Source organism: Phalacrocorax carbo, chromosome 4 (genome assembly GCF_963921805.1).
Source record: "Phalacrocorax carbo chromosome 4, bPhaCar2.1, whole genome shotgun sequence".
NCBI classification, from domain to species: domain Eukaryota; kingdom Metazoa; phylum Chordata; class Aves; order Suliformes; family Phalacrocoracidae; genus Phalacrocorax; species Phalacrocorax carbo.
Genome location: NC_087516.1, coordinates 18,618,193 through 19,105,779, shown reverse-complemented (window position 1 = coordinate 19,105,779; position 487,587 = coordinate 18,618,193). Strand labels below are relative to the sequence as shown.

General features: G+C 37.5%; 1 protein-coding gene across 4 annotated transcripts; it reads right to left on the bottom strand.

Moving 5' to 3' along the window:
- Positions 1-1,008: 1,008 nt before the first annotated feature.
- On the bottom strand, positions 1,009-284,629 carry SLIT2 (slit guidance ligand 2). Of its 4 annotated transcripts, none has more exons than XM_064449221.1 (37): positions 282,987-284,629; positions 281,037-281,108; positions 279,763-279,834; positions 262,577-262,648; positions 121,809-121,880; positions 109,747-109,818; positions 105,749-105,820; positions 102,813-102,976; positions 100,339-100,477; positions 82,610-82,681; positions 81,887-81,958; positions 81,285-81,356; positions 79,259-79,402; positions 78,967-79,130; positions 78,197-78,220; positions 74,563-74,713; positions 68,657-68,731; positions 61,739-61,882; positions 60,163-60,306; positions 58,842-59,008; positions 57,873-58,005; positions 52,758-52,826; positions 50,237-50,308; positions 49,941-50,012; positions 48,535-48,606; positions 45,830-45,993; positions 40,485-40,609; positions 40,254-40,351; positions 38,694-38,833; positions 25,892-25,985; positions 23,302-23,439; positions 22,971-23,211; positions 22,508-22,638; positions 13,877-14,031; positions 8,515-8,803; positions 3,971-4,182; positions 1,009-2,863 (listed from the first exon to the last, which is right to left on the bottom strand). In XM_064449221.1, the coding sequence occupies exons 1-37, from the start codon at positions 283,160-283,162 to the stop codon at positions 2,622-2,624; spliced, it is 4,587 nt and encodes a 1,528-aa protein (XP_064305291.1). In that variant the 5' UTR covers positions 283,163-284,629; the 3' UTR covers positions 1,009-2,621. The 4 variants fall into 4 exon arrangements, with proteins under 4 accessions (XP_064305291.1, XP_064305293.1, XP_064305292.1 ...); XM_064449224.1 differs by having other exon boundaries at positions 2,680-2,863; positions 3,971-4,121; XM_064449223.1 differs by lacking the exon at positions 50,237-50,308.
- Positions 284,630-487,587: the final 202,958 nt, after the last annotated feature.

The window sequence follows — 487,587 nt, the reverse complement described above, 5'->3', positions numbered from 1 at the left end:
GATGCTGAAGGACTTTCAGTGGTGAGAATACAGGGCTGCTCAGGTTTCTAAGGTGAGCTGCGTCACTGTTTGATGTAGGTGCCTCATATCCCTCCAGAGGGGTAGGTGCCAAGGTTGTTTGTTGAGTTTTTTTGTGCGGTTTTTTTTTTTGTGTGTTTTTTTAATTCTTCAGATGTTTGGTTCTGCTTAGAGACCACAAAAAGGCCCCGTCTTGATGGTCTCAGGATCACCAATAGCTGCTTGCATTTCTTGAATACCAGTGCAAAGTTTCTCTGTCAGTATGAGGACAGAAAGCAGTCCAACTCCAGATACTTGGTACAGGGATTTTGATCATACACAGAAAAATAATACTGCTTTTATCCAAGAATCTTGTCTAAGTACTGTTATACAAAAATGGCTTCTTTTCCCTTAAAGCTACCCCTATTTACAGAAGATTATTTAGAAGTCATAGAAACTGCAAAGGTGGCCTCATGCCAAAGGCTGTTTCACTGGATATTTAGACAAATTCTAAAACAGACTAAGTAAAACAAATACAAAAGTATCTGTAAAAATTATGTTACAGAAGAGAAACGTGGTTAAGTATCAGCCCATCCACTTGCTTAAAATTAAAATACTTAGTCCAAGATTAGTGAAAATGAATCCCTCTGAAGAATCAAATTACTTGCTGAAAGAACTCTCAAAGTGCCATTCGTATACCCACTAAAATATTAGGATAGACTCGACTTGCCTTTTCATGCAGTGTACTTTATAAATCTTTTGTTAATTTTGATATGAGTTCAGCTTTGTTCATAATGAAGCGGCACTTTCATTCATGTCACATCACTGCCTGCAGGTGTATTAAACCCAAGTTAATTCCTTCTTCAGATTTTCAGCAATGAATACACTAGATCTGGGGTTGGGTTTTATTCTGGGTTTTTTTTACCAAATATTCTTTGCAACTACAGATGTTTAATTAAGGGCTGTTAGACAATTTAAACTGCTCAGAAGAATACAAATAAAAGCTGTTAATGAAGTAAATATCTGTTTAATTTACAAACATCAGTAGCATCACTGATATCAGTCCAAATAAGACAAAGCACACTGCATTACACATGTACATCTAACTTTTTTTTGTAAAAAAAATAATAAAATAAAATTGAAAAACATCTGCATTTTTACAGGGTACCCTGGGTTTTACTGAGAGAAGACCACAACCCACTACTGATTACCAATTCTACATTATAATTTAGCAGCAACATGTTAACATGGGGAACATTAGGGCAGCAAAGTAGTTTTATTATTTGGGGAAAGTCACAGTTCTTTATAGCACAGCCTTTTTTTCTTTTTTTATAGAAGAGGTAAAGAGCTCCGTGGGAATATTAATTTATAAAGATCTACCTTCTAATGTCATTTTCTACACGCCATCTTATTTTCTGTAAGTACTGCATACAGGGAAAATTAACTTCTCTACAATTGCCACCTAGTGTAAAGACATTTTCTGTCATACATTACAGGTTCTTGGAAGGTGTCCTGAATATCTGCTGTATGTGAAAACTGCAGATTGTCATCACTTTCAGATTCAGTGACACCAAGTGGTCAGATTCTAAGGAAAATGCAAAAGGAAGGGGGAAGGGGAGGAAAAAACAGACCGAAAACATTTACCCCAAGACGACATGCTACGTTAGTTCTATTGCAAAAAATCCTGATTTTTAAGTCCTTTTAAAAAAAAATTACAAAAATACTGGGACAAATATAAATTAATATATATTAAAGCATTGAAAAACAGTAAAAGGGATGGCCTAAAAGGGTTAAGTACAATGTACTTTGATACAATAAATATTTCTCAATGAAACCGAATACTGTATAGAGTTGTTTTAGAACTCATAGAAACAGAAATCCATATTATTACTAATTTATCCATCAATAATCTATTTTTATCATCCCCAAAACATTTATATTACAAAAATTAATACTGGAAAAGGGCAGATAAACACTTTATGCTTCTTTTGCTAACATGCTGACATAAAAGTATACATCATCAGGAGATTTCAGGATTATAGTATATTCTCATATCTCCCATCTCCCATCCATTACATGGGATTCCATCTTCTCAAGATGCTTAATAATTCCAAAAGATAAAATGTATTTCATACAATTGTTATTTCTGTATAATCTGATTCTTTTCACTCGCAATGCTTCCTCATCCATAGGCAAGTGACTGGTATGGTCTGTCAAGACAATAAAATATACTGATACGAATGTGAAAAAAACAAGCCTCATGTTCTGGTCAATATTTCATCTCTGAGCTGTTAAGTTGAAAGTCACATGTGTATAGTGTCAGTGTATCTTCAGCATGTTATAAAGAAGAATCCATGTTAAAAGCAGTTAAAGTTTCCCATCTCTGTTGCAATGTTACGGGGTCTTTTTTTTTTTTCTTCAAAGCTCCTCTTGGTTATGAGAAGTCTCAGTTCAAGCACGTGAATCTTTTTTCAAATGAAGAAAAAGTCTTTATTCTCATAATAAAAATAAGTCTGTTCTGTATTTTACAATATATTTCAAATATTTCCACTATGAAGCATTAATTAGTCCGACACGGTCAATAAGTATACAACATTTTCAAAAGACAAGTGTGACAGCGACACTTAGGAGGGACAATTTGTACAGCCACACTTCACCACTTTTTCAACCTCGTCCACAAATGACGACCCGTCAGTGCATTCAAAAGAGTATTTCCGTCTCTTGCTCCTCAGTGGTCCACAGCACTGCCCGGTTGAACATCCTCCTTTACATTCTAGTCTGGATACCTTCTTGGTCGTCTGGCACGCAGCATACCCTTGCTGCTTTTGGTAGTAATCTCGGATTCGTTCCCCTCGACAAGAGATTTCTGTAGAAAATGACATTTAAAATAACAGATACTTGTGAGAGACAGGTCAAAGAATGGTTGACATTGCTAAGGAAGAGGCTGTGTTTCTAACTGCCATTGGGATTGATATTTTCAAATTTGCCTCAGACTGTATGTTGGAAACTAGTGGTTCTACCAAACTTATTTTGATTAATGCTGAGTTTTATTTCCTATACCTCCTATTTTCAGTAAAGTTTATATTACGTATAAGTAAACCATAAATACAAAGCTATTACAATGACAAGAAAATTGGAAGCTTAAATCTTTTCCTCTTTTATAAAAATACACATCTTCTGTTCCTACGTAGCTTGCAGCTGGTTCTGTTTACCATAGGGAAATGTTTCAGAGAGCATGCAATTTAATTTATTAGACCGGGAGTTTAATATTATTCAAACTGTTATTTAATACAAGTTACATTCCACTAACTTCATAAATTACTGAAGTATAAAACCAGCTAAAAATGAGACATCTGTTAAAAGTTCTACAACCATGTTCTTCCATTCTATTCTATTCCATTCTATTCACATCTATGTACGATACAAAATAAATGCCATCTGGGATAAGGGAAAGAGAGGGAGAGGGAAAGCTTTGATAGACAAAGGAAAAAGAAAAAGGTAGGGGGAAAAGTCATCCTGTTTTCATCCATCTCACCTGCATAATTCGCTGTGATAAATCAGTTGAAGCTGAGAGGTCAAAAGTAGAGTTTGTGATAAAACTAGGAGCAGAATCATTGGATTTGGCTTCTCAGTTGCAGAAGGCAGAGAAACAATAAATACAGAAAGATACAGCAGGTAAAAGGTAATAGTTAAATATAGTAAAAATGTGTTTTGGAGTAAAGGCAAAAAAGAGAAATGTTTTCACAGCAAAACATTTGATGAAAAAATCCTCAAAATGTAAACAAATTCATGGGAAAAGTTTGATTTTTCTCCCACCGAGATAAATTCTTATGGTAAAAAAAAAAAGCAACAAATGTGTGTATTGTGGGGAAAAAAAAGTTGGTGATGTTTTTGGCTGTTCATGTTGTAATAAAAAAAGTCTTTTCTAAGACCAAAAGAACAACATGATTTTAACTTTTTTTTTTTTTTTTACCTTTATCACAGCTGTCCCCCGTGTATCCGCTGCTGCATTCGCAATATGGTTTCCCAAGTCCTGAAAGCCTGCACTTGCCATGTTTACACCTGATGGATTGGCAGGGGTTAAACAGCATTTCCTCTTCATCACAGAGGACTCCCCCATGTCCCTGCAGGCATTTACAACTGTATGAAAACGCATTGATCGGCAAGCAGGTACCATGCACACATCTACAGGGGAAACAAGCCCAAAAGAATAAAAATAAATTATTCATCAAAGTTCAGGCTAAGCAACATTAACTACAAATACTTTGGACTGTACTCAGAAGAAATTGCTTTTGTTTCTAATGGACTTTTGCAGTGAGATGCAGTGAAGTGGTTTATAATTGGTATGCAGGTTTACACAAACAAGCTGCAGTACAGAACTCTGTCTCACCAGAAAACAGCCACTGTAGATGTGTTATGGAAGACTTTTACAGGCCACAGTTATTAAACCCAACATTTCCTGTCTACCTAAATTTTCAGCATGCTTTTGAGAAGAACACAGCAAAATCAAGCCCAAATGTAATCCACTAGAATTAAGCAGAGAAAAAAGATACCCACCTAAAATTCTCCTTCTTGTATCGTTTAAAAAAACCATATTGTCGCTCATGAAGTATGGGGGCTCCCAGCACAAAGACAGGTCAGGCACTTCCTCACTGAAACTTTTCTGACCCATCAATGGCAGTTTCAAAGCTGAACACATGCTCCCCCATCAAATATATGAGTCTGCATTGCCAACTGCCAGTAGCGTGGCGTCGTATAACGCATGAGGCAGGTCTTCACCGAAAGACAACAGCACTCATCTAGTACTCATGCAGAAACTCACACTAGATGAGGGTGCATGTTATCAAGTGATTAAACTAGCTACTCTCTCTCGGCTGAGCTTTCGTAAACGTTTGTGGCAGGCTCAAATCTTGTTGTTAGACAAAAAAGGCTGCGATTAACTCATCTGCTGCATCTGCTAAGTTCTGGTGTACAGGACGGGAACGCATAGCTGGTCTTGCTTTTCTTGAGAGAGAGGTTTCCCAAAAGGAGGATGTTTAATTACTTGTTCCTAGGTGTAAACTGAACATTAGGGGAATTCATCTTCTGAAAACATCACCAATGACCTGGAATAAAATCACTTCCCCTTGTTTATTTGTTGGCACAGGGTCAAGAACTTTCTTCCTAGAAATAATATTATTTTCTTTAAGTGTTGTCTTGATACACAAGTTTTCTATCTACATACTGTTTCCCAGGGAGACCACAGTCAAGATTCCTCTGTAAGGAGGAATGCAGTCCTGACATTCAAGGTCACAGTCACCCTCCCTTATATTTCTCCTCTCTGTATTGTAAGATCCCTGAGCCCACAACCTCCTTAGCCGGTTGTGGCAGCCACCTGAAAAAAACAAATGAAAAGCTTTAGGAAAAAAATCCAATTAGATCTAAATCAAAATCCTTTGTTTCAATTTGAAGATGGTAAAAATTCATATAAAATTACATTTCATAGTAGAAGAAGAGTTCTGTTAAGAACAACGTCTCATTTTGAAATCTTTTAGATAAAATAGTCTGTATTTCTGGAAACTTTGCTTTGTACTCCACTCCTTCAGTACAGTCAGAAATTTGGTAAAATTGAAAAGAATGCACAACATGTTTTAACTTTGACAAACTTGGAATAACTGGTTAAAACTGTTTCAGCTTATAAATATCAAGAAGTTCCACTCATCAGTGAAATTTACATTACAATTCTCCATCTGGACCCTTAATTCTGTGCAAATGCTTTAGGCATGGTGGTGAATTTGGAGGTAAAAAAAGAGTATGGGAAGTCATTCTCATCACAGGATATTGAAATGGAAGGCACAACGCATAGACTCCATTCACATATCCTGTTTGGGATTAAAAAATGCAAATATAAAACTTAACTAATAGCTTAGGCACCTCTAACTTCCCTATTATGCAAGAGTCTATACTTTTGAAGCAATTATGTTCCCTAAAACATTCCAAATTGTTCCTGTCTTTGTAGTCTTGATATTCCAAGACTGTTAGATTAAGCAACTCAAAATTGAAGGCTTAGACAGTATCACAAGACAGAGAGCTTTTGTTTAGTTTTCATTACGTTTAGCATTTGATCTGTTCACCATTTACAAAACAACCGCTTTGAGGACATCTGATGTATGAAGTTACTCAGGTGACACTGACATCATGTCATATTCTATACAGGCTGTTTTAGATAACAAAGCAATCTGTGTCAGGATATTCGGTAAAGTTCTGCTTGACTTAGAAGATGATTAAATCTTAGCTAATGCCAACTCTCATCCTTTTGCTTCCACCTGTTCTTTGAAGCCCTAAATTTCATCTTCAGACTGTACTGAAAGGAACATCAAGCTAAGTGCAAACTCTCGGGCACAGTTTCATCTTATCTAATTTTAGGTACCTATGTCAGGCACCCAAGTTAGATGTATAATTGCCATAAGCTCCCCACACAGTCATGGAGAGAAACGAGCTTATCCAGAGGGTGATTAGACCACTTGAGGTCTAATTTACTCTTTAGAAATGTGTGTATTCCTTTTCTGTCTATAGAGCAAACTTTGGTCACTATGTTCCTAAGTCAAGCACCTAGATTTAGGTAAAATAAATCTAAACCTTAAGCCTTTTCATGGTGTGCAGTGATCTCTAAAAGATCACCTACATTGCTGAAACAGAGATCACAGTGACAAGTCTGTTTCTCAGATAAAGAGGAATGTTATACTGTATTAGAGGGACAAAATGTATCGATTCAATAGACAGGATTTACAGATGAATCAAGAAATACAGAATCAAATTCCCCAGGAACTAAAGAACAACAAACCCCTCCTTCACTCCAGATAAACAATTTTGGTTTGGCTTTCTCTCCTAAAAGCTCACAGAACTGTATACAGCTGAAACACAACCAGTATTTTCAAGAGCTAACAGAATACTAATGTTGTGCTCACTTAATTCGATCCTTGATACTGCCTGTATCTGATACTTGCCAAGTTGTGTAATTTACTGCAAAAACCACTCAGTTTGGGTGTTGATGTATATAGTTATAAGAACCGAATATAATTTTTCAAGGACACTTCTAAGAAATTCATTGGGTTTTGTTATTATAGAACTTGATGGTTACAGCTCCGTGTTATTTTTGACTCCTATAGTATAAAATGGATGTGACAGACATCGCATTTGTATTTTTTATCCTGCTGTGACTTACTTTCTTTATCTCTTAAGTTAGTGTGAAAGACAACAGGGTATGGAAAACACCTGTAAACAATGAAGTGCTATAATGATATGCCTCAAAAATTTACTGCTGTGGCTTTGGGGAGAGTTCAAAACTTAATAGTACTGAAAGAGTCCATAACCAATGTAAACAATGCTAACTGCACTGTAAAGCACATTAACTGGTGTATAAAGCTTTAAAGGGTCAGACTCTCCACAGACACTGTGTGAAAGGATCACTTAAACCTCATTTTATACAGGAGTTGAAAATCATCTTATTAGAATCTCTTAGCAAACTCAGGTCACTGGTCCTCAAAAGTTGTACAGGCTAGAGCTCTGAAGAAGCAGCAGCTGAAAGATCCAAGCAGGCTTACTTTTCCACCAAGAAAAACGAAAAAGAAAAGTTTGCCAAACTGTAGTAAGGACAGTAATGTAGTAATGACCTCTTGTTGCCCATGACCAACAAATCCTGAAGAACTTTGAACTTCTGAAGTTTCTGATCTTCTTGTGCTGGGAGACCATGAGCCAAAAACCTGAATCTGTCTCTATAGTAAATTTAAAAGATGAATATGCACAGGTATCAATATGCTCATATACACATATATACATATCTTTCGCTCTCTCTCTACACATACCATATACGTGACCCTCTCTAAAACATACATAAAATGCCCAACCTAAAATGTTCAAGTTAAATCACAGCAAAAAGAATTAGCACACATGGACTTAAACGGAATTTTACCATAGAGGTAGAAATCTATTTTCCAGCTAAAACCTGGGGTACTGTGAAATATAAACATATTTCTATACATATATCTATTTCAATCATATATACATATATCTATTGTATCAAGTTTTTAAAACACATTAGCTAATGACGATGATAATAATCATCAGCTAATAATAATAATAATTGTATTTTCTCATTCTATAAATTATAAACATGCAAATAGATTTTTTTTTTCTGTTTACAACTTCTTCTGAATGATTTTTGTACCAAATGTCATACTAATGCTTGCATTGGTGTATCTCATTACGGAAGTAGCCCATACAGAAATATCTAAGAGCATATCCCAGGCTTTAGGCAGAACTTCAGTGAGATGTGTGCATCTGCTCCCCTTAACTGGAGACTTATCCTCATTAACTTTATGGAAAGAATATACTATAACCTGGATGCTGTTTTCACTTTTACATGCCCAGGATATTTTGTTTCATGCAGAAAAAAGTGTGATCTTTTATTAAAAAATATACGTAACAGGAGACACATATGCATATCACACTACTATTCTGTCTTGAGGAAGGACATACTTATTTCCAAGACAGGGGTCATTAGTTTGTTGATCACAGAGGGTTCCAGTCCATCCTCCTTCACACTCACAGGAAAAGCCTGACTGGCTGGTAGCATGGCATGTTCCATGCACACAGACTTTCTTATGACAAGGTTCACAGCCTGGCAGAATTCCCACTTGCAGTGGCACATTTCTGAAGTCCTGGAGTTCGCTGTTGATATACAGGTTACGGATGCAACCATGGAAGCTGGTGCCGTTCTGTCCTGGAGATTGGCGTAAAGCTGCTACGTTATTTTTCACAGGCATGCCTAGGAAATTTAGAATAGCAAATAATCAGAGCAATCTTTGGTACGATTTTCTGTAACATTTTCCCTATTTTTTTAAACATGTAAAAAGAAATAATTCTTCCTAATTAATTATTCTTAGGTATTCAGCCTACAACCATGAGCAATGATTTAGTATTTGGAAATTGTCCTGGTTGTCAAGCATGCATGTACACCAGCTCCAGACCCGTAAGTCTCTAGGTCCAGCTAAAGAGATGTATGTAGGATTTCATACAGGAAACTCACAATGGTGAAAAGGTTCAGATACATGCCTGTTTTTGACCTCGTGCAACTAAGTCCAGGATAGTACATAGTTTCTGAAACTTGGAAAAAACAGAAGTTGTTGAAATTTAGCAGTTGATACATGATTTTTTGTAAGCTGCTAAGATACCCAAATCCAGAAGAATTTAGTGGGACCAGCTTATCAATTTGGAGCTGGCATACACATTTCAAATGTGAAATTCTGTAGTGAAAATTCTTGGAAACAAAAGCTCGAAAGGAGGAGGCTCCAATACTTCCAAAAATATTTTTGTTCAGCATGTCCCAAAAACAGATTAATAAAAAAGCCACTCATGGTTTGCCATTACAGTTTTAAGCAAAGATAGTCAATAATACTAAGAATTCCACATCAAAATACTCATGTGGAGATACTTCTAGATAGTGCAAATGCCCCTGATGTTGGCCATTTTCAGAATAATTCCTCTGTTGTAGTCTATAATTGTTACAGGTGTAATTGGAGGAGGAGGTATGTGAGATGCAGTTATCCTGTTGTGATCAGTTAATCATTTAAGACTAATTCAGAAGGAACATTACTGTTTAACATTGTTTCCTTGTAAAAATGAAGTGTCTTCTACTCCTACCCTCTACTTTTCTTTTTTTTTTTTTTTAACTTAGTGCCAACATATTGGCCTATATTAGTTAGTCCTTAAGACGTTACATTCAAATACTTAAATGCCTAAATACCTCCTGAGACTAATAAGTAAAGGAAATCAAAGTGTACTGAGCATTAGAAAAGGATCTGTTTACCTGAAAATAAATGTGCTTATTAGCTGCACAGGTTTATGCATTGGCAAAATTAGCAATTTCCATTCTAGTACTTAGTAAGATAACAACCACAGAAAGAGGTCATGTTCTGCATAGCTGCTCCCAAACCCTGTAAACTGATACTTCTAATGGTTTTATATAGTTACCCTGAACAGTTAAGAGTAATGCAGAAGTGTTATGCAACCTAATCAAGTAGACCTGCTTTTCATTTAGAGGTTATTGTAATTTCATTTGTGCTAAGCTTCAATGATTATAGAAATGAACAATATTGCATCTACACTGCTGAAGAGCCTAATCATCTTTGATTTTAACAGTTAAGTGAAACAGGCTTGGGACTATTATATTAAAGGACCCAGACTGCAAACAATCATTAGTTTCCATTTCCTCAAAACTATTTGCCACATTCTCAAAATCCAGGGATAAGGCAGAGTCATCAAGGCCTCTTCACCCTCCTGTCTCCCTTGAAAGCAACACCCAGCAAATGTTTAGGCACATGGCCTGAGGTGTCCAACAGAAGAACAAATGCACTGAGTTTATCCATCGTAAAAATAAAAGCTGCATAAAACTAAGTACACCAATGCAATCCTAAACTAGATGTTATACTTGTAAGTGCCAGGAAATTTAGATATGATTTCTGGGAACCATATAAGCATGTATCACACTAGATAATATGAGGTATATCACATGTCATTCAGAGAATTTTTTGTCTATGATCTCTTATATGGAAGACATTTGGAAAAACAACACAGGCTTTTAGCCTATACACTTTTTGCTTCTTCAGCAGGTTACCAAGTGTTAGAAGGCCCAAGTGTGTGCAAAAGCTGCTCATATTCTTTAGCAGTATTTCCTAGCTCATTTTTAGATAAATGTCCTTTATGAGTTAGGAAAGAACTGCCATAGAAATGATGCAGACAAATATTTCAGCCCTATTTTCTGAAAGGTAAGAAAGTAGTTCCTGTCCCCCTTTAAGCTTTTGGTCATTCAACCTGACTACAGGTAAATTACCAAATTACTGCTCAAGGAGGCAAATGGTAAGACCCCTATTAAGTAACACTCTGTCAAAATTAGTATCTCATTCAGAAGCTGTATGAACAGAGCAGGCACAAAAGAAAAGCAGCTGATGCCCTACCTGTTTCAGAAATAGGTACTTCCTTGAAACAAGGTGCCACTTGCAACTAGTGAAATATCCTCTAATTTCTGAATGTGAAGTTATCAGTGAAGTGTGTGACCCTTTTGAAGAGTTTTCGAGAAGAAACAGATTGTCCCTTAAGACTTCTTACAAAAAGCCGTAGTCTTTCAGTATTATTTACTGAAATCTTATAGAAAGTCTTATATTATATTCAGTTATATATTAAATAATCAGTCTTATAGAAAGACTGAAAAATATCTAGTGTGTGTATTCTGACCACACGAAAGAGCCATACAGTTGGAAAAAGGTCAAAACCCAAAAAAGTATAAATCAATTAGACCACTTTCTGTAAAAATAAAGTTAAATTGCCCTTTCCAAACCAACCCAAATATTTTGACCCAAGAATAACTTTGTCTAAAAAAAAAGGGGGTGGAGAATGAGAGAGAGATATAAAACCATACAAGGGCTTGCTGTCAAGTCTGAATTTCATCCTGCCAGCTGAGGTGATGCTTACCAGAAATGCCATTTTAACAGGAAGGTGATAAGACTAAGTGTAAGCTACATGATGATATAGGTGTCAAACTAAGACTTTGGCAAAGACAAACATACTGCATAAAATCCTAGTGAGAATTTGAGTTATGGAAATGTGTGATTGAATTCTCTAAAAATTCTAGATACAGTTGGATAAGAAAAAATAGAATTAATCTCAAAAAGACGGTTAATATAAAGATACAAGAGTGAAAGTTAGTTGTTTCAAGAATTTTAAGATTACAAATTGATAAACATAGGTAAAGGACAGAAAAGTTTAATAGCTGAATATCAACCTACTGGTCTTTTTTTTTTTGCTTTATTTTGTAATAATGTGCTTCTAATAATGGTTTTAATTCTGTTTTGGATGACCATTTTCTATGACAGCGGAAATAATTGTCTGCTTGAAGCCTGAATGTAAAGAATAGAAATAGAAATAACAGCAAGGTCCTCTCTAAAGAAAATGCACTAGAGTGAAAAAGACTCCTGCTCTTAGGAATCAGACAACTGAAGGAAAAGGTTATTTCCAAAAATGATTTCTTCTGATACTTCAGAATGATGACGCAGATTAATAGGATTCTTGTAGTTGAGACACAGATCTGCAAGGTGAAGAAGCAAGGAGGAGAACCACATGTCACAAATCAACAAGTAAGTGTTAGCACTATACAGAATAAATGTTCATAGTTGGCAGCCTAGCCTCATTTCATTAAAAGGTGCCCATAACAGACAGTGGGATCATTCTGCGCTAAGCTGAGTTTTCAGGAAGTAGTAAAAGTGGCCTTAGCAGCCATTAAACAAACTGATGTTGACAATACAAGTAAGCAAGCACACAGTGTCTTATTAAAATCTAGGACCATCTCTCCTTCCAAAAAATGTGCCACAGGACACTATGCAAACAACACTGCAGAAGTGATACACACGAGAAAATGCAGATGTGCTTCCAAAGGCAATCCTCCTTCATGATATGAAGCAATTTTAAAGGCAGCTCATACATTTGATAATTTTAATTCTTTTCTCTGCTGGTATGGGGATTGATGACTAATGTTGAATTCTCTCTTGTACTTCTTCCCATCTTAGATGGAAAGAAGCAATGAGAAAATCTGGAAAGATTTTACAACAAACCTGAAGTTTTTCAAGGGAAGAATGGAGATTTTCAGAGACAAAAGACAGCTTATCCCTTGCCACTTGTAACAGAGGCACTTAGTATACTGGTTTTATGGGAGAAATAGACTATTCTTGATCTGAATCAAAGTAGCTTCCTGATTTTCTTTCCCATTAGGGATAAATCTAAGCAGCTACCCTGAGCTTTTCTGTATATTTAGAAAGAGGACAAATAGCATCTTTGCTAGAGAAAACAGGCATCTCATGAATGTACTACTGGTAGCATAATTTTTTGCAAGGAGGCAAGACACTCAAGTCTAAAAACTTATTCACAGACACAAAACAAAATGAAAAAGAAAGTAGGTACAGAACAGATCAGAAGGAGACTCCTTACATGTTTCCTATAAGAGCACAACTAAGTAGAAGATGAAGGCCGGTAGATCATCAGCAGTATTGAAAAACCATGCTGAATCTCTGATCACTAGGAACTTAGACTCGCTACCAAGGACAGTAAGAAGGCACAAAGTGGTGGCTGAACTTTCTGACTCTCTTACCTAGGTTATGCAGGCCCATCAGAAATTCAACCGAAAATGCTGTTTAAAACAATGTGCTTGAATCCATAGTTCTACAGAGTAAACTGCAGCAAATGATCAAAAATATTTCAAAGAGTTTATCTCCACAATCACCTGCTACCAGTTTTACTGGAACAAACAGTTCTTTCTTCTCAAAACAAAACCAAAACCCCGAACCCTGCCACACACTGTGAGGCAACTGTCCAGTTGGTTCCCTTCTTACCTAATGTCATAACTTCTATCAGCCCTAAGCAATACGATCTCCAGGCAGAAATTATACTTCATGGCTTTACACTTTGCTATCATTTCCTGCAGGTACATGTACAGTGAAACAGAAATGTAAAACATGATCAAACCAGAGTGCTACCATTCTACACTTTTACTGCATCTTCAGATAGCTAAACCATGTTAAGCACACTTCTTCAGTATAGTAAAAAGCTATATAAGAGTAGAAAATTAGAGAGTTTTACAGTGGGCATCAAATATCCATACTGATAAAAAGGCTACAGGTGCAGTTTGAGAACATATTGTTTGTTAAAATTGAAACTATTGAGATTAACTGCTGAAGTTTCATCTTAAGGTGTTATCTCAATGAATGAACCTCTTACCATGTGTTTATTAATGTATGTTACCAGAGTAAATTAGTTATGCTACTATTAGTAAGAAGGAATAAGATCCTCTTACCTCCTACATACAGCGGAGAGTCGAAATTCAGAGTGGATTGCTTGGACAAATTGGTAATTATCTTGGGACTTCCTCCATCAACAGATAAAGACAGAATCTGATCCATAGCTAGCAGCTCCACAATGTGGAAATTGCCATCATTAATAGTTTCCACACTACAAAATAAACATTAATATTAATTTTAAACAGTTGATGGTGTGGTTGGAACAGTTTTTGGTCTTCTTCCCCTTTAATAGTTGATACAGTGTCAGAACAGAACTTCTCCAGGAGTGGAGTGTCCTGAAAGCTAGATTTTAAGCAATGCACGTGTGCTTAAGAGCTAATACAATCTAATACCCCATCAGTAACACTCTATTAATAACACATATTGTAAATGAATAGCCTCTTTTCATTCAGTTATTCCTGTCCTCATCAAGTAATGAGCTGTGTAAATATAGATGATATTCTAAACATCAGTTGAAATGCATTTACTAGGCAGGAAGCTGAACACAAAAAAAGTTTGGAGTTCTTCTGCAACAATGATCAGAGGGCTGGAATGCCTCTTCTATGAAAAAAGGCTGAGAGAGTTGGGGTTCAGCCTGGAGAAGGCTCTGGGGAGACCTTATTGCGGCCTTTCAATACATAAAGGGGGCTTATAAGAAAGATGGGGACAGACTTTTTAGTAGGGCCTGTAGCAATAAGACAAGAGGGAACTGTTTTAAACTAAAAGAGGGTAGATTTAGATTAGATAGAATCTATAAAGTGAAAGAAGACGACGTAAAGAAGAAATTCTTTAATATGAGGGTGGAGAAACACTGGGACAGGTTGCCAGAGAAGTTGTGGATGCCCCCATCATAAGAAATGTTCAAGGCCAGGATGGATGGGTCTTTGTGCAACCTGATCTAGTGGAAGATGGCCCTGCCCACAGCAAGGGGGGTGGAATTAGATGATTGTTAAAGCTCCCACCCAACCAAAACCATTCTAGGATTCTAGTGTTATTTCAAGACATTATTTGTATGTGGGCGTGTATCCTACATGTTGCGTAGTATTGGGTTTGCAAGTCTGACTGCCTGAGTTGACTCCAGTGATATACCAGCCTACTATTTAATGAAATATGGAACTGCATCTAACCTTAGTCCTGCCAGACAAAATCACATCATTGGTTCAGACAGCTCTACTGATGTTAGCAATAAAGTAATTTGTTATCTTTATTAGGCATAGTTATTTCTATGTGTTCAGCATCTGGCTAGTACAGTGAATACTGTATTTTTTTTTCTTGCCTACATATACCATTTCCTTCTCCTTACTAACAAGATATGAACTCAGTAGTAGGAGAATTTCTGAAGGGCGTAATGCAGAAAAGGCTTGTTTCAAGCATGGTGCTTGGACAAGCCTATACATGTTACTAAGTACAAGAAATATCTGCCTATGCTTACCAGCCTCAATATCTACACAGCAAATGTTTAAGTGCAGGGTAACTACTCTGCACTTGAACACAGTTTAAGTACATCATAGAATGAAGTATATTATTACTCAATGCCGGGACTGAATATATTGTTGTATTTACTTCTAGCTCATTTTCCACAGGAGAATTAGGAGTTGAATGTATGGCTGCAGGGAATTTATGACAATGAGCCATGTAGCCAGCAACCAGACATTACAACCATTCCCATGAGAGCCTTTACTTGCTTCAGGGCACCATCAAATAACTGAGCTTAAGCCTTTGAAAAAAGTTATTTAAATGAACCAATTGTATGATAGCCTGAGATGGACTGAACAGTCATACAGTCAGTTAGCTCTTCTCATTAGGAAAGCAGCATAGCAAAAAGGGATTAGCTTCCTAAATCTCAAGGCAAAAATCAAGCAAATTACCTTATAACATCCCTAGTGATGTTTTAATTAACCTAACTGCTTTTGTCCTGGAACAGATCAGAAGCATTCACATGGTTGTTTTACAGCTGTGACACATTAAATAGCTTCTTAGCTATTTATTGCCAACTTGTGCTGGTTTTGGCTGGGGTAGAGTTAATTTTCTTCATAGTAGCTGGTACGGGGCTATGTTCTGGATTTTTGCTGGAGACAGTGTTAATAATACAGGGATGTGTTAGTTACTGCTGAGCAGGGCTTACACAGAGCCAAGGCCTTTTCTGTTTCTCATCCCACCCCACCAGCGAGTGGGCTGGGGGGGCACAAGGAGCTGGGAGGGGGCACAGCTGGGACAGCTGACCCCAACTGACCCAAGGGATATTCCATACTATATGATGTTTTGCTCAGCACACAGAGCTGGGGGAAGAAGGAAGGGAGGATATTCAGAGTGATGGTGTTTTGTCTTCCCAAGTAACCGTTATGCGTGATGGAGCCCTGCTTTCCTGGGGATGGCTGAACACCTGCCTGCCCATGGGGAGCAGTGAATGAATTCCTGGTTTTGCTATGCTTGTGTGCCTGGCTTTTGCTTTAGTTTTTAAACTGTCTTCATTTCAACCCATGAGTTTTCTCAGTTTTACCCTTCCGATTGTATCCCTCATCACACTGGAAGGGAGTGAGCAAGCAGTGTGGGGCGTGGTTACCCTCAGGAGTTAAACCACGACACAACTCTAACAGTGTGGACAGGCTCAGCTCAATATGGACAAAAGATCTGCATGGTAGCATGCATGCTTTATGTAAATTCAGCTCTATGTGAAAGTGCAAACATACAACAGAGCAGGCACTGGCAGAATAAACACTTTTTGGGAGTGGGCAGGAATGGGACTGCCAGCTTCCATAGCAGGGAAGGAAAAGGTCAGGTTCATCATTCCTAAAGAGTAAGGTCTATTCAGGGTATCAAGAGTTTTGTTTGCTGTGATCAAGCAGTAAGAAAAGCCAGCATTAATTTGTTTAACACATTCATTCATTCACTCAAATATTCAATGAATCCGGGAAAAAAGATGTGCTAAGAAATCAAAATGCATATGACTTCTTGACTTAAGTAAGCAAGAAACCCTAATATAATGTTCTTGTTCCAAGGAAACTTATGTTATTTTATAACTTATTAACCTTTCACACAATAGTATTTAAAAGGCTGAGCGCAACACAGAAAATGAATTTTTTATAGCAAGAGGTCATTCCAGGGATGTGTAAAACATAATGTGTAAAGGGAATGTCTCTGTTAAGAGTGATTATTAAAAGCTTCTAGTTTCAAGTGTTTTACTGGTAAAAATTTACTGCAGAAAGAGGAGCCCTCCTAGGTTAGGGTGGTTTAAATTAAAGGGGAAATAAACACAAGGCATATCTATGCAATATTTCTTGCCAGTGCACTTACGTTACTTCTAGCCCATTTCCCACCGGAGAAATGAGAGCTGAATGCATAGATCCTAATGAAAAGCTGTAAGAAAAAACTGATTTAAAGCTTCTGGAACTCTGTAGAAGAATAATGATTTGGGAAGAAAAATTCCCATATTTCCAATAAATATATGATGAAAACTAGTTTACAGAATGAAAAGGGTTTTGGATTTTTTTTGTGTAAAAATATTTAACATTTAAAAATGTATGTCCAGACACAACAAAATCCAAGTGCATCAACTTTTCCCAAATAGCCATCTCCGGTTAATTTATTTTCTTTATTGGTCTTGGCACTGCCATAATCTCATCTTGTTACTCAGATTGACTGATGAGTGCTTTTGGGATGATGGCTCTTTCTGCAGTCAACTCCCATTGGTAAATCAGTTCTCATTCACTCTACACAGCTAGACTGCTGTTATTGGCGATTCCGCATATTTATCATGATTGAATCATCTGTTTGTAACTTTGTTTTGTTGCTACTGCAAGCACCTCGGTAGGCTTTACAGCTCCCACTTGACTCCTTTTCAACACACTATTTCTTGGCTGCCATTTATATTATAAACCATCTATTTGAATCTCTCTATTGGCTGTTTTTTTTATTTTGGGCTCTATTTCAGGCATCTCATAGTTGTTCAGTGGAGTATGACTTGTCTTATTCTTTTTCCAGTACTATCCATGAAGCTTCACTTCCTTAATGAAATATGTAAGTCACTTGATAAACTTCTGTTTTTTAATTTCCTTTCTGTCCTTCTCGCTGTAAGCAACTTGCCATCTTAGTTTGCAAACTATCTACCCTGTTACCAAATCATTCTTAAGCCTCATTTTCTTAAATGTTATGAGTTTAAATGCTCTTTCTTCTGCTTCATCTCTCTGATAAAAAATAATACATTAATTGTTTTCTTTTATAATTCATCACCTATTTGTACTGGGTCTGGCTGGGATGGAGTTAATATTCTTCATAATAGCTGATATGGTGCTGTGTTTTAGATTTGTGACCCAAACAATGCTGATAACGCACTAATGTTTCAGCTGTTGCTAAATAATGTTTGCACAGTGTCAAGGCCCTCTCTGTTTCTCACTCTGTCCCCACAGTGAATAGATTAGGGGTGCGCATGAGTATAGGAGGGGACACAACCAGGCAGATGACCCAAGCTCACCAAAGAGATATTCCATGCCAAAGGGTGTCAGGCTCAGCGGTAAAATGAGGCAAAATGAGCAGGTGGGGGACTAGGTAGGTTATCTATCTTGGGAACTGGCTAAGCATTGCTCTACCCATGGGAGATGAGGAGTGATTGCAGTTGCGGCACTTGTCTTATTTTGCTTTCTTTCTTCCTCCACTTTTCCTTTGGTTATTAAGCTATTTTTATGTCAACCCATGATTCTTCTGACTTTTATTCTTCCTTTTCTCTTCCCTTGTCCCACTGGGGTGGAAAAGAAGGTGAGTGAGCAGCTGCGTGGTGTGTAGTTGCCTACTGGGGACTACCCACCACACTATTTCACAATATTATTTTAGCTATTTATAGTTTTGGTAAACTTTAGCTGTTTCTTCTAAAATTTTACGTCCTGAATTGTGCCTGAAACTGACTTTTATTTTTCTAAACAGACCAGATAGTTTCCCAAAATGAAGAGAACACACTCCTATCTCTTATGCTTCTATTAATCCTGTTTTGCAGGTCATGACATTTGGCAGTGGGCTGGCACCATGTCTCTTCTTTTGTCATCCTTCTGAAAATTCACTGAGGCAAGATGTTAAAATCTTGAAAACATGGAAGTCTGCAGAAACGGGAGGGCTAGATCCCCAAATTCTTTGCCCATGCTGGCTATGTTTCAACACACCGATGATTAGCACCTTCCTTCCAGCTGTACTTTTGGGCTGCAGAGTACTTGCTGGATCTGGGCACTCAAACCCACTTGTAGCAGCAATAGTGTGGCCAGCAGGAGTAGGGAAGTGATTGTGCCCCTGTACTTGGCACTGGTGAGGCCACACCTCAAATACTCTGTTCAGTTTTGGGCCCATCACCTACAAGAAAGACACTGAGGTGCTGGAGCGTGTCCAGAGAAGGGCAATGAAACTGGTGAAGGGTCTGGAGAGCAGGTTTTATGAGGAGAGGTTGAGGGAACTGGGGTTGTTTAGTCTGGAGAAGAGGAGGCTGAGGGGAGACCTTATTGCTCTCTACAACTACCTGAAAGGAGGTTGTAGTGAGGTGGGTGTTGGTCTCTTCTCCCAAGTTACTAGTGATAGAACAAGAGGAAATGGCTTCAAGTTGCGTCAGGGGAGGTTCAGATTGGATATTGGGAAAAATTTCTTCACTGAAAGAGTGGTCAGGCATTGGAACAGCTGCCCAGAGAGGTGGTGGAGTCACCATCCCCGGAGGTGTTCAAAAAACATGTAGACATGGCACTTAGGGAAATGGTTTAGGAGGCACGGTGGTGTTGGGTTGGCAGTTAGACTTGATGATCCTAGATGTCTTTTCCAACCTTAATAATTCTGTGATTCTGTGCCAGCTGAACATGAGCCGGCAGTGTGCCCAGGTGGCCAAGAAGGCCAACAGCATCCTGGCTTGTATCAGGAATAGTGCGGCCAAAGAGAAGGTATTGCCATAGATAAATCAAGGTTATATGGACAGAGAAAGAAACTGTGTGGTTCTCATGCAGAAGCAGCAAAACTTAGGCCTACAGGGAAAGAAGAGAAAGAGATAGGACTGGGCAAGAAATAGTTGGAATAAATCAAGAATCAGAGTAATGCATGGTAGTGGATTGTAAGGAAAACAGGACTGGAAAGTGAGTTGAGGAGACTGAGGAGGATGAAACACAGAAAAGTGAATCAGCAGGTTAATGTAGATTATGTCTGTGAGCAGTTTATGAGCAAAGATGATCAGATCTGACTGGCTCAGAAAAAAGAGAAGGGAGCGAAGGGAGGAAAGAAACCAAAGGGAGGGACTGAAAAGACCGGGAACATGACAGGACACAGCTTTAATAGGTAACAAAAGTACAGAAAGACAATGTGCAATGAATGGGTGAAAAGAAGGGAAAGAGCTGAAAAAGGGCAGGAAATTTCAGACATCCTAGGAAGGTAAAACAGTTAAGAACTGGAAACAGGGATGGCTGGAAAGAAGTTAGAAAAATAGGAATAGGTTGGAAAGGATGAACAGAATAGAGTACAATGTGTAGAAGATCCTGTGCTACAACATACTCCTTTCTAGAACCTGAAATAGAAATGAAATAATATCTAATTTGTACAGTGATCACTAGATGCACAAACATATATACAAATGTGGAAATGTATACATGGCTACCAACATAAGCACTTCCCTCAAGGGCAAAAAACTTCATTACAGTTGATCTTCATACCATTACATGACAATTTTCAAATATCTCCCAGAAACTCACCATCATACTTATCTGAAATGAAAGGGAGGTTCTTACTACTACTGCTACTACTGCTGCTGCTGCTGCTGTTGCTGCTACATACAACACAAGTATGTATTTGCTTCACTAAACAACTGTGTCACCCTATAACTACATTTCCCATCCCTTCCTTCACTGTGCCTGAATTCTTCACTTGTCACATAATCCAAAACAGCTGATCAGCTCTGTAGGGGAGATACTTCTAATTGTTCTGTAACACTAACCTATGTGGGACTGTTTGTTAATTGATTACTTTGTTATTAATCCCTTCTACATTTATGGTTTTTAATTTTACCTGTGTGAGTATTGTTTTCCAATCATTTTCTAGAAAACTAAAACGGACAAGTGTGAACTACCAGTATGTATCATATTCCAGTAATAGTGCAGAAAGCGTTAAAATAATGAGAAGGAAACAGATATTTTGAATGGGAAGAAGTATTATCAATAGATTAAACCAATGGGAGTGAAAGAAATTACATATGATCCTGATTCCTATTGCTTCCTATTCTCAGACAGCTAGCTGTACCTGTCAAAATAGAAATTAAAAAAAAAAAAAACTCCTGACAAAATAGTCTAAATGTCTTTAGCACTATCCCAGATTTAAAACAAAAATAATCTTATTTTGAATTGTAGTCATTGAGAAAAGTGAATGTTTCATGCAGTTTTAAATATGCATTAAGTACTTCAACCTCCTGTAAAGTCAAATCCTATTTTTAATATATTAAAATTTATACAAATAAAATTCATACTATTTCCACATATTAAGCCATTTCATGGAATTGTAAAAAACCCTTATGAAATACATATTGCATCAGAAAATAAAAGCAACCTTAAGATGCTTATTGTAAAAGGCTATGCTTTTACTAAACAACGTTATGTTGTATTTTATAGGAATGATTTTTTTTTCTGTGGAATGCTTTTAGTAATCTACTAACACCACACTTCCCTTGGTGTTATTACCTAAGAAAGTTTAGCACTGTTTCCCTGCTATATAATCTTAAGATTTTGATTTTATGTTGCCATTTGAGTGCAATCATTTCTAAAAATAATTTATTTTCAATGGAATGCCCCTAATAGAATGCAGAACAATGCCAGCTGCTATAAACTCCAGCAAGTAAATATACACTGGATATAATTTTACAACACAAAAGGTGTAAATACAGCAAAAGAAGATTCATTTAACACTTCCCCTTTCCTTCTGAATGTATTTGTAGCAACAATAGGGCAATCAAGGCCAAGAAGAGATGCCTCTTGTCTTTTTCCTCAGTCTTGCAATGTCTATCTGCAAATTCTTAGGAAGTTACAGAAACCCTCCCCACTGACCCCAGAAATTCAGGTGGTAATTTTTCAGAGAACGAGAGAAATTTGACTTGAAAAAATCCTGAAAAATTATTCTCCAGAAGCAGATGTGGATTCTGTCTCTTAATGACTTTGGAAGCAAACCCCATTTCTTTTTCAAGGGTAGTACCTTTCTTCAGAATCAAGTTTTTAGCTTTATTTTCACTTGCCAGGGAAAAGTCCCACATTATATGACTGCCTAACACAGAAGAGAAACTTCCATTTTATTTCTGCTTATGCAGTATAGTTCTGCACTTTACCCTGCACAATAGGAAATTATTTGGCAGTAACATTATGGAAAAAACTCTACTTCCCCATGTGAGCTTTACAGAACTGTATAAATACTCTGCTGAAAGCTAACTCTTACCTCAGTTTTAATGGTTCAAATATATATTATCTTCCTGACATATCTGCATTAGAGTTATTTTACAAGCCAAATCATTTATTTTGGCAATAGGTTTTAAATGTCTGACAATACATTCATTTGCATATACAGTTCTTTTAACCATCTATTAAAAAAAAATGTGACTTTGATATAAGGAATTATGTGGTTTGTTTTAGTTAGAAATTTGTTTCATCTGGGTTCACCTGTAAATAGCAGAGGCTGGATAAGATCCTGTGTCATAACTGACCCTCACTCTACCCCGGTACAGCTCTACTGCTATATGATCTTTATCGCCTTTGTAGAGCAGGATCCCACTGTCTTCATCTGTGGCAATCTAGTTAAAAGAAACAAACACTTAGAAAGAAGTAAAAATAAGCATTAAATCAAAATGCTGTATTAAGTGAATCTCTGAATTTACTGCCATAGTCTATTACTTCACTATGAAATTCTTCCTTGAAGGACAACCTGATGAAACTTTCTCTTCCAATCAATAAGCCTGTATACTTCAATATGAATATAGTTATTCCAGTGACTCTTCTGGATTTTTAGCTCAAGCTGTGAAAAGCTCTTTAAGTGAGCCAATAAGAACTTTGGCTAATTTTCCACACCATGAAAAGTCATTTACACTCTTTTCCATATCAGAATCTACAACACAAGCAATCTTACCTGTAGAGTGATATTGGTTTGGGGGCGTATCTTAGCTGAAGGGATTTGTAGATAGGATTCTTTGTTGACAAAGTTTATACTGATCAGCTTTTCACATTTCTCACCCTGATAGCCTGATAAACACTGACAGATTGGTTCACTCTCTTTTATGATACACTGGGCTCCATTTTGACATTCATAATTATCACAAGGGCTGGTGCGAGGTAAAACCATTGGTGGTGAAAACTCACAAAACAAGCCACTAAATACAAAGAGAAAAAATTAGTATTTCCTAATAAAATCAACTCTGACAAAAGACAAACGTGTTTGTACTGTCTTAGATCTTTCTCACCTGTATCCTTCTGGGCAAATACATGTATATCCATTAACTGCATCAGTACACTGTGCTCCGTTTTTACATTTGTTGTCCTGGCAATCATCAAAGTCAATATCACAATGCTCACCTACATATCCAGGTGTGCAATCACATCTGTGAAACAGGAAAGCAGGTGGGATAGCACAGTGCCTTTTAGCAATACAGTGTGCTTATGACAAAGTTAAGGAACTACAGAATTGTTTAAAACTCAAGAAAAAATAATGCAATACTGTGACTTTGTGTGTAAAGACTATGTAGTTTAGTCATTATTATATGAGGAATCTACATATGTAAAGAATACAGGTTTGTTAGTTACACATGGTTACTCATCTGCCATTATATTGAAGAACTGTGGTTTAAATGTGATTCTAGAGGGGATCTCATCACCATGTACCAGTACTTAAGGGGTAGCTACAAAGAAGATGGAGACTCCCTTTTTACAAGGAGTCCCATGGAGAGGGCAAGGGGGAATGGACACAAACTGCTCTTGGGGACATTCCGATTGGACACCAGAGGGAAATTTTTCAGAGCGAGGACAGTCACCCATTGGAATAATCTCCCCAGGGAAGTGGTTGACTCGGCCACGTTGGACACCTTCAAGAGTCGTCTGGACAGGGTGCTGGGCCATCTTGTCTAGCCTGTGCTCTTCCCAGAAAGGCTGGACTAGATGATCCCTGAGGTCCCTTCCAACCTGGGATTCTGTGATTCTGTGGTTCTGTGAAATATTTGAAATCTAGAGAGCCCTCATGAATAATTTTGACAGTTGTTTTTGGAATTTATGAGTAATGCAGAATGTTACAGGATGTTGTAAGTGGCTGTGAACACTAAAAATAATCAATATGCTTAGTTGCTGAAACCAAGACAAATAATCCAAGGCTTATATTACTGATGGATTTTTTTTTTTTTTGTCAACTGAACAGCTATGAATGGACCAATGCTCCATTTATAGAGTTTAGAGGCTATGCATAATTTTTATCCCTTGAAGTTCCACCAGCCTCATTTACTATAAATATCTGCATAGTTAGTGAACTAACAGAAGTCTCAAAACACATCCTCTGCCCTCCCCAAGCCCTCATTAAACTAGAAACAGCATATCCTCAAGACAGTATGTAACTTTTTTTGTTGGTTCTTCCCCCCCCCCCCAACTCTTCATTGTTAATGCTAGTGGCATTTCTTCAGGGAATTCTCATATATTAGACTGAGTGAGCGTCCAGAATTCTGTGAACAATGAATGGAAAAGACTACAAATTCATGCATCCACATGATATATTTTTTCCTTCAATTAAGATATATGTAACTGATTTCATTAGATCTTGTGATTCCCTCCTTGGTGTTTTAGTATTCTAAAATTTGCTCTGAAGTGCCAAGAATGATTTTAAATATCGGTGTAATTTTAAATTAAGTACTTCAATCAAATGTCTCAATTTTTATTCAACATATACGCGTAATAAAAATGAAAAAAGAATCTAAAGCACGGTATTAAAAAGCTGACTGAGATACATATTTGAAGTTACTGCATGTGCTATTTTCTGATTTAATATCTCAGAAAGTAACCTGGACTATTAATCATAGAATCACAGAATGGTTTGGGTTAAAAATCATCCAGTTCCAACCCCTCTGCCATGGGCAGGGACACCTTCCACCAGACCAGGTGGCTCAAAGCCCCATTCAACCTGGCCTTGAACACTTGCAGGGATGGGGCAGCCACAACTTCTCTGGGCAACCTGTTGCAGTGCCTCACCACCCTCAGAGTGGCAGTAATGTATAAGATGCCAAACTAGGTTTATTCAAGTTGCACAAAGAAAATGTAACACACAACAATTTATATCCAACAAGTTTTCTATTTTCCAGTAGAAAACTATCACTTTCATTTCATGTTAATTTGAATATTTAATGTATTTGATGATTTTTTAACCATATTTTTAAATAAAATGTAATTTTTTTTATAGTGGGAATGATAATAAGTAATCTGATTTTAGCACAGGAGCATACTGTGCATAAACCAGGTGCTTATGACAACAATTGAAAGCTGCAGGTTTCCTGTATTTATTAACATAAAGCCTATTAAAACCACTTTAAATAGGGCATACTAATTAATTATGAAAAGGATATGGTGTTAATTAAAGATTAGTTTTCCTGGGGACAGACTTCTTTAGTTTGTACCTTCCATTGTGCCTTCCTAATAATCTCTTTCACAATTACTTCTCAGAAGGCAGTGTAATTATTCCACTTAAATTAAATGCAATTATTTTCCTACTGTCCAAGCTCTAAAAGGATTTTGTATAGGCTGTCACGTAGAGTAACTGCTCTATTCTGTGTTACTATTTAAAATCTGACTGGAATTAGAGCTGTTAAGGATCCATAAAATCCAGTAAAAGATATTTAAGATAATAATGTAGATCTACATGTAAATTACAGCCTATTCTGCCATAATGCTTGATAGTAACTGATTTTAGGATTTTGATAATAGAACTTGCTTCCACTAAAGCAAAAGGAAAAGAAGTTAAGCAGGATAAAAACCCAGAAATTTAGACTCAGTTGGACTGTGACAATACTTTAGACTTACTTGTATCCTTTGGGTGTCAAGATACACTTTGAGTCATGCTGGCAAGGATTCAGGTTTTGAGCACAGAAATCTAGTTTCTCCTCACAAAGCTCACCTGAAATATAATATATGCCGTCAGTTCAGTGAAAACATCACAGTGACCTGAAAATAGCTGTTCCTATTTTAAAAGTAACTGGCACAACTTTGTTAAACTGAAAAACACATACTTCATGATATAATAATAAATACTACCTTTATATAATATATAAAATAAATATATATAATAAATATATATAATAAATAAATAAATATTAATAAATAACTAACAATGAATAACAATAAATACTCTTTCTGATAACACATTTATAAAAAATTTACTTCAATGTCAAACATCTATCCATGGATATAAATGATAATTTTGTGAAAAAAAGATTTTTGTTTACATTATTTATGTAGCTCTGCTGTACAGCAAAACACTAGTGATTGAATTTCTTCTCACCAGGACAAACAAGTCATCAGTATGCTTTTATATATTTCTAAGCTCATTACACAGAAATAACCAGATTTGCACTATAGGTAATCTATTACATGAAAAAACCCTGTTAATATCACTGCATGTCAATACAATTCCAATTATCCCAAAATTAAAACTTGCTTTCTACTTTTTCTTAAATATGACTTTCCAATTTTTGCATTTGTTAATATACCATAATTATCTGTATCTGTTCTGTGAAAAGAAATGAAAATTTAAAAAATGCATGTGCAATGTCTACCTTTCCCTGCTGCTAAAAGCCTAACAGTGCATCTATTTCCAACATGGGCTGTATAATCTAGAAAATATTTTAATATGATTAAAATATTATTTTATTTGCAACTTTATGACAAGGAAACACAGATGTGTAAACAGATCAACAATGTCTTGTTCCCTGACTAACTAATCAGAAGATACCATGAATAGTGCACTTGCAAAGTTTATCACTGGTTTGTAAAATAGATATCTGTATTCCAGCATCCATATGAAGAACAGATGTACAATCAACAGCTATAAACTGTGTGTCCACTGAAATTAGGGACTCACAGGTCTATCAGGCCCTAAAACTGTGGAAGGAGTCGGGTTGCCCCTTGTCATTTGTCGAGTAATAAAAGATGAGCTAGTGAGCAAAGAGAAGTAGAACTGTACACCAAAATTAGGAATAAAACAGCAGAAGACATTAGTGGATGAGCAGATACTTCCACTGCTTAAGCTGAACTTCCCTTCAAAGAGGCACAATATTTGGTATCCCTCAGTTTTAGTTCTCTGAGTGTGGCAGTGGCCTGCGGTGTAGTTAGCTGAAGGATCAGTATCTGCTGGAGGGCAGCCTGAGATTAAAATAGCATATAACGGCTTCACCTCCTTCCTGTAACTGTTAACACAGTACTGAGGATAAGGACCGCACGATCACCAATATGGTACGGGGAAAGGAGGACAGACCATTTTGGGCCACAATTTCGGTAGAATCAGGAACAGGTAGATTGAAAAAGGGAGAAAGGTACAGGATAATAACATGGGAATGGAGATTTTGGAGAGAATATATGAATGAAGATATCTTCCAGAAATTTACACATCTGTGTGTATGCGTATCAGCTACTACTATCATTAAGCAATAAGGTTTCTGATATTTTACGTCACTCCTTGCCAAGTGCCTAGCACCACATAGAAGCTGCCTTCTTGCTTTCATGGGCTTCCCTGGAATTACAGAAGTACACCTCACAGTAAACTGAAAGCAACAGTAGATGGTTAAAGGTCTATTTGTCTTTTTTTTTTCTTCTTTTTTTTTTTTTTTAGAGGTTCAACAGCTCCTCCAGAGAAATTTGTCCTTTTCACAGCAAGTCTGCTTACATACTTGTCTTTAAAACTGCATATCATGAATATGAATACTGACTGCCCAGGACTTGAGACATTATACCCAGGACTTATCTCTTAAGGTATGTAGAACTTATTTAAAATGATGGACAAATAAACAAAAAACTTAAAAGAGTTGAGGAACAGTCTACATTAAAGCAAGGACAGGGAAAAAGTCAAAACTGGACCAGAGCCAAAGATGGCTATGTTGGATAAAAACACATCTAAAACATGTATGCTAAGTATGATAAGACATGGGACATTTACATCTTGAAAAATGAGAGGAGAAGCCAAAACGAGTTAGACAAGTACTTTGCAGCCATCCAAAAGTTCCAGGCTGCTTCTACACAAAGATTTCTTTTTCTAAGTAAAAAAAATGATAGCACATTACCAATTTCCAAGTAGTCCATTTTCCCTACAAAACCAAATAAAACTTTGAGTTAACACAAGAAAATGGCCTTCAAGCATAGGCTACTTAACTGTCCTGAAGGAAAACTGTCAGTAACAGTGTGACTTAGTCAATATATATAGGAAACTGAGTGAAGATCAAATGCAGGCCACTGAAGATGACTAATACAAAGGATTTTAATTCTATCCTCAAAGCCTCTTCGAACTCTCAATGGACTTATTAGTGTGGAAATGTGCAACTGTTATGACTAGGTCAGTGCACAAAGAATCCTGAAATACCAGGGATTCTTTGCATCCCACGATATATCAAACAAAAACCAGCTCCCTTTCTCTTTTCAAAGGGTTTTGTTCAAACATACATACATAAGAGGAAGTAATTCTTCACATAGCATTTAGTCAATTTGCAGAACTTGTTGTAATAGCTGAAAGGTCAGCAACATTTAAGAATGAGGTATAAATATGGAAGAGAGAATTCAGATTTTCAGGAACATGGAGAGGAATAGTAAAAATCACTGTTTTTTTTAACCTAGTTCATACACATTCCTATGGCTTAGAAATGTATATATGTGCCTACATATATGTGTATATATATCTGCATATATATACACACACACAAAGATCTTATCATGGCATATATTCTATATTAAATTACATACTGCAAAATAAATGACACCCTAATTTCAAATAATAAAAATATGGCTGTTCAGTACTTAAAAGAGTTGGACAAAAACACCTCTAAACATTCCCAAGATTATTTAAATTCTAACAGTATATCAGAGACTTTCTGACAGTGACATATTGAGCCTATCTTTCAAGAAGGACTGGAGGCTTGCTGTCTCTAGTTAGAATCAAAGTAAAAGTTCAATGGAAAACCCCCAAAATACCTAGAAAAAGGCAAATTAGGACTGGCATAATAGAAGCAAGGAATCTCCCCATTGCTGTCAACTTTGCTGAACTGGCATTGATTTTGCTACAGGATTGTAATTGCACCATGGCTTAGTTTATTATTGGCACAGACCTTTGAATTTCTTGTGTGGCAGACAGCCTTACTGAGCAGTGTCTAAGCCTGTTCATTTTTAAAATTCTACCCCCACCCAGTTCCTTATAAAATACATGGTTTCTTAGTTAGAGGACACTGCATTTTAGCAGTCATAGGAAGATGGCCCTAAAATCTTCTGAAATACACCGAAAGCTGAATCACCTCACGAAAAGCTCAGGGACACTTGCAAAGTCTTAATTCCCAAGTCATAGCTGTGGATCCTGCATGGAGACTAAGGGTCAAACTGGAAGATTAAATTAGAAACGGGCTTACAGTTTTGAAAAATGTCCACCTCAAATCGTAAGATCAATGTTACCCTACCAGGGCTACCGCAGCCAAATGGCTTGCAAACATCATCAGGTATTTTGGAGATCATAGTCAGACTTTGATCTGAGTACTCTGTAGAAAAGTGCACACACTGAAAAAGAGAAACATGGATTCAAAAACCCACTTGTCTTTTAAAAAGACAGGACTTTCTGTGCTGTGACAGCGTAAGAGGAAGAAAAGTTTCCCCTTGCATTTGCAAACTATGCACCCTGAAATGTCACAGTCGTATCACTGGAGGGAGCTTTCAGTTAAACAGTCTGGTAGGAACTAGCCTAGGGAAGGAAACAGGAATCAAGGAAAGGACATGGTAAACATGGTGGTCCATGTAGTGAAATAATAATGTAAAAACCTCATGAACAAAAAAGTCAGTTTTACATAAAGTACAAACTTTCATTATAAACAAAGAGTAGAATTCTTGATAGACTTGCACACAGGATCAATAAAAAACCAAACCAAAACAAAAAAATATTCAGGATGGAATCCAAAATATGTACATCAGATACTGAATTTCTGAATGGAAATATAAATACCAGAAGAACAAACCAAAATAACTCAAGTGCAAGTTCTTCATTCATACTGTTGACAGATTTATGTTCTGAATGGAGCATTCCCATAACTAAAAGATAACTGTTTGTGAAGAAGTAAACAGAAAAGGTACGTAAAAATATGACATGGAATCTGAACCACTGAAAAATAGTTTCCTGGTAGAGCAACATCTCTTTTGATGTACTGAATAACCAATGTGTTACTCAGAATTTAATTGAGACAATATGAAAGGGAGAAAGTGATTTTGTTGAAATGAAGAGACAGTGATCAAAGTGAAATAATCATTGAAGGAAATATCAGATTTACCAAGTTAGGCTCCTTGGCTTTACTGGAAGGAAATGTTAGGGGGTTCCCTGATTTGGGAAGCATAATACACTGTTTTAAAAACCATACTTCAAAATAATGAAAAAAGATTGTGAAATATATGTCTCAATTCAAGGAAGCTTGACACCGATGTATGTGCACATTCTTTTATTCATCTAATAATATTTTAACAGAGGCTTCTGTAAGAGCTTGGCTAAGTAATTATGTTTTTGAAAGATGGGAACATTTCTGTATGTAGGAAAATAAGCAACAGACTAGTTTGTTTAAAAATAAGCAGTGGATAAAGTGTCAAAAATCCTATGAAAAGCTTCCAAAGTTTAATCAGAACCAGCAATAACTCCTTTCATAAGACAACTTGCTTAATTAATCTAGGGAGTCTGGATTCTGGTACGGAGTAGCATTGCAACCAGAGGAACTCTGTGTGGTAGGCACAGTCCAAATGAACACGACTGTCCTAGATCAAGACTGGAATATTTACTGAGATTTTGCAGCTACATGATGCAGACTTAAACGGCTAGACATCACTCTTAAATACTCGTGATGGACTGGGTGTAATCCTTGATTAACTAACCAAAGTTTAACTAACCGAAGTTTGCTAGATTCACAGGTCAGTTTGTGATTCCTCTGTGTATGTTAATTCATTCTCATGACTTGATCAGATTATAAATCACAGAAAAACTTAACTCTGAATTTTCCAGTATATTAAGACATGTACAACAAATAATGAGGAACAATGCAATGAGGTGAAAAAGGATTTACATCATTGGTATTTTGAATAGTTGGGCAAAAAAATTCAAAATGCAGTCAAATAAAGTAATGTCAGCCACTATATTTCTGAATGAAGAGGAGAGCTGTAACACAAATGAACATGGGCTTCTGAATACCATAGCACATGGCTAATTACAGGCAAGCTTACTGAAGAAACAAGCTTAAAATCACTAATGTATTAGCAAAGCTGAGTATCATATTAGAATAAAAACTAGAGACAGAATGCAAAAGAAAGAATGGTCAGTTTTCATTATCAAGATCAGGTTTTTGCTAGAAGACTTATTAGCTGTTCCAAAGCTAAAATAACAAATATATATGACACACTGGTAATTGCTAGAATAGCAAGATTTTATATGTATACGTATATGTCCATCCCAGCTTCTGAGCTTGGTTGCAATATATTGTGGGTCAACTTCTGCAGTATTTGTGTTTTATCAATTAGGTATTATTATCTGAGTCTTTGACTGGAGGCCTCTGCTTAATTACTTCTGAGTCAAATAGCCAATAGAGTGTAGAAGCGGTTGGAAAATGTGACATTTAACAAACTATATACAGAAAAGTGATATGTTTTTATGAAGTCTTGAGTTTGATGAACAGTAGACAGTAAAAACTATTTAAAGTCTTGAGCTCATTTTTCAGAAAAGACAAATAAAAATCTCTACTATATGAAGGGCAAAGTTGCTTACAGTCACAGTAGGATGCAGTTTATAACCATGAGTCTGAAGATTTTGTTGGAATTTAATTTTTAAGTCAAATTCTAGATCCAATTAATTGCTGGACTGTTCCTATCTTTCACCATTGCTTAACTCTGTTCATCTATGCACCAAGCTTGTGGATCTCAGTGTCAGATGGGGCTTATTTAGTTTAACATTTCTAGTTGTTTACATATGCTTTTTGCCAACAATGAAAAAGTAGTAACTTTAAGGCAGGTAAGCTGTAACACAATTAAGGAAAAAGAAAGGATGGATCATAGACCAGAATCAGTAATGGCAGTGATTAAACTAGTAGCAGGTAGCTCAGCTTGCCAAGGATATCATGTATATTCCCCCTTTATGAAAATGCAGTAAAATTATTTTAAGAATACTTGAGCTTTTAATATAGTAATTTGAAGTATATGAAGCTAGATTAAACAGAAAATTTTACAATGAGTGATGAAAAGTAAGAGCAGGAAAGGTATCTCTTTATTCTAAGAAGCTGCAATGCTTATGTGTAATTCTTACAAGAATGAGGATTGCAACCCTGATTTAATGAAATAATTAAACTTTTAATCAAGTTTGATACGACGTGATTTGCATTTGATTACATGGATGCTTAAATTTTAGGCAGGTACTTATTTGATTACTAAGTGAATTGGAAGTAGTAACTCAACTCCTTTACTGTAGTAGCAAGAAGGCCATGTAACGAAGTTTTGAAGCATATAAAAATATATACATATATGTGTCTAGGCCTTAAACTGAGATAATTACTTAAAATTATCCCTCCCTTTTTTTTTCCTATCACAATTTAAAAGATGTCTGGCATGATAAAACTGACTGATCCTCCAAGCAATTTATAGAGCATTAGTAACTTTCATGTTCAGCTGACAAGCTAACACAAGTACGTATCACATACACATCTGCTTTATTTTGGTGCTGAACTTAGATCACAGCCCCTGGGTGTTTGATAATTTGTTTGTGAGAAATCTGTTCTTGATATAATCTGTCATTTTAATATGTTATAGTTCACACTTGTGCAATACACTTACAGCGACTACAGCTCTGTTTAGGATTCATTGCCTTTCTACCTTTAATCACATTTAAAGACATTTAAACTATCAGCAAGACTAATTATACACAGGTAACAGCTGCTTCAACTTGAAATGGAGACTTGAGGCTTTTCATGGTAGCATCCCTCCTGTTACATCCCATTTGAAAAGCTATTTTTTATGAACATAGAAATTAAGTTTTTCTATTAATTTCTAGAAGTGAATCCTAAAATTCTGTAATTTACGGTACTGGAAAGCAGTGACAAAGCAAAATTTTATCCATGACTCACAGAGGTTGAACTAGTTATTGTAATCTGCTTGGGTTTTACTTTTTTTTTTAAATTAGAAACAAGAGTAACAGAGAACTCAACTTTTATAGTTAGTTATACTGAGCTTGCACTTTTTCTAGTTTTTCAACCAGCTTCATACTGGGATCGTAACAGAACAGTGTAGAAAAATAACTTTGTAAGTGACAAGGGAAAAGAAAAACAAGAGGCTATCTTCGCTGTCTAGATAAGTAATAATAAAACGCAAATATGGCAACATGTCTAAATGGAACACAGCTTTAAGCATGCAACACCTGTGGATGGAATCACTTTCTGGGAAAGTCTTGTTCTCTCCCTCAGTTACAGAGAGAAATTAGGCTCTGAGTTTAAGTTGTAAGAATTAGTCATCAGATGTCTAAATTAATCAACACAGATGGTATAATTGCAGCCTTGCTCAACATGCTATTTCATGGATAATGAAAGTATTTTTATTACTTGTGAAATAATGCTTTATAGACCGCAAAATATACTTGTCGAATCAATGGCAAATACACTACAAGGTGAATCATTTGCTTTTAAAACTAAATAGATGGCTTCATAAATACATCATCATGATTATGTTAGCTCTCAGACGGTATAGATGATCAGGTTGTACAGAAGATGGTTTATCTCTGTTAGTGACATAAGTGTTAGGCAGAAACTTAAAAAAAAAATAAAAATCAGGAATACCCAATGTCAGTGTCATAAATTCCTCCACTATTACCTTTCTTGCACCATAGCCTCAGCTTAATGCGGTCATTTCATATTCTATAGATATTTACGGCAAAAAATCACCACAGAAATAATGAGTAAGAAGATTGCCATTTTATACTCCAGCATATTTTCTAGTACTATAATCTAACAAAGAAATTAACACAAAACAGTGCTATAAAACAGAGAATACATTAGAACAGAACGAGGTATGTCTTTAAGGTGATGCGAATAAAGATTTCAGAAGATCACCATGTAAACTTTTTTGTTAGTCCTATCAGTGCCTGCACAAATTTTTCATACATCTGGAAAAAAGACAATGAAGGTTGCATTAAAGTACTCCTGCACAGCGATCTGCATCTTCAATGGCATTCTCCTGAGATGTATTCACAACAAGAGGCAAGTGCCTTATTTGAGGATTTGCAGTGAGCTTTCTAAATTATATCCATATACGATTTATTTGATCATTTTTAAGAACTGAAATCCATGCACCTTTACGGAAAGGAAAGTGAGAAACCAAAGTAAGTGAAAATAGGCTTAAAAGACAACTGACCTTTTTCCACTTCATTCAGATTAGCAGCTTGCAGTGACAAAGACAGAAGAGACAAGAGACTTTTTACATTGTAATACAACAGCATAGCACATTAAGCTAATGCACAACTACAGCAGCAGAGAGGTTGATATAGCAAAATGAAGCAAGCTTCAGAGTCTCACCTATAGCAGAGCAAAACAAACAGAAAAGGTAAGAAGTACATGCCGCTGGTGGCAAAAGAAAGGTTTTACTTCTGGATCGGTTAGATCTCTGATCTAATGACTGATGATAACGAGCAAAAGAAATGATCATCTGTAATCTACAGAATGTACATAAAATGACCTGAAGTTTACTAGACTGAGGTTAAAATAAAGGAGATGATAATGTTAAGAGAGTAGCGAGGTTAAAGAGTGCAGGACATAGTGAGGTATTTTGTATGTTTTATTTCTCAAGGTTTCATCAGACACTCTGAGTGTCCGCTGATTCCATTTGCTTACTGTTGTTTCAGAGTTACAGTCTATGATCTTAAGAAAGCTCATAGTATAGTGCAAATACCATTCTTTCTCTTTCCACCTGTAACTGTGGAGGCAGTTGTAAAACTTAACTGAGGCAGAGAAAAACGGATTCCTGATTCTTAAGCAATGAAATAATGAGTTTTTTAATTGTTTGTTTTCAGTCAACAGTGCGTACTTGAGAAATGTCAATTTTCATGGAATTGTTAGAAAAGTCAAAAAGCGACTGCTTGGTTTTGCGCTGCAATCATTCTTTACAACATATTTTGTAGTTTTTGTATATATTTTTAGAGTTAATTCGAGATTCTAAGAAGCCTTCCACATGAAAATAAAACTTTAAAGAAGAACGATTTACATTTCATACCATCAAGTTTCAGGTGACTTCTTCCTTATACTGGGCTACTGAAACGTAAAGCATATTTGCAGATAACCATTCACCCAGAAAAATATTCTGGGCTGGTGCACTTCCACATTCAGTACATATATGCTGTGACATCTTGAACACAGACAATTCGAAGTATTGCCAACAGAATTAAAAGAGAACAGGAGAAGCCTATGGTGGTATTTTCCTGGCATGTATACTGTCCCAGTCTCCAGCAATTTCCAACTCAGGGACTTTCTGAGCTAGAGATAAGTATCTTTGAGTTTAAAGATCTTTTTACCTACTGAATATATAGCCTGTTTTCCTGACTGTTAACCTACTTTTGCCCAGCTAGTACATGAATTTGTTTAGTGAAAAATGCCTTTCATAAAAACCCACATTAGCAATATGCTTATCTGAATGTAACCTGTTAGAACAGATACCAAAATCCAAATGTTTACAAAGTTCCTCATGAAAGTCACTGTATCGTACTGGACAGGGATTCTGTTACTTATCTTTCAAATCAGGCTATAGGCCAGAGATAAAAAAAAATTCCTATAAATATTTTGGTACCTCATACACACTTGAGGCAACTGTAAGATTACTTTATATTCTGGATGTTACCATTTCTAGATCCTGCTGTACCCAGGCTACTGTCAGTCTAATTCTTAACACTGGAAGTTATTTAATTATTATGCAAGATCAAGGATACCAGCCATGAAGACCCTTGACTAGCTCAATGTTTTATATTTTCTTTTTACAATTAATCTCAAAAATTACTTAGGATCTCAGACATTGTGCCCTCTCCTCAGACGCTTTGTAGCATTGTTAATATACTGTAGAATTCTGTATCGTATCCTGTGGAATGAAAAACATGAACTTTTGCTACAATTTTTGCCCAACTTATCTATAAAATGAGTTGAGGCTCTGGTGTACATTTAAAAAGTACATGTGTCTTTGTTTTTGGTAATGTGTTGAAAAAAATCTGATGAGATAGTGTAAATTCTCAACATTCTTTAAAAACCAGAACAGCTGATTACAAGCAGATTATTTTAATTTATTTTAGAGCTGGTGAGGGATTCTCACCTACTCACATGACCTACTGTCTTCAGTAGCGATTATGAGTAGGCATTGCATCTGTAAAAGCAAGTCCCTTTTTCTGAAAGAATTACAGTTAGCAAACAAAAACACTTGCCATGTAACGTAAACTCATAGTATTTTCCTTTTAGAATTATGCACAATTATGAATCAAATTAAAAAATACACTTTCTTCTATTATGACTGAAAAAGTACAACTGCAATACAAACATGAAAAATGTCACCAGTGTTTATGCTCTCCTTTTTGCTCTAACCATAGAGAGGTATATAAAATTCTACAATTGCTGTTTCAACTGTAAATGTAAAATGTACATTTCAATTACAATACTACAGAAACGCAATAGGCACACTTAATCAAAGTTTTAGGCTAGCACATATAAACAAGCCTTTGTGTCCACTCCATGAATATTTAATACAAAACAGGCCCGTCCCATGGCATACTGTGAATACAGCAAGCCATTGACTTGAGCTGTTAAACACATCTAGAGCACTGTTGAAAATGAAGAAATGAACGACACAGGTAAAAACACCTGCAAAGCTGCAGAGGAGGAATGCACATGCAAATGAATTGTCTACTGTACAATAGCTAGATGAAACCTCTTAGCTTGAAGCCACTGAACAGGAACACTGGACTGATGTGACTTTGGTTTGCTTTCTTCCAGCCTACGCAGTAGAATATCTGATCACATTTTTAAAAGACATAGCAATTGATCCCAGGGGAGCTGAAGCTCGACTCACATATAGCTGAAATATAGTTCTAGGAGAAACAGCAAATGCCTGTCTCCACTTACTGATGCTGTTACCTATTATTTGTTTCTAAGGCTTGAATTGTCAATTGCTCTTAGGTATTAAGGTATCAATACTTGGCAAAACAGTATTTTGTCTAAGCAGAAGATTGTCTCTTCTTCCAGATGTGGACTATCCACTTATTATTAGATACCTTATTCTGGCTACTCATACTTTTAACCTGTATTGCTGTAAGTAATGTAGCTTATCGTGTATGGGGAAATTTCTACCAAACATTTAAACAGCATAAGTACTGGATGAATACATAGATTAGATTAAGAAGTTGTATTTCTTATATCTGTGTCCTATCATCTTCATTCACTGTGGGTTTCCAAGATTTAAATATTGTCTTTAAATTTGAATAGCCTAAAACATTTGAGCAATCCAATAGGTTGTAGAAGTAATGATAGAAATACCTTGGATTAAAAAGGAGTTAGCTACGGTTTCAATAAATTGAATTAATTCAGGAGTTCATCTCTCCTCCCAGTTTTCCAAAGCTCAAATTTAGTGCTCCTTGAGGATACTGAAAAACTCACTGGGCAGAAGCGATAGGACTGATTAAAGTAAAGATATTAATAGTCATAGAATCATTAAGGTTGGAAAAGACCTCTAAGATCATCAAGTCCAACCGTCAGCGCAGCACCACCATGCCTCCTAAACCATGTCCTGAATACTGGATGACTGGGTAGAGTTAATTCCCAAGTTATCGTGGATTTTACATTTCTTTTTTATGCCTCATGGTTTTGCGAATTTAAGCTCTGTGTTCTCCTAGTGGTCAGCTAGCTGGCAGAAAATAGATCTGTCTAGTTAGAAAAAAACTATAAAACAGATCAATGTAGACAATAGATCCTACTTCTTGTTCTCCCGTGTTGCTGTTCTAACGATCTTCCATTCCCACAGAGATGATGACAGCAAGCAAAAGGCCCGCTACCTCAGAGAGGGGAATGCTTTGGCCTGGCTGCCAACTAATAGAAACAAATAATTACATGCTCTGTAATGATTCTTTTTTTCTTTTTTTTTTTTGTTCTAGAACAGAAAGCATCACCCTCTGCATTAATGTTTCTAATGTAGGGCAGGACAGCATCCAGGGGTGCCAAATTCAGTTCCCTTCTGGCACAGACAGATCCTTTTCTGCCCTGTTAGTAACATGAGGAATACAGGATAGAAGCAGAATATTTTTCAGATTTCTACAGCTACAGAGGTTCTTCACTGGGGTGTCTGGGTTTGGGAAACAGTAGGGAGGGGACACATTCTGAATGATCTTTTAAATATCAAAATGCTGTAATTTCAAAACTAACAAAGGAATTAAAAAGTGGGCTTTCAGTCTGCTTTTGACTACAAACCATATAGGAAAGAAATATGGAGGGAAACCTGGCTTTAAGTCAATTGTAGAGTAACTACTAATTCACCTACAGACTGAAAAATGCTACTGTTCTGCTAGGAATTCTTGAATTACCGGTACTTTCTCTGATACTCCTACCTGTATATTCAGGTGGACAAAGGCAAGTATAGTTATTAATTCCATCCACGCAAGTAGAATTATTCTCACAGTCATTGTCTTCACAGTCATCAACATTTACTTCACAGTTTTCACCTTCAAATCCATCTGCACAAGTGCACCTGTAATACAGAAAACAAAACTAACCACATGGACATTTTAGCTGGGGAGAGCAGACAAGAAGGTCTGTAATTAATAGGTACAATAATTCCTAATCACTATCCCATAAAGGAACATGGTTGATATAATGTAAAACTCTATATAATAAACTTGTATTTTTCATATTATGAATTACAGAAAAAAGGCTTCTAAATTTGTGCCTTAATCTTTAGTTTACAGAGCTTCTTAAATTAAATCACTGAACATTCCTTTTGAAAAGTGTGCTACCTTTATATTATAAGATTAGATTATATTTCTTATGGGAATGGATCCTTTTTTTTTTTTTAATTTAAACACATGGAAAAGACTGTGGATTCAAGGATTGATATGTAATAGTAGTATTCCACTATCATTCAGTTACCAACATCAAACTCTGTTTAATGTTACGCACACAATACATGCATTACTAGATAAAAACAAAGCCTGTATAAACTCTTCAAAGCAGTAATGTTTTTTGCTTTTACATATGTTTATACAAAACAAACACATCAAAATAGATAGGAAATGTAAAAGATCACTCAAACATGACTACACATACATTGCATTGCAATATGGACTATCTATAATTTCTGCAGCTTTGATTATAAGACTGCTTTGATTTTCAAAATATGTAGTGTTCAGACAAACAAATGCAAAAGGTCAAATTCTGAGACATGACTCTGTCACTTTAAATTCTAGAGGCACAGTATTAAGATGTATGCGCTTAATTTTTAATAGATAACGATTTAATACTTGGGCAGAATTTGGATTAAAAAATAAGAATAATGTCATAATGAATTGCAAGATAGTGAATTGTATCTTTTTGAAGTGTCATTTCTAACAAGCTTGAGGTGTAGATTATTAAATGACTAATAATTCACATAAGAATGCTAAAGAACTTTATTTCATAATTCATGAAGTACATCTGGAGTAATTGTACTGTGTGATTAAATAACTGAAGATTAAAAATGCTCACAGCATGTTTATCTGCTGGCATAGTGAGTTTCAAATGAATCATTAATTTTCTGTTTCACTGGGATTTACATTTTATCATTTACATGCTGTCTGTTGAAGTAATACACACGACAACAGATGAATTGTGAGATTTTTTTCAGCGGGGATCTAGCTAGCTATTAATTAGCATAATGGAGTCAATACTATGTTGTCTTGACCTGATATGCCTTAACTAATCACAGTCATTTGTTATTGTTTTTAACAGTTTCAAAGCGTTAGAAGCTTTCCAAGGACAGCGACATGTTCTGAAAACTTCAGAAGCACTGAAAATCTGCCTTTGTGGTGTACTTACCAGCAAACGCAGAGAACCCGAAGATTAACACCAAAATTATTTCAGCGTATAAAACTCAGTAGTTTTCCATCCTATTATTACTATTAAAAACAACCTACCAGAAACCATCTTTTTCTCCTTCTTTCAAATGACAAGTTCCACCATGGTGGCACGGGTTGCTAATGCAAGCGTGAATGGGAATATCACAGTCTTGACCCTATGCAGGGAACAACAGTTATAATTTAAGAAGAAAATACAGACACTAGTGGAAGGGAGCCAAATAAAACTTAAAGGTTGTTAAGGACAAGCTTACATTGCAGTCAGCTTTTTCCTCTTCATTCAGTACCTACCTTGAAACCATATGGGCAAGTACATCTATAGAAGTCAACTGGGTCATTGTTGCAGGTTCCATCATTTTTACACGGATTTGATAAACAGGGGTTACACTTAGCAAGAATATTAACATCCACAGGCCCTTAAAAATACAGATTCAATAGTCAGAAACAAACAACTATTAATTTATATTTGACGGGATATATCTGCCACATTGCTTTAAATTTTAAAATAAAATTTGTATTTTAGAACTTGTGGTGTTTCTTTGTGAATGGAATGCTGGACTGTCCTTAATTCTTTTGACATGACCAAATAAATTTGGGGTTGGATTTTTGGTTAAATTAGCACTTTTTTTAAAAAAAAGAAGCTGACGCCAAAGTGATTTCCATATTCCCATTCTCTGAAATCTGTACAGTTCTGATTCATGGTAATTACCTTCCATTTGTATTAACAAAATGAATAACAGTTTCAAGCTTTTGTCTCTTTAGAGGGTAAAAACTGCCTATGAGAAAAAGGGTTTGCAGTCCCACCCTTGATGGTGCTACTGAGAACACTATTCTTAATGTATTTTTGTTTTATTTTTTTATCTGCAAGATCACAGAGATGGCAAAATGAACCAGTAAAATTACCTGTAAATTGGTTGAGCATCTGTGAGCTGTAACATAAATTGCATTGTCCAAGCTATCTCACCGTAAATAGCTCTATATTGCGCTTTGCTCCCTTATGGACTCAGCCACAGTTCTGTGCATTACTGCATTAGACAACTGTACCGTTAATCTATATGCAAGTGAGGGCTGCAATCCATGCTTGCAGTCTAGTTTTTTTATATTAATGATTACAACGACAGAATTCAGAAATGAATATTGACAAAATGTGAATGAATATTGACAAAATGGATATTGACAAAAGTTCAGAAGCCAGACTTACAGCTTTGGCCTACATAAATCTTATCCCTATTAAATAAATATTTGTTAGATATTGCTTTTTTTTTCTTTTGTTTTACATTTTTAATACAGCCTTTTCATGGTAAAATTTCAAGTTAGGACCTTTTTTTTTTGGTCAAAACCCCAAAGACATCACTGGTTATTAGAAATCACCTGTGTATAAAGAATGAATCATTTTCATACACTTTGTGACAGACAAAAGATTGATTACTGGAAGAGAAAACAAGGGTGACTTGGCCAAAAGCCTACTAAGAGAATGAACATACATTCTCTACTATCTGCAGCTCTATTGCTTGATGGCATTACTGCCACCAGCTTCATTTCAGATTTCACCTATGAAGAAAACCGTTACCCACAAGTGATTTGTACATTTTAAGGAATAACCAGTAATTTCTTCTAACTAGACACAAAACCCAAACTCTTGAGACCTACTGGTGGAACTGCCTGATTGCTTAATAACAGGTTTTACTCAAAATGAGCCAGACTGCAAAGTTTTCCCAGCTAAAAGGGCACTTTTACTGAGATATGGGTTTGTTGTTTTTTTTTTTTTAACTAAGATTTCTTAATTGTCTTTACTTTTTTCTTTCCTTTTTTTTTCAAAATTAATCTCAAATAAATCATTGTAGAGGAGCTGGCATGGAAGGAAGCCATGTGATTATAAGGATTCAGCAGGGGGTGTTAAGACAGGGAGAGGTTGACATTTTTTTAATTATTTTTTTTTTTTTAAATCTGGTGTTGCTGGTATCCTTCTGTGTCACAGCTTGCAAGCAAATCCAAAGAGATGAACACAGTAATCTGTGATAAGATGCTTATTGCCAAAGCTACAATCTATATGGAACATTGACTATTCTTGTCTTCATTACCTTTTGAAAGAGAAATCTATACCTGATTAAAGTTTCTGTTAGACCAGCAAAGAGCAGAGGCAGAAGTGTTGAAACAAGCACCATAGAATTAACATCTAGAGAGTCCTGCCTGTGTACTCTAGACTATTGCTGATTACTGATAGAGGACATTAAAGGGTTCTGTGGAAAAAATAAGGCACATAGTAAAGAATATAAAATTGTAACACTGTGCTGTAGCCTGAAAGTCTATGCTTCCTTGCCTCAACTGTTTATTCTGAACATCATATCGTCTTTTCTAGTTTGTATGCAATAAAATGCTAATTATTTGGCACGAACTAAAAAACATTCAGTAACTAAGGTTATTTTCCTAAACACATTAGTAATCTAAATTTCACTTCTGAAACAGAGCCAGAAAATGGGAACCTAAGTCTCAACAAGATAGTAAACAACATTTTATCTGATTTTGTATTGTGTTTAGTTCAAACATTATATATGTAGTATCCAGTAAAAATTAACATTTTGGTTTATCGTTCTTCAGTTGTAAGATCAAAAAATGGAACTGTTTCAAATATTTTTACTGAAGTCTAATAGAAAGGCAGTTCTGGAGTCTATTTTCATTTGCACTATACCATTCCTTTCCTCATTCTGCTTACAGGTGTTAAAAGACTTGTGTATGAAAAAGAATTGGGTTCATAACCTATTGTTTAGTTTTTCACATTGTAGATATACATATTCTTGCATAAGCCCTAACTGGGAAAAAAATATCCTTAAAATAAAAGAAAAAATAAGCAGTCTTCTGTTGTAAACAATGAAAAACTAACTGTATTTTGACAAGCATACGCACACACAGAGCTATCTAATATTTTTGAAGAAAACCATGACACAAACCCTCTCAAAATCAGCTTCTAGAGAAACCTGTTGCAAGACAAACTTTAAGCTCTGACTTTTTATGACTGAGGAACTCCTCTCTTGCATATGGCCTCAAAAATCTGTATCTACACTGAGTCACTTATACTAAAGCTGCTAATGAAATCACCAATTTTAGTACAATGCAGTGAAAACAATAATGTCAGATAATTTTCAGACCTCAAACTCAGGCTTTTAAAATAACCAAACTGTTCATACACTACGTTAAATGATACGTCATGAAGAGCTAGCTGTAAATTTGTCAAAGGGGAGAACAAACAGCAAACATGCATGTCTTAGGAAAGAAGTCTGCTTGAGGTACACAAAAGGAAGGTCAGAAGGTCCATTTTTAATCAGATCACCCATTCCAGATCTATTTATAACCTTACCTGGTATCAGAAAACCACAAGGCCCTGGAATCTCTAGAAGCAGGGCATGGATGGTAAAGGGGTAAAAGTGAAAGATTAAGAATCTGTTAAAGGCCATATAAAAAATGAAAAAAACCACCCATAAACCTAGAAAAGCAACTGAAAGAGGAAAATACTAAGGGATGATTCTTGGAGTAAAAGAATTAATAAAATTAGAGTAAGGTACAGTGATTTTATGGAGCTTTACATCTGAGGTGAGACTACATTTTTAAAATGCTCATTTTCACTGGGAACTATTCATTATTTAAGTAAAATACAAACACCCATTTCATTTTCAGCTGAATCCAGAGATACTGATAAAAGGGAATTACACACTACTCTTTTCCTGTAAATATATACACAATAGCAGACCATCAACAGATATATCAGAAAACAGTCCTCTCACTTGTAGCCTAAAATTTTGGTTCTAATAGGAATGTAGCAGCTTCCTAATTTCTATTCATCAGTTTATTTCTAAGCAAAAGATAAAATTACTTATCTTTGAATAACAGACACATAATGTCTTACAGGGCTATCATGTCACTGAAAAGCTGCTGATTTGCAATCTGTAATTATGAGCACCTTCATAGGACAGTGTCAGGAAAATTATTTTCTCTCAAATGTACGCATAATACCAGATTTCCACTCTTGGAAGTGAAACAAATACAGTTCTTACCCTGAGTAATAATATAAAGGATATTTTCTGGTGGGCAAGAAGGAGTAAGATACACTTTCTGGACTGTCTGACAGAAACATAATAATGATTGTAGGCAGGGGTGATACAGTTTTCAAAACTGACAGAGTTGGAACATAACCAAACAATTCCTTCATGTCCCTGCAAATATTCTTTTACTTATATCCCAAACAGTGTGTAATAAGAGCATATCTGCAATAATGTTCAGTGGATGCTTGTAGAGAAAACGATCAGATTGGCCAGCAAGTGTCCTATCTAAAATTAGACTAAGGGACTTTCCAACAGATGAGTGTCATATGCAGTGAACACTTGCATGACCTCAGAGATGTACTGTTGAAAAACTGCATGGATTTGGAGGGAGAGACAATTCATTGGCATTATGCGCAACAAAACGGGTTCCAGTGGGTTTTGTTTGCAAAAAGTTTTTTGACAGAAAGCCTAAGGAGAGAAGACTAAATAGCATGAACATGCAGTAAAGAACAACTTTAGATGAGACAAACTCTGACAAAGTCCCATCACTTTTTTAAGGAAGAAATTCCAAAGGGATTAAGTTCACCTTTGAAGATACATTAACAGATGAGTAAATCAAAATAGCTTGAAGATTACCTAGACTATGAGAATAAGATGCTTCAACAAGACTTAAGTTCATGTTTGTCTGATGCCTCAGAAATAACCATAAGCTTAGTGACGGCTTACAAGTATAAGCACACATAAATTTTGTTGGTTTTTTTTGCCAGTGGGGCATTTCAGTGTTTCTAAATCAGGACCATGAAAAACAAAACTACAGCAGAAGTCTTCTGTGTTTTCAAAATATTTAAGAAGGGAGAAATGGATGGAATAGGGGAAGATTAAACAGTAAAACAAACCAAGTTCTCTCTCATGTATGCATAAAAGAGGTGCTTTTATAACCAAAAAATAGTAAGGTTCAGAAGGAGAACGCAGGAATTAACAGACAACAATATAAGTTGTGATATAAATGCCAGCAACGTTGGTACCAACATGGAGAGAAATACTCTTGGTCCAAACCCTGAGAAACCTCCCCATATAACATCACTTTATCTACTGATCCCTTTATCTATTTTTTTTTCTTTTTTAATGCTTTATTCTGAAACATCAGAGAAAGCATTCTGGACATATTGATGCAATTACGTACCACTAGATAATGCAGACTGCAAGGGTTATGGATGTGTTTACAGTTTTTACTGTAAACAGTCTGAAGGAAAAGGACATTCTTTGGCTAAGGGAAGTGGAGATGTTTAAATAGTAGTTCGTGACTGAGACAGTACCATGTACCTATATACGTCCATGTACTGAGGAATACTGTACTGAAAGTCCAAAGGCTTTTTCTCCATCTACTGCTTGAAAAGAAATAGGCATTGAAGTCTTCAAAATAAATACAGTTCCTGAATGGAACCAATGGCTACATCTCTTGGTATGAGGAGGAATGATGACAAGGCTGAGTGAAGATGCTATAATAAATGTATATAGAGCACACAGGACTATTATTTCACAGCTCAACTATTTGTAGAAATTCAAAATTGACAATTCAAAGAGAAAAAAAAACAGTACCTTGGCAAGTAAATTTCTTAGAAGGAGTTGTGAGAAGAAGTTTATCTGCCATTTCTCCAGGACCAGCACAACGTGCAATACCAGGTTCTTTGTATTCTGATTTTACCCAGTCAGATAGCCACTGCATGTTACAATCGCAATAAAGAGGATTTGCTCCAATAGCCCTATGGAAAACAGACAAACAAAAATGGAATAAAGTTTTAAATGCGTGCTTTAAAAAAGAGAACCCAGAAAACAGGTTGGCAAAGAAACCTTCAAACCACAAACCTGCCCTCCCTCCACCAAATTGACCCTAAGAGCATGAAGTGTCTGGATTTGGGTTCTAAATCAAGAAGTGACAGTTTCAGCAGTAAACTTGGTCCAGAAACCTAGCTATTCTTAGCTGCATTATGCGTGAACTTTGGAGAGCCAATACTTACTAGCTCTGTTTCACCATATGTAATGGCCAAGATCAGCTGCATCAGCAGAATGAAACTGATACTGGGAAATTAAGTTAGCAAGAATGAAGTATTTCTTCCGAAACAGCCAAGGCAACCCCACAGAGTTCCACTCTGATATTATTCCTTTTCAGTTTATGACTCCCAGGCTGGTACAAACCATCTGTTTCTAAGCTTCCAAATTTGATTTAATTATTTCCTCTTTGGAGCTCTCCCATTGAACTCAGAGCTACGTGCACAATTTTGTAAGAGGTCTCTGCTGCATAAGTAAATAAAACTACATTATCCTTTGTGGTAGTTACATAAGAATTGCCCTGTTATGCAAGCAAATCCATTTCTTCAAATAAATCAGATTTTTTTTAATTAAAAACCAATTTAGCTAGAGATGTTTCAGAACTAATTTATGTAAAGGCTTTTTAAGTTCTATTTTCTATTTTGAGCTAGAAACTATAAATACTCTTAAATATACTCTTGTTTATATTTATAAATATAAATACTCTTAAAACTCTGAGAACAATGATATGTTGTGTAGTTAACTGGGAGGACAGAAGCATTGTGCTCTTCTACAAGAATGTACTCATATTCCTTTTATGAAATACAATAATCATAGCACTTTCAACAGATAATCTTGACATGAGTGCACACTGTCAAATGGCACTATTAGAACATCCTCCTTCTCCAGATGCTTCAGTACTTTTTTTCAGATTGTTCCATAACTTTGGATAAGTGGGTCTTCTAGAGATACAAGAAAATTTTTGGCAAACAAAGGTAGTAAAACAACCACTACTGAAACACTCTTTTCTGCCACACAGAGCAGAAAGCTCTCTCTTAATTATTGCTACATACTTTCAGCTGAGCACAAGAAATGATATATACTTGTTCAGTCAGGCTTAAGTCGGAGCCATAACAAAAATCAGACCTAGTAATGGTGAACTTTCCATGCAAGGAGATATACGTAGAATTTGTCCACTCCATATTTGCGGGAGTGAATATCAGCCTGAACTGAGATAACACAATTACTCTGCTAAAATCAGAATGTTAGCAAGGGTAACTGGTAGTCATTAAGGAAAAAACTAACAGCAACAATAATCAAATCTATGTGTTTTACTGATATTTCATGCAGATAAGCTAGTTTAATAGTAGCATTTGAATGAATTATCTATGACTTAAAGCTTAATCAGTATCACTGAATTTCTGAGAAATGGCAAATTAAATGTAAATGTCCAATACTGAACTAGAAGTAAATAATTAGGTTTCTAACAATGGCAGCTGTTCAGAAACATAAAGACCAGATATATCTAAAGGCACTAGTCAACTTACTCCTCAATTGCAAGCAAAGATTTAATAACTATCCATAAACACAACAAGGTTTATGGATAGGTAACTTGTTCTAATCTAGGTTCCCACTGAAAATTAAAAACAGGAAAAGTATTGTCTCAAATGATGTTCTGAAATCAGATGCCATGTCAACTTAACAGACACCGACACAGAATCATAGAATACTTTGGGGCACTCTGGAGTCACCTAGTCTCACCTCCTGCGCAAAGCAGGGCTCGCTTCAAGTCAGACCAGGGATGCTCAGGGCTGTGTCCAGCTGAGCTCTGAAAATCCCCAGCAATGGAGATTCTTTGGGCAACCTGTTCCACAGCTAAATCACCCTCACAGTGAATAAGTTTTCATTATGTTCAAACTTCCCTTGTTGCAGCTTGTGACTGTTGACTCTTACTCTTCACTGTGCACCTCTGAGAAAAATCTGTCTCCATCACTGCTATAATCCCCTTAGAGGCTTAAAGACTATTAGGCCCCTCCTTGGCATCTCCTCTTCCAGGCTAAATGCGCCCAGATCCTTTTGCCTCTCCTCACAGCTCATATGATTCAGCCACCTCCCCACCTTGCTTGCCCCTCTCCAGGATTTGCTCTGGTTCATACACATCTGCTTTGTACTGGAGAAACTGAACACATATTCCAGATGTGGCCTTAGAGGAAGGCCAAGCAGAAGGGAGTGACTACTATCCTCAGTCACCTGGCTGCCCGCTTTCTAATTCAGCCCAGAGCGTCTTTAGCCTTCATTGCCATAAGGGCACGTAGCAGACGTACAATTTGCTGCCCACTAGGAGGCCCAGGATTTTTCTGCTGAGCTGCTAGCTCTCTGGACAGACCCTGCCCTGTACTGGTGCACGAGCTTGTTCCGGAGCAGGCCTTTGCATTTTGTCTTTGTTCAACCATAAATGTAATATTAAAAAGTACAGTTACCATCTGAATACTCACAGGTGTGATAATGCTGAAAGATCATTAAAAGCTCCTTCAGGAACAACGGAAATATCATTTCCATGTAAAGACCTTAAAAAGAAAATTAACCAAATAATCTATATGCATAAAAATCAGCAGGTTAACTTTGCAAAAATTTTTTGGCTTGGTTTTTTGTTTAAACACACTTTAACTGGCACCCTGCTCATAATTTGATTTTTTTCATCCTGAATTTTCATAAGAACTACTAATAATATGATTCTTTTTAAATTGAAAGAATAAAGGCCAGTAAAAGTAGGCACACTTCTGCAAAGTACTGATTTGATTTAGGGACAGCAGAAGAGTTATTATTTCTGACTTTTTCAGCAATTCCCTGAAATTCCCATGAATTACGTTTGTAAGTTTTTTTTAATCTTTCAAGGATTCATGGGAAGTACAGGCATTGACTGTTCATTAATGTAAGTATTAAGGTTGTTGCCCTAATTTGATAGTAAAGTTAAAGAACTAAAGGCCTTTTTAAGCATCAATACTGAGACTAGTGTTACCTCTCCTGTAGCAAACCTGCACAAAAATCTCTCTCCTTTTCTATAAATTCATTCAGTTACAGGTTTATCTAGCACAGTGAGAATTATGGTTCTTGAAATTATCCATATTTATATAAAATAACTGACATTATGTAAACACACTTAAATAATGCCATGCTTGAAACATTTAATCCAACTAAGCTGTTAAATGGTCATAAACTACCCAAATGGAGGCAAAAGTTACACATTCTGCTGGGGACTTTTGAGGAAGAATTTTTGCAGTTTTGTGGTTGTTTCCTTTCTTAATGAAAAACTGAAGCTCTAAACTAGACAGAGTGTTCTTTATTTTCCTTTGTCCCTTTTTGTGCCCTTTCAACCATGTTTTCCCAGTGGTAAAATGAAAAGTTTTCTTGGAACCAGAAAGTAATTTTATTGATTTTTAATAGTAAACCATGATGTAAAGGTTTTGGAAATACTCCCGTATTAAATGAAACAACAAAGAAAGAAATTTATTGTTGGAATAAAAATATTCAAAATTCAACTGGAAACCCCCTCATATATACTGAGGAATTTAATGCATATGGCATTTTTGTTGGACTTTAATGTTTGTAACAAGGAAGAACATAACACAGAAAAGAAACACAGCCAAGATTAAAAAGCAGGAAAGAAAAAAAAGTGTATGTCTTTATATACAATGTTGTCCAGGGTCATATAAATTCTTGTGCAGAATTTTGAGAGTATAGTTCCCCAGAATGAAGCCACTTAGATTTTAAAGGCTATGTAATTATCACTGATGAAATACTTGATAGGTTTTAAAATCTAGTAACTTCCTACAGATTTAGCTATCTGTCATACACAAATAAAAATTCTGGAAAATAGCAATGGTTAAAACATACTACTTACAACAACCTAAGTGATTTCAACCCATCAAAAGTCCGTGCAGGGATACACCTCAGGCGGTTGTAACTAAGAATTCTGAAAATATATAAAATACTGTCAGCAAGTATATCAGCCATTCAGAAAACAATGCAGAGCACGACCAAAACCAGCCTTTGCACACACAGCTAGTTAGGAAACAAGTTATTTTACAGCCTCCACAACAAGCAAGCTTTAACATCAACTAAATGCCCTTTCTTTCCAAGACAAAAAAACCCCACTGTAATGCTTCCAAAGAGTCACTGTTACATGTTTAAACTTACAAGGTGAGCAGCTGAGTCATGTTGCTGAAGCTCTGATTAGAAAGAGTGCTGATTCTGTTGTTACTTAAATCTCTATAAAAAATAAATTCAGAAATTCAGACCTTAAAATGACTGCCCCAGTCCTGAAACACTGTAAGTTAAACTGACAGACACATTACTTTTATTAGTAGAAGTAGTATCATCATTGGTATCAATATTTAAAGCAGCACATATTTTTATTTTCACATGCCATATACAAGCCCAGCAAGTGTTTAGCTTGATCAATGAAAAGCATTTTCATTTCAACACAGATGAAAAAGCAGTGCAATGCATTCTTACACAACAGCAATGTCCATCATGCTACTGAGTTAATAATGCAATCCTACATGGACCCAAGTATAGAAATTAAAGTGATGTTTTAAAGTGGAAATCATTCTAGTCATGTCCCTAATGACACCTGAGTAAATATCATCTAATACTGTACTTAACACTTATATGCTGAAGACATCAAAGCCCAGAGCTATTATTATAAAGTACACTATCTAAGAGTTATAGAGGAAGCCTTAACATCTTTCTTGTTGTTCAATATTCTAATGAATATAATCTTAAGCATAAGTGTGATGGATGCTGGAGTCGTATGGTGGTAGCTTCAAAGACAGTAGCTTCAAAGAAGCTTTGAAGAAGCTGTATTAAACGCAAATACTGCTTGTTCTGTATCCTATTGTGCTTTAGTTTTCATTTTGTTGACTATTTCACTATTGTTTAGTGTATTTTGTGGTGAAATATAGCATTTGTTTCTGAGAGGACCTTGATATTTTAATTTAAGAGTAATGTTGAATAACTATGCAATATACATATTTCTCCCCTTGAAATTACTTGAAAGCATGTAAGAAAATCGACTAATAATAAAAAACATATTAGGCAAGTATAACAGAGCAATCTATTCAAAAGAGAAAGAAAAATTTAGAAATAAACAACTTTCCTTGTTAATCTGGAACTCAGGAGACTCGTATGTAATTCCTTGTTTGGCCACAGAAGAGCTACGCACAGTGTTTTGGTTTTGTAAACACAGCTGAGGAACATTCTCAACTTCCTAACAGCAGTGTGAGAATACGTTCAGAAGAGATTATAATAATGTGCCCCACAGGTCTGACAAGTAAAGAATGTTAATACTCTTGCATTTTATTTACTGTTCATCTATAATTTATTGCATTATATTTGTCTGCTAAATTGTGTGTATTTTCTGATTAGGAGGTAAAGCGATACGATTTCTGGCTGTATTTGTAAAAAATAGACCATGAGCACCTAACCTCTGTGATGGAAGGCTTGTCACTATGACTCTAATTAACCTCATGTCTAGACATATAGCCAGCCTCCACTGATACTGTTACTGCATACAATCCAACCTATACGCTTACTTCTTGCACTGAGTGACGTTCCAAAGTTCATATTTTCTGTGTGCTGCAAGTTAGATCTTGTATAACTACCCTAAACAATCCACAAAGATTTCCTATAGGTTCTGTGCTGTATACAGTTGACAATATTGCAAGGGTTTTTTTCTTATGTTATTTGCAAAATACAAAAAGTTTTGGAAATACGTTTTTTTCTAAATCTGTGACCGTGACCACTTTTGTCTAGCATGAGGCAAATAAAGGAAATCAAGTTCTTGTTTTTGAAGGCCCAACTATTTTCATTTTGCAACAAAGCTCTAAACACAGTAAAAAAGATATTTAAGGGATTTTGTTACTCCCTTCCATTTTTTATTCTGATTATAATGAAACCACAAACTGCTTTCAGAATGTTACGCAGTTCAACCTCAGCTGGTATAAATTTTTATAGTCCTAACAAAGGCCATGGAATTACAGTCATTTACATCGACAGTCTTCCTGTTTCTCTCACTGCACTCTTACAAGGTACAGAAATCATATTCAAGTAATTCATGAATCAGAGGTAATAAATTTTAGAGCAGCTAGTGATTTGCCTCAAATCACAGAGTGAGTCAGCAACAGAGTTGTGAGTAAGGTGCTCTAGGCAATCTCTCTTCTTCAGTCATTAAACCACATATTGTGGGAGAAACAGAAGGGGTTACATTTACGTATTACAACAGCTGTATGTGATATTCTTATGGGAAGCATACCATGAAGTGAAGCATATCACAGGATGTTTCTTTTGTAAATGGAAATAATTCTAGTAGCTTTATGAAGCTAGGTAACAAAAAGCTGCATTACCTTAAAACATGTTATAGGAACTTACATCTCTTTTCAGGTTAACTATAATTTCCACTTATTTACTTTGTGATGTAATCACTGGAATGAAATATCCCTGTTTATAAAACATGACCGAGTATATTATATGTAGGAAGTGATAAGTAGACTAGAATATCCTACATTATAAAATGTGGTTGGGTATTATGTTTGCTAAAAGATATGATATGTTTTATGGGTTTTTCTTATAACTAAACTTAGGTACAAAGGCTTAGGGTTTTTTGGTTTGGTTTGTTTTTTTTCGTTTCAGTGGAGAATGTTGCTTGAAATCTACTCACATGAGTGTTAAATGCTTGTAGTTAGAAAGCTCTTTTGGAACAAGGGTAAACTGATTTCCATCCAAATAACTAAAACAGAAAAATAAAACATAGAGCATTATTTTTTTTTCGTTAAAACAGTAGCATCTTCATATACTAACCTTAGAATCCAACAGTAAAGTTAATAACAAATGAATACATAGTATTTCCTTTTTATAAGAAATCTTACACGTTTTGGATTTCAGAGACACAATTGAGGACCTATAGCCTAAAATCCAAATGCTATTGTATCGGATATTATTAATATTATGAAGTGGCAACCAACAACCAACTCTAACAGAGTGTTTTTTATTATTTCATAAAAACTGTGCAAAATGAGGTCTTTATCATCCCTATTTCACATGCACCTACAGGTGGAAAGTAAAACTGACTTCTGCAAGTCACGTTAAGTGTTGACTTTGAGCTATGATAAATAGAAACAGACCTTGACAATGCAGAGGTAGCCCTTTACAGTAGAAACAGCAAGGGCTGGTCTCAGGTCTAACAGCGTTTGTCATGCCTGCAGTTCAGGTCACCTTCCCTAATTTCTCCCTGTAGATCTCATGATATATCAAGCATGACATACTACAAGCCTGTTCCTATGCAGTATGTTAGGGACTAAATACAGTAATCAATTACCCTTCACTAAAAAAAAGATTATTTTTTTCCTCTTTGTAGGTTTACAGCTCCTGTATTATATTGCTTGCTCTTCTTCCATGCTCATAATTCTCAATAACAGACTTGTTCATTCTTAGAGGTAACAGGTGCAGAGCCATCAAACTGTATCAGCACCTGTGTTTCAGGCAAAGGAATGTAACAATCCTTGCCTAAAAAGCTTCTAGTGTGCAGCCCATCAGTACAAAGTGCAAGCGGAGGGCTTTTCATGTAACCAGGGCAAGTAGTTTGGAGATGATAAGAAGTGCTGAATTTACCTGAGTCTCTGAAATGGAGCAGACAGTGGCAGGAAGATTAAAGGTCTTTAGTTTCTCAACTGGGGCAAATGAGTCGCTGATGGTGGTATTATGGTGGCATTACTTGTCTCTCCTGGAACCCAAGTAAAAACTACACCCTCATTATCCCTATACAAAGAAGATATTTTTGCCATCCAAATACTTGGAACACACTTGAGTTAAGAGCAGTCTCTGACTGAGACATTCTTAGATTAATTTTGAGCTTAATGTCTTTAAATATGCTGCAGTGTTTTTGGAAGCTTTTATCTTGACTAAATGGATTGGCTGAAACACAGTTAAACAATGAAATAACTATTTACATCTAATAAAAAAGTCTTACTCCCCCCGCCCCTGCCTTGGACCATGCCTCCATCATAGAATCACAGAATCATAGAATGTCCTGAGTTGGAAGGGATCCACAAGGATCATCGAGTCCAGCTCCTGTCCCTGCACAGGACAACCCCCAAATTCACACCAAATCTCTGAGGGCATTGTCCAAGTGCTTCTTGAATAGCATCAGGCTTGGTGCTGTGACTGCCTCCCTGGGGAGCCTGTTCCAGGGCTCCACCACTCTCTGGGTAAAGAACCTTCTCCTAATACCCAACCTAAACTTCCCCTGGCACATCTTCCTGCCATTCCCTTGGGTCCTGTCATTGGTCACCAGAGAGGAGAGATCAGCGCCTGCCCCTCCTCCTCCCCTTGTGAGGAAGCTGTAGACTGCGATGAGGTCTGCCCTCAGCCTCCTCTTCTCCAGGCTGAACAAACTAAGTGGCTTTAGCTGCTCCTCATATGGTTTCTCCTCTAAACCCTTCATGAACTTTATGGCCCTCCTCTGGACACTCTCTAGTAGCTTTATATCTCTAATGTACTGTGGCGCCCAAAACTGCACACAGCACTCGAGGTGAGGCCGCATCAGTGCAGATCAGAGCGGGACAATCACGTCCCTTGACCAGCTGCAATGCAGGGCTTGATGCACCCCAGGACTCGGTTCGCCCTCTTGGCTGCCAGGGCACACTGTTGGCTCATGTTCAACTTGCCATTGACCAGAACAGAGCCCCCAGATCCCTCTCCACAGGGCTGCTCTCCAGCCTCTCATTCCCCAGTCTGTATGTAGATCCAGGGTTGCTGTGCCTCAGGTGCAAAATCCGGCACTTGCTCTTGTTCAACTTCATACGGTTGGTGATTGCCCAGCTCTCCAGTCTGTCCAGATCTCTCTGCAGGGCCTTTCTGCCCACAACAGTGTCAACAGCTCCTCCCAATTTTGTGTCATCAGCAAACTTAATTAGCATTCCTTCAAGTCCTGCATCCAAATCATTTACATATATATTAAAAAGTACTCGCCCCAGGATGGATCCCTGCAGAACCCCACTAGTGACTGGCCACCAGCCCAATGTAACCCCATTTACTTGACCCTTTGAGCCCATCAGCCAGTTGCTCACCCACTGCATTATGTGCTTATCCAGCTGTGTGCTGGACATTTTGTCCAGGAGGATACTGTGAGAGACACTATCGAAAGCTTTAATCAAATCCAAAAAGATCACGTCAATTGGCTTCCCTTGGTCAACTAGGTGGGGAACCTTGTCACAGAAGGAAATCAAGTTTGTTAGGCAGGACTTTCCCCTCATGAACCCATGCTGGCTGGGACAAATGACTGCACTGTCTTTCAGGTGTTTTTCAATAACTCCCAGAATAATCTCCATAATTTTACCAGGCACAGAAGTGAGACTGACAAGACTGTAGTTACCAGGGTCCTCCCTGTTGCCCTTCTTGAAGACTGGGACAACGCTTGCCAGCTCCCAGTCAACTGGGACCTCTCCAGATTCCCAAGAGCATTGAAAAATCATAGAAGAGAGGTCTCACTATGACATCAGCCAGCTCTTTAAGTACCCTCGGATGAATCCCATCAGGTCCCATCGACTTACAGGGATCTAGCTGGAGCAGCAAGTCCTGCACATGGTCAGGGTTTATTAGGAGTTTATCATTCCCACAGTCATGGTTCACTAGCCCAGGGCTCTGGGGGTCCCTGAGGTGTTGAAGACTGAGGCAAAGAAAACGTTAAACATCTCTGCCTTATCTATGTCCCTGATTGTGAGATGAACATTCTCATGGAGCAATGGGCCAATGTTAGTTCTAACCTTCCTGTTGCCACTAATGTATTTAAAAAAGCCCTTCTTGCTGTTCTTCACAGTACTGGCCAGCTTCAACTCTAATTGAGCTTTGGCCATATTCTTTCCCTGCAGTGGCGAACAGCATCCCTGTAGTCCTCCTATGTCACCTGACCTTGCTTTCATTGGACATATATTTTCATTTTCCTCCTTATTTCAAGAAGAATATCTGTGGTCAGCCAAGCCGGCCTTTTGCCTTGCCTGCTTGACTTCCTACACTTTGGGATTCCTTAGGTCTCCTTGACAAATCCAAAATATGTGTCTTGAGGTTTTAAGCTGACACTATGGTAATGGCATTACATAAATGGTGGTGAGTGGAGCATGGGCTCATATATTTAATTATTAAAAAAGAAACCAGCAACATTTAAAATTTTTGAAGGAGTAAGCATTCTGAGAAAATACTTTTATCGACAGATAAATTAGGATATATTGCTTTAGCTTCATTAGACCTGAAGTACTACAAGTATCCACTTGGCTGATAAAAAATCCCCCTTGTTCAAATGAAGCAACTATTAAGATATTTTATAAAACACATGAAGAGTACATCTTGGAAGGGTAATCCATGCTAATGAAGAAGAAGAATCAATCAGTATGCAACAGCTAACAGGAGCCACCTTCATTATCCTTTTGAAATGATGCTAAATCACATGCTTAGACACTAATTAAAGCATACAAAATTGTACACAAATGAGTTTTCAGTCACAGTCAGGTTCCACTCACACATCCAAAAGCATCCCTCTTTAGCTGCTTAATTTTACATTGCATTGATGCCCTTACATTGTCAAATTGTATTTATTAGGCCAGACTATATTTAAGTCATCTTCTATTTGAGGAAAAAAAAAAAACAAAACACCAAAACCTAATGAAATAAGTTGTAGGTTTATATAACTGTGTGCTAATTTGAGGTCTTAATAATTTCTCTTCATTAATGTCTAAAGCTTTTGGATATTATTAAGCACCAAACTAGTGGTGGACACTTCAGAATCTTCTATACAATACCAAATGGTAAAACAATAGAACTGTTTTGGTGACTTAAGATACACAGTTATGATGCCTTCTGAAAAAGCACTACATTAATCAGTCATTATGAAGCATTAATAATTTAATACTAAATACTTGCCACATATAACACAAACCCAACTTTTTTTCTTGTTAATAATTTCTATTTCTTTCAATCTTGTGACCTATCTGATCAAGATTCACAACAGATGAATAACACAATTTTTAGGTTTATATTTTCCCCTTCACAATGCATAAAAATTGACTCATCTAGTCTTAAGAGTAGCTTATTCAGTTATTATCTTCAAACAATATGTGAGGTAGGAAGCTCTTTTTGCTATCAGTGTTACTGTCCATCTGCATATGCAAATTATATCTTTTCATAAAATGCAATCCTAACCATTTTTTCATACTAAAATGTACGAAGAGATTAATAAAATATCCCAGATTGTATACGATTGCCTATATGAAAAGTAAGACTTCCTATTAAAACCAGCCTTTTTGTAATACCACAATACCATGTTTATTACAAAAATACACAAACACAGTAATAGATTGTTTTCTTTTTGCCTTTTCATGTAATTGAGCTTCTTCAATCCTTCCTGAGCAGTGACCACAGATTCATCAGATTCACTGTTGCCCATAATTTAACCCATTGTAATCGATTTCCATGTTGAGTTATATGATGCTTCGGTGTTGGGGATATAAATTCTGAGGGGGATTACAATTTCTTAGAAATAAATTTTTAAAGCGTATCAGTAGCAGATAGTTTTTAGAGTATTTGGGACTTACAGAGGATTGCCAATGCAAACTTAATCTCAAATTTCTCAAGCTACTCTGCAAGTCTTTAGAAAGTGGTAGATTAATAAATTTTAACTGATCTACTGAATCCAATTGTTCATCATCTTCTCCTCTCATTCTTGAACCTGACGCTATAAATCTGACATTGATTTTCATAAAAGGGAAAAAAGTGTGCCACTTACAGTTCAGTTACATCTTTTGGGATGCCTTTAGGCAAAGCTTTTAGGCCTTTGTTGCTGCAGCGAACTACTGTGTCTAGGCAAGTACATTCTGCAGGACAGCGGGACAGTGGAGAGCAGCTATTGTCATCATTTCCTGGTTAACAAAAACAAACAGATGCTATGGTTGTTATACAAATGTCACTGCAGTATTGGCCATAATATCCCATCAGGAATTCCTGTAACCAAACATGATATTTCTACATTATGATATCTCTGGGTAGGGTAAACTTTAAGTCATCTTTGTAAACCATCGCTCCAAGAATTTACATTTCAGGTGACACTTTATGCAGTACGGTGCTGTCTTACTAGGAAAAATGCTATTATATGGGAAAAAAGATCATTAAAGAAACAACAAAACTTAAAATTAAAGATAATAAAGCAAACTATATATTGATTTTCAGAATTAAAAAATTATTAAAAATAAACAGAGTCCCTTTAAAGAAAAGTTACAGCCTTGAAAACTGACAAATGCAATAACTGGAAGCAAGTATGAGAGAGATGCAAGATAGCAGCCATCTTTTTTTTTTTAAGTGGTGAGGGGAATTCTGACATTCAAGAAGTCACAAACTAAGCAAAACAGCAAGTTACTCGATCAAGTAACCTGAAAGAGCGCTTGATTCAAGCATCAGCATTTGAAAATATTCTCATCCGAACTACAACATTTGATCAATTTATTTTATTTTTATATTAGCTTTAAATTATGATTTACAGTACCAAACACAGGCAAGAAAAACTTTTGAAAACATATATATGCAATAGCCATGAGCTTGCTGATCATCCAAAAATGGGTGGAAGATTTTTAAACTGACACAGAAACTGAGCATGAAGCGCAAAGTTATTTAAAGCATAACACTTTGGGATCTATGGGAATCATGCAGCCATTCATATGACAGCTGAAATTATAAAAAGTTCAAATAGTAATTTTCTTACCATCATCACATGTAAAATCCTGAATTGCCACATCCTGGATGGGAATCTCTTTGAGGAAGTAGGGTTTTTGGCAGCGAGGGTTCCCCGTCACAATGCGTTTCTTCCTTAGCCAGTCTCCGAGCCATGCAAGATGGCAGTTGCAGTTGAAGGGATTAGCCAAGAGGTTTCTGAGAACCACAGGAAAGTTTACTTCGGATGACACCATTTTTTCATCCTAAGTATTCTATTTCTATTTTCATAAAGCTAAGCTTAAATACCATTCTTCAAACAATACTATGTACAAACCATAGGTGAAAGGTGTAATTTAGGCTCTGTGTGGTGAATCTTGATATAACTCATTTAGAAATAATTTAAAACTGTCAAAGACCTGACTTCTTGTCAAGCCACTCTGTACTGATAGTGCAATAATTTCATATAGAGATGAAGGCTGATTACTTTACATTATTAGCTTGAACCTGACAACAGCTATTCCATTAATTTGTCATCTCAAGATTTCCATCTTTTATTTGCTCCAGAGAATAAGTTTCCTATCTGAAGTGACAGCTAAGTTGATTACATGCCAGTTATAAAAATGAATTTAATTCTAGAAGTCTCAGTACTTTTGGCATCTCCTTACTTCAACACAAACCTATTGACAATTCCATTATTTATAAACATGCCATCCTTAATATGCACAAATTAGTCACTTGGTGCAAAATGTCACTTTTTATGTAAAAGGGGGATTAAGTATTTTCCTGAATGATGCTACCTACAAAAAACATTTCTTCAGTAAACTTGAGTGGCAGCTTCGCTCACTTTAAGGGAAGTTTTTCCTTCCCTTAAATTACATCATATACAAATAAAAAAGGGATGCTTCATTTTATTGAAATTGAGACTGACGCTTCATTGTAAAACATGGATGAATTAAGAGTCTCAGCAGGCAGAGGAAATGTAAGATTATAATCGAACAGCAGAGTGCAGAAAGACAGACAACATGGTGATTCGACAAGCTGCGATTGTGTGATGCCTACCCAAAATATGGGTTTCTACCCTGGCTCAGATCAGTGGGCTTCTGCGAGGGGGGTGACCAGGATGTTTTTCCTGCCTTCTCAGGCACTTCTGGAAACCAGTCTAATGCTGCATCAAAGGGCACCATGAAAACATACTCTTCACACATCCAAGATGGTCCAGAAAATAAACTTTCTCAAAAATCCCTCTGTGAACCCTTTTTTTCCATTAACTTTACCCATGCTGTGAAATTATACAGTAAACCATTAACAGAAATGTCCCAAAAATGTTAGAGGTTTTAAGTTGGGTCAGGTAGACCACGAATGTGACTTACAACGTAGAGAGCGAGTGCAGGGTATCGAAGGAGCCGGGTGCCACGGTGGTGATCTGGTTGTCATACAGCGAGAGCAGGCGGACTGAGCTCAGGCCCGTGAAGCTGTCATTTCCCACACAGCTCACGCGGTTGCTCCTCAGCATCCTGAGAAAGGAAGAATCAGCATTTCTTAGCTTAGCCCAAGCAGGGGCCGTAGCTGAAGTGTTGCGCTGAGCAGGGGCTGAGAGGTATGACTCTGAAAGGATGGCTACCAGTGGAGGAACCACAAGTGCAGTAACCCCTGTGCCGCCTGTCACCTCACTGAAGGGACTGAGTGCAGTGTGCGTGGAGGGGACTGGAAAACAGAAAGGTGGGTGGGTAGGTTTTACACAGGCAAGGGGTGTTTCCCCTAAGCATTTGTGGGTTTTTTTCTTTCAACACCAGAATCAATAATTATGAGTTTGTTAATCGACAATAAATTAAATTGATTGAAATTCCGCAAAACAGGGATACACAGCAGTCCCCTCTTTATGTTTCTGAGGCTAATGACTCCAGAACTGCTATTTATGTGGAGCAGAAGGTTGTACCAGCCAACCTCTTCCTGAGGCTCCTTCGACCTGAATTTTCTTAGGATAAATTCTAGAAACCACTTCTACTGCATTCTCAAGCATTTGAATTAAATGAAATCAGGCTACCCTGACTCCTCCTCTGCATGACTCTAAGATTTAGTAAAAACTTTAGAATTCTAAGCAAGAAACAACTATTCTAAAGTCTCTCATGTTTCTGTAACTCATACAAGCTTTGAAGTTTGCTGTTTTTCTACCTGTCCATCAATAAATAAATACTTTTTTTCCCCACACTCTTGTCTAAGAATAGCTGCTTCTAACAACTTTAGCAGCTTTAAATGATAGGCATGATTTATTAAAAATACCTAATGTCTATGGACAGCTGAAGCCCCAAGGACCATTTAATCTTGGGGCTGCTCTGCTGATCAGAAGGACAGGCTCTCTGAAGAAGGCCAAGAAGCTGTGGATTGTATAAACATCTTTTTTTGAGTGGAAAGAGCCTTCATGGAAAGAATGAAATTAGTTCAAGCTATAGTGCTTTTACTCCTCCCTTCACAGTTGACATTAAAATTACTTAGGAGAGAATAATTTCCCACATTTCAATCCCATCAGAATCATTTTTTCCTCTAGCAAAATTCCCAGTAATGGTTGAGCTGAATTGAATCAGACTCCATTACGTAAAATGTGTAATTCCCGTGCAAAATTCTGTTACTTTGAAGCAGATGATTATTCCCATTTCCATTCCTGCAGTTGGATGTTTACCCATTCTCAGCTGTTTCATCATTTGAGAGGACTCATAATTTCTGTAGTAACCACAATGAAGAATTTCAGCTACACTATATCCATAATTAATAATTAATGAATTAATATAATATATGATAACTTTTTGTAAAATAGGAACAAAAACTAAGTTATGCTTGAATAATCCACAGCTAAGCCTTAAAATCAAAGTTTTTTGGACAGATAGAATGCTACTTTTAAAAATACCTGGCAGAAAGGAAGAATAAAAACACCCAAATAATTACACTTACAGCGTTTTGAGACTTTCTAGCCCTGTGAACATTTTGTGTCGAACACTTTCCAAGCGGTTGCTAGTGAGCAATAGCTCATTCACACCAGAGGCTCCGTCAAATGCTCCTTCTTCGATATCGGTAATCTTGTTATTGCTCAGGTTTCTATTACACATTAACAGAAACAGTGAAAAACACGTTTTCTTTTTTAAATACCCTAAATTAACTATTAAATGCTGCAGACTGCATAGATTTCAAGATACTGAGCTATTGTGTAAAAGCAACAAATATATTATTCAACTTTGAACCAATAAAAGCAAAATTCAATGCCCTGCTAACTAAAGAAGTAAAGATTTTTAAAGCAATCTTTGTAAGATGTTTTTAAATAATGGCAATTACCCAGTCCATGCTGCTGCCACCCAAGAACATCTTTTCATAATTTTGAATATTGTCAGTGACTATATATTTTTTCATGTCTCCAGTCCATGTAGCATTATTAGACGAATTAATAACAAAATGATACTGTATGCGTACCAGCACAACTAACCGCTCTGCCTTCTCTGTTTCATCTCAGTAGACACAAATATAAGAAAACAGTATAAACAGCAACATATGTAAATGGAATGTGTGAATGTAAACAGTAAAAGAAATGTTAATCATTTATGACATTAGTTAAAAAGGAGGTTTTATAAGCACGATAGTTCATTTATCTGCAATTTGCATGTAAAGCAGATCAAAATGTGGGAAAATGATCTAAAATACTGCCAAAATATTTAGTGTTTATGGTTTTTAGTTGAAATATGGAAATTACATCCCAAATGGGTAGTATCTGTACTCTGTAACAAAAGCCTACATACTCAACAACACACATTTTCTTAAAGATTTTTCATTTTATTCTTGCCTTCTCTTGTTTTGTTTCACACAACTATTTATACATATTACAGAAGTACATATCTACACACTAGAGAGTGTTATAATACACTAGTGATTTTAGAAACCTCTTAATGCTCTGAGAGAATGTATAATGAAGTGAAGTTAAAAAAATTTTATTTCATGGAATTAATGGTGTTGGGAAGAAAAACATAATTTGATGCAACTTCTAGAACAGCATTTTAATTATTTAAATGAAGAAAGATACTATTTGTTAGAAGAAAAATTCATACGCTTGCCAGAATGAACTGGTGCCATTATCTAAGACATAGAAAACAAGGAGTTGTGGCTTAATCTTGAGTGCTGACTACTCATCTCTAGCCTTGCTGTAATTTAACAGACACTTTGCTTGTGATGAAGGATACAATCACCACTTTAATTTAGTTTCACAGTGGAGCTGTTCAGTCTCCTGTAAGGTGCTGCACAAGACTGGAAGCAAGAAACTCATTATTTCTCTTCTCAGCTGGCTTATCCACATCAAGCCCTTAGTTTCCTGAAAACTTTTTTATTCCTGGTGTAACATGGGTACTACTTCACCCAGTTCACAGAGATATTTTAAAGATTAATGTTGCATAGCTAATCAATGATGCAGTGCATACTCATGCTTTATTACTGATGAACCATCAAATCAATTAAACATTTAGGCCCCAATTTTTCAATGTCATCTGTGCAGAAAGAGCTTTGCACCTATTTGAACCTCCAGAAGAAATATGAGCTCCACAAAAATGTAGAATTCACTCATATTGGTGTCACTACCTCAGTGTTTTCCAGTCATGCTTAACCAGTCACTATTATTCTCTAAATTGAAGAATGTTGTAACAACTGATAACTATATTAGGAAGTTACGGACCAGTATTATTAAAAATGTTAACTTCTCATTAACATTTTCTCAATTTTGTTCCTCCTCAATTATCCAGATTTCAAAGCTTTTGGGAGTTCCAGCTGACAGCTGCACTAAGACTGATTAATATTCTTCCTTTTCTTTCTTTCGTCTTGAACACCTCCTCAACAAAAAAGCAGCAAACTAGCTTTAGATGACAGAAAATATTTACTAAGCTACCTTTATAGCCTGAAAATATGTAATTATTGACAGTACATTCCCTTTTCCCTGTTTTTCTTAAATATGAAGAACGACTGAGGACACCCGCGAGCAAGGTCTGCAAAGTCCCCTGCAAGGGGACACTGTACCAGTAACATACAGTGGACATCATAAAAAGAAATGACGAGTGCTTCTGGTGGGTAACTCTCTGTTGAAGGGTACTGAGGCACCCATCTGCCGACCTGACAGGGAGTCATGAGAGGTATGCTGCCTTCCAGGAGCCAAGGTCCGAGACATTGCTGAGAGGGTGCCACAGCACCCTCTCATCAGGAAAAGAAAACTCATCAGGAAACTCATCAGGAAAAGAGACTACTATCCATTACTACTATTTCATGTAGGCATGAATGACACTGAGAGCCGTAACCTGGGTAAAATCAAGGAAGACTTTGGAGCCCTCGGGGAGCAAGTGAAAAACATTGGTGCCCAGGTGATCTTCTCTTCCATTTTGCCAGTTCGAGGGAAGGGAGCGGCCAGAAACAGGTGTGTAATATATATCAATTCCTGGCTACGTGGCTGGTGCCACCGTGAGGGGTTTGGCTTTTATGACAATGGGGTGTTCTTCAATGACGACAACATGCTAGGGAGGGATGGAATCCACCTGTCTAAAAGGGGTAAGGGAATCTTCAGCAGGAGGCTGGCTAACTTGGTGAGACAGGCTTCAAACCAAAGGACGTGGGGGGTGGGATCCATTGCAGAAATGCTCACACCAGCACGTCCAACGGGGGAGTCAGTCAGGCCAAGCAGTGTGGTAATAAAGGTTCCTTAGCTGTCTCCCAAGAGGAGAAAAAGAAGAGTAATCACCTCAAGTGTATGTATACAAATGCACGCAGTCTAGGTAACAAGCAGGAGGAACTGGAGCTCCGTGCCCACTCAGAAGGGTACGACATCATAGGAGTAACTGAAACATGGTGGGACACCTCATACGACTGGGGCATCGCAATGGACGGTTACAGGCTCTTCCGTAAGGACAGGCAGGGTAGAAGAGGCGGAGGAGTTGCGCTCTACATTAAGGAAAACCCTGAATGTATCGAAGTCAACTATGGTGATTACGACTGCGCTATTGAATGCCTCTGGGTTAAAGTCAAAGGGGTCGTCTGCAAGCAGGACCTCACAGTGGGCATCTGCTACTGACCTCCTAACCACGATGACAATGCTGACGAAGTGATACTTGGGGCACTAAAGCAAGCTTCTGGCCAACAGAACCTGGTCCTTATGGGTGACTTCAACTACCCAGACATCTGCTGGAAGAACAATATGGCAGCTCACATGTCATCCACCAACTTCCTGGAATGCATAGAGGACTGTTTCCTGATACAAATGTCAGATGTGCCAACCAGGAAGGCGGCGCTGCTGGACTTGCTATTCACAAACCGAGATAACCTGCTTTGTAATATCTTGGTTAGTGACAGCCTTGGCTGCAGTGACCACAATATTGTGGAGTTTGGGACCCTGCTGAGTGTGCTGAAGGTCAGCTCTAAGACAAGGGTTCTGGATTTTATAAGAGCAAACTTCAGTTCACTCAGGGCTCAGTTGGGAGGGATTCAATGGGAAGCTTCCATGGAAGACAAAGGAGCTAGTGACTGCTGGGAGTTCTTCAAGAACTCTCTATTGGAAGCACAAAGCCAATTTATCCCTTACAAAGGAAAGGGAAGTAAGCGGAGCAAGAGGCCCCCTTGGCTCAACCATGACCTCCTGGATCTACTCAAATCCAAAAGAGAAGCATACCAGAGATGGAGAAGTGGAGGATTATCCGTTGAGAACTACAAGGGCACTGCCAGAGAGTACAGAGATGCAGTTAGAAAAGCAAAAGCCCAGATTGAATTGAAACTGGCTGTAGATGTCAAAAATAACAAGAAAGGTTTCTTCAGGTATGACAACCATAAGCAGAAAGAGAAGGAAAACATAGGCCCACTGTTAAACGGAAAAGGAGAATCGATCACGAATGATGCTGAAAAGGCAGAGGTCCTCAACACTTTCTTCACCTCTGTCTTTACCAGCACTGTCGGGTCCCAGGCTTTGGGAACAAAATTGACGATTTATCCAAACACCGACCCACCACCAGTGAAGAAAGAGTTAGTACATGAATTACTACAGGAGCTTGACCCCTACAAATCAATGGGCCCTGACACCATCCAGCTGAGGGTGTTGAGAGAGCCGGTTGACATCATCGCAAGGCCACTCTCCATAATCTTCAAGAAGTCATGGAGAACGGGGGATGTCCCAGAGGACTAGAGGAAGGCAAATGTTACCCCTGTCTACAAGAAGGGCTTGAGGGAGCATCTGGGTAACTATAGGCCCATCAGCCTTACTTCAGTCCCTGGGAAAGTTATGGAATGAATCCTCCTGAGGGCCATCACAAGTCAAATGAAGCACGTGATTGGGAAAAGCCAACATGGCTTCACTAAGGGCAGATTGTGTTTTGACAAACCTGGTGGTCTTCTATGACAAAGTGACTTGCCTGGTTGACATGGGGCGGGCGGTGGACATTGTCTACCTGGACTTCTCCAAGGCCTTTGATACAGTCCCCCACAGCCTCCTTCTGGAGAAATGAATGCGTTATGGCCTAGACAAGAGGTCTGTGCAGTGGGTGGGGAACTGGCTGACAGGCCGCACCCAAAGGGTGGTGGTAAATAGCTCCTTTTCCAAGTAGCAACCTGTCACAAGTGGAGTCCCCCAGGGATCAATATTGGGCCCAATGTTATTCAATATCTTCATAAGTGACCTGGATAACGGGATCAAGTGTAGCCTGATGAAGTTTGCTGATGACACCAAGTTGAGTGGGGAAGCAGACACTCCAGAAGGGAGAGCTGCTCTGCAGGGAGATCTGGACAAGGCTGGAAGAGTGGGCCAGCAAGAACCTTATGAAGTTCAACAAGGAAAAGTGTAAGGTCATGCACCTGGGAAAACATAATCCAGGATTGCAGTACAGACTAGGATGCACCTGGCTGGAGAGCAGCTCTGTGGAAAGGGACCTGGGGGTCCTGGTGGACAGAAAGCTCAACATGAGCGAACAGTGTGCTGCTGCGGCCAAAAAGGCTAACAGGATGCTGGATTGCATCAAAAAGGGCATCGCCAGCAGAGATAAAGAAGTCATTATCCCACTCTACTCAGTGCTTGTCAGGCCATACCAGGAGTACTGTGTACAGTTCTGGTCCCCGCTGTACAAAAAGGATGTGGACAGGCTGGAAGGGGTGCAGAGAAGGGCCACCAAGATGATCAAAGGACTGGGAAACCTGCCGTATGAGGCTAGGCTGGGAGAGCTGGGTTTGTTCAGCCTGGAGAAAAGGAGGCTCAAAGGGGATCTCATCACCATGCATCAGTACTTAAGGGGTAGCTACAAAGAAGATGGAGACTCCCTTTTTACAAGGAGTCCCATGGAGAGGGCAAGGGGGAGTGGACACAAGTTGCTCTTGGGGACATTCCGATTGGACACCAGAGGGAAATTTTTCACAGCGAGGACAGTCACCCATTGGAATAATCTCCCCAGGGAAGTGGTTGACTCGGCCACGTTGGACACCTTCAAGAGACGTCTGGACAGGGTGCTGGGCCATCTTGTCTAGCCTGTGCTCTTCCTAGAAAGGCTGGACTAGATGATCCCTGAGGTCCCTTCCAACCTGGGATTCTGTGATTAACTAAATTCTGTGATTAACTGTGATTAACCGATATATGTGTGTGCGTGTGTGTGAGCTTGTGTAGCTATGCCAAGTGTTTTATTTATTCTTAAAGGCACCCTGTAGCTGTAAGAAGTGCTAAACTGAGATCCTTGAGGAACGAAGAAAACTAGGTATCTACTGTGTAGCACCAGAAGGCTGTGAAGCACCAGAGGCACCAGAGATACTTTTTAAAAATATCTCAACCCAATCGAAGTGGCAAGGTGTACTCAAGTGGATAGGTGAAAAGCAAAAATGTTTGGTTTTGTTTTTGGTTTGGGGTTTTTTGTGTGTGTTTTTGTTTTGGGTGTTTTTTGTAAAAAAAAAAAACTTTGCCTACAATTTTAAAAAAATAATCAGTTAACTAATAATTAGTTAATAATTAATAGTTAGTTAACTAATTGTGATCATGACAGCTGCCAGCAAGGATCTGGATAAGGCTAAAAATAGTTCAAGTTAATACTATTGCTCCCCTTGAGATTTTGGTCACTAGTAGTCTAGACTGACCTTTGACAAATGGTAGTAACTTGGTGACTATATTCAAAAAGCAGTGCCTCATTTTCATTTATCTGATCTATATCTACTTGCATTTTTGTTCACTTTCAATTTAGGTTTGGAATGGATTTTGAAAAGATTGAGCACAGAGTCAGTAAGTCTAATTCATCTACCCTCAAATAGGTCTCTCACGTAAGTGAAAGAAACGCTTTTCATAGACTTATTTTTAGTAACAACTGCAACTGGTAAGATTATAAACTCCTCTTAGAATGTGAACTGTGAACATGGACTTACATGGATGAGCTATCAAACCGTTTTTTTTTCAGTCATTTAATTTTGATATTTCCCTCATCTAATGACAGTTTAATGAACCACAGAATCAAAGGCATGTCTTGAATATGCTGTAGGAGGCAAAATTGCCTGGTTAGGGAGTAGTACAGGAAGTTACAAAGGATTACTGGAACCCTTTTTGAGCAGCTTATACTGTGAGCTCCCTGCTGTGGCTGCATAACAGACCAGCTGGCTGGACACTGCAGTGAAGGTGCTGGAGCTATACACCATGAGAATTTGTTACTGGTAGTGACTAGTTCCATAGAGAAGAGCTGCCAGCTCTGATCTACCTCAGTGATTATTTTAAACCGATTCCTGATATTTTATTAGAATACACTGAATCTTTCATAGGTAAGAACTAAGAAAGGGGGGAAAAAACATAGCAAGGAGCTAATGCGCTATCTGAATAGACGAGGTGACTAAAGTTGCACTTACATTTTACGCAGCTGAGGAAGTTTCTTAAAGATTCCAGTAGCTTCCAGGACTGAAAATTCATTGTTATTTAGTCGCCTACAAGAAATGACATGAATTTAAGAAAAAAATATTCAGTCATTGGTACAGAATGTTCCACACTAAGTAAGCTTTTCAGACTGGTTTAAATGAATAGCTGTTTTTCAACTGGTAGCTGAAGATTAATTCTGTATATACTGACATTTCTAATTCTGGTAATTCCTGTGAATGAACATTCTCATTAGTTAAACGTAGGCATATATAAGACATAGAGAATCAAAACCAGATCACAAAATATGATACAACTAAAGCTGCAAAGAAACATAAGAAGATGTTTTTAATTTTTCTTTTAAGGGAAGAAAAATAAAAATGTAACTAAGGAAGGATTCCATGGCAACTTATAAATAAAAATCTTTAAGAGGTACATATAAACCACTGAAGATTAGTTTACTGTTCTTTAAAGGATATCAGGTGGGGTCTGCCAGACATCTGGAGGTGCTCACAGAACACTATTTACAAGAACAAAATAATTACTTTATGCTCAACGCTTCTTTTGAGCAGGGACTGAAACACACTGCATAGGTCTTCCCAAGAAATTAAAACCACTTCTCTGACCACGGTTTATCTTCAGACCACTAAACCTATCACACATAAATTGTGTAAGGAAGCATTAAATGCTGCTTTGTAACACTACAAGAAGGTATGCAATGAGCAACAGATACTGGCTGGATACTGATCTTTCCAGACCAGGTATCACGACTGTTCCAGCACAATATGCATTTAGCAGCTGCTAGGTTAGGAGACCATCTATATTTTAAAAAAATATTTGCATTGACCCAGTACCCTCTGTTTCCTCTCTTGAAAAGAAAATGGAAATTATGAGTCTTAGATTCTTTGTAAGTTTTAATGGAGTCGTCATATTAAGAAAGGGAGTCTGTCCAGCTTTTATTTAGAGATCTTAAATAGGAGAGAAAAGAGATGATGGAAAAAATCATCATGAAATGAAATTCAGCATAATTCTAAACCCAGAATGCTTTTCAGAATTGTCTTATTGCAAGACAAAATTTAAAAAACCCTAGAAAATAAAAGAAAGTTGCTCACTCATCCTTCCTTCCTGCTCATTCTCAATGACAACCAGAAGGGAAATTAAGGTTGTAAATCTGAAGGTATGGCTGTACAATAGCTTCAGCACAGAACCAAACTGAGGGAAGACAGGAAGAATTTTCTGGATATACATGGAACATTTGTATACCACACTGAAGTACGAGGAACATGAACTTCAAAAGATGCTACCACCTCTGAAAATCAGCTGGATGACTTAATGTGATTTGTAGTGGAACCATATAAATTGAATTTTTTTCACAGTGTCAATTAACAAAGTTTCATCATCATTCTAAACAGCCTTTTTTAACCCTGTCCATCCACAACAAAAGCACCAAGCTTTCTATAATGTTGACATTTTCAAATACTTTTCAAGAGTTTTATCATCTAGTAGAATGACTTGTTTGTGAAAACATTTATTGATTCTAACAATTCTGCGCTCTACTGCAAATATTTCTAATCCCATTGAAAAAGACAAACAATTTGTTCCTTTCTGCTTCACAACAATTTTACATATTAAAAATAATTTACTTTCTCTCTCCCTCAAGTTTCCTTCTCACTAATGCATTCAATCTGTTCAGTTTGCCTTGGAAGTCTTCTTTTCTAGATGATTCTTGTTCTTGAAACTTTTTCCAAGTGATGCATATCCATCTTGAAAAATGAAATTCTTGACACAGTATTCCAGCTGATATTTTACTATTGTAATGAACAGTAAAACAATTATTTCAGATAAGTTACATACTACACACCTGTACATACATCCCAAAGTGAAATTTGTAGCAGTGCTGAATGGCACTCCTTCATCTTTAATAGGCACGATAACACCACCATAGGCTTTCCTCTTAACTTCTTGCTGATTATTCCTCAATCTTGTATTTGTGGTGCTAATTAGTCCTACCTAATGTCATATGTAGAATTTTAATTTTTATTTTACTTAATCTAGTCTTAGTCTCCTATCAATATTACAGAACAATTTTAAGGATTTTCTATGTGTTTTGAAGATTTTCAGTATTTGAGAAGTTTCTGCATACTTCTCCATGACAGAAAAGAAGCATGGGTTGAATCACTGTATTGTGTTTTGTATCTTCTCTCCAACTTTGTGTATATGGTGATATCACAAATCATGAATTGTCACTGAGGGCAGATCCACAAATAAAGGGACATCAAGAGTTACAAATTTTGGGTTTGTGGTCAGCGGAATGAGCACATGGATCGCATGGCATTTCTATGGCTGGAGATTGCTGGCTTTTGATCGGGAATTGTCAGAGACTTGTGCAAGAAGTTCTCATTCTACTATCATAGTAAGTGATACCACACACAGAGGAATCCAAATTATTACAAATGACTGGAAAATTAACAGATGTGGTGGTATCTTCCTTCTGGATCTTAACATCATTATTTTTTGAGCCCAGTGCCTTTACTGGTAAAGACAATGATGATAGTTGTTACCTGTCAATCACTGGATCATGAAAAGGATCTTAAAAATACTTGTGTCTGGTTTATTAAAAGTACTGAAATGTCATTCTCAAAACAAAAAAGTAAACAAAGAAGCATTTGATTATGATGTCTAAATATTCTGTTTCTCCGTTTTATTTGATGCTTTTTCCTGTTTTATTAACAAAATGGATAAGATATGTACATATTTTGGTACAATAGCTGAGCCTTCCTGGAAGTCTATGTACTGCAGTGATATCTATGCTTTCGAAAACTATTTTGTAAGGATCTTGTATTATATCAGCTATTGTAAAATCATTACAAAAACTGAACATATAGGACTGAATTTGTTTTTATTTAGCATTCCTCCTGGGGACTCTGCTTTGAGTGATTTATCAAATGCTTCTTGAATTTTCCTACATATTAAAATGCTACCTGACAAATATTTTATTTCTGGGTACATTTACAGGCTTATACTTTGTCTCGAATACTTCAGTGGCAGATTAGACAGATCTTTTAGTGGTTTTCTGGGATACTGAGCAAGCGACAAAATAGGAACAGTTAGAAGAGCACGTGGTTCATTTCCAATTTTTTTCACCTTTTAAAAGTAAGTATCTGTCTTGTATTATTATTTTCAGATTTTTTAAAAAACAAGTACTCTGAAGAAATAGGGCGTTTGATGTGATATTATTACTTTTGCAATCTACACAATCGATACTCTTCTCCTCATTTTTGATCTTCATTTCTAAGCTGAGTGTCAGTTCCAAACAACACCCTGCAAAAAATAATCTAGCCTTCCTATCACTGTTATAGCAGCATCAATATAATTTGCCTCTAACAAGTATCTTTATCTCAAATGTGGTGGGTACAAGGAAAAAAAGGTTAACTAGCTGCTCTTCCCACATATGCCAGTAAGTGTTGTGAGCTGGAAATCACAGAGTGGCCCTAGGACTAGACTGAGAACTCCCAAGAGGAGCAACAAAGGCAGTGAATCAAAGCCCAGGAATAACAGGAGGAAACAAGAGAAAGAGCTGTAACTTTTGCATCAGTGAGGCAAATGCCAGAAGAGTGCATTTAGCTAGAGCAATAGGATTTTTAGAGGAAGTAAAAAAATCCAGAAATAATTCCTCTATCCCCTCTAGAATACTTGCAAGGCTGCTGAAATTTTTATTACATCAAATGACTTGAAGAACAATCTGTACAGCTTATCAAGAAGAAGGTTGAATAGTGACTTCATTACAGTTTAAGACCATCTTACTTGGATAAAGTGCTGGATAGAAAAGGGCTCTTTAATGACAAAAATGATGAAAGATTCAATGATGGAAACTGAAGGACGTGGATTCCATCTGGAAGTAAAAGTTCCCATTTTAGAAGATTTTAACAGAAGTGAAGGGAAATGATTAACCTCCGTAGCACTCCCAGGGAAATGGTGGATTTTTAATCCACTGGTACCTTCAAACAAGACTGGATGTTTTCTGAAAGAAGTGCTGTAACCAAACATGAATTATGTTTTAGTCAAACACAGATTTTTTGTTGACTGAAATTTGAGAGTTTCGGATACACAGCAGATGAGGCTTGATGATTTAATTGTTTCTTCTGAATTTAATATGTATGAATCATAATTACAGAAGGAAAACACTTGACAGTTTATCTTCCACATGTAAATAAATGAGTGTGAAAAACAACAATTAAAATTCTAAATTAAGGTTATTATTTCTTCAGAGCGGAGAGAATTAAACATGAATCCTGCTAAGAATCAAGACAATCCATGCTCGTCACTTCAACAACTCCATTTCTCATCTCTTGGTTCAGCAACTATGTTACTTTATGATCTCCTCCTACACTTTAACCTGTTACCCATCCCATCAGTTTTAGTCTTCAAGTAATTTTATCTCATAATATTTATAGCATAACATTATATCATTGGATGAGTATTTTCTGTCCTTTTGTTGACTTTCCTTCACACTACAAACTTCTTTCTTCCCTCCTTTTTGGTTTTTCACCCTCTATATTGTATCCCTAGCAAATCCTATATGAAAAAAAATATTTTGCCACTGAAATTTATCTCCCTTTACCCAAGACTGTGTATCAATTTTTAATTCTCTGGCACTACTTTATGAACAGTAAATCAACAGCGTGAATATGGCCAAAAGCTGTGCTTGCTCTTCCCACATAAGCCACTTTTTCAATTGAGTTTGCCATCATTCTGGGCACAACTAGAATTACCACTCAGATTAGTAATTAGAACATCACTGAGTTCAACGTCTTCTCCCAGCTCAAAGACAGACGAAGATCTCCATCTCTATTTACACAATATTTCAGTTTCAAATTCCTTTTTCTGTCCAGATATTCAAAATCCTTAATTACGGTCTCATTAGTTTATACCTTCATTCCCATACTGTTGCTTTGATGCCAGCTGCAGACTGATTTATCTTTTAAGAGATGTGCCATGCTGTTGCTCATCTCACCCCTGTGGGTCACAACTTGATCACAGTAGTCTTGTCTCCACATCTCTGTCCCCCCCTTCCCATATCAAATCAAAGTCCTTCTCTTTTGCCCCTCAACATTCTTCCTTGTTCTTTACACTGAATCTCCTAGGAAAACCAGCTATTTCCTCCTGCCTTTGCTCTGCCAATGCTGGCCACTTTCGTCTCCTGCCTTTCTGATCCTTCTGATGCTGATCCTTCAAGCATCCCTGCCTTCCTTTTCATACTGTGATTTGCACATGGGAAAATCTTGTAAAGCTGTCTTAATTTCATCTTTCAAACCCTCCTTGAAGACCACTTCAGTTGTAATGCCTACAAATCATTCCCATATGGCACTTATTAAGGAAGTAATAATCTGTGACTTCTTTTCTGCTCATGTCTGTTCATTATATTATTATCTCATCTTCTTAACCCAACTATGTCTTGTTTGCCTGCTTTATCTTCCTCTAGTCTCCTGCCTGACACACACAATATGTGCTCTGCATAAGAAGAATCAGCTCTGTTTTATTAAACACCTAGGTAGCACTTTTTAAGACAGACCCCTAGTTACTGGATGTCCTACTTACTCTTATAGTTAAAATAAAAGGCAAAATAAACCCCACTACCTTTAAAAAAATCCAAATGGGAAGCCCATGTACTAGATAACTAGAAACACATTATAGTTACGTATATATTTATCACAGGTTTTTAAGGCTACATGGTATTGAAATGAGGCATAAATAATTTTTATTAACATCTAGTCCTTTGAAGTGCACCACAGAGGTTAGGTTTAATTTTTGTTGTTCTAAAAAGTAAAGCTGTGGTTTTATATTTAAAGATTTAGGTGGTTTTTCCATAAGCAACTAATGCTTTATAATGGGTTCAACTTACAACTCTGCTGTGTACTGGGGGATGTGATCAGGAATTTTGTTGAGTTTCTGATTGGAGCAGTCCACTGTGGTCCCTTCACAGCGACATTTCTCAGGGCAAGCCAAATCTGCAAAGCAGTCTCCACTTAATTTGGATCTGTAATCTTCAGTGCCTGTGGAAGAGTCAAGTCAAAATACAGATACTGAGTCAATAAAGTACAAGATTTGCTTCTTGTGAGAATGTTGAAAAGATGTCTGCAATGCAGATAAGGGGTGGGCAAACTGGGAAATGTATGATAAACTCTGTGATACTGAACAGACACAAGGGCTTCAAGAGAGGGTTAAATATAGGGGCTTAAGATATGCTGGAAAAAGAAACTGTGACCAACTTCACATAACAGGATAACATTAACTTGAGCTTTTCACAGCTGTACTTTCTGCTGATTACGTTGTCAGCCAATCTAGCCTTGTTTATAGCTAATCACACAAATGCCACTGATTCTTTTAGAATTTATTTTCTTTCTCTCTATCAAGAATAAACAGATCCTGGATGCCACCTTTTCTCTTTCTCTTGTTACAAATTTGTATTGTTGACTGGACTTCATTAACCTGTGATTTTTTTTTTTAATAGTCCTGATACTCCACATCATCTCAAACACATAAGATTGAAAGCCCTGTTTTCAGCTTTAATTTAAAAAATGTGTGATCCTGACTTAAGCCTCAGCAGCTTGCCATGCTGTAGAAAGCTGCGTGACGTTCCATGGTGCTTGACAGAACCATGTTTTACTCATACCTCACAACCACATGGTTAGATCAAGCACAACAGAAAATCTCGCTACATTATCAAATCTGCATCCATTAGGCCAAGGGTAAGAGCAAGGGAAAAGAGGAAGGAGTAGGTATAAAAGTTACAGAAGCATTTGAAGTTTAATACTTGCTTACATGACATGGCATTCTTATTACTGAATGTCCAGTGCCACAGTAACAGTATTACTGTCACAGATTAAATAAAAAGTACAAAAAAAAAAAAAAGAACCACAGTGAAAGTTTCCTCCACCATTTCCCAGAGTCAGTCAAAGAAAACGTCCTAAACATATCAGGAGAAAACATCCAGTAAGGAACTGAGGGTAGGTGACAAAGAAAACAAAGAGAAGCTGAAAGGACCTGTGGGTTCTTCTTGCACAAAGGTGAAAAGACTGAGACTAGTAGAAGGTGCATCAGGGCTGGGAGGTACATTGTGATTAAGCTCAGACACTGAACTTTACTTACAGCCAAAATGGTGAACTCCTGCAAAAGTAAAGGTAGCCAAGAAGAAAAGAAAGACAGAGTAATCCCAATTAAGACAAAAACATGAACTAAGCTCTCATGTTCTCTACTCAACTTTAGCCTGATTAGAAGATCTTGCTAAGGGGTACCAGCTTCAGCAGAGAGAGAAATTCGTTTTAAGTGGCATTAAAAAATGAAGAAAACATTGGGGTTAATTACAGATTTCATAAAGGATGGTCATGCCTCCCCATGCATTATTCTTCACTATTTTGAATATGTTCTTTAAAATCTGCTCCCTTGAACATACATACTATGCCACTCAAAACCTTAATAAACCAAAGAAACCTAGGAGAAACAGATTCTTCAGGAAGGAAAAATAAAAACCCCAATGGTCATCACATATTATGTTATCTAGTGTTTGGAAATGTCTAAGTAACACATATAAGTACATGGAACATTTCTAGGAGGTAGCAGACAAATGTTATTTTTTCAAATTAATGATTTAATGCTTGTATAACCTTTAGTCTTCCAAATGACTATAACGAAATTCTACTAAGGCTTCCTAGTGTCTGCAGAGCAAGATCTCCCAATGACATATTTAAAACAAATATAAAAATTCTTTCAGCTTTTAAAGAAATGCTAACATTTTGACAATATTTACTGAAGTGTAAAGAAGTGTTTTTAGCACCTTTAAATACCCAATAAGCAAGGCTACAAATACATTATTTTTTCCTCCTGCAGCCAGAGTAAATCAGCATTAGCAGTTTAAAGTAAACAACTAAAATATTCAGGGACAAGGTTTTCAACAACTAAAGTAATTTTATACAGCATCTCCCTGATAACCTGATAGAAAGAGAAAGCACAGAAGCTGTATGTCAAGAAGCAAGTCTGTAGCACTTCTTGATTAATGTAATTATTTTTCTTCTTTCCTTTTTTTTTTTTCAGGAATAGCATTTTTTAAAGGGTACGTATACAAACCTAAACGGCATGTGTGGCCATATTATAAACAGGCTGTGAAGACATTTGCTGGCAAGAAAACACTTCTAACTCAGAGACAAAAGTTGTGTTGGCAAGGTTGAGCAGAAGTCACTCTGTGGCAGGAATACAGCTGTTCTACTCATTAAGGAACTGAGTGGTACTACAGGTCTGAGAAATTGAATCCCCCTCTGTTTTATGCTGCTTTAAAACACATTTTCGCGGCTGCCAATGCTGACAAATTGCTGCCTTATTTTGTATTTCATTTTGTCTTTTCTTCATATTCAAACCAATATATTAGTATGAGGGCATGAAGAACTTCACATGATTGCTGCAAATTTAAGTGATACATCACACAGCATTAGGAGAGAAGCTGTTAAACATACCAGCTTAAAAGACAAAGACCACTGCAGAATGGCAATATCCCTGCAGTACTTGAAAAAACAAGTGCACTGGTGCCATAATCAATTATTGTAGATATTTTTCTAGATATTAAGCTATGGTAGAAAACCCTGCTTGTAAATCACATACTGTAATTCATCAATAGATTTATTATTCCGTTGTTTATTTTGCCAATCCATCGTTTATTATCTGTTAGGAACATAATGCAAGTGCAGCATTGTTTTTGTTTTCTATTAAGAAATCAGTGCAGACACCTGACAAGCAAGGTAAAATAAATAAAGAAACATATTTCAAAGAGCTAGGGCCAACATGAGTACATCTTTTGTGAAAATATCATAGACTTATTGTAGCTTAAACTGGTGTGGAAATTGCTGTTTGACTCCAACTCTAAAGTCGTATTTTCTTTAATGGAAGCATTTCTTATTCATTGTATGCGTGTGACCACAGAATGCCTTTAATGAAGAATATCAGCTTTCTTTTCCAAGCATTCCACTGTGATTTTGTAAACACAAGGAGGGTGAGCAAGCAGTAGCTGCAGCAAGTGTAGAGCATGAAAGCAAGGCAAGAAAATGCTCATTTGTAAAGCGTTAATTTTTTTAAAGTTGTACTAGCTCTTTGATGGTAGTATGGTTTTCTGTGTTTAAAAGCAGCTCAGGAGCTACATTTTAAAAACAGTAGTGCTAGAAAGGCAAGGTACAAGGTAAGTAAAGGTGTCAGTTGAAATATGGACTAGCAGGTGCAACCTTCTAAATAATTTAAGTAGAGGTATAATTTTGGTAGGTTGTGCGCAAATTTGTGAGACAAAAAAAGTAAATGGAGCTGCATGCTAAGCTCCTATATTCAGAAAACAGAACTACTAGTAATCTACAAAGGAAAACTATGTCTAGCTACAAGTATTGACTAATGTTAATACACATGCATCAGTTTCCTACAAGCTATAACAAACTTTGCTTTTTAGGGGAAAGGGAGAAAGTATGTGCAGTTAGTCAATCTTACTGCAGAGCCAAACCTACCTGGAATGAAATACTGTTCTTTAGCTAAATAAAGAGAAAAAAAATAGAAGATGCACCTGAATGTCAGCAAGCAAAGAATGAGTTTTATTAGATTAAGCACGGACTACAGTTAACTACAGATAATTAAGTGAAAAAAATGTGTATTCACAATGAGAGCTGATAAACAACAAAGTGTGAATAGTCATAAATGTATCCGGAACATGGATAACAAACAGTTCTCATCTGGTATTTGCACTTGAGACTGAATAAATTGTAGAATGTGAAATGCACCTGGAACAGCTGGATACCATATGACAAAAGTTAGGATTTAGAGAAATGTAAGTAGGAAATGGAATAAGATTAGAAAAAGAAAACAGTAAATTTCAGTATGAGGTAAGCTCCCTGCATAAAATGAATGTCATGTTTCCATATTTAGCTAGAAATTTTTAGATCTTTCACATACTCCAGAGCCTTGTGGAAATTTTAAAAAATTATTTATGTTGGTGATACTTGTAGTGAACAACTAGCGTTTCATTCTGAAGTATTATATATTGCATTTCTTTTGTTAGACTTAATGCTACTCAGAAATAGTGCCAAATGTGTTAACTATAGTAATGTTCCGTGATCCAATAGCCTATGACTTCCATGATTTCCCCCCCTTCAGTCAAAGAACTAAAAAAGATTCTGCAATGTTTAGTAATTCCGTAGAGAGCCAGCTGCCTTCATTAGAACTTCTATAACCACTGGTTTTGCCAATAAAAGAAAAATAGCAGCTGAACTAAGAAAATTACCTGAGCAGCGGAATTTCTTGCTTTTGATCTGGCCGATCCTTTTGTTTGCCAGACGGCGGGGGCTGGTGCAACGGGCACCACTGGTCTCAATGGGGTTTGTATGAAGATAATCCGCCAGCCACTTCAGATGGCAGTCACAGATAAATGGGTTCTGAGCCAAATGCCTTTCACGAAGAAAAAAATGATAATTTCACACATTATTTCCCTTTGGTCTCAGCAGTTCCTGATATTTTTAGTACACTGTAGAATATGAAGTCATACTAAAACCAGCCATAAACAAGAGCATACATACAAGGTCTGAATTGCACGTAGGGGTGAGAAGGTGCCTTTTGCAATGGTCTGAAGCTTGTTGTCATATAAAGAAAGAAGATTCAAGTTGTGCAGATCTTGAAAAGCATCGACTCGCAGGCAATTGATCTTGTTGGCATTCAATAATCTGTTTAATGGAAGACAATTATAAAATTGAAAGAATTTACACAATGTCACTGCACCTTCTGCATTTTTCACAATAATGCTTCGTGCGTGTTTGTAACCAGAACAAGAAATGTAGTAACAAATACCAATTGACAGTGACATAATGCACTTCAGTGAATTCAAGTACCTTATTTAGGTGATCTGAAATTATTCCTAAATATTTTCACCTTGGAGTTGAAATGTGTGGGTTTATTCAGCTAAAACCACATTTCTAGTATGTGCTGGTAGAAGGTGTGTGTGGTATTTGTACAAAGAAACAAGCTTAAGAAATCAAGTATCTGCAAGGAAAACTAGTTCCTTTTGCCAAATAAATAAACAAACAAAAAAGGAACTGAACACAGTGTTCATTAGCTGGAAGAGATGTGCAGTGGCACTTCTAATTATATGTTACTAATCAGCATGCTGCCGCATTAACAGAGTAGTAGTAAAAACTGGTGGCATGGAATATATCCAAATTTGCCTTGGATCCTTTTTCCTCTCAATCTTCAAAGGGAACCTTTTCTTCCCTGTACCTCCCAGACTTCTAAAGTTAAAACAAACAAGCCAATCTAAACCAACTGAAGAGAGAAAAAAAAAAAATGTCATTCAACTAGATGCATTTATATAACAAAATATTTTTGATTTTTTCCCATTTCCAGCCAGAAATGGAAGGGAGTGGTGATTTGAAAACCAATGCTCTGGTAAAAAGTTTCATTCATGGCACATATAGAAATTTACTCCTACTGAAATGTATTGTGTATGCGAAGTATATCAAGCTCTGGACATTTTAAAAATACAGAATAAACAGAAGTTCAGAGATGTCTCTTCCTTTTTTTTTTTTTAAACAAAATTTGAAATACATTTAAAAATCTCTTTAAAGGAAAACGGGAATGCATTACCCCCACTACTACACTAGTTTGTGACTAAAATAACTCAAATAGTAAACCTCTAGGTGGTGCTAGAACTTGCATTTTCTTTGTATTTACTTACTGTTTTGCCACCTTCAATGAGTTGTTAATAACCGACATTTTGCCAATCACTACACTATGACATCTGGACATTAAATACCTCTAATCAAGTGGGATGAAGTCTTAAATTCTTTAAGAAGAAGCTTTAAATCAACAAGCCAGTTATTCTGGGACAACTTCTTCCAAAAACTCCACCGTTGTTTTATGGCACATTTCACAAATTTCTTCTACACAGTACAACTAGCTCACAGCCTCTTCTGCTAGATATTGACAATATTTGATAAACATATCAGCCCGACATTCTTCTTTATTCCCAGTATTAAATCTGAACAGAAATGGTTTATAAGATTACATAGGGAAACTTCCAAAGTGTTAAACGAAATAGCAGCTGGAGTTCACAGAGTCAAAGACTTGTACAGAGAAGAGTGTCAGAAAACATTAAAAGTCATCACTGAAACTGTACTGCAACTCTGTTCTTCCTTGGGTACAACTAGAAACACAATTACATAGTGTTTCCACTACGTATTTTCTCTGTATAAAACATACAAATATTCCTTCTGTGGTTCCCACACAACTTTATACATACTATTTGCTGTTTACAGGGCAAGAGAGTATCATATCTTATGTATTTTATCCTTACAAATTCCACACAAGAGAACAGTTTCATTTTAATCATTTTAGGCTGAAACATTAACTGAGATATGATCAAATTGCTGGATGAATGGCAAGCTGGCCTACAACAGTCTTGACTCCTTCGGCTTTAACATAATTTGTTTTTATTATACTCTGATCTTACATATGGGATTTCCTGCCAGTTCTTCTCCAGGCATAAATCTCTCATCATGTTTACCCTTCTGAGTTATCCCAAAATAGAACAAATATTAAAAAAATACTCACAGCAATTGCAGAGAAAAGAGTCCTTCAAATAGGCCCTTTGGAAGTTCTGTAATTTTATTGCCATAGAGGACACTATACCAGGAAATAATAAAGCAAACAAAGCTGCCATTATGAAAGGCATATACTATGTGATTTTGACTATAAAAATAAAGAAATTCCTATTTTCCTGAAGGGAATTTAACCACAACAACTTGGTACTTGCAAGATCCTTGTCGTCCTGGGAGGTAGCAGGACCACACCTTTCCCAAAAAGGTATATTACCCAAAGAGCTCTCAGAAGAATCAGCACCTCACTGTTTACATCCTTACCAAGGGACCTTGGTAAGTGGATTTGCTGTTTGTAAGAACAACTAACTGGAGAATAAAAGAAGTGTGTGATTTTGTTCAACTTTTTGCCATGAACATATTTATAAAAGAACCACACATTTTTAGTGTCCAGATATAATACAATATTCAATGATCACTCTAACATTCTGAAATTATTTTTACAGCTTTCTGAATTGATCAAATTTATATGAAAAATTCTGCAGAGAGCCACAAATCCAAACTGATTTCAATATAAGAATATGAGAAATTTCCTTCTGTTTTTACATGTCTACCTACAGTGAATTGAGTGAACGTAAGCCCTGGAAAGCATCTGGAGCTGCTTCAGAGATCTGGTTATTGCTCAGGTCACTGAAATAAATGAAATTTGATTCAATTAATTCAAGCTATTTTCAAAATAGCAAACATTAAAATAATATGTAATCAGAATTAGGCGTGGAAGGGAGAGAGAAATGACTATATTTATGTGAGACACTGCCAAAGAATTTTAATATAAAACCAGTAAAATTGCCAGCATCCTGAGACACAATGCATGGTTAAAAGTAGACCTTTCAAATGCTTGAGAAAATCAGACAAAAAGATTTACTTTTCCTAATAGCTTAAGTACATCTTACAAAGAATTCTGTGTGCTATGGCCACAGGACTATACAACCTCAAAGGGATTCTGAAATAACAGTGGCTTGTCCCCATTAATTTATTTTTTTTATAGAATGTTCACTACAGCAACATATTGTTTCTATGCAGAAGCATATTAAATGAGTTCAATACTTGGCAAAAACCAATTATAATTATTAATGGGACAAAGATGCTATACGGTCTTAATAATTAGGCTGCCATATCGGTTAATCCTCCAGCAGTCAAACTTTCGTCCGTATGACCTTGACTTGTTGGGTTTTTTTCTTTTATATATATATATATATATATATATATATATATGTATGTATGTGTGCGTGTATATGTATAAGAAAATAAAAACTTAAATCTAAATTATTGGGTACGTACATTCTTCGAAGCTTTTTATATGGTGAGAAAGCTCCAGGAGGTATGACCTTGATTGAATTTTGTTCTAGCCGTCTGAAAAAGAATAGCAACAACATAGAAACACAACACCCAAGCCAAACAGCAATCTAAAGGCATAACAAACTAGAAGGGATAGACTTAACAAAGAAGGCTGCTTTTGCTTTTTTTTTTTCCCCAGTATAATTTTAATCTTGGAATTTAATCTTTGAAATGAAACAAAGTCATTTCATTTCAGTTTTCATTATCAAAAAATCAGTTTTTGTCTGTAAAATCAAACTTTTAAACCTATAGAGAGTAATGCTGTAAATTAAAACTCAGTCTTGATTTTGTATCTAAAGAAAGCTGATTTTCAGAGCACACAAGATTTCTGTAATGTTTAAGCTAGTATTATCACTAAAAAATTCAAAATTGAGTTAGTGTTGACTCCCAATGTATTATTCACATACAGCAATTTTTATGGTAATTTTTATTTAGAAATGTCTAAAGAGTTCTGTGAGTTAATCATTCAAATATGCAAACCATAAGAAAGGAGAGAGTAATGTTCCTATAGAGCAAATAACATATATTGCTACCTGCAGTAAGGCAAATGCCGTATTTTTAAACATGCACACATGATTCCTTTAGATACAGTATATAACACATTTTCTTTAAGATTTAATAGTAAGACTGCACAGCCACACTTCTTTAAACAAGTATTTTTATCTACAATTGTAGTTTATGTTACTGGCCACATTTGCTTTGTATGTATAGTGACTGTGACTGAAGCTTGCCATACTGCAAAGTGTGAATTTGCTGATGGAAACAGTTTTCCAAGAATTTTTTGAACTTCCAGAGCTTTGCATATGGGAAATCCATGGTGATACAGACCTATGGACCGCTTGCCAACAAGTCAAAACAGATTCAGCAACAAGCACATTTAAAATAGAAGCTACTTCTTCACACACCAAGTATTTCATGGTTATAGAAGTGCAAAAATTTCTATTATGTAGACACAAGGAATAAAACTATTTATACTAAAAAGTAAAACAGGAAAAGGCAGTATTATTCAAACTGCATACCATGCTTATCTAATAAGTTTTCCATTTCCCTCTTTCGTGCACACGCGTCAACTCTTACTATGATCTACGTATATAAAGACAACACCAAAAATCTATTTTGTATAAAGAATGAAAATTCTGTAGAAATTACTGCAATATTTTTAATTATTTGGACACTGACTCAGAATCTAAGGTCAAAAAGCCTTTTTATATCTAGATGCAGGAATATTAGCCTATTTTTTCCTTTTACCTTTGCCCTATTAACTCTCTTCCGTTTCACTTTTACTATGATAAGAGATATATGAGTCTCTGTGTGTGCAGTGTAACTAATAAGCTCATATATTCACTCTGAGTAAGCCTTTCCAAGATCCTTTTCTTCCAGTTATTTCCTTTTGTAAATTTTCTCCAGCGATCACAGTATACTTGAATTGAGGAAAGATTTTTGCTGCCTTCATGAATTTTTGTTCAGATGGATATATTCATACATTTAATACTCAAAATCTCTTAAGTCTGACCATGCTTCACCTTAGCAGAATTTGTTCTTGAATAGCTTATAAAGAAGCCAAGGAGAAAACAAAAAGCCTCAAAAAAATCTTCCTGACACACAGAAAATCTCACTTCATCAGAGCTGTTTCCGACAGGGTTCATGTTTTAAAAATGTCCTTAACTAGGAAAATGTTCCCACCTTGCTACAGTTTTCAGGTATATTTAAAAAATGGCAGGGAATCCCGTGGCACAAGACTGTTAACTATTTCCATAAACACTATATTCTTTCATACGCTTTCTTCGCCTTGGCCAAGCCTTTCTGACCCATGAACACATTTTGCATCAGACCGGGAGTACTGACTAGGCTATAAAGGAAGAGGGTCACTCTTCTCTGGTACACTTGAGTAGATGCAGAAGGCAAACATCTGAATAAGTAGAAACTTGCTTAAGTTAAAGGTCAACACCAAGTTAGACCAAAAAAGTATTTTCTGTTCCTACACTACATTTTTAGTTTATTTTTCCCAGAAAAAAAGATTATGCATGCTCATCATCTAGATAGCTTTCTGCTCAGCTGGCTGGGTCAAAGAGAGGTGAAAACTTAGATAATAAATTTCTAAAAATTTCCTTAGTTTAGCAATGGGAAGGAGTTGAGAAACCAAATTAACCCAGCCATGAAGGGAATGGCAGCCACCCATCCATTCCTGTTACACACTCTATTTGGCAGCAACCGACTGCCTAACCACCAGGGATAGCTTGACCAGACATTTATCAGATGTGTAGCTTTGAAACCCAGCCAAAGAATATCTTGCACAGGGAAACATGTAGGGCATACACAGAGGACTGGAAAGGGGAGGGGAGGTAAAAGGGACAGGGAAGGATTAGGCCATATTACAGAGGAGGACTTGAGTTGCTGGAGAAAGAGACACTGGGGAAAAATGCCTCTGTGTATATGGGAAAGACAGATACTGCAGTGGCAGTGCTCCCACATGAGGCTGTCACAAGCCTCGTTTATAAATGCTGCTTATTAGCCCATGACGTAGAGATTTGTAACCTAGTGCTGGAGGGGCTCCAGTCTATGTTCACCTCTCTTTAAACATATAATGCTCTTAACTAGACATGATATGGCATGTAACTCAAGAAAGACGAGGTCTCACATTAAATTAACACACAAAGTATTTTCCAGTTTACTCTTTTAATTTAAAAATATATTAGTTCTCTAACATGAAATACCTTACAGGATACATATATGCCTTTTTTTTTTTATGAGAAGATGGAATAGCAGATTTAATTTACTGCTGTCCAATTTGTCTGCAAATTATATGGGTCCAAAACCTGAAGAAATCTTACTACAGTATATTTCTGAAAGCGAATTTTCTAGCAGTTCTAATAGAGGGAACTACCAATTCACTGGTGGATACATAAAACGAACTCCATGTCAACTTTACCTAACATTTCCTTTTAGTGAGAAATTTATAGACTAATAGACAGACTGTGCAGCGCTGGGATAAATTTACAAGCTCTTCTGGATAAACGATTTGTTATAGTAGGATCATCTAGGTATGTCTTTTCTTAACTCATGCCAAAGTGTATGCACTAAAACACATCACATTTTAGAAAATGAGTTTAGTATAAGAAAGAAAAATAAGATTATATAAATTCAGGAGAAAAATATTTTATAACCCATTTTGTCTGTAAAGAAAATAAATCAAATTCACATTTTCAAGCTTTGTTATCCTCTAATCTTATGCTTTATCTTCCTAGAATCAGCTGAATTTAACAGAGTGTGAATTTGCATCCACTATTCCAGAGAAAATCTAATTAGATGTATTCCAGGGTCACAAAGCACAGATAGACTAATATCTAAAGGAAATTTGCATTCTACTGATAAAACCCAGAGTAATTAAAAACTCCTTTATATTAATTCCTCATATTAAATGAAACATTTTTAATTCTGGAATAGGATGGGTTGTAGTTATCTATTACTGAAAAAAATCAACTGTTAAGTGCCTGCAAATGACATGGCCAGAAGTACCATCATAATACAAAAGAACAAAAGGCTAATATCAGTATTTTTCCATGGAACTTGTATTAAATTTAGTGCACAACATATCCTTTCAAAGTCATCCCAGAAGTCATTCTTTCTTACAAACGATCATCTATGTATCATAAACAGTGCCTTGGTGGTTTCTTTTTCAAAAGCCACAGTCAATTTTAGTAGCATATTTAATAAGATAAGATAATGGAGGAAGACAGTTAAGTACATGCTTCATCAAAGCTTGCGCTGCCTCATGTATAGAAGTACTCTGCCCATCACCACACAAATGCTAATTAATGCCCCTCATATTAAGTCTCCTGCTTCTTTTAGTGTTTCAATTCAAAGAAGTCCTGCAACAATACATAAGTGTGTTTACTGTGTTTTAGGACTGCCAAACTGGTTGAAGCCTTTTTTGAAGACTATTCCCTAATCTCTCCTATCTAGGAAATGCACTGTGAACATTTCTTTTTCTAAATCTTTCCCCTCTGTTTATCGCTGCAGACACCATAATGTACAACGACCTACTATGCTAAGAAACAAAGGTGCTTCTGCAGTTGTGACTTCCAACCTAATCAAATCAAATCAAATCAAGTCAAACCAAAGTAGGTCCCCAGCCAGCAGACGGATTCTTCCCACCGGGTCCCCAGAGAGCCCTGTGACATGTAAATCACTTGACACTTTCCAGGAGGATGCTGTTCTCTACTATAAGCCTGCAGCACACATTACTGATTACTACTTCCGCACTTACAGAGACAGACAACATGCTTATTTATACTGACACTTTCAAACTAGCTTACATTCCCGCTATAGAAAGTAATTTCTATGAAAGACTTCTGCACCAGGAGAGAGGGCAGACTGGGAATGAAGAACACCCTGTTCTCTACAGTATCATTTTTATTTTAAATCATGCAGATGGGTTACAGTTTACTAAGCCTGCTCAGTAGAGAAAGGTAAAAAGTACCACACAGAGATAAGGTAATAGAATATATTCCTTAAGAAAACAGGAATTTGAATATGGAGCAGCAAATTAGCCATATATTTTATAATTAAACAGAAGAACATAACATCTTGATTAAGTAAACTTGGTCAGCACAAAAGTGGCCTTAGCAGTTAATTAATCTATGCTTTTAATTCTACCTTCTACTCATTTACAAAAAGTTTGCAAGAAGCTTGTCAAGAAACCCAAAAGAATTTTTACTACAGAGAAGAAAGTGTAAGCTGTGCAATGAGTCTGATGTATTGCACAGATGCTGATTATACATGGTAATAAAATTGACAGCTCTTCTTTGCATTTTCCCCATCTGCTTTTAAAGTAAATGGCAAAAACAGCTGTCAGAAAACAGAAAATAGATTTCAGTGATGGGATTCAGTGCAGCTCCTGAATCTGAAGAACTGCAATACACAGCCAACAGATCTCTCATCATATGCAACATATGCCAGGTTTTGGGGATTTTTTTTTTTGTTTGTTTTTAAAATAAGGAAACAGGAATGATCTCCCTTTGCTACAGGAACCCTTGAGGCTATTAAACAAAGTACCTTTTTTCTTTCTCAACAACTGCACCTCCAGAGTGCTTGTATCTACTAAATGTCACTTCTAACTTTAGCAGCAAAAGAATTCTGTTGAAGTCTGTGATATCACCCATGTCTAACGAAACAAAAGATGTATTTTGAATGACTGTATTACTTGCACTGTAGAATTTCAGGCTCTGAATCTGTGTATTAATAAATCTGGTTGACAGTTTCCTAAATATTTGCATATAAAGAATTACTGTCAATGTTGCCCTAAAGCTTGCCAAACTGTTAACACCCAGTCTAATTGTTCTATCAAATATTTCCTCAGGGGACTGATTGTAAATGACAGATGTCTCCTTAGTCTGCATTACATCAAAAAAGTAACAAGAATTGTCATTCTAAAGTTATTAAACAATTCATCGCATTTACTCGAAAGCAAGTCCCAAACCCACATTTATTTTTTCTTCACAGAAGGGGCCATCTCATGCTATGAACCCTACAGCACCATTAATGATGATAGCCTTTACATTCCTTAATTGTTCGGTTCAGGTTGTAGGCAAAATGTACCACTTCTTAAAGAATTATTTGCTCAGTGCTTTGGCATCTGTCAGAGCGCGGCTCCGCTGCAATTAGCCTGAGTCACCCAGAGTCAAGTTAAAGCCTCTCTAATTAGTCTGTTCTTGATGAGAGTTGTTATACTACAAAAACTACTTGAGCTGTTCAGAGTAACTGTATTAAATTCACAAAAAATAGATGTAATCCTGCTATACTCTTGGCTCATCACAAGTAGTGACTTGTCAACCTGTTCTCATTGAGCAGAAATACCCCTATCTTGAGAATCCTGCCGTTGTGCAAGACCGACACTGTGGCAGGAGTCCTTACAGTCCTTACAGTTAAACAATATGGCGACTTATACCATAAATTTGCCACAAAAATCTAAATGTAGTTTCTTAGCTGGCCACTTTTCACAAGTGTTTACTGCTTACTGGACTATGTATTTAGCAACATCTAAATAACAAAGAAAGCATTTAATTGATGATGAAACACAAAATACTGAAAAGTTAACATCCAAAGGTTCTTCTAGAGTAACTTCACTCACAGTATTGCTGAGGAAAAGTTATCAGTAGTGAAGAGCCATATGTGAAAATAAAATCTAAGAGTAACATCATCTCTGGAGTGTGGCACAGCTGTCAGAAATCTATGAGGGTTTTTCTGGAAGAGCTAGATGGGCCTTCTCCAGCTTCCCTTCATGCTGTATAAAATATTCATTTATTCCATGCTTGAGTTGTTTTCTTTCCCTTGGCAGAGTAGAGAGAGGTCCCTCAAGGTGCCTCTTCTACTTCAATACCCACCAGAAACTTGCATGCGCCCCCTGAATGTGGAACGATGTTCGTTCAGGCCAGTACCTACTTCCAGTGTCTCTGGAAACCAGCACTGGTTTCATATGTCCAGTTGTTGTGTTCTGTGTCTCTATGTCCTCTTGACTGTCGAAATTATCCTCTGTCCTCTGAATTTAATTGGTTTTTAAGATAGGACACAAGGGTATGAAGAAACCCAGAGATCTGAACAATGGCAGAATAGAACACATGCTAATAAAGAACAGATTAAATATTCTACCTACAAAAATGTCTGACAACTAAAATAAGAAAGATTAAAAAAAAAAAAAAAGCATAAAGCCACAGGATTTACCAGCAATTTTCAGATTAGGATGATATTTGAGTAAGAGCACGATAAATCATTTCTCTTGTGTGTGTTAAGCAGACAGGATTAGCTATCAAATTAGCAAAACCATCTATTTTTGAGGCAGCTGAATGGAATATATTTTAAGCTTTGCCTGAGATATATTAAGGTAGGAATCCCAAAGGTAAATTAAATGTAATTCAGTGAAATCTGTATTGGCAAATTAAATATATTAAGGTAAAGAAGTTAATACCTTAATAGATTCCTCTACCCAATTTTAATTTGTTTCACATTTATTCAATACATTGCCTCACAGATAATGCATTTTTCGTTACTCACATGTAATTACTCTGTGTTTATATGCATATATCATATGAAAGATGTAATGATTTTAGCAAATTTCTACATTTTTGATAAAGCAAACATGTAAAGATTTTCAAAGTTAACAGACATATTTGCATTAACAGATTAAACAGGGCCAGGGACAGCCTTTAAAATCAGGTGCTGCAAAACGTGGAAAAGTTCAGTCATAGTATATACTGATACTAGGATTTCAGTTTCATGTCAGCTATTTTGCACCAGATATTTCAGTTTCATTGGGATCCTGTTTTCATCCTCCTCCATATGTAAAGCCATACTGCTGTGAATCCTTTTGAACAAACTTCCAGGGAAAAGACAAGTGTATAACCAATACATTATAACTAATAATAATGCATCTAAAAATCATGTACCCTTATTTGATATAAGCTTCTGGACATAAAGACGCAGTGACTTTTACGCAAAACAGAAGCAAAAGCTCTATATTTCACTGAAAAATCAGTGGATTTTTTACCAGTGACCTCCCCAGTCCACTGGTAAAAAATTTGAATATCAAGTCCAATGCATTAGTAAGGACTGGTCTTAGAAACGTTTGGGAAGGGAAGAACATAAGAGAAGATTTGAAAAAGGTACACATGAAGTACAGCTGAAGAGAAGCATATATGAGAAAAGTTAATTTTAAAAACATGGCAGCTATGTGAAGTTGCTCAAGAGTTTGGAATGTTAGATTAAGAGCTGAGAAAATATTAGTCAGATCATGTGAATTTGTCAAAGGGGCATTTAGTAACATCTCCATAAGGTAATTAGTTATGTACCTTTTAATGCACTTTATTTCAGTCCAGCAATTTCTGGAAATTCAAAACCTGGTATATTTTTCTGGCTTCCTACTAACCAAAGTATGTATCAGTATTCATAAGGAACTGAATACTATAATAATTATTTTAATTTTTTCATCCATAAGTAGACATCATCTTTTCACTTGACATCAGCATACACTGGCAGTGTTGTATCCATTTGTTCTATCAGGATTTAAGAAAAGATTTTGATAAATCAGAACAGTCTCAAAAAGAGCCGTAAGAATAACTGAGTGGCTATGAAATACTTTACAGTGAGATCAGAGAGATGTATTTATTTAGGGTAACATCAGAAGGTTAGCACATATTTTCTGGAAAAAAAAAAGGTAGATAAGGTTATAGAGGATTCTTGCAGCCAACCAAAAATCTTAACAATACACAGGGGAACAAGACCAGACTATGTATACATATGTATATATAGAAACCAACTTGGTGAAACGTTTCCAGAACTTCACTGGATGAACAAGACTTCTCACTGACAGCTTACCTGTTTAAGAGGTTAATGATATTTATGAGCTAGCATTCTGTGTAAGTCCTAAAAAGACCAATGTTTTGATTTAAACCAGAAAGCAGAAACAAATTCAGACACTGGAAAAGAATCATCAGTTTAGTGTCTCGTGAGTTGCATTCTCTCCTCAGCATTTGGACCCATTCCTTTCAAGCTGCAAAGATTCAGGGTTTCCTTTCATTTCTGTCAGGCTACCGTAGACAGCCGAATCACACTTTGAGCTGCTAAAAATAGAGAAAGCTGCCTTATCTCTGACGTTTCAGAGTTTTCCTCCTATATGAGTCTTTGAACTGTCTTCAATAAACGTGCCTAAACCCTTGCCAAGTGACCTTTCTCTGTAAAAGGTCATCCTTAGAAGCATCTTTGCATCTCAGTGTAAGATGCTCTGTTCAATAGCTATTTATTTATGGCTGTACTTTGGTATTTTAGCTAAGGATGAATTTTAAAAGACAACAGAAATGGTGATACTGTACACATGACAAGCTTAGCTTGTAAAAGATACATACATAGAGGTCCCAGTTCGCAAATTAATTCCGTGTTTTTGCAAAGCACTTCCCCAGTGTCTGCAGTGTGATAAGGTCACTCGTCAGTATCTTGGTTAAACTCTATCTCTCAAGTTCCATTCTGTCAGATCTCATTTCCTTTCCCCTCTTTTCTTTCTTCTTTTCCCCCTTTCTCTCCTTTCCTCTTTTTTTTGCCCCTTTTATTTTAATATAATTTGAGTTGTACTGTGAGAACCAATCTCAGGAGCTTTTAATCCTGCTTAATGTCACACGACTCACAAAGATGCAGTTGACTGCTTGGCAGAATACACAATCATTAATAAGCAGACTCATGAAAACAAAGTATAAGGGAGAATGAGATGGAGAAAGATGAAAACATGAAGAAGAATACTAGAAATCAAGAAGGTAAGATGAGACAAGACTGAGGGGATGAACTAGGAAACTATCATGGGAAATACAAATAAAGTTATGAAACAACCATACAGCTTCTAGTTTTGGCACTGAAACGTTAGAAAGCTCCATTCACAAGGAAGAAAAAGTTTATCTTGAGGACCACAGTAATTAAGAAGTCAGTGACTTTTCACTACACTAGATTATGAAGGTGAACTACTAAAATTCCTGGCTGCTATATGTTTTTTTCATTTCATATATTATGCAGTTTGGGGTCATTTCTGCCCCTTACAAAGACTAAAATTATTTAAACAACTGTTGCTTAGTTAACAGTGGCAACCCTCCAGCCACCCTCCCCTCCAGCAAACCTTGGTCCTCCCTAAAACACCAATGTAGTGACTGCTACCCTTCTAAAAAAGAAGCAAATTAAATTAAGTCCTTCCTTTGATTACTTCAATGGTTTTATTATTTAAAAAAATGAAGAAAAAAATCAATTTAATTCCATGCTTGTTTGCTTAAATAATCATTTATATAAAGCTATGTTCATCAGAGCACATAATTCCCACCACCCCCCCACCATCCCCTTAGAAACACTTACTGCAATTGTATTTATTTTCTTTTATTCATAATACTACAGTAAGGAAAGAGGTTTTAGAACCACTTTGACTGATAGTTCAAGCCACAGAAGAGAAGAGAAAATCAGAAGAATGTAAGAGCAGCATTTTCACAATGTAGTGCAGCTCATTAATGGCTTTTTGGCGTCGTCTTTTGAAATAAGAGCCTGTCACTTACTCACACCATTTTGAGAGAAGGTACCAGTACAATTAATAGAATTGCTGCTGGGTTGCTATTTGTAAGGTTTCTGATAGTCTGTTTGGACATGTGCCAAAAAGTCTCTGTTTGAAGGGAACCAGAGTTATTTCTGTCGATCATTCAAAGAATTTTCACGCAGAAGGTGAATTCTAAAATGCAACCAAGTGAAAAGAGATTAATGGTGCTGAAAAACTAAAATGTGGAAGAAATGCCTGCATAGACGCTGATAAATGCTATCGCCATTACAAAGGCTATACTTTCTTAAACCAATTAAAGTCACAGTTTTGAACCTTAAGAATGACCTTTAATGCCATTAATATATGAGCTGTATGACAAAGGAGGAAGGTACTAGGTGCATTAGACCACTGGAGTTGGTTAAGCTCAATAAACCGAATATGCCCATGAAAGAGCATCCCACAAAAATTTCTGGAAAAGGGGAGAGGTTTAAACAACAAATCTGAATCAACTCAAATTATGTTTCTATTGAATGAGGAATGTATCATGCTTTGCTTCAGTCATTGGAAAAAGGCTAAAGTAAGGCACACCAAATAACAAAAGTTTGAAGACTGATAATATGTAACATTTATGGGCAATGTGTTTTGCCTCACAATGTTTACAATACAGACATTAAAATAACAGGGCCATTGGAAATTTTTTGAAGTTCCCAAAATGTTTCCTTCAGGTCACTTGTGGGTCACAAACTTTGCATTTGACCCAGAGGCAAAGGTGCAACTGTGCGCCTTTTTAATTCTGTGCTTCCTGCAGAATTAGTGGGTGCACTGAAACTGTAGGAGTCTTGGTGCTCAACCAATTATTTTGTTTTTAAAAATACATATATGGAATACGAAGTGTTTCTTTCTCAAATATTATCACATTGATCGGACAGACCCTGAAAAGAAAAGCTGAGGTGTTTTTATTTAGCTGTGTGTGAGTTTGTTTAGATAATAAAGAGGAGAATTAATTTTGAAGAAAGGATGTAACTGGTACAGATACAATTGTACTATGTCAATAAAGATTAAGAATTACATTTACTGAGATGCTGAATACTTAATTTTGCTCTGAGCTTTATCACAACAGAAGGGAAAAAGAGAGGACACCACAGGCTTTATTCTCCTTCCATTTTCACTGGCAGCTATTTGGAGATAAGCAGTCCTGTTACTGAAGGCATCTTCCCAAGAGGCACTTGGCAGACAATGCATTGCCTGCTAATTGACTTCACGCAACGGGAATTGCTAGTTTTAGCCAACTGACTTCTGTACCAATTGAGAAGTCAGACAAAGCAGTACGACAAAACCCTCTCAGCAACACTGTGACGGTCACTGATAAATCCAGCTGCATTGGAGTGAAACAGCATTTTGGCACCTGGCTCTGCCTCCTCCTGCTCCCACCATCACAGAACGCCTGCTTGTTCCTCAGCCACTTCAGCTTCCAGTGCAAACTCATTAGGCTATCACACCAAACTCAGAGACAGGAAGGCTGCAGTGCAGTGCAAGCACACAGTCTCCTTGGCAGCTCTCCTACAGGAGCAGTAGCCATCGCAGAGAAGGCAGCTCCTACTGACTTACAATGTCATCCCAAAACAGTTGTCCAGCAGAACTATCAAGGCAATGCAAAGTCACGGCATAGGTATTAAACTTTAAAGAGAAAGCCTTTCCTTTTACTTTTCTCCAAAGAGCTAACTCAGAGCTTCAACATGCAAAATTTTACTCAACTGAAACTGCCAACGTTCAATACTTAAGAAATTCAATATTCCGTTTAAAGGGATTTTTAGCACATTATTTAGATATGGGTTAATTTATCGACCCCCTGGGGAAAAAAAAAGAGGCATAAAATTGCCAACACAGAATGTACACCTGCAGATTAATTATATAGACCAGGACAGAGAATAACATTATTAATACCACTTAGATTTTAAGCAGCATTGTCCCAGATGGACTGACAATGTAGCGAATACAAAGTATTTTTGTGCAGAAAGAGATCAGACAACATTTTATGTACAGGAAGTTTGTGTTGGGCAAAGAAAGAAATCAGTGCTTCACAGAGTACTGAGGAGTTGAATGAAGTCAGGCTTTTCATTGAGAGAAAAGATGGAAGAAATGGATGGAGAATGTGGCAAAGCATCACAAAACCATGAGCATGTGTTGAAGGCAAACTTCACAAGAACCTCAAGAAAGCAATAAGGGGATTATGGACCTTCAAAAACTAAATATGGATTACATTCTTATTAAGAATAACCTGCTATCCATGTAAGAAGAAAGAAATAAGAGGCAGAAATGGATGGAAAAATGAAATCTCACAAAAATAAGTTGTCAAATTTTAAACAAGTCTGTAAAGGAGGGCTGACAAAAAAGTTTAATGTCAGCCTCACGGTAAATGGTTATTCACATGAGATACAATAAAGCAAAGACAAAAGGCAGGAAAGATGTAAGCACCAGAGGTGTCTGTGGACCATGAAGTTGGCTGAAGCATAACGTGACAGGCCAGTAGTACTCAGCACTGGCTTCTGCAAATACAGCCTATAAACAGGTGAGGACATTGTAGGGCAGAGAAACTTGTCCAGAGTAAGGCAGTTTGAAAGGACTGTGGAGTTTTCAAACGTTCCTGTCAATGAAGTAAGTTTAGAAAATCAGATAACATTGTTCAGTTGAAAAATGCAGAAAAAGACTGACAAATATGGAGAAGTACCGGAAAGATTGGACAACATCTGGCACATGTAAAATAGAAGTATAATGCCAATTTTCTTGTTCTGTGCACAAGAATCTGGTCATGGTAATATTATAAAGATGAGTGAATAAATAATAATTTGGCCGTTAAAGCCTGTACATCCTTCAGAAAACAACAGGGAACCAGCACATTTCTCTTTCCCTCTCTCCCTGAGAACTGGGGAGCTCCTGCCAAAGCATGTGCTTAAAATGAGTAAGACAAAGCCATGGGGGGGGTGGGGGGGTGGAACTGTATAATGGTGGTGGAAATACAGCACTTACTATGCCCTTCTACCTTGTGTTCAGCAGCTCCTCAGCATTCTCAATGGTACCGTGACTGCATGTTTACTATGAGCTACCATTCTGGCATACTGACAACATTATCGCATCAGGTATAAGTGAAAAACCATATTGTTTTATGGGAAACAATTATTCTTTCTAATCTAACCTCAAGGGGTTGCTTTAAGCAACAGTTGCAGAGTATTTCTTTAAAAATGAAACTTTAGAACATTTTATTGTATGATAGCAATATAGGAATGTCGCAATCTTTCTGCATGTTGAAGTTGGTTAAAAGCAGAGAGGTCTGAAGTCTTTCATAGAGCAGCTTTAAAAAGTAACATACAGCCGGATTCAATGTCTGTGGATGGAATAATAGGATCACATCTATGAACTTCTGGTTCCTGACACAACTGTAAGAGCCAAGAAAAAAGGCCTAGGACTCTTCAGGGACAGTTCAGTGGAAAACATTGTGCAATGTGTACAGGCAGTTAAAAAAAAAAGTGAGTATTAGGTTGCAAAAGGGAAAGGAAAGAAAACTAAAATTCCATTAATATAAAGTGATGGTTCACTATCATCTGGAATATTGTATTCAACTCTGGTCACTGCAGGTCAAAAAAATTTAGAAAACAAGGAGTTCAGAGAAAAAGGAGAAGATTAATTAAGACATTGAATGTTTTGGCATCCAAAAAGATTGAACATATTTGGAACAGTTAGTTTAGAGAAGAGATGAATGAGGGTGGCATGCAAAATAGAAAGTGGCAGGACAAATTATGAACTTGAATGCATTTTCCCTCCCACTACAAAGACAAAGGAAAATTAATGAAATTTTAAAAGACTGTATTTTAAACTGGAAGGTTTTGAGTGCAACCCCCTCCTCCAAAATTTATTAGCTTAAAATAACATGAAGATTAAGAACATAGCAGGGTTTAAAGCAGATTGGATGTTTCAAAGAAAACCTTTTTTTCCTGAAAGCTATGCAAATTTTCAAGTTTCAGACAAAGAACCCCAACACACATTGGGACCAAGGAAAATATTTGTGGTGTTTTACTTCTGAAGTTGTTTATTGCTGTTTCTAGAACATTCTTCAGGGACAACTGATGCGGGCCACTGGCCAGGGTGGAGCGCTGGTTTGATCCAGCCTTGTAGACTTCCCTCACTTCATTATTGGTAAAACCTTTTTTACTCCATAAACCACTCATTCTTCAACCTCTTCTCTCTCTCTCATTCTCTTTGGTGCTAAGATGGTAAATATGCCTGCCACCCATGACAGTCATACAAGAACTATCACTAATTATTTTCCTCACATTAAAGCAACCAGTAGAGTGTAAAGCTTTCCCCATACAACCATTAAAATATACTTATTTGGCAAAATTTTGACTCCTCTTCAACCTGTAGACAAGGAAGCAGCAAGATCATGTGATTCATCAAGTACTCACAAGATCATCTACCCTAATTCTCCCACTCAGTTTATCCCTCAGTTTCAGAGCCTTTCATGAACATTATTTTCTATCTTTCTTCTCCTGTATGTTTCTCTCCTTACCTTCTACTCAACTGGGAAGTTTTTTTCTCACTGTATGTGCAGCCTACCACTGGCTCAAATTGTATCTCAATCCTTCTATCTACTTTACTCAAAAACTAAGACAATCATTGAAGTCCAGTTTTCTCATCACACTGGCATTCACTGGAATATGTCTGTAATATAATTTCTGAAGTTTGATTTTCTAATGTTCTATCTCTTCTTGTACCTCATTTTGAATAAATGTACGCTTATATGTCTTACAGCATGAATGATGCCATTTAAATGTGCAAAATACTGTGATCTGCTTTTTACTTAGCCAGCACTCACAAAGTAGATACAATACAGACAGATATCAGACAGTTTACACTGTATCACTATAAACAATAGAGACACTGTAGTATAGTGTATATATACATATTTATATGAGCACACACATACATATTAATGGATTATGGGTCTCAGAATGTGCAATGGTCTCACTCTGGGATTTGAATTCTGCCCAGTCTAGCAGGAAACGTTCAGCCTTGGTTTGCAATCAATGCTTAGACAAATGTTGGAGGTTGCTTTTACTCTCCAGGCCAATAAAATGCTGAAGATTATACCAGTCCGTGCTTAAAACTCAACACCATTTCTTACACAGAAAGATTAGCAGAAAACACCTTTCCATTCGGTAAATTCCCATTTGTCTTTACCTTATACTTATTTCTTTTAACAGTGAATTCAGAGACAACTAGTAAATTCCACATCCTATCATTTCTTTGGGAGTGATGACCCTTAAAATAAAGATTCAGGAACACCCTTGCAATCTCTAGTACCAAATTTCTCAAGAGAGTACACATGTAACAGCATGTACCTCCACCCACTAAACTATGTAGGTCTAGAAGATAGTGATGCGAAAGTCAGTCTTCCAGTGTGTAATCGCCATTCAGTGGTTAGCTCCAGTGGTTAATACTGGGGAATGTTTAAGACATATTCCCTACTTCTTCCTTGTAACATTTTTCTCCCTTCTGTATGCGCACAGATGTACATATGCAAGTAAAAAAGCCAGTATACAACTAGTTAAATAATGAAAACAGTCTGTGCAGCCTTCCCAGGCACTGTGCATGGATTTTGTGTAGTTGTCCCTTTATTTGTAAGCAGAGTTTTTTTTTTCAGAGAGGTATGAAAAATACAAGAAGTGTTTGTATTATATTGCTGAATAACTGAATTGAGTTAGGTCAGCCAGGTCAGTCTTAACAGCAGTAATAATGAACGGACAAACATGATTATTATTCACATCCTAAGAAGAAACCACAGCACTTCCAATTCTGTGAAGTTCAAAAATGCAGGTCAGATATCCACAAGCCATGAGATTACCATGAAATTGTAAAATTCTACTTTATATTTTAAAATCTCATTATGGATGCCTGTTTTTAAACTTGCAAGATCTTATGTACAACAGGTAGATTCAGTCAGGAGACCTCTTCCCTGAAAGGGAATCAGGCACCTGTTCCCCTCACCTCCCTTATGTGAAATACTTAAGTACCCTTAAGGTACTCACAAAGTTTTATTCTGAATAGTCTCTCTCTAACTCATTTACTTCTAGCCAGACCCTCCTTACCAGGCTGAAGGCACAGCTACTTTCCCGCTATTTCCTTAAAATGAATTCCCATTTTCCCTTCCAAAAAACTGCCTCTGCCATCCTCAGCATAAAAAGATGCTCATAGTGCTGAATCCCTGCCCATCTTGTCAACAAGCTCACCTTTTGCTTTTGTTCCTGCACTGTACAGAAGACAGCGCAGCAGTAACTTTCCTTCTGTGCCCACACAACCTCTCAGTCACATTGCTCTTGAAGGCTACAAGCTCCCAAACACCTTTGCTACAACTCCGCTCTACAGTCAGGACATGGCTGTACTTTTTGTAAATGTTTCTGCTGTATATGACATGTCACACACCCTTATCAGCATGCATGCTCTTCTATCCATAGTACATGGTATTAACACAACGACTACACCGCAGATCCCATTCAGCCACTGTAGTTTTGCCTTCTCAGACTACCCTCTGAGGATATTGCTGTAGCAGAAGACTTCTTATGGGTGGTGTAGGTTGCTGATCTTTCATGCAAAGATATCCTCTAATAGGGAGTCTGATGAATAAAGTGACTGAAGGTAAGTGTCATGGTTTAACCCCAGTAGGCAGCCAAGTCCCACACAACCACTCACTCACTCCCCCCAGGGTGGGACAGGGGAGAGAATCAGAAGGGTAAAACTGAGAAAACTCGTGGGTTGAGATAAAGACAGTTTAACAGGTAAAGCAAAAGCCAGGCACACAAGCAAAACAAAACCAGGAGTTCATTCACTGCTCCCCATGGGCAGGCAGGTGCTCAGCCATCCCCAGGAAAGCAGGGCTCCATCACACATAACGGTTACTTGGGAAGACAAACGCCATCACTCCGAACATCCCCCCCCTTCCTTCTTCCCCCAGCACTATGTGCTGGGCAAAACATCATCTAGTACGGGATATCCCTTGGGCCAGCTGGGGTCAGCTGTCCCAGCTGTGCCCCCTCCCAGCTCCTTGTGCACCCCCAGCCCACTCGCTGGTGGGGTGGGGTGAGGAGCAGAAAAGGCCTTGGCTCTGTGTAAGCCCTGCTCAGCAGCAAATAAAATGCCCCTGGGTTATCAAGGCTGTTTCCAGCACAAATCCAAAACATAACCCATACCAGCTACTATGAAGAAAATTAACTCTATCCCAGCCAAAACCAGCACAGAAAGCAACCCTGAAGACAATGGGATTTATAGCCTGCACTGAAAAGCCACTTACTTGGAGGAAAGCAAGTATTCCTGAACTGTCTTAAAACCAACTCAGAAAGCAGTTTTAACTATAGATTGTGAATAGTACATACAAAACTAATTCATAAGAGAACATAATGGTCTTAAATATTTTCATATACCTGCATATTCCTTTTATATCTGAATTTGAATGTGTATTCCAAAATTCCTACCCTGTATAACGCATGAATTTATACAAATAACAAAAATGAATATGTAGGAAAGAACTGGTTTTTGCAGGTTCATAGAAAAAAGTCAGATTACGCACATTTCAGTAATGGTTTCTGGAAGGTTTGTTGGGATCTCAGTAAGGCCTTTCCCACGACAGTCCACAATGTTGTTACTACAGGTGCATGCAGTAGGGCAATGCAAGACACTGCAGGATGGAGCCATGAAGGATTGGTGACCTGCAAAGGAAAAGAGTTTCTCCTAAAATTGCATCACACTGTCAAACAGTAGTCCAGATTCTCTCAACAGCAAAACATCACATTTTACACTTCCTTGAAAAATGTAGGGCAGAACTTATAAAAGAAGCATTGTAGCCCATCAATACTTTTGAATTGCGTTAATTTAAATACCCAATTAATAGCAACACCTGGTCATAATACTGAGAGACGAAAGGCAAATGCTCAACTATTGTGCTAGCATTACATAATTTTTGACTTCTTTAGCAACTTGCATTCAAAATCATCTTGTTAAAGAAACGAAGTCTGATCCATTTTTCAGCTATATTTTATTTATTCTGTGGTTTTAAAAACCATATTTTGATTTATTTAGTTTTCAGAATTTTGTGTAGTAGTAAAAATACATGGCAACAAAAATGGATGAACTCTGCTACAAAAACTGAAGGTGTCTTGCTAGTTACGTTCTGTTCTGCAAATCCTTATTTGAGCATGTATAGTCCTTCAGCTATATAGCACTTACAGCCAAGTTTGGAGTTATGATATTTTCATTCAACCACAAAGAAATAAATAAAAGCTTTGACTTCACAGCTCATACTCTCACTGTCTGTGTTAGCTCACAAGACTTCTTCCTCCCACAATCTACCATTCTTACTAACTCAGGTGGTTAATTTATATGACTTTCCCCCCAGTTCTTGTGCTGTATGTTAAACTTGACATTTATAATTGCATCTAAACATAATCACTTCATATTTAGGTATGTTTTAGAAAGTAAAGAACTTATGATATTTTCCTGCAAATGGACAGATTGCACATTTCATAATATATTAGCGCACTCATTCCTGTATCAATTTAATGATAGAGAATTGCTGTTTTATGATACAGAAAGGCACAAAGGGATTAGGAAGGCATGCAGCCCTCTTTTTCTTTCTTTTTTTATTAAGGTAAAAAAAGCTTGAGACTATTTTAAAATTCTCGGGGAAAAAAAAACTTCTTGGCTATGAAACCACAACTTAATCTAAGCGCTCTCTCACCGTATTTAATGTCATATATTAACATAGGGAGGGTACATAGGCAATGTAAATTGCAGCCAGTGCCCTTCCTACGTACTACTTCAAATAAAAAGTTTTAAGTTACTGAAAAGGTTAGTCTTTTGAGGTAGTAGTTTACAATATAATAATTTGATTTCACATTTTTGTATGTGCTACAAAAGCACAAACAGCTGCCAAAACTAATAGCGCATACTACTCTTTTTATACTAACAGGCAGGAAATATTTCACCTGCTTTTATTAAACAAAAATGTTGTGATCCAGGGAGAACACATGGTTATTCCCCTTCCTCAAAATCAGCATTATAATGACCAAGTTATAAAACTGTTCTTGACACTTGGGCTTTGCAGCCATACCATTTACAAATAAGTTACACGAAGTGATCTTGTTAGGAGGCCTTTTCAGTGTACATAAAGGCAAAATTGATGGTAAGAATACTGTCAGCATTTGCTGTACTGTGTAGATGGCAGTGCCTTGTACTTTGATGTTAGAGGCTGGTTAATAAGGACAGAACACTGTGCTCTCCATAAAGCTCTTTTGAAAGCACAGATCTGTGCAAATTTTGGCATATTTGGAAATAAGCTTCTGGGGGTGTGCAGAGATATCAACCTGAATCACTGAAAAGACAGATAGCTATATTCCAGCTGGTTTTTACTGTTTTTGAGGAAACCTGAAACAGCAGTCAAAGTTTACAGAAATTTTCAATCTGAGTCTAAAAATATTTAAATAAGAAAGATAAACTTGCCTTCTTCCTCATCTAGAAGATATGAATAAAGGAAAAAAATTGAATAGAGAAAATGAGATTAGTAATGAACGGTTAGTCATTTCATTATTTCATATCAGACAACAACCTGATGCACTAAAGCATACCAATAACGTTCAGAAAGTTACTCAGGGATTCAGAATATTATTTAAACCACAGAAAATAGCAACAAGAAAAAGCAACAACCTGGAAAGTTAAAAAAGAATAATTCCTTATTACTAAAGGCCTTATGTTCTCAGTCAGTGCACTTTTTATTTAATTTTCCGCATCTCTCCCCCATACTTTATACTTTTAGAAGGCTATATACTCTATGTGAATGCAGCATTTACACAAAATTTGTAGGGACAGAAGAACCCCCACATAAGATACAAATAGCGATAAAAATTATTAGTTTGTTTTTTAATAAACATTAATGCTTGGATTATGCAAAAGCTAGCAAAAGTCAACAAGCAGCACTGGCCATCACCGCTGAGCTGTTGGTAGGTGTGTTTTAGGACAGGACTCGGTGAGCAAATCTGTTTCCCTTACCACTGCAGACAAACTCCCGTTTTTGGACCTCGGCTACGTTGTGTCCCCGGAGGTGGGATGGCCCCATGCACTGGGTGTAGAGGCCGACCCGCGGCCGCTGCCGCAGCCAGTCGGACAGCCAGGCCAGGTGGCAATCACAGTAGAGGTTGTTGGAGTGAAGACGACTGCATGGAAAGAAACACATCAATACCTTTAAATTAGGAAGAACAAACAGAAAAGCAACCAATTTGCCCATCCTCCCCTTCAGCAAGCAACTATGCCAATTTCCTAATAAAAACTGTTAATGAGGAATTAATTTTTCACATCTTTCATTGAAAGTCAGGGAGTTAAATGCTAATAAATAAAATTATACAAGCAGCAAAATTACTTTTTATTTGTGGTCTAATTAATTGGAAGACAATAGAAGGCTTCCTAATAAAGTAACCTATCTGTAGTTGCTTTTCTCTCGTCCAAAAGAATATACAAGAGCTTGAAAGCTGCTGTGGGACTTTTTAGTCCAGATCTGTACAAATAGTGAATAAGACAAAAATGTCTCAAGTAAATTGCCCTATAGTGATAATATACTGTCAGAAAAAAAGAGTTAATAAAAGATTTGGTTTCCAATTAGATATCTCTGTAAGTCTGGCCATTATTAGTCTCTATAGAAACAGCCTGCAAAATCCCTTTAACAGGTCATATTCATTTTCTGCTGAACAAGACAGAGTAATAACTCAATATAAAACACCTTCTTTCACATCCTTTTTCTGATTTCCTCTCTTTTTGTTTAATCACAGAAAGGGGGATTAGCTGCTTTTGGCTCCTAGGGACCTATGTTCTAAGCAATGCCTGAAATTAAAAGACCAAATGGCAGCAAGTGATGGAATTAAGTCAGTCGCCTCTCTGTTGGCAGGGTCCAACACAAGACCATGGCTCCTTGCCAAGTGGCAAAAAGCACTTTGCCATTGATAAAATATCAGACAAATGTATTCACTAAATTAGGTAAATTACTTTTCTCTGCCTCTTATATTTTCTCAAACTACAGAAAAGGCTGTCCACAGCTATAAATCAAATCCTTACTCAGAACCATCCATAACAGTTTAATGTCATTTTGGTCCTTTTTAACTGATGTGCTCAATCCTAACTAAATAACTGGAAAGGAAGTGCAAGAAAAATCAGAATTTAAACACAAGGTCTAATTAATCCATTAAAAAAAAAATCTGTAAAGCAACATGAAATGTGTAAGCAACATAAACAAAAGATTTTAACTAACTCAGTTTTTCCGCGCGCACATTTCCCCCCCCCCAAAGACTAGAAGTTAAAGGCAATGTATTTTCCTGTACTAAGTCTTGGGTGGGTGCTCTGCAAATATAGCTCACAATACAGCACACTCATTCAGTACAATCTGTGGCCAGCTGTAGGCAAGAACACCATTGCAAATCAGAACTAATGCCACTGAAATCAATACGGTTATACAAGCACATTCTGACTGCAAATGGGATGTTACAGCTATAACCTGCGACTCTGTGTGTCCATTTTCTTTTGTTTCTAAAATAATTTTTCAGAAGACGAAATATTCCACCAAAAAAGTGTAAATGTTGCTAATTTGATTCACTGTAATTTGTGGTTCAGAATATAAACTGTATTTGAAGGTCTAAAAGAGGTACAGACATTCATGTTTTCAAGTCTCAGACCCGAAAGAATGGAATAAAGTTCTATTCTCAAAATGTAACTGAGGCCACCAAAAGCCCATGGTCAGTACTATTTAAGTACTTGTATTTGTCCAAGCGAGAACTCTTACATTTCAACAGAACTACTCACCTGTGTGACGTTTCTTCAGTTACGAATGGTATGTTAACTCGAGTGAATAGCCCTACTGATTTTAAAACAATTGTGCAACCCAACATGCGTAAAAGAAAATGGACCGGCTTAATGTAAAAGTAGGTCTCTAACAGTAAGAGCTACTCTTGAACTCTGATAGAAACACCCCATTCATTTTTCATAGAGAATCCCATTCGTTTTTCATAGAAAAATTTTTTATTCCAACTTCACTGGAAAATCTGTCTGAAAGAGTCTCAGGACTAAACCTTGATATATTCTGGCTTTGCCACTCAACACAATATACATTTATTCCTAATTCAGAATAAACATACAAAAGAGATAACCCCAAACTGTGTCATTTGCGCACACACTCTTTTCACTCTGTTTTGTTTTAGAAGCCTGAAGTGTTCTTCTGTGAAAGTCATAACCTCTAAAAATGGGGACCTTATTGTAAATGCTGACACAACTTCAATTATAATAGCTCTACCGGATGATGCTATAATTTCATGTTGCAAAGAATGTTGGAGAGCCAGTTTAGTTTAATTAGGTCTGCTAGCAGTACAGTAATAAAAGCATAAAGATTTCCCATTTATCACATCTGACAGCCAATCAAAGATTCTTCCATGTTCCTAAATGAAATGTGACCCATTCAATAGCTCAAAGTAAAACAAATTTTTGACTTTCAAAAAACATCAATTTCTTTCTCTATACAGCTGTAACACATAAAAGAGAATCCCCCCTGCCCTCAACTTTTTTGTTAGAAGGTGAAACTTTTCTGTGACTGAATACAGCACTACGGAAAATCCAGTTGGGAAAGGCCATGAAACTGTTTTCATAGACTTATTCATCCCACATCCTATAAAAGCTGATGGAAAAGGACACAACTGCTTCTTTACCTCCGGAGCCCCAAGTCACTTGTTAGCTTTACCTTTCAGAATTAGCTGCCATACATGCACACACAGACTTCACGCTCGTCAACCTCATGACACCTCAATATTTTTTTGAGCTTATGCTTCCTTTGCCTGTATTTATATGTATATTTGTAAATATGTATTTATAGACCACTGGCAACACTTGATAGAGGTGAAAATGATATACCGGACTGCTAAAATGGCAGCCAGTTCAGTGGGACCACTTACAAGGTTCTGAGTTTGGGCATATGGTTGAAACTTGCCACGGACAGTCGAGTGATGTTGTTATTGTTGAGAGTGCTGTGAAGTCAAGAAAGAGCATATTAGCATATTACAGTTACCTCATATTTACTACACTTTTAAGTAATGCGAAGCTAATGAAGATCATGGTGTACTGCTTTTAGGGATGGGTATCAGGAAAAAACCCTGTGCTTTCAGATATGCCTTTCCTCTCTGTTAAGTCCCTGGTAAAACAGTGTAGTTTGACCATTCCATTAATAATCCTAAGTAATTTGAGGTCCCAGTAACCTATGATTCACTCAAACAGAGCTTCCACCAATGTTGAGAACAGCTGTGGCATTCAAGCTAAGCTTGTCATCCTGATGTAAAAAAGAGAGCACTTGCAGAAAATGCCTTGATTCTAGGACTCTGCTTTCTCTTTCCAGCTTCTGAGAGTCCGTATTTTTTGACAGAAGATACAAGATCTGCCTTTTTTTTCAAGAATTATAGAAAAAGATTAACTCTGGGCTGCAATTAGCTTTTATATGGAACAGAATTGCTATAGATGATTCAGAGCCGGATGAACAATAGCAGAGCTTCTGCTATACGATGGACCGAGTCAGGAATCTTAATACTTTAGCGAACTAATAATTAAAATTTTAGACAAGGTGCCTGAAACATGAGTTAGGAACTAGGAACAAACTTTAGCCAATTGTTGGTTAGCACAGACCTGTCATACTTGGTAACTGTAGTTTGTAAATATAATGAAACTTCATGAATGATCCTGCAGTTAAATATTGTCTTTAGGCTGCAAATAAAATGCAAACAAGCTTGACTCCAGAACAAGGAAACAAGTGATAGAATTTACAGCTTTAACTTAGAGATTATTCATTTGAGCAGAATGGAGAATATGCTCTGGGATTTTAAACACATAACTATGGCACTAATAAATAATAATTCCCACTGTCCAACCCTTTTTTCCCCTCTTTTGAAACAAAAAGTGATTTACTACTTCTTTTTTTTAAAAAAAACAACAAAGTGTAATTTATGCTCATTTTGAATATCTCCTGAAACACCGAAAGGTAAATTCACAGCATCCCTGAACAGGATCAGGCTATACACCTCCACAGTAACCAAGCAATTAATTACTGGTGCAATGTGCTGCATTTTACCTTTGTGTGCTTACTCATTCCATGTCCTAAATGTTTTCTTCACTGGGCATAAGGGATCTCCCCTGTGTGCCCTTAGGGCTACATACACAAAGAGGAGAAGAATCAAAAGAAGAAGAAAAAGGAAGAATCATGCCCTTTTTCAAAACAGAACAAAAATAAAACAACAGAAAATGGCCAAGTGGGTATATCTGCAAAACGTGCCTTAATGAATAAATGGCAATCAGTAAATCTTGGCAGGATTTTCTTACGATATCCACAAGGTAAATGACAGCTCCCATAGTTCTTCCTGCATGACTTCTTACAAGGTTTTGAAACCATATCTTTTCAATGAAGGGAATGGAAATCAGTACCTACTTCCATCGCTGTTAGCTGTTAAAAGAAGGTGTATCTACAAATCTCTTAATTTTCAATTTCAGATGTTTGACATTTGCCTTGCTATTTTGTATACGTGAGATATTAATTTATTTTTGCAAGGGTACAGAAAAGTATCAGGAGTAGGCGTAAGAGATACATAAGGAATTAAATAATTCTCATAACTATTTCTACCTAATGATGAAAATTCTTTACTTCATTACAGAGATATAATAATAATTAAAGTTGGCTCAATACTTTTACCTAAGCGTTACATACTATTGCAAACAGTGTGATGGCTGAAAGGTATTTTTAAATTTCTTAGATACTTTAATTTTTTTAATGACAGCACTATATATTTTCCCATTGTCACTGTTGCCCCAGTACAGATTTTCCTTTAAAAAAAAAAAAAAGAGAAAAAGGAAAAATAAAATTTCACAGAAATTCACAGTTACAGTTACTTTCATCTTTCAGAATTGTCCAGATTTCAGGTTGATTTTGTATCTTTAACAGTCTCTAAGATTCTGCAATTATTTAACAAATATATGAGACGTTACTTAGCTAAGCATTTCAAACGGTCACTGAACAGGATTACAACCTAGGTAACTTTAAAGCTTATTTAAAAGCTTTATTATATAGTTTGAAGTAGTATACACGTTCTGTGCTTAGACAGAATAATTAATAATGAAAACAAAATATGTAGACTTAGATGCTACTCAGTGCATATACAGTATGGTCTGATCTACATATCTTTATTTCTTTAAGCTATATTGGAAAGGAAGGTGAATTAGATACAAAACCTTCAGTACTTTCTGAAATACCTACCTCAATTTTTAAAAAACTTAATCTCTACATCATTGCTTATCACATAACATAATTCAGACAGTGAATATTTAGTTTCATAGTTGAACAATGCTAACATTCTCGGTATAATATTCACAAAATTCTAAGTAACTACTTTTTCATCAGACTATTATTTTAACAAAGTTGTTTTCCTTTTTTGCATTCATTGAAATCCATTTGAAAAATTTTACCACTGACTTCAAATGGCAAGGATGACCTTCTTAGAACACTAAAAATCACAAGCATTAAAAAAATGCAGAAAATAGTTGATTTTTTTTTTTTAAATATATATTTAACATGTTCACTTGTAAAGAAAGGCTTGTATTAAACAACATAATAACCAGATTAAGCCATCACTGGAAAAGTTATTCTGTCATATATATGAGTTCCGAAGATAAACATCTCACAGAACATCAGGTTTACTGAGAGACAACCAACAATTCATCAACTTCACAATTAGATGTAATACTGAACCTACAGTACGTTTTACATGGCTTTATACCAGAAAGTTAACAATAGGTTTGTTATTCTATAATTACAACATTAAAAAGTCAAATTTAGCTGTCAGATCCATTCATTCATAAGAAAGACCAACTATTGCTTAATAATAAAAAGCTTTACCACCAGCAGCTCACACATTCTTTAGTTTCTTGGACATACAGACACTATCTGTTGCCAAAGAAGCTTTATTTCAGAATTAAAAAAAAAAACAAAACCAAAACCCAACAAAATACCCCTCCCTCACCACCCTCCCAGAGTCTTATGATTTAACAAGTGTGATTCAAAGTACCATGAAGTAACTCACTGATACACAGTCTTTCACTTCTCTCAACATAGAAAGCCCAGAAAAAAAATGTGACATTTTGTTTGACAGAGGAAATTTTTTAGGAATGTGTCTTATGCCTCAGATTCTTTGGGAACTGTGGCACTTTGCTTATTAAAGGAAGCATTTTCAGGTCAGGGGTCACTGATGACTATTTCATTACCTTTAACTTCACTGATGGCCACTTTGAGACAGAAAAAGTATGCAAGAGTATTGCAATACTAACCTTCAGTGACATAAAAAAGATATTTTTCTACACATATATATTTATATACATAAAACTTAAAATGCTAAAAAGAAAAGCATTTAAGGTGGGGATGCTAAACATCTTAACACAAACCAGAAGTGTCTGATAGAGAAGCGCCGCTTTGAAAACATCCAGATTATCAAATATATATAGTGTATTGTTCCTTAAACAGAGTCTGGAAGACCAAACTGATGTCAGAGTATACAACAAAGGCAATCCTGAAAATGTTCAGCACTTCAACAGTGATGGATAATTTACAAAATTAGTTGGATTCATTAATACTGCCCCCCCCCCCCCCCCCCCATTTTAAAAGGAAATATATTCTTTTCTTACAGTATCTGGCATCTGCTTTTTTTTTAAATTGCATTTAATGGCTGTCTTGCAGAGTAAAGAAACATCTCTGCCCCTCTACATCTTTTTACCATTTTATAGCACATCGCAGTGGATTATTTTAAGACATCTTTTCACTAGACCATCCTGACACCAGGCTGCAGCTCGCAGATAAGCTTTTACATTAGTACTCCCCAGATACTGAGCTCTTACTACAAGTAAGAGATACAGGAATACTTACAGCACTTCCAGGTCGCGCAGAGCCCTGAATGCCCCATCTTCAATACAGCTGATCTGGTTGTAATCCAGTTGCCTGTTAAACAGATTAAGAAGGTATTTGTAAGGGAGACGAGCGTTGGCAGCGTTAGGTGCAAAGAAAGCCTCCTGAAGGGCCGGCAGAGCTAGGCCATGCTGACTGAAACGCTCTCACAAATACGCTCGTATGCTTGAGGCTGTCACACAGCATGCTGGCCTGGATGCTGCCACAGAAATCCCTTTTTGTTCTGAACTGTCTGCGCAAAACAGCGGCGCTGGGAAAGCTCCAGTAAATAATAACTGCACCTTATATTAAATGCCAAAGGAATGCAATTTCATTACATCAAGAAAAGCTATCCATTAAAAGCTCTCAGCGTCATCTTGCTGAAACAATTTCATTAAGGTAAAGGACGGTAAATCACTTAATGTCACACGCATCCCCTCGGTGACCTAACAGAATCCATTTATCAGAGCAGCCCAGCTGCATGTTAATTCCACCCGCCGCGGCAGGGACCGGCGAGAGACACCACTTTTAGGGGTCTCTCTGCGTGTGCACATGCCTGGACTGGGTGGGAGGTGCAGGGGCGTGGGGGGGATTCAGAGTAATTACCTTCTAGAATATTTCTGTATGTAGAAATTATAGTGTTCAAGGTATTCACATACTTCGCTACTTATCTCCTTTAATTCTGCTCCAAATAAAACCAGCATTTCTGCTGTAACCTTCAGTGTGTGGTTTTCTACGTACTTTGTGCTCTCTGCAATTATATGCAGATGGGATGTTGTAACGGAGCACTTGAATTCTGGACATATAACTCAGCAACCCATCCCATACATTATTAATCTTCGTATTAAGTTATGAAAAATTTACATTCATTTCTCTGAAGGATATTATTATCTTTTCAATCAAAAACATTGATACAGTACATACTGCCCAATTATAAACGTCTGCTGAAATTAACAACCATACAAATACAAAATACATTTCAGGGCACAACTTGCAAAGCAAAGATGATACAAACTCACTTTAAACAACCAGAAGATCTTCTCCAAGCTGGTAACTTGTCAGTATCAGATAATATATATGAGTAAATGTGTGTGAACAATACTAAGAAAATGAACAAAATACAAATGAACTCTGCCCTTCTGTCTTCAATTATATATTAGCTAGCAGGGCTAATGAGGCTTTTACTAAAGCATTTTCTGTGATTCTTCTGAATCTATGATAATGTTTTCACTTTATTAATAAATCATCACACCCACTGTTGAGTGTAATGTACCAACTTCTATAAAGTTCTTCTAGTTTCATCCACATTTTTCATCTGAATTACTGCTACACAGGAATAAAATATTGTCATAACTGTAACAGTGTCTGTGTTTCTGTGTACTGAAAGCTAAATGCAAACTATCATTTCCTGAATATGATCTTTAATCATTTTGGTGCAATGTTACAGCACCAGTGCTGCAGTATTGGAATATTTAAGCCTACTTTCTCAGGCTCCTTCAATTTTTACTAATGAATTTCATTTAACAATTAAGTTAATAGCCTTTTTATTTTAAAGAGGTAAAATATATACACAGTACAATTCTCTAACCTCTTGAACAATTTATCAAAGCTATTTAAATTAGTACAATGGCATGAAATGTTACCCTTGACACAATACAAAAGAGAAATTGTTTCCAGACAAATTGGAAAAATCTTTTAATGCCATCAAATTTGCCTAATGCAGTCTGCAGGTTAATCTGTAAAAGGGTGAGCTGTATGTTTGCCCATATCTTATTATCCTTAGCTGTCAATGTATAAATCAGTGCTGACACAGCTTCTTCTAAATCATCTGTATTATACACAAAGGAAAATCTTTTAACAGCAGAGAGAGCACTTGAGCAAATCTGGTCCTACACAGACTGAAAGGCAGATTTCTTCCACTAGACTGGCAGCAGCTGTGGTGCACCTGAAAACTTTTGGACTTCTTCCTTTAATTAGTCACCATGACCACTACCTTAGTGAAGGGTGAGTTGTTCTCATTTAAATCTGCCTACCAGAAAGATTACTTTGTTTGCACTGAACTAATTAGCTGGTTTCGGTTTGGGGGAAGGGAATTTTGCAGGTGGGAGAGGAGAAATACTTCCTAGTTTTATAAAGTATTGTCTTTGAAAGATACTACCATCTTTATGTTTTAGATGATCTTCCATCAGTTACAACCATGATATAAAACAATCAGACACACACCATGGTGAACAATTGGCATGATATATATTTTTAAAGCTATGAAAGGAACACAACTTTGATGACTCTGTGCCTGGCTTGAATAGCAATGTATAATATTTGTTTTAGGGTAAAGATATCCACTGCATATATAATCCAAAAAGAAAGTTAGACAATATTTCACAACCAGTATATCATTAGCTTATGATGTCCCTCTAATGGATATACTGAAGCAGTCTGAATTTTTTTGGGTAAGACTGGCTCCTGTCTTATTGAGTTGTGTAAGCGCTATAACTGGGGCCATAAGAAAGAATACTAGAGAAAAAAAGCATGTACTTCTCTAATTTTAAGTTATGTTTTAAATTTTTGTTTTTAGCATAATGACTTTCAAAACCACACATAAAATTCTACAATAATATAACAAAACTTTTCTCACCACTAAGTTATTCTAACTCCATTTTAAAAGCTTCCCCCACCCCACCCCGAGAATTTATTTTCTTCTTTTCAAATTATTAAAACACTCTGAGAACAGAAGCTGATCAGACATGGACCAGCAACAGTGGCCCAGCCTCATCCTTGCCCTCTCCCCAGTCTCTCTTCACCATCTTCCCTCCTGCCCCATCTCCATGTTGGGTCTTTTCTGTGTGGAATTTCTCCATCCCTTTGGAAAGTTGCTATTCCTTTCTGCCCCCGCTTCCACAAAACAGATCATTACCTTCAGCAGTGCCATTCCTGTGAAGCTCATAAAACACCAAACAGCAGCTGTCCCATTCAAAAATCTTTCTGTTGTCACGGAGAATTAAATAGGTTTTGCGCCCATATCTGCAGCCTTACCTGGGTGTTTCATATACCTACTGATCTTCTGCCATTTGAAATGTTAACGTTTATGTGAGTTCAGCTATTAGAACTAGTAAGAACTAACTAAAAAGCATTCACTTAATAATAAAATATCTGCTTTTAAAATTTTTTTTATTTATTGCTTTTGCTGATACATCTTACATTGTAGAAACACGTTGCTATAGTTTCTTCCCTTTAAACATATGTTGTCTACAGGATAATGATAAATAAGTATCTAAAAATAAGCCTTCCTGTCCCACAAGAAGATCATTTAATGACTAATAGAAGATGTTGCATCCATTTGAAAACTACTACCCTCATGCAGAAAAAACTGCTATCTGACTGACAGAAAACCTGCTTTACCCATTCATTGAGGCTGCATTAAAAGTTGGGACAATTTCAGTCAATCTGTCTGCTTTACTCTCCTGTTCTTCACAGCTTGAGGACACTCCATGGTCCCACGCAAGAGAGGCACTGTGCAGCTTTACATTCTTCTCCTTTGTTCGGGTACAATTACATTCCCTGAGTGCATCAACTTAATGGTAAACATTGTTTAAGAAACCATCAGAAAAAGTCAGAAGCCTTTCTAGATCCCTATGGTAGCTTCCTCCCCAGTAAAACAATTAGAAAATGTTTCTAGTTTTAGCACATTGTATGCTGGATTTCAGATAATTCAAATTTTTCCTTGGGAAAAGAACAAAGTGCACAATATTTATCACTGAGAGAAAATTTTGTGAAACAGCCACTGCTTTTAATGGCTGCTTGTATTTTTTTTATAACGGAACTGAGTTATGTTTCCTATTTCTCAATTCCCTTCTCAATTTCAGTTTCAAGAGGAAGAATAATTTCAGAGACATTAGCTGAGAAAGATGTAACAAATTAATGTAAGAATTTATTCTAAGTTTTTATCAAACTTCAGAGAACTGCTTGTTTCCTGTGACTATTACTATTTATTATGATTATTCTTTCATTTGGAAGCCAAGTGCTTTTTTTCTTTGTCGTTCATTTTGCTAATGTAGTTCATTTTGTTCTTTGCTAAATTTTCCCTGTAAAACATTTTGAATGAATACTTTTCCCCCTAATATACATAATATCACACATGATTAACCTTTTTCTTTTATCCCAAAATTAAAAAGCAAGACTTACAAATACTTTCAAGTAAGGCATACTTACTGAATTAGCTAGAAGAAAATGGAGAACAGAACTGAAGTTCAATAGCTCCAGCCCTTTCAAAATTATCTAGCGCTCTACTTGGCTAAACCCACAAGTATCTTCCAGGAGAAAAAAAAAAGTAAATCAAAACAAAACATGACAATGCCATGAAAAGGAGGATGAACAGAGAATGAACAATCTGTAAGTTACGTGATGCAAAGACACTATCGCATTGGTATGACTTCACAGAAATAATGCAATTTAGTAATTAGATGGCAAACTATCAAGACTCTCATAGCATGGGGAGCAAATATATTCCTGTACTAGCATGGAAGCCGTATTAAGCACATACCCCATGAAAGTTCTGTTACAGTACTTTATTTAACTATTATTAAGAAAATCTTTATCTGTAGAACCATTTCTACTTAGTTACTCTGCATATCAGCATACCTCCTTGCAAGACTCCTCAACGTGATTATGCCACCCTGTTTAGTAAAGCAGAGGCAGCCTCACATTCCAAGGTAATGTAGATACAAAAGGGCCTAAAGGCTCCTGAGAGTCCAACTAACTTTTGTACGAGACTTTAAACAGAAGCATAAACTACTTTTCTTTAAAATCCAAATCTTCTAAGAGGATTTCCATTATTCTCAGCACTTGACATAGCCAAATAAGAATTAAAGATAAAATTGAACCCAAGTCTTCCTACAACATAGTTTATCAGCTCACTTCAAATTAATCTAACTCAATTTGCTTTGTATTATCAAACGAAAATCTATGGGAAACTACATAAACCACAGCAACATTTGGTACTTTTCCTAGTAAAAACATAGGCCACATTTTTCATTAGGGTAACTTCAAATACCACGTAAAATTTTGTGTAAGTATTGGCACTTATCTTAGCAGATGAAACTACACCTACTTTAGCTGCCTAAGTTTTATTCAACTAACATTTATTGTCACGCAAATAAATTTCAGATAGTTTTTTAGATTCTATATATTTTAGACTTTTCCTTAGCGGTTCAAATGCCAAAAAAAGGAAACTCTCGATTCACATTCAGAGATTTCTGATTTGAAATCATCTTCAAAGACAAATGCTCTGCTTGATTTAAAAACATAATTGACTTTAACATTTCATAAATGAGTTTGTTAACAAAAAAGAAACTGTTTTCAGCAGGCCAAATTTTAGGAAAGTAGTCTGTAATGAAAATAACTTCAGAAATAATATTGAAATGGTACTTATTTAAACAGTCCAAAAGAACAGCTTTTTTTCCCAAAGTCCACAAAAGCACTGACCTGTTTGACAACAAGAGTTTTAGGAGGCACTAGAAAAGTGTACCTGTTCTTTTATTCATTCCTTCAGAGCTATTTTTGACTTTAATAAAAATCTTAAGTATACACTGAAAATATATTTCACTAACATCCTGGGAAAATCCTTCTTGATGTATACCTGAAACACAGGTAGCTGAACAGACTAGTAGTTGAATTAAGATTCCCACTAGGAACAAGCATGAGAAATATGCCAATTCTACATTATTAAAGCATGTCTTAGGCAGGCAATGCATTTGGATTAGCATTTGTATGGATGGGTAGACAAATATACTTCCAGTTGAAGTGGAATTTTGTGCATGATCTGAGAAGAAATCAGTAACTAGTACAACTTCAGCAGGACTCTGTGGTTTTCAAGTCCTAATAAAATTGACCTTAAAAAAAACATCCAATCATTGCCAATGAAGATTAATACAAAATTCAGTTATGCCTTTAGTGACAATGCCAGTTTTACGTCTTCCACAACAGGCACAAAAGAGGCATCAGGGCAAAACCAAGTAATATTAATCAAGGTTTTGGACAAAAGTTAGTGTAACAGGAAGGACCTTCAGTAGATGCTGGTGTCTGTCTCTCTCTCCACTAATTCTCCATTTTTGCAGCCAGTTTCATCTGTGAAGCTACTATATTGCCCTGTGGCCTTTATCGTTGGGGTGACAGCTACAGTGTCCCCCACTTGCTGGGAAAAAGTGGAACTGAATGAACACAAAGGCACCAAAGAAGATGGTGGTCCAAAGTAAGGTCAGGTGGTGACAAGAAAAACAGGGCACAAGATCTTTGCAGGAGACATGATGAAAATGTTCCTTGGTATTTTTGGTATCATTTGATGTTGCATGTATTTAGCATCACAAGACTGCCATGATGTTGGTGTATCCCTTTCTGTCCTCTGCCAAATATTGATTACCTAGCAGAAGGGGAGGTTGGAATCTTAGAAAATCTTACATACTTCAAATGGCAATATCATAATCATCAGAGCAGAGGCCAAAATCTACTTCTCAAAAACTGAGCATAGCACTACTGTCCTTTCAGCAGTATTTCACATTTGTTTGTTGTTTTAAGCCCAATTATTTTTCTTCCTAGTAACCAGATTCAAGAAACAACCCATTCAAACTTATAATCTGTGCAGCTAAAGCATTTTCTTACCATCTTAAATACAAATCAAATTCCTGATGCTGAGAAGATTTTAAACATCTTTCACATCCAGTGTGAGCACTGTATCACCAGGGAGGGTTATGAAACCATAACTAACATGCATATTAAAAAAATCTGTGTGTAATTTCCAACTTATATGATAATTTCTATTTATTAAAAAAACAAACCACAATGGGTGCCACTGTGTTCTCTGAAGAACCTAACTCCTTGGTGCATATTCTTCTTCCTGAAAAACTAGCAAGTTAGGAGTAACTTTCAGAATTATATTTCCAGAATTTGCACCCTAACTTCTGTCAAGTCCCAGATCAGCAGCTATATTAAAGTGGATTGTTCTTCAAGTCATTGCCGTTGAACAGGAAAATCAAGACTTTGAGACAGAGCAGTTAGGGTTTTTTTTTCCTACATATGGAATGCCAAAATACTGGATACTGGGCTTCCAGTCTGGGGAACCTGTACAAAATAAGCTTTCTTCATTTTTTGTCACTTCTGAAGACCTTCATTCTTTACCAAGTATTGGGCTGTATTGGTGAGAGTGAAGCCAGGACACTCTGTCTGGCATTTGTGACATGACATCTGAGTTGTGTATCTGGTCTCACCCTCGCCAGCAGAAGACAGGCACTGACATGCTGGGCTGAGTCCAACAAGGACCTTCAAGACAGGAGGGCTGGAGCAGGTGACATTTGGAGAGAGGCTGTGAGAACTGCATTTATAGAATCATAGAATCATTAAGGTTAGAAAAGACGTCTAGGATCATCAAGTCCAACTGCCAGCCCAACACTACCATGCCTCCTAAACCATGTCCTGAAGTGCCACATCTACACATCTTCTAAATACCTCCAGGGATGGTGACTCCACCACCTCCCCGGCCATCCTGTTCCAGTGCCTGACCACTCTTTCAGCAAAGAAATTTTTTCTAATATCCAATCTAAACCTCCCCTGATGCAGCTTGAAGCCATTTCCTCTCGTTCTATTGCTTGTGACTAGGGAGAAGAGACCGACCCCCCCCACCTTACTACAACCTCCTTTCAGGTAGTTGTAGAGAGCGATAATGCCTGCCCTCAGCCTCCTCTTCTCCAGACTAAACCACCCCAGCTCCCTCAACCTCTCCTCATAAGACCTGCTCTCCAGACCCTTCACCAGCTTCGTTGCCCTTCTCTGGACACACTCCAGCACCTCAGTGTCCTTCTTGTAGTGAGGGGCCCAAAACTGAACACATTATTCGAGGTGTGGCCTCACCAGTGCCGAGTACAGGGGCACGATCACCTCCCTGCTCCTGCTGGCCACACTATGCCTGATACAAGCCAGGATGCTGTTGGCCTTCTTGGCCACCTGAGCACACTGCTGGCTCATGTTCAGCCAGCTGTCAAGCAGCATCCTCAAGTCCTTCTCTGCCAGGCAGCTTTCCAGCCACTCCTCCCAAATCCTGTAGCACTGCATGGGGTTTTTGTGACCAAAGTGCACTTGGCCTTGTTAACCTCATAAAATTGGCCTCGGCCCATCGATCCAGTCTGTCCAGGTCCCTCTGCAGAGCCTTCCTACCCTCGAGCAGATCAACACTCCTGCCCAACTTGGTGTCGTCTGCAAACTTACTAAGGGTGCACTCAATTGCCTCATCCAGATCATTGATAAAGATACTAAACAAGACTGGCCCCAACACTGAGCCCTGGGGAACCCCGCTCGTGAATGGCCACCAGCTGGATTTAGCTCCATTCACCACAACTGTCTGGGCTCAGCCATCCAGATGTTTTTTTACCCAGATAAGAGAATACTCGTCCAAGCCATAAGCCGCCAGCTCCTATAGGAGGATACTGTGGGAGATAGTATCAAAGGCTTTGCTAAAGTCCAGGTAGATAACACCCACAGCCTTTCCCTCATCTACTAGGCAGGTCACCCTGTCACAGAAAGAGACCAGGCTGGTCAGGCAGGACCTGCCTGTCATGAAGCCATGCTGGCTGGGCCTGATCCCCTGGTTGTCCTGCACACGCTTGGTGAGCTCACTCAGGATGAACGCTCCATAACCTTCCCTGGTACCGAGGTCAGGCTGACAGGCCTGTAGTAACCCGGATCCTCCTTCCAGCCCTTTTTGTAGATGGGCATCAGCCTTAAGAAGAAAGGGAAAAGGTGGGATCTTATTGTTGCCTACAACTGCCTAAAGGGAAGGTATAGACAAAGCCAGACTCTTATAAGACAAGAGGCAAGAAACAAGTTGGAAAATGGGAAATTCCAAACAGATATAAAGTAGATTTGTGGGGGCTGATGTGGTTTGCTGGGGTTTTTTTGGTTGTTTTTACTATAAGGGTGTGGCAGGTTTCCTGGCTTGTCAATTCTCATAATACTTTGCCCATTTTGCTTTTAATTTCTACAGAATCTCTACTGTGAATGGTTTTAAGAAGATGTCCAGAAAGGAAGTATCATGGCCACATTTTATGGAAACTAGACAGCTTCTTCTGAGAAACATTAAGAGAACTCTAGAGCTAATGTATTAGCAGGAAGTAAAAAGATCACAGTAGTATAATCAACCTTAAAGGAAACAATTTCCTTCAGATAACCTATGTTAACATCTAACTCCATTCTCTCAGTGAAGACTAGAAGAACATTCTTTGGATACAATACAATGTTTTCCAAAATATTCCAACTCCTGATTTGGATGGAGAAATATTTAGGGGGAGTAAGAGAATGGTGAGTCTCCATTTGGGAAAATAAAATACATAATCAGTTCAACCTCTGAGAGATATGTTAAACTACCTTTGAAGCAGCTTACTAGAGCTACTGTATGGGATGGTCACCTCTTATTGCATTTAAAAAAGTCTCTTTATCTGATATTGAAATTGCTGTAATTAATGTTGGCTGACAAAGCAAATCCTGAATTTACAACAGGTTCTAATAGAGGTTGTACCCTCACCTATCTCATCCATAAGTTTGGTTAACGTCTTTAACATTATGGTCAACTACTAGGCAGTTACAGAAGAAATGCTGAAATTAGAACAAATATTGCATTGTATTATGACAGTTCTCTGTAAGTATATACAAATATTTTGTTCCTGGACCTTAGGTTAATCACCCAGAAGATGCTCAATTCCTTCACTTCATAGTTTCCTTTTGTGCAGAGTGATGCTTTCTACACCTATCACTCACCAATTGTCTCCTTAATTTTCTTGAATGATGAAATAAAAATAGTACAGTTCTTGCCATCACCCTTCTGTAAGTGTAGTGTCCAACCCTAGAAGGCTAGGGTTCAAATCTCCTTCTTGCCTAAGTTTCTGGAAAGGCTCAACAGCCTGATCTAGTTACATAAATGCTGTTCTAGAATCCGCCCACCTCACCTCACAAACTCACTCGTCATTCTGAGATACCTCACACCATATAAGGTGGTCTTCCTGAATGACCAGGAATGTAGGTAGGTAGCATTTACAACACAGAGAAATGTATTTCTTAGGACTTTCAGCTGTACTGGGATCATAAAGATTTTAGATTACAGGTGTTTTTCCTTTTTTTTTCTCCCTGGGACCATCGGTAGTATTTATGCTATCACAATAAACTATATGCCACAGATATGATTTGGGCTTTGTGGCAATGCTATGGCCTTTATGAACGGTTTTGTTTTAATTATCTCCCAAAAGAGAAAGGCTTTAAAGGGCAGATCTACTGTTTTATGCAAGTTTTAGACATAATTCAGGTCCCTCAGCTTGAAAACACACACCAAGATATAAATATTATCTTAGCTAAAGATTAGCATCCTAATTAGGTTTCTGACTGGAACTATCTCACAATGTATAAGTACACTTATTACATTCTAAAATACTGCCCTCTCACTAGCAAAATCTTAATGATGCTGTTATTTTTACTACCTAAGTTCCTTTCTGTAGCTGTATCAATTTTCAAATATAAAATATCACGCAGAAAAATGCAGGGTTCTCCTTGCAGCCAAGCCTCTTTTAGACCATGAATAATGATGAGACCAGTTCTGAATAGAAAATCATAAAACATCAATTAAACAAAGTAACAAAGGTACTTTGAGAAGCGCTTGCATGTTTTTGAACATAATAGATTTGAACATAATAGTTTTTCCGTTGAGATGTGGTAGGACTTAGTTGTGGGGAAGAACCACGGTTAATTAAAAAAATAAAAAATTTTCTAAATATCATATCAACTAGGCCAAAATCCTGGGCATTCTGCTAAACCTTTTAAAAAACACCCTCCTAACTGATTTGTGTGCAATGTTGTGGGCAGCAGAATGAAGCAGAGTCCATCACAGGAAGACAGAAATGCAAAAGGCTTCCTCTCCAGCCCCCTCTTACTGGGGATATGACATCATGGCGTTTCCTTCATAATCACAAAGCACTCTGTTTTCAAAGTCATACAGCTAGAAAGTTCATCTTTCTTTAACACTGGCAACTTCAATTAATAAAAAGTATATACTACAATAAGATAGTATATTTTGTGTATATATAAATATATATATTACAATAAAAAGTACATTAAAACCTCATTCAATAGCCTAATACTTCCCTATTTTTATTGATGCCACATAAGATACTAATTACATTTTTTCACAGCTGCATCACACTGGCAGCTCCATAGTCCTTCTGGAACCCACTAGTGTATGTCATCCATCTTTGTTGGTTGTTTTCATGCAATAAGTCCTCAGCTTAGAGCAGGGGTTATAGCTTTTGAATGCATGACCTTATATTTCCTACTATACAAGTTCATCACAGTCTTCAGGTTGTTCAGCTCTTTCAGTCCACTAAACTGATCTACCATTCTAAACAGAAGGTTGAAAAGTCACTGGCTTCCTTTGTCTTGAAACTCACATATCTCCACATTTAGAAGCCATAAGAATTCAAAACCTTCCCATGAACTTCAGGGCCACTAGCTCCAGGAAAGCAAGTATCTGTCTTTTAGAAAAGACTTATTTTACCACAGAAAAAAACTGTGTAAGAAAAGTAGTCATCAAGTACAAAAATCTATGCTAGCAAAACTAGATAATAGCATGATTTTTCTTTCTTTCTTTTGTACAAGCTAACAAAAAGCAAACTCTTAGACCCAAGGCAAAATTTTTATTCCACATGAAACAATGAAATGTTTAAAATAGGCTGACATTCAAATATTAAACTCAGGTTACCATAAGCAAATAGTTACAGTGCCTTGTTGTATTCAACTCCATTTAAGTGTTTTAGATTTCATATAGGGCAATTTTAGGATGCTTAAGATAAGTTAAAGTATTTTGCCAAAACAAATGGTACATGTTGTCTGTATGCAGCGATTCCTTAGGCAGCTATAAAAGTGCTTAGGAAAAAGCGATCTCAAAAGGACAACAAAAGGACACTGTATTGACAAAGCATTACCATTAGAATACATACAAGAGAGAGGAAAATACTTACAGATTTTTTATGTCTACTGCTCCTCGGAATGCCTTCCTTGGTATCGCTTGAATCTGATTTTCGCTAAGATCACTAAGAAAAAAAAAATTAAATTAAACTTAAAATGTATGTCGTTCTATGTATAACAGAAAGAACACGTAAGGAAATAATTTCAGCCATTACAGTTCAGTCAATGTTTCCAATGAAGCTTATTTTATTACCCTAACTGATTTGCAGTTCAAGAAAAAGAAGCAGCAATAATACTCAAATTAGTTTATCTGTACTGCACTAAGTAGCTCCTTTACAAAACAGTAATATATATGCCCAACAAAAAGCAGAAGCATTACATAATTTAACAACGAAGGTCAAATGGATTTAACTTCTGATTGATTTTACTTTTCAACCCATTCCAAACTCATGACATCAAATATTTGATAGTATGTTCAGCTTTATGCAAGGAAGACCAAAATCAAGCAAAAAGTGCAAGTAGCAAACTGTTGAGAAACAAGAGCTATCAAGTTGTATGACATCTGAGACCAATATATTTCTGATCTCAGAAATATATTGTTGTGGACTGGCAAGCACCATATATTTTAAAAGAAGGCATCAAAAACCATCCTGCAGCAGGTACCTAATGCTCATCCCCAAAATCCCTGCATGACCAGCTGCACCAGGCTACCTGAAACCAGTGTCTTTTCCAAAAGAGAAATATTCATAAATAACTTTTTGCTATCAATATAAATAAACAACACTTTTTCAGAAATTTAGAAACCCTTTTGGCCTTCACAGTTCCATGTTGGAAATAAACCTACAGAACTGAAGTAAAGACAGTAGCAGGAGACAGAAAAAAAAACACAAACCCAAAACAAAATCAGACTAGAATCCAGGGCTTTTCACATATGCTACACCGCGTTAACAAGTAATTCAGTGCAATAGGAGATGATCAATAGATTAAAGTCGTTAGTGCTATATCTACGCTGTATGCAGTTTGAAGGTTTCATTTCAGATTATAGTTTTGTGCACTGGACCAAACGTTCCTACCACGTACATGGTTCACAAATGTCTGAATGCCTTCAAAGGGACCTGTCTACCTTGTAGCCTTAAAATTAAGAAATCAGATCTTCTTTTCAAGGCCTTCAGAGATGCATTTATCTATAGACATCATATACACAAGAAATTATACAAAGAGGCTTGCTTGAGCATCTGAATAAAATTTAGAAACAAATCAGATTTATACAGACTGTATCTACACTAGGATTTCCAGTCAAGTCTGCAGAGCAGAACTACATTTCATTTTGCTAAAACAAAATCAGGCCCTTCATTCCAGAAGCATATCAAACGCACTCCAACCCCTAACAGGAGACATAAAATTGCCCAACATCTTGCTTTTCAGAGACGTCTTTTAAATTACCTTTTCAGAGACAGCTTTTAGGAGAAACATTGCAAAATGGAGCATAGAAATAAGAGATCTAGTTTAGATGAAGTGAATAAGCAAGAATCATCTAGTTGATGATTCTTGTCATGCTTTTGACATACTCTTTCCCTAAAACATAATCTAGCATAAGCTCATGTTTCCAGTTATTAGTAATCACTCCTGGAGATCTCTTTCAGATTTACAAACTTAAAACAAAATAATTTGAGGACTTCACAAAACTCCACACTGCCTGAGTCTAACCAAATTTACATCAATATAATCCGTTTGAAAAGAATTATAAAAACAGTGACAGCAATTTTGTTTTACCTAATTCACTGTTAATTTATGGAAAATCACATCCTATTTACTAAATCGTTCACAGTTCAACTGCACTGCAATATCTTGCAAGGTATATTTAAAACTAGTCCCAATTTTACTATTATTAACTGTGTGTGGAAAAAGAGAATCTGTGAGCTGTGATTTAATTTTCAAACCACCCAAGTAATCTTGAAATGGGATATGACTCTTACAATAAATTCACTGGCAACGAATGAAAAAGCAGCCTTCAGCATTTGTTATGGCAACATGATTTAACAGCCTACTTCCTTTAAAAAAATTTCATTATAAGTATAAACAGCAAATATTTACATTTACACTTCCGTTTAATTGACTAATACATTTTACCTATGTAAAAATTGTGCGTAAAGTGGCTAAGTTAGCAGTAGTGATTTGTGTCATGATCAATGATTAGTTTATACTACAGACATATGTATATATCCACGTAAACCACTACCACAATCATAAATATATACTGCAATAGGCAATGGGCAATGGTGCATTACGCTTTTTATGACAGTTAGTAGAGTATCATCATTCAACATTTTATATCATTAAAAAAAGTGGAAGATCAACAAGACTGAGACGATATGTACATTACTGTTAAAAATCTAATAAAACATAATGGTAAAAACTTTCTTTCTTTGACTAAATGCAAATCTTAGCATGAATACAAGGACTTACAAGGAACAGTTATTGAGCCAGGTTCACAGAATCACAGAACGGTAGGGGTTGGAAGGGACCTCTGGAGATCATCTCATCCAACCCCCTGCTTGAGCAGGCACACCCAGAGCAGGGGGCACAGAAACGCATCCCGGCAGGTTTTGAATGTCTCCAGGGAAGGAGACTCCACAGCCTCCCTGGGCAGCCTGTGCCACTGCTCTGGCACCCGCACAGGAAAGAAATTTTCTCTCATGTTTAAGTGGAACTTCCTGTGTTCCAACTCATGCCCATTGCCCCCTGACCTGTCATTGGGCACCACTGAAAATAGTCTGGGCCCATCTTCTTGACTCCTGCCCTTCAGATATTGATAAGTATTGATGAGATCCCCCCTCAGTCTTCTCTTCTCCAGGCTGAACAAACCCCGGTCTCTCAGCCTTTCCTCCTAAGGGAGATGCTCCAGTCCCCTGATCATCTTCGTAGCTCTCTGCTGGACTTGCTCAGGGAGTTCCCTGTCCTTCTTAAAGTGGGAGACCCAGAACTGGACACAGTACTCCCAATGTGGTCTCATTAGGGCAGAGCAGAGGGGGAGGATAATCTCTCTTGGTGTGCTGGCCACACTCCTTTTAATGCAGCCCAGAATATTGTTGGCCTTCTTGGCCACAAGGGCACATTGCTGGCTCATGGTCAGCTTGTTGTCCACCAGCACTCCCAGGTCCTTCTCAACAGAGCCGCTTTCCAGTAGTTCAGCCCCCAGCCTGTGCTGGTGCCTGGGGTTGTTCCTCCCCAGGTGCAGGGCCTTGCACTTGCTCCTGTTGAATTTCATGAGGTTCCCCTCGGCCCAGCTCTCCAGCCTGACCAGGTCTCGGATGGCAGCACAGCCTTCTGGTGTATCAGCCACTCCTCCCAGCTTGGTGTCATCAGGGAACTTGCTGAGGGTACACTCTATCCCATCATCCAGGTCATTGATGAATATGTTGAACAGGGCTGGACCCAGCACAGACCCCTGGGGAACACCACTAGTGACAGGCCTCTAGCCAGACTCTGCCCCATTGATCACGACCATCTGAGCTCTGTTGTTCAGCCAGTTCTCAATCCACCTCACTGTCCTCTCATCTAACCCACACTTCCTTAGCTCGTCTGTTCCTCAATAAAGAATGCACTGAGATTGTATGTGTGCATATGTAAGTCTGTGTGTATGCACATGTGAAAGAGGGCAAACTAATAGCATGCTAGATTTACCGCTGGGTCCACAGTCAACAACATTTCCATGTAGCACAGGCTCAAGTAAAGTACACTGTTCCTTGCTAATTTTAGCACATTTGAAATACGAACTACTTGACTGCAAAGGCTCCCAGCCTTCCTGTGCAAGGCACTGTGTAAAGCATCCCTCTAAACGTGCAGAGCTAAGTAAGGTTGGCAAATGTTGTTGTCCAAGAAAAATCTTTTTGCAATGCATCTGCTGGTTTGCAAAACTTTCTTAGAATTGTTTATGTAACAAAAGTGTAAGTTATTCATTCATTCCTTCCTTCATTGCAAAATTCTACCTCACTTATAAAAACTATGATTTTCAACACACAATTTATGCCCACTTATAACAGGAAAGTTTTTAGTAATTACTTATTGATTGTTTCAACTTTTCATCTGCTCAGTTTAAAAAAGTTTCCTTATAAAAACCTTGAGGGGCTTAAACAAACATTCAACTTTTTCTTCTTGCATAAATTACAGTTACATTTCACACTGCAGACCTTACAAGGACTCAATAAGAAGTTGCTGTGTGGTCTTTTTTTTATGATATTTTAACTCATTCCACTACAATTCTTAGATTGGTCACAAAAAAAAAAAAAAAAAAAAAAGGAAATAAAAGGGCACAAGGAGCACAGGGTACACTGTGACTTTCTGGGTAAATGGGGCAAAAATCTGTTTTGTGCATAAAACCAGACTATTTGGCAGGTCATTATGTTACACTGATTTGACTTTGCAGCTTATATTCCGCTGTGATGAAAGATGCAAATCTCCTTTTCAGCCTGATGGTCATTGTTTTCCTGCACTAACTGTATGAACTTCACCTCCCATTTCAAAGAGGCAGCATTTGAATACTGAGTATAATTTATGATGGCATGTAGTACCCCTAAAATGAGAGAAGGTCTAAGCATTTCAACAAAATTTAACCCACGAAACAATAGAGCACCCTACTTTTACAGAACAAATCTGTATTTTTGAAAGAAAAGGATGGAATCTGTCTTCACATTTGAAACCAGCAATCTGACTGAGATACTTTCATCGGAACAAATTATTCTCCATAATTATTACAGCCCAAGACCTTAAATCAAAATCTAGCATACCTCTGGAACAGCAGATTTGATTAAAAAATGCTTTGTAAACAGCTAGAATGAAAAAGCCAAGGCTACCCTACAATTTTATTTTTTTTTTAAATAAAGCACGATGGCCTAGTAAGATGTTTTGATAAATTCATCTTTATGCAGATTCTAGATGTCTTACAGGATTCTTTCAACTAGACTGTTCTTGACTCTATTATATCATTCCTAGAGAGATATATTCCAAATTATTAAGTCTGAAGTGGAGTACTTTAGACATTGACTCTTCAAGAAAATTCCTTAGCGAAACTTTGTGGGCTTCATTCACTGGCTGGCAGAGCACCTTCAACCACCCAGCCTCCAACACACTTCCCTGCTCATATAGTACCAAACCAGTGCTCAGGGCCAAAACTGCCTTATACAACTTCAGTCTCTTTTAGTGTGAAACATCCTCAAGCCAGAAGGCGGCACAGTAATACTGGGGTTAAGTAGATTTGCACACAAAAAGCCATCTGGGCAAGTTAGGCTGGCAGTACCTGAAAGAGGCTCTTTGAGAATGCACAGATGAGCACCCGTGCTGATCTGATGCGACTGCACCATCCCGTTTCTAGCGGTTTGTTTCAGATATGTTTAAGCTGAGTATATGTCAAGCATTCTTCAGAGTTGTAATATTCTGGCTGCAGCCCCATGTCCTCAAAAGCAAAACAAGCAATCCAAATCCTTATACCACACCAAGCTGAAGATACACAGAGGAGAATGCACAAAGATATCTGACTTTTTGCCCAACCATAGTGATTGTTTGAACAACTTGCATACTTCTCCCCCCCCCACCCCTGCCCTGAAGGTCAGCTGTGTGTTTCTAAATCAGACACTAAATATGTTGCACCTAACTAACTTTTTTTAAAAAATTAAGATAGCCTATCCAAGTATTCAAACCCAGCAGTAAAACAGAAATACAACAGCCTCTCTAAGATCCACAGTCTCATAAGTCCTGCAATTATTCTGCTTACATAAAATACAACTTTTTAAACAAACCTAGTCAAGGCAGTTTACATGCATGGTATACTGATAATCACATATGTCTCATCTTTTAAAGTAATTTCCAAAGATTAAGGATTTAATTCTGATATTTTCAATGACACTACAGTCTAACTTGTCTAATTTGAAATTATGCCTGGAAGGATGTAGATTTCTGGATTTCACAAACTGATGGAATGGGGAAAAAAATTAGTAACCAAAAAAAAAAAGAAACCTCTCATCCTCACCCTCCCCCCAAAAATCAGCCTCATTTTATGTATTCAGTTAATTATTTTTTTCTCCTCTGGGATACATTTGTAATCATAACACATTATGCTTTGTGGAAATAGCAGAAAGACCTTGCCAAACCTACAGGACAGGAATGGTACATTTCTATTTATCATATTTACTGGTTAGTAGATAGAAATATATAAGAGAAAAAACCCCAACCTAGAATCCTGCTAACATTTGAAATTCATACCAATAGAATATAATAACCTACTCTCACAGAAAACCTCAAAAACTTATATATGCTGCTGCTTTTTTATCTGAGGATAAAGCCCTCAGATAACCTGATATTAATGAGCCTGATAGAGTGCTTCAGCTCTTAAAAACTGCAGACAGTACTGCATTGCAGCTATTTTATTACTCACCATGTATGGTTCCCAGTTGAATATCCCATTTACCCTTAAAAGAAGTGCTAAATTTTTAATTATATAAATTGAAACACCACATATAATATCTATATCATATGTTGCTAAGGCTGTATCACAGTTTTCTTGTGTGGCTAACACCATTGTTTGTTCTGAAACAATAAATCTTTTGAAGATGGCAAACCTGCTTGTAAATTTAATTACTTGTAATTTTATTTTCCTCTACGGTTTAACCTCCCTCTGTGACTGACCAGTGATATCATAAATCCATACTGCCACTCTCTACTTTGTAAAATACTGAGTACCTGGGAATGAGTAATGTGTCCTGGTATTTAAAAGAAAAGGCAAAAATACTGCCTCAAACTAAGTATTGAATACTTATCAGTTCATTTATGCCAGTTCATAAAAACAGCTCAGAAGGTGGCTATTCCATGATCAGCATCCTTAATCCTTATTTAAATATATCTGACACGAATAAAGTAAGCCTTGCTTAGTACTTCTTTCTTACTGGAAAACAATATTTTTGACATTAGCTAACTATATTCTGAACGAAATCCCCCATACATACCATACAGGGTAGCAAACTACCAGAGATAAGGAGACTCCGGGGCATTTAAAGAAGTAAACTGAATGAGAATTTCTTTAAATTATTTTACTGAAAATCAAATATATGAATTTGACGTGGGGGTTTTCACTTGGAATACAAAGGTGGTGGAAAAAAACTCCCATATTTTAGAACAGGATAGGACAGTTCATTTGGAAAGGACCTACAATGATCATCTAGTCCAACCAAATGATTTTGGTGGAAGAAGTAACAGCTTGTCACAGCATTAATAAGATATTTATCACAAAATAATAAAACTAACTAAACTATTCATGTATGAATATCAAATGAAACCCTCCTTTTCAGCTATTTTCACTATGATTTGCTTTTTCCACAGTACTATTCATGTTCCTACAACATACCTGCATCTGAGTACACCTTAAAAAGTACAGAAATTTAGGTGGTTTGGAGAAGACGGACACTACTTGTTCATTAAGGAGCTCTTTGGAGAGGGAGCCTGTGAACCTGCTCTGGCACAAGCTACTCACTGGATTCTGGACTTCATTAAGATGTGTGTGAGGTCTTGGGTGGCCCGAGACACCTCTCCAACCACAGTTGCCTTAATGATGCATGCCTTCTAAAACATCGAACCTATTCCAGAGCAATACTGCGATTTGCAAGAGCTATTATGTATTCCCCTGTTTTTGCTGTTATGGAAAATGAAGTACCCCACCACACCCAGAGTCAGGGAAGACAGCAGCGGTAAAACCGAAGCTCCTGTAAGATGAAAACTTGCTGTGACGTGACAGTGTAAGGGAAGGAACCATGGCCCCAGGTTTCAACTGTGTCTTTGTATGGCTCAAGAGAAGGATGGAAAGAAATTATTTCATATTATCATTAACACCAGCAGCTGCCTCTATTCGCAAAAGCTGCTGTAGCAATGGACTTTCCAACGCAAAGAGGACGGAATGAAATGGTAGACTTTTTCGTGTTTTGCTAGAACTCTGATTTGGATTTCAGTCCGAAAATGCCAGACAGTTTTCCTCTTTCTAAATTTTAATAATAAATATGTACTTCTATTCTGTGTTACGTGGTTTGCATTAACATGGAAAACTTTTGATCAGTTTTTTTTTACTGCACATGAACCTTCATTTATCATCACACAACGATACTCTGAAATTGTAAAGTTCCAGTATGACTAGGAATTTAATCTAAGACCTTTTCTGAATGCTACAGAGGCATGTCTTGGCAACCACTAGTTTTACTGTATTAGGATAAGGTATGTATGCATGAAAATTAATCTCAGAATTATGTATTGAGAATCAAACCAAAGTATGAAGTCTTCAGGAACACAGATGCTACTGAACTGTTACATTATGGTGTAAATGCAGGGAGAGTATCCTGGAGGAATAGTTCCTCTAAAAGTAACAGCTCAGGTGAACTGAACCTATTGAAGCATGTTTCAAATTACCTCATGGTAAAAATATAACTCATTGTAGCATGAGCTTACTAAACAAACATGAGTGTTTTATTCTATAACACACAGGTGTTTATTCTATGTTCAGCAAATATATTAATATATATGAACAAGTAAGTACTCTTCCAATCAGTCAAATGAAACTTCTCCAGTTAATTGTTACAATACTGACATATGTATCTGCATCACTTATTTATGAAGATAATCTTATACCCAAATGGTTTCTCATGTTCTTTGAGCAAGGTGTAGCTTTTTGGCCAGTCTACAGATCAGTTAAGACAGACAGAATAAGGAAATGTTTAAAAAAGTATATGCTTAACAATTCAGCCTAAACTCTTGTTCTAAAAAAAAAAAACAACCAAACAACCAAAAACCAACAAAAAAACCCACAAACACCAACACCCTCCCCCAAAAAAACCCGAAACCACAAATTCTGCCACACCGTTATTCTTTGACTACAAAATAAACAATTTAGCCTCTTATTAATTTCAATGGGTTTTTGTTTATTCTTCAATAAAACATCCAGTGCAGCTATTCCTCTTCATAATGAAGATACAAAAGGAGCAATACTATCGGCAGTGGCCGAGATGTCTCTAGGCACATATTTATCTCCTTGTGAAGATCAAAAATCTGAATTATAAATTCTAGCGTTAGTTCTGTAAATCATTATTTCTGGTTATATCATCATTCCAACCTGCTTCCCATAAAAGAAATTAAATTTCATGTCTGAGAAAAGTACTATTCATCTCCTTTTACAGATAGAGAAGACAAGGTAGTATATATCAGTGGTAGTATGTATCAGTACCATGCTGAGGAGCACAAAGCAGGTGAGAAAAATTTAGATAGAGTTGTAGGTTCTCTCTGCATCACTAATTTCCATTTGCTCTGTTTACTCCCTAGAGACTCAGATGCTGTACACCGTAGACACATAATCCATTCCCATGGTAAAGCAGGATCACTCCCTATGCCACGGTGTGCTACACTGCCCAAGCGAATATTTAATATTTCACAACACAGGGCAATCACCACTGCAATATGGACAGAATTATGAGTCACAGCAATTTCTATGGCAAGGAGTGAATCTTCCACTTTCCTAAGAATATTCAGACTAAATTTCCCTGCTCACTTTGATCTCTCAGTTTTTAATGATACCACTTTTCATGATATCACTGAAGTTTCTTTCAGTCTTACTGCTTCAGATTTTAAGCATTATCCATTTATAAACCTATAATTGAAATGTACTTGTTATAGCCATTGGTATATTATTATTCCTATTATTTAAGCAGAAGACTTTTTATCCATTTTATCTCTTTATTTATTAAAGCAGAAGTGCACATCATTTATGCATACAGTATGGAATATATACAACGAAAGAGAAGAATTAACAAACTAAACAATAGCAGTACTGGCAGTCTGATAATCTCAGAGTTTATCAGTACCTTCAACCTTACTATTTAGGATATTAGGATCAAAAATATAAATGACAACAATTAGTGCTAATCTTTTTTTTTTGTTAGAGAAACAGCCTGACTTTTCATACCTATCCAATATCATATGATATTGACTTGTTTATAATTTTGAGTAATTGCTAATTTCTGCAGAATGAAAATAGCACAAAGTGCAAGTACCAGGCCTGTCTTACTTTTTAACAGTATCAAATTTGGGGTTTGGAATAAGCCAAAACCTCCAATCTCAGTCTTGGCATGAAAGTTAATCTATGGGACACAAAATCAATTCTACTCTACAATGTCTCCAAAAGTGCACTTAAATCAATTTGTATACTCTGGTACCGTTTGAAAATAATTGCTTAAGGAGCTTCACCATTTATTCTTTCTTGTGCTATAGTGTCCTAGTTTAGCAAGTGCTAATTGTAAAATAAAATAGGAGTATTAGGACCACACATGTATTTTACTGGAATCTTAGAAATTATTTTTGAAAAGGAAAGCAGTCTTTATTAGTCTGTTCCACTAAATTCATATGTAATTCTCTTTTGTTTAGGACTACAAACCAAACCAAACCAAACAACCAAAAAAAACCCCAGAAATAACTACCTGTTGTAGCTCCTAAAGAGGAAAGGACCACCCACAATTTCAAAGAGAACGAACTGCAACACTACTTCAAATTTGGCTTCAGTGTAATCCTTTTGATAGAAAAAGACTCTTGAAAGAAAAACTTGAAGCTCCTAAGAACACCACCCCCACCCACCCCCAGCCCTCACCCAAAAGACAAACTTGCTGATTCTTGATCCCCCATAGAATGTCAAATTGGTCAAGCTGAAGGAAGATACTGAGCGACATTTACTGACTGCTGTTTGTCACGCACTTCTAATGGCAGTACTGTTCCCTTAACAGTGGCCAAGACAGCAGCACAGCTCTCAAGTGTGAGGATACCGGTGACCTACAACCCTACTTGGAGTTTGCAGAGTGGGAGGCAACTTTTAGCCATATGGATGTACATCTTGCATTTAATGTTTCAGAAATGATAATTTAGTCCAGCCAATAACTTGTAAAGCATATATAGTTTCTGTTCACTCATTTTTTCCCTTCTTTTCATTTAACCAGGTTGAAATTTGTGCTGGTTTTGGCTGAGAAGGGGTTAATTCTCCTCACTGTGGGGGTCGGCTACCTTTCCAGCTTCCCGCGCTCTGCCGCGTGGCGGGGGGGGGCTGGGAGGGGCAGGGCCATGGTGGGGGCGGCTGACCCCGACTGGCCAATGGCAGGTTCATTCCATACCATGTGACACCATGACCAATATATTGAGGTGGGGGCAGTTGCAGGGAGCGCGGAGGCGGCGCGGCGTCGGGTCGGCGGGCGGCGCGCGGCGCGCGGCTGCGGCGCGGGCAGTTTGTTCCGGCGGTTCGTTCCCCCTCTCCCCTCCCTCCCCCCCCCCCCCCACCCCGGGGCTTTGCGCCTCTCGTTGTTCTCCTTTACATTGCATTTCTACTGTTGTTTTCTTTTAATTTTAATTATTAAACTGTTCTTATCCCAACCCACGAGCGTTACCCTCCTGATTCTCTCCCCCATCTACCGGTGGGGCAGTGAGCGAGCGGCTGTGTGGGGCTGAGCTGCCGCTAAACCACGACAGTCTATTTTGGCGCCCAACGTGGGGCTCAAGGGTTGGAGATAACAACAGCTGCTGGTCACAGCACCATGTTGTCCTTTTTGCAGTTGGTGTTACAGATTGGTGTTGGTTTGTTGAGTCTGCTGTGTTCTGCTGTGATTAGTAATGTTTTGCCTACAAGATTTGTTATACAAACACTCGTTTTCAGCTTTATCTGGTATTTGGGGTTTTTGCTGAAACCGTTACTGTACTTTGGATACCACCTTGTTGAGGCAATTAGCAATTATACCTCCTCCTCTGAGAGATTTTATATGGAGGAAATACAGAATAATACCTTTGCAACTTTGTTCTATGATGTCTGTGCCTTTGTTACAACAACGTCTTTGTATCTTGAACATCCTTGGGTGGTTAAGGTGCACTTATTGTTAGTTTTTGGGCAGGTTGTTTTGGTTTTGACTAAGCAACTTAAGAATATCACCCAGAAATCTGCCCCGAGGCTTGATAGTTACGAGTGGCAGGGCATGTGGGATAGCATGGGCAAATACCTAGGGCAGTGGGCACCCCCAGTGTTTTGGAGTTTCACCCCCGAACAAGTGCAGAATCCTAAAAAACTAGTAGAATATTTGGAGAAAGTATGTTGTTACGCTGGGAACTCCAGAGAGACACAGATAACTGCAACATGCTGGGGCCTGGCCCATGCATACCGAGCCCTGCTCAACAGCATTCAATGCCCCCAGGGGGAAGAGAATGTCTCTGGATTGAAATGCAAAGTGACTGGCGCTGTAGACAATCCAGCCCGGACGACAGGCACTGCAGCCACTCAAACCCCCACAACAAGTACCGGAGCTAGCTCAGAAAATAAACCCGTACCAGTATCAGTTGCCCCCATACACAAGACAAAATATTGGAAGCGGACATCAACTCGTTTAGAACGGGATGATGAAGAACCAGGGCCATCGCGGGGAGAGGAGGGAGAAGTAATAAATGAAATAGAGACCACCCGATCCCTGTCCTTAAGCGAGTTGCGAGATATGCGAAAAGATTATAGCCGTCGTTCAGGTGAGCACATTGTCACCTGGCTGCTCCGATGCTGGGATAATGGGGCCAGTAGCCTGGAACTAGAGGGAAAAGAAGCCAAACAATTGGGATCCCTTTCTGGGGAAGGGGGCGTTGACAAAGCAATAGGAAAAAAGCCACAAGCCCTCAGCCTCTGGAGGCGACTCCTGTCTGGAGTGAAGGAAAGGTATCCCTTTAAAGAAGATGTTACATATCGCCCAGGAAAATGGACAACTATGGAGAAAGGCATCCAGTATCTAAGGGAATTAGCTGTGTTTGAGGTGATTTATGGTGACCTGGATGATCAACGGTCATCCAAAGATCCAGATGAAGCCGAGTGCACACGACCCATGTGGCGGAAGTTTGTACGGAGCGCACCATCTTCGCATGCAAACTCATTGGCAGTGATGTCCTGGAAAGATGACGAGACACCAACGGTGGCAGAGGTGATAGATAGACTCCGAGATTACGACACAAATATCTCTTCCTCGCTTGTCTCTGCTGTGGAGAAACTATCCCAAGAGGTCCAGCAACTCAAAGAAGATCTGTCCTACTCCCCACCTCGACAGAGCAGTGTCTCAGCTGTTAGGAATAAGCGTCCTTTGGCTCAAAGAAGGGGATACACACCACGGGCCACCCTATGGTTCTACCTGCGTGACCACGGAGAGGACATGATGAGGTGGGATGGCAAGCCTACCTCGACCCTACAGGCACGAGTGCATGAACTGCAAGGAAGAACAGTCACTCAGGGGGGCTCTTCCAGGAAAGCTGCTGCTCCAATTTCCAGTGAACAAGTCCCCAGACAGAGGAGTAGAAGCGCAGATTTTATTTCTAAGTGTAATAGAGGGACTCCTGATTCACATTTGCAGGAAGTGAGTTGTGACTGCCATGATCAGGACTAGAGGGGCCCTGCCTCCAGCCGGGTGGAGGAAAGGGATAACCGGGCTTACTGGACTGTGTGGATCCGATGGCCTGGCACGTCCGACCCACAGGAGTATAAAGCTTTAGTGGACACCGGCGCACAGTGCACCTTAATGCCATCGAACTATATAGGGGCAGAACCCATCAGCATTGCTGGAGTGACAGGGGGATCCCAAGAGCTAACTGTATTGGAGGCCGAAGTGAGCCTAACTGGCAATGAGTGGCAGAAGCACCCCATTGTGACTGGCCCAGAGGCTCCGTGCATCCTTGGCATAGACTACCTCAGGAAAGGGTATTTCAAGGACCCAAAAGGGTACAGGTGGGCTTTTGGTGTAGCTGCCTTGGAGACGGAGGAAACTGAACAGCTGTCTACCTTGCCCGGTCTCTCAAAGGACCCTTCTGTGGTGGGGTTGCTGAAGGTCAAAGAACAACAGGTGCCAATCGCCACCACAACAGTGCACCGGCGGCAATATCGCACCAACAGAGACTCTCTGATCCCCATTCATAAACTCATTCACCAACTGAGGAGCCAAGGAGTCATCAGTAAGACCCACTCACCCTTTAACAGTCCCATATGGCCAGTCCGGAAGTCTAATGGAGAGTGGAGACTAACAGTAGACTATCGTGGCCTGAATGAAGTCACTCCACCGTTGAGTGCTGCTGTGCCAGACATGCTAGAACTTCAATACGAACTGGAGTCAAAGGCGGCCAAGTGGTATGCCACAATTGATATTGCTAATGCATTCTTCTCAATCCCTCTGGCAGCAGAGTGCAGGCCACAGTTTGCTTTCACATGGAGGGGCGTCCAGTATACCTGGAATCGACTGCCCCAGGGGTGGAAACACAGTCCTACCATTTGCCATGGACTGATTCAGACTGTACTGGAACAGGGAGAAGCTCCAGAACACCTTCAGTACATTGATGACATCATTGTGTGGGGCAGCACAGCGGAAGAAGTTTTTGAGAAAGGAGAGAAAATAGTCCAAATCCTTCTGAAAGCTGGTTTTGCCATAAAACAAAGTAAGGTGAAGGGACCTGCACGAGAAATCCAGTTCTTAGGAATCAAATGGCAAGATGGTCGTCGTCATATTCCAATGGATGTGATCAACAAAATAGCAGCCATGTCTCCACCAACTAGCAAAAAGGAAACACAAGCTTTCTTGGGCGTTGTGGGTTTTTGGAGAATGCATATTCCAAATTACAGTCTGATTGTAAGCCCTCTCTATCAAGTGACCCGGAAAAAGAATGATTTCAAATGGGGCCCTGAGCAACGACAAGCCTTTGAACAGATTAAACGAGAAATAGTCCATGCAGTAGCTCTTGGGCCAGTCCGGGCAGGACAAGATGTAAAAAATGTGCTCTACACTGCAGCCGGGGAGAATGGCCCTACCTGGAGCCTCTGGCAGAAAGCACCAGGGGAGACCCGGGGTCGACCCCTAGGGTTTTGGAGTCGGGGATACAGAGGGTCCGAAGCCCGCTATACTCCAACTGAAAAAGAGATATTGGCAGCATATGAAGGGGTTCGAGCTGCTTCAGAAGTGGTTGGTACTGAAGCACAGTTGCTCCTGGCACCCCGACTGCCAGTGCTGGGCTGGATGTTCAAAGGAAACATCCCCTCTACACACCATGCAACTGATGCTACATGGAGTAAATGGGTTGCACTGATTACCCAGCGGGCTCGAGTAGGAAACCCCAGTCGCCCAGGAATCTTGGAAGTGATTATGGGCTGGCCAGAAGGCAAAGATTTTGGATTATCACCAGAGGAGGAGGTGACACGTGCTGAAGAAGCCCCACTGTATAACCAACTGCCAGAAAATGAGAAGCAATACGCCCTGTTCACTGATGGGTCCTGTCGCCTTGTGGGAAAGCACCGGAGATGGAAGGCTGCTGTATGGAGTCCTACACGACAAGTAGCAGAAACTGCTGAAGGAGAAGGTGAATCGAGCCAGTTTGCAGAGGTAAAGGCCATCCAGCTGGCCTTAGACATCGCTGAACGGGAAAAGTGGCCAGTGCTCTATCTCTATACTGACTCCTGGATGGTGGCAAATGCCTTGTGGGGCTGGCTGCAGCAATGGAAGCAAAGCAACTGGCAGCGCAGAGGCAAACCCATCTGGGCTGCCGCACTGTGGCAAGATATTGCTGCCCGGGTAGAGAACCTGGTTGTAAAGGTACGTCATGTGGATGCTCACGTTCCCAAGAGTCGGGCCACTGAAGAACATCGGAACAACCAGCAGGTAGATCAGGCTGCCAAGATTGAAGTGGCTGAGGTGGATCTGGACTGGCAGCATAAGGGTGAACTATTTCTAGCTCGGTGGGCCCATGACACCTCAGGTCATCAAGGGAGAGATGCAACATACAGGTGGGCTCGTGATCGAGGGGTGGACTTGACCATGGATATTATTGCACAGGTTATCCACGAATGTGACACATGCGCTGCAATCAAGCAAGCGAAGCGGGTAAAGCCTCTGTGGTATGGGGGACGATGGCTGAAATATAAATATGGGGAGGCCTGGCAAATTGACTATATCACACTCCCACAGACCCGCCAAGGCAAGCGCCATGTGCTTACAATGGTAGAAACAACGACTGGCTGGCTGGAAACATATCCTGTCCCCCACGCCACCGCCCGGAACACTATCCTGGGCCTTGAGAAACAAGTCCTGTGGCGACATGGCACCCCAGAGAGAATTGAGTCAGACAACGGGACTCATTTCCGAAATAGCCTCATAGACATCTGGGCCAAAGAGCATGGCATTGAGTGGGTGTATCACATCCCCTATCACGCACCAGCCTCTGGGAAAATTGAACGGTACAATGGACTGTTAAAAACTACACTGAGAGCAATGGGGGGTGGAACATTCAAGCACTGGGATACACATTTAGCAAAAGCCACGTGGTTAGTCAACACGAGGGGATCTGCCAACCGAGCTGGCCCTGCCCAGTCAGAATCCTTACGTACTGTGGAAGGGGATAGAGTCCCTGTAGTGCACACAAAAAGTATGCTGGGCAAAACAGTCTGGGTTCTTCCTGCCTCCGGCAAAGGCAAACCCATTCGTGGGATTGCTTTTGCTCGAGGACCTGGGTGCACTTGGTGGGTGATGCGGGAGGATGGAGAAATCCGATGTGTGCCTCAAGGGGATTTGATTTTGGGTGAAAACAGTCAATGAACTGAATGGCACAATGTGAACTGCTATATAATACTGTGTGTCACCTCTGTGTTGTACCAATGATATCAGAGTACGAGCCTCCCAACCTATGGAAGATCAACTATGAAACAAGCCGTGCAGCAGTGATGGAACGATGACTGACTCGGTATGCAGCGACCCAACGCCTCACACCATCTCTCCCACCCGGAAAGACTGATACAACAGATGGAGCCCAGAGTCATGGACTGGATGAACTCAATGGACATTTTTAATGGACGTTGTACAGGGAAGGTCCATGAACTAAGGGAATGATGTCTGTGTATTATGTTAAAGGATGGGAAGGGGAGGGGTGGTGGTTGGTATGGTTGTATTGCATCATATGGGACCTGGGCATGGTGTAAATGGTATGGAATAAGGGGTGGAGAATGTGCTGGTTTTGGCTGAGAAGGGGTTAATTCTCCTCACTGTGGGGGTCGGCTACCTTTCCAGCTTCCCGCGCTCTGCCGCGTGGCGGGGGGGGGCTGGGAGGGGCAGGGCCATGGTGGGGGCGGCTGACCCCGACTGGCCAATGGCAGGTTCATTCCATACCATGTGACACCATGACCAATATATTGAGGTGGGGGCAGTTGCAGGGAGCGCGGAGGCGGCGCGGCGTCGGGTCGGCGGGCGGCGCGCGGCGCGCGGCTGCGGCGCGGGCAGTTTGTTCCGGCGGTTCGTTCCCCCTCTCCCCTCCCTCCCCCCCCCCCCCACCCCGGGGCTTTGCGCCTCTCGTTGTTCTCCTTTACATTGCATTTCTACTGTTGTTTTCTTTTAATTTTAATTATTAAACTGTTCTTATCCCAACCCACGAGCGTTACCCTCCTGATTCTCTCCCCCATCTACCGGTGGGGCAGTGAGCGAGCGGCTGTGTGGGGCTGAGCTGCCGCTAAACCACGACAAAATTGAAGGCAAAACAGAAAATAACTTTAACCTTTATGTGTTATTATTTTATACAAGGCCACAAAAGCCCATTTCTTTATGAGGAAAGAGTGAATATTCTGCTCTTTTAATTCTACCAGTCTCTGATAGGTGATTTGGTGATTAATTTTTAATCAAGTATTACACTTGACAGACTTGAAAATGCACTACAACTTAAGGACTTAAAAAGGATAAAGCAAGATGCTGCCAGGTAACTTTCACTTCTTCTGGTACGTTACACACTCAGCAAATGCATGGCTGAAACATCCATTTGGCTTGGTTTGGGGATCCGCTCACATTAAGAATAGATGAGATTGCATATTTAACTTTCCAAAAGACCTCTTCAACAGTATCTGAAAAATCTATCACTACTTTTCCCTGTAACAAAAATTCTTTTTTAGCAGGAGTTTACAGCTGTCAACATGTCTTTAATATTTAATATTGTTTTACCTGCTTTGGAATTGAAGCCATAAGCACTTTTAGAAACTGATTGAAAGGTTGTCTGGTATGCTGTCTAGTTTCACTACACAGTCTATAACCCTGTGTATTCTCTTCTGAAATATCACTCAGCAAAACGTGGCTTTTCTCTCTTTTGTTCAAAACGGAGCAGAGCAGGTTCCTGATCCAGCCGCATTATGCATAGCTGCTATTCCAATACAGGTAAGTAATAATTACATCCCTGGACACAGACATTTTTCATCAAGTATAGCTCCAAACTGTTAGCCTAATAATAAGCTGAGTACGCCAAGTGTTTCCTAACAGTAAAACTAACCTTGAACAGTTTGTCAAGGGACAGCCAAAATCTGGAGAGTAAACTAGAAATGATCTTGCAGATCATGAATGTTGAATGGCACTGTGCTCACTCTTCCTTCACTTGAGTCGAATGATGCAATTTGGGGATTATCTCTTGAGATGGGCTGATTGCTTAACAAGACAGATTTATGGTACAGTCTTAGCTTTATATGATACGTGTGTAGTCACACAATACATGTGGAACACTGATGCTTCAGGCTTTGAGGTTGTTGCCTGTCAGTGCCAAAAAGTATGCTAAGAACAGTGAAAGAAACCAAAGCGTATTATAAAAGGATTACCATGGATGATTAAAGAAAATGACAACAGCTAAGCTACCGTCATAATTACTGCTTATCAAGATGACCAATATTATATCATTGTTTTCCCAGGCTTCACCCATCTGCTTATACCCATCTGTCATTTCTTATACAGCAATATTTTTCACAGAAATATTTTGTTTTGTTTTACGGGGCGCTGGTTGGGATTTATTTTTTTGTTAACTCTTTGTTTGTACAGTGCCTAGCACCACTGGGTTTCTGGCCCAAAGAACTAAGACTTTATGCTGTTATGAGAGTAAACTAATAAGGGAAAGGATGACAGAAACGTGTGTTCATGTCATCCTCCACTTCACTTATAATGAAATACAAAACAGTAAGAACAAGCTGAATTGCTTGAGTAACTGGACAGGTTTTTCTGGACTGGATTTTTTATTTATGTCTTGTGAGTTGTGTATGTGCTGGTTAATATAAGGCAATTAAAAGCTCTTAGGAGAAAGGGGAAAGGAAATTGTTGGGAAACTTCAGGGCAATTACTGATATGAATATTCAAATATTCTGGAACTAAAACTTCCCACTGACCAGGATTAAATTACTTTAATACTCTAGGTGAGCATCTCAGACGTCTCAAGTCTCAAGTTTCTGTTCAAGGGCTCCAGGCTTTTGTTTCTTCTTGAGCCTGCCTTCTCTTTCTGTGGCTGTTCCAGCCATTTCCCCAAACTCCTTACACCACAATCTCTTTCCTCTCAGGCCACGCAAAGAATCAGAATTTCAAGAGATGGTTGCTTGTTGTAAAAGGAACTGAGAACACAGCAGAGACAGTACAACCAGTCTGTAAAACAAGAACAGTGTACCCTAGCTAAACACAGGGGCCATTTAGAACTGAAAACCCTTGTAGAAATGGTAAAAATATACATAAGCAATGAAAAGGAAATTGGTAATTCCAGAATGATCTGGTTGCAACCAATTTCTTCATCAACAGGAAACTAAAAAGAACAACCCAAGACAAAAACCTGGATCAGAGTGCTCCCAAGTATAAAGAACGTGTAAAATCCCACTGCATGTTACAGCTCCAGCTGTACACTATTGCCACAGTACCAGTTCTAGGAAAACTCACCTATAAAATAATCCACGCAATGCTGAATTCAGTATTATTTAAAGAAAAGCTTAAATTGTATTGCTACTTCTGCCATATTTATCCCATTTTCCCCTCAAAGTTACAAAAAAGTTCAGCTGCTTGTACTAATAATAATTTTCATTCAGACATTTTTTTAAGCTTAAAGTCCACAAAGCTCAGATTTTCTGTTCCAGGACTCCACTCTTCCACTGGTGCCAAAGAGTGGCTGCCCTTTAATTGCACTTTAAAAACTCATCTCCCCTCCTTCCTTCAGACTTTTTCCTCTATCTGTAGGTTTTCAAGTGTTTTTTTCCAGATTGCTTCCATGCAAAATTCTTTCCCTTCAACCATTTTCCAGCCTTTTCTAAGTAGCCGATGGAGCTTCTGCTCAAGTAAATATCCAGAAAATCCTACCGAGATGCCCTAATAAATAGGATAAAATGTGATTCTGTGTGTGGTGTGGTCTTTTTGTTGTATGAGTTTGTTTTTCTTTTTTAATTTGGGGGGGGGTTTGTTTTGTGTTGCTGTTTGGGGACACAAAGGCAGTTGGACAGCACGGATATCAGTTAAGTAACTGCAATCAAATGAGAGCGCAGCATAGCTAGGATGAATAAGGGTGACACTGATGTCTCCATTCACAAGCTATTAGACACTCTTGTGGTGAGTAAACAGATGCTTTCAGGACAGAGGAGTCTGGGTAACCATACAGAGACTGAGGACAGTCATGGTAATGGGAAGAAAGAGCTGTTAAAGGTACTTAAAAAAAACCCAACAAACAATGCATAAGCTTCCCTATAGCTTAGGACTATTTCTGAAATATAGCATGAAACGTTTAAAGACTTAAGATGATTGTATTTTGTTTAAAGCATAAATTAAAAAAAATGTGATTTAAGAAATAAGCCTAAATATAAGAACACGTGACATTGCACTCGTAATAGCCATTAAAGGGAACACCACCCTGCTGGCACTACACAGCCAGACTTTCTGCTAAAGCAGTCTATGTAAAGCCGTTGGTACTTCTAAGGAATTCAGTAAGAGTTTCACCAGCTCAGAAATCCTAGGATATGTATCTAACAGCAGCAAGTGCATGCATCTGTAGTCACTGATTTAGCTGAGTAAGAACAGGTCTCCTCTGAGAATGGGACCAGCTCAGAGCTCTGAGGTGATTGAATGTAAACGATATTTACACAGATAGCTGAGAAGGTGTGAGGATTTGCTTCTGCACAGGCTCCACTGCACTTGCTATCTATTGCCATATGGCAAATGCCCTCTCATGCTTATTCTTCTGTTGCAGTTCATATTACAGTATACTGTTTTACAGACCTGAAGCTTCCAACATCTGTAGCAAAGGTCCCAGAAATTGATTTAGAGGCTGAAATACAAGCGTATCCAATCCTGCTTCTACACAAGGCTATATATCTTTGTTGGAAGACTGACACATGGTCCCCATATGCACTGGTGATAACACAAGCCTGCCAGGCACAGATGTACTTATAGCTCCAGAGAGATGCAGTCTAATGATGGATAGGAATAACCCAATCATATGAACATTTGTATTTGTAAACCCTACCTAGTGCTACAGACAATATGTCTACATTTCACTGCCACACTTCTTCAAGGATATCAAGATGTTCCTAAGGTATGACAAGCATATGATGAAACTTAATGGTATATAAGATAGAGAGACTGCTTTCTGAAGCACAACTTAATAGTTGGAAGTTTTAAAAATTAATTGCTTTTCTGGCAAACCTAAAGAAAATTAAATTAAATTAGATACTGGAACTTTTTCATTAGAAGGCTGTGGCAAAATAAAGTTAATAGATGGAAAGCTTTCTGCAATTAAAAGTGACAGGTGTATTGCTTTCTCTAAGCTTTTAAATCACATCTGTCAAAAGGCCTACTAAAATGCATTTTTTAAGCCCCTTCCAATATACTCAACTTTTATGAATCAAAACACTGTAGAATTATTGAAGATATATCACTTCAAGTCACGGCTCTATGGCAGTAGAGAGCTAAAATTTCTATAGAGTTATACATCCAACATATTTAGGACAATGTATTAAATCAGAGTAGCTCTGTATCCCATTCCCATTCACTTCATTTGTCAGCATGATTTCCTGCTTTAATTCTTAACCAGCACATGAGAAACACACAACTTGATTTCCCTAATTCAAAACCAAGATGTTTCTAGTAAATTCAGGTCAGTCACAACTTTGAATTATCTATTCTACATGTTTAAGGTGATTTGGAAGAGAGATGGACATGGTAAGTAGTTTCTATATACACCTATTATTTACCAGTATTTACTCCTCCTTTGAAGAAACTTCTTCAAGACAGAAAGTGCCTGTCTTGAAAACAGGCATAAAAATTTGAGTTCAGCTTTCTGCTGTGCCTCTTACAGAGTGAAAAACTGTTTTCAATGAGCACATGTTCCAACAGTGTGAGCAAAACCACACATCTTCTCCCCCACCCGAGACACGCCTGAGCCAATCCTTTACCTCTCATTCCTCACTCACAAAACCAGGGTGTACTTAAAGAGTGCTACTCTTTTTTGACCTTAAAAGGAACTCAACAAACCCAAAACTCAAAATAAAACCCCAAACTCCCTAATGATAATTTCTAGGAGGTATTGGTTTGATTTTGGTTTTAATTTTGTTCTGTTTTTTTTTTTTTTTAAACTAATCAATAACCCCAATTTCAATAGGTTAGGAATGACGTATATTTAAGGGAATGCTGCTCTCAATTCTGAAAAGAAACAGAAGCACTACTCTTCAAAACTCTGAATTATCAACTAAATGATACTCTCTCATAACATGACTCAGCTAAACAGCTCTTATTAAACCACAAACATACAAATAATCTCATCCTGATTCAGGAAAGCACTGAAGCATGTACAATTTAAAGTATGTGCTTAAATCCCATTGAACTCATTGTAACTACTCACAAGCTTAGTGTTAAACATGTGATCAAATATATCTTTGATTTACAAACTACTTCGTAAAAACAGCAGTGAGCACATTCTAATTGTAGGTTTCAGTAATTTAAGCCTATATGAACAGCCAAAATCCTCCTCAGACGATGAGACAGAACAAGAAAGTAAGAAAATAGTTTGCCACAATCACTCTCTATATATTTTAATCTTGCCCCATGACAAACGGTCATTGTGACACCAGAAATAATATTTAAGGCAACTGGACCATGTACGAGTCCTTAACAAAATTATCTTTTGTATTTAACAAAACTCAGGGGTTTGGTGCTGGTTTTTGGATTTTCTTTAGGGGGCGGGGGTGGATCTTGCTAAGTTTTCAGTTACCCCCTGTAAAACCAGGGATTTTCACTTTGAAGTTGCGAAGTCCTGACCCACTTCTCCCTAGCTCTTCTTATGACAACGTTTAAAGGATTCTTCTCAGAGACAGAAATCTCCTCCAGCTCCTGGCCAGATAAAGGAAGTCTTTGGGGCAGAAGGTCAGTATTTCAGGAGGACTCACCATTCAAGATAACACCATACTTCAAAATTTTGTGTCAGTTCTGCATCCCTGTAGAATAACACAGGAACTATGCTCTCAAGGGCAGCATGGTAGCTGATAGGTCTTCTGGGAAGAATCAAAAATAGTTAAAATATACACACAGAGAGCTACAGTAAACGCAGATAAGGATTCATCCCTGACTTACAACTGAGTAAGTCTGAGAGCTAGACTGTAGTAGTACCGAGTGCTTCAGATAGGAGAGCTAAAAATACACTAAAATTACCAAAGGAACCAACGATGTGTCTACAAATATTTGCTCCAAGTAGGGATAAAAATATTCAAATATTTTCCCTTAGTATCAGTTTTAACTAGACCGTGGGTGAGAATGAAAGGTCTGCAATCTGTGAAAACGAAAAGATCAAATTCAGTAGGGATACAGAATATCTAATTAAGCCCCAGCTCTTTAGAATATTTTTTTGCAGTTTCTTCTTCCATATCTCTTTTGCCCTCTGTTAACCATCTTCCCATCCACATCTATAAATAATTATAATAAGCCAAATTTTCCTCACTGTATTATATCATGTATTACACAAATATCTGAAGGGAAAATATGTCCAGAAATGTTTTGATGAGCTGTGCTAATTGAACAGTTTAACCAAACAAAAACAATCATATAAGAAACAGACTTGCAAAGAGATACTGGGTAACCCTATCCTAAATAGAACTTAAAATCCTGGTACCCCAAGGGAAAGGAATTATCAGATTCAAAGCCAGCATTCAAAACAGCATGGCCATACAAAATAAACCACAAGTTTGTGTGTCAGCCATATTGATTTTATTCAGGTGTTAAGTCTATGCTTAAAAATAAATGCTCTGATGAACTTTAAGATACATATTTTATTCTCCTAAATTTCTGGTTTAACTTTCCTTTTCCTTTAACCTAGCTGAAATTTCATTACAGATAGATATTGTTTATAATACTGATTAACACCTCTTTTTAACTAGAACAGAAAGAAGTCTTATATAGATTTCTCCTGCATACCTGTACCAATTTCTGTCTGTGCAGTTTTCTTGTTTTGTTTTTTAATGAGGGATACATTTCAGTTCCAGTAGGAAATTACCCTCCATGTATGTAAAGATATGTATGGTACAATGCCTGACCTGAAGAACCAGCTAATATTTCACAGGGTCTGTTTTTCACAGGATTTTCAATATTCATGATTCCCTTTTCCATCCATACCATAATAAGTCACACAAAACAGAGATTCCCAGCTGAGGCAGAGGTGACATCGTAGCTTGTAGTAGAGCAGGAAATTTCTGAAAAAGCATTTAAATAACAAAGGGGCCTTCCAGATTTAAAAAAAAAAAAAAAAAAAAAAAGAAAACAGGACAAAACTCTGGGGTAAATTATGAAAATCACAACAGCTATGATTACAGTATAAGGATTTCATATTGCTACCAGGTGTGTACATGTCTAATAGTGAACGCCTTTGTCTTCTTTACATTTACAAGCAGATAAAGATTATAGTAATAAAACCCTATGCTGAAATAAAAGTGAGCCTAATCTTAAATTTAGGAATTTAATCATCATCAGAAATAAGATATAGGTATTTAAAATGAATGGGAGGTCAATTTTCTATAGGCAACATGACATTCTGTATTGTACATAATGCGTACTCCTGCACTGCAGCTGAAATATTTAAAACTTAGGTGCTGACACAAAAAAGCAACAGATTGAAAGGAGACCTTCATTAAAAGAAACAGAAAATGTCAGCAACCAACTTTGACTTCAAGCTGAATTTTGGTCATACAACTCCCTGGTATTTTTGCTTTGCTTTCTAAACTAGTTCCCCTGTGCATTAACCTCTTCTCATGTGTGGTTGTATGTACACTGCAAGACAAAGCTGCTGGACAGTTCATTAGAGCAGCTCCTGCTGTTTCTTCCACTGAAGAGGAGGCACCTCTAAGTTACCATACACAGGCACGCCCAGGTCGACATGTCTCCTAACAACTTCTGGCAGCTTTGATCAGGCTAGTGGTTCACACAAGTTTCACAGGCAAAAAAAAAACCCACAAATGAGCAGGAACTTTGAAGTATTTCCTGCTGCTCCTTTGGAAACCAAGTACCATCACTTGGTAGTTCACACATCACACTGGTATCACCGAGGAGGGACAGTAGGTGACTGGATTTGTGGGTGGAAAGATATTTTTCAGTGGAACACTTCAACCCAGTGCTAGAAAATTTGTTTTGAATAACTGCTAGATAGAGGATCACACATAACATTAAACAAAAGCTTCCCAATTCGATACTTTAGTTACCCGTCTCTTTCTGAGCATGCGATCCAGCCCAAGGTTTACAAGAAGCTTGGCTTTTACAGCCTCAGCTTTGTAAAGAGCTTGAGGCTGTGTGCTTCGATTTTACAGCACTGCTTTATGTAGCATGGTGGCAAAGAACGTGAAACTGCATTTAAGTGCTTGAAAATGGACTCCTTGGTGTCCAGCAACACTTCCCACCACTCATTTCAGTCTCTTTCCTTGACACCTCTGGTGGCCAAGCCAAAAAAGTCAACAGTCTGCAGTAATGAATGAATACTCCAGGACCCTTTTGTAACAGTATAGCTGATTGGGGTCTTGTTTGAGAGGCCTTACCTCATTTCCCACACATTTTCTGACCCATTTTGTCTTTCTTTTCTCAGAGGGGTTTTCACTGTTATATTGTGGGCTAAGCGGTAAACTAATTATCTTGTTCAAATCCCTTTGCAACGCCTCTAATCCTATTAGTTATAAGAATGTGTGAATACTGATTGCACAACTTAAAAAAGGGAGAAACAGAAAAAGAGACAGAGGCAGGGGGAAAAGCCAAAAGGCAAGATCCAAGAGAATCTGCTAGCCACTTCAGCCTTTCGAGACTTGTCAGGATGCTCAAGATTCCCATCCGTCACAAGACAGGATGCTAAACGGGACAATTTGTAAGGTCCATATTTCCATTTTTCTGTCTGTCTGTTGCATCTGCCCCAGAGCTGCCACTATTATCTGAGGCAGCTCTGAGCCCTTTGCTCACAGCAGAACTTGCTGACCCTTGACTCCAGTTAACAGTTACATTTTCTCTTTTTCCCCTTTCATAATGAACTTTTTAATGAAGGGGATGACAATATTACAATGTGTCAAAGAAGCCATATGAAGTACAGGAAATGAATGACTGTTAGTGTAGGCATCTATAGGCCCTACAAGTCCTATTTCTTTTCTTCAAAGAAGCCTCACAAGTCTTATTAAAGAGCCCTCTCGCCCTCTCCCTCAGCTGAAGATACCGGAGCAGTTGCCTCCTGCTGTCCAGTACTGAGTGAACTTTAATCACTTCTCCTATTTTGTTCACACTGGGGAAGGAGCCAGGCTTCAGTGAAAAGCCTGCAGTCACAGTCGATGTTAAAGAGCATGAAATTTATCTGACTTCCATAAAAGATGAGCTCTGCCCTTCCATTCCTGCTTTTGCTAAGCTGGCTGCTCCGGGGACAGCCATTCTCTCCTCCAAAAACAAATATTTGCTTTTAGCGTGGATGGATGCTGCTGCCTAGGAGCGCCTTTTCCCTTGCTTTTTAAACTGTAAACTTAGTTTTTTCCACCTACAAAGACGACTTGTGGTCTTGGGAAAGAAATTTAACTTTATCATTTAGACATGCTGTTTTGCAAAGGAAGGTTTTAAAAATGCAAACAGTTCCTGTTTTACATGAGTAATAAGCTCTGGCTAATTGGTTACCATAGAAGCAAATTCACCAGAATTCTCAGAGACCAAGAGAAAGATTTACCTTTTTTTTTTTCCTCTCCTTCCCTGCAGAAATGTCTATGTCAGTGAAAACAAGTCTTAGGATAAAATACAAAGTTTGTTTTCTCTCGTACCATACTTAGAGACTTGAGACACTGTTTATCTTATGAGGATTAAAATAAATTGTATTATTACATAGCATTCCATTATTTGGCTTAAAAATCTTAACATTTGAAATGGGCTCTACAGTCTTTGAAAATCGTATTTCCATTGTTTGTACAACGCTTGCTTCCCTTACAATGGCAAATCAATGACACATTTGTGTAGAAGTTGGAAGGGTGAGTCTTACAATGCATATCTCTTCTAAGGATCAATGCATTATAAATGAGCATTTTCAAAACAATTGACTGTGTGACTTTAGAAATGCTTATTTTAGAAGTGGTACCACTTCTGTGTTATTTCATTACTTACACATTTAAAAAACAGTAGAGAAATGGAATGCAAAGAACCCAAAAACAACTCTGGGAGCAATTTATCCCCAAAACATTTTGTGTATATAATGCAATGTAATGGGCTTGATAATAAAAATATTGCATTAAAGAGAAATGAAAAGTGGTACTGATCCACTGACCGTCTGCTCTGCACGCCATAACCCTGTCTAATCCCCAATTGATACTGACAACTGCAATGACAAGGGCTAAATTGGAGCCATAAGTGGAAGTAATGATAGACTGCCACTTCAGTATGTCAGCAATTTCCAGATTAAAATTAATACCGCACAAACACACTTCTGTAAAGCAGAGACTTATCAAAGGAAGAGAAGCGCTTCTCTAACAGTAACGCCTCCCAAAAATGTGCCACCGAGGCTGAGATCAGCACCCAGTGCCCAGCAGAGGCTAGCCATCCATCAGCAGCAATGAGTTGAGCAGGGGAAAACTGTTCCTGCTGTACTTTTAGTTGTGACCACCTAGGGGCACTCAGCGTCCTAGAAATGTATTGCAAACCTCAGATTTTGATCCAGCACCATTCTGCTGTAGAGCACAAAACATATTCTCTGTCAAGCATCCTGCCTCATATTCTACTTGAAAAACAATGATGAGTATTGTTTATTGATACTTCATTATTGGCAGATAACCAACCAGACAGCCTTGTTCCCTCTAAATGCTTCTGAAGAGCTTTTTCTGATAAAGGCTTTAATATACCATGAAGGTTTTCAACCAATAGGCAAAAATACACAGATCATATCTTTTGAGAAATTGATTTCACATTTTAAGCCTGGACTTCTTCCAAACTGCAAAGCAACTACAAACTGCATGGAAAGCTGTCTGGAGGGAATTCTCTTAATTATAATTCATCACAGCTTTGAAAAGAACATGGCAAAAATGGAAATGAATTTAAAACTGAGAACGCAGCACAAGGTCAAGAGAATTGCAATTTTTTCTTCTTCACATACATTCTTCCCTTTCTACTTCATATTTTATAAATACAAAATGTAAATACAGACAGAACCATACTCCTACGTTTCAGGTTTCTCTGAATTCTTTGAAAAAAAAGTACTTGGTATAATTAGTCTTCCAAATTTTCCTCAAAAAAACCCCTTAAATATCTTAATTGAAGCGATCAGCAAAATAAAGTTTTAGATTGAAGCAAATGTTTTGTTTAGGCTAAACTGCAGCAGCCTACTAGCCAATCCTATCTGATATTTTATGGTCGAGTTTTATAGTATGAAAATTCTGACTTTCTGCCACATTTTTTTCTGTTCAAACAGGGTTCACTTAACAAGCAGAATGCAGACCTGCTGCTTTCCCTTGTGGCCAACTTCACTTGTTCAAAGTCTTTGAGAATCTTGGAACACGGCAATAGCTCTTAAAGGAACTTTGGCCTGCAGCTGTTATTAACTAGCTTTGGACGTACGGACCTCCGTTGACAAGCACCTCATGTAGAGAGGTTAAAAAATTGCTACCATATGCTTTCGGCTTTTTTAACCTACAATGTAAAGGCTCAAAAAAAAAAAAAAAAAAAAGACGTAACCCCCCCTTTCACTACTTCAAAAATACAAATCAATTTACACATAAACCAACACTTCTTTCTATCTTATACTGCCTTACAGTTATGAAATATATATTTCATTTTTACAGTGGTACTGTAGTGTTCCAAAGGCAGGAGCTGATTTCAATGAAAGGAACAACTGGTTATAGGTATAAAGATCTCAACAGGCTTTATTACTGGACACAAATTAAAAACCACCACACTCTTAAACCAGCATTAAATAACAATAAAAATCTGTGTCATGTGAACATTTCTATTGCACAGAAAAACATTCTCTCCATAATAAAAGCTAAAGCTAGCACTGCTTATTACACCTTTACTTTGGCTTTATGTGCATATACATTACGTTAGTTTTCAATTATGTGATCCAGTTCAGATCTGAAGGAGGATCTGTATGCCTAACTCCTTGTCCCTTTCTTCCAGACAGATCAGCTGGTTTACTGAAAGGTATCATCTCTCTCTATAAGCACAGCCTCATCATGCAAGTAATACTTTCCAGAGAACCTTTCTTACTCACTCACTGAAGTGCTTGTACCAGTCCTTGTACCATACATAGCCTGAAATGAATATTCCTTATTTTTAATCTTATTAAAATTTAAAAAAAAAACAGTTATTTGCTGAACTCTTTTATATCTCTGTTCTATAGATTCCCATGTGATTGTCCAAAAATACCTCAACAGTGTTTTGTGAAGATCTTAGTGAGTCTCAGTTCAGCATATATCAGAGCTGAGCTCACAGATTTCAAATTCTACAGCTACTGTACAGATTTCCTTAGTTACTGGAGGAATACCACTGAATATCAACAGAAGTTCAGTTTTTAAGTTGAAGTTATCAGTGGGTTAAAATGCCTATCCAGACTCACAGATGAAAAAAGTATTACTATGTAATCAATCATCTTATGCAAGACAGTTTTCCCATTCACACTGTAGCCAAATATTCTAAGCAGTAATCTACAATAAACCAAACATATTTATGTTTATGAATCCAAGCCACCATTTTAGCGGACAACAAGAAAAGCCCAGGAGACTTAATTTCTCTTCCACCATAATGAGCTTTACCTTCCTGCATTTAAATCCAAGCCACTTTTCCCAAAATCCAGGCATGTGCCGTGTGTCAGATATGTTACTTCTCAGATAAGAGAATTTGCATTCGGAATACTATTAGAGTTACTAGGAATCATATACAAATAAATGGGCAGAAATACAGCAATTCTGTCCAGCCCAGGCAAACTGTAGATGTAGAAAAAATGCAGCCATTAAAGGAAACTTTGCTCTTTTTCTTGAGTACCTGAAGAATCCCATTATCAAGTTGCCTAAATAATACATATATTTAATACTTTCATAGTAAAATAATAAAAAAATAAACATTCATGCTGCCAAATACATAAATACAGTAGAATAATTTCATTTTAAGACAGGGAAAAGGGGGATCAGTGCCAAGGGACTAGCAGTGGGAGTCATCTCACCTGTCTTTAGCCAGCTGAAAATCAGAAATCCAGTCTTAAGTTAGGTGTCTACAGAAAGGTGAAGGCACCTTTAGAAGAAGGGTAGTTTTGTCTCTGTCTGCACATTTGAGGAAAGAAGTAGTTTTGAAAGCGAGCTCGGACTCAGCATTTCAATTTCAGGAAGGTCAGGCTAGAAATGCACACAGACTGACCCTGGCACGCTGCCTAGCCAAGGTCACGAAGGCAGCCCATGTCAGTCATGCACTGAACTGATGTCTCCCAAATACTAGGATAGTTCCCTAAGTATTTGGACATTATATGGCACTCTCTAATGATGCTGGTTTATCCAGGATTTTTCGGAGTAGTGAAAACAAACCAGCACTCTGCCCTCCTCTGATCAAACTACGGATGTCTGCTGAACTCCACAAACTGCTCTAAAACATGACAGAAGGAGCGCCTGTACTAGGAAACCAACAACTGCCCGAAGCTAGAGGCCTTGTCAACTACCACGAAGTCTTACTCCCCCTTCCTCTCAGACATTTAGTTGAGAACTTTTAAAAGACAACCAGCTCTATATATCTTTATGCTAAATACAAGCAACACAACCTACCCGTTTCCCAAGAGGTGGCTGCGATTAGCATCCTGTAGCATTTGATACCATTTACCACTCAGACCTGCTCTTGAGTCACCAATACAGCCAAATTTTTCGTTTAAAGTAATAGCTGGATCAACAGTTAGCGCTTGAGCTTGTAAATCTGTTTACCACTTCAGGCTCAAAAACATTTCTACAAACGAATTCTACCCTTATAATAATATGACAAGAAATTGCTAACACTTAGAAAATACAATGCTGTTGAATGTCCAGGGAAACTTTCACCTGAAGCTGGCAAAAAAGACTTCTCAATAAAGGGAACTTGTTATCTATTATTTACGTTATATCAGCACATTTGTCAACTGATGTAAACATTTCCTTCTGATGAAGTGGCACTAAAATATGAAAGGGAAGCATTTGGTTGTCTTTGTGTGCTTGTTTAGTTCTAGGGCTTTTTGTAATCTGGCTTTGGGACAACTTCCTAGACAGCCCATGTCTTCCACGATTACACAGCTTAACCACACGGGCACCCCTGAAGGGAGGAATCCCCATTCTCCACTAACTGCACGAGGACATAACGCAGGAGGTTCGTCGAAGCGCTCCATCTCTGCAAATGCAATATTCCCTGGCACACAGCCAGGAGCCTGACAGCCTTGGCCTGGGGGAGCTCTGGGGATGCTCCGCCAGAGCCCTCCTTGCCTCCGGCAACCCCAGGCAGGCCAGCACAGCCTGGGGAGCCTGCTGGGAGTGGGGCAGGCATGGGAGCCTCTGTGCTCCAGCAAGAAAGACAACCACAAAAGTTTGAATTTTTTTCCATTTGGAAAAATGTTCAGGGTGGAATTTCCAGGAGTCACTTAAAAATCTCTAGCTTATGTTTTCCCTTTGAGAAAAAAAATTAAAATCTTTCAAAATACAAGATACAAGGAAATCCATTAGTGGAAAAGTCCCAAAGTGAACTTTCACAATATTCACTAGATAATACACTACTTTTAACACACTTCCCCCCTTATTTTGGTTCAATATACCATCAGCCCATTTAACGATCAAAAACACATAATCAGGAAAGAAAAAAAATAAATTTTTATTTAAAATACTAGAAGTATTTCAACATGTAGGCGACTCTTCACAGAAAAAAAGAGATACTTTTCAAACCTTTCAATAAATCTCAGGTCATTTTCCAAAAGCAGCATCAGCTGACTAAAGCAACCAATTAAAATTTATCTACCCTCCCATACTGATGCATGCAGGCTACCTTATCAGTAAGAATAGGATGGATATTCGATTGGCATTCCTCCCCATATACTATGAGGATTTAGCCAATAGTACGTACTGCAAATTATCTCCCTTTACTTTTCTTAAAGACTTCATTGGTATTGGAAGTTTATTGCTTTTGGAATAGGGACCTTTTTTTAACAAAAGCAAAAAAAACAAATCCTAAAACACTACTGAGTGACTCACCATTATTCTAGTCTAAAAAGTTGTCAGTATTTACAATAAGTCCTTTATAATTTCTTAATGGATTCTAATTAAGCTTGGTAAAAGTAGGCCACAATTCTTTACTTAAAATTCAAAGCATTTTGTCACTGGTAATGAGAGTGGTAGAGCCACAGAAGGGCAAAACAACATCTTGCGTAGTTTCATAATATTTTTATTTTTAACTAAAGGTTTTAACTCTGTAACAGAAGTTTCAATGATAAAAGTATTATAGGTCTTAAACATACTTGCAGGCATGAAACAACATTTAATAATTACATTGTATATCAAATATAAGATGCAATAAGCAAATAGTTGGCTTCTTTAGAGAAAAGACCTTTTTATTGCAAGGTGAAATATGACATATTTCCTATATATGATGATAAAATGTATATCTGAACAGTAACAGAGCTGAATATAGAAGAAAGTTGTGCTTTAGGAGGAACATTTGCTTTATCTAAAGTTAATAAAGACACCATGGCTGAGATACAGCTCTGTTTTCATCACTGAAAGCCACAGTAGTTGAACTTCAGTTACTGTAAATATAATCAATTTAATGAACCCATTCCATTACGTTAAAATATGGTATTCTTTACAAAAGCAACTATTTGATATTTTATGAAGTTATTTTGGCTGTATCTACTAACTCTCATAATCTTGTCGAGGGGCCCAATTGACCAGCTCCCAGAAGGCATCAGAGTCGTGATTAAGCTGAATAAATAGATAATGAACAAAATGTCCTCAGGGAAACAGGATTGTCAATATATGGCAATTTGTTTAAATTTCTACCTTTCCATTCAGGTTTTGAAGTAGTAGTACCATTTCTAATAAACATATGAAAAATGCTTTAACTATTTAATTCACACATGATTTAACAGTACAATTTTGTCAATATAAGCAATTTTTGAATGAGAGGAGTAAATACAATTCTTTAAAGAACAGGCATTCTTTAATGGATTATTTCTGTATATTGTTTCCTAGGTTTAGATTTAAATTAGGGCAACTATTACAGCAGGCACCTCCATTACCAGGGGATGCTAATTCCATATCATGCAGCTAACTACCATGCAGGCTTAGACTATTTATCCGAGCATCAATAGCGTCGTACAGCATCACACAATTGGCTACGTGAAGATTGAAAATCCCCTAGTCAACAGTCATGTCTCCATGGTCATTTACACAAGTATGTTTCTTGCCACAGATACTGTGAAACAATTGTGTGAATACACTTAATGGGTAACTAACAGCTTTTTAGAGTAAATGCAGCCCAATTTCCTGTTCAAACAAGCATTAGGAACTTATTTCACAGAGAGGTGATGAGCAAATATCATTAAGAAAATTTATGAGAGTTTTCCAATAATTATTGTTTTCCTATGTATAATTTTTTTGTTACTTATTACATGTTAGCAATCAACTTTTCAGGGTTCCTGGCATGAAAGCTCTTTGGAGATTTCAGCAGTACTGCAAGGCATAATTATCCCTTGTATCTGCACAATGTTAAACTGATTGCCCTCTCATTTCAAATGCAATATCAGAAGCCATGTGATGGTTTAAACTGAGCTCTGCCTTGTGACCACAGCTCTCTCCCAAGAGGTTGGCAACAGTGTGCATATGATTATTCCTTGAAACTTGCTTTCATAGCTCCATACTGAAGCATGTTGATTGACTATGTAGGAGAGAGAAGGAAAAAAACCCAACAACCAGAGTCATGCTAACACCTTCAACAACTGTCAGGAGTATTCTACTTCATAACAAAAGAAATTTAATTTTGACATGTGTGTCCAAGAGTTATTTCTAGAGAAAAACATCAGAATTTTTAGAGAAATCATTGTTCTGAAGTCGTCAGAGAAATATAAATGACAAATATGCACAAATGAAAATAATGAAAGTCCAAATTCTGACTTTATGTTTCAGTATGTTCCTTTGACAGCCACAAGCTTTGTCGGGATACCAACAGCAAAACACTAAAAGCAATTTCTGCTGAATTCTGATAAGAGTGATCTGTCCTGCATCTGAAAAGCAAAGCAATCATGAGTTTTGAAATGAGAGCAAAGATGTGTCATACATGCCATCAGGGCATGTGCAAGTTCTACTAAAACAGCAAAGAAAAAGGAAATTAGGCCAAGAGGAATTTAAGATCACTTCATATCAGTTTTTCTCTGTGGCAGATTTGATATACTACATTACTGAATCACAAGATGCTTATCAGCTTAAATCAGCTTTTCTCTTTCCTTTCCACAATAGAAAGAAAAATAAGCTATTTATCATTTTTATTTTTGAAATCTTCAGAAAAAAATCACACAACTTGAAACAAATGCAAAGCTAAATGATAAACTGAAAATCAATATTTCTTATTTCTGTACTTAGCATCCTCTTTCCAATAAAGTGAATAGTCACATTCCTTTAGATTAACATAATTATAACCTTTTCACAGGCAGAGACCTAGAGACAAACTGCAATCAGTACCAAGGTTTCTGATCTCACCTTTCTGTCTACTCAGTAACAGCCCTGTTTTCCACATACTTCATCCCAAGAGTATTTCTGCTAAAACATTTTCAACTTGAAATTTAGTCGAGCAGCAGCAACCAGCCTAGCAAGCACTGACTTAAAGGATTCAATTAGTATTAAGTTAAATACAGTTTAAACTGCTAGACATTAAGAAAAAAAACCTTAAAACTAAGTTAGGTTTGAGGCTTGCCAGTGATTACAAGGACAGCTTATAAGCATACGTAGAAAGAAAAGTTTCTGAAATACTAAACTGTCTCCAAACATTAATATCAAACTCTAAATATATGCAATCTAGCAAACTACAGAATGCTTCAGCAACTGACCTCTCGGCTTTATTCTTATTTATTTAATTAAAAGAATATAATGGGGTGATATATTATTAAAAAATTCCACACAAATATATTCTAGATGATTGTGATGTGCTTCTCTACTTCACAAATTTAGGAAATAATAAAATTTACTCTGAAGTAAATCTATTTAATTCTAATCTATTTAAAGAGCACTGAAACACCAAGAAACATGGAGGTTTTGAAGTTGTAGTTGATGGTGGAGGAGAGGAAGGAATAGCATGTATCTGCTTCCCTGAAAAAGGAATTTCCATTCATGAATTTAATTCTTGAGTCTCTGAAGTGTAACATGGTGAGAGTATGAGTCACATGGGAATTTTTCATCATCCAATTTTGTGCTTCACTTCTAGACATGAGGTACTACTTTATTAAACAATAACTTAAAAAAAAAAACCCAAACCTCTGCTGCATGTAAAGCCATTGATAGCCTAATTACTTATGTAGGACCCTTATTTGGTTGAATTATAATCATGGCTTATGGCAGTATATAGACTTGCTCAGTACTGAATGAACTGTTTTCAATTTCATACAAACTGGCTCAGAGACAGAAAATACAAAGTTACACTGTACAATATGTATTTCAAATCAATATGAGATAGTCCACCAGCTTTAACAATTAAGATGAAAACAGAATTGAGTAGTGTTTTCAAAAGTTTTTAGTGTTTTAGTAACTTGCATAAAGCCTCAAACAGTGGATATCCCCTTCCTCTCACTGGCTATAAAAAGGGCTAAGTTAAAAACTTTGAAGGAAAAACAGAACACTGAGGAGAACTATCTTTTTGGCATATATTGTTAATTAAAGCCTGTGCCTACGATGCAAACTTTAGAAGCAGATCTATCCCCCAACCTTCGACTTTACTGGTTCTAGTGGTTAAAGTCTCTTCTACCTTGGAAATGATCTTGAATGGAAAACATCTGAACTGCCAGCCACCACATAACTCTTGAAATCACTGTGTATCTAAATCAGAATCATACGGGCTCCCACTGTTAAAGTGAAACCAAGCCACACCTGAACCTGGCACCCCAAATGGCAAAGAGATTAGACAACTACTGACCAGCTCAGAGAGTCTGAGAAAAACATTGAACAAAGTATGATCATGTGTCAACACATGACCATAGTTAAACTGCCTACACAGGTAATCAACAGGGACCATACACATCTTATTTGCAACAACTATAAAACAGAGACCTGCCCAAACCTGAGCTCTTACCAGGTGCTGATGTAGTACTAGTAACCTGTAGGAGTTACTCAAAGCATCAAGACATAACATGACTGCCATTGTCCCAATAAATCTTTGGGAAACAATCTGACTCCAGTATTTTTATGAGGATGCAATCAAGGTCATTCATCAAAATGCCATTTCAGCAGAGCATAAGGGCTCCATTGACATTTTCTCCATGAGACCAAAGATTGCTAGGAAGAGGCAAGTATACTGCATTTCAGTATTTTCTCCTTGAAGCCTAGATTACATCTCCTGGAAGTGCCTGACTGAAAGCAATTGCCTGAAAGTAAATTCAAGTTTCCTGTATATGTTTAAAGGAACCTAAAGGGGAAGCATGGGAAACAAATTCACAAACAAAACGTGTCCAAGAGAGAGGCACAGTCTTATCCTGGAAGGGCTGCTGAGTGGCTGCTGTGGACCACAAAACACAGAGAAAAAGGAGTCTTTGAGCATGGCTGTGGTTTTTAAGCATCCAGGGAATTTCTCAGGCAAGAGAGAGAAAATGCCAGTACCATGGATACCAGGTCCACAGAAGTAACAGCTCTTTGGAGGATGCTTGCAAGCCCTCAGCACTCTGTTCAAAAGGCTGAAGATCTTGTAAGTGAAGGAAGTCTCACAAAATTCATATTGTTGCCTAACACAAGCCAATTTCAGATTTCACTGTGCTGTTGAGATTTCCCTTCTCCCTTTCCCAAGGGTGAACGAGGAGGAAGGGAAAATGAGGAAAAGCACATGTGTCCCCTTGCAAGACTTTCCATGGAAATCACTTAAGTGTAGCTGTCAGAGTGGCTCTCCAGGCTGTCAGAATGCCTCTTCATATATCAAAGTGGGAATGAAAGCAGGTAGCAAGGAAATCTGTAACAAATTCCTACTGAGTAAAACTATAAATTTCCATACCAAATTACACAACATTTTACTATTATTTTCCCTATTACAAAGAGTTGTCCCTAAAAATAACTGTAAGACTTCTAAAGTGCTTTCCTGGCCATTATTAACAGTCTTCGGCTTTTTTCTCCAAAAATAATATTCTGCATGGATTTATTTTACTATTTAAAGTCAAAGATTTTAATTCAGGAAGAGAATACTCATCAGATCCTACCTTACCTTAAATAAAACCAAAAATTCCATGCCAGTGCAGAATGGAAATGAGGATTAATTTCCCCATGGAAAATACTTAACATACATAAGATAGTTAATGGAAACAGAACTGCAGTACTGTATTTCACATTATGAACACACATACATATGTTACTACTTCACACTTACAACGTGCCCCTTATCTGATAATCCTCAAATGTGTTTAAAACATCAATGGCTTTATCCTCACAGAAGCTCTACTATGTTGGAAATATTTTCCTGTTGCTTTTACTTCCCTCACGTGAGCTCTCTGGGCACACACTACTGCACTGTATCTGTCTGGACACTGCCTATCAATAGCATGGAAAACCATCATTAGCAAATTCACAGTAATTAATATAATTAATAAGTCACTCTGGAGCACTGAAATTGTGTACTGAGTATGCACCCAGAAATTACTTATATGCAACAGCTATTATAAAACCATATCGTATTCCTATCCCTTCATCGCTCTAAACCAGAGCTGTTTCTACTGTGTTACACACTGCACAAAACCTACTGTGCAAAAGAATATGGCCACTATTTCAGAGAATTTATAGCTGAATTTCAAGCGAAAACAGTAGGCAAGAGAAGGAAGACAAAACAATGTGATTATAAAGCTGCAGGTTAGTGGTATTTATAATTAAAACTAATAAGACACTGGCCAGTTATCTCCTTTCTCTTCTGCTCCTCTTACAAAGACCAGTTATGTGTGAAAGCCACTTAACTTGGCCCAAATGGCTGACTAACAAAGGGGACCTTGAACAGGATAACAACACCCCCTGTTTTGGACAGAAAAAAACATGCTTTGGGATTACACACATTGTTTAATTATATATGGCCTATTTATATGAACATTATGTAGACTAGAAAAGGGTTTTAAATAGTAAAAGAATGAAAGTTTCCCAGCATATAAATAAGGCTTTTCTATAAATTATTAGTATATTTAAAATTTACATTAATCCTCATAGGATATCTACACAGATAGAAGACACTGGAAAAGTTGGAACCGATGAACACAAAATAACATGTCTTAAAAAAACCTGGACTGTCAGAAGTTTAAAATACCAGCTGACACAGGATTTGTGCTCCTCTTAGACTGAAGAATATTTTGCCTATGGATATATATACTGGCGAACTCACAAAAGAGCTATCTCTCCTTTACCATCAGTGATTTACATGCTTTGAGATTTAAATAAATAAAAATTAACTTTTAAGATGCTATCTGTAGATCTTTTCTATAGGTTAAGACAGAATTCTCATTCCACTAGACAATCCTAGTGATATATTTCATGTATTACTCCTTCACCTACCTGAGAAAAAAGGTCACAGGTGATTTTATTTCGTTTTGTATTAGAGGATGTTTTGTACAATATGTTCCCATCTTTATCTCTACCAATGCATACACCAATAGAAGACAAACAGCTATCTTATTGTCCCCCAAAAACGTCAATCTCTAGGAAGTTATCTTACATCTGGCTTTCAGTACACTTCGTGGAAACTGGACATGAATGATTTCAAGCAGCACTTGGAAGGCTTTGGTTGAGCAGCACCTCTGGTCAGACTTTGTAACATAAGCCTTCATCCTTCACTTCCAGGATCAGAGCGTTCATCATCTGAATCCGGATGCCAAAAACTAGGAGGCTGAGAATCCTCGGATTGTAATAGGTTTGCATTACCACAGTTACCATGAGTATTGCTATGCCTTCAAAGAACAGGAAATAGTATTATGCCAAGTATTCAAAGCGAGCATTTCATTGCCAATCCCCGGAAGCTACAGCAGAGTTATTTCTCTGGCTCAGCAAACTTATATCGCTTATAACTGGAGTAGTGCTCATTATGTTATTTAAATCTGCAAGTGGGCACATGAGCATTTAGTGGAAGTAAGAAATCTTATATCCATCTTCTTAGTTAAAGATTAAGTAAACAACTTTTAAAGAGGAAATTCTTAATACTTTCTAATGCCTGGGCTGTGCATTGTCTTTGTGCTTCATTATCAATTACTGCATTGAATGAAAGCCTACACTTTTGGTTTCAAATTTTCTTTCTCATTTCCTATTCTATAGCCTCACTGTATCAATTCCAGTAGTACATATTTTGACAGATTTTAAACAGATTATGTTCCTTTTGCCATAAACTTCATCAGTTTCTAAGATACAAACTCTCAAACCATGGTCATTCAATGAGATTCCAAAGACCCTTCCTCGCTGAGGCTCTGAATACATAATTAGTGTGAGCTAATGTAGGGAACAGCATTGCTCTAAGTGTGGAGGTGGAGGCACTTGTGTTGTCATAAATTGACCAAGCAGTATCAGGAGACAAGGGAGAGACTTCAGGGAAAAAAATCCAAAACAACAAACCCCCGAAACTCATTATTTAAGAGTATGATTCTGCACTGTAAAATACAGTTTTAAAGTTCCATACACTTTATGTAAGATACCCAACAGCCTATACTGACAACGGTTCACAGACTGTGAATCATTATGGCATATTTTTCCACAAAGCAGTACACAGGCTGTTAATGTGGAAGGAAGAAGACTGATGTGCTGTACTTGTTGACTACAGAAGTAGACCCATGACCAACTACATCACTTAAACATATATAGTATTTTGCTAAATATGCAGATGCCCTAATGTATTGGTATTCAGCATTTCATAGCATACGGATATGCTTGCAATAGCTCTAAGGAATCTTGCTCCAAAACCTCATGAGAACACACCTGAAAATTTACAATTCTTGGGTTTTTTTGCTTTCCATTTCAAATCTCCCAGACAGAACTGTACTTTAAAAAAATTATTTAATCAAATTAGTATTTTACAGTCCTTGTTAAATCAGTCTTCAGCCATGAGTCCATTTGTTCCAATTTTCTTCAAGCCTGTTCTTGGCTTCAGGTGTTACATAGTAAATAATTTATGTAATCTATAAAACTGCTTAACTATAAACAGAGTTGCACAGAGGGGGTTTACCAAAGCCTCTGCAACTGCCCACAAATTGAATTCAGTGGGAATAAAGTAAAACTCTCTTTGAAATAAATTTCTGTGGAAGAAGAGTTGAATAATCCTCTCGGAGTTAAAGCAGAGGCTTTGAAACCAGAATTTGTTTGTGTACAGAAACTACTTTGATGGCATTTGTCATCTTTAGAATGTTATTTAATGTACATAACTGTGTACCTTCAGCAACATAACTTGGTTAAGTATTTGAGGCTTCAATAGTGTGAGGGAAAACGGACAAGAAATATATACATCATGCTTTGTTCATTACATAGTTTATCAGTGTTATCCTGGAGAAGATTTATCAACCAAAGTCCTAACAAATGCAGACTCTGGATAGCTGAAGATACTGAAAAATATCCCTTTAAAAGGAACAAAACAGGGAAGGATGTGACCATATGGGTTTCTGGCAATCATCTACAGAAAGAGAGGAGTTTTGGAAATACTAGTGACCTAAGTGCCTTGTGAGACATACACAGAAAATAGTTCTGATATAACATAAATATCTTTCACCCTAGGGTTTGTTATTTTAAATTAGTATCAGCAAAGAGAAGTCCTCACCTGGCAGTGAAATTAGTTACATGAATTAACACATATTCTCCACTGCTGTTTTCTATCATTTTAGCTTATAGAAATATAGAATAATTTGGGCAGGAAGGGACGTTCAGAGGTCTCTAGTCCAACTCCCTGCTCAAAACAAGTCTATTCAGATCATTTGCTGAGATCCACACCTAGCTGGGTCTTGAACACCTCCAAGGAAAGAGACCCCACAGCCAGTCTGGGCACCTGCTTCTATGTTCAACCATCCTTCATGGTGAATTTTCACCCCCTAATATCTAATCAGAACCGCATGAATTCAACTTCTCTACTGCCTCTTGTTCTACCACTGAGCACCTCTGAGAAGAGCATGGCTCCATCTTTTCTGCACCCTCTGATCAGGTTGCTGCAGATAGCAATAAGGTCTGCCTTCACCTGCTCTTCTCTAGGCTAAACAGACCCAGTTCCCTCTGCTCCATGTGCTCCAGCTCCCAACCACTGCAGTGTGATCTTTTTCTAACAAGGAGCCCAAAACTGGACACAGTTGTTGTAGTATTTGAGAATACATATTTAAAAAGACTGCTGACTGAAGTACTCTGAAAGCCAGCCAGCATTGGCATCCTTCAAAAGTTTTGAAAGTCTGTATCATCTTTCAGATTGCATTTTCATAAGTATTTTAAAGATTCAAAATTAATCTAAAGAAAAATAAAATCTAAGCAATGCTACAGATGGTAACATGCCAGTAGAATTTAAATAAATCCCAATTATACATCTTCTAGGCACTAGATAAGGAAGATATTAAGATGACCATTCCACAAGATACTATAAACGCTAGATAGAAGCACTATGGAGATCATTTCAAAGGCCAGTTTCCTGCATCCATAAAATCAAGTTTAAATTACGTTCTGCATGGGTCTTTTACATGTGGTACTGTTACCATGAACAACTAAATTCTATTACAGATCTATGAAAAACTGTTTTCCATTTTTCATGAGAGTGAAAAATATGCTCTTTAAATAGATTTTCATTTTTCTTTTGATTTTACCATATTAAAAGTGATAGACACTGAAGGTTAGCTGAAAAGGACTGAAAAGGACTCTAGCTGAAATGCTAGAGCATTTCACAGAATCACGGAATGGCAGGGGTTGGAAGGGACCTCTGGAGATCATCTCGTCCAACCCCCTGCTTGAGCAGGTACACCCAGAGCAGGGGGCACAGGAACGCGTCCTGGCAGGTTTTGAATGTCTCCAGGGAAGGAGACTCCACAGCCTCCCTGGGCAGCCTGTGCCACTGCTCTGGCACCCGCACAGGAAAGAAATTTTCTCTCATGTTTAAGTGGAACTTCCTGTGTTCCAACTGGTGCCCATTGCCCCTTGTCCTGTCATTGGGCACCACTGAGAAGAGGCTGGACCCATCCTCAGTCTTCTCTTCTCCAGGCTGAACAAACCCCGGTCTCTCAGCCTTTCCTCCTAAGGGAGATGCTCCAGTCCCCTGATCATCTTGGTAGCTCTCCACTGGGCTCTCTCCAGTAGTTCCCTGTCTTTCTGGAACTGGGGAGCCAGAATTGGATGCAGCATTCCGATGTGCCCTCGCTCGGGCAGAGCAGAGGGGGAGGATAATCTCTCTTGGTGTGCTGGCCACAATCCTTTTAATGCAGCCCAGAATATTGTTGGCCTTCTTGGCCACAAGGGCACATCGCTGGCTCATGGTCAGCTTGTTGTCCACCAGCACACCAAGGTCCTTCTCAACAGAGCCGCTTTCCAGTAGTTCAGCCCCCAGCCTGTACTGGTGCATGGGGTTGTTCCTCCCCAGGTGCAGGACCTTGCACTTGCTCCTGTTGAATTTCATGAGGTTCCCCTCGGCCCAGCTCTCCAGCCTGACCAGGTCTCGTTCGATGGCAGCACAGCCTTCTGGTGTATCAGCCATTCCTCCCAGCTTGGTGTCATCAGGGAACTTGCTGAGGTTACATTCTATCCCATCATCCAGGTCACTGATGAATATGTTGAACAGGACTGGACCCAGCACAGGCCCCTGGGGAACACCAGTAGTGACAGGCCCCCATCCAGACTCTGCCCCATTGATCATGACCATCTGAGCTCTGTTGTTCAGCTAGTTCTCAATCCACCTCGCTGTCCTCTCATCTAACCCTCACTTTTCTATGCACTTTTAGCTCACCTCAGACTTAAGACGTGATCTTTTATCCTTGTACACGCAAAACTTCCTTGATGCAACTTGTTATTTTGTCTATGAACAAAAATTGCAGAATCTGGTCTATATTGAATTGCTCTGCATTTTTTAATTTGGTATATCCAGTTTCATGACTGTGATGAATCGACTTTGAAGTGAATTGTGAAAGCAATGCATCTGAGCTGTCCGTTCCTTGGAAGTCAGCTTACATATTAACAAAAATAAATTAAGGTTCTTTAATTACAAATTACTTATTACAAGTTACAAATTACTATCATCTTGTTAAAGGAAGAACAAAGTGATGGTCAAGCCTCATTATTTGTACATTTTGAGATTTGTTTTTAAGCTGTTTCCTCTAAGTATTACTCATCAGAGATCAACTTAAATGAAAGTAACTTCCAGAACCGCATCTACTCATGAAATGAGACAGAAAAACTGAAAGCACATGGGACTTGCAACGCCTTTCAGTACATTTCCACTTTTATTTAGCGTCCCCCTGAAGAAAATCAAGACTGATCTTTCACAACTTTACTTTATATGAATTTGCACCATGAACTTCCAGCAAGAATTGTCAACTTTTGCAGATTTCCAGATGTCTTTCATCCCAAATGATGCATTTCTCCCATGCACTTGGAACCTGACCGGGATTTAACTTTCAAGGTCATCAAAGGTTTACACAACTTCAGTCAGGCCAGACAAGGATGAATTAAAAACATTTAGCTCCTTCCACCTTCAGTGGCAATTGGCACTGGATTAAAATGTTTTATGTTTGCAGCAGTATTAAGTACACCATTTTCCTAAGAGCAGAAGAGAAGAGCTAGGCATTTCCAATGAGTCTAGTAAAGAGACTGCTGGACAGGCCACATCTGCTTGTCTACTGCCAGGCTTGTCTGAAAAGTGACAGATTTTCCATGCAATACTTAAATTTGTTTGCATTTAAGTTTGGTAAATAGGAAAATCTATGCTTCTCCTCCTCTTAAAACAATTCCATTAACACTACTGTCCAGGTTCAGCTAAGATTTCAGTGAAGTACTGTAGAAATCCAATAGAAAATGACAAAGTTTGTTAATGAAAGAGTACTGTTTCTTTTAACTCCAGTATCTTCAGTAGGTTAAAAGGATTTTGTCCTTTTGGGGGAAAAGAAACTCTAACCTGTAGGCCATAACCTGTGTTATGGCCTAGATAAGTGGTCTGTGCAGTGGGTGGGGAACTGGCTGACAGGCCGCACCCAAAGGGTGGTGGTAAATAGCTTTTTCTCAAACTGGCAACCTGTCACTAGTGGAGTCCCCCAGGGATCAATATTGGGCCCAATGTTATTCAACATTTTTATAAGCAATCTGGATACCAGCATCAAGTGTAGCCTGATGAAGTCTGCAGATGACACCAAGCTGAGTGGGAAGGCAGACACTCCAGAAGGGAGAGCTGCTCTGCAGGGAGATCTGGATAGGCTGGAAGAGTGGGCCAGCAAGAACCTTATGAAGTTCAACAAGGACAAGTGTAAGGTCATGCACCTGGGAAAACATAATCCAGGAGAGCAGCACAGACTGGGATCCACCTGGCTGGAGAGCAGCTCTGTGGAAAGGGACCTGGGGGTCCTGGTGGACAGAAAGCTCAGCATGAGCGAACAGTGTGCTGCTGCGGCCAAGAAGGCCAACAGGATGCTGGGTTGCATCAAAAAGGGCATCGCCAGCAGAGAGAAAGTCGTCGTCATCCCACTCTACTCAGTGCTTGTCAGGCCATACCAGGAGTACTGTGTACAGTTCTGGTCCCCGCTATACAAAAAGGATGTGGATGGGCTGGAAGGGGCCCAGAGAAGGGCCACCAAGATGATCAGAGGACTGGGAAGCTGCCATATGAGGATAGGCTGGGAGAGCTGGGTTTGTTCAGCCTGGAGAAAAGGAGGCTCAGAGGGGATCTCATCACTGTGTATCAGTACTTCAGGGGTAGCTACAAAGAACATGGAGACTCCTTTTTTACATGGAGTCCCATGGAGAGGGCAAGGGGGAATGGACACAAGTTGCTCTTGGGGAGATTCTGATTGGACACAAGAGGGAAATTTTTCACAGTGAGGACAGTCACCCATTGGGATAATCTCCCCAGGGAAGTGGTTGACTCGGCCACGTTGGACACCTTCAAGAGTCGTCTGGACAGGGTGCTGGGCCATCTTGTTTAGACTCTGCTCTTCCCAGAAAGGTTGGACTAGATTATCCCTGAGGTCCCTTCCAACCTGGGATTCTGTGATCCTGTGATTTATATTTTGTTAACTAGATTAATTCTTTACAAATGCTTACTCTAGAGAAGGCTGGACATACAGCTGCCCAGTTATGGCAGTCAATCACTCACTGAGTCTGAGACCTGCAACTTTCTCTGAAGTCAATAGGAACAGTGAGTGCTCGGTGCTCTGAAAAAGAAGCACTTCTCTATATTGTTTGATAGCTTTAAAAAAGTTTGCTAGATGACATACATATGACTTTATTTATTAATGCAAGGTTTTCTATAAAACTGTTCAAACTTTTTTTTTTAAACAGCAACAGAATGAGAAAAAAAACATTGACCTTGCTTCCTCATTCTATTGCTATTTTTGTTTCAGTCACAGAAATTAACTGTTTTCAGTAATAGTTGTGTGACTAGATTTGCGCAGGTGTAACAGGACATGACTCGCCAAACCTCTATCACAGGAGAGAATGAGAGAAGAAAACTTACATCATCTCTTTTGAAACCAAATGTAAATTTTCTGATCCTGGTCTAAAAAATAAAAACATGAGCACAAAATACTTCTCCTTTTTTCCTCCCTCATTTTCCTTTCAAAGTTAATAGATTAGCTTGCCTTTCCAATCAACTGACCTCTTTTCATCATGTCATGTTGAATACCTCTTCCCTTTTTTTCCCCAGAATAATGTTACTATCTTGTAGAACTATATTTGCTAATGTGCTCAGCTTAGTAAACTTTAAAATGCAAGTATTTCCTTTACAAAGGTGATTTTCAGTGTTTCCAGTGACTGCTGTTCAGTGCATATTTTAAGATTTTCAAAAATTTTATTTCCTGAAATCTAATAAGCTTATGATGTTAGTATTCTCCTAGCCAATTCCTTGGAAGGCCAATTTTTAGCTACTAGATCCACATTTTCCTATTCTCACATTCTCAAGTTTTAGTAGTATCCAGAACTAAAAACTAACTTTAAGTTGCTGTAAATCATCTCACCAAGATTATGCTTAAATCAGCCTGTCAGTGTGCAACACTACTGAACTTTTTGACTTGCAGAAAACAGACTCTAAGTATTATTTCTTTTATAAAGCTATTGATTTTGACATAGATGGGCTATTCTTGAGCTAACATTTGTGGTAATCTCATTTGGTGTCATCTTGAGGGCTTTGCACTCAAGATCTAACTTCTCTTGTTCAACATATTCTTTCATGTTTCTTCAAGTGTTTGCAGCTCTCATTCTATCCAATATCATTTCCAGGGCCAAATTTTTCACTCTACTAATACAACCATCTGTGAAATCTTACTGATACTTTCCTTTACCCTCTACGTTATGTATGTAGACCTCAAACTGCTACTCTACTCACATGTGCCAAAACCCACATGAACTTTCCAGAATCTTCCTCCTGATCCTGTCTCCCTCTCCAGCTGCATGTTAAATTAATCTCTTCACTACTAATATATGTTTCAGGAAAGAAGTGAGCAGTAAGCAATCCTTTGAAAATCTGCATGACAATAGGAATGTTATTTTCGTCCATTTTCAGCTGAACAACTGAAAATAAATTTCAAAAATGCATTGGTATTGTTCCTCTTTCTATGATCTATATGGTCTCTTCTGAAATCACAAAACTATTATTTACAGGAGTAGATGCATATAAATATTGAAATGTAAAAAAACTTTGATTTTTCTTTTTTTTCAATTTTTTCACATAGAATATGTTAATTTTTTCCCTCAAGTTAATTAGCTTTCTTATTTACAAGGAAAGACCATGTTCTATTACCACGAAAAGACTGTTACTTGGGTAAAATATCAAACAGAATAGATCTGTAAAAGTGTCATAAATAACTTCTGTAAAAATAACGTTGGATATGTTTATCTTGGACACAGCTGAAAGCTTAAATGGACATTAACATTCTCTGAAGAGTTACACAAATGTTAAAAATTTCTTTCAATTCCTGTGGGAAGCAAGAAAATAAGCACTGTTATTTCTATTTTATGGCTAAAGAAACACAGACAAAAGTTAAGTGACTTGCCCATAGCAATGCTGTGAATCAACATCAGTGCCAGGACTAAAATTTATGAGTTCCTTTTTCCAACCAAGAATGCTAAGACACACACTGATCTTTAAAATATATACTACTTAATATTTATTACTACAAAAATATGCAGTGTGCACCTGGAATTGGATTAGTACAAATATGAGTTAATGGTTTGTAGTCCTTTGCTGTTAGGTGAATTGGTAGATGGATAGAAATAGTAGTTTGGCTACTGAATTACAGCTTTACAGTTATGCATTTTAGGCCAAATTAGTACTCTGCTAATCATTTGCCTTGCCTAAAAGCTCCTCCTTCCTTAGTTGAATGAGGTCCAGTGACAATTACTGGCATTTGAAAGTTGCTGTACTGGGTGGTCTTGATTCCTAATGTAGCTATACATTTACTGTATATTTCAAATGTAGCCCTGAGATAGTTCACTTCTGCTAAGATCAATAATCCTACTTATAAATAATGTTGCTGTTTTTCTCACCTGTATCCAGTAGTACCTGGAGACCACAAATGAAAGGAAGGCAGAACTGCCTGGCAGCACTTAACAAATGCACAGCAAGAAAGGGGTTCAGGTAGATGAGAGAAAAAAAAGTAAAGAGGAAGCAAGAGCAGAGAAAACTGAAGTTTTCACGCCAGAAGCCTCAAAGATGGTCAGGAATTCAACCCTACATTTTATTGCTGCTACCATTGTTTAATAGACAGCTTTGCCCCTCAGCTGGCATGCATGCTTCTCCCCTTGAAGGCCCAGGTACCAAATTTTCCTTTCAAGCTAGGATGACCCACTCCATAGGCTAATGCAAAAAAGTTCAAGATACAGTTGCTATGTCAAAGCTGTGCCTGGACAACTCTCTAGTGCTGACCCGAAGTGTATGTGCAGTTTAACATATGTATGACATGAATTAGGCAGGGAGAAAAACTTTATCAACAACTGAAAAAATGCAAATCCAGGCAAAGACGCAAAGAAGCCAACAAAATTCTATTGGTATAGAAGGAGATAGCATGGATTACTATGTCTAAGATTAAATATACTTCACTTCATTATGCTTGTAATACTTCCCTCAAACACATTCTTAAAACAAATTAATCTCAAACATAGAATTATTTCACATAGCAACTGGCACTTAATGGTGTATGAAAATGTAATTTGGAGTTTAAATTAAATCTTGTTAAAATGCTTATCTGAGTGACTTATCCAATCAGCTTGAAACATCAGTTAATGAATGAAATAGTGATAGCACTGTTCTGGAAGTACAGAACAACCTACCAAAAGTACAGAAAATACAAGACAGAACAATCTGTGGGCACTACCTATTTCAGTATGAACCACGTCTATATCTGCAGGAACTTGATCTCACTACAGGGGATAATGCACATGACATGTAACACTTTTCTGCAGACCAGCTAAGGAGGATCATCTCTCTACTGAGTAGCTGTGAGACAGAACAAGAAATAAAACAGTTGTTGTTTAAGGGAGGCTGAAGGAAGAGACGGCAAAGAAACTTATTCAGTTCAAGCCTAAACATGCAAGAAAATCACAACAAAAAATGTCTCAAACAAAAGAACACACATGCTGGGTCACAAATTTCTTTCCTACAATTTAAAAATATTTGAGCAGTTTTGCTTGTCCGTACTACTTTGCATGAACTCAGGAATATTTCCTGCTTAAGCAATATGCCTTCTTACACCCTGCAAACTCTTAAGCAATGACAGCAGTAATGCCTAATCGTACTTGCAACAACACAATTTAAACCAACAGCTGCTGCTAATTCAGTATAACATGGATTTAAGCTCCTTTTGCCTTTATATCTCTCTCCTCTACTTCTAAACCTATTTTTTTCAACCCTGCTGAAAATCAATAGAAACCAACTTAATATAAATTTAAAAATATGTAAGACTAAATAAGAAAACTGTTTTCTCATCATCTTTATATCAATAACAGCATTTAGATTCTTTGCTTTTATTTGTTTATGAAAGGTTAACAAAATGTGTATACATTAAGCATCTAAGTGCTAATACAAAACAATAAAGTATCTTTGGAGTTTGGTATATGAGGTTTGACTAAATACTTACAATGTGCATAGAAGTGAATAAAAATTAGCAGTTCATTACATCTGAAAGGTTCAAAGATGTCCGCTCAATTTGACAATGAAATGACATTAAAGAAGCACCTATACAAAACATAACTTATGAAGATTGTCAGCTCTGGCGTGGGGCTGCTTCTGTGGGTCCAAAGCCTTCCAAGCAGAGCCAGTGATAGAACCTTAAGGAAAAAAACTGTCACACTACAAAAGGACTGTATCTGAATGGAGACAACATGACTGTGGTGAAGTTATTCTACCAATCTCAAAAGACTTCACAACTCTCATAGGTACCATAACTTCACAACATAGTTGTTTTCTTATATATACACTAATCACAATGCTGCTACCCTTCTTTGGCCAGCAAGGCAGGAGGGAAGGTTCAAGAAAAGAAGGAAGAGGGGAAGGAAATTTTGAACTGAGAAATCACTTGTAATTAATAAGGGAAGGGCAATTATTTGGGAAATCCCCTGGCTTGGAAGATCCTCATATCTTCTGTATCAAATACAGGAAGAAACAATTAGAGGAACTCTGCTAGCTCTTCATACAGTTGACTCACTTCAGAATCACACAACTACAGCATTAGGATGCAAGTTACTATTAATGGTCTCTATGCAAATATTTAAAAATTTCCTGAGGCAGAAAGCTGTAAAAACCAGAGCCTATTAGTGACAAGGTACATTGTACAGATGGTTATGCAGTGTCTTAGAAGTCCTCTCAGACACACTACCACTCACACAATTTTAATTTCTTGTAAAAAGTACATCGTAGCTTTCTTTTAGCAGGAACGCAATCCTGTTTTACAGATGAGTAGGTGAGGAATGTAAAACTACATTAAAAAGACTATAAGAAAGGAAGCTGCAATTATAATCCTTTGCATTATAAAGGAGCCTCTCTCATTTGACTTCTCTTTTTCAAACCAGCAGCATACCAAACCTCAACAATACTGTTATAAAAAATAGAGAAAGAAAACAAACATCGGAAACAAAAGAGTTGGCAGCTTTTACTATTACTGACATTGACCTTACGCGAACACAAATACCTGTCACAGAGGGCAATGCAAGTATCCCATGAACATTAACAATTAATTCATTTCAGAGCACCTCTTGAATACAGTTCTGCACTTCATTATGAGGTGCTTCATATTTAATTACTTCATATTTTACATTATTTTTTCTAAGATAAAAGCTATTTGGCAAGCCGCCTGCTTTGATCAAAGTATCTGATTTAAGAGAAAAAGAAAATGAAAATTGCATACGAAATTCTTTGGCAACAAACCCTCCTGTGTGTATAAACATACTGGATTTCTTAATAGTATTATTTACATTAATGTATGTTCTTATACAATAGCAAGTATTTGACTTTATTTTTCCTTTGTAATTTTTTAAGCACCTCTTATCCTGGCGCCTGAAAATTACTGGCATAAATTAAAACACAATCACATCAGAACTTCAACTGGAGATTTCTTCTGAGCCAGGGAAAACAAAAAGCAACAATAACAGCAGCAAAAAGAGACAGTTTTGAAAATTCCATCATATATGCAAACGATATTAATACTTCTCAAAACTCCCTACGTAGAGGTTTCTTGTAGTTTAGTATACGCTTAGTTTGCACCTCTATAAGCCAGCCATGCCGAATACAGCATATAGACTGAACTAATTATGGAAAAGGAAAATGTTTATGTGGCTCAATCAGGGTATCGTAGGAGCAACGTACAAGATTTTAATTAGAAACAGTGCAGTCCTGCTAGCCAGATTCTCAACCTCATTTAAGATTTTCCCGCACACAGAGACAGATGTATTAGGAATACAACTACCTGGGACAGAAGCACAGCCAACAACACTAAGCAACACGATGGCTTCCCTAACTTTCACCAAGACGAGTCATGCCTCTGAGTATCCACCACCAAGGTTATAAAGACATCATTCCTCATGCAAATGTATAATGGTTCTCCAACAGAATAAGCCTGAGGATCTGTAGATCTCAAAGGGCTATTTTGGATTTCTAAACTATTTGCCTGGAAACTAGAATCATTTGTTTTATTTGGCAACACAAAACCTAGAGATAATGAAGTTTTTTTATGAAACTGATAACTTGATATAGGGAAAAAGTCTTGCTCCACATGTTAAAAATGTACATTTATATACATGTATTTATATATACACATATGTTCTCCCTCTCTGCAAAAAGTCTAGATTACCAACCTTCCTAAAATGAAAGAAAGGGAATTCTCTGGTAGAAATGCATTCTCAGTCTAGGACAGATCCAATTAATAAGTTTCTAGACATGTTTGCTCAACTTTTCTGACATTAAAATCTTAAAAGACATTCAATGAGCCGATCAAACAGGGGACTTGCTCAGTTTTGAAGCTGCTTGAGAAGGGGATGATAACTAGGTACCAATTTATAAGAGTGAAAACCCCTGCTAATATTTACAAAACCTAAATGAATTTCCTCATGGGAGAGATCCACTGGTTTCAGCAAGATTGCACTTATCAGTATAATTTTCTACATGCATAATTTCTGCAACACCTATTCCTCACATGGAAGCCAAACAAATATAATCTTTTATGTAATTTCCATTCAAACCTAAAGAAAATTATAGGAGATTTTTTTGTAAGTAAAGAACGTGATTAGTGGTCCACATATAATTCTGTGTAACTCAGAGAACAAGCCTTTCATCATGACCAGAGATTACCTTCTTCAGATGTTTGTCTCCTTTGAAAAGAAGGTTTGCCTGTGTGTTGTATTTGTGGATTAGTGGAATGAAAATCTGTTTAGCCAAAAGGTCCAAATATAGAGGAACTGGCATAACACTAACAAAAAGCTGTCCCCTGCATTGTTGGAGGATCTTTTGATAGGTACCGAAACGTAGCAGCACAGACACGTCCATTTGGAATAATAAACAGGAAAAAGATAAAACCCAAACACCATACACCACAGCCATCGCTAAATTACACTCAACAAAATTCTAATCCCGTCTTCTGCACTGCAGGCAGTTTTCCAGCCTTTTCAACCAAAGAAATTTTTCTGATATGCCCCTGCTTTGAAGTATCTGTATATTTTATGGATGAAACCCAGGAATCCAAGGGAAAGAGAATGAACATGAAACCCATAGAATGGCTATCTACAAATTTCTGGAAATGGTACTCCTTAAGCTATAACATCCAAATAAGCAGATTTGATTTTAAGCCATGACCAACAAGCATGGCAAAATAATGCTATGTTCCAGAAGCTAACCCACATCTTTATTCTTTGCCTTTGAAGAAAGTTGTATTCTGTCTTCTCCAAGAATACTAAAAAAATATGATCTTTTCAGACACAAAGATGAGGCTGGCCTTGCTCACCATCCTACCCCTTCCTTCCCTCCTACTCACACTGCTGCACTGCCCCATTTCCTACCCCCCAGCCCCACTATCCTGCCTCTTCCCCCAGCTGGCACCCTGCACATCACCTTTACGGTGATGGACAAGACAGTTAGGTAGCCTCTGGAGACATTTCAGTATTTTCTGTGCATGTTCACATCCAACATTCAGAAATCATATGGGAAGATTGTAAAAAAAGCACAGTAAGAATAAATGGGAAAAGAAAGGAGACTTTAGAGATGCTGTCTGTTTTTTACTTTTCTGAGAAAAATGAAAGTATTATTTCAATTCTGAACTCAGCATCACATTAGCAAAGACCAAATTCAGGCAAAGCAGCAAACAAAATTAAGATGGCTCCTACTGTCTTTCTATTGGTGGAGGTAGGACCTGCCCTCTTCCATGGTGGCAAAGCCTTCCCTCAATAAGCTCCAGGGAATACCTTGCTATTCATACTAGTTTCAGTCCCAGAACTTCTAAAAATCAGCACAGAAGTCAAAATCACACAACAGCGTAGATTATTTTTACTTCATAAGCTTAGTAACATGAACTTGCGTCAAACAAACATAAAATCTGATTCCTCCCTGTGAATCTCATTTTATTATGAAGGCAGTATCATGGATACAGTCTCTCTAATGCCATATTTCCTTGGCCTTCAGCTTCCTACAGTAAATCTACAGGTCTTACTATTTCAAAGTTATTATTACTGCAAAATGCTAAATTTCACAACTGAGAATACAGAGAACATTTAAGCTGGAGAAATGCCTCCACACCAAGACAGGTTTATGCATTATTATTTTTCCTGTGCTTTTTGCTTTGGAACTCGGTACCCTGAGAAGGCTTGACAAAAAGAGAATTAATTCACCTGTTTCCTTAAGAAAAACCTAAGAATTTTTCCTTTTAGCAAACAGCTTCAAAATCACTCTTTTTCACCTGTACACAAAAATGAACTTGAAAATCTGGGGAAAAATAAGTCTAGTAGTGCAAAGAAAAAAATTTAAACATTTATTTTCAGCATATTTTAAGAGAATATAGTTCAGGGCCAGGAAGAGTAAGACATGTGAGAATATATGTGTCCTGTTAATAGAAAGTGCCGGGCAGCCTTTTTAATAATAAGATCACACCACTGTCTTATGATGTCAGAGCACAGAAAACTCTTAAGGGCCATATCTTTTCACAGATAAGTACAAACTGCTCCGAGCAATTAACGTTAATTAATGTTACTAATTAAAAGTCTAGACAAGCCGGACCTCTCACCCTGAAATGTTTTTGCCAAACAGTTAATACCTGCAGACTTCAGTCTTGGTGATGGTCTAGTAACACTTGACAAGTTATCCTGAATACAGCACTTAGAGCTTGTTGAAGCTTTGTGTTAACTTTGCACCTGCACAGGGCCCCCAGCCTCCAGGAGGCCATGTGGATCAAGTGCTCCTATAACTGGGGTTAGTCATCTGTATCAGAATCACAGCAGACTCCCTCATAACAAAGTCTCTTTTTTGTTGTTAATTAAGACAGTACCAAAAAAATAAAGTTACTTATTCAGTCATGAGGGCTGAATGCTCCCAGTAGGTAGTCTTTTCACAATTCAATTTCCCTGATGGGACTCGAAGAGGAAATGAAACAACAAATTGTACTCCTGATGATCTAAGCAGAAGCTGCAATTCCACAGGGAGTCCTGCTAGGTCAATTAGTTCATCATGCTAACAGAATAGCAATCCAGAAACCAGTGTCCCACCAACAAAGGTCTGAAAAAGTGAAGTTCAATGCCCAGTTGTAAGGCAGTCTCCAGTAGATATTATTGTTAGGTTCAGTAAAAGCACACTTACTGAGTATAAAAGTAGGGCAACGGTACTGAAAAGCTAGGGGGATATTCCCGTACTGCTAGATTCATTCATGTGAATGCAGCAGAAGCAGTCCACCTTTTTAAGATCTCTAATGAACGCTCCTTGTACAAAAGAAGCTCATCTCAACAAAATGTTTCCTTCTTAAATTAGTTATTGAAGAGGTAAGTACCTTTAAGCAAGCATTTCTCTGAAAAGTCAAAGTGCAGTGCTGCACCTGTTGTTTTTTTCTTGTAAAGCATTTTGATATTCTGAAACCTTAGTATTATTTCATGTTCTGTTATTACTGCATAGTATTGTTTTACAAATATGTGGCAAAAATAATTAGCAGTACTTTTTTCTCACAATGCCATCCAATAAGACTGTAATGTAAGAGACAGCATTTAAATTAGATTTTTTAAAGCAGCACTTAGAAGAAATATTTGCACCTGTGCAAAGTTTTTTTTCTTTATATTTTGAATAAGAACTTGATATTTCAATGCTAAGTTTATGAATGGCAAGCACTGGCTTTGACGCCAGAAGAATAAGTCTCAAAAGAAAAGACGGTCTAATAGCCTGCTTAAACCCCAAACTTCCAACCGTAGTCCTGCGAATGTCACCAAAAGATTCAAGCTCCCATTTTCTTTTCTTAACCTACAGAATCTGAATTACAGAATTCATTTTTACCAACCTCGCAGAGGGACTCTGGGATTATCAATTCTTCTGAGTTTGGGAACAGAAAAGACTATAAATTCCAGGCAGCTGTACTCCTTCCATCTGCATATATTGATGCAAAATAGATGTTTTACTCAAACAGGTCAAACATAAGATAGTTAAAGCAGCAGCTGGTTGTCTATCCTGTTATGTTTATAAACAACTATAAACTGCATGTCCTCCTGCAACTTTAGATAGTCCAAAGTGTTGTAAAAATAACAAAAACATTACTTTTATACTTTTTTCCTACACACTGGTCACAGTTGTAAATGAGAAAGTTAGGTAAAGAAAAGCAGATTATTTGGTTCTAGTTTTCTTTATTGCTATCAGCTACTGCAGTATTAGACCTTGGTACTTTATTTACAGAACTCCCCACTGACAAAAGATAGCGCTGCATAATGAGTACACAAACGCATTTCAAGAGCACATCTTGAAAGCTGTTTTTGTAAAACGCCTTCTGGCTGCAATATTTGAATGTACTGTATGCTGACAGTCAGTAGGGACAACAACACAGATGTGCTTTGTTTGGCTCCTAATAGATTCAATCCCGAAGAGCATTAAAAAGAGAGAGAGGGAAGAAAATATAAGCTTTACCTTTCTATGAAACTCTGATCATGCACTCTCTTTCTCTCTGGCCATGTGGGTTGAAAGAGGACAGAACAATAATACAGTCTATTTATGAGAGAATGCATTCTTTTGAAAGAAAGATTAAAGCTACGATTTCTATTCACAGACAATTATCTTTAGATTATTACATTTAATTTTATGGCCTTAGGAGTTGATTGAATTTAATTTAAATTTAAAAGCCTGCATTGAAATGTTTAAGTGAAGACTATTTGTGTCATCTGTCTAGAAATAACACTTTAATTGTTTATCAGTCCTGTAGAGGTTTTAGAATTTCTTTTTTATTTAATTAGTTTATTGTAATTTGAAAAGCCATTATTTACTTGCATCTTGAAAGAATATGAGCATTTCTACAGAGCAAATATATGTGACTGTTTAAAGAAAGTCACAGAAGATGATGCATCTAAACTCAGCACTACCAGTTAAGAGTATTAACGGTAAAGCTGTTGCTGGTAAGATTGCCACAGAGAAGGTATCAAAGCAGCATATCAAAATCTCATTTTACTCTGGAAATCTGCATTTTGATCCAAACACAACCAGAATATCACCACAGAGATTTAATCAATTACACAGCTGTTCTGATACAAAACTGAAACTAGACAGGGAGATAACCTAATGGGAACAACAACTGCTAACAATCACATTCCATGAAAACCTGGTCCCTGTGAAGACATTTGTTGTTTAGAACAAGTTTTACCTTTCAAAGAGGAAACAATGCTGACTTCGATCCCTTTGCAGCGTGCCCTAGCAGAAGGATCCGTGTGACAGCACAAGCAAGATGACGAGTGGAATGTAAACCTGAGCTGGACTACAAGGTTAGCTCCTAAACTTACATGCTGTAACAATTTCTTTTACATTCCTAGGCACCATGCTCTGCTGTCAACTCTAAGAGGCTGTGTCAGGTGGGACTGAGAAAATAAGCCAGGAGTCCCTCACATGGATCAACAGAAAGTATGTAAATACAATACAAACATCATAATCATGGTCCTAAATTTTTCCAGATGCCAGCAAAGAAGCAGAAATAATGCCACTTGTGTGAAACACCTTGCAAATAGCAGATTATACCAATAATTCATATCAGATGATGGTTTAGTTTACACACATGACTATTGATATCTGATCTTTTTTCATATACTGCAGTACAAAGGATGGAAAGTGGAGTTGTAACCTTAGGTTGATTACATTCATCTCGATAGAACCAGTTCTTCCTTTCACCTAGAAAAACCTCAGTATACAAAAATCACAAGTTCTCTTCTCTACTGATTCTCTTACATTTTCCTAGAAGGAGAGATTCTGGAAACTATAAAAAGGCTGCTGTCCTTATTGTAAGAACATGCAAGTGTCCTTTACAACTGATGACGCTTCCATATGACAGCTGTTGGGGGCACTAATTATTGCGCTATAGTCTTCATATTTGTGTGCCTATTAACAATTATTAGCTCATGGAACTTCAGATGATCGCTTTGTTTCTATCTACAATAGATTCCACACTGAAAAGCTTGGTCTGAGAACCACTTAAACAATGGTTTGAAAGCATCTCTCAAATTTCAGACCATCATTCAATTGCATTTGGCATCATTTTAAATGACAGTTTAACCACACAAGTGGATAGTTGCTCTAAATAATGAGAGAGTCATATGATGTTGGCTACTTAATTAAAAAATGCTTTAGGCCCTAGATTCTCTGTTGTTTAACAATGACCACAATTTCACCTGATTGTGGACTTCAAATTGAGTCTAACATACAGAGAAATTATATATAAAGGATGCAAACGTGATGAATACCATCAATGGACTTCTCTGGAAAACAGTTATTGTCAAAACATCCTGCCTGATGGACTCATCAGATCAGTTGACAGAGATAACAGCATTAATACAAGTGACTTCTGTAAACTCTGTGTTACGTAGGCAGTGATATTACTTCGACCTGGAGCATAAAAGAAACTCTTCTGCAAACACACTATTTCTGGGTCCAACATCTCTAAATACTGTGTTGAAAAAATGGGAAAGAGAAAACTAAATTAAATGAGAACTAGAAAGCAGGCTCTGTAATGACCGTACTTTAGATGTTCGAATTGTGTACTCAGCAGAAGTTTTGAAGGTTAATTGAACATTGACACTATGAAAAATTTAAAAGAAGATCCTATACTTAGAATCTGAAGAGAGAGATAGATAACCCATAGGAAGCAAGGTACATTTTTAACAGTAAACAATAAACAGAAATTGGAAAAGCTTCCTGGGGAAAAAGCAGCTTTTCATGAAGTTTTTACATGAACAAAGCTTCTCTTTTTTAGAAATTTTTTTTTTAACGTCCCTATTGAAAACATGCTGAGAACCACTTAGGTACTTAAGAACACTCTACTAGCTGGATTCTGAGATTTTATGCCTCTTGCCTAAAATGTCCAATAAAATTGCCTTGTATAAACAACTAGCAGTGGACATATAATGAAAAATGCAATCAGCTTCAAAAAATGTAAGCATTATGCCAAAGATGTATTATTTGTCATGTTTATTAATTTTTGAAGCAATAAGGCTGGTGGGATTTCACATGGTGGTCTCAGCTCTTCTTTGTTTCCCTGTCTGCTACATGTCTATATCACAGAGTGTTCCTATTCTTCACATGAGTCATTTCATGCATCAAGAATATTGTGATGGTTCTTGGATGAGTCAGTACCTTATTTACTGATTTAATTTCGTAAAGGACTGAAATATTGGCATAAATGACAGCTTGGAATTCAGATATGATTTCATAATATAATACAGAAATGTGTCTTTGTTACTAATTAGTTACCAGTTACCTGCTTATGATGCTATTTATGTTTGCAAAACAAATTTCAAAAAAGGAGCCAGAATTGGGATTTTTTTTTTTTTAATTTATTTTGGTGTTTTCAATTTTGAGCCAAAAGTATCTCCACAAGTTAGGTGTGTCACAGTAGGAAAAAAAACCAGTTTGCACAGGCATATAAAACAATGTAAAACCTCGATATCACCTACACTTTCTGTAGCTATCAATGAAGCAGAGTAACAATCGATGTCCTTTTTATGATTTCAATGCAAAAAATCTGGACCACTGGATATGCCACAGGTCTTCTTCATGCCTGTCGCAAACTGGATTTACACAAAGCCTGCTTGCAGTCAATGACAGAAACACACAGCAATGGAATTCTCTCTCTTGCAATCTTCAGATAGCTTTACCGTATGGAATTGGTAAAACCTCCCTTCTCCTTGGTTTTCTTGTACATACTTATAGTTTCCTTTTCCCTACAATATAATCAGAATTCTATTAAAAGAATGCAGAAGATTACTACTTTTCAGAGGCACCCACTCTGCCTTTCAGGAAAGGAACCAGAGAATTTATCCAAAACTTTTTGCAGACAAAAAAAGGAAATAATCTAATACTAAGTGTTTGACTTTGATTTTACTTTAAAAGAGTTAGAGCAAAATGCTAAGCACTAATACTAAGTAGTGTTTTAACACAGAAGTGTCAAAATACCTTTAGAATCCAGAAATGTTTGTGGGTAAAGAATTGCTGGCAGAACACTACACTAGTTCTTTTACTCTATGCATAAGTATCCCCTGCAGTGCCATAGCAACTTTTTGATGTATTTTTCAAAAGGTTTTTCAACTCAACCTGCCAGGTGGTTTTAGGAACTCAAATTCATGTGCTGAAGACGTGTGCCAGCAGTTATCAAAGAATGTGTGGCACGCATCCTAATATTCTTACTGTGCAATCAGTCTGTTTCTGTATTTGTGTGCATATGTGTGCGTATGTTCATACTCATAGTCCAAATCTTGTGACACTGCAAATGAAATGGTGTAGCATTTTACTACATTTATGTACATAGCAGTGTCTCACTGACTGAAGCTTTTCAAGGAAAAACGTTTACGGAATTCGTCAGGATGGTTTGAAAGCAGGCTTTTTGTTTCTACTGGTCTAATAAAAATGCTTTTTCCAAAAGAGCTGTAAGGTTTGGTTTAACTCTAAAACAATCAGTTCATGTAGTTAAACCAAATAATTGCCTCAGGCTTCTACTTCTACACCATGAGAGGTTTGATTAAGTTAAATACTTATTTACTTCAGGTATGTAATATATTGAGAAAAGTGCCAGCAGACATGAGGGGGTTTTGTCCAAAAATTATAGGAGATTCTCTAACTCCCTCTGGCTTTTCTTTCTATCAAGAAATGGAAAAAGGAGAGAGAAAAAAATCCTAAACTGCTTTTCTCCAGTATGGGAAGTGGCTGGAAGATTACCTCTGCTCTCCAGTTTTAGTCTGTTCTCAAACAGAAAAAAGTTTATCTTTTCTGTCTGTGTGACTGAAGCAGTCTTCATAGCGAACAGCAACTCAGTGCCCTTCCTTTAAAGGAAGAAATCCTATTACTCATTTGAATCAGGCGGTCATTACGTATAATCACAGAAAGGGCAGTATGAGAGCCAAACCAGAGCTCCACATGAGATGATGCCCTGAGATGTAAGGAAGAGCAGGGCTAACATCTGTCCTTAGTGAGAATCCCCAAACAGAAATTTCAGCCAAATCCAAAACTGAATGTACTTAGCAAAATTTATATTTACTCTAAAACAGGTTACAACATACATTAAGAAAGAGCAAGTTACTATTAACTAAGGCTTAAGTGTATCCTTATTTAAATTATTAAAAGAAAAACATCAACTAGTCTAGTATTTTATTCTTGAGTTCATGTCGTTACCTGAGCTTCCAATAAACATATTTACAGACATTAATACATTAAAGACACTAAACATTAAAGGAAACCTTGGTCTCTATGCTCCGCCACTAGATACTGATCAAGTTACAGGAAGTAATTATTACAACCTACTTGTAATAGGTTGTAGTATCTAGTTACAGACAACAATCAAATCTCATACAACAAATATCTAACCCTCCTGGACTACAATCTGAATAGGAATGGGGATGGGGAGAGCACCATGATACCACATCAAGGGCAGTGCAGGTTGTCAAGCTTCTTGTTGCTTGCTCTCCACAGATTGAAGAAAATGAAAAATTGGGTACATTCCATAATACTGCAAGCTGTGGTACAGAATACAGCACCTACACAAGCAAGAGCCACTGTATCAGGCAGCTTTCTGGAGAGTGTTTCTCCAGCAAAGGTAAACTCAGCTGCTTGGATTTCTTAGAAAACAGCTCTCAAGTGAAGCTACACTGTAATACCTGTGTGTTTGCACTTGATGTTTTAACTGTTGAAAACTATGGCTACGCATCTGCAATCGAAATTTACTGTAGCACAAATGTGCTGCTATAAGCCAACTGTGTCTTTGCGGTTTCATCAGTTGACATAAAAATCCTTCATTTTAATTTATTCGAGTAATTTAATTCAATGACCAGCTCATCTAAAGCTGGACAACTAGAAAACCATTCTTCACTTCCAAAGCTGCATAGATTTATGATGCTAGAGGATAACATTTACTAGCTCTAAAATGTGACAGGACGGAGTATCCACTATCCAAACCACTATGAACAAAACACTTTTTTTTAATGGATTGGGCTTTTTTTTTTTTTGGTAGAGCTAATATAAAGGTTTCTACTAATAAATGCAATTCTAGAAAGCCAGTTCTTGGCATTTTAGTACAAGTAAAATTTTATCAAATGTATTACATTCAGGTATATCTAATACTTAATGTCTGCAGAGTTAATGTATCATTTCTGGCAAAGTGTGTCAAACTGCAAAGATTAAATTCAGTTCTAAATTTCAAATCAACAGGTTTGAACTACTACTATCAAGTAGTTTCAAGGGTGACAGACAAAAACACACACTGGAGAACAAAGTCTCCACCTACAACTGCAAATAATACTGCTCAATCCCATTCACCTGCCAACCGTGCCTTCTGCTGTTTCTGGCAATTGCCAATATGAGTTCTACTCTTGCCAAAGGTCACTAACTGTCTCCAAGTATCTTCTTCCACAACTGTAAGATACATTGTCATTTCAGACTAATGACAAAGACTTCATGAAAACTGGCTGAATCTGGAGTAGGTATACATGGCTGACATGGGGCAATCTCCACTTCTAGCACATCAAGTAATCTGCTTTCCGCTATGAACCTTTTTTGCCTACAGTCAGCTCTAAGAGCTGCAAAGCCAGAAGGCAGTTTGGAGGCCATACTTAGTGTAAGAATAATGATTTCTGGATAGATAATAATTTCAGGTACATGAGGGTGTTCTCCAGTGCCAGGCTGAGTAATTAGATCCAAAAAACCCCCACCACCTTTAAGCCTCCTCCCAGTGCTCTTATCTGTGTACAATCGTAGTGGCTTACAAAGCAGCATGGAATGGGAAAATGGAAAAAAAACTAATGCAACCTATGACTAATACAATCCTTGAGAAAGAAAAATCTAACTATACTTAGCAGAAAGTATTCTTACTTAAGAAGGCTTACAGGGAAGTGTAGACAGAAATACAAAATTTAAAGTTGTGTTCAGGATTGTTTGGACAATAAAAGTACACCAGTTTAGCAAAAAAGCTCAAACAGGATTAAGTTATAAATTGTGGTGGTTAATTTCAATGTATAATGGGACCAAAGCAGGATGATCATCATCTTAATCTTTAGCAGCCTGTCCACCTGACTGCTCCCCATAGCTTAACACCAACCCTGATGAGCACTTCCACAAGGAATCATCTATTGTAAATATTAGAGCATACTGTGTAATATATGCTCTGAAACCAAACCCACAAAAATTAAACAAAAAATAACACAAAAGGTAGCACACACATACATAATTCAAACAGATTCTAAAACTAGAGGTGGAAAATTATGTATCCCAATTTCCCTTTTTTGGTAATATATCAACTGAATACCTACGAATATGCAACACTAATTAAGATACAATTCAGAGCCATTTAGAAGTGATGGTCTTCCAAATGTGTAATATACTTCACCTTGCTCTTCTGGCAGTCTGAAGAATGAAACAGGCACGTTAAAAATTCTCAGTATAAAGAGCAAGTTGTTGCAAAACAATCTTTCAATATTTATATGTTTCACTATTATGCCACAACACACTGTAGAAATACACATACATCTACAATAAAAACAGAATTACGCAAAACAATACTAACAGAATTCTATTAACCTCTGTTCAGAGACCGCAAAAGACCCTAAGATCCATTGCAGCCTTATTTGTATAGTAGAATATTAAAAAAATATATATATCATGCTTATTTGAGCTCTGTGCATTGTATGAATTTCACAGCTAATCAATTCTTTCAAGTATCAGTCTTGAAACCCTATTGTTACCTAAATTATTGTAAATATATATTGATGTGTACAGCATATACATACAGCTGTGTATATAGATATCCATGATCATCATCAGTTCAGGTTTTACATCAGTAATGCAAAACTGCAGAAAGACAAATGGATGCACAGAAACAGCTTATCTGCATGTTTACAGAATACTAATAATGATAGTAATTGTTACACTGGGATCTAATTATTTGCAGCTTGTGTTTAACAACAAACAGAGAGCAAAGTTTCATGTTACGCTTAATCCAGCCTCACTGTGGACTGCTCCCCGCAGTGCCTGCCCGCATACATACACAGCCACCACCCCAGCATCAGATCCGGCAAACGTGCGGCCAGTCCAGTCAGACTGCTGATCCGGAGAAAAACTAACCATGTTTTCTTTTGGATTGTCTGCGGATCCAGCTCAGTCTGTGCCAGTTGCTGTGCACCAGCAGCACGGCCATAGGCTCAGGAAGCGAGAGGAACAGTACCTTTATTTTGGATCCACCACCATGGCAAATTGCATCCCAAGCAAAACTGAACCACACAACAGAGCAAATCTGGCTGCAGGAATATGTAGTAGTAAATCACACAAACACGGGATCAGCTACAACGATGTGTTTATGCACACTGTGCTCATAACGTTATCCACTGAAATGCTATTCATAAAAACGTGCATTAGAACAACGTCATGCACTGTGCTTCAGGACCACACAGATTTACATCCTTTTCTTCCTGAAATCAACTGTAAACCACATTATTCACGTAATACTAGCAGACTTAATTCTCCAGTGAGTGCCTAACTTGATCCAGCTTTTACCCTGCTTGTGCCTTACTGTCAGAGCCTCTAACAGGTTTTAGGTTTTTTTTGCATAAGTACCTATAACATATGTTGTGAACTATTAATATAAATAAGCTAGAACAAAATACCACATTATCTTTGACCCCTGAGTGTATGGATTTAAGCCAGTATACTCATGGGAAAAACTTTATGGAATAATCAATAAAGGAGTGAAAGGCAGCACAGCATCTCCTCCAGAGGAGAAAACAGAGGGCACACTGCAATTTAAAAACCATGCCAATAACAAAGGAAAAACTAAAGTGGAAAAGGAAACCCAAAACTCAACCGCTCGACAGAGCTCCCAGTGGAGTAGGAGACAAATCCACAAAGCCTAATTTTTGGTATCCAGCTGAGAGGCAGTAACAAGCTCTCTCTAAGCACTCAGCACTCCCCATCAGCTAGCTACAGAACAAATATAGCTGCTCAAAATAATCAAAGATAGACCAAGTGAATAGTAACCAAGTATTCAGTGACCTGCAATACAATCACCTACCAGCCTCTCCTGTTGAAGGAGGAACCAGCGTGTCCCTATTCCCGACCTAGGCAGGTTAGCACCTGAGAGCAGAACAACTTTCCCCCCTCTTAACAAATTGCACAGGAATTCTTAAGGTTTCTCTCTTGCACATCACGTTATTCTTAATGAAGCTGCTCCCAGCTCTAACCCCTGCCCACAGCCAAGGCACTGACAAGGTGTACACAAGAACACAATTACATTACTGCTACTGCCCTACCTCTGAAAAATCACAGAACTACTCACATAACGTGCACATGAAACCAACCTGTGAAATGACACGAAAGCTTAACAAATTAGTCTAATTGCAGAAATACACAAGAATGGTAATAGTCATTAAAGACTTCTAAATATAGAGAGGATCACACTGCAGTGAAATAACTAACTTCAAAAACGTTAGGCTTGTTAACACATACTGTGGCAAGCTTATTCTGTTTTGCACTTGCAGAGTTGAAAAAAAGGAAATCCACAACGAGCTGTCAGAACCTAACAGCACACAGGCATGGGAGTGCTACATCGGAGACCCCATCCTTACTCCAATTAAATTGTGACAGAACAACATTGATTTTAATGGGCTCAGGGTGGGATCCCAATAAGAGCTTCTGTCACCATTGACCCAAATCAGAACTCAGTTGCTTTGCTTGAAGCAAAAGGCTGGTGTTCACTAATCCCAGAAGCCCTCCTCCCCACAGTAATGAATTTTTCAGAGGCATTTCCTATGTAAATAGTCTGTTCAAGCTATGCTCCTCTTCAGAAGTCTTTAGGAAGATCAATAAACTTTCTGTATACATACAATGACCATCTTCCTATGCCTTTTTTAAAATATTGAAGTCTTACATATTGATAATATTTTGCAGGATTTAAAAATGCATCATACACTATTCAAGGAGAACTCAATTCTAAAAATAAACACAATAACAAGCCATCGTAGTCCATGTATACCTCAACACAATTTATCCAGAGTTAAGCTTTCAATGCATGCAACACCTACACAAGACGGGTGAATCAGAAAAAAACACAATACTCACTTCTCTGATTTTGGCCATATGTTTAAACAATCATTACCAATTTTTCTCATTTAGAGATCTAAACTCCTGAGGAGGTACAAGGGAAATACACAGTACTCAGATGTAATCATCACTCAAGTAAGGATTTAACAAACTGTATTTCAATGATTTGAGGTCCCAGTACAATGAACAAACAAAATGAAATTATTAACGGAGTTTTTCACAGTTATTTGTTAATTAATTATCGTATTCAGAGATGAAAACTAGTGCCACAGGACATTACCAGAATACTATATCTGATGCATATGCATAATTTTTTTCATAGATTCCTTGTGGCAGTGCTACCTTTTAAAATCCTACTCATGTTTCATATCACTGCACACCAGTGCACAACCACAATTGTGCTATTCTTTGTACATACTAAAGGACATAGATAAAGTCTATACAGTAACCTTCTGGTATTTTTTAATATTACAAATTGTAGAAGGAAAAACCCCACTGTGATCACTGAACTATGTCATGATCCTTCCTAGAAAATCTCTGCAGAGATAAAGATAACATAAACTAACCTTTAGAAATCAGATGAGGGACACGGCTATCATAACAATGGTAGCCGAGTTCAAACGCTCAGTCTACAGGGAATAGGAACATAGCACACTCTACAAATAATTTTTATTTATTTATTTAATCCAAGTGGAAATGGTCTTTTCAAGCCTCACACACAACAGGTTTCATCACTGTCAACAACAACTTAGGAGCAGTTTGTACTTAAACATTATTATGCTGGAGACTAGCAGCTTGCAGCAGAAGGATAGCATTCTGCCTTCTACATACTTTTGGAGTCCTGGTGACACATCAGCATGTGTAGCAGCTCTGCCTGACTGCATTTCTGAGTAAAAAATGGAATGCCAAAAGTAGTCATCTAGTTCTGATTTCCAAAGAGTGTTTTTTCCACAAGCCGATACCCTGAAAATGCAAGATCCCCAGAAAGAACATATAAAGCTGGCAATCTGAGACATTTTTATACGAAATGCCCAGGGGTGGGGTATTAAGCAACGGTATGAATGCATCTGTAGTACTCTTACAGACAGCCAGAATGAGTGTATCGGTAAACATAAATTGCTGCACCCATACTACTTGACTCTGAGTTGTGTTGTGTATGCATGTGCAGTGAACGCACATCAGAGGGGACCTGAGATGAGAAATAAGACATACATAGTGAAATAACTTACTTGGCATAAAATGCCAAAAAGATTTTATCTTCCTGTAAATATGCAAAAGTGTCTAATAATTACAATCTGGTTTTTGTTTATATGTTACCATAAATTAGATATGCTTTGCCTTGTCTTAGCCATGATTATATTGATTGTTTCTGATTCAAATCCAAAAGCCACACAGAAACCTGTTTTAGTATCTTAACCTTTTACCTTTATTAATATGGAAATTTAGCTTACAGCAGTGAAAGATTTTTTATGCATATCCATCATCATACTTATTTGTGACTAAATATAAGCAGCTTGAGGGTCTTTTTCCATAGCACTAACAAATTCCTCTGTCAGCAGCAAGAATTCAGTGCTTAAAAAATAAATAACTAAAATATACCTAAATTTGAGTTTGGAAATCACTTTCCTACTGAAAAAGTTGCATTCTGTTTAGAAGCAGGCACCTGAATAAAGTTTTCCATTTGCTAACCAAAATGCTTCCCCTCTGCAATATTCTGGGTAAAGGATATAGATAGACCATGAAGAGAACGTGAGCTGCCTATTCTGTGGCTGGCACTCCTACTGACTGACTCATGAATGACTGTACCTAAAGGATCCTCTTTAGAGACCAAAAGGAGATCGCTTTCTTGAAGAAAAAAAGTATCATTATCGTAGAGCAGAGAAGTTAGTACAAGTTTTAAGAACCTTCAGCAAGGAGAGGTGTACCTGTCTATTTAGCACATGCGAACGCCTTCAGGAGAAAAGTTAATAAAACCATCTCAAATTATATACATGCAAGGTCTTTTGATTAAGCATTTCTATTTTCCTTCTGTCCTCTTTCCTGAAATTATGATGTCATGGGTTTGAAAATTGTCACAGAAGTCAAAGCGACTTACATAATGGAGCAATATTGTAGAAAAAAATTGTAATTTTTTCTTCATTTCTTCGTAAGATCTCCCTTGCACACTTATAAAGGAGTTTATGGGTGTCTCACAATGCTCCACAGCATTCATGAATACATAAATGACGTATTTAAGATCTGAGTAGATGATCTGAGAAGAGCTAAAACAAAGCATGAAGCAGGAAAAAAAAAAATTGCATCTCATGTTACTGTGACGCTGCAGAGGCCTCTTGGCTATCTGAGGCATTCTGCACGTTATTAAATTTGAGGATGTTTTGTCAATACAGTTTGCTGATAACATGAAGGCAGTGGATGCTTGGTGAAAGGACTTGCATTATGTTTTAAACAATTTAACTGATGCTGTTCTCAGGAGTATTGCAAATAATGAAATTTTCACTGCTGAAAACACGTTGGGTTTTTTTCCTCAGGTCAGGCAAGAAGCTGAAGTCCTACCGGAAGACTTATCTTCATCTCATAGACTTTGCTGGAGCTATGTCAATTCATACAATCTAATGATCTGGGGTTTTATATTGCCTTCCCCCACCCCGTGGTGAAAGAGTTTTCAGATATGGAATTCCTTTTAACCCCAAATGATATTTTTGGGGTAGAACTTATCTCTTCTGCCAAACTTTTCATCACATTGTTATAATGTTTCATAAGGCTGCCAGATCCACAGATCAGACAACCCTCAGACAATTAAGCATTCTGTGAAATACCGTTAAATAAATTAACTTAAATTGACTTTGAGATAACTATAGGACAGAGATCCACAAATGATTAGCAGGACAGTTTCAGGTATCAGACCCATTCTAATTCTCCTGTTCACTCTTCACCAGAATGAAAGAAGTTAATAATTAGTTTAAGTGCCTTATTAAAAAACTAAGTCTTCCATGTTCTTTCTGGGATCCTAAAACACACTCTCAGAAAGTATAAAGCCAAGGACCACTGTTCTCATCTCTCACTCCTTTCCACTGCCGTCCTCAGGATTTACCTGCAAACTGCATAACCTTAAGGAGAAATAGCACTTATAAACTTGATTTTAAGTGCAAATCCACTTATCCTTTTAAAAACTAGCTTGCTTACTGCAAATTCCTAGTGTTTCATGATGCATCCAAAAGCAACAGAGCTCCTCAGCAAAGTACTAAAAAACTTAGATGCAAGTAATTTGTACTTGCAGATTAAAAATTCCAATTTTGAGCAGCTGTAGCTTACCACCACCCTCAGTTATCAATGAAATGAAAACCAGGTTGTGATAATCATCGATTTTTTAGTGTTCAATGAACAAAGTAAGAAGTTCTCAGTTGGGAATTGGTAGCTAGTAGAAACCATTGACCACTGTCTAATATTACCCGTAACTGTTTAAAATGCAGATTCTTACACTTTTGAGATCATTTGCTCCTGAACAGTGACTTGCAGACCTGCAATGTCATTTTAAATTTAGAAAGCCATTTGCTGTCTCTTTTGCTGACTCTATTCTGGGTCTCTGTGAACCATGAGCATTAAAATTTTTTTTGCCAGGACAGAAAGACCACTGACAAAGGTGTTGAGACACAAGGAAAGTAGTCATCTTCTCTTTTTGTTTCTCCCCAAACCAGACTTCAAAAGCAGAAGCAGCCAAAAACTCTTGCAGAGCAAGCTCCCATGAAATAGGCTCCTGACCCCTTTACAGTGTTAAGAGGCACAAAAGGATGAAATGAATGTGCCTTGCCTCTGCAAACTCTTTATCAACAGCTAGGTGAAGACGTAACAAAAAAATCAGTCATCACTCCCAAACCGTCCTCCCTCCCCAGAATTGCTGGCAAAGGGGTTTCCTAGATAAAAGGTAGGAATCTCCTAACTAAACAAATGTTTTCAAAAATATAAATAAGAAAAATTAACATACAATGGCCATGAAATAGAACAGAAAAAACATCAGGGTTAAAGAAAACTGGATTTTGTTGGCACAATGAATAGAGCACAGAACTAAGAGCTGATTAAGTAAATTAATCGCTTATGCAACCAAGTGGAACTTTAACTATGGAGCAATAAAAACACCTCATATAAAGGCAAAGGCATTCGGGATATCCACTAATTCAAAAGACTGTTAATCTTCAAACTTGATAGTTAGAATGAACCTCCCCTCTTTAAACCCTAGGGGTTAGATATAGCTCATATGAACTGCTGAAATGAGAAAATGCAAGGCATGTATTAAATATCCCAGAGGCAGCAGTGCTTAGTCCTCTAACAGGCATTCAGAGTAGCTCTTTATACCTGAATGCTCCAGTGAACTCTTTGTGTGTGCTATACTAGATGGTATTTTTACCATGACATCAACAACTATATATCATCCCTCTTTTTCTCTTCCTACGTGGACTCCAATTTTTGCACTCAGTACAGATTAATCTGTAAGCCTTCTTTTTCTAAAATGGTTTTTATCCTCTTCAGGAATCAAAACAAGGAAGTATTAAGAGTGTGCACTTTTTATACATTCGAAAGAGAAAACTTTGAAACAAACAAACAACAAAACATGTTTATACAGAAACTGGAAAAAAAAATAAGAGTTGTATGTCAGATCAGAAAAAAAAACAAATGACACAAGTATTTATATAGGGAAATATCACACCTAAGTTCAATAGGACATTTAGTGATGAAAACAAGGGAGCAGCAAAGGTATCTTACTGAGCTTCCAGTGTATGTAATATGGACTTCTACAGGGTTACTAATCTATGTTTCTTTTATAGTCAGAGAACAACAGAAATTTACAGGATGCAAATGATCAAAACAATTTCAGATTTTCTCAGTATCAGACAAATTACACCCATTATTCATGTATAACTTTGATCCTTTTTCTCCCAATTGACTTAAAAAGAGCTTAGATGACTAGCTCTAAATCAGATGTCTTCATTGCAGAGAACACCACTGCTCCTTAGGCTTCATGGGAGCTTGCCCTTCTGATCAGCAATTAAATTCAGTTGCAAAGTACAAAAACACTGAGTTATGGAACTTTTCTCTTATTTCAATAGGACTTTGACATCCACGGGTCTTCCTGCAACCACACTTCAACACCACTATCTTTATCACCTCCCAGATCTGTTCAGGGCCCTGCGCTTACACAAAGACAGAGAGTACTATTCAACTAGAAAAAAGTGGTAAGAAAAGAAAGAAAGAAAAAAAAAAAACCCACAAAACAACCCACCAAACACCCAACAGAACTACATGTTTATATCACGTGTTACCTACCGCTTATCTGGACTAAGCATAAGTTTTACATCTACTTTTAAGGGTACAGGAAAGGATATATCTAGAGTGCATTAGTGACCAGAGGTTCTCATTTATAACATGCATATATAGAAATTCCTTAAATATTTGAGTTCTGATGCACTAATCCTACTGATTTCTCAAATAAGTTTAATGCACATGGATATTTATTGCTATCATATTTTAAATTGGTACAGAAAGTGAGGTCTTAATGAAACAAATTTTCGCAGCTGTTTACGCAACAGCTAAATCTGAAAAGGAGCCAGAGAATTTAAGAAATGCCTTAAAAATCTCTCAAGAGATGTTTGCTATTATCTCCTATATGAAAAAATAAACCACAGATACATAAATATAACAATATAAAACCTTAGAAGATTTCAAGAGTAGAGGGAGACAGTCCTACATAATTTCTTGCTTAAAGTCAACTCTAGCTCATATAAATAAATATCAGTGTAACAGATACTTCCTTTGTTACCTTCACGGGAAGTACAACATCCCCTGTCATGCACAACTTTCAGTACAAATAATTACTTATTGCCTAACAGCAGATAAAGATGTCTTATTGTTTAAATACAGAATGGCACAGGCAACTGGATCTCACCTTTTAACTGTTAGCTCAGCTCGTTCCATTAAACCCTTCTATAAATTCACCAGAAAAGATGGGAGGAAATTGTGGGAAGTCACAGTATTTCACTGAGAAACTCAAGAATTTCTAGTCACCAGCCACACATAGATACACATCTGTAAGGAACAGTGAAACTAAAAATCACTCTCCACCAACGTGATTCATATTTCTTGCAATCCACATATTAATCCACCAAATAAAACATTAGTCAACCAATTCTTCTCCCCATCAAAAAAAAAGAAAACAAAAGACCTGTATGCCTAATTAAAATTTATGTGAGCAAAACTAGAACCAAAATTTTCAGCAAAATAGGGTGTGATCATAAGCATCAATAAAAACAGATTTTTAAATTTCAACATTAACTGAAGCTGGTTTTTTTTTGTCATTAAAGTATATCACCCACATGAGAATTATTATGAATTTTAAAGATGAGTGTTGGCTTTTGTTAAATGTTTCACCATCATTTGCAAATGCAAAAATACATCTGAAAGAAAAGCAAATTGAACAGTGATGTACAAAACAGAACAAAATGGAAGTTTTCCATGTTACAGAAAATTTTGACATTTCAACATGTTTTACAACTTCACATTCATATTTAGGTAAAACTTCAGAATAAAAAAAAAATCTGAAAGCCATTCACAAGTATTCCAATGTTCCCAGTTACTGAAGATTTGCCAAGGCCTTTATCTCAGCATTCAGAACTCCCATTTCTTCGCAATTTGTGAATTTTTCAGGAATGGTTAATTGCAACATCCAGTTCTGAGGCCAAGAACCCTCCCTTCAACCATCCTCTTGCCATTACTGATGGACACAAAATGGTGTTATGAACTGAAATGAGTGAAATACACCAACTGTATGAAGCTGGTACGTCAGCAATTTCTACCAGCTAGGCTGCAGCTGCCACAACGTCCCTTATCTCATCCGATGCAAAGGCTAACCAAAACAGGGCTTATAGGAAAGATGGAGAGACGCTTTTTACCACAGCCTGTAATGTGACAGGACAAGGGGTAACGGCTCTAAACTGAAAGAGTAGATTTAGATTGGACATAAGGAAGAAATGTTTTTGTGATGAGGGTGGTGAGGCACGGGAATGGGTTGCCCAGATAAGTTGTAGATGCCCCATCATTGGAAGCGTTCAAGGTCAGGTTGGCTTTGAGCAACCTGGTCTAGTGGAAGATGTCACCGCCCATGGCAGGGGAGGTGGACTAGATGATCTTTAAAGATCTCTTCCAACCCAAACCATTCTATGATTCTATAGTATTACAGAAACTGTAATCCTCCAGGGAATGACAACCGTAGGAAAGAATGGGAACAAAAACTGCAAAAACCCCAGTAAAGTTTTAACTTGAAAATAATTTTAAAAGTATAATTTTAAACTAAAACCAGCTTTATTTAAAATAATATGTGAGCGGTTTTGACGGGTAACTCAGATTTTCAGTGACACTTCAGGGAAGTTTCATACCATACAACTGATGCACTTCAAAGTTCTGTTTTCCATGTCATATAACGATCAATCCTTCTCTTTTTAAGCACAGTAATAACAGCACTTTGAAAATTACATTATTTCTAACTCTGGGAAAAATATAAAAGTATTCTCTCTGAAAATAATTTCTCTTTTTTTTCTACCTTTAACTCTTCCTCCCCTCACTCCCCACCAGGTTTGTGACATAATAGTGCTACCTGACTCCTTGAGCTTCTTTCTTTCATTTGAAAATGATGGCCAGGGTATAGACCTACTGTGCAAAAAAAAAGCAGAGTGAGAGACATGCGTGCAGTTGACTTGGTGTGTACAGTGTTCTTCACATAAATGTTACACGCACAGCATTCATTCCTCTTTTATTTCCTCAGGAGAAAGGTTTGTGTTTCAGACTACTAAAATAACTTGTCAACAATTTCGATTTACATGCCCTTAAATTTTTCAATAAAGATATGGTCCTCATGAATTCTTACATAGGTCTTTTCAACTTCCTGGAAGCAGATCAAATTCTTCATTTTCATGAGTGAGGTAGTAGACTGCATTTTTTATGGAGACTTTGGGAGATGAGACAGTTGTTTGTTCACTGGGTTGGACAGAAGGAGACTACAAACCATCCTACAGGCTGCCAAGGAAACCCTTTTCTGGCACCCACTTGCAGCTCAGATGGCCTGAGCTGCAAACAGAAACTGCCACACAATATACCAGGAATTCTTTGAATGTTATTCAGCCAGCCAACAGGATTCACAAACAGTCAACTATTTCTCCCCAACATCACCCCAAAATACACCCCATTGTCTTCTGCAACTCAAATACCCAATAGGAGATTTTGGACGGGGGATTCCAAACCTTCCCCACAGGCAATACCCTGATTCTCAAATCTTGACACTTTGGCAAGTTACTGAGGCTGAGCGGTTCACATTACACCCTTGGCATCATAAGAGCAAAAGAATTCAGGTTAATAAAACAACATACTTTGATATAATTTTTAAAACACCCTGAACCTTTCATATGCCACTGAAACACCACTGGTTTCCACCATAAAGCAGCCATTTTTTTTGTAGGGTTTTCCTTGCCACCTAGAAATAAGAGTAGTTTGTTATTTAATTTATTTAATTTTTATTAACTCACAACAGATTTCCCAAATAACTCAGATAGGTACACTTGCATGTTGTATTACAAACTACAGAAACTAAAACTGGCCCAGTGGAAAACAGGTGGTCCCAATTTTACTCATCACTCTGGGACGCAATTAAAACTCAAGAGAAAAACAAAACAAAATTAAGAAAAGCAGATACAAATTCTTCCAAGTTTATTTTCTTTGCTAGTATAAAATCTAAATAAATTATGATATATATATGACCCAATTCTTTCCTCATTTTCTTTACACAGACTGGCAGATTACATATGTTTCCTTTTTTTTTTAAAACCTACAGAGTATGCTATACTTTATGCAAGTGTTTTACATTATAAAAAAATTACCACACATATTGGATTCTGTTTTATAGTATCATGATTGTTTAGTCTGTACAACTAATAGTTCTCTAATATTTCTCTCTCACTTAATAAAAAACTTAATCCTAAAGATTTCCTTTTATTTTTAAGCAGAACATTTCATACTCAAATGAGACATCAGAGCAATAGCTATCCACAAAGTTTCACTTCATTTCAGTGTTCATAATATCCATTTTCCAGTTGTTTAATATTCACATGCATTTAAAGAATTTTTTTCCAACAAAACTGCACGGCTTCTATTAATCTCCATTGGAAAGCTCCCTTACCATACCAAAGCTGACAATAAAAACAGAAGTATGAGATTAAAAAGTTCAAATAGGCTCCAGCAAGTGGAGGCTAAATCCAAGAGCAAAATTCATGGCTCAATTTTTATTCACTGCTATTTGGAATCTATATGAATGTAGATTTTTTTTTTTCCCCTTATATCTTTCGATTGCTGAAAATCCTACTTCCCACTGTTTCAGACAATGGAGGCTTAGAAAGCAGAAACTGTTTCAAGGGGTGGCGCATTTAGCTACTACTTCCCAGCCCTAAAAGCACACACTGGCTTTTCTCTTCACAAAAAGACAAGGAGGCTAATTGAAAACTCTTATCTTGGCCCATTTCTACTGCTTTATCTCAGTTAAGTACAAAATACAGTTTAACGCAGGAATCACTTCATAAAATTCTGGTCTCTGAATACTGTTATACTTAATGACAATTCTTTGATCTGGCCTTTGATATCTATCACTCCAGTGAAAAATGAACCTTTTAATTTGGCACACAATGAATCTGTAACTGCAGTTGTGTTTTGAAAACAGAGCTTTAATGTAACTTCATTCATAACTAGACAAAGTTTTTACTGCCTTCATTTAAACTCCTCTCATAACAATTTAGAAACTCTGGGTTTGGGTGCAGAGTGACTTATATTTCTTGCTCAAAGATTTCAGATTCATAATGAATAACCTATGGTTTAGAAGATTTCTGAAATGAAATCCATACATTATTCTATTTGATTTTCTTTTTGTGATAGTTTGATGCTTTCGTGTGTCACTTTTTCCCCCATAGTGCTCACACTAACAACATTCTGTTTTGCAAGGATGAGAGATATCCATTTAGAATTCAAACTAGTAGTGCAGGTCAAGCTCACTAGTAAATTCAACAGCAAGCAAAACCAGAGGTAGACTCTCTGTCCCTTGCCAACATGAAGTATTTCTAAGAACATGTGTATATGGGAAGAAAAAAATGCACTGTTTTCAGTGCTAAAATATTCCAGCTTTTCCTTCTCAACTGACAAAAAATGAGCAAAATTTAAAAAATGAGCTACCAGTGATTTCACTTCCATTTTCAAAACCATATTGGATTTGTTTTGAGCAGATTTTTTCCTGCTACATAAGAAAGGTATTAAATGTTCTGTTCAAAGCATTGCTGTATTTATTCTTGCCAGATCTTACCGGTGATACCTTGGCATGCTCAGGTAATCCTACTGGAATCAATGGAATAAGACCTTGTGCAACATCAGTGCAATAGGACATTTACTGAAATGTTAGACGACTCCTGACAGACCTCTCTGTGCTCAGGGCAATGACCCTGATGCTTGTTCCAATCTTAGGTAAGGACTGAAATATGCTCGTGTCTACTTGTACTGCTTCAAGTGTAGAGCATTACATACCTATTCCTGTTGGAGTCTGTGGATGCCATGAAGCACATACCATGTGAGAATTTCACAACTGTTAATAAAGTGTGATTGAAGCCTCCTTGCACATTATTGAAACTTTCCTACTATGCCTTGATAGATCATCAGAAACAAAGTTGGCTTGTGTAAGTGTATACAGTACTGCTCAAGAGTTGTATTTGACAATAAATGTAAATTCATCTAGGGACTATATGTCATTTAAGACCGAATGCCAGAGAACTAAAGAACCTTTATGATAGGAAATTCTTAAAAAGACTCAGGAACACATATATACATATGATCATATAGTATATTACACATTACTGTGAGAATAGAGAAGCAAGTTTTTAAAATAAAAGACCTAAGGTGTATGAGATCATAGCTGAAAACAATCAGCCAAGGCCAAGATATTTTTAGAGTAATGACTAAGTTATGACTGAAAAAGACAACCTTAAAATACTGTTTTATCTTGTAAACAGGACTTCATTCCTATGCCACAGACCAGGGCAAAAAGAGAGATTTTCTTGCGTTTTTACACAGATGTGCTACTTTTATTCTTATGTTTACACGTATGCATGCAAAGGAATAAAGAGAAATAATGTTCAAAGTGTGAGTCTGGGCACTGGAAACTATAGTTTCCTTTTTGGGAAGTCATAACAAGTGACTCAACTCCCAACACAAAATGGTCCTTCTCCCCACAGCACTCATAGGGGCCAGCTATATTACCTCCTTTTTCTATTCCTTAGTTCATTAATAACCTTCCCTCTTACATATTCTCTCATTCTTTGAGAGACTAATTTCTTTCATTCTGTTCTCCTATACTCTCGCATATAAACACCCTTGTCAGCTTTCCTCTTGCATCATCCCCCTCTTTGTTGTACCTTGGTCTTAGTGCACCGCCCTGCCTCTCTTGTAGACACACAAGGACTGTTCTCCTCTTCTTGCCTGAGGCATCACTAAACTTTGGGGCAAAGTCTTCAGTACAGAATGTATTACTCTGAGCTGCTTATACTATAAAGTCCTCCCAAATATTATTTTAGTAATTAATAATAATAAAGATAGAACCTGAACCCTGACAATTAGCTCAAGAATAACTGTTCATATAATGGGTCAGGTTGATTACAGATCTGGGGATCTTCTCTGCCTCTTCCAGTTCTTGCTTGTCTCTAAGAGTAAACTCTCTTGAGCAAAGACACTTTATGTATGCATGTATCCTGCTATGTTTTGGTTGACTCTGGAGGGAAGATATGCCATTTTGACAGGGAATGTCACAATTGCTGGGTTTATACAAAAGTCCAAATATAGATAGTTTTCTGTACTGTATTATTCTGAAAGTTAGTGTGTTGTGAGAAAAATCAGGTGTACAGCTCAACTCTTATCACAGACTACTTTTTGAGGGAAAAACCCAACCATGCTAAGGAAAGCTAAAAAGCCAAATTAACACTAATAAAGAAAAAAGATGCTGCAAAAAATTTGTAACTATATTCTTATTTAGCTTATTATTTAGCTTTCCAAAGACTTAAATAAAATGGTATTAAGGCAATAAATAGTTGTGAAAAAAAATTCATTTTAACAGAAGTGGATTTAATACAAGAATACTTTTTTGAGAAAAAAACCACTCCTTTTGCAATCAACCATCTATATCACCTTAAGTATCTACTGCAAGAAACTGAAATTTATTTTATATTTCTGATTTTCCATAAATATCTCGACCTCCTCAAATTTAGAGGCAAGTTTAGCTATGTTTTGAGATCGAGAATTCTCCAGCAGCTTCCTTGTTGAATCACATCATCCTCTGTATTCCCTAGTTTCATGTCCTCTGTGTAGAATTATGTTACAGCGTTATCTCCCTTGACTAGCGCACAAACAATACACACACACATTACCCTCACCGCTCCTTGACGATCTTTCAAAATTCCTTGTTATTTTCAAGGCAACTAATGTCCAGCCCCCATAACTTCACTGAACAACTAATCCTACTGGACTGATCGGAGTTGGACTTGATGATCCTTGTGGGTCCCTTCCAACTCAGGACACTCTGTGATTCTATGATTATACTACAGTCTCTGTACTATGCTGTAGTCACTACAGTTCTTCCCTGCACAGCCTCCAAAGCAGGAATAGAAATACAGCAAACAGAGCTTCCATGAGGTGCCTGCAGCTCGTATTTCCCACTCCCAATAAGCCCTGCTGCATCCACATTTCATATGTGCTGCTTTTTTCCCCTCAAGAGTAAGCCCCTGATTCCCTGTAAAGGAGTGGATTTTCCCCCATTTATCCTGGCTTCTCCACGACCGTTTCTGGATCCTAGAAGTACTGGTTTTACATTTTCTGTATTAAACTGCATTTAGCACCTGTGGGTTCATGCAGCTGGAGTGACTGAATCCCTCAGAGTTTGCTCATGCTCTTTCTGTTTTTCTGCACTCCATGTACTATCCAACTAAATCAGGAAAATATATTAAGAGGCTAATTTGGATACTTAAGTAAACCTGGTTACATCCTATAAATATACAAAACACGCAGAGAGAAATAGGCGAACTTTTAGAACTCTGAACAGGCACTTCTTAAGAACAAAGACGTCCCAAGTTTTGTAACATCTTAGTTGCTCTTTCCAGCTGAACATAACCTGCTCTATTCACAAAGCTGTCTACTATACTACTCTGATAAGTTGTTATTTTCACAGCCCCTAAAAGAAGAGTTTAAGGACTTGAACAAAGTATTTGTAAGTATGGTTTCACTTATGGCCAAACAAAATATTAAGCTGCTACTGCAGTTCTAAACTAACGATCTACAAATTTAACAGAATTTATAAAAAGGAAAAAAAGAAAAAACAGAGAAGGGCATTTTATCCATACACATTTACAGAAGTTGCTGGTTATCCCAGTAACCTGGAGCTGTGCTCCAGGCAATCTCCCAGGCAGTAGATAACAAAATCACTTTGGGATTCTTACTGACATAAAAGATGTTCTTATGAGACAGCCTTTTGATTTGAGAAGTTAGCAGTATTTGGTAAAACAGCTGTGAATCTCATTCTGTAGCAAGACTGAATCTGCTCTGCTTACAACCCCCATATATCTTATTACTCTGCATTCATGAGGAACCGCAGGATGAAGTTTCTAGCACACTAGCAGCAGGACAGGTAACTATCCTGTGACAGGTATCTTTGTTTTATCCTAAATTTTTAAAAATGTTTTATTTCTCTGATATATAGCTATTGGCTTACGTACGACAAGACTATGTAAACCTGGGGGTTAGTAACCCCAAGTCACTACCATCATTCTATTAGGGATGATGGAAAGAAACAAGCACATCGTAAGTGTAGTTACCTCTCTCGTTTCACGCAGTGCTTATAACCAGGCTAGGAAGTCTCAGAGTCATTCTGCTCTCTCTTCTTTCATATCTTGGAAAAGTCTTACTGTTTCAGTCTAGCTTGCTATCCTATGTTTACAATTGGACTGAAAGTCTTTTGGGGAAAGACCCAATCCCTTTGCTTCTGTGAACGAATTAAAATGTTTAGGTGCAGGTGAGGAGGCAATACATGTAATTTATTCTTTAGTTCTAACCCTTCAAGTATTATTCACTCATCTTTTTATAATGTCAGAACTCTATCCACAGCATCATGCAGTGTTCCTAAAATATTAAGATTAGGGATGCATAATAAATACAGATTTGCCAGGTAGATCACTAAAGGTTAACCTTAAGAGGAAAGGAGAAGGCCGGGTGTTAGGAGAAGAGAAAGGCACAGGGCAAATACATTCCAAAGAAACCGAAATGTCCTGAGGTCTGTGCCAGCACAAAATTACTCCTGAAACCTCATGGAGCCAAGTCAGCATTGACAACCTGATACACAGGGCAATGTATATTTATAATCTCATACTTAAATCAGTAACTCAAAATAGTGGCAGAGAGAGAGCTGAAACCCATCAGAATAGAAAACAGATTAAATTATCATGTAGGAATAGCAATCTCTTTTTCCCACAGATCTTTAGCTCATGCTACGTGGAAAACAGCAATGGCAATATTTAATTCCCCAGCAAGAAAATACAATACCAGCCAATGTTTCACCAAACAATATAACAATAGACTGTTTGTATTCTTTGTATTAAGGGGATATCTACTACCAAGAAACCATCCATGCTCAGATGGCGTGCCTCAGCTTTTATCATATATCTATAAATAACATGCTTATGAACCAACTGAAAAGATTTAGCATACTATCTGCTGCAAACAGCCACTGGTTCAACATAACGGACAGAGCAAGTGAGATTATTTAGATCACTTATTTAGAAAGACGGGTCAAATTAAATGTTACAAATAGTCATGGGATTTGGTTTGTCCTGTTGACCAGCTTGCTCAAGATAATAACGATTGATTCACTCTGAAACGTTGTATCAAAGACAATTGATTTCTGCAATGTGAGAAAAGGAAGCAGCATGACAAAAGGAAGCGTATATTAGGGAAAACCTAGGTATATTGAGCATCAGGGCCAGACTGTTGGTTTAGCATTAATTACGTAGCATGTCAGACAAACCACCTCCGCACAACCTAAAGGTAATGTTTTTCTCAATGATATAACCTAAAGCAGAACCTACTAGTTAGGCTTTTTCCTTATTCCAGCATTTTTTAAATCATCAGCTAGCTGCCTCTGTGGGCGTCCGATGACGTTACCTCCTGGCTGGTGCAGTGTTTGTTTTTTAGCTAGATAGTCCTGCAAGCTACAATATGCGGCTACACTGCTGCATTTAAGAGGTCATTGGTTTAGCATCAAAAAGGTCACAAAAAGCAACCACATTGACTGTGATCCTCCTCTGAATCCCTAAGCACTCACTGGTATGACTTGGGAGGTAAAGGAAAGTGACTGGAAGGTTTCACTCAGTAGAGGGTTTCCAAGCAACCTTGCACAGTTGAGCAGCCTCAAGCAATGGGAACAATGGCTATCTCTGGCAAGGATCCATTAAAGGGAAGCCTGCAGCAACACTATTGTATTCCCACCACCAGCAGCTATAAATACAGGCTACGTTAAACAGGATAAGAAATAAAAGAAAAACAAACCTGGGAATGGGGTGAGCAGAGGACTGTGCAGACTGACTAATTCTTGACATTGTTTTAACTCCAGTTCTTGCAGAATATAGTCAAAGGATTAAAAAGCACTGCTTAAAGCACAAAAATTTGTTCTGTAATATTTCCAATACATTTGTAGATTTGGTCTAAGCACAGTCCTGCATACAGCAAAGATAACTAGATGTTGTGAAATTGCCAATCAGTCTCACAACCAGTTCAACCCCTTAAAGCTATAATTTAGATCCTTGCTGGGACATTTTAAGGTAGGTCAGGCTTGGTCTTTTTCACATTCTTATCTCATGCTTACAGAGGATTTTTCAAAACCTAAGAAATCCAGCCCACACATCTGAGTGAATTGGTGGTGGTTCTGAAGAGATGCAACTTGGATGCCAGACAGCTGCTCAGTGGTTTTAGACTGCAAATTGCAAGATAGGTAGGAGAATTAAGAATACAGAAAAATATTTGGTTTTATTATTTCTTACAGTCATGGTTTTAATGAAACTGCTAAAAAGCATTTCCTTTTAAACACTGTATTCAAATTATGTTCTGTGAGGCAACCTGATACGAAATCCTACAATTTTCTACCATTAGCATTTATGATCAATTTACATAAGCCTTAAACCTTGAGTCTTTCTTTTTAAAAAGAAGCCTGATGTTTTAATTGAAATGTTTGTAAAGGAAATTCACATGTAGAAAAATAATTTAGAAGATATCATTAAATAACGTAATCCAACCGGACTTCCTTTGAACTCTCGCAGCTTCTATGCAACTGGTTTTCTTTTCAGTAAATACCCAGCCATAATTATGGATTTTCTGAGCTTTGCAGAAGCACAGAATCTTGTAATACCAAACAAATAACTGAAATTTTGAAATATGTTTGGTACGACTCTTGGGTTTGTATTTGGCACTAAACAGTGTAGTTTATTTCCTACAATGTCAACAGAATTACATATGCAAGAATAAATCATCAAGTATATTTCCTGTTTTCAGCAAATATTGTTGTGGTACACCTTACTAGAGCGTTATAATATCTTGGAAGAAAAAAAGAGTTGAGAAAGGTAGAGACTATAAAACTAAAAATACCACAGGTTGTCCTTTAAAAATAAAATACTGGGCTGTCTGTCATGCTCTGATAGAATAGAAAAAAATATAATAAAGGAACAAACTACTCAGTTGCTGTGCAGTAAAAATAATCTATAGATAAGTGAGGCCAATTTACAAGCTGCAGTTGTAGCATTGTTCTAGTACCAGGAGAGGTGTTGAGCAGTACAATTTAACATTCATTCAGCCAAAACAAATAAATTAAGATGTGTAATGCTGAATAATTACACCTGTTGCTTGAAAGTCCAACTATATTTCTTTGTAATTTCAGGAGGAAAAAAAAATTAAGTCGTTTTAACCCCTATTTTCTTATTTTAATCAAATCAAAATAATGATTTATCAAATATTTGTCTTAGATCTTTAGAGCCACATTGAGCAATATAGACCATAACTTCTGATGAGTTTGCCATTATGCAAATAAATTCTCCTTGCATAACAAATATAACACAATGATATTTTTTTTTTTTTGCATTATCTGTCTTTCTATTATCCTATTACAGCAGACGGTGATGATTCGTAATCAGATTTAAGAGTCTCGTTCAGATCAATTTCTGCATTTTCTACCATCATTTAACCATTTAGACTGTTTGCAAACTGCTTTAATATACGGAAAAGACATTTGCATCAAGCTGTGCTCATTCAGGCACACACAGAAAAGCTTTACACAAACTGAAGTTACTGCACAGCAAGTCGTTGAATTATTATACTTGAAAACTTAATTTGCGTAAGCTTGTACACACATTGAAACTTTAGTCTAAACTTCGGATTTGGAGCTTTTTTAGTGTCTTTCATCAGCGTAAATGCTTATTGCACAGTTGGATCCCCCCCCCACTTTGAGCTCTTAGCCATCTAATCAGACCAGAACCCAGATTAGGACTGTCATGTTGCGTCAGGAGTTTGCAGTGAGTGCTCACTAGAGTGCCTTTAATCCTCCAAGGTTTACTCAAATGTCACAACCATCTGGAGGAAAAGGAGATTCCTTGCTGGGTTCCACTGACCACAAATTATTTGGGGGGGGGGGGGGGGGAGGGAAGACAATGGAAAGCAAAACCAATGCTAAATATTTTCTCCCCTCCCCCCCAAACACACCAAAACACACCCACAGAACTACTTTTGATACCTTGAAAAAAATCAGGAACAGATTCACAACTTCACTGAACTACTAAAATTTATTAAAGGCCATTTGTAAAGTCATTTTTGTTATCACAGGCCTATAAGAGCAGATAAATGCAGTATAATGAGAATACTTCAATGAAAATTCATGCTAAGTGTTTTTAATTATTATTACACTATATAAACATCTTGTTTGGACTGAAATGCCATTATATTGTGTTCTTTGTCAAACATCTAAAGATACATTCCATGTTTGGAAAAAAGTATAGATTCTTTACTCCAGATTTTTTATTCCTTTGTACCTCAGAGATACTCATAAAATTACTGTGACAAATTTAAAGTGACATAAAGTATATGTTAAGTAACAGGGAGCTCATATTGCCTTAATCAATTTACAATAATATAATGGCAGCTTTACCACAGCTTTTATTAGAAAGAAGGAATCTGGCAAAGAATAAAAATATACAGTATTATAGCTTTGCCCATAGCTTTTGCTTCTGAGAAGTGAGGGGAGTTTTGTGTACACCCAAAGAAAGCCTGTCCTGCCTATAAGAAAGGAATCTGGATCTAGTTTTCCTTTCTCTTTTAGGAGATACATTCCTAATCCTCTTCTCCAAGGAAAGCCACTTCCTTATCTGGCACGGACAAGGCTGGGAAACCAGCTGCATACCATTCTTTAAATAACAGCTGTACTTTCTATGTACCACTTAGGACTGCTCACCTGTGTTTAGCATTGTTCTTCCGTTTTAAAAATTAAGAAAAATAAGGAAAGAAATAGGTATTGTAGGCACTTTTGCTCCACTTTTGCTATACTTGTCAAAGTGTCTGGCATTCCTGTCATTACTTCCTGCTTCTTCTCTGCACAATATTTCATGGTTTAAAAGTTAAGGGAGTGTGAAAACACGTAACAGAAGTGGGGAGCTTCCCACGGTCATCATCAGAACTGGAAGAGCTTTATTCTAGTTAAGAAGTCACTGTCCAAAATCTGCCTTTTCTGCCTAATAAGTTACTTTAAAAAACCCCAAACATTTCCAGAAGTAGATTATTTATTGCTTACAAAGTGTATGTCAGCAGCATCTTTGACCATTCATTTTCTGTAAGCTCACTTTCGTGACTGCCCATTTAGATTCCACAGTATTGTTTCAACTCCAGAACGGACCCACTAAATATTAGGGTTGATTACTCAAGGTATCACTGGTTTACTTGTGATTGCAATTGAGTGCCCTTGTTTCCTATTAATATATCTATTCAGTTGAATTTCAGCAAAACTGTATACCTGTTTGCAATATATTCATTTGGTCATCAAAGCTTTTATCCTCTTAAGCTGAATCCTTGATCTCCAGTATTTACATTCATGAGCTTGTAAGTACTGCAGTGAAAGTTGGAGGAAAAATAACTCTGATTGCAGAAATAATGACAACTAAGTCTCACCAATTCTATATCTGCTTTTGCTTCAACAAGCTGTAGGCACTACTTGAAATTAACTTCCGATACTTCATGATGCACAGTTCTTATGTGCTGTGTAGGGCAGAACACACTATTTCTTTTCTCACAGATACATGTCATGTTTGGTTTTCGTTATAAAAGAAACCAGGACATTTTCATCCTTGTCCATACTATATTACTTTATTTACTCATAAGGAAGTACCATCTTCAGAAATGAATTTTAATTAATCATTAAAGCCAAAAAATGTTTAGTTGTAAGAAATATAAAAATGTCAGCTGAATTCAAAACACAAGAAAAACTGGGCTAATATTTTCAATGCTTTTCTTTGAACTGAAAATGGGAAGATGACAATACAATCCTCAGATCCTTCAAAATAAAAAAAGAGGTTTACTTTGAGTTTTAAATCCTACCTTGCAAAAGTCAGTTTTATTTATATTCTTTATTCTTTCCCCTGAAAAGTGCCATCTTTGCTCCCTTGCCTTATATCCACCTACCAAACGTTAGGCAGCCAACTCAACCTGAGACATGCTAGGTCACCAAAATAGTTTCAAAATCTAAACCTCTAAAATGCACAAAATATATTTTCTGCCAATTGTCTATGAAAGAGAAAATAGTTTTTGTTGTGATGACTCTCGTGCTACCATGCTTCTTGCACCTGCATGTGACATGGGTTGGCAGAAGGCACGTGAGCCCAGTCAGAAGTCAGAGTCAAATAATGAGAGCTAATCAATACTTGCTCATCTCTATTCTCAAACAAATTTACTTTCTAAAATTGAATAAGTACTGGGACAAGACACCATAGTTCTCAGAATTCAGTGATGAAATTAGATGTTATCAGCAAGCTTTTAAACTGTATTAAAGCACAGAAATGGTTTAAGCTTATCATTCATGGGAATCATTTATTTTAAGAATAATAAAATTTCTTTTTCTATTTTGGCACATTCATATAGCCATAATCTTTAGGCATAATACCTACAACTCATTCTACACACTAACAAAATCACACAACCTCTTTAAACTTTTACCTAGCAAAGTTGTGTCTACCTATAGAAAAGGCAAACTAATGTTATCAGAGAAGAAACATGTATTAAATAATCCTTAATCCACTGAAAAAGTAAAAACAAGATGGAAAAAAAAACCCTTTCTGCTACATTCTGAGCAGGAACTGGGTAGGTTCAGCAGAACAAGTGCAAAATGAGCTACAGCAATGTATTTTTCAGATCTGTGAAGTGACACTAAGTGTCAATCACTATGACACACTGGTTCAATCAAGCACCAAAAGCTGGGAGGAAATTAGTAGAGAACAAGCAAGCAAAAAGCTCACAGAGATATCATTCCTCTATACTGTGTTGTGCCAGCAGCAACTGTGAGACCGTTCAACAAATAAGAGCAGATGTTATGCCCTTTCAATTTTGTACAAAAATTAAAAGCTCAAGCAATACAAAAGCCATAGCCCAACATAATGATAGATATTACTGTTGTATTCTCAAAAAGGCAGTAATGAAGAAGGTTCAGAAACTTCTTGAGTGGATATATCGACATACACAGTTCATCACCTTTTCTCCATTGACAGCAATATCACTATTAAGATGTGCTGTAATCCAAACAGTGTAGACATAATTATATCAGAAGTGATTTTCGTAGTAGGGAACTTCACATATACAATACAAACATCGATTAGCGGGATCTCAGTTTAAGCAAGCCAGTATCTGCTTCATTGCTGCTTTACCAGACCAAGATACAGCTTAGGACCTGTGTAACAGAGTACAGGTGACTGCGAGGCATCATCTCTCTGACTTTTAGTCATTCAGCCATGCACTGAGCCCACAAATGGGTAATTAGCAAACTAAGATCCTGTCTTACACCACGTCCAAGTAGTGATGTTTCAATACCAACTTAGATGCTTGGCAGAAGGGTCTTGTTGCTGGATAAAGTTGTGTTTGCACTGACTAAAAAGCAAACTACAAGCAAGGAATATTACAGTTATTTTTCACAGGATAAATGACATTGTATTCTGCCTTAAAGGAAATTTAAAATTTCAAGACAGAGAAATGAGGGACATGAAACACAGGCTGACCAGAGAGCTACTAATACAACCCAGTAAGATTTTTTTTTTAAAGACTATGCTTTTCAACAGATCTCCATATGAAAATAACCAGTGATAATTAATGAAGTGATAGGATGGTTTAGAGGATGAAGTAGCACATTTCATGTTTAGGGCCTACACTAATGAAGGTTCTTTATGAATGTAGCATGTAAAAAGAATGTGCATTCCCCGACCGTGTACCAACAACAGCAGCAGAGAGGATCACTGCTCACAACCTCCATGACCTGAATAGAGAAAGACAAAACTGTCAAGAATTTAGAGAAAAAGACATGTACTGAATCCTAAAGAAACACTTGTTGGGTGTGGGAAGAGGGGAATCAGTTTGAGTTACTAGATACAATTTTTACCTGCATTTCATGGGTAAACCAACATGTTTCTACTGCAAAATTGTTGTATTTCCCAATTTCAGCTGTTGTTTTTAAGTTACATATTTTTAAATTTCTAGCAAATAAACTGTAACTGTGATATGATTAAGCTACTACTGCTTCATACACTGAAAGCAGATGATAAAAGCACAAAACTGCACTTAAGGCAAATAAGGATAAGCAAACTTATGATCTATATGAATGCAGAAATAAAACAAATACAGTGGGCAAATATACCAACACACCAAGTACCATATACTCTAAACAACTCCTCAAATAAAGCAAATTAGGAATCAAAAATTCTTAGATCTTTTCCACACTACAATGTAAAAAATCAAGGTGCCAGCACAGACTTACTGTTTCTCTGATAAAATGAAAATACATTGAGTCCCCTCAAAACAAATTCTGTAGATATTTCCTATTTCCATTCTACTTATATGTATAATTAATACGTAAAATGTATACAGGGATTTTTTTTAAAAAAAGAAGAATTAAAATGCTTACAAAGAGAGGTTGGTGTATTTAAAAAAAAAAAAGAAAAAAAAAAAAAACAACTCGGCAAGAACACCAAGCAAAGAGATTCAAGGCTCCTTGCTCAGCCACTGGAGAGATATCACTTGGGGGCACCCTGGAGAAAAAACACATTCCCTCCTGCGTTTCTCCCAAAAAGAGTTGTCTGCTCTCCACCATTAGCCTGCATTGTCGGTCAGCTTTACCTATTTAAACCAAATGATAGGTGAAGAGTAAAGGAAGTGCTTATATAAGTTTTCTTTATTTAGAAGACTTTTTATTGTAATCTAATTCACATTACTTATGTGTACATTTTTCATTTATCAAAGCTTTTAAATGTGGGGAAGAAAAACCTTATGGTCTAGGTAAGACAGGCAAAATTGCCATCCAACAAACAATTCCAGATGATATTTATCCCTCACCATTTAACCAGATCATCAGCGATTGCTTCTGATGCACAGTGGCACTCAAACACAAAAAAGGTTGCTTTAACTTGTGATTTTTGAGCCTGTGATAAGTTTGTGAATTAAGGGATATATAAAGCTCTTTTCTTCTAAATGCAATTTGGCTCACTGAATTCACATCTCGGTGTGAAAAGCTTCTTTTGTAATCTAGAGTGCATTCCATCTTTTATAAATTTCTTCTATTTTCTAGTAAAATAGAACTTTCACAGAACAGAAGAGCACCCTTCAATGGAAATATCTTTCCTCATAGACTACAAAAAGGAAAAGACAAAATGTACGGGGAAAATGGTTTTAACTTCTAGAGCAGAAAGAAGCCTTGTTTCTTTAGGTATGTTAAACAAGAAGTGAATCCTGATTCTTTTAAATTACTGCTACTGACTGTTAAATTGTTGGGTTTGGGCTTTTTTTCTTGATCTTAAGCATTACTTTATTGCAACAGCAACAAAAGTAATGGATTCACGGATGTTACCTCCTTCTGGAATCACTTCACAGGTGCTAAATTCCTTGCACATTTTGATTTCAGGAAACAGAGACTGACAGCTCAGAGCAAACCAGCCAAAAGACACATTACACTGGTCTAAAATTAAGACAGCCCAGATGGGTAAACACTATCAACACAAAAGACTACAACAGGTACTCATAAATCATGCAACAGAAACCAAATATTGGTTGGAAAAGAGAGAGGGAACAGAATAATGACACAGTTGGTTTTGATTAAAATGGAAAAAAGCCTGAAAATTCTGGGTAATCGACATACAGGCATAATGTCGGACAGCTATGTGACATCAGTTGCTGTAAAACATAATGGTTGCCCAGAGAGTATCAGATTCCACTAGGAACTTTAATTTTATTTTTAGAATTTTACAATACAAAGAGGGCCCAATTTTTGCAGCAACAATCAACAAACCTCTATTTTATGGCAGCATGGCAGAAAGAAACAATATGCCTTCCCTAAATATAATTACTAACCCTGTCAAGTGAATACAATCAGTAGTGTTCCGCTAGATTAAACTTTCAGCTGGATGAAAACAGCTCGTTTTATCCACTTGCTATTCTACTGAAGTTAATTCCTGTCTAAATAGAGAATGACAAATACTGAGACCACATCTTATTTTCCAAAGTAATGCAAAGAAGTATATTAAAATACAAAGAAATCCAAACAAGGGAAGGTAATAATCAATTGGACAAAAGTTCGCAATGTTAAATCTGAACGCAAATAATGAATTTTAACTGGTAATATATGGATGGGTGCAGGGGTGAGTTAAAGAGACTTGGAAGTAGGAAAAAAGATGCAAGACCATGAACCCTAAAGAGACATTTATTGGCCAGATTTTGAACATGTTGCTTTATGAGTATAAACTATAAATATGGTATTAAAATGAATTTAAAAATAATTTAAATATAATGTTATTTGTAGGGAGATGGTAAGAAGGGTTGAGATGGATGTATCCGTACCCTTTATTTATATCTATATAAATATATAAATTTATATATATTTTTATATATTTATAATATTTATACTTGGCAAACTAGACTGATAGTCTGTATCTACTTCATGTCCTACTTCTCTAAAGGAATTAGTATCAAAGTACAACAGTTCTGAGACCAGAAATGCTACAACCTGCTATGTGAGTACAAATGGCTGTCAGAGAAAACCTACACTGAACGCATTTTTTCAAATGTTCTAAGAAATACAGCATTGAAGTCCATCTACGTATTAAAAAAAAAACCCAAAGCATAGCATTATGAAGTTATAAAAGTCAACAGTTTCCATGGGAAGCAGAAAGAATAAGCTGGATGATAGCCTTTCAGAAGGTACCCATAAGATGGTTATACAAACATTTGGAAAATGGAAACTTTTGAAAGCATTCTACCAAGAACATTCAGAATTAGTGGGGTAGGCACAGATGCTAAAACCAGGTATTCTCATGCCAAACACACCACCAGATCACTAGGTGCAGTTGTTTAAGAGTGCTTTATGTTGTTTATTCATTACCGTTTTATACCTTTATGATTGAATTGTATTTTAAAGGCACAAATGTGCTTTATAAGGTGAAAATGTGTTGGAAACGAGAACCCCAGAAGGAATTACCCTGTGCAATTCCCAAGGAGCTCATCTTGTAGAAATAGCTCTGCTGTCCTCTAAATTGGGCTACTAGGCAGCCATGCCAGAAGCTGATGAATGCCTGAAAGCATGTGTGTGATCAATACAAGAAAAAAGACTGTTGGCTCAGCCAAATGAGCTAATAATTTTGCCCATTTTCCATGTCATCTTTTCCAAGCAATAGGCTATGATGATGTGGAACGTGAGCAGCCACCAGCATTCACACAGATCAAAAGCCCCATTTAGTTCCCTGCCCCATGGCCAACACTGAGGATACATGCACACCACCTCTGTGATCTGTCATACAAAGGCTGTAAGCCAATTTACCAGAAGACACTTGGCTAAAAAAAGCAAAAAAACATTGATTTATTGAAAAAGGCTACGGTTGAATGTTTTGTTGTCAGAAGTTGTTCTACCCTATGAAGCAATAAGGAACATTTGATCAAAGAGAAAAAAACTAATGTAGTTCAGACCGAATCAAGAGAAATATTAACCTCACCAGGAGAGCCTCACCCTTCTTTCAAGTTAGGTGATTTTATAAAGTAAGAGTGCAAATGAAGGTTGTTAAAAGAAAACAAGTAGAAACAGCTGGGTACAAAATTGACACGGTTTGGCTAAGAGTAAGAAAGCCATAGGGAAAGTTATAAATTTAACACCTGCTACTGGCAGCCTCCAAATCCCTTAAGTTCTGCAGGAAGACAGTATTGGCGGCATCACTCTGACTAATTACTGTCAATTGATGAGACAAAATATTTTAGTTTGATTTGTTGCTCCTAAAATAAAAGCAATCAGAAAGCAGTAATGCCACTATTGGCACTTATTTAAACAGCAGTGGTAAGTTTTTTTGTCTGTCTCTAGACATCAAATTCAGGAGGGTACCTGAAAATAATTCAGATCCTGAGATATACTCCCTATTCCTTCCACCTCCTAACCATTTTTCATCCTTCAAAAAATGCAGATGTTTAGAGCCATTAGGAATGGCAAAGCTATGTTAAGCACAGCACTACTAATTGCAAAGATGAATACAATTGTCTTTTGAGTGGTTTTATAAATTTTCTTTAATCTGATAATTTAAAAGTGGGTATACTCTGCCATATAGTGCCTTTCAATGGAATTCTGCTTATTTAGCACTCCTTTACTGGAAAAAAACCTACAACTTTTTTCCAGCATTTATTTTTGTCACCTTGTAATAGACTGATTACAACCAGTTTGTTCATGAAACTTTACAGCAACCATATCGAATAAAAGCCTTGTCAAAGAGGTACAGTGTTCAAGTACATTTTCTCAAGAAAAAGGATATGCTAGGAAAAGAATTACCTAAATACACACTTTAGCTGAAGTTCCAAAAGTAGATAGCAAACCTCAGGTTGAACAACCAGTCTTTATCTGAGTAATGCTCTGAAAGTTTCATGAATTGTCTTTCAAAAATGAAAGGCATACTCAGGAAACGTCTTCGCTTTCAGAAATAATAAATTACTAAATATTTGTTCAAAACAATTTTCATTTGCACCAGATTATATGCTTACTCCTCTAAAAACCAAAGCATAATTTTACATAGGCTAGCTTTTTTCTTGACCTGGTTGCTTCACTGATTTTAAATTGAGGGAATTTTGACATACTCGTCACAACCAAGACCTGCTAAAACAATCTACGGCAATGCGGCCACCCATCGCACTGAAAGCATATTTCACCTAAGCAAATGGAAAGTTCCTTGGATTGTTGTAACAGCCACTGTGAACATTAGCCGTAATTGGTTATTAAAGGCTAACATGCTTTAAGTGACAGACAGAAAAATATGGCTGTTTCAGTGACACATTAAATTAGAGCAATTCTAATAATCAGTAACGTTTTATATTAGCTTTTTTCATCTTGCACTGATGAGACCACTAGTATAACCAGGCCTCTTCCCGAGTTTCTCAGAAGATCCTGCAAATTCATTTGTCCTGAACATAAGAACAGTGGGACATTAGGTTAGGTTAAATTATTTCCTGAATAAATTTGCTAGGAGCTAGACCCAAGAAGATAATCAGGAAGACAACAGAAAATAAGGAGTTTCCTTCCTCCATGCAAGAAAAGAAGCACTAACACAGACACAGAAGAAAGAGTAGATGGCCAATATGTATTGCAAAAGAAAAGATAATAATAATAAAAAAGAGATCAGTGAATCAGAATAAAAAGATTTAAAATAATAATGGAGTTAAGGATTGAGAGCCATGTCCCTAACCTGTACAGCTGGGATAAAAAAAAACCCCTGTGTTCATAAAGAAAAGTTAAGAAAAGGAATGAAAAGTAAATTCATTAAGGGTATTTAGTGTTAACAATATCCGCATTCCACAGACTCAGTCACTAAGATTTTATCATTTGTGGGAGTCTAAAATCAGGCCCCTGTAAAATTATGTGATTAGAATGCAATGATCTCAAACATGCCAAACATCTAGAAAATCCCACTGAGCTGGGTGGGTTTGGTTGGTTGCTTTACTTACTTATTTTTCCTTAACCTACATACTCGCTACATCCACATTTTTATTATCATTAGCTCAAGACATGGTCCTAAATATATTTTTGACAACCGTCAGACCAAGCTGACCAATCTGCTGCAAGTCAACAGCTTTTCTTCAAGTTGCAATAAAGACCACTTCCAACAGATGCTGCTGTCACTATTGGTTCAGAAAACATGTCAAAACATGAAGCATGCAGAAGGACAGAGATTAAAATCTCAAAATCTCAGAACACAGCCATATTCCAAGCTGCATTTCCAAAGAAAGATTAAAATGACCGGGGGGGGGGGGGAAAGAAGCACAAAAAATAAAACCAAAAAACCAACACAAAACCAAAAAAAATTCCAAACCACAACAAAATCATCAACAAAGGCATCTTAACATCTTAGTCTCTATGGAGCGTAAGAAACAAGAACTAAGAGGAAATACCTTTTCAACTAGTGGATTAAGACCTTTCAGCTGTCTTGAAAAATTATGAAATCCCACCTCCCAAGAACTTTCTCCTTGAAGAGAATATAGTCCCTTCAACTTTCCAAAATGTACACAAATGGACTAGATCACTTTACTGTTTCCATTTGCCCTTTTTTTTAGACTCTTACGTTTCATCGTGTCAGCAGAGTTACATTATTTAAGTTCCAATAAACTGTATTTAGCCCAAATATCTGACAGCAGAGTAGACTGTCAGGGTAGTAAACTGTGAAGAACATGAGTACTTCTGACCAGCATGAATGAGCGGTCTGACACTGAACAAATCAACATGTTTCCCTGGGCTCTTACTTCCCATATTATCTATGCATGCTCTTGAGATTGTAGACTGTCTCTCTGTATGGTTGCCAAGTGCTCAGAAAAGTGGATTTCTCTGAAAACCCACTGGCGTCTCTAGCATAATACAAATAATATAGTAATGACTTGTGCTTAAAAGAGGGGGAAAAAAATGGGTTGCATTCTTGCAAAGCAAGGGAGAGTTATTCCCACTATCTCCAGATAAATTACATCCGACAAAGCAGTACTCATGCAAATACAAGTCACCGACACATAGTCTCTTCTGGTATGCCACTAAGACAGAAACATTTTTGGGTGGTGTCCAAATCATCCAGCTATTACAGCTATGGTGGTGTCATAGTTGAATTTCTTTCTTTGGGAAGTCTGCTGGCTAATGCGAGAAGTCACCAGCTTTACAGCTTCACTCCTATTTTTTGAGACAGAATCTAAAACTGAAGATTATACCCACTGTCTAGCAATTCATAGCTAAAACTGTTCGGCATTTCCTATAAATATGCAATAACGTCCTAGCAAAGTGTCCTATATTATTGTCCTGGTTTCAGCTGGGATAGAGTTAATTTTCTTCCTAGATATAGTGCCATGTTTTGTATTGAGGACAAGAATAATGTTGATAACCCAGGGATGTGTTAGTTACTGCTGAGCAGGGCTTACACAGAGTCAAGGCCTTTTCAGCTTCTCACCCCGCTCCACCAGTGAGTGGGCTGGGGGGGCACAAGGAGCTGGGAGGGGGCACAGCCGGGACAGCTGACCCCAACTGACCCAAGGGATATCCCACACCATATGGCATCACGCTCAGCATATAAACTAAGGGAAAAGCTGGCCAGGGGGCAGCTGCTTGGGAACTGGCTGGGCATCAGTCAGCGGGTGGTGAGCAACTGCACTGTGAAGTACTTGTTTTTCTGTATTCTTTTATCATTATTATTGTATTCCCTTTCTTTTCTGTCCTATTAAATTTTCTTTATCTCAACCCATGAGTTCTACCTTGTTTCCCCCCCCCCCAATTCTCTCCCCCATCCCACTAGAAGAGGAGTGAGCAAACGGCTGTGTGGCTTTAGCTGCCTGCTGGGTTAAACCACAGCAATTATCAAAAGAACATCACAACAGTGTTCTGAAAATGTATTACAAAAATTTTCTGTTTAGCACTTTTTCCCCTCATATTTAAGTTTACTGCCATATGTGGACCAGAGAATTGGATCAGAGGAATAAAACACACTAAATATGTTATTGTCTTATAGGTCTACACTTTCTATTAAACAGTCACAATGTAGCTTCAGTGTTTTTTAAGATTTATAAATGAGGAAAATGTCCTAGATAAATAATGATTCTTTTTGAGGGCCACATATGCAATTACCCCTGTAAATGAACTCTCACCCCTGGGAAATACAAGAACTCATGCACATTTAAGAGATCCATTCTCTCCCCTGTTTTTAGTAGACAGAGTTAAATTTCTGTTTAAAAACATTAACATGGAAGTCAGCTTTGGCAAGCCTTTGATGCTTATGCCTGTCTCTTCACTTTCTATCAGGTACATATGCCAGGCATCTGATAAGGGTTTTCCTCATCTGTGTGCCCAGAAAATCTGCTTGACACTTCTGACATGAAAACGATTAATAAGGAACTCTAGGAGAAACTGTAGTAACATGTTGCTATTCTGTAGTTTACTAGCTTTTATTTCTCTAAGAAAAATCATAACGTACATCATCTGATATTGAAATGCTCATAGTATTGTATTTCTTAGTGAAGACTTAACTCTTAGTGAACCCTCAACTCTTACTTGTTCATCCACTGAATACCAAGTGTTGATACAGTCATTCATTGTGCTATATGTTTCTGCTATATTAGATCACTGCTTCATCAGCTGCACTGATTCTTTGTCTAAAATTAGCTGGTTTGGTTTGGACAGAGATTAGAGAAGTGATCAAAAACTGTTCCTGTTGGATGAAAAATGAATGCCAAACAATCTGGGACTCATCCAAAATTGTTCAATTTCCAATAAACAAGAAGAGTTGAGTAGGCACATGACATTACTGGAAATAATCATACTGATCCAGAAGAAAGGGTAGTAATTAATTTCATGTTTTGAAGCATAAATCAGTGAGATGCCATATTCCTCCGTTGAGTTTATGCCACCTGAAGGAACTACTCTATCATGCTGTCATAAAAAAGACCTTTTCAACTTTACTGGAAGTTTGCTGTGATACTTTTCATTCAGAAGATACAAATTGAAGTGATGATCATCCTTCCTAGAGGGCTTCTGGTTTACAGGTATGGAAGCCTATTTTATGAGTTTAATTACATTTATCATGTTTCAATGTATTAATATTGCTTACACACAATACTTTAGCACAGGAATTACACAGAAAAGTATATTTTTTTAAGCATTGACAATCTGTATTTTTTATAATAAAACCAAGTGCACAAAAAGAGACAAAACTCTTAAATGTATTGACACTTTCTCCAACCTAAGCTAAGGATGACCATAAGCAAGATTTCTCACTATAATGCCTTACCAAAAACCAAAACCAACTTCCCCCATATCCACTCATACCTACCCCAAGATAAAGAATGGCAAGTGAAACAAAACAGCAGCTTGCCAGCTTTTGACACACAACACGTAGCACTAAGTAAGCCATGTGGGTTCTTTATGTATTTTTTTAACTAATGCAATTATCTTGTCCATTTGTTATTTAACTTTGTATGAAGATGGTAGATACACTGTGCAATACCAGTGGCACATCAAAACTTTCAACCAAGCTAAATTCCTATCAATGGCGTACTATGATGAGCACCTATTTTGAACTGCTACAGTTCTCTATCCTTTCTACTGGAATATTGATCTCTACGGCATGTGAAGAAAAAAATCTATGCGCAGTTAATGGATAGAGAGCACCACAGAATACACAGGATTTATCTAAATTGACAGCATCTGTACTCCGAAGTAAAACTTGAAAAGAAGCAGAGTGATAGCAGATAGGATCTCATGGTAGCCAAACAGACTGAAGCAATAACAGGAAGAGGAGAAAGATTAAAAAAACTGAAGAGAACAAAAGTACTTTGAGAGGAAAATGAGTGAGAAAGTTCTAAAATCTAAGGCTGAAACATCCAGCTCATTACTCATCCTGATGATTCCTATGCCCTCAAATAGATTCAACATCATGACATAGATTCACAATCTTTTAAACTCCATCTATTCTTCAAGGTGACGGTATTCCTCTGCTGCTTGTTCCTAGCGCTTCGTTCAGCAAAAAAGAAAGGGCACTGCGGATCAGCAGCCATTTCCAACCACTCTGTGGACCTCTGGATCATGCCGGTAGAACAGCTCACAGTAAGTATGCCAAGCTCCCAGCTGGACAAACGCTAGGCTTGCTGAATCCATATGTTCTGTAGCAGAGAGCTTTGTAAGTGTTTCTAATACCATAATTCTTCTTCACTGGTAGCTAAGAGGGCCTCTACAATTTTCTCTAAAAACTTCCGTATTCTTCCTGTGTGGTATCTTTAAAATTCATTCTTTCCTACATAATATTCATATAATTAAAATTCATCACCTGAAATCATTACTGTAACAAGCATCCTGCTGTACAACTCAAGTTAAATAAACAAAATATACGTTATAAAGAAAATATAAGTTATAAATTAATGTTATAAATGAAAAATTATGCAAATAAAGTATTTGGAAGGAACTCACAAGCATCCCAGCATATCCCACCCATACTAGAGTATTCCTGTTTTCCTAACTTCTCTTTTAAGCTCAGATCTACTGAGAGGGGTCCACTTTCAGTAGTCTTGAGTAGGCACTCCTCCCAAGCAGCTTATCTCAGCAATCAACTGTATTTGCTGTTATATTTAACTCAAATATCCTTCCTACTTCCCCTCCTGATCAAAGTACCAGCCTTCCCTCAAGCTTTCATGTTTGAAAGCTGCTGTGTTACCATTGAACCTTCTCTCTTCTAAACAAAACTAATTCTTTCAAATGTATTTCATTCACTGCTTTTACTAAACCTCCAACTTATTTTGTTCTTCAGCAGTCCCCTCCTTTAATTTGTCCACATCTTTCTGCAAGAGAGGTGCACTGAAGCTGGCTACAGCACTAACTGACATCCCCCCAGTATCAGCTTGACCAGAATAAATAGGCTGCTGTGTCTACTCTATGTCTGAAATGCACATACCATACACTCATCTTAAAATGCAATTTATAGAAAAAAACACTGCACTTCTGAGTAACATCCTGGCTGAATGCTGAGCAAATATCCAGCAAATCCAGCAACACACTAATATCCTGGATGCTATACAGTTGGTGCATAGGCTATTATCTCTCATTTTAAGTGTATTTGACATTTCCCTCTTAACCACAGCATTTTACATTGAATGCATTTCTTAATCGTATTTCCCCCCCATTTATAAACATTATTAATAGTTTCAGTTTCATGAGATCATTTTGTACACAAGTGTTGTCTCCTGAATAATTTTAGGCAGCAGAATAAAGAGGTCTTTATCAAGCAGCTTAGCACTTTTGTGGTTCTCTGATTCCTGTCAAATCTCTTTTCTTAATGCTTTGACACCGATCTCCCCAAGTCCAGCATTTCATTTCATATTTTTAACCCTCCTATACTTGGATTCAACTCAGAATTTAGGATCTCCTGCAGGTAAATTCCCTCTCTGGCCTCTTCTCTTGAAACAGCCAATGATTATCCTTTTCCTTTAAAACTTCCAATAATTTTTTACATTATGCAACCCCAGATCATCACTTTCAGGTAATCAGATTTTCTCAATGGGTATTCCTTTGCTTGTGTGGGATGACAGCTAGGCAGAGTAATCTGTCTAGGCAGTAACTAGCAAATCATACAAGGCTAAATCCATGTAATCAAGCTCATAAAGTTTTAAATATTTCTATTATTAGCTCTAGAGAACTGCTCTGAGGAATTACAGCATAGAACATGTTAAAAATAAGGAATAAGTACCACCATACTCATTTGTAGTCTCCCTTGCACACAGAGTTTCTGACAGACACAGAGACAAAATCAGAAACAATTCACAACTTGTCACCCCTTGGCTATAATTTTCAGACACATCTCTATCATTTCCATCCTTCACCAGAGGTAGTAACAACCTGTGAGACTTTACAGGACTAAAATCCATTTGGAGAGGCACTCCATAAATCTTTATCCAGAATTCACACACGCTTCAGACAGAGGATGGAGTATCAAGAGACAAAACGTGCACAACACACACATTTAGGGAGACAGTAATATCAGAAATATTATCATACAGATTGACAGAGATCCACAAATTCCAAGTTTCAACCTTTCTCATACTGAGGCTGTCCTGGACCAGGGCCACCCAGATCTGAAGTTCTTCAGTACTTCCAACTACTGACAAGGTTTCCATAACCTATGTCCTTTCAGGCTGCATCTGAGAACAGGCTTAGCGCTTCTATCTTAGTGACATGTAAATTACACATTCTTTCAGAAATAAGCATTTTATGAAAAAGCATAAAAAATGAACACTAGCAAAATGCTTTAAAAAAATCCTCGTTTTTTGAAGTTAAATCATGAGACTGAAACAACTCAGAGCTGTCCATCAACCTTAATTACCTTATTTGGCTAACAGCATAAAATACATGTAATTAATCCAGTGATGCTTATTTTGACTGCTTTATTTGTCTTAGAACTATCAACTTTTAAAGAATAAATAGAAAAAAATATTTACTGAGACTTAACACTATAAGGATTCTTCCTTTTCTATAATCATCAGAATTCTTAAGTTTCACCCAAGTGTGAAAGTATATACTGTCCTAAACACAGAACTAACTTTGGGGTGGTGGAGTGGAATCCTTCATTAAAGCCTAATTGGTTTCCATAATGTTTATTTTTCTTCAATTCATTTGCCATGGGCATAACCACCACAAAGAATCACCTAATGCAGCAGCACTTTATGTTTAACATAGAGAAACTTTTTCATTACCTTTTCAGCTTCTACAACATAAGACAGTAGCTGTAAATTTATCCTGCCCAGGTATTTGAGAAACTAATTCCATCTTGACATGTTTTAAGTTTTAGTATGTTGTTGAACTAGTTTTAGAAGCTGTTTAAATATAATGTATATCCTTATCAGTTAGTTTTTGCTTTCCGAGCTGGGTTCTGAAAATGCTGCTCTAAAGCAATGGGCCACTGTTGCTTCTTTTTGCAAAATAACCCTGTATTCTTCCAATACCTTCCAAAAGCTACTCACTGAAGCCAGAAGCCAACATTTGGATGTGTTAGCACACAATAATTGTTAATTGCGTGCTTGGCTGATTACTGTACTTTTCCTCTAAGATCCCTCAGCTATATTAGTCCTACACAGTCTACCTTAGTAAATCCAGATCTCTTAGTACCTTAATCTAAAATGTTTGTGGTTTCTTTTCAAAAGTTTTTTTGGGATTTTCTGGTGCTTATTTTTTTTTTTAATTATATTAGTAAGAAACCCTAAGTGCTTGTTACTATAACAGACAAAATGAACACATTTCAGAAAAAGAAAGAAAAAGACAGTTACTATAATAAAGTTTATTCCACATTTCAACGACTGCCTCAAGCCAATCCACACATAACAGCCTGCAATCGGCACATGTAATTGTGACTTTTCTTAGAGCTGAACTAGAACCCTACTTGCTTTGCTTAGTTATAAAGTTAAATATTTGTGTTTATGAACACAGAACTGAGGCTGAAGTTAGGAGGGACCTCTGGAGATCATCTAGTCAGCCTGCCCCAAAACAGGATCAACTAGAGCAGGTTGCTTAGGACTGGGTCCAGTCAGATATTAAATATCCTCAAGGATGGAAACTCCAGTACTTCCCTGGGTAACCTGTTCCAGTGCTTATCATCTTTACAGTGTAAAGAACTTTTTAATCTCTGAATGGAATTTCTTGTATTTTGATCTGTGTCTTTTAAAGAATTCATTTTTCTTCAAGTTTAGAAAAAATTATAAGTATTACTCATTATGCAATAATGGAAGAGTAGGTAACAACTTTTCAAAATACTCTTATGCTTTGGTACCTGCACTTAATTTTTTTCTTGTTTTGAGAATTCCTCAGTTGACCTCTTGTTACTTTCTGAGCTGAGTGACAGATCATTATTAAATATTATGTACAATGGGATCTAAGACCTAAACAATGTGATACCTTTGGACTTATGAGGCAAAATGCTTTTGCAATGTTTAATTTCTCACTGTAAAACACATTTCAAAACATTTAAGCAAGGCCCAAAAAAACCCCAAAACCCAACAACCATTCAATATACTCAGGTAGAAAATATTTCTTTTTAGAATGGACATTTTACACTGGTCCTCAAACGCATTTGTAGACCAACTAATAAGACCAGACTTATAAACAACTAATTCCCACACATTTTCCTTGTAGCTTTCCCCACCCACCCCACCCCCATCCAACAGCTAAACTATAAGGGACCTTGATTTTTCTATAACTGAAAGTAGTAAATACTCAACTCACTGCATGTAGACATAGCTATGTGAGGACAAAAATTTTGTTGTCTCCTAGGCAGTGATCTTCAACGGGTGAATACTCCTGTATCACCAAGCACAGTTTTAGAGACCTCCCTCTTTCTGCCTTCCGCTGTTCCATTCACGTAGGCTGTAAAATAAAGCCTACTAGTTAACTCTATTGCAGACTCCGTGATTGTTTCATTATCTCATAATGACTGTCGGTTTAGGTGCAGTCTGAAAGGGGCTGGGGGGGGAGGGGAGAGTGTGTGTGCAAAGCTTTATGCCTACCGTGTTTTGTGTAGCTCTTCAACTGTCTAGCTGTTTCAGGTGCTGTAAGACTGGAACTTCTTGGGCTGGCACTGGCCTTGGTAAGGATCTACAGTCATTTCTAAAAACATTATGATAATGCTTTTTCTTAAACTTTTTGAAGGTGCACGTTGTTTTGAGTTACTCTCCACATTGTAAGACCACAGAGAAAATCTTGAGTTTATTTCTTGATGAATTAGTCTTCCGTCTTGGCACTGGTCCTAACCTCTTGCTCTTACCTTCCAAAATACAAAAGCATAGTACTGATTGAGATGTTCAACAAAGCCAGATGGCTTTTTTTGATTGTGAGATAGTTCAGCTCACAAAACTGAGCTAATAGTTTTGCAGTGTGGATGTTAGCTAAGATACTGACACTGTTAATAGTCCTTCAGTGACTCCTCATAAAACCCGGGTCTCAATAAACATGGAGTCGTTTTCCCACAGTGCACTGAAACAGAAGTTCTTCATTTTATTGCACCACAAGAGATTCCCAAAATACTCCAAGGGGAGACAGAAAGCACAGATTAAGAGTGATAGGTCTTTGCAGTGGGACTATTGATACCCAGGGCAGTAACTCGGAGTGCTGAGACACAAAACCCAATCATCCATGTTCTTCTCATAATAAAGGTCAAACGCCCTGTAACGAAGTCAGTTTTTATTTGGCTGACCAGTTTTCTCAAACAAGAACAGAGGTAGGTAAGCAGAACAGTCATCAGGGAAGAATAAATAAATTGAGAGAAACAGCATTAAATAAATGGCATTATTAGGCATCAAGAAAATTTTTTTTATCTGCTACTAAAATGTAACAGGACTAATTAAAAGGAAAAAGAATGCCATAAGTTTTTTCTCCTATTTTTATACAAAAATAATTCTTAAATTGCTTGACAAATAAAAACATGACTGAATACTTCTTGCATATCCTTTTTCAGCAGGTATTTGTACCTAGTTAAAATTAAAAACAAGCCTTCTGAGAGAAGCACACTACTGACCTAGTTAAATAGCAAACAAAAGCATGGGACAGAAAACTCTTCAAGTAGCATTTAATTGCAAAGGATATTTCAAGGAATTATTCATATTTTCTCAAAGAAATCCCCTGCAAATTTGTATTTTGGCATCAACTTCACAATCAACTATTTTAAATTGAATATAGTACCAATCAAGTTCAACATCAGTTCTGCAACTCATTGTGACTAGGCTAAGGAATGTAAATGCCGCTAAGTGTCCTTCAAGCACCGTGTTAAGCTTGAGCACCAAATTCCTTTGTAGCTCTTCTAGGGTATTACCATTAGTATAGAAGGGTTAATAGCAGAGGCTGGTGATTGTTTAAAAATTCACATTACCAAAGTGGATTACATTGCATCTACTGAGGGGATCAACAATGTAAGCCTACACTAAGCCATTATTGCAGAAACAAAGCTTGCATTTTAAGCCTTTGGAAACAAGCATAAAATGGACAAAAGAAAAAATTCTTCTGATGTAAGAACAAGGCAAACACTACATGCTTTTCATACAGACTCGCATTTTCAGAGCTATACAGAATACATGAAAATGGACAAATAGCCTCCCCAAAAAGCTCATCATGAACTCCTGACAAGATCAGCAAACTTGGACAAAAGGACAAAACAGATAACTGTAAGTGATCAAATGGTATAAAGGAGGTCTTGTCTTCTCTTTTATTCTAGACACAACTAATTTAATTATCTTGAAATTAGGAATAAAGACCAGAAGAATCAAACATGCTTGTAAAAAGCTGGGGGTTCACTACCTCAGTGAAGTGCCTGATGTTCAAAGGCGCTAAACGCTGAAAATGTCTGTTGAAGTCAGTGGACCTGAGGTTTTTCAACACATGTCCATTTATCTGGTTAGTCAGAACTCAAACCTCATTAATTCAAGTTTGAAAATATTAACAGAATCTTGTGGGATTGCTTCAACACTTCCTCTAATGCTCCCTGAATCCATCACTAAAATTTGTCTTGTTGTACAAAATTAAAAACCAACAACGGAAAAAAAAATAAACAAACCCCAGGCTGAGCATGCTTTGTGGTTTGGAATGCTATTGCAGACTCTCTGCAAGCACCTCTTCCCAAACACTGTCCTATGAAGATACTTATTACTATTTCCAGTTGCAAATACAAGAGTTCACGTTTCCAAAGAACTTGCACAGTGGAAAATTCTGATGTTATGAAAGTAAATTAATATAATGTATTCAGTCTAGTACCGACTCTTGAGTAAATCATTGCACATGCTTGCTAAATTACAGAAAACATCCTAATCTCCTTCAGAAATCCTGTTCTTCAGCAGTGAAGATTATTTTATATTAATAGCACAAACCAGCTAATTTTAAGCACCATGCTAAACTTCTCCAAGATGCAACTAGACAGGAAAGCATCATTCAGTACTTCTATAATATAGGCTTCTAAATATAACTTGCTTTTGTTTTAATTCTCTCTTGATGAATTGAAATTGGATCAGCTACTGAAAAGTTGTGCAACACTAAGAGTTAACATTAATCATAGCTGAAGCGGACTACTGCAGACAGGCTCTGTTTTTCTGAAGTGTTTTTAAACTGTTAACAGGAACAGGCTTTAAGACATTTGTCTTCTGTGTTTACTTTAAAAAGAGCATCATTATTTAAATGATTATTTTATGACTGCACAAGTAATGAAGTTCACACATGGAACAGTAATTTTCCTAGCAGAGGAAAAATTAATTCAGTGAATATTGTTAGTTTTTAGAGGTTGGTTTTGCAAGACTCAGACTGAGTACTGACAACTCACAGCAGTTTTGCAAAGTGGGCAATTAATTTAAACAGGGGTAGATGATCTTTATACCAATTTTGATTTCCAAACTCTTAAAATGAGAATTTTCTTAGTATCTCCCGTAACACTTTGCATCTCCGACTTTGGATCCTCCGAAGGATGGATAGGAGACGGCAGAACAGATTAACTTCTTCCACACTGTCCTCCCACTTATATTTCTAGCAAATCAACACAGATTCAAGTTTCTAAAGGTTGTTCCTCCTCCCATCTCCAATAAGGTGGCATGGCCTCATTTTCTCCCACACTCAGTCCAAAAGCAGCTGGAATGCAGTTGTTGGTATTTCAAGATATATAACAAGGTTTCTGCTTTTTCTGCCTGAGGTTATTCTTCCTTAAGGGAGGGGAAGGGATGCAATTGCACTTATAAGCCTTCATTTTTCTTGTTAAGGATGTTCCGGTATTTTGTTAAAATTCTAGTTCTTCCCTAATTTTTAAAATGTATTTATCAGAACGGTCAAAAAAGTTATGCAGAAAGATCATATACAATTAAATTTTTTTAAAATTGTATCCATTTGTGACAAATTATATCTGGCTACCCTATCATCTACTGATGAGATAAATATTGACTGTGAGAATAATCTACTTAAGAAAATTGGAAAGTCAGAATATTACCTCTTCAAGTTGGCTTCATCTCAGTGGCTTAAATTTCATGGCTCAGAACACAGTCTTTTTGCTAGCGCTTTAAGTATAAATTAAGCAACATGGAAGACAAATTTAAAAATACATTTAAAAAAAAAGGAGAAAGATTGCCATTTCTTAAAAGCCAAAATTTTTTTTCAAAACAATATGAAAAACTTTGTCTACACTGTATTCATTTCCCTTTATTCTTGCTACATCTTCTAAAAAGCTGATCAGAAAAGAACAAACTGGTTGCAGTAGCCAAAAGCATTTTTTCTGACACGTAATCAATTCTTTGCCCTGTGGACCACTTTGACATCTCGTATCCAGTACACACATAAATAGGGCAAGATTTGTCACTGGCACTGACCTAATACCCTCATTTTTCTGATTACAGACCCACTCTCCATTGTGGACCTACACAGCAATTTTTGCAGGCAAACAACTCAGAAGAGTAACATGGAAACAGAAGTAAGGCGTCTATATTCCAGCAAGCAGGAGCTGAGAAACAGAAATGCAATATTGCTCTAAAATAATACCTAAACTTCACTTTCAAAGACGCTTTTTGGATACAATTGTGCATCACAGGTTAGAGATAATACAACTATTTTGTATCTTTTGGCATTAACATAAATAAACAACAATTACCACAGCAGCAACAGTTTTTCCTAGGTAACTTATGAGGCTTACAAGCCGACACCAAGAGATCTTCAGCTGTCCCTGGGCATTTGCTGCAGTGACCCTATGAACAGAATGAGCTGGGACTGATGGTAAGACAGAGGGAAACACTCTGTAAAGAGGTACTGCCTGCCTCATTGATACTCCCCTTTATACTGTTCCTCTTTAATATATCTAAGGAGTCCCATTCTTTTGTCTCTAAGCAGCACATTTACTTTCTCAAACTAACAAGGTAAAGGGTTAAAATGCATGAACCAAAAAAAGTCTTTCTAGGAAATGTCTGTAATTATCTTTAGATTTATGAACTCTTCACCTCCTTCCCTCAATTATACTTATTCACTAATCTTTTAGTTATTCGTTAATGTGAAAAAAAAGAATTGTTATCTAAATATAAAACTATATTTTAAAAGGGAATTCCATGCTAGAGGAATTTTCACTCATCTGACTTCAAAACCTAATTGTAGTAAGATGCATTTTTTTCCTTCCAAGTGTTCCTACCATCCTTTTAAAATATTTTCAATATTCGTGTGAATAAATGTACTACTTGTTCCCAATGTCTTTTAATCAGAATTAAAACTGGGATGCAGTGGTAGTACAGACCCCTCTTTTTCACCTCAATAGAATCATTAATTGCTTACAAGGGTGAGAAGAAAGGCCAAAATTAAAACATTTTCAATAATAGCAAGCAAAATTAAACTGGCCAATTCATGTTGGCATTTAGGGAAGTGTGACCTCAATTTAGTGTGCTGATCTCTGAAGGAGGTGAGGGAGAGTACACTGAACCTGCACACTAGAAAGGAATATAGGAAAAATGCTTCTGCTGGAAAAAGCATATAACATAACTCCCTGTTATTTTAGATATTTACCAAATACCTGATATTAGTTCTTTGAACTAGAGACAGTTCTGTCCACTGGACTGGCAATAGTGTGAAAAGGAACCCACTGGGCTTTGCTAAACACTCAGCACAAAAAATTATTCCTGAAAAGAGAAGAAAGAGCAACAAGCTCCTCCATAGGCACGGGTATAGAGAAATAAAGAAGTTTTAAATGAGAAAACTGTCTTTGAAATTAAAAACTGAATTGTGAAGAAAGATTTGTGCCTGTGTTGTTTGCTATCAAGGCACATCACAGGGCAGAAGAGGACAAAAAAAACCCAACCCTGTAGCACCGATATATCCCTTGGCACAAGCCACCAAACTAGCTCAATAAAAATACTGAAAGGAAACAACTACTGCGTGAATCCTTCCAGTACTCACAGAGCAAAGAGACAGGTTGGTAGGACAAACAACAGGATGGAAATAACCACAGTATCCTAAAGTCTAAGGAGTTGGACCTGTTGATGCCACCTGGAAGGAGACCATGAGTACAAGCTGGAATATGCACCATTCTCTTGGATGAAGGTGAATCAGGAAGCCATCACCAAGTCAACAAAGGAAATCTCCTCCACTCTAAGCTCAGAATTTTGTTAAATGAAGACCCCAGCTCCATCACAGCTGGTGTGTCCTGGCCAAAAATCTAAAGACAGCATTCAAAGTAGAGGCTTTTCTTACTGCCTCATCTCAAACTCAGCCTACACATGCTTAAGTTTAGGATTTTGGTTCATAGTGTACTCATGGATTGAAATAATAATTCACATGCACCATAGCAAATGATGCAATAAATGCAATTAGTAAGTAATAAAGAAAATAGAAGCAATGCTAGCATATTTCATCATCCAACCATGTCTGCAGTAAATTTTAATGATTTTATTTCAAAATGCAGTTTAAACCGAAGAAAAATCTGAAGGTAAAGGTACCAAGTCTTCTAAATTCATAACAACTTTGAAGTTTGTATCAGAAGTTTGTATCAGCGGTCCAAAGTGTTAAATGAAGAAAAGACTCAAGTTAAGCAGTTCCATACCAAGGAATAGGAAAACAGCAGGAGAAAAATTTCTGAATGGATTTCATCCTTCTCGGTTCAGGTTTATTAAACTCTACAGTATTTCAAATTGAGTGCTATATTAGTCAATAAATATGAAGTTCATGAATAGAGACATACTGCTGCTGCAGGGGAGAAAGCAGGTTCCAATTCATTTTACTGAATTATTATAAAGTGAAATGAAACACAGACATTAATAGCTAGGCAGATGAAATTAGGGCAAATCTTAAGCAGGGTATGTCACTCATGCACTATGACTTTCAATGAATAAGTAGTTTCTTTAAAATTTGTGTAGGCAAAGCCTCTGGGGATGGGGCTGGTGAAACACTGGCTCAGGCAGCTGAGGGATGGCCAGCCATGAAGGTCCTCAACACCTGCCTGGACAAAGCCCTGAGCAACCCGATCCAAATTCAATATCTGTCCTGCTTTGGGCCAAAGGCTGCCTGATTTATCCTACAAATTCTGTGATTGCTTTATCACTTGTGGGCAGGATTCACACAACAGTTAATAAATCTAACTAAACTCACTTGTTTGGGTTTTTTATATTCTATTCAGCTATTTTATATTCAAGCTATTAGCCTTAAATATTACTTGGAACTTTTTCTGAAGAGCAGCAAAATGTATAATAAAGAGATTACATACAAACAGATTAAAAAAAATGTACTCGATCACATAGAAATTAGTAAATTCCAATTTACTTTATTATAATGCTATCTTTATTCTAATTATGCTGTTAAATTCCTTCCTGAATTGGCATAAGATTATATTACCCTTCATTCAATGATAAAATACTCATGGAAAAAATTTTTCTCTGAAGTAATGCAAAATATTACCCCTAAAATATAGTCCTTGCCTGAAAAACTAACGGTACTTAGAGCACTTGAGTCATGGTGAAGAAACAGTTACTCTGCTTGTTACTCTGCCTTCATAAAGCAAGTCTTTATTACAAACATACTTTATAATGGCATTGTATAAGTCACAAATGAAATGTGGTTTAGCTTGATAAAAATGTAAACATTTAATTAAAATAGGTAATGAGTTAATCACAAAACAAGATTGCTTATCATGTAATGTAAAAAAGATAAAGTAAATCATTACTCTATAAATAAATGTGCATAAACACACACATTTTATTCTCAGTGATTTCCATTTTAATGTTCATGTGGTAGGACTGACCCAATAAAAAACTGAAATTGTACCATCTTCAACATTTACTGCTTTAAGACAATACACAAAGTAAAATGAATAGCTTAACATTTTAAAGTTTCCTCTTTGCTTACACTGAAACTCCTCCAATTCTAAACCATTCTAATTAGGCACCTACTATTTGATACAAAAGAATCCCTGAACTTCAAATGAAGGCATCTGCCAAAAAAAGTCTGATAGCACTTAACAGACCAAACCGCCTTCAAGTATTAGTGTTTCCAGAGCACTCTTAAATGGTTTTAATCAAAATGCTCATGCATCAGACTGAAAATGGAAATTTTCTCCTATGTATATAGTAAAATTAACCATTTTTTTCTTTTCTTCTGATCCTTTCCCCCCCAGTTGTTTTTGAGCTGCTTAGTCTCTGAACTTGAAACATGTTCTCATAACCTCCCTGCTTCCCATTTGTGTGTTTTCAGTTTTATGCTGTATTGACTGAATAGAAATTGACTTATGACAATATATCCAAGTCACTAGTACTGAAAACTTTGGTCTCATGTTAACTGACTACTATGAAAAAGGCACGTAAAAACACCCTTGCTGTTACAAGATGCTGTGTCTCCTGGAATATAATGAACACTGTATGGATACACATGCATATATGCATACAATTATGAAAGCATTGTTTTTTATTATAATAGTGATTTTAGTCATGCAACAAAGACTACAATTATCTTTTAAGTTCTCAACCTAGTTAGAAAAATTATCTGACTCTTCCAAGTTAATTATATACTACAACTGAGTCAATGTATTACCTGGCTGCTGGCCACACAGGCTGACAGACAGATTCTTATCCCAAAGTTACAGTAATTACTGCACATCTCTCCATCTTCCAGTGCATCTGCAGAAGCACAGAGTGTACAGGGCTGCACACAGTGCAAGGTTCTGCACCTGGGTCAGGGTAACCCCCCAGTATCAACACAGGCTAGGGGATGAAGGGATTGAGAGAAAGTCTGTGGAAAAGGACTTGGGGATACTGGTGGACAAAAAGCTGGACATAACTGGGCAATGTGCGCTTGCAGCCAGAAGTCCAAGCGTATCCTGGGCTGCATCAAAAGCAGCACGGCCAGCAGGTCGAGGGAGGTGATTCTGCCCCTCTGCTCCGCTCCGGTGAGACCCCACCTGGAGTACTGCGTCTAGATCTGGGGTCCGTAGCACAGGAAAAACATGGGCCTGTTGGAGCAGGTCCAGAGGAGGGCCACAAAAATGACCAGAGGGATGGAATACTTCTGCTATGAGGAAAGGCTGAGAGTTGGGGTTGTTCAGCCTGGAGAAGAGAAGGCTGCGAGAGACCTTATTGCAGCCTTTCAGTACTTAAAAAAGGGCTTATAAGAAAGATGGGGATGGACTTTTAGTAGGGCCTGTAGCAATAGGACAAGGGGTAGTGGTTTTAAACTAAGAGGGCAGATTTAGACTAGATATTAAGAAGAAATTTTTACGATGGTGAAACACTGGAACAGGCTGCCCAGAGAGCTGGCAGATGCCGCATCCCTGGAAACATTCAAGGTCAAGTTGGACAGGGCTCTGAGCAACCTGATCTAGTTGAAGATGTCCCTGCTCACTGCAGGGGAGCTGGACTAGTTGACCTTTAAAGGTCCCGTCCACCCCAAACCATTCTATGATTCTACAATGGCCAAAGCCAAAAGGAAAGGTTCAAACCATGTACATCCAGCAAGAACCTGGCCCTGAATATGCCAATGACAAATCGTGTTCATGTTCTGTGCATGCAAATTAGTGCAGCCTACAAATGGTCAAAAGGAAATTTCTGTATTACAACTCCACAGGAATTTCACCTGATAAACTAAACTTGTCAGTTACAAATACAGAGAACAACATCCTTCTTCTGGTCTCAGGTACCTCATGTCCAGACAGTTCTTTAATATTTATGACTGTACAATCAAAACCACTATAATCACAGGAATAATCTGTTGAAGAAAAAGACTGGAATAAAAGACAACAAGAATCACAATGTTTATCTAGACAGTATTTACTTTTTTCCTTTTTTTTATTAAAGAACTTAAACAGTCTCATTGATTTGACGTACAACACTACATGGCAAAAAGATACATAACCATTCACAGGATTCAACACTAAAGTGATAAAACAACCACAGCTATGGTCAGACATGGAAAAAACACTCCCATGTAAAACACAGGAAAAGAATAAAATTTAAGAATAAAAATGACAGACTGACAGATTTCCTTCTTTCATTCCCTTAAAACCTTTTTAAAATTTGTATTACTCTTCAAGAATGTCCGTATTTCTATTGTACTCTTGCAACACTACAGAAATGAGGATTTTGAATGAAAATAATTTGAAGGGAGCACTTAAATTTTGAATTAAAAACGCAAAGAGGATGCAAATTTCTGCAGGGAGAGGTACTGAATTTCTAGCACGTAGCAGAGCAGAAGGCTGGAAGCCAGACCACACATAACCTGCTCTCATATAACTTCTAGACTTTGGTATTACTCATCTTGCTCATCTTGAAATAGATCTAGATAAAAGATTCACATGGCAAGGAACTGGCAAGTATTTACTGAGATCTACAAATATTCACGTACTTGCACAACCTCTTACTAATGGAACAATCTGAAATAATCTGATGGGGGGACACATTAAGCTATAAGAAAAGTAGCTATAGTAAGACTACTAAGTATTATGCAAGTTAGTATTTCTGTAATTTCTCAGACTTCCATGTATCTTTTTTTTAAATCTAACCCAAGACTTCATAGCAAAGACTCCAGTACGTATGTTTTTTCATTGGCAAATACAGGTGAAGGTGATCTCTGAAAAGTAAAAGCATTTATTACAGTGTTTCCTTTAAACTAAGCTCCATCACATCATGCTGAAAAGTTAAATACCTGAAAATAATGTTGATAGCATTTTTGAATGAAGTACATAATAGAAATTAAAAATTCTGAATTCTCAGTAATCGCTTTGTAAGAAGAGAAAGGCAGACAAGCTCTCAGACCAAAACCACTCATCTTTGACTAGAGCTAGACACAGGTGTTTTCTCAAATGGTTGTCTCTGCACATGATACCGGATTTGAAGCACATCTTTTCCACTTACTGTACTTCTGTGCTTATGCCACTCATTTCACCCCAAAATGCTTTGGGTATTGCGGTTTTTTTTGTTTTGAGGAAGAGTCTTGCAGAGGACAATTATTTTTTATCTTATGCTCTAGAGAAAGAAACAGAACCAGCCAGAATAACAGCATGCTATCAACATATCATTTCAGTTTGTTCCTACCGAAAGAAGTGCCCCTCCCCTTTTTTTTTTTTGGCAAGGAGTGAATTTGCAATGCAATTCCAATGAGGATAAGCACATTATTTAAGCCAAATTACCACAATTTTTCAAGAAAACATAATTGGATAATAACTTTAAGATACCTACCGGGAACTAGCAAAATGCTGAAAAGACACTATCCTCAACCTTCCTATGAACTCAAATCTCTTAAAATGTGCAACTAATCTACATTCTAAAGGCACTGAGAGGGGGATGTCAGAGTGACATTTACATCACATCTCTGCTGGCACAGGGTGTCGTGGTTCAGCCCCAGTCAGCAACTAAACACCACGCAGCTGCTCGCTCACTCCCCACTCCTGTGGGATGGGGCAGAGAATTGGAAGGGCCAAGGAAGAAAACTCATGGGTTGAGATAAGAACAGATTAATAATTAAAATAAAATTATAATGATTATGATAATAATAATAATAATAATATAATAAAAAGAAAAAGGGAAAAAACCAAAAACCACAAACAATACAACCACTCACCACCTGCCGACCGACGCTGCTGGTCCCTGAGCCGCGATTGCTGCCTCCCCCCCGGCCAGCCCCTCCCAGGTAACATACTGGGCATGACGTTACGTGATATGGAATATTCCTTTGCCCAGTTTGAATCCGCTCCCTTGGCTGTGCCCCCTCCCCTCCCGGCTTCTTGTGCACCCAGCAGAGCACGGGAAGCTGGAAAAGTCCTTGACTAGTACAAGCACTACCCAGCAACAACCAACACATCGGTGTGTCATCAGCAGTATTTTCACACTGGCACAGCACTATGCCAGCAACAGTGAAGAAAATTAACTCTATCCTAGCTAAAACCATGACACAGAGATATCCAAATAGTACTGGAATGAACATCCACATTATTTATGTAACACCTAAAAAATTCCTGTTAAGATAGCAAAATCTATTCAGTTCAAGTCAATCTAAAATATCCAGAAATACCTATTGCAAAACACTACAATTTAACCTAGAAAGCTGAATAAATCACTGACCTAAATTAATTATGAGTTTTCAGGTGTGGCACTAACCACCATCTATTCATAGGAAAGCTCTTCAGTGGGATGAATCCAAAAAATCAATATTATGACAAGCTACCATTTGTCAAGTCCTGCTAAGAGATGTATCCATTTTCCAGGCATGAACCCACTGGGACTGCTCCTTAAACATGGCAACTCTGGTGGTCTAAGCAGGCAACATGTCAACTGACTTTCTTAAGTCAGTTGCTGTTTTTTAACAAACACTTCCACTAACAAAAAAAGCAGACAAAAAATCAATGCATCTGTGTGTAATTTAATACAGTTTTCCCACTGCTGGAAGCTGAAGAGCCAGAAGCTGCACTTTCAATACCTGAGAAACTGGAATACCCCAGAGTTTGCTTGAGAACACAAAAGGAGATCAACTCAGCCTCTAAAAGTACCAAAATCTTTCTTTGAGAACATGTATTTCATGCAGTTATACAGATGGAAGGTGAGAATCAGGCTTGTATGCAGTTCTTGATCAGATGATTAAGTCTTTATACTTTGGACAAGCCCATTTAGCTACTTTACAAAAAAGTAGACCAAGCCTCAAAGTGATTTATTACTGTTACCTACATCAATGACATGGATGCTGTGGAGGCTAATGTTGCTTCTACACTTGAAAATCCTCGGATGAAAGGCACAGCATAAGTCCAAAGTAGTGCTAGCATAATTAACTGTTCAGTGTAAAAGCTATCTTCGGCTTTGAAAAGATATCTTTTGCTTTGAAACGTGTGAATATCAACCCATTTCTGGATTAACCGGCTCTGCACGGTTATTGCACACTGCCATAAAAATTCCAGACGTGATATAGTAGTTAACATTCAGAAACTTTAACCTTTATCAGGAGAATGTTATTTCCAAATTTGGGAAGAAAAATTGCATTGATACAATATTGAAACATTGAATGGGTCTGCTTGCATTAATAGTTATGTATGAACGTGGGCACATATGGACCAACTCATATAAGCAGAAGGAACTGCAATTTGAGAGCTACACCAAGAGTTGATGCTGAGTGAAGATGGGAGCTGCTGCCTGCTTTTGAAGTCCCTCCAGATTAGGCTACCTGTGAAATGCACAAATCAAGTGCCAGGATTGGTCCCTGTTTTTCTGATGTATTTTTTAGTGATGCTATTTAAAAAGCACTAAAAAGTTGTGAGGGGGGAAGGAGGGAGGGTAACTCTGCCTTTTCTGTCAGTCCTCAGACATTATGAAAAACTTCAATTTCATACAAAGTCTTAGATACTTAAAGTTATTTCTAATATATGTTTTAAAAAAACCCCAAACCTTTCAATTCCTAGAAAATACTCTAAGACACTTTTGCTATTGGTTCTGTTTCTAACACTGCATCACAGATATTACACCTTGGCTCGACTGTAACAAATTTCTCCTCATAAAATTCAAAATGGCTGTCTTCCAAATCTAGCCTTCAAAAAGAAAAACTGGAAAAAATCTCTTAATAAATCTAGCACCTGAAAGCTCTCTGTCAAATACCTGCATTTTATTAGTAGCATTAAAACAGAGTGAACTGTTATTATAAATAAGTTCTATATGTCTTCTTAGAGAAATGTTTGTATTATATATGGGGAAAAAACTTACTCCTCTACAACAAATCTAGCTCCACGTTAATAGATCATGAGATTTTTCTTTTAAATATGTTATTCCATAAGCTGATGAACATACGATAACATTTTAATAAGTCATGAACTCTAGATAGCAGTGCCTTCCATCTCAATAAATGAACATGAGTATAACGGAAAACTGGGTATCTTAAAGCTATAATGTATTAAGATGCACCATTTTTCCAGTTAGCTATTTAAAGCTTCTAACCGGACAAACTGCAAAAGCTCTTTTAATGTTAGTAACCAGAAAATGAAGATTTCTAGGCACAAAAGGACGTCAACTGCTGGGCTTTAAAGAATAATGTCAATTAGTAAGAAACACCACAAGCTAAATCCACAAAATAAGTTTCAGGTACCAATATTCAGATGTCTGTTATCCTCAAGTTTCCTGCTCAACTGCAACCTAACACATTATACAACTAAAACCTCTATGATAGGGGCATTTATGTACAAGACCACTTGAGTTCTAATATTCAGACACTTGTACGTATACTGATGCCTGACAAAATGAAGCAACTCCCTCCCCAAACTACCAATTTTGTGCAAAATGTAGCTGGGCGTAACATCACTGTTCCAAGGAGCAGATCAGTACCCGTGCCGATTTTAGTGTCTGGAGAGGCCCTACAGTCATTCTCAAATCACCATTTTCCGAGAAGTTATTTAAACTAGATCTTGTTCATCCCAGGAAGTTGCGCTAACCACCAGGCTGCTTCCGAGCTAAACTTCAGTCCTCTTGTACAAACTACTTTACTCTGCAATAGCAACCAAATAGAGGGAACAGAGAAAAGAAGGAAAGGGGAGTACCAATGGCAGTACAATGTCAGAAAGCAGGTTTAAAACCATGCTGCAGCCACAGCTACATTTTTGCTGTGAAGTGGAACTTTTTCAAATGAAACATTAAGAGAATTTAGTTCCAAACCATCAAGCACATGCGTAGAACCATGTCCTGGCTCACACAGTCTGTCTCTTCAAGATACATGGGCATCTGAAAACAAGGGTTCAATGGGAAAGTCCTATTTGTCTAGTGGGCGGATCTAAGAAGCCATTTCCCCTGTTCAGATAACGTTTTAGCTTTCTTTTGTTTCTTGTGAGAAAAGCCTGGCTGTCCCAACACCAAGAGAAAGTACACCAGTAAGAAAGCAAAGGAAAGTCACTGATTTAGTTTGGAGAGAAAAGGCTTAAGCCATGCTGCTGCCCTCAGCATTTCCTACCGTTTTTATCACTCCATGCCAGCTTCTAAGTTCCTAAGAAGCATGGGGACATGGGCGCCAACTCAAGATTTGCAAGAAGTTAAATCCATAAAAATATAGGATTTCAAGAAAAATGTAGGCATGTAGATGCAAACTGCAAACCTAAATTATTCTCAGTTGGCACTTCAACTTTGTAGGCACCATACTACCTGTACTATATATGCAACCAGATTCCTGCCTTTATTCATGCCAACAATCATCCCAGTATTGAAAAAGGTGAGGATCATGGACCCAATCTTGTAGACTACACACTAAAACATTGTGTTACATTCTTTGATTCAATTGCTTTAGATTCTTTAAAGCAGGGAAGCACCTCAGAAAACCCTGCATCTTGACTGTTAGAGAGCCTCCAAGAAGTTAAGAAACATTTAGTCTCCTTGCTTTAGGAAAGACCTGAAGATACCCTACCTCTATGAAAATCATACAGTGTAGCATGTAAATAGTGACCTCCTCTTTTGCCATTTTATTCTAGAAACACATGATCCTAGATCAGTGTATTCTGTTTTAGTTCTGCTACATCCCCTCTGGTCTATTTACTCCATATCACAGATGACCACAAACCGTCCCTCACCTCTGTTTCAGGAAAGGATAATTAAAAACCCAGAAGTATACTGTAAATATGTTCTAGCAATAGCCAACTACTTGACTAAAACACAAACAATCCCTTCCTTCATCATAACTTTCTCTCACAATAGAGTAGGAACATTATTGCTAAAACAAGGTGTCAAGGAGATTACTTTCTTATCTTTCCAAGTATTCTATTAACTAAATGCAAAGATGAGATCATAACCCCAAATCATTAATAAGAATTGAAAACAGGATTATTTCATACTAATACAGAAGATATCAGAATCACAATGCAAGAAAACCATCACAACTAAAGCTTTAAGTTATGCCATGGTTGCTGTAAAAAAGATGCTACCCGAAGCCCACAAGACAAGTACGATACATCTCTGTTCCAGCAACCTAAGAAGTCAAAAATCAAAGTACAGACAATGAAACCAGAGGAGAGGGAAAAAAGTTGTGAACGGGCTGAAGAAAGAAAGAAGTTAATGCACTTATAAGAAAACAGAAGAATTAATGGGGGAACACTGAGTTCTCTGCTCCTCTGAAAATAGTCCTACATGTTGATCCATAAATAACCTGAAACAGATAACAAGAAATATGAAATATATCACAATTCAAACCCACTTGGGGAAGAACTAATACATTTATATGTCTCACAATGAAATATACTGAAGGATGGAAATAGAATACCCTAGACAAATTAAGAGGGTGGGGGTGGGGGGTTGTGAGGTTTGGTTTTGGTTTTTTGGTTGGTTTGGTTGGTTTTTTTTTTCCCCTCCAATCACAGAAGCTGCCAGATCCTTGAGTGATCAACAGCCCCAAAACTATCTGAAAATCTTAAGCGACACACACTGCGTTACTTGGGAGTGAAATTTTAAAAATAAGAGGCCAGTACATATGAAAACAACTTAATGGTTTTTTAACTCTAATGTCAATTTAAATTATGTGTTTTTCAGTCATAATAAAAATGTAAAAGGCAATAGTAGTAAAATATAAGCTTTAGTAGTTTTTAAATAAGGAAGATCTGAGGAATTTCAAGAAAAAAATCTAAGCTTTTTTTTAATAAAGCCTTTCTTTCTACCTTCACACTCTCTTTCACTATTTCAGAATTTCAGTATTTCAGAAGGTTTGCATTTCTGCACTACTCTGAATATAAATGCATTTTTCTTTGTTAATGATGTTTTCTCTATGAGAAGCAGAAGCTTGATAAATGGGTTGAAAGGCCACCTAACTTCACTGTTGCTGCTGGAATACTACCTTTAGCTTTTGTCAAAAGCCATCTTATAGTTTTTCATAGTTAAAAACAATGAAAGAAATGTTCCACCTACTAAACCAATTATAACTTTAGGTGGGTAGTAGTTCATGTATTCAACAACAGAATTAAAGTATGACAGATCAGAGCACCTAATACAGTGATGCTATAATTTCTACTACAATGAAAAAAAGCATAGTCCATTCAGGGGAAAAAAAGATTGGTTAAGATCCTTTAACAGCTCAAGAAATAAATTTGTTCTTCTGTTACATTATTAACTAAGGAAACAGGAATGAAATTATAATAGTGTAAATAGTTTTTTCTATAACCTAGTTTGTGGCTTAGCAAGATGAAACTAAAAAGACAATCAGTTTATCATCTAAAAGATTTCGTCCATGAATTAACCAAGTTTGTGTAAGGAAGTATTTCAATATTAAGTATGATTAAATATTTGATATTAAATTATAACATCAGCAATAATTATTAGAATTACTACAGTTTTCTTACAGTTACAGAAAAATATGTTTGAAAGATTACTCCTAAAGCTTATCTTGGGAAGGCATTACGCTGCCTCAGAATCAGTTTATAGCTAAACCATCCACTACCACACACTTAACAATCCATTCTTTAAAATATCCACTTAAGTTTTTTTTTCAAGATCCCTGGTAGCCTTTCACTAATTCAGACATTAGAAAGTGTTTCCTAGTTTTCAACCTAAATTAATCACTTCAAATGAAGTTGCCGGTGGGAAATTGAAAAAACAATAAGTTGCTAATAACTTTGTAACATCCTTCTCTTACTGTCCAGTCTTCTCCCCTCTAGGATAAGCAAACCCAGCTGCAAGCTACTTTTCCTAAACTTTGTAATACTCGCATAGTCTTTTAGACTCATTTTTCTACAACCTTAAAAACAGCTCCCCAAAGTAGACACAGATGAGCAACAAACAGAAGAGGATAACTCACATCCAGTGTCTTATGTACAGCAGGACCTTCAGTAGGTCAAGAACAGTATACATCTCTTTGCAATAGAACTATGACTCACAATTTTCCTGTGAGCCCCAAACCACTCCAGTTGTATTTTGCTATCCTACCTGTCTATGCTTTCTGCATTTCATTTCTGCTTAACACTAGCCCTCACTGTATTTTATGAGTTGATTTCAGATCATCTATCCAATACATCGCAGACATCATGAACTCCAATTTCCAGGAAGGTGTTTGCAGTGTCCACTCACCACCACATGGCCTCATCCTTGTGTGTTACAAAGGTAGGCTAACTCCACAGCCCAGGTAGTTAAGACATAAGTGGATCTAGGACTGCACTTGAGACATCTTCTCAGCCTAACAATGAATGATTGACAAGTGTTCCTGAGAGAGAAGTTTCAACTAGGAGGATAGCTGATAATGGTTTATCTAATCCTATTGCCTTATATCATTTATGAGAATGCCATGGAAAAAGAACAAATAAACAATGGTACACAGGTCACATCCATTGCTCTCCCTTTATGCAGAAGGCTAGTCTTCCTGACCCATTCTCACACAACACACTTAAAAGTAAGGCATAAACTACCGATGCCAATGACTGTACATAAATTTACTGGAGTACAACATGGCCTTACGCTGTAAAGATAAAAGTGAAAAACATTATGCTGCATCTCACTAAAAAAAAAACCTTAGCAGCAGCATAAGTTCTTGGCAGCCTTACCCTCGTCCTGACCACACTGCTGAGCTTCAAGCAGAAATGCACACTTACATATAAACATCAGCACACTTGAGCTACCAAACTTACTTGAAGTATTTGAGTTCCAAAATTTATTTTAAAGGTATGCCACCATTATTTAGATAGATGGTGGCAAAGACAGCTCGATCAAAGTAATGTACTGTAGGGGATAGACCATTTGTCTCTGCTTCCACCTCCTTAAATCCATTTAAGGAGTCAGAAAGAAGCTATGACATGACCCATCCAGGCTTGCCCTTATCATCTGGATGTCTGAGAACAGACTGCTCCCAGATAGGGCCAGATTTCACAAATACAGGTAGAAAATAATTTTAACTTAGTTAGCCAACTCAAAGCACAGACTGACAGAAGATACCAGTAGCTGATCAGGAGACAGGGTAAAGAAAGCTAAATTTAGATCAAGGTCTGCAATGAGATTTTTTGCTGCAAGGAAACCCCTAGACTTCCAGAAAGGTGGCAGGTATATTAGCCTCTAGAATAGGCAAGAGGACATGGGGAACCCTGAAGGCAGAAGGAAATGCAATTACTTTTTTTAACCTTCTCCCCACCCCCACCCCCTTCAACCCAAGCTATTCCTTCAGTGGCAATTATAATGATCTGCTTTATTATCCACTTCTCTAGAATTCAGGGTATTTTTCCCAAAAAACCTGTGACATACATAAGAATCTTAGACTGCTCTACTGGAAAAAAAAATAATGCAGTTTTTAAGTCATGTTTTGTTAAAGATATTTTTACAGCACAAAGAATAAACTAACAGCAGATTAATGCAAGTCATCAGAAGATTAAGTACTGTTGTAATTACAGCTACCTTCCCACAAAACATATAAAGTAACTATTGCATAACAAAAATACTTCCATTAGAAGTCAGGCAGGTATTTACCTGAACATTAAGAGACAACATAATTTTACGTTAATGCATGCAACTAACAGGAATAGTGATAAAGTAGTAGGGCAGCTTTATTATTATAGAACAGAACACCAGTTACTACATATTAGTCCTTTTCCACAGACAAAAATATAGACTACAGAAATAGTATTGAATAGGGTCACAGTCCTGAGGAACACTTTTTAGCTTACAAATTGTAGAACTAAAATATTCTGTATTTTAAACGAAAAAGCAAATTCTTTCATTCAGAAAACAGCTTGTGATGACAATTTTTCAGGCAACCTGATTCTTTTAACTCAAATAAAATAGTTTCTGAAAGTATTTTTCAATTTCTTCCACTTTGTGAACTCTGAATTCTACCAATTAGGTGCCTGACTTAGCCAATGCAATCAGAATCAAATAGTGTCAAGAATTAGTAGTATTTTCAGCATCGTTCTTAAGTGCAAGAAATTATCCATATTACCTTGACATTCACATTTTTTTTTAAAAGTGCTGCTAGTTCCTAAGTTTCTTTATTGCAGGTTACAGATAACTGAGTACTTGGCCTAAAACCTTTTGAAAGTTCAGTTATAATCATATTAAGTTGTATGTTTGGATGGTAGAGGCATTAACGCACATGAAGCTGGAAAAATTATACAAAAAGTGCTTCTGGAGTTTTCTTTTCTTTTGGAATTTTCTTCATGAGGAATTTTTAGATTCCAGAAAAGGAACATTTACCTTTGCAAGTCAGGGTATTTAGAGGAAACATAGTAATTTTGTTATCAAAATACTTGGGTTCCATTATGAAAGATTCAAATAAACAATGCCTGAAAAAAAAAATTCTATCTACTGCTGAAGTAAAAAGTACTAAAGATGCTGAGACCCTTGCCTAAGCATAAGAAATACGCCCATAACTCAACTGCCATACGTAAGTCAGTAAATTCAGTAATTTCTAGATGCAGTTTTATTGGCCTATTCTATTTTACATCTCTTGTGATGAGTCCCTTGTCCTATTAGCAATTAATTTGTTCAGTCACCCTCTTCTTTTTTGGCATTTACAACTACTACAACTTTTGTAGTAGGAAGTAGGAACAGTGGATCAAAAACATTTGAAGACAAGCCCCAACATGTCCAAAAGGCAATATAAATGAAAAAGCTAATATTCCCCAACAATGACCTTCAAGCAGAGAACTAGTATTTCTCCTCAGCTCTCAACAGAAAGGCCTTCTCTAAAAACCCTTTAACAGCTAGTAAATTATTTGCAGCAGAGCAATAATTGAAAAAAGAGTTTGCCTTCCTCTTCACAGTTGCCAGAAACATCCTTGCTTCTTCAGGAGTAGAAAGGGCCTGAATGCTAGCGTACTCCTCCTTCACCTTCTGCTTGGGTCTTCCATCCTCCTGAGAGCTCCAGACATCTCCACTGTTGCTCAGCAATTCCCTAAGAGGCACCAAAATGAGGTGACCCAGTTCTGTAGGTTTTGCTACTATTTGACAAAGTGCTTGGGGAAGGTAATGGACAGGTCCAATGGAAGGTAGTATCACATACTGTGTAAAGAAAGCTTTTATTTCATTCCCCAAATCCATTTTCCCTTTAACTCAACCATAACAACATTTATAGCTATAAGTTGTGCACTGTGCTCAGAGTTCCCCCGTCTACGCTGGCTCACTTAACACTTACGACCACAAAGGCTATACGTCTAGGGCAAAGTCCACTATGCAGGTCACTAACAATCCACAAATAAAATCTCAAGTTATATGGCAAGGTTACAGCAGGACACTGACATTTTATGAAGAAGCAAAGTGAAAATATTCATTGTATTTAACAGAGAGATGCTTAAGGGCAAAAACATAAAAATACTGCTTTTAGAAAAAAAAAACTAAAAAACAGCGGCTCCCTGAGAAGGCTCCATTCACTTGACATTTTTGACTTCTCCACACTAAAAAAAGCAAAGGAAAGTTCTCACCCCAACTACAATACTTCTTATCATAGTCTTAGGATAGTTTAACACAGTTGCCCATGGCCCATTCAGTTCAGATTCAGTAGGAAAAGAAAAGGAAGTTGACAAAATGGATGAAATCTCCAGGCAACATGGAAAAGAGGGATACTTGTTGGAAATGAGAGTCTAGTCTAAAAAAAAACCAACCAGATATAGAGCTTAGTTCACAGCAAAAGATCCAGTTCACAAGATAACATCACCAGCCCCCTTAGCCCAAGATGTGAGCAATGCGGTAGAATGTGCACCTATGAGATACATGTGACACCCTGAGATTAAGTTGCAGCATTGTCCCAAAATTTACACAAGCTGCCTTCTGGCTCCCTAAAAGACAGAGTTAAGTTAAAATTGCAAAGCCTTCCGTATAATATGACACTTGAGCAAAAAAGATAACTTGCAATAATCATCTTCAGCTGCATAACAGTATTTGTCACCATTATGATCCTCAGATCCTGGGACTTACCAATCCTGCTAGAAAGCAAAGATCTTCAGGGAGAACAAAAGAAGCTATCTATCTTTCCAGAGGGTTTTTGTGGGTTTGTTGGTTTGGTTTAGGGCTGCTTGGTTTTTTTTCTCCTGTGTATGGCAAAGAGGGAGGCAGGGGGAAGGAGAGGGTGGGGAAGGTAAAACTGTCTGGCTCTGTTAGGGAATGTTAAGAGCTACACAGACTTGATATTTATTTTCTAGGTCGGTCTTATTTTGGTGGCAGATTAGGACAACAGGCACTACTCTACAGTTGTTATATTAAATAAGGCGTTTGTCATTCTTTTCATGTGAAAAATCATTAAATACGAGAAAAAAGCTATCAGAAACAAATATGGGAAATGGAATGTCTGAACTTCCTCTTGCCAACACTGCTTCTTTTAATACAGACAAATATCACTACTAGGTTATATCATACTATGGCTTTATAGGAATGCAACATAACAGTGAAGCTTTCTAAAGAAAGGAAGAAAAAGATGACAGTGGTACCTTTAATTTCATAATTAACAATAATGTCAAAATACATTGGCACTAAGAGTTTAATAAAAATTGGATTGCATCTACTTCCTGAGCCTTATGTGGTATCTGTAGCATTGTACCACAGCATGGGATATCAAAACACAGTGGGACTGTTTACCCTGTCAATCACTTGTCAGTCTACCCAGCTTTCTACAAATACCCCTTGTATTTGGGAGCAGTTTCACAAACCTCAGTAATTAAAATTTTTAACCCAATGATAGACACATTTAGCAAATCCACTAAATTAAAGCCGCTAACATGCACAAAGAACAAAAAGTAATGTCATGGTTACCTTTCTGCAATGAGGCAAGTTACATTTAAATAACAGAGGTTTTTACAATACATATTTATTTTTCAGGTATTATTTTCATTTGCTTAAAAAATGATGCATTAATAAGCATGTGTGTGTGTCTTCAAAGTCAAGAGGTAACTTTTGGTTTTCTCCTCCACTGCATGCTTCCCACAGCAAAAGTAAGAAAATACTTTCTTTTACACAAAGCGTCTTGGAATAATTTATGGTAAAGAAAGCTAGACTAACCAGACTTTCAATTAAGAACACAGAAGAGAAAGTTGTTCAGGAGAAAAAGTCACCTTCTCCATAAAAGACAAATCTAGACACCACAATGTGTATTAGCTGAGATCACAGTACAAGTCACCAACAAGTAAGGCCACACCAAGATTCAGGACGCTGATCAGAAAAAGTCACAATCACAGAATCCCAGGTTGGAAGGGACCTCAGGGATCATCTAGCTCAACCTTTCTAGGAAGAGCACAGGCTAGACAAGACGGCCCAGCACCCTGTCCAGACGACTCTTGAAGGTGTCCAACGTGTCTGAGTCAACCACTTCCCTGGGGAGATTATTCCAATGGGTGACTGTCCACACTGAAAAATTTCCCTCTGGTGTCCAGTCGGAATCTCCCCAAGAGCAACTTGTGTCCGTATTATGTTGAAGAAACTGAGAACACAAAAAGCTTCCACTGCACCCAAGAATTTGATGAAGCTTATAACCGAAGAATGGAAGAATAACTAAATGTAGTATCCCTTGAGCTTGGACAAGTTAAAGAAGAACACGTCATCAGAAATTACTGCATACATTAAATGATCCTCTATTTCTTTGCACACAATTTTTTTTTCTTTCACCCATGATATTTAAAAAGTGGATTTGACTAGCATAAAGCCCCTCCTGATTGCCCAGGAAACTTAATCTGGAACACTGAAAATTTGTTTGATTGCAATATGCAATCAGAGTTTGTACTGGTGAGGAAATACAGACTTTTGTACTGAAATATTCCCTGTTCCGTGACTGTGGCTTCAGGTTTGGCAAGTTTGCATTTCCTGAACAAAAACTCATGCAACTCTAACAGCTGGCCAAACAAAATATCTGTCCATGAAAGCAGGAGAAACTGCAGCATCTTTCTCTAAATATAAATCTGATCATGACTTTGTAAAGCCTGTCATGCAAGGTGAATTCTTCATCTCTGGAATGTTTTACAAATATTTTATATCTAAACAACATTCCTTGGAATTAGAATATCTGTCTTCAAGGGACCACGTCCAAAGCAAGTTATATAGTTTCCCAAATTTCTTGGTTCTGGTTCACTATACAGGCTACACTGTTTGTGTACTTCCTTCTTACAGAGTCATTTTACACATTTCACATGAAAAATGCGTGAAAAAAGGAAACAACTTAAATAATCTGAAGACAAAGGACAATTACAGAGTTTAGTTCCCTCAATCAGGATCCCATATATGTACATTATAACAGTAGTGGCTAGTGCTGTGATAGGAAAAAAGGAAAGTAGGAGGACCGGAAGGATTCTGAATTTCAGAAGTTAAGCATATTACCACTAGACTGTCATTCTCTTCAGAGACAATGTCCAAATACTAGGACATCACATTTATTGATTCATGAGCCCAATTAATTGTAGGCCATAAAGAAATTTTCAGGGCTAGAGCTGGCACTGATGGAAGTGGAAAAGTGGGGAAGATTGATTTCTGCACCATTATGAAAAACGCACAGCTTTCATCTACAGACACATCACTATTTTTCAAGATTCACATGCAATTTACAGTATTGTTTCCTGCATTTTTCATATGCTTCCCTTGGCACCAGATTTCATTAAGATGCTGGCAGTGCCATCTGCAGCTCCAAAATCATCTCCTCTGTCAACAGCTTGATCTCAGATGAGTCATTCAGCTTGGGCTAACGAGCAAGGAGAAAAGGCTCTTAAGCCCATGTAAATAAGTCAACTCAGTGAGCTGCATTGAACACCTTGCAAGGAACAGTCAGCCAAGTGGAGAGCGCAGACAAATTGTCTTAATCACAGTTTGAAATGCTAACCTTGAAATTCTGAGTTTGAAATTCTGAATTCTACCACACCCCAGATTCCATTGCAAAATCCTGCATTATCATTCAAAACAAGCAAGACACCTCATTCCACCGAAGCAATACAACTCTCCCTAATATTTGGCAGAGGAACCTAGAGAACCTGATGGAAGAGAATCTGCCAGCCACCAGGGCTGATACTCGCCACAGGTACTAGTACCATATGGTAGACATCCACTACAGGATATGAACATATCTAGCAGAGAAGCTAGAAAAAGCTAATATATCAAGTTTATATGGGAATTGTTTATATCCAAAAGCAGCAGACAGGATCGCATCAAAAACAGGAACAGCAAAAAATCTTTGTGTTCTGGCAATTTTTTTCCCACTTTACAAATCTTTGAGTTAAGAGTTTTCAGGCCAGTCTGGCTTGAAAACTACTTGAGGATACAAAAAATTTTGGAATTGTACATAGATAACTAAAACTCAGCAGAGTAGAGTTACAGGTTAAGTTAGTGAAGTGCTAGGAAGCTCATGGAAGGCTGGGAAGTAACCAGCTCAGCACCCACAAGGGGGAGCCTGCCCTTGAGAATATATCTGAACTCTTGCACTTCATTAAACAGTTAATGGTTATCGGACAGCCCACCAGTCTGCAATTCAGTACGGAAACTTTTCAGCAAGTTTTAGGCTTTAATCAGGGCTGATGTTTGCATAAGAGGAGAGTCACAGGAGAGGAAGAGCAGGAAGGAAGTTGGAAGAAATTAAGAAATTGGGAAATGACCTTTACAAAGGGAATACACATAATCTGTCTAAATACACTCAATTTTAAAAGGAAGAACCAGCCCAAGGGAACAGGAACAGAACACACATACTCAGAAGATATAAAAACCAAGATAAACAGGGAATACAGTATGCCTATTTTCACTTGTAATCTGCTTGGAAATGACTAAATATTTGTTAGTATTTCCACTTTGGAACTATTTATCTTCATAGCCATGGTAATACATTCATATAAAGGCACCAGAGCTGCCAAATTCCTTCGTTACAATTTGGATCATGGCATAGAGGCTGGGGTGTTGGCACTTGCATCTCACTGGACCTGTAACAGCAGACACTCATCATCATCTAGTCATTATCACATTTTCCCTTCATGGCTGTGTTTATTTTAAGAAGTCCCCATGTGTTCAAACACTACCTAGGCTTATTTCAGAGCACCAATTCTATATAGAACTTCAGCACAAAATATGTGTCTTTACTATCCCTTTACAGTTCATACTTTCAAAAGCAGTTTCTACAGATTCATCTCCAATCCAACACCCAAGAACAAAACAAAAAAGCACAACAGACCAAAACCCATATTTATCATACATGCTTTAAACCTCCCCCCCAAAAAGCTTACCATGTTCCTTTTCAGAACTACAGTTAATTCACACCATATTTCCTTTTTCTTTTAAGAAAGTCTCATATTTGGAAAGTTTTACGTAGCGTAATCCTCTTTAAACATTACACAATCTCAAAAGCACTGCTGATAAAACTATACCCAGCAGGATATTGTAATTAAGGATAAAGCAAAACAAAGCATCAATTAAAATGTGATTTCTGGTTATACAATATTTTCCTCTGGTAAGGAATTGAAACCAAATTCATAACACCCTTTCAATCTTCTTCTGGACCACCCAACTTAAGCTGAAACATTTTCCTAGTTTGTTCCTTCTATATTTTTTTGTTTTAATGATAGCTTTCTGTGTACACCATTTCTTCTCCTATCTATATTCACAGAAAATAAATAGACCCAGGGTTTTCCATATCTTGATTTAGAAAAGAGATTCCTAGCAGATACAGGCAAATTCATTAACTGCAACACACCAAAGTAATGAGGAGCAAATACTTGAGCACTACAGATATATTTCTGTCTGTGACCTCTTTCAGGCATACCAAAAATACTGTCCCTTTTTGTTTAAATACTTGCCAAATTCACATGGGACCTGCACTATTACCGTGTGAGATGTTACACCATTAAAAAGAGTTTTCTGCAACTATTCACATTTAGCAAACCAACTGGAAAGTCATCCCGAGTTCAGAAGCTAAAACAAAACACAATGGACAAATACAGTCATACAACCATAATTAAAAAATGTAAGTAAAGTGAACAAAAGAGACATATTAAGAACAGCAGACTTTCTTATAAAACAATCCCACCCACAGCTAGATCATGTAAAAGAAGAGGCACTGAATACTATTATAGGAACCTAGGTTAAGTTCCATTTCCAAAGTACGTAGACAAATAGCTCTACATTTCAAAGGAAGTATAAACTGCAGTGATAGCATCACATTCTTATTCTCTGTATGAAGATATTACATTCCAAATGCATGCCTCTAATTAATCATATAATAATGCAAAATTTAATGGATACAGATAATATTTTTCCTACCTACTTTCTTTTGGACAAACTTAAAGTCTCTTCAAGACAGGCACCTCCAGCTCTGTTGCATTTTCTCTTTGACTACTTCTCAAACACTGGGGTTTCTTCTTGGGTTTTGGGGGATTGTTTTCTTGCTTCTTATTTGTTTTAATATGTTAACCTCTTGAACATCAATAATGAATGCCCAAAGAATTACCAGTGCTAAGGCATTTGCATACCCACATATCACTTGCTGTATGCATGAAAGGCAGAGTTATGAACGCTAAAATGCCTATTCCAGGGAACACACAAAACTGCGTGGTTATTCGAACAGCACTTTACTTCAGGACACAAACTTTGAAGTCTTTTACAGAGGAAGTAACATACCATATGATTTTTCAATACAAAATGCTTTCTACTTCTCTTTATTAAAGTGTCCAACAATTCTTGTGTACCTTAATCTAAATTTCTTTAGAGTAAACATGAAATAATGTGCTGATAACACTTCAACACTTTTCTGCCAGCACTGAAAGGCTCTCTGGACTGAATCCTACATCACAAACGATCACGGTGATCTGCAGCTCTTGTAAGACAAATAGTCTTCCCTGTATGAAGAGACAAATCAGCAATCAGCAGATTCCTAATACCATATTTGCCATTTTCAGGTAAATGTTACCTTTTTCATGTTTCAGAATTTTCTCCCTATTACCAGCTCACTGCCTAGTGTCTTTCTAGGTATGAGAACCACCACTTGTCAATGCTTACTCCATCTGACTCCATTTCACCATCCTAGTCAAATACATTACATGAAACAATAGTGCAAGCTGTCATACTGCAAAACAGAGAATTAGGCTGTTCTCCCCACTTGGCACCTGTGTGGATAAAATCACTATGAAGACAGCTTGCAACAGAGTGGTTAGGAGACCAGCAGTGAATAAAATTGATGGCAGAAGAAGCTTTGATTTTCTACTACCTCGGTGAAAATCCAACATCCACTGTTACTCCTAAACGTTCAATTTTGTGAATTTATAATTCCAGCAGACTGTCAAGTTCTATTTCTTTAATAAGAATTCATATATCTGGAAGCATTACTAGTATTTTAACTAGAGTACTGAATACATGCCAAGTGATCATTCTTAGGTCACCCATCTCAAAGACTTCCAACTTGCTGCAGAAATCTTTTCTTGACCACTCAACCTCCTAATTCAATTACACTTCTTCCAGTTTTGCTCTTTGTTCCCCCATAAATGTGCAGACACAGTACTGCCATTCTTCTGCTATTCCACTCCTACCTAAGCTAACAGCACATACTCATTTTAAGCCCTTCCCCATAACTCCAATCCAGTTCGGTTTCATTTCATTTGGCTGAGGGGGAAGAAAAAAAACCCAGGTTTTACAACCTGATTACAAGAACAGACAAAAAGTCAGTTTAGCCAAAATCCTGGTGAAATATTTTTAATGTTGCAACAAAATGAAAGAAATGCATTTCAAGTGAACATCCCGCAACATTAGCGAGAAAAGCAACCACTTTGTCATCGGTTTTGCAAAACTATATAGCATAGTGAAAAATATTTTCTTTTCCATCTCCTGCAGTGTCTTTGATACATATGAAATTGCATGATCTTGTTGTTCCATGCTGCACTGTACATTCACAGCTATCATTATTAAGTCCCTTAGAATAGTTTTCTTCCCAGTGATCACAATCTTGATTTTGCCTTAAGTATTTTGCATCTCCCACATTCTTCAGTCCCTATCCACATGACAAACAATTCTGGCAACTTTATTATTTAAATCCCTTAGTATTATTTCCTCTAACAAAATTTACTGGTATGCTGTTTACACAGTTGAGATTGGTAATCAACAGGCTACAAAACAGACCCAATAATAAATACTTCACCCCAGTGCCTTATCTAAAACTTTAACAGTGTGTGGCACAACTGGGGATACCCCAGCAGCTTTGAACCTGATTTTGTATGCCCGATTTCAAAGTAAAGGTGACAGCACACTGCATGTTGTAAAATTCTTTCACCTTAATAAGGCGTGCTAGCTGAACAAGTTTAACAATAATCTGTATTTTAGATCCTAAAATGGTTGTACAATTTTCTGATTATTTCCTAGCCCAAGAATTCTTATAACATGGGGAAAGATTCTCCTCTTTTGCACAGATAAAGCCACTGTTATCAGCCAGAACGGTGAAGATGACCCACTCAGGCAGTTACACGCTCAAATCTGAACATGTCCGGCTACCCTCACTGGTGAGGCAGAGGAAGAGCAACACAATAGTTACAATTCTTTTTTTCTAGATGAAATGTAAATTTGCCATCTGCCAAACCTACATACAAAACTAAAATTTAGCTGTGAGACAACATCTTGGCACTCTGACAGATGAGAAATTTTGGCTTCTGCACCTCTGACACAAACCGTGCACTGGAGATCAAGAAGCAACCCATTCCTACATAGATTTGGTAGGCTCTACACTTCATAAGAGTTCTGGGTTTTATTTAAAAAAATCACTCTGACCTAAAAAATATGACATTTGAGTAGTATTTTTATTTTGTTCTTGTGTTGTAGGGGAATAAATAATGAGGGGAGTACCATTGCTACAACAAATTATAGCGTAAGTGTTACACAAAAGTATTTGCTCTATTGAATTTACAGACACATGACAAATTGAGGGAGGTCAGTCTTGTCTTTTACAAAGAAAGCACAATGAATAAAAAACAGAATATGACAGAACTAATTAGTCATGGACTAGATTTAACACTAATGTGTAAGCAGTAAGGGTCAGACAGGACTTTCCTCTGTTCTCAGAAATGGTCGCTGCTTTCCTGCAACAAACGTGAGTATGTGTTTGAGTGTGTCATTTTTTTAGTTCACATAAACATCTTAGTTCTGCTAAGCTTTTCAGATTTTTTTCTTCTACTCTAAGATGTACATTTACACTCTTTGCTCTCCATTTAGCCTTTCATATCTTTATACTCTGAGAAGCAGCTACTACAAATACGCCTTCATTACATTAGTTGTTATCCTATCTTTGCAACCTTTCCCTGTGGGCCTTACCAAACTTGAGAAGCAACCTCTTCTGTTTCGAGGTCAATCAACTATCTAAACCCCTTCCAGCTATCTACCACTCCTACAAAAATCCAAAGAAGGGGAAAAAAGAGTTGATGTCTCTTCTATCTCCCCTATATTAAATACCTAAAAGCACTGAACAGCCACCATCAAACCTCTCCTCATACATGCTACCTTATAAAGTACAAGCAGCCCTTCCTTACAACTGTATGGATTTTACACTCCCAGTAAAAAAATGTCATTGAACTGTCTGGACAGAAGGGGAAATTAAAAGAATGAGGCAAGGTTTTGTCTCTTGTACATATTACCCTGCAAATCCTCAAGGAGTACTTAACCAAAAGATTTACCCACCACCCCCCATTTCAGCCCCTTTTTTCTTCCCCCTAAAGATTAAGGGCCATGGAAAGAAGCCTTCAGAGCATGGTCCTTTAAACACCCTTGAGCCAGGGAGGGCCTGCACCTGGGCTTGGCTGTAAAGATGAAAAGAGTTCAGCAAGTCCCAGCTTTATTCCCCACGAGGTGGGTCTGAACAGCCATTAGCAGAGCAGGCCCCTCAAGTGTCTGAGGGAGAGAATAAACTCCACTCGGCATTCATAAGCAGCCTTTCCCAAATAAAACCGCCAGCCCAGCTCTGGTATCCTTGCAACAGCTACAAGGATCAGGACAACAGTCTGGGTTGTTCATCACTGCAGCCCTTGCTACAGCTCTCCTCTGAGACCAAATACTGTGCTTTGTATACTGGCATTTCTTCTTACCATAATGAGAGTCCCTTTATAATTGGTACTTAGTTAATTGATGTGACCTGCCCACCAGGACTCAGTCCCACATAGTTCAACGTAGTTTCAGCTGAAGCCTATTGGTCTGCGCGTGCAACTTTTCGCCTATGTCTTCCTGCACGCACCACTCATTTAACCACTCACCAGTTCAGGAAACCTAAAATCTTACCGGTCCTGTGAGGCGAAGAGGGTAATCTAAGCATTGTACAGGGTAAGCTTCTCTTATCTATCCTAAGTGCTCCACCTGACAAGTCAATTCAAGAAATGGATATTGCAGAAATTTTTTTCAGTTTAAAACACTGAAAAATGTACTCAGATGGTGGTACACTGCTTTAATCGTAAAAGGTCAAATATTTCAGACAAAAGTGAATGCAAGTACCTCTGACAAATCTCTATCTGAATATTAAATTTCAACTTAAATATATTCAGAGAAGTCTGAAAAACATTGATATCCCACTGGCAGATAGAACTCACACTGCAGCTGTAATATTTCATCAAGTGTTGAACGGTTTATGTCATTTGTGTGGAGAAAAGGAACATCTACTGTATCAGCAGATTCCTAAGTTTTTTCAGCTCAGTTATTGACATGTGTAAAGGATATGATCATCAGTAAAAGCAAAAAGTATACAAAAAAATTTGTGGGTCACCAGTAATTGAGTTAAGCTAAACTGAGTTTCTTATTTTTAATTTATCAACATGCTTTAAAGTTGGGGATTTTATCCCCCAAGCAGAGACTGATTAAAAACACATCCCAAAAAAACCAACGATCTCTAAACCTAGCTGTAATTTCAGTTTTTTCTACAGCTTGTTTATAAAAACACATCAGTTGAAGAGCAGCTGCTCTTTAACAAAGAGCATTTCATCTGGCTTTAGCTCTAGGATGCAAAAAACTATTCAAACATGCAGCATTATTGCAAAAAGCATTTGTAGATCAACATTACATCAAAAAGTATTAAGGACCAAAAGCAAATTAAAGCTCTTAGATAGCCTTGACTTTCTTTGATACAATGGAACATATGAAAGTAGATCTGTGCTGGCTAAAGTGGATATGCATTTTTGTAGTAATATTGTTTCCCTTGCCAATTTCCGATTCCTTTTGAAGAATTCAGACAGTGGCTACTACAACCAGTCCATGATATGTTGTCTGTTTCAAACCTTTTTTGTTATAAAGGCTTGTATATTCTTATCAAGAACTTACAGACAAATCTGGCAAAACAACAATCTTCAAATTTTTGTACTACTGTAAAATATATGTTGATATCTTCTATATATATATTAGTAATTTCCTAGGAAAAAACCTATGTTCTTTATAAGAGTATACACTTTGGGAATATTTTTAAAAGGAAAAAATACGTGTGTTGTTGGAATGCTGTGTGAATAACTTCAGAGAAGCTTTAAAACAAATTCAATGCATTTAAAATACTATATAAATCAACAATCAGGTTGAAGGGTCAACAGGGGTTAAACTGTCTGTCCTTCTTGACTACATTCATAAATGTCTTTTCTAGCTGTACTTATAGAAGCAACTGCAGCGTAACTTGGATATTAAAACCTCCAAGGAAACCAACAATAAAAGCTGCTAAGAATTTCACAAGGTTTTTTTTTCCTTAGGTGTTAATTAAATGATCATTTAACACTGAAATGTAAACACAACATTTTCATCTACTGACAGCATAGCCTATTATAAATCCAGGGTAATAAACGTCCTGGTGTTAATACTCTGAACCAAGTTCCCACAACACACTAAGATGCCTTGTCGTGTCTAAGGTTAAGCATCTAGACACAAAACAAAGATTGTGCCTACTCGACTTCCAGTTCAATTTTCCCATCGCCCAGTGACCTAGGTAACACTTCGAGCAATAAAGAATAAATTTAATTTCTCCAGCATTTTGTGAGGATTAGGAACAATTGTTGGCCTGCAATGACTTTTTATCCTTGGATTCTTTCTCTTCCAGAGCATTCCCCCAGTTCTAAAAGAAAATTCTGATGGTTTAAGACACAGAACAAACAGAACTTTAAATTAGGCTTTTTTCAATCAATTGGAACTGTTGGAGGGGAAGCAATCAACCTTTCTTTGGACTCTTCTCAGCTATTCAGTTACTTTAGGCTTTAATCTTCCACTCGCAGAAGAAACCTACCATCATAAGGACAAGCCTCTATACTTTTCACATTTTCCCTTAGCCTGATTTATTCTTCTTTTCTATTCTTTTTTTAATCAAGATGACATGGCTGCACTTAAATGTCCACTCTGTGCAAGCCAAGAGTTACAGATGTCCTCTTTATAACATTTCACACCATGTTTCTGCACCACATAATAATGGCATTTCCTCCGACATGCCTTTTTACTTTTCATTACTTCCTTCACTGAGATTCAGTTTCCTACTTAACTCCTGCCTAAAAGGTTTCCTGTATCACAGTTTACCAAAGCTTTCAAGGTTAACCCTCCAGGAACAGCGCATGGACTGATTCAGACAGGACATGAATATGGTTACAGGTGACTCAAAACCAGTTACTTTTATTTTCCTATTAAAAAGCAATTATCCCAGTTCTCTGCTTTGTCCACTATCACATCAACAAAAACACAGAGGATAAATATTTATGCTTGGGGCCAAACAGGTCAAGGTAACAAAGCCATAATAGCTGAAGTACATCTCTCAGTTACTTTGAATAGCACCATATTATTTTAAAAGTGCTATGACTCAAGTTATTAATATGATGCATGTTTTCACATTAGACATTTAAATATCAACTCCTAATAGCATAAAAGATTTTGAATGCCTACAGATTAAGAGATCCTAAAACAAAGGGCAGGAAGAGTAATGCAGTGAAGTCTGAAGTCCAGTAATTGCTCACAGTGACAATATGTTTTAGTCCCCCCCACCCCTGACTGCATTTCAAAAGTTCATTCTGGTTCCACCATCACTTTCACTCAGCTAAATCGAAGACAATGTTTGCTGTTGCTAGGATATAACTACTGCAAGTTGTACACCAAACGCATATATATAATTCTTGTTTCTGTGCTCAAAAAATAAATCACCTGATGAATTGTACAAGTTTTTGCAGCACTTGCAAAACTTCTAAGAAGTCACCTCGCCATCTCTAACGTGACGTAAGCAAGGCTCATGGTATTTTTGGTTTACTTGCTACATTGTAAAGGACAATCGAGTTTTCCAGTTTGAAACATAATAGCAGAGAATGGCAACTGAAGGTAGAAGCAAGTGATGGTGAGACGAGAGAAAAGATGCACATGCAAGCCAAATTGCATAAAGTATTCGAGCTCCTAATTCATTTTTCTCTCTGGATCAAAAAACGAGCAGGTGACAGAACCAACAACCAGGCTTTATAATGTCTTACAAAAGTTTCTCTCCTCGATCTTCCATACAAGCAATGAATGCCAGAGGCAAGGTAGTACAAGCCTAGCACAGAGGCAACATGGTTTTAGTTACTTTAGTTTCTTCTTACAGGTAATGAACTGCAACAACCATTTTAATACTATTTATCTATGGATTGTATTTATATAAAAATAAAATTCACAGAACTGACAGCAGACTTGCTGCATAGACGACCAAATTCACACCAAAAACATTAGTTACTAGCTTACAATACCACAAAGCCATACATGTATACTCATTTTATATGTATACTTTATACAGTTGCTCTTCATTAATGATTTTGATAATACTTATTTTCTAAGAACTACAGCCACTGTTCAAAAGTGATGCTAATAAAATAATGCTGGTAATAAAAAAAACTAGTATTAGAATTGGTATGTTCTTACCAACTTTTCTGTTTATGATCCTATTACTTGTTTAGCTAAAACAATTTAAACATTGAACTAAATCACTGTGGTAGAAAAACACAAGAAGTCATAACACTGGCAGGATGGACACAATGTATTTGTTTCTATTTGACTCTAAAAGGCTAAGACTCTATCATACAAAAAAAAAGGAATAATTAAGTTTCCTTGTACACAGGCTGCTAGATGCCCCGTAACAATTCATAAACATTCAAATGAATGAAAAACCAACACACTTTCTCAGGAAAGATCTAGCAACAAGGTGGCTTCACAATTCATGTTCCAATAAATCTTTAGCTGCTGCACATCCAGCCCACTCCTGCAGCAAGGTGCAGCACACTGTAAACACTACTGCGGCACATACAACAGTGGAAACCCACCCAGTTACTCTCATCCAACAGCAGATCCACTTGCAAAAGGAGAAGGGTTCACCAGTATTGCCTTTTGAAAAGGGGAAACTCATTCTTGTTCCTCATTGGATTTTTAACATCCACAGCCACCTGTTTGCAGTTGGAGTAAGAATTCAGAGGCTTTGGGACAATGAGCGTTTTTCTAATAAGCAATTTCTCTGGAGTTGTTAAAACGAATTCAGACTGACGATAAATATCTTCTCTACAAAATCATGACTATAGTCTCACTTGCCATGATTACTGTTAAAAGGGATATGACAAAACCCTAAATTAAACCTCAAATGCAGCTACCTAAACAGCGAGACTAGCACTTATTATATTTTCAAAGTTGCTGTTTTGCTGTTTCAGCACCTTACACACACCTTTTTTTTTTCATTCCTGTCTGATGGGTTGGGTTTGTTGTTTTTTTTTTTTCTTGGTAAAGGCAAAAAAACAACCACCACCCAGCAAATGGGTATAAACGCAAATGATGCGAATCACCGGTTCTCCTGCAGCAGCTAGAAAACCAGACCTGAGAGCCGCCTGGAGAACTTTCCTGCTCTTTGCGTCAGCTGCCCGTAGCCTTCCCCACGCAGGGAGCGGGCAGCAGCGCTCGGGGTAGCAGGCTGGATGAGTAATGATGTCAGTCCGACCGGACAACGGTAACCCTGGCAACTGTAACCTGCAATTCCTGCCTAACCATTGTAGGATTTATTGTGGCAGGGGCCAAAGAGGCCAAGAGTAAAATGAAGCAGAGAACTATGGTGTCTGACACATCTAGTACCACACACTTTAATCATAGCTGGCAGAAATTAATTCAGGAGGAATTTTTGCAATGGCCCCCCCATGCAGTTTGTTTTTTTGTTGTTGCTGCTGCTGTTCTAGCCCAAGACTTTTTTTTTTTAGGGTTTTTTTGATGTTTAGTATTTTTTCCTTTAATTATTAGCTATTTTGAATTTTTTAAAGTGACTAACATCTCAGAACTGTTTATTAATCAGACTATATTAAGATTTTTTTTTTCCTTTAGAGAAGAAACATCTCATTCACAACATGTATCTTCTCAAGTACATACATTAGAAGGAAAACTTATCTAATATCAGACCACATCTACCAGAAACATTGTTTTTCAAAGCCAATATTGCCCAACTTATACAGCAAATATTATTAAGGAAACTTAACCTCATTCCAAGCACAAGAAATTTAAATCAAAAGGGACAAGCTTCATGCATGGAATTCAAAAACCTTTACATGCCACTGATTAATAAAGGTATCTTATAAAACTGAATTTTCAAACAGCTTTGGGTCCAGCACTTTGTATCCTGCAGCAAAGGGCAATCAATGAACTGTGATCTAACCAGCCAAAGTAAGCAGTCAAAATTTATTTGCCTCAGATAAGCACTCACTAGGCTGCAGGAGTTCTCTGTACTAAGGTACCATGGCCAATGCTAGACAAGTTAGTGTGAGTGGGCATACAGGTCACCGAAAACAACACATCCCCTTCTTGCCAGAAAAATACTTGCTGAACAAAGACTTACATTACCCCAGAGAATTTACAACAGCACCTTTATTTTAACAGTATTGGATCAAAACAGAGGTTCGTGTACATTTTGCTTTGAAAGATACCTTGCAAGGTAAGATTAGTATACCCTACAGCACTACTCATACTATTTTTAGCATTAACTACTTCCTATTGAAATATTTATGTCAAAACACCTTTGCAGATAACTCTTAATGGGAAAATCAGTTTCTGCTTTGACTAAAATTATCCATTTTAACTAGTTCCAGGAGATTTCTTGGAATGCTGACAGATCTGAAAGTAACCTGAAAAATAATTCTTTTAACTACCTTTGAAAATCAACTGTCTTCAGACACAGAAAATAATGCACTGTCTCTTTTAAATTCTCAACCTATAGCTTTCCTTTACTTACACTTCCCATCTGTCAACAAGTGCTTGTAATTTTATTACACTGTCCTGTAGTTTATGCAGAGTTGGTATTATTTTACAGAGTTCTGTTAATGGACTGGATAAATGGTAATGCTATTTAAACTAGTCTCCTGCTCCAGCAAACACAGCTGCAACTGTACTACTATTTCTAGGCAAACATCTTGACCTGAACACGCAGTGCTCTCTCAACCCGTCCAAAGAGAAATTGGAGCAGACAGCAAAGGGAAAGCATAGCCGGCCGCTGGCGGCGACCAACTGTGTCTAATCATAATTCATATAGAGTGTACCCTCTTTCTTTTATATTGCATTTAGGCTACACAACAAGCATATGTGCTTCTTCACCTGGCATCTCATTTACAGGCAAGGGTCAAATGGTAATTATTATTCACAGAAGCTCAATAGTATGTTGAAAACTCGCAGTACACACACTGTTTGATTAGCTGTTAAATGCCAAAAATAAATACTAAAACCAAAGCATATTATGCATTTTATGGATCATGTTTAGAGAACTTTCATTGTCCTTAGAAACATATTTATTTGGATGTAAATACATAAGCATATACAGTGATACACGTAAAAAAACAAGTCATTTTATACTTTTCCTAGTGATCAAGCTACATATAATCTGAAAACTGAAAAGAACATTTAACTAGCATCAATCCCTTTGCTGGCTGACATTTTTGTAATTACAAATTTAGTGTTAAGCAACTGTAGATCTTCAGTATCACTCATTTTCTTTTAAACATGAATACATTGTAACCAGACATTCACTTTCATGGTCTGATCAACAATAACCCTTAGGCAGAGGAAATTTAATACTGTGAAGCCAGTGATCTCTTACTTTCCACCATATACGCTATGAGCAGTTGTGTGCTTTATGTCAAAGGACATTATGGATTTAAGACTAGCATCTATCACATATACAATTTTGAATTAAAATATATTCAAATACGTTTTGCCTGAAGTGTGCACCCATTTTTTGCCTGCGAATTATGGCTCATTTCTATTTTAGATTAATTTAGAGAACAACCATTACACTATAGGTGAAACAATAAAATGATCATAAATCCCTTTCATTTTCTTTCCTGATGGAAGTAATATCTTTATCATGGCTGATGGAAATTATAAAAGAGACTCAATTGTTTATATATTAACACACATATGAATACATTATAATATTATAGCAGAGTAAAATATTTTTGTTTGTGAGAACAAAAGCCTTCAGGAGCTTTCTGGCCTAGTAATTTAACAACTCATTGCATCTACAGGGAAGTTCTGGAAACAAAGCATACATCCAAAGCAAAGCAAAAAACCAAAAATACACAGAACTAAATGTTTATGCTAATAATAGAGTCATTTTCAGTTTACCATTTCATATTACTATGGGGGGGAAGAACTATTATTTCACAATATTAAAACAGAAACCAACTCCTAATAAAGTTTCGTTATACCATTTGCTCTCAAGAATATTTCCATATACTAAAGTGGAAAAAAAAAATCAGAGGAACCCCACCTTCCTCCATCTTCACTTTCTTTTTCCCCAAGCACACAAGGGGTGAAACTCAAAATCAGCAATTTCAACAACAGAAATCTCACATGAAGTCTAAAGAGATGTGTCAGAAATGTTGTATCCCTTTCATACCACATACTGTAACTTAAAGGTACCTCAAAATTTATTTTGTTACAATAACTGATCACATAGATAAATACAGAAATCAGTATCTAAATTTCATTCCACTTTACTGCAGCAGAAGAAAATGGATTCTTTGAAGGGCAATGGCTCAAAACATTGATTTAAAAATATTGCCAAGAGTAAAACATTATCAAACCAAAGAATACAATCAAACCAAAAACTCATTACCCAATTTAATAAAGTTTTTATTTAAGGTAAAACATTTGATAGTTTTTTTCTTCTCAGAGTTTAAACTGCTATCTTTGTTTTCTTTGTGTGGCAACACTGGAGAGACTTCTCCACAGACCTACCATTTGCCAGCGCTGTGATTTTCTGGTCAAGTGCGTAGAGCCACAGAAACAGAACATCACAAAACCAAAGTGCTTGTACAGTGCTGTATCTCTGGGTTAATCTCCACAGGCATTTTTTTTAATTTCTTTTAACACAGAAACCAGAAAACAAACAGGGAAAAGGAAAGCCAAAGTACTCCTTCTGCAAAACTTCATTACGTATGTGGGAATGGATGAAACAACATTTTGTCTCATACAATTACTAGTACCTAACCTAGATTTAAAAAAAAAAATCTTGCAAAGTAGTCAAAGAAAGTACTCAGCTTAAACAAAACATCAACGTTCCTAGATGCATTTTAGTCCTGTTTGAGGCAAAAGGAAAAAACCTAATGCAATACAGAAAAACAGACCAATTCCAAATTTTCCAGTAAAATAGTTATTGGGTCGTGCCTACTTACAGCCTGTATAACTTCGGTGTTCCCAGAAAGAGCAGTTCAGAAAGCAACTGGAGGTTATTTCTGTTTAGGCGCCTTTAGAAAGAAAAAGAAAAAGAAAAAGTTGTGTTAAATTACAAGTGCTAGAGCAATGCAATGCAACTACTTTGAGCAGGCATCCCAGGGCTGTAACAAGCTGATTTTAAAGACCAGAAAGGCTACGCAATGCTGGTCCATTAGCGGAGACATGGTCCAACAGTAAATTTACCATGGACTAATTACATTTTCTGGTTTCCCCAACAGACCATATTACCTATTTTATGAAAGATTTTGAATCTCTCTAGTGTGAATCAATCATTAAGTCAGGACTCTATCCTGCATAAACAACCAGAAAACTAAAAATACAAAATCAGCAGTGTAACTTCAATTCCCCACCAACTCTGTGTTCCTCTTTGTATAATGAAGCAGATAGATGTTTTGTGACCATGAAAAGGTTCAAGGGAACATGTATCAAATGCATACACTTAGTTAAGTAATAAGATAATATATCTAAAGATCCATATAACCTACTTAAAAAAAAAAAGCAAAGGAAGCTGTTACAGAAACCCTCATCAAATAAAAGTCAGAAAAATCAAAAAGTCCCAGCTTATATCTGGTATTATGGGCATGGGTTGGTTTGCATAGGTTTCTTTATATAGCTGTAAAGATACACCAAAAGGAAGTTAAATTAAAAAGAAATAAAACCACAAACAGTTGTATATAAAACAGTACAGAAGAAATACTGCAGCTGGAATCTGGAAGGTACCCACTTGTTTATGAAGCTTCTTACTGAACATGCTGACCAGGGTCAAAACTGCTTAGTCTGATGTGACAAGTTCAAACCCCACCGTATTATAGCCATAGGCAGCAGAATAACCACTAGCCAAGACAAATATATTCCACCTTCATGATCTTTTTCTAAACATACAATGCAGATTATTCTTTCTAATGTGTACATGTGACAGCCCTGGAGCATAGTCACACCAGTCAAGAATTCAAGCTCAAAACAGGTTTTTGGTTGGTTTTATGCAAGACACTACACACACCACCTGCCATTCAAGCAAAGCAACATACTGAAAAAACTGTTTTGTCCCACCAGCCTCAGAGGTCCCAGTTTGCAATGCACAGTAATTATCAATACAGTAATTCAAGGCATTCCTGGACAGCAGACTGCATGGTATTTTCTGATTTTTATTTTATCCTTACAGCGGTTACGTTACATACATCAATAGACCGCTACCAAGACATTCTACAAGATGAAAAAAGGTACTGGACAGCAGTTTTGTGAAATTAAGAATTTTAAAGCTTAAGAATTTCTTGTTTGTTAGTCTTAGGGCTGAAATCAAACAATTAAGCCTGTTTAGCCACTCAGGGCTCATTTTTCATAAACACTGTTCCATGTAAAGGTCTTTCCAACTTAAAGGTTTTTTCCATAAATTTTCATATACACACTCAAGATCCAGTTTTACATAGCTCCATGGTCTAGTTCACTTAGTTATTACTCCCTTAAAGTTCAGTGTGACTCCTGAGGAGAGCAAAAATGTCTGAGAAATATTCTTACATACCTACAGGTTTGCTCCCACATTTCAAACAATAAGCAAGCAGTCAGCTTGTTGAGACCTAGATATCCGTAATTCTCCACTTTTAGTGTCAGGTTCCTTTTTGTTAGTCAAGCACCAGAAATCCTAATTTTTTTAAGCAGAAGAAATTTAAATCACACATTTAGAAGATTAAAAGAACATTCAGAGTGAAAGAAAGATCCTGAAAAGGAAGGACTGCAGTACTGGCATAAATGACATGAGTGAAGATGCAGTTTAATAAGAAATGCAAAAAATGTTTAATCCAGCAACAACAAAAAAATCTGAACTGTGATCTTGCAAGCCATATTTCCGAATCAGTAGAAGGAAAGTTTTCAATAGAAAATGAAAATAGAGCTATAAAGAAGTTAATGACTAGGAGAAGACTTCTGATTTGAACATTGCTTAAGAAGAAAACCTACATAAAAACAAGAAAGTGATATATATTTTAGTGTTTGTGGATCTCCTGGTTCAAAATAAGGTCATTTAAAAAATATGGTCTTACATTTAGTAAATTTATGTATACAAGTATATACTAAGACCACAAAACTGAAGCAGTAGGAAGAAAATTACTTCAAAGTAAGCATCACATTTGTGATCAGAAAAGAACATGAAAATGGAATTCTTAGACACTGAACCTGAACAAACGGTTAAATAAAAAGAGAAATGAAAGTCATTTATCCCTTGTCTTTCCTAAATAGATAGTTCAGACTTAAACCTCTAAGTCTATGATTACAGATCAAAAAGTGCATGGGAAAACATGCAGAGTGAAGACTTCAGGAAGATAGTCTCTAATCAGAAGCTATTCAGAACAAAAGTTTCTGTTGATATTTTGAGAACTCTATTAGCTTCAGATACTAGACAATAATGGCAAGCTGTAACTGAAGAGGCAATGAAATCACTCAGCATCTGTATTTTTGTAGAAGTTCTGTATAATACAAAAAAGGCACTATAGTACAATGACGTAATGTTAGCTGATGATAAGGTTCTTCAGGCAGGCTACCTTCCACGAAATGCAACAACAGTCTTAAAAGCACACACTTAGCATCACTTTAGGATACTCCACAGGCAAAATACTTGTGCTAGTACATAATGTTCTAGACAAGCGGTTAATACCTCAGATCAGGATTTTCTGCTATTACCTGTAGTTCTCGTGACCCACACAGCTGAGTATACTGTTAACATACTTATGCATGTGCTGCTGTACAGACTTTAAAACCTAAGTTATAGACAATAAATCAAGTTTATTACTTAACCTAACAATAAATAGCATGACCCTCATGACTCCACAGTTTCTACCAAGTGAGCTTGGCACAGAATTAGTGCTTCAACCTACATTTTTGCTTTGCCTTTCACAAAATTAAAACATTTTTTTCTTTGAGCAATAAGTGAATTGAGGAAATACACAAGTTAAATAAATTACTGATCTTTAATGAATCCTGTATTTTGTAGCTTCTACTTTGAATAATTTCATCCCACTCTTTGGAGTTTTTTAGAACTAAGCTTTCTCTACCAAAAATCCAACCATTCCTTATCGCCTGTGCCTAAGAATATCAAACAACCCATTATTGCCTTCATGAAAGTTATTGAAATATGTCCTTTATCATACCTCAGAAAGAAGCTTCAGCTACTCTTTACATCTAACAAATTAAAACAGATGCTTTCAAAGGGGTCAATTTGCTGTTCTTAAGTTTCCTGCAAGGAGATTTTATGAACTGGACTTCATTGAAATGAATTTTTCAAAACTATAATAGATAGCTCTGTTTTTAAAAAAAACAACCACTATGAATTCACACATAAGTGAGTGTGAAAAAGGATGCAGGGCAAATCTGGAATACAGAGACTAGTATCACAGTACACAACATCTTCCAATTCAACAGTCACCATGAAGCGTTTTCAAGCTCTGAGACAGAGCCACACAAGGAGTCCAGAAAACACATTCCTATTTTAAAATGGTTCATTTTAACCATAAGATCAGAAGATACATGGTTGTCCAATATTTCCACTTTTTCAGGTGAGCTCATGCTTAATATTGTCTGAAATAGCAATATCTACCCAGAACACACAGACAATGGAACAAGAGTGAGACATGCATGACCCCCTTTCTCCCTGGAGCTGAAACCTGAGGTAAGCGCAGATGGATCACAGAATCCATGACTATGGATCGCAAAGAACTACAGCTCCTGCAGAGTAAAAACACCCAGAAAAACTCCACCACGTTTTCTTTCAATGTGTGTTGGCAGAGACCACAATGCAGCTAGCTAGCAGGCAACATTTCCCCTGGGACAACGCGAGATGAGAAATTCCACTTGCATCAACTGAACTGCTCTCCCAGAACTGGCATGAAGTTCAAGGTGAAGCACTAAAGAAACAGTGATGAGATATTCCCTGCTGCTACCGTTCAGCTTCCCAACTGAGCTGGAAAAATTTATGTTTCTCAAGCAAAGGCAGAGAGCTCAGAAGAGATGAAGTGTTACTGGTGTAAGCAACAGAAAGTATACTGGAGAATCTCTAACATTGCAATACCTTCGACTGTAAAGTCCCTTGGTAGTGGCCAGAAATAAACGGATGAGGGTCTAACACCTTATAATTCTTCCAACTTAACAAAACTGAGGCACAGTTGCAATTAAAATATATATAACTTCTTTTTCTGTTATTGAATGCATCTTAAGGAAGAGATTAGGCAAATTGACAGACTAGCACAGCTAAACTTCTGAGCTCTTCATGATGAATTCAAGCAAAGCCTACATACTACCTAAAGTACACAAAGTATTTTAAATACTTCAACTTAAAGCTCCCAGAGCTCAGTCTTCTAAACACAGTAAAGAAAAGAACCTTCAAAGTGAATTGATGGAAGAAGTACACAGAAGGATTGATTTAAGGACAAAGAAGGAAAATCTTTGACAGATGGACAGGCGAAAACACTCTTTTAAAGAAAGCTCAATACCAATAGGCAGATAAAAAGTAGGTACAGACAGCAATAGGTTGCACTGTGAAGCAGATAACAGCAAGGTAAGCAAAACATTGGCTTGATTTGAGTTACTGGTTCTAGATAACAGGCTAGCTTTGCAGAAATGGGTGCATATCTGGGTTTTCACTTGTCTTCTGCATGCAGCCAGAGGGTATGTAGAGGATGACAGAGTAGAGGTAGAATAAACTGTGGGGAGGGCACATTTCACTCCCAGTGACATGTATCCTAACTTGCTGAAGTCTGGCCATGCCACCAATCCATTCTGATGTCTCTCTCAAGTGTTCATGCCACAGTAACTGTGATCCAGTATCAACCATGCATGGGGGAGGAAGGGAGAAAAACCTAAATCTTAATTACACTGTCTGCAGTGTAATCATCTGCAATTGCTATAATTCACACGCAGGTCTGTATTTGTTTCCCAGACTTGTTATAACCTTCACTGTAACTTGCTTCTGATCCCACTGTAATCAACCACATAGAGCCAGAGAAGCTGTATGAGACTGCACAGCCTTTCTGGGCAACTGAGTTGTTCCAGGGCTTGACTGTCTCACAGTGAAGAAGTTTTGCTCTTATATCCAGTCATAACCTCTCATTTCAATTTATGCTTCTTGTTTCACCAGAGTGATGAGCCTAGCTTGAGCTTTTTGATAACCATCTCGCAGGTACTGGAAGGCTGCTATTTTGTCCACCACAAGTCATCTTCCAGTGCGTTTTAGTTCAAGCAAATGCAATTCTAGCCATAGGCCCCCTAAAATAACAGAGGCCCTCAAAGATAACTTGAGAGATGATCGAAGTTAGGAGCTGTTCCAAGTAAATTATAAATCAGCTGTACTCTTTAATTAGAAACAGCCTATCCCATTGGGTACATAGAGACTGAGAGTCTTCCAAAACTCTAAATACAAGGCACAGTCACATTTTATTCTACCACCATTGCTTCAGGAAGCAAGATAGAAGGCTTCCAACTCACACAAAGTTAATGATAGCAGAAGTCATTATTTTTCATTCCTCCTTCAAAGTTAGCTGAGAGAAGTAAACACACTATATCTTAGAAATTGTACTCTTCAAAGGAGCACATCCACACCTACTGTTTGTCAGCAGAAGACACCACTATCACACCCATTTAAAAATATCATGTAACGTCTTTTCACTGAATCTCATTTGCAAAATATGCATAAACTTTAAAGCACACAAACATTTTTTCATCATATTTCAATTTTAAATTAAAGGACATGTCAGTAAACAAAGTGCTGGGTGTTCATGCAACAGCACTTTGTACTCACAATGACTGAGCCCACCAGGCTCCTCAAGTAGTTCCAACGTGTTACACGGATATGCATCTGCTGGGAAAGTCTAGCATCAGCGCAGGCTTTATGAGCTCAGGAAACAGAATCAAGCTACAAAATTATCCGAGTATCTTAAAACAGAAAGCAAGTGCACAGCACTCAAAACATCTCTATGAACTGGTTTAACCACTAAGTCCTAAAAACCTGATGCTAGATATATAAGGACAGAATAATAGACATCAGAATAAATGCTGCCTATTTCCTCACCAGATAGCTGTATATAGAGCTTGACTTAGGCTTCTGTCTGCAAGGAAAGAAAGCTTTATTACTTTTCTACAAAAAACGTGTCACTATATCTGCCAGAGGCAGAGAACTGTGCATCTGTGCGTCCACATCCAAAGCCACAATCTACTGAACTTCACAGAAAGCAATTGCCAGATGTGTTGAATGTGACTTGCATGGGCATGTTATCAAGTGAGACGAGGGCCCAAGAACTAAGAGCTAAGCAAAAGATTGTGCCAGTTTTTCCATTAAGAATCCTCTGCAAAGATCTTGTCTTTAGTCAAACTTCTCATAATCTCATTAAACCTAGCAATAACAAGTTCACTGACCACATGAATAAAAGTTGGAATCTGAGAAGTTCAGGGGTGATCTTACAGCAGTTGGATACCTAAATCAAAATTTTCCCCAGGTCAAGAACCACTTAATCAGGGCTCCATTTTCCAGGCTAAATAGATAATCTTTCTTAGCTAGTCATTAAGTATCAAACACCAATTAGATATTTGGTTTAGTAAAAAAGTTTTCTGAAAGGCAGCAGGTCATAGAAGCTACTACAAACTCAATTTCTCACTTGTGAAAGCTGTGGTGAAACTTACTTTGTAAACTATAGTACTACATTGCACTAGTGTACACTACTTAAACCCTAACATATTTTCTGTCCTTCATTTTTCTTCTCGCATGGGGTTCATGTCAAGTCCAAAATTACCACATTCCTCCCCTACCCCAATCAATTCCCCATACATTATGCAGAACACTATTTTGCCCAGAGAATCAGGAATCTATTCTCAATTTGCATCTTTTAAGAGGTTTTCCAATATAAGCAGAGATAGGAAAAGCTCTTTGTTTAGTTGAGATTTTGCGGGGGGGCGGGGTTTGGTTGTGGTGGGGTTTTTTGGCTTTTGTTTGTTTGTTGGGGGTTTTTTTTTGTTGGTTGGTTTGGTTATGGTTTAGGGGTTTGGTTTTTTTTGCTAAGAAGAGAAAAATTAAGGCTGGTTTTTTTTTTCCCTGGAAGCTTCTGTATTCCTTACTGTTTCAACAGAAAGGATATTTCTATAAATAGCCAGTCATTACTCTTATTAATTAAAAAACAAAGCAAGAGCCAGGAAACTACAGGCTGGGCAGCCTCACCTTGATGTCTGGAAAGGTGACAGAGCAAAACAGAAGCTATTTCTAGACACAGTAAGGACAAGATGATGACTTGGAGTAGTCAGCATGGATTTACAACTGGGAAAATCATGCCTGACCAGCTTGACAGCCTTCTACAATGAATAAGGAACACGGCAGATGAGGGGAAGGCAGTGGATGTTGATTATCTTCACTTCAGTAAAGCTTCTGACATAGTCTCTCATCACAGTTGTACTCATAGACAAACTGACAAAGTACAGGCTACAAAAGCAGATGGTGAGGTGGACTGAAAATTGTCTGAAGTGCCAACTTCAGAAGGGTTGTGATCAGTGGCAAAGTCTCGCTGGAGACTAGCCGCTGGTGGTGTACCCCTGGGGTCAGTACTGGAGACAGTACCATTCAACATCTTCATCCACAACCTGGAAGATGGGACAGAGTGCACCCTCAGGCTGTTTGCAGATGATACAAAACTGGAAGGAATGACTGATGCACCAGGTGTGAGTGCTGCCAGTCAGAGGAACCTGGACAGGCTGCACAACTGGTCAAAAAGGAACCTGATAAAGCTCAACAAAAGGGAAATGCAAAGTCCTGCACCTGGGGAGGAATAACCCTGTGCACCAGCACACAGTGCAGAACAACCAGTTAGAAATCAGCTTTACAGAGAAAGGCCTAGGCTCCTGGTGAACAAGAAATTAAACTGGAGCCAGCAATGTGCCTTTGCCAACAGCATCCTGGCTGTATTCGGAAGCATTGCCAGTAGGTCAAGGCAGGTGATCCTTCCCCTCTGCTTAGCACTGGTGAGACATCTGGAGGGCTGTGCAAGTGCTGGACTCCCCACTACACGATAGACATGGACATACTGGAGCAAGTCCAGAGAAGGGCCATGAAGATGATTACACAGACAGATTGAAGCACCTGTTACAGCAGGAGCAGTTGAGAGAGCTGGAACTGTTTAGCCTGGGGAGGGGAAGGCTCAGAGGGATCTCAGTATGTATAAAAAAAGTAATACACTTCCTTCCCAAGTAAGGAAGACTGAGCCAGACTCTTCTCAAGGGTGCGCAGTGAAAGGACAATAGGCAATGGGCACAAATCAAAATACAGGAAATTACATTTAAATGTAAGAAAAGCCTTTGACCGTGAGGGTGGTCAAACACTGGAACAGGTTGCCCAGAGAGGCTATATATTCTCCATCATCTGAGACATTCAAAACCCGACTGGAAACAGCCCTCAGCCACCTGCTCTGATCGACCTTGCGTTAATCAGTGGCGTGGGACTAGACAATCTACAGAGGCTGCTTCAAACCTCCACAGTCCTGTGAGGCTAATTCATTGGATTTTATTCCATAAAGTACACCACAAAGAAGGAAACAGAAGTTATAAAACCTCCATAATGTAATACAGGATCAAGTATCAGATGAAGCAAGGATGATCTTTGACAACACCTGGGATTACTTCCAAGAAAAAAAAAAGGCAGAGAGACGGGAGGGGAAGTTGATCTATTAGATCAAATTTAGCTAGAGTTTGGACAGATTGTTGAGAAAGGCAAGAAGGGCCTGCAGACAGCCTATCTAGATAGGCTTGTAACTGTCTTTCTGGCACTGAATTACCACAGCAAGTCCTCACTCAAGTATTTTTCTGTAGCACCTGTATAGGCATCCTGCCAAACTGAAGTCAGAAAGGCTGGTGTGTCTTAAAGAAATTAAGGGAGACTTTGCCACATTGTATTTGATTATCGGTCTAGACTATTATTAAAGACAAGCCAGCACAATCCACTACATACTATGAAGGAAAATAAAACTTTTCTTCTGATGAAGTTTCAACCAGACTCTTCAGTAAATGAGGCAATATAACAGTATGAGTCACTGCAGTGGCAGCCATGCATATTGGAGTTTAACTGTAAAATTCCAGAGAGAACTGTGGCGCCTACAGTTAAAATAAGGAGTATCTTAGATGGTCTTTGAAATATGCTATACTAAAATGTAATGACAACTCAATTTTCACCTGTGGCTATCTAACATTAAATCTAGGGTTTTTTAAAAAAATATTGAACTGGCTGTGCAACAGAGAACTATGACTTTACACAGTAAAACTAAAATGTATAGCTTTAAGCTTAATGTCAGTGCTCTGTAACATCAGTTTAAAATAGGTTCCAAACACGAAACACTGTTTGAAACAAAAACTTTGACACAACAGTACTGTAGAATCAGATTTGGTTTCAACATTTTGAAACAGTGCAAATTACCCATTTCAGAGGAAGCAAGAAAGAAGAGCATCCAGCAAACAATGTCACAAAGGATGAGCACAAAACAGATGTGGGAAAAATAAACAGCCTTCCTGCCCTGGAATTTGTAAAAAGGTCTGCAAAGAGCAAACAGGACTTCTCACTGCAATTTGACTTCTAGACCCATAAAAGGAGTCCCATGAGAAAAGACACTCAGATGAATAAAATATACTAAAAATAAAGAACATTTACAATGCTTTTAAAACAACATCGCTCTTGGAGTTACAGTTTTATCAAACATTTTGTAGCATCCTGCAATCAAAATGTCGCTATAATCTGATTTTTAAAATTCTATTAGAACACTGCATCTTTTTAAATACTGTCTTCAAAGACAGTCTTTGTCTATTTCTGATTTAACAGTCATTTTTAGAGAAGATATTTGAAGCTGCTTTGACAAAACTCTGCTAATATAGAACAATTACTGTAGTACTTTTTTTTTTCCAAACTATAAATACAGGTGCCCCAGTACAATACATGTAAGATGGTCTCACATTCCTTTGGTAAGCGATTAGCACCGCAGGCTTCATGGTCTCCTCCTTGTTCTAAGACTAGGAATGTGCTGTGCATTGCCCTTAAACTATGTAGGATTAGCAGAGAGAAGGATTTTTCACATCCGTGATTAACAAGGAATAACTGTTCACCCCCTTCAGGGCTGTTCAAAAACATATTCTCTACCTGAACTCATTATTCTTCCGCTACCTATCACACATGCATGAAGGTATTAACCCTTCAGATGCTCATATGTTCAGACTGAAGCCCGACAGGTGATTAAGTATCAATGCTCTAAGGGGGAGAAAATCAAAACATCAAGCAGCTATAAAAAAAACAAGCACATGCATCAGTACCCCCGGTTGCAGACAGTGCAACCTAGACTTAGGTTAGACCGTACCCCAATAGTCAGAACTGTTCAGAACTGAAAAATTCTCATGCTTCAGCAATGAATTTGCACACCAAAATGAAGACCAGGATTCAGAGAGAAAAACTGGCAACTAACTTCTAGCTAAGATCTAAGAACTCATTCTAAGAGCTCAGCACATCCACACTATACAATAGAAGGTTTTACCACCAAAAAAACCTGCTTTCATTGAGAGGACATATCGTCAAGCGCAAGATGAAACATTGTTCATTTATTGGCTGTTCTTTTAGCTATGATAGTGATACAAATGATTCCTCAAACAGTAGCGGTGACTCCACTGCTAGCATAGCATTTTTCACCAGGGGTCCTAAAATTCCACATTAGCCTTTAAACCTCACAACTAAGCCTCTAATAATTGAAAAAAAAAATCAGATCTTGCTTCAGCTAAAACTGCAAAGCTGCATCATAAAAGTAGACAACATTTGGCATTTTTTTCCAGAAGTCCCTGCTCCTGAACTTTGATCACGTAGCTCTGTAGAAGTGAAATCTGGGGTTTAACATTTCTTTTCTGCAACTGAAAGGGCTATATTCTATCAGAGATTCAAAACCCAGAAAGAAAAGGTTCAGAACAAAACTAATTATTCTGGGATTAATTTATTGATGCAGCTCATATTTAAAGAAATATAGTAAAGGCTGTTATTCCTCTTTTAAAAGTTACTATTTTCCTACTTGGAACTTACATTTTATGGATAGAGCAGGTCAAATAATTGGAATAAAACTGCAATCTCATGCCACACATCAATACATAATAAAATAAACTTATGTGCTAACTTTTTGATCTCTGGAAAGCATTTTTTAATCCCATCAGTCATACAGTAAATCTGCACCCTAAAAAAGAACATACACACTGTGTTAGTGTTGCCCTTTCCTAGACTAGATAAAAAGAGCAGTACTAGTTTATCTAGTCTATTTTGAAACAGCTGCTAATTCCCTTGATAATTGCCCAGGCCTGGTAGGCAGTACTGTCCAAGACAAGCTGTATTGGTTTTTATCCTAGATGGAACACTATTTCTTAGTCCGTCCTACTACACATGCCTTTGTAAGGTGAGGTTCTTTGCAAAACACCATACATTGAGATCACGGTAACTCAGAAGTGAGTTTTGGTTTTATAATTTCAAAACCTGCTAATACAGCTTTATAGTTTACCACATTTATCAGACTAGGTTAGAGCCCAAACAGGTAACTCTGAACAATACATGACATACAGCTAAAACCACTTTATTATACTGAATCCCACTTAATACCTTTGACAAGATTGTCTCCTATGTATCGAGGTTCTAATTAAGCCCCTGATGCAGAAGCTGTAAACACAGACGTTTCACATATACATTTATATGCAGAGAAGAAATCAAGTAGTACTTCAGTTTAAGCAAAAAAACATTTCCTTGAAACTATGTAGCCAAAATATACCACTCCTCCTGTGCTGTGACACATATGTAAGTTTCAAATTGTTTATCCACAACATGAGCAAAACTTTTCAGTACTACTCAAACACTCATAAATACACTCCTGAGTAAATGCTCTCTTCATCTTAAGTTTTAATAACTTGTTTTAATGCACTTGTGGAGATGGAGCCCCCATAAATAGCAAGTACAGGCAATTCCTCAGTTTTAGAATTGTATTGTAAAAATTTAGAAAAATGCATGAACTGTAACAAAACATTCTTGAAATATATCTTTCTCCATCATTCAGCAATACATTGTAAGAAGCGTGAAAATACAACATAGACAGCTTTCAGTTTAAAAGCTATTTCAAGTACCAACTTGAAGTTCAACTCTTACAGCATTCTTTTCTTGCACTACGGATTTCAACTTACTCACACCATGTAGCTCAGGGGGGCTGGGTTTTGGGGAGGTGGGGGGGGGAAATATTTAGCTTAGATACTAAGTCAGAAGTTGCAGTTGTTCTAGAGCCCATGACAGTAACATTTTACCTCCACACTAGTTTTCGGCAGAAATCAGTTTCATGGGGTTGGGGGTTGTTTTTGTTTGTGGTTTTTTTTTTCCTGTTAGATCATTGTGGTTTTCTTACGCCTGCAGAGAGAGCTCTTTAGAACTATTAAGACAATAAATGGACATTTTAGAAATAAATTTTGTTATTTCAAGTATCAGAAGTGTAAGGGCTTGGCCTGGCAACTTTTGAGGCCACACAAGTAACCTCTCTCACAAGAGTAATCAGTGGGACTACTCATGCAAACCAAGTTATTCACGTGGTAACTGTCTGCAGAATCAGACTCCAAATTAGCATTTTAGGGGCATACTGCTGCCTCAATGGATTATTCACAAATACAGGAAGAAAAACGTGGGTAGTTTTCAAACAATTGCTGTAAGCTCTTCCTGTCCTGACAACTTTTGGATGTTTAGCATAGTGTTAGAATGATCATAGCTGGCATCTCAACTACTAGACACAGAAAACTTATTAGGAAAAATTATGATAAAAACAATGTTCCTATAAGCCAAAAAACATTTTTTTCTTAAATAAAAAGGTAGCTGCTTTGCTAGGTAAACAAGCGAAGAGTATATTTAGCCCTCAAAATCTGACCACATTGTATTTCCAGAGTACAAAGAACTGTAAGGAAATTTTAGACTTAGGTAGCTTGTAATAGAACTGGTTCAACAGTCTATAGCAGCTGTCTTCAACCAAATTTTATACTTCCCTCCAGATGACAATAGCTTATAAAAACACTGGGATACTTTGAGCATTAGCTGCATCAACGCAGAAGAAGGTGGTCTTGGAGATAAAAATTGACTACACTTTTTAAAAGTAACTTTTAAAGCTGTGCCTAATAACACCATTAGTTTTCAGAAAGTGAAGATTTTCAGTTTATCTTCACCTTGTTTCTTAAAAGACTATTTTAGACTACCATAAACATCACACCCAAGATGACAGCTTTATAAAGAAAGAAGAAACAAGTGTTTAATTCCATGTTCTCATAAGCAATCATTTCAAAAGTTTTTGTCTCTCACAATAAGCAGTGGTCTCTGGAAACTCTTAAATGTTGTGGAAATTCTCCATACCTTCACCTTTTGTGCCTTCCTGTCATACAGCATACTGAAATCCACCAATAATACATTACTGTGGTCTAAGTAAGAGAGGTTCAGACAATGTAACAGGTCCCATCCCAATCCTTTCTTTATGGGACCTGCCATGTACTAAACGGCTACACTCTTTAGAGGCCCTACTCATAGGAACATGGGCTCATAATAGAGGTTACTAGCTGATATAGAAAGCCTTGCAGGTTTTAAACACAGGACAGCCATGATCGTAATTAATCCAAAAGTTTGACACTGCTTCAGGATATACACAAAGGTACAAGCTGTCCCACTGACTGAAAAACAGACTGTACATATTGAAGTTCAATGCGGGTGTTTCAGCAGACAGAGCACCTGTACAACAGACCACGTGATTCAGCCATTCAAGATCCAGGCTGCAAAGAAAGCCATATTCATGGAAGACTTACTAGCTTGGGGGGTGCTGTAACAAATTGATTTGGACCAGAGCTAGTACCCCCTCAAGAGCTGAGCCTTCAGACAAGACTGCCGGAGATTATAACTAAGTGAACACTGTGGTATATATCCATTTGACTGAAGATTTCTTGGAGAAGTACTCAACTAAAAGGCTTATAGCAAAATCACCTTCAGCTTCACCAGGATCTCTCCAGCAACTGAAGTTTCCACAAACATAAAGCCTAGCTGATTTCCATCATGTTTTCCCTCACAGTTCTTATGTAGTAGGCACTGCTATATGACCATTTATTGCTAACTGAACATTTTTACTTTAAAATTACAGCAGGGCTGCTGTAGTGACTATCACTTGTTACAGCAGTATTTATTGTGGTTTTGGTTTCTACTGCAGTTCTACAATTTCACTGCTGTGACACAAACTCCTGTTACGGAACATACTAGGTCTAAATAGCTTTGTGTACATACTACTACATGTACCTAGCGTACTAGAGATTTGTTGTTGCTTAATAAGCGATACGGGGAAACATTTCTATCCACCTGAGAGAGGTATACATAAATTTAATCAAATCACATATTAACTAGTTCTCTTCTCAAGAGAAGGCTGAGAGTTTCTTCTCTCAGAGATTAATTTTGCAAGTGCTTCAGGTCTTCAATTCCCACTTCCCTTAGAGGAAGTTGAGGCTATTCAGTGTTTTGCATGATCAGGCCTACAAATGAGTATTCACGACAAGTAAATCACTGATCAACCAATCAGTTCCTTGGAAATCAGGGTAACTTGTCTAAAAAGAAGTTTTGTAACTGAAATTCCAGTTCAAAAAACGAAAAAGCACCACTTCACCTAGAGAGATGGATCCCCCGCCCCAAAGGGAAACTGTGAAAGTCTGTTCTTCACATTAAAGAAAGTACTGGACTACAGGAATCACTTTAAAATAATTCAGCCTGCATGCACTAGCACAAGATATTCCAACATAAGAGATTTTACATGTAAACAGTCTTATAAACCAAACTGACTTCACTTAAGTTGCAGTAAGATTCACTTATACCTTCCATTGGCATGCTGAAAGGACTGAGCTGGGTATTTTTTTGACAGTAGCATGGCACGTTACACTTACAATGGAAATGTGACATCCTACACTTACACATTAAAAATAAAAAAAGCTATAAAGCTTTTTAATGTAGAAAAGAAAATACTTGAAGGAAGTACCCACAAGTTTCCTGAGAAATTGTTTTGAATTTCAGAACCCCAAGGAGATGAATTGGCTGTCAGATAACAATGCGCCTTCATCAGATGGACTTGGCAGTTGTAAACAAGAGGAATTTTCTCAGCTTTTCCTCACAAATATGAAATATTTGCTCTTAGCCAACAGCTGGGGCGGTTTAAAGACATCCTGCATATATATTCAAATTACAAGTCACCCACACACCTAACACTGACTGAATTCCAGCAAATTAAAGAAACTGACAAGTACTGGAGCAGATACAAAATAATTCTGAATATAAAACAGAATCTAACTTTGTAGGTCTAAATAACTAAACTTTCAAACATCATAGTGTGTCTGCTGAGGGGGCAACAAAAATAACCCACAAAAGTAGCCACAATTATCAGAATTTCTCTTCAGAATGAGAACCTTGTATAACTGGAAAATACCTACTGTTTTCCAAATATTTTACAGATTTCTCATGAGAGAATAAAAAAAAGAAATTGCAAAATGTGAACACTATAGACAAGCAAGTTTTTACTAGTAAAGTTTTTTTTAGTATTACAATTCTGTACTTCAGAAATCCTACTATTAATTACCTTGAAATTATGACATAAGTTAAAATAATTTTTTAAACACTTAACAAATCACATAGCAAGGTCTTGCTTCAAGATAATCAAGAAAAAGTATACTGTTTTAAAACTTAGCAAGTATTTAGTATCTTAGTGTCAAGCCACATTCACAGTGAAAGCATGGATCTTTTAATGTTTATTAATGTTCCATGTATATGTACTTTCTTTTGCAACATGAACTACGCTGCTGTTTAATTTTTTAGCTAGACCCTATAAACCAGATTTAGGAATGTGTGTATATTATTCCAATATTCCCCTCAGCAGGAGAAGCTGTACTAAACCCCTATACTTTGTACAAAGTTTAAAACACATTGTAAAAAGCATTGCATTAAGTCTGGTTTAATAGGACTTTGAAAAAAAAAAAAAGACTATGCATTTCTAAGAGCAATCAATCTCATTAAAATCTATTCAAAAAAGGTTGCACTATAGAATGACACTTTCAATTTTTAGGTCAAAAAGTTACTTCAGTTTATTTGAAAAAATGAGGTAATTACCTTCAAGTACATGATATTTCAACTATTATAGAAATATCATAATTGCACTGGTGGTTACTAAGTCCCTTGAATAGCTTTGTCTATATGACCGACCACGCCATAACGGTTTATGTTTTTTTTTTTGTTTTAAACACACAGCAGCTGTGGACACAGAGCACAACTATAGTAGGACAAACAGAACATTTAGGCCAACGGTGCTTTTCAACGGAGTAAAGTAGGAATGCTTTTATGAAGTTAAAGCAGCAACAAATGAAAAACTAAATGAGACCTCAGAGGTGTGCTTACAGAAAAGGTAATACAATGAAAGTGCAGCAACTAAGACGCCTGATAACGAAGACACTACTTTAAAGTTCTACATGAACATACATTAATAGTGGTGTTCATAGACTTTCCTAGCTCCAAACTGAAACTATATCCAGCAATCAGCATCTTGCCTTCAATGAGTCAGAGGTTGAAAGTTGAACATTTTTAAAATGTTTTTATTAGAAGAAATACCGCAAAATAAGAAAGTACATACTGAAAATTAAGCAGCTATTATAAATCCTAAACCGGTTTGGGAATTACTCATTTTCTATGTCCTACTGCAACCAAGCAGGTGTTTGTACTTCAACTCCATCAGACAATATGCTCCCCTCCCCACAATACTCCATCTTTTTCTTTTAAAGTCCAAATCCAATTAATTTTTGAAAGCTAGCAGTTCGTACTTTTTCTAAGCCTTTGTAAAATCTTTAACCATAAGAACGGGAGTAGAATTCAGCTACTGCTTTCATCCTACATAACAAGACAACACTTTATAACTAGCAGTTACTTCCAATAAGACATTGTCTAAAACATCCAGCATCTCCAAGACTAACATCTACCACTTTATGTCAGAGAACTGGCCAGATTACCTTAAAACACAACTAATTTGATAGAAAAAATTCTCATACATTTAGAATTAAAAATACTTACAGCCTCTCCAGTTCTTTTAAATCCTGGAATGCTCCTCTCTCGATAGTACTAATCTTGTTCTCCATGAGCTGCCTGAAATACAGAAATTTTTACATAAAAGTCTTAATAGCTCCGAGATAACTTGTTGAATCAACAGTAGTCATTTAAAGACGACCACATACTCATTAAAACAGTACAACAGTTATTCTAGAGTGACATCCACTTTAACCTTCCGGACCCCAGTCATCAACACTTTACATGGGCTCATATACCCAAAAGGGGAAAAATAACCCTCAGTAAAAGAAACAGGAATAGGTATTACATTTGCTCATTTACTTTAAGAGCCCCAAGTTAAAAAGTTACACATATGCATGCATGCTGTGTGCACACGCACATACACCATTGCTGTTCGGCAAGTTACAAGGCTACAATTGAACAGTATGAAGGCAATATTTGTCTCACACAAGAATAACAAAACAAAAACACTGAACTGTGGTGTTGGGAAAACACATCAGTGAGAGACTGTGCAGAGACTGTAATCATAACAATAGTTTGGTTTTGTAAAAAAATTAAAAATTACTACAACATGGTAGTCTGTTTCAGAGGGAAACAGAAAAGGATTTTAGATGACTACTCAAATTAAATAGCCTTAACAAATAAGCTAAGTAAATTCTGCAGTATTTTAAAGGTGGTATTAGTTAGATTTTTTTCCCCTAAAACACAAAACCCCACAGAACTTTAAAAGCCTCATAATGCTTGAAACAAAAGCATTTACAAAAAAACCCAAACCAAAGTATTCCTTCCTCAAATTCACTGTTAAAATGTTTCCTTTCTGCCCTGGAACTGTACAAAAGCAATAACCACCACCTGGGACTTGCTTTTTAATTCAGTAAATAATGTTTTCATGATGAATTCCCTTACCCTTCAGGTTGAAAGTACCCGTTTTCAGTGTGAATTATGAATTTCCTAACCTTAAACCAAAGTCACTCCAACAGTTATTGAACCAATTTTAGCAACTCTTACTTATAAACTACATGCCAAATTAAATCCTCAAGTTCTCATAACCTTAAGGAGAGATTAAGAAATTTTAAACAAGTGATATTTAAGGCAATCACTTATTCGTATCAGCGTATAACACATGGGGGAGGGGCTGTAAGTTCAGATGCAGTAGCACAATAGGTAAAAAGTGATAACCCATCCAGCTTATAAACTGAAAGATAACTAGCTCAATGGTTTTTATAACAAACTGTAGCATCAGTCCTAAAAGGTATCAGTGACAGAAAGAGAAAACTTACAGAACTCGAAGGTGCCTTAGACCAGCAAAGTCGGTCTTGGTGATTCTTGTGATGTTATTTCCATTAAGATCCCTAAGAAGAATAATTTATAAGCAGCAAAATTAAAATCGTTTCAAATTGTTTTGTTTGTTTTCATGGACACAGCATTTTCAGAAATTAGGAGATGTAAATGAACCCAACAAACCATTCCCACAACTAACACTGGGAGTTCCTGATTTCCAAGTGACTGAACGAAGGTTTATCTTGAAAGCAGTAGTTTCAAACTTTGTAATAAGAGACCCTTACAAAGTGAGTTCTGCCTGCCATTATAAAGCTCACATTTATCTTTAACAACATAGAAGACTCAAAACCTGTCTCAACGTGGTTGTAACTGCATTTAGAAAACCACTAAAGCTACTATATATATATATTACAGTATTTAACTGCTACGAAAACTAAATACGTGACTGAAATCAAGACAATTTTCACCATTTTTAAGCAAGTTCCAGTTTTCATAGTATTGCTACAAAGGCAAAATAGGGCTTAACTTCCTATAACAAACGTCAGCTTTCAAACAAGCATAAGGTTGTTGGAACGTACGTGATGGGAAATGTGATTTTACCAAAACTAAACCCTTCACTTGCTGCACGGGAAGCTATACTGACTGCAGAAGGCAAAGCGTGTCCAGAAGCAACAGAAAACTGTATTTAGGCCCTAGCATTTCCGTTCCTACTTCAGCACTACTTTCTCTTCTGGAGTTATATACCCCTTTTTCATAACATTTTGGGGTCAAGATATAAGCTTCCCTCAATTCCAATTGCTACAAATAAAAGCAGACTTGGCAATTCCTGAGGTAAGCCATTAGGAAGTGGTATGACATGGAGACTACCCTAACAATTACAGCTCATTCCCACTGTAGTTAGGAAAGGGAAAAAAAAATTCCAATTTTTTTTTGGTGTTTATACCACATGCAGCCAAAACACCACTGTAAAGAAACCGCACAAGTCTCAGCAGAAATGCGTCCCTGATACTCTTCCTGAGTGAAATTCATCACTCGAGACGTGCGCTCATATGCCAACACATAAATGACTTCGAAATAACGTGCCCACCTCTTCCACCCCTTAGACCCTCCTGCACGGCGGCCCGATACGATAGATAACCGGCCGCATGCTTGCTCGCCCCCAGGGCTCGCGAAAACCCCAGCCGCAGGGTACAGAAAGGTCCCAAAAAGCGGACGGGTGAGGGGAGGGAGCACAGTTAGGGCACAGCCTGGTGCCGTGCGAGGGGGAAAGAGGCTAGGACACCCCAGCGTGCCCCCGCCCGAAGGCAGAGGCGTGCCCGCGCCGGGGCAGAGCCCCGCCGGGCTCCAGCTTGGCGCCGGGGCAGCGGGCGGGAGCGCGCCCCCGACCCGCGTCCCCGCGCGGAGCCACCGCGTCCCCCCGCGGAGCGGGGCCAACAGCGAGCGCTGCGCGCCCGCGGAGCTCCGCCGCCCGCCCCCGGGGCCTGCCCGCGCCCGCGGAGCGCGGCGGGGCGCCGCGGCCCGGCTCTTCCCCAGCGCCTCGGGGAAAGCAAGCCGCAATGGCCAAGTTTGCCGGGAAATGGGCGCCGGCGGGGGGAGAGGCCGCTGCGCCGCCGCCGCCTCAGGGCGCCCCCCGGGCCGCGGAGCTGCCCGCCCGCCCTGCCGACCCCGCTCCCCGCCGCGGCGGGAACCCCGCTCCCCGCCGCGGCTTCCCGGGATGAAAGGCAGCGACCGGGAGCAGCGTCCACCTCTCCCGTGCCTCCGCGCATCGGCGGGGAGCGGGCACCGCCAGCATCCGGGAAAGGGAACGGACACCCCCCGACCCCCATAGGGCTTCGGGACCCCGCACCGGGCCGGCTCCGGGGGCCACCTCTGCCCCGCCGGCCGGCGGGAGCCCTGACGGACGCCGGGGGCCGAGGGGCGCTCGCCGCCGCCCCGGCCGGGTTACTTACAGCCTCTCGGTGTTGCGGGGGATGTTCCTCGGGACGCCGCGCAGCGCCAGCCCGTGACAGTCCACGGTGCTCCCCGAGCAGGAGCACTGCGCCGGGCACGGCTGCGGCGCCACCTCGCCCGCCATCGCCAGCAGCAGCCCCAGGGACAGGGCGAGCTTCCCCCAGCCGCACATCATCACCGCCCGCCGCCGCCCGGCCGGGGCCCGCCGGCCTCGGCCCCGGGGAGGCGCGGGGCGCGCCGCCCTCCTCCTCGCCGCGGGGAGCGCCCGGGCAACTTTCAGGGTGCGCAGAAAGCGAAGTCCTTTCTATCCAAAGCCGAGCCAAGAAAACAACCCCGGCAAAGTGAGGTGGGTGGCACCGATCCGCAGCTGAAGGCAACCTCGCTGGGAGGGGGGGCCGGGCCCGGGCCCTCCCTCGCTAGCCCGTCGGGTGGCGGGGAGAGGCGGCACTCGGGTCTCGTCTTCACACGCTCCCTGCGCAGGCGAAGCAAACCCACGGGGCTCAGGGTACGGCGGAGTTGGACTGGCCTGTTATCTTCTTCCTCGCCCCTTTCACAGCAGCGACTCCGCTCCGAGCCCCCGGCTGGAGGCCGCGGAGCCCCGTCCGCTCGAGCAGCGCGCTTCCTGCGCGGCCCTCCGCGCAGCGCAGCAGGCGCTCCCACGCGCGTCCCCCGCCGCGGGCCGCTCACAGCCCCACGGGGGGCGGCGGCGGGGCTGACACCGCGCACACACCGCCCTGCCAGAGGCGCCTCAGCAAATCATACCCCTCTCGCAGGCATTCATCAAACTGTTTCACGGAAGGAGGAGGAGGGAGGGGGGGAAAAAAAAAAAAAGTCAAACACACAAGATGATGTTGGGCTTGGCTTTCCACCCCCCGCGCCCCCTCCTGCTGTAAGCTCCCAAGCCAAGTTTAGCAGGAAAGGGCTGGTCCTGGAGCACGATAATAATAAGCAGCTCGAGAAGTGATTCGTTGCCCTGCTGGAAGGGAGTTCATCCACGACCTCCTTCTCCTCGGTGACAGATCACAGCTATAGATCCTCCTGTGATCCCGGGAGCACGGCGAGGCAGGCCAGGCAACAAGCGATGTGCGGCGAGAGTGGGAGGGCCGGGGGGTGCGTGATTCTGCTCCCCGCGGTCTCCCGGATACCGTGGCTTTGCTGCGGCAAAGGCACCTGATGGGAAAGGTAGGAACTGCTCAGTCTTTCCAGGTGGGGCCAGTTCAGCAGCTCCCGGGGTTGCTGCAGGGAAGGGAGCAACTTTCCTCCTCTCCCGGAGCCCGCCGAGGCACAGCGCCTCGGGAAGGGCTTGCGCCCCTTCCCCCGATCCCGCCGGTGCACCTGAGCTGTCGGTGCTGGTGCCGAACGACCCGGCCCGGCCCGCGGCTCCCGGCGGCGGCGCTCCTCCGGCGCGGAGGGAAACGGCGGGGGGGTGGGGGGAGGGAGGTGTGGAAGCGGGAGGAGGGAGGCGGCACGTCGGCTCCTTCCCTCGCACCCCGAGTCTCTCCGCTTGAACAATAGGATGGCACCGCCGCACGCAGGCCGGCTCTCCTCCCCGCTGCAAGGTGCCTGCCGCCGCCCGCGGAAAGTGCGCCGGGAGACCGGCCGCCCGCGGAAAGTGCTCCGGAAGAGCGGCCGCCCCGCCGCCGCCGGCACCCCCCCCGAGACCCCCCCCTCCACGCCGCCGCCCGCCCCCCCCCGCCCGGCCCGGCGCGGCGCCCCTCGCCCCGCTCTCACGGAGCCGGGAGCGCCCCACGCGCCGCCCTATATAGAGGCGGCGGGGCCGCGCCTCCCCGGCCCCGCCCGCAGCGCCCCGCGCCGCGCTCACTGGCTGCGCCGCCGCCCGCCCCGCCCGGCCCCGGCCCGGCCCCGGCCCCGGGGGGCGGCGGGGGGGGGGGGGGCGCGGCGAGCGGCGGCCGCAACAATGAATGAAAGTTGGGGGGAGAGGGGCGGGGGCGGGGGGCAGGTCCCCCCTGCGCCCCCCCCCCCCCCCCGCCGCACAGAGTTGTTGCGCGGACTTTCTCACGCAGCCGTGGCCTGCGGGCGTCAAGCGCCCGGCGAGGGAGAAAGGAGGGGAGGGAGCGGGGCCGGGGTCCGCCGCGACCCTTGTGGGTGTTTTGCCCGGCGAGGGAACGGGGGGGGCGGAGGGGGGGGCTGCCTCACTTGTAAACATCTCGGGCGTCTCACCCCGGGTCGTGTTTTCTGCTCCGTGCAGCAGTCGCTACGGAGCGAGAAAGGATTTTCTTGGCGTTCTCTTCAGTTGCAGTTTCAGTGTGAAACACACCAGGATCTCTCATAAATTATTTTCGAAAATAAAATAAAATGGGCAAGCGTTATTCTATACGTTAAAATATGTTGAGTAGCAACATTAACGCTGCTGTGCTCGTTTAAAAACACTCTCCATTAACAGAAAAAAAAATATTCTAGATACATACAATGTTCCTGACAATTTTTCCTGAAGTGTTGTTTATCGTCAGTGCGTCTTCAGCATTCCTAGGAAAATACTTAATGCAGCGGGCTCTTACCTAAATTTTAACTGTTTTTGATTCTTGTTGCTTGCAAATTCAGTTCTGTGCGATTTATAACAGCTCTTCAGACCCCAGTAATAGGTGAAGGTGATTTGTCTTTCATAGATGGCAACCCCAGCAGGGGTGACTAAGCCTTCAGCAAGGTGTAGTTTGGAAATGCTCAAGGGAGCCCCTAGTTTCTTTCATATGGCTGGGTCCAGCTGAGTCTCTTCATCCCTGGGGTCTCCGCTGCACAATCCCCGCAAGAGGCTTACTGTCTCTTTTTGCCTGTTACCAAGAGGACCCATTCTGTTCTCAGAAATGCTATTTGAGAACCGAGTTAATCTGCTGAAGTGGAAGCCGGCAAAGTTACTCCTGACTTCTCTTAGCATAGAATGTGAGCCGAAGTGAATATTGCTAACAATGTGTGTACCTACAAAAAACAGTTTCATTTTTCTTGGTCCGTTTGTTTAAACAAAGTCCTGTAAATATGATTGTTGTGCTGTTTTCAAATGCCGATAATGGCACCTTGGTTCTTACAAAGACGTAGAGATGCTCCAATTTTAGATTGATGCAGGAAGGAGAATTCAGTGACTGTAAGGGGAAGACATCAGCTACTATGTATAAATGCTTTTCACTCTTTTCTCCCCTTTGATTGTTTTAGGTCTTTACAAAGGATTTAGAAAGGATTTTGCAACATTCTAGCAAGCAACAGAAAAGAAAAAAAAACCCATAATCTAACATATTGCTTTCATGCCTCTACTAAAATCCTTTATCTTACAACACCAGGCAGAGAAAAACCAGAAAATACAAATGTTAACCATTCAGTGTTTTTCATTACTTGTTCAAGTACCAGTGATGTGCCTACTGCTGCAGAAGACACAAAGATAAGAAATAATAAATATTTTTTAATATAGTAATTCTCAGAAAATCTGAATCAATTCTTAAAGTGTTAAATGTTGCTAAACTACTCTATGCAGAGCTGATTCAAAATCTAAACTGGTCTTAATTTAATATACTTTGTTTTCAAAGAGAAGTATACTAAGTACAAGCAAGATCAATTTTTATTCCTATTTGGGGGGTTCATTGATTTTTAACATGCCCACCTTTGAAGCATACCTTTCATTCATTCAGATTGATTTTCCTGAGAGTCTTGCCTGCCAGCACATTGAAACTCTCACTTTGTGATCCAAACTCTTTAATGGGAGAACTCCCAATGTCTGAAGCCATCTGAGGATGAGGCCTCCTGTCAGACACGGTGTAGTATTGCTGCTGGAATATGAACCTTGCCCTGCGGAGTGCCCTGTGGCTGCCTCACTTGCCTGCAGAATGAATTGTAAGCCAGTTCCAAAGTTAGAAGGGAAAATATTCCCACAGAGGAAGAAGCTGGGGAAAAAAATATAACAAGATATGTTAAAAGCCATTAGAAAGATTCACCAGTGAAAGAGCAAAGATTTTCTTACAGCCATTTCAGAAAATACTGACAGCAACTAAAAGCAGTCTTCCATTCTCCAAATCTCATCGTACAACATTCCACCCTTTGGAGGATAATCTAAGGGGATGCTCAAGAAGATCAGAACTATTAGCATAAGGAGATCAAAGTTGGTAATAATAGGTAACATCTTCAGAACAGGACCCAGAGCATCAAAACAGGAAAAGCTCCTACTTGCAGCTAAGGTTGGTAACAGTGGCTAACAGCTGAGCATGACACTATGCGCGGTGTAGATGCATCTGAGTGAGCTCGGTGAACAACAGCTCTATGAGCATCACTGCAGCTCTATACGGACAGTATGCCTGAAAGATACTGAACCAAATGACTCATCAATTTGTAAATAACTGAAGGTCAACAAGGTGATAGAAAAATGGCCAATAGAGGTATGTCAAGAATAAACAGTACAAACTAATCTAGTTTCCTTCTTTGACAAGGTAACTTGCTTTGTGGGTAATGGGAAAGCATGGTAGATGGTGATATTAGCAGGTCATCTGCCACCATACATATTAACATTCTTCCAAGCAATCTACTTAAATATAGTCAAAATCTAATTGCTGGAAGGGGGACACTTAACTGAGTAAAAAAACCCAATCCCTTTATTCAGAGTACAGATGATGGTCAGTCTGGGAGTGTATAGAAAGCAGACTCTCTTAAAAAGCTGTTGAGACTATTATGCCATTGAATGATTCCATTAGTGATTAACAATTATGTACAACTGTTAACAGATGATACCAGAATGGAAAGGGATGTAAGGAGTTTGCAAGGCAGAACAACAGTTCAGAAGTATTTTGATAAACTGGAGAAAACACATGAAATTAGTAAATCTTAAGGAAGTCATAAACATAACATTGCACTCAAAAAAGAAATTTAAATGCATGAATACAAAATGGCTAGCTGGGCACAGCACACCAGAGAAGGATACGGAGATGAAAACATACCATCTTAAATTTGTGATAAAGGAGATTCCATTACAAAAGGCAAACATCATTCCAATGATGTATGTATTACATATGGGAGATAAGCATTCTTAAATGCTTACCTATTCCTAAAGCTTCATAAAAACTTTTGTCAGCTTTTATGGGTAGGATGAAGTGTTCAGTTTTGGACACCATTCCTAAAATATGCCGTAAATAAAACAGAGAGACTCCAGAGGATGAAACTAAGCATAGGAGTTTTAACAAACATGAACTGTGAAAAAAGTTTGGAAAATATGCGTTTATCCGCTTGAAAAACAAAAAACCACAAACCACACCCACTCCCAAAAACAAACACAGAAAAAGGAGAGGCATAATAACACTTCCCAAAATTAAAATGTGTTTGTAAGCAGCACAGTGGGCAGTTAATATTCACAACCAGTGAAGGGCTTAATTTTCAGGAAGGAATGTTTATGAATCAGAAAAGCTGGTAGTAAAGAAGTCTGTGAAACCCAACAGGCGATATTGGTCTTTGCTTCATCCCCTCCAAGCCAAATTGTTATTGGAAATTTTAAAACGTATTAAACAGATAATCCTGGGTAGGAATTATCCAGATGTACTACATACAGTGCCTGAATAGGGATATTAGCTAACCGGCCTTTCAGGTTCTTTTTAGCTGCGATTTTCCATGAGCTGTTAAATAAGTAGCCTTCTACCAGTGATATTCATTGTCAAAGAGGGCATCTGGCTGTGAGTATTAGTTGCTTATTATTTATTATCATGTATTTGTAATTCAGGATCATCCAGCACTGCCAGTCAGAATTGTGCTAGGAAGTGTAGTACAACAAAAAAATGATCACAAGCCCCTAGCTTTTCCTTTTTAAGTAGACATGATGTACGAAAGGTAGAGGGAAAGTAACACAATTATTAAAAACTGGCAACTAAGTCCTTTTGTCTATGAAGCTAATGTGACGTTCATTGGCTATTTACCTGTAAGCAAGCATAGATCTTGTGGAACAAGCCACGCAGAGACAATGCTAGCATTCAGGTCACAACAGAGGGGGAAGATTGTGCCTTGATCAGTGCAAGAGAAGTCATGAGGAGAACCTGAGCAACAAGCTAACATCACATACACAATAAAAGAGTCAAAGGGAAAGAAAAAGAAATTAATGTAAGAGAGAAAAAGGAAGCTGGAGAAAAAGGGACATACAGTTAGAACAGTTAGAACAAAAAGCATGGACTTGCGACAGAAGAGTAGGGAAACCATGTACTGCATTGCTGAATAAGTGTGAAAGAAAAGGTCTTTTCTGTAAGAATCTATTACAACAAAGACACAAAGGGATAGGTGCAACCCACTGGAAACTATGGTTAAATATTATTTAAATAGTGTTCTGCTTTTAATCCTTCTGAACGTTTACTACTTGAGACAGTCTCATTGGACTGATCTGTATTTTCTGAGCTTTAGCTGTTTTGGTATCTCACAGTGGACTACAGCCTGAAGAGCAACTTCGAAATTTTAAGTGTATCCACACAATATTTTAGCTCAAAGAAGATTTTATTTAGTTGCTAGGTATCTTCTCTAGTTGTTAGCTAGCCAAGTTTTGAACAGGTCTGAAATGCCTCCAAATTAAATACAAGATTAAAGCAAACTCTAGCTGGCAGGAAGGAGGTGTAGGACCATGTCTGTGTTTGTACAACTTCTCCAAGGGAGCTAAGGATCAAACTTCTTGACTTCTCTGAAACAACACCCATAATAAACATTACAACTGGTAGTAAATATTTCAGAAATGTATCCTTAATCTAAAGCTGAGTGACCTGAGGTTTATCCAATATCAAAGGCACACTATCAAATTTTTAAGGTCATGGATTTCACACATGTAAAACCTTTAGGCTCCTGTGGAGCTATCTAGAGTCTCACAGTGCCTTACCATAAAGTATGACTGGAAATTTATTTGAAAAATTTCCTGGTTTTTAGGAGCTGAAAATGAAAACCTTGAATCACTCCATGATCATTCCAATGGAATAGAGTGGATTTATTCCAGTTTCTCAAATATGTAGAACTTCAAGTAGATCTTTTGCAGACTCTATGCAGAACTCCATGCAGATCATTTGTATAGCAAGAATCTTATTAGAATTTACCCCATTATGAAAAATATTTACAATACCTTGTGGCTAGAAAAACCTGGGGAGGGAGGAAATGGAAGTGTCAGAGCTGGGTGAAACACAATCATACTGCATGAGCTAGAGTATGCACACTACTTTATTCGGGTTCTATTTGCTTCGATTATGCTTAGATTTCACATGGCAACATGGGATAGTTTCAAGATAGCTAGGCTAAATTTTGTGTGTGCTTCCTGGTAAATTAAGGAGCTATATGAAAGGCTGCCCAACCAGCAATAGTCTTGTGACACTACATACATGGATAAATCTACCTAATCTGTATTAAGAAAATGAATTTCCAAAGGATAAAAAACTGGTGTACTGAAACTTAAAGGGGGAATGCAAGAAGTTCTTCAGCAGAGGAAAACAACAGAAAATAAACTGGTCTAACATCACCAATCTTTTCCCCAAGTTCTTATGCAAAAGATAAATAATTAATTTCATCATTTACCTGAAACCCAGATTTAAATGTTTTATGGTTAGTATTTAATATGGTGTATCTTCTCATACAAGTAAGTGTCTCATAATTTGTTCTAGGCAAGTCTTTCACCTTTGCCAGTGACCTCTCAGGTGCTATCAAATGTAGAAAATCTGATAGCTGTTATATGTTCAATATTCCTATGACATAGATTAATGAACACATTATATTACTTGCATGGGATGGCACAAGGGACCTCATCTACCTCATGCAGTTTAAGAACTTTATCATTTCAACTGAAAAACCACTTTTGTAATTGATGAGGAATTTTTATTTGAGAATCCTAAATCCCAATTTAGAGCATGTGAATTCTTAGGAATTCATTACATGTTAGTGTAAAAGGGATTATTCAAATTATCGAGTCTGACATTTTGCATGAGACAGACTGCTGAAGCTGATATTTCTGCACGAAGGCTGATAATTTGTGCTAAGCTAATCATATCCTTGCAGGGTGGAGGATCTAGTCTCTTACCATCTAAAGTAACTAGGAAAACTCAATCTTTCAACAGTTTGGTTTTGGCTTCATTTTGACTTTTTGCAAACAGAAACCTAACTTCCACAACAAGTGTATTCATGCTACTTTATATTCATTTGTTCCAGTGTTAATGTCTGGCCTTTAAGTTAAATTGTTATTTTCCTCCCCTGGGGATGGCCTCCCTGATGTAGTTATAAACAGAGAGCATATCGTTTCTTGCAACTTCCATTTTGTCAGGCTTCCTCTGTTGTAACTGAATCTGAGGATAAAATGGCATTACTTCTTGAGACTAAGTGTTACTTATTCCATCAGTGCAACTCACAACTTGCTTTCACTGTCATCTAGCTGCAGAGGTAGAACACTTATTCCTGGGACAAGGGAATAAACTACAACTGATTTTTTTTAATCTTTTCATAATGACCTTTCCAAGTCTTTCTCAGCTTCTCTTTGGACATTTGTAGAAACGTATTTGTCCCAACGTAATTGGAAAGGATTTCTCCAGGTTCACCTTGTGGTTGTTAATATCACTGAAGACTTAGAAAACAACATATTTTAGATTTTATACAGTTTTTCCTTCCCTTTCAGGGTCCATATCAAATGGATGAGTCTGATGATAGTACAAAGGGTACTTTTCCTGTAATTTTAAATTGAGATGGCTGGTTCTTTAAAAAAAAAAAAAGGTGGAAAATGTTGTGAACAAGCATGGGCAGTCTTTGTGTCATTCCTCTTTGTCTTTCTGTGAGGGAAAATGGAGTCATTTCACTGTTAACTCTTCTGTTGGCCATACCAAGGAAACCAGAGCTGCAGTGCTTTCTGTCCTCTCTCTGAAGACTCTATTCTACCAAAACAAACAAATAAATAAATACATAAATCTGGTTTGAAATCTCCCAGTATGTATTTCAGTTGAAATAGATCTACCCCCTGGTCCTGCCATAACCTAACATCCACCGGACATTTCTGTAGTTTTGGTGGGTTTGTTGAGTATAGATCTTGTGAGAGGAGAGAAGGTTGGCTTTGAGGAGGAGTTTTTTTGGAGAAGGGAAAGAGCGGATGCTTCTAAAATGTCTGAGTTGATAAAGATGCTTTGAGAGATGAGATCTCTCAATTTTTTGTGGCAGTTTTCCTGGAAGAAAAAATTGTTATATCCTGCTTTTGTGTAAGCATGCAAAAACTTCCGAGCACGTACTGTAGCTGTACGCTTCTACGGGAGAACTTATCTTGGGCCGCATACCTCCGGGACACAGGGCTCTACCCACCCTGGGGACAGTGATGCACAGACATCAATATGATGGATGCAAAATGTCCGTCTATTTGGCTGCGTCACACGCTTATATAGCTCTTGCGGTTCCTGTTCCTGCCACTCCTATGGGGAGGAGTCTATCTTTCCGTCACATCCCGTAATCTTCCGGTCGCCGATCCCTGTCTATTCCCCTACAACATACAATTTTTATTATCTGTTCTTTATTTTTGCTTCTTTATCACCACATAGGATGGGTTAATGTATTTCAATTGTATCTGATTAGGACTGAAACGATAGTGGTCCTAGAGAGAACATTGCTGAATCTTTGTTTTCCACTTATTGCTTAAAAATGGGTATGTGAGAGCATATTTTTCCTGAAAGTGGTTTCTCTCTGTAGATAAATTAAAAGACATTTTCTACAGAAATAATCACAGAATCACAGAATGGCAGGGGTTGGAAGGGACCTCTGGAGATCATCTTGTCCAACCCCCCTGCTTGAGCAGGGACACCCAGAGCAGGGGGCACAGGAACGCGTCCTGGCGGGGTTTGAATGTCTCCAGGGAAGGGACCCCACAGCCTCCCTGGGCAGCCTGTGCCCCTGCTCTGGCACCCGCACAGGAAAGAAGGTTTTTCTTATATTGAGGTGGAACTTCTTGTGTTCCAACTTGTGCCCATTGCCCCTTGTCCTGTTGTTGGGCACCACTGAAAAGAGTCTGGGCCCATCCTCTTGATGCCTGCCCCTCAGATATTTATAGCTATTGATGAGATCCCCCCTCAGTCTTCTCTTCTCCAGGCTGAACAAACCCCAGTCTCTCAGCCTTTCCTCCTAAGGGAGATGCTCCAGTCCCCTGATCATCTTGGTAGGTCTCCGCTGGGCTTGCTCAAGCAGTTCCCTGTCCTTCTTAAACTGTGGGGCCCAGAGCTGGACACAGTACTCCCAATGTGGTCTCACTAGGGCAGAGTAGAGGGGGAGGATAACCTCTCTCAACCTGCTGATGATAATATTTAACTATAAAAGCCGGTAGGTATTTTCAACTGGGTATATTCTATTCGTAAACAAATTTTGACTCATTAGCCACAAACTTTGAAGAACAATAGTTTGATAGGAACATGAAATATCTTCCTCCTAGTCATGTTGGTGACTCAGTGTTTTCAACAAAATATTTTGCCTTTCACCCTCCTGTTGTTTTTGCATACCTGGCACTTTGCTCTCTTGTCTGAAAACTCACCAGACAAGCAACAGGAAGGCTTTGCTGTGGAAGCAGTTCCACTAGGGAGGTATTCTGGAAGGGAGAAGATTCTTTAAACAGAGCAAGAGGGTGATCTGCAAATATTTATTTTAAAACAAGTAACATTAAGGAGGCATGTCCTTTAACACTTGCATCTTCAATTATCGAACAGCTTGTATTCGAGAGGAATGAAGCAGACACAAATGTCCTGCAAAGGACAGTAATATGCTCAAGAAGAGGAACTGCCAGTGCAGAAATCAGCTGTCCTGAAAAAATTGGGTGAGTATAAGAAAAAGGATCAAAGCCTTTCTTTTCCTGCTGTTCCCTCTCCATTATACATGCTGGAGAGAAGTGAAGACACTAGAAAACAAAGATTACAGGGGAGAAGAAAGGCAGAAATATATACCTTCATTTCCCAATGGAAAGGGTAGAAACTGTGATTTGTATTTCTGAACTGTAGAATTTTTCACTACTTCACTCTAAAGGCATACATTAAGGGTATGGAGTACAAGTTTCACTGCAGACCTTTAGAATAATACATAATGAAAGATATTTAATCTGCCCATATTGCATATTAACATTTTTCTACAGCTGTAGCAAGAATCATGAAGCTAATTCTAAGAAAATTCTAAGAGTGGTGTGAAGATGAAGAGAGACAAGGAAATCTTTTCAGACGAACAGTTCTCTCACTAAAAAAAATGCAGTTTCTCATCAACAAATGGTGTTTGGAAATTCAAGATGATTTTATAAGCAGTGTTGACTGAAATAGCAAATGATGCTTTATTTTAGTTGAAAATTTTATTTTGACATGCTCAAACCTAAATATTTTGATTTTTCGTTTGAAATTATGATTGGCTGCCTGATTTTTATCTTTTTTTTTTACATAGAAATAATCAGGAAGCAAAATCCTTACACTGACCCAATTTTCATATGAAATATCTTCCCCAGTTTTGCTATAGTCACTGAATATAAAATGAATTATTCACATAAATCCAATCTCCAGTTTCCTGAGGCATCTATAAGCGGAACCTTTGGATAATACCTGGGATAAGTATGTAAAGGATTAAGTTTTTGCTATGTTAATGGTGGAAACTTGTTACAGTCACCTAGGGTGGAAGTCAGAAATGGATAAAGATATTCAGCATTATGAGAAAGATTACTACTGAGAATTGTGTGATTCTAGTGTAGATTTCCACTAGTATTGGGAAGAACCAGATATTCCTGAATGCAATAGGCAGCAAATTTCATCATCAAACAACTCCTGAACCACCAAGCAGTGATTCTACTGGTTTAGATTTTTTTGCTATTTTATGACATATTATATAAAAAATGGTCATACAAAATAACACCAGATTGAATGATTGATTCTTTTAAACTTAAATGAAGAGAAACAAAAATAACTGCATAAGATCATTTGATATATTCAGGAAGCTAGTTTATGAACCCGCTTGATCTGAAAAGTCTGATTCCTGAAAGAGAAGAAGGCTTGAAATTGCTTTAAGTGAACAGCTTAATTTTTATCTGTGTTCCAAGGGTGTAAGAATGAGTGAGGACAATGGTTTCAGATTCAAACTCATTCGTAAGCACCTGAAAAAGCAGGAGAGGAAAGCAGAGGTGTCAGACTTTAATATGTTTTATAATTCTCAACTAAGAGCAAAATGTTTGTATCAATAAAAATAAAGAACAGAGAAAGCAGTGAGGTTCCACTGAGAGTGAGGTGAAACAACATATTCTAGATATGCTTGAAAAAAGACCACGTTGTCTGTGCTCATACAAGCTTGATCACAGAGAATAGGTTAACACAGGTATAAAACTAAACATTTAGGTACACATAAGCATTTAGGATATAAGGAAAAGAACCAGAATGATTATGGAACCACAATTCTCTGTGAAGAAAAAAGCAGATAAGATTCAAAGATACATTGGAAAAGGTAATTTGAAAAATTTCTTATACTCCTTGGCTGAACAAGATTATCTGTATGTTAACTTACTTCTAAGGATAACTTGCAGGTGTACCTAAGGAATACTTAATTTTTGCCAATATGTGGATTGCAAGTAGTTTCTGCAATTTGGGATAAGAAAATTAAGATTATTTCATCCACCTGAAATTGCAACTTTTCATTTGTATTTTATAGGTGAGAATGGAGGGTTTAAACAGACTTTCTTAGCGTTTCAGAGACTAAGATATTTGTATAACTCTAGACACAGGAATACTTTTGTTGGAATCTACAGAGATCCTACCTTTTTTGCTGAAAAATAGAGACAAATCCAATTCCTCTCATGTAGGATTAGTGATCATGGAATAATTTCACTCATAATTTGAAATACTCCAGTGTCCTGATACCATGGGTACTATTCACCAGAATTCAGTTATGCAAAACAATGTTTCTCATCTGAAATATAACACTTCCACCAGCGCAGTGGGCCTGATACTGAGAGAGAATATTAATTCAGTTCTGAGTAAGAGGCTCCTCTTCTGTCTCTCCTGCTAACATCTACGGAATCATAAATATTCTGCAATTCTCTTTCTAACAAATATGAACATAACTCATGTAAAGCACAAAAGAGGAGTTTAACAACTTGGAAAGAAATACTTCAGGTTTCTCTTCCTAAGTGTATAAAGATCGTACAATCAAAAGCAAGTACAGCTTAACCATACAGTTTGTTTGCAAAGAAATTCACGTTGTCCATGGCATAGTTCTTCGCCACATCAGAGAAATGTTTAGCTCTCTGTTAACACAGTGATGAGGAATGGAAAGAACTTCACACCTACATTTGAAACAGGAAGAAAGTTGTATGAAAGACAATACATTTTTTACTGTGTAAAAACAGCAAATTGAACACTTCAAAGTATTTTCTCCCCTAATGCCATTTTTAACCATTTCTGTGAATGCTGACTTCCCCAGAACCAGTGTTTCAACATCTACAAAATAAATAATCCTTTGATCAGGATTTAGCTTATTAGGACAAGAGTGAGACAGACTTGAGAAATTATTTTCAAACTGGTAAGAGTTCCAGATTATTTCATCCTGGAAACTCCATTTCACCACCTCTCTCACTCTCATTTTGCAACCTCAGCCATGCTAAATATTTTCCTCAAGTTAATAAATGCTGAATTTATATGGCAGTCTTCACCTTGATCCTCTCAGTACTCTAAGTGCTGCTCCTGCAGGGGCCTGCTGGGTTGTTGTGGTTTCTCTGTCCTACTGTGGGTTTTATGTATTTAAACATGCTGGTTTCTTGTATTATTAAAGTCTCTCATTGGGGCAATATTATTGCACAGGAGTGTTGATTTAAAGAGAAGTCTTTCTGAACACACAAATTCACTGTCGGTAGCCAGCAGAAGGCAGAACAAAATATTCAACATTTTGTAGTCAATTTGAATGCAATACTCTGGTATTCTATCTAGCCCGGAAAACCTCAGTGGAACCCATGAATTATAGATCACTGGTACAGAGGTTAACAGCTGGGAAAAAAATACATACTTGCAATCAGCAGTATCTGAATTATCACCTTTTTTTTTTTTTTGTTAAGCATAGGAAAAATCTCCAGTGTCTGTGTTACTTGGGGTCCTCGGGGTACATGTATTGTGATAATAAAAGCGGAGACATTCTCCACAGGGCTTCACTTCTTTCAGTACACAAAATAGGTGGTATTTAGTTGATAAACAGTATTTTGCTTTTCCCATATTGTTTGTTGTGTGGTCAGCAGTATTTCTCAGCCCCTGTGTTGTTTTTCTATGTACACTAATCGTATCCTACGCTGAAAACAAAATGGTGAATTTCATCCTGAGTTTTTGCACGTTGTTTGTCACTCTGGCATTTGATGCAATTCATAAATATTTACAACCACTATATGAGAAGATGTTATTTAATCACCATTCTATATGCACAAAGAAATTAAGGTCTGAAGTTTTCACTGAATCTTAGGCGCCCAGCTTGAGATGCTTATGACCCAAAGTTTTAGTCATTAGTGTTATACAGCTTCTGCTCCACATTGTCTGTACTTGGTTACAGTCCCCCACAAGACATCAGCCCCTCTTTCCATTTAGAGATTCAGAATCTCAGTGGACAAGGTTTGCAGCAATCCAGTGCTGTCTGAGGGATAAAAAAGCAGTTTTTCAATGATTTATCATGTCTGATTCCCATCCAGATTCAGACACAAGAAGATATATATTCTTGGCTTGCCTCTGACAAGGATAGTCCCACCAAGACTGAAATTCAAGAGGACTCTTCAAATCATAGATGACAAAGTTTTTAAAAAGAGATGAAGCTTTACTCCCCCCATCAAAAAATAGGGTGGGAGGGAAATAAAAAGGAAAGAAAAAAGCCACTACCCAAAATCCTGAACCCCTTTGAAACTGCTCCTAAAAATGAAGTGTGAACTACTACCATAAATTTTCTGTTTGGTGGCTGGAGTCTGGCAAAGTTTATAAGGCAGTGTGAAGAAGACCTTGTAAGGACAGACAGTACTGCCATCCTTGCCTGTAAAAAGTATAGTCAGTGTTCACTTCTCCTTATATAGGCAGCTCTTTTCCTTTACCAGAAACTTCAGCACGCTATTCCTCTGCTAATCATGGTACCCACCTAAATCTCGTTCGTTTGGAGAAGTGACCTACCTCATTGTCTCTTCATCCACTCCTTTGGTTTCCTTTTTCAAGCTGTCCTGGCAGAGGAGTGTGGATACAGCTAGGAGGGCAAAAGGGCATCAGATTGCTAAACAGAAGGACATAATTATACTTCAGATAAAAGAGGATATATAGTGTAAAACAGATCATTGCTTTTGCTTATAAATATAAATTATCCATTTTCCCTGCAGCTTCAAAAACAATGAGGATGACATTAAGTCTCATGGATAAAGGAACTCAGCTGTCATGACTGATAAGCAAGGAGTGACATTAGAAGGACAGAAGAACAAAAGTAAGAACTAAGTAACTGGAGGAAGGTAAGGAAGAGAGACCAAACAGGTAGCTGGAAGAAGAGATGTGCCATATTTTTTAGACTCAGGCTTTTCAGCAGGAAAAAAAAAAAAAAGGAACCAAATGCTCATCTAAGGAACAGAGTAGCATGAGGAAAGAAAAGAGCTGAGCTAAGTGTTATGTGGTTGTAGGAAGCACAATGAATAGACTGCTCTTGTCCGCTAGCTCTTTTTTGGCTTGTTCCAGTCACACTTCATACTGCCCATTTCAAACAAACCAAAGTCAGCAAACTATGTAATCAAGAGCCTAAATTAATTTTTATTCTTCATTTAATAGAGATTACACAACACTCTGCCCTAGTGAGACCACATTGGGAGTACTGTGTCCAGTTTTGTGCCCCACAGTTTAAGAAGGACAGGGAACTGCTTGAGCAAGCCCAGCGGAGACCTACCAAGATGATCAGGGGACTGGAGCATCTCCCTTAGGAGGAAAGGCTGAGAGACTGGGGTTTGTTCAGCCTGGAGAAGAGAAGACTGAAGAAGACTGAGGGGGGATCTCATCAATAGCTATAAATACCTGAGGGGCAGGCATCAAGAGGATGGGCCCGGACTCTTTTCAGTGGTGCCCAATGACAGGCCAAGGGGCAATGGGCACAAGTTGGAACACAAGAAGTTCCACCTCAATATAAGAAAAACCTTCTTTCCTGTGCGGGTGCCAGAGCAGTGGCACAGGCTGCCCAGGGAGGCTGTGGGGTCCCTTCCCTGGAGACATTCAAACCCCGCCAGGACGCGTCCCTGTGCCCCCTGCTCTGGGTGTCCCTGCTCAAGCAGGGGGGTTGGACAAGATGATCTCCAGAGGTCCCTTCCAACCCCTGCCATTCTGTGATTCTGTGAAATATTATTCAACATATATTTCACATACTTGAATGTAGTTCTTATCTTTTGGCTTAACAAGGGTGTTTCAGGGTTGTAACACAGAAGGATGTAAACTCATGATAGAGTCAATTCTTGTCCTCAGTGAAGCCAGTGGTAAAACTTTTGCTGTCTCTCATGGCAATAGGATTTCATCAGAGTACTTAGCTTAATTTCTAGCTGTTGTTTTAATTACTGTGCATTTGAGACATTTCACTAGTATAGAAATCACGTATAAAACAATTCTGTAGTAGTAAATTTTTCACACTCTCAATCTGTATTTTAAATTGAAACTTTATAAGAAACTACATTAACGTCATAAAGTAAAATGAAATGAAAAATTATGCCTGAAAAGAAATACTAAAACATGGAAAAATGCTAAAACATTTTAATAATTCCAAAACCTCATGAAGGCCACAACATAATTTTCAGCCAAAATATTTCTAAAACTGGCAGCCCACAAGAACCCTGGAACACCCATGTGGAAACATGTTTTTAATTTTGGAGTAAATATTTTTCCTCATACAGAGAAGTCTTTTCTTTAAATGGTGTAAGACAGCCCAAAATAGGGAGGAAGTTAAGCATTTTTGTTGTGCAATTAAAAATTAATTATACATAGCTAAAATCAAAGTTATTTCTATGCTGCATATGAAAAGTTTAGAAAAATAAACATTTCAGAAAGTGAAGCTTATAAAGGGAGGCCTCACAAATTGCTAAATACAGGGGTTTGGTTTTCCAAGTACTATTCATCTGATTGCTTTATACTTGGGCACCTGGAGGTGTGAACCTACTGACTGTGGACCTTCAGATTCCATGAGTACAAACACAGACAATAAAATGCGGAGACTTATCAGTGTTCAGTGTCATCAGGGATGTCACTGGCAGCAAAGACTCAGAGCATGACAAAGGAGTTCCCTCTCAAACTACAAAAGTATCTTTAGAAGAACAGTTATTTTAATTGAAAGTTGTAAGCTGTTCCTAATCTATATCGCCCCACTGCAGCTTTAGCAAACATTACGATTGTCTTTCAGTACTTAGTGTATAGTCTGTGGTTGAGGAGGACAAATTAGAAGTCCTAAAGATGGAAGTTCGTTTCCAGAAATGAAATTCAGCATTAGAACAAGAGAAAGCTAGTCAGTAATAGTCTCTTCTCATCTTTTTAACTTCAAACACATGAAAGAACAACATCTATTTCACACATCCTTCCTGTCATTTGCCTTTGTACTCTGCACATCTTGGGTATGAAAGGCATCTCTCTGTCTTCTCAGAGCTCTGAAAACTGGCATTTTCTATCCATGCAACAAGTGGAGCAAATAAATTCATAATATCAGTTTTATCACCAAGCAGCAATATTGATTGCTGAATCTTATTTTTCATTTTTCAAATGATCTGATTTCTATACCATGCTTTTCCTAGAGGCAAAATGATGCATTTCTCATTTTAAAGTTTTTCTCCGCTCAGTTACATGGAGGGTGCTGTGTTGGTTTATGTGGTAAGAATGTTTGGTCACAAGTTTCCCAACTATATGTCAGAAAATGCTCAGGGAAAGCTAACAGTAGTAATTAAGAGTACAAGAAAATGTACATGAGGAATGGTTGAAAGGATTGCCTGCCTAGAAAATAGTGCATAAAAAGGCCATAATAAAGTAGAAAAAATAATGAGTAGTATGAAGAAAGGCATACTGGGAGCTTCTTTTCTAGTATAAGAAAATAACATATTCAACTGAAGTTAAAGTTGTCAGATTAAAAATCAATGAGAAGTATTTTTGTATAGTACATGATTATTCACCAGCACTGTTAGTCACAGAAAGTTCCAAGGACATGCAAGACTGGAAACTCTTCACATATTTACATATATATTTCAAGATTGTCCAGAATAAAAGTTAACATAATAATTTTGGAAGACGTTTCAAATTACTGGCTTAGTATCTCTTAACATGTATTTCATCAGGAAGCTTTGCTTACATTTGACTTCAGCAGAACTTTCCTGAACATTTTTGTCAGTAAATAAAACAGGGCAGTGGTAAAGACAAAATAGTGGTCTAAACTCTCTGTTGGCTTAATCCAGCACAGTTCGCTCTTTTTGTGCCACCAGCTGTGCATAGTTATGGTGCCAGCATGGTAGGTTATGTGACAGCTGGAGGAGAGCAAAGGCAACACAGCAGGGCTGGGGAGAACCCCAATAACCTAACCAGAGAAGCAAGCCCCCCACCAGGGCTGTCCCAGGAGATCATCTGGGTGGGGGTGACACCCATTACGACAAGTCAGTGGAAAGGCTTTCCAGAGCACCTTTTGGACTGAGGGGTGTTACTGCCTATGGGACTTGTTATGGGATGAAGGGAGGGGCTTTTGGGGGTTGTACAGGACAATGTACAATGAGATGTTTAGGGGGAGGATCAAAGGTAGGAAAAAGGAGGGAACATAGTGGTTTGGAATTGAAAAAGCATGGAAAAAGAGAGGGAAGGGGGATAAAAGGTATGCACAAACGTGTTGCTGGTCAGTACGCTTGGGTGGCCATGCCCTGTGACTGATTACTGTAGTCTGTCTTGTCTTCTCATTAAACTCTGTTCTCCCATGTGAGGAGCTGCTTATCCTGTGTATATGTGTGTGTGGGGAGGTCTAACTGCCAGCGCCCAGACTGGGGACCACAGTCACAGTGTCCCTGCACAACTGGAGAGGCTGGAGTGCGTGTGCCTTGCACAAGTGTGTATCTCAGTGTGTGATTGCTAGTGAATATCAAGCTGGACTCAGCAGTGGATAGGATATGAAGTTTGGGAGCCTGGTATTGGAGCGGCCACAAGTCCAAGCTGGATGCCAAAGAGACAAGGGCGTCTGAGAGTTGTCCACTGGAGCATCTAGGAGGTCCATGCTAGTTACTGGAGAGTTACTGGCTTGGTGCCAGCTACCAGTGAGGCCTTAGGTCTAGACCAGCTACCAGGAAGACCCATATTTGCATCTGAGTCTTGTGAGGCAACTGTGAAGCTACCTACTACTGACTGGAGCTGAGCATGTGATGCTCTGGCAGCCTTGGCTCTGCTGAGCTGTGGGATTCACTGACCGTTAGCAGATTCAACAGTAGATTTCACAAAGGCAGTAGAAAATCCAAAATAAAAACAGTTTTCTCCCATGGTGTTCTGGACAAAATAATAAACGCTGACCAACAAGTAAAACATGCTGTTCGTCATGATTACATTCTGCTTTTGATGTCTTTTTTGGCTACTGAATCTTCATACTCTTATGCTGAATTAGCTTTTGGATGTCACTAGTTTTTGTAACATCTTTAGTTTCATAATGCTCTAGCAACATGAAAAGTGCTGTAATTGTTTCTGAAAGACCTGTATTTACTTTTTAATGTTGCTTTTATTTATGATCACTGTACCTGCCTCTGACATTCTGGATCTTTTCATGGCATAAATTAACAATATAATTTTAAAAACTGAAAGCTGCTCTGGAGCTTTTCAGAGGAGATCACATTTACTTTACAGTTGCTTGTTAATTGCTTTAGTGCATAAGGATGTACAACATATGTCCTGCAAAGAGACACCCATATGGTTGTACAGTGTATGTCCTGGCACTCTGTTGCCACAGACTAGAAAACAGACTTCTTTTTAAAATGCATGGCCCATTGCATGATTGAAGGTGTGACATATAAAGGATTATAACTGACAACATTGAAGCCCTACACCTGTCACAGTGCCGTGTTAGGAGGATATGTACGCTGTTTTGCTGAGAAGTGGAGAGGAGAGAAGATTGCCATCAGAGAAGAAACAATTTAAAGATATTTCATAATTTTGTACAGGAAAGATTTTCTTTCTCAGCTATCTGTTTTATTCGTGTCAGTGTGACTCAGCTACAGCTCAATTTTGATTCAAAGGTTATAAAGTTAAAGAAGTTAGTAGAGGAAAAAGTATAAGGGCATTAACTGGTCACATGGAACCAGATTTTCAAATGTAATGAAGCTTTTAAGGCAGCAGAGAGGCGACTAAGGATACCTTTTTAAAGTACCTACATTTTTAGAGGCCTAAATACTTTAAATAGTCTAGCTTTTAGCCTTTCAGATTTCTGGCAATTATTATGGACATATTAGAGTATTTGGAAAAATGCAAGAATATGCATTACCCTCAGAAACCCAAAAGTTGTTTTGGACAACAGCCTTAGACTAAGGCAAACCTATTCCAACAAAATAATTGCACTGTAGTATTTGTATTGTATTCAAGGTTCACCCCCCTCAGCTTTAGCTTTCTCAATGAAATGCTGAGGTAAGGAGCTAGTCTAAGGAAAAGATTAGTCTCACCTAACTTTAGCTATTTAAAGTTAAACATAGTATTAGTAGAGCCTGAGCTTGTCATCAAGGCTTTCACTGCAATCCTGCAGAGGGATAAGCATCTCTAGAACATGAAACATCCAACATGTCTTAGAGATCTCAAGGTAGACGGAATCATCCTGTGGAGAGGCTCAGCTCTTTTCACTGACTGACTAGATACTTAAATAAGGGATTTCTCTCATCTAAATTTAGACAGCCAATTTACAAGCCTGGTGTTTCTAAATAGTTAATAAAAACTGAAAGACACCCCTTCAGAGTGAGTCATCCTATCTGAAACCTGAGTCATGCTTCAGCAGTGCCTTTCTCTCTTCATTGACTACAGAGGAAGTGTAGGAGTACTCCTACGCTGGAATCATCTCTTACCTCAGATATTTCATTTAAGTGCTTAGGTTATATGAGATTAATTAAGGTTTATGTGACATTTGACAGCATCCTGAGCGCTTTGCTGGAGTACCTCTTTTTCCTCCAGGTTACAGCATCTTCCACGTTGTGATCCTTTTTGACTTTTTACTCACAAAGGGATCAAGAGTATATGAAAGAATTAATGTCTCCTGTTTAATTTTCCCCATTGGTCTAATTTTTCCAAGGCAGCTTATAACTGTACCAAGTTAATCCTACTACTTTCCATTTGAATTGGGTCTGGGTAGCTAAAAATCACAGTGTAACAATATCTCAGGGTGCAATAGTGAAGCAAGCCATTTCCAAATTCTGTTGATGCAGAAAATCAGATATTTTTTTTCCTATTGTCCTCATGGCTATAGTAATTTGCTAATTGAATAGCTGGAGCACAGCTGAATTAAAAAGGTTTCTTGTGAAAGGTTATTTTAAAATTCCATGCAGAAAATGTAATTACTCAAAAATGTTTTCACCTTCAGTTTCCAGAATTTTAAAAATAACAGGCCAGATCAAATTCAGAGAACTGTATCAGAACAGACAAGTCAAGTAAGAGGCATTTAAGAAAGCAGTGAATTAAACCATCAAGTAATTGTCTTCTTAAGGTCCTTTGCAGTCTTCCTACATGAATGTTTATTAGAACAACATAACTCTTTAGATTTATTCAGATGCTCCAAGTCAAAATGCATTTCTTTCCTTAAAAATATGACCACATCTAATTATAGGTTATATAAATGGTTTAATAGTCACATGTAGAATAATAACATGGTCACTATACTCTATTTGTCAAAGAATTTTTCCTCTTTCAGACCTAAAACAGACAAAAGAATACTTCCTTACTTTATTGTTTATTGCTTTTACACAACATCTCACTTTTCATTTCCTCTGTTCATTTCCTCTGTTGCATATTAAAAGCATCATTTCTCCCTTCAGGAAGTCTTATTTGTTTCTAGGTACAGTCATTTACTGATGTAATACCTTTCTGTAAAGGATTTTTGTTCTTATATTTTTTTCCACTTCATGTAATTTGTGAAGCCTCTCCCAGATGACGTCAGTAAAATAAATTATTTAACAAAATTCATGGGAACTGGTACCAAGAACATCCTCTTGTAAATACTCAGAGGAAGCTTCTCATACAAACAGATTATTCCATCACTGCATTACTGAATTCTTGCACCTCACTCTGAGCCATATGGCAATACCTACTGCTAGACATAAGGTTTCTAGGAATCTCATCTAGCTCAGTAAGGATGCTAGAAGCACATGGGGTTCAGTGTTTGTTGGTTCAACACTTAGCTGGCGCAAAGCAAACTATGCTTATACCTTTCCTGTTGGGCAACAGGTTGTCACCAAGAATCTTTGTTGGGCAGTGGGCTTAAATGGTTGGGAACTCCATTTCCTTCTCTTTACCCCAATGGCCTCCTGCACAAAGAGTTGGAAGAAAAGAAATGGGTGACTTAAAATGAGTGTTCCACCTATATTTTGCTTCTTGAAAAATAATTTAGTTACAAATAATTCCTGTAAAATGCAACTTAATCATGTTTATAAAACCAATGCTGCTTTGATCATAGAATCCTTGTAATTAATGAGTAATGGTCTCATGATATCAGTTTTAAAACCTCAGAATTCAGCATTTATGGTTATTTCTGTTTTAATAGAAAAACAGATTTTCAGTTAATCAGCTTGAAAGCCCACTCTCCTGGCACTATCGCAGACTAACATTTTTGGCAAGGGTCACCGTAAACAGCAAAGCAGGGTTTCACAACTGCTGGCTCCAAGGAAAGTCAGCAGTAAAGAAAACAAACTTTACTTACTTAATATACATTTTTTAAAGATTTGAACTAAAGAACAGTGAAATACAGATATGACAAAATTCATACATGGCAATGAAATGAGGACTATGTCCACTTATTATCTAAGTATATGCATTCAGAATGGCTAAATTTTACCTTGAAGGCCACTAACAGGTGGCCAGTTTACTCGAGAAGAAATGTAGTGTTATTTAGTTCAGGTCAGAGATTTAGTTTCAAAGCTGGTCATGGGTAGTTTTCAGGAGAGAAATTCTGCATAAATGTGACTTCAGTGCAAAAGAAACATAGAAAGGGAAACCTTTCTCCCATTCTTTCTTCAAAGTTGTTATGACTGATTTAAAGCAAATATATACACATATACATGTATACATATACATACACATAAAAATATATATAGAGATAGCTCACAGTCAGCTGGTGACTGGTCAGTACAGAAATTTGTCACCCATAATTTTTCCATTCATTTTATTTCCTCTTTAGTTTTTATTTATCTGACCCAAGATGGCTTAGACTTTCTATATTTTATTCTTATTTTTCTGTATTTTATCTGTTTGGTTATACTATTTAGGGTGTTGTTAATAGATTACAATCTAGTACTTAAGTTAAAATTAGCTTTAATTAGCTGCTAGACCTGACTGAAAAAGGATCTCAAACTATATGTGGTGCTTGTAGAAATTTAAATTAGCTTATAGGACAAAAATATTTTGTTGTCAATGGAGCATATTAAAATTGTGTAAGTTTGCACCATTAGTCTGTGATTTGCTGTTACACATAAAGAATAACACTCCTTACTGTAATTTTGAGCTCTATTATTCTATAGAGCTAGAAGCTCTACACAGTATTTTACTTCAGAGAACATTACATATGGAGAACAAGGAGGCAAGGGAAATAATCAGCTGCAGCAACAAAATCTTAAATAATTGAGACAGGATTCTTATTAAAAGCCTACCTTTTTGAAAACAAATTTATTGTATTTAAAATTGGCATGTATATTTGAAGAAAAGTTGTTCGGAATGATTTATTAAAAGATCTAGAATTGAATTTTTGAATTATAAGCAACAAGATATTTTTTGAAAGGAGAAAAAGAAATAGTAATTGTATACAGCAAGACATAAAGTGGAAGATGATAAATTTGTGATTTTGAACAAGTCTCAGTTTATAAACATGCCTAGATGTGACTTTAATCAAGTAGACCTATATGAGCCAATGGAACTACTTCTCCTCCTTTAAATTATGCAGGTGCTTAATCTCTGCAGAGTCTCCTAGGAATGAGAAATGTTTTGCTTGTGAAACAAAGCTAGACCCTTGCTTTATTTATATCTTGAGACACAGCCTCAAGTCATTCATGGTAACCCACTTAATGCTTTGGTGAAAATACATTAAAGCCTGCTAATATTTACTGTATAGCTGCCATTGACATATATTTTAGTTTATTGTTTCACAACTTTTTCAATAAAGATTTTATATCCTATTTAATTTTTTTCATTTCAAGTAGGGTTGGTTTTTTTTTTTCTGGGAAACCAAATATAATTTTTAGGATATTTATCTCAGATCATGGGCTTGCAAAATAAACTGAATTTCAAGACATCCGATTTTTTGCAAAGGATCAGTTTCACAAAGTCACGGAATTGCAGATGGTGAAAGATATCTGGGAACTGTGTAGTCCCTCTGCTCAAGCAGAGGGTCACCTAGAGCAGTTAGCCTGGGAACATGCCCAGTCAGGTTTTGAATATCTCCAAGGATGGAAATTCCACAACCTCTCTGGGCAGCCTGCTCCAGTGTTTGATCATCCTTACAGTTGAAAAAAAGCCTTTTCTCCCATTTAAATGGAATTTCTTGTGCTTCAGCTTGTGCTCGTTACCTCTTGTCCATTCACTGGCCACCACTAAGAAGCATGTGGCTCCATATTCTTTTTTAACGCCATGAGGAATTTATACACACTGATAAGATTCCCCTGAGCTTGTTCTTCTCCAGGCTGTACAGTCCCAGCTCTCTCAGCCTCTCCTCATATGGCAGACGCTCCAGGCTCCAAGCCCTTAATCATATCCATAGCTCTTCTCTGGACTCACTCTAGTATGTCCATGTCTCTCCTGTCATGAGGCACAGCACTCCAGATACGAATGGAGGGGAAGGATCATCTCCTCACCCTACTGGCAACTCTCCTCCTCATGGAGCCCAGGATGCTGTTAGCCTTCTTCAGCACAAGGATGCATTGCTGGCTCATGATCAACTACTTGTTCTCCAGAACCACCAGATCCTTTTCCACAAAGCTGCTTTTGGCCAGTTGGTCTTTTGCATGTACTGGTGCAGAACTTGTGGACTGCTTGTGCTCTGTTGTGTTGCTGCTTCAGCAGATACCAGGATGGTCAAAGGCTCCCATGAGCACCAGGGCCTGTGAATCTAAAGCTTCTTCCAGTTGTCTGAAGAAGGCCTCGCATACTTCTTGCTTATCAAGCAGTGGGTAGCAGACCCCCCAGTCACACTGTTCTGCTTGCTAATCCTGATCCATAAACTCTCACCTGGCTCATCACCCTTCCCTAGGCAGAGCATCCTGCTGCTCACTTATACAAAGGGTAAGTCCTCCTTCATGCGATCTTGGCCTGCCCTTCCTAAAGAGCATATATCTAGCCATGGCAGCACACATGAGCTATCCCACCACGTCTCTGTGATTCCAATGAGATCGTATCCCTGCAACTGCACACACAACTCTGATTCCTCCTGTTCATTGCCCATGCTGTGTGCATTAGTGTACAAGTACTTCAGGTGGGCTCCACTCATGCTGATTTCCTGGGAGAAGGAAAAGCACGTTCCCCATCATGCTATGCTTTCTGCATTTCCTTATTTGCGTGCAACGCTCAGGGCAGCCGACTTTTCAGTGCTGTTTTCTTGATTATGAGGTCTGTCTTGTCCACCTTTGCACCCTTTGCTTGCCAATCTTGTCCACCACTTCCTTATTGGACTAGGCATAATCATCTCTTTCTCCCTCCTTTCCTAATTTAAAGGTCTCCTCATCAGGTGGGCCAGCATATTTGCAAAACTGCTTTCACCTCAGTCAGATAGATCCTTTCTCTTCCTAGCAGTCCTTGATCCTCAGACATGTGAAAACTAAATCCCTGCTGTTGACATGAGTTGCACAACAACAACCAGTTATTGACCCCCAAGACCCATCCACTTCTTCTCAAGCTGTTCCTTTTCACTGGCAGGAATGTGGTGAAGACCATGTGGGCCTTCATATCCTTGACCTTCACTCCCAGAGCTATGCAATCACACTTGATATGCTGCAGGTCTCTCCTAGCAGTATTGATGGTGCCCAAATGGAAGAGCTGCAGGGGGTAATAGTCCATGAGTCAAACCAGCCTTGACAGCCTGCCCGTCACGTCCCAGATATGAGCCACCATCAACCAGAAAACCTTCCTAGATGATGGGATCAGCAGACAGGGACCTCCATTTCTCCCAGCAGTGAGCCTCCCACTGCAATCCCCCACCACTCCCTCCTGGCACTGCTGCATGGCTCAGGTGCAGTGGGCTTGGAGGCTTTGTGGGACACAGCTCCCAGTCCCTCACCTGCTACCAGGACACTGACCTATTCTGTAGTTACAGATCTGCAGGTGGAGCAGGAGTCTCAGAGAAGATCCAGTCAATCAAACAGCCAGACTAATTAACAATAACCACCCACCAACATCCCCCCACATAAACTTATAGGCTAGAACTCACACTGGAAGAAATAGGCACAACTGCTGTCTGCTATGAACTGCTTCTCGGCTCTGTCAAAGCGATGTGCTACTCTAACACCACTACTATAAAACTATGTTCATTTAATGATTTAAAGACTGAAGCAAATGAGTGGGAGATTGCATATGTGGAACAAAAAATTTAAATTATGTTCTTGGTAACAAGTAGCTTCTCTTCCCAAAAACATGTTATAATTTTAAACAGCTGTGCGATCCTATCACACTGAATATTTTTAGCCCCTTCCGAACCATAAAAATGTGAATAAGGGAAAAACCTAGATAATATCCAAACTATTTGAAATTCCTTTTTTAAAATATGCAATCAGAAGCTATGTACATCCAAGCACAGCTCAAAAACATTGTATTGAGTTTTATTTTGACACTATTTACCATTGTCTTCTGACATCCTCCTAAAGGTGGATGACCGTTCCTTGGAGTACCTTGAAATTACAATGCATTGCAGTGTATTGAGAGTGAGCTATTGTTTGATCCATAGTCCTCATTTTCTTTTGTATTCTAAAAGCCTAAAGCACATAATCTCACTCAGGTATAGCATGCAAGGTTTTTGTTTTGTTTTGTTCTTTCTTCTTTTAGTTTCTCACATAGGATTTAAAGGACTTGAAAGTGCTGGCAGTATCTTCACAAGAACTACTTTTCAGTTAAACATAAAATCACATACCTACATTTTAATCAAACAAACCTGTTGTATGCTCAGGAAGGAAGTCAAGATATAAACATTCCTTCAAAAGTCAATGTCATATTCTATCAGATTTATGGGAAATACATTGGTTTTCTCTGAAGTGCAAATAGAAGGCAGCCATCTTAATTTTTCAGGAATTCTTATTTTCAAACCTTAATTCAAGTAAGGGAACTTCAAGTTTTTTTCTGTCTGCTAATCTCACACCACACTGCTTATCAAACCACAGGTCTCTAGTATGGGGACACATAAAACAAAATCAGTATAAATAAATTTTCATTCCTTATGGCTGAAATTTTTTCTTGGTGATGAGTATTAGTCATGGCAATAGGCAAAAGTGGAAGATCTTTGTGAAGCAACAGGTGATTTTCTTGTTGTGATCGCCAGTCAGAGAAACAAATACAAAAGTAAAACATTTCATAGTGTTTCTTCAGTACAACTGTACACCCATGACAGTGTTTGGACTGTATACAGTTCCATGTGCTTTTATACAGTTTTGGTTCCAGGGGACTCCATTGCAAATTTGAGCTTATTACAAAGGAAATAATTTGCTACACAGTAAACAGGTGCCAGGTAGAAGAAAGGGCATTTGGGTTAGGCAAAGAGGTGGTGTACCACCTAAAGGGCATAATAATTCTGTCACAAAGGGAAAATTGCCTATGTAACATAGTAAAAGAATGTTTGCTCCTGCAAAACTCTGAAGACTTGAAATAAAATCTTAGCTCAGAAATGAAAACATAAAGTAGTAGGAAATCAAATTAAAATAATAATAAAAAAGAAGTTTTCCTGAAGTCAAAGGGCAAACTCCCTAATCCCACAGAAAAGCATTTTATATTTTACTACATCTAAGAGCCATACTGTAGATTAAGTACCCCCTTCCTCATCTTATACAAAATTTCTGGATAAATCACTGCATTAAATGGGGAAAATCGCTTATGGTCTAGGTAACATTAGTTTATCCAAAACAAATGTGAACCCTGCTGCATGGAAAGAACCAGCATAGGAGTTGGCAGTCTGAGGGAATTGCACTGCTTTCATAGTATGTATAAATAACATATATATAAATGTGATACAGCTGAGGCCACCAAAATCTATTCAGTGTCTAGACGAACTGTTAGTCTAAGTCAAGTCTTTAAAAAGTTTGTATAAAACAATCAGGCAAATGTACCAGAACATATTATACTGTGAACTTGCAGCAACGGCCAGTAATGGATAACATGACCAATTATCCAAAAGTAGAGCTAGTAAACAGTAATTCCCATCTAAAGCTCCCAAAGTACTCCATAATCACTTACATAACATATCACTCAAATACAAACCCTTTGAACAAAGGCCGATACAGCATACCATTTGGAGGAGAGGAGACATTAATCCAAAGTTTTATTTTTAGGAACAAGCCACAGGAAAAATTCAGGCATACATTGAAATGATATTGTACTTTGAAAGGAGATTTATGAAATCAGCTTATACTTCCCAGTATGTACATACACTGGTCAAACTTTATTTTAATCACTTTTTAGGGCAGCAGAGCCAGTACTGCTAGGAAATGGATAAATAGCTTAATAGTGTAATTGTTAAACCCATGGAGTTACAAATGAGCAAACACACCGAAGGAGGTCTTGTCGAAGTGTCAAAGCCCTCACAGGTAATAGTGATGGATGAAAAGCAAAGAATCCAGTCTGACTTTTCCAGCCTGCCATGATTTGCCCTGAGGTACCAATTAGAGGAATTTCTTGTTTTTAATGAAAATTTAAGTTATGTTACAACAAAACGGCAAGATTCAAAAAATACAAAACCACACAATACCATTTTTAAGTTCATGACAGACCTTTAAGTCCTCCTGTGAAATGGGCCCTCAGACCAAATGGCCAACCATTCTTCCTAAAATGTAGTTTAAGTTTAGACAGAACAGAGCAACAGTGAGTAACACAGAAGCTGAAGCTGCTCGTCCTAAGGCTGCCTGAACCCTAAAGACTGCAGGGTCAATTAAAGACATTGCCCAAGTCAGGGAGTGAGGAAAGCTTGTACAAAGGACAGGTTGTGATGGTAGAGAAAATTACTTTCCAGCTGAAAGAGAAGACAATAAAATACCTTCGGCAATAAAACATCTTTGGCTAGATAAGAAATAAGTTAATTTAAAAACCAACCAAACAAGCAAACTGAAAACCTGCAAAATCCAAAAATTAATAACCACATGCCTACAAAAACATAACTGAAATCCTCAAAGGAAAACCTCTAATAATGTTATCAAATGTAATGCCTATGTCAAGTAAAATGATAAGAACACAGATGGACTATCGGCAGGGTCCTTTAGTATTGATACTGGGCCCCATTTTTTCCCAACATTTTCACCAATTACCTGGACAATCACACAGAATGCATCCTATAAATTATTTTAATTTAAGGCAGTAGCTAACATGACAATGAGAGCCTCAGTCCGGAGTTACCCTGAGCAATCTGAGGTCTGCACCTATGGAAACCTCCTGAACGTTAATAAGATTTTCAAAGTCCTGTGTCTAGCACAGAACAAATCCCATGCATCTGTGCATATTTGAGAAGTGACTGGCTGAAAAGGAGCTTGCTGAAAAGGGCCTGGAGGATAAGGTGGCCTCCAGGTTGAGTATCATAAGGCAAGGCTGCTGTCTCATTGCAAGTGAGTCAAATCACATACTGGGCTACATTAGGAGGTGTGTGGCCAGTAGATTGAGGAAAATTATGGTCACATTGACTTGGCACTGGTGGAGATCCATCTGGAAAAAAATGTGCCTAGTTTCCTCCCAGTCCCCTGCTTTGGAGGGTTTCTGGACACTGGAGAGGGTCCAGCAGATGCCTACAAAGATGGTTAGGGTCTTAGACCACATGGGCTCAATGGAGATATTGTGGAAGCTGGGTTTGATTAGAAGAGGAATAAGGGTTACCTAGTGGCTGCCTAGAACTACTTAAAGGGCTGTTGCTAACATGACGGAGTCAAGCTCTTTATATTAATGTGTAACAAAGTTTTGATATAACAATGGGCAAAACTCACTTATTGAACCTTGGAAATTCAGATCAGATATTAGGAAAAAAATTTTCTTTAGAAGGGCAGTACAGCATGAGAAAAGCAATGGAGCGAAATTCTTGATTTGAAAATGGGAAAGGATTACCAAAGAAAACTACCTGAAACAAATCTTTTCTTCAAACTATCATTTAGTGTTTTGAGACATCACTTAAATATATTTAACACCTATGGCAAAAGCTTTCTCCTAGACAGATCTTTCAGAGGTTACTTTGAAACTGACAACCTAGTGCTTCCCATCCTGTAGCTACTTAACTGGGAGACTTAGATCTATTCTATTTATTTAAGAAGTTTTAAGTTATTTTCTGATGAGATCTTTCTGTTTTCTCTCAGCTCTAGTTTTCAGAGTAGTGGAAATTTACTTGCGTGTAGTAAAACTAGGTTCTGATCTCAGGCTTAGGTTTGCTTACAAGTACACATTCCCCCTGTCTGACACAGCTGTGCAGGGATTCAAACCAAGCAGCGCTTTGAAAGAGGACACCTAAACTTTTCTTTTACAAGAAATATACAAAAACTTGTAAAGCTTGGCTTAATATGAGCATAGTTTACACAATGACCTTAGAGAGAATTTTGAGTAAGACAAAGTAGAAACAAAAGGATTAATACCCAAGTCTTCCTTTTACTTACTCTGACCTTTCCAGAAGATATACTGCCATTCCAGAAACCCTTTCATTGCTTTCTAAAGTTATAAACAATTCCAGAGTCCTTTCTAGGCTCCTATAAAAAGGTTTTATATTCAGGTCATTAATATAAAATCCCCAATCTTTTATTTTGCCAGCTTGCATGACACCAAACTTTGGAAATTTCTTTATCCAAAGTAAGCTTCTATGCTCATTTGCTCTCAGCAGAGGACTAATCCCTCTCTCTTTCAGGGGTTTCTATACTCCAGAGTGTCATACAGTGCAACAGCCAAAAAATCCAACAGACAACTTTCCTCTCTGCTTCCCAGGTGCTCTCTTTAAACCTAGCAGACTTTACAAGCAGAATGAGTATCGTCCATCACAATATCTGAAAAATTAAATCAGATCTGGTAAAAATACAGAAAGCCTAAATATAAACAATGCAAACCATCTTGCCTATTGTACATAAGTACTCATGCAAAGGAGTGTATCTAGACCATCACAGGTATGTACATGCACAAGCCAGTATGGATAGTTTTCTGGACTGCAGATTAATTGCTCTATATGTACAGAAATTGCTACAAAAGGATTGACTCCATGCACATCCGTGCCATCTCCACTGAGGCCTATTAGCTCAAGTACAGCACTGTGCAAACAGCCAGAGCCATCTCAGATACTCCTCACTGGATGTTGAGTTTGGGATTGAGGTCAAGCATACAGAAGCATTGCCATTAATTGCACACACTGGTGTCCCAGCTGAGTTCAATACCTGATTACAGAAAGAGGAACTGTCCTCCATCTGTTTCTGGTATCAGCTATGCAGCAGCGACTAACAGCAGAAAGACAGTTAGGAACACATGCAATTTTCTCACCATTAAAATTAATGATAAATGAAGGTCTGGCTCTATGTCCAATGAGTCCTTCAAGATTATTGATTGGGTTCAAATAGGTAAAAACATAGTATGGTCTGAATCAGACTTAATGTACAATATAATGTACACTGTGTACGGATTTAAGGAGCCAGCTGTAGTCTGACAGGTCTAGTATTGAGCCAGAGCTAATGTGCTGAATATATAAAACCAGGAACTGGGTGGGAGGTAAGTAAATTGGGAATGTAATGAACATGTATGTTGCATCACCTTCTCTCCCTCTCTCACGAGTTTTATCAAAGCTATAATCAGATTATAAGTAGTTCCAGTGACTGAATATATTTTATTTCTTAAGGAAATGACTGGATTTCCTGTGTTATAATCTGTATCTAACATCTGCATCATTTGCATGAGAAAAATAAGAATTCCTCAGCCTATTGTGACAGTTTCTGTTATTCTCCTGGATATACCTGTTTCAGTGTTCGAAGAGCATAGCCTTAAGACACCTCTGTTGTCTGGATAAATATAACCAGTTGGGGTGCTACTGTAAGATATTAGTTCTATAATCATTTGGTGATGCTTTTATGCAAACACTCTGGAGAATATCTTATTCTGTAATTTTCCTTCCTAAATATTAGCTTTTCCTCCAAGAGAAATAAGGAAAACTGAAAGTCTACTAAACCACTTAGCAGTTTACCTAGAAGAAGAAAAGGAAAATATTTTAGCAAAATCAGTTTGATACAGACCGTCATATTTTGCAAGATTACAGTAGAAAAATAGAGCCTTTAGGTTTGTGTAGTTTGAGTTAAGGTGAACTAATTTTGTCAATGTCTGAACAAAGTTTCTTTCATCTACTTTTTGACAGGTCCACAGGTTTGGACCAGCTGCATTTTAGTGATGTTTCTGTGGGTGCTTCTCCCATTGCTTCTTTTCATTCAAGAACTTTGTGCCACTAGCAATCCAGTCTACATGCACAGAAGAAACTTGTAACTATGATATTGGGTCCTGCTTACATATTTGTACTTTGTTTTAATCACATCTTTATTTTAATGTAGAAAGGTCAGTGGCATCTTAAAAAACAATCCTGATGAAAAAAATAAACGTGAAGTAATTATTCTTCCTCAGAAGAGATAAGTTCAGAATCCTTCAGATCCTTTTTCCTTAATCATGTTGTTAATGCGAGTTTGCCATGCAATAGAATAAATAAGGATGAAAGGCTTCTGCGAATCTTTAAAATGTTAAGGTTAGCTACTGTAAGATGCTCAGAGTTAGTATGTGCTAACAAGCTGTGTAGAGAGTACATAAGCTTCATTATTACTAATTATGAATAAGAATGCTTCACATAAGGCTATTACAAGAATGCTATAGTTCTGTGGGTTTAATACATGGGTTGAGTACTCCATAAATGAGAAAGATTAACTACTTTTGTACATATTACGTTACAATTTTTTACTGTGTAGTTGTGCATTTATTCAAATATTTGATAAAAGAGCCTTAACTCCTTGAAGGGGTATGAATTACAAAGATTGCACAGGTAGTGAAAAGTGATAGACCATTCTTAATTTTGATAATAAGGACTCTAGGTGAGTGAGAAGAAACAAGTGCTAGCCTTTTCCCCTCCAGTTTCAGATTCTATGATCTGAGTAAGTGCTGCAAAACTATAAATCAGAGAAGAAAAAGATAGCTGATACACACACTTGGGAAATGGGGGTTTTTGACTACACCATTTTTTTCAGAGCTCTTCACAGAGTTTGTATTTGCACCCAATGTCTGGAACACAACACCCTCCTGCCATATTGGGCCATTCATATGCACAGATTGGCATACCTTAGGGGCATATCTAGCCATACATATGACAAAATACTTGTTTATTATGGACCCAGTCCAGCTCTGACTGAAATAAGTGGAAAGACTCATGTGGACTTCAGTAAGAGTTGGTTCACAGTCCTTGTGAGTGCTAAGATTTATGACATCCTTAACATTTCATTTCCTCAATATTAAGCACTTGGGTTTTGTAAATGACGTGCTGGATAAATACATTGTTGTCACTTAGCGGACTTAATTGGTATGTGAAAAGAAGTCTTTTACTTTCAGAGAAACTAAGGAACAGGGGATTAGGGTCAGTTGCTCAGCTGGCATAAACTTGCATAGGTCTATGAGTTTCAAGTAGCCTCCTAATATCTGATCTGTCAGCAAATGGAATTCAAGAAGGAAGTTTATGTTTATTTGAAAAGGGCATGTATGGAGGTGCAGGTCACTTACCTGAGGATATAGTGTGAGCAAGACAATATTAGAATACAGGCTTTCTAGATAAGGTACCTACTTATTTGACCCAAGATTTTCTTCTCTAAAGCACAGAAATTACAGATATAAACATTATAGAGCTGAAGAAAAAGTTTTTAACTTTTGGCTTATATCTGAATGGAATGATTCTTATAAATCCTAACATTTAAATGTTAGGCCATTGTCGAAGTAGTTTCTGTGCTGTTGTTGTTTTCTTCATTCCAGAGAGACATCTCCCTATTAGATTCACCAGAAAATACTTATGTAATCACTTCAATTCAAAACTGAGGTTTTGAAGGTACTGAAGAAATTCAGATCTAAAATGTAGTTTTGCAAGTCTGGAAGGAAATCTTCCTGAAAAAGTCTTCATCATAATGGTTTCAAAAGCTTTTTGAGTTATAGGTCATTAAACAACCATAAGGAACACTGCTTTATTGTCCTTTTTTTTTTTTTCCCTTTCTTTTTTCTATAAAAGTGGATTTAAAAAGAAAAGTGGATGTTGCATGCTGCTGTTTCACAGTCAGGACTAGGACCCTTTGTTACAAGAAATGATTTGGAAAAAAAAAAAAAAAAAGAAGACCTGGAATTGAGTAAACTAACATAGCTCATTTCCTTCTTCTATTATTCTTCAAAGGAATTTTGGCATCACCTGCCTCCCTTGCTAGTTGCACAATAGGAAAGAACTAAAGCCCAATCTGACCTATCATGCAGTGTAACAAAGTTACACTGGGGTTTCCTTGAAAGACACAGTGGAATAGCCCAGCAACGTTGTTACAAAAGGAGACATTATTAAACTGCTTGCTCAGATTAAAAACTATTTGAATAATGCTAATATAGCAACAGTGGTCAGAAGGTTATTTTTTCAAGTGTTGTGTCAGTAAGGTTTAGGTGTAATTAAATTAACTATGTGTTCCTAAAAAATATTCAGGCTGTATTTTTACTTCATTTTAACTGCTTAGCATAAACTATTGGCAGTGTATGCACATTTCAGAATCTTATCAGCAACTTTCAATTTAAAACAATTCGTTTTGTGCTTCTCTCTCCTTCCTTTTTTAGAGACAGGTTAATCAATACAGACCATAAATAGCAGTGACTATAATGGATAATATTTAGGGCTTGAGCCTGCTTCCCCAGAACTTGGCAGAAGTTCCTGCAGAAGCAGGGACAGATGCTGGGGTAGCTACATGGATTAATGTAATCTTTCATAAGGACACATGCAATGCTCATTGATTTCAGGTGAAGCAGCTCCCTAACTCTTCTCATGTTGCAGGACAGAATTTTATCAAAACATTTACGTGTGGCTTTTCACCCTCGGTTTTATTACCTGTACAGTCTGATAGAGCAAAGTGAGGTGAAGCTCAGTGTGGTATTATTCCTCTTTTTTGGCTTGAAGTAGCATGGCGCATTTTGCAAACTAATCAATTTTAAAGCTGCAGGGGATGTTCTAGACAGTGTGGGAAAATCTAGTCAATTTTGGTGTAAACAGAAATGGAAAAGAATAGAAAAGTATGCAGCCCTTGCACATGACCAGCACAGCCATCTGTTTCAGTTACCTGCATAACTGTCAGCTAATCAATTGTTGATTGTACCTCCTATTGCAATTCATTATCCCAAACACTTTACAGATCTTCAGTCCCTGAATTGTTTACTTCCAGGAGAAAGCAGTGAGAGGAATATGTCAATGGAAAGTAAGGAATGGAGATACAGGTAAAAGGGAGGAGTATAGAGAATCTAGATGTGGGTAACTATAAGATGTGGATATGTATAAGATACATGTGGATAAGTAAAGCACAGTGGCATAGACATTTATATGATGCATTGACAGAACAGGGATGTGAGGGGGAACACGACAGATGGAAACTGGCCGAGGGAAACAGAGGGAAACAAGCTTCTAGCAAGAGCAGGTGAAAGAGCTGAGGGTTTAGTAAAAGGGAAATTGGGAACTCTGGCACATGGGGAGAAGGCAGCAGAACATGCAGTGAATGTGGTCAGTGCTAGCCAGACAGCCAATGCAATTATCACAATCACTTCTAATAGTAATTCCTTCAGAATCCTAAATTATAGAATTGGTTTCTCAAAGTCTTTTTGGTGTATAGATGGTATAGCCTACATGACATAACAAAATATTTCACTGGTATTCTAAGACCAATGACCTTTGTGCCCCTGAAATATGTTCTTGATAGGTGCCATTATCTCGGCAATCTATTGTAATGAGATTCTGATCTGTTAAAAGAATAATTTTGACATTTTTACTCTTACAGACAGAAGAAAGTAAAAAATACAAAGAATAAAACGATAATTTAATCTGTGCTTCACTATTTGAATGCATGATTATATTTGAAAATAGAGCATAGAAAAGAATAATGCGTCTGTGATTATTCCAGTATAATACATTTGTGTATTTCAAGAGATGTCATTTTCTTTATCCTACCTCCTTTCTGTCAGGAATTTGCTTACAATTTTAACAGCACAGATAAAGCAATGAAAATGGCAAGTCCATCTTAAGTTAATCAGAAAGATACTGAATGAATATTTAAAGGAAGTCCAGAAAGAAAGAGATATGTTATATATACGTTATTAGAAAACCACTGATTCAACTGTGTTTCAATACAAAGAAAACATAAAGAAATGTTAGTAAGAGAGCAATAAAAATTAATCTCATACTCTAACAGTTTTATCAGATATTCTTATGATATTTGGCTCACTTTGGAGATGATCCATGACGTACTCTCCTGATTCATAATATATTAGTACTTATATGTATAGACAGTATGCTACAGATACGGTTCCATGGTACAAAGAATGAAATAATTATATCATCCAGATAGTCGCTTCACTGACCAGCTTAAGCCTAAAATAAGAGGTGGTAGACTCAATGAACTGTGTCAGAAAGTTATGATATGGCAATGGTCATATGATAGGAAGCAGCCCTACCCTGAAAGTGGTCTAGCATTTGTTGAAACAGAAAGAATTATTTCTGTTATCTATAGCATTTCATATAAGACACATGAATGGGAAGTCGAATTTAGGAACCTTTATTTAATTTCTTATCCTTATTATATTTTTGGTCTTAATCACCCTTCTGAGTATAGAATTATCTCAACATGTCTTCCATTACTGTAGTCAGCTTCTGGGAACCCCTTCCTCAGAGACAGAGTATTTCTCCAAGAATTCATGCTTCATTCCTGAGATGAAGTATATTCTGGTTTCAAAAATATGTAGGATGTATAGTATGAATTTGCTGTGCAGAATTAAGTACTCTCCTCTGGACGATGTTGGACATAGCAAACATTGCCTAACTTTATCTGAGTTTTCACAGTTATGGTATGTTGCACTTAATTTTGTAAAATGACGTGATTTCTTGCAACTTATTTTGATTTAGGAACAGAGAGTTGGTATTTAAGAACTTTGCTTTGGGATAAATAGAAATGGCTAATCAAATATTGCCCCCTGTACTCATAAATTGCTGGGGTTTTTTGACCAGCTATTGTGAAATTATGCTATAAATAATTAAGTAGAAATGTTGTTCATTAAAGACTTAATTTGCTTTAAAGAGTCAGTTCAAAGACAAAAAGGATCCTTTCCTGTGTTTCAATTGGGCTAATCAAATTTGGGAAGACTAGAAAACTTGAGTGCATATTTCTTATCAGCTCTCTTATTTCTAGAAAATTTCACAGAAGTATACATAAATAGAGAAATGTCAGTCATTAATGAAGTACAATATGCAGAAGAAAGAAAATTTTGCCACACTTCAACCCCAACAATAATCAGAAATTGCTTATGCTCTTCATTATTAAAGTGAACTTATGTTGGCACTATAATGTGTAAGAGGAACTTTATATCTATCTACAGATTATTCTTCTAAGTATTCAATAAAAGAACATTAACAGCAGAACTGAGCCAGTGGTATTATAAAAAAACAACAACAACAAAAAAGCTACATGAGGTGTGAATACGTGAGCGAAGATGACTTGCATTCCAGAATGTTTTTCTGTCTCCTTTTGTGTTGAAGGTATGTTTAAAAAGGATTTTAAAACCAAGATAGTTAAAACAAAGGAAGGTATCTATGAATATCAGTGTGAGAGGAGAGCTCACACAAGAAAGAAAAGATACAAAGGTGTTTCTGAACACCTTCTGAAAGGTGATCTTCCTACACAACATTCAGTGTCTGGGATCTCCAGCAATGTGTTGATATGAATAACCATCTCATGAGCTTGGAGCCTCCTGGGCAAGGTTACCATCTCTGAGTCAAATCAGTCTTTCCCAGATGCAGAACTTGAGGATCAGGGGTAGAAATGGCTGTAAGTTACTTTTGTCTTCCCGATTCCAGAGGCCCAGGAACCATTTAATCTCCACAGTCTAAACCAAAGCAGCCTGGGAACTACTTCAAGTTATGTTGACTTTTAATAGTCTCTGAGGCACAATTTTGTCATCTTGGGTCAATCTAACAATGCAATCCAACCATAACATCTTATATCCAGCCATTCCTTCTTTGGATATGTATATGTAGAGAGAAATTATATTTGTGCCATTTGCCCTAAATACATTAATAACCTACTCAATGAGAAGTACTCAGTAGAATGGAAAATGGAGTAATGATGTATAAGAAATCATTAACATTCATTCCTCCATAATCTATTAGTGAGCTGTTGCAATTGTGCTCTAATTAGCTCTTGATTTTATTGCTATGTCTGTATCTCATTTTTTTCTCTACTTATACCAACAGTTTTGCTATATTTAGTATAACATTTTAAGAACTGCATAGATAATAGATAAATTAGATAATATCTATGATTATAGATGTGAATAGTAAGAATTAATATTTATCATAGTCACCACAAAGTTTAGGAGCTGTCCAGGCTAACTGAGAAGAGCTATGAAAGTTTTGTGTTTTTTTCTTTTTATTTTTCAAGATTAACCTGATGACACAAGGACTGGCTTCTAAATACAAAATGACACCAAAAGAAAATAAACTTCGCCTAATCCTATGCATTTAGTGCTGGAGAGTTTTGTATTTATCTTTGGTCAATGAAGTAACAGAATCAACAAAGCACACCCAGAGGACACTGCTAGGGTTAGAACTGGAATGTTGCATTTTGTGTGATTTAGATGTGAAATAGCAACCTTGGGGAAGAAAAGCATTTAATATCTGTTTCCCTTCTACTTTGTAGAAGTAATTTAGGATCTGCTATTTTCTCATTAGAAATACTGAAAGTAATATAGCAAGACCAATGAGACAGAGGAGATAAGAGTCTATGTGAATTATATATTAACATTATAATGAGATTAGATCAATGGCAAGAGTTTGCTTTTTAATTTTTTTAAATAATCTTTATTACCCCCATGCAAATCAGGTGAAATCACAAGAGAACATGGCTCTCTGCAGGTGTAATACATAGCTAGAGCTTCTCTCTCCAAAATGGGTGAAACAGATTAAATACCTAAGCCCAAATTTAGTGACTGTGCCTAGCTTGATCTAGAAAGGAGCCAAGTGTCTATACCTTCTATTGACCTCTGAAAGATACTGAAAAATCAAGTAATTTATTTAAGAGCTTAAATATTAATATGGGTAGCTAAAGTGCTAAGGGAAAAATGAGGTTTGCAAAGGAAAAATTAGCAGGAAAGGAGACTGGAGAAACCTTTATTTACAAAAGGATAGTAAAGGAGCTGAAGTTTATCTAAGAGAAGTTTATGAGGTGGCTAATAGCGATGTAAAAAATATTTAATGGAGAAGAGAATTTGATGAGAGTGTCTTTATCAGGTAAATGCACAAAAATTTCCTATGCCTAATAGTTCAAAATAGAGAAGTTTAGACAAGAAAAAAACACCATAGTTTTTATAGCACAGAGAGTAATTAAGAATTGGAACAGCTTATGTATGTGCATCTCTGCCACACATTTTAAAAAACAGATTGAAGCTTTTTCTTCTAAAAAGCCTACAGTTAAAACATCAATTAATTAAAAAAAACCCAACTTCCAGCTCTTGTCAAGCAATCAAAGATGATGTCATACTGGATGATAACAAAGTTTTTTTCAAGCCTTGGAAAAATGTAACAAAATTTGAACCCTAATTTTCCTTTGTACAAACCCTCTTCTACTCTGCTACTTCCAAATTACAAAATGTAGAAAAATTTAAATTTACTATTGATTTTTTGCTCTAAATAGTCTGGAAGTTATATTTTCACATCATGTTCACTATTGTTCCAAGTGTAATTTTCAGGTGAAACACTATAGGAATTCCTAAAAAAAAAACAAAAACAAACAACACAAAAGTATTATATTGGAAAAAAAGAAAATATGTGCAATGAATGAGGCCAGAACAATGGATAAAAACAACAAAACAAATCAATAACAACAATAAAATGGCTGGGATTATGGCAAGCCAATGGCACTGATTGTGTGAAACACTTTCTATTAACTGAATTTTTTAATTATAGTTTTCAGGGAAGGAAAAGAAGATTAATGTTAAAGATGTGATCAGAATTCAAGTGAGAGGAGAAAGGACTAAGCCAATGGAGAGCGGGATGGGAAAAGCATAAGAAACTGAGAAATGAAGTGGGAGAGGACTAGTCACCAGTGGAAACAGAGATTAGGAAAATATGTTAAGTGGTTAGGAAGAACTCCAAGAGCTGGATTTTACTGATGAGACTAAGAGATTACAGATGCTTCTTGGCTCCTGCTTTTCTCTGTACGGAGGCAGGACATCAACCTAGTGGCCACAGTTATTAAGCAAGAGCTGGTAGTTTCCATGCCTGAAAGTTTCACAATTGCACATTTGCAGTTTCACCCTTGGACCATTTTCAGAATTTGATACTGCCTCAGTTTTCTTTCAGCAAAAACTTCTTCCACCGTGTTGCCTGTTCTACCCCCCGTTTTAAAGCTGTATGAGAGTATTTTAGTTCAGGTATTAATCAGCATTGGAATAAGGTTGCTGTTAACTTCGCATCCTAGATAAACACAATGTCTGTAAAACCCAAGGCCTGTTCCTTGTTATTTCCTCTGGGACTTTACCACCAAGACTCTCCTCCTGTCCCCTCACTGCATGTAATTCCATCCAAGCACATGTATCTGCTAGTAAACATCTCCTCCAGGCATTTCCAACATTAGGCTTCATAGAAATTTGTTTTCTAACTAACTTCAGTTGCTTGTTTGTACCTGTAGGCTGATTCCTTCAATCTGAAACATTCAGTTGGGCCTAAATATTTCACTGTAACTGTACTACCTGTAATGGAGCTCATCTCCTTTACAGTGTCAGAGCCTTTGATGTGTTTTCTTAGTTATGGAAACAAACTAATTCCAAATTAATATATTGCTGTAGGATTTTGGCCACTATAACACATCTCCATAGCAAACAGTAGCTATAACCATATATTTTATTACTTTTTCAAGAATTCATTAATACATTTTTGTGATGTAACTATAACTCCCTGCCAGTTTTATCATGCTTTTAAGGCATGTGAAATTATTTTATTCCCCTTTTGCAAGAAAAAAACACCAAACCCCTGACACTTTCCCATTATCATTGCTACTAGACAGCTGAAAAATCTACATATTTATGAAAAATGGATCAATGATTAAGATCAAAGCATCCCTGTATTGATCTTCGGACACTCTCATCTATTAGTGTAATTAAACTAAATAATGTCACAATATTTAAAAATCAGTGCTCACCAAAAGCAAGTGAGCATGCCTCTGGTATTGACTTTGATATCCAAATATATCCTAAGGGCACACTATTATCAGCCAGTATAGAATATTCCTTATATGTAAATAAGTGGACTGATGCTACAGCACCTGAAACATAATAAAAATGCACCAAAAGAGAACTGGTATAGCTAAAAGATAATTGAAAAAAAGTTACAAGTGCATTCACTATCATTCTGAGAGTCTGGGGATTGATGTGAGTTCAGTATGAATTCAAGGCCTGAATATTCTAGGCAACATCAACAGAAATGCATCAGAAAATTCAATCTGGTTTTCAAAAAGGAAATATAAAGGTATTTAAAATGTTTAAAGAAATTAATGTAATAAATGCATGGGAAAATTTTCTGCAGGGCAGGACTGGGGTAGATGAGATTCCAAGGTGCCAGGAGAGTAAATAGGAAAGGGAAGTCATAAAGTCCTTCTTTCCACTTCATGTTCATAAAATATGTAATTTGGCAGCAGCCTGTAGGTAGACAAATATCAGGTCTACGGCTGAGCTACCAACCACTCCCACTCTTGAAGTAATTTTAATGCAACCATTGGGGCTATTACTCATTTCTTTTCAAGAAACAGGATCCCCAGATCCCCGTGTTTACTTACAGGTAGTCCTCTGCCAGCAACATCTAAACTGTCAGGACAGCATAATGTATATTTGAACTGTTCTGATTTAATACTTCCTAGCTGTCTTGAGTAACAAAGGTAAATTAGTGCTTGATGCTTTACATCTGAAATACCTGGAAGTGCTCCATCTGATTTCAGGAGAATATGGCCTAGACTGCAAGGGAGGTGCTGTAACATCACTCTTGGCATCTGTTTTCCATCGTTGGTCCATCCACATCATCAATGCAGTGATGTACAATAGTATCTATTATTCTCCCAGGACATCAGGGAAGAGTCCTAGCTGATTTTAGTTGGGACGGGAGGAAACCCTGAATGCATCCAATCCTTGATAAACCCTTGGTGGTAAAAGTCCAAACACTCCATTTCAGAATGCCTCCTGGTCATGTGCCTGGAATCTGCCACCACTTATCTCAGAGGCTCCCAGCACATCCTGCACCTCTATATGCTGCCACCAGCTTACATTCAGACCCAGGGAATATCTTCAGAAACTCTGTAGTACCAGCAATACACTAATTCTTGGCTGACAACCCCACCCGGGTAGGGACATCTTACAGCCAGACCTCAGAAGAATGTCCTGTGCTACACAGTCAAGGGGCTACATCCCTGACAGTAGCCAGGTCCCAAGCTACCACTGCAATGACAAATGGAGAATCACCTAGACGAACGAGCACAGCCACTGCCTCTGCCCTCCTCTTAGGCCATATCTGAAAGCATGCTTAGCATCTGGGCCCCTGCTCCAAAATCACAAAAACCTCCAGTAGAGTTGCCGGGTGACTAAAATATACCTAAAAACTACTGCATGTGATCCTAAGTGACACCCATCGGTCACAGTAACTCTGTCCAGTATTATTACCAGCTTTTGTTGTCTTTGGCCCTAGCCTCTTCCATAAATGGTAACAGTTGTTACCTACCCTGGCTTGTTCCTCTCTCCCACTTATAGACATGGATAAGCCCAGTCACTGGCATCCCTTGAAAAAGGTACCACTTTTACCTTACCATCATGGAAAGCATAGAGGAACACAGATATGGGAGAAGACAAAAAAATATTGCATTGATTTAGTTGGTCCCTCTGCTGCCACACCATTTCAGTCTGTCCTACCAGGCTTTATCACACTTTATTTCTTCGAACTATTTCAACCAGTTTGAAACAGGGTGGCCTGAAAAGAAGCAAGGCGGTGTTCATATTCCCATGCAATTTAGACAGCCTGGTCTGTGACTTAGATTAGAAACATAGTCATTTCTCCAGGTTAGATAAAACACTTGTAATCTCACAGAATGACTGAATCAGAGACTGGTTGAGGTTGGAAAGCACCTCTGGAGGTCATCTTGTTCAAACCCCTTGCTCAAGCAGAGTCACCTAGAGCAGGTTGCCCAGAACCTTAATATCTTTCTGACTCAACAAGCTCCTGACTGAGTCACATCTGTCTGGTTCCTGGTTTTTCTACCGGTCCAGCCTGAATTCAGCCATTTCTGTCAGTCCACCCATATTCCATTCCTGATCCTAAGAAAGTGGACTTCTCAGGGACTCAGTCTGAGCTGCTGGAAATCTGGGAAGCTGGCCAAGCTTCAGTTTGGTAAGCTTGGTACTGTCTTTACATTGAGAATGCCTCCTTCTATTCATAGTCACCGTTGTGTGACAACATTTGGTATCTCTGTCAGAAGTGTGTCTAATGAGCCTAATGAAACAAACCTTTATTTGCCTTTGGATTGGTTTGTTAATTATATCCCAAGGCAGTATGTAAGCCTACCCACAAGTTTAGCTCTGTCACAGGCTCTCTCTGTCATACCTTCAGAGATTAACCAGATAGAAGGGAAACTGTCTCCAGCAGAAGCTTCACAAACGTACTTGTCACTGTATCACTCTTATGGTGAGCTAGGTCTTGTTTCAGCTTAGACAGCTTTCAAAATTGCACGTTGTCTCAGTAACACACGTCCAAGCCAAATGGGTCAAAAGATCCCTCAGAAATAGCATTACATAAAGTACTGGCTTATTCCTCAGGAACTTGCCGAGGTTAGTTCCAGGTTTAATCTGTCCACAACTGAACTCTTCTCACTTTTATTTTTTTCTCCCATCCTCTTGTCCTGAAGAATTTGAGCTATTGGCAAAAATGCATATTGAATATTGCTGACTACAGACCAACAGTTACTTCTCCCAGAAGTCATTTACTTTACCACATTTGTCCAGTCATCATGGTCAGATAGTCCTTAATATAGGAGAGCCGAAAAAATAATGAGTTTATTCTTGGTACCTAAAATGAAATGAGGAAAACATTGCTTCAGCCAGCTTTCAGAAAACACTAGAGAATACTGTGAGAGCTGCTTTGCTTTTGGTCTCTACAATCCCTAGACTCCTTTGTTGGAGTTATCATCTCTCTGTGTCTGCTCTGATCTACCTCCAAGGCCAGCTCTGGGAGTCTGTCTATGCTGGTGCTTACAGAATATACCCAGAAGCATCCAGAATCTTGTGCAAACTTGTATACTCACCTGAAGTCTCTAGCATTGCCCTCATAGAAATCCTGGGTCTGGGTTGAATGAAGATTGTCAGCTAGCCTCATCTGCTGGCATTTTTACGATCCTCAAAACGTCACCAAAAGTCTAATCAAAAACCAAACCAAAACAAACAAAAAATTCAAACAAAAAAAATCCCGCAAATGTGGATTGCCCCAATTCCAGGTTCCCAAATAGTCTGGACAGCTGATTTAAACTTGGGACTCTGTGTTGTGTTAGCCTTGGCAAACAGCCAGATTCCTGCCCAGCCACTCACTCACTCACTCACTCATTTAAGCAGGGAGGGGCAGAAAATAGGGTGAGAAAGCTCATGAGTTGAGTTAAAGACAGGGAGATTGCTTACCAGTTACTATTGTGGGCAAAAGAGACTTGGATTTGGGAAAATTAATTCAATTACTATAGATCTGGGTAGTGAGAAATGAAGACAAACATTAAAACAGGAACATTCCTCCCCTCTCTCCCAAGCTCAGCTTCACTCCAGGTTCCTCTACCTGGCCCCAAGTGGTGCAGGGAGGGTCGGGGGTACAGTCACTATGTATCAATTCCTCTCTGCAGCTCCTTCTTCCTTACACTTTCAAACTGCTCCAGTAAGGGCTCTCCACGGGCTGCATTTCCTTTAGGAAATATCCACCTGCTCTGGTGTGGAGTCCTCCATGAGCCACAGTGTGGTTACCTACTCTGGAGTGGTCCTCGCCATGGGCTGCAAGGGAATACCTGCTCCAGTGCCTGGAGCGCCTCCTTCCCGCCTCTTATTTTGGGGGTTTGTGCTGTTGTTTCTCACTCTGTCTTCCCTTCTTCCCTCTCTGTCTCTTTTTTTCTTCTTCCCTTTCTTAAATATTTTGCCTGTAGTGGGTCCATTGCAGAGGCGGCTGGAACTGGCTCTGCCTGGCACGGGGCAGCCCCTGGTCTCCCCTCACAGAGGCCAACCCTGCAGCCCACCCGCTGCCTCGCCGCAGACGCCCCGTTCAGACTGACATGGAGGATACCGCATGACAGAGAGCCTGTAGATCGGACGCACCACTGGATTGCCAGGTGTAAAGGATCAGGTAAAGGAATGTTTGAGGATGGTAATGTATCTCAATTGAAATTTTTAAATAATAGTAATTTAAATGAGTGTCCGCATATTTTTACTCAGTATAGTAATATTAATAATTACCGCTGCTGCAGTGGTGCTGTATAGGCCTGCAGTGGAGCCCAGCTGCACCTCACGAAACATCCTCTCCTCACTGGTCCTTCCAGAGGGTCACAAGTAGTGTGTGGTGCAGAAAAGCCCCATATGGCACCGGTTTTAAAGGCTATATCAGGTGAAAAATTATGTGAAATTTATGGGCTAGCTGCCTTCACAGAGAAACCTAATTTCTGCTGAACGATAAATGCAACAGAAGGGCTCCAGTGGTGCTCTGAGGTTTTGAAGTGGGGATGCAGCTGAGGTAGTTCAGCCTCGGACACTTCACAGAGAAAACTTCTGAGAGAGCAGGTAGACACAGCTCGAGTGCTGGGTATTGTCATGTGGAAATCAAAGGCATTTTCTGGCTGATTTCCATGGGAAAAGGAGAAAATCCTTAGTTAACACTCAGGGCTTTATGAAAAAAAAAGTGTTCACAATGAATCAGTACAAAAAGATTTAAAAAAGATTGTCCAATTCTGAATAAAATTCTTTTCTTAATACTACAATAAGATAAGACTTTGGAGAGAAAAAAGGAAACATTTAAATAAAAACTTTTAAAATTATGAATAAAGGATGATAAATATAGCCTAAAAATGAAAAACAAAATGCAGTAAGAAAGAAGATTTACAATTAGTACTTAATTTAAAACTGCATTTGTATAATTGTTAAGAGTTTTACCCAATTCCTTTGTCAGAAAACTACATTTGACACATCTGTATAAAACATATTTTCCAGTTTAACCAGTTTAGAATGACCACATTCATTTTCTAGTTCACTGCAAGGTTAAGTAATAAAATAAGAGCTCTCTAAATGTAATAATTCAGCAGAGTTCTGTTTGTTAACTAACTGTTACCAGTTACATTCCTTTGGCATTTTCATTCTTGATATTGAATATGCCAACTGGAATAACAACATTTTGTAGTTTCAGATCAGAACATATTTTTTTTCTTAGTTTAGAATGGCTTTTTTCCAAAAAACTAGAATGGATACAAACTAGAGGTAGTACAAATTTGTACCATGCACAAGGGAGGAGTATTAAAGAAAAAGAAAAATTAACGTCTTTTTTTAAAATAACTGAAGGTAAGGTAATAAAATGAAAATAGTGGTCTATTTATAATTAAGTATCTTAGCTGACATGTTTAATCATTGGTGGAATGTTTTAAGAAAATTATAATTCCTTCCCTCACCGATTTTCCACTGAGATGATGTGAATTCTTAATCAGATAAGAGTGGAGAATGCATCTAGAATCAAACTTATAGTGATATATACATAGAGAATGGGAAAGAAAGTGTATATGACATGAAATAGTATAATATATATGTGTAATTAGTCAGATGCAGATATCAAGGAGTTGCTTTTAAGTTGAACTATTCTAATATCAGAAATTCCTTAGAGTTGTGTTTTGTCATTTCCTTAGGAGGTATTCTTGGCTGCAGCTGAAGGACCCAGTATTTTAAAGAATAACAAACATGAAAATAAACTTCATTAAAAAGAGGTGTAAGTCTCTTTTCCACAGGCTTCCTGTTTTGTCTTTGATGTTTGTTTGAGTTTCAGGAGAGACAGGAATATAGAAACGTACTGAGTGTCTCAACAGTGTTAAGTAGAGAACAGAGCAAGTGAAGTGTTTTCAGTATTTTCAGGCTCAGGGCTTATCTGAATGACCTAAAATTGCTAAAGATATTAAAATACACAATAAGAAAAGTATTGCCACTTATTCTTAAAAGGTACATCAGTAAATTCTTCAGTCTTAGTCCCAGTAAATGCTTAGTCCTATGCATGCTCCCTAAAACTGTCTTATTTTCCATGGTATTGAAGCCAGATTAATTTTATTTTTTTTTAATCTGACCCTAAGGGACTATTCTTCTTGCCACTGTGATTGACTAATTCTGTATTTTTGCTTTGTTCCTTAAAGCTTCAGATTACTCTGCAAACTGTTTCCCTGACTAAAATGTGCACACCAAACTGAACTGTACATGTTTGTGCACTTTGACCTTTTTTAGGTGTTTGACTTCAGGGTAAGAATTGACAAAAGGAACGGAGAAAGGAGTCGTTACTATTACTGAACGCTTTATCCTATCCAAGGTCTTTCTCTGGATAATGCAAATGAAAGTAAAATCTTTCAGAAGATATTATCCTTCTATTAAATTCAATATTTCCATCACAATCAATGAAACAACAGTGGTTTAAACATGCTGAGAATTACTGAAGTTGGGATAAAAAATAAGGATAAAACACTCCTAGAAGTCAGGAAAAAGCAACCAAGCATCATTGTGTTCTCTATATTGAGTTAGTGTATCTGAGTCTGTATTATGAGTAGTTTGTCTCCATCAATCCCACTGTAGCTCTAAATTTAATAATGGTTCTGAAAGCTTCATTCCAGTTTGAAAGTTTAGCTTAAAAAAGAAGAGCATTTTAAGATGTCCACAATAAAATAATATATGACATTTTTAAATTGTGATTTTTCAGGAATCCTTCCCCATAAATATCCTAAATTTGTCAGTGTCACAGTTCTCTGAAGTTCTACTGAAGTCAATAAAGCAAAGCTCATCCTATTCCACATCGAGTAGGGCACTAAGAAGTGATTGTCTCAACAGGGATGATGCGCGGTGATAGAAGATCACTACCATTTCTTGCAGTATTTAGTTTTCTTGTAGTCACCTCCCCTGCTATTTAACACAGAAGACAGCTCTATTTGTATTGGGATTTTAGGATATATAAGTGTAACCAAAGTAATATCTAAGCCAACAAAAATTCTCATCATCTATTTTTGCAGTTTGTGCAGTTTTATACTGTAGCAAGAGTATTAGATTCAAATTGTCACAGATAGCTGATCTTCTGTAGGTTTTCTAATGCTGGGTCTCACCTAGAAAAGATGAATCTTGGGTCACTTAGAGTTTAAAATTCTTTTCATAATGGCGAGTTATGAAAGAAGGAATTCTAGCCCAGCTTCCTGAAACTTCTCAGGCCCAGCAGTGGCCAGTTTCTGTGATGTTGCATTTTGTAGCTGGTATACAATATTTTTAAGACCTTTGGTCCTGGTTCTGCTCTTATTTGTATTTGTGTAAACCAAGAGTGACTTCAAGTTATCCGTGCTTTACAGCATTTTCAAAGAAAGAAGAGATAAGACGGTATCTATCACTTACCAGGGATCTCGAAAGCAAAGAGATTGTTTGGTGCTATGAAGATATTGTGATAGCTATTATGCATACCAATCTCAGGCTATTTTAAGTTGACTAATTAGGGAAAAGTTGAATACTAAAGAAATTCTCTAGGCCCTCCTAATCTGAAATAATATCAGGCTGTGCTTTGTCAACTCACTGAGGCCTGTTTGTGAACATTATATGCATGCTCCTAACTGCTTTGGAGGTAGAGATAAGCCAGAGTGGGCTTCAGTTTACTGGGAGGATAACAGAGCTACACTATGTGCTTTTTTGGGGAGCTGATTCAGATTCCTCTAATATGAAAAGATCTATTTTTATATAAATACAAGAAGAAGCATAGTCTGTCAAAACATCTGTTCCATCCCTATAGTATTTATTTCATATTAGTGTTCCTGCTCTGTGGAGGTATCTGGGAATTTAAGATTCTTACATGTTATGTGTTAATTGTCTGAATAAGTGTAAAACTTAAAAAAGGCTATTAGTGCATTTTCTGTCTAGCTTTCTCTCACATCTGAAATGACAGTCTTGTTTCTAAGAGCCTATATAGGCTTGAAAAATCTGATACCGGACTTAATATAAAGGACTCTTTGAAATGTAATATTTTGGGCATGGAACACATTCATATTACTTTGCTAACCTGTCAAAGGCATGAGTTGGTCTGGGTTTTGTCTGGATTCTGCAAAGTCTCACAGGAAGCAATTGGAGAAGACTCTGCTGGAGGACACCCACATGCAAAAAATGTATGTTGCTCTGAGCTAAGTTCTCTGTTTCCCTATTCCTGCCCTTTAAAGCTTGTACGTAAATGAGAAATGCATTGTCATTCAGGGCTGCCTCAACCCAGCCACAAGTTCTATGACTGACGTTTATGCAAAATGTTGATAGACAAATTCCTTAGTTATTTATCAACACTAAGCAGTCCCCACAGACATCACTCGGCAACCATATCCCATCACACAAGCATTCCTATTTCCTTTCAAATCATTCATCTGTATATGGGAGCTATTTAAACAAATAAACTTACCTAGATATGAAAACATTTCCACATTTATTAAAAAAAAAAGATAAAAGGGAATACTTAACTTAATAAAAGGCTTTCATTTGGATATATGAGAAACACTATGCAATATGTGAAGAATCAGAGAGATCAGAATACCTCCCTCCCATATATATCCCTTGACTTATACAGAGCTCTAAGTTAAAAGTTCAGAATGTTAGAATTTATTAACCTGTGCACATACAGCTTTATCCGTGTGTGAGACTTAGACATAAGAAAAGTGCCTAATGACTTGTGTTGCCTATTTGCTTTTAAGAAAAATCTTTTTTCTATTACGACAAATATGGTTTTAAAGCCAAAGTTCTGTCTGCCCTGTATGGATTTGCTAGGAAAAAGAAATCCATAATTCTTCCTGCAAAGCAGTTAAAGACCAAGTTTTTACAGGAGCAGGATTTTTGGGTTTGGGTTTTTTTTTTTTTTCTCTTTTTTCTGAGGAGTGAATAAGGATTTTGGATTTTAGAGTAATTTTTAATGCTTGGAGTATTTAAGACTGAGCAGCACTGCATTGTGTGTCCCACCTATTTATTAAAATACAAAAATATATTTTATGCAATGATTTTAGTACCATGAATTGGTGCTTACATTTGGAAAATGTTCATCTGATGGTTATATGCTGACACCAAATGAAAAAAAAAAAAAACCAAGCCAAACAACACCCCCGAAAAAAAAACAAACCAAAACAAACAACAAAGCTTTCCTGAACAATTACTTGCTGGCAAGCTGGACTTCTGCTTGTCCCAGTACTCCTCAAGAGCAGATTTTAATGTTCCTGGATGATGATTTAGTTCATTAATTTTTTATGAGATTAGTCAATTCAGGGTACATAAGACACTGTTTCACCATCTACTTTTAAGACTCAAAAAATGCTGACCTCAGTCTGAATCAGACACACATATCTAGGGGCATAATTTGCCCCAGACAGCTACATTAAGGGCCCCTTTTTGAGCTTTGCAATGTTGGAACGGCAATGGGAAGTAGCTTCTCAAGAAGGGCTCTGTGTTATTCTTTTCATAAGCAAGCATGAGGGAATGTCAGGTACCGTAGCCATCTACAGAGGGCACGTTATAAGACCTGCCTTATGTCAGCTCAGCTCTAGCAGACAGAACAGTAGGTGCTTGCCTGCTCCGCTAATGCAGTTAGAATGGCAACTCTGGGGCAATGGCTGTGATTTATCATTTCAGATGTCCTTAAGTCCCTATGTGGCTACCTGCAGCTACACAGGTGTCTTGCTTTGAATCAGTGCTGCTATTAACTATTTCATGGAGTGCATTTTTGATCACTATGGTCAGATGTCTGAAGTACAGAAATGAAGTCCTCACAGAAGTTTGGATAACTGTGAGAAGGAAATCTAATTCTGTTGACCCTGGGGTGGACAAGGGAAGTTTAAAGAACCTACCCAAAGAAACCAATCTATTCAAAATTAGTTAGCTAAAAAGAAACTTGCTAAAATCTTGAACAAGAAGCAATAAACAACAAATAATGTTTAAAGAATACATGCAGTACAATAATAATGGACTTCATATGGAGAAACAAACCTTAGTATCTAAAATATTTAAGTCCTAATGTCCCGTAAAATTCAGACAGCCTACTAAGAAAAGACAAGCTTCAGAGTCCTAAAATATGAAGCATTTCATGGTACCTGCAGATGGGAATACCTGCAAGCAAAGGCTATCAGTGCCAAAGGAACACAGTTTCAAGACGGAAGCACTGTTTTATCTTTTTTTCATTAAAATTAAACTACACAGCTACAAATGTATTGGGTAGTTGTACCAGTTTTATTACTTCATGGTTAAAATTGGGTGCAGTTAGTGTCAGTTAGTTCCTGGTGATTAAAGAAGACCTGACATAGACAAAGGGTTTGCTACTCCTATGCTGTTTTTCATATCAGTATTTCTCTTCTGTTTCCCTGGTATCTTCTTCTGGCTTGTCTTGTGATAGAAGTCTGAAGTTATACTTGGAAAATCTATACTTAGAAAGCCTATTAGAGATCTACACAATTTTCACTGCCTTATGAATTAGAAGAGGTGCTGTAAATCACCAACCTCGACACCAGTTTTTATCCCTCTTCTCTCATCATTGTTCATCAGTTATGACACACACAGCTTGGATGAAGTTATCATCTGAGTTAAAACAGAGAGGTCAGTCCACTAATACACCAGAACAATACTTCAGTCACTTTGGCACATGCAACATGTTTTACTTAGGAAAAATACCAGATGATGTGGTTACTTGATCATTCTATGGGATGTTTATCCTCAGCTGGATAAAGGAAACAAGCCCAAATTAGCCTGTGTCTTCGTAGTGGCCAGCCAGTTAACATGCACGTTGTTCCAGACCAGTACTGCTGTTCCTTGCTGTGTGGAAGTTTCATAGGTGATAGGGTGGCAAGGTGTGCTTACTGTAATAAACAAAGAAGGAGATGTATTTTAGGGGGAAAAGGACAGAGATATACTGGAAATCAGGCTTCACTAGTCCTGCTGTTGAGGGTACAATGTGTGTGTGTATATATATATATAGATAAAACCATAGATAGTCTTTTTGCTGGTACTAGGGCAACAAACTCAAACTGGGACACTGATGCTTTATAATTTCTTATTACTATAAAAAGTGTTGTTATAAATTCATTAACAGAAAAAAACCAAGTCAGCTATTTTAGTTTGATCGTCAAAGAAACCCTGAAGCAAAGGGACACAATGTACTCTATACAGTGTGCAAGATATGTATGAGTAAGAACTGGCATGATTCACATATATGTGTTGTATTAGAAAATATGAAGAGGAAGTCATCTGAGAAATTAGAAAGCAGACCAATTCACAATAATCGTGATTATTAAAATTTGTGATCTGTGGACGCAATGATTTTTGAAGCCTGGCTCACAGTTTTCAGTTTTGGGCTGTCAACACACAAATATTTCCTACATTTGTTAGCAAGCCAATATTGTGATAGGCTTCCATCATAACAGGCTTGTTTTCATTCATTTTTCACTTTGTTTAGCAAAATTACTAGCTTTCAAGTTGTGGATGAAACCCTGCTTTGGCTCATCTGATGTTTTAATTCCAACACAGGCAGGTGCAGTTCAGAGCTACTACTTCTTCTGTGTAAAAGGATCTTACCTTTGAAATACAACTGATAGCAAGTCTGCAAATATAATGACTCTCTGTGCCTGATGAATTGGGTCCTTCCCCAAGGAGAGGCATTGCTGCTATGCCACATTTGGGAAAATGTGATTTAGAAAGTAAATTTCCCAACAGCAAGCTAATTCTTGTGAGCTCCACCTTCAGCACAGGATTTAAGACACCCAAGGAAGTGCCAATATTATGACAGCTCATTCAGATACAAATTTTCCAGCAAAACCTTTTCAACCATGTGCTTGGATTCATAAACCCCACTGTTCAGGTTGCTAGAACTTAATAAGTCTGATTTTCTTATACCTGCAACTATACATTTTAAAATGCAATGGTACGTGAAGTTATTTTCTTTCTCCACCTAAACTCTTCCCACATTTCTGCTAAAATCAAGTATAATAACTGTAACTATATATACTTATGTTGCTGAAAAATATCTGATTCTCTCACATGTAAGAAATATGTGATTCATTCAAATCACATCAGGTCATTAGAGAGCATGTGAATTTCACCCAGAGGGCAACAAATGATATGTTGATAAACCCAATTATCATAATTTTGTTAGATTGACTGTCACAATGGGAAAATACCCTCCTAAAAATACAAGACTTTAAAAGAGAAATATAAAGCCAGTCTGCTATAATGAGGCTATAAAATATGCATGTGCATTTTAAGAACCATCCATTGCCCCTGTGCAGACATGCAGTGTACTTGTTATTTCAGGAAGTTAGTGATGCATACATATGTCAGAGAAGCATGTCATGCCATCTTCTCATTTCAGTCCAGAAGAGTCAAAACTAATTCAGCACTAAGTGAAGAAAATGACGTATTCACAGAGAGCGATTTTTTTGTCTGGACGGTACCGCAGAGTACAGTGGGTCTCTTTGCAGCTCATGGCTCAGCTATCTCAGAGGTAGCAGTAATTCCCACAGCAAGTTTACTCACAGACACCTCTCTGAGTAATGTAGCGCATCCTTTGGGACAATATTGAATAATTATTGCAAGTGGAAGTTGGCTATTTGTTAGCACAGCTGTCTAAACCCCAGTCATTCACTTTGGGGGATGGGACAAGCAGAGCCTTAAGGCAACCACAGTTCCATTGTCTGCCTCTGTCACATCCTCTGCCTGTATAGTGCATATTTTCCTGGTGGATGAAATTCTGTCTTTGGGGCAGATAGAATGATGAAGGGAAGAAAGTTGACTCTGAATTAGTGTTTTCCTCATCCTCAGTCAGGCTGGGACTGAATATCCATGAAATAACCCAAGAGTTGCTTGGCATTCATTGTACAGCTTCCTGTTCAGTTAGAGAGTCATTTATTTACAGATGCTTTATGGAGTAAAGATCTGATGGCAGTTTGGTGGGAAGGTGTGGAATGAATGACCAGTAGTAGTGTAAGGGTAATTTTAGTAAACTTCATTATTTTTATACTTTCTTTTCATTTGTATTTGGATTAAAAACAGGGTGTTCTCATGTCGTTCAGAAAAAAAGATATGAATACATGTCAGTATGTCTCATGCATCAGTGTGGAATATGGCATACTATGGTTTATAGCCCTGTTGCAAATCATGAAGAACTTAAACTGCTGTCCCCATTACTCAGTGCAAATTTTTGAATCATCAGGGTTTTGGTTATTCTAAGGTCTCCCCATCCTGCACCTGAAAACCCTTCCTAAGAAAAGCAATAGCCCTCTAATAAATGTTCTGGCTTTGCCAAACTGCCATTTCCAATTTTAAAAAAAAAAGTATTCCACAGGGAAATTTCCAGCTAGCTTGAGACAGAAATTGAAGAATGGCAAACTGGGAGTAAGTTCTTTAGGTGTTTGTTGGGTGTTTTTATTTATTTTATTTTTCTTTATCTTTTTATTTAAAAAATATTAAGGATATTACTCTTTGGACTAAATTTAGATGAGGAACATTGGATTCTTCATCACCTCAAGTCTTCTGTCAGGACAGGCGGTTGTTTCGAAACCATGTTATATATCAAAATAGAAGATAGGCCCTGTAAGATTTTTCTAAGCAAGAATTGGATACTTGTACTGAACAAGAATTTGGGCTTTAATCAAACTAGTTCCTTCTGGGCTTAACATATATGAAAAATATTGCAAATTTATTTTGCTAAGTCTTTGATACCTCCTATTTAAAAGAGAAAAACCAAAACAAAAAACCCCCCAAAAACCCCAAGCCCAGACAGGTTGCTCAGAAACTGCTGATTTTACAAAACCTTGAGGCCAGTGTGTAATATATTTCTTTTTACAAAAATAGCTGAGTTTCACAGTCCTCAGCTTGACAATACAACCTGATGAGAAGTATTTGTCCATTCCACAGCATTGCCATTCACATGATAGCAAATTAAAGCCATGGCATAATGTTATGATCCTCATTAATATTGATTACCATGAAAACAACTGCTTTATTCTCTGCTTGTTGTACTGGCTGTTACAGTATCATGTTCATAGTCTTGGGGCTTGCTTTATGGTCTGGCTCCGGAGATCGTAAGACCATGTAAAATAACACAGGAAAAGCAAAAAAGAAACAATAGAAGACTGGTGGATGTCAGCTCAAGTCCCTGTCACAGTGAGATTGTCCATCACATACCCAAGGATAATTTGTTGACATCCCACAAAGGATTATGGAAATAATTTCTGCAAGATCTCTAACTAGCATATGTTTCATCCATTGCCACTCTAAAGTGAGTGCTACTTAGACCTTCCATCTCCTCCACCCCCCATATCTTGGGACAATATTTTTTCATGTCTGATTTCTTCTCTGTAGAGATAGAAAGAAAATAAAGAATGACATTTGACAGATAAATATGTTTTCATTTGTGCTGCTGGAAAATGTTCTTATACCATGTTCATAAGCATAATAACTTGGGTAGCGCAGAAAAAGAAGTCAATAAAAGGCCAAAGAAAAAGCAAACATGCAAATCTGACAGTGGTAATGTAGTGCTGGAAATCACAGGTGAATCATTTCACTCCTGCAGTTTCCAAGCCTGTCCAGCGAATGGCCACAGTGGTTGATTTTACTGATAAAGGAACCAAATTAAACCATACTCCTTATTGAGTCAAAAAGGGAGGATTATAAGCATTTGTTCATGCTCCGTGGCATTTAAGTATTAATAAGCTTGTCATGCTCATGCTGTCTGCAAATATTGTGCATATCTATTAAATTAATAAGTGTCTTACAATTCACAGCTGGAGAGAATGTCTGTACAGCTCAGCTTACTGCATTACTGTACTATTCACCTCTATGGACTTTCACTGCTTCATCTGCTCTGTGAATATCAATTTCCTTACCAGAACATGTTTTCTAACTGTCTAAATCCCCAACAGCTTCAAGCAGTTTTCTTGTAAGAACTAATCAGTCTGCGACAGAGCCTCACATCTCATTGGTGCCCCATTAGGTACAGATCTGGGTCAGTGGGATCTTTTTTGGACTTCGTGGCTCTATCATTTAAGTCCCATGCCAGTTGCCCTTGCTGGGTTTGAAAATGAAACTTAATTCAGTGAGATGGGCGAGATTCTAGAAACTAGCTTACAGTCTGACCAGATTTTTAAATTTTGAATTTAAGCTGAAGAAGAAAGTAGCTCCTTTACATAATTTAAAGAAGTTTTATGTGCCCTTTGTGCCCTGTACAATTTGGATTCATGTTAATGATCATAATATTGGGATTTACAGGCAGGACTGTTATTCTTGTCTTTCTTTTAACATTTTAAAAGCTTATAAAACATTCTAGGATATAATCTTTCTAGAATGTACATGGTATATATGGAATACAAAATGAGCTGTTCCTTTGTAACATACTTTCTGGTATTATTTTGGCATTCCTGTTTAGCTTATGTTAGGCTCTTAAATAACCTTTTTTGACAAAACACACCACCCATCAGGTATTCATGCGTACAGTGACATTGTTTTAAGTTGTTAATTATACATACACATACTCACACAACATATATTCCATTATATATAAATGTTAGCATTCCTTACATCAGTGCACCAGTTTGCCTCTCCTGTCAGTTATAGTCATACCCGAAGCAGAGATTCCCAAAGCTGAGGAAGGTGAGAAAAGACCCCATAAAGTCCATTAGGACTGATTTATAAATCAATGAGATTTGTTATGAATGGAATGAGCATGGATAGGAAGAAAAAATATCTTGTGGTAGATATTTACTTATATATGCATCAGATGTGGCTTTTGTTTTCAAATATTTTCTTCATTTAGGTTGTATTTCTTGTTATTTCACTGAAAAAAATCTAATGGAATCAATAATATAAATTGTAATGAAATTGGTATCTGGCCTATTAGTTCTTCTTTCCCTCTTCCCCAAGCGTTGTACTCAAGTTGACCAGAGAAATCTTTTTCTATGCAATTTGATCTTGGTCTATCACCAGCAGTATAGTTTTCAGGATTTCAAATAGCATGCATGTTTAACAGGATTTCATTATGAAAAGAAACTCGGTACCAATATTCCCTTATCTATGCTACACTATAGAAAACAGTATGAAGGGCATAACACAGTATGGTATTTAAAATCACACATAGATAAAAGCAGGAACTTCCTACAACTAGAAAGGGTAAGACTCTTCAGCTCTCTAACAGAAAATTCTTGAGGGATCAGACCAGATATGTCACAATATTTTATTTTCTAGAAAAATGATAAAAGACTGTAGGGGAGGAAGAGAGTTAAAACACTGTCCAGTGCCACTCCCTTTAGGCAGTGTTGTAGTTTAGACACAATATTACAGAAAGTCCAAAGAAGCATGTTGTTAAATTGCCCTACTGTAAAACGTCCACAATTTGTTACCGTTTGCTGTGGACTTCAGAGTTGGGCACACACTACACCAGAACTCTAAGGTACATTTAGGAGAGCCAATAAATATTTAAGATAATGTTTAAACAGATCTGACTAATTGATCTAGAGCTCAAAAATTTTTTCTCAAACTCCCAAGGATATATTTTCCTTACGTACTTATTAATATTAGTACATGGCTTGTATATCTAGGGGATCTATCCCCAGTAGAATGGGACACTGGTCTCTAAAATAACTTTTATGGAGAAAGAAGCACAGCTGATGAACTCGCTTCCTAGCATGCTATTGAAACAATGGATAAATATTTGAACAAGATTAATATCCTGTTTTCCCCTCTCTTGATGTAAAGGGCTCAGTAAGATCGGGAAATAACTCTTCCTTCTCTCAGATTCAGCCCTTACTCCATTGTTTTCATCACAATAGTAGAATAACTAGAAGTATCCTCTAGAGGGCATGTGGTCCAATCCCCTACCCAGAGCAGGACCTAGATAGATCAGGTTGCTTAGGGCCTGCAAGCCCAGTCAAGCTTTGAATATCTCCAGCATTTCCACATCTATGGACAACATTTCCCACAGTTTGTTTATCCTCACAGTGAAAAAATATGTCCTTATATTTAACCAGAATTCCCATCTTGAAACTTGTGATGGCTGTCTCATGTCCTATCACTGTGCATCTCTGAGGAGAGACTGGCTTTTCCTTCCACACACCCTCCATTAGGAGGCTGAAGTTCTCCCAGCCTCTCCTTGTACATGGTGTGACAGTGCCTTCACTGGCTTGGGGGGCCTTGTCTGCACTGACTGCAGTGTGGCATGGTCCAGTTGGTACTGGGGAGCCCAGAACTGGACACAGGACTCCAGGTGCTCTCTCACAATTGCTAAGTGGAGGGATCACTCCCCTCTGCATGCTGGCTGCACTCTTGCCAGCACAGTCCGCTACGTTGCTGTTCACCTTCATTGCAAAGGCAAACTGATGACTTTCAACTGATTAAACCTCAGGTTACCTGGTCAACACATATCAATATACTCTATACTCAACATACTTAGTCGATATATAATTAGGTGTACAAAAACCCACTTTGTCATTAACTGAGTGGTATAACACAATGCTTTTGCTCCATAAGAGTGCAGAGTATCTGAAAGGCCCAGTTTATTACCCACCCCCTTCTCTTGATGCACAAAGCTGCTGTTTGGGCCTCTGCTGTTTCCCTGCTTTGTGCCTTTGAGTAGGATATGGATTTAAGGACACCCTGAAAGAAAAATTTCCCTGCTTCCTAATTTTAAGGATAACAGAACCACTCTTAATTGCTTTCAGGTCTGCAGGAATCTTTCCATTGGCTTGGGATCAAGATCTACAGATTTAATAGGCATTTACCACAGATCCCCAGGCACTATCTGATATTAGGCTGTTACTAAATCAAACTGTTGTTCTTTGTTTATACAAAACTTTGGAAGAAACATGGTCCTTCTAGACTTACTTTTCAAAAGTGCAGCTGACTGTAATACCATGTTTAACACTAAAGTTAAACAACAACAAGTTGTTGGGACAAGAATAGGAATTTGTCACCAACTTGCCACATTTCAAAACTTCTCACTGGTTACTGGAAAGTTCTAGAATGAAGACTTTTTTTCAGATGGATTAGCCTACCTGCCAACCTGACAATGACAAAGTGAGTAAGGCAAAGTTGCCATTAATAAATATCCATCAGATTATTTAATGTTAAACTGAATTTGAAGATATTGTTAGTTTTGGCTTAACCCTGCTGAAAATTTTGGCCACAGCGCAGTAAAAGCCTGCATAGAAATAAATAGAAATAAATGCATTAATTTGTCAATAGCATAGTTTGACTTACATATTTAAGAGTCAGAGCTATACACTCCAAGGAGGTTGACTCATTCAGATCAGCTGAGAACAGTCACACATCTCTGGGAAGACAGTCACTGATCATTGTATCATCATACATTGAGGGCCACAGTCATGGAGTATGAGGAAATTTGTATAGACTAGTGTCTACCTTTGTGAGACCTATCCTTGCAACACTACCTGTGTATGAAGGAGTAGAATCTGGTGTAGCCTACACACTTTAGAAATAGAAAAGGGAAACAATAGAATATAATAGGACTGAAGCTTTTGAGAAGCTTTCTAAGAAGAGATGTGTGCTTCAAAAGATACCCAAACCTATCAGCGCATCAAAAGGAAATGCGTCACAAACCAATGCAGCCTTCTTAGGTCTACACCTAGCAAACTGTAAACACTTGGAATGCATTTTAAATCTTTGGACTAGAGTACAGTGAAGATTTTCTTGTCTATTTATGCCTGAAAGTCTGGTTCCTCTCTAGATAGTCTCTTAAAAACTCTCTTACACAAGCCAGTCTCTTTTTCAAGATATGCAAGTACATATTTTTAATTGAGTACAATTAAATTAAAGTTTGCTAGCTTTAAAATTTGTAATTTTTTGCAGTTCTGGGCAGCTAAACTCCAGCACAACTGAAGTGTCAGTGCACTTGTGACACAGTCACTTTTTACATGGAAAATTTATCTGTATGAGTAATATTTTCTGGAAACTAAGCATCTTAGAACACTAGGCATCTGGAATAGTGCTTTGTAGCTTTGAATGCACAGGGAAAAGCATGTGCTTAGTTCTTTTCATGATAAATACAGGTTTTGACATCTGGCAATCCTGTTTCAGCTCTTGAGGGTTTCAAAACCACATATCTTACACTTTGGAAAATGCCTTATCACCAGATTAGAGTTTATTTTGCCTGTAGAAGAATGTTCACCTGTTTTTCTAAGTGCTGTAAAAAAAAAAAAAAGTATAAAAAATACAGTGAAAGATTAGCTGGATAATGGATTCATGAACAGTTTCTAGTCTATAAAAAGGGAAAGCAGTGGGAGCTAGATCCTTTTCAAAGTCTGTGTATGAATTTCATGTAAAGTAGTCACTGGAAAAAATGTAGAAGTGATTCTTACGGTATGAATCAGAACCAAAATTGTTCTTGCCTCTTCCTGTGCTACCCAAAGTACCCTTACCACTAGGCTAGACCAATGCTTCTTCTGCCCAGGGATCCTCATCTTCTCTTTTATAACATGGCACAGTTTTAACACTGAAGTTCCTCAAAATTGTGTATAGCCAAGTATATCCATATGGTCATGGTGGATCCATCCCTGAGAAATATCTAGTTTTTAAAATACCCAGTTTCTGACTTAAACTTTCCCAGTGCAAGGGTAGAATTGTAGACATCTAAGTAGCTCAAAGTGAACAAAAAAAAGGACCATAAATAAGGGCAATAAGCAAATAAGCAATAAGCAAATAAGTAAAATCGTAATTTCTGGACTTCTAGAGAGAAATGACAACTTCTGGTTTACTGAGACCCAGTAAATGCTCACCTATGAAGGCCTGGTATTAAATGGTTTGCTCAAGTTTAACCTTTGTTTGGACATAGAAAAGAATTCAGACCTCCGAAATCCCTCATGATGTCCTAATACTAAATCCAAATTTCTCTGATCATAAAAAATTTATGGATTAATATACACTGAGTAAGGCATCTGTACACACTAATTGGCATATGCTTTTAAGTCTCTCAGAATGTACATTAGGTGAATAAACCATATCAGCTCTGATTCTGAGCTTGCATGTTTCAGGTTATACATATACGTTATTAAATATCCTTAAAAAGGTCAAATATTATTTGCTTTAAATGATTTTTTATTCATTCATCTTCCTAGCCTATCCAATTTCTCCTCAAAATATATTAAATTTATTATTGCTGTGATAAGTTGTTGTGGTACTGTTGTGACCTTAAAGATGTCTCACATTTTTTTTTTTAAAAAGTACATATTACTGTAAAAATGAAACTGAAAATTGTATCTAGAGTAAAATTAGAGAATAGTAAGAAATAAGAATCAAGGAATCAAGGAAGAGTATCACCAGAAAATATTTTAAATAATTAATAAATGAAGTTAAAAGAATTTGTCTTTAAAAACATTTGAAGATACTAAAATGTGCAACTGTTTCATTTCAGTTATAAATGATCAAAGTTCATGTGTCTCAAAGGTCTGTAAGGTTTGAAAGCAAGCACTAAAATGCTGGGTTGATAGTGGGCTTTTGAATTTCTTATTTTTGGATGATCTCCATCCACATCCCTGTAAATTGAAGAGGTGCTTAGATAGGAAAATTATCATTTTAAACTATTTGTGACAAGAGATCTTTGGAATCTACATGCCTCATTAAGTTCTAACATGCACTTTAGAACCAATCCTTTAAGTTTCTATTTTTCAATGATCTGTGATGTCTGGGAGGCACCACAGTATTGATATGCTTTACATATCATAAATCATATACCATCCGTTCTATGTTTGCCTCAGTATAGAAATTTTTTTTAAAAAATTTACTTATTTAAAACTGTTAACATTTTGGAGGTGCCTGCTATTGTCCATTTCACTGAGTTAAAATAGAGGAATGCATTATAGGATAGTGACAACTAATCATGGCCCTTATATCTACTGCTGCATATACACCTGTAAGAGAAACTATATGCTACTGCTTTCTCACATCTGTGTGAATATACTGAGGCAGGTTCTAATAATCTTGGCCATGAACTTGGCCCTTGGCTGGGCTGCAGGAGTGGTTTCTGTGAGAAGATGCCAGAAGCTGCCTGCATGTCCGATACAGCCAATGCCAGCTGGCTTCAAGACGGACCGGCCACTGGCCAAAGCTGAGCCCATCAGCAGAAGTGGTATTGCCTCTGGGATAACATATTTAAGAAGGGAAAAAAACCTGCTGTGTAACAGCAGTTGGAAGAGAGAGGAGTGAAACTATGTGAGAGGAGCAACTCTGCAGACACCAGGGTCAGTGAAGAAAGAGGGGGAGGAGGTGCTCCAGGTGCCAGAGCAGAGATTCCCCTGCAGCCCCTGGTGAAGACCATGGTGAGGCAGGCTGTGCCCCTGCAGCCCATGGAGGTTAGTGGTGGAGCAGATATCCACCTGCAGTCCCTAGAGGACCCCACACCAGAGCAGGTGGATGCCCAAAGAAGGCTGTGACCCTATGGGAAGCCCACCCTGGAGCAGGTTTGCTGGCAGGACTTGTGACCCCGTGGGGGACCCACGCTGGAGTAGTCTGTTCCAGACTTGGAGCAGCCAAGGTCAACCCACCACAGTGTACATGGGACTGTTGCTGGCCTGAAGGTAAGTAAACAATTAATAGTTTGAAATCTATATGCTCACAAACACACCACACACATAAACTTCTAATTCTTGAGATGTATTGATAGAATATCAACCTGCTTCAGAATATATATGATTCACTGTTTCATTACCAAAAGGAGGAGAGAGATGAATACTATCAACAGACAGGAAATAAAGTGGATTTCTGATGCCTATGGGGAAAAAATGGAAGCAATGTTTTAACAGAGGACAAGGTAAAGCATGCATTTGCTTGTTTGTTTGTTTGTTTATCTATCAAGGGAACAGTAACAGCAAAAAGCTTAGGTTGTAATCACAGAGCTATCCTTCCATCATCACTTCTCCAGTAACTTCTGTAGGGTTCATATGCACAAAACCCCTTTTCAAATGTAAATGACAAAAATCTCTTATCTGCAATTAGGGTCTTGCACAGCATCATGTTCAGTGAATGATTATCAGAGAAGTACCAGGGAAGGTCAAAAGATCTGACTCTCACATTATCTTATTCAGTGCATAGCGACACAGAAAACTAAGCCATCAGATCTTTCTGGGATTGTAGTTCTGCTGCTTTAGTCTTTAACCATGCAAAATGGCATCCCTCCATCACTTAAACTGAAGATGGGAGATACAATACTTAAAACTCATCATGGATCTGGACAATAGCAGTATCTTCTCATGCAGTTAATCAATTTTAGAATCACCTCAACAAGCAGAGACTGTACAGTCAGAAAAAAAAAAAAAAAGCCCTTCACAGAAGAGGAATATGGAATCTGTAATGTGTTTACTTAGATGAAGAATGACGTGTTTTTATTTGGATGAAAGTATTCAGAGGAAAGTTTATACAACCTATTTCTAAGGACAAGTTTAAAAGTGCCAACAAAATTATAGGCAGTACCTGGATAATCTATGATACTATAGATCATTTTAGAGATAATCAGACTCTTTTCTTGGTCTGAGAGTCTCGAAGTCTAGGAAAGCACACAAATAATTCTTTTTGAGATTGTCCTGTTAGGAAAAATAAATGTTTTCTCCTCTTTTTCAAGCAGGCTTGGTTTTTTTTCTTCATTGCCTTTATCTTCCTCTCCCCCCTCCCAACACATGCAACCTCCACCCTTAAAGCAGAAGAGAAATAGTCGTTTCCTCCTCAACCTCCACCAATTTTCCTGACGTCGTAATTAAAGAGCTGACAGCGAAAGTGCAGTACTTGCTGTGAAATGAAATTGTTACACTAAAGAGAGTCCTAGACAGCTCAGTGATAAGATAATTTAGATGGCAAGGGAAGGCAGCTAATGTATATGTGGGTATAAATGACAAAGAGTGGAGATTCGAGCTTTTGAAAACGTGGTTCAGACATCTCCTCTTGAGACTGTGGGGAAGAAGGTGCAGAGCTGTACTTTAAGCTTTCCTGCCAGTCAGAGGTAGAAGCTGAGAGTTATTGAACAGGAGCTGCATCTGAATGAGAAAGTAAGAGACAGAAAGCAACTGATGGCAGGTAAGTGTTGTTAAAGCAGAACTGTGTAACGAGGGAAAAAGTAACAAGTAGAAAGAAAAACATGGTGGTTTCTTAAAGAAAAGGAGCCAAAGCATTTTGAAATATTGTTTCTTTTCAGATACAAGAAGGGATAATGAGAACGCAGTAGCTGAACTGTAGGTATAATGTGAACATTTTTTCTTCTCTTTTTTAAGCCAATCATGATGAATTACATAGAAATGACTTTTGGCTAAGTCTGAAAAGAGACTTAAAATACAAAGATATAAAGCCCATTAAAAAGGGTGATTCAGGAGGACTGGAGCATGTGGTATAATATATATAAAAGGAGAATACCAAAAGAAAGGAATGACATTTGCAAATTTCCTGCCAACATAAACCATTTGCACTGAAGTGAAAGATAGAAATGCCAAGAAAATAATTACAGGAAACTTTTGAAGACTTTGTAGTTCTGAATGACAATCTAAACCAGGAAGTATAAGCACTACAGTGCCCATAATAAAGGATCTCCATTACTCTGACATTTCAAAATATGAAAACCATGAAGTGTTCATGAAAGGGTCTAATTTTGAGAGTCACTGTAATATGTACTGCTTGAACAGCCAGAGAGACCCATAGCTTTACTTGTTTACTTCAAAGAGAGGAGCTGTGTAGATAAGTTATTGGTATGTGAAGAGTCAATGGTAATGAAAAATTAGACTTAAGATACCCTGAAAGGTTACTGCAGAAAATTAAATATTTGAAGTATTGAGAATTTGTAAAATGCTTAGAAGATTGTAATTTGAAAATGTACAGGGGTGAATGATGCGGTTAAAAAAGAAAGCTGACAAGAAGTATCAGCAACCCTTTAAACCAAGCCTAAAAAAATTTAAGAGCTTTTGCTGATCTTTTTTTTCTTTTAGTCAATATTTTACTTTCACATCTTTGTATGACCAGAATACGAGATCACCAGCTGTAGTATCAAATTACAGTTTTAAGGAGTACCTTTTTGTATTACAGCCAAAGTAAGGACGCACACACCTTGTAAGAAAGCTTACTCATGAGAGATTTCTCATCTATAATTTTGTAATACAGGCTTTGAATAAGGTTGAAAACCAGTTCTGAGAATCTTTTAGGTCATGTCCAAGCTATGTATACAAATTTTTGAAAACTGACTTTAATGAAAGATGTTTACAAACATCACAGCTGAATCGTGACCTCCATATAAAAAGTAGCTAATTCTTAGTTCTGTACACAAATGATAGAGCAGTAACTGTGAATGAATGCAAGCTGTGAAAGTCAAGGCAATATCTGCTGAACATTTGTAAAGAGCTGCTGAAGGACTGGAAGACTGTTAATGAACTTGCATGCAGACAATGTTAGTCTAATATCCACAGGCTAATGAACAATGAAATGTTGAAGAAATCTGTGAGCAAAGGATAAGCAAATTTCCACCAAATCATTTGTTCTTGTTAACGGAAAAATGCTTGAAGACAGACTCATGGTTTGTGTCTTACACTTGGTATCTATCATTTGATAATGGTTTCTATGTAGAATTTACTGAAATGACTTCCAAAGTGCCAGCAGTGCCTAACATCTTTCCTTTTTCACCCATCTTTCTTTTATTTCTCTTCTCTTTTTGTAATTTTAACTCACCATCGTATTTGTTTTCATTTGACTGTTGAAATTCATTGTAAGTATTTGTTTAGAGTCTCTGCATTATTCTTTTGTTAATATAGTGCAATAATCCTGAAATATTCACTCATTATAGTTGATAGCATCAAATCAGATTACCTTACATAGCAACCGTTACCAAGAAAGTCAACATCTCAAGCTATATAATCTGTGTTAGCATTGTTAAATGCTTTCTTAAATTTTATTTTAAAGCCTCATCTAACCTTCCTTCTTCAGTGGGAAGGTTTTTTTCCATGTACTTATTTATGATCTCTTAGCAATACAAGGAAACACCATCTTGATAAGTGAAAGACTGAACAGTTCTCATACTCTGAAACAAGTCTGAACAGCAGTCAAAAGAGAGCAAAAGCATGTTTCATTGCTAGGATGGCTTGTCTATCATCTCAGAGAACTGTAGGAGAAACTAATTTGTAAAGCATTTACCACGTTTATATGCAAATTTGGATAGATGTTCGGCATAGCCAGATCTGCACCTATAAAATAGCACCCATAGAGAAGACAGAAGAGAAAGAAAAACTTGATGAATGAAAAAAATGTATTTTATGCCTGTCTCTAAATGCTCCTAAAAGATGTTGGACCAACAGCAATGGAAGCAGGCAGACCAGAGGCAGTGACAAAGCCTTCTGACACTGGCCTATGGGATTACCTAACTGGCATATCAAAATAATAGTTACAGTTCTTTGTTTAGGATTTGGCCTGCCTGCTGCAAGTTCCTCCCTTAGATCCAGCCAGCTATGATAGCAGTTTCAAGACATTGTTCAATCTATATAGCAATTCTTAATTTTTTTCTTCAGTTCTGTGTCTAGGGCTCTTCTAATTCCTGTGCCTGTCCAGGTTAGGACCTGCTTGGTCTTTTTAGGAGGCTTTTTTACCCTCATGCTGCTCATGCAGAAAAGTAAATTTCATTATGGTTCCTGTCACCTAAAGCACATTTCTGTCTGCAGACTTGATCAGTGTAGGGACTTAGTATGATTTATTCATTCAGAAGAAAAGGTAGGCTAACTGAATTTCTCTAAACCTTGGCTTGATTATAGTTAGAAAGTCACCTTACTTAACACTGTATTATACTTACTAACCTTGTGATGGTGATCTTGAGCTACTGTTTTATTCAGGAGTAGCCTCCCCTCACACATGCACCACTCATCTGTCAATCCATGTAATTCCTTAAAAATGTTGGTAATTATTCATGGTTCTGTGTAATTATTTTATTCTGCAATAAGCAGAGGCAATATGTTTTAAAATTGGTTCATGGTTATCTCCAAATTTTTTCCCAGTGAATAAAGATCTCAGCAGAAATAAGTGAAATATAGTGCATCATAAGCAATTTTATATCAAGAACAAGAAATAGGGAAAGAGTCAGCTGGATTCACCAGCAGATTTCAATATTGTTCACAAAAAAAGTGGGAGGAGGCTTTGGCTACTTCCATCCACAGCTTGTAAAGTTGCTAGAGCACTTATCTGCTCTGCTGAAGTGCTGGGACTAAAACTCGCTTTACACTTGATTTAGAGCAAAGACTTGAACTTGGCTCTTCCACATCTCAAGAGAGTATGATAACTTTTGGCTTGTAGGATACTCCGGAATGAGTAAATATCAATCTCCTTTTGAAGAGTCTCTACTTCATGTAACTAAATATTAATTACGGAAAAGAGTAAGAATGACATTGCACAGCGTAATCGTTAGAGTACTCAACTGGATGGAAAGACAGGTGGATTCCAGCCTGTTTCAGTGAGTGGCGTGTGCTGCCCATTGCTTTGTTTTTACTCCATTTTGTATTTACAAGACACCAATTCTCTAGTACCTGAATACCCTTGCCTCTTCCGAAACTTTTATTTAAGAACTGCTTTGACATTAGGGCAAATTTTCACCATATTTTGCTTTGCTAAAAATGGGAAAATCATATTTGAAATTGTTTTGACTGTTTCAGAGATGCAAATTTAAGCAATAAATGGATGACCCAAAATGTTAGTTCTTTGGGTATTTTTTCTCGTCAAAGTTTGTTGAAGAGTTCAAATATAAATCAGACTACAGATGTTTGCAATTAACTTGGTAAGAGTTTTTGTTATTATTATTTTTGTTTTTCAGCCTTAAACACCTTAGCCAGTGACTATTTAGCATGGGAAGTCTACATATATTACTTTGACAGGAGAGAAAAATTAGAACTATAGTTTAAGCTTTCTAACACTTTAAAAATATTTGTTCCTGTTTAATTAAATGCAGATTAGATTCAGGCCACAAGGTTTAAACTTGCCTAATTAATTTGTTAGAAGACTGAAAAATGTCCTAAACGTGGACTGGCAAGAAAATTTCCTTCCTCTCCCTCTCCCAGATTATTAGTAATTTAATAAATCTCTGCAGAATTTTAAAATTTTCTAGGCCAGATTAATCAAAATAATCCTTCCTGGCCTGGGACTCCCTCACAGTTAACTCCAATTTCTTTGCTCTCTGAAGTTGTGCTTGACTGGTCTGAATACCACTTCCACTTATTTTGGGATATAAGGAGATTATTTAAATTTATGTGGCTCTCATGCATGCCAATCTCTCTAAGGCTTTATACGTCTTTTGGCACATCTTTTGGCAGCTATGGTATAAAATATGGTAAGCAGATACAAAGATGATTAAGGACTGATTTGGCATTTGTACAAAATATTTTTAAATGTATTCATTTAATAGTGGTTCAAAATCTCTCCTTTTACTGTATATGAGATAGCAGTTTCAATTTGAGTTAACTGTAAAGATAAATCACTATCTATGTTAATGAATTAATCTGCTGGAATACTTTTTCTGAAGAGTGAAAAAAAGTACAGGAGAGCCTCTAAAGAGATTAAGAGACTTCTGTGGCTGCAGTAGGGTCTGGATAAAATAGCAGTTAATAACCAAATTTGTTGCCTCTCAAAGCTTCCTTTGACAGTGGTAATTTCCTGATGCTAACCCATAAGAGACAATAGGGATGGTCTTCCTTAACCGTTAAATGAAATTTCATTTTGAGTAATTGTTTCACATTTCATCAGCTATTACCTCTCATTCCACCACTTTCTCTATTCTAAGAATAGTGGCTATCTGAATCAAAAATGTTTTATGACTCAAAAAAATTTAACTTCTTTTAACACTACCTGTTAATGATATGACTGTGTAGTTACAGAACTAATAATTGTGTAGTTACAGAAACTTGCAGTCCTTTCCTTTTTCCATGTAAACTCCCAGCAAGATTTGAAGAAACTCCTCACACAGTTGCAGGATGCAGAATCACAGAATAAACACAAGCATTCTGTAACACTTAAATTCTATAAACAGAGTTCCTGTAGATTTCAAAAATAGGGCCTAATTTCAAGTGCACTGAAGTCAGACACTCCACTTGCCTTTTGAAATCTTTGATTCCTTTTATATTTCCTAAGTCACTTCGGCAGTCTTCACTTGTTTTTAAAAGAAGATTCTCATCCCTTAACCAGGGATAATTGTAAATGGTCATGCTGTAGTCTCACTTTTCACTACAACTGGTATAAAGAAATAGAAGGAAAAATAGAAGTATTCAGTAACTTGTCTTTGACTAAAAATAGTGCACTCTTCAAGGTTAGATTTATGGTTCTGGTTTTGAGTGTCTTTTGCATATATCTCTCTAAGAGACTCAACCGTGCTCTTCTGCTATCACCAATATTTCTGACCTTTCTGCTGGTCCTTCCAGAGCTGTCATTGTGTTGTAGCTGAGGAGTAACTTTAGCATTTACAAACCTGTGAATTACCAACTTTTGCTAAACCCCTCAAGTTTTAGTCTTATTCTTTAGGTTCTTTTCCTCCCAGGGTCTTTCTCCAAAACCCTGATCTATAGTTTCACAATAGCCATGGCAGCTTGTATATCTCAGTAACAGGGCACTGTGCACTGTTCACTGTTACAGAGAGAGAAAGATTCAAGATATTTATCTTGATATAACTTTTCTAGTATCTCTAAATATTTTAATATTGTCTTCTCCTCAAAGTAGTTGCTTTGGGCTAATGTCAAAACCCTTTGAAGCATTACTTGGCTCAGAAAAGTATTTCCTGAGAAATAATTTCATTTAGAAGGTAAAACAAATGTTTCTCTTCTGCATCTTTGCCATTCAGCTATGTTACCTTCTGCATGCTGATTGTCATTACCAAAAGCTCTTCTACAATTGATTTGACACTTTAGATAAGTCTTCTCATAAGAACGAAAAGAGATAACTGAGCAGTAGCAATGAAAACTCAGATTTCATCACCGTGTGGTCAGAATCCTTAAAATCTTGTTTCTCATTTCCAGGATGTAAAAATTTTTAAGAACTATTTTTTTTTAATTAATTAAAACCAATGGTATCTTTACTGTCAACCCCAAGGGTAACAAGATCCCTACTGAGAACTACAAAAAAAAAAAGATATTTTACCGTACCTGATCAACATAAAAAAAAGAATCCAAGACTATCTTCAGGCTTATTGGAAATTTTTGGGCAAGGACAGGTGAATATTTTTCTTCCTCTATTAAGTTATGTGAATCCCATTTTTTTTTCACATAATATAGAGGTCTTAAACTAAAGTAAAACAGTTTAAAAAAAGATTTTAATTTTAAATTGTTATAGGTTTTACATGAATGGATGAGGTCATGATAATCTAATAAAATAGCTTAATTGGCTAGTACAGTGATATATGCTGAGAAATTATTACTGAAAGCTGATAGTCACTGAAACAAGAACGGCACAGAGAGGGTCCTTGGAAAAATGACAAAAGATTTGCTAATTTTCATGATACTTTGCAAATGTTACGGCTGCAGCTGGACCCATTTGTTCAGATCTATATGAGGAAGGGAACAAGCCTCACCCCCTGTACTTTCTGACAGACACTTTAGTAAATATCTTCCTCAAATGTTCTCATACTTTTTCTACCAGCTGATATAAATGTGCAAGAAGACACAACCACTGACTAGATAAAGCAGCAACAGTAAGTATAAAGTACAGAAGACATACAAAAAACCAAAGCAGTGGGTAAACAGAAGAGGAAGAAACAGAACTATAGATCATAATTTTCTGTGTTGTTTTGTTTTCTGCAGAAGAAAATGTTGTTATTAAACTAATTATTAATTTTGTTGCAAGTATGCTACTATGCAACTATGCAAATCGTCTTAGACTTTTGTTACATCATGTTATTTGGCAGAATTAATGTGCTGCACAGGATCACAGAGTTACAGAGTTGTTTATAAAAAATACTTGTAAAGAATTGAGCATTATGCTGGGCAGTGACAACTAGGTGCTTCACCTTTAAAACTATCTTGTAAAATAATCGTTAAGAAAAATTATTATGAAAATATGCCAACTTAAGTTTTCTTAACACTTTCAGAACTGTAATTTTTTTGTTTGTTATTTTTTCTTTCCAAGGTGAAGACATTTACACACCTGACTTAATGTACTCAAGATGCTTTTAAGGTAAGTATAGAAATATTAAAAAAATATTTTAAAATCAAGGTGACTGAAGATTCTTAAGTTGAGAATCAAAGATCATTAATTATTTTGGAAAATGGAGGGGCAAAGCTAGTATATACAGAACAATATAATATTTACATATACTGAAGCTCACAGTTATTTTTTATATTTCCGATATCTTAGAAATAGTTTGACTATGACAAATTTGACTTCATTCAGTTTGTATAAAATTCAGATAAATTAGAGGTGCTATTTAGAAAGAAAAGAACTTATTTTATGATACAAGTAGGAATGCTCTATAAAGAATCTTAATGTCCCTATACCTTTAATACAGATGGAAAAGAGAGGAGAGGGGAGGGGAGGGGAGGGGAGGAGAGAAGAGGGAAAGGGAAAGGGCAAGGGCAAGGGCAAGGGGAAGGGGAAGGGAAAGGGAAAAATCTCCAAACACTGCGTATCTAAAAGTCACCGCATGGTTTGGTGATCCAGTCAGTCAATCCCTGATTGCCTGCAGGACAGGTGAAGAAAGGGTAGGTCTGGATCCTAGGATACTTAACCAGCTGCAAACCTCCCAAGAATGCACAATCTCTATAGCAACAGTTTAGTTGACAATAATCAAAAACAGGGATAAAGGAATGGAAGTAATCTAAAATTACACAAGTTTTTTATGTCTGTAAGGGAAAGGTGTTTATATAAACTGCACCAAGACAAGTGCAACAGTGGACACTGATAACAAAGAAATCTGCACAGCTTTTTTAAAAATGGTTACAAATCAAATGAAAAGAATTGTTGTTACCCTCATGTTGTTAAAGAACTATCAAGTAAAAACAAACTTTAAGCATTTAAAATTTCTAGGGATAGAATCAAAGAAAAAATATATATGACATGATTTGTTTGGTGATTCTCAGCTTCATTTTATGTCAATTTTTATGCCTTTACAAGATTACTGATACACTTTCAAAATTTCTTGATATTCATGACACAAATAAAAACTCAGTGAAAGCTTTGTTCCACTAATTCATAAGCTTCTGGTAAAATGTTCCTTTTTTTCAGTTCTGTGAATAGAACTGTAGCAAGTACCATTACATCTTTAATGTTCATTTCAGTACAATACAAACACTGTGCACTTATTCCAAAGATAAATATAGAACCTACTTACTTTTCAGTTACTTTGAATTTAAATGGTATAGATCTCCAGGTAGCTCTACATATTTGTTTGTTTAGAATATCTTCCTAAGAGAAGTGATAGAAATTCCATCAGTAATATCACCCAAAACTACAAGATAAAATATTATGTAACTGGCCTTTAACTGGCTGAATGACTAACGTGAGTGTGTAGTTTCTATAGGGAAAATTTTCAAGAGTTTTTGGAACACGTTGCCTTTCTTTGAAAACCATTTTCTGAAATCCATGAGACACTGTTACAAAGCTTTCTTTGCAATTTTAATGTGAAAATAGTCATGCAATAGATTAACTCTAAGTTTGTAGGTCAAATCATGAACTATTCTTCTCAGCAGCTTTTCTTTCCATGTCTCCTTTTTGATGAGTTTCTTACTATAATAAAATCAACTGCTTCCTACATGAGAAAGCATTCACCGCCATTGTTTTGCTAAGTTTTTCCACTTTCTTTATGGAGAAATGATCTGCTTCTCCCAGCTTCAGATATTTTGGATTTTTTTCTTAATTCAACCTCATGTTTGGTTTGGAGTAGAACTGACTAATTAGAACTTGGTAAAATTATACACTGTGAATTTGCTTTTCTACTTGTTGATGGGAAATGTGGACTAAAATGTTGCTCTGCTGTGGTTTTCCACAGCACTTTTTAATATTTTTGTATTGAAGCCATGTTATTTTAAGTAAGAAACTATTAGAGGTATTAATTTATTTATGAGAGATCTTTTTTTTTTTTCCCTGTAAAACAAATTGTGTTTCCCTGCAGTTAGAATATAGCAGCATCTAAAATGCCACGTATTTTTTTCAGAGTTCAGAACAGGAAGTGACAATTTTGTCTTAAACACTTTTGTTTACTATCAGCAATATAGACACAGAAAGATAAACTGCTTCAATGTCATGTTTTGATTATTCATTTAAGCTTCAGAGAGCTATAATATCAATAATGTAAGTTTTAGTATCAGAATGGAATTAAATAATGCTTCTGTCCTTTATTTTCTCCCATCTTTTCTGTTTCCTGTATCAACTTTGCCAGAGGAATATACCCAGGGTATCACTACCTTAACAGTTAATCAATTTTTAGACTAATGTTTTTCATGTCCTTTTGTTAGAGGTTCCCCCTCCTTTTCCTTCAGCAGCTGCTGTTTTCTCTGAACCATAGCAACCAGCCAAGCAAGCAGAATAAGTAGCTCCCTGAGAAAGCAACACCAACTCTGCTCCATACATGAAGAATGCTTCATAGCAACTATTCCCATCCTCCATTACTAGGCTTATTAATATTATTTTTCATGAATGAGGCATATTATCAAGAAAGGCAGGGATATCAATAACCCTAGGAGCCCTTCTCTGTGGTCTACAGGCAGATGCAGTTGAAAAGTTCTTTCAATGGTGCTCTACGTAGTTTGGATCCTAATGCCATAAAAGTAATTCTTTTTGAGCTGGGAAGAGGCCAGCTTGTAGTAGTAAAGAGCTTTAGAAAAGGCTATATGGCCGGGAAAGAGTAACCTATCAGGGCTCCTCTTTGGTAGCTTCCAGTTGGTATTGCAGCAGACTAGCAGAAATAGGAGCACTAAGAAATAATTGTTAATAGTTACTTCACATGGCTTGGCACCAGCAGACATTTCCATACCTTTTCCACAGGCTGTTGAAGCTTACCTGTCCCACCTGGAGAAGACATTACTTTAGTTTCACACTTTCCGTCAGAGGCAGGGTAAGAAGTACCAGTAGTTTCAGATTTTCTTACCTTGTAAGGGCATGCTGATGTGTCAAAGTAATAGAAAATTCATAAGAATATTTTTGGAAGAAAAGGAGGTAAAGATAAATCTGCTACTCTGTTACAATTCTTGCAGTATATCTTTTCCTTAAGCAAGAGTTTTAAGGAGCACAAGTTTTTAAAAGGCATAAGAATAGTAAAGTACATTATAAATTCAGTATCAAAAGTTAAGTAAAACAAGAATGATGATTTACATATACTTACAGAATGGTTAAAATAAAATTCTGATTATTTCTTTACCAGATATCGTACCTTCTTTTTGTATTTCCTAAAATGATTAACGATACTGAAAAAGACAGATAAATATTTCCACCATTTGGAATTAAATCAAGTAACTACCTCAAAAGAACAAGTATTGCTCTGTGTTGTATTGTTATCCAAACTTTGATTTAAAATCTATAGGGATAGATATGTAGTTCATTTATACCGTTGACTGAACATAAATGAATGTCACGCCTCTGGGGCAAGACTTGTATGCTTTGTTATCTAACTTGCATTCACAGATCAATTGGGAGAATTATAAAAATGCCTCTCTGTTTTAAAGGTTTTCAAGGAATCCTGTCATAAAAATTCAAATACTGTCTGATTTAAGGTAGGAGACAGCTCATATTTAAAGCATACAGTAAAATCACCCTCACCTGAAACCCCATTATTATATCCAATGAACATCAAGTGAATGTATCAAATTAGCCAAAATTCTGCAAATTCGCTCTGGTCAAATAAATTGATGATTTTATACTGGGAACCTTTTGGCAGCACTTCTTTGAGGGAGCATTAGTAATTCATCAAACTCAAGATTAAGGATTAGAACAGTTCACAAGATGTTTGAATTTGTACATTTATACTTTCCAACCTTTGTTTTCTCAGGCTGAAATCTTTTGGACTGAATAAAATATTATATTTTTTTTTTCAAATACTGCATTTAGATGTACTGATGTATTCTGTCATTTTCAATGCAAGAGACTAGTGATCCTTGGAGCAGAATCTTATTTCATTCTGAAATTAGAAAACAATAGAAAGGAAAAAAAAACAACAACAAACAAAGTAAAAAAGATATCTTCGAGGCCAGGACCACATGCTAAGAAAATTAAGTTCATGCTCCTAAGAATTACTTCTTTTTCATTGCAAAGTCTCTCACTGAAGAGAACTACCTTTCTGGATAACTTTGCACAGTCTGATGTGTTCAAAGCATTGTGTGAGGAATAATTAATTACAGCAATTGCCAGTGAGGAGTATCTTTGCTCTTCAGTCAGCTGTTTGTGAAAATGTTGTTCCACTATCTGAAGAAAAGCAAGAAAGTAGTCTCCCTAGGTTACTGCAGTTGAGAAAGATACAGTCATTCACAAAGGATATTGTTATAGGAAGTTTCAACAGAGTGCAGACATACTTTCAAAGCTGCAGTGAAACTACATGACCTTTCAATTAATGCATAAGAGGATAGCTGGAATGTGAGATAATAAGAATAAACAGTGCACTGAAGTATTTTATTCACATGTGAAACACTTGTTGCATTTACCTTAATTTTCAGCCTAAAGAGCAATTGTGGCTCTTCAGTTTTCCCCCAAGATATTTTTTTTCCACTGACGTTTACGTGTCAAATTTAATTAAGCTTTATGAATTCCTGTAAAGCTGGAAGACTTAGCAAAGGCTTAGATATGCTTGTCTGGCAAGAACACTGTTATTTTCAGACTAAAGCTGGTTTTAATCGGGTGGCGGAAGAAACAGTTTATTGCAATAAGTGAATCAAATTCATGGTAGATGCTACTAAAATATTTACAGCATAAAGAAGAAACAAATTATCTAGTAAGATGCTATAACACTTGATGTGGATGTAAGACTTAATATGAGGGACAACATGTAAAAAAAGGAAGTAAAAATAGAATTGACTAACCCTTAGAACAGATCTTAGACCATTGGTATTGTGCTGCCTTTACTGAGTAAATTACGCATATCACTATGATGACATCACTTCAAGGTCCTCAATTAATCTACTGCTTTTTATGATCTTTCACACTTTTTGTTGTGGTCAAGAACCTTGTGAAGGATGAAGTGGATGCTAATATTTATACAGTGCTTAAAGTAATTGGGTCCTGACCTGGCTAGGCACAACAGTTATGTAAACACATATTAAAAAAAAGAGAATTGCTGGAGGGCTCAGCATACATTGGTTCCTAGCCCTGAGTTTTTCTTGGTCCTCTGGGCACAGGAAATATCAGATATATTATGACACACTAAGTGTGGTCTGTCAATAAATTAATATTTAACAATCAAGAGAGATGAGGAACTGTATGTTAGCTTTAGAAAAACACTCCAAAATTCCAAACTAAGCTGCTTCCCTAAAAATAATAGGCAAAGCCCAACAGAAACCAATTAACTTGAAGGGTTAAATAGACATTTGCAGAAGTACTATACTTAAAGTTTGAAAAATACAGGTTTAGGAAGAGGAGTGACCTAATATAGAAATGTTAAAAATACAGTTTGGAAAAAAACCCTCAGCAGTTGAATGGCAAAGGGGTAGGAAGGGTTTTTTTTTTCTCTCTAGATATAGAATGTAACTACAATTCTGACAGAAAGCCAAGTCTTGATTTTTCTTGAAAAAAAAAAGTAAAAATGTAGGTTAACGAACAAATATAGGTTAAAGAGCTGTGTAGGTATCTCTTAAGAAAGTTGTTCTTTTCCTAAAAATAGTCTGTTTTAAGGAGGTGTGCAGCTCTTCGGGTGTTTCAAAAAAGTTTTTCTTGAACCCTGCAGCATGACCGTAGAAATACCTGTGTGTGATGAACTTACAGAAAAAGTCTCCTCTGCCTCACTCAAAAGACTTTAACATTTTTTTTCTGTCTGCCAGTGAGGCATATTTAAAAAAAAGGCTGCAGCTGGCAAGTACAAGGAGAGACTGAGGTACTGGTCAAAGTGTACAGGCACAAACACCTCAGATACAGTCCCTGAGGTGATCAAATATTTTTGGTAATCAACCAGGCATCTTTTTATCTCCTCATAGCTGCAAGTGCTACATTGATCAGTATACAAGTGACTGCGTTTCCATATTCTGTTCAAGAAATTTGTCTTCTAGCTCTTGTTTTGACGTTTTGTTTATATATGTTTATAAACCAAAGACTGAGTGTGCAGAATCAAAGATGAGTTATTAAAAGTGATATTAGACTGATGAATGTCTTACCTGTTGTTTTTCAGAACTTTTATTATTTGTAGTTATAAATTCTTATTAGAACAATGAAACTTTGTGTATTGTATTATCTAGACCTTTGTGGAATGCCAGCCTCATCTAATCTTTGTTAGTGTTCAATGTAGTAATATAGAGGTCTGCATTAGAAAATGTAGACCATTATAATAATCTTTCAAGGTGAAATTCTGCTAATTCTTTACTGTTTTTAAAGATGGGTTTCTCTCACTTAAGACTGTCCTACACTGCTGCCAGAAAACTGGCTTAGGTTTGTCAATAAAGCTGGTGGTACTATCTCCTTTTTTAATAAACACAATGCATTTTACTAGAGAAGTAATACTCCACATTTTTGTGACTTTAAACACTGATTATTCTATATCCATTTTGATCATAAGGATTGAAATGTTTTGCCATTCTTCCCACTTGCCCCAATTCTGTCTTTCTTCTTTGATCCCTAATAGATCATTAAGGCTTTCTGGAGTGTGTCTGCTTATCAGTTGGTCCAGTCAAAACCCACTTTTGCACCGCACAGGGCTCGCTCTTGCCTATTCCCTGGAAGATATGGGAACATTATTGTCTAGCAGGCTTGTGAAAAGCCCGTCTTGTTCAGCCTCATTGTATCAGCTAACATGATACACCAGGTTTCTGATCATGACTGTCTCAATGACATGTAGCTGATGAAGAGCTCCCCTAATAGCAACTGAGGAGAAAATCCAAGGGCTGAGGATCAGCTGTCATCATCCTGAGTCCAGTGCTTTACATCCCTACCCAAAGGGCCAAACAAAAGTTAGCTGAGAAAACACTTTGGAAAAAGTGTAAAAGAATTTGTGAGACAATTTCCCCAAGTTCCTCTCGCAACAGCTTTTGCACTTCTGGAGTATTTACTCTGGTGTACTGTATGGAAAAGTTTAAGGGAAGCTGGAATACTGAAGAATAGAAGCTTCATCTAGTTAAATTCCTCATCTCCATGTAGGAACTCTTACAGTGAAAGGAGTTTGGAGAGATGGCAAATTCTGCAGTCTATGTTTACCTATCACTCCTTCATGCTAAGGTTCCAGCCATTCTGTTAATCTGATTTTTCACTTGTGTTCAGGCACGTTATCCTGGCTAGATATCTTCCTCTTGCAAGACAAATTAAAAGGACATTCAGAACAAAGTGGTAGAGCTGTGCTACCTGACATCTGAATTTTCTGTGCTGAAATCTATGGGTGAAGGCACCCAACCCTATCCATTCTTTGTCTCTGCTCCTCAGGAGGAGGGTAACCATCTGATGGAAATAGGAGGGGGAAATTGTGGTTGCAGTGGAACCTTTTTCTAAAAGAATATCAGATCTGCAGAGGGCTATTCTGAGACACACAGAGGAGTCTAAGCTTTAGTAAACAATCATATTTATATAAAATCTGCCTGTGAAAGTACTGCAGGGTATAAAAATCCCTAGAACAATAAATCTTCTTGTTCTTCCTGATGGAGATAGATTCTAAGGTCATCAACTATAAGGATCAGATGAGTCTCACATGAATGCTCTGGCCCAGAGCTGCACTGGTAATAAACAGGATTTTTATTACATTTCTAAGTGCTCCATGACATGTGTTAAATTACTGTAGGCTTCACAAACTGCAGCTCAGTGTGTTGTACAATTGGATAGTTCAAGTTTGTTCCCTTTGCTCTATTTCAACAGTGCCTCGGCTTCTTTTGCAGAAGAAAAAAAATGCCTTTTGTTTCTTTTATTCACTTTCTGATAAGACCTGTTCAACTTTTACATGTTTATAGTAAAGGAACTTCAGAATTTTTCATGTTGTCATAGAGCAAAATACTTCCTCTGTTGTATTTGTTAACTGTAATGGACCCTTCCATTTTATATCAGTTTGTCTATTATTAATGTAAGTTGCATCAAAAGTGCAGGATGTAGAAACCCTTCTCAGCTGGTGATAGCTAGATATGTCTCAGCTTTCTATCAGTCAGGATTAAGACATGCACCCACCTCATCCTGGCCATTCTGTCTAGGCTAGGTCAGAGCTTAGTACCAAGGAGCACGGTTGTGTGTACAATATATCCCCGTCCTAAACAGGCTTTTAGTTCAATAGAAACAGCAGTAAGTTCAGAGATGATAATCCTAAAATCCTTATTCTTTTAGTTTTTAAATCAGATTAAACTTTCATTAAAATCAGTGAGTCTGTCTTTCACAGGGTCTTATTATCTGGGGTCTGCTTCAAAGCCTAGTGAATTGATGCATGTCTTCAAATCAATGTTGGGTCAGAATGTTAACTCAATTTTTGTGTTTAGACACGTTCACTCCATTGCAAAAATCAAGACAGAAAAAATTATTATGTTTAATTGTGAATGAGAGCTTCCATCTCTCAATCAAGCCACTCAGGGGAAAGACACACAACAGTAAAGTATTGTGGACAAATTCAGTGTGAAACTGAAGTAAATGAGTTTTTTGTTTTATCACTACAGGCAAAGTGAGGGACATATTCAAGTCTCTGCTTTTAACGAAACAAGTATGTCTCCTCAGCAGAGCTGATTGCCTAGTCCTCAGCTTATGCTTCCATTTTATTTGGCACTTGGAATGAATAAAAATAAAAATTTAAAAATCCTACATATTTGCATTTAAAATCAGATCTCTAAATGTTAAAGCAGCAATATGACAAGGTGGATATTTTGCAGGTGGACATTCTACCAGCAAAGAGAGAAGAAACTTAAAATGCAGAACCATAGCCAGTCAGTGCCACTCCCTGTAACAGAAATACCAAGAGATCTTAAAAAAATATTTCTTTTTCTTCATTTATTCATGGCAGACATCTACCGCCACACCCTTGTAGAAAGAATCCCAAAACACAATCTGACCTTGAGGTAGGTGGTGCCTATTCTGGATAAGCTATTCTTGTGTGACAGAGATGAATATGGACTTTGCTCGTTTAATCTTTTAAGAATTTTGAAAACAATTGCACAGGAAACAACCTCTATAATTTTTATTCAGAATAGTAGGTCAATAATTGAATGTTAACAGTTTAGGTAAATTAGAATTAAAAAGCCTTAGCAAATTCTTAGTGAAATAACTCTATACTGAAGTGAACCTTTTTATATTTAGTTCTTGTTTAAAAGGAGAAATCTTGGAAAGTTATAGAAAAATATCTAAGGGGAGAATTTAAAGTAAAATAGCTGTCTTTACTAGCTGTTCTGATCTTTTAAATTTTTTTCCCTTGGAAGCAAGCTTTTAGGCTTATCTGGCATCATGGTATTTCAGTTAATTTGGTGTTAGTTATATCTGAAAATCTGTAATATTATTTTCTATTTCATTCTGACAGCATTACAGAAATTATTTTGGGTGCTATTTTTAGCTATCAGTAGAGAAATTTTCTAGGTGAAAAGTATAAAATACTGTCATGTCATTCATCTTCTACCTGTATTAACTTCTTCATTTTTTGAATTTTAATCTTGTTTAGAAATTTGTTCTATTTGAGCTAAGCTATTAGTTAGAATTAGTTCAGTTTGATTACCATGTTTGTATGTATATCTTTTTTAGGAACAAAAAAGCGGGAAGCTTTTATGGGGTTACCATTCCATGCTCTTTTTTTGTAGCATTTAAATTTTTCTTTAAAGTTAGGACTTAATTTAAAAAGCTGCCACAGTTTTTTCCTGAGAATCACAATAGCTTCAAGGATGTTTCTCTGATAGCGTCCTTGGTCAAATTTATATTTCTTTCCACCAAACCATCTCTCCAATATATTGGCCATTTTACAGATGGTTTAGCTTTCACGGCAGTCTTCCCTTGTAGCCATATTTTGGTCATGGCTCATATTGTTTCAGCTATTTGTTTCCATCAAAGAGTTCAATATCTCTTTTCATTTATTCTAAGAAGCAGCTATTATGCTTACCAGCTTCAAAGAGATTTAACCCAACTATTAGCACAAGGGGGCTTCATAACTATGGAATTATGTTTCATTAGTGCTATCTATCAAACATGATTGTTGGCATCACGGGGAAGTTAAGACACTCGACATATCAAGTTCTAAGGTCATGCAAATAGGTTGTACTCCTAGAGCTTGTCAAGTGCATCCAGCTGGAACACCCAAGGGTCAGGGACAAAACTACATCTATTGTATGTTGAAGAGATATATCTGCTGTTGTGTGGAGAAGGAGCATACATTTGGGAAAACAGAACACTTATTTTTGAAGAGAAGGAGAAGCAACTTGCAAAGACATCCAAACACGCTGGATTTTACCCCAGGTAAAAGCATTCCTCTGCTCAAGGCCAAGCAGCTGGTAGGAGGCATTGTGTTATTTGCAATAAAATTCAGTTTCGTATTCTGAGTAAAAATCATATCATTTTTTTCCCTTGTGATGATCAAAATCTCCTGTATTATGTGCTTTATGACAGTTCTGTAAGCCTAAGACAGATTAATCTTGTCACCTGTATAGGACCACTTATTTTAATAAAAGAATTATAATTTAAGTCATACAGTCATTCTCACCACAGATTTTACTTTTAATGTCTAAAAAAATCAGAGGCCACCTGTAACTAAACACAAAGAGTTTTAATAAGATATTTCAAGCAGCAAATGTACACCGCCAGACTAAATTTCCAAAGGCAGGCCATTAAATTGGTCTCTTGCATCCTTTTATATGTAATTTTAGCTCATAAACAACTCCACAGGTACATAGGAGGATTAATCGTGAGTTGAACCAAACCAGAATTGCACTCTTTTTACTGAAGAGGCTCAGGAAGAGGTGTTGCTGTATAATTTTTGGCCAACATCACACACACTCATGTACCTTCCAAACAAGTAAGAGCATTTCTAGCTGCCCGCCATGGGGAAATAGCTTATGATTAGTAGATGCACCACATTATTCATTATACCTTAAAGGCAGATAGCGTCCATATTTGCAGGATATTTTGGTCGAATTCATAAGAACACTTTATGGTTAGAAACAACACAGAAATGACTGATGGGTCCTTTTTTATAGTCATCACTGTACCAGCACAGTGATTTTTGATCTGTGCTACAGAGGCAATCCTCTGCAAAAGGAGACTTTAACACCAGATGTACAATAGTAAAAATGATTGTAGAAATTCTTCTGAAAGGCCAGTTCCCAGTTCCTAGGTATCACAAATATTGTCAATTCTATCACCATGTCAGAATCATCACCACATAGAAATTAAAATAAATAAACAAATAAAAAAAAATTTTAATGCCCCAAAGCTGTTACTCCAAAGTGTATTATTCAGTCTGGTATTGTGCCTGAGTTTACTGGTCTCATGATAAATTTCCAGTTTTCTTCATTGTGATTGTTAGAAGTGTTTTATTTTTTAAAGGATACCTGGTGGACAGCCTCTTATACGTCAGTTTGAAGAGTTACATCATTATGATGTTATGACAAGAGTTTTTTCCTCATTTTCTTTCAGTAAGTGCACAAAGTTAAATTTGAAACTCAGCCCATCAAGAGGACTTTGTCAGGAGCATGTAGCTTTCATCCTACTAAGCAACATATTTTTATGTGTACAGAATATCATTCTGCAGATCTCATTTTCACACATTTCTGACATAGTTTGAGTTCTTCAGGCCCACTAAGGCACTGTAGTCTTGAAATAGTTATCTATACAAGTAAACAAGAATTGTTCCCAATAGAAACAAACCTCTATTTGTATGGCAGCTGCTGATGCTTCTAAATACAGCCAGTTCAGAGGCAAACCCCAGGATTTACTTTTTCTTCACTCAGGATTGAAGACTAAGTTTTAGTTCCAAATATCAGTGCAGTTTTTTCAGGTGTGTTTCCCCCATCCCCGCCCCGCCCCCCCCTCCCCCCCACCCCGAGTGTCTATGTCATTGCATAATAAAAAAACCTTGTTCAAATCTGGGTACTTTGGCATGCTACCTCAACTATGACATAAATTCAGACACTGTTATATGAAAATCTGGGATTATAAATTTGAATGATACCCTGTTAAAGATCTAAGGAATAATTACATATATTATGAAATATTAGTGATAGAGCAGTCTTTGGTGGTTTGTATATTCTGGTCTCTTTGAATTTGAATATTGTAAGGTTTCATGCTAAGTCTTGTTTCTGAAATAGAGCAAAATTATTCTAAGATGCATGCCAGACTCTCTTCCCATAGGACAGTTGTGAGTAGGATTTCTGAAGAAAGATGGTAATTATGCTATATTTACTATTTTAGCTGTTTATGATGTTACTGGTGGGTGGGTGTGAGCAGAATAGCTCCATGTGATAATGTCTGGATTTTTTATATATATATATACAGCCTGTTGCAGTAGCAAGACATCTCCCTGTTACAAAAGGATATTAAAGTTATAATCCACTAGTTGACATTAACTATCTGTACCTCTCAGAGGCAGAATTTGTTAAGGAAGTTGGTACCCCTCTAGGTCTCTGGTGAGGGCATATGCTGCACCATGGTGATATGGTGCATATCTCCAGGCATAGCTGTGCAAACAGAGGCTTTGAGAAGAATTTCCTTCTCTGGCTGGGAGAAGACTGAATTCAACAGTTATTGTGTGTAACATGTTGCAGAACCTATTGCTGATGTACACAGAGCAAAAGCTGAAAAGAAGATGATGTCTGGGTTCCTGCAGTGGTCCACAGTCCTGTTGGGGTGATGGAATAATTGGCCTGGCTAGATTATTTTAATTTGTGTGGCAAAGCAAACTTTCCTCTTCCAAAATCAACAACAAAAAAAAGTAACTTAAAAAAACCTAAATGTCCTATCTTTTGGGGCCTCTTTTGATCCTCTGGTCACAGTGTTAGGACCAGTGACAGCAGCAGCTTTACCTGGTGCAGGCAAAACCCCAGGGAGTCCAGACACTCTCCCTGTTCCAGGCTGGAAGCTGAAGAGAAGCTGTTCATTAGGACCTCAGACTTCTGCTCTGACTCGCTACTCCCCCGAGGGCCTACTCCACTATGTGCATTTCCTCTTTTTCGCTGAATTTTGAGTTTTCTCTCCATTGAACTTCAACGAGTCTTTCATATTCCTTCTACAAAATGATCCCCCAATACATGACCACTTTCTGTTAGGTTGCAAGATAAGTAAAAAAAAACCCAAAATAGACCCATGTTCTTCTTAAAGACTGATATTATTGGTGAATTAAGTCTACTATTTTATATATTTATGCTATTTCTGTTAATTAAAATGGTAACACATCTTTCCCTATTAAGTCTACAATCTGTGCATTTTTCCCCTAAATTTCAAGTTAAATTAAATTGAAAGCAGAAAACAGATGAACAGCTGTCTGTAATAATAGTTTTTTAAGTGTTTTACTAGACACATCAACAGTTTTTGGTATACAGATAGGGAAATGGGACATATGGCAATGGTGAAGAACAATTACAATGTTTCTTGAACATGCTAATAACACATACATGTAATCACAGTCATTTTAAAGCTTTCTTCATTTGAAGCTCTTCATCTTCAAGTTGTTTTTCTACAATTATATCCTAGCAATGATGCAATATATTACCATGCAAAGTGTGACTACTGTTGTACCTCTTAAATGTCTATCAGAGGCAATGCTTGAATAATATAAATTACCTTGGGGTTGAAAGCATATTTTGCAATGACTCCGTCTAGCTGTCAAAATCTTTATTGCTACACATAAAAAATAATGGAATTATATTTGCAAGGCCAAGGCACTTACGAAGCCTTTGTGGTGTGTTCATTAAATTTTCTGCATCAAATATTCATTTTATTATCAGTTCTTACCTCATTTTCTGCCAGTGCTATTCCCTTAAAGCTCACCATGTTAGATCTTCTGTATTCCCTTATATTTTAGGTTTCTGTACATCTTGACTAAAAATATGACAGGAAAGTATTACGTGTGTTTCGGATTCATTTGTACTTGCCAGTGTTCTCACTAGACTGATTGTGCATTTTTTTTTGTGATTATCCCTCTAATGATTTCTCTTTGTTGCTGCCAGATAAAAGCTCGATCACAGTTCAGAAAAGACAGGGAAAGAGTGATGGGCTGAGTTGCTTGCATATGAATTGTGACCATTCTGGACTCTGGGAAAACTAGATTGATTGTAAGCAGAAAACAATCCTGCCCTTGACAGTATGACACCCTGAGTGAAGGCATTATCATATTAGCCAAGCTGATTAATTTAAAATGTAATATGCAGTGTCATGTTTCCTGGCTGGTATCCCCTTTTAAAGCCATTTTCTTTGTTGTGATCACAAGAAGAATGAAAAAGAAACTATTCTTTAAAAATCTATACATGTATCTTTTTTAAAGAGTTAAACTTAGTATGAAATAAATTGATGTTATTTCAATGATTATCTTTAATAATGATCAATTACAGCAGTGCTAATTATCAATTACTGTTGGCTGCATACATCTTAGGCAGAGGTCCCTGCAAACAGATGAACTTCTTGCTGGTTTGTACATTGATTTAAAGAGCTGACAATTTAAATACACAAGACAGACAAGTGATATCCTTTTTACTCACAAAGATTTTTTTTAATATCCTGAAGCTTCATGTAGATTAATGAACTGGTGCCTGTGTGTCAAGGAAGCTTCTTTATTTATTTTATATCAACCTGTGATCTGGAACAATGTAGAAGTAATTTTATTTGATGGAGCTTCAAGAAGGCCAGTTGGTTTGGTAAATATTACCAAATGCTGTAAGAAATTCTTTTGCCAGCAAGCTGTGAAATCTGTTCTATTTTGTACTGTGAACCTGTGAGGGAGAGAAGTCTAGTTTTCCGGGGTACCAATTCTCTTGCTACCGTACTGTTACAGAGCTATGCTTCAACAGAACACTCCAGTATAGAATAGAAAACTGCACACGAAGCTAGGGAGGCGAAGTGCACTTCCTTTTCATTCAAGGATGTTTTGGGACAAAGTAAAGTGGGGAAAGAAAAATAATGTTATCATGTCAATTTATATAGTTTCTATGTGATATTAAAATAGTATAAGAATAAAAAAAACCCAACAAAAACATATCAGAAATAAAATTTGGTCTGAAGGAAGACTGTAGCATATAAAAATTACAGTGTTTCCAAAACGCATTGCTGGTACTCTGACAACTTTGCAGACATCTAGTGCCTTTAAAAATTTGGAAATCTTTTCAGAATTAGCTTTCTGTAAAATGTTTGCAGATTGGAGAACACAAAGGTAACTCACTAGATCACAGAGTTATTGTAAAAAAAAAAGTTTTAGAACTTAGTGGTTTTCATGAGTTCTTTTGTAAGTGCTTTGCACGATGTAGGTGTCCAGAATAACAGGAGACAAGCAGTTACATTCCTTGGGTAGGAAAAGAAGGTAAAGAGATCACATATTTTTTAGTATCAAAAAGGGTCATTGGAGAAAAATATTTAAAAAAAAAAAAAAGAGTAAAATATTAAACTGAATCCTGAGCCATTTGGGAAATAGTATATTTGTGTTTATCATAACAAAGTAGAATAACCAAGATTATGGTTATCTATGAAAGTCTATGTATAGAATTCATTAATGAAAAATCATGGCCATCATGGTTTCCTATAACTGGAAAATGTAGTCTTATTATACTGTTATTTAAGGTAGGAAGAAAGTCTGCAAATAGGTGTATAAGAATATCTAGTTGTACAAAATATCTGGTGAGTATTAAAAAGGAAGTAGATTGGTTTCTGAATGAGAATATGGGCTATATTCAGTGACAGTAAAAGGGAACTGGATTCAATACATCAGAAGGTTGTCTTTTCCTAATAGGCAGTGTAGAAATTCTTAGCTAATAAGGACGCCTGTAGTTAATTTTGTTATTTTTATTCTTGCAGTACAAATGCACGAGTTAGTCTTAACACTTCATCTGGAAAACATATGTAAATCAAATGCTCTGTACTTTTCCCTGTGTATCTTTGGTATTTGTAGCCCTAAGTCTGCTGTTTGGAGAAAGTAATAAATAAGTAAACAAGTGGCACACAGTATGAAGAGTATTACCTAGCTATGACGGCATTAGCTGAGCAATTGGAGGAGTAGACAGTGAAGCTTCTTTTTCCCAAAATTATTCTGTATGTATTGCTGAAAATATTTTTTTCTGAATTCCTAGGCCATCTGGATGGATTTTTATTTTGTTCTTTCTAAATTTTCTACTCCATTACTATATCTGTAATCTTAAATCATGCAGTGCAGCTATTATTTGTCATATAGACCTATATCTTTGTTTATCATTAATAAGCAAGGTGATTTGAAATTCAAATGGTTCATGTGGTTTCCTTACATTGTAAGTGTTGTATACATCACAGATAGAGAAGGTGAGAATCTGTTCTAGGAAGACAGCAAAGAAAGAAACAAATGCAGAAGTGTAGGACTAGAATTTGCAAAACTATGTCATGTAACACTTGAATAGTCAGTGAAAAGCTTTAAATGTCTTTGCTGGGGGAACACTGGATTATTGACAGCTGAGTGAAAGACTTGGCCACCTATAATGAGAGGTTTGAACAATAATAGCTAATGAAATTACTGATGATATAAAAAGCAGGCAGAGTCTGTTAGGGGCTAAAACATATAATCAGCTGCACATTTTAATGACTCAGTTAACCAAGAAAGCAGAATACTGTCAGGGATTGTAGGAATCATGCGAAACAACCTGTCCCAAGCTACTGAGTCCTGCAGAACTTCATCATTTTTACAGACAGCACTGAGAAAAATGAAGCTATTACTTTATTGGATTCCATTGCAGAAAGTATCGAAGTCAAGTCCTTGACAGTTTAAAGTATCATGCAGGCAAAAGTGATAAAATGTGGTTTAAATATATGAATTAAAAAATAGGTGCTGGTGATCGAGACAGATTTGACCCTAAAGCAAGCATCAGATAATTACTTTTGACTAAATATATCAGAGAGCTGCAACAGTGTCACAATGCCTCTTCAGGAGAAACATTATGCTTTTACCAGAAAGCCTACTGCAGAAAACACTCACTGAAAGTGTAGTTGAATGTCAGGCATGGTTTCATAATGTGTACACTTCAAGAGCAAAACTGTAAAAAATTAAGGGATAGAGAAAATGTACAACACTGCAAAATATAACTACTGCCCCTTGAGAACAATACTAGAGATTTGTGGATCCATCAGTTTGCAAATGACAATGTGGGGGCCCCTGAGAATACTATAGTCACCTAAACAGTGGGGCTGCCCGTATATATCTCCATCTTGTTAATAAAACAGTATTTGGAATCCAGTTATTTCAGCTTGCTTTCCTCACACTCTTACTAACATATGTAAAGCAAATATGCATTGTTACAAGGATATTTTATGCACCATTTTTCATTCACTGGGAATGTGTATGATGGGAGATAGATCAAATTTCTACACTCCAGCTACTAAAAGCTATAAGAAATTCTAATTGCAGAGAATATTTCCCATAATTACATGCCATAAATCTTACCTTTCTAATAATGGCCTCCATCTGCCCTAGGAAATGTTTTTGAGTTCACAGATCAAAGATCATTGAAAATCACTGCCCAGTGATATAAGGTATTCCTGAATCTATTGATGATGTTTCCCTTAGGAAAGTGTAATGATCAGATACTGTTAAGTACACTGTAATATACTCTTTTGTAAAAAAAAAAAAAATAGAGATTTCCCAATGAATAACATGACTCTATGGCGAGTTATTAGGCAAAAGTGACTTATTTACTTTCTGAACAATTTTTCTCTAAGTCCTAGACGCACAAACGTACCCTACCACCACTCCAATTTCAGTGCTTTTTGTTTAGGAAAACCCCCTCTCTACCAAAACCCTCTACATGAGGAGAGCAACCAACTGTCAATCTTTGGTCTTGCACTGTCTCATAGGCTTTTATTGCCTCCAAGCCACAGCGTCAGATCTGAGCAGCTATTCACTGACTTATTGGAAGGAATAGTTTGGCTATCTCTGTTCCCTTTGGGTGGCTGTACTCAAGCCACACTCAATCTTCTTGCCTTTATGGACAAATCAAGACTGTGAGCTACAACCCAGGTGTTGGAGTTTCTTTACCTTGCCAAACAGATGACTTGATCCATTCTACAGGCAGAGTTTGAGCTGCTGAGTAAGCAGCTTGAACAGCTATGGACATTTGGTTTAAGTCCCAGCGTGTTGGTACAGGCAGATTTCATTCCATCACTAAAAGCAGTTTGTATCCTACTTTACATCTGGCTGTAACCTTTAGCTCCTCCTTCTCATTTATGAAATCTCTCAAATTCAAAGGTCCCAGTCTGAATGACCTCTCTTCCTCTCCTGCCTAAGGAAGAAAAATGCCAGTGCTGGAGGAAAGCAGCCTGCCTTACTACGTGCAGTTCAATCTCATCATGGACAATCCACAAAAAGGACTCCTAGGAGAAGCTCTGTGTGAGGACTTATGCTCAGACAAGTATTCTGAACCGATGTTTGAGGAGGAATTCCAGTATGCATACTGCAGGGAATTGCTACTTTATCTGGAATGTAGATAATTGTATGTTCGTGTCTTCACTTTCCTGAGAACATGGCATCAGTAAAATCCAGGAACATCTGGTTTCCTGCAGTCCGCTTATCCACAGCCATCTAAACTACTGATTTCAATAAGGAGCAACAACTGTGCTCACTATAGGACACTCACTGTACTGAAGGAGGATTTCTTCAGGACTGTGGATAGAAATCATACACACCAGGCTGTCACTGTTTTATCTATTGTCTTCAGTACCATTATCACATGTGCTAGCAGATGGAGACTGTTTAGAATGGATGAAATTAATTAATCAGGTCTTCATTCATTGATGCGGCAGTTGCTCTTTGGCAGAATCTTTGCTGTTTCCTAAGATTTGATCCAAAGTTGATCGAAGGTTGCCTGACACTACACTTTTGTGCATCCAGGCTGAGATATTTTCCAGGCATACTAATAAGGAAAAATGCTGGATGAAATTTAATTTTAGTCTGTATATGATGAAGGGTTTTGTATGAGGCATTCTGACTTCAGAGTCTGTTGGGATCGTTTGTTCTCCATTTTTACTCTAAGTTATTGAACTTGCCTATGTTTCTGTATTCTGCATACAGAAGTGTCTTTTCAGATTTTTTTTTGCTGTTTAAAGTTTCTAGGGTTGTTCTTCAGAAAGAAGCAGGGATTTGTAGCTACTGAGAGCTGCCCAGGAATACAACTGCTGGTCTTGTGAGCATGTGGACCAACAAGCACAGCGCAGCGCCTGCCTCTGTACCTCCAGCTCAAAGACCTGATAATTAGTTCTGAAGCTGAACATAATCCTATGATCCCAGTATCTCAGAGTATGGTTCTTTCTCTTGTCACACTATGACTGTCAGGATTAAAAGAAATTCTTTAACTAAGTTTCTGTTGCTAAACAGGAAATGAAGATATAATCATAACCTAAATATTTGGCACATGCAAACTTGGACCTTAATCTTTTCTTTCCCTTCCAAACCAGATTTTTTCAAACTAACGTATGACATTCTTTATATGGCATAAGCTGCTATTTGTTTGGAAAATACATTTTCCATTTTATTTTTAGAGAACTAACTGCACTCAAATTCTCATTTTTTACCAAAATTCTTAAAAATAATGGATGATGAATAAATAATTATAATTCTATACAATAATGATTATATTATATATAATATATATTTTATATGGTATAAATAAATAATTATATAAAATTAATTTTAGTTAGATTTTATCAGATGTCTCTGGTTTCAGTAGACTTCATTCCCTAGGCTTCTTTTTAGACTATCCTTTTAAAAACAAAGTATGTCCCTAAATACAGTATCAAAGGAACCATAGAGTACATTGCAGTTCTGCATCTAATACGAGTATTTTAATTGTCATCTTTGAATTTGGTATCAAATATTTTGTGATTTTAGGGAACAGTTCAGTTTCTCGTTATTAATGAAGACAGCAAAAGAGTTAAATGGAAGTACATGGATAGAAAAATATTATAAATGTAAATATTTGAGAAAATTATTCTCTAAAACCCAAACTAATTCACAGCATACATTCCCATAATGTTTTTGTGTGCCTCATTTTCATAGGTTAGGTGAGTAAAACAAATACAACTTTTTTAAAAAAAAAACACACTACATGTTCCTAATTTGACAGTGTCTTCTATTTCTGTGATATAGATATATCATCTTTGGAAAAAGTTCCAGCCTGTTCTGGTTTTCCTATCTTAGTTCATTTAAGTTCAGTTTCTTGAATTATATAAAAATACATGTCAACTTTTCCTTCGTCCTAGGCATTCTGATAAGCATAAATGTGTTTTAGGCCATAAACTTCTTTAGTGGAAAGTATTATTCAAGCAGTAATACAGAAGAAAATAAAATACTTACTTCCTCAGCTTTATTCACTTTTCAGTTTTGAGTGTTTATTAAGATGCTGTACTTACAGCCCTGAGGGAAAATCCCTCTTTTCATCCTCTCAGCTTTATTAATTCTTCCATACTGTTTTGGGTAGGACCTAAATCTAGGAAATCACTTTAAACTTGTAAGTAGTTTCTTCTCAAATTGATTATTCATGTGCCTAAAATTCAGCAGTATAAAAGGTTTCAGGTTTCAGCTGTAACAATATAAGGATTCCAGGCATGGAAATGGAGAGAAGGTTTAATTTCAAATTCCTTTTGACAGTAATTGGTGTTTGATCAGAGTAGCTGCACACTCCTTTATGAGACCAGCAATGCTAGCATCAGTTCTGCTGACCACTCTGCTACCAACATCACATTCACAGCTGTATATAACAATTAAGAAAACAGTAAAGGAAGGTGCGAAAGAACTAAGTACACCTTATAAAGCCAAGTAATCCTGGGATTTTTCTTCTGTAAGTCTTTTTCTTTCTTCACTATTATTTACTACAGATATTGCAGTGGTTTGGAAAGAAATTTGATAAACAATCCAAGGGTCTTTTACTTCAAAGCAAAATAACTATCAAATTTGTGATGTGGCTACTTTGTGACTAACCTAATATAATTAATATCCAGTGCATACTAGTGATTCACATCTGTGACCAAACTGGCCATTATGGTTTATATAATGCAAGTAGGGAAGATGCTGCAGCTCTTTATGGCACCTCTGAGATGTCCTCCATTTTGTTTCATATTCTGTTCAAAACAGAGCTATCGGAGCATTTGACATTGGTATAACCCATAATCTCTCTGTCTGTCCATCTATTTATCTGTCTATCTCTGTACTCAAATAAATAGACAACAATCCACACATATTTGTGTGTGAATTTACAGATATATACTGGGGGAATGCAACGAGCCACTTTCAATTAACTAAAGGGCAGGAGAACTGACCCAGTGTTTAGAGACTTTCTAATTCACACCATTTCCTAGAAATCACAAGCCATAATGAGCACAGTGGAAGCACATTAAGTTTGCAAAGCTTTCCCTCTCCTTTTCTTTCACCCCCTCTTCTGTGAAAAGTTTTTTTTTTCTTCACTTTAATTGACTATTTTATAATCTGAAGAAAGAGAACTGCCTTTAGAGAACCTTTAATCCATCTGAAACACATTTCCATGGTCAAAAAAGAAAAATATATTTCTTGCTTATAACTGAGCTGTACAATCAAACATGTGAGCTTTGTTATGGGTCTTACTAGAAAGCATTTCTTCATTTTAGACTGATATTCTGACTGAAAAATGTTGTGAGGAGACTAAATTTACTGACGGTTAAGTGACAGATCCAAATACTTTATGGAAAATTTTCCTTTCAGAATACAGAAAAGATAAATTTATTATAAAAGTGTAGTTATTACATATATTTTAAAAAAACATTGTCTGAGCAACACTTTTTAAGAGTGAGAGGTAAAGAAAACTTAGGCACACTTGAATATGATGGTCCCTTTTCTCTTTCTTATTCCCATTTTGTGCTCATGGTGTCAATATTATACATTTCTGCAGCAACAAGAACATGCTCACTTACCATATCTTTTTGATTCAGGATCCATATATGAGGCTGATGTTCATGCTGTCATATAAATAAATATAGAACTATGACACATTTGCTTTTGATTGTCACTTCAGTGTCCTTTTCACTAGAAAGCTAATCCAGGTTTACCAAGAAACTCTAATTTTGGTTAGGCTGGGCTAACATTAGCATACCAGTAAATACCACGTGAACTGTACTTGCATGTTTTTTCTTAGCCTTCAAAATTTACTACTATGGTTTCTATTATTTCCAGATGACAGAACATGGTGCTGAAAAGTATGGGAAAATATGGTTAAATTAATGGGCTTCCTGCAAACTAAATCATTCTGAATCATTGAACGTGGCTTTTGCATTATTGCATTGTTGCTTAAAAGCAAAAAGGCAAATTACAGTGCTGGAATTTCCTTAAAGGATTATCTGATGAACTGATTCCTGCAGAGGTGGAGAAATGTCATATATACTTATGCTTGATGTACTGCGTTTTCCAGAAGATCTTTATATCTGTGACAAAGTCACGGGCAGTGAATTTATATTCCCACTGGATATGTTACCATTATCACAACACATGTGTATGGAGATTCTATCTAGACTGAACGTTGTTGTTCAGCTTTCTTCATTTAAAAGAGCTCACATGTTCGTCAGTAGATCAAAGCTCAAAATCAGAATACCTTTGGAAAGAGAGGTTTATTTTCTTCACACAGGAAATTAAGACTGGCTGTTATTAATTTTCAGATATCAGAGGGATGCAAGAGAAAGACATACTTGGGCTTGTTAATTACTAGATCTTAGACGTGTACCCACACTAAATGGTAGCCTGTAACAGATCTAACAAAAAAAAGTCCTTAAAATATATTTTTAATGATTTGAATGCTTCTTGAGGAATATATTTCTCTGAACTGTGATAGGTGAGTTGGTATTTTCTGTTAAATTTGGCATAAAAATCTGTTTTCCAAAAGAAATGCAAACATATTCCTATAATTTTTTGTCCTCTCATATTACTTCAGATGCTAAAAACTGTGGATGTTCTAACGTGTTTAAAAGGTGTTTTGAAGACTATAGAGATGCCAAGGAAAATTTATTCTGTGCATACAGGAACATATTATCTATACCTGGATTGACTGAGAAAGCTCTGCATTTGCTGCAGTTTTGTATCTATGTGAACTTACCTAGCCAGGTTGCTGTATTTGGTACTTCCAGAGGCGCTACAGAATCCCAAATGTAAAGCAAAATTACAAGGAAGTACTGCAGGCATCATCTGCTGAAACCTATTGGCACTAACTGTAGGGTGTCTCCTTATCAGCGCTCTCCCTGTGCATATGGTTTATACAGAAGGAATGAAGTATAGTTTAGAGCTGGCAGGAAGGAACTGTTGTCGATACTACTGTGAGAGAGTGGAGCATATGGTGATCCTGTCATGCATTCCTGCATCTCAGCTGGATTCTCACGTAGAAAAGCAGTATGCATTTGCCTCTTAGCTGCTGAAGGTGGCTGCAGTAGCTTCTGGGTAGACATAGAATCATGAAATTGTAGGGAAGTAACCTCAAGACATCATTCAGGACATTGATTTGTCCAAGGGAAAATTATATAGGCCAGTGATGACAGACATTTGTTGAGATTGAAGACACTGCTGATGTGTGAAGATACAAACTTCTCAGATGAATTTGATTTCAATGCTTTACTGTTAGTATCTGTCTAAATCTCCTTTATGTTAACTCCTTTTCTGCTTACATTGAACACAGAATACTGTCAACTCTGCTGCTCCCTACAGCAAACCTCCATGTATTTGAAAATCATTGCAAACAGCTATTTAATGTTACTGTCTAGCTGATGTTTCCCACTTGCATTAATACCTTGCACTTGTCATTATTAACAACCTTGTTTTTCTTTCAGATGGCACCTCCAATTCTGTCCCAATTGTTTTGAGTTCTAGGTGTATCCTTGGCTATACTGGCAGTCTTCCCACCCACATCCTATCTACATATTTAATAATCCTATACCACATAACTAATGAGAACACTAACTCTGGACAGACCCCAGCAGAATTTCACTAATTACATGCTTTTGTTTTGACACAGGACTCATTATAACTGTTTTCAGAATGTGATACAACTAGCTTTGTATCTTTCTTCTGATATTTGCTTTGAGGCCATGCATTGCTCTTGAATATTATACTAGTAGTGCTGAAAACTTGCTGAAGTCAAGCTATGTATGAGCTGTTTCTCCTCTACCCATGTAGTTTTCTGTCCTGTGGGAGAGAGAAATTAAACTGATTTGGCATTATTTCTTGTTGATAACATGCCAGCTGTTACACATTTTTCTGTTTCTTTCTAGGTTTTTAAAAACAATTTGAATAACTCCTCCAGTATTTTTCTAGAAGCTGATGTTAAGCTGATTAGTCTGCTATTTTCTACCTGCTCCTTTTCCCATTCCCATTTCTTCAAACTATATGTTTGCGTGTCTCCTAATTCTGCTAGTTTCTCAGAGATAACAACTAATGTTACTGCGATTTCATCAGCCAGCTTTTTAATTACACTGCAGTGAAGACCAGCTCTTTCAACTGTTTTGAGAACATCTAACATTTAGATATTGTTTGACCTTTCTTTCCTTATCAGAGAGGGAGGTCTCACCCTCTGTGATTTGTATTAATTATGACAGCTCTATGACATTTTCAATAATAACTTGCAAAGAAGTACTGAACTCCTCATGCTTCCTGGATAAGTCTGTAATAGCCCCCCACTACAATAAATAGTCAACCAACTCTTTCTTCTTATGGTAGGATTTCTTGTTATAATTTAGCTTCCTACTTAAAGACTTCTGGTTTTGTGTTGTATTTTCTTATTCTCTCCCTATGTGCTCATTCTGCTTTTTATATTTGACCTTAGTAACCAGACCTAATTTCCACTTTATTTTTATGTTCGAAATTCACAAAAAGCCCATGATTTCATCAAGCTCATATCTTACTGCACCTTTAGTCTTCCCTTTGTAATAGTATATTTTGCGCTCATGACCTTAATATTGTTTCTTTATGGAACTGACAGTTCACTTTAATTTCTTTTTCCTCTCCCAGGACTACTTGTTTACCAGTTCTGTGAATTTACTGAAGCCTACTTTCTATAAATGCCTTGTTTTTGTTTTGTTATAGTCCTAATTCTTTTCCTAAGGATCATGAACTCCATCATTTCACTCTCTCCCAAGACATTTTCTATTTAGGTGCTTTTAACCATTTCCTGCCTTTCTCTCCATAGATGTCTCCAATTCTTATATTTAAGTCGTTACCAATGCAGATGAGTTAACTGAGGGTCACCACCTTTGCTATTTTCCTTTTACAGATTTATAGGCTATTAAAATCCACATCTACTTGTAAATCTGCTGGTTTGGATGACTTTTGTTGTTGCTTATAAACCCACACTCACTACTTCTGGCTCTGGTAATACCTAGTGGATGGGTTCCATTATAACAATACAGTACTTTATAGCAATACACTACTTTCACCCTTGCTTACAATTTTCTCTGCACTTAAGAGGCAACATGCTCTTAAGAGATAGTATATATTGCCATGTCCATACTCCTTTTTTTAACCCTCTTTGTTTCTACAGGACAAGTTTCTCCCTTTTATATCACTTGTCTTATCATTTGTCTTTATTATACCAGCTCTCTATTACACCTAAATCCTCAGGCTCCATTTCCTTCTGCTTTACCTGCCTGCTCATGGCAGACTTGAACAGCCAGGTTATGGCTGTGGCTGGTTTAAGGGACAGGAAAAGCAGCACAAGATGAAGGTTTCTGTACTCCCCCCATATTTCATTCCTTCTGCCCTGCTGATTACAGGCCCAGGCACTAGGCACAAAAGCCTAGCTGCTGTAACGACATTTCCCGTTCACCAGAAGTCTCACACTTTATATAGGAGTAGACTTTTTTTGGTAGCTTTCTGCTGCATATTTCCAAGTCCTCACCTGCTCACAGTGAGTTAACTTGCTGCTTGGCAATCCTCGTATTGCCTAGTCTTACAGTCACGTAATTCACTGATGTGACTCAAGCTGCTGAATTTGCCACTGACCTTGCATGGTTGAATGTGTACTTTAATTATTGCTAATGTTGTGGTCCTTCTGGAGAGGGAGTATTGATCATAACCTTAAACAAATGTTCATATGTAAATTAGCTCATTATCTTTGATTTTGGTCCTTATATTGTATGTACCTGTGTACAACAGCTCCAAGCTAGCTACTTGCACCTTGTGACATGAATCCCCTGCTTATTTTTGCCTAGTAGTACATACATTCCTTGTAAATATCTTTTTATCTTTCTCTCCTTTTCTCAGATCTTATCCTGGCTGGTGGTGCTGGTGCTGTTTCTTCCAGTCAGCTACCTTCCTATAGACCCCTAGTTTTGCAGGGAATTACACAAACAAATAAACAAACAAAAAAACCCAAACAGCAAGTCTAATGCTTGGTGAATTCATCATGTTGTAATACATTCCTTGTCAGAACAATTCACTTCTCTGTATCTCTTTGCCATCATGAAATAGAAGTGTTTTATTAAATAAAATAAATATTTAAGCGAATCAGGGACAGTACTGTCTCTGGAAAAAAAATTATATATGAGAGTGACATTACCCTCATGTGATGTGTTCTTACCAGTTTGCACTGGAATCAAGAAATCTTGTAAAAAATAAATTTGACAACATTATTATACCTTTATATCCTTATTGAAGACTAAACCAAGGAACTGAAATATATTAGGCTGCATTTCAAGTGAGTGTTTTTTAGTAGGATAGCCATAAAGTGTTCCATTCCCTATGGGTTTTGTTTTCCACTATCCATTATAGATTTTCTAAGCACATGCTGCTTGGTAATACCCTCTTCCCCATTTTTTGCAGCAGTTTAGAATGGACGTACTTTCCTCAGCTCACATGGACACTTCAGCAGGAATGATACAGGACTCCTCTCTGTCCCAGAGACTGACTCATTAGTCGGGGAAGAGAAGACCTTTGCTGCTTCCCCACTGGGAAAAGTCAAAGCTAGAGAGCTAAGAAGTCCTATGTCCTGCTTTTTATCTTCAAACGCTCTGTTGGTAGATTGCACTGAAATCTGAGACATTGCACATACATACAGATACTATACTGGTAGAGAAATGGTAACCTCACAGCCTGAGCTCTTTGGAAGAGCAGACTGAGTACATGAAAATATGAGTTTGGACTTTGAAGTTTTACATGGTAGGTCTGTAGATGCGGCTAGGGGACAAAGAAAAGGAGACAAGGGCAGGTTTAACATGCAGAATATCTTGGGTACCTTGAATGTGTTATCATTAATAACACTTCACTTGTGTCTGTGTTGCTGAGAGTTTTTAAGAGATCTGCTGGAGTTGTGCCAGTCTCAATTCTTATCTTCACAAAATCTACAATAGGGCTTTATACTGGAGGGCAGAGGGAGTGTACAGTAGGGGAAACAGAGGGGGAATATATTATAACTGCACTGTTTTTAGCTATTTTAAAATATTATTTCAGTATCTTCTTTTGCATCTGTTTCATTTTCCATGAACATAAGACTACTGGGTGGTTAGAGGAAGGAGATCATGGCACTAGGGGTACCCATATTCCACATGAAAACTGGGAGTAACTGACCAGTAGCTTGCTTGCACCAGGCTTTGATGAGAGACTCCATCATGGATCTTACAAACCTTTTAGGATTAAAGTTTTGAGGAAAATAGTTCTTAATTATTTAAATTGATTGATCTCTTTATGACAAACATATTTAATCAAAAAGATTCTGCTTAGCTCCAAGGAGAACAGTTACTATTACTCATGAGATCAAATTGCCACAGGCTTTGTATGCTAAGAGAACAATAGGAGACCCAGTGGAATTGCACATCTGATGGTCTGAGAGTGTATATTTTTTTTAACAAAATTTTAACAAAATTTTGAATACTCTCAGCCACATCAACCACTCTGATTTATATGTTAAAAGGTTCCATTTCTATTAAACTCCCCCAGGGATCAATCATATCCCTGATTAATAATATAATATAATATAATATAATGATATGTGTAATTGAGACTAAGGTGAAATTGTCATACGTTTTTGTTTGATAACAGCACTGTCCCCTTCCTTCCCTCTTTAAATTTAAGCTTCTGCCATAATATTTAGTTTAACTCTGTTATGAAATTGCTCCTGGACTGATATTTTGAAATAAACTTTGAAGGCTTCCAAAAACACATTGTGTATGAAAGAGACTATATAAATGTACAGATGAGACTATATTGCTTTTCATTCTTTCTCTGCATCAGGATGAAAACCTATACTCAAATTCACTGCTGCTGGAGCAAATTTAGACTTACATGTCTGCTACCATAACTCATGGAAGTCTTTTACTGCTGATTTACAATGAGATCATATGCAAGTGGTAAATCCTAATGATTTATATGTTGTTTTTCCTTCTACAATTTAAACAAATAAAATATTTTTGGGAATTTATTTGGTTCTTCATAATGAGATCCAATAGCATCTAATGTCACCTGTCCTTAGGAAGAACCTGGAAACAAGCGCTTCCCTTCTATATTGTAAAATACTGTTTCAGAAGTGATTGTGGATGATGTTCAAACACCTGAATACTGGCTAACCAGCACTAGCCCTTCAAAAACAGAATAGACCATTTCATTGTAGAATGTGGAAAATGGGACAAGTGGCAGTAATGTGTAGTTCCTGTTTCCCAAACATGATTTTGCAAGCAAGAATTTAAAAAGAAAAAACCCCTTGATTTTAGATTATTTTGCAAGCCTGGTATAGTGGGTATAATAAGTCTCGCACAATTCAGCAGGGATTCAAAGTTATTTCTGCCTCATGTCCATTTGTTAGCTCACTGCAGGTTCCAGGATTAATTCCATAAATTCATCTCTCTGATTTTGCATGAATTTTCATATTCCATTGAACGGCTTTGGCAACTCAAATCCATTGGCAATTCCAAGAGGGAGCCTTCCCCCACAAACCAGAATGAAGGCAAGGTAGCAGAAGAATGTGTCTGGGAACCTTGTTCACTGTCCCTCTACTTAAAAAACCCCTCAAGACAACATTAATTAGAAACAGCCTCTAGAGGAAGATTCCTGAGCTTATAATAATGCACAAGCCTGCTCTACAGAGCACCATGAAAGGACAGACATTCAAGATTCTTCATGGGAATTTGTAAGCTCAGTAATGAAGCCAGTTAGAAGGTATTTTGAAACCAAGAAATAAGTTGTATATTACAATGTTTTCAACACAAACTTATAAATACTACCTACACAGTCTTCACAGGACATTCAAGAAGTTATTTTTTTTCCTTGTACCAGTAGCTATGATTTTCCATCTTCCCCCTGAGGTTTGAGATCTGCTCCATCTCTCATCAAGGGCTGTGTTACAATCTGCAGCAATAAAACTAGGTAAATCAACATATGGAAATAGTTTAGTTAACATGTTTTCAACAGCAAAAAAGCACCATCTGTGTTACTAAGACCTACTTACATGCTAAAACAATTGATTCACTTCCTAACGTCCCTTCAGTTATAACATATCAGTCTTATGGGCTGGATTTAGACCTTGTTTGTGTAAGACAACTTATTACAGCTTGTGATGATGACAGCACCCCTATGTGCAGTACTGCTCTATGCAAAACTGCTCACTTTGGGCCCATACCAAATATGCTCGTCTGCTGTTTAAAGACCCACACCTGGCATGAAATTAATTTCCTTTTTTTTTCTTTAAGGCTAAGAGCCTACTAATAGGCAAGAAATCATTACAAAATTTATAGTAAGATATTTATACCTCAAATGGTTGAAGAGTAATGTGATCTGGCCTTTATTCATCTGTCTCTGTGAATTAGATGTTCATATATCATTATAAAAGTTAAGAGACAAGGCTATAATCTGGAATAACTGTCCATAATTATTTTGATATATATTCTTGAAACAAGGTGACAGATCTTCGATGCATTACTGGTTTCTTTAATAATTTTAATAACCAATTTAATAATGAATTTTGAGAACTAATTTATTTACTAATTTGCCAAAGTTTTATATTTTTAATGAAGTTTAAAATCTCTACTTTTATTTCTTTAGACTTCCTCATAAAGAATTGTGAGATGAAAAGCAAAATTTTCAAAGATCAAACCATGTATGTAAAAATCATGAAATTATCTTAACACATATATCAAAAGTTACTTTTATTTTTCTGTTGATTTTGGAGACTTTAGATCTAATTAGATAATAGTAACTGAATCATAGTTAAAGTTGTGATATAAACTTTTTTTTAGTTGGTAGCTGTGATTCTTATGACATCACATGACTCAAAATATTGTAATTTTAAAACTCAGGTATTTTAGTTTTTTAAAAGTGCTAAATATTAAATAAATACTATAAAAATGATAAAACCTTCAGAACTGAGAACACTGTTCATTAAAAAGATCCTTATACCTTTGTCATAAGTGCCTGCCAATTACTCCCTTCCTGTAAACACTAAAATAGTTTCAGAGTATTTTCATTTGAATTTGTTTGGAATAGGAGTCATTAGCCCAGCTTCTGCCTTGAAATCTGGACAGCAGCCCCCCATCTGCACATAGGCGGAAACCTAAACCCTATTTCTTTGGCTTGCCATTTTTCACCAGTAAGAAAAATGTAATACACTGGAACAATGAATAGCAAGAGCCAGTGACAAAAATCTTACACTTGATAATATTTCATTTTGAAGGCATTTGTGCAAAGGAAACTGAGACAAAGACCGACAAAGTTGCACCGATTCCTCAAAGTAGCCCAAGAGACTACATCAAGCCCACACAGTGAAGAATTTCCATTATGTCATTCAAGTTATGTGTTGCATGAGAATTTACATTGCAAATAATAAAAGTCTTTTGGTCTTACAGCTGAGGGTGATTTGGGAATCTACAGTGTTAACTGAACCTTGTGAACAACAGCATTAACCATTCTGGTAAGGGGCAGAGACCGCTTCCAACTCACTTCGTGATGATCGGCGTATACTGACAGAAGTGAGCTCCAGGGAAGATGCTCCTATAAAAGAGACAGAAGATTTTCTTTTCAAGTAGTGTGATCTTAAATGGTCTGACAGAAAGTGTCAGAAGCAGGGCCCCTCTGTCTCTTTCATAAAAGAAAATGTTTTCTACAAATTGTTAATTTAATTTTGTACCAAAGCTCATTCCAAACGCTTTGACAGCACAGTCACTAGAGATAGACCCACTACAGACAGTCTGGGAAGGCAGCCTCTGGCATCAGTGTACCAGTTCCTGAAGAAGTTTCTTATTTTCTGGTGTCATCCTGAAGTCCATTTAAGGTGGCAACTAAATCTGGTGCTGCTAATTGTTTTTTATTTTGCCTTTTGTATCAAACACATGGCTTATTATATACTAACGAGGCGTGCTGAACGAGGCATAAGCAATGCAAAACCAGTGAAGTAATTAAAAAAAATAAAAAAAAAGTCAGGCACTTAGGGAAACATATCAGCTATGTCTACACGAGACTGCTTTGATCTGCAACCTTGACACCAGCTGTGCCAATATATCACTCATTACCTGCAGGATTGCCTGTGGGGTTGCCACTAAGATGACCAGACTGGTAAGTCTGGGCAGAATACTGAAGGTACTCTGGTCTTTGCAGCACAAAGCTGTGAAAGGAAGTGTGGATACGAAATGCCAAAAGTCAGACTGCATCTCCCAGAAGACCTTTAAGTACAGCCTTTAAGTCTTAACACTGTTTTGTCAACATGTCTTCACACAGCTTCAAAAGGTAGCATCACTATAGCTTTCTGCTGTTAGCAAGGAAGGATGAACGGACTCAAGAGGCTTCCAACTCCCAAAGCTAGATTTTATTAGCTAAAATACTAAAGGAGAACACAAAAACCTCTTAAGCGTCAAGAAACTCAAACCTTCTGTTTCAAATATATAAAATAAGAAACACTGTAAACAGACCTATGTCTTGTCCATTGTACACTTGGAAGAGAATTCCTTTTCTTCTATTCTGGCTTTCCAGCAGCCCCATGTGGCTTTCTGAAGGTATAAACCTTAAATAATCTGCTTGGGGTGTCTAAGAACATGACCTTCTCTCTTCCTGCACTGAGGCTTAGCTGTGGCTTTATTGCAAGCAAGTGTACTGCCAATACTCTAAAATGTGCTCTTCATTCACCCTGCTTTGCAAATCTGCCTAGCCCATTCTCAAATTCAGCATCTTCCAGCCAAGCCCATTATTTGTTCTCAGGTAGAAGCAATCTTCCTTCCTCCCAGAATGGCTGACCTGAACCAAAATGCAGCAGCCCAGGTGCATAATCAGTCAGCTTTTCTTATTGCTGCTCAGCACACCCTGGCAAACTGTGTATGAAAAAATAATTCCACTGTCTGGAATGGCCACTCATTTTTGCTTACTCTCATCCTGGTTTGGAGTTGTAGCATGCAAAAGTAAGGTGAAATGGTGGGCTCTTGCCGCTTTCAGAGAGCTGCTTGACTTCAGGTACAGCAGTTGTATATCTTGGATACACAGAGAAAACAAAACAGTTGTTTATATCTTACCCTGCCCTTACTACTTTCCTGTGAACCTCACTTCTAAACCACTGAGGAACTGTTCCCATGAACCTTGGCTTACTTCAGTGTTCCTCCTCCCATGAAAACACCCCATTCAGACAGACAGTCTAAACCACCTGTGAGAGGTATTTTCTGGGGATCTGCCCATGGCAGAGGAAATGGGAAGCCCTGTATTTGTCTCACAATGCACCTGTCTGGCACTCAGACTGTAACTACCACTGAGTAACAGAGTCTGTGTCGAGTTGGCCTTTGAAGCAGGTTCCTCAAAGGTCTCTGAGAAGTACACCTTGGCTGGAACAGGGAGACTCCAGCAATTCAAATATTCATTTATTTCTGAATGAGGATGCCAATAAAGCATTCATACAGCAGAGTTACTAAGCAGACTTTTAGACTGTTTTAATGGCCATACAGTCTTTATATCTGTGTAACTCACTCAGCCACGCTGGGGTTGGACTTGAAGGGGTAAGAGCCTTTGTTGTAAAAGGTTCAGTAATAAAATAGTTGCTACTGAGATAGTAAGACAGGTTTTGTTTTCATTCCAGCACTTGTTTATTCCCAAGGAGGTGGCCTGAAAATATTGAACAGTTACATGGTCATCTGCAGCATGACTCCAAAGAGATAGTGCTGGTGTGCTTGTCTCTGCTCCTGTGCGCTCACCTTGCTCCAGAATTTAAAGAGGCAAGTCTGCCTGTGTGCTCATGTCACTAAGCCTGACCCTACACAATTGAATGTATGTAGGAATACACACATCCTTCTCACTTGCTTTTGCTTCTGTAGCCAGGCTGTCAGCAGAGCCACCGAATACGTGATTCTTGTGACTCTTGCAAGTTAATGCCTGTGAAAGAACAAATCTGATTAAAGATCCAAAATGGGGTCTATTAACTATACAGAATTCATTACCTTAGGATGACCATCTTTTGACCTCAGTTTCACAACTCAGTTGTTATAAAGTCAATTCAGAATTTAAAACCATAGTATTGTCAGTTTAAATATCTAATACATTTTTATTTCTAATAATAAATATTTAGTGGAAAAATCCATTAAAATGTTTTCAGATAGAAGGAAAATACCTTTAATTAAAAGTTTAGCCTCAACAGAATAAATATTTAATAGGTTTCTGCAATCTCAAGTCTATTTATACAGGGAACATATGTATGTGTATTTATTTTATATATATTCCACTGCTGCATTTGTGACAGCAGTGAATATAATAAATATCACAAATTTTAAGGTATTGAAAGAACATTTCTATCATTAAGCTGCTGAAGCATGCACATGTACCTCCTTAAATCTTTCATGACACAATATTCCTTAAACACTGCATATTCAACTTTTTGACAAGTTTCAATGCTTCTATAATACTTATGATTTCTTGAAAATCACACTTCCACAGAGAAAGTGGCTGAACCAGATAAAAACAATTTTGTTTGCTAAAATCAAAACATGAAGCCAGGTATTTGGAGGATAATATGTAATATTGAATGGAAATTCCTTATTTCCTTTTCCTTTAACATTACATATCCTTAATTTAGTAGTTAGCTATATTTATAACAAAAATATATGTACGGCACATCATTTGTATGTGCCATATTTATGATTTGGCACATACAAATCATAAGTGTGTGCCATCAATTTTTTTTTTGTAATGTTTTCCTTCTATGAAAAAATAACTACATATATTGCAGTGCATTCAATATTAGACTGTTGTTTTTTTACATTTCTAATAAGCAAGCTTTTTAATGAAATACTAAACCCTGAAAATATTTCTCTAGCATCCCCATTACTGTCATGCATAAATAATCCTAAACTGCAGCTGAGAAATCCTTACCTTATATCCAAAAAATAATTCTAATAGCTAGAAAAGATCTTAGGATCCTTTCGTCAATAGGTTATGGAGACGTTCCTCAGCATTTTGATACAAGCCTGACAAAATGCAATATAATTCTGAAACTTTTTTGGCATTTGAAGCAAAGAGAAGAAAACTTTTTTCCTCAGTCTTCAGATCAAATGATGGTACAGCTATAGCATATTCTCCTATTATTCTCCTATTATGCATTCTAAGGGGCTTTTTATGCTTCAGTAGATTCCTAACACCATTACATTGCAGTCATGACGATAATCAAGCTGACAATAGATTATTCTCCACTCCATAGTCCTGCAGTGAATAGCTAGCAAAAATATGTTTTTGTTTCCATTATTTAAGGTGTCAGTGGCCACAGAAGAGAATTTCTCGTATCCGTCTAGGTGATATCCTGTCTCTGCTAATGGTCAGTGGGGGATACTTGGGGAAACAGTTTTAGAACAGGGCAAATATAGCAATGCAGTGGAAATATGCAGTGTTTCTTCCAGTGTAGGTTCTGGCAGTTTGTGGCTAACAGCGGTAGTGAACTAGCACCTTTGTACTTACGAGACAGACCCTTGACAGGCCATTCCTCCATGGATTCTGCAGTTGCTTTTGTATTCTTTTCTTTCTTCTGGTATCCATAATCCTGTAACAATGAACTTCACTTTAATCATGCTTTGTGTGAACAGCACTTCCTTTTTATTATAAAAATTCTGGTCTCATTGTATTTGTATGTTGCCTTTCCCTTCTTTTTCTCTTGTTCCTTGCTAGTGGTAGGGCATATCTAGGCTGCTGATGATGAAAAGCTCAGGGAATGCACAACGAAGTTGGGCATATTGGTATGAATTGGCATGTGAGCTACTGGCAAATGAGGGCTGCCCTGAAGGACAGAAGGATCTGATGGCTGGGTAGCAAGGATCTGTAGCATCCCTGCACTCCTAAAGGTCATGATCTTGTGAAGTGGAGGCATAAAGAGTAACAATGAAATTTTATTGCTATTTAGTCCTATTATTTGAAAAGCGTAAACTTTGAGATAGATTGCCTTGATTCTGCAATAAATTATGCACGTACATTTGAAGTTGGATGCCTTTTGAAAGGCCTTGCTTACTGCATGTCTCCAGAAGACCCTTCACATGGGCATCTAAAGGGAGCCGTGTGTTCATTAGTTATTATCATGCTAGGGAAGATGAAGTATCTTACATGTGCTTATATCATTGAATAGTTTTGAACTGGGTGAGCTCTCTGCCTAAAAGATGGCCAGTGAGGCTGAATATTCTGACAAGGAATTGTATGAAGCTGGATCCTAATTTGTTCCAGTCTCTAATTGTCTATGGATAGGGTGACGTAATTCAAATAGTGTGATAGGAGGAAAAAAGTCTCCCAAATACTCAATAGTAGTTTAGTATGGAGAGACTTATTTGGCATGGAAAATATTTTTTTTCTGGTCTACTGTGCACTATGGCAAAAAGGAAAAGCTAAATCAAACTTTTTCAGTCCTATTCTCTAAGCTTTATCATTACTACATTCAATAAATGTTATTGTCCCTGTCTATTTTTAAAATATTTTCTCCAGAGTAATGACTTTCTCAAAATTAAACGTAATTTTAGGAAAAATTAAACAAAGGACACCCCTGCCCTGTCCCTATGCTGAATATCATATTCCAAATGTATTAATGAAAACAAATACAAGGTTTGGAAGTGTTCTGATTAAGGGCAATTTCGTGTGTTTAGATATATGATTAGATTATCATTAGGAGTGATGACATGACTATGTGAAGCTTTTAAAACAGAAAATTCTACAAAATACTTCATAATTAGTGAAAAGACCTTCAGCTGAATTAAATAACAGTGATTAGGAAGGAGTAGTTTTCATATTGCTTTAGAGGCCAACATATTTTTGATTCTATTGACTCTGTAATCCCTTCCCTTCCCTTTTTCCTTACCCCCTTCCCCTCACCTACTATTGCCATAGCCATTGCCATCAGCAGTAAAATCCTGAATTGTATCTATATGAATACAACTCATAACAGTGTAATCACCAATGGAGTGTTGTGAATTAGGTCCATAATAATTAAATCCACAGGTACTGAGTTTCTGTTTATGCAAATCTACCATTTACATAACTGAAGAAATGGGGAATAATACCATTTCCCGAAGTGTAATTATTTTGGAAAAGGCAACATTACAATTTTCAAAATCTAGATGTAGCTATATGAAGCAACACAGATAAAATCATACCATGAATGTAGATGTCTTAAGAGTTTTAATGGAAATGGGGAGCAAAAAAGGGGAAGTGGAAATATCTTTCTTTATGGGCGAATGTTTCAGGAGCACCAGCTGGGAAAATAGCCAACCACCCTATTTGGAAGCTGGAGAAATCCTTACTTTCTTCCTCCTGTTTGCAAGAGAAAAAGCTACCATTTTGATGGGAGCCAGAATGAGTCTGCAAATCCCCAGCTGCCAGGAGATTCTTGCTGTACCAAGACTGGCTATATTACACTGTGAATTCACACTCCTCATGAAAATGTCACTAGGGCTAATATTTTTCTGACTATCTTCTTATTCACATTTTGCTCTGCTCTAGTTAGTGACTGATGGCTAATACTTATGACATGTCAGTAAAATATCATTAACATTCAGTTAAATAAATTTTTTCTCTAGCCAACAATTTCTTGTAAGCTCATGGCAGATTATTTTGCTAAAGTGGACATTGTAGTCCTGAGACATTCTTTGCAGGGAATGGAAGGTGACTAAAGAAAACATTCACTGAATCAACTCTAACATTTAGATTAGTTGCTCCCTTTAGACCATAAAGCGTTCTGTGACTGGTTTGGAATGCACAATGTTTACAACCCTTTTTACTCCAAGTGATTAGGATGTGTTTTTTGTCTTTATTGCAGGTCAGTTAATAAATGTATTTTTTAATATTTTCCTTAAATTGTTTATTGAATTTTTTTCACATCTATCTTGGATGCTCCCTGAAGTGGCATTAAAATAATATCTAAATCTGTCTCTCTAAATTAATTGATAGCAAGAATTTGGAAAACTGAATCATTTTACAGGCCAATTTAACAACATATTTTGATCACTTTTTAGCTTTCTTATATAACATAAAAGCTTTATGACTTGCCAGACATCAAATTCAGTGCACTGTCTTAGAAGTATCTTTATGGGAGTGGATAGTATCAAAGACAGCACAATGTCTTTGGACTGACAGAGAACTTTGCTTTGATTTAGTCTTTAAACTGTATGGTTTTCCAGAAAACACATATCAGTCCACTTTTCTGACAAGTTTTATTATTAGAATATTTGATTGTTGTTGTAGTTGAGCTCCTGGGAGAGATGGGATGAGGACTGAATGAATTTGAAATAAAACAGAATATGTGCTTGTGAAACTTACACTGTCAAAAGCAATGAGATATATAAATATTTGTTATGTTAATCTACAAAATTACTTTTATTATTTGACCCATATGGCTATGTGAATACCAGTGTATAAAATTCAGTCATATATCCCAGTATTACAAAAAATGCAGCCTTAGAACTAAACACATATTTCTCTTGTGTCAAAGGTGAATCATTTCCTTATGTCTGAGATATCAGGATATGAAGGAAGATTACTTTCACAGACAAACAAGAGACAGCTGCCCTTGATAATGCAAGATGTATTCTTAACACTCTTTTCAAAGGATCCATTTCTGCCCAAATTTTCATAATGAAACAGGACTTTTCAAAACTGTGTATGAGTAAGAGAGGCAAGGCAAGAATATAATCTTTTGTTCTCACTTTGGTGAACTGAAATTCACTCATCACAAAGTGAATTCAGATACAGCCAAAGGTAATCCAGTTTAGAAAGGTGAAATCAGCTTTCTCAGTTTAGAACCAGAACATCTGCCTGTTGGATAAGTGCTAAAGGTGTATGTATACGCAAGTTCAATTTTGCAAGAAGTTGGTTGGGGTGTGTCGGCTGATAACAGGTCTGCAGGAGTTTTGATCAAGTGCATGGAAGAAATCTGTGGCAGAGTTATTTATACAGATGTATTTCACCTCTAATGTGTAACATACAGCAGAAATCCATGTTTTCTAAGTCACTGAAAATAAAATTTAAGGTTTATATATTTTGTCTGGTTGTTTAATGATATTTGAACAAGCTCTAGATATACTGAAATCACTCCTTACATCTCAGCATCACAGTGTGGTGAGAACAATCTGGAATCAGACCTGAATGGTTTATGTCTCTTATATGAAAGAAATAGGCATATACGACTCTCTTTTATATGAGAATGAATGATTAAGAAGTTGCAATATCCATTTAATAGAAACTGAGCGATAGACTGTCATAAGATTCCTGTGTATTAATTTGTTTGCTAGCTACATATGATTAGTCTGTGGTCAGTTTAAGTATAACCATGTAACAATGTATAACTAAACATATGCAACAATATTAAATTAAATCTACATTGTTTTTTGTGAATATTCATATGAAATAAAATTTTTAAATTTTCTTTTGACTGTCAATTCTTGCTGTTATGTGAGAACCGTACGCTGTGCCCAGCTATGGGAGAGATATACATTGTCCCCAGGAGCTTGCCACTGTGTTCTATGGATCTCACAAATGGATAAAGTGACTCTATTGGTGCTCATCATAGCGTTGCTCTAAACTTTAAATTGTTTAATTTATTCTAAGCACCTTTCATTTTGGGATCATAGTCAAAAGCCATTCATGACTTTTTGTTACCAGAAAGACGCCATTCCCCTCAATGGTTAAGATTGCTAAAGGCATTTGTGTGTTATCCTTTCAACATCCTTACTGTTATTGATGGTTTCTTTCAACCCATGACACTACAATGGACCAACTGACTGTTTTATGAACATTCTTGTTGTCTGATTGCTTTATCATCATCATTGATCAATATGTTAATTTAGGGAAAGTTTAGGTTGGACATTAGAAAAAATTTCTTCACCGAAAGGGTTGTCAAACATCGGAACAGGGTGCCCAGGGAGGTGGTTGAGTCTCCACCCCTGGAGGTATTTAAAAAAAGGGTAGATGTGGTGCTTGAGGATATGGTTTAGTGGTGGACTTGGCAGTGACAGGTTAGCAGTTGGACTCGATGATCTTAAGGGTCTTTTGCAACCTTAACGATTCTATGATTCTATGATAATATGAATTATATCTCAATGTTCAATATTCAATATCAGTGATCGGCAATAATATTGAGATATACCTTTGGTTGATAAATATACTTTAATTTAAAAAAGAAACCAAAACACCTTTGACCATGCCCCTTACCTTTCGATGAGGATGTTTAAGAGCTTCTGCTCTTAAAGAAACTAGTCTACCATGGGATGAGAGAGAATGTAGTCACAAGGAAAAATAGCTGTTTAAAAGGTAGGAAATAAAGGGTAGAAAAGAAGGGCAGTTTTCATAAAGAAGAGAAAGAAGTCCCACAAGAATCTGTGCTGGGTGTGTGCTCTCCAACATTCGGACAAGTGAATGAACAATGAGATAAAACATTTGTCAGCATTATCAAGTTATCAGTGCAATAAATTAAGTTATCATCAAAAATTTGTAGGAGAATCATACAATTTTGAATGAGTCATAAAAGAATAAAAAATAATGAATGCATATAAATGTAAAGTGACAGAAGAATATCCCAATTTTATGTACACAGTAATAAGCTCAGAACTGATGGTTACCATTCAGGAATTAAATTTTGGATTTATAATAGACAGTTCTATGAAAAATTAGCACAATGGAAAATACTGATCATAATGGAAAATCGGTAATAATTGTAAACAGGACAAAAATCAGAATGGGAAACGTAATTTCACTGAGTACATTGACCAGTATCTCCCATAACATGCACATTTTTCATCCTACATTTGAAAAAATTAGGTGTGAGAACTGAAAAAGTCTGGACAAGGAAAATATGAGCAATGAGAAGGGACAGCTGAGTGGACTTGGGCTCCATGTAGATTGCCTGGATGTCCTACTTTAGATGGAAAAAGAAAAGACCAATGAAGAATTTAATAGAAGTATAAAAACCAAAGTGGCACAGAGAAATGTGAAGGGAAGGACTGCTCCTTGTGGCCTCCACTACAGGAGCTAGGGAGGCATGAAAGGACATCAGTAAACAACCGTGTAAGGCAAATTAAAAAAAAAGAGGTACTTTTTCAAACTAACTTCACTGCAGGACAGGACATAATGTTAAGAAGTTTGTATGGGTTCAAAAAGTAACCAGAATTTTACTGAAGAAACATTCTTTGGTATCCCTCTTTAGTCTGCAATTCACTAAAGTCTGTGAGAAAGCTCTGGGAACTTGTCCTGTTCTTATGCTCTTCCCTACGCATCCCTTACCTGCTACAGATGGGCTTCAGGTTTGGTGCGACATAAAAATGTTGCAATCATTTTCTCAAATGTTTATGGGATGTATAGGTAAGAAACCACCCCATTTTAAAAATAAAATGCAGAAATGAACATATTTGGCCAAGGTCTCCAGGCTAAGGCTGCAGGCCTGGAGAAGAGGATCACCTGATATCAACTTGCACATTGACTGTTAGACCTCATTAGTGTGCTTACCCATAATACTGCTACCCATATGTTCGCAGATGTACTTCTGCTTCTAACCTTCAAGGTTTAATATTGAGTCATTTATGCTTTGCCTGTGGGCATGTCTGCTCTGCAGACTGCCACACAGCTTAAAGAGACAAGAAACGATTTAGCCAAAACAGCAGAGAACTCAATGTGGGCTAATTTATTCTGCTTCTCATGTGGGCTGGGCATCTGGTTTTGAAGTCTGTGTTGCCTCAGCAAGCCTGCCTCTGGTATCTCAGATAGCTAATCTGAAGATAGCTTGGCAGAATCCCTGAAAAACAGTCAGCAGCGCAGATGTAACATGTGTGCCTACTTTTATCCAAATCTTCTATCCAGATCCCAGAAGGACCAGTTTTCACTTCACAGGTTTGCACATCTTGAACTGTAGTTTTTAGCTGCAGTCATGGCTACACCTACTGTTTGGTCCTGGTGAGCCATAAACCTGTGTTTTGGGATCCAAACCAATGGACCTTAAGCCTGTGTTTTCACAAAACACTCGGAGCTGATGAAGTTAGATTAATTTGAATTCAAAGCTTCTAATGTTTTTCATAATACCTCTTAGATTTTCCTGCAAATTCAAGAGAAGTATTAGAGAAGAGAAGAAAATGACCACCTGCAGCTTTTCTTCATCTTATGAAGTACTTGAAAGGAGTAATGCCACTGTGCGGAAGTTGAAGTGACCCTGCTAGCAACAGGAGGGAGCTTGAGGGCAAAAGATCCAGTGGCTATTTTGACTACAGATATCTCTGCATCCACTGTATTACCCAACTCTGCTGGCCATATGATTTAAGAGAATAGGTTTTTTATACAGTAAATATTGTTCGTTTAGAGTTCTACTACACTGAATTTTCAGGCTGTGCCTGGAAAGCCAAAAAGTCATGCTCTTTTTTAAAGTAGGTATTTCCTATATGGGTTGTCTGATCTCATAACATGTACATTAGTTCTGTGACTAAGTAAGGGATTCTACTGGACTGCATCCTGTACCTCTTATGAAGTGCAAATGTGATCCATACTCATAACTCAGATGGTTTTTCAATTGTTTACCACTGTAAGGACCAGTAAAAAGTCACTAAAATTAATTTCTTCCACTCTCATGCTTTATTCTCCCATCCTGTGTCATTTGTAAGTCTGTCTCACAGTGTTAGTTATACTGACAAAAATCACATAAAAGACCTAGCTAAAGGATTCAGCCTGGTTTAGCAGCATGGGAAGTTTCCCAGTTGCTTTTTTTTTTTTTTTTTCCATAAATACATTTAGATGGTAAATTATTCAGTGAATGGCCTGATGACAAGATAATTCAATATGGTAACTTTTTTTGATAACTTGTTCCTCCCTCAAATATCCTTTAATGAAAGGGTGGTAGAAAATATCTGATATATTAATTTAATAACTCCAATTTACTGTCAGTACCAGAATTGTAGGTTTACTGCTGTTATCCAATCTAGATTGAAACTGCTATGTAATAAGTGCTCAGTTTGAGGAATTTTCAATAAGATAATGAATATGATTATCAGCGGTTTCTTCCTGATATATTCTAATTTATTGACATTATTTCTAATTATGCACTCTTCAATTATAGAATACACATATATTTTATCAAAGTTAATAATTCCTTTCACTCTGCAGTGATTACAAATGTAAAATATTTGCAGTCTATTATTGTGTTTCACGTTAATATATTGCTTTCCTATGCCCATTAATTCCGTGCTGTAGATTGTGTCACTGCTTCCAGAAAAATCCTTTTCATTTTAAGCGAGGATGTCAGAATTTGGCCTTTTTAATTTACTTTACCTTATATTCTAATGTCAAATAAACAGCTTAGCAAATTGAAGTGGTACAATATATAAGATAAATAATGTTCTTGTTTGGGCTGAATGATGACTGCAGAACCTTGTCATGCCTTTGAATAATTTGTTCTTTGACAGATTTAATGAATCAATTTACCTGTAACTGGAAATGGTTTACACTTCTCTTTATTCTCTTATACATCTGCCTGATCAATAGGTCTGCAGTGAAGGGGGTATGACGAATGATTGCAAAAGGCTGCTGTTCATACAAAGCTCAGAAGAGTAACCTTCAGCTTCACTGTACAACTGATGAATTTTCAATGTAAAACTTACATGACATTTCGATGTTTGCCTCTCAGTAGCAAAGAAACTACATGGGCACAATAAATGGCATTCTAGAGACATGGGAATGACAGCGAATGACATTGTCACCATCGATCTCTTTCAGTAAACTCAAACAGAAAATGTTCATTCTTTGTGATCCCATTTTCAGCTTCATATTCTCAAATTATTTCTTTAATTAATGCTAGAAAACTGTCTTCATGTTGCAGTTGTAATATATCTAAATTTAATTGCTGCAGATTCCATACAGTAAAATTTAGTTCATTTGAATCATTAATCTTTCTTATTCTTAAAAAGATTTCAGTTGAGTGAAAGGTAGAAATAGATATAACTCTTTTAGATTATATGGAAAGAGTCTTTGGAAATCTGATCTATGCTAATGGTTTACTACATTCTAACTTTGAACACTATACCTTCTGCACGTCTCAGTTTTATGGCTTCTAGTAACTGCAGACAGCAAGCAGAAAAAAGCATTTTGTCCAATGATATTCTGGTGTCCAACAAAATTTTAATAAAATGGCTTTAATTAAAAAATTATTCAAAACCTATTTCTATTAATTTTTAAAAAATATTTGATTTTTTTTTCCTAGACAGAGCTGAAATGATAGAGCATGTTTTTGTACCTGTTTGCTGATGTCTCAGTTTCTGAGCTCAATGGGCAACCTTTAACATCTCATAACTTTCATCCTTAGCAAAATAATATTTTTTCACCCTAATATTTTAAACCTCCATTTACTTTTAAAAGGAGTCTTCAATAGTTTTTCCATATGCAGATACAAAGGATTTAAAACAACTGGCCCTTGATAATAAGAGAGGCATGAGGTGAGCATTCTATCGAGCACACTGTCAAATGGCACTGTAAATACCCATTCATTCAGTGGTAATGTATGGGGTAAAAATGTCAGGGTACGACGGATGATGCTTAAAGAAATAAATTTAATATTTTTTTTCTGTTTTCTGAATAATACCCATCTGATTAAAAACACCACAAGTCAGAAGTGATGTCAAAAGTGTTAGTTACATGATGATTACTCAATTTTTATCTAATTATAACTTCCACTAATCTTTTCTCCTGAAGAATAAGAAAAAATTTTACTCCTATCCTTAAAAAAAAATGCCCTGATAAGGTCTGGATAAAAACCAGCTACACTTAGAAAGAAATTTTACTTCACATGTTTTCCAGTGGCAGGATAGAACTGACAATGTGTCTGTTAAAAAGAGATTTCCACCATAATAATGAGATTCAAGAGAGCAGCCATCTTTCTAAGGAATGAAATGTTTCAATCTCTTTCTTCCCCAGGATGAGAAATTACCATAGTTCAACAAACCTTTGTAAATATATGGAGACAGGTTACAATGCAGATGGTCCATAATGGAAAGGTGCGCTGGTTATACGCTACTGCTACATTAGAGGATAAGTCACTCCCTTTTGTGAGTTACTGTTGTAGCCTGTTGTTCTGTTCTTCCTACAAACCCTAGGATCTAGAAATATTTTTGGTTTATAAAACCTAAAACTGTAAGAAGTTGCCTGATCAGAGGCTGAACCTAAATCCAAGGCTATGTCTGTATTTAGACTTTATTTTTGTTCATATCTTTTGACTTCAGGACAGCGGGAAGGAACTAGGACATCAGTAGATAAATTTAGGAGATATCCTTTCAGGAATTCCGCTGTTCAGCAGATGAATATTTTCTGGAGTAGGAATTGTTTATATTAAATACCGCTCATTCGGTAGGTTAATTTGAGGAAAACACAGGACTGCTGAGAATTGAGGAGACTTGCAGTGTGGTTTCCCTGCCCTGGTGAAAGTTTCACAGCATATGAGAAAGTTCTTACTCACCTTGGAGAGGAGGCAACTAGTAAGCATTTCAAGGCAAAGATGAAAGACAACATTAAGACTCTTAGCTGGAGGACAGATTACTCTCATGTCAGACTACAAAGAAGCTCTTGCTGCTGCCAGTGTCCATAGGCAAAAGAAGAACCTTGTGCTGAAGGCTATCACTCTTATCTTTCTGTTCTGGACTATTACAGTGGAAGACTTAATTGTGGAAAACCTCATTGCTAGCTTATGTCTATTAGCTAGGACAAAAGGCCGGCACTGTGACTGTTCCTCCCATAGGCGATATTCTCACAGGATGGACATTCTCAGCTTCCTCATAGGGTGGATTTTCAAAGGTGCTTCTAACTGTCCCTGAAACAGCTACAGAACATTTTGGTTTCAAAGAGACGGTATTGCAGTCAGACCGTGTTTTTAGCCGGGCATGGTAGTGTGCAGAACCTCCCGCTTGTCCTTCCTCATGTATATGCTATGTATTCTTTTTCTTTATTTAAAGCTCTTCTTGACTGCGTTTTCCTCAGCACAGACATCTGTTTGAACACCATCAACAAACACTACCAAGTTGAGTAATGACAATTCTGACTGAAGTTAATAGGAACTGCAAGCACTTTAGAAATGAGGCCAATGTCTGAAGTGATGTATAACTTCAGGGGGATAAAGGAGTATACACTTGTAATTTTTTAATGGTATTTTTCCTACATATTGAAAAACAGTTTTAAAGGCAAAAATTCCTACATAATTTAAGCTGCCAAACTAGGTTCATGTAGCTGGTGATATTTAGCCTAATGATCCCACATCTGCTTGGAATGCTCTTTGTTCATGGTCCTATTGCATGTAATGCTTTGTACGCTTATTTTTTCCCCCACTTATTGTAATACATTGCTGATTCTGTATTTCTTTTCATCATCTTTATATTGGTATGCTACCTTTAACTTTAAAAGACTTGCTCCCTAATTTGCATCAGTATATGAAAGAGTGAGAAGACTATATTCTTTACTCATGTGAATACTTGGATGTAATAAAGAATTATACAAACCAGAGACCCCAAAGTTCATGAAAAAACAAGGAAGTTTCTTCCTCTTTTTCCACAAGTAATGTGAAGTTTCAGACCTGTTTGTGGAAAGTGCAGTTATGATCAGCGTGAATGAGGAACAAAATTTCCTAGCAATTGCCGTTTACTTCCTTCACTCATGTGCAGTATGATGCATTGCACTTTATTTTGGGATTTTCATAGGTGTTTTGGGTGAAAATTTGGACACTGAATCCAGGAGCAGAATTCCCATTCATTTCAATACAGTAGGTCCACAAAACCATCAGTTACCATTCATTTCCTGGTTTTCTCTGTCGTTTTAGCTAAGGTACAATTCATTTATGAGAAGCTATAGGGAATATTCTGGCTATCTCACCAGGCAATGCTGACCTTTGGGCCCATGGACTATACAAGCTGTTTTAAGTGATGTCAGTCAAAGAGTGGGATGTGTGCTTAAATGGCCATGCAGACAAAAGGTATTTTGGTTTTGAGGATTGTGACATGTCCCTAACCCAGTGACAGGAAGAGAAGCTTTTTACACTGTACTTAGTGTTAAATCTTCCAGTCTAGGGAATTATATAGGGGAAAATTTGACACTTATCTGTCTCCTTATTTTAATCCAATAGTACAAAGAGAACAAACAGCAGGAAGGAATCCAGTGGTTTTGCTTTTTCCTATACAGGCTATGACTGGAGCAGAACGTTGTTTGTATTCTATATGAAAAGTTAACAGCTCAGCCATACAACAACGCAGTACTTCTGAAGGAAGAGATTTCTCCCCTCCAATTCCACTCACTTTGCCTAAAATAAAGCATTTTAGTATCTAGGCTGCAGGAAGAAATCGATCACGGTCATAATATCAGATCCAAGCAAACATTGTTTGGGACATGTGGAACTTGGTTTGGACTTTAAGTTCAGGTTTGTCTTCAGGGTTTGACCTGTCTTTAGGCTGCTTGTCTTACTCCAGTCATTGTAAGGGAATTATTCTTTTCTTAAACTGGTAATGATCAGGCTTAGACACAGGCCTAAATGCAGGCCAGGACACAGCCTTGCTGTTTGATAGCATGCAAACATTGCCTTTTTCTGTCTGTGCAGTTTTGCTTGACTGCAACGGATCGGCTTCTTTCTTGGTTTGTTTTCTGTCTCACTGTTTTTCCAGTTATTGCAGTTTTGGGCAGTGGAAAGGAATTCACAGTCCATAGGGTCTGTCTGCTATAATCTTCTTTGAACCTACATATAGGTATTTTCTTTTTAGAAAGTCACTCTGGTTATTTTTCAAATTAATACAAAAATAACCCATTAAAACAGAAAGGATGATTTGGATGAGGGATTTGGTATCCAGAAGATGTTAGTTTTTGAATTATCCATGGGCAGTTTGATTCACTGAATAATTCACTAGTCATGCTGTACAACAGCATTAAAAAATCAGCAACTCCTTGTACTATTATTCTGGCAAGCTTCTTACAGAAAAATTCCAGTGCTTGAGGAGACCATGTGAATGCTTTTTCTTTCTCCACACCCAAAGATACATAAATTCATATTTTATCAAGTGCATTTATTAGAACTGTATTTTAATTTTTACTGTAGCACATACCTAAAAAATACTTTTTCAGCATCAAAATTTCTTCAAATCTACAGTTTTTATGTGAAACTAGTATGAACATTGCTACCTGCTCAGCATTACTACTTGTTTACACAACACTTTAAAAATTATTTTTAATGAATATATTTGTTCACAACTAGTGATGTACACATGTTTATATTTGGTGAAGCCTGATATCTTTTCATAAAATCTTCAAACTGTTCATAACATTAATTCTAAAAAATAGAAGTTGATGTAAATACAATTTGGTTTACATTGTCACTGTCTGAGCCTACATCTAGAAACATTGTTTTTATTATAGGGACCTTACTGAGGGACACTAACTCAAGCTTAGTGACTTTTCTTACTTGGATCTTTTGATTCCTGGGAATATATAGAATGAAAGTAGGATTCAAACCCAAAATATCCTTTTTTCCTCCCTTATCAAACTCTGAAGTTGGAGTCCCCAGAACTGTGCATGCCTCAGTAAGATGAATAATGTAAAAACAAAGAAATATCCAGGTGATGAAGACAAAGTGTTTTGATGTGGTTTTTTTAGGAGCTTTTTGGTTTTTTTATTTTTTAACAAAACCTACATAGAAACTTTGAGGAACTGAAAACTGTTAACTTCCAGAAAAATTTTATGCTTTCTGCTCCTCTTTTGGTCAGAACAGATGATACGTGACTGAGGCTACTACAGTGAGACAGGCTTAGTATGACTTAAGACAAATTAAGAAACAGCTTAATATCTATTACACAGTTAGATTAGTGGTTACCTGGTCAGAAACATCTACCTCAACAGATACTCAAATAACCCTTGGGAAATTTAGTTTTAGTAGGAGCTGTTGGATGCTGCAGCTGCATCACTTCAAAAATCTTATCTAGCTGTGAATGCTGCATGGCTGTAAATCTGGTCCTTAACGACTTAGACTTTTTGCTTGGTATTGCTCTCAAGAATAAAGGCGGGCAACCAAGATGTCCTTGATACTTAAACTTTCCTTGTTCCCTAAGGTTTAACTGGAATGATCGTCATCGTGTTGTTCTTTTGCTCCTTTTGGAGATGTTCCAAATGTTAACTTTTATTTTAGGGATGAGTGTCTCTGTGTCTAGGCTGGTGAATCATAGATAGCATGGCATGCCTCCCACTGCTGCCTGTCTGCAATCTATAGGTCTGAAATTCCAGGTAAGAGAGTGGGACCATGTGAGGCAACTGTGGGGTGGGTTTAGTGACATTTTGCTCAGTTATAAACTAAAATCCACAGGGTAAGGTAACTGCATGTGGAAATCTGTCCCTCTTTTGTAGAAAGTCCTGGAGATGGAAAAGCTTGGGAAAGGTCTTGTAGGATCCTTGCAGTTAACAGACCACACAGAAGGCAGTAACATCATGGGGTAGGCCTTGGATGATCCATGGCTTTAGAGTACCAAACTTTTTTCATAAAAGAACAAACCACATGGATCTTTTCAACAAATAATAAAGAAATGTAAGAAAAGCTGTGGGTCCTGCTATTGAAGTTTTACCCCTACTGCTGACAAAATGAAAGTTGGCAATCTGGCCTTTTTGTTATTCTAAATATACGAATTTCTACTTCCCTTGCCTGTTCCTTCAGGCAAGAAATGAAGATCAAGTCCTCACAGCGAACCTTGCAGCAACCATCTGAGGACTTCTGAAGGTTTTGTTCATTACCCAATTTGCTTATTTGGTGCACTGATCTCTACAGGTCTAGCACAAAGTCATCGGACAGTATCACTCAGTGGAGTGTATTGGGTTATGAACTATAATGTCACATTGAGTTATGTCAGATGTGACACAACATGACCCTAAAAAATATGACAGATAGTGATGAGCAGAAAAGGACATTTCAAAAACTTCTGTCAAAGTAAATCTTTTTGTATTGTTATTTTTAAAACTAACCTTGAAAATAATGTTTTTTAGAAAATAAAATTTAAAAAGTGGACAAGGATTTCCTGAACAGACTAATTTTTGACATCTAATCAGATGTAAATCATTAGTGGAAAAGCAAGTATCTCCCATCATAGAATATATTCCATCCACAAATAACAGAACTTCTATGACTATACACGTCCATCTGCACTGTCTTCTAGAGAAAACCAACTTCCCTCAGTCTGATGTGTGGGGTTTTTTTACAAATATGGAGAGATTATGCTACATATACATCATATGCTCCCTCTAGCCGAGGTTGTTTTATACATATAGACGTATGCTTTTTCTTAAGTTCCCTTCTTCAAATTGATGGCTCCCTAGTGGGCTTTTTAACACTTATGTGGTGTTTACCATCTTTACAAGATCTTTTAAATATGTGTGATTGTACTTAGCTTCATGAGGTGAGAGTGAACTGAATGGACAACAGACCTGTCAATGGTGTTTAAGGTTCGTTTTACAGGTCTCGATTTTTGATTATGTAGTGAAACTTCCTACATGTTAACATCTGATATAAATCCCATGACACGTGTTTCGGGGTCAGGCTGTTGGATGATATAAATGCTGTATATGGAATCAATGGCTCTGAGACAGGTAATGCTATTTGCTGTACAGTTGTTGCTCATAATGCGAAAGATTAAAAGGTGATTCATAGTGCTATAAGCATGTTAAACTTTATTTATTATTATGAAAACTACCTTTCTGCAGTTCCTATAAATGATTACATTCTTGATATAGGAGTTAGAGCTATAACCTTTCAGCTCTAGACTTTTCTCCCTAAAAGTTTATAACACTATAGTAGTAGGTGGTTTGCATCCAATGTGAGCCTCCTGTTTCATCCCAAGATTTGGAAAAAAAAAAAGAGGGTTGTGGAAGGGAGTGATGGTGGCTCTGGAGAGGGTATGTAAGGAAAACAAGGGTATGCCATGGGGAATATGTGACTTGTGGAAGAAAAAAAGGTACCGTAACCAGAATATACCCTCCTGCTCTGGCTTCCTCAAAGAAGTTTTTAACCTCCATTTAATACAAATTCACAACTTTATAACTTTGTTTTGTCCATTGGCAAGTAGGTTCCATTTCTTCTCCAGTTTGTCTCTACTTCAGATACATCTACTTCTTCAGGAAAGGAAATTATTTTAGGAAGTTTTAATTACCACGGTAAAACTATGGCTTAAGGTGTTTAACTTTTTTTTGGAAGTCTGAGGCTTTTTTCTGAATTTACTTAAACATTTATGTTGGTCTTTGCTAGCAATAGCTGATGAAAGATAAGCCAGAGATAAATGCAATGGGCAAAACCGTTGTTGCTTCCTTCATAATCAAGCATAGTAAGTTAACAATAAGTAACAGGAAAAAAGCTGCTTTCTTATTATCAGATCATTCATATTCCATTCAGAAATAGAAATGATATATTTGACCTCAGTGAGTTTTGGATGACATTAAAACAAAAATTAAAATCTTAAGTTCACATAACTTTTATAGGGAGGTAGGGAATGTGCTTTGAGATGCTATACATATTAGTATGAAGGGAGATTTCCTTAAAGCTTAGAGTTGTCTGTGTCCTAAAACCAGTAATGTCCTCTGATGCTTCAGTATATAGTATATATGCTGTAGGTGTATTTTCCTCCTGGAAGGGACGTCAAGAATCCCTGTATAACTTGATTGACATCTGCAGTGAAATTGACATTGTTTATTCTAGTTCTAGGGTTAAAAACCATGAGTTTTGGGAAGCAAATGTGTATTTTGTGCTTTGGGTTTAAATATCCTCAAAGGAATTCTCACTATTTGAATCTGAAATAATTTGTCAAATTAGCACGACTGACGTTGCATGAAACACATTCTGACATTTTGCAATGTGGAGTACAACAGAGTCATTCAATTGAATTACTACTGCTAGGTGAGGCATGAAAAGGCTTGAACAACATTGCATGAGTGTGAAGTTGCTATCCTAATGGTAGAACATGAAGGAATTGTTTCAATGTTGTTTTGTTTTTTTTTTTTAATGAGAGAAAGGGGATTTAATTGGCATATTCCTCTTGCTAGAACTGTTTACAAAGTACTGCTTTCACATGCACTTTTAAAAGATCGACGAACATATGAAAAATATGAAGGCTGGTTTTAATCTACTGTTTACTTTTTGAGAGTACAAATACAGTACTAGTTTATCTTACACAGAAAAATGAATGAGGTGTCTTTTGCATTAATGCTTGTACTAACAGATCCAGTGCTTGCACTAACAGTACTCAAAACAACTGCATGGTTTGATCTGACTGTCATGGGCAATACACAGAATGCTTTGCCTTTTTTTTTCTTTTTTTTAGTGAAGAAAACATGTGACTAGTGTCCTTCTATTCCTTTTTTATCTGGTCATCTACTGAGATTAAAAAACTTTATTTCTGAAGAGAGAGTGATACTGATAGTAATGACTACTCTAATGAGAATCATCACTTAGTAATCAAGTCACTTTCCATATACATCATAAGGTGATATGACAGAACACTACACTTAAACAATTTTTGGCCAAAGGGAATGGAAAGTGTTAAAGTATCCTCATTTGGTGTGAAGCAAAGAACAAAAGAGATGGTGACGGGTGCCAATGCTTCCCACAGAGGACAGAATGAAATTCTGGCTCTTTTGGCCTCGGGGAGATACGTTGTTCTATCTCCAGGAGATCCATGAAAGCTTTGTTACTTCCTTCTGGTCTAATCATAAATACTATGTTTTGAATGAGTAATACATGCTGTCTTGTCTTGTAATGGTATTTCTCAGCTACCTGGCAGAGTGGCAAGATTTCTGGTAAATTCAAAGCAAAAAACCCCCACAATAAAAGCTGTGATACTAAATCCAGTAGTGACTCTGACAGTCTTCTGGAAATAATGGAACTGAGTCTCTCCTCCTTGCATAAAAGGATTAACCTTCAGACTAGTACACTCTGTAGCTACGAAAATAGGTAGTCAAGTTTACATCTTCCACTAACTTTAGATTATGATCCATCTGCCAGATGACAGAAAACATCACTAGCTCTGTGAAGTGGTTTATGGTCATTTGGACCCGTAGTGCAGAACAGTTAAAGCTGCTGCTCTTGACTAAATATGGTTTTCTGTCAGAGTGAACGATGCCTCTAAGTACTTGATGCAATAAAACTGGGTCCATAAGGATGGGTTCCAGTCAAAGGAGATTGTCAGCTTAGCCAAATTTTACTGGCCTAAATTAAAGCAGCCTGATAAATTAAATACACAAATTAAAAGTCACATCCATAATGTATTAAAAATTAAAGCTAGATTAAACTCAGGCACAGAACCCTGCAGATACCACTATTCCATATACCCTAGTGTGGAAGTACAAAATTAGCCACAATTTTTGGGTTCATCTCCTGATTCTCAAAACTTCTTAGAAAGCCCTTTCAAAGTTCAAACTTCAGATGACCCAGTACCCATTTCAAGTTCAGATGAGGCAATCTGACTGACAAAAAAGCTCATGATTTTAGATATTAGTCTTCCTGAAAATCTGGCCTCAAGTATCTGTATTATCCATGTTCAAATCTGTCCTTCAGTGATACTGAACAGTGAACTGTCTTGAAATTGGATGCTGTTGAAATTATGAGCAATTATTTATCTTGCAGGTAACCAGCATATATGTGCTCTGGAGGCAAGCATATGGTAATGTTTGCAAAATCACTAATTTGTTACAAATTTTATACAAAATTCTCCCTTTGAGTGAATGCGTTATCTTTTAGACTGTAATGAGCAAAATTTGGAGACAGATTGAAAATATTTTATTCACACTGATGAAGAGTTACCAACATAAACAGCTGCATTAGAAATCCATATAGATGTCTAAATACATAAAATATCTTGTGAAACCTCTGCACACATTATTAGCTAATAGCTATCCTGAAATTGTTCTACAACCCTCATTTTCAAAGAGTCTGTGAGACTGGATGTCATCTTTTCCGTTTTTAAATCAACTTTTTGTGTGTGTTTGTTTGACAAGTACTAGATTACATCATTGCTGAATAAATGTTTAATTTAGGTGTCCTCCTTAGTGTTGTAATCTTTTTGGTCCATGTGGTCCTGAATGTTTCATGTACGTACTCCAGATCCTCACACAGGTCCCTAGTGAATGTAAAAACAGAAACACACTGAAAATGGATGTTCTTTAAAGAACTAAATATGCAGCTAACACAGAAAAAAATCCATATTTGACTGAATTGTGAAAGGCACTGTGCTGAAACTTTAATGTGCTTATCACGCATCTTCCAAAATAAATTGTCCTACTTTAATGCTGGTTTCTTAAAATATACATTAGGAGTTTTAGTGATTAAATGGACATTGTCAGGTAGGTAGATATGCAGTTTGCTACTCATTTTTTTTGTGGGTTCAATAACATTTTGCTATTTATTGGAGAGTTTTTCACTGCAGTTACTACATCTACTGCTACTAGTACATCTACCACTAAAGCCCCAACCATGTTAATCGCCCTTCTAAGACTCCTGCAGACTGCCGTGAGGAAAATGGTTGCATAGATAGGGCAAGACTAATCTGAGTTGCATTACCACCCTCAAGAGTTTGCAAGTATCAGTCATAGAGTCCAGCCAAGCAAGTGGATGGCACGACTCTTCCCTCAAATAGGCAGCTGGTGCATGGTCAGACAAACAGATAGGCAAAACTGACTACTAGCCAGAGGTATCTGAGCCAACATAAGGAGTGATCATTTATTACTGTTAAAAGCCATCAGAAAATGTTCCCTTCTATAGAAAGCAGTAAGAGTGTTTCTCACTGACTTAGAAAACTTCATGGGGCCACACCTGTGTGGGTTCTGCTTATTCAGACTATGAATTAATGCCCAAATCAGACCCACAAGGATGCCAAATCCATAACATACAAAATCCTGCAGGTTTTATCCAAGACACATAGATTTGCAGCTATTGTTCTTTGCCACAGGTCTACTGCAGACATAGAAGGGTTGGGCCAACAAAGGTTATGGCACAGCAGATTGAACCTAACTCCTCAGTACTTTCTTGACATCAGTGACAACTGGACAGCAGAAACCGCTGCTGTGATAACCAAATAATGAAACAAAGCAATCATTTTGCTTCCAACTCTTTCAGGCATGGTGATTTGAGGTACTTGCTCCCCACTGTTCCATTTCAGGCCTTTAATCATAATTCCCCAGCCTTATGGTACAGTTCTTCACAAAATTGGTGGGATTCAGATAGCTAAGCTTTCCGCTTCTTGTATTTGAGAGCAACAGTACAAACCTCTGATGCTAGGGCAATTTCTATTGACTCTATGTTCTTTAAGAGATGAAACTGGTCAAATATGCTAGACATTAGGAAAGAATGTGAGTAAATTGGTCATTTACTGTTATTATAAAGGTACGATTCATCAGAAAAAATCCTTAATCCTTTAAAATATTCGTTACTTTGTTGGCTTTCTCATCCTTAAGGGTTTTTTCCCCTTTAGACAGTTTAGTTAACATAAAAATGCCTTACCCATCATTATTCTTTGACAGCTTCTCTCAGAGGGAAAATGACTTGAAATACAAAATACATGAGCTGAGGTCAATAAAAGCAGTGGGTTTGGTCCCACTGGCTCTTTCCCTTTAGCTAGAACTTACTCCGAGGATGAATAAGCAGCTCTTATTGCCCATTTTGCAACTGGTGTCTTCTAGGTAAGTCTTCAAGAACACCAATTATTTGTGCAAGCCATGAAAATTCTGAAGAATAAAAAAAGAGGTGCGGTCTCCCTCTATTCTCCCAGATGGCAAGTAGAATAAGACAAGGGCCTACTATGAAAGAGGGGAGTTACAGAGTAGTTGGGCATGCTATTTGTAGGATAACGTTATTATTGAATGTACACTGAGGGAAAAAGATGTAGATAATGAATGAGCTACTCAATGTGAGCTGGGCATGCAGACTATACTGAATATGTATGGTACTTGAGGGTAAGGAGGAGACAGCTGAGATCTAATGGGACTGGGGGAAATGAGTGAGTTCAGATCAGTTTGACCTCTGGAGCTGTTCATGCAAAGAAATACTGGTAAAATTACATAGAACGGCTTTATAACTTGGTACCTAAATTTCCTGTGTAATCATCCTATTGATCAATATAGGATAGCATCAATATTGAAAAATCACTGTCTCTATATTTTTTTTATCTATTTATATAGTTCAGGGAACAAAAACCCCTCAGAATGTAAATTAAAACACTGATCCTCTTGTGGCACAGTCACAGTCCATAGTGTAGCAAAGCAGCAAAAGCTGTCTGTGCTACAATATATCTTGAGGCTTGAAGAACTGATCATTCCCCTTTTTCATTTTCTCACCATGACATAGAATAAATTATACAGTAGTGCCTAGGGGACTGCACACCTAACTCCCACCAACTCCACTTTACTATTTTAAACTCTAACTCAGTTATGAAACACAATTCCAGTATTATTTCGAAGCAAATATAGACACTCCAATATCGGTAACATGCTAATTTGTTAGGTATGGTCCACCAAAAATTGTCTACAAACCATCATACTCTAGTCCATAGATAGACCTCTCTTTCAAAGATGAGTCAGTGGCCCAGGCAACTTTATCTCCACTATATATTATTGTATGAAGGAAAGCAGATTGATAGGAAAGGCTGCACTGTTCCCATTAGAGACCATAATGGGATGGCATATCACTTCTTTCAAACACTCCATTTCATGTGCTGGGTCTTTGCCTTCCCAGGCAGTACGGGTGGTTTCCACAAACTGGCTTTCTCTGGGGGTCTGTGTGCTGTGGTGTGATACACTGCAGCAAGAACACTTGCTCTTCTTTTCTTCCCTCCTCCTGACCCAGTGGCCTGGCTGCTTATTCTTATCTGTGCACCACCATTCTTTTGCACCAGTGCTGCTGTCTTTGCAGCTATGCAGGGAGCCAGCCTGGGCAGCTGACTGAAAGAAAAATGCTCCAGCAAGAGGATACCAGGGGAGTAGTAACAGGGAGGGAACAAGCATCATGATACAGACTGGGAAAGGGGGAGGGCTTGCTCAAGCTGATGATGCTGCTGACATCCATTTCATGCTTTCTGGTTACCATGGGCAGTGCTCCCAAAAGCAAAGTCTTTGAGAAGACAAGACTGGACAAAACCTTCTGCTGAAAAGACAAGAGACATCTCTGCAGCACAGGACAAAGTGAATGGTCCCTTTTGGTAACTTACAGGTCAGGGCTAGTCAACTCACATTTTTCATTCTGTCTGTGACATAGGTCCTCTTTTTCTGCCAATCTTTTTACTTTTTTTTTTTTTTTTTCCCTGCTGAATTTAAATTGAATTTTGACTATTATAGGTGTGCAGAGTTACTGCCTGCTCTCTCAAGGGAGTTAAGCTGTCCAATTTAGCTTTCCAGAATGGTATAAATAGGGAAACAGTTACTGCATGCATGGAAAGGATATGAAGACCATCAGATTATGACCCAGCTGTAGGAATCTCTGTCTAAATCTAACAAAATTATCCCTTAAAAGAATTAAAAGAAGAGTATTTTTGTTTTCAGGCAAGGAAAGCTTTATTACACTCTTTATGTGATGTTGACCACATAGGCAAAGGAGTAAATTATTTCTGAGATTTTATTGCTGTAAAGTCTAGTCAAGAAATTGGAAGAAAAAACCTGAACAAAATTGCTGTTACGCTCTGAGTTATTTTCAGAAAGGAAAACAAGAGGGCTCAGGGGACCACAGACCTGTAAATTGCATTGTCGTACTGAGCAAGCTGAGTGATTAATACACTGGTAGGTCAGTCTGTAAGCAATTAGAAGGGGATAAGTTGATCAGTTCTAGGCACTGTGGATTTATGAAAAATAAATACAATACATAAATATCCCTCTCCTAACCAGAACTGTCTTAAAGAATGGAATAAGCATATCTTCTTAAAAAAGTGAACATTTGGGAACAGAATGGGTTGTAAGTTCAAACTTGTGTCCATATTAACAAGTAGCATATATGCTTGAAGGTGATAAGATGGTTATATTTTATTTCAAATGACTACTGGATGTGGGAAACCTATCAACATGTTGAATTATTTGGAAAGTTCATGTATGTCACATGCCCAGAAGGTAGCGATTTGTTGACAGGAAACCAAAAGGGGTCAAATCACTTTACCTTGATTTAAATTTCAATCAGGTTAAATTTTCACTGCTTATTGGGGCAAATTCCCACCATTTACTATGGTTTTTTTTCCTAGGGTCACATTGTCATTTGTGTTAACATCTACTGATATATTATAAAATGTTGAAGACATAAAAACATAGTTTTGAGGCCCTTCTCCATGTAACAAAATATCTGCTCTCTGACTCTTTTGCCCTTCTTATGCTCTGTAAGGGAACATGGGCTATTTTTCCCTTTCCATGTTCCTCATTTATACGAATAGTTTTCTCTTCTCCCCACTCCAGCCTAGGAATTCTGCTCCTAATCTGCTTCTCATTGTACAGTCTGTAAAATCTGCTGGTTTATGTATATCATGAAACATGGGAAACTTTTGCCACAAATAGCTCTTTACTCAGTCTGCTCTCAGTGCCAGCCATTCTCAGACTGATTTACTATTCCCAGGTCTTGTGTCTTACTTATGACATTTATCTCTTTCTGTAAGAAGTTTAGAAATATGTTGCAACTGAATTTCACAACTGAACTGGAGTAGCCTAGTGGCATTGTTCTTATTATGGTTTATTACTATTACCTATTATTGGTATTGTTAGCACAATATAAAGAAGGAAACATTTTTAATCAAAAGAAATATAACTACATGCTGGACACATTAAAAAATCAGTGTTGGGGATAATTTAGAATTTTATTTTCCTGTTTAATTGCAGCCATAAAATCATCCAGTGCAGGCTGGATGTATCACATATCATTGCTAATTTATTTTTGGTGAGTATTGGATCACTGAAGCTTAAAATTTATTTTTGCCAGTAAATTCAGTAACTAACATTTTAATGGAAAGTGAAGAGGAAAGGTCTGTGAACATGAACAAATTCACTGGTTTTGAAATTCAAATATATATGCATAGAAAATGTTTATTTCTACTTTTCCAGGAGTACCTATTGCACAGTTCTGCCAAACTACGTGGTGGAATGAGGAGGCATGGTTTGTTATAGAGTAACTGACAATGCAGATATTGAAAACAGCACTGGAAACAAAATTATGAGCAATGATTTTCTGAGTCAGAGCCATTCTTAATATAAACTTTATCAGTGTAGGCCTATGCACTTCAGAGGACTTCGGCAGGGTTTCATAATGCAGTGAGTGAGCCTGTAGGGATCTCTTCCAACCTAAAAGGCTCTGCGAATCTTGAGAAAGACATCAGCCTTCAGTGCAAGTCCCACTCTAATGGCAAACATCCTGTTAAAGCAAAACCAGCACAAAATAGTCATCATTTAAATGGAAAGTGGAGGTTTGCTTAGAAGTTTTAGCACAGGTGGTAGATGTTGCCAAGCTCACATAAATGTTTACCGTTATTTAGTGATAAGCCTGTAGCTGAGAAGCTTATGGGTATTTATACTTGTCTGTGGCAGTCCTGTAATTATTTAATAAGGCACAGTGAAGATAAGGTTATCATGATAGAAGTGCCTGTAATCCCTCTGGGGTGTAATTTCTTTATGATAACCTCACCCCTTGAAGTTGTCTTCATTACTAATAGGAAAAATGTTTGTTTTCAGTGGGAACATATATTTTGTGAAGGAACAGCATTAAAGTGTCAGATCAAAATGTTAAACAGCAGTTGGAATAAGCAGAAGGGTTCAGGTGGATTAACTCAGCCCTCATAGACAGTTCACCAGACAAACTGGAATGATCCAAAGCCATTTTATAATGAGTCAGGTTTTAAGTCTGGAAGTATCTGAAGAGTAATAGCTGTTTGCCCAGAAACGTGCTTTAGGTTTCTTAGGCTGTACTAGTGAAGCCTGAGATTCATGAGAATGAGGAAATATGTTTCAAAAGACATAGATTTTGTCATAGTAACATCTGTGTCTTTTCTTTGGAATTCAGCATTTTGACTACTAGATCATCCATCCGGTAACTCAGTATTTTGTATTGCATTGTAAATCATAAGATAAACATTAATAAAATGCACATGCTTCACAAATAGGTCTTGGAGGGCATCTGTTATACTTGTTTCTACAAGGGATTTTAAAAGCACCAAAGTACATTAACTCACTTGAAATGTGCCACCTGAAAGCTAGATGAGTCTGTCATGAAGCCTCCAAAATAAATAAATAGAGATTTCCTCAAAATTGGAGAAGTGTAATGGTGTCCTGGTGTCATGATTTAACCCCAGCCGGCAACTAAGCACCACACAGCCGCTCATGCTCCTCACAGTGGGATGGGGGAGAGTATTGGAAGGGTAAAAGTGAGAAAATGCATGGGTTGAGATAAAGAGAGTTTGATAGGTAAAACTGAAGCCATGCACACAAGAAAAGCAAAACAAGGAATTCATTCATGACTTCCCATCAGCATGCAGGTGTTCAGCCATCTCCAAGAAAGCAGGGCTGAAGGAGAAGGTGAATTGAGTCAGTTTTCAGAGGTGAAAGCCATCCAGCTGGCTTTGGACATTGCTGAAGAAGAAAAATGGCCGGTAGTTTATATCTCTACTGACTCATGGATAGTAGCAAATGGCCTGTGGGGCTGGTTACAGCAGTGGAAGCAAAGCAACTGGCAGCGTAGAGGCAAACCCATCTGGGCTGCCACATTGTGGCAAGATATTGCTGCCCGGGTAGAGAACCTGGTTGTAAAGGTACGTCATGTGGATGCTCACGTCCCCAAGAGTCGGGCCACTGAAGAACATCGAAACAACCAGCAGGTAGATCAGGCTGCCAAGATTGAAGTGTCTGAGGTGGATCTGGACTGGCAACATAAGGGTGAATTATCTGTAGGTCGGTGGGCCCATAACACCTCAGGCCATCAAGGGAGAGATGCAACGTATAGAAGGGCTCATGATTGAGGGGTGGACTTGACCATGGATGCTATTGCACAGGCTATCCACAAACGTGAAACGTGCGCTGCAATCAAGCAAGTGAAGCGGGTAAAACCTCTGTGGTATGGGGGACGATGTCTGAAATATAAATATGGGGAGGCCTGGCAGATTGACTATATCACACTCCCACAAACCTGCCAAGGCAAGCGCTATGTGCTTACAATGGTAGAAACAACGACTGGTTGGCTGGAAACATATCCTGTCCCCCACGCCACTGCCTGGAACACTATCCTGGGTCTCCAAAAACAAGTCCTGTGGCGATATGGCACCCCAGAGAGAACGGAGTCAGACAACAGGACTCACTTCCGAAACAACCTTATAGACACCTGGGCCAAAGAGCATGGCATTGAGTGGGTGTATCACATCCCCTATCACACACCAGCCTCTGGGAAAATCGAACGATACAGTGGGCTGTTAAAGACTATGCTAAGAGCAATGGTGGGGTGGAACATTCTGGCACTGGGATACACATTTAGCAAAAGCCACCTGGTTAATCAACATGAGGGGATTTGTCAATTGAGCTGGCCCTGCCCAATCAGAACCCTGACGTACTGTGGAAGGGGATAAAGTCCCTGTAGTGCATGTAAACAATATTCTGGGCAAAGCAGTCTGAGTTACTCCTACCTTGGGCAAAGGCAAACCCATCTGTGGGACTGCTTTTGCTCAAGGACCTGGGTGCACTTGGTGGGTGATGTGGAAGGATGGGGAAATCCGATGCGTACTTTAAGAGGACTTGATTTTGAGTGAGAATAGCCAATGATTTGTATTTTATGATGTTAATTGCTATATAATACTGTATGTCATCACTACTGTGGTTGCTATATGCCATATTAACACCATTACTGTATGAATCACCCAGACTGATGAAGAATGAATTTTGATGAAATGGAGGAAAGTGCAGTGACAATAGTACCAGACAAGTACAGCAGTGATAGAACCAGAACTGTTTCAGTGTGCAACAATCCAACACCACACACCATCTCTCCTGCCCTGAAGGACTATTACAAGACTTGGAGCCCAAAGTCATGGACTAAATGAACTCAATGGGTGTTTTGGAGGGATGGCCCATAGACTAAGGGAATGATATCTGTGTGTATATATCAAAATACAGGAAAGGTGGTCATGATTAACTGGGACGTATTGGAAAGTGTGAGACCTGGGCATGACGTAGACGGTACAGAATAAGGAGGGGATATTGTACTGGTTTTGGCTGGGATAGAGTTATTTTTCTTTCTAGAAGCTGGTATTTTGGATTTAGGTTGAGAATAATGCTGATAACACACTGATGTTTTAGTTACTGCTGAGCAGGCCTTACAGAGAGCCAAGGCCTTTTCTGCTTCTCACCCCACCCCACCAGCGAGTGGGCTGGGGGTGCACAGGGAGTTGAGAGAGGACATGACTGGGACAACTGACAGCTGCCTGCTGGGTTAAACCACAACAGTGGGCAAGACTATGCCTCAGAGAGGCAGAGAAATAATGTTGCTGAAGGGCACAAGCCCAGGTCAGGGACTCTACCTTCCTCCTGCTTCAGGCATCAGCTGACATGAAGTTTGCACATCTGAGCAGTTGTTCATAGATGAGTGTATGACAGGCATGCATGTTTTGTGTCCCAGTTTGCTTTAATAGGAAGTCCCGTGGCCTGCTTCTACAAGCTGCTATGTACAATCTCGAAATGCAGTCAATGTGAGGTCCAGCAGACAGACCCTGTAGCTCCAGAGGCTGGAGGGACTGCATAGGGAAACCTTTCCCATCTTATGAAGGGTGTTACAAACGGGAGGTCAGCATGGCAGGCTTAATGTTTAGGTTTCCACACTTTTTATAGGGTCTGGCTAGCTGTGTGCCTGAAGATGGAAAATATTTGGAACTAAACCAAAAATTTCAAAACTAGCCTTATATTTCCTCAGGATTTTTGGCATCAGTGGGTCTTTTGGCTGTGTCTGAGTGGAATAAGCTGTGTCTTTGAGTTTAGTACATTATACAGTAACATATTACACCTTTCTATTTTTTGTGCCTGGGAATTTCACCTCATCCATCTTTCACAATGTTCAGCAGAGACTTTTAAAAATCCCTGAGCCAGCTTTATACAATTAGTTGGAGACAGGGCCAAACCCTAGATCCTGGTTTCAAACCTAAATCCTTATTCAGCTTGAATCTGATGCTGTGCAGGACCTAAATGAAACAGAATCAAAACACTAAATGTTGAAGAATATCTGAATTTAAATCTTGTTTGGCTGAGACTGTATATCCTAAGTGTAAATTCATGCCATTCACTGCCTACTCCTGAAACAAATCTTAAACTTAGAATTAGTGGGAAAAGATGGCATACTTTAAAAGATTTAAAAGTATATCTCAATTAAAGCTATATCTCATTTAAATGTTTAAAACATTTAAATATATATTTCATTTAAAGGATTTTCTTAAACATTATTTTGGTTTGGTCATTAGTTAAAAAAATATTCAAATATCTCATATATGTATCTGAATTCCTCTGTGTTCCCTCTTTCCAGTTGTTGAGACTACAGTCTAGTTATTTGCTACTCCCCCAGAAGAACTAGACAGCTTCTGTATGCACAGAAATGTATGGCTTAGGAAAATATACGGAGGATAATTGTTTTCTTATTTTATAGTATGTTATTAATTGTTATATTATTTATATATTTTAATTGTTGATTTATTGATATTATTTACATGTGTATATTATACTACTTAAAAAAACCTAATGAGACTTTATTATAATTTTCTCCTTTTATTTCAAATTTCCATTCTAGTTATATGGTTCTTAGTTAAAACATTAACACCCCACGTTAGCTCACAGCTTTAATTTTCCATCTTAGTGTAGGACACACTCAGATTTTTAGGCAGGGTTCAAAAGGCCTTTAATTAAACAGTAATTAACTGTTTCTCACAGTGGGACAGTGACACTCAGGCAGTTTCCCTGGAGTACTAGTGTTGCTTTGGAGCCCTCTCCTGGAAACTGTTCTTGTGAATTATATCTTGGGAAGCAATCCATGAGTTGTTCTTCATTTGGATCTTGCTTTAAAAGAATGAATTGGAAAGTTTGCAGCTGTGTGAATAGTGGAATAAAGGATTTTTTTCCCTCAAGTTTGCAGATTTTCTTACATCTTTCTGATTAAACCTAGAAACCCAGTGATAAAGTCATGATTATTAATGATGTTGACCAGATAGTTCCTTTTTTGATGCTTGGCCCATTTCTTTCGAGTTTCCTGATCTGCTCACACAGACTCCAGAAATGTCAGTTCTTGTAGATGTTTTAGCTTGATTCATTTAATATCTAACTCTGATATCCTGAGTTTGAATACACTCAGGAAAACAGCCCAGTTTATAACATTTTTCATCTAGTATTTCTAGTATTTGCTTTCCTGTGTTTCATCCTACTTGATTGCTTCTGTTAACTGATCAGGTAATGTATTACTATTTTACCCTAGGCTTAAGATTCATTCTGTATACACAAGATTTATTACTGGTATCAGTTTACCCAGTGTTTAACTGCCTATTCCCTGATTGCATATTTTCCCACACATGAAAACAACAGTGATTTTGAAATACATATATAGTGAAACCTTTTGTTTAAAAAAAACCCACCACAACATTGTGTGTTACCTTTCAGTGATAGCTAAAGAATTTGTAATTTATAATTCTTTCTAAACTAAACCAGGGAAACCAACAAAATTCACTGAACCTTTAGATATCAAATTAATAATTCTTGAGGTCTGCAGAATAAGAAGATTCGTGAATTCGTGTGGAGAAGATATAATTAATCCTGTCTTGCTCTGTGTCACTGCCACGCACAGAGTAGTCATTGTACTGTCTGCACCTCTCAAGCCTTAACGCCTGTTCATACTATGTCATTGCACCTCTTTCCAGCCTCATGGAAAACAGGGGAGGGTTAATTATTTTGTCCATTTTCCTACTTTTTTTCGGGTCAAAATTGAGCAGAAGCGGAGCTCTCATCAGGAAAATATGAACTGATTAGCGTTCCATCTGTGGCACGCCTTGACTGCCAATGGATTTTTAAATTATATTAAAATGATGTACTTTGTACTTTGATGAGAGAACTGAAATAGGAAGCTAATTTCTAATAATTGCTTTAAAATGTGCTTTGGAGGAAATATGGAGATATTAGCATTACCAGTAATACAATCTGAATGAGCTAAATGGGAGGTGTAATGAGAAGTTCAGGGCAGAAAGGAGCAGGCAGAAAGGTTGAAAATGTCATTGTATGCTGGCTGAGGTATCATTTCCCAAATGAGAGTTCGGCCTGCCCCTGCTGTATCTGAATACCAAATGAATGCCTCAGCAGTGAGTCTGTAGTAATACTGATTTACTCATCACCATTGCCCCAACTGGTATGTAGCCATAGCCTTGATATGGGTTTATAGACAATATCCACAGTGTAATTACATTACTATCTAAAGTAATATTCATGTTTCCTTGATATACCTACAGGAGTCTTCTTTGCTTCTAGCCTTACCCTTTGAATTCCACTACAATGTACAGCGCATAGCCCATGTTACATTGTTCTAAACAGCCACAGCCACTCAAAAGTACAGCTTAATTAGCATTTTTGACAAAATATGCCACAGCAACAAAAAGGAAGAGCTGCTTTTTGATCTGTGGGATTAAGTCATCCAGTCTCAGGACAATTGCTGAGGAGATTGCCACAGGAGGTTGCGTTGGCTACTCCTTCAGCAGGGTTCTTTCCAGCATTTTAACTTTTTCAGATTCTACTTTTTACTTGAATATCTGTTGTGAAAAAGTAGAAAACTTGTGTATTTCTTTTCCTTCCTGTTCCCTTGCTATGGTCTTAACTCTAAACAAAGTACTGCAGATAGTCAGAATTATTTTAGCCATTTAAAGAACACTTATCAAGGTACAGTTATATGGCTGATTTGGATAACCCAAAAGAGACTTAGGTATAATTATAAAACAACACAATGAAATTAAATTAGGGTCAGACATTTAGAGAAGAAATGTGTCTAATTATATGGAACAAAACTAAGTTACTAAGGAATTGTGAGTTACGAGATTCCTGTCATTTGCATGTTTGTGTGTGTGTGTGTGTAGGGATAAGTTCATGAAAGTATCCTGTGTTACTTGAATTCAAATAGTATATCAGACACAGGAAAATCTGTGTGGGAGAAAACTGCTGTGAACATTCAAACTTTGTGAGACAAGGGATAAGCCATAGATGTAAAGCTGCAGGAAACTTGGCTTTGCTAGTTTTGATGCTCACAAAACCACTTGTAATTGTCATAAATTGTTAAAATTCATAATCTTGCTTACTGTTTCTAGCTGTATTTTTTACAGTTAATTCTGAATTTTCAGTTTTCTTACTTTATTTGGATTTATATGTCATCTTCATTAAAATCCCAAACCCAGATTTTCTGGCAAAGTCTATATCAACTTTCAGAGTTATTGACAGCTTTAATCCAAGTTTGTTTTTGTCAGCCTACCACTTAAAAGTCCTGACTTTTTCAGAGGATTTTTTTGTAATTTTGATGGCCTCTACAATTTCTGATTGACAGAAAACTAAGGCATGAATAACACCTATCTTCAAATGTCAGGAAGAAACTTCAACACACCATAGCTGCCCCAAATTTTCTGATCATTTGCTAAAACTCGATAGTGAGCACTGTAGAACATAGACAGGTCTGTAGTGTTGTTAGCCTTTGAATCCCTATAGTGCCAGCTGGCCCATAGCCAATCTGAAGCCCTGATTAGCCAAGCACAGCATTCCATTCATGCTTAAAATTCATAAAACTTACAGTACCTATGTCAAAACTCAACAAAAATAGTGTGGCTTACTTTTATTACACCCTGACCTCTTGTTTTCTACCTTCTATTGCTGTCACTTATTGCTTTTATGGATAAGGGACTTCATGATACTTTATCTGTAAACAGTTCTCTTGTGTCTTATTTTATTTTTACTAACATAGATCTTTCTGTAACTGTGGCTTTTTGTCATAGGGAACAGAATCTTACAGAACTGTCTGATTATATGACCTCATAATGTTGAAAATTTTTAGAGAGGAAGATTGACTGTAAAGAGACCATGAAGGCTCTGGTTTTTTGTATGAACATGGTGAACCCCATGTTAGTGCAATTCCTTATTTTACTAATCACACTAGTTATCTGTGTCATCACTCACATCAGCATTAAATTGATCTGGGTACTTCCATAGGGACTGCATTTCCTTAAATAATGCTAAAATCTGAAGAATCAGCAAGTGTCCTTAAAAATATAATTCCATGTTGCAAAACAGACAAAATCATGGCATTGTGCATTTTCAGTAGGAAAGTAAAAAATATATGTTGCAAGAAAATAATCGGGGATGTTGTATCTTCTTTAATTTAGGAGTCTCCTCTAAGGATGTGTCTCAGACCTCCATCAGGCACTCCAGATAGGCATGGGAATCCTGAGGGGCCCATGCCCTGTCCACCAGCTCCTTGCTGGATTCTGGGTACCCTAGAGGGTAAAAATGGCATGGGATGCCTGCATTTAGGTCACTGAATCTGATCCTGATGAAGCCCATTAACATGACTTGATCTTGGGTCAACATTCCCCAAACAAAATTATCTCAGCAAATGCCAGAAAATTGGCAACATGAAGCAGGAAGCCAAAAATGGAAAAAAAGGAGGAAACTCTCACACTGTCAATGCACAGTAGTCAACGAATGGAAAGGCAGAATTCTGTGTAAAGGATCTTTTGCAGAATGATGCTTAAAGGATACAATTAAATATGCTTTTCAGATGTTGATCTCAACATTTAGGAGTGTTGAGATTTCCAGTCCATGCAGAAATTCTCTATGGATTTAGCAAATTGATACCTTCTGAAAGAAAGCATTTGTCAAAGGAAGTCTTTCTCATCTCTTCCATATTACTGATGGAGCAGTTTAAGAAAAGTCCAGAAAACAGAGATAAAAGATACTCAGAAAACAGCCTAAGCTGCCAAACCATGGAAACAATAAAAGATTTATGTTGTACCATACAGAAAAGAAAATATTTTTAAAATTACACCAAGTCAACAAAAATTTCCTTGGTAAAATACAAACATATTTGAGGCATAACAAACTGGAATTTAGTTCAGTTTTTAATCCTTTCAAAAATTAGCTGTACACAACCTTACCAATGAAGCTATTATTCTAAAATGAAATGACAAAATGACATTTTTCTGACAGATGTTCTTTTCTAGCCTAAATTATTCAATAATTTTTACATAAAACTACTAATAATTTCAGCTGACCTAAAGCTGCAGTTTTCAGGAAATAAATTATCTGTTTAAAAATATGCATTAATTCACATGCAATTGAGTTAATATTTCTGTTCAAAGTCATAAAAAGAGAGTATTATTTTAGAAGGCAGAAGCCAGTAGCCATTTTTCAGCCAATCATACAATGTAAACATTTTTTCCAACTCATTAACATGTCTTGGGAAACCAGATGAATATTTGTAAATAATTATTTCAACAGAAATTAATGAGTTCACTGTTGCATATCTTTGTACATGTTGCCTCACCAAATTAATTGCAATTATTAATAATGTTTTTCTCTGGGGACACTTATATCAACCACTGGAGTGATTTAGACTATGTTTAGACAGTAAATGTTTCACAATTTTTAAAACATCATTCCATATCTTAAGATTTTTGCTAATAAAGGTAGCTACAGCTGTGACAGTCTTTTGAGAGGGTGATGAGGAAGTTTTAAAATCTCAAAAGTGATGAAATATTCCATACTCTATATTCATAATCTTACTGTTGGCACCTGAAAATAGGGATGAGATTCCTGAAAAAGGAATATCAGACAGAAAGATTTCTAGGTACTGACGAGATACTCACCTTTTGTCACAGGTTACAGTGTAAGAAGTGTGCTAGTAGGGCAAAGTAAACAGATTTCTAGCTGATTAAATAATCCTGTATTTATAGTAAAATTGGTAAGAAAGCCAGAGTAGGTACTCCAGAGGTCTCCCACTTTTCATTTCTAAATGAAATTAGACCTTTTTCTATGTGTGTATAGCTACAAACACACCTATGGTGTATGCGTTTGTGTGATTGATAGTGTGAATGTGGGATGCTAACTGTAAAGCATCTATATATGAACTGAACATTGAAAAAAGCTATAATATTAAAGAATTGCTATAAGAAGTATTACCCTAAGAAAGGGCTGTTTAACAGAATGCAGACATGAAAGATGTTCACAAGAGGGTAATTTTAACCCTAATGCACTATAAACCACTATTTCTCAATTTCTGTTCTGAGGAGCTGAGAGAGGAGCTTGATTCCTGAAGTACAAGGTTGCTGAAAGGGCATAAAACCACTGCTATGCCTAATGACTGAAAAAACATCAACGTTTTTAGGAGGGAACCAACAGCACATTTTGTATTAGTAGTGTCATTGATAAATAGTGAAAATAAACTGTGAAGAAATTATTTACTAAAGTTGCAAGACCATCTCTCTTAGTCTGCTTCCTGTGCCCTGGGTGAACCATTAAAAAGAGACAAAATAATGGGCACTGCTTCCCTTCACCCCCAAACTGACCATCTCTAAACATCATTTCATAGACAGGCAAATACATTATAGAGAGGGCAAGAGATTGTTTTGCAGAAATGGTGAGCGACCACATCCTAGATGAAGTCACTGGGATCCCTGGACACTCACCTTCCTGGAGCCGTAAGTCACCCATGGCTACTGAAGAGGTCAGTGCCCAGACCAAGAATAGAAAACATTTTTCCTGTGCTCTAGGTCTATGTTTCAACCACAAGTTCTTTCCTTGTGCTTATCTGCCAAACCGCTACTGTAGTGATTTCTGGTTATAATGTCTTAAATTACAGAGCAAGCCAGAACTGGATCATTTCGGTTTTGCTAAATGGTTTTTATATAGATTGTCAGATTGGCCAGACAATTCATGTCTTCTTTAGAAGGAACCTGCTTTTTATGGAGTTCCTGTGGATGCTACATTTAAGGTTGATAATTGACCCAAAAGACACTTTGAACAAAAATACACATAAGATCAATCACGCTTTATTACAGCCATTTCACATGTTTATATAGTAAAGGTGTTATTTCAGGTTAAAAATGAGCATAAAATATATTTCTTTCAACAAATTCAGAGATTCTGGCTAAGAAAATAATGCCGCCTTGGCTAAAACAATAGCTTGTGATAAACATGGTTAAGATTCAAATAGAGACAAATGAGCTTAAAATATGTAAAGTGGTGGCAGATTTATTACAGTTGTAGTAACATTATTAAAAAAATATTGTCGATTTTGTATGCAATCCACTGTACATCTCTCAATGAATGTGCCGCCCACCTACTCTTGAGAATATTCATGACACTGCTGCTAGACTGTATAAAGTCACTGTCACTAAACTACACCGGGGAACAAAGAAGGTTGACATTCTCATGCACAGCTCTGCAAATCACATCATATTTGACATAGACGACATAAACTTCAGTTGATGCAATAATTTATACTTTAAGTCCAACACAATATTTAACTCTTTTATTGCCTGATAAGATGTTTAAATTTATCGTGTCTTTGGTAGATTTTAAAAATGTTTACCCAGCCTTGAATGACATCAAATGAGCGATTTGAGATCTTGTACACAGACAGAATATCCAAAGCAGTCCAAGAAGGAGGAGGACAGCAAGGAGTAACCTTTTCTTTTGAAATTAAAGTGATGATACAGCCTAATATCATGACATTGAAGACTCTGACATTATGATGCATTTAAATATGCATTCTAATAGTGCAGGGTCTAATAAGACCCTCTTCTTAGATTCATTTGAACTAGAGTTGCTTTTAGGCAGATAGTCCTTGTGCCAAGCAGGTCCTTGCTGGGGTGGGCAGAGCTGCACAGAAAGTCCCCCTGTGCAGAAGTAAAAGCTCATACAGCACAGAGTGCAGAGGGAAGGGGCAACAGTGTGACTGAAGCCTCTCTGCTTGTGGGCACCCTGAAAATCTTCACTGATGAAAACAAAGTCCTTTTAGAGGACATTAACATTTCACTAAGTTGTTGCTCTCAACCAAAAACTAAATTTGGGTTTTTTGTTCGTTTGTTTTGTTCAGTTTTAATTAAGGTTCAACAACAGTGTCAAATACAGGCTTGGGATTTAGTTATGGTTTGAAAAATACCTGTTTTGAATAGGTTTTCAGGTAGTGTTTAGGTCCACTGTGACTCAGTGTAGCTCTGTTTAAATGGGAACACTACTGAGGAAATGTATGTCCCATTTGAAATTTGGCTTTGAGTTTTCAATTTACTTTTGTCTACACTTCAAGACACTGGTAATAATTAAAACACCCCAACCCCCAAATAAAACCCCAGTCCCCAGCCTGGAATGCAGCTACCTGAGATGCAATGAATTATCTTTCACCATGTCACAGCTTTGAGAAACTAAAGTTGTCTTGCACGAGCTTGTCATCTGGGTCTGAGATTTAACTCTAGAATTACCAGTAGGGTAACTGAGGGATATCTGTCATCTTTGAAACTCACAAATAGTTTATCAAAATATAACTTATGTGTACTTAGAGTTGCCTATGGTAAACACACAATTTCTAGTCATCCTTGTGAAAATGAAACAAATGCTCTGAGTGAAGCGTTAGTATTAATATCTTGTTATGCAGTATGTTCTTAGAAATAATTTTGTACCACTAAATCCACATGCAAAGGCAACAGAAGTAATAAAAGTTAATACATAGCAAAACAGAACTACTGGAAGGAATGTGAATCCCCAGGCTCTGGATCTGTGAGAGAAACAGGCCTTTTTGAAGATCCAGAGAGGTCAGTTGCAAAAAATATTGGATTGCTAGAGACAGAAGATTTTAAATCAGTGTTCTATTATTCTTCAGAACATCAACTAAAACATGGCACAATATGGCTTTAATTTGTAGAGAATTTCAGAGGTGATAACTTTATTGTTTTCCAAAATGGTTTTCATTTGCATGTCCAAAAAAAGGGATAAATTATTATCTGAAAGGAAAAAAAATATCTATAGGAAGAAATTGCAAATAAAATTTATTCCTGAGAAATATCAATCCAGGAAACATCTAATGGCAAAAGAACCAGTCTTCAGCTATGTAAGTTGCTCACTGAAGTCTTGAGACCTCATTATGCTGTATTAATCAGATGCCCTAACCTGTTTTCCAACCTGTTATTGGTATTTTTTCCAATGAAGAACAATGAAGAAAGGCTTTATTATATAGCCACATTTAAAGACTATTTGAAAAACATCCATGTTTCAGTAGAAAACTTAGGACAGGGACAGGATTCATCCCACTTATCTCTTAAGCACTTAACTGAGGCAGCTGGAGTTGCTTCCACTTATCCAGGGCTCCTTGAAAGAGATAGACATCTCCAGAGGGCAATTCAATTGACTTAGGATCCCTCTCTATGGTTCCACTGTTATTACAGTGTTTTTAAATATTACATGGTATTTATGTCTGTTTACATAAATTATCCAAATTATTCTCTGTAGAGTTGGGTACCAAGCTCTCCTTCTCGTGAATTGGTCCAAAGACATAACCTGAGAAAAACAGAATAAGCATTGATGACTTTTCAGAGTTTTCAGGGGAAATGAGCTATGATTTCTTTTTTAAAAAAATATTAGAAAGACTGAAAGTTTTGAAGTAAAATATAGGAACTTTTAGACTGGAAGGAGTATAAAGGGGTTTTGTTAACAGTAAAAACATAAGAAAAAATGGAAGAAATGAACAATCATCTGCTGTGTAGAAAATATAAGTTGCTCTCACTAGCACAAGCAAGAGAAGAAATCTGTGGCCATCTTTTTCCTTGTCTTTCTCCTTTTGGTAAAGTAACTAGTTTGCTTGGGCATTCTGTCCTTCCTGTTCAATTTGCTTCCCCATATATTTTTGACAATATTCTGGAAATAATTAGGAGGCCTTGGAACCCTTTGGATGCCAGGTTAAAATCCCTGGGACACCATCTTCCCAGTAAGCAGTGTAAGTAAATTACAGAGCTCAGTAGGTGGTTTATGGTTAAAGATTCCCATAAAACAGCCTGCAGCCTCTTGCTTCAGAAACAATCAAGTTTTTTGTGTGTTATTTAATTTCACCTTCCAAACAATGGGAAGATAACTGGAATCATGACAAAATGACTGTTTGGGTGGGGATTGTTTGTTTGCTTGTCTGTTTTTATTATAGCAGATCTTGCTTTTCAATAAATTGGTAGTATGCAGACAGGATTGCCTCTTTTTTCTGTATTAATGCTCTTATAGTGCCAACACATACAAATCCTAATCACACTGTTTAGGTCAGGGTGATAAGTCAGTCACACATCAAAGTAGGTTAATAGTCCCTCCATTAAAAAAAATATCAAAATAAAATAAGAGATAAGATATCGTAGCTGAATTAACAAAACTACAGAGTTTTGCTGGGTATCTGTGGAGAGTGGGCAACCGATGTGAGTTGTTATTTACATTACAAAGTGTTAGTGAAGAGGAGGTATGGATGCTTTGTGAGAATAGAGTCATTGCTGATAACATAAACATCACTATTTGCAGGGTGTACTGTTGACCTGGGCACCTAAGATAAGTGAAGATGTATTTTCCATGCATAAGCAACATATCAAGAGATACGTGGCACAAGGTTTTCAGGAGTAAGTACCCCTAAAGTGTAAATTTCTTTTTCTTTTTTTTACACTAATAGCTCAGGCAGTCTTGTCTGAGTAATGAGAGGTGTGAGGATAGATACTGAACATGAACTGTTCGCTGCTGTGTAAAGAGAAGGGAAAACAAAATCCCATGGGACTCCAAGCAGTTCTCAGGCTGTTATTGTAGTTCTCCATGAGCACCTGCAGTCTGCAAAGGCTAATCAGATGTTAGAGGGGCATCTACAGTTCACGGAGAACTCATAGAAGCTGAATGGAGCTTATTTCCTCCTGCTTGTTCCTAACCTAACATTTGTGGGTTGGGTGTTTACACATTATTTCAACATGGCATTTGAGCATGATTCATAAGAAAAAGAGTCTTGGGACACCACCATGTCTGTGTGTTTGAAACTGTTGACAGATTTAAACAAAATTTGACAGACAAAAGTTTCAGATGTATTAGGTTTCTCCAAGTTTCATCAAAACTATGTTAGATGGAGGAGGGAGACCCTTTGGGCATGATTTACTTGCCTGAGCATGGGCTGTGACTAATATTTGCGCTATCTTAGAGTTTCCCGTCTAGCCTCCAGCTACCGTAACAGAAGGGCCCTCTCTGACTGTATCAGATACAAAGATATCTCAGAAAGCGTTAGATGCCTTTGTTTACGCATACTCTCTAAATCTTCAACACAACTTTCCAAACTAATGCAAAACCAGCATCATAACTCAGATATTGTTAAACACTAGAGAATCTACACCGAACAGACCCTTTAGAAGTGCTCCAACTACTCAGAAAACCTCTAGCTGGAATTTGCAGCTACCTAGAAGAAAAAGCTATAGGAAATCCTGCTTCATGCTTCATGTAGAACTTTGCCAAGGAGGTTAATACATTTAAAGATATTCTCTGGTTTACAAGAAGGGATTATCAAATACCATAACATTTCCAACTTCACAACTATGTTGCTTTCTGGAATAGATCGTTCCCATTAAAAAAAAACAAAAGTAAATTAATTTATTTTCAATTTATTGCATAAAACTGCTCATAAAACTACTTTTTCCTTCTCAGTTTCACTACTTGAGAACAGTATCTGACTAAATTACTTCTAGGCAAGTTCTTTTTGTGTGTGCTTTACAGGCAGCATGCTACTTTTATATTTTTGTCTGAGTTGAGACTGCCTTGTTTAAGGTGTTCTCCAGTTTCCCTGATTCCATTATGTGCAGCTCGTAGCAAGGACTGTCTGGATGTATAAAATTTAATTCAGCTGCTTTTTTTTTTTACATTGTTCTAAACACATACACACGTACACATATGAACATATATATGTATGAGATATATATCTCTCATACACACACACACACACATATATATAAATTGAAGATTGCCGGGAGACTGACAATGTGGATTCATTCCAGAGGAAATCCAGTTTTCTCTATAACATCCATAGTGAAGACTTTTTGTAAACAAGTTCCTCTAAGTTAAGAAAGCTAAGGTGAAATTTTCCAATATAAGAGTTTTTAATAAGTAGTATAGAACTTCCCCAGTTTTTGCAGTGTTCTGTAAGACGTGGTGTTTTTTAATGAAACTGAGGAAAATAAATACTCTAGAGTAAGGTTTAGTGAAAAGATTTGTGTTTTTTTTTTCTAAGTTAATATTATTTATAAAATATTTATAAAATATTTATTACATTATGCTGCTGTAACTGCAAGAGTTCTGTGGAGACACTCCAGCATCAGTTTGTGCCACAGCACAGGGATTTTGATATAGTTTTTGCTCTGATGCCAGAGAACACCTTTGGCATTGCTACCGCATTCAAGAAAATGCAACAAAATTTTGCTGAAATGCAAGCCCCTGAGGAATCTCAGGTCGCACTGAGTGAGTGGATTTTTCTTCAACCCTGATGATTAAATTTTCCTCTGTGGAGTATTTACACTTCATATTCTCGATTGTGACTGATCCTATATAGCAATAAGATGGCAAACATTTTCTTTCTTCTGGAAAATTTAGTGTGCTCCGTATCAGAAATGAAGGGTTTGGTCAGGACTTTCATTGTATTGACTATTCTTGCTTTCTGGAGGATGCTTTGATTCTGGGTACAAGAAAGGAGATGTTTTCCTTCCATGTTTCAGTATTCATGCTGCTGCTTTTAGGGAAAAGGGGAAAGAATAAGATGTGTCCTACCTGGAATACAACAAAAGAACAAAGAAGGGAAGCTAAAGCAGAGTGATGAAATTGTGACAGATTTAAGAATAAAAGACGTTCTACTCACTCTTTATTTCTTTGAAGTTCCTTAGATATGCAGATCACATTGGCACACACACTGATGCACCCCTGCATTTCAGGAGAGGGGTGTTTGCAATTCGCATGTGCTTTTTTTTTTTCTCACAGCAACAAAACAGACAGACAGAGCAGAGGGCAGTGTGTCATGCTTGCAAACCAGAAGAAGTCGGTAGATTTAATTTTAGGCTTACCAGTCTTAACAGTGTCCCTTCAATATTTATAAGACTGTTACAAGCTAGGACAAGCTAAAGAAAAAGAGATAGAGTGGAAATTTGTCCATCAAGCTGAGCTGGAAAAAAGTCTTTTTATGTAATCCATATCTTTAGGGAGAGGAACAAGGTCTTAGTGCAGTCATATCCTGGAATTCTTGCAGAGTGATAATGTTGTGACATGAAGCAAGAATTATTAACAGGACCTGTGAAAGCCGATATCTTTCCAGCTCTCTATACTTCAATCGTCTGTCTATTAACTGCTGCAAATGCTACCTTGGCATATATTACAGCCACATATTAATTTCTCATTTTCTCTCTAGCAGCACCCCAGTGGGATGTTTCATCATCATCATCATCATCATCATCAAAATCAGCTATTTTACCTGACTATGGCATATGATCATACCCTTCTGTTGCCTAAAAATCCTAAAATGATGAGCAAAAGAACATCAATAATTCATTGCTAAAGTACCCATGAAGAGGAAGCAGATTGGCTTGTTACACTGGATTACTTCTAGTTTAGTACAGAACAAAAAACCAAGTACCTCAAGGATTCAGATTTGGTCTTTTTTTTCTTCTGCTTTGTGCACAATGTCTCCTTTGTTGCTGGCAAATGATACACCATTACTGGAAAAAAGCCCATGCCCTACAACTTGATCTTAATGAAGCACAGATTCATGGTCAAGCAGTGAACTGTACAGCTAAAACACAAAGCAATGTGACTTTCTTGGATCACCTAATGAACTAGATTCTTTCCTCCGTTATGTATTTACAGATCAAGATAAAGCCCACACTGAATTAAATTGTCTGTACCTTAGTAATTATAAAAAAATAAAGCAATTGGACTGTTTTTTTTCTCTAAATCCTTGCATTGAATGAAATTTTCAGGTGATACTGATAACAAATCAGTGTTTCACTCAACTGATTTTTTAATGATCTCTTCCTTGTAACACATTAAAATTAGACAGGCATTTCTTGGATGTTTTCCAAGTGCCTTGTGCTTATGAAAAGAAAGCTAGGAGACAGTTGTATACCCTTGAAGGAAAAGGTGCTAGCTGCTAAGAATATTCACATGCTTATTCTGAAGTTCTACCAATATCCATAACCAAAATTATAGGATTCAGATAATGCTGTCTAATTATGTAGTACAATGAAATGGTTTGAATGAGGTTTTGTCTCATACTGATGTTTAGTGATGACTTTAGGCAGAGATTATTCAGACCTGACAGTGAAGAAGGATCCAAAACTGGTATCTAGAGACTAGAGATGACTATCATCAATTTTCTGAGGAGCTGTGAAAAGTGCGTTTACAGGTACATATCTATGCATGTGCTTGCGTGCGCACACATGTATATACGTACATTGTCTTGTTAGCCATATAGTATAGCAATTATGTGGACATGATAATGTAAACAGTTTTATCTTTCACTATAGCAAGATATTATTGATATGGCATTTTTTTATGATGTATAAAGTGGCTGATAGAGCTATCATTAAATCCCTAATTCTGTGGGCCTCCTGAGTGACATAAGTAATACTTTAAATATGTTATTATGAATACTGTCAAAGCTAAGCTATTATTTTGGAGCTGGAGAGAGTGGAATATTCCATATCCTGCATTGCATAGCTGTGATAGGGTATTCTAATCCTACTGAGAACTTTTGGTTGTAGAAGCTGCATATGTTGGCTGTGTTCTTTATTGGGTCTAGTTTAGGGTGATATTTCAAATGAACAGGTGAGGGCGTAGCAGGGGAAAATGAAGACACAAAAGAAATTAGTAGAACTGTGTGAGTCAAGGAAGATAATGATGGGTGTAAGATTTGTAAACAAAATTAAATAGCACTTATTCATTATCAGTAGTACTATCTTTTTCCCTTTGAATGCCAGCAGGGACATATACCTTTCATTCCAGAAGTTCCATTTTTAGCCACACTTTCAGTCAGAAATTCACGGTTGCACCTTAGGAAAGCCTTCTACCTGGGTTCATCAACCTTATTTAAATTTAAATTGAGCAAATATTTCAGTATAAGGAACATTCTAAGAAGTTCTCCCCAAAATTAACCTCTTTGCTCTAATGAGACTTGTTCATTTTGTTTTCATTCAGTGCAACTTCTGGAGGCAAAGTCCATATTTTTCTGCTATAGATGTTCATTGCCTCAAACAGACAGGGGTAGAGTCATTAGACACTACACAAACAAAAGTAATAGTGAGGATAATGATAATAAAATTACAAAAGTGTGTTTCAGGATCTTGGCGGAGAGAAAAACAGATGCACATACACATACTGAAATCCTCTTGTTTATGTCTATTTGCACTGTTAGGAATTAAACATCTATTACCCTAAAATTAATAAATTAATAATTAACAAATTAATAAGTAACGTTTCAGTCAAAAGGAGAGAACAAAGTAATTAATTCCACCAAGGTGAATTATAACATTTTTCTTTCTATAGCCTCGAGGAAGCCTTTTAATGACAAGCCATTTCTTCTTTTTTCTATTACATTTGAACATTTTATAATGAGCATTTATGACTTCGCAGCCAGCATACTAATACGGTCACTATTGTTTTTTCCAAGTTAGTAATTAAAGACACAGATGTGTTTCACAGGCCAGTGACATCTCACTCGAGTGATGTGGCTTATACTCAGTTTGGGCTGAGTGGGCAAAGCCTGCTAACATGCTGGAGCTACCCTCCTCCCCCCGCTTCCATTAGTTATCATTCAGAGAATGGCAGCATGCCTTGGGGAAGGCAGCAGGCATGTCATTCCTGCTTGCCATGGTTAAGAGCACAACAGCTGTTTACCCCATTATTCGTTGTACTGGCTCTGGCAGGCTTTTCAGGACTGAAAATGAAAATTTACTTTTGCACTCTATGCATATGTAGGAATAGTGGGAGGATCTGGGGTAGCACTCAGCACAGGAGGGCCACTGAAGTCTCTATATGGGATAGAGATAGGCTTGAGGTTCAAACTTCAAGGCTGAGTTTGAATCTGAATTTTCCCCGGTGCTGAGTGCTCAAAACAACTACTACCTTGTGGATTAGAACATTCAATAAAAAGAAAAAGCTGTGTTTCATCTGTTGTTCCAATTACTGTTTTCCCATTTTCTTCCTGTCTTCCTTTCTTTTGTTAATGGTTTTCTTTTCCATCCTACTCCTCCTCTTGCCCTGCAGGGTAGCTTTAGGGAGCATTACACAAGTAAGACTTTTCAATGAGATACAGGTGATTATAGTAAATTGTAGACTTTACCAGAAGATTTGAATTTAGTCCAGGATATGGAATTTTTTTTGGTGGCTAAAAAGATTATGAAGAGAAAGGCAGCAAAGAAATTAACAGAAGTGCAGAGCTCCTTGAACTCAGGATAATGGAGAGTTCCCAGGATTCATGCTAATATTTTTCTAAGACCCGAAGCCCACAAGACAGTGATCACACAGAAAGATTAGAAACTTGCTGCAGATTTTCACTTTTCTTTGGAGCAGGAAAAGGTTGGTGTGATGTACTGCAATATCGTACTTTTGCTACCAAGCCATAATTGAACTAAAAAATATTCTCACAGATCAGCTTGTTATTCCAGTGTTGTGCTTTTAATATTCTAATTACTTTACTTTGTTAAACCAAGGACATACCTCCTGGCTCCCTTCCAAGTTATTAATATTGTGCTGGGAAAGAACAAAATTGAGGCATGGAAACAAAAGCTCAAAAGAAGAGAGGCAAGCTGCCACTTGGGAGTCATTGAGGGTGTTGGTCCAGAGAAAACTCTGTTCAACCAAAACCTGTTTCCCAAGTGTTTAGGTAAAGAATATCCAAACCAGTATGTTTTCAAAATTAATACATTTTTCCTTTGGACTTACTATGATGACACAAATAAGAAATTATATATTTTGGAAAAGTATGTTTTGTTATACTGAAAGCTGTGGAAAACAAAAATCAATTTATCTAAGAAATAGAAGTATTAAAGTAACACAAAGATCTCAAGTTTTTTTTAGAATGACAAAGGGTTTGCTAACACAGCATTTTTGCTGTTTATCTCCCCCCATCTTTTTCACTTAGCCTCTTGCCACACCTATCGCGATGTTATGGCTAAGGAGGGTTTTTATCATCTTTTTTAGGTGATAAGCTGTGGGTCAGTGAAGACATCTTTTCCAATGAATATGTCTAGGTGTTAATTAAATATATATTTTTAACTTTATGCCTCATGAACAAACCCAATGTTTTCAGGGTCTATGGGGTACTAAAAATGTATTGAATTTACTCTCATATGCTGTTGCAGATTTGGGCCTAAGTGGTGATTCACCTAAGTAAATAACAGTTCTCCCATTTACTTCAATAAGCAAAGGATCAGCCTGCTGTTAAAAACTATCTTTGATTGCCTTGGGTTTTTTCCAAGAGAATTAAAATTTTCTCAATTTCTATTTAAATATGGATTTACATTGCTTTAGGTTAAATCAGGGGTTTCTGTAGAACAAGTATGTATTTGCAGGTTCTTTTTACTACACTGTGAGTGTGAATTTCTTATTATAGGAAAAAGATAATGAGGACAATCAACATCAGCATGTTTACTGGTCCACATTACAATCAACAGACTATTGAACACTGTTGAGAAACACTGGCATGTAAATCTTGTGCAAGGTTTGCTAGATCTATAGGGTTTAACAGCTTTTCAGCCTCTGGTCTGTCCAGCTTTTGAGGAAAAAAACTGTCATGGGCAAAACAGACTTGCCTTTAGGAAAATCAATTTAATTTATTGCCAATTAAAATAGAGATGGGTGGTGAAGAAACAAAGACAAAACTTAAAACACCTTCCCCCATCTCTCACCTTTTTCCTAGGCTCAACTTCACTCCTTCATTCCCATCTCCACTACTTCCTCTCTGCCCTGCACAGTGCAGGGTGGCAGGGAATGGGGGATGTAGTCAATCCCTTTCTGCTGCTGCTTCCTCCTCACACCTTTCCCCTGCTCCAGCATGGGTCCTCCATAGCCTGCAGTCTTCAGGAAAAAAAAAAACCAAACTGCTCTAGCATGGGGCTTCCATGTGTCACAGTTCCTGTGAGGAAAACCTGCTCCTGCACAGGCACTCCACCAGCTGCAGCCTCCTGCGGGGAATATCCATCTGCTCTGGTGTGGGGTCCTCCATGGACTGCAGAGATCTGCTGCTATGTGGTCCTCTCCACAGGCTGCTGGGAAATACCTGCTCTGACACCTGGAGCACCTCCTGCTGTTCCTTCTTCACTGACTTTCGTGCTCCCTCTATAATTAATACACCCTTTTTTTTTTTTTTTTCTCACTCCTCACATTTCTGTGCAGTGTTTTGCCCTTTCTTAAGTGGTTTCCTAGAGGTACCACTGACTTGGCTGATGGGCTCAGCTGTGGGTCTGTTGGAGTCGGTTGGAATCAGCTGTGTCCAGCACAGGACAGCCTTTGGTCTTTTCTCACAGAGGCCACCCCAGCAACCCCTCTGCTGCCAACACCTTCTCATATAAATCCAATGCAAATTTATCCAAGAAACATGAGAAACCTAAAAAGACTGGTGCTGTTGACTGAGTAGGTTACATCGTCTTATGCAGACAATGATAAGTCCAGTGTCTCAGAAGATGCTTTCACATTAGCCAAGCTGTGAAATCAGAGACCTTCAACATTTGTGATCACTGATGAACCCATATTATGTTAAGAATATTCCAGTTAAATTATTATATTAGCTATTACACAGTGGTAAAAATTTGCAGCCCAGCTATAAATAGGGCACTAATTCTGTCCTGCATTGACTTTGTGCTCTGCTAGCTTTTACGACAGAAATGGCTCTTACTCAAGCCAGACACCACGCAAGGTGGGAATTTCATGTCATAAACTAGACCAGAAGGCAGATAACTTGTCTTCTGAAGCACAGATCTATAACACTGGTCTCAGAGAATTTCAAATTTTTGACAAGCCTAAGACTTACACTTGAGCAGTCCTGAGAACAGTGATGCATATGCTTACAAATTTAGTAATTATTGCATAGCTGTTCAAGTGTTCCTGCTGGATAGAAGAGGTCTGAGGCAGCTGTTGTGTAAGCCCCAAATATTTTCCATCATATATTTGTGCTTATAAACAACAAATCTTTGTGAAAAGTTTTAAAAATTGTGCTTAACTGATATCAGATTCTTTGGTGGGTTTTTTGGTGTGTTTGTTTTATTTTGTTTTTGTTTAGGTTTTGGGGGCTTTTTTGAGGCTGGTAAGATTTAAAGGAGTATACATTTTATTTACACTTTGTACTTGTGCACAATGGAATACAGTAAGAATGACAAAGAAATCCAGAAAGGATAAGTAAATCTTTTTTCCATTTCTGCATAGCATTACAGGAGATATTTACTTCTGTGAATGCCTCTGTAGCCATGAGGATGCATGTTTTTCTTTTGCCTCTCTTCAGCAGAGTTTCTGACTTCAAGGTTAAGTTCAAGTAAGACAAATGAATTTCCTTATCTACATGTAAATGTTGGCAAGAAGTGCTCAATAAAATTAATAGCTTCTACATCTCAGAGACGATTTTCCTTTTAAGTATTTAAATATGTAACAATTCTGAGTGATTACAGCATTTTCAAAATTGTTTAGACTGAGTAAAAACATGTGTTATTCTTCAACTCCAAAATCTACTTGTCCATCAGGTAACACTTGGTATGGAATTCCAAAAACGCACATATTCTGTGAAACGTAAAATAAACCAAAATTGAACCAGGCAATATCTCACAGTACCACTTCTCCAGCTGCTTGTGTTCACTTTTTGTATTTTCATTGGAAATTCTTTTGAAAAAGTACTGGTTTATGTTCTTTTGGTAGTAAAAGAATGCAAGAATGAAAGAGAGAACCTGCATCAATGAGCTTATCAGGCATAGCCAGCAACCATAGAATATGTCTAGTTTAAAAAGAACCACAAAACATCTACTTTATTTAACACCTCACAAGAGTGGCCATGAAGCACATCCCAATATCTTGTAACAAATTTACACCTGCAGTAAAAGACCAAAGTCACAACTCTAGTGTCTCACAAGAAGACAGAACAGATGACAGTTATCATTAATGTCCTAGATCCCCACAAAGGTGAATAATTTGCTGACAAGTCTCCTAAACTAATTGAGGAAGTAAACCACACTCCACACTAGAGATTAATACCATCTTCCAATATTTCCTGACTGTAACATCAGCATCTCAGTGTTGAAACCAAACCTCTTGACTTAGATTTGCTGTCTAAAGACTGACACTGTACACTTAATTTCTTACCTCTTTTCACGCTTTTCATAAGCATATCAAAACCATCTTGAAATAATTCAGAATTCTTTTATCTAATTGGAATGCTTTCAGAATATCACTCTCCAGGTGGTTAGAAACTGCCTTCTAATTTGCTTCAAAATATATTCTAATGATTAATTTATAACTTATTTTTAATCTTGTCCTGGTGTTATTTTGTAATCTAAGTAGTTCATCTGTAGCTTGATGTTTATCCTCCAAAAATGTCTGAAATGCCATCATACTCTCTTAAGGCCTTTGATTTAAGAAGCAAAGCCATAGAAACATGTAAATCTCTCTCCACAAAATAAAGAAATTGCATGACTTTTCACTTTGTACTATTAAATTTAATTCTACTTTGCACTAGTCAACACTGTCATTTAATTCCTCCTACACAATGATCTTGTTATCTTCTGTATTAGTGGAAACTCCCAACTAGTGTAGTCCAGAAATTACAACTCTCACATATTTCCCTCTCTGGGTATCTTCTCTGTTTTGTAGTACTCATATTAATCCTGACATTTCCACTTGAAATAAGAACTTCCTATGGGGCACTATCTAATTTCTTTACCTAAATTTGAATAGATTAACTCCACAGCATTAAGCAATCTAACAAATCTTACCGGAGAAAATACACTATTTGGTACCATATAGCCTTTATAAAATCATGCTGAAAATGTGTCATACTCTATTTACCAGCATATTCTAAATTATTCTTTCCTTCAATATTCATAGTATGACTTAAAATAGTATTGAATTCAAGCTAACAGACTAAAAATTACTTGGAACACCTTTTTTGGTTTTTTTGTGTTTTTTTTTTTTCCCCCTCTGTTTATGAATAGAAGTATTGCTCTTCTCCAGTGATAGGATAATTACAGATTAGTTAAAAATCATGTAACTCAACTCCAGCAGTTTTATCCTGGCCAACACCCACCCAGCCTCACCATGCACCTTTCCTGAGGGACTGGAAGAAAATGGTAAGAGAGAAGATAGAATCGGAGAATCATTAAGGTTGGAAAAGACCTCTTGGATCATCAAGTCCAACCATCAACCCAACACCACCATGCCACCTAAACCATGTCCCGAAATGCCACATCTGCATGTTTTTTGAACACCTCATCGGATGGTGACTCCACCACCTCTCTGGGCACCTTGTTCCGTTTGTAGATTTATGGACTGAGATAAAGATAGTTTAACAGGGAAAGGAAATATGAGAATATTTGTGTTATCAGCACTATTTTAGCCACAAATAGGAAGCGTTGGACCATACAGGCTGCTATGAAGGAAGTTAAATCAGTCTCAGCCATACAAGTTGCACAGAGTAAATTCTCCAGCAAGCGCAGCCCTCGGAAGAAGAGGCTTTGTGTCAACAACCTTAGAAACTGAGCACTTGAACTGATCACATATTTTGCAGTTAGCTATAGACTGATGGCGGATTATATAACTGTATTTGTTCATTATTCTTAAAGAAAAATGTTCGTTGCCTCATAGATAATTCACCTTCCAGTAGCTGAAATTCAAATTCAAAGCTTATGGTCAGTAGCAAAAATTGTAAGCTTGGTCATATATTCACTGATAAAGGGACCTAATCATTATAAAGAGAAATGCAAGTGCAAGTTCCTTAGAAAATGCAACACAGCAAGTGATAAACAGCACCTGGAATTACTGGAATATTTAGAATGTGTTCCTATCTTCCTTTGCTCCGGCAGAAATATATTACAATTGTATTCATGCATCAGATTTAAACATATTTGGATGCATTCTTGATTAAGGTGAAGAGAAAGTCGTCATCTCTATTCAATTAGTGTATTTTGTGTTTTCAATTTTATATACCATATGCAAGTGAGTACATTCTACTATGAATGTTCTCAAGAAATGTACCAATTCATATATAAATACCATTTATGAATAAATGCAGCCTCGTCTGTACACAATTTTTGGATAAACAAATCATTTGCACAAATGTAACTTGTAATAAAGGATGAGAACTTGTTTATAGTGAATACCTCATGAGAGAAAATAGATCAAAAGAACTGTTACCGTCACCTTTGATTCAGAGGAATACTTATTAATATCTTTTCTACTCTGCATTTGACTGACTCCTGTTAAATCAAACCATATTTCACAATTAGGATTTTACATTACTTATTACTAATTCTTAACGGGCTTCTACTTTTTATGTTTCATCTGTGTTTGTGGAAAGAAATGTTAATGCTTACCTTCAGTTCTCCTAGTTTAAGGTGTAGTCAAAAATTATATAAAAATAGGGAAAAAGAAAACTGCATTCATGTTTCAATTTTCTACTGTTTAGAAGTGGACATTCTTGGGTGAGCAGCCCTGGCTACAGCTTGCAAGAAGAGCCCTTTATCTTTGTCCTTCTTTGCTTGTAAAATTTCCTAACATGATACTCTACAGATACAGACTCCTGGATATAATAAGCGTTACTTTTCTTCAGCTGAAAACTTAATCTTCTTCAACTGTATAGAAGCAATAAAGTGATGAAATGTATTGCAGGTTTGTGTTGCATTAAAACACATTATTATTTTTTTTCTTCATAACTTTTATCACACAGCCTTGGGAATAGTGAAGGACTAATGCATTATCTGTTCAGTTAAATTTCTGTTTCTAAGTTACCGAAGTTCTAGATTTCTTAAGGCAAGTACCCCATTCTGGTTCCTTTTATATCTATTCTTTCTGAACCAACAATTTCTCATGTTTGTATTAGAAATATTAGATTGGAAGTGAATATGTGTGGAATAATCACTGGAGGTGACTTAGAAACTAAACTTATGCTTTTAGAAAAGGTACAGCATTGAAGAAGCTGTCAGGGTGAAGTGCAGCTGATATGTGAGGAATCCATTCCACGGAAGTTCCCTAGTAACCTTAGAAGTTGGCAATGCCAGGAGAACTTGGCGTAGTGAGTCTAAGAGGAGTTGTCCGGAGGGTGGAGCAGTGTGAAGGCATCACGGCCAGGCTCTGTGATAAATGGGAACTCAAGGTACCAAGGAGCTGGTGTGCTGCGTATTTGCAACCCTGAGCCAACAGTCCGTCATACTTTTGACAAAACGCTGTCCTTTTCAGGAACCTGCTCATTATAATATCATTATAGTACCAAAACACACCTCCAACCTGAAAGTTACCCTCCTCTAAGGTGCGACCACCCCTCACTGGGCATGCGCTCTGAATTTCTTCTAGTCTACGCTTTTAAAAGTAATGTGAGGAAATTTTACACCAATCACAATAAAGGTATGTATAGCTAGAGTCACTCAAGCTCCACCTGAAAGACAAAAAATAGTACAAAATGTGTGAAGAGAAAGAGGGTGTTGGGGAAGATACCATTGTGTTCCACTCTGACTTCTGGGACCAGTCCACGGGCTGAGCCTCTCTTCCCCCGCACTGGGATGCCTTTGGGTAAGATTAGAAACATCTATAGAGTCGCTTTAATCTCTAATGTATTAGAGTTGCTTTGCTTCGTATTAGAGTTGCTTCATATTTGTTTAGCATACTTGTAGCCTAGCAGTGTACTAACATCTTTGATATTTATGTGTGTCTTGTAACCAGCAATCTTACCACCAGTAATCCAAAGAACCTCTGTATGTGTTGCTTTAATAAACTGCGCTATTCATTAATCCAGGAATGATCGTTCTCATTGAACACAACTGGCCTGGGCATCTGCCAAATTAGTTACTAACAACAAATACTCTGAAGGGTGGTTACTTCTAGAACCCTTAGAAAATAAACCGTTGACCAAGTCTGAGACTAAGACTGGACTTAGGTGCACCTAGACTCCTCTTGGAGAAGGAGTTTAGAAGGCAAGGGGGTCCTGTCTGAACCTCGTGACTCAACAGTAAGGTCTCCCCCTAGCCACTCCTCAGACTCCTACCATTAATGCATCAGTATGACAGTGTCAGATTGAGTGTCTATTTGACAATAATGCTTCTGTAGTAGATTATAATGAATAATACATATACTTGTTCAACACAGTCTGAAAAGTTATGCAAATCACGTTAGTAAATTGCCTACAATTTTAGTTGTTTTGACAGAGAAGGTAAACTGTCTTAGCTGATACCACACAAAGGTGATATACAGGTTACCCACAGTAAATCTTTATGATTATTTTTAATTAAAAGATCTGGATTTTCCTTATTAAAAGCTATTGTTAATATAAAATGTTTTTACAGTTGGAAACTCCATGCTTTTAGCAGTAGGTTAACAGAGTATTGGAAGAATAGTGAGCCAAACTATATAAACCTTCTGTTACATGGAAATCAGTATGGTAGCAGGGGTGGGAAATGTGGACTTGCAGTGTGGACATCTGTGGTGTGTTGACTCAGGCCAGCAGCTAAGCACCACACAGCTGCTTGCTCACTTCCCCCAGCACCAGTTGGACAGGGGAGAAAAGAAGGAAGAGTGAAAGCATGAGTCAAGATAAAGATGGTTTAATAAGTGAAGGAAAGATAAAAGAAAAATTAAAAGTGATGCAAAGGTAGTCATCACCTCATCAGACTGATGCCCAGACAGTCTCCAAACAAAGGCTGCCTCTCCCAGAAACCCCTCCTCTCAGTTTTTATTGCTGAGCATGACATTATATGGCATGGAATACTTTGTCCAATTTAGGTCTTCTATTGAGGTTGTGTCCCCTCCCAGCTTGTTGTCCATCTTGGCCTGCTTGCCAGGGGGCAGAGTGGGGAAAAAAGAGAAAGCCTTGCTGCTGTACACGTGCTGCTCAGTGTTTCATTAACACTCTTTAGTCACATATCCAAAACACAACACCCTGTGGGGTCCTATGAAAAAAACCTAACTCCAACCAGCCAGACCCAATACAACATTCTCACAGCCTGACTTATCTGTCTAGTCACTTTCTACAGAAAGAGAAATAAAACCCTGTAAACACGATGCATCTATACCTCTTGAGCTTGAGATGAAAAGATCTCCCCCAAGGAAAGCTAGGTCATCCACAGATATCTGTCTTTCACAGACCAGGTGGACAACAGGCTCATCTGACAACAATTTCATCTGAACCCAATGAAATAGTTTTTTATTGTGAGGGCTGTCAAACACTGGCACAAGTTGCCCAGAGATGTTGTAGAGTCTTCATCCATGGAAATATTCATAATCCATCTGGACACGGTCCTAGACAGCCTACTTTAGCTGACCCTGCCTGAGCAGGGGGATTGCACTAGGTGATCTGAAGGGGTACATATCGATCTAATTGATTCTCTGATTCTGTAAATTCAGATAGCAGCAGGAATTCCAACAGACATGTAATTGTTGCTCAGAACATCAATAAAGAACAGAAAAATATATTTTGCATAAATTAATATTCAAATCTAATGTTTAAGATGCTGTTATTCCTGCTGTTCTTAGAATTAAGTACTCTAGAGGTGTATTTGTTTAGAGTGTTAGGAAAGTCGCTTTAGATTTGAGATTTGAGATATAGTCTATGTGTAAATGATTTCTCTGTTACAATAATCTGAAGTCTGTTCCAGATACAAAGATAAAAATTACTTAAAAAAAAAAGCAAGAGAAAGAAAATAAAAGAAAAAAGAAAGGAAGGCAAAATAAAAAAGAAAAGCTGTTTACCTTTGTTATCAAGGAGAAAAAGCTATCATAAAAAATTGCAAAACATATAGTCAGAAATAACTTCTGCTACAACTTATTTAATGCTATTCCATGCGGAAAAAAGAACCATAGGCTGAAATCACCTTTATTCTTACATAAAGAACTAGCTATTTTAAGTGCTGCTGAAATAGGCATAACCAATTGCAGTGCCAAGTATTACAGCAGTGAATTTGGCATATAGAGTTATTGTGTGTGATACATAATGTAACAAATTTCCAAACAAACATTCTGGAAACAATTACAAGTAAGCAAGCAACCCTGAGCAAATACCATTGAAGTTTTAAATTGCATTTTGGTCACCCACGACCATTTAAAAAAATGTTCCACAGGATTTTTATGCCTAGAGCAAAAAAAAAAAGAGAGTTTTTGCTGTCTTGCCAAGTGAGAGTTTAATGTTGTGAATCATTAGGAAGCATACACATTCGTCTCAAAAATAATTGCTTGGTTTATAGTCACTTGAGGCTATAGTCTCAATCAGACCTCAGCTGTGGTGGGCTAGGAGAACATACAATGCAGTATAAATACAGTTGGTTGATATATCACTGACAGAAGCATATGTTACACCGTTAATTTCCAAAACAAACATGTGAAATTGTTACCAAAGAAGGACAAATACTATAACATTTTAGAAATATTTCAAGTTACTCAAAAAATAATCTGATAAATTAATCGATGAAGATTTTTTTACATCAACGTGACTTAAAAAAAGTAATGAAATAATAAATGTTAATGATAAACAAAAATCATCACAGAACCTAACCTAATAATTTTTACCAAGGTTGGCCATGTTCCTGGGAGGTCTAGAATGATGTCTATTCCTATTTATTCAACACATAGCTCTTCAAATATATGCGAGGTTATTAGTAAAGAAAACATAATACTAATGATTTCTTTGTTGGTTTGAGTAGACATATTTTCTTTGCTCTTTAGAAGGAACTTGCCTCTTTTTTAAGCCATTAGGCTAAGAAGACTCTTTCATCATAGGAGATGTTGTGAAATCATGACATCAAGGGGACCAAGAACCTCAAAGTTGAATTCCAGGGTACAGGAAGAATCTTAGGTCCCCACATAAGCTGAACAACTAATAACCAAAGTTTTGTTAAATCTTAGTATTTCAGCAGTACAGAAACAGTTCTGAAAGAAGCCACTTCAACAAACTAGGAAGTACCAATATTAATAATAATATTACTTTCAAATTAATACAGCAGTTCAACAAAAAAACCCAACCAAACAAAAACCCCAACCAACCAACCAAAACAAAACAAAAATCCCCAACCCCAAAAAACACCCAGCCTGGTAGAGCTCAAAAGATAATATTGTCAAAGCCATAACTTGTAAAATTATTTTCAAATATAAATCCACTCCCACTCTTATTGTAACCATTAAGTTCAGTGGGAGTAGGACAAGGCAGTCATTCATGCTATTGCATTTTCTAATGATGAAAATCCCCTTCTGAATTAAGAAAAGACTATGAATATGTCTCCTAGTGAACCTAGTAGTAGAAATTACCTTGGGATGTAGTTGTGGGTATTATGCAGAAGGAAGAAGTTTTTTATTCTGTGTGGATGTTTTGGCTCTGGTAAAGTATGCCATTGATTTTGATCTTAACAATAAATTCATAGTTGATTTCCATCAGAGGAGCTTTTAAAATCTCTCTGTCAGTTCCAACTACAGAAGAAGAAAGACTAATGTAAACCAAATTAAACAATCATTCTCCCCCCAAAATATTTAGCTACCTTATGAATGGAATTAATATTTAATCTATGTTGGCTTGAACAGCAAATGTAGTGTTTTCTTTGTGAGATGCATCAACAAATGAATTATTTTGTCCTCTTGACATTACACTTCAGTAAACCTGTCTCATCTATGCTAGTGCACCAAAATAGTGAACAGAGTAACGTAAGAATGGAAGGGAACGTAGGAATATCAAACCCAGTTCCTTCACAGCTGGAGGCAATCTCATAGTAGCCACATTTAGTCTATTGTATTATATTAATAGTCCACAAAGATTCAAACGGTAACCATTTCATGTTCCATGCCTTACAGGCAACAGAACGTTTTCTAATAATCTACAGCAAAGTCAAGTATATTAAAAGGTATAACCGCTAATTGGCACAGCTGTTAAGTCCACAATTCTATCAATATTTAATATTCTGTTGTGAGTACAAATCAACTGCTAGCAATACAAAGTACAATACTGTATAAACAGATGGCATTAATTTGCTCACTGTAAACTTCACCTTTGTATAGGAATGAGTAGACATAATATATTTTCCCTTAAGTTTAAGAGAGTGTCTTGTGGAGTGAACTAGAAGTCAAAGCTGGTATCCATTGTTAATGCAACAGATGTGTTTATATCTAAAATACTTCTTTAAAACTATACTGTATTAATAACAAACATGACTGGGTCACAAAACTGTAATATCATTCACTGTAATGCCAACAAGTTTTTTCACAGTTCTTTGCTTTCCTTTTCCCCTTTTATCTTGTTTACTTGTTCTCATTCCTGTATAATAAAGCCAAGGGTTTGGTTCCTGAATCTTAGCACTGGGAGAGGAAAGGAAATATGTACAGGACATTTAGATGATCCCCCCTCCACCATTATCACCCTGCCAAGCACATCATTCTATTGCTCTTTATTTTAAGCATATGACATTAAAATTGCAGCTAAACTGAATCTTTTCAAGAACTAATGGAACAAGTTCGGAGTAAAAGGAACCAGCTAGACCAACACAAAACAAAGCTGGGATTGCTGAAGTAAAATGTTTTTGTTAAAATATGTGAGTTTTTATCTGTTTGTCCTATATTCTAGCTGTTAAGAAGAGAGGGTATAGGAAAAAAAAGTGGGAAGCTCTAAGATCCTTGTAGAAAGATGCACCAACCCCTGAAACACAGAATCCTCATCATCAGTGCTTGGACACTTGCCTCTGCTTTTCTCAGTGGGCCCTACTGCTGACCCAAAGGTGACACAACAGTGAAGAAATATTCCCTCCTCAAAGTAGGAATGTCTTCTGTTCATCTCAGTGAGCACCATTTTATAAAGGGCAGGTGAGGAGATGATTTGGCTTTTTTCATAAGCTCTCAGCCTAGCTCTTCAAAGTGAGAAGTTCCTTCTTTCTTCCCATTCATTCAGCACAGTGGAAAGAAGTCTTTTGGTGCTTAAGTATCCAGAATCCAATAATGCTGCTGTACATTCTTTATGTTATTCTTGGCTGAAGTGAAGCCTCATTCAATCTTCTTTTCCAAGCCTCACCTTTTTCTAACTCTACAAAATATGCAGTCTGAGGGTTTGCTGAAGAACGGGGCTTCAGGGTGCTCATTGTTCAGCAGCTGCTGGAAGCTGTTTGAAGTTATGTCATTCTTTTTTCTCTCATCATTTCTCTGGCATACATTTAGACCTTTTATCAAGGAACACTTTTTACATCTAAGACTATTTATGAAGTAACAGTTCATCTTAGTCATGTTGTAGTTTAACCCCATTTAAAAAAAGTATCCCACAAGGCTCCTCGCAACTATAGCAGAAACACTTGTGACAAATATTTCCTGTTACTTCAGCAATCACATACCAATGACAATAAGCTACTTTGTCAGATCAGTGTTTTTGAAGTTTATAATGTTTTTATTGTGAATTGTTGTGCAGAGAACACGTGTCTTGGGTGGAGGAGGGAGCACACTGTAAATAAAACAGTTTCCTAAAGCATAAATTCATTGATGAATCATAAGAAAAGTACTCAAAGTACCAAATTTTCCTACTTCCCTTTCTAACCAAAGAACTGGGAGATAAAATGACTCCAGAAGACCAAAACGAAAACAAAAATCCTACAGGAGACTGAAGAGCTGTCTGAAATTTGACGAGTGTATACCCAGTTCTGAACTCAACAGATTTTTATAAGTTCCCACAAAGGCAACTTGGATTGAAGTGGCTGGACATTTATGCACCTGGTACTTTCAAAGGACCTGGGCTAGTGTGCCATGGAGCAATGAGTGCTAGGCTGCTCCATGAGGGAGGATAAGCCAGGAGTTAAGGGTGACCCAGCAGAGGTGATGCCCTCTCCAAGAAGCACCTGACCGTGATAGGTAGGGAAGGGTCCCAGTGACAAGGTCCCACAGCAGACACAGCAAGGGGAGAAACTAGGCCCAGGGTCTGTCCAGGAGGAGCAGAAGACAAGAATCAGATACTGGCACTCCTCCAGCATCACTGTGGCAGGGACTGATGGCCCCAGCTAGGCTGAAATGGGGCCATGGGCAGGGTAGGGGGAGACCCAGGTGAAGTTGGGCAGGAACAGTTAGCCCATAAGTGCCTTCACAGTGGATATTATGGCCCCAAGGACTTAAATGGGATTTGAGGACTACACTAAGGTGGTGTAGATTCTGTTGAATTCTATCCCTGAGCAGCTGGAGTGGTAATTATGTGCTCTGTACAACTATTTTTAAATTAATTGCTTTTCTTCTTGATGTAATGATATTTTAATGTAAACCATCTTTTAAGGTTGGAGTTACATATAAATCCATAGAAAAATTAATTTGGAACAGACTTTATAAACTTCAGTTGAGGATTTGCTACAAGCCTCAAAAGGGAGATCTTATATTCCTTACTAAATTGTGTTGCTACAGAGCCATGCTACATTCATTTATGCATAGATATGAGGTGTATATGTCACAACCTTACACCTAAAGCTCTTCCTTCTTGCAACCTTGTTAAGACCTTGTATTCTTTGGGATATGCCCTGCCAGTCCATTATCTTCTGTTAGTTCCAGCCACATTCTGTATGTTAAATACTACCATGGGTATCATGCATAAGAAATTTTCTCTGTAATTATACACCAGATGAAAGACATGGGAGAGTAGGAACCTTTTGTTTACTGTTGTGTGAAGCTGTACTGGCTTACCTTGTCATCTCCTCGTATCAGGGATTGCTGGGACAAAGAGCAATATAATCTCTTGGTGGTGGTTCAAGAGGTGAGAGAAAAATTAGTTCAGCTTGACCTCTATAAGACTGATGTGATCAGGACAGTTTGGGGAAGCACACAGAGAATGACAGGCAGAATATCAATCATTTTATCAAACATGTCTCCATCTGTTTAAAGAATTCAAACTCAGGACAGCTCTTTGCCTTTGCTGCTTTCAGTGAAGGTATATTGCAATACATGTAACTAGGTTTTGGAAGTTCTAACTGGGAGTTATAGTCTGTCAGATAACGTTGCCATATTATCAATGACTTCCTTATTGCAAGATTAGAAAAAAATCAGCGTGGAGATATACTTTTGAAGCATTCCCAGTTTTATGCTGTTCCACAATGCAGCATCTTGAACTTGAATTAAGCATTCCTATGTAAGCATGTAACACAACATTTTGGTATCAGGCTGGATATCCTTTTGTCAACAGCTGTTTTTGTTATGACCGATTAAGCGCATGACCTGACTAAGGAGTAGTCTTTCTCCTGCTGCAGTACTACTATAGCTGTATATAGCCCAGACTATCAAGTTATATCACCTCTCCCTGAAGGTCAATGTATTTGGACCCTTATTTTTCCCACATACTGCTAAAGGGCTGTTCTGGGGATAGTGTAAACCAGGAGTTCGGAAATGCATGAGAATAGGTTTTCCATTAAGTCTGAGTGGGGCAATGAACTGTGTGTGTTTGTTTGCAGGTGGTTAGTGAACAGAGTTTCTGTTTGAATCATTGTTTCAGTGCTACTGGGTGTTTTTTATACCACTGGCTGTGTGCTAAAAAGCCTCAGGTTTTGTATAGTAGTATTTTTAGCATTATTTATATGGAGATAAATGTTTTATCATAAAAGTTACTAGACTGGCCTAGTTACCTTAACAGAGAGGAACGCGTATATATGAAAGATACTCCTGGAGGACATCTGTGTATTTAGTACTTATGGGTTTCTCAGAATAGGGTTGGTCACTATTTGCTGAAATTTGACAGTAACGTTTGCAGTAGATTTTCTCTTTAACTTGGCTTAATATCATGTATGTAATACACTATTAAACTACTTTATCTTTTTCAAGCCTAACATCTTAAACATTTAATTCCATATTCTGATTATCGTAATAATGGTGTGTAACTCGAAGTATTTCAAAAAGACACACACCAAGGTGGATTGCCACCTTTTCTCTAGAGGAAATGGAGAACAGCTGGACATCAAAAGCTCAAGATCAGTCTGCCTCTAAATTAGTACAACATAGTCCTATGTTGATACTACCTAAGCAAATTAAATTTGGACTCTGTGCTCTAAAATCATATCTTCTCAGGTCTAGATGCTCTCTTTGGTTTTACTTGCACAAAATAAAATCAGTCCCATGACACCAAAAGGAGAAAAAAATGAAAATAAATTTTGTGAGTCTGCATGGTGAAGTAAGATAAAATCAAAGACAATTTTGGCCTGTAATTTTACTCTCTATATAGTCGAATTACATGTTTTGGGACTACTAAACTCACACAGTCATGAATCATCTTAGCACTTCCTGGAAATTCTAATATAACTGCTGGATATTTTTGTATTTTCAGAAAATCTGTTTCTTAAATTTTAGATACTAAGTCATGACATGAAAATGAAGAACACAAGTTCAATTAGTCAGCTCAATTACTCTATACAAACGTAAAGTGATGCCAGATGTCAATTACATTAGTCATTATTATTACAGATTTTCTAATACTATGTTACTTCTCCTATTTTATTATGTTCTTACATGTTTTCATTCTCTTTACTTGCAATTATTGCCATGACATCTTGATCCTGGGCCTACAGGGAAAATGGATGAGTGTGGGTCTCCTGGTGTCTCATTTCCCTTTTTGGGAGCAGTACTAGGTCCCTGGCGGATGCCCTTGCAGAAACAACGCAGTGTGATATAAGTAATGAGGAGCTATCGTGCTTCTCCTCTCTTTCCCCTCTCTTGCCTTTTATCTTGGGGCCATGGTCCTTCAATTCATTCTACATAAATATTTGCAGGTCTAACTGATTTCAATGGTGATCTATCAGGGCAAAGCTAGTCAGTTTAAATCAATTAAAATCCAAGATTAGAAGCTACATTTCTAATCCATGCTGAAGAAAACTATCCCCAAACTGAACCAAAATTCTGTAGACCTTAATACCGCTGAAAATTTTCTACTCACTTGAAAAATTAGTGTATCCACTCACTTATATAACCTGTCTAATATGAATACATGCTCTATTTAAAAAATAACATGTTCACTGCACTTTTTACTCCTCCATTGACTACCTTTTGTTTGGACTTGTCCTTGAATGGGAATGTATCCACTCTGGCACATTCTGGACATTTCCATGGATGCATATTTTTGTCGTTTTATTATCGCTGTTCATGATTTGCCATAACAAAGCACTACAGGATAAAATATGATCTGTCCTCCAATGTGTCTTTCCACCTTCTTCAGTGGTCTCTCTGGATTTGCACTTTTTTTTATTAATATCAAAACCTCATATTTATTCTACTCTGTAATGAGGGCATCTCTCTAAGAAACTGTTTTTCTGTCTTTTACTTACAGCCAGGTGTTCATGCTAATTACTGCTCACTGCAAAATTTTCATAACTGAGTCATTAGATTCCTCTAGACTTTTTAATGTAATGGGCTGTCATCAAACAAATGATATGAGATAAAACAGTCACAAGGTTTATAATTGAGTAATCTAAAAAATGTTCAAAATGATTTAATACTTTATATCAAGCGTCTGACATAGTGATAAGTGAGGTATGAGATCTATCAACAGGAAGAAAAGAGATTAATTCATGACCAGTCAAATTACTGAGTGTTATTTAATATCCTATTAATCAAAGCTATATCCTGGCACCTCAGTAAAATCTTACAACCTTCTCCTCACAGTCGATTAGTTTCCACAAGTCTTTATTGGATGTGGTTTAAAAAAAAATTAACATTGATATTTCTGCGGAGCAGATTACAGAGAAATTCACATTATTCATTTCTATCAGTCTTATACACTACCTTGGAAATCTGCAAACTTAAAAAAAGTGTATTGACTAAAGTGTGTTTGGCCTGTGCTCTACAGCTTAGATGACTATTGAAAGAATCGTTTCTTCCTTCATTTCCCCTCTCAGACAGTTACACAAGACATTTTTCTGTTCCTATACTCTCTAAGTTTCTTTGGATTTAGTCTGTTTCTCTCTAATTTGGTGTTGGATATAGTTTCTGGTTTTGTGTCAGGTAAAGTTTTACCTGCTTATTAAAAAGTATCCAGAAGTCATTAGATTTAATCAAAAACCTCCTGATTATTTCAGCCAGGTGTGGGTCAATCTTAGCTTTTTCAACGATAAATAGCTGAAGCCAGCCAAACTTAGTTGTCATCTTGAGAAGCACCATCTTTTGGTTTCATTCTATATGCTCTCCAAAAATTTTCTGTTATCCTTCAGCCAGCTTTATTAAACAACATATTTTAGCAAATATTTCATGAACACTATAATTTTGTTAGTTTTAACAATTTCTGTGCTATTACAAACAAATTAATTAAAATCTTTAAGCGTATGTGTATCCTACTTCGTTCTATGCTGTTCACCTTGTTTCTGCTTGATTTGTTAAGTTACAGCTTCCTGTAAAGATCTGTTAGGTACATTGATCTGGACTTTCTGCACAGGTCTATAGGTACATTATTACTTTTCACTCTTCTTTCTTCCTCATTCCTCTTTATTTGTATTCACCTATGCTTGCTAAAAACTCTTGGGTTTTTTTCTTATTTTCAGTTGAATTTTAAAATCCTTACTCAGGTGGACTGTTTTCCACAACTAATAAAACATGTCGTACTTGTATATTTCCCAGGCATTGAGAATAAATTTTTGGTTTCTGCATTTGCCTTTTTTTTCTCGTTGGAAAAATAGGTTCTGGACGCCAGCCACTACCATCAGGAAGATATTTCTAACATGTCTTGTATTGTGCATCTCATTGATTCCCTTAACTGCCTGTATTGACCTCTTTTCAAAAACTAGATGCAGAAATAGCTGGATAATGTTTAGAAGAGAAATTCCTATCTGCTCTCGCTTTTAATTCAAAGCTGCTTTGGTTTCTTTCTTTAAGCAGCCTCAGTAGAATACCTCTCTTTCTTTTTACTTTTCAGTCAAAATAATCTCAAATACTCTTTTGTTTTTGGTAAATTCCATTCATTCCTTACTGTTTCATTATTCTGTTCACAGATTTTCTTATTTTTTTCTTTCTGCATGTATGTTCTACAATCTTTTTCCTTTCCAATCCCATTTACTTGCATCTATAGTCTTTGCCTTAGTATTTCCCCTCTCTCTTCTTTTAGGTAATGCCTGTCAGCTGAAGCACACTAAAGAAACTTTGGCATATGTAAAGTATGTTAGTTATGTAAAATTAAGTTTAATATAATAACTATTTTAAAAATTATAATACAGTTTGTTTAACGTGTGTTGATTTGATAATGTAATGCAAAGTATCATATGAGGTTGACATTTTAAAAAAAATAATGACATGATATTCCACCTTTCCTTTCCAATTTTATCTCACAACTCCCTATCCCCCACAAACACATGAGTTTAAGATCAAGGTGTAACAATAATTCATTGAATGATCAGTATCACCATGTACTTTTGCACTTCAATGGAGATATCTGCCCTGGAAGAAGCAAGTCCTTGGCATTTCCTCACTCCCTGCTTCTGCTCATGTAGCTGCCTTGTGAGTTGCCTTGTGAACGTGATGGGTGATGCACCCAAGTCCCCACATCTCAGCTTGTTCTGAGGGGCAGCCTAGGACCAGTGACCTCAAATGCTTCACAGATAGAGAGGTAAGTCTGGCACTTACCACATCCTTGTAACTTTGCTTTGTAGACAACAGAGGCAGAGAATGGTAGACTTTTTACAGATTAAAGCACTATTAACGGAAATTAAACTTGTTACTCTTTAAACTTCAGTAGTTTCAAGGTTTTTTTTGAATGAACATGGAGAATCCAGAAATCGTCTTTGAAGGTATTTGTGTGCTCTAACACTAGGTATTTAGTCTTCCCTTTATATTTAATAGTGAGATGTGAGCAATTGTATAGAGATTCCTCTGATTTAATGTTATTTCCAAAATGCTACTTTATCAGTTCATAGCACTGACAGAATATAATGTATTAGGGAAAAAGATATACCAGACAAGTATCAATGAAGCTTAACACTTATATACTTCTCTCTTCCTTAATGTTGCTATTGCTGTATTAGACATGCTTTCAACTATGTTGAACTCTGAGGAAGTAGCAACTACATTTACTTATTTTTTCATACACATAAATTGCATAACCTTGCTTCCTACTGATTTGATTATCATAATATAAACTCTAGGAGATATACTAGAAATACATAAGCTGAAAAATCTGCATCCATTTTACCCGCTGTGTTTGAAATAAAACAAGTTCTAAATGTGTTACAGAAATCTGACAACTTAACAAAACATGCAGTGAAGCAAGCATTACTGAAATGCTTGAGAGACTTTCTGACCAGCAAGAGAAAAAAAGTGCAGTCATGTGCAGATAAGCAGACGGTAAGAAAGACAGATGTTGCACTGACCTCCCACCCACTGGAATTAGGTTGCCAGTTTTGTTACTCCTCTGCAGCTGTTGGTGATGGTCAGGTGGGAAGTCGGTGCCTAACAGGCATCACAGTAGGTACTGCCATAAATCAGACAACATCTTTATGGAAGAAGTCCAAATATGATGTGAAATTGTAGGGAACGTCATCCTCGTTGTAAAGGGAGATAATTCCAGTTTCAGTCATTCTACAAAAGGCAAAATATGTTGGATATTTGGCAGAGAAAAATATACGCTGGCAGTATTTCATGTTTCATGACAGAAAAGAAAAATCAAAGGCATGTTTTTACCAGGTTCTGACAGTGGCTACTGAAAGACAAGTTCTCTGGTAAGTAGTTCATGAGCAAACATCCTGTCTCCCTTTTCACTTCCACCTTCTTGCCCTCCCCATGCCCCCGGCCCCCTGTAAGCAACAGGCAAAAGCAGGCAAAGTGTGTAGCAGCATAAGAAGTCTTCTAATGCAGAATGCAAGCAATGCTTTACATAGAAATAAACTAGACCATAAGCAATCTGGTAGGGACCCTCAGGCACTGAACGGCACTCAGCAGAATTTTTTTCTTCATTGAAGTGCTGGAGGTGGAAAATGGTATATTCCAGTCCTGATGCCTAAGATTGGTCTTCAGAGTACTAGTTTTCCCCCTCCACACCAGAACTTTAAAAGTTTGTTCTTTTTTGTGTCTTGAGCTGTCAAATGGCTTTACTCATTTGAGATGCTATGCAAGATTTTTGACATAGTAGAGGCCGGCTGATAGCCTTTATATCCTAAAGGTGGGCATTCCTACCAGAGCATAGAGAAAGAATATTTTCAGGACATCCTCATTAATCTCACAGCTTTTGCTGTGGTTACCGTGGCATTCAAGCAGCATTATGCTGTAAACTCCCTTTAATCTCCACAAGGACCTAACTACACAGTACAAAATTATGAAGAAGGCAAGCAATGCACAAACTGTGCACAAACAATGACCAATGAAGAACATAAAGAAAAGGGTGGTTTTCAGCCTGCAGATACTAGGAATCTGGGTAACAAGTGAGACAAACTGGAAATTCTTACTGGCAAGAAAAATGTTCTGTGGATGGAATCAGTGAAGCCAGTTGGGGTGACTCATATGATTGTTATCCTAAAATCACAGGCTGTAATTTTATAGAAAAAATGGAGCAGAAAGAGAGCATAACAGGTGGCATTCTTTATGACAGGTATTATCTATTGTAAAACTATTAATAGTTTGGATGGTTGGATCCTGGAATAGCTGTGCGTAAGCATGCTCATGAACATGGTCCAGAAAGGGAGATCTGCAGGAGTCTGTGACAGACCACAGACTCACACAAATACCATGATGTGCTCATTGTGCAGAAGGAAAAAGACTGAACAATAGAGGACTCACATAAACAGAAATGTGGAAGGTTTCAGGCAGGCAGTAATAAAACAACATTATTTAAGGAATCATACAGGATAATTTTCTAACACAAAAGGTATTGTAACGTAAGGTATTTGCATGGATCATGTTATTTGAAATTTCATCACTAGAGATAAAGACAATGTAATAATCACTGGGATAGAAACTGGTGGTTGGCTAGTAATCATAACTTCTATTCGATGAAAGCAAATAATAGAAAATCAGCAGAAATAACAGAAACGGGCCATGATTCAAAGGAGGCAGTTTGTCACGTCCGATGAAAATTAGGAATATAATTGATACAATGGAACACCTAAATAGAAAAGTATAAATAAGAAGTAGGAATTTTTCCAGGTGAGTTTACTAGATGAATGAAAAACTTTAAATCCTTAATAAAGAAAAATGACAACTTTGGTTATACAAACAAAATCAGCTAACAATGAGGAATGCAGTCCTACCTGCAGACATCGGGAATATAAATTCTTAAAACACTTAGGGTCACAGCAGTCTGGGAGGTGTTGGGATGCTTGTGACAATAAGGGATAACAGAAGCCTTGGAAAAATGGATTAGGGAAAATGAGCAGTAACCAGCCTGGGACTTTTACAGTAACCTGTCCATGGGTCTTATATTACAAAATAAAACTGGCATCCAAACTTCTGAGGAAAATCTAGGAAAAATTGCTTGGAATTATTAGCACTTTTGAAAAACAAATTGTCAAAAGAAAACAGCAGATTCTGCACTGGGCTTTTTTACTGTCTTCAGATCAAGGCAGGATGTGTTTCTGGATGAGATGCTTTATGAAAACACATTAAACTTCAGTTAAAGAGAAGTAGCAGGTTCAAAATAGGGTAACTGTATGAAAAGTAATAGCTTATGATATAAAGCAGATCAGACAAGGCAATCTTTTGATTCCTACTAGTGTTAATCTCTATGAATCTATGAAAAAAATAGGGAAATATAATAATGATATACTTTATTACAACATGTCTCTGATATCTGGAAGCACAAGTTGCCAAAGGGGTGATAAGTCTGAACTGATGTCAGTGCTGCTGCAAACCTTGATTGTTGAAGTTGACAGGAAAAGAGGAATTTTAATTGCTGAAGTGCTTCCATGAAGTCTACTTTTTTTTTTCCCCCAAGAAATCTTAAAGCAAAACTTAAAAGGAAATTGTATCTATAGGGAAACAACATAAAATACTCAAGTACACTGGCCACTTGTTTCATTTTCTTCCCTGCTATATTTCCTTGACATCAGGGTAATTTGTCTTTTGCTTAATAAATAAGACAAAGTGAAATTCTGCAGTGACTTGGAGCAGGCACAATGAAAACACTTCATGTCTTTGATTCGTTTTCTTTCTAATCCCCTTTAACCCATGTGTATTAATAATAAACTTTTATTGCCTTTTTATGCCTTCCCTATGGAATTCATGGGCCTAGGACAGTAAGGGAGAAAGAAAATATTTATTTTAATGGTTTATTTAATGGTTTATGTTATTAATTGATTAATTTACTGATTATTAACTTTTTACTTAGGGTACTGTATTGAGAGCTCTGGATAGCAGAGTTCTCTGTTTGATCAGACTAAAATTACTGTTTAGTCATTATGAAATGTTAATACTAAATGCTCAGATCTTGATAATGAGTGAGGATAGATGATCTCTGAGGTCCCTTCCAATCTGTGGTTGCAGTAAAAGCTAGGGAACTCGTAGAGTTGGATGATAAAATGTCCTCTGCCTTGTGCAGGAACAAGTTCAGAAGATACCACTGAGATAAAGACTAGAGAATGAGGATATAATTTTAGTTACTGTTTATGTCTACACGTTTGTATTTATACATGCATATATTTGGATATTTGTAGATACATACAAATATATTTATATATTTCTACATTTGTATATACACATGCATACATATTATATGTACATTTTAGTTATTTTTATGTACACCTTTTTTATTTGAAGATAATTCAAGAGAGTTCATAATTCTAACAGAACAGTGAGAGAGACAAACACAGCAAGGAGAGACTGATACTTGATACTTACCAGTTGGTGAGTAACAATCAACAATTACGTTAGTCTTAATGAAGAGTCTTTAGGAAATATTTTAAAAAGAGTATAAGAGAGTGGAATACTTTTCCATATCTTCTGTGTGTGTGAGAAAAAATGTGAAGTTGTATAATGTTAAAAACTGGATTAATTAATTACATGCTGGAAACAAAGATGAAAGACAGAGATCATTGTTCTAAGAAGTTGTTATTATGTGTGTAAAGTTGATAAGTATATAAGTATTAACTTAGTACTTATAATTAATGGAATTTAGCTTTGAGGGGATTTAAAGCAAAAGTCAAATTTGGGGAGGGGATTGACATAAACGAAGAGGCAGGGAAGAAACTCAGAAAACAAGGAATTACAAGGAAGTAAAGGACTCAAGAATCAGGGAAGTAACTCATAGAAGAGGGCATTACAGTCTGAAGGGCAAGCAGAGAGGAGAACTTGTGATTTCGTATCGTACAATTTTGTATCCTAGGATTTTGAGTTAGAGGAAGCATTATGTTTTAGAGGAATTCTCTTGAAATAAGGTTCATCACTGAGGAAAATAATATTTATTTTAAAACAAAAATCCCGAGAAAATTGACTAATTTTTTTCTGCAAAAAATAATCAAGTGATTGTTACATGCATATGTATACATATATATGTGTATATATAAGTATACATGTGGATACACACACACAAACATATGAAAATCACAGCAGTCTCTGTTTGCCCTCTTGGAGTGAAATCATCCTTAAAGTTTTTGTTTAGCTTTGGTGCAATCTTTCCTAAAATCCACCTCCTATCTTTACAGATTAATTTTCTATCTCTTGTTACTGATAATCCTTTCCAACTCAAACCAGTTTTCGTCTATCTACAATATTTTATCACAAAAATCATTACCAGGGTTTTCTAACTACATGCTTTCTCATGTCTACTCTACATTTTGTTCTTGTTCCCAGAGGTCTGCATTTTAAGGTCTACCTTAAAATGTTTTCTGAAAATACTTAGATATTAATAGATATAAAACCATATATCTTCCAATTGACTATTCCAAACTGTTGACTAACAATTAATTACCAACAGATAGGGCTGTATTTCTATGACTTTGTCAAGTCACTGCTAGACATATCAAATGTGGGAAAGACCAAAACAGGGAAAAGATTGTCAGAATCAAACAGTTTGAACTGAAGAGAGAAGATATTTCTTATTTTGCTAAAACATTCCAGGAAGAAGCCAGAATTTGAATGAAAACAGTTTGACTAAAAGAATAGTTCTGTTCCTACTGTGTAATTCTGATACTCTTCCAACACAGCCAGAGGCATCAGTTTTAGGGATCCATTGGTGTACATCTTTTCTTCCTCTTTTCCTAGCTTAGTCCTCAAAACTGAAGGTCTTTGGAAAGGGTCATTTTCCTTAAAAAATTTCTAACCTTCTTCATCAATGTCTTTCATCATCATCTCCTTGGGAGGGCTACTGGGGGCCCATCAAAGACAGAATCAAAGAAAACTCCTGGAGTTCTTTTTAGCTGGAAAGAAATTCTTGAACCTGGACCCAGACATCTATGTAACAATGCTTTGGGTAGTGATGAAGAGAAATCTGGCATCTCTCTCTAAAGTCCCCTTGTTAATATCTTCAGGCTGTGTGGACAACTGCCAAATGGAACTTTCACCTACAGTCATTATCTTTAATGTGTGTGCGCTTGCGTTCCTTCTGCTGGAGGAATCCTGGATGTTTGTACGCAGCACTTTTTGAGTAGCAACTATAAAGAGCCGCATGTATAAATAAACATCTTTTTCTTCTCTGTGCATAGATAAAGACAAGCCTCCAACTGAAAAGCAACTTAAGGAACAGCCTTTCCTTTGTTACATTACAGTAATTTGTTTGATACACAAGAAGACGACGGATGGGCATGGGAGCTGCCCTTGTAAAATGTTTATATCTGTGGTCTGTGCATATATGTTTTTGTTACATTTGTAATGTATTTTGTTAGGCAAGTATGCAGGAACTCCTTGAGAAAAAACTTTAACTCACATGTCAGCTTTTCTCAGTGCATGCAATGAACTAGACCAGCATGTTGTTCTAAACTGATAGAAATCCACAAAACACATTAATCCTTTGTATACAAATGCAGCTTTAAATAATTGTAAGTAAATTCTCTTAAAGGAAGCCAAGAAGAAAATAAAATCACAATTCAGATAAGAATTTTTCTTTATAATAGTGAAAGTACTCAACACTCAAAGAATGGAGATTAAATACATTTATTGTATATCATTGTTCCCAGGTATACTTAAAGGAATTAGAAAATTTTTGAACTGCATTCATTTCACCTTGTGTTTGTATGTCATACAGTTTTTGAAGGAGGCATAATTAACAGATATTTTCATGAGATGATACAGTAAAAGTCTTTACAGAGCAATTTTGAAAAGTTTTATAGTTTTAGAAGACATATAACCATCAAGCAAGAGAATGCCGTGTGAAATGAGTGACCAAAACACTTGTGATGAAATTGGAAAACCAAGTTTTTAAAGCAAGTGCCATAAATGGTGTAGTTGGTTGACCCTGACTGGATGTCAGGTGCCCACCAAAGCTACTTTATCACTCCCTTCTTCAGCTGGACAGGGGAGAAAAAATATAACAAAAGGTTCATGGGTTGAGATAAGGACAGGGAGAGATCACTGAAGAGTTACTATCATGGGCAAAACAGATTTGAGTTGGGGAAATTAATCTAATTTATTAACAATCAAATCAGAGTAAGGTAATGAGAAAAACCTAAATCTTAAAACACCTTCCCCCCACCCCTCCCTTCTTCCCAGGCTCAACTTCACTCCTGATTTCTCTACCTCCTACCCCTGAGCAGCACAGGGGGACGGGGAATGGGGGTTGAGGTCAGTTCATCACATGATGTCTCTGCCGCTCCTTCCTCCTCAGGGGAGGGCTCCTCAAACTCTACCCCTGCTCCAGCATGGGGTCCCTCTCACAGGAGACAGTTCTCCATGAACTTCTCCAATGTGAGTCCTTCCCACAGGCAACAGTTCTTCACAAACTGCTCCAGAGTGGGTCCCTTCCATGAGGTCACAAGTCCTGCCAGCAAACCTGCTCCAGCGTGGGCTCCTCTCTCCATGGGGCCACAGGTCCTGCCAGGAGCCTGCTCCAGGGTGGGCTTCCCATGGGGTCACAGCTTTCTTTGGGCATCCACCTGCTCTGGTGTGGGGTCCTCCATGGGCTGCAGGTGGATATCTGCTCCACCGCTAACCTCCATGGGCTGCAGGGGCAGAGCCTACCTCACCATGGTCTTCACCAGGGGTTACAGGGGAATCTTTGGTGCCTGGAGCACCTCCTCCCTCTCCTTCTTCACTGATCCTGTGTGTCTGCAGAGTTGTTCATCTCACATGTTCTCATGAGTCTCTCCACCTGTCTTTTTTTCCTCCTTCTTAAATATGTTATCCCAGAGGTGCTACCACAGTCACTGATGGGCTTGGCCTTGTCCAGCAGTGGGTCCATCTTGGAGCTGGCTGGCATTTGCTCTATTTGACACAGGGGAAGCTTCTAACAGCTTCTCACAGAATCCACCCTTGTAGCCCCCCCACTACCAAAACCTTGCCACACAAATCCAGTACAAATGGAAAATAATTTAGGTGCTTTAAATTACACATATGAGTACCCAGTACCTGCAGAACTGTGTATATAGAAAAGTCTGTTTGGTTGCATAGCCTGAGACATATTTGAACTAAAAATAAGAAAATGTGATGCCTCTTTAGGGACAAATAACAAATAGAAAAAGAAAATAAAGTTGTACTTTTCTAATGCTTTCCCCAGCTTCAGTCTTTTTAAGACCTAGTGTCAAGCCAGGGACTAAGAAAATGCATATATAAGAAATCAAAATGGACAGTCAATATTCCGAGATAATCTTTCCTATACAGAATGAAAAGCAAAATTCAAGAGGACAGAGTACATTTTTAGAGCAGAATGCCTTTGACAGGGCCTAACTCCTGAGTCATTACTTCATGTTTCTTAATCTTGGCAGTAGAATAAAGTCTTTAGCAGAGGAACATTTTAAAGTCCAGATACATGACATTTCAGAGTTCTTATCATAACTTCTCTTTTTATGTCTACACGATTTACAGTGTTTGCAGATGGAAGTAATTTAATACCATGGTGATCTTCCATCTGGCCTGTTTCCTTTCAGTGACCTTATGTTTACTATAAGAAAACACCAACAAGGTGTCTGATTTCTCCATGGAAAAATGGTAACTATTTAAAACAAAAAGATTTTATCCAACAGAATCATAATTCTTCCACTATCCCCATGCTTTAACAAAAATGCTCATTTGTTCTGGGGGAGTGTTTTAGTAGGAGACAGAGCCAGCTTGGCTTTGCTGCAAAGGATGCATTTAAAAGAAAAGAAAAAATAAAGCAATAGTAAGAACCACAGGTTTTATATTTTAAATGGATAGAGTTCTAGTTGGAAAGGAGTTGATTACATATTTCATATCATAACCTCACATTCAACCAGCCCTTCCTCACATGCACCCTAAAAACATCCTGCTGTGGTTCCTGGCATCTATGAAAGGTTGGTTGAAAGTTGCAAACTAAGCATGTTTTCTAAAAGCTTGTACAGAGAAAAATGGAAATAAGATCTCAGAATCCTTTTACTCATCCTGGAGCTGCAGTCCACTGGCTAAAATGCACCAATCTCAATATTAAAGTATGCAATTTTAGTAACGTAGTAAGTTTCTGTGGGACATCTCTACAGTGTTTTATTGTTGATAAGAAAGTGGAATCCTTTAGAAAATATTTGTCAAGCTTTTCCTTAAATTAAAACCACAGTCTCAAATTTAAGGTAAATGTAAATGTTTTGTAAATGGGACATGTTGAATATCCGCCTATGCATTCAAGCACAGTAGTTGTGCTCAGAAATTAATACTGTAACTTGTTAAGGAGGAAGTTTGGCAAAGGGCATTATATAACTGTGCAGAGACCCGACTTTATGGCAGTGAGGCTGTAGGTATCAGATACTGCATAGGTGTCTCTGGAATTCTGTAGCTATTTACATTGCTCTGAACTTCCGTAGGTACAAGTTATATCAGTGGCAATATATCATACTATATCAGCTGTGATTATTCCCCATATTTTAATTGTTAATAAATTATGAGAACACAATGGTATTTTTTAAAGTAAAGTAAGTCTATATGTAGCAATTATAAAAATACAGTGCCTATAAAATAGTATTACTCCTTTAAAGCTCTTCTTTTTTAGGAAGGTCTGTCTATCTCTTTAATCTTTCTTTATTGGTCTTGGCTAAAATTGTTCTTGGGGTTTCTATGGCTTCAACATTACGAAGCTGAAGTATAAGCTTAATTAGTCTATCTAGTGGAGAATAAAGTATTGAACAGAGGAGGCATCTACTCTGAAGCAGCTAAAATTCTTGTGGCCTTCGTTCCAATGGTCTGTGAAAGAGAAGCCACGTAATCCCAGAATGGCTACTATATTTTCCCCACAATGCAGGTCAATTATGTGTGGCTTGTTTTAAAGCTGTTATTGAGATCCTTCCCTGGAGAGGCACAATTTCTCTAGACATCTGAGATTTTAGCTACACTGACAGAGGCAGGCTCAAGCTTTGCCTCATGAACACACTCACCCGTTATTCAGTAAGTACAGTTTGGGCTTATTTCAAAAACTGCCTTACCCCACATTCAACCGTTGTCCAAGTGGGGTAGTATCTCATTGCAGGACACTTAAACTGCCTGGTTAGACTGGAAAGATTTGTGAATCAAAGTGTTTTGTAATTCAGTCATTTGTGGACAACTAGAGTTTACAGAGTCTCAGGCCTGAGCTACAGCATGTCTATGACAGTGACAAGGACAGGGAGCTCAGAAAGCTCCCCGTATGTACATAGGAAAGCACACCTTTATGGTTACATAGCTAAAAGCTGCAAAAAACTAACATTGCCTGCTGTACCACAGTCATCATTTTCACATATGATAAATATGTGCTTTTGTAATTTTTCCTGAAAGGTGAAAAGAAACCAGTAAACATACTTTTTTGGTAGAAGATAGAACACCTCCCGTTCCCTCCTCCTATTTTCCATTTCTCTTTCTCTCCATACTTTTAAATCAACACCACCATTCTCACAAGAAGAAAAATACATTGTGTAAGTAAGTCAGTAAGGCCCTCATAATTCACTTGTAGCTTTTTCTCTGAAATTTATTGTGTTTTCTATCATAAGCTGAGATAAGAACCACATTCCACTTCTTGCTCCTTGCATGATACACTATAAGATCTGAGCTGATAAGAGCAGGGATCCTGTAGTTTGACAGAGGACTCAGAAAGTATTAAAAAATGTTTTCATATGACTTTTTTAAAGTTGCTGAACATTTTCTTCTGCCAAACTCTCTTTCAGTCCATTGGTTTTGGTGGTCACTTCAGTGATATTTATGTTTATTTTAGAAGTCTTCATAATCTTAGTATAACTGATTTTTCTGGAATTCACTTACCCCCATATTCTACTTCTTGAGAAATAGTTCTCATCTACCTGGCCTTTTGGAAACATCTTGTGTGGGATCTGGAGAGTAACTAATTTTCGTAGTCTCTAGTTTCAGTTCATTTGTTTATAGTGATTTTGACTCCATGGACTTCGGCAGGCTTGAAAGAATAAAAGGAGGTCATAGGCAATCCAATGCATTTTAGCATTACATAGAGATGATTTTGACCCAAATTACCAGATCCAAATGTTTAGAACAAATTCAGATCTGATTTTTAACTCTGTCGTAAGAAGAGTTACCCCTCCTCCCCCCCAATTCAATTATAGGAATGCTCAGAGTCAGAAGTATGGAGTAGGAAACACCCTTTACCTTGTTTGTTTATCTTCCTCAGCATGAGTTGCAGTGTGCTTTTTGGTAAGGTAAAGGGTCTTTCTCTTCTTACACCTTTTATTGCTCATATGTGAGAGATAATAATGGGCTTTTATTAAGCACCTCCAAAAACCTGCACTTTGTAAGCTGTTGTATAGTGCAGAACAGGTGAGGAACTGGTTCAGTCAGGCTCTAGAACTTTAGGTTCTAACCTTCGACTCAATCATCTCGGACATTAGAGACTCAATTTAAAGATGATTTGGACAGAGTTGCTTACTAAGAAGCACAATAAGAAGCATAGCTGAGGTTGCGTATTATTTCTTTAATATCCTTTCTCATATGCATGTGAGTAGTTTCCTGCACAATGACTTCGTGAGCGCAGGGAGAGTCATAGTTAGATGTGGTACCCACTGGATTTCACCTTAATCACAGTACAGGATTCACATATGTTTTACATGCAACCATACAGAGATAGGTTTTTGCATATACAAATAAATCCAGACTAATGATGAATGATATTTGCTCTCTTTCCTACACTTTCTGCCTTAATCAGAAACAAACAGCGTATGTTCAGATTCACATATTGTAGTGTTTTGCTACTGATCTTATCAGTGCTTATCTCCCTGAGGAATGGGACAAAACCAGGCAAAGTATTTCTATCTATTTCTTCCCATTAGTTGGAACCACCCACCACTTAAGGCTAATATATTTCAGGTGACCTCTCCTGTGTTTCGTGAAGCTTTTGTGACCTGTAAAGTTCTTATATGAAAGGAGATATGAAGGGAGAATGGACAAATTAATATAAGGACAAATTAATGTAAGAAAAGGGCAATTATAATTTATGATATACAGGATCTAAATCAAAAAAATGAACCTTTATTATAATAAAAACTTTGAGCAACAATGAAAACCTTATAGTTCATCATGTACCAAAACAGCTCTGTAATTATATTGTATTTTGGTGTTTTGGGGAAAGTGTATTTTAGTGACTCATGTTACCTATACAACTGATTCATGACATTTTCAGTGATGAGCATGAATCAGAATAGAATATCAGTCTACTAGTTTTGCTCCTTTGATTGCATCTTTACTGAACAAATTCAAACATAAATTAAGCCTGGCTACTGTTTCAGAGTCTAGCTTTCTCCACAGTAATTTTATGTTATGTAATCCCACTGCTTTTACACTCCCTCAGTAATTTATAAATAGATTACATGACACAGGAAAAACATAAGATCCTTCGTGTAAATTATATTTGATGAACTGAATGTGAATATTGTGCTTTCATCCATAAATGTATGCAGAAATGCATGGAGAAAGGAAACACTTCCTTATTATACATTTCTTTTTCTAAAATTTTATTAGTTGCATTTTCAGATAAGCATGGTAATGAAGCAGTCTCCATATTCTCAGTGGTATTATGCACTAAATTTTACCACTTTGTATAGCAGTCAGAAACAGATAAACCCTCTTTAGAAAAACTGACTTTCTGCTGATGGTGCTGGAATGGGAACTTCATGTGCCAAACCCTGTTGGCATGTACTCCTATATCTGGTATTTTCTAGACTTCAAAAAAATTGATGTTACCCAACTAATACAAAATTAATACATTATTATAAAAATATAATATTTAATGGCAGGCTTATATGACATTTATCTAACAATTTATTTGAATAAAACAATCTAAACTTATTCCCTTCACTATGATTCATTTTGCCTGTAGAGATACAAGCAAAATAAAATCTGTCCAACTGCAAAGAAAAAAAAACATTATTCCACCAAGTAGGTGCCAGCAGAGACCTTGGAAGAGACTGGTGTTTCTTTGGGGTAGGAAGCCTCCAGGGAAGCCTCTTCTAGGGTCTTCTAGTTTCCTGTAATTGTTGCATCTTGTCAGCTTCAAACAAGGAGACCTCCTAGGACTGGGTAAGTACAGAAATCTCACCTTTGCCATTTGGAAGAATTCCACTGGCTGCATGAGAGTTAGATCAAGAGCCATTCAGTTTTCATAAAGCCTGAACAAGACTACAATATCTCCATCCTGGTGACTGCACAAGTCTTACACAGATTACATCACCACTCTGGTTACCACCACAAGTAAAGTGGAGAAACCACTGGAAGGAAGTGTGTGAAAATTAAATAATGCAGCAAACTGTCCTTGTAAAATGTCTTTGGACAGAATTCTTTTCTCTTCATATCAGCAACATTATTCTCAAAGATCCCTGAACATAAGTATTAACACCAAACGTACGATGTAATTTCAGTGAGATCCATAATGGTTGTGCGTTCTGCTCAGAATCAAACTGAGCAGCAAATCCATGGCTGAGAGACAATTTTCTTTCCAAGATATGCTGGTAGAAACTCTGAGAGTTTTCAACACAGATGAGATTAACATATTAATATGCAGTATTCAACAACCGCACAGGTTGCTGTCGATGGGTTTTAGCAAGCTGTCTCACATTCTGTGGCTTTGGTTAAAATGAAGACATACAGGTTTTTCTCTATATAATCCAGTGACAAAACTCAAAATGGAAGCTGCAATGATCAATACTAAGAAAATAAACTTCACAAGGCAGAACAATGTGAATTGAAAAACATCTAAAATGAGAAACAAATGTTTCCAGTAAAATAAATGTTGTGGGTTTTTTTAAAAAAATAGGCATTCTTAATTATTTTTTTAGGATGAGAATTTACATCAACATTTGATCCAGTAACTCCTAACCTTAATAAAAGCTGCATGTTGCAAAGAATTCCCACCAGAAAGCAGTGAGCCTATGGTATCTGGAACACACACACACAGGTCAGTTTTGGCTCAGAACAGAAAGCGTTTGTCTCCCAGAGGCAATATTTTTACTTTGAACATGATTAAGCTGTTAAAATTTTGATAATAAATCTGAACTAAAAATGTGTGTCTTAAGTAAGAAATGTCTGAATCAGTTAAAAGTTTAAAATGTCTCATGATTTCTAGCAGAGTTTTGGGAAGCTGAGAAATCTTCCTGTTTGCTGGACACATAAGGACATGCAATTCTTTCCTGTGACTAGTTAAGCAAAACTCTACCTCCTCGCAACACCCTATACTTCAGAACCATCAAAAAGGGATTATCTCATTTTTGAAGTAATATCTCACTAAGAACTGTCCTGTCATTATTACCTTAAAAGGATAATTTATTTGAATTTGGAGAGGATGAAAAAAAACCAGATGCTGCTGCACTTAAACTGTGTAAAAGTTTTGACTGAGATGTAGAAGGAAAAATGGGAACAAAATAGTGATATATAGCTATGTCCAGTGAGTATTAACTTGGAAATTCTGGGCAGAATTTTCTGAAAGTTAGCTTACTCCTACCGCAGCATTTACAGCCCAGGACCGGTGCCTTCCACCCTCCTCAGAAGGAAGATAAACCTGAGCCAACACCCTGCTGTGACCTTTCCAAGGTGTGAGATCTAGATCCCCAACTGTATTTGAAATGTGAAGAGGGCAATGCAGTTGCTTAAACAGGGTCATCTAGTGCCAGTTGAGCTGTCAGGTACAACTCAGTGCCTACGCAAGACCTGAATGAGCTCTGCACCAGCAGCTGGACACTAGGTGGGATACACTGGAGTATCTCGGGTGCCACAAACAGAAAAAAACATTTGAAAAATTATTCTTCCCTGCTCACCCCTGCCCTTCTGCCTTGCTGCAGTGTAAATATATGGTGATCTCCTACTGTCAGGAGGCCAGCATTCCTCTCATCAGCATACATGAGGTCAGCATTAAGCTGAACTATGTCACTAGTCAGAACTGCCCAGGAAAATTACAAGCCTATTCACTTCAACATCTGGGTGGGTTTACGTGTGTTTACATGTTTCTGTACAAAACAGCTAAACAAATTTTCTCACATATACATCACACCAGTTTAAACCAAGATATTGGTTTTCTTCTCTTTTTATTAACACATCAAAATGAAAATATTACTAGATTTTTAGTGCACCTTTATTCCTGGGATGAAATAAGTGCTACCTTACTGGTATTTAATATATGAAAATATATTCCGTTAAAATATGTTGCAATTAAAAATACACACATATACATAATAGAACATTGTATTAAACTGTCCTCCCCACACTTCCACTTAAAGACTGAGGAGAAGGAAAAGTGACTGTAGTACACTAAATGTTTCTTCTGGAAATCAGCAAGCAAGACAGAGCTTCTCTCAGACAAAACTCACTTGTGCAAGGTTTCCTTCTGAGAGAAGGAGTACCACTGCCAGCTCTTCTTCCCAACCTTTTCTCTGTAAGTTTATATCTCATACTACTCAGGAAAACAAGTTAAGTTACCAAAATGCCTATTGACATCTCTATGGTAAAAAATCAAGCCCTGCTGTCAGCACTGATCAGTCATGTTTTTGTTTTTGTGTGTTTAAGAGGCTTGGAATAGGTGGTGTTTTGGTTTTTTTGTCTTCAGAATATGTTACTTTGCTCTGATGATAAATTTATGAACATTCAGTTCCCACAAACTGCTAAGTAGAGGCACACAGTTAAACCACAGGCTATTATTTCTCATGGGATTAAAGAATATGCTTTATGATGGTGAATTAGTGATTGAAGAGAAGAGCTTTCTCTTTCCTAGGGTGCAAGTCGGATGCACAAACTCACTGGTAATAATTTTAGTAGCTCTTGACAAATTCAAGAGCATAAGGTCAGCTGCATCCTGTCCGTGTCTGTGTAACTCACCGGTGAACATGTATTACAGGTCCCCATCTGTGCTTACTCTCCACAGGCTGTGACTGTACTAATCCGTACCAGAAGTCTTGATTACAGGCTTCAGCAGGTTTTGCTCTGAGTGATGGAGCTCCTGTTCCAGTCCCCTGTATGACAACCAGGATAGCAGCTGTCACAATCGGCATGTAGTACCAGCTGATCTCCGCAGACCAGCTAGTGCTTCTGATGAAATACCAGAGGCACTGGTTTCTGAGGTGTCCTGTGTTCCCCTACACAAATCTGAACAGGAGAACTTGGAGAAAATCCACCTGTGTATTCTACATCCAATCCTTTTGGGGGCCACTTGAAGGTCCACCATTCTCTCTCGAAGGGCCACCTTTTGACCTACTGACAATTCATGTCCGCTTCCAGGCTTGTGCTTTTAATTTGCTCTCCCCGACCTTAAATCTCTTTAGCTATAGATCAGGCATTGAAACTGTTACCCAGCTATTTTCTCTTGCTGGACAATCCCCAGTGAACAATCTCTCTGCTCTACAGCCATACTCTTTTTCATGATTTCTTCTTTGGCTACAGGTTTGGCCAAAGTTTTATACCTTTAAGTTAATTTAAAACGTTCAGATCAATTAATTCTCTATGCATTTGAGGCCTTATCACCACCACTTCTCCAGGCAAGTTGTCAGCAATTATCCCTAAGCTGCATCCAGCCAAACTTGGGCAATATTAATCTTTTTGTCAAGATATGCATTTCTTTCATGCACATTCCCACATCTCTTCCAATCTCTCTGCTCTGGATTTTAACATTGTTTTCCTGAACTCAAGGCAACTAAAACATCAGCAAGCTGATGTTAAAATCCTCTGCACCTGGAATAGGTTATACTAAAGTGTGGTTTGTGGAATTTTTTGTGGTGTTGACCTCCTGCTTCCAAACACGGGAACAAAATGTAGAATCTTATTGCTGAGTAGTAACTGCAGGCAACTCAAAGTTTGTATGGCAAGGACTATGCAGGGAATCTCCAACAATAGCCCATCCTCATGAGAATTCTTGTTCAAATGTGCAGATCCATTAAGTCTGGCTGCATTCTGAGTGATTTTCCTATGATTGTTTACATCTCAAAGCTTTTGAAGTTCTTTTTGTACGCAAGGTAGAAATTACAGTTTCATACTTATTGTGTCTAATTGTGCTAGAGCGAGCATATTACTCTGAAGTGCTAAGCTAAAGGTTACCAAGGAAGAAAAAAATATTTTTTTTATTCTTGACAGTACCTGGATAATTGCTATTGTACTAGCACATGGATCTACTATAAATTAGAAATGAAAAATTGCAGGCGTTTTTTGTATTGTTTTAGTTTTAGTTTTTTCTGTTGAAGATAAGACAAATTGGCATTAAACTGCTAATTTGATGCCATGGTTACTTCTAGTTATTCAGATTGTTTTAATGAACAAACATGTTGATTTTGCTTTAACCTGTTCCTACTCTGCTATCACTGTAACTACAGATTTCGGGGGAAGGTGGGAGTTGGGGTATTGGTGTACATTTTTTCTAGCTTTAGTTCTTACACTTAGATAATTTTCATGGCTCATAAAGCTTGTCAGCATTACAGAGATTGCAGCAAGAATTGTTTACCAACCACGTAAATGGTTGAAAGTATATTGGCTATAGGGAGTAAAACTGTATTTAAAAGTAGTGATGAGAAGCTATAAGCTAAGGTCAGCATAATTTATTTTGATTTTCAGAAAGCCATTTGCAAAAACCTTTGGAAGAAAAAGCTATTCAGTGTAATTCCATCGGCCTAAAACTGATAAATGAAGATGAGAATCAAGTTCACAGACTAAGAATATATTATTAATTTCCAGCATGGAAAATGGTCAACAGTGGGAAATCTCATGCTTCTGTATAAAGTACAATGTTTTTTGTTATATTGAGTAATCATCAGGGGAAGATGGTGAATAGTATAATAGAAAATATCTCAAAACTATTTAAGCCTTAAGGGAAACTGCATGGTTTCTGAGCATTTTGGCTACGGTCCAGTAAAGCTCTTCGCACTTGCTTAATTTTAAGCCCCCGAGTGGTCTCATTGCAAAAATCCTGGTTATCCAGCATTTTGTTGTGTGCTTATTAGATGTTGTTAAAATTCTTGATTTTTTCTTTATTAAAGCTTGCTAGCAATTTTTTTTTTTTATTAAAGTGTGTTTAGGGGTACTATTTATTCAGATAATGATTTTTATTTCAAGTTCCCTCTTTAAAAACATAACTGCCATAAACACTTCCTCAAAAGTTTATATCAATGGAAGTTATAGGAATGAATTTATTCTTCCAAATCCCCTATTTTGAGAAGGAAAGAATGCTGATAACATTACCAGCCAAAGCCACAGTTTGAAACTGTCTTCTACATTAAATGATTGTAGGAAAAGCATTTGTAGTGCAAACAATATCATTGTTCATCTGGAGGGCTCTGCAGCACTGTTGGTCTGTCACAGACCTAATTCTGGTTTCATCTACACCAGCATAACTCCACCAATGTCAGTGCAAACAGCACCGCTGGCATTACCAAGGAGATTGTAACCAAAAAAAATAAAAAGACAAAGACCACAAAGGAGAGGTTGAAAGTAAATGAGATGTCCATTATTACCTTATGAATAATATTGCTTCCAAAGGATAACCTTTTTCATTTAAAATCCATGATTACATATTAAGATACAGACTCAGTGAAAAGGTCTCATCCTCTCAAGTACTGCTCTGTCCATGTGGTAATATGTACATATTTTGAAAGACACCGTGGGATTTAAAATACTATATATCCTGCCACAAATACTGGTTTTGGCTCCATGCATTGACATGAGTTTGATTTGGAAATGTCTACAGTCAGTTGTTTTTATTATTTTCTACTTTTAGTCCATTTATCGGTGCAAACACCTGAAGGGAACCAAGGGCAAAGACATGTAGCTTAATCTCCTACACAGCCTAATAAAAAAGTCTTTTGTTATCACAGTTCTGTATGAGCCATCCATAGAAGGGCCAGAGTAGTTCTTAGGAGCTTCTGCCCTTAGCACTGCTGAGCATGCTGTGTAGGTACAACAAAGGATGCTGTCTGCTCTTTGTAACATCCACTGAAGTTGCTGACATTTGCCCACTCATTGCCATGGAGTTCTTTGTGCAGATCAAACATGACTCCATATTTGCATAGCCAAATTTGGACTGCAGTAAACATAGTGATGGAGTTACGCTCTTCATTTCTTAACAAGGAAAAGTGTGCGTGTGTGTGTTTGCAAGTCCAAATGTTTAAAAAGAACACATCTCAGTATATTTCAGTGCTATGATAGTACGTGGCATAATTAGGTGCTGAACTCATACAACTTGGAAGGCAGGTTCTGTGCATATAGGAGAGAGGACTGTAAAAAAACCCTTACTCTCCAGGACATCCAGATAGCCTCCTTTGAAGTTCCACTTAGCCTGATTGTCCAATTTTTTATTTATTCTATTTCGGAAGGAGTTAACTTGGAATTATCATTCAATGTTAAAAGATCTTACAAAAAGGCTGCAGAACTTTATGCATACTCATTTTCCAGTAAAATTGTTTTCAGAGCTCACATACCTCGGTGCTAAATGCCCTAACTTCTCACACATTTCTCTACTGTGAAATGGGGTCTGAGATAGCTATAATTTTCTGCTGCAACAGATTCATTTCTTGCATGAGATCCTTTGAATTCTACAGCTTTCTCATAACACTAAGAACTTTACATTTCAGTTGAGGCCCATTATTTTCATCACGTAGTCAGGTACATTGCCATAGAGCACATATTGTATGTCTGCTGATAAGGACTTATGAATTACAGTTCTTTAGATCTCTCTCTGCCCTGGCCTTCTGCCTCACATTCATAGTATAGTATTGCACTGCAGGTTATGATCATTCTCCTACCTGCAGCAATTTATTTAACAAAGCTCTTTTGTATTTGTGTGTGTCTCTATTGTGTATGTTAACTTGTAGGTTTTCCATCAATTATAACGACCAGTTATAAGGGTATGTAGGTGATTTTGAAGATATGAAATGAAATCTTATTTAGCACCAGTTAAATGAGTGTAAGGAAAAATGACAGATAGACATACGAAACAGAACTTCAGTGTGATTCTTCCTTACTAGTACTTTTTCACTAACACTCAAGTGCCTGGACCATGATTATGGTCCAATTACAACAGTAGTTCTAGGATATAAGTTCCTTTAAATGCAGGCTGGAAACATTCCTCATATTCACATAACTACTTAGTGATGCCTGTGCTTTCAGAAGAGCAAATACTATGAAACAGTCTTTTTAAAGACCTTCATATGTTCACATATATAAATCTGCTACAGTATTTCACTGTATACAGCTGCCTTTTTGGTATGCGAAACAGATACATAATTCCCAATGGGAGAAAAAAGAAATATCAGTGGATGGAAGGTCACTACTTCTAATCACAACTTTAACATTTCATGAAACATGGCCTACTATTGAGCTGAAAGAGTAGATTCACAGTTTCACAGCTGAACTAAATCTACCAGTAATTTTTTCACCCTATATAAATAATGTTAGAAGTTTTTTTCACATTTTAAAGATTTGGGCAGATATTGTGGCATATACTGAAACTTTACTGGAGGAAGTTTATATTTACATTAAATAAATATTAATTGTGGGTTTTTTTCCTTAACTGGTATATGGCCACTCAGAATTTACATTTCCTCTATTTCTTGTTGAAATGTTTTTAAGTACAACTGGAAAAACTCATTAGATCAGCCTTCATTTTCTCCTGAAAGAGCTTCATGCAGCCAGCAAGCACTTTAGTGTTCTTTCACTGGGAAAGGGATGTCAAATTTCAGGATCTTCCTCTCTTTTTTATGTCAGAAGGTAAAAAATCCTAAATTTAACAAGTATAAAGTTCAGGAGTCTCTCCTTCAGCAGGTGGCTGAAAATTGGGAGTTCAAAAAATAGTGCTCCATTATTGCCATTGTATCCCACGTAACACATAATCTCATAGATACCTTTTAACTTCTTCTTGATGTAATGCATTTAAATGATTGTTTAATGTTGATGCTGTGAAAAGAATTTTATGAGAGAACCCATTAACAATTCATCTCTTTTTTTTTTTGTAACTGTATGACACCTGAGAAAGACCATATGACAATAATCAGCATAGCATTAGAATTATCATGGGAATGTATGTAATGTTTACCATTTATTCTTCTCTTTTCAGTTCTTTTCACAAGAATGATATTAATTTTGTGTGATTTCCTAGCCTCAAGGCTTTCTTGAGAATCTTAAATCAAAACTGCAAGGCTTAGATGCTAGTGTTAACAAGTAATCTGACAAAAAGAAATACATAAAATTTAGTCATGAATTTTGGTGGCCGCTCTAGTGGAGACAGCTTATATATGAAACAAAATCTGTGCTAATATTTTGGCTGCATTCTTCTCTTTCTCTCCTGATTTTGTTTTCATGATTATTCTTAGTACTTCTACTCACAGTTGTACAGAATTGTAGATGCTTAACAGTGTTAAAAGTTTCATACTAGCAATAACTAACCAAAACTGTATTTTGGCCCAACTTTGTGAGGTCACTTTTGTGCTATTCTCTATCAGTAACACAGAAACAACCCTTGAAATAGTAGGAACTTTCAGTATATTTTCATGACTCTTCCTGGTCACCTGAAACTATCTTTAATATTGTCAGAGTAACCTTAGCAACATTTCTATGCAGAACGATGGCTCTTCTAATCAAGAGGTCACTTATATGTGGCAACAGGTAAAAGTGCATAGCTTCACTAAAACCAGAAAATCTATGCTGATTTATACCAGCTGAAGGTCTAGCTCAAAACAAAAATAAGCACAGAAATGCACACACCCCCAATAAGAAAGAAAACTAAGAATTGGTCTGTTTCACATATGAGGTTGGTTTTGCTTTGTTTTTGAATTTCTCTGAAGTGGTAGGGCTCATTTTGTCTCAAATGACAATTTGAACACTGAGCAAGTTTGACTGAAAACCAATCAGATAGTAGCTAAATGAGGGTAGGATAATTACAATTAATAACCAGCTGATGAGCACGGAGGTTTTTCAGATATTTGGCTTGAGGTTTTATGTCTGTCTTTAAACATTACCTCATATTTTGGGGACAAAGGACTGATTCGTATTGTTACTGATTTGACTATTAATGTCATTAAAAAAAAAAAGTAAAAACCCAGTCTGTGTAAAGGAAAACATAACACTTTAGAGATTATTTTCTCTGCTTACATTATGAAGATAAAGTTGCCTCACAGCCTGCCTCTGCTTTCCTTACTCAGGGCCAGATTTTCAGTGGCACCTCACTGCCTAAAGTTTCAGACTGGCACTAAGATTCATTGTTTTCTCTTCTGTATATATTCATGTGGAAAATATAGCATTCAAGGAATGAAATTATTTCCTTAAGAGGCTACGGGTGTCCCAAATCAAAGAGGTTCTATGATAGTTACCTGACATCTGTACAAACCAAGGGTATTCAGGTACATCAGTATAGCTGATGTACAAGCCCAGGACACTCTAATATCAATTGTCTCTGTGTCTCCTATGATAATATAATCAATGTATATGGAGGAATTTCTAACCTTGGGACAATGACATTTTCCTTTGAACTCAAAGGCTAAATGTGTGTTCTTCATCCGCTTGCAACACAAGTAGATTAAGACTGACTAATGGGATGTGGAATCTGATTCTTCTAATAGTGTGCCATAGGATACCTGGTGATAATAGTTGTAACAGGTAGAGCAGCCAGGGTGCTGTACTGATAAATGAGTTTTAGATCTTTGTGCCTGCACTCAGTTCCTAGCCAGTGTTTACAACCCATGTAACTCAAGTTTGGTTAATGTAAGTAGTTATGGCATGATACTTTTAACCTTTTAGTTAAGAGTTATTTAATAAAGAAAATTATTTTGCTGCTTTCAGATTAAAAAAAAATTTAATGATTTTTTTGTTGTTTTCAGTTAAAATCAGAAGCTGCTTGTAAAGGTAAGCGTCCTAGATGATCCATAGATAAGGTTTATATCCCTAGTGTGCACAGAAAATGTTATATCTGTTATAATAGAGAATGATGGTGAGACTTAGGTATATGCATATGTTTGAGAAAGTGTTTTGGTGTTTTCTCAGTTTAAGAACCGCAATGAAAGAAACCGAATGATTGTGTATCAACCACCTAGCATTAAAAAAAATAATTAATTTAAATATTTTTCTGTGTGACTTAACTAGCTGGTGCCAACAATATATCTCCAATATGTTTACACAATTGATTTGTTAAACAGTTTTAATTAACACATATGAAAATGACTATGCAGAGAAAAGGATACCTTCCCCAAATAAAGTGCTCTAAATCTGTTAATCAACACCGATCAATAAAGTACATAATTTTTGCAACTATCCCTTTCTTTGCCAGGAAATGCCAATAGCTTATTAAGGATATAAATCAGTACAGAACTCTTCCTGCGCAACTACAATGTGCACCTTTAATAGAAAATGTTAAAATATTTACTGTCAGTGAAAGTACATGCTTGCCATAGTGCATATGATTACTATCTTTCTTTTCATATCTACTTCACTGGTACCTGAAAGAAATCAATAATTTGCAATACATTTTGAAACAAATTTATCTATTGCACATTTTTCTGTTTGCTGTCTGGTACAACGTTATCACAAAGCATACCTTTGTAAATAAATATATTCCTCGTAAAGTCCTATTCTTAGGACATAAATGCCTTGATTTTTAGTGTAATGGATTTCACTACAACCTTACAGTTCAAGTAAATTGAATTTTAATTCTAACAGATACAGAATCTTAAGAAAAAGAAACAAAATGTGTCCTGCCACTGTAATGTAAACCTCTCAGTCACTCAGCCAGATTTACCGAGTACTGTGGAGATGTATCCCCCGGCACACTTACATCACTGCAAGAGCTCAGAAAACAACAAATTAAAAACCAACAGGCCGTTAGTTATTTTCTTCAACTTTTAATTGGACAACCTTCTACTGCAAAAAGGAGATAATCCAAGAAAGGCATGAGGATAATGATCTAACATATAGCTTATTCCTTCCCACAGACAATGTAATGAGGAATGGGAAGACAGTGAAAATCTGCTAGATTCTGTGAGAGAGTATGCTATCACCTGGATTAAAAAACAAATCAGACCAAAAGAATTTCACTCTAAGAACATATCTACCCTGATGATCACCCAAGTCAGGGTAGTGTTTGTAGCCCATACAGACATGTCTGAACTGTTGATTTCAAGACTAATAACAAATACCCATACTTGCTGAGACGCTCAGCTGATGTTGCTCTCTATACTGCTATTGATACTTAAGCATTTTTAAAACTAACTCAGTTTTGTCTTCAAGCTACAACCAGATATCTCAAGTGCAGCAAAAGCAAAGAGGCAGCTAAAGAATGGAACATCTGTGAAAATTAAATGCGGAGGCAGCCGTTTCTAATCAATCTCAGGGCATGTCTACACTGGCAGACTGCAGCATGATGGAGAGATACAGAAAATAACAAAGGTTCTGGAATGAGAACAGTAACAGCATGTAAGAATATCTACATGGATGCTAACTGCCTAGTAAAGTAGCATTTAATTAATGTTTTTAATATAATCTTAACTGTATTTTTCTGTGGATGATAAATCAGGAAGAAATGGTCCAGTGAGGAGGGTTTTAATAGCTACAAGTCAATGTCTGAGAAGAAAAAAAATCTTCAGAAAAGAAGAATCTGAATGTGGGAGATTTTGGGCCAAGAGAGAACAGGGCCCTGGTGCCGTAAAAAGACTCTGGGCTCTCTACAGTGGGAGACGACTAAAAATGTTTTGCAAAACAGGACTTATGGAGACGTGGGGTGAAAAATAGAAGGGTGGGAAGAAGAAAGGGGAATATCATACATCTTTTCACCAGCTACTATAGCCTTTGTTTGCTCCTCCCCCTCATTGTTTCTGTGGTGTTTGGGTCAGTCTGGTCCACAGAGCGGTAACTTGATGACACTAATAATGTAGTGACAGCTTCCTCTGGAGCCTTTATCTGGCTCCCCCCAGGAAAGCTTTCCATTTGATGGCTGCCCTTTTGGCATTTCAAACACTTTTTGCTATTTTCAGTTTTACTATTCAAAATGGTTTCTCAGAGGCAGTTCATGAATTGAAATTATTTAGTTGCATCCTGTGGTCTGAGGGGGTATTGTTTCTGAGGTAGTATTCCTCTGAAGCTCTGGAAGTTCAATCATATTACTAGTGAAGTCAGGGGTTTTGTGAAGTCCTGATAATCAGTGTGGGCAGCTGGGAACATATTTGTAATAGTTTCTGAACTGTTGATAAATCATACTGGTACTCCAGGATCAGTGCATATTCTAGACAGAGAGAAAAACCAGACAATTTCCAGGCATTTTCTATCACACATGCAGCAAATAATTTCATTTTGAATTATCAAGAGAACAGCTTGAAGGCTGACATATTGAGGATTTTATTTTTGTAAGTTTGAAGGGGTAAATGACTAAATGAATTTATTTTTAAAAAATAAAGCAACTCATCTATTTTGTCCTCCCAGGGTTCATTAACTTCAGTGGAGTCACTAACCCCTTGCTCATCATCTTCCTGAGTAAACAGTATAAAACTCATCTGGCCAGAAAGTTCTATGAGATCTGTAGTAGCCTAAAAGTGTCAAGAGGAGGTAGCAGTCACAAGTGAGAAGATTATTTTAAAAGACTTTCATGCTTCATGTCCAAACATACTTGCCATGATCAATTGGCGAAAAGAAGATTCTGTCCTCTAAGCCGAAAAGTTTTACTCAGATCAGTGCCGTGGGACAGCACACATATGTGAGACAATTCATTCATATGTGCTCAGAAGCTTAAAGACACCAAATACCAAGTTCTAGGGATGTTGTTTAGCTTATCCACCCCAGCATGTTTCCTCTGGATGAAGTGCTACAAGATCATGTCATGAAAATTAGGTTAGGAACTATAAAGCTTAAAGTTTAATCTATTACTTTGATTAGCATACTCTAATCTAGATTTACCACTTTATTTATGTTTCCAACTAACTTTACAAATGGGCAAACCATTTGCATTGTCAGGGATTTAAGTGCTTGCAACAGTGAATCCAGAAGGAGAAATCATACTTCAGGGATGTCACTTAAATAACCTTGAGGTAATCTTTTCAAAGAAAGACAACAAAAAGAAATTGCAAGTGGTGCTTCAGAGTCCTGTTTCTTCTGTCTTAGACTTTTTCTTAGGTTCTCTCAGCTAGGTCTTTCTGCATCATTAATTAATTTATCTTTGCCTGTAAGACTTTGCTCTCCTTCTGGGTCTACTGCAGCCCACAACTGCTGCTTAAACACATCCCTATCGTCACTCCTTCTGCTACAGATGCAAAAAAATTGACCAATTGTTTTACTAGGTTAGCCACCTTTTAACAGATTTTGTTGAATTACATTCTTAATGCAGCTAAGGAAAATACACAAAGAAAATATTTTCCTGAAAACTGGGCAAGATTTGTTTCTGTTGCTGTTTTTGCACCATGTGTAGGTAGAGGTTGGCTAGAATACGACTGAAGTGGCAATATCAGTATTTCTCTGATTTAGTCTTGCTTTCCTCAACATGTTCTCTAAAACATTGAAAGCATGCTGGGACTGGTAGCAAATGTTTTTTATGAATGGATGAATTCTGCAATGGTCTAGCAATCCTTAAATGTTACATCTTCAGGGAATAAATCCATCTCTGCTATTATTTTATAACCTTCAGTCAAGCTTAACTTAATGACCTGGCCAGTTATTTCTATGCCCCTGAAGGGAAAAAAGTAACAACCTAGAGATCATTCATAGAAAAGATTTTAATGTATTGAGACATTGTATATTTTACTCTATCTTGTTCTCATTCAGGCATTACTGTAATCCATATCTTTTATTACCTGATACACTGGAATATGGTGCGTGGCACCCAAAACCTTGTGTAAAGCCACCTGTGAAATCACGGTAACACAGCAAAACACTGGGTTCAGAAGAGCTAAGTACACTGCCTTACAGCAACAGGACATTTGTCCATCCACTGCAGAGGAGCCCTACACAAAGCTGCCTATGAAACTCTCAGGTATTTAGTCATGACCAGAGTCAAAGCCTGCCTCATCTTCACAAAGATTACTAGAGAACTGCCCAAATGATGAACAGCACATCTACTGCTCTCACAACATCCTAGCCTTTTGGCTTTTCAGTCATAGCTCCTTCTTTCACTTGGAGTCTTTCCTCTGACGCTACTGACAAAGCCTCAAGGTGAGAGCTGCCAGCAGATCCAAATCTCCCAGCTATAAGCCACAGGCAGAGCCTGGAATGGCCCTGCCAGGCACAGTGCTCCAGCTGGCTGCTCCGCACACATGAATGCTCCTGTCACCATCAGACCACTTGGAAAACTACTCAGTGTGGCTGTGCTTGCTCATCCAACCAATTCCTGCCCTTTGCCTCTTGCCACAGTGAAAACAGGCTGCTTCAGACAGCAGTGATATTTCTAAGCTACTACTGCTAGAAGAACATGCTAGAAGAAAAGAATGAAGGGGAAAACAAAAGAAGCAAACAAAAAAAAAACCAAAATAAAACAAAAAAAATGCAGAAGGAAAAGTCTGTAAAGCTTACACAAGCTTCCCATTTTGTCTCTCATGAAGAGAAAATATACCTCAGGCTGTTCTCCTCTACTAACATAGAGCACACACTGCTGACCTTGGTTACAGTTTCAGCAAGCTACAAGAGAAGCAAGATAACTCCTGCAAGCTGGACCACACACTGTTCAGCCTTTGTTCTTGCACAGAAGAAACACAACTCAGTGCAGCCTAGGATGTCCCAGTAAGGCATAGTTTTAGGATAGGCTGGTCCAGCTTTTACATGTCTATTAGCCCATTAAAAGTAAACTTTCATGGAAGACATAGGGCAGTGATGTTGACCTGGTGTAAGGCAGGAAGAGGAGGCACCGCACACATCTTGTGCTGAGTATGTCTCACTTTCTATGCTTCAACAGCAGGAGCAACTGAACCTTTGCTTCCAAGTCTTTCAGATATATGCCTAAAATCTTTACAGGTATACCAGGTCTACTGCCTACCAAGCGTGTCACTGTGAAGAGATATCTCAAAGAGAGCAACAACAGCAAACTAGTAGCTACAAAGTGGGTGAGTTCTGGAGAGAACAGAGTGTAAGAAACATCTAATCCTTCTAAAGGAAGAGTGGACACACACAAACATTTCATTCAAAGGTTATCACAGCTACTCACATAGTTCTTATTTTTTCAGCATTTTCAAATTTAACATTTTTGAGTCAGATGTCCTCAGGGGCTAAACACATAGAGGACAGTGACAATTACTCGGCAGGCAACAATTCTGGCACTGCAATTTCTTTGTCCAAAGAACCTGTTCTCTTTCCCTATTCTCCTGTTCTTTTTATGGTCATTATCAGGAAACTTCCAAGCTAGTGATCTTGGGATTCCCTCCCCAGTTTCCCTGTCCCAGGGCCTCATAATCACGCTGCCATTTTGGAGAAAAAAGAAGAGCCAGGATGGAGGTAGAGGTATTCAGTCACACTTTACAGGCTTGCTGTTCCCAAAAGAAGTGCAAAGTTCCCTTGCCTTTGAAAAAAAAAACCCAAGGAAATTCCTTAAAACCTTTAGCAATGATCAGGATGATCATAAAGAACATTTCTAGATTTGCTTTGACATATTGTCAGCAAGTATGAGAACAGGGCTGGGATGACTCAGGAGCTTGAGACTGGAAAAGAAGATTGAAAGGTGGCAAAGGCGAAGGCCAGTATTCCTTGAGGAGTGTTTGCTGGACTGCTAGATATAAATGCTCAATAGTAATTTGAAAGTTACGCTGAAGAAGTTGAAGAAGCTTGTGGATTTTCTGAGATTTTTGTTGATTAGTGTCAGAAACTGTTGGTACCTCAGCAGAAATCATTTGGTGCAGAAATTCCTCTTGATATTGCCTATCTACCATTGCAACAGATGATCTAAGCCTGACTTCATTTCAGAAGGCCACTAATACAATATTCCAGAGCAGTCATACAGATGGTGTCCTTTCTATCAAATATCTGGGTTTTCTTCTGCAGGACCAGCAGGCATAGATCCTACTGGAACAACATTTCTTGATGACTGTGACTGCTCTTGCCAGAAATAAAGCAGTAGGTAGCTGATGTTTGCCTCCTGATTTGATTGCCTGGGGAAGGAACACTTTTTGTCCATCATACTCAGATTCAAGAAGGATAATTTTCCACCATCCTTGCTGTTGGGTGATTCTGGGACATGGAAAGGGCCTCCGAGACCTGGGATGAATGGTAAGGAGAGGTCAGCAACAGAGCACAGGGTGTTGTGCGTGTACGCTGGCTGCAGACTTTCCTGGAAGAATGAACTTCCTTAGTATGTTCTACCTGTTGTCTATCCTCAGAGCCACCTGAGGGGTAGTGGGAGAGGCTGGTGACCAAAAAATTTGAGTTTGGTCTCAGTCAGGTTGCTGATTTAGAGAAAGCATCACAGGCCTTTTCTGTGTCACAGCCTGAGTTCTCTGTCTGACCAGGAACACTGTTGTTAAATCGTAAGGGCCCAATGAATCCCCAAGGTGTGGGAGCACTGTGTGCTGCCAAAAGGGGATGAAGGTCTGCAGTGTGGATATGGATGCAAGCTGGGATTCCTCTGCTGGAAATTGTCTCAGGAATAAAGTCTCAGAGCAGTATAGATGTAACCATACTTCTTCCTATATCCTGGATTGCACAATGGATGGTCTTATCTGCAATACCTGACCCTTTCTGAATGACTGAAAGATGTAACTCTCTTAGGAAAGTTTCTCAAGTGATGAGGTGTTTGGCCCTTTTCCAAAAGTGAACAAGTCTCAGGCTCTGCTGATTTGGCCATTATTAATTACAAGAGTGTGTAAGGCAGAACAAACACTTAAGGTAATATTAGTCAGTGATGGACAATACTATCAATAGGGAAAATGTTGTTTAGCAGCTAAATGCAATTCGATTCTGACAGGTAGTCTGTTATAATGTCAATTATAACTGTTTCAAAATGTCAAACATAAGTAAAGAAAACCCAGGCAAAACAGCTATCATTCTTGAAAACTGCATGGCATTTTTAAGAAGAGCTATTGCCTTTTTAAATTTCAGCAGCATTAAAGTACAGAACAGCTGCTCAGTCACAAAGTGTGCTGGTTTGTGAATATTCTTGACAGTTTTGAACTGTGGAGGTGTTTATCTGTCTAGCTGGAGCGTATCATAAAAAGTATTCTTCCAGTTAGTTGTTAAATGCAGTATTTTGGAAGCACAATCTGAAAGTGAACTCACTAGAAGTAATCACCATCTGTATTTTCCCTCTACTTAAACAGAAAAAAAATCCTTTCCATGTTGCAATTAAAATCATTCATTTGTTTTACGTAGTGGTAATGGATCCCTCTTGCACTTACTTTTTAGTTTCCTCCTCTGCAAGCTATTACATTACTCAGAACAGAACCTACTGAAAAGAAAATACTAATTCACTTTATATGAAACTGCTGTTTACGAAAGTTATGCGAAGCTAGCCTGCTTCCCATTTGTAAGCACTTTGACACAAAGCAGACAAACACAACATGTAGCTGATAATTCATCCAAAGGTAAAGGCTAGGCCAGCAATAGCTGTTGCTGTGTGTTACAGAATAGTGCCACTTCTTGCAGCCAGTTCACACAAGTGGGTGAGAGAAGAATAAGATTATTATCTGTGGGTTTTTTTAAGTAATGAAATGGGTCTTTGACTTGTTGTAGCATGTCAGCTGAAAGCTGCAAAAAAGGTGTGATGAAATGGACGATTTTCTTCCTGTTAACATAAATGCTTTGCTTCTAAGAATCATGTAATGATCAAAGCACATTACACCGAAGAAGGATTTTCTGATGAGATCTAGGGCTTTTAAAGGCCTAAAAAGAAGGCAGGTACTAAATTGGACTTGCACTGAAGTTCAGTATCTTAGTCAAGAACCATGGTTCTGAAAATTGTAGCTTTATATGCCTTTCCTTTTACAGTTTCAAAGTTCCCAAGCACCCCAGTCTTGTCAGAGGCAAGCAGCTCAGTGTTTACCTTACACCCCAACCACTCTGTTTCTGCTCCTGATCCCTCATTCAGCTACTTCTTTTGAGAGGTTCATTGCAGCAGGTGAGCTGTTTAAATGACTGTTTTCTGGTTTTAATCTGAGCCTATACTTTCACATGCTGTTAGATTCATCACTTATAGAGGTGTGGAAGTTCCAGGTCATGTCTCCTTTTGTTGTTTTAATGGATTAAACCTCTGTTTAACAATTCCCTAAGGAAAATGGTACTCATCGTGTAATGATCCATTCTATACATTCAGTTCTCATGGTTTTTTTGTTTGTTTGTTTGTTTGTTTGTCTGTTTGTTTTTAAAGTTTGGGTTCAGTGCAGAAAAGAATTCAGAATTTGTGGGTTGAGAGGAAAGGATAAGATTACTCCTTTATGTAGCCTTCAGCTTAGAGTATGTGGCTAGGATGGAAGTAAGGAATTTTACTGAAGGACTAGTTACGGACTTCCCCCAGTTCCGGGGTCTTTCTTTGCCTAGGAGAACTAGGCTACCTGAAAGGAGTCCTGCTGGTTCTTGTGTTGTTTCTGATGCAATTAATCTGTATAAATTTTAGCAGAATGGAGAGCTCCAGTGTGAAAGTATTTTTCATTTGCATTTGCCTATATGTATGACTAAGGCAATACCTTCAAGGACATAACAGAGTTTAGTCTTAGTCCTTCAAGAAGCAAGGGAAATAAATTGTAATGAGAGTCAGCCAAAGCAAACTGCTCTGCAAAGTAAGCAATAACAATTATGCCATCCCAATATGGTAACTTATTTTAGTCAGATTGCTTTGCAGCAACATCCAGTGTTTAGACATATTTTTTAAACTGTGGTGTGATGGAAGTTGGGTGAATTTGGGAGGAACTGGGGAAATTCCCACAACCAGTAGAGGTAGGAAAGCTAGATCAGGGACATTTTAGGGGGCAGTGAATCTCTGTTACTCTGCTACAGTGCTCTTCTGTAGTCAGTTTGAACCCATTTGGTAGACACCTTCATTGGGGATATCATACCTGTGAGTGGAACTGGAAATGTTGGTGGCTGAGGGGTTAGAGCACAGAAGTATTTCCCTACAACCCTGAGCACATCATCTAAATCCCACAGAGAAGTGGATTTAAGACACACCTGACTCCTCAGCACTTCTTTATTGCTTAACAGCAGGTTGCCCTCCTGCTTTCTTGCTATTTTAGATCCTTTTTCTGAACTGATTGGCCCTCCACATGCACTATGGAGAGAACCTTACACTAGATTCTGCTACTGCCGTGAGGCCCAAATATCCTTTCAGTATGTCTTTTACTTTATATGTTATAGTATTCTAAAGTAAAATAGCTTTATGGTGTACAGGCATTTCTTCTTCCATGTTCCTATGAAGTAACTAAGAAGATGTTGAAGAGTGTGAATTCCACTGCTCTCTACACATATTGACAGCAGAACTTACTTTCTGTCATTGCAAAAGAATCCTATTCCTAAAATATCTATGAAGCCAGGAAAAGAAAATCAGCAGATTAACATCTATTAGGATTAAGTAAAGCAAGCAGTAAATAAGTAAAGAGAAAAAACATTTCTCTGCACAATCTCTTAAAAAGGGAAGATCATTCCCTTACAAAGAATGAAAAACTCCTTGTTAGTGTTTTCACCAATTCCCTCCTTGGCTTCTTGTGGAAAGAAAGCGATAGCATAAAATCTAAACTCTGAGGGTCCCTATAGATATTTTACACATTGTTCTTTTAAAAAATTAAACTCAGCACTGTAATAAGTTGATGTCTTCCTGTCATCTAGCCAGATGAAGTCAACATAAATTTGCATTTTCCAGTCCAAATGGTAGATCTGACTAAGATTTCCAGGGCAAATTACCTTAATTCTGGCTGTCACAGTGCTGCCTTTTTTTTCTGTGCAGTTGTTATTGTTTTAATTGAACTATTACAATACCTCTGGGTATCCACATAGAAGAGCACAAATGCATCCATGCATGCGAAAAAATTATGTATTTTTTAAATACAACAATTTTGAAGATGCGTATTTGGCATTTAATGGCCAAATTCACAGTGTGAACCTTAAGTGGGGAACAACTTATCCAGGCATGCTTTATTGATAGTTGAAATGAAAATCTAATAGTTTTGGGGTTTTTTTTTTTCTTATTTGCAGGTGGTAAGAAGCTGAAGAAGTTCATAATTTCATTATTCTAATGGTCTCCTCTGATGCAACAATCTTCGCAGTTTAACATTTACATAACATGACTGAAGATTTTGTCTATCAATCCTGCATCAAGCATAGCTATTTTTGGATTAATTTAGTCCAGAAGCTTTTTTTTTCTGCATATGAGTCTTCAGGTCTGGTTTAGTCCTCTTGTGTAAATAAACTCATTGATATTATTTTGGCTTCTAGTGGACACTTATCGTCACTGCAAAACTTGGCATTGTAACATATGATTGGCAGCATGATGAAGAAAAGCCTAGAGCAGGAACAGCAGGAGCATTGGAAGGTCAGGATTTGCACTGGCTGAGCTGTGCTGGAGAGCTTGTACAGCACATTTGCATAATTTGCTGTGGAAATTACTCAGTTCTCACAAATATTTTGAAAAGAAAAAGGATCACTGGATATTAATGGATTTACAAGAAATATTCACTAATCTCATGCTTTGAGATTTAGTTTTTTGCAAAATACTTGTTGAATAGAGGGATTTTACTCATTAAACCCAAGAAACAGACTGAATAAAAATGTAAGGGCTTTTTGTTCCCACTGTGTAAAATCAGGGTTAATGGGACATGTTTCCAACCTGAAATTATATTGTGTGCAATACCATTATAAAATTGGAACTTTTTTCAATAATTATTTTATTAAAAGATGAATAACAAGGAAAAGTCAAGGGGAATGAAAAATAGGAAGACCAGGAGAGTGGGAAAGCTAGTTTAGAGCTTTTTGCTGCCAGAGACTGCTTCTGGAAACTAAAGTAGATTTTTTAAAGCTAGCATGGTGCCTTATTTGGTACATTCTTCAGGAACTAATCTGAACACAACTGATATAGGTGATCACAAAGTACTGGGAAGGAACAGTCATTAAATTGAGGAATCTGTTGCTATGAAATGGTACGGAGGGCAATATACAAATTAACTCAAAGAGATGGTAAAAAAAAAACAATGGTAGAAAAGTGTTGTAGGGATATCAGATACCATGGTCTGGATGCAAAGTCCAACTCAGGAAGTTCTTAAATGGGTGATTACCTGGAGGTCTATCATTCCATGGGGAATGGTTTTATGTCCTATTATTTCCCATTTCTATTAAATTTTCCCTAATCATTTGCTCTTGGGCACTATCAGAGAAAGCATACTGGGCTATATGATCTTTGATGTGACCTAGCATGATAGTTCTTATGCTGTCTATAGCTTTTTACCCTCAAATCAGGGAGCTTCCTAGTTAAACTAGTTTTTGTTTCTTTTTTTGTGTGAATGTGTCCGCAGAAATCTTTCA

What these genes read in the sequence shown, in the direction of transcription:
- SLIT2 (XM_064449221.1), bottom strand. Translation starts at nt 283,162, where the DNA reads ATGATGTGCGGCTGGGGGAAGCTCGCCCTGTCCCTGGGGCTGCTGCTG. An exon ending in CTGCGCGACCTGGAAGTGCT is followed by an intron (nt 105,821 to 109,746) that starts GTAAGTATTCCT and finishes TTGACTTCACAG; the next exon opens with CACTCTCAACAATAACAACA. An exon ending in GGGGGACAGCTGTGATAAAG is followed by an intron (nt 2,864 to 3,970) that starts GTAAAAAAAAAA and finishes CATTTTCTACAG; the next exon opens with AAATCTCTTGTCGAGGGGAA.